The sequence below is a fragment of the Spermophilus citellus genome, assembly GCF_964194105.1.
Source record: "Spermophilus citellus genome assembly, chromosome: 6".
Taxonomy (NCBI): Eukaryota; Metazoa; Chordata; class Mammalia; order Rodentia; family Sciuridae; genus Spermophilus; species Spermophilus citellus.
In genome coordinates this window covers 16,857,434-17,433,298 of record NC_138187.1, presented here as the reverse complement: position 1 = coordinate 17,433,298, position 575,865 = coordinate 16,857,434, and the positions used below count along the sequence as shown (strand labels likewise).

Here is a 575,865-nt window from a genome sequence, read left to right as displayed (position 1 = left end):
AGAAAGAGAGAAAGAGAGAGAAAGAGAGAAAGAGAGAGAAAGAGAGAGAGAGAGAGAGGAGAAAGAGAGAAGAGAGAGAGAGAAAGAGAGAGAGAGAGAGAGGAGAGACAAACAGCAGGACAGACTCCTCTGGAGAGGAGGGGACCCAGTAGAGCTGAGCCCAAGAGAGTGGAGGGTGTTTTGCCTCTTTATAGGTTTTAGGTTTCCTCTCTTCTCAGCCCACAGGACTCACAGGCAGGAAGAGAGCCAGAGGGCCCTCTAGAGGGTGATGCTTGAGTTGGGAAAGTCAACCCTCCCCTTCCCCCGAGGCTGTTAGCAACGGTTGATAGGGAAGCGCCATCTACCCATTTCCTTTTCTTTGATCATCAACCGCCCATCCTTTGCCTGGTCTCATTAGCAGAGTCACCCAGGAGAGGAGGTAAAATCCTGCCAACACCTTTAGTCATTACAATGTCCACCTTTTATTCATCTGGGACTCATGAGAAGTGACCACTGCATTTAACCAGGGTCATGTTGTTAAAGACATTTAAGAGGGTCTCCTTGGTGCTGATGGAAGGTCAGGGAAGTATGCTAATCAACGAATCCCCACGGCCACAGTCCTCACTGGATCTGAGAACCTCCTGGGGTTCATGGCCATTTCACGGTTACAGAGTCCGGTTAAGTCCTGCAGAGAAAGGTTAATAAAACAAACAAGATTTAACCATGTGATACTTAGGACGTAAATTCCCTGGACACAGCACGGCTCCACGTGCTCACACCACAAATCTTCCTTTACCAATTTAAGCCCTGTTTCCCACACAGCAGCCGAAGCCCCCTGTGTTACAGAGCTGATAGACAGATGAGATGGTGGGAACACGAGGTTAAGAGAATCATTCTACAAAGTGGGCCCACGGTGCTGACCCCCACATGGTTGGTTTTCCAAGATGCCATGTACCTGCGGCCCTGCCTGGCCCTAGTGGACAGGCTACGACACATTCCTCAGCAAACTACCTGTTCACTGCAGGAGAAATGCAGGCCCCACATCATGTTGATAAGAGGAACCCAAGTCACCCCGAAGGAGGAGACTTTTGTGACCAGATCCTGAAACTCTGGGAGATAAGGATAGTTTCTCCTAATCATAAAATCTATAAGAATGTACGGTTGAGAATCCAGCTAGAGGGCTGGGGTTGTGGCTCAGAGGTAGAGCACTCGCCTAGCATGTGTGAGGCCCTGGGTTCGATCCTCAGCACCACATAAAAATAAAATAAAATACACGTATTGTGTCCAACTACAGCTAAAAAATAAATATTGAAAAAAAAGAATCCAGTTAGAACTGGTCAGCATGGGCCAAAGTGACCTAGAGTTGTCATGGCAGTGGGGACTTGAAAGTCTGATGTCACCCTGCTGTCCCTCAAAAGCCAAGAGAGGGACCTGGGTGGGACTCTCTGGAAACTTCTCTGGGATCCTCAATAAAAGAGTGCCGGAGACGGATGTTGTCCTCTCTTCTCTGAGAGGACCCCTCTCTACCCTGAGAGTGTCCCCTTTCCTTTTCTCTATTCCTCCAATAAACTCATTCCTGTGGTTATGAGCAACATGCCTGAAATCCTTCTGACTTGACCACCAGGGTTTGAAGAGGGGCTCCTCCTGCTGCCTCAGTTTCTTGGGGGGCCCCAGCTCTGCAACTCCATGGTCAGGGGTTGGAGGTATCAGTGGAGATGTCCTTCAGGTGTGTTCCCTGGCTGGGATTTGGGGCCTTTGTTGCGCAGAGAGGAGATTCTCAGCTCAGGCTGCACATTAGAATCACCCAGAAGCTTGAGAAAGGTCCCCTCCCCAGGCTTCCCTCCTAGAGATCAGACCCCATTATCCTGCGGCAGGGCCCAGGCATCAGGGGTTTTAATGATCCTTCATTAATTAGCAGCCAGGTTTAAGAACAATGGACCTCGGGCCTGCACTTGACCCTAGACTAAAGGACAGCTTTTCCAAATGGACGTTCATGTCTCTCTTGGCTGCATCTTTTCAAAATTCTAATCAAATACAACTTTCTGTGATGATAGCAAAGTTCAGATCAGGACCCAGACAAGGGTGAGGCACAGGAGGTACAGAGGGGGCAACTGAACTTCAGGTACCAACCTCCATCTGTAGTGCTATGCTCAAATTTGGGACCCCCAAAAGACCACCAGAGACCAAGATCGATGTAAGCAGCAAAGAGGTGTTTATTGGGAGCTAGCTCGGTCCTCCGCACGCACACACACAGCAACAGGTGACGCTGAGAGGCCCCGAGCCCAGGGTTTGCAGCAGTTTTATACACTCTTTGGAGAAGGCAGGGACCCCCACATACATCATAGCATCTCTTAGCAAATCATCACACATTGTGGGAAAATCAAATAACAACTCTAAAACATGATTAGCACATTCACTGGTGGGAACAAGTTGGGTAGGGGTGATTGGTTACTACGAGAGGGGGATTTGTTTAAACCGATTGGTTTAAGCCAAAAGGTGTGTTCGGCTCAACTACGTGGTTTCCCAACACGTTATCAACCACCATAAACTACTTGGGGGATCATCTGGCATCCCAGGTATTTCCCTGTCTCATGCTGATTGGTGGCTGCTAGGAGGTTGCTATGGATCTCCACCTAGCCTGACTGAGTCAGGGACACCTGGCACAAGCAGATCTCTCCTGTTATTTGTAGATAAACAACTTAGCAGGGTGGGAATGTGCTTAGGAGTGCTCTGTGGGTCTTTCCAAGGACAAAGGTGATGTCCCTTCCTTGGACAGGCTTTGCTCTGAGATAGAGGCTGGTTTTTCAGTAGGACCCTGGGTTTGGAGTGCCTCTGTAAACCTTGAGCACGGGCACCTCACTGCCCTCACCCTGATCTGGGCTCTGGTACATATAACACACGTGATCTTGGTGGAATCGTATTGCTTCAGGGGTCAAAAACGGGTTCCTGGCTTTGGGTGTGCGTGTGCAAAACCCTGAAAGAATTTACCTATGAAGCACAGGTGCACAGACACAGTACATGAGGAGATACCCAGCTCATCTGTGTTATAAAAATTTCATGGGGGTGCGGCAATTAGAAAAAATAAATAAAATAAAATAAATCTAAGAAGGGGCTTCCAAAGGAGGACTGGGCTTCAGTACTGTGGAGAACTGGAAATGCAGCTAGTGAGACTGAGACGGCCATTTAAAATTTAACTGCTGTTCCCATGCCCGCCTATAGTGGGCAGTTACAAAGCACAGATTGAGAAGATGGACGAGGACAGAGGACCTCATGATCCCTGGCCTTCTCCAAAGCCCAGACGTGTTCTAGGCACAAATGGGATCTCCTTGGCCCTTCACAACACACGTACCCACCTCGCCCCCTCCATCATCTCTCAGACAAAAGGAGTGTCCCCAGGGTTTGACTTTGATTCCAATGTGTTTGTTCTCCAAATGCCAAAGTCTGAAAAGATGGGCCCATTTATGACATGCTCCTGAGAAAAATCTGAATTTTAGAATTAAAAAGTGCCATCTTAATCTCTAAAAAAACCCTCTTACACCTGCAATAATCTTATTGAGCCTTCCTTCCACTTCACCCAAAGAAAAGAACACATCTCCCATTCTTACACTCCAAGGGCAGAAATAAGAGCCAACAGGCAGAAATGACACTGGGAAATGAGGATGCTGCGTTAGGGGGAAAAGGTTTCTTCCTGTGGGTGCTTGACATACAGTCTGCACCCTCTCTTAGGACCAGGACACCTGGCATTTATAAAAGCAAATTTTGTCCATAAAATTTCCTTGTTTAAAAAAAAAATTAAAAAGAGGAGTAATGTTTTATAGCAGAGGAAAAAGTATACGAAATGTCATAATGTTCATAAGTAAAGTCTTATTGAACATACAAGAATATTTCCTTGTTTTTGTTTTTTCCAAACTTCCAACCATAAATGTCTATTGCTTTCCTGCTCCATGCTTAGGATGATCCCCAGATGCAAATGTCTCCTCCTGCAGAATTCCGGGGAGGGATGTACCCCAAAGGTCCTGGCTTGTTCCAACAGTTGTCCACACTGGAGACCCACCTCCCTCACCCACCCATCATTCTCTAGCTGAAAGCGGCTGTGATCTCTCAGGAGTTCAGGAAGGACAGAATGTTCTCCAACCCTGTGGTTGCCGCCTCCGGCTGACAGAAGCCGAGTCCGGCGAAGGACGGTGGGGTTAAGAAATACATAGGACACCAAGGTTCTTCATCCAGGAGGAGGCGTGTGTGCGCTTTATTACCAAAGTTTGTTCCCTTATATACTTTCTATAACTGCAGTGGAAATTTAGCCAAAACAGGGGAGGAATAACACCTGCTACTCTTGGGTTACCGGGACCGTCCCTTATCAGGAAGCTCCGAGAAGGCCAAGATGTTCCCAAAAAGGCACATATGTCTGAGGCAGATAAACATGAAACCGCAAGCCTGCATCACGACCCTGTGAGCTGGCCACTTTGACATGCAGAACAAGGAACTGGGGGCTGGGCCCCGGGGGCCAGGGAAGGCCTGCTACCAGCAGTGGTATTATTATTATTATTATTATTATTATTATTATTATTATTAAGATAGCAATACATATTTATTATCTCAGACAGGGTCTGTGAATCCGGAATTCTAGATCCGATCAGTTGCATGGTTCTGACATGTGAAGCAGGTTCACAGGGCACTGGCCATCAATGTCCCTGACTCCGGCGAGACAGAACTCACAGACAGGCAACAAGGGACAGCAGAAGACTAGGATTCACTGCAAGCCTGTCCTCCATGCTTGGGAGAGCTGTCTGGGGCAGGCAGAAGGGCGGTTCCTAGAACCTGGTTAGCAGGTGCACCTCGTGGGGCCGCCACCTGCTCACAGCTCCAGTTGCCTTTCACTCTGATTGGAGGAGTTCGGGGCTACCCTCTACACGATTGGCTAAATTTGGAATGAGGGCGGGCAAAATGGGAGGGCTACAGTAGGATCCAATTAAGGCTGAATACCAGATTTTGAAAATGAACCGCCAGACTTTCCCCCAGCTGGGATATAGCATTGGAAGATATCCTGTTCTGAAGGCGGGGGGTGTGACAAGGACATCCATTAACGTGGAAGCTACAAGGTCCTGCCTGGCCAATCCTGAGATAATGATGGACAGACGGGACCCCAGCAACATCACCTGCTTTGGCAGCTGGGAAAAGCCTCCAGCTATACAACCCCTCCCCCAACCCTTGCACCCATTTCTTATTCTGTAAAATCCCAGGACAGGGATCTGTCTGCCCCTCAAAGACAGGTCTAAGGACACGGGTCCCCTGGGTTTCCTGATGTAGCTACAATATGAAAGTTCCTTGCATACTCTTTACCACTCCCTTTTCTATTTGGATTTTGGGGTGAATGAAGGACCTGAATCGTTGGATCTCCCCCGAATCAGGCTTCTGGCCTAGGATTGTGGTAACCGGGGGCTGGAAGAGAACCTGTTTATTTTTTTTATTTTTTCTTTTTTTAGAAAATTTTTTAATATTTATTTTTTAGTTCTCGGCAGACACAACACCTTTGTCTGTATGTGGTGCTGAGGATTGAACCCGGGCCGCAAGCATGCCAGGCGAGCGGGCTACCGCTTGAGCCACATCTCCAGCGCTGAGAACCTGTTTAAATCAGCCCGTCCCCCCCTGTCTCTGGATGCTGCACCCCCAAGAACAATGTCGTTTCCTGTTCTTATTTCAAGTGAAATTGGCTGGATCTGTAGCTTCCTTTCTCCTTGGCCAGGGCAGAGCTGTTGGCAGACACAAAGGTCCTCCACCTTCCTCTCTCCCTCTCCTCTTTCTGGTCTTGACTTGCATCATTAAAACCTGTCTGTCAAGATGATTTCATTCAGTTTTGTTCTTTCCAAAGTCTGTACTACTTACTGGATGCTCCTGAGGAAAATCTGAACTTTAGAATAAAATGGTGGTTTTTAGTCCCTGAAAATCTCTTGGGAATGCAGCAGATTTATCCAGTGTTCCTTCCCATATCACCTAAAGAAAACACATCTTCTGTGGAATAAAACCTCCCTTCTTACTCGTCCACTGATGTTTGAACCCCATCTTGGGACCCCTGATTCTGTGACTATGATCCAAGCTTACGAACAATGAAATAGAATGAAAGAAATATGGCTTTTGGTCCTGGGGATTGAACTCAGGCGCACTCGACCACGGAGCCCCATCCCCAGCCCTGTTTTGTATTTTATTTAGAGACAGGGTCTCACTGAGTTGCTTAGGGCCTCACTGTTGCTGAGGCTGGCTTTGGACTTGTGAGCCTTCTGCCTCAGCCTCCTGAGCCTCTGGGATTATAGGCTTGCGACACTGTGCCTGTCTAGGAATATGGAGTTTGAATACCTCACCATGTGCCAGTCCCCGTATCTGTGCACTGAGGTGAGCCTGCCTTGGTCCTTAATATAATTTGACTCTGGAATGTCTCCCAAAGGATCCTGGGGTGAAGGCTTGTCCCCAGATGGTGGTGCTGTTGGGACGGAGTGGAAACCTTAACAGGTAGAGCTTAGTTGGAGGAGATAGTTCATTGGGGGCATGTCCTTGAAGGGTGAATCTTGTCCCCAGCTCCTTCTCTCTCTCTCTCTCTCTCTCTCTCTCTCTCTCTCTCTCTCTCTCTCTCCATCCTGGCCACCATAAGGTGAGCAGCTTTGCTCGAGCACATGCTCTCTGCCATGGTGTTCTATACACCAGAGCCTCAGAATGACCATGGACAGAAATCCCTGAAACTGTGATCCAAAGTAAATCTTTCCTTCTTTAAGTTGATTTCCTCAGGTACTTTGTTACAGCAACGGAAGGCTAACATCATCCTGCAAGTAAGGAAAACTTGGATTCTCCCAATGTGTGAATGAGTTCTTCCCCAAGGCTGGAATCTGCCCAGTGTTGTGCTGGGGCTGGTTTTGCAGAGATGATTGTTAAATTTTTGCACGTTGGCTATTAAACAGCCATTAATAAAAAGTTAAATGATATAAACGTATGATGAGCTACATTCTGTTTTAAAAGTTAATACTCAAAAGACATCATTTCCTAATAATTTCACCTTTTACTATTACCTGTGTTTTGAAGTATATAAATATATCTTGGTTTCACTTTCTGCGGTTTCAGTTATTCACAGCGAATTGTGATCCATAACATATGAAATGGAAAATTCCATTCATATATATACACATGTACAAATGTATTTATACATATATATTACTTTATTTATTTTTTTTGCAGTGCAAGGCTCAGCAAAATTCATCAAGGAGTTCTTGTATAAGAATCCCTTGGCTAGGTGCCATTTAAAATGAAGAGCATTTTACCCCTTATATTATCATTTGTCCACTGTGTGCTACATTCCTGATATCGGTGTGATATCATAAACATACATAGGGATAGGCCTGCTGAGCCTGCGCGCTCCTCCCCCACCTCCCAGAGCCCGTTGTTGCTGTCACCAGCGAACGTGGCTGTCAAGCAGGACTTTGGCCAAGCGGAGTGTTGCGGTGAGGTGCCACCTCAATTCCCTGTCAAGCTCCGATTCCTACTTGGCAAAGGCTTGTTCCCACGGGAGGCTTAGCCGCTCTTCTACATGGGACTTTGCCCAGAGTGTAGTTAGACTGTCACAGAGAGGAGTCCTCCAAGGAACTGGTCACCCACACACCTGCCTCCCATGCACACTTACTGCCTCTGCCAAATCACCTGATGTGAGATGTGTTTTCTGTGCAGGAGAGAATCCAGTGAAGTTGGCCAGGATCCTGAGCCCCTTGGTCCTCAGCTTCCTGCTTGCTACCCAGATGCCAAGAGAGTTGTATCCAGGCAAAAAACCCCTTTGCTAAGAAATGTGTCTACTATTGTGTGGCCTTTGACCATCTCCTTTAGAACCACCTGGTGGACATGTCCATTTTTGGATCCCACCCGGGGCCTATTGGGTTATAATATCTGGACTCAGTCTGAATTTTGCACTGCTTCTTGTCTTTATTCTTTGATTGGGGGCCTGCTGTCTTTCAGGCACTGTTCTAGGCTCAAGAATATGCCTGGGAACAAGTCAGACAAAAATCCCTGTTGGCATGGGGGTTATGGCTAGTGGAGAAACACTTAATAGACAAAATTTATATAAAAAAAAAATACAGTCATCCCTCTGTATCTGTGGGGAATTGATTCCAGGACTCCTTAGATACCAGAATCCATGAATGTTTAAGTCTCTTATAGAAAATGGGTTAGCATTTGTGCCTAGGTTACACAATTCTCCCTTACACTTTAAATCATTTCTAGATCACTTATAAGAATTCATAGAGAAGGAATGTGGATGTCATAATAGTCATGCCCATCTCACAACGCAAAATGCATTTAGTCCACGTCCAAGAGCCCCTTCCCAGTTCCTGCATGGCTCAAAAGTCCAAGTGGAAAGACTCTGAGACTCCAGGCGAACCCTGCTCCGAGACCCTGTAAACATCAAAAGAAATAGGGGCATGGAAAGAAGAGATGGGACCAAAATCAGACTGAAACCCAGCCTGGCAAACGTTCGGTCCTGTAACTCCACATCCAGCATCGGGGTTGGGGGAGCACATAATGGCCAGTTGTGAGCTCCACGGTGCTTGGACATCCCTGCCCCGACAGCCTTGCTGGTTGTAGTTCTCAGGGTCTCTTGGGCTGGCTCTTTGGAGCTAGCAACTGTCCTTGGCAGATGTTACTGGTATCTCTTCATCTGGGGGCCTCCACTATGACGTTGGCTTCCTTTCCATGACTTGATGCATCACCCTCTCAGGGGCTGCACTTGGCCTGGCCTCCCAGCCTTCTTTTGAAATCCTGGCGGAAGGCTCCATGACCCTTGGACTCCAACATTCTGAATTCCTACACTCTGAGGATGATGCCAGTGTCGGCCACCCGCTCCAGCAGTAGGTGGGTCCACTTAGATCATGACCTCTGAGTGCCTGGGTTACTGAGCACCGTGAAATAAATCCATGGCAATTAGCTTCCTGAGCACCCCTATTTGAGCAGAGCACCCCAAAGTTCTCCTAAATTACTTTTCACTTCTACACCACTGTGCATGCAATGGGTACATTTTTTTGGCTGAGTCCTGAGATTCCCTTAAGGCATCTTTCCTATTGTCTCTGTGCGAAATACTTAGCTTCCCGTTGGCATGAGTGGAAGCAATCTCTTCAACAACCACACCTTTCTTGGCTTCAATTTTACATGCACTCTTCTGGCCAAACTGCAAGTTTTCCAAATCCTTCTGCTCTGCTTTCTGCTCCTAATTATCATGCTATACCTGGCTAAAAGCTGACATCGAAACCCACCTCCCGTGCCTAAATGCTGTGCTGTTTATATTCAGCCCCATAGAAAGTCTCAGGATATGGACCAAAAAAATAGAAAAATTCTTTGCCACATGGCAGCATGAATGGCCTCTAGTCCAATTCCCCAAAGAATCCTCATTCCCTCTGGAAACCTCATGAGCACAGTCTTTACTGTCTGCAGTCCTATTGTCATCATCCTGGTCACACAACATACACAACATCTTTGTATGTATGTGGTGCTGAGGATCGAACCTGGGCCGCATGCATGCCAGGCGAGCGCACTACCGCTTGAGCCACGTCCCCAACCCATCATCCTGGTCTTCTAAGCTCCCACCAGAATCACCCATGATGCTCGGCATACCCCATTTTCCAAGGCTTCTCCAGCCCGGCGTCTCCAAATCTTTCCAAACTTCTCCTGCGAACCAGTTCCAAAGTCTTCTGAACCATATGGTGAAGTTTGTCACCGCCATCGTCCCATTTCTGATCCAATGTTCTGCATTAGTCATATGTTTGTCACTGGGACAAAAATACCTGACAAGAACAATGTAAAGGAGGAAAATCTTATTTTGGTTTCCGTTTTCCGAGGTGCCGTCCATGTTGGCCGACTCCATGGCTCTGGGCCTCAGTGAGGCAGAGCATCGCAGCAGAAGGGTGTGGTGTGGAGGAAAGCTTCTCAATTCATGGCAGATGGGAAAGAGAGAGAGGAGAGAGAGAGAGAGAGAGAGAGAGAGAGAGAGAGAGAGAGAGAGAGAGAGATATCAGGGGGACAAGATATAATCCCCCAGGATATAATTCTCAGTGACCTTCTCCCTCCAGCCACACCCCACCTGCCTACAATTACCACCTAATAATCATTTCGAGTCACTAAACCATCAGATGGATTATTCCACTGAGCAATGTGTTGTAGCTCTAATCATCTAAATATGGCACCTCTGAACACAGGAGCTTGGGGGGACATACTAACATTGCAGCAGGAAGAGCTGCAGGGAATTAGGAGCGTGAGATTGACTTTGCTGAGCCATGCTGAATATCTGGGGAGAGAGTGATCCAGGCGAAGGAACCGCAGATACACCAGCTCTGAGGACCGATGAGATGGCCCAGTATGGCTGGAGAATCCCCAGAGCGCCCCCAGGTAAGCAGATGTCGCTTACTTTTTCATGTAGGCTAATTAACCTCTGCACATGGATGGCTCCGGAGCCTCCTCCGGTTCATTCATTTCTTTCCACTGCCATTTATTTGGAGCACGTACAAAGTGTCTGTGATTTAATGAGGCTGAAATCCCTTCCCTTAAAACCACTTCTCTGCTTTTTTTTTTTTTTTTTTTTTTGTCCATCAGTCCAACAACCTATGACCCCCAGCTGGGTTTCCCAGATCTTTGAACCTTGAGTTATGAGCTTACCATCCCCCTCACTCCTCCAAACACACAAAGAAAGAAAGAAACAAACAAAAACCCCCAAACCCTCTTTTCCCTTTATTCTCTGCTTATGGGCACAGGATAGCTTTATTTCCAGAACTGGCACCCGACTCCCAGAACCTCCGTGACTGTGAAGGGCTCCGTTCCACCCTGGCCTGCAAGGGTGGCTGAGTTTCCTCTTAGACAATTTGAGTTTGAGGCACCAGAGGACACAGAGGAGGTCATTAGGTTGACAGGCCCATGGCCCAGAAGAGGTAGAGGGCTGTAAATACAGACAGAAGTCACGCCAGGCATTGTCGAAATGCTTTCCATGGGCCAGGCTGGGGACCCTCCACCCTGGCTGCCCATTAAAACACCCAAAGAGCTTTTTAAACATATAGATACAGGTACCTCACTGCAGAACAAGTGAGGCCAAATCCTTGGGGGGTGACTCCTCGACATGTGTAAATTTTAAAAACAGATTTTAAAACTCCCCAGGTGATTCTAAGCAGTCAGGGCCGAGAACCTCTTCAATAAGCAATGAGTTAGATCAGTGATTATCCAACATGGCCGCACTAGGGGAGTTTAAAAAGAATTACAGTCTAGGTCCCATCCACTGAGGTTTGGATATAATTGACTGGGGTGTAGCCAAGGAAGCCTGAGGGTATTTTTTGTTGTTGTTTTGTGTTGTTTGAGATGGGGTCGTAAGCATTTTGCCCAGACTGGCCTTGAGCTCAAGAAAAATCCTCCTGATTCAGCCTCCCAAGTAAATGGTACTACAAGGGCATGCTACCATGCCTGGTTGGAGGATTTTTCTAAGCTCCTCAGGGGATGTATCCAAGGCTATAAACCTCTGAGCTAGGTGCCGAACACCTCGAAGGAGAGGATTACAAAGATGAATCAGAAACCTTCCCCATGGTGTTAGTCTGTTTTCTGTTGCTATCACGAAATACCTGTAGCCAGATATTTGATTTTAAAAAGAGTTTTATTTAGCACATAGTTTTGAAGGCTGAAAGTGTACCATGGGGTAGCCTCTGGTGAGGGCCTTTTTGTCTATGTCACTTCAGGGTAGATGACATTGAAAAGAGAGTAGACAGAATAAAAAAAGAGAGAGTGAAAGAGAGGAGAGAGAACATGGCATGACAGGAAGGCTGTCTTACTCTTTAACAACAACCTACTCTGTAGGGAACTAAATGGAGTCCCACAAGAACTACTTAGTCCCCTCCAAGGGTGATGCCCCCAGGGATCTAATGGTCTCCCAGTAGGTCCCACCTTTTGAAGGTCCACCTCCCAACATCACCACACTGAGGACCAAGCCTCCAACACCTGAACCCTTAGGTGACACACCACATCCAAACCAGAGAACACGCCCTCAAATGTCTCACTATCAAGCTGGGCACGAGCTAGGAGAATAATCCTAGCTCCTTGGGAGCTGAGGCAGGAGGATGAAAAGCTTGAGGCCACTCTGGTCAATGTAGCCAGACCCCGTCTCAAAATACAAGACAAAAATCTCACTGTCACAGAGGGTGCCACCGACGGAAAGTTAACCAGCCTCACCTTCTTTCTTGCACCTTGTTCTAGCTCTGAAAGCTCAAACTCCAGTGGCCTATTTTGGTGACCTCTCTGTCCTGCCAACTATTCTACCAAATCCCTCCCAATATACCTTCTGTGTGACCTTTTAGCCCTGCCCGTCCTTCAGTCCCTCCCAAGTGACCTCCTTTCTAGCTGGACCCATAGCCCCTCGTTTCCATGACTCTCCCTCCAGGCCTCTAAATCCTTAATCTCCTTGGCTTCCTGTCCTTCTGATCCACAGTCTCCCGGTCGGGTCCCAAAATCCGATGGAGTCCTCCTCTTAAATATTGCTTACGTGAGCCTGTTTCTCTCCATCGATGCCACTGCCTATTTCAGGACACCACTTAGATGCTCACTGCAGGTTCTCAAGTGGCTTCTCGGAGTCTAGTCACGGCCCTCTCTGGTCCATTTGGTGCCGTCGGAGTGACCTGTCCAGTACACAATAACTAAAACTTAGTTTTTTTTGAGAACGCCAGGCGTCAGTACTCACTCTTCCAGTTGAACAGATGGATGAGTCTTGACAAAGGCATCTAAGCCATGAAACCATCACCAAAATCAGGACACAGAGTAATTCCACCATCACCCCAAATCCCTCCACAACACCAGTTTACAGTCAGCCCTAACCCCTGACAGCCCCTGGTGTCTCTTCTCTCCCCCTAGGGTTATCTTTTCCAGATGGCTTATAAATGAAATCATACTGTATATGAACTTTTTGAGTCTGGCTTCTGCATTTAGCAATATTTCATTTGAAATTCATTCAAGTTCCTGTGTGTATCAGTAGTTTATCCCTCTCTCTCTCTATTTCTTCATTGCTGGTTCACACTCCATGATGTGAATGATCCCCAGTTTGCTTCTTAGGCATTCACCCGCCGAAGGACATTTGGGTTGTTTCCGGTGCGGGGTGATTTGGAACAGATCTGCTAGAAACACTTGTGTATAGGTTTTTGTGTGAACATAAGTTTTCGTTGTCCTTGGGTAAACCTACAGGAGTGGGGTTGCTGGGTCACGTGGTCAGTATGTTTAACTCTGTAAGAAACCGCCAAGTTGTTTGCCAAGGTGGATCTGACCACTCTGCAATCCTACTAGCAGCACATGAGTTGCAGTTGCTCTGTGTTCTTGCCAACACTCACTGTTGTCTGCAGTTTTCATGTGAGGTAGTCTAAAGAAGGTACAAATGTGCTTCATTTGCAGACGCTGCAAATTGGAGCACGCTCCTTTCTTGCTTAAAACTGTCTGCGACTCCCTGTTGCTTTTTGCTGTGAAGCCCTCATTGGGGAGCATGAGTGCAGAGAGCTCCCGGCTGGGGTGGTGGCTGTGGTAGTGGCGTCCCTGCTCACGGCTCAGCCCCAGTTGCTACCATCCTACGGCACCATCTGCATTGCATGCCCTGGTTGCATTGAACTACTTTAAGTTCTCTCCCTGAGTGCACGATTTTCCTCACTTTTGTTTTCTTTGCATGCTATTACCTCTGCCTAGAACATTCCCCTTCCTTCTTTCATCGGGTCAATTCCTACTCGTTTTCCTGTCTGGAACTTAGAGGTCAACAACTCCGGATGTCACTGTCCACCTCTTCCTAGTTCCATGGAATACCCCATTGCTCCTTCCTACCCAAGTCCCCCACCCATAACCGGAAGCATGCCCTTCTGGCTACTTCCACTTAGGGTTTGAGATCGACTACATATTTTGTAGCTCTTCCTATCAAGAGATGGAATTTTCCCTTTGTATCCTTTATGGTGAGACCTATTTTATAGACAGGGAAACTGATCCCAAGATCACAGAAGGAGAGGATTACAAAGATGAATCAGAAACCTTCCCCATTGTGTTAGTCTGTTTTCTGTAGCTATCACAAAATACCTGAAGCCAGATATTTTAAAAAGAGTTTTATTTAGCACATAGTTGTGAATGACCTTTTCAATGACCTAGCTGCATTCAAACCCAAATGTCCTGGCTCCAAACCTTAATCTCCTCCCACTAGGCTGTGGGAATCTGGCTGCCCTGGACATCTGAAGCTTTGTTTGACCTCAACTCCTTTCTGACTGGGAACATCGCTTTCCTTGTTGTGTGGGGAGCCCCTCCTGCTTCCATTCCAACAATATGACTTTCACGGGGACTGCCAATCACTAAAGGCATGTGACCTGAGCCAAGATCAGAACTGCCCTGGAGACTTTGGGAGTTAGAGCTGTAAGACAGAGGCGAGCTTGCCCATCACGGGTGGCCACGTCTCTGGCTTCATGGAGAAAACAGATCTGAGAAAAAGAGAGAGAGGAAGTGGAGCGTGGTGGGGAGTGGGAGGGAGGGTGTCACCGCGTGCAAAGCAGGAGTACCCGGGTTCTTGGTTTTATTGCCCCTGAAGGCAGCTGCTTCCTAGTCTTTCCAAGGTTTAGTTACTTTGGTCAATAAATTCCCCGATTTGCCGCAGTTGGTTGAAACTAGGCCACTTGTGACAATTCAAAGAACCCTCATGATATACAAGCCTTGGGGGGAATTCATGGAGGTGGGGGGGCAGGAATAAAGCATTCGGTAAAAGCATCCCCTCGGAGTGGCCCCCGGGGTGGGGTGAGTTGGGGATGGGTCTGTTGGGGACCCAGGTGAAGGCATGGCCTGGGCCCCTGGCTCAGGTCCAAAGCTGTGGCTCTCAGCCTCCAATTCAACTTTCACTGCAAAGGACTCAGGGAAGAAGTGGAAATGTATGCTTCTCCATCACAGGAGGGAAAAAAGTGTCTAACAGGTTGTGAATAATTCAGATTTAATTACCAGGAAAATGCCTTTCTTTCTTTCTTTCTTTCTTTCTTCTTTCCCCCTGACTGATGCTTAAGGCAGCAGGTTTAGTAGATATTTTAGTTCCAAAAATTCTACTTGAGAAACAGCAAGCCAAGTCCTCAGTGTTTTTTTTTTTTTTTCTTTTTGGGGGTGTGAAAGCCGGAGTGTTTGGGATGTGGGCAGGAGGGAACAGCAGGTATCCCCTCGCTCTCTCTACTGAAAGCTGTCCCCCTGCCTCCACCCTGGGGACCTTCCTCTCACATCTGGGGCCTCTGAGCTTGCATCCCATTGACTGCAAGGTGCTCACGGGAAACGAGACCATGCAGATGGGTGCCATGACAATTTTGTGGTATTGTATCTCAGACAGGGGTGCCCTCGCTCGCTGCTCAGCAATCCTATTACACGCCCACTGCCACCAATTCCAAACCTCATTACTTGGCTTCAAGCCTCGGTACCCACTGGCCCCTCCCCACTCCCGCTACCTTGCAGAGGGTGAATTTTTAAAATAAAAGCTTTATCGAGGTATCAGGCCTGTGATATAAAATTCACCCGTTTAAAGTGTATGATTAAATGGTCAAGTGATTTTAGTATATATGCAAAGTTGTAGACCTGTCACCCTGATCTAATTTTAGAACATTTTTATTACTCCAAAAGAAGCCCCATTCCCATTAACCACCCTACCCCCCAACCCCACCCCTACGTCCCTCCCCTCTCCAGGGCCTGGAAGCCTCTAGTTGACTTTATCAACTGTCTGAAAATAGGATTGGTCTATTCTGGACATTTTCATATGACAGAATCGTACAGTATGTTTCTTTGTGTCTGGTATCTTTCCCTTAGAATGGCATTTCACGTTGTAGCGTGTGCTAATACTTTATTTTCTTTTCATTGCGTACGTTCCATGGCAAGGATACGGATTGAATTTTTTCATTCATCAGTGACGGGTATCCAGGTGACCGTTCAATTGCTAGGTCCCATGGTAACTTTTGGAGAAACTGTCAAACTGTTTTCCAAAGAGGCTCTGCCCTGGTACGATCCTAATTGATCACAATGCAGGAGGGCTCCAATTCCCACATCGCCACTCATGCTTTGAATGACTGGGTGCCCATGGAGGATTCACTGGTCCACAGGACCCTCCTAGATTTCAGAAGCCATGGATGCTCAAGTCCCTTATATAAAATTTTCTGTCTTTTATATTTTAGCTATCCTGGTGGGTGTCAAGTGATATTTCATTGTGATTTTGATTTGCATTTCCCCAATGACTAAGGAAGTTGAACATCTTTTTATAAGCTTGGAAGTCATTTCTAGATCTTCTTTAGAGAAATTCTACTCAAACCACTTGCTCATTTTAAAATGGGTTATTTTTTTTTTGTTGTTGTTGTTGTTTTATTATTGACCTGTATTTGTTCCTTATGTAATCTGGACACTGTAATCTATCCGATATGTGACTTTTGAATTTTTTCCCCCATTCTGTGGGTTGTCATTTTATTTTCTTGATGATGTCACTTAATACACCCACAAAAAAAGTTAGTTTGATGTTGTTGAATTTATCTACTTTCTTTTTACTTGGGATTTTGATGTCATGATTAAGAAACCACTGCCTAACCCAAGGTCAGGATAATTTATTACCATATTTTCTTCTAGATGCTTTAAGGTTTTCACTTTGGCATTTAGGAATTATTAATTTTGAATTTATTATTTTTTTACATGGTGTGGAGCAGGGGTCCAACTTCATTCTTTTGCATATGAATATCTAGTTGTCCCAGTACCATTTGTTGAAAGACTATTTTTCTGAATTGTCTTGGCACCCTGGTTGAAAATTAATTTACTATAAATGTAAGACTTACATTGGACTTTTCAATTCTATTCCATGAATCTATGTGTTTAGCCTCCTGCCAACCCCACACTGTAACTCAGCTCTAAGTGTTAAAGGGAGAGGTCTGAGTCCTCTGAGTTTCATTATTTTCAAGTTTGCTTTGGCTCTTCTTGGCTCCTTGAAATTCTATCTGAATTTCTAACCAAAAGGCCACCAAGATTTTGATAGGAATTGAACGGAACCTGTAGATCAATTTGAGGAATATTGTCAGCTTAACAATATTAAAGCCTCTCAGTCCTTGAATTGATGTCTGTTCATCTATTAGATTCAGTTTGATGAGTTTTGACTGATGCATACATTTGTGAAATAATCCTCCCAAAGTAAGATAAAAAGCATTTCCATCACCCCAGAAAGTCAATCTGTGCCCCTTTCTAGCTAATTCAGCTCTACTACCACAGAATGCAGTCATATAGTATGCTCTGTCTTGTGACTAACTTCTTTTGCACAACAGAATGTTTTTGAGACGCAGTCACGCTGTTGTGTGTATCGGTGGTTTATTTCTTTGTATTAAGGAGGAACATTCCACTGCGAGGACAGTACTACACTTTGCTTATCCATCTTCCTCTTGAGGGATATTTGCATCATTTCCAGTTTGGGGCTATAAAGAATAAGGTTATAATGAACATTTGCATGTAAATGTTATTGTAAATGAGTGATTTTGTTTGTCCTGGGCAAATACCTAGGCATGGAATTGCTGGCCATGTTGTAGACATACATTTATCTTCATATGAAACTTCTAAATGGTTCAGAACAGCCACAGTTGCTCCATATCCTTCTTGACACCAGTCAGTCTGTGTGATTTCAGCCATTCTAATAGTTATGAAATGACAGTTCCTGTTGGCTTTGCCCTGATGACAAACAATAATGAGAACCCTTTCTTGTGCCTATTGCTCATTCCTTTGCGAATTATTTGTTCATGGTTTTTGCCCATTGAAACCATTGAGTTGTTGATTTTTATTGTTGATTTGTAGGAGTTCTTTATATATTTAGGATACTATTCCTTTGATACAGGTACTGTTTTTGTTTTTCTAATCTGTATGTTGTTGTTTGAGATTCAAATGAAGTATTATATGTTAAGAACAAAGCCAGAATATAGTAATTATTCCAAATAGAGAGAACAGGGGCTATCAGGGAATGATCTTTCTCAATTCTAGGCCTATCAACCTCACAATGGAGCTACATCTTCTCCTGTTCTTAGGGTTTTGTTTTCTCCTGCTTTAGAGGAAGAACCCTTCAACCTAATCCACCTCAACAGAGATCTTGCTATGTAGATGATGCTCTCCTATATGCTTAACCTCTTTCTTTATCCCCCATTCATACCTATTCAAAACCTAGGCTTTCTTCCATTAAAAACAAAAACAGGAAGACGATAAGGAACGGTAGGTATATGGGACACTTTTCTCCTTTCTGTGGGTTTTAAGATGTTCACTTTATTCTTTATGCTAATCATTGTCAACATAATGCATTCGGTCATGGGACTTCTTAATTTCCTCTCGTCAGTGCCTTTACCTGGTAAGCGTCACATTGCTTAACACAAGGGCTGGCTTGGTTGTTTATTCTCCCCAGTTAATTACCTTGACAAGTGCAGCCAGCCACCTAAATCTGGGGATTCAACCAACTGCTAATAGAAAATGCCGTTAGGACTATGATGGCTGTGTCTGAACACGTACAGATCTTTTTCTGGTATTACAGACCATTTGCATTGTATTAGGTATTATGAGTAATCTAGAGTCCATGGGAGGATATGTATTGGCTACATTCAAATTCTCTGCTGTTACACGAATTGGTGTCAACATACTATCTATACAACCAGAGATATGAAAAGTTGTGCTGTACATGTGTAATAAGAATTGTAATGCATTCTGCTGTCATTTGTTTTAAAAAATAAAAATAAATAAATAAATAAACAAACAAATAAATGAATGAATGAACAAATACTATGCTGTTTTATGAACCTTCATACCTGGGTTCTGGAACCAAGTCCTCTGCTGATACCAAGGAATGACTGTATCCTGGGCTCCCGGGCTCATCCTGAGCTTGGGTCCCTCCTCCTGTATTCCTGCTTTCTTTGATGATTCTCCATGTTTGAAGTGATGGTTTCCTCCGCTTTGGTTTATCTATAGTTCCTATACTGTCTACTTCTGCATTTTTAGCTTCGACTTCAAATCTCTGGCCATCTGATGGCACTTTCTTGTTTTTTCCATACACTTACAGATTTGTTTCATGAGAGGATGAGTCATAAAGATATAAGAGCCTGTGCTTAATTAATCATCTGAGTCAATCTCCGAGAGGACTTTTTGACATGTTGCTTATACAGGAAACAGGACAGGGTGCTCAGGTCATTGCAGACACTTAACAAGTTAGTTCCAGAATGAATCAAGAGACTGGTGGGTGGTAGGGAAGCTTCCAGATGCTGCAAGCCCAGGGACCTCTGTTTCACAGTGCTCAGAAACACGGACCTTCACAACAGATGGGCTTGAGTCTGAACGGCTCAGCCGCTCACTAGCTGGGTGACTCCGAGCGTTCCTTTAATGCTCTTGGCCTCGCTTTGCTCATTCATAATCGGGAGTGATAATAATTCCCACCTGGTGGGATTGCAAGGAGGGTAAATGCAGGAGTGCACTCAGAGTACTTAGGATGACACCTGGTGCATATATCAGAAAAGATTCAATTTGTTTTAAATTGAACAACAAAACATTTCAGATCCAAAAACATGTCTGAGGCCTGTGATCTGCGTTACTTGCTCTCTTGCCATCTGTCCTCCGCCCTCCAGAATCTGGCTCCTCATTCACCTGCACCTTCCCTGGCACTTGGCATCCCCCTCCCCCACGCCCTCAGCATCTATGTGCAAAGTCTCCCCCTTTCACGAAACCCAGAAACTTGCCACACAGCCTTCCCTTTCATGGGCCCTAATAAAAACCCTTAACCAAGCCTGTTGTCACTGTCAGTAGGAGGTGAGTAAGCAATTAGCATGCCTCACTAAACGGACCAGTATTTCTCTTGGGGTGCCAGTTCCAATTAAGAGATAGAAATAAAGTTTTGGTTCTTGCTTCATCCTGGACATAAGACCCGTAGGGTTGACACACCCTCTCTTCCAGGTACTACGCAGGTAAATCTGGGATCATCTTTACCTGGACTGGCACTGCACAGTGACACGAAGGTCATCGTCTTGTTTTAGAAATACAAATGGGTTCCAAGAGGGGCCCAATGAACCTATCTGGGCTAGGAAGGTGTTGTGTCTGATTCTAGAAAAGTTGTGTTTGTCAGCTTTTTGTTGCTGTGACAGAATACCTGAGAACATCAACTTGAAGGAGGAAAGATTGATTGTTGGCTCATGGTCTCAGAGACCTTGGTCTTCGGTCAGGTGGCTCTATGACGTTTAGGTTGGTGGAGAGGCTGCTACATCATGGCGGAAGGGCATGGGAGAGAGGAAGGCTGCTTACCCCGACAGCCAGGAAGGAGAGAGAGAGAGGGGGAGGAAGAACTGGGAACAAGCTCTACTCTTCCAGGGCCTGACCCCCGTGACCCACTTCCTCCCACTAGACTCCTTCCTGTAGATCCCATCACCTCCCAATAGTCCATTCAATGGCAACTCATGGATGGGTTAATCCACGGATGCAGCCAGACCCCACCTCTGAACACTGCTGCACCGGGGACCAGTCCTTTGAGGATCATTCTAGACCCAAGCTATAACACTGACTCATGGAAAGAAGCATAGCAGATGCCTCTCTGGCAGTTGAGAAACCATCATGCATCAAGAGATGCCTAGAAATGGAGAGGACATACTTGTATTGGGACAAAAGAAAGCTCTTGGTGATTTGGTAAATATTTTTGTGAGCACCTACTATGTTCCAATTACTATTTTAGTGTGATAGCAGGAGAGAAAACAGACCCACATCTCTTCCTTTGTGGAACTTACATTCTAGTATCAGGGTCCTGGGGGCCAAAGGGCCAGAGGAAAAAGTAAAAAAAAATTGATTGGCAGTTGAAGAATTTTGGAGCTGAACGATGACTCTGATCAGAATCCTTCAAAGTAGAATTAAAGGAATAATGAAAGATCTCAGATCCAAGGTCTTATTTGAAGAGGGGGGTGGAGAGATACTCAGACCTCATTCTCAGGGAACTTGAGGTAGGGGGACTGAGAGGTTCTTCCCAACTCTTGTGCGGGGCTGGAGAGGGACAAGATAGGCAAGAGAGTCAGTCGTTATAGCTTTGGTGATTGGAAATACGCTCTTGAGGGACGCAGGCCGAAGGGCTGGTGGTACAGGGTGCTGGGAGTTTGCATACGGTCTTGCCTTGCTGGGGTGCTGGTGGCATCCAGGGTCCTGGGACTGCAGAGGCCATAGAATAATGGATTGGTTCTGAGCATGGGTTTTGAAATCAAGCAGATTTGGGGGTCTCACACCTGCTGTGTGTCCTTGAGAAACTTTCCAACTTTCTCCAAAGGAAGACCTCAATGTCTTCATCTTTAAAATGGGAATAAGGCTGTAGATGGTCATATAGATTTTAACAGGTCTAAGTATCATATGCTCGGCATTCACATTATTCTTACGCACTGTTTGCAAAACATCTCTTCTAAATCGCGGCTTCGCGGGCACATTCACAACCACATCTGCAGAATGAGGAGGGAGGAAAATACCTCATCTTCCTCAGACCGTCATGGCCGCCATCCAAAGGGGGTGCTCTGCCCAGACGTCGGTGGTGGCTCAGGGTCCACTCCGACTTGGGCAGGGGCTCCTTTGCTGCCTCTCTGTGTCCTTGCACCGAGAGGCCTCTATTTTTTTTTTCTTTTGTTTTTAAAATATTTCCCAAAGCTCTAATTGCTACACTTCCTCAAATGTTTTTAATACAGGCAATCAGTGACTACTGCAATTAGGGAGGCCTAATTACCATCGGCATTCTTTTTTCTTCTCTGAGAAACCACCATTGGAACAGTCACAAATAAACCTTAATGAAGACCAGAGATCCTTCCCCAGTCGAAAGCCATTTGTAATCATGATCTCTTATTGTCAAAGCCAGCAGGCAGAGGAGTCCTTGGAAGGACTGTTGCATATTCAACAGCCCCAACGGCAGCCGCAGCGGCAGCATATAAAAGGGGACAGGAATCTGTGGCTCGTGCAGGTGACAGAAAGGGCCTTGCACCCCACCTATGAAGGGCCTTGTGCTTTCACGGATGAAGTTGTGAACGTCGCACTTTTAGAAAGGTAGTGAGGTGTAGCCTGTGACGGGCCCAGGGAACACCTCTCAAGTATGAATTTTTAAATATAAGTAGACCCCGGGGAACCTGCTAGGTAGATGGACGTATGGGACATTTCTAATATTCTGGAAGACCCACCCCCCGCCTTTCTCTTATATATCAATCAGGATGGAATCAGAAATAGTCCCAAGAGTGTTAGGGGGTCAGGGGATCAGGGAAAAGGGGCTCACAGGTGTCCAGAGGCCCTGACACAGGTGAGCAGGTGGAGGTTGCAGGGAAAGCCCGATGTCAGTCATGTTCAGCTGCAGGAGGGAGACGGGTAAAGGGGGCTGCCCTTGGAAGGTAGCTGGCTCTGTCACTGCTGCCTCTGGGAATCCACATCTGCTGGTGCATGGGGGTCGCCGCTGGTTGGGCTGGAGCCGGTTAGCACCTCTGCATCCGTCTCGCCACCTGGAACCTTCTCCATGCTGATGGGTGACATCTGTGTCGCCCATCGCCCAGAGCACCAGCTGTTGGCAACTCTAACCTGGAGCTGGACAGGGAAGTGGGGTTCCGGGAAGCGTGCTTCTAGAACCCAATGGACAGGGGAGCGAAGCTGCTCCTAGGGAATCATGCTGCTGTTGACTAAAGGTGGCCCTGGAGAGAAAGTCTGTGTATGGTAACCGCAGGACATTGGTACAACTTGCCCGGAGTTGGTGAGGGGAGGAGACTGCCAGTCCTATCTCATTTTTGTCCCCTCTGGGTATGGTGGCTTGTACCTGTGGCCCCAGCTGTTCCGGAGGCTGAGGCAGGGAGATTGTATGAGCCAAAGGGGTCTGGGGCCAGCCTGGGCAACACAGGAAGACCTGTTATAAAAAATGGGGCGGGGGTGCTGGGGATGTCGCTCGGTGGTAGAGCGCTTGCCTGGTACAGTTCCATCCAGCGCAGAGGGAGGGGGAAGAAAAGACCATCAGGGCTGGGTCAGATTCTATGTCAATGGGCCCATTCACCAAGGCCATGTCACTGGGCATTCACTTGATAGTCATCTGGGTGCGGCCATCTTTGGCAGTCGAGGTGAGAACAGTGGTTCTTACCATGGACCGTATGACGATGGAGCCATCTAGAAAGTTCTACAGCAGGCTGATGCCTAGGCCCTACTCCAGAGACTCCGCTACAATGGGTCTGGGAAACACCCCGGACGGGCACTGGGATTTTCAAATCTTTCTTGATGGTCCTAATGGAAAGCCAAGGCCCCAACCTAAGCCTGTAATACCAGCGACTTGGGAGGCCGAGGCAGGAAGACAGTAAGTTTGAGGCCAGACGAGGCACTTAGCAAGACCCTGTCTCAAAATAAAAAAAATAAGAAAGGGCTGGGGAGGTGGCTCAGTGGAAAAGTGGTTTGATCCTCAGTACTGAAAAAAAAAAATATATATATAGATTCCCCTGTCTGGGCCTACCTAAGGCCAAGTGAATCAGAGTCTCTGGGACAAATGGTTTCTATTTGATATAACTTGGGCTTTTTTACAAGAATTTTTATGGAGTTTTACAGTGGGGAGCACCGCTCCTGGTATGTACAGCTCCATGAATCGTCATGTAAATGTACCCTGTGTGTCATCACCCAGGGGCAGACGAAGACAGGCACCAGAACAGGGTGCTACTCTTTTGACTTCTGTCACCCTAGGTTCTGAAAGAACCATCAAGGCTTGCCATTGGAGAAAATGCCTGTTTATTGAGGAACAGCTCTGCATATTTATAGAGCTGGGGCGGTTTGACAGTTATGACAGTTTTAATGGTTGGAGGGTTTGACAGTTGACATGGGGTGCTTTCTGATTGGTGGGTAAGGATCATGTGAGCCAGCAGGGCTAGTCTGATTGGTGGGTAAGGATCATGTGAGCCAGCAGGGCTAGTCTGATTGGTGGGTAAGGATCAGGTGAGCCAGCAGGGCTAGTCTGATTGGTGGGTAAGCATCAGGTGAGCCAGCAGGGCTCACCATTGGACAGCTCTTCTTGGGGGATGGGGAAGTTAGTCTTTGGAGCCGGGGCGACTCCCAACAGGTTCCTTTTGCCTCTTCCCAGTGTCATGAAGAGGAACTGTCCTTGCAGGATACCAGGGCAGGCGCCATGGGTTCCACTGAATGAATAGACCGCCATGTTCTGATCCATCCCATCGATGATGGAAATTTGGTTGTCTTCATCGGACTCCAGTGGTCACCCGAGCCTGGGTCCTTGAGTTCAGAGAGGTTGGAAATAAAAGTAGACTCAGGGAGAATTTAAGCACAGGCAAGGCTTCCTAGGGGGATGGGGTGCACCAGCTCAAACAAAGGACAAAAGATGGACCCCTTTACGGCATCTGTAGGGGAAGGATCTGTCTCTTGATGTCACGGGCAGAGGTGACTTCTGGCTGCCTCCTGGGCTCTTTATCGTGCGTCTTCATGTGTCACCTGTCTCATTACCATCTGAGGTCTCCACCTAGGGGTGTGCATTCCAGTCTGTGGGGACACAAACTGGTGTAGGTTTAGGGTTTGCAGAAAGGGTATTTTTTTTTTGTTTGTTTATTTTTAAAACACCCAAAGTGTTCTAATATTTATTCAGAGTTGAGAGTAATGGATCTGGAGGGTGGGTAGAGCCATCTTCAAGAAACGTGGGGCCGTGGATATTAAAACTTGTCAATCGGGGTCTGGGCTGGCTGGGTCTCTAGGGGCAAGGTCAAGGTCAAGCCAGAGGGGACAGACACATTTCTCACTTAGCCTAGATGGGGTTGGTTTTCAAAGGAAAATCTACCTTGTGTCAGGTGTCGGTTCCCCTAGGAGCGGACGAGCCCCAGCTAGGGTGCAGGGAGCACCACCCCCATGTTACCTGCAGTCCTCAGTCACGGTCCAGGGCTCTTCCTTCTCACTGTCTGGAGAAACCAGAAGGAAGTCTCACCAGCAGAAAGAGCAGAGGAAAGTCATACTCAGGTGACCGCTGAGACGGCAGCTTTTACAACACAGGAGAGCTGCTGGGGGAGTGGGTTTCATTATTAGGGGCTGGGGTGGGAGCTCAGGTGGGGGAAGAAGCAGATTTTAGAGGGAAAGGAACAGTAGCACAGAACCTGGTAATAGAATTATGTAAGAATTATGTAACCAATAGAAATGCAATAAACACATAATAATGGATAGTATAATGATAAAATAGTATAATATTAAAATAGGTGCACATCTGTCATCCCAGCGGCTCGGGAGGCTGATGCAGGAGGATCGTGAGTTCAAAGCCGGCCTCAGCAACAGTGAGGTGCCAAGCAACTCAGTGAGACCCTGTCTCTAAATAAAATACCAAATAGGGCTGGGGATGGGGCTCAGGGGTTGAGTGCCCCTGAGTTCAATCCTGGTACCCCCTCACCCCAAATAGGTGGAGTGTTAGTGGGCAAAGGAGAGGTACGCTTTCTTGGACATTTGCTTCCCTCTTGTTATTACATTTGTTTGTTTATTTCCCCTGATGAATGAAACATTTAGCTCTTCTCCTATTGCTAGGGGACAGAAGAGGGGGAATCCAGGGAGCCAAGTCCCTGCCGGCAGCTGGAATCCAAGCTCACCTAGGGTCCCTCTGAAGGTAACCAGCTTTGGCTCCTGTAGCAGATGCTGCATTGGAATCAAAGTTATTTTCTCTGACCAAGCAGGAGAGGTGATAGAAGGTGATCTGATCACTCCCGAGAAGATGAATCTCCCCAGAGCCACCAAAGAACTCTGTGGCCAGGTGCAGTAGCACACACCTGTAACCCTGGCGACGACAGAGGCAGAGACAGGAGGATCACAGGTTTGAATCTAGCCTGGGCAACTTAGTGAGACCCTGACTCAAAATAAACAATAAAAAGGGCTGGGCCGTAACTCCGTGGTAGAGCACCCTGAGATTCTAATACCACTCTAGTACCACAGAAGGCCTTTTATGGTGATGCGCTGAGTCCCCTGGTGGAAAGCAGGCTCCATTCTCTGGGGAGAGGGTAGTAATAATAGTGTGATGGTTTAGAAAGCAGCTGTCCCCAAAGGTATTGATTCAGGAATATTTACAGGTAAAAGACTGGATGGTGAGAGTGTAACCTAATCAGTCCATCCTAGCTTGAATGGACGGGTGGCAACTCTAGGCAGCTGGGGTGTGGCTAGGGGAGGTCACTGGGCTGTGCCCTGGAAGGGTGCATCTGCTCTGTGGCCCCTCCTCTCCGTCTCCCTCTTTGCTTTCTGCCCCCGCCCCCCATGAGCTGAGTAGCTTCTCTCTGCTGGGCCCTCCCCCACGAAGGGCTGGCTCAGCTGGGTGCAGAGCAATGGAGCTGGCTGTCATGGACTGAGATCTCTGAATCCATGAGCCCCCCGTAAACTTTCCTGCCTCTCTTTTTTTTTTTTTTTTTTGGTGCTGGGAATTGAACCCAGGACCTTGTGCATACTGACTGAGCTGTATCCCCAGCCCTCTAAGTTGTTCTTGTTGGGTGTTTTAGTCTCAGACATGCAAAAGCTCATTAAAACAGAAGTTGATCCTGGGAGTGGGGTCATAACGGGGACTAAACTGACCGTGTGATTCAGAGAACTTTGGTGCTGGTTTGTGGGAGAAATTTTGAAAGATTTAGAAATGGAAACCTGAAAAGCTTTAGAATGTTGTTATTATGTGAGTGTGTGTGAGTGTGAGTGTGTGTTTGTGTGACTGCGTAAGACTGTGTGTGAGTGTGTGCATGTGTGTGTGCATGAGTGTGCGTGAGCGTGTGTGTGGGTGTGAGTGTGTGAGTAAGTGTGTGAGTGTGTTTGTGTAAGTGTGTGTGTGTAAGTGTGTGTGTGTGTGGTACGATGCCTGCGTGAGAGGAGAAGAGCTGAATGACCTTGGCGTCCCAGCACAGCATGGGGGACCACACAAGGTCACACACAAACACTCCAGTAGTTCCTTAGTTGACCAGATAGCCGACGCGGTCACTGAGTGACTAACAGGTAGGCAATGGACACCATCTGGATACTGTGGACCAAGGGACGTTACAGGTCCAGGGTGGGGTGGAGTGGGACAGCATGAGATCTCATCACACTCCTCAAAAGGGCATGCAATTTAAAACTTATGCATTATTTGCCTCTGGAATTTTCCATCTCATGCTTTTGGGCAGAGGCTGGCTGCGGGTAGCTGGAACCCTGGAGAGGAGAGCCGGGGTCGGAGCTAGGAAGAGGCTAAGTGAGGCGCTGACTCGGGTGGATCCACGGATGGAGAGAGGCAGAGCTTCCTGGGTGCCCAGTCCATCACCATGGGCCGTGATGGCTCTGCGTGGGAGAGGTGAGTGGGGTCCACCTTGGAGGAGTGGGGTCCCCCCTTGGGACTGTCCTGTCCTGAAGATCTCCCCTGGCCTGGGCTTCACCATGGCTGGGGTCATTTGAAAGGAGCTTTGAGCACTGAGACACTGAACAGAAACACTGTGGGGCACCCGAGGGAGTGTTGAGAGTGGTGGGGGGGTCACCAGGGCGGGGGTGTCCTCTGCTGGTGGAGAGAGAGGCTCTCTTGTAGCTGAATAGGGTGGTTTTGCCTCTTGGTGAATACAAAGCCCCCAAAAAGTACAACCAGGTCACAAAAGAGTGGAGAAAGACTTAGTACCAGCAGCAGGTAAGGAGAGCACTGGGGTTATTTGCAAAAGAAAGTTCTCCCCAAGCTCTTTGGATGTTGGGGGGGGGGGGGTAAGCACATTCCTGAGCATGCTCAGTTGAGGTTCATAGTTCCAGAAGGAAAGATGGCGGATCCACTTCTGGGCATGCTCACCTCAAGGTCAGAGAGCACACGTTCAAAAAAGTTAAGATGGCAGAATGAACACTTCTGGGCATGCTGGGTCAGGACTAGAATGAGCCTAGGTGACCGCAGAAGGCCTGAAAGGATGAGTCAGAGGGTCTTGGAGACCTTCACGGGTCTTTCACCAGTTCTTAGCTGAAACCAAAAAAAAAAAAAAAAAAAAAAAAAAAGGGAAGAGACCACTCTGCCCATGGGTTTATGCAGAAGTTTACTTCCAAAGGTGCCTGTCTCTCTTGGCAGATAATATTCTGACCCTACCCTCTTGGGTTCAGTAGCCGGGGCCCTGCAAATTAAACCCTCTTTTCTGGGGGGGAAAAAGGGTAGAAAGAATGAAGAGTCCAGTTCCCACCAATGGGGCTTTGGAGGAAGGGAGATCCACTGTTTGGGTGTCTCTTGCTTTCTCCTAGAGTAACTGAAATCAGAAGCCACCAGCTTCCCCAACACGCCACTGATTGACTCCCTGCTGAGGACCACCCACCACGATGTCAATCTGAAAAGGCTTCTCAGGGGAAGCCTCCAACACAGGAGGTAGGTGTAAGCCCCAGCCAGGTGTAAGTTATTTGGAGAAACCTCAGACTTATTACTGTTCTCACTCCTACCCAGTGGGGTGAAATATTTAAAACCCAGCACAGTTAATACCAACGTCATTAGGGAGGAAATTGAAAGTGTTAACGTTTCAGAGACCTGACGTTACCCAGGCCTGAGATTATGAATAAGGAAGCTTAATGTTCCAGCAGGATTGGAAGGGACCGGGCTGGGCTAAACCCTTCTGTGTTCAGAGCCGACATTATCTTCTCAAGGTGGCAGGGCCTCCATCTGCATAATGTCTTGCCTCTTGTTGTCCTAACTAATTGCTTTAGGATTCTCAACCTCCGCTCTTTCCTCCATCTTCCTGGACGATAATGATATTTAGGCTCCTCGTCCCTCTTGATGGGGACAATGTGGATCAAGTTGAGACACTTCGAAGGCTCAAGATTTAATGTGACTCTGTCACATCTGGGGTGAGGATATTGACCTTGGGGTTCCAGAGAACGGACCAGGGAAGGGGAGAGAGAAGCTGGCTCCCGGTGGTTCCCCGGTTAACCCAAGTGTCTCATTGCCTGATGGGATGGTGGGTTGGCAGGAAAGATTGCAGGACTCCGGTATTTGGAATCCTCATGGAAGTGCCCCTTCCTGAGAGAGGTTTATGGTGGCGATTGCCTGCTTTTTTAGGGTTGATAAAATTAGCTACTGATTCAGTCGTCTGCCTTCTCTAAATTGTTTTAGAACCTTAAGGGCAAGGTTACTAGGGTTCAGGAGGAGTAGGATTAATATTTTCACAATGGTCTGAGAAGTTCTCAATTATGAAGCACTGACCATGAGCTGGTCTTGTGTTAAGTGACACTCAAGCTTTGTCCTGCTTAATCCTCACTGTGCCCCGTGAAGTGGATTCTATCATCATCCCTATTTTACTGCGGAAAAGACACACTCATTTTCCTCCTACTCTCTTGAGTTCAGTATCCGGGGCCCTGCAAATTAAACTGGTTAAAAGACAGATCAACAGAAAAGAGAATAGGCATAACGAATACTGTTTGATGCCAATATTTTAATTGCATACACATACATAGGAGCCTCATAGAATTGGAAATAGAACTCCAATGAAGTGGTTAAGCCTCAGAGTTTATATACCATTTTAACAAAGAGCAGTAAATTTGGGGCAACGTGGCACAGCAACGGAAAAGGGTTTGGAGTTCTGGGGGTGGTGAATTGTGGGAAGGTAAATCTAGCGGGGACCTGGAGGAAGGTAAGGGTTGTTTGCACTCACTGTTGGAAGGTTGGTTATGCAGATTTGAGTTGGTGTCATTTCCAGTGATAAAAATCACCTCTTCTTGCTGGTATTGGAGAGGAGAAATCAGAAAGCAAGCCCCCTACAGTCATGGGGTAGGGACTTAAACGGGGTATATTTTAAAGACAAGAAGGATGGGGCTGTGGCAGTAGGGCCAGAGCTTCCTGTGACGGGGGAGGCCAGAGCATGTAGCTCAGAGCTTCTGCTTCAGTCCTGGGCAGATGCTGCTGCGACTCTCCACGGGTGGAATTTCGTCTTTAGAGGAGCCTTGGTTCTGCCTTTAAAGCCCTTTAACCGATGCCATCAGGCCCGCCCAGGTTATTGAGCACAATCAATTAAACTTTGAATCAATAAGCCTTTTACCTAAAAGCCAACTCTAGATGCTGAGCACATCTGCCAGAGCCCTTCCTGGCAGCTCCTAGATGGGCGTTAGGCTGATGAACAGGGTGCCACAGGGTGGCCAGGTTGGTACGTTAAGCGGACCACCATGTGCTCAACACACATTTGCAAAATGAATAGAGAAGAATAAGCTAATATTTACCCATCAGTTAAAACACGCCCAATGCTGTTCTGGAAACTATGTGTCTATTAATTCACTTGCCCAGCCCAACAAGTGTATGAAATCAGTATTATTATCTGTGTGGGACAGTTGTGCTGTTGTATTTGTTTGTTTTGGTTTTGGTACCAGGGATTGAACCCAGGGGGTGCTTAACCACTGAGCCACGTCTCCAGCCATTTTTTTTTTTTTTTTTTTTTTGAGACAGGGTCTTGCTAAATTGCTTAGGGCCTCCCTGAGTTGCTGAGGCTGGCTTTGAACTCGCGATCCTCCTGCCTCAGCCTCCTGAGCTGCTGGGATTCAGGTGTGCGCCACCACACATGGCCAGTCCTGCTGTTTATTGGTCCATAGTCCCTCTTCTTTTCCCAAGTGTCTGGTGAGTCGTCACTTTCCTGCAGCCTTCCCGTTTGGTGTGGACTTGTGACTTATTTTCATCCAGGACTTAGGAGCTGTAGTGAGTATGTAACTCGCCGGCAGAAACATTTTAAAGCCAATTTATCTTTTCGTCCCCCCTCCCACCCGATCATGTGACCCGCAACATTCACAAGGTGGAGCTCTGTCTGCTTTGATCTCCTGTCGTGGGCAACGTGAGCAGAGCCCCAGAGGGCCACACTGCAGGGTCTCCCAGCCTCTCCTCCCTGCCCTCTTTATTTTGCAGTTCTTGGGAAGAACCCAGGCCTTGGTACATGCTGTGCAAGCTCTCTGCCCCTGAGCTCCATCCCCAGCGCCCCCCAGCTGACCACACGGACACACAGCATGTGTTTTAAGCTACTGCTATCCACCATCCTATCCTGATTACCTCATTTTGTGTGAGGAAACTATAAGGCCCAGAGAGGTTAAGTAACTTGTCAAGTGGATGCACAGTAAATGGTGATGTTCCGATTCAAACTCTGTTAGTCCTTCCTCTGTAGAGCCCCAAATGGACTCAGGTTGCCATCTTTCCTAAGGCTTAATTCTTCAACTTCCCCATTCCAGTGATTCTGCATTAAGAGCATTAGCCTCCCTGCTCCAGGGAACATTCGACAGTGTCCCAAGACAATTTTGGTTGTCACAATTTGGCAGTGGAGGAGAGTTGTCCCACCAACATCTGGTGAGTAGAAGCCAGGGGGGGCTACTAAATGTCCTACCTTGCATGGGACAGTGCCCCCAGCAACAGGAAGTTGTCCAAGTGTCAATAATGCTGCTATTAAGAAGCCCTGAATCTATGCTGGGCATGGTGATGCACGCCTGTCATCCCAGCAGCTGGGGAGGCTGAGGAAGGAGGATCAAAAGTTAGAGGCCAGCCTCAAGCAATTTAGCAGGGCTGTAAGCAACTTAGCAAGACCCTGTCTCAAAATAAAAAACTTTTAAAAAGGGACTGGGGATGTGGCTTCATGGTTGAGCACCTCTGGGTTCAATCCCCAGTACCCCCCCCCCCAAAAAAAAAGCCCCAAACCAGACCAGATCCCTTGTCACTTGCTATTAGCCACAGTTGGTTTTTTTTTTTCTCTTTTTCTTATCTTTTCGCTTGCAGCCAGCTGCTTGGGGTGTGTGTGTGTGTGTGTGTGTTATGAGTTAATTAATTAATTGGGAGCCGCGGGGTGTCGGCGGTGGGGCCGTTCCCGTTGGCCATTTGCCTGACTGATCCGGAGGTGGACGGGTGGCCATCACTCCACATTGGCTGGTGACAGTGCTGCCAGGTAGTGAAATACCAAGCCGCTGGTGATCAAACCGCAGGAAGCGCTCGCCAGGCTGTGTGAGTGGGCAGAGGAGTTGCCAGGGACGAGCTTCAGTGTGGGCAAGTGCAAGGTGCTGCGTTTGGCAGAAAATAATCCAAGCTATACTTAGGGCTGGGAGAGGCTGGAACAGAAGGGTGGGGGGGGGACGAGAATGTAGAGGACTTCAGAGCCCGGTCCCAGGCCTACCTGAGCATCGCCAGGCTCACCTGGTTTCTAGCCCACAATGCAGGTGCCCAGGGCCCTGCCCGGGAGGCTCAGAAGGCTGACCTCTCAGGTTTGCTTTAAATTTCTGCAGGAACACAGAGCCAGTCTTTCCATTTTTTTTTTTTTTAAGAAAAGCTGAAAAATCCTGGCTGGGAGGCCCAAGTTCCCATTTTTCCCCTTTATGGTCACGTTTTATTCTGATATAGTTTCAATCTATACAAAAATATTGCAAGAACAGAACAGAGAGAGCTCCTCTCTTCCCTCTACTCAGATTCACCCAGGAACATTTTTTTTTTTTGCATGATTTGCTTGATTGTTTTAAGTTCTTGATTTTTTTTTGCATGATTTGCTTGATTGTTTTAAGAAGTTCTTGATTTTTTTAAATAAACACCTGTGGGCCCAAACTCAACACGAATGTGAATGTAATTGGGTCCAAACTCTCGGTTGGTGATTTCTGAAGTCCAGCTTCATTCACTCTGGCTCAATTATGTAAGAATCTCTGGGGTAGAGACTGGACATTTGGAATTAAAATAAAAATTCCTGTAGGTGATGCTAACCTAACAGGGGGGCAGCAGGGGCTGAGAACCAACCACTGGTCCTTCTCCCCCGTATTAAGTCCACCCCCCTCAATGGCTTAGGGATCCAGGACCCCATTTTGTCCAGTAAGAATAAGAAAAAAAAATTGAATAGTATGCTTCTGAGTCCGTTTCTTCACTCTTAAAGACCCATAGGTAGGAGTTGGCTCTTTGCTGGATGTCGTCTCTGGATATTATGGGATATTGTACCTGGGTGGGATGTGGTAGTGTATTTGTATACAATGGGATATTCTACCTGATTTTTGACGGGGTCTAAGGATGGAAATGTGGAAACAGAAGATCGGGAGGCCTTGGAATTTATCTTAAAATGCTGAATTTACAAACCTCAAGGGCTCTTCACCTTGAGTTTTGTTTTTATGGAGAACATTTTTTTCCTCCTTACGTGTGTGGCAGAGAGGACTAACTAGTCTCCTGCCAAAGACAGGAGATGTGCACACGTTATGAAAGGCAGAGCTACGACTCTTTTGCCATAGGTGACATTTTCCGTATGGGAGCTGGACAGGACCCTACCATTTTGTCCTCATCAGTGGCACGTGACCTGAAGTGCATTACTTCGGGCCAAGGTGATGCTGTTTTGGCGCATGACCTTCTCACCATCTCTTCTCTCCCTTGCATCCCCCAGGTGGATGACTGCAGTACCAGCCTGCAGCCACAAGGTGGCAGAACTACAAGACAGAGCAGCTTGGTTCCTTGAATCACTGCCTGGAGCCAACCCACCCAGGAAAGCCACTCAGGGGGACCCGCAGTAGTCCTTGTGTGGACAGGAAATAGCGGTTTATTGTGTCAAGTGCTTGATCTTTTGGAGTCTGTTTGTTATGACAGATAGTCGAACTTTAAATGGCGAATACAAGCTAGTTAAGTTGGAATCAAGTTAACAATTTTTTTTTTTTACCTAAATACTCAGAGAAGCGTCCACTAAGTCCAAATTACTACCTCAAAGACTGGTTTCTGTTTGATTGATTTGATGTCCATTCACACACACACACACAAAGCCATCAACGTTTCATCAATTTAACCTCCAGGAGTTGCTTGCTTCTGGCTTGGTGACTTGGCCTAGCTATTGTCTTTATGGTGGCTTTCATTCCTGGTTTTCTCTGTCTTGGATCTTTGTGAATTAAACTCACTTTGAGGGTTTTCTTTTTCTTTTTTTTTTCCTCCTCCTTACTTTTAAAAAAACACTTTTCCTGGTACTGGGGATCAAACCCAGAGTCTCCCCTACGCTAGTCCAGTGCTCCACCTCTGAGCTGCATCCCCAGCCCCTTTTGATTGGATTTTGAGACAGGATCTTGCTAAGTGGCCCAGGCTGGTCTTGAACTTGGGATTGTCCGGCCTTTGTCCCTGGAGTCGCTGGGACCACAGGCGGGTGCCACAGCGCTTGGCTTAAGCCCTTCCTTGACATTTGGACTAACTGCGATGCTGGCCTGCTTGTCCTGCTCTTTCTAAGAGAGATGCTTAGTTGTACCCTTAGGGTCAGGTGTCCCCCAGTTCTGGAAGCTTCTAGAAGCATTAGTTCTGAGTCGGTGCTGGCTCAGTAACCCCCAACAGAGATCCACTTAGGCTGGTTCAGGAAAGGGGAGATGTTTGGAAGAATGTCCTAGGAATCAGAGAATGGGATTCAGCTGGGCCTCAAGGAACTGGGGCGAGGAAGCTATTCGAAACCTAGGAAGTCACTGTCTCTTCCTTTGAGACGCTTCGGCCTTCCTCGAAATAGCACAGACTGCATTTCCTTCCTTCCCTCCTCCCCTCTCTCCTTTCTGCCTTCTTCAGATGTCTGAGCACCCCCCAGGTGTTAGGCCTGGAGAATACAATGAGACTGAGACAGTCAAGGATCCCGCTGTCACGGAACTTATGTTCTTAAGGGGAAACCTATAAAAAATAAGTAAAAAAAAAATCGACAAAAATAAGACATTACAAAACTTTGAGCTGTCAAGGGAATAAGTATGGAGTAAAGAATAATGGGCCACCTACTTTAGAGAGTTGCTGAAGCCGTTCCCTCTGAGGAGGTGACAGAGCTGAATGATGACAAGGCTCTGTATAAAGAGAGAGAAGAAATTTCAAGAAATGGGAGCAACAGGTGCAAAGGCCCTGAGGCAGAGAGATGTTTGGCTCGGTTAAGGAACCAAAAAAAGGGAGTCCGGCAGGATTGGAGTATAAGGGGCGAGTAGCTTGGCATGAAGTTGGAGACTCAAGACCTTGGAGGTCACAGCAAAAATCTGGATTTCATTTAAGTACCATGGGAAGGCTTTGCAGGATGGTCCTCTCCGCCAGACAGTGTTTTGCAACTTCCAACTTGCATTTGGCCCACTGTGGCTGCCCTGGTCCCACGGCTGCCCCGTGTCCATTCTGTCCTGCTCTCAGTAGCCAACTAGCAATTGCCCCTGGCCTCTTAGTTAAAAGTCCCAGTAGAGATCCTCTGATTGGCCTGGCTTACCTTTTGGGTTTGGTCACAAATCCTAGTCCCCTGGCCATGGGTGGAGTAGTGGGCCTCAGGCTGGTGCTGTCCTGTGAGCTCATTGGCTGTGGCTCGGGGGACCGAGTCCTGTCTGCAATACTGTGAGGTTCACCTACTAGACGCTGTGGATGGAGCAGGCAATGATACCAGCCCTGGAGGAGCTAGTTCCAGAGGTAAGATTTAGGGACTAGTGTGTCCCTGGATTCCTAACTTATTAAACTTCTGAAGATACGAGTTGGATTCGGCCTAATGTATCCCTGATGAAAACTCTTAAATGGCTCTTGATGAACGCACTTAGGGCCAAAATCCAGAATCCTTAAGCGACCTATAATGCTGCATCCTCTGGACCCAGCTTTCTTTTCTTCCCTGATCTCACCTGATGCTGCTTTTCTCCCCCCTCTGTGTTCCAGCTTACTGGCCCCCTCCCCCCTCCATCTCTCGGGCCTCAGGGCCTTTGCACATATTGCCATTTCTGCCTCCACACTTCCTTCTCTTCATGTGGAGAACTCCAGCTTTTCTTTAAGTCTGACTTAATATTCTTTCTCTTCCTTTATGACTCTGCAGAAGTAGAGACCCCTGTTTATGTCCCCTCCTGCTTCTTGCACTGCGTTTCTCTTGTCATGGCACGGATCACAGTTTAAAATGATTGATCTATGTGGTCACTTGTTTGAGGCGTGTCTCCTGCTAGGCTGAGCGTTCCATTAGGACGGTGGTCCTCTCTGTTGAGATGCTGGCTGCTGTGGACATAAAGTAGGTGCCTGATAAAAAGTGCCGGGAGGAGGGATGGATGAGTGGGTGAATGAATTCGGAGGAGTGAGAGATTATATGGTCTGGAAATTCCCTAAAGAATTCATGGGAAGTGCCGGGTGTGGTGGCGCAGGCCTGTCATCCCAGCGGCTCGGGAGGCTGAGGCAGGAGGATGGCAGGTTCAAAGCCAGCCTCGGCACCTTAGCGAGGCCCTGAGCAACTGAGCGAGACCCTGTCTCTAAATAAAATATAAAAAGGGATGGAGATGTGGCTCAGTGGTTAACCCCTGGGTTCAATCCCTGGAGAAGAAGGAGGAGGAGGAGGAGGAGGAGAAGAAGAAGAAATAAGAATCATGGAAAGCATGAACTTTGATCTTGGTTTGAAGAATGGAGAAGATTAGGTGAGGGCAACCATTTCAGGCAGGGATAATGATTATTGGTAAAGGCAGAGAATTGGGAACAGTGCGGATAGAGCCAGGTTGCCCGATAGAGCAGTGGACACTGGCCTGGTTAGAGCAGAAATGTGTGCGGACAAGATATGGAATATAAGGTTGTTTAAATGCAAAGAGACCCAAATAGAAAAAAAAAAAAAAAGAAAAAACCTGAGGAGTGTCTTAAATAGTAATTGCTAACATTTATACGGCACTTACGATGTTCTAGGTTCTTTTCCATGTGCTGTATGCACATAAACTCTTTTAATGCTCACAACAAATCTATGGAGTGTTACTTTGGTGCCCATTTTACAGACTGGGAAGCTGAGGCCCAGGGAGATTATCTCACCAGAGATCTCGTGGTTGACCAACACAGAGCTGGGGTTCAAATGTGGGCAGCTGCAGCCACAGAGGTTTAGACAGGGGTTGGCCCCAGCTGCCTCTGTCCTCTATAAAGGTATGACGTGCCAGCAGACGGGTTCTGGGGGCCTCACATTAAGAAAACATGCAAGAGAGACCCCAGGATCCTAGTTTTGAGCTTGCCAGAAGGATGCTGCTCATCCAGGAGAGAGTGATCTGAGCAGAGAAGACGGATGGAGCAGAACCTGCCTGAGGCCTGACCAGGAGAGCTCAGGGGGCAGCTGTGGCCTGACTCGGAAACCAGGCAGCCACGGGTCTGCACAGTTGCACTCCGACTTTCCTGTCTACTTGCAAGTTTCAACATCTATCCGGGTAGTTTTAATAAAGTGAGATGAAATAAGCGACATTTGTAGCCCCATGTTTGACACATAGGGAGATGGCCTCGTGTGTGGACGCCCTTCACAGGGGTTTGGAGGACAAGGCTGGACCACGATCCTGGCTGCGGTCTGGGAGGGTGAGGCACAGGTACCCCGAAGCTCCCCAGGTCAAAGGCTTGCAGGGGACAGACCGAGAGGGTGCGGGGGAGTCTCCCAGGACTCAGGGACCCGATTCCCTCTTGCAGCTGCGTGGCTCTGCAGAAAGGCCTTTCCCCTGCCTCCAGGGCTGGTTCCCCAATAGTTAAGGCTCTGGAACCTTCCTACCCCAAATCAGCTTCCCGTATGCACCGTTTTTGACAAACTCCTAGATGCAGGGTGGCTGGAATCTACTGCTTCACACTTATGGTGCATTTCCTATTTGCTAGAACTCTGAGGTCCCCATCTCTGGGGCTGGCAGAAGCCACTTGTCCCCAAGAGAGGGAGGAGATGCTCAGGAATCACAGAACATTGCATTAGACACTGAGGAAGAGGTCCCCTCTCCAGTTCTTCTGCTGAAGCATCTCCTTTTGGTGTCAGACCCTAGCACTGTGCTTCTGCCCTGGCCACCCCCTTAGGACAAGCAACATCTGGGAGATCACATGGTTGGTCTGTGCCATTTGCTTATGGCAAATAATTCCAAATTTCCCTTTTCGAGCAGTGAAACTCTAAGATTACCCTCCAATAAACATATTTTTGAAGGGGAAGAGGGAGTCCACTTAAAGATAAAATGAGGTTAAGTCATTGTCCAAGGGGAATGGAGATCTGAAAAAATCTCGTCAAATTTGGACTCAGATGACTGAGGTCTAGAAAATGTGGCTACAGCGAGGGTTCGTTCCCCGTAGGAAGCAGAGGCTGAGGTTTAAATGCCAGCCATGCTAATTAGCACCTAAGAGGCCCTCTTTGAGCCTCCATTTCTTCACCTGTCAAAATGGAGACAGTAATTCCGACCGCATGTGGTTGTTTTGAGGATTAAATGAGATAATTTGATGTCTATGTCATTTGCATGTAATGACTCTTTGGTGTCAAGGGAAATGAACTTTTTTTTTTTTTTTACAGTGTGCACTTCATAATAAAAGTCACTTTACACTAAAAATCACGGTGTGAGGGTGCATATGAGTTTCTCAGCTCATAATAATAATAAAAATCTGGACATGTGGTCAAATCTGGACCTGTCCCATATCTTTCTTCCTCCAGTTTCTTAATTGGTCAATAAGAATATTATTAACACTGTCCCCATGGGGATACTGGGGATCAACTGATTTGACACATGTGGGGCACTAGATGGCTATACCAGGGAACTGTCATCTCCTAGGTCGGTGACCCTGCCTCTTGCTGCAGTTGGAGTCCTACACGGGAAAGATCTTTGAACGGCAGTGTGCTGGGTGTGTGCCCAAAATGCTCTAGGAAGTCATTGCTGGCAGAGGGGACATATTCTCATACTGTCTAATATCAAATATTCAAAATATTCAGCTCTCCTTCCCCTCTCTGTTCCCAGAGACTCCAGAACCTGCAAGAAGTGGTCTCCTTCCTTCCTGCCACGTAGAATAATTTCCATTTGGTTTTTATTGTCCAGTAGCCATGCTTGGCTATGGCCTGAAGCAGGTCTCTGTCCCCTGTACCCTCAAATTCCTAGGTTGAAGCCTCAACCTCCAGTATGATGATATTGGAAGGGGGGTGCTTTGGGAATTCATGAGGGTCAGATGAGGTCACTGAGGGTGGGTGCCCCATGATGGCATTAGTGGCTTTTTAAGAAGAGAGAACATTCTCTTCTCACTTCTTGAGGCCACAGCAGGAAGGCAGATGTCCACAAGCCAGCAGAAAGCCCCTCCCTGGAACAAGATCTGCTGGATCCTTGATCTTGAACTTCCAGCTTCCACAAGTGTGAAAAAACCAATGTTTATTGTTTAAGCACTGAGTCTACACTATTGTGTTATAGTAGTAGGAACTAACAATATAATGTTTAGCCTGACTAAAATCCATCTAAACATTTAAAAACACACATTGGTTATCTATAACGTGCTCATGGTTTTATCTGTAGCATTTTATTCAAGCCTCAAAACTCTGTGGAGGAGAGAAGGATTTATCACATTCCATTTTACAGATGAAGTCTGAGACTTGAGCTCAGGTGACTTGCCTGAGGTCCCAGAGCTACTGTGTGCCACAGTTAGACCTCAAATGCCACCGTTCCCACTACCCCCAAGGACACACTGACTCTGACATTTACAGGGAACACCTTGCTGGCCTCAGAGAAGGCAGAGAGGATCCTTCCTATAGAGGCTGGAGCGGGACGGAATGAAATTCAGCTTCCAAGAGGGAGATGAACCCTGGGGGGTGGCAGGTGAGTGAGCTCATGTGGGAAGCACCCAGGGGGGGAAAAAAATCAAAATGAAAAGGAAAAAAAACAAAAACAAAAAACCACCCCAGCTTGTTGATTACGACAAGGCAAAACCTTTAATAACATGAGTGCTTATTACATTAGCTGCTTCGGACTCTGACATCTTTGATTTCCCGTCATGTTATTATTATTATTTTTTTTCCTAACACTTAAAGGTGAATGCCTCCCTCAGGGCCACCTGGGCAGTGGTGGGTTTCCTGAGGATCTGTGTTGGGTGGACAAATGGGGACAGCTACGCCGGCACCTGATGGGAGATTTGCAGATCCCCCCCCCCTCTGGCCACCACCCTGTGACTTTTGATAAAGTCCTCTCCCAAGGAGGGAAGAACAGTGGAGGAAGGAAGGAAGGACAGAAGGACATGTGGGCACAGATACACAGAGGGGAGGGAGGGAGGGACGACAGGAAGGGATCCGATTGGGGAGGTTGGGAAGGGAAAGGTGGGGGTCCTGTGGGGATGGGGTGGGGGGACCCCCGTGGGACAGGGCGGAGTCCATTTGGTTTTCATTTCTTTGTGAGAAGTAAGAACCATCACGAGGACCATGCCATGCAACCTTGGAGACGTCTGTGGACACTGCGCCCCCGCAGGCGGTGCTGGGCGCGGCCAGCGGTCAGGGCCAGCGGCGTCCGCTCACACGGGCGTGGTGCGCCTGTTGGCCGGGTTGTTGTGCAGCGACTCTTTGAACTCTTTGGGCGTGGAATTGTGGAACTGTAGAAAAGCGTGGTCCCGGTCCGAGTTGAGGAGGGTCCCCATGGTGATCTTGGAGGGGTCCCGGGACAGGGTGAACATGGAGATGTCGGTGGAGGGGATGGTGTGGAAGCCTTTGCTGATGGGGGACAGGTCTCGGGACCGCGGCTCGGTGGAGCGCGAGCTGGACCTCCTCCGGAACCTGTACCTGTAGGGCGGGAGGCGGGCGAAGGTGGACTTCTTGAGGAGCTCCGAGTGCGATTTGGCACGCAGCTGCTGGTGTTTCTCGATGTAGATGTGCACGGCCACCACGCCCACGATCTCGGCGATGATGAAGGAGAAGGCGCCGAAGTAAAAGGACCAGCCGTACGAGTAGCTTTTCTTGGAGTCACGCTGCCCGGGGTCTCCGGCGTTGGCTGATATATAAACGATGATGCCAATGATGTTGCTTAAGCCTGAGGAAAAAAAAAATGGAAAAGAAAAGAAAAGAAAAAAAGACACACACACACACACACGTGTTGCATAAACCCTCCAAGGTCAAGGCCACTTTTGGTCTTGGAATATGGATAGAAAATGCAAAATTAAGGTGGGAAGGGGAAGAGACATGGATAATGGCTAAGAAATCCTCAGGCTGAGCTCCTCTTGCAAGGTCTGTGTCTTGGGAAGTGGGGGAATTTCTGCGGCTCCCGTCCTGGGCTGTGCCCCTTTCAGGTCAAGATGCCATCCTACTTCTCTAGCAAGGGTGGTAGCACTCAGGGGGACCTCCGTGTCCCCTTAGAGACAAGGCAACACTGAATCTTTGGCTTTAAGTCATGAGAGTGATAAAGTGAACCAGTGACAGTCCCCTGCCCTTGAATTTCTCACCCTTGGGCGACAGGATAAATGCCATCGGAGCAAAATACAGTAGAAACTTTACTGGAGGCACTTAGGAAATGATTCAGAGGCAAAGGGGGAAGAGAGAAAGGCTGAGAATTTTGCTTTGAAGATGAGGCCACATGGGAGCCAGATCCTGCAGCTGAGAAGGAAGGCCGTGGACCGTGGAGCACCAGAGAGGGACCAAGAATGACCGGCTAGTCAGCTTGGGTGACTGGGAGGCTGGTGGCATCTCAAACTAAAATAAGAGGCAGCCAACAGACCATGTTTAGAGAACAGAGATTTGGATACACCAAGTTGAAAGCGTTGGGGGAGACATCCACCACTGGATGTCTGCGGATCTGGGGCTGCAATTTGGGGGAACTAATAAGCTCAGGGGGCAGGGACAGTCGTTGACCATCTTTCTGTCTCTGTGGAATAAGATAACCAGTCTTGGGTTGGTTGATGTTTGAGTGTCAAAAATTGGGGGACGCAAAGCTGTTCGCCCCCAAAGGCAAGGTCTGCAGACTTAGTTTCCCCCAAGTGCCAACAGAATAGCATTGGGAAGCTCAGTTCAGCCCATCGGAGAGAAATAGATTCCCTAGAGAATGACAAGAAGGGACAGGAATCTTTAAGGGCTGTGTTCATCTCGGGTACCTTCCCACATTATTACCCCAAATGGGAAATGTCACTTTTGGACCCTCTACTCATGGGGTCTCACTCAAGACTTGGTGCCAACAGCGGCCCGAGGAGGTTGACATACTACCTGGCAATTAGTGCTAAATGGAATCTGTCCTTCATGATCGTTCCCAGCACCAGTTGGTAAGTAATCCTTTCCAGAAGATTCCTGAGTCCTCCCGACGCTCTTTGAACACTCCGTATTCTTTCTGGGTCTCCCCTAGATCTCCCCCAAATCAAGCAACTAAGGGCTAAAGCTTGGCATGTCAGGGCCACAGCATCTGCTCAAGTGCTACCATGTGATTGGCAGGAGCACCTGGGTGACAGGTATTATTAATATTTAGGGTGGGACTTCTGCTTATGCTCCATCTAGGACCTGCCCCTGAGGGACAGGGCTGGGGTCTGCTCCTGCTGTGGGTCCTCTTGGCATGACTGGGTCCAGGCATTCATCAGGGACTCAGCAAATGCTAATCACCTTGCTATTTGTCACTCGGAGGGTTGGCACATCCTGCTCGGTGTCAGGCTGCAAGGGACCTGACAGGATAAAAAACGGTTCCCCTCTTCCTGGAGTGTCAATTTGGCTGGAAGATTAGTAAGGAAGGCACATTCTTTTATATTAAAATGAACACGGATATAATAAGGAGGAGAAAGCAGAATTCACATGAATTTTTAAGTAAAATGAGAAGCTGACTTCAAAGGCATTTTCGCTCCCTGAAGGCGGCTTCTAGAGATGCCCCCTGATTCCCCAGGGCCATGTTTGCTCTCTCCACCACTAGCAGGGAAATTTTGGTGGTAAAGTTTAGGAAGCCCCCCCCCCAAAGGGGTCTTGCTGGGGGTCGGGAATAAAAAAGAAAGAAAAAGAAGTTCAGAGAGAGGCTCAAATGTCAACCTGGGTTAAAGAGGCAGGAAGCCAAGTGAACTGTCAGTCATTTATGTATAAGGCACTAACTCTGTGCCAGGCCTGATTTTCTTATTTTTTAATTATTCCCCTTTTGCAGATAAGGAAACGGCAGAACTTAAGTTCTTTTTTGGTAGTGGGTATTGAACCCAGGGGGACTCTATCACTGAGCCACATCTCCAGTTATTTTTATTTATTTATTTATTTTATTTTGAGACAGGGTCTCCCTAAGGGCGGCCTCGAACTTGTAGTCCTCCTGTCTCAGCCTCCTGAGTCACTGGGATTACAGGCTAGCTCCCCTGCACCCAGCTCCAAGTGGAACTTGAAGCCCCAGCTCAGCCGTGGTAGTAGATTTAGATTTCAGTGGCTCAGGAGGAAGAAGGTGTGAGTGGGCAGTGACTTGGTCCCACCTGTCTGACTGTAAACTTCCTGAGGGTAGGAAATAGGTTTGCTCATTGTTGTGGCCCCAACTCCTAGTCCAGAGCCCGACCTAAAGCAAGCATGCTCCAGAGATCATGTTATTATTATTATTATTTTTTATGCCCAGTGCCTGGAACACAGTAGGTGCTCAATAAATTGTTGTTGATTTTTGAAGTTGAGCAAAAAGAGCCCTAGAGAGTGTTGAATCCTCCATTTTCCGCCATTTTATAAGTGGAAAAAAGCCCTGAGACTCTTGGGGTTCCTGGGGGAGGTTGGTGGAGGGGTCTAGGTTTAGACCCCAAGTTCTGGGATCCCCCTCAGGGCCCTCCAGTTCCTCTGAACCTAATCTACCTGCCATGTCTCATGATAGCCCTTGTGCGGACAGAGTTGCTGGCGACACAGGCCTCCCTAACAATCCCCTTGGGGGATAAAATAATGATCTTCTCTTGTTCTTGGGAAACTGTCACATCAGCACAACACTGGTACTGAGGCTCTGGCTCGGGAGCCAGGAGGGGGCCGACCAGTTACAGAAATGTGCCTCGAAGCAAAACAAGTCCCTGGGTTTGCCAGGAACATCTGTCCACCCAGAGCCCGGAGAGAGGCCACAGCCACCCTGTGGTGGCTTTCTCCCTGGCCTGTCACTGTTGTGGCTTCCCAGAGACTCGGCCAGACGGTTCTCACATCCTCACTTTGTAGAAGGGTATACAGTGGGGAAGGGACCTGAGCAGGGATTTACAGGGTCCCTGACTTTGGAATATGTTAGGAATTTATTGAGAAAGAACATTGTGGTCTTTTTGACTCAGTCTCCTTCCAACCACCCCAGGAAGTTGATACTATTATCATTTCGCCATCTCCCAGCTGAGGAAACCAAGTTACAAGGTCTTGGTGACATTTCCCAAGGCCACGTAGGATTCAAACCCAGGAGGACCCCTGTCTTGTTTATCACCCTCTCTTAGCCTTCCTTGTCCCCACCTCAATAAACATCCTGCCATTGCAGCTCTCCTAAGCCACAGGTTCCCTTTCCAGGGTTTTATTCATGTGCGGTCTGGAAATATCACATAGAAAATTCCAGAAAAAAAAACACCAATTCATAAGTTTTAAAGAACTTTTATCATCATAGATTGTTATGTCTCTTCTATTTTATTGTTCTATATTAGTAATAGAATATATTCTTAAATATATTTGTTAGAATCTCATTAACAAATTAAACTTTATCATAAGTTGTGTTTTGGTAGGAAAAAGCGGTCCACGGAGGGTTTGGTACTATCTGCAGCTCCGGCATCCACCAGAGGTCTTGGAAAGTGTCGCCTGTGGATACCTGGGGACTAGAGTGGTGTTCAAACCTTGGAAGGTCGTCACTGTTGAGAAGGTAGGTCCCCTCCTCCCCAAACCCTGCCTGGTCTTTTTATCCTCTGTCACATCCCATCAAAGGGCACTGGTGTGTCTTGAGAGGGGTGGGGTTTACAATAAGCATGTTTCAAAGGTCCAAGGTTGGCACGGAGCATGCCCAGGGGGACAGAGAGGTGCAGCCCTTGCAGGTACATCCAATCTGCTCCGGTTGCCCACTTCCAGCTGCAGGTTCAGCATCTTTGGTTTTGATGAGATTCTTCGCGGGCTCTGCTTTAGCACAACGAATTGCACATTTTTTATTTTATTTTATTTTTGGCTCTTTCCTGGAGGGGACCCTGGGGTAGCATGGCTCTGTCCACCCGGCTTCAGGTTGGGGGTCTGTGACGATCTCGGGGCTGGGGCAAGACACTCACCTGCAGACACAAAGAAGATGCCAGCGCTGAGGATGACATTGTGCCGGCTGCGGTGGAACTCGCTGGCCGCCACGCAGAGCCCCCCGAAGAACAGCAGGGTGACGCTGAGGATGGGGAAGACGCTGGAGGCCCTCACAGCCCCTGTGGGGAGAAAGAGAGAGGCCGCGTCCTGCACACCGGCCGCCCAGGGTCCCCCTGCCAGGGGCATGGGGGTCCCTGAGGGGAAGACGGGACAGAAGCTGCAGAGCAAGGCCACAATGTGATGTTGGCACAGGCCAGTGCCCTCTGCTCGGGGACCCGAGCTGGGAAGGGGTTGGCACTCTGCAGTCACCGTCCTGAAAGTCTTAACAACCTTTGTCTCTGAATCCGTGTGGTGGAAGCCAAGTCCAAGGGCACAGAGGGCTCTGAGCTGTGAGCTTTGAGCTTTGGTTCACAACTTCTCTACTGTCCACTCCCCAGCTCCCCAACTCCCTGGGCCAGGTTTTCTGTCCTCTCCTGCGTCTGCTCGGTGACCACTATCATCCTTGGTCCCTGCTATGGGCCTGTGCATATAAACACAGGGAGAATCAGGGTCAGGTGTAAGCCCCAGGCCCCCGGGAGGGTTAGCACTCACTCTAACAGTGTCCCCAGGCCCAAGGAAGTGTGACATTAAACAACCAATAGAAAATGCTATGACAGGTCAGAAGAGAGATTGCAGAAGACAGTAAATGATTTTTTCCCCCTGCATTTTGAACGAGGAGCCTGAGATCTTTATTTTGTATTGGGATCTGCAGATAATGTACCCAGCCTTGAATGCGGGGACTCCTATCAGAACATTCGATGCTCATCACATGCAGAATCTTCCCCAGCACACACCTGCATTTGTGCAACGCAGAGCCTGCTCATATCCATTGAAAACCCATTCAGTCACTGAATGAGCAAATGGATTTATTCTCTCAACACGTATTTATTGAGCACCTACTAGATTCCAGGTGCTCTGCTGGCTGCCGGGAGAGTAGCAGGAATGTTTAACAACCACAGAGGCACGGGCACTTTATGTTTTGAAGGTGAAGCTGACAGAATTTGCTGATGGAGCAGTTGTGGACGGGAGAGAAGAAGTTCTGTCAGCCCCGAGCAATGGTGGCATCTGTGTTGACAAAGGAGCAGCTCGAGGGTGGGGCAGGGAGGGAGGCAGCTCTTTTTGGGCCACGGAGGACTCACAGCTGTTTGCGTTACTCAGTGTTCTAGGCTAGACCACAGTGGAAGTGGTCTAGCTCTGGGTACTTCCATTCAGCACCCAAGAGATGCTCAAGACCCCAGGGACAAGAGCTCTCTCCACAGCGTCATGATTGTGTTTAAATAAATTAAAGAAATGCTTGCTTGCTTGCTTGTTTTTTACCTTCAGATTTCTGAAAGTTTGGTAACCGAGGTAGCCGGGATTATCTGAAGGGGACAGCGGAGGAGCCCTGGGGTCAGGAGCTGAGCTCACGGGGTAGAGAGAAGACAGAATGCTTCCAACATTTGATTCAATCTGGCTGCCCCACGTGACCCAACGCAAGGGTCTGGGCTGTCCAGGGCCCCAGGTAACTCTGTCCCTCTTGATCCTTAGCTGCGATGGTGACATTTTGGGAGCAGTTTCAAACTGCCTAGAAACCTGCTAGAGGAAGATGGGCATGGAGGAGAGGATCCTGCCACCCTGTCACCCTGGGGACATGAAGGGATCAGTCCCTTGTGGGCTTCTCACCTGGGCTAGCTGTTCTGAAGATCCTTGCTCACACACTGGCTTGGGTTGGGGCTCAGAGAATGGTAACGTGGGAATACAATGTTTTCTGTATTTTTTTCCCCCTGCATGCTGAGTAATTTGATCTAAAGGCTTTCAAAGAGCAACTTCAGCATTAAAGGTCCCTCTGCCCTTGTCTCCTCCCCATCCCAGCCCACCCTTGTCCTTCTGCACATTTCCCTTATCTGCCTCAGGTCCAGACCCACTAAAGAAGAAGCCGTTACCTTGGGTTCCTTCCTGGGTTTTCACTCACTAAACTCATTTCACAGGAAAAAAGACTTGAGCCTATCAACACACCTGGACGGACTTCTGTCACACACCATTGCCTCTATTTTAGTCCCAGAGGGAATCATTTACAATCCAGCCTGTCCTTCCTGCCAGACCCCGCCCCAGGTCACCGTGTGTTCTCCAGGCTCATGGAGTCCCCTGAAAAATCATTTACCTCATTTACGGGGCCCCCTACTCCCCCCCCCCCCCCAGCCAAAGGGGTATAGAAAGAAGCTTCTCCATCACGTTGCACAGGGCTAAGCACATTCCTGTGGTTTTCCAACACGTAGTGATGGTTTTTTTTGCTTGTTAATAAATTTGCAGATTATTTCTCTGATTTCTTATGTCTATGATATATTATGTCAGTGTTGTGGTTTGGACATAGGAGTCCCCCACACACACCAAAAGCTCCTATGTCCTTTCGGGAACGTTCAGAGATGAAATGATCACATTAGGAGAGCCGTCACTGAGTCTGGGGATGGATCCATGGATGGTTGGTGATTTAGACAGTCACTGGGTGGTAACCGTGGGCAAGTGGGGCGTGGCTGGAGGGAGCAGGTCACTGGGAGCCTGCCCTTGGGGGTATCCTGCTCCCTGGGGACCTTGTGCTCTCTGTTCCTGGCTGCCCATGAGCAGTGCTCCTCTGGAGGCCCCTCCACCATGATGTTCTGCCTCACCTTGGGCTCAGAGCAATGGAGTGAGCCGACCATGGACCTCTGAAACCATGATCCAAAATGAACTCTTCCTTTGCTAAGTTATTCTTACCAGGTATTGTGGTCACAGCAACAAGAAATTGACTGATGCAATCAGCTTATTTCCATGGACCTTCAGAGGGCCGAGGGCCAGTTTCCCTTCACCCTGATACTTACGGGGGGCAGGCTCACCTTGGTGTTCATTAGCCCCCAGGTAAATGGTGTCATCTCAGGGGCGTGGGCTCTGCGGTCCTGAGTGTGGATGTAACTGACTTCTTATGAGCCCAAATGTGGGAAAGCAACTCATTAATAATTTCTAAAAATTTACAATGTCTGGCCTGCGGGTTTCCACTTGGACTCTTGGCCTGGAACCCCCCAAATTATTAAGGGGGTGGGATCCACCCCCTCCAGTGGCTTCAAGTGCCCATTTGGAACTTGCGAACTAACCTTTAACGTGAACACTTGCTTTGCGTATTGACAGGAAGCATTGAATATTCAAAGAGATGAGTTTACTTGGTGAGAGAGAGAGAATCCTTTACAAATTCTTTTTTTTTTCAAAAAATGATTAACCTTTGAAATGTGCCCAAAGGAAAAGATCTGAACATTTGAAGCGATTGACTCGCGTTGGTTGTGACAGTGCATATTTGCAACGTGTGAATATGTGACATGTAAACGTGGCAGTTTTCAAAGTGGCAAAGTAACCATTAAGTAACTTTTAATGAACAAGACATGAACAGATTCTGTCATCTCTGGCTACAGGTGTCTGTAAGGCAGGATTTTTTTTTTTAATCTGCTGACATTTTCTCTGAGTAGGTTGGAGTCCACCCTGTACGGTTTAGCCCAGGGGTCACATGGTGGCTTCAGAACAAAAAATACATATATTGTCTTTTTCCCTGTTTCTCCTTCTCAAGGTCTGTCCTGGTTTGGATCTGGAATGTTCCCTGAAAGCTTGGTCCCCAGTGCAGCCAGGGCAGAGGTGCTCTGGACTTCTGGGCACTGATTGGACCCTGAGGGCTCTGACCCCATCAGTGGGTGGATGGATTAATCCATTTTCAGCTGAATGGGAGTTGGGGGGAGTTGCAGGAAGTAGGTCACTGAGAGCCTGTTTTGGAGGGGTCTGTCCTTTCCCGGCCCCTTCTCTCCCCCCAACTCCTCCGGGGGTGCCGTGAGCTGAGCAGCCCTCCCCCATCAGGACCTTCCAACACGATTTCTGCCTTGGAACCAGCTGACCATGGACTGAGTGTCCTGAAGCCATGAACCGGAATAAATCTCCCATCCCTTAAGTCAGGTGTTTTGGTCTCAGTGATAAAAAGCTGACCCCCCCACTGGCTTGAGCTAAGGGAGCGCCTCAGGGCGGGGAGGTAAGCTTCATCCAGGGTCCTTCCACCATCCGAGTCTGAGTAGGACTTTGCAGAGTCTACGCTATGTTATGGGGAGTCTCCGGACGCCTTTGAAACCTCCCTCTAGGGTGCTCTGGTTTGAACGGAACCCCCAGAATTTATTTGCCGGAAACAGGATCCCCAAATCTGTATATTAATGCTATTTGAAGGTGGGACCTTAAGGAGTAATTAGGATTAGAGGAGGTCATGAGGGTGGGTCCCCCATGACGGCCCTGGTGACCTTAGGAGATGAAGAAGTGGGACCCCATCTGGCACGCTTGCTTTATCTCAGCATGTGATAGTCTCCTCCATGCCATGCAGACAGGAGGCCCTCATCCGAGGCTGAGCAGACACTGGCACCATGCTGTTGGACTTTCCAGCCTCCAGAACTGTGGGCCAAATAAACCTTTATTCTTTATAGATTACCTAGCCTCAGGCATTTTGTTATACCAATGTAGAACAGACTGAGACATACGGGTTTAAGCTACCCCAAAGGGCACATGAAAAAGGGAATAGAACAAAAACATCATGTGCAAAGGTCCGATCCCATCAGGACTGTGGGTCCCAACAGAATTAGCAGCCTATACTCTTGGATGGGCAAGGAATCCCTGCAGGAACAAGACTCTGGCCTTTCGTGGCTGAGTTGGGGATTCCAATATTCCTGACCTGTGGGCTCTTTTAAGGTCCCTCCTTTGACTTAGCCAGATGGTGTGGAGATTGGTGACGCTTACGTGAACCCTGAGGTGGGCTGAGAGGAGATAAAGGAACAGAGGACTCCACCTTCCCAGAGGAGAGAAAAGCATTTTGATGGAAAAGTAATTGACCTCTCCAAAGAACTTAAAAAAAACAATTTTCCGAGTTGTGCAATAGCAGTCACGGTTCTGTTGACCCTCCAACGGAGCAAACATCAAAATGTTTCGTCCAGGTAGGAAAGAAAAACAAGGATCAGCTGTGGGCGCTCTGGTGAAATCCCACCGGTCCTGACGTCCAAGCTACTCTCTTTTGAGGAGGTCCAAGTTCTACCCTCTGGAGATTTTTTGGAAGCATGTATTTGAGTTGAAGGAAATGCCTGAGATTTTTCTCCTTAATGCAATATCCTAAGCTTTGGATAAGCTGCATCTCCAAATGTGGTTTTGACTTTGCACACCAAATCTATTTGAGCTGCTGATATGAGGGGTTTGAAGAAAGATGAATAGTGTGTTCCATGTGCAAAGTGGGCCTAGGCACGACGATTCTTTTCACATTAGCTCTTCCACAATAACTTTTTCCTGTTATGTTATTAAAGGTTCATATGTAGATTCATGGCCATATGCATCTAGAATAACATCATGACTAAAGATGAAAATGATTTTAATTTAAAAATTCTCCTTCCTTCCTTGCTGTCTGGTGCTGGGGCTAGAACCCTGGGCCTCCTGCCTGCTAAGCGCGTGCTCCACTTCTGGGCTACATCCCCAGCCCCCAAACACTTGAGGCAGGAGCTAACACACAGAAGCTGAATAGGAAAATTTCTTGGAGTTTTAGTTTATAATCACCGTTTTTTAAAAAATAATCATCCAAAGTCTAACACTTCTGAAGAGCAAATTAATCAACACCGGTGAAATTTTCCTTTTGAGTGATCTGAAAACAGGATCTTGAAGAAATGACTTATAAACCCCAAACCAAGTTCCCTCTGGGCTGGTACCAGTTTGACTTCTATTCTTCTCTTGAGCATGAACTTGACTAAACTCATTGTGTGTGTTTGATGATCGTTGTGGGTGTTTGTTAACTATCCAATTAACCAATCTCTAGGGCAGTTAATGGCTCTGTCAATTCTTATAAATGACAAGCAATACCTCGGTTCTGCTTCGGCTGAACTGTGCCAATAGAATCCCCTGCAACAAACCAGAGCTAACACACACACTGCCTCCTGGTTACACACTGGGCCCCGGGCTAAGTGAACTGTGCATTAGCTTAGTTAATTTTTATGACCCTGTCAGACAGAGGACATGACAATCTCGCTTTGGAAAAGATGAAGAACGGTTAAGAGGTGAGACAACTTGCCCCAGGTTGAACCTTAGCTGGGAGGGAGTCAAACCAGGGTCACAGCCCCGATCTGTCAGATTCCAGAGCCCTTGCTTGAAGTCACCACACTCCACTGGCTCCTATGTGCTTTAGTTGTGACAGTCTATATCAGATCCACGGTACTGACCTTGGAAAAATCCTATGGCGACACTGGCCCTGTCCCAGTAGGATTGAAACCGAAGGGAAGTCAAACGAAAGTGGACTCTGGTTTGTGTTTATCCTCCTAGGACTTACCCCTGGGGACCTCGCCCATTAGCACCTCACCCATTAGCATCTCACCCATTAGCACCTCACCCATTAGCACCTCCAATCAACCCTCTGGGGAAGGGGAAAACTTGTATCCAAGTTGAAGAAAATTTCTTAGATTTTTATCCTAAGTAGACCAAAAAGGACCTTTCCGTTTTAGATAACCCACTCTCCCACCCCTGTTTCTAGTTCATTAAAAATGAAAGAGACTTAGGTCTCAGAACCCTGTCGATAGCTCTGTCTAGTGGCGCCTGGAACTGCTCCTTTGCACATCGATGTGGACATGGAGGGACCTCAAACTCAGAAGCAGCTGGTGGATGGCAGGGGACCCTTCCATCCCACCCCCGGTTTCCCCAAGAGAAAGCCAGGAAGAGGAGAGACTTACGTAGGAGGTACTCCGCTGTATCCTGTTCGTAGTCTGCATCTTCAGGGAAGTGGTCGATTTTCTTGCACACTCCTCGGAAAGCCCCTGCGGAAACAAACAGGGTCCTGAGAACCCAACGGGAGAAGGCCATTTCCCTGGGGCCCAGCCTGAGTCCTTGACCTCATGGGACCATTCCTTCCCCTGGTTGTCGGGAAGCTGGGCACAGGTAGGCTCAATCGCATCTTATACAGGGCACAAAGAAGAGACTAGCTGCTCTGACTTGGATTTTGAATGTCCCCAGCCAGTGACATAGTGGGAGGTGGTGGAACCTTTAGGAGGTGGAGCTTGGTGGGAGAAAGCGAGGTCATTTGGAGAATGTCCTTGAAGGGATTATTGGGATCGCGGGCCCTTTCCTCTGTCTGCTCCCTGGAAACCCTGAGGTGGGCAGCTTTGCTCTATCACCTCCCTGCCATGTTGTTCTGCTTTGGCACAGGCCAAAAAAGTAATGGAGCCAACCAACCAACCAACCAACCATGGACGGAGCCCAAATAAACTCTTCCTGTTTTAAAAGTTGATTTATCTCAGGGTTTTTGTCACAGTGACCTAAAGCGAGCACTCCACTAGAGGCAAGCCATTCATTAAATAAAAAAAGGAAAAGACTCAAATATTCTATTTCTTCCATATTGCACGACGTTGGCCTCCACCTTGGAAGAGCAAAAAGAAGTAGGAATATGAAAGCAGGTCTCAGGACACTGTCGGGTCTGACCTCTCCCACAAGTGAAAGGAAAAAGAGGTGGGAATTATGTTTATTAATTTATCTTCCCATTTTATAAATGAGGAAATCAGGCGTGAAGAATTTTGCTTGAGGGCTGGGGTTGTGGCTTGGTGGTAGAGCACTTGCCTACCATGTGCGAGGTACTGGGTTCGATTCTCAGCACTGCATATAAATCAATGAATAAAATGAAGTCCATCAAACAACTAAAATTATATTTAGTAAATAAATGGTCAAGCCAGGTTCCCAGTCAAGATCTGAATCCAGACATTGTGGAACATTCTACTTTCTCAGACAATGCTCCTATCTGACCACAGGACTCTCCTGTTCGCAGGGTCACGGCTCCCTGTCCCTTGCTGTGTGGCCCACCCCTTCAGGAACCACAGAATTGTCGAGGAAACATCTCAAAGAAACTGTCAGCCTTTGACTTCCTCTCCTTTTTCTTCAGCATAGATTGGACTTAACTCATTGTGTGTGTGTGTTTGATAATCATTGTGGGTGTTTATTAACTAGCCAATTAGCCATTCTCTGGGGCATTTAATGGCTCTGTCAGTTCTTATAAATGACAAACAATATTCAGGATGTCTCCTCTGGCCGCCACACAGCATGAAATTATGTATTCCTGTCCTCTTCCCTGTCTGCAAAGACAGTAGGGAGGTGAGAAAGAGTGTCGCTGTTGGTGGGAGAATCAGACAGAGCGGAGCTTGTGTTTCAGAGCAGTCATTGCATATTTAAAAAAAAAAAAAAGCCACACTCACAAACAGGAGATAATTTTTTTTGCAAAGCTGTAGGCACATCATAATAATAGCTGCCAGGTATAAAGTCCTTCCAAGGAGCCAGGCATGTTGGTGAAAACTTACAGTCCTTATCTCACTGACTCTCGCCCCCTGCACCCCAGGAGGTAAGGTCTATTAATATTGACGTTTATGACCAGGCAGGAGAGCCACAGAGGGGGATGGAGGTGTCCCAGTCAGTGAGTGGCAGAATTGGTATTCGAATCCAGGCTCCAAAGCCTGTGATTTCATCATTACTCTATGAATAACCATTACGATCATGTCTACTATTATTATGTCTATTATTATCTTATAATGATAACAGTACTATCTATTTAACCTCTATCATAAATAGGCTCCCCAGGGACATTTCACGATAATTGCAATGAGGCTATGTAGAACCTCTCTTTGGTTCTGATCCCCAGCTCGCCGGGCAAAGAATAGACTTTGAACCAAGGAAAGGATTCAGGAGAGAAGTCTCCAGGAAGTTTCTCGGAAGAAAAGACAAACCTGTATCATCTTCCCTGATATTGAAAAAAAAAAGGCCTTTGTTTTTTCCTTGTTTGTATTTCAGAGTTTCCTTTAGGTATTTTGCCTAGATAATAAATCCTCATAAGTGACATAGGTTCTCCTTTTACCATGTGCCCCAGGACCAGTCTATGCATTTGATGGGTGAGGAAACCGAGAGGCTTAACAAGGCTGTGGTTGGTAAATGTGTCACTCGAGGGCAGGTCTGGCTGACTCAAGGTCAAGGTTCCTAAGCACTATTGTGACTTGCTCTCCCTTCAGTGGCTTTGGAGTTGCAAGCAAGTCCCCGGATAGGTGGCTTAGTGGTCATTCTGTGGTCTGTTCCCCGCTATTGGTGTGGCATGGAACGGCACCAGTCACCTTCCCATCAACTTATACTTTTTCTATGATGTATTCCAGGGACCCATGGGCAGGTTTGCTGTTCCACCTGATCCACAAAAGATTTCCTGGGGAAGAGAAGGTTCTGGTGACAATGGAATGTGGACCCTCCTCCAACAGCCCAGTCGGAATCGCTGTGGGAGTTAGGAGCCACGCACTTGCCTGCATCTGCTTGAGAAATGGACTTCCTCGAGATGCCTCCAGGTGGCTTGAACCTGGGACTCAGAACCTCAAATGCCAATGGCTTTTGAAGTCACAGGCACCAGTGTCCTTTCCACCTGTTTCTGTTCAGCCCATGAGCGAAGAATGGTGTTAGTGTACTTAGATGATTGGGAAAAAAAAATCAAAAGAAGAATATTATTTCATGACACGTGAAAAACGTGAAATTCAAATTCGGGTGTCCATAAAGTTTTATTGACACCGCTGTACCCATTTATTGACATAGTTTTGATGGCGGCTTTCATGCTCCTGTGGCTGAGTGAGGTGTGGCAGAGACAGCCAAGCTGAAAATAGTTACCCTCTGGCCCTTTTGGAAACATCTTGCTGAACCCTGGTCTGATGATTTCTGTGTTGTGAAGTCACAAGTGAAAAGTGAGGAAGGGTTGGGCCCTTCCTGAGATGGAGGCAATAATCCAGCCTGGTCCCTCCAAAGCAAATAGTGGTGGGTTTTTAGAAAATCTGGTAGCAGACTGGTTTGGTGATGTTTGTTTGCTAAATAAATAGTTCTGTGCTTTTCTTACCTGCAGTTTTTTATTGCATATTTTGATGCATTTTTCAGAAAATTACACGTGTCTCTACAATTTAAAAATTCAAGGTATCTCATTCGAATGCCTGATTGGCAGTTTCTCTTAAAAAATGAGGTGCTCCGTCCATCCCACATTTCCATGGGACAACACCCTTTGTAGCTGGACATCAGCAGCCCTCTTAAGCCTGGGCATGAACTCTCCAATTGGCCAAAGTCCCCAACTTGGGATGCTTCCCTGTCCCTGTAGACATTTCAGCTCATAACCCCAGAGTCAAAACGTGGTGAGAACCCAGTCTTCGGAGTCACCCTTTAGAGAGAATCCTGACTCAGCAGCCACTTACTCCTTGTGGTTGCCTGCCGCAAAGTACCTCTCCAATACCTTAGCTTCATCTTCTACCAAAGGGAGATAATAATAGTCACTCCTGCCTGGGAGTTGTCACCAGAATTAATGGCGGCAGTAATAGTAGTTACGGTGGCAGTCGCTGTTCTCGGTACTTTGCACATAAATCTTTTAATCAGGCAATGATGTAAAGCACTTTTTACAGTCCCTGGCACCTAGTAAGAACTCAATAAATTACAGCTATTACTATCGCCGGTTTGGGTAGGTATTTTAGGACCAGCAGAGACACATCGGCGACATGGTGAGATTTTAGAAAGCAATATAAAAGGAAAGGGAAACAGGAATTTCCTCAAGGAAGATTCCACACTGAAAATGGAGCTGCTGGCACCCTGAGCCACACACTCATCATAAAGTGAACTTGGCCATTCCTATGGTAGCATATTGCTAGCTCCCAGAAATAACCACTGCTTTGCATTTTTAAAATGTGTATATATATATGTATATATTTCCTTTCAGGCTCCCCCCCCCCCCATCTTGTGCTTTCACACAAAAATGACTTAACAAGATTGAGATCATGCTGTTCTTCTCACATTTTCTTAGGAGTATTTCCCCATATCAGTCAATCCAAGGAAATAGAAGGGGGCTGGATTTCCCACCAATTTCACAAGAAGAAATCAAGAGAGAGGTTGAAAACCTTCAGACGGTAAGGAGCAAGTCAGAACACAGAGATAAACATGGCTAAGGCCCTGGGGCAGAGAGAAGCAAATTAGGAAGAGGACTGAAGGGGTGTGGTCTGGAGACAAAACCCGGGGCTACAGGGGAGAGGTGATGGAGAACCAGACCTGGGCAGGCGTGAGAACTGGGCATGAGAACCAATGGATTGCAGGACCTTGGGAAGAGTTTGGGAATGGGAGACAGAACCAGAAGAAATTTCCTGAGCAGTTGAGGTATAATCACAGAGCCTGGATTTATGGGTCTAGAGTCTCTCTCTGCAATGAGAATGTGAGCTCTGAGGACCAGAATCTTCTGTCCTGGCCACTCACGAATCCCTAGGACTCTGGCTCCATCCTAGATAGAAAAGACGATATCAGCAGTTCATCTCCAGCTCCCACAATGGAAGAAAACACCTGTCACATGAATAAGGATGCACCCTTGAACGAACACCCCTTAAAGCCAAGCCTTGGAGATATTATTAAAATCAAGAATTAGATAACCCACATCATTGCCTCTATTATTTACTTGATAGTCGTACAAGTTCTAGTTAGCATAAGAATTGTGTTAGAAGCAATACTTTAAAAAAAAAATGGAATAAGGGGACCATTTTTTTTTCCAGGTGATAAACATTCGTCTATTTGGGAAGCTGAAAGCAATTTGGTAGGAAAAGAAAATATCAGAATGAATGAAAAGGGCTTAGTAAAGTGATTTCTCGTGGGATATTAAGTCCTACCCACTAAGCTGCAAGAATTAAGACATTGTGGTACTGGCTTTAAGAATAACATTTATCAGGACATTTTTCAATGCGAAAAGAGAGACGTTATAAAGAAAACAAGAAGCCGTTCCTTTTCCCATCTTCAGATAACCCTTGTTAAATTGGAAGAACAATATGTGCAGGAAAAAATTCAAGCAGTACAGAAAGGGTTCAAAGGGAAGCACCCCCCCCCCCCCCGCCAACCCCAAATGCTCTCACCTGATAAATCAGCAGAACGTTTTTTTTTTTTTTTTTGTGAACAGAATGATGAATGAAATCATGTCTAAGACGAGACTTGAAGGTTAATTAGAAGTTGATCAGAGAAAGGGAGGCGTGTTTCTCAAAGCAGAAGGAACAGCTCATGTGGTGATAAGAGAAAATGAGCTCGTAGCTGGGAGGGGGTTGGAAGATGAGTGGCTGGTGCCTGCAGGAGAGACCCAGTGGGTACAGGTGAGAGGGGAGGGGTGCTAGGATCCTGGGATAAGGGAGGTGAGAGAGAAGAACTCAACTGTGAAGACTGGGTTCCCGTCCTAGGGATTCACGGGGGCAGGGAGGGGCAGGACAGAAGATTCTGGCCCTCAGAGCTCACATTCTCATTGCAGAGAGAGACTCTGGAACCATAAATGAATGAGCAAGATGACTGTGCTTTGAAGGACACCAAATTTGATCTCAGACCAGAAAGAAAAGGTGAAGGCAGGTATGTGAAGGACCCGGGAAAGAGATTTTCAGCTCGAGGGAACATTCAGGTGCTAAGGCCCAGAGAAGATATAAAGAAAACAAGAAGCACATAATCACAGAGTCTGGATTTATGGGGCTGGAGAATATTTAGAATATTTTTGTTTTTGTTGTTTATCAGCCACTCAGTCTCTGGTATTTTGTTACAGCAACTCAAACTGACTAAGATACCTTAGCAAGATATATTTATTCCCCTGAGCCTGGATACCCTCATTTTGAAAGTGTTGAAAATCTCCTGATTGTTGGGAGTTTCAGAAGAAATCCCATTACATAACCCACTCCCATAGGCCAGTGGGAGGAGGGGGCTACAATGGCACTTTCCCTGCCCTTTGACCTGTCCCTTCCACACTGCCCTCTGGGATATCTTGGAGGTGGGCTGCACACGGACCAAGATCAGTCCCAGTTCTTAGGTGAAAGCAACGAGGTTTCAGACTGTCTGAGGGACCCACACGGTCCAGGGTAGCTTCCAGACACGCAAGGGTGGGGAAAGGGTCTGAAAAATGAGATATTTGTGTGTTTTCAAGTCTGAAAGCTCTTGTTGACAATCACCAAGAAAAGTGACACTTCAAGTGACTTGGGCCCAATGTCCCCATTCTGAATGCTTCCTGTAAGATTCAACCTGGTCTTGCGAAATGGCCATCAACGGTCACAAAGAGAGGATAAGGCTGCTTGGCTGGGAGATTTTAGACACGAGTCAGATTCTTGCAATCTGAGGGAAACAGGCCTCCTCTTCTGCCAGGGGTGCGTATGCGGCCTATGGAGGGGGAGGGACAAGCTTTCCCAGGCTCAACTTTGAATCCTTGTTCCGTCACTTACTAACCTACTGGATGATGATCTTGTGCAGCAGGCTGAATGTTTGTGTCTCCCCAAAACTCTCATGCTGGAATCCTCACCTCCCCGTGGGATGGTAGAGAGAGGTGAGTAGGTCATGAGGGTGGAGTCCTCATCAGTGGGATTAGTGCCCTTATAAAACGGACCCCAGAGAGCTCTCTGCCCTCCCCCACAAAGGAAGATACAAGGAGAAGACATCAGTAGGAAATCTGGAATAGCATCCTCCCCAGAACCCGGCTGTGGGGGCACCCTTCAGTTTTTTTGCTTCTGGAACTCTAGAGAATTTTTTTTTGTTGTTGTTTATAAACCACTTAGTCTCTGGTGTTTTGTTACAGCAACTCAAACCGACTGAGATACCTTAGGCAACTTATTTATTCCCCTGAGCCTGGATACCCTCACTTTGAAAGTATTGAAAATCTCCTGATTGTTGGGAGTTTCAGAAGAAATCCCATTACATAATCCATTGCTCATTTAGACATACTCTTCCAGGCAGCCGGTGAAGGTGAAGGACTCTTGGGGCGTTCCTCACAGCCCCACAAAGGGGGCACTACTGTCAATCACAGAGTGGGGTGAGAGGGCATTCTGGGTTCGGATGAGTGAGTTTGAATCCTGACTCTGCCACACATTAGCTTCAAGTTACTTAGCTATGAGTACCTAATAGGATCTACCTCTTTGGGTTTTTATGAGGAGTGGAGGAGTCCGTATTTGTCAAGTACTTAAAGCGATGCTTAGTACTTGGCAAGTCCTCTGTATGTTAATTCAACAAACACATTTAGAGATGGGAAACTAAGCCATCAAAGCAAACTCTAATTCCAGCACCACACCTCTTAGCAGAAGTTCTCTTGATAGTCCTAACAAGACGCTGGGCACGAAGATGTGATTGACAGGGGACGGCTCCTCAGGCTAGTATCATCATCTCTATTTTGGGCCTGAAGTGAGAGGAGATCAGGGGGAATCCAGAGAGTATGGTCTCTCTCCCTCCCCCTCAGAGACTCAGGAACGCAGGTGCAGACGGGTGCATGTGGATCCATGGGTGGGTACGTGCTGAGAGGGTCTATTTCAGAAACCTGAGGAGCGTCACCCTCTAGAGGGACTAGCCTAGACCATCTGCCATGCCAAGCCTGGCCGAGGACCAGAGAGAGCTTCCTGGGTCCTTGGAGAACAGCTCTACCATCTAGCGCTTGGGGCCTCAAGTCAAGAAATACTGACCCTGGGGCAGAGAGGCCTGGGGAAGTGGGACTGTCACCTCAGGCTGAGCTTTTCTAAGTTTGCAGTCCTGAAGGGGGATCCTGAATGGGGGTAGGGGCAGGTTTCCCTGTGATGTGCCTTGTCCACTGGACGGAGAAGATGTCAGCAAGGCCTCTGGATGGACTTCCAGAGGGGACCATCCACGTCTGTCTCTGCAGGACCACGCACAGCCCACAGGGGTGGTCCTGAGGTAGGCTTTGGTGGGACAGTCACCCGGTGCTCTGATGAGGGGAACAGCCCCCCCCCCACCTCAGCTCACCCAGTGCCTAGAGCTGGGTACCCACCTCAGCCTCCAAATACCAGGCCCCAAGAGCCCAGCTCAGAGCTCAAAATGGAGGCGGGTTAGAAAGCAGGGCTCTGGGGCTCTGGGGCTCTGGGGCAGCGGCTCTTGTTGGATTCTCATTGTAATGGATTTGCCTTGGGATATTAGAAACAAGAGCAAATATCAAGGTTGTTTACGCTTCCCAAGTACCTGGGTTAAGGAAACAAAAGCCACCCCTGGATGGGAAGAATGTATGGGTTCCTGCTGTTAGAGGGGCTTTGCTCTCTGAGGATGCAGAGAGCCCGAAACTGTGATTATGGATCAGGGCTCACAAGGTCCTCGCCTCGAGGAGGGAGAGAGACCCAACATCTACGAGGTTCGGGTTCTAGGTCTAGAGATTTGGGGCACGTGGAGTTCTCAAAGCCCCCCTGGGTGATTTTAACTGTGCGATGAGGTGGAGAATCACAACCCTCACAAGCCCTGCTTAAAACCAGGGGCTGCCATTTCACAGGAAGCAGTGAAGTAAAAAGAGGTGCTTCCCACATCATCTTGAACGCGAAATTCTGATTTAGGTAAATATGTTGGTTTGGCCTCATCTTTTCCAACTCCGCTTACAGTGAACAAAAATAGGAAGTCAGCCAGGTCTCTCGTGGCGCGTGCCTGTGATCCCAGGGGCTCAGGAGGCTGAGGCAGGAGGATCGCGAGTGCAAAGCCAGCCTCAGCAACTCAGCGAGGCCCTCGGCAACTCAGTGAGACCTTGTCTCTAAATAAAAACTAAAAAGGGCTGGGGATGGGGCTCAGTAGCCAAGTGTCCCTGAGTTCAATCCTCAATACCAAAAAAAAAAAAAAAAAAAAAGTGAGTCATGTTGACTTTTTGGCAGGGGGTGGGGTGGGGGGAGGGGGTCTTTTTTTCATGTGACTCTTTCACTTCCCTGATGGGATCATAAAGCCTGATTTTCACAGCAGGATCATAAAGTGGGTCATTTTGCACACCCACAAAAGTTTGAGCAGAGCATCAGTTTTCCTGAGGGCGGCTGCTAACCCTTTGATATTCAAATCACTGGATGGGTCTGTCTTGTCTCTGTCCTTATCAATACTCTCTCTTCCATCGTTGGCCTGTGTCCCGCAGGCTGGCTCTCCTTGGCCCTCGGCTATCATCATCGGTCATCACAGGGCGCCTTCTATTTGCTTTGTGTTGTCCAAGTCCCAAGAGCTGGCGGGTGGGGTTGGGGGGCCACCAGACAGAGACCAGGAGAGTGGATGGGGCAGGGGCGGCGGTGGGGGCTGGGATGTTTTATAAGCGGTCGGGCTTTCCCGCCCGTGTCTGGATGAAGACAGAGTCGGTTTGCCTCTGCCTTCGCAGGGATCGGATAATGAATTCCTGGATCCTGAGGACCCTGCACTAAGCTGGGTCTCTCTGCGCCGGTGGAAGCACTTGGAGTAGAGCGATTAAGAGTCACCGCATCTAATGAGAGATGCAGGAGAGACCGAGAGAGTGAGCTAATGAGAAATCAGCAGCTTCTTCTGATGTTAGGGAAGAGCTGTTGGTGCCCATCCTCGGCGCCTCTGTCCTGTGAAGCACCCTTCTGGGCGGCAGGCGTCCATCGGGGCACAGAGCCATCTAGGTTGGGAGTCTGATGGGGAGAGACCCCGAGTCAACCAGGTCATGGAGGAATCGGAGGAACCAGCCAAGAGACAGAGATAACTTCAGAGAGTGATGAGTCCCATGGAAATCCTAAGCCCTGGAGGGACAGAGAGCGGCTGGGATGGGTGGGATGGGTCAGGGAGGACCATGGAGAGATTGGCTGGACAGGGAAGGGTAAGCTGAGTGACAAGAGGGACCCATTTGTGGGACCATCTGGGAACCACAGGGTCAAAGGCTAACAAAGCAGGTGTCTGGCGACCGGAGCTGAACGGGCGAGAGAGAGAGAGAGAGAGAGAGAGAGAGAGAGAGAGAGAGAAAGAGAGAGAGAGAGAGAGAGAGAGGGAGGGAGGGGCAGGCCCAGGCTCCAGAGCGTCCTGCCTTAGATTCCAAGAAGGGGGGACTTGGAGACGTGAGACGGGCTGTTGGTGTCCCTTGTCCCTCTGTGCACACAGTTAATGGTCCTGATTGATTTCTGAAGAGCCTGACGTGGAGGGCCGTTGGGACTGGGGGTGAGCCAGGGAGGGTTGGGGTGAAATATTTTCCATGGTCCTTAGTTATTTGGTTAATTGAGGATCCAACTGAAACGCCAACCTGACCCAGCGCCCAGGGTCTGATCCGTCCTGCGGCACAAACCAAGAGACAACCCATCCTGGTCCAGACCACAGGGCGGATCCTAGTTGACCTTTGCAGGCGGGTTCTCCGTAGGGCACCCCAAACCCCATAAACACTGACGTAGGATGAACCAGCAAGGCATCATGGGTTTGGGGTGCCAGCCAAGCAGGGGCACGGAGAAAGAGAAAGCGAGACCTGGAAATTATTTACAAAATAGCATTAAAATGCAATAGAAAAAATCCAAAGTGATCTTCCTTAGTGAAGAGTTGGCTGCATTATTTTAATGTTGGATGTCGTTGACAGTCGGATGCTTAGAGTCCCGGAGCCTTGGTCCTTCCCCCAGTGGGGACCTCACCCCCACCTTGCAGACTACAGGGGCTGCCATGGCTCGGCGGGGGCTCTGGGGAGAGGGGCTGGGGGCCTGCAAGGGCCGTGGCTGGTGCCTCTCCTTCTCGGCTGCTGGCAGGCAGTGACATCTCTCCTCCAGAGGTGCCCAAGGAAGATGGACTCCCGGGTGTGAGATTGTCCTGGGCCCTCTGCACACAGGCTGAGTGGGAGGTTCCGAGAACCTGTGGTGTCACGGGGCTCTGCTGGGGTCCTGATGTGCACCAGCGTCTGAGAGCCACCCCCGACCTCCAGAGGGGCTCCAGGTCTCTAGCTAGTCACCAACACTCCTGCAAAGGACCGAGGCTCTGCCAGTGACTGAGACCTCGGCTGGGGGACGCACAAGGTGGATTTGGAGGTTTCAGAGGGTTTCTGGGTGGAGGCCATGTCAAACCTGCACTATGGTTTGAATGTGCACCCCAAACTCCCTGTAATAGAAACTGAATCCCTAATGCAACATTGAATTGTGAGAAATAGATCTCTCTTCTTTATAAATTACCCCGTCGCAGATATTCAGGGACAGCAGCACCCAGTGGATTCAGGGAACTCATAGGAAGTCTTCCAGCAGGAAGGTTACATCTGGCGTAATTTTTATGTCTTATTTTGAGACAGGGTCTCACTAAGTTGTTGAGGCTGGCCTTGAACTTGGGATCCTCCTGCCTCAGCCTCCCCAGTCTCTGGGATTAGAGGCAGGCGCCAGCCTGCCTAGTTCATTATTTATTTATTTATTTATTCATTTTGAGTGGTGTCTCTTCGTTCCTCAGGGACTTGGGCTTGGATTTCTGCTCCTTTCAATTTCCATAAATAATTTCCAGAATCAGACCCGCAAAAGAAAAAAAAAAAAAAAAAAAAAAAACCACAGCCTGCATTTGACAGTGGCTATAAAGAGCCACCCTTGCTTGACATTTGGTCCCATTCTGACGGTGCCCACCTGAGGCTGGGAAGGGAGCCTCCCGGATCTGCTTCCCAGCTGCCCTGCGATGCTCATTTCAACCTCCGCTGGTCAGCTCTGCCCAGCGCGACCAGCTTTGCTTGCGAGCAAATCCATCCGGGGCCCTGACATTTATCTGGTGTCTTTGACTCTCTTCTATTCATTAAGCATGGGTGGTTGCCACGGCAACCATTAACCGCACCTGACATCCAGGAATAGTCCTGGCGTGTGGAGCAAACACCACGCTGGGGTTTGGCAGAGGGAGGTGACGGCTGGCCGGCCCCCTCTGACCTGCCTGGATCTGAGCGTCCTTCCAGACTTCCCGGCTGGACGCGGGTCCTGGGGCAGGAGAAAGATGGGGTCCCCTCCTCCAGATGGCCCGATCCCCCTGCCCCCGAGCCCCCAGCATCAGTGGGGGTGTGGCAGGGCTGTGTCTGAGCAGGGTGTGTCCCAAAAGAGGAGCGTGTGTGTGAGTGTGTGTGTGTGTGTGTGTGTGTGTGTGTGTGTGTGCATGTGCAGGTGGGGTGCAGGCGGAGGCAGTGTCTGGCATTGTCAGAGGTGATTGTCACCGTGTTTGGGGAAAGCAGAGGCTGTAATGGCCAAGAGGTGCCAGATGTGTCTGCGACTCTCTGCAGGCTGGTGAGGACGTGCTTTGTGGCTTGGAGGCCTTCACATCCGCCTCCGTCTTCCCCTGGACCCCTCTGTCCTGGCCCCCCAGGGACCACTGAGGTCCCAGCCTCCGTTAAACCCATCGGGTGGCTTCCTGCCTGGAGCTGAGACTGCGAGTGTGTTCAAGACCTCCTTTGCATTTACTGTTGTTTCTCTCTTAACTTCGCCCCGAGAGCACGTCTCAGGGTCTGGAGCGTCTTGTGATCCCTGCACAGAGCAGGTGCTTTGTCAGTACTTACTGAGTGTCTGCCTCTCTCTCTCGTGGGTGCGTCCTCCAGTGGGGGAACCTTAACCTGGCCTCTAAGGTCCTCTGCGACCTGACCCTGCCCATCTGGCTTCCCCCTGGACTCTGGACGTGGGAGGGGGACCTGTGCACCCTGAAGGGCAGGGCACTAAGCTCTGTTCCAAGGCTGCTGGGGCCTGGGTCAGGAGCTTGGGCAGGACAGCCACATGATGTGTATTTCAGGGGTCCCCAGGCCTCGGGGTGGAGAGTCGTCTGGGGGAAGCTGGGGGCCACAGCCATCAGGTGGGGGCGATGGGTGATGGCAGCTGGGAAGAAGTGGGCATCTCTGGAGGTGGGAGGAGCCCTCGTGTTCAGCCGAGATTGCTCAGCCCGGGCCTCGGGGTCTGCTGCTTCTGCATCTGAGGATTCAATCAACGGCGGATTGAAAATATTAGGGGAAAAATGGCATCTGTGATGGACATAAACAGTCTGGATTTTCTTTTTCGTTATTGTTCCCTAAACAATAGCGTGATAACTATTTACATAACATTGACATTGTGTGAGGCATTATAAGCAATCAAGAGATGATTCCAGGTATGTGGGAAGCTTGCGAAGGTGACATGTGAATACAATGCCGTTTTATATAAGGGACTCGTGCACCCTTGGATTTGGGCTACAGGGGGGTGCTGAAACCCGTTCTCTGTGGGGATCGTGTTGAGTGTGAGGCATGGGGTACACAGAGGCACCCAGGATATCCGAGTTTTGGGCCTGTGTGTGGCCAGAGTAAATAGTTGTACTCGGAAATGAGACGGGGAAAGCTGTGAAGGCCCAGGGACATAAAGGGAATTAGGAAATACAGCTCACCTGCCAAAAAATAAAGCTATATTCATACACACCTGGATTTGGGGCTGAAATCTGTATGCATGGGAGATGGGGGTTCAGATCCCAGCTCTGCTACGTCCCAGGTGACCCTGAGCCATTTATCTGTCCTGAACTTTAGCTTTCTGTAAACAGAGATGCTGGTGCTTCTCAATGGCTTTCTTGTTGTTATTTGTCATTTTGAGAATTCAATTTTAAAATATCTATTAAGGTTCTGGACACATAATAAGTGCTAAATAAAATTCTTGCTCTTCCAGGGAAAGGTGGCGCTTACCAGTATGGACCCGTAAAGACGGTGCTCTTGATTTATTGAGTGACTGAGATCCAACCTCCGTACCAAATGCTTTACATAAACACGAGAGCAGGCCGAGCTAAGGTGCATTGCGGAACTACCCTGTAGAGCTGGGCATCCTTGAGCTAGTTATTCCACCTCTCTGGGCATCCATTTCTTTTGCTTAAAGTGGGTATAATGATGCCATTCTCACAAGGCTGCTATGAATATTTAAAGGTCAGTGTAAGAGTGATAAAGCCTGGAGACATCTTAGATGAGCCTCCTTAGAGGAAGGGTGAGAGCCATTGAGATTGAGATTTATCCTACTATGGACTGACAGGTAGCTATCACAGAGAAACAGGAAGCTCTATGGCCAGGAAAAATGTCCACAAGGGATATATATATTTCTTAAAAGTTGTAGTTCAATTTTGGAAGGTTTTATTTCAATTTTTTGGTCAGGCAAAAACTATCATTCACATAAGGCAGTTCATGCGAATGATAGCCTCAGGAATTGGGCAGTGCACCACCTGAGCAACCATATATAGGTCATTTGTGTGTGTGTGTGTGTGTGTGTGTGTGTGTGTGTGAACTGACAGTTTAACAGGTAGATACTGATTTAGGTATAGGTATAATAATCATGGATATAGATCTGGACGTAGAAAAGTCTTAATACACATAGGAGAAAAATTGAGAGCTATTTTCAAAATGTTACCTCTGTGGGTTGAGGAAGGGATCGACTTTAATTGGCAGAAGGCTGGGGGAGGGTGACTCTTGCTGCTTACACTCTATTTTTTTTAAAATGGATCGTAACAGAACTTTACTGTTTGGGCTCCATGTTCCTGCATATTTTCAATTTGAAAATCTTTAAACAAAACCCAGAGGTGATATATAAGAAAATGTTTAGCTAAGAATGGTTTGGCACCAGGTTTGTGTGTTCAATCAAAAAAATGGCGACTCTAGGCAAAAAAAGAGACAGTCCAGAGTATATTGGTTGCTGAGGTGGGAGCAGGTCCCAAGCTCAAGGAAATTGCAGGCCTGTCACCCAGTGGCTCTGGAGGCTGAGGCAGGAGGATCGTGAGTTTGGAGACGGCCTGGGAAATTTACTGAGGCCCTCAGCAACTCAGTGAGACCCTATGACCCTGACTCTAATAAAATATTTTAAAAAGGGCTGGGGCTGGGGTTCAGTGGTAAAGTGTCCCTGGGTTCAATCCCTGGTACCCCCAAAAAATTAAAAAAAGAAAGAAAAATCACAGCAGCCAGGAAGCAGTTCCCATGGCGGACCCCAGGGAAGCCAGGGTTCCCTCTGGGGTGCCCAAAACACCAGAGCGCTTTCCCAGGCCATCCCACTGGGTGCCTGGAGTCGCAGGATGAAGTGTTGACGGTGCTGTCAGAGTTTGATCCAGGTAGGGAGGGGAGTCCTCATGGGGGGACAGGGGGTCGTGGCCAGGTCTGAGTTGGGGGGCGACCCCCGGCTCCCCTCCTCCAGCCCGTTTGGCTCCCATTCATCCCCCAGGCACCAGGGCTTCAGCTTCCTTATCTGGGGAAGGGACCTCAGTAAGTCCCCCTCCGCGGTGGCCTGAGGGTTACAGACTGTCAAATGGGCCAAGCGTGGGGCCCAGAAGGTTCTCGTTAACTCTCAGGTGGGATTTCCGCTGGTTCGTGGGCATTGGTATGATCCCTGTTATGGTCTGGGTATGAGGTGTCCCCGAGGGTCAGAGGTGGAGTGACCCGATGGTGAGAACGAGGACCTCATCAGGACCTTGGCAGGAGGGTCGAGGCTGGAGGCCTTGGAGGCACCACCTGGCGGGATTCCCTCCCCTGCGGCCCTTCCCTTCTCTCTGCCTCCTGCCTGCCAAGAAGGTCCTGGCCCTTGGTCACGTCCCTCCTCCACGAGGCTCTGCCTCACCTTGGGCCTGGAGCCAGGCAGCTGGCCCTCCAAGGACCTCAGCTCTGAAACTCCAAGCCCAAAGAACCATTCCCCCTGGAAGTTGTCCTCAGGCCTTTGGGTCACAGCGACAAACAGCCGACCAGCACCATCCCCGAGGTCCACGCTCCTGGGAGTCCACTGAGCAGTGCATCCTGCCCCGAGCCAGCGGAGACCCTCTCCCTGGCCTCTCTTTACCTCCCCTCTTGGGGCCATTACTAAGTTTTATCGCAGAGCAATGGATGAACTTGATCATGGAGCGTTGTCCCCAAACGGTTAAGTCACCCGGGACAAATGAACCCCCTTCTCTTCCTAAAACATCCTAACACCCCCATCCCCGAGGCTCCCCTGCATCTGAGGCTGTGGCTCTGTCCCGCAGGGATCTATCCACCCCGCGTTTCTGGTCTTGATTTATTTTGTCACAGGTCCATGTCACATATTTTAGTATCCGTCTTCCATTTTTTTTTCTTTAAGGCAACTGTGTTTCTTCTCTAACTTAAATATATTTTCCACGGAAACTTCATAACTTGACTGTAAATGGAAAGCCAGTACCTTTGGCCATAAATAGAAGGCCACTGTGAAAATAAACACGATCAAAACAAAGTGAGGTGATTCCAATCCCGCTAGAGGCCCAGAATCGAAAAGGAAATCGCTTTCTCGCCGCCGAGTGGTGACATGTTCTCAGATGCTGGGTCGGGAGGCCACACCTCAGAGAGGGTGGGTGCCTGGTGGAGGAGCCACCTACTGGTGGGGCTGGTGGGTGGCCTGCCAAGTTACCCCCATGTCCCTTCAATCTGGGGTAGGGACATGGATTTTCTGGGTACCAGGGATTGAACTCAGGGGCACGTGACCCCTGAGCCCCATCCCCAGCCCTATTTGGTATTTCATTTAGAGACAGGGTCTCCCTGAGCTGCTTAGGGCCTCGCTTTTGCTGAGGCTGGCTTTGAACTTGTGATCCTCCTGTCTCAGCCTCCTGAGCTGCTGGGATGACAGGCGTGTGCCACCGAGCCCGGCTCAGGAAACTGGTGTTTGCTCCTGCATTCATCCAAAAAAGGAAGACGGAGTACTTACTCTGTGCTAAGCACCGCGCCAGGTTCTGTGGGTGCAGAGACGTTAGGCCTTTGTGAATACCAGAGAGAAGAGAGGGGAGCCCTGCTGCGTGAGACAGGTGCTCAGGTGGCCAGTGACAGCCGCAGGCTAGGGGAGCCTCTTAGACCAGAGGCATCAGAGCCAACACCCCTGCTGAGCACAGCAGCCGCGCTAGGAGCAAGAGTGAGAGCAGCTGGGCAGGGAGACCAGCTTGTGCAAAGGCCCAGGGGCTGGAATTCCCCGTCTCACGAGCCCTCCTTCAGGGAAGCGCTGTTCACATTTCAGGGTGTGCAGAGTCCCCTGCAGGCCCTGCCTGGGCCACATCTCCAGGGAGTCTGACTCAGCAGCTCTGGGCTGGAGCCCACGACTCTGCATTTCTAACAAGCTCCTGGGAGAGGAAGATGCTGTGGGTTCAGGTCTTTCTGTTCTGCCCACCTCACCACACCCCATTTACAATGCCAGCTGCACCATGAGCCCCTGGAGGCAGGTTCCTCTGAGAACAGTGGAGGGTGATTAGGTCACCAGGGGCGCGGCCCCTGGAAGGGATTAAGGATGCTCTCATGGAGAGAGTCAGTTACAAAGCGAGGTCCCCCCATGTGCTTGGCCTCTTATGCTCACGGTGGTTTCTCTTCCCATTTCTCTATGTCACGGAGCAGTCAAGGTGGCTAAAGAGATGTGGCCATTCAATCCCAGACTTTCAGCCTCCCAATCTGTGAGCCAAACTCACCTCATTACTTGATAAAGGAACCAGCCTCAGGTATTCTATTCCAGCAACAGCAAGTAGATACACGGATGCTATCTACGAACACAGATGCCACCACTAAGGACATTGGGGTGGGGCCACACCTCTAGGCTTCCAAACCCGCAAACCCTCACGATGTCACAACAAAGCATATGCGACCCATGGCTCCCCCTGTGGGATCCCTTTGTCCTTGGGAGTTCCCTAGGACGTGGATGTCGGATATCACGGTCTCCGTCACCATATTCAATAGTTTTTTTTCCTATTACATTATTTCCTGTGCATTTTATAAAATATATTTTGCCCTCGAGGACATCAGGAGGTCACGGATGTGAAGTTGTCTCAGGTTGGACACTCAAGTAGCCGCGCTGGAATTTGAACCGAGTTCTGTTTGAAATACGCTGTTCCTTTGGGATTTGAACCAGCTCTGTTTGTCGCTACTCCACAGGGGGCCACCGTCTCAGGACCCTGGGCAGAGCCATGCCACTCACTCCCAGGAACCAAGGGCTGATGGGCACAGCCAGGGTCGGGCGGGGGCTCAGGAGGCTGGGAGCTCTCAGTGGAGCTGCCGTGAGGATGGATCCATCAGAGGTGGCTCCAGTGGGCAGCAGGGCGTCCACCCCATGGGGACGCAGAGAGGCATGGGAGCTCTGTCTCCCTGGGGAGGGAGAGCCCAGACTCACTCGGGGAAACCTACTTCAGGAGAGGCAGTGGAGGCTTCCAGAAGGCCAGGCACTTGGGTGGGGCTCAAGGGCAACCCGTCCAGGGGTGGCCCGGCCCAGGCCAGCAGGGAGGGGGAGCTGGGCCTAAGCGCTGTCCCCCGGGGGTGGGGAAGGCCCGGGGGTCCCGAGGTCCTCCAAGTGGGGGAGACTCTGAAGCTACTCCTGCAGCCTGGCTCCCGGGCCCTGTGACCTCAGGCAAGTCCCTCCCACTCCTGAGCCCGAGTTCCTTCTCCTTACAGAGATCATCGTGCAACCCCTGCGTTTGCTGTGGGATTAAGTGAGACGTCTGGGGAGCGGACGTGGGGGCTGCCGCAGCCCTTGCCGTGTAGATATAGATGTCCCTGTGTTCCCACAGACTCCCCACAGCCATGTGGCGGCCTCACTCTGAAACCTGGCCAGTTCCCCAAGACTCTCTCCTCCTCCTCCTCCTCCTCCACCCACCCTCCATCACACCTTCCAGGAGACTCCACAATCAGGCAGCAGGAGGGTGGACACAGGAACTGTGGGCTTGGGCATGGTGCTACTGGAAATCTGGCACAGAGTATGTGCTCAGTAAACCCTGTCAGTTAAGATGACGGTGCTGGTGGTCAGGGTGGTGACCAGAACGGGAGGAAGAGAGGTGGCGGGTTATTCTGAATGCCGCAGAAGGACAGCCGAGAAGTCCACACGCTGGGGGAGAGGGGAGGAAACCTCTCCCCCAGGGTTTGGGTGAGATACAGAGATAGATAAATCCTGGTGAAAGACACACAGCATGTCCGCAGCAGGCAGGGTGGCCTGGGTAAGCGCTCAGTGAACACTTGTTGAATAAAAAAAGAAAAGAAAAGAAAGAATAATTCTGAGAGGCACCGAGGGGCTGGGGGTGTTGACACGGGGGTGGGGCAGCTCGTGCCCACAGGCCAGAGCTCCATTTCTTTGGGGGGGGCAGGTGGATAGGTCCACTCCTTTTTTTTTTCAGGAGCTTCCCTAAGAATCCAGGGGGAAAACTGAAATATCCTGCAGGAACCCAGGGCTTCCTTGTGCAGTGGCCCAAGAGGGTCCCACAGCCTTGCAAGCTTGGGGACTGGGGTCTTGCTCACCGTGAGCTCCCCTCCCCCATGACCTACCTGGGTGGGGGTGGGGGTGACAGAGGCATGGAGGAGGAGGAGGAGAAGGAGGAGAAGGGGGAGGGGAGGGGGAGGGGGAAGAGGGGAAAGGGGGAGGAGGCGAGTCCTTGGAGATTTTGCCAGTTTTCCAGGAGCAGCGGCCACATATGTGCTGTGGCGTCCGTGGGCACGCAGGGACATATGTATCTATACGGTGGGGGAGCGGCAGCCCACACAGCAGAGCATTTTGATGGCTAATCAACCCCAGAGAGAAGAGCTGGGCTTGGCTCTGCTGTGCGGGGACCCGGAGAGGCTGCTGTCTAGGTCCATCTGTCCCTGAGGACAGGGCTTGGGACCCTTCCACATGGTGGTGCCCTGAGGGAAAAGGTCAGGGTCAATCCCAGCCCTTGGAACCCAGGGAATTCCAGCCACCCGGGGCCACCAGGCTGCCCTGGGGTTGGGGGATACAGGGCCGTGGGGACTCTCTGGGGGACCAGAGCAGCCACATAGGGGCCCACGTTTAAAAGTGTCAGATGCTACTTTTGGGGGGGAGGTACCAGGAATTGAACCCCGGGGTGCTTCACCTCGGAGCCCCGTCCTCAGCTCTTTTTTATATTTTATTTACGGGCAGGGCCTCACTGAGCAGCTTAGGGCCTCACTGAGTGGCTGTGGCTGGCCTTGAACTTGTGATCCTCCTGCCTCAGCTCCCTGAGCCCCTGGGATTACAGGTGCGCACCATCAAGCCCGGCCAAGTGCCTCTTTTAATGCCCTCTTCTGACATGAGATTCTTACGTGTTTGAACAAAGGACTCCCCATCTGCCCTGTACCCCACTGAGTGCCCCTGTCCCTCAGCATTCACAAAGAGTAGGTCCCAGGACACCCTTTGATGGCCGAACTCGGCAGATACACCACTCCCTTATGTAAAGAGGCATAGTATCTGCACACCACCTCCAGACACCCTCTTTTATACTTTATGAGATTTGCCACCTGTTCTTTGTGTAATACTGGGGAATCGAACCCGGGCTTTCTTCATGCCGGGCAAGCGCTCTGCCCCTGCCCTACACCCCCAGCCTGGCCCCTTACGCCTCAAACCACCTCTAGGCAACTTGTAGTACCCAATACACGTGGGCACCACGCCAGTGGTTGTTACATTGTCCTGCGAGGAGATAACAAGGAGCAGGGCGCGACGGCGGCACACCTGTAATCCCAGAGGCTCGGGAGGCTGAGGCAGGAGGATCGCGAGTTCAAACCCAGCCTCAGCTACTTAGCGAGCCCCTAAGCAACTCAGTGAGAGCCTGACTCTATTAAAATATATTAAAAAAAGGGCTGGGGATGTGGCTCAGTGGTTAAGTGCCCCTGGACTCAATCCCCAGTACCGTACAAAAAAAAATAAAAATAAAAATAAAAAGAAATAAAAGAAAAATCCAGTTCGCACATGGTTGGGGACAGATGGAATTTTTTCCCCCAAATATTTCCAACCTGTTGTTGGTTGGGTCTGCAGATCCAGAGCCGAGGCTGCGGGCTGCTGTCTACTGCCCGGGGATAGTAGTTAGTGCTAGGAGGGAAGACGAAGGGTCAGGGGTATGAAGGGGACATGGAGGAGTGGCCTCTGGGCAAAAGTGTCCAGAATGACAGCCCCGAGGTGGGCTTCACTGGGGGTGGCCCAGGAAGGGAGGGGCCAGTATGGCCCAAGAACCCCCAGACGAGTGACCCACACTGGCCAGCTTGAGGGCAGCTGTTCTAAGGAATTAAAAACATGTCAATTACAAATAGGTTCAGTTTCATCTTTTCTTGATTCTGAAAGGTGTAGAAAATAGAACTGTTTTACAACATAAATGTGCCAAAGATTTTTTTTTTTTTAACCCATGGTGCTGGGGATCAAACCCAGGGCTTTGCACATGCTAGGCAAGCACTGCCACTGAATTATCCCCCAACCCTGTGACATTTAGTTATTTAGAGATGGAGTCTCACTAAGTTGCTAAGGCTGGCCTCAAACTTGTGGTCCTCATGCCTCAGCCTCCTGAGTCACTGGGGTTACAGGTGTGTGTCTCTGAGCCTGGCTTTAAAGGAACAGCCTAGAGTACAGATCCTGAGCCTCTCTCTGAAGCCAAGTTTGCCAGAGTTCAATCCCAGCAGTACCACTTCAAGCTGTGTGATCTGGGGCAAGTTGCTTTACTTTTCTGAGTCTCATTGTCTTCTCCCGTAATTGGATATGATAAGCCTTATCTCAGGCAGTTGCTGTGAGAAATAAAGGAGCTCATATAAATATAATTCCTAGAGAAAAATGAATGTTTTTATGAATATATCTTAGCCATTGTTATTTGAAGAAAAGATAAATAGTTCTACACCCTGGGATTGCGATTTATTCAGTGCTTGCTAGATGGGAGAAGTATACGTTTATTTAATTCTCACAATAACGCCATAAAGGTAGTGATCATCACCCAATTTTTTTTTTTTTAAGACATGAGAAAACAAGCACAGAGAGGTAAGTAACTTGTGCCAAGAAGCACAGCTGAGCTTAGAACCCAAGTGGGTCTGGCTTTGGCTTCGGTACCTTTGGCGCTCCACTTCTCTTTGTTTTGCAACCCGTCAAATCAGGAAAAGGAACCAAAGGCATCCACAGGGAGGGAGGAGATGTTTGGCTCAGTTATGGACAGGGGGACTGGCCAGGCTTGCAGAACACCCGAGGGGCCTCGCCTGGCGGGCTGCGCGCCCCTGGGGAGCTATCTTCCCGACCTGTGGCCTCCCCTCCAGGGAGCAGGACTCACCGCACAAGCCGGGCCCTCCCGTCCCTGCCAGGCCACGCCCCCACCTTCCGGCCACGCCCCTCGCCTTCCGGCCACGCCCCTCACCTTCCGGCCTCACTCAGCCTGCCTTCCTTGGTTTCCCACCAAGAGCGCAGAGATGGAGGCTGTCTTCGCGCTGGTTCCAAGTCACCCCCGACGCCGTCAGGTCCAGGGCGGACGCGCCAGGCCACAGTCCCGGCTCCCAGGGCGACACCTCTGCCCGGTCCGCACCAGCCGGCGGCTCATTTCACGATCACGTACTGGAAACGCGCTTAGGTGGTTCCCAGTTGTGGCGCTTTCCGTGGGCGACCCTTCACAGCCCCAGGGGACATTCACGGTCCCCACTTTATCCTCAGGGAGATGGAGACACGGGGTCCATCTGGGCAGCTTTGGCTCCTAACTTTTGCCGCCCTGAGGTTGAAAGGGGCAAGCCAGGTGACCAACTGCTGGTGTCCTGCTTCCCGACCCCACAAAGGAAAGCTCCCGAGAATGTCCCAAGGCCCTGGGTCCCTTCTGGCCAGGACTCAGGACCCTGGGGGTTCCTAGTATTTGCTCCCTGCAGGGACATTTTCTAGGTGTCCTGAGGAACGCCCCCATCTGACCCCCAGAGTCCTCGGAGGACCGGTCCCCTGGGCACATATGTCAGTGCGTATTGACAGGGGCTCCAGGCAGGGTGTGGGGAACCCTAAGCTCCTGCTTGGGGAAGGTGCCTCTGTGGGGACGGGGAGAATCTGGGATGAGAGTCCAGTGCACACACTCTGGAGCCAGCTGCCCAGGTCCCCATCCCAGTACTACCACCTGCTCACTGTGTGACCTTGGGCAAATCACACAATTTCTCTGTGCCTAGTTTCCCCCATCTGTAAAATGGGGGTAACAAGGATCCCTATCTCATAGGGTTTCATGCAAACTAAAGGGGGTAATATGTGACGGGGTTAGACAAGTGCCAGGCGGCCTGCAAACACCATCAAAGTCAGGGCCGTTGTCATTGGCAAGTCTTCCCTGGCTCCAAAAGCTCGGCTTCTTGATGTGGTCCCTTTCATTTGGAGACTTGCCAGATGCTTCCATCAACTCAATCTGCAGAAAGTTCCTGTCTCTGGCAGCCTCTCTGCCTCACGTGGTCCTAGTCACAAGTCACCCAGATGGCTCCAGTGACCTCCTCTGTGATGCCCCACTTCTAGGCTCCCTCATTTCTTTTCCTTAGAGATATTTTGCAACACATGCCCGCCAGGGACCATGAGGTCCTCCGTGTTCCGGCCCCTGTGCACCTTCCAGCCCTCACTTCCTACCACTGGACCCCATTGGTTACTGTGCTCCAGCCACAGCAAATGCACCAAGCTCTTCACTGCCCCAGGACCCTCGCACATTCATCTTCACCACATTCTCCCCAAGCGGTCTCCCCTTTCCACTCAGGTCTCAGCTCAAATGTCACCACCTCAGAGAGGCCCTCCCTGCCATCCTATGGCAGGATAGGATCTGATTTACGCTTCAGAGGATGATTCGAAAGCTTTGTGGAGAAGTCGTGGCTTACACAGTGTGTTCCCAGGCACCCCTGCGTGGACCTCCGTGAATCGTAATTCATCTGTTCACTGACAGGCGCTGTACTGGGGATTGTGTACAAAACCAAGATGAATGAGTCACACGGCAGCCGCCAGGAGGTCAGCACCCCAGCTGGGAGGTCACCTGGTGATTTCTCATGCAAAAACATTTCGTGGATGGAAACTTTCTGTAAAGAGTGAAATTTTTCTAACCAGTGTTAGGAGGCCCGAGTTTGAGTCCTGGCTCTGACATTAGCTGTGAAGACCTTGGGTAAGTTATTTAACCTCTCTGAGCTTCCTTTGTCTCACAACCCAGCTGTTGGGAGTAAAAAGATGTAGAGTGTGGGAAAACACCTAGCATGTGTTACACAGTAAATATCATTTGCTCTCTGCCTTTTTTTCCTACCCTATAGACTCTCAGTCCTTATTTTTTTATTCACACGATTCAACTTTGGGCAACTGGAGATTCACAGACCAGGGATCAAGTGCTTGTGTGCAGAGCTCGAGTCCCTGCTTTCTTAGCTGTGTGACTTCAGGTAGGTTGCTTGGCTTGTCTGTGCCTTAGGGGCCACATCAGCAAAGTTGAAGAACTATTTGCTTTTACCCTTGATCATATTCGTCAATTACGTGCTTATAGTGGCCTCAGGTCTGGATAGGAAGTGGGGGATACAGCTGCAGAGAAGATAGGGCCCTTATGGAGATGAAGGGCAGCACTGGATTCTGCAAGGCCATGCCCAGGGAAGTCGCACACACCCTCTAGTTTCTTTAGGGCAGGAGAGGGTCGTGGGAGGTGGGCCTGTGCTGCCCCTGGCTGGCTGGGTGGGCTGGAGCAGTCCTACTGAGGCCATGAGCCCCCGAGCTCCTTCCTCCCGTCCCTGCCAAATGTGGTCCTTCCCCTCATTGACCTTCCTCCTGGGTCCTGGGCCTGTCTCTTCATTCAAGCAATGTTTTCTGCATGTCATAAAGTCAGAAGCCCTGTCCCAGGCCAAGACAATAAGCATGGTAATGCATGTCACAAGTTCAGCACAGAGTGTCGGAATGCTAAGGGTTAAATTCGATTTGTGCTGGAAACTGGATCCTCAGTGCGGCAATGCTAGGAGATGGTGGGGCTTTAAGAAGTGGGGCTGGTGGGAGGTCATTGGGGGCCCTGCCCTTGGGAGGAATTGATGTCGCTCTCTTGGGAACCTGGTGAAGTCTTAAGGGAGGGCTGCTGTGAAAGAGGGAGCCAGGCCCCTCCCCAGTCTCTCTCTTAGTCCAATAGCTCATGCTATAACAAAATACCTAAGACGTGGTGATTTAGGAAGAAAAGAGGCTTGCTTAGCTCACAGTTTTGAAGACTGAAGGTTCACATAGCACTAACTCTGCTAAGGCTCTGTTGGTTGCATTGTATTGTGGCAGATGGCATCATGCCCAGAGAACACAAGAAAGGGGGAGATCACACAGCAAGACGGGGAGCCCCAAAGAGCACCCAGAGGTGCACAGAGAGAGGCAGGGTTTGTGTCATCCCGTTGCTGGCGTCTGTGCTGAGCCGACTGCGGCCCCACAGAGAGTGCCACCAGGTGTTTAGCGGGCACCTGGGGCTGTCCTGGGCTGTGTTCGCTCTGATCCACCACCTGAGATAGATCCGCAGGCCAGAGGCCTGTAGGGAGGGGCCCCGGGAACAAGCCCCGTAGGTGGGGCGGCCACGGAAGCAGACTGTGGTGCAGTCGTGACAGCAGACTCAGCAGTCCCACGGGGACCACGGCCCTGGGATGGCGTGACGAAGGCAGAGCCCAGCCCTTGGACGTGGGTGCTGCTGGGAGGGTGACCTCGGCTGGTACAGCTGTCCTGTGCTCAGGCAGTTCCCAGGGAGGGGCTGGGCCAAGGACCTGTCACCTGTGCTGCAGCTCCATCCCAGGAGGAGGTCACAGTGCCCCAGCCCCTGCTACCCAGGTCGCGCAGACCCAGAGGCCAGCCTTGGCCCTGCTCTTCCTAGTCGAGAGACCCTGGGTGAGTCCGCAGCCTGGAGCCTCATTGTCCCATCTGTGAGTGAGCTGGGGCCAGGAGGGACCTCATAGGGAGGGGTGGGGACTGCATGAGTGTTCCGGGGAAGGCTGGGTAGGGGGCTTGGCCGCTGTACGAGAGGTCGTGATTACTGTGCCCGTGACAGTGCAAAGGGTCCCACCTAAGGCAAACTGTACCGTGGGTGTGCAGGGACATGCACGTGAACCCCGGGAGGGCAGGAGTTCAGAGCAGGAAGGGCGGCGGCCAGGAAGGCTCCTCTGGGTTGACGACAGGTGAACTTTGAGAAAACTGTGCTACCTGGCTGTGGAAGCCAAGGGAGGCGCAGAGGGAGGGACAAATGATGGGACAGAAGACAGCATCGGGAGTCCAGTGGTTGGAAGGCGTCCACGCCATGGGGGGCCTTGCCTTGGGGGGCCCTTCCTGCACACAGGGGACTAGTGGGGGAGCTTTCTGCTTCTGACACCGCCACTCCCTTTGTCCCCTTGCTGGGCACCACTGCATCCACCTGAAGTCAGGATACAAGAGGCCACAGGAAGGACGGAGCCACAGGCTGCAGCCAGACACACAGAAACCCAAAAGCGCTGGCTCCAAAGGAAATCCCAGGGGCAAGCGCATCCCCAAGCTGCAGGACGCTGGGGACAAGCACCCAGGAGGGCTCAGCGGGCTGCTTCCACCAAAGTCACCTGGCCAAGGCACCAGGCACCTCCATGGGTTGAGAGGAGGTGGCCATCCGCTCTGAGCCCTTGACTCAGGGTTAGGTCCACGGCAGGTGAGCAGAGGGGCTGGAGGATCCCTGATCCCGGGACCCCGCATGCGCAGGCTCCCCAGGACCAGGGTCTCCCATCCTGGGACACCCGTGTGAATGCCTCGGGATCACCCAGAGCCCAGCGTTTGCAATAGCCGCCTGTCACTTTTTTGCCACTAAAACTTGACAGTTCGGCCTCTGAGAGTCACACGCCTTTGGATTCTCCAGAAAGGATGTTCATGGAGATCACGAGAGGGAAGCGATGAATTCACATCATTCATCCAGTGTTTAAAGTGCCTTGTGCTGGTGAGGTGCTGCCTGGTCACTGGTCCATAGAGGCAGCTGTGTTGGAATAAAACTTCCCAAACCCCGGTCTGGGCTGTTGGAAGTCAGGGTGGCGCCCCAGCAGCTCTGGGGGCTGAGGCAGGAGGATCGCAAGTTCAAAGCCAGCCTCTGCAACTTAGTGAGGCCCTGTCTCTAAAATAAAAAAAATAATAATAATTAAATTAAATTTTAAAAAAAGGCTGAGGATGTGGCTCAGTGATTAAACACTCTTGGGTTCAATTCCCGATACCAAAAAAAGTCAGGTTAGTGTGATTCCCAGGGACGGGCAGAGACCACAGGAGCATGTGAGGGGCTTTCGGGGGCCTCTCAGGGGCTCTTTCTTTATCTGGTGCTGGTGACACAGGTGACATTTTGACATTTCATTGAGTTGTATGCTTAGGATGTCTGTATCTCTCCGTGTGCCTCTTATACTTTCAAATGAATCGAAAACATTTAAAAAGCTCCAAGTGCTAAGAAGTTGGTAATACCCTCTCCCAGGTGTAATTTGAAAAAACACAGTCTCCTTAAGATATGGGTAAGAAAGTCAACACATTCAAATCTTTTCCCATGATGTCTGTTTTGATCATTTTTTGGGGGGTGGAAAATCAAGTCTCATTTTTCAAAGCCTTTCTCCTCTCCCTGGCTTGCACACATTCTTGCCCAGAGCACAGACGTGGTAGGCCATTAATCCAGTCTTGCTGGTAAATAAAACCTATACGATGCCTGTCTTCCTGGAATTGAAATTCTAATGAAGGAAAACAGCCATTGCAGAAGCAAACAGACGCGGAAGCAAGTTTTTTGCAGACGTCACACATCAGAGAGGATAAAACAGGGCCACAGGACACAGAGCTGGTTGGGGGGATCGTAAGGCGGGGCTCCCTAAGTTAAATGGATAAAATGGGACACTTAAATGGATAATACACACCCACGAGAAGGCCATTCTAGGTTGTGGGGATGCAAGAATTAAGGACACAAGAATTTCCTAGAGAATGAGGAAAGGCCTGATGCAGCCGGAGTCCACCAGGAGGGGACAGTGGTGGAAAGGTCACTGGAGAGGTGAGCCAGGAGCCCATGAGGGATAGCAGTTGTTTTAACCCCTGTTGCGACTTACAACTAACCACGTGAGCAGTTCTTAAAAATACAGGTACTGGCTGGGTGTGGTGGTGCATGTCTATAATCCCAGCGGCTCAGGAGGCTGAGGCAGGAGGATCTGCAATTTAGCGAGGCCCTGAGCAACTTAGGAAGACTGTCTCAAAAAAAAAAAAAAAAGAAAGAAAGAAAGAAAGAAAGAAAGAAAAAACCTGAATACATTAAAAGAACTGGGGAGATGGCTTAGTGACAAAGTGCCTCTGGGTTCAATCCCCAAACAACAAAAACAAAACAAATGGATGCTGAGAACCTATCCCCGCCCCCACCCCATGTTGGATGGAGCCCAGGTCCAAGTGTGTCTTAAAAACTCCCCAAGAGTTGAGATGTGCGTCCAGCAAGGGGGACGCACTGGTGGGGAGCCCCCAGAAGCCTAGCTTCTTAAAATTTATGCGCATCCAAATCCCCAGGGGACCTTGTGACGATGCAGATTGAGTCCGTAGGTTGGATTCAGTAGCTGCGTCCCTTACAAGCTATGGGGATCGAGGACCACACTTTGAGTAACAAGGTTTTTGGCTTCGATAAGGAGGCTTATTTTTTTCACAGACCCATGGGAAGCCACTGGAGAATATTAAGCAGAAGGATAGCACGACCTTACAGATGTTTTCCAAAGATTACGGAGGCTACAACGAAGTGAAAAATAGACTGGAGGGGGAGCCGGAAGATCAGTTGGGAGGAGTCAGGAGGAAGGAAAGCTGAGTAACTGCGGCTCACTGGCTGCCCGAGGCCCTGGGGGTTCTGGGCATCAGGCTAGCAGGAGACATTAGCAATGTCCAGTGTCCACGACCTTGACCGTGACCCCCTGCCTGTGTCATCTCAGTAGATACTCAGAACGATCTCCTCCCAACTTCACCCCGGTGATGACTCCCCAACCCAGATCTGTCTCCCAGCCACAGAGGTCTCTGACAGCAGATAGGGGGGTGGGACAGAGACCAGAAGAAGAAACAGGGGTAAAGCGCTATGAAAATGATCATCCATATCTCAACGCTTGTTGCCAACTAATAGTTCTCCTGGGTCAGAGAGTCCAGGCTCCCTGCCCAGATGAATGAATAAAGCATGGATTCCATTTGGAGGCCTGATGCTCCCAGTTGGAGAATAATTCCCCCCAGTCCCATCCCCTGCCTTCAAACCAATCCCCAGACCCCTGAGAAAAAGAATCATGAGTCAGAAAATCAAAAGAAGCATCCAAGTCCTCAGGGGATGAGGGATGTACCGTGGCTAGCAGATGGAAATCTCTCCCTGCCTGAGTGCTCCTGGGGACCATTTTTGGCGGTGGGACACCACTCCAATCTTCTTCCAACTTCATGGAGAAGTGGACTGGCATGGATTGGACTGTGTCTGCTGGCTTGCTAAATGCCAGTATTCATTCCTCAACCTCCAGAGAATCGAGATTCCCAGCCCAGGAAATGGAGAAAGGTCGATGCTTGGGGATACAAAATGACCCAATGCCATGCAGATTTTCTAGTAGTTGGGACCTCTTTTGAACATTTAAAAAAAAAAAAGTTCACAGAGCCAGCAAGGTGGCTCTGGCTTGTCATCCCAGTGGCACGGGAGACTGAAGCAGGAGGATCGCTAGTTCAAAGCCAGCCTCAGCAAATTAGCAAAGCGCTAAGCAACTCGGTGAGACCCTGTCTCTAAATGAAATACAAAACAGGACTGGGGATGGGGCTCAGTGGTTGAGTGCCTCTGGGTTCAATCCCCAGTAACCCCACCTTCTGCAAAAAAAAGTTCACAGAGTCCCATGTCATTGACTTGCTATTCTTTTTCTATCAATAAGAGAGTAAAGGTACCAAGATCCTACTCTGGTGGTTCTGCCAGAGGTCATAGTTTGGTTAGCTCTTACAGCATTTGGGGAAGATTTGGCAATCACAGTCAACAGCTTACAAAGTGCAGGAGTTCACACAAAATCTAGCTTGGGTTTCTGTCCCCAGAATCAGAACACCTGGCAACACGGTCTCCTTCCTATAACAGGCCACGTGGATTTTGTGTTGGCCATAGACCTTCCCCAGTTTACCCTCCAGTGCTCTGCAGGCACCTGACATTGTGAGCCCTACCTGAGCTCACAGCCCACTGTTCTCCTCTTGAGGTATACGGCTCCCAAGGTGGGGACCAAAGACCAACTCTTTATCTAGAATGTAAAGGCAGTTTGGAAGCAGTTCAGATCAAAAGGCCTTAGTCATAGCTCCAAAGAAGACTCTACAAAGTGAGAAATAAACATAGAAACAGCCATTGCTTTCCATCTGGACTTTTTCTTTGATATTAATGGTCTCTGGTTCTCAAAGTGGGTGAGTTGTGCACACTGTACTTTCAGGTTTTGATCTCTTAAAGAAAAAATAAAATAAAATAAGCTCTAAGTCTCACGAGAATGATTATCCTAGGGTGCACTGGACTATCTTGGTGCAGTCAGCTGATTAAAACCTGATGAGCAGCAAATAGATTCAGGGCACACCTCTGCTCCCCCACACACCCATAAAATGTATGAAAAGCAATATGAACAAAAAGCTTTTAAAATATTGCTAATCTTCAAGGAGGGGAAAAGGGAGGTGAACCAGGATTCAGGTGAACTGGATTCAAATGGGAGACACCATTATGAAGTCCTATTTAGCTTTGTATATAGATGGATTGACATAAAATACTTCTGAGCATGTCCCCATTGATAAAGTAGAACACACACAAACATTTCCAAGCTCTGACCATTGACAGCACCTAGAAACAAGAGTGGCCCAGTGGCCCAGTAGCAATGAGCACATCCGAAACCCAGATCTTGGTTTCTAACACCATCATCCTCCAGCCAAAGGCACCAGGGATCTTTGGAGAAACAACTACTTCCAGGATCTGGGCAGGGAATAGAAGGTATGAGCCGGGAGATCTTGTGGTGCCAGAAAAGAAGGAAGTGATCAAAATTAAAACTTATAGAAGCTGGGCGCAGTGGTGCACGCCTGTCATCCCAGCGGTTCTGGAGGCTGAGGCAGGAGGATCGCGAGTTCAAAGCCAGCCTCAGCAAAGGCGAGGTGCTAAGTAACTCAGTGAGACCCTGTCTCTAAATAAAATGCAAAATAGGGCTGGGGGTGGGGCTCAGTGATGGAGTGCCCCTGAGTTCAATCCCTGGTACCCCAGAAAAAAACAACTGCTAGAGGGATGTCAGAGTGACATAAAGTGACATGGAACAAATTAGAAGAGCTCCCAAAGGAACAGTTTAAGCAAATTAGGTGTTGCAGTAGTGAATTATAAGCCAATGTATAAAATAAATGTCTATTCAGCCCTGCCGATATAAATGAATGAGTGAATAAATAAATGGGGGAGAGTAGATGAGTCTCCTGGGTAGAAGAATTTGCAGTAGCCTGTGAGGACCTGGTCCTCCTGAGGAGATGGACACTAACTCCCTACTACATGAGCATGGGCTGTGCTTATGTCTACCTTCCAATGTGCCCAGGAGGGAAAAGAGAAAAGAGAGAGCAACTCTACAGAAGAACCTGTCAATCAACCTCAGCTGGAGCTCAAGGTCAACACCATCCGTGACAAGTCACGTTGAAAAGATGTCCTCTTAAGACGAGGAGATGAGAAGGATGTTCTACCTTCATGGTCTTCCTCCCCTAAAACCATAACCCCCTCCCGTTATCAGAGGACAACTCCAAACACAAAAGAGTGACTGGGCAGTATTTCTCCAAAGGGTCAAGGTCACTGAGAATCAGCAAGGGTGAGAAACTGTCACAACCTAGAGCAGCCTAAGGGGGAGATGATCATAGAAGATGGATGTTAGGTAAAAACTAATAAAGCATGGGATTTAGTCAATAATAATGGGCTGATGTTGGTTCATTAGTTAGGACAGCTGTCTGCGTCATTTCAATATGAAGTCTTAACAGGAAATGGTGTGGACAGGAACTTCCTGTCCTGCCTTTACAGTTTTTCTATGAATTGAAAATTATTCCAAAGTAAAAGATTTATTTAAAGATAGGCTAAATTTTGACTCTGTAATTTCAGTTCTAGAAATATCATCATGAGGAAATCATTATGAATGTGTGCCTGTATTTATTTGCAGTGATATGCATGTGTGAATACCTATTGTTCTTAATGGGAAGCAAGCTAAGTGCCCAAGAACTGGGGATTAACTAGATAAATTATGGTACTTCATACAATGAAATGCTGTCATTAAATGGTAAAGTAAAATACGTATTGACGTAGGAAGGATGATCATTATGTTTTTAAAAATGAAAAAGTTTATCATAAAAAAACCTGCAGTATAATTCAGTTTGGGTTAAAAATAAGGGAAAACTTAGAACACACACACACACACAAACACACACACACACACACACACACACCTGGTGGGGATTATTTTTGTACTCAGATTATAAAGGTAATTGTATTTTTAAACTTTTTTATTTTCTAAGTTTTTTTTCTATAATGAAGAATGCATTACTTGCTGGCGAGGATGTGGGGGGAAAGGCACACTCATATTTTGATGGTGGGACTGCAAATTGGTGCAACCAATCTGAAAAGCAGTATGGAGATTCCTCAGAAAACTTAGAATGGAACCACCATTTGACCCAGCTATCCCACTCCTTGGTCTATACCCAAAGGACTTAAAATTAGCATACAACAGGGACACAGCCACATCAATGTTTATAGCAGCACAATTCACAATAGCTAAACTATGGAACCAAACTAGGTGCCCTTCAGTGGATGAATGGGTAAAGAAAATGTGGTATATACATAATGGAATATTCCTTAGCCTTAAAGAGGAATGAAATTGTGGCATTTGGTAAATGGTAAATGGATGGAACTGGAGATTATCATGCTAAGTGAAATAAGCCAATCCCAAAGAACCAATGGCTGAATATTTTCTCTGATATGTGGATGCTAATTCACAATAAGGGGGGGCATAGAGTAGAGGTATATTAGATTAGACAGAGGAGCGTGAAGGGAGAGGAGGTGGCATATGAGGGTAGAAATGATAGCAGAATGAATCGGACTTTATGACCTTATGTGCATAAAATTATACAACCAGTGCAGTTTTACATCATGTACAACCAGATGAATGCTTCACATTCCATTTATGTATGATGTGTCAAAATGCATTCTACTGTCATGTAGAACTAATTAGAACAACAACAACAACAAAGAGAATCCATTGCTTCTGTAGTGAAAAAGAAAGGTAACTTACAATGGAAAGATTCTAGAACCTTATAGAAGTCTACCAAAAACCCACCAACTACCATTACTGGGTGCTTCTTCCTTCCTTAGATGACTCTTAGGAGGTCTCAATCTCCCAAGTTCTAGCATGTTGGGTTCCATGTCTAAATTCTAGCCAAAGAGGTTTCTGTGTTTGCCCTGGGTATTGAGTCTGGGGGAGACTCTGATGTTCCTGGTGAATAATAGGTTCTCAATAAATACTTGCTGAGTGAGTGAGTGGGTGGGTGGATGGGTGGGTGGATGGATGGGTGGATGGGTGGGTGGATGGGTGGATGGGTGGATGGATGTGTCCTCTCTTATTTGCAATTCTAAGCTTAGAGAGGTTTTAATTTTGTTTTTGGAGGCCCTGCTTCCCCAGTTCTCACCCCAGTTAGAATCCCCTGAGTTGCTTCAAAACTAGTTGTTGCGCAGGAATCTGATTTAAGTGGATCTGGAGGAGGGGGGCAGGTAGCAACATTTTCAGGCAGTCCCCAGGTCCTGTGCAGCCAGGACTGAGGCCCCTCAGCCCCACTGTTCTCTAGCTCCCGTCCCCGTGTGCGGGACAGTTCCAGCACCATTCGCCGACCCAACCTGCCTGGCATACTCTGAATGATGAGGACGCTCTCTCCAACCCAGGGATCACTTCCTCAGAACTGTGACTCAAGGAGGCACCAGAAGCCCTTCTCTCCTCCCTCTGACGGTCTTTTGAGAGTCTTGGTTGCATAATAGGAAGTTAATTTAATTATTCAGACACAGCGATAGTTGTCATGCACACCCAGAAAGAAGGAGGAGGACTAATTCTTGAATATCTTCACGGAAGGAGGAGAGAGCAGGAGGGGAGAGGCATTGTGGGGAAGCAGCAGAGGTGGAAATCTCCAGAGGAGGAGCACAGGTCCCCAGTAAGCCAGGCCCTTCTTTTGCAAGGAAGGGCTGAGGCGTGTCTTCAGAGATAAGGCGCCTCACCACACCCGCCTCTGTCTCCTCTGCTGGCTCCCACAGCTCTTATCTCAACTGTAATTGATTAGTTTCTTGGCACAGCTGGGAGTCTGTTGAGGAAGAGGTTTCATTTTGTTTTCTGCAAGGGAATCTTTTGAGATGCAGGCCGGGAAGACAGACCTGGAGAAGAAACCAAGAAGCCACCTTGAGACCCCCCGCAGGCAAAACCAAGATGGAAGGTCGAGAAGATGGACTTCACACCCCTAAATGGAAGTGCCAGGAAGGGGACAGGAGCTGGAGCCAGGTGGTGGGGAGGGGTCAGCCCTGGTGGACAGGTGGATGCGGGGGCACCCCACCTGGCCATCCTGCGGGAAGACTCACACCTGGATCTAAAGCTATGTCTTACTTGGATGTGATGCATCAAATTGCAGAATCCTTATCCTCCTTAGAGGACGCAGAGCTTGTTAGTTAAAGCAATGACCCCGGTTCAAATCCTGGGTCTTGCGCTTGCTAACAGTGACCTTGAAGAGTTAGTTAAGCTCTCTGCACCTCAGTTTATTCATCTATGAAATGGAGAGAATCCTAATACCTCTAGAGTTGTTCTGAGGATTAATGAGTTAGTATGTGAATCGTGCATGAAAGGAAAGCCTAGACCACTCTTCTCCCACGTGCATGTGGGGAAGGGGAGACACACCCATGGCAGTCTGAGTCGAGGTATGATTTCTCGGCATAGCACCTAGCATACAAAGCACTCAAGAGATGCCAGTTGTTTCTATTACTCACACTTCAAAGAATCACAGCAGCCCGGGCAGAAATTGCACCATCTCTGAAGGCTGAGAGCTAGCCAACATCAGCCCGGGGAATAGCTAGCCGAGATCTCTGGGGGTTCCCAGTCCCAGCGGGCACCCTAGGGAACTGGGCAGGGAGGAGGTACCTTCCAAAGCCAGCATCTTGGTGGCAGTTGTGACATGTAGGGGTCTCCAGGGAGCACATCTGGGCTCCAGTTTGGCGCAGTGGCACCTGCCTGTCATCCCAGTGGCTCTGGAGGCTGAGGCAGAAGGATCGGGAGTTCAAAGCCAACCTCAGCAAAGGCGAGGCCCTAAGCAACTCAGTGAGACCCTGTCTCTAAATAAAACACAAAACAGGGCTGGGGATGGGGCTCAGTGGTCAAGTGCCCCTGAGTTCCATCCCGGTAACCTCCTCACCCCCAAAAGGCAGGTGGAGGTCAGGGCTTGGCCGCTGGAGGGCGCCCTTCAGCACAGACTGCTGTGCACACATGGACGTCAGGGCAGGTACCCTGGCTGCCTGGCACCAGCGATCCACCAGGGTGGGGCACCACCATTCACCAATAGAATGAAGGAAGGAAGGAAGGAATGCAGCATGAAGTGGGGGCATGATCCTCAAAGCCTTTTTTCACCTCGCATCCCACTGAATTCTCAAAACAGTCGTATGAAATATTCAGGGCAAGGATCCCTTTCCTAATTTTGCCAGATGAACTGTCACAGGGCTCTCCTCCCTGGCGAGATTTCAGGCCCGAGTCCCCTCAGGTCCCTTGTCGTTCCATTCCCTCTACAGCGGCACAGCGGCTCCCGCACCACCCTTCATCTGGGTGTTCGGCCAGCAGTTGAGGCCAGCGTGGCTTTATCTCATCATCCGCCCGCAGTTTCTGAAGTGGGCAAGCCACCTGACCCCCTTGCCAAGAGTCCCCTGGTTAAAAAGGCAATTATCTCCTCCAGTGCCCCGGAACCCGGACCTTCTGCCCGTTGGAGCAGACAGACTTTCCCGCAGCCTGTGGCCAGCGCTAATGAACAGTGGCGGGAACCCCCAGGCTGTGGCCGGGCTGCTGGGCTGCCAGCAGGGATGGTGTCCTGTCCCTTGACAGGGGCTGACTCAGGGGATTTCTCATTCCCAAGCCAAGCAGAGGCTGGCCCAGCTGCCTGGAGTGGGGGAGACTTTCTGGAATCTTCATCCAGTGTCCTAAGATGAGTTTGCAGAGAAGCCAAGGAAGCAATTTTACAGCTCGTAGATTTTTTTCCTTCCCGCTCCTCCACCTACAAGCAGGTGCATGACACCAGGTCTGTGGGAAGAATCCATTTTCTTCAAAGCAGCACCTTTTCTCAGAAGGAAGATAAGAGTCGTTTCCTATGGAAATATTTTCCTACAGCTGAGGATGAGGCTGGAGGGAGGAGACTGGAAGGAGAAGCAGGGGATGGGTTTTTAAGGTTTCCCCAGCATGGATCTCCCAGCCAGATGCAGGGGGCCTGTTGTGAGAGACAATCTCCCCTTCTGGCTCTCTCCTGGGGTTTCCTGCAGGGGAGTGAAAAGCCTCTGCTGAATGTCGCTGGGCAGACCGCTTAGCATCTCTGGTCCTCAGCTTTCTCAAGCTGAAATCAACATGGATCTAGGAGAGAGAGGCACCTAACCTCAGTTTCAGAGAATCACAGTGATGTCCTTTCTATCCTTATTCATGAGCACAGGTTCTGTTCCCACTCGTTTGCGCCCTGATGAACTTTCTAGAACAAGAGTGGGGGAAATGTGGAGTGAGCCATGCTCTGGTTACTGTTACTGCTGAGGTCAGAGCTAGGATTCCGGCTCTTCCAACAGAGAAGCCTTTTCATGGGTCAGTACAGCTCCAGGACCTTTAAATCCCAGGGGCAAGGACTTCCTGACTTAGGGAGGGACCCAGGTCCAGTGGCTGAGATCTGAATGGCCACAAGCCATCCTCCACGTGTTCCCAGGAGCCTCAGTGGCTGGCCTCGGGTCTGGGCACCGCAGACTCTCAGCCTTGTCACAGCAGAAGCAAGGTCCCCATTTCGTCTGGCAGCTGTCAGTTCTCGCCCAGCGCTTGGTGGGTTTCCTTCCCACTGGGCCCGGCCCTTCCCTCCCCTGTTCCCCATTCTACCTGGAGGAGTGGTGGTGGGGGGGCACACTTTTTCCTAATTCATTTAATTTTTTATTTTTTTTTAAGTTCATTCCGGCTTAGATTTTACTCAAATTTCTTAGGACTGACTCAAAGGAAAAAAAGCATTTTGTTAAAATAGCTGCGTTGCTTTTAAACAATTTGTCCTCCTACTCGCCTTTTTCTTTTTGGGAGACAGAAACTGAATATAGATTTGTGGGAGCGAGATACAGAGGGAGCCGGAGGAGAGGAGCAGAGGGGGCTGGGGGCTGGGGACGGGGGAGTCGGTGGCCGCAGGAGTGGGCGGGACCTGAGCTCCAGGACAGGGGACAGGAACCCCACCAGGACCCTTTTCGGTTTCCGAGGGTCTCAGCCTGGGATGGGAGAGCAGAGCTTCTTGGGGTCCAAAGGGAATCCAGGCCCCTGCAGATCCAAAGCCGCTCATCAGGTAGTTTCATTTATCAAAAGCGAGGAGGGTCCCTCTTGGGCCACTGAGGAGAGTCCAGGGGAGCCGGTGACCCTGGGGACAGCGCAGCCTGCCGGAATCCCTGCGCCACCGACTCCCCCGTGCAGTTGGCACAGTGGGACGGGACATGCATATTCAGAGCCTTGCCTTCCAGCTCTAAACTTAGCTGCCACCTTGCTCAGCCCCAACGCGTGTGTTCCTCCTCCTCCGCGGCCGGGTATCCGCTCCACCTGTGCCCAGGAGCCCATCTTGTCTGTCGCCCCCATGTCTTTACCTCCTCAATCGCCAGCCCTCCTCTGCCTCAGTCTCTCTCTCCCCTCTGGCTCATCCTAAAATGCATTCACTCCACTCTGCTGCCCTTCAAAAGGGTTCCCCTTGAACCCTTTCCTCCATACGGTCTGCCCTTCTTCGCCTTCATGGACTCCTTGAATAACACCTGGGTTGGCTTTGAATGCATCTCACAGGTACCAGTTCCCGCAATCCTTCTCCAACAGCATGAAGTTCAGGTACATTATTATTGTCATTAAAAAAAAAAAAAACAGATGAGAAAACGGAGGCACAGAGAGGTTAAGCAACTTGTTGCAGGTCACACAGCCAGTAAGTAGTGGAAGCAGACCCTGAACCCAGGACAGCCTGATCCTAACCACAATAACTCACATATAACTCCATGCCGTGCATCTGTCTTTTTTCTAAAGAAGATCCTAAAATGGCCTTTCATGCAGGCCCAGGTCCTTCCATTGTCCCTCATCTTCTTCCCCTAAAGGATTCTCTCTGCACTTTTCTCTTGATGATTTAAGCCTACAGTTGGGTTTCTGATTCAGCTAACTACAGATTGGAAATATTCAGGAAAAAAGGATCGCATCTGTACTGGGCGCATTATTCCCTAACTAGGCCGTTGAACAACTGTTGACCTGGAGTTGACATTGTTTTAGGAGTAATTGAGATGACCTGACACCTGTGGGAGGATTCCCTTAGGTTACATAGAAGTATGACATCATCTTATAGGAAGGACCTGAGGATCTGTGGGCTTGGTGTCTGTGAAGGGTCCTGGGAGCCGTCCCCCTGGGGCCCGAGGGAGGGCTGTGCAGGATGGGTGCTCAGTCGGCAAGATCAGTCCAGCTGCACTTGAACTCTGCAGTGCAGTCTTGAAGTGCGTGGCTCCACGGTGGGTGTGGCTGAGCGGTAGGCCAGGGCGCAGGCCTCCGGGGTGCTCCGACTGACACTCCGCATCCCCCCTGATCAGTTACAAGACAACCACCAACGTGGCAGCCACTGGGGGTCATCGGCCCCCACCTGTTCAAGCCCTTCATCCATCATAACCGCCTTTCATTTCCAGAACCATCCCAGGGGGGAGGTCTGCCATTCTGCTCTTGCAGATGAAGACAAGGCTCAGCAAAGTGAAGCAGCATCCTGAAGGTCACCCAGCTGGTCAGCGGCAGAGCTGGGACTGTACTTGTGCTTCTGCCAAGGTCCTGAGCACTCTGTCATTGCACTGGGGATTTTGCCATCGGCCACCACCGAGGTCACTGTGCCTTGTTATGTGACATCTCTCTCTCTCTCTTAGGAAGGGGGGCATTCCTCTCTGATCTTGGTACCAAGGAATGTTGTGTGTCTCTAAATGGTCAATTTTATTGAACTACTACTTATTGATTACTTGCTGCGTGGCTGAGCGGTGTTAAACAATCTTATGTTATTTTGTCTTACCCTCAAAATGACCCAGGAGTACAATTATTATTCTCACTGCTGGTGAAGAAACTCAAAACTCTGAGATATGAGTTATTCACCCAGGGACGAGCCCTGGACCCGGCCTGACTAATGGCTCATGCTGGTTTCAAGGGGCTTCAGGGAAGCTTGGTTCGCAGGCAACCTCATGAACTACCCTAAATCATCACCATACACATGTTTAGAGTCATTCTTGTTTTTTTTTTTTCTATATTCCCATTTTTTTTTTTTTGTCTAATTTAAAATCACCCTGACGTATGTTGTATGGCTAGGAATCTCCTTCAGTCCTTTCTGGAAACCAGATGGGCATAGCTCACCAATATACGAACTGTTAATTCTGAATCCCAGGAGAGTCTCTGACACATAGTAGGTCTTCATTATTGATGGACTTTGGGCTAATCTCATCCCTGCCAGCCATATCCCGAGCCTTTCTATCTTTCCAGGCGGGAGTGTCCCCAGTCTCTCGCTCCTGGCCCACATCTGTCTGTGTTAATAAGCAATAGCCAATATTATGGAATGACCTCTGGATTCTTAGTATTGGTCTAAGGCCCTTTATAAAAATGAACTTGTTTGGGCCCCATGGCAATCCCATCAGATCAGGATGATTCCCATTATACATATAAGTAAACTGAGGCACAGAGGACCAGAGGAGCTGGAGTGAGGTCATGTCATTCATAGCAATGGAACCAGGCAGTCTGCCAACCCGGGTGGTCTGGTTTCACAGCCCGAATCCCTAACCACTAGGCTACACCACTAGGAGCTAGGAGGGCAGTGGGGTAGCCTTTGTAGATTAGCCCCAGAGTGGCTCCTGGAGTGGTCTGTACCTGCAGCTAGAAGGGAGACCGAGACCCAGGTGTGAAGGGCTCCCTGCCGTGGGTGGCCACCCATCGTGTTGAAGGCTCAGGACGTGGGTCCATCAAAGCCGTCTGCAAGACCAGGAACCCACTCCTGTCAAAGGGAACGGGCTTTGCAGCTCTCAGTTTCAATCCTGCCAACTTGAAAGTTTTAGCATTTCAGCTGTTTGAGAATTATAAAAGCCTACAAAATGCTAAGGTGCTTTTTTTAGAGTTAAAAAAAAAAAAAGCGTGTCTTTCCCCACCATCACATAACAATCTGAAGGGATTTTTTTCCCAGATTCTTGCCAAATGTGTATTTTTAAAGATTGCATTTGGCCAAAGACCAAAAGTGGAAAATCTGAGAGGAATGTTGAGGAAGTTCTGTGCATTTGTAAAAGGGGCAGAGGGACCGTTCTGCAGGGCCCCGGGTTGGCTGGGCTGCGGGGTGCTGCTTGGTTCAGCTTTCACGTTACATTGGTTGACGGAGGGTGTCTTAGGACATTGACACTTCGCCTGGTTGCCTGGTCCAAAGGACGCTGGGCTGCAGCCCTGGTCGAGGAAGACCACCATCGCTGCATGACCATCTCCCCGCTGGGCAGGCATCACCAAGAGCCAAATGGCCTCTGGGTGGACAAAGTCACCTCGGGCCTTGGATCAGATGCCAGAGATTGGTCCTCACTAATTGTGTGTGTGTGTGTGTGTGTGTGTGTGTGTGTGTGTGTGTGTGACTCCCCTCCAGCGTGAATCAGCTCAATCATTTTCTTGTCTGTTTCGGCTTCAGATTGCAAACATCCACCAACAAATAGGAGCCTTGCTTTCTAACGAGCTGGGGATGTGTGGAAAATAGAATCACTCACAGAAGTAGTGAGCACAGATGTTCCATGGGGACAGCGGGCCGTGCCAAGCACAGACTGTCTGTGGAGCCACGAGACAGGATGCAGAATCATGTTGCCCACAGGGTCCAGAAGATGGAGGGACATGGGAGCTGGCTTCCTGTCCCCAGGCCTCCTGGGTGGTGGCATGACACTGCATCTCAGAGTGGCCCAGGAAGCTCCATGTTTAGATTTGAATCACTGCCACACAAGATTTCCCTTCCAAAGCAAGCGGAAGAGGCCCTTCTAAGGAATCAGAACAACCCGAGAAACAACCATCACCAAGTGCCTTTGGCAAGTCACTGAACCTTGGCCTCAGTTTTTCCATCTGTGAACGGGGATAATAATAGTAGGCTTTACTGGTTGGATGACTCGAGGCTGCGAGCACTAAAAAGAGACAGTGCAGACAGATCCTGAGATGAATGACTGCTCACTGAAAAGGCTCAAGATGCACTCACAGCCACCATCACCACCACCAAGGCGATTCTTGCAAAGTCACCCTGATTCTGCTGAATTTCATTTTTCTTCTTCATTCAATGGGGATGTCTATGGCTCATAGAAATGACTATAAAATAATACTACATAGAAAACTACCATATAGAAATAATCATTCCTGCTCCACAGAGTGAATGCTCATTAGGTTCCAAGACAGCACCTGTCCCACCGTGAGCCCTTGATAGATGGGGATTCACGGTCCCTCTCTCCTCGTGAGCCCTCGACATTACTTTAAAACACTGTTGAATTTAATGATCACGAAGCCACACCCACCAGTGTTGTGCTGCCTCAGGACCTGTAAGCCAAGGGGCAGGGACATGGCTTGTCCCCCCAGGGGACGGTGCTCTGGGAGAAGACAGGAGACTGAGTCGGGCAGCCATGGGCCAAGAGAGCAGGAGGCTTAGAGTCTCAGGACAACTGCTGAAGGACACAGGTGGGTTCCCAACTGATCCCAGAGTCTGCACTCCAGCTAGGACTGTGTCCTGTCAAGAGAGAGTGAGGAGAGGTCCCCAAGAAGGGCCCACATCCTGCAGGTCAGACTCATTGCAGGGACCTTACACAGGAGTGTTCCTCCTTCACGACAGGAAGCAAGGATCGGCCTTGACCCTGCTCAAGGGGAGTGTCTGGGTTCATGGCAGATGGGACTCAGCTGCATCATTGGAAGAAACCCCCGTGGTGGTCAGAACACGAGGCTGGCGGGGCAGAGCGGTGCACTGTCATACCAGCAGCTCGGGAGGCTGAGGCTGGAGGATCTCGAGTTCAAAGCCAGCCTCAGCAACTTAGCGAGGGCCTGAGCAACTTAGCGAGAGCCTGTGTCTAAATAAAATATAAAAGGGCTGGGGATGGGGCTCAGTGGTTAACCACTCCTGGGTTCAATCCTCAGTACCAAAACAATAAAAATTAGAAAATAAAAATACACAGAAATGAGAGTGAGATGGAAGCTGAGGGCTTGAGGCACTGCCGTGTCACACAGAAAACACTCAATAAATGGCAATGCTGCCTTTATCGTTCCCAGAACAAGGTCCACCACAAAACAGGAGGCCAGACTTGGTTTTGCCATTGCTCAAGGCCAAGGTCAGACCGAAACTCAGGGCTCACATTTGTGCTTCCGTCCCCTTCTGGGGTATCTCCTTTCCAAGTGTGGGGTTCTTTATTTTACTAATAAAGACATTGGTCTGATAACAAAGCCCCCTTGCTGCAATCTTTTAAAATCATAATCTGACAATATCTACTAGACTACGCCCTAGTTGATCCAGAAGTCTCATTTTTGGAAGCCTAGGCAGAAAAACAAAAGCACTAGTACACAAGGATATGGGAATAAGAAGGATAACAACAGCAATAACTGGAAATAAAGTGAAAAGTCCACTTTATGGTTGAATAAATGGGGGGATTCTGACCAGTGGAATATTATGCTGCCATGAAAAAGACTGAGTTAGCTCTGTAGTTAGTATCTGTTGACCTGGAAGGATAGCTGGAAGGTATCAGGGGGAGAGTAAGTGGCAGAGTAATGTCTAACACATGATTCAATTTCTAAAGGCAAAGAATGGCCCTCTCCTGTGTGTGTGTGTGTGTGTGTGTGTGTGTGTGTGTGTGTTTTGAGGGTCAAGAGGGGTGTAGAGGAAATACAACTGTTAACAGTGGCTAGTTTGGAGTTGGTGAGGGTGAGGCAGGGGGGTACTGTTACTTCTTTTCCTATTTTTGGATAATTTTGCTGGTAAATACATTGCTTTTATAATCTTTTTTTTAAGTTAGAGAAGGTTCTTTAATATGCATATTCAATAAAGAACACATATCCAGAATACATGCTTTTATAATCTTTAAAGAGGGAACTTAGAACTATCAATGTTCACACATATAAGAAAATAATGGTGCAGTCACCTTGTGATACAGGACATCGCACAACCAAGAAAGGATTTTCTCCTACTTAAGTCCATTGAGAGCAGGGGTCACATCTTTTTGGCTTCATGGGTCTCAGCCAGACCAGCACCAGGGGATCCCGGAGTCAGTCTTGGAGCGTGTGGGAAACAGGAGTGAACAACATGGACTCCACCTGCACTGGGGGGCGTGGCTCTTGGGGGCGCTCAGGGAACCTCACCGGAGTTCACAGGTGCGACTCTAGGTGCTGAGGATGCCCAGCACCTCCCTGAACCCAGGACTGCATCCGGGTACTTTCCCCTGTCCAGTGACATCACCAACGACTTTCTGAGACCAGAGGTGACAATCTAGTCAATCCCATCAGCAGATGTCCCTTCCCCAAGACAGCCAGTGACTCTGCAAGATGTGGGTTAGGATCCCCCAAAGGACCTCCTCACACTAAAACCTGTCAACCTCAACAAGATGAAATTTTAAATATGGGTTTAAAAAAAAACCCAGGAGCAAGAATTTATTACTCAAAATGGCATTTGGCGAGCTGCCTCTCAACAGTTCTTCTCAACCTCTTCAAAAATACACGAGAAAGCCCAGAAAAAATGGAAACTCGAAGCCTGAAGTTTGAAGACTGAAGGACAACTTTGTGGCACAATCTTGGAAGAGGCGAGGATACCAATTATAAATGCAGTTGGAGACCAAATGAGAAAACAGAGAAGAAAAAAGGCAGACTTGGAAGAAAATAAGTGGTAAACAATCACACTGTTGAACACTCTACTCCAACATTTATACATTTCTATGAAATGAAGGCTTTCTAGGAAACAGAAATGACTCCTGATATTGACAAATGAGAAGGAAGGTACCAATATACCACTTTCAAAGGGTCCCAGGAGGGGGCTGGGGATGTAGTTCAGTTGGCTGAGTGCTTACCTCGAATGCACAAGGCCCTGGGTTCAATCCCCAGCACCAAAAAAAAAAAAAAAAAAAAAAACAAGCCCCACTTCCAGAGGGTTTTATGCAGACATTTACCTGCCATTTTAGTCTATTCCAGAGTATAGAAAAATCATTTGATCAGGTGACTACAATTCCAATTTCAAAACTAGAGAAGATAGACTCAAGCAGAAGCAAAACCTGTAGACAAAGTTCATTGAGAAATAGATAAAAACATCCCACGTTATATTTTAGCAAATCTATTTCAAAATTATAACAAAAAATAAAATATGACTCCCAAGGATTTATTACAAAGAATGGAAGCTTAGTTTGCTAAGATGAAAAAGGCTTTAATGCAACTTGTCCTATTAATAAGACAAAAGGGTTAAAAAATTATAATTTCAGCCAGGTGCATGCATGCCTGTAATCCCAGTGGCTCAGGAGGCTGAGGCAGGAGGATCGAGAGTTTGAAGCCAGCCTCAGCAACTTAAGTGAGGCATTAAGCAACTTAATGAGACCCTTTCTCTAAATAAAATATAAAAAGGGCTGGGGATGTGGCTCAGTGGTTGAGTGCCCCTAGGTTCAATCCCTGCTACTAAAAACAAAACAAAAAAGTTTTATATAGATATCCAAATATATAAACCTCTTTGCCTGATTGAAATTCTTAGTTAGCTAAATATTAGTGGAAACCCTGATAAATACCAGTAATATAGAAAACCTGTCTCAACCAATGGAAAATACCCTGCTTCTTGGTAAAATCCTTCAGGAAATTGTCACTTCAGAGGAGTTACTACAATGCAGATCACTGCATTGTAACAACAGGAGGATTGTGAGTTCAATCCCCCCCGAATTTTTTTCCCCTTGGGATAAGGTTTAGATTGCAGGATTGTGAGTTCAAAGCCAGCCTCAGCAATTTATTGAGGCCCTAAGCAACTCAGTGAGACCTTATCTCCAAATAAAATACAAAAAGGGACTGGGGATGTGGCTCAGTGGTAAAGTGCCCCTGGGTTCAATCCCTGGTACCAAAAAAAAAAAAAAAAAAAAAAAAGGACTGTATAAGCACAAACCTAAATGAAATTAATTACAATAGGCACCAGTAAAAGAAAAGTTCAAGCAACTTACAAATAGATAATCACAGATCAATAGTAGCTTTCTTCTATAGAAGTAATATTAATAACTTGGAAAATATCCTGGAAAGTAACATGACTTTCCCAAAATATAGAAACTACCCAGAAATACTATCCCCAGCTTGAACGTAAAAAATGTTGAAATTTATCTAAAAGACATAGAATAGAATATTAACAAATAAAAGAGACATTTAAAATATGAAATCAATGTTTTGATTGTGCCCAAATAAATCCTTATTTAAATCTTTATTGCTATCTCAGTTTTTTTTTTCCGGCAAGCTGATAGAACAGCTGGGAAAATCAGATCATGAGTTAAGATATCGATAAGGAAGCCCATGTAGTATTCAGGGTCTTGCAAAGCTACATTAATTCAAAAACCAGTATGACAGAATCTCAGAAATAAAAGTATAGATTAAAAATCACATTAGAAAATTCAGAATTCAATCTGTTTTATGTGTGTATGTGTGCATATCTATTATGCGTGAATGTGAATTTGACAAAAGAGAAATTTCATATGGACACATTGATGCATAAATAGGTTTACAGTTTTAAGTCTTCGAGGGTAATTTTGTGTCCAAGTTCTTGGGATTTTTGACCTCTGCCTATAAGGAGTGCAGAAAGTACCAAGAGGGTGGCACATGAAGGTAAGTCCTCTGGAAAAGCCTGGGATAAGCCCTGAACATTTATCAAGCTCTTAGGTTGCGCTGCTGCATGGGATTCCACTCTCCTGTGGCCCAGCTGCCTTGATGTTTGATCTAGAGCTGATCAATGAATCTGAACCCCAGGTTCCTCATGGGGGATGGGGATGCTGCTCTTGCATCCAGTCTCATTCATAAAGTTTGTTGGGAGGGGGAAAAATGAAGTCATATTTGAAAGCCTCTGTAACTGCAGAGTGTTAAGTTAGAGTGGCCATCTGGAAACTCCATCCTCACCCAGGGTGGTAACAGAAGGCTGTGGCTGGGCTCTCAGGCTGCCTGATTGCATCGGGATTCCACTATTGGAATCTCCTGTGGGTCTCTGGGAAGGGGACTTCATCTCTTTGTGGTTGTGTCCTTTACCAGCGGTGGCTCCTGGGACAATTTACTTAATATCACTATATTTCCCCCTCATGATTAAAAAAGTGATAAAATAGTGCCTACCCCAAATGGTCATTATAAGGAACATATGAGAAAAAATATATTGCACATTGCTTAGAACAATTCTGGACAGGTAGCAGCCCACCAATCACAGCTGCTGTTTATTAGCACACCTGTCTCTGGGGGGCTCTGGCTCTCCTGCTCCTAGATTGGAACCCCTGACTGAGCTTCAGCCAATCTGCTCTTTGAGACCCCTTGCCTGCAGTGATTGGTTCAGTCGTGGGCACGTGACCTAACCCCAGCCAATGAATTGCTTGCTGGGCAGGAAACGCCTACTCATGCTGGATTCTGGCCTGGAAGAGAGCATCCTGGTGGATCCCTGAGTCTCCCATTCATTGCTTCAAAATTGAGTCGGTGCAGAAAGCAAAGGAAACAATAGATTCAACCCCATGCATCCAACCCTGTCTCCACTCTCCGGTTATGTGAACCAATCAGGTTCTCTCCTTTCTCTGTATCTCCAGTCTTAAAACAGAATTTGGTGCCACTCAGAGATTTCCAGGTAACATGGACAGTATTATTGTATTATTACGACTTCAGGCAAAAGGCTCCTGAATTCTGCACAAGAGATTGGGTCTGGCCTTTTTTTTATTTTATTTTTTAAATAAGCTTATTACATTTTTCATCCTCAAACCATGTTTGACCACACAACCATGAAGATGCTCCTTCATCGGAATGATAGGCATTTTAAGGATGAAAATAACACTGCCCTTTTCCAAATTATGGTTGAGAGCACAGGGTGCAGACAAGTCAAGAGCTTCCAGCCCATGACCTTCAAACAGCAGCCCCAGGGCTGCTATGGAAATTAGCCAGAAACCATCATTTCAAATTTCGAAAGGTCACCATTTATGAAAGGGTTCCTTAATGCTCACTCAAAACCAGAAGATAAGTCAGAAATAGCAGGCAAGGGGCTGACAGAATGGTTACGCACAACTTGCTTCCCGTGACCCAGTAAACCTTATCCATGCCCAATTAGACCGCGGTGACCTCCTGCTGTCACACGCGGACTTTTAACATCAGTTCATCTGTCACACGGAATCTCCTCTAATGGCCTTTTCATCCTGTTGTCTCCATTACAATTAGCGGGGGTTGGGATGTGCATGTTTGAGTGTGTTGTGATCAGAAAGCGTAGAAATAATTACACAAGATGTCCCCAGGAGCGCCACAGCAGACGATCCAGTGGCCCTCTCAACAGCCCCGTTTGAATGTCACACAGGTGACTGCAAACTCCGACGTGTTCAAAAGCTAACTCGCCACCTCTCCATGACTGAGCTTGCTGTCACCGAAGGGGATCGGAAGGCTGGAAGAGTCTTTGACCTCCTTCTCCCTCGCCCTTTACATAGAATCATCAGGAAATTCTGTCCGATTCTTGCTTCTGAGTATCTGCCAAAGTGCTGGCCGGAGCCTCTATCACTTCTGCCCCTTCCTTAATATGGAAATCCATTGTTACTGCATTGTTGCACTAAGTCCTCATAATCCATCTTCAAATATTCCTCTTCCCTTCCCCACTCTGCTCTCCACCGTCCAGCCAGAAGGAGCCTCCAGATGAAACCTTGCTTAGGTCTCCCTAACTGTCATGCATCCGTCAGCTCTTCTGAGAGTTGTGATTTTTTTCTTCTGGAAGCTTCTTTCTTCTCCGTCTGGGGAGGTAGCCTGGTGGTTATGGAGGGAAGCCATGGCCTCATACCCTTTGAGTTCAAATTCTGTCTCAGGTAATAGCACCTGTGTGGCCTTGGGTCTGATTCTTAAACTCTCTGTGTGTACGTTTTCTTCTCTGCCAGATGGGGACAATAAGAGTTGCTTATGTGATCATGTAAATTATGTAGCGTAGCAGGTGGCACTTGCAATGTTAGATGTGGCGATTATGACTTTACTGTGACATGCGGAAGCTCCCAAGGGCTCTGTGTCTGGACCTATGTGTCATAGCTCACCGGAGGTTCTCATTCCCACCTAAGCCTCTGCTCTTTACTTCGGCCAGTTTCCCAATGTCTATTTCCAGATCTCATGCGCTTCCCGTTTCTCAAGTCCTCTCTTACCAGGGCGATTGCAGTAGCCACAGTCTGTGAATAGCCACTTCACTGTAAAAACTCTGACTCAGGTCACATGGCCCCTGTGCTTACAACCCTCCCATGGCTCCCCCTTCCCCTTGCAGCAGGTTCTCGGCCTTGATGCTCTCAACATTTGGGACTTGATAGTCCTTTGCTGGGGGGAGGGGGGCGGGGTGCCCTGTGCATTGCTAGGTGTTTGGCAGCCTCCCCGGCCTCACCCACGGGATCTAGTATCGCTCCCCTCCAAATGGTGACAACCAAAAAATGTCTACAAGGATGGCCAAATGTCCCTGTTGAGAATCAGTGGCCTGGTGTAAACTCCAGGTGCCTTATGATAATCTTCAAGGTCATTCCTAGGTCACATACTCATCCTGAGAGCTGGGCTTGGGTCCGTTCCATGTGAACCACACGGATTGTGAACAGGGTGACGTAGAGACCCCCAAAGAAAACCAGAACTCTATTGCAGAAGGAGAAAAGGGGAACAGATGTGGGGCTGGGCGAGCAACAAAGAAACAGAAGAGATGTACCAGGCTGCAGACCCCAGCCTAATTTTTTTTCTTCTGATTTCTCTTTGTTTTCTAGAACCTAGTAGCAGATGGGCCAAGGGGAGTGTGTGTTCAGAGACTTCCCAACAGTCCCTTCCATCCCATAAACTCTGCATCCTCTCCGCAGTCTCTGTGCTTATAGGGTAGAAAGTGGACAGTACATAAATTTAAGTCACCAAACGCCTGAGGAGCTACAGCATGGTTTTCCTGCACTTAGATCCCGACTCCGTGGAGTTGTGGCTTGGCTTTGTCACTGTGAACAAAGACACAAGATGCTACGCCTCCATCAGACTTTACACCAGCAGGGCTGCATTTTAATCAAAGACACCTCTTCCGGGGGCTGCTGAAGTCCCCCATTGCCTCTTGCAATGGAGGAACAATGGCTTTGCTTAGCTGCAACTAAAAAAGAATTCAGAAACAGAGATGGCAGTTCTCACCAAGGGACCGTGTTTCATCTCCCACCGGAGAAGGAAAGGCAAGCCCAGAAGCCAATGTGACAAGGTTAGAAAATGACTCTTTCAGTGTCTCTCCTGGACCATCTGAAATTTGTCATCAGAATTAAAATACAGCTCTCAAATTTTTGCTCTCGGTCTGGCTTCACGATTAATGATTGAGCTTTTTGTTTTTGTGACTTGTATCTATTTGGTATTTCTTGAATTAGAAAGAAGCAAAAAAAAAATAAAAAAAAACATTTAAATTTTTAATTCATTTCCAAATGATGAGCAACCCCAGTTGCACATTACCATCAATAACACATTTCATGAAAAAAAATAATATACTCTCCAGAAAAAAAAATATTGAATGAGAAGAGTGGCATTTGTTTTTAGATTCTTTGCAACCCTCTTCAATGTCTGGCTTCATAGAAGTCCGATTCTCATTGGCTCTGCATTTGATCCTTGGCCAAAGGTTGTTTGGGCCGAAGTAAATGAAGAAAATCTAATCTTGCACCAATATGTGGATGGCAAAGAGAGGAATATTTGAATACCCTGCGAAAATATTTGTGGACGTTGTTCTTTTTTATTACGCCAAATCTCAATAAGTGTAGATTCTTAAAAGCTGGTTGCAATGTAGAATCTGAAACCATATTAATTAGCTTTTCACGTTCTGGCCTATTAAAAGCCATTGTTCTAATCTTGCACCTTGAATGGATCTTTTACCGGGCATATGCATTGGTTATCTGGGAAATATTTATTCACTAACTTACACAGGTCTTCTAAATTTGCCACATTTCAGTACACGATATTAAAAAAAAAAAAAAAGGAACATCACTTTGGTTCATGGGGCCAGATACAAGTTTTCCCAAATTGGAATTTTCACTTGAAACCTTGAATTTTATCCTTGGCAACAAGTACTGTTAGTTGCTTTCTTTGAAGTGACAGGCTTACTTAGCTCATTTTTTGAAAAAAAAAAATCTGCCAAATACCCAAGTCTGAATAACCATAATTTGCCTGTCAGTCATTCTTTCAAGTAAATATGACGTTTCATGGTGTAGTGGTGGTGGGGGGGAAAGCAGCGAGTTCAGCTCATGACTCAGTCCCTCAAGGGTCTTTGCCAGAGACCACCAGTGCACTTGGCTTTGCATTTGAGGTGCCTTGAAGATGCTTCCCACTGTGTTACCCACACTATTAAAACAGACTGCTCAAGCCTTGAGATTTAATAAAATGAACACTTTTTCTTTCCTTTTTTTCTTGCTGTTCCGCCAGGAATATCTTAAAGTGACACTAATGTTTTCTCTGCCTAGGAGTGGTGGTAATTCACACAATGCCGACTGAGTCACTGTCATGGTTTGTGATCAGGCTCCAGCAGGTGTACCCATGTCTGCTTTTGCATCATTAGTGCAAATGTCAACACAATGAGAAAGGCAAACAGGAGGTTATGATTACTCTGAAATAGTTTTGATGCTGTGGACTTTCTGGAAAGATCTTGGGAAGCCTGCGTCCCCGCCCCCTGGCTCTGGTAGTGGTCCACCCTTGAGAAGGCTGGGTTGTAGCATCGGAATTAAGGACTTTGGCTTTCAGATTTGCAAGACCCGAGTTTGAATCCTGCTGCTGTCACTGAGAAGCTACGAGAATAGGGACACTGAGAAGCTAGGAGAATGTTAGGGACGTAGATTTCGTAACGTTTTGATGACCCTGTCAACGACTTTGAAAAGAATCAGGCCCAAGACTTGGTCCCTAAAGACTGTGAGCCTGGTTCCCTGGGAGGGGTCTCCATCAACTGTATCTTTGGCTTTGCCTCAGTCTTCTCTGAGGCTGGAGAAGATTCTAGGGGATACAGCAACCATGGCCCAGATGATTTCCTGCTGTTGACAGAACAGGGCAGATGAGGAGATTCGTGCAATCTGTTTATTCCGGGAAAATGGGATAAGCACACCACCACCACCTTGGTACTTATGTGTGACAAGCACTCTTCTAAGTGCCATCCAAATATTAAGTACCCATAGCAACCTTATGAGTGGGTGCAATGATAATCTAGATGAAGAAACCAACTCAGCTTAAGTGACACACCGGAAGTCAGACGGTCCTATGTGGTTGACTTGATTTTCGAGCTTGCTTGAGCTCATGGTGGGAGAGTTTGAATTCTCAACCTCAGACTCTACTGAAGAAGTAGGAAAAAGAGGTGGGGAGAGAGGAGTAATTCTTCCAGAAAGATCTCCCCCCCCACACACAGGGCTTGTATTTTTTGAAAAACCTAATTCTGCTCTAAAAGAACATGTTAAAAACCTCCTTGGGTCCTTTAGAAACTCCAGGAAAAAAATGAAAATTGTACTAAACTGCCCAACTGTGATGTAAACACACACAAGACATAATTTTGAGCAACTGGTGAACACCATTTGGATATTTTCCTTCCAGTGACTCAGAGATGGTGACATCTAAGCCAGAAAGGGGAAATGACAGAAAACCCCTTCGCTTGGAGTCGAATGTGATCTGCATGATCATCATCATGGCCATTGGCTGTCCAACTTCAGAGTCTGTCCACAGCCCAAGCAGGGAAGGCATTGGTGCAGCCGCAGAACAGAACGCACCCAGATGAATCTTAACAATGAGGAACAGATATAACCAACAGACACAGGTAGAGGCCGATGGAGGATGTGCCCATCCTCCTCCCAGGAAGCAGGAGGCTAAGACATTCTATCCAAGGTGAGTGGGAAAAGAAATGAAGATTTATGTTATTTTTAAAAATTAGAAAGTTAATCGATACAGAGGGTGGAGTAAGTTAGCTCAGTCCTCCCGTATCATGGCAGGAAGTCAATAGATGATAAATCAAGAAATAGACAAACATATTATTTAGGGATGTGGGTGAACACCAGCAGAACCAAATCAGAAATGGTTAAAAGAATAACTTGCACTGGGGAAGAGGAGGTGGGTGACTGTCATTAAAATCCCTTCTCTCTGATTTGATTTTTAAAATAGTGTGAATGATTAAGTGCCTTTATACATAATAAGATAGATTTTAGAAAGCTTTTGAGTAGATTCTGAAGAATTTGAACTCAAAGAGGAAAATCATACCCTCTCTCATCCCTTTGATTTGGTAGAGTGGAAAAATAAGGAAATGATATTTATTAGCTATTCACCAAACCAGAAATGGCAATCATTTTGGGAAAGGAGGAGTGGATGAGATTATAGTAAGGGTACAAAGATAAACTTAGATAGATTTTGTGTTATATTTAAAAAAAAATGTGTTTTTGGCTGCAGGTTGGTGGTGTATGTCTGTAATCCCAGTGGCTTGGGAAACTGAGGCAGGAGGATTGTGAGTTCAAAGCCAGCCTCAGCAACTTAGCGAGGCTCTAAGCAATTCAGTGAGACCCTGTTTTGAAATAAAAAATTTAAAAAAGGGGCTGGGAATATGGCTCAGTGGTTAAGCACCTCTGGGTTCAATTCCCAGTACCAAAAATAAATAAATAAAAGGACGTGGGCTTTAAAATGTTTTTAAATAAAAAATAAAAATAAAAATGTGCTTTTGCATTACTTTTATATTTCTTATTTTTAGTTATAGATGGACACAATACCTTTATTTTATTTATTTTTATGTGATGAGGATCGAACCTAGTGCTAGGCAAGCTCTCTATCTGTGCCCCAGCCTCTCATTTATACATTTTAAAAGTATTTTGATTAAGAAAATACACCAGGAAAAATACCATGCAAAAAATACCACTCAAAAGAACACCATTATAATTGAATAGCCAGGGTCAATTTTTTTTCAATAATAAATGTGTGATCACTCAAAGGGTCCTCAAGGATCTCTGTCCCCTTTGCCTAAGGGGAAGAGGCCAGGAGGTCTGAATTCCCTTGGATTCCAACTCCCAGGACCAGAAGAGGACAGTCCTCAGTGGTGTGTTCTCCAAAAGCCTCTGTGTGTTCTGCAAAAGTGCTTCGAGCACCATCGGAGGACCAGGCACTTTGGGGAGGCAGAAGCCCTAAGGGAGCGTTTCCACGACAACCCCAACATTGACTAAGCCAGGGCCTCCTACTCGATGCTGCGGGAGCTTCACCTGGGTGCGCCATCTTTGCCTGCACCTCCCCTTCATGGTTGTTAGCTTACCTACTCTGTCTCCCCTGTCCTCATCCAAGTCCTCAGGACCTGGCATTGTGTCCAGCACACAGTGGCTGCTGGAGAGGTACCCAGAGGGCAGGGAACCCCCGCCAGAGTACCCACCAATTGCAAGCCCTTCGTTTAGCGTGTCTGATGGGCTCTCCAGGCTGGATGGGGGGCCTGCAGGGAAGACGTGCTAGCTTGAGCTGCAGGGGTGGGAGAAGATCTGTGAGCTGGGAAGGGGCTTTGCCCAGCAGGAAGGATGACTGCAAGATCTTTGCAAGGTCCCATCAGTGCCAGAAGTTTCTACATGGATGTCACTTTTTATTTAAACCGCCCCCCTCCCCGCCCCAGGGAGAATTAAAACACTGAGAATCATAAGGGACCACGGATTCCTCTTTAGGGGAAGAAGGAGGACAAGGCTGAGATGCTGTTTCATGGCGCCTGTCACCAGGAGGCTGAGGACAGAGCAGGGCAAAGGTTTTAAAGAGACAGCTGAAGTTCTTGCCTGAGGGAAGAAGGGACAGTCACAGGAGGAACCACAGCAGGTGACACCGTGGAGAAGACTCAGACCTGGCAAACTCAAGAACAGGAGTCCAAAATTCCCCAGAGGCTTCCAGTTTGCTCAGAGTCAAAGTCAAAGTCCCTAGAGCTCCTTTCAAGGCCCGGGGTGGCCTGGCTCCCCCAGGACCTCGACTGATCCACTTCCCTCCTCCTCTGCCACACAGCTGCCTTGAGACCTCAGGTCTTTGCAGTTGCTGTTCCTTCTGCCTCAATGCCCTTCCCCCAGCAACCACTGGACTTGGTTCTCGCCTCTTTCACATTGTAAATGAAGTGTCCCCTTCTCAAGGAAGCTCAAACTTCGGTGTCCACTTCACCCCAGCGCCCCGTGTCAGGGTAATTTGGAAGGAGTCCCTTGTGCTGGGAAATGATTCCTTACTTCTTAAGGCGATGAGAGGTCCCTGCAGCTAAGCCCCAGGGACTCTCGCTGGCAAAGAGTCCTCCAGAGCTGGCCTCGCCCTGATTTCCTTGGTCCAGACCTTATTATTCCTTCCATCCCAACCCCTGCCATCTCCTCACTGCTCAGGAGCTGAATCCTCCCCCCACGGCAGAGTGCAAAGGCACGAGGAGCAATTATTACGCTGCACGGTAGACCCTTTGACTCCGATTAACATCACTGCCTCTTGATTTGATCTTTTTTATTTTTCTCTAAACACCTAGAACATTTTGATCCCACGCCAGATTCATCTTTGGTGAAAAGCAATATTTTGAAGAATCAGAACTCACGGGGTGATGCAGATTTTAAGGCATCTTCAGCGGAGAAACAGCTAATTGGTTCTGCGGCCCCGGGATTTGCAAAGGGTCAAAATGATTTGTTGTAAATATGCATCTCTATTAACTGCCCTCTGCCAAAACCAATTTCCACGGGCGACAGTAGAATTTTGTAATGGATTAGATGAGAGAAGATGCCCCCCTAGTCGTTACCCGTAAGTTTTTGAATCACTCTCATTTAACAGGTAGGTATTATCGGATTCCAGAGCAGCAATGCATGATACCAAACAGCATATGCTACAGAATATAGAGTAGTGGAAATTCTATTTCCTAAACGTCCAGGTAACTAAATATATATAGAGAGACTCTTAGGCACAAGGAATAGAAGCAGTCTGCTGGGTGTATACACAATATGTCCATACAACAAGTTTGCACCCAAGGTATTGGAGGAATTTTAAGATGCGATGGTTGAACTATTCTGGACAATCTTCAAGGACAAAATGGAAAATAACAGATGACAAATAGCATGGAGATTTTTTTTTCAAGACTGGAAAGCCAGATTTCCATAAACTACAGGCTGCTGAATTATAAAAAAAAAAAATCATGACCGGCATAATAGGATATGTTATTAAAAGGGTGGTTTGTAAGCACTCAGGAGCAGAACAGCAATCGTTGGGGATTAGTGTGCTTATACCAGGAGAAGCGCAAGGTAATTGAGTTATCCTCCCTCCAGCAACAAAGTAATGTATATTTATTGAGCATCTACTATACACCCCAGGCTCTGGCGTTAGGCTGGTGATTCAGAGAAAGGTAGCGAATAGAGTTTAGGGATGGAAACAAAATATTTGATGGTGTTAGGACCTGTCCACCCCAAATTTCATCCATCTGGCCATTTCTGGTCCACTCAAGCCCAAGGTCAGCAAGAATCAGGCCTGGTGGTACATGGGTGCACTGACTGGTGCTCTTCAGAGATGATTTTGGCCTCTGAGGGATGCACTGGGGATTGGGCTGCAGATGGATTTTGCCTGTGGAATAGAGGTGTCCAAACCCAAAACCAGGAGGTGGACTGGGGATGGAATCCTTGACTTCTGCTTGACCCAGAGTCGAAAGCTCAAAGAGGTCAAATAAATACTGTGCCAAGATTAATCCTCAGGGAGGGGGACAGCCACAAACCTAATGGCATGTCCAAGTTTGCACACATATGGCCCCGAGGCCCTCCAGTGGTCTGTTCAGGTGCACTCCCCCCCCCGCCCCCCATCAGACTGTGCTTCTCATTTCCAAATGATTGACACGTCACCTTTTAAAATAAAAATTTGCATTGAACCTCCAGAGATAGTGCTTCTTCACAGCCGAGTGCTACAGAGGCCAAAAGTCTTATTGGCTTCACTATTTTTTCTCTTTGACCTTGACCTTGCTTGTGGCAACTGTTGGAGTACTTTTTTTTTTTGTTTCTAGTCATTGAATGGCTCAGAGCTAGTGATTGATACCATACTCTCCTTGACATCAGAGCAGACAGGCAGAAGGAAAGCCACCCCATTAGGCCTGGGCTTTTAAATCAAGGCAGTATAGTGTGATGGTTAGGGCGAGTGAGGCTGAGGCTCACGTCCCTGTCACCTAGAAGCATGATCTTGTATGAGCTACCCTCTGAGCCTCCGTCCTCTTGCTAGTGGAGCAGAAAAACCAGAAGTAGACAAGACCATTATGAGATCAGTGCAGCCTGTTTAGGCCGGCATTAGGTAATAAAAAACAGCAGAGAGTGAGGTTTGAATCCTGGCTCTGATTGACTGCACACTTCTCTGCAAAATGGGGATAATAATAAGATCTATCTCCAGAGGAAGTCGTGGAGATGAAGCAATGTTTGTAGAGTGCTTCCTGAGAACAGTGCCTGACATCAGTGTGTGTCAGAATCAGTGAAAGAAAGAAAAAGAAAGAAAGAAAGAAAGAAAGAAAGAAAGAAAGAAAGAAAGAAAGAAGAAAGAAAGAAGGAAAGAAAGAAAGAAAGAAAGAAAGAAAGAAAGAAAGAAAGAAAGAAAGAAAGAAAGAAAGAAAGAAAGAAAGAAAGGCTCAGGGCCTGGCCCTTGGATCTCTCTGGGGTTGGTTCTCATGGCCTGTCCACTCCTCCTATAGCTCCCTTAGAAGCAAACCCTCAGGATCCATAACACTACCTCTCTGGCTTACCAATTCCAGGAAGGAGGGAAGATTTGCTCAGGAGATGGCTGTCCCACCCAAGCCCACAGGAAGTAGCCACAGATGAGCCCCTTCCTTGCAGGGATACCTCTTCGGCTGAGAAGTTTCTGGATGTTGCCGTTCATCTGCGGCATTGGGGAGCAAGCCTCAGCAGACCCCTCCAATCCAGAATGCTCCTCCTTTATCTCTGCTTTACTGGCTGTCCTCGGGAAGGGAGGAGATTTCTGTGCTTCCAAACGATAGCAAATCCCATTTCCCTTAGAGACCCATGACCAGAGCAGGAAGAGAGAGAGAGAGAGAAAATAAAAATCAACCTGTCACTTCATTTTGCTGGGTGACCTTGCAAATCTTTCTGATTGGTTGTTACAGTTTTTCCAGCCAGCACCCATGGCTGGGCTCTCTGTGTGGCAGGGACCTACTTGTTCACTCTCAGCAGGGAACATGCATTGGCTAGTGGAGGGTCTTAGGGTGCCCTCCCACCGCCACTTCCTTCCCTGATGTGGCATATCTAACTCTGGGGCAGGATTTCCTATGCAGTGTTGGCTCCTGCTGTCAGCCACTCACAGACCCATGCTGTTGGTACCCAAGTTGACCCGTACAATTAAAAAAAGATCCTCTTCCCTTTGGGTAGACAGAGTTCTGGGCCAACGTGTGAGTCTGATGAGTGGAGTGTGGGTGACTTTCAGCCCCAGCTGGACCCCAAGGCCAGACAGCTATGGGTAGGGCTATGTCTTCACAAGCATCTTGCAGACCTGGCTAGGGGCAGTTTGCCTGGGGACAGGCGCACAATGGCTGGAACTCAGCTCTCCATCACTGGAACCAGTCTGCACACAGAGCCTCACCATTCCAAAAAGGCTGCCCTGTTGCCTACCCACCCTGTTCCCCACCCAACTCCCTTTCTGAGACTGGTACTGAGCGCATCCAATCTGGTGATGAGATACTAGTCTCTCTTTTTCCCAAGTCCCCGGTTTGATATGCATGATTCTCCTGGAGCCACAGGTAGAGGAACTCAAAGTATTTGGAGAAAGGGGAGAAATTTGTATATGAGGCTAACCACCATTTTTCTTTGCAAATAGATATCGTCTAAAATGAATGAATCGTGAGTTGATGGCCAACGTGTTACTCAGAAGCTTGAAGGAGCCACAAGAACTAAACGTAAAACCGTTCAGAGCACTTGCTATTTTTGTTCTCTCCCCTTCTGCAGGTAAGGAAAATAATGCCCAGAGGGGGAGGGACTTCCAAGGTCCCCCAGTCAGGAAATGGGAGGATCCAGATGAGACCCCAAGTCCACCTGGCCCCCAAACCCCTGCTATTATTCAGCATCCACTGTGGTCTCAAATAAATTGTGAAGGCACATTGGCTCCTCTATTGGAGCGGTGTGTTCTGGCAGGGTCACAAGGATGTGGGAAGAGGAAATCAAACTTGGGATTTTCCAGATTTCTCTTCAACCTCAGAAACATTGTTTTCATTGGGGGAACTTCCCCATGTCATAGTATAATTTTCAAATTGCTTTAAAAAAAAAGACAATTCTTCCAAAATACGTAATGAGCTTATGTCAGATTTTTTTTTTCCAACTCAACTATAAAGAAGGGCAAAACTGGTTATTTTATTTTTCAGGGGGAAAAAGTTATCAAGTAAGATTGCTAAGTTAGATATAAATGGATTCGTGTACCGGAAAGCAAGTACTAAATCCACAATCTTTGGGGTTATCTCTTCTAATGAACAGAAATCATGTGTCCCTCTACTGACCAAAAAAAAAAAAAAAATATATATATATATATATATATATATGCATTTTCTCAGTTTTCTACTAGGGAATATGCAGCAGCTAGGGCTGAATTTATTTAAGAAGAAGAAGGAGGAGGAGGAGGAGGAGGAGGAGGAGGAGAAGAAGGAGAAGAAGAAGAAGAAGAAGAATCAAAGTTAAACATTTATGTCCCCAGAGAATGAGATGACTTCTCAGGTGAACTTGTTGCACACAGCTCTGGGAGAACGATAAAGAACGCACCCTCATTTTGCCTGATTCCTTGTTTTAATTATTTTCTTGACACCCACTAGTTACCCCATACAAACAAACCACACTGGTCACCCAGCCTTGGGACACAGGCCAGCCACGGGGCCTTTATTCTAATCCAGAAGATACAATTTTGAGCGGTGAAACCAACCACAGTATTTTCAAAGCATCTACTTCTTAAAATGGGTGGGATTGTGGAGTCACACAGGAGAGGTAGAAAAACATAAGGAGGTTCTTTCTACCGGCGATGACACAACTCAGAGTGAGATTTCAAATATTCAGCCCTCAGTAGAGCACAAGGCCAGCCCAGAAGAACAGATGGTTTCCCAGGGCCGTGAGGGTGCCTGTGGGGTCAGCTCTTCACCCTTCACTTGCTGGATCTTAGGGATCTCTGGGAGGTTCCAGAAGGGGCCAGGGGGGCTGTAGCCGTGGTGGGAAGTCGGTGGAAACTTGCCTGTTCCTCATGCTTACTTCTGACCTCTATTTCCTGCCCAGTCCTGACTAAACCCACGCCTATCCTAGGACCCCAGCCTCCTTCCTATGGGTTTGGGGGGGCCTTGTGGGTGAGGAGGAAGAATACAGAAGGGAACAGGGAGAAGAGCTCTAGAACGTTCTACACCCATGGCTAAGGGGGGTGTGTGGCATTCAGTCCAGGACTGGGGGAGCAGAAGGGGCTACTTAGGAACTGTGTCTAAGCTGCAGTGTCTCCAAACCCAGGGGTTCTTATGGCGTTCCGAGTCTCCTGGGGGGTAGAAGATGCCAAACGTGAGTCACCCCTGAGCCCAGGGCTCGGCACACAGGAAGTCCTCCATAACTGGGATGTCTTTGCCTCCCCTCATCCTCAACCACATCTTTGCAGCTTCCCTGAAGCCTTCCGAACACATAAATAAAGCTGGAACCCCATCTGGCTGAAAAAGTCAACCATCTGGAGATGAGGAAATAGGGGGGAACTTCTAATGACTGGCTAATTTTTTTTTTCAGTTTTTCAGCCAGATGTTTGGTGTCATCTAGGCCCATCTGGAGCAGAAACAGCAGTTTATTGAACCTCTTTTCCATAAATTTTAAGTCCCCTGTCCTAAAATCCTAAGTGGGCTTTCTTTTCTTAGCAGTCAATTTAAAAAAAAAATGAATTGAAAAAGTGATTATTGGCTTATAAAGGACAATTTAGGGATCAGATATAAAAATATCCAAAATTTGGATTAGAAAGGGCACTGAGGCAATTTGGGGGACTCAAAACTGGCATCCCATAGGCCAAGTTCAGCTACAATGGAAAAAATGAATGCCAGATTTTTTAAAAAGGCAAACCGGTTGCCCGCGTCTTAAAATTGAAGAGATTTTTGCACCCTGGCTTCTCTTTACAGGGAATTCTGGGCCCCATTGGGTGCACATCTCCCTGAGGTGAAAATCAACCAAAGTCAAGTCATAGTTGCTTTTGTAGATGGTGCTTGTGCCCTTCAGTTGGCCACAGTCCCCACCACTCCCTACTGCCCCCACACTGAGACCAAGTTTCAGGTACCATATATCTTCCCAAATGTATTCTAAAACCCTGCCCCATAGAATCCAGAGGACTTTGAAATACCTGTTTCACACTTCACACTGCTTGCCTAGGCCGCACGGACGTTTAATTGTATTTCTTACTCCCTCATCTCACCATAAGTTCTTCTTCTTAGAATTGGGTCAACTGGGTTCCAATGGAGGACAACGAGTCACACAAGGGAGCTAACTGTAAGTAACGTTAAATGGATTTATTACCCAGAGCTTCTAAGCTCCTAGGCCAGTGGTCTTTCCACCCATGAAATACATGGCTTTGGTTGTAGCTAGGACTTGAAGAGGTTTTTCTTAATGAGAGAGTTCCATATTGCACATGTTCTCATTCCAATTCACGGGCTGCCATTGAAAACCTGCTGCAGGTTAGGGCGGGCACTACTTTGTGAATGCCTCACATGCTCTTCCAGATAATGAGTCAGTCATTCCTTTCGGTTTCTCAGTGTGGGTGTCTGTACATAGGTTGATCTTTTTTTTTTCTTTTTTTCATTCAGAGTGTGTCCTTTGCCACCTCTGAGTTGGTGGTATCTGGTGGCTCTGGCTCTCCTGCTGATGCCACACAGGCTGAGTGTTCTGAGATTAGGGACTTCTAGAATGGAAAAACCCATGTGTCTGGGCATTCTCCTGAGCTGATGCTTGTACCAGTAGAAAACTATCCATCAGAACACGAATTAATGTTCTCTAGCAAATGCTCTGAGGAGCAGCCTAGTGTAGATTTTAAGTATTGACTGCTGAGTGGAGGTTTGTGACCTTGGGCAAGTTATGTATTTTTTTTCCCTCAGTTTCCTCATCTATAAAATGAGATTAATGATAATTGTACCTACATCACTGAGCTCTTCTGAACAGGAAAGCATTTCATCAAAAGTTTAATAATTTTTTTTTTTGAAATTCATAGAGCAGTGTTAGCATGTAGTAAGTGCTGAAGATAAATGACATGCTGGTGGGTTATGGGAATAAAAACTGGAAATAGTCACGTCCAAGCCCCTTGTAAATACTCAAATATGTGTTGGCTTGAACCTCATGATTGCTTGGAGGACTTAGAAAATTCAGACTCTAGTGATCCATCATAGACATATAGAAGCAGGAGATTTAATTGTGGGTTCTGATGATCTATTTTGGAAAAACTCATAATGAGATTCCAATGTCTAGTCAAGTCAAGGAACAATTGAAGTTATTTTCTCCTATGTGAGTATCATTGATGTCGGGGACTCCATCGCTTCCTGGAGATTCCCATTCCACATTGGATAGTTATTTATTTTTAACTCTAGTCCCTACTTCTACCCACACTGAGGCTACATAGAACATTTCAAATCTCTCTTCCAAATGACAGCCCTTCAGATACCTGCAGACAACTGCCATGTCCCTCCTGAGCATTTTCTTCTTTTGGACAAATTAGCCACATTGTCTCTTGGCTTTTAAAAATGTATGGAAGGAGGAACTCTTCTGATTGGATCTGTAAGAAAATTGAGCTACAAGATCCACCCCCACCCCCGGTCTCCTTGGATACATAAAGGACCAGAAGATGAAGATGTTGAGGCTCGGGGACAGAAAAGAGATACCAAATAGGAGATGGCTATGCATCTTCAATCTCAGAGGATGGAAATAGATGTTGCCTGCAGCCTGTATCTTACCATGCAGACACCAAAGGGTCCTGCAAATTCCTCGAACACTTGATGTATTGGGTATATTAAGAAAGAATCCCATTTCAAATGTTAGCCAGGCCCATCTACATGTTAGTGGTAGGGCTGTATTCATTAGCTAAAAAAAATTGTTGTGATTCATTAATGTTTGTGCATCTTGTTGTATTTAATATTTCAGAAGTATAAAAAAGATTTAGCTGGGCCAAATTGTAGGAAGACTGCAAATGAATTTTCTCAGAAGAATTCACTTGCCTAAGAACACATCTTCAATTCATCCAGTTCCCTTCTTGAGTCAATTTCTCACTTCTCCCACCAAGCCCACAGAAAGCCTGGGTGGAGTTCCAATTCCTTGTGCAAATTGTGGGTGTAGGACATGATGTTGGGAAAAAAGAGGAAACCATCACTTGAGAAATTCTGAGCAAGGGTTCAGAAATTTTAGGCCACACTTCTGCTCTGACAGATTTTTTTTTTTCATAGAGTATAATGGGGAAAGCCAAAATTGGTGTTTCATTGGGTACTTCCAGGTTTAGTTGCAAGAAGCAGAAGGACTATAAATGACTAAAACATGATATACCTATGTGCCATTTGGGGCTTGAGAGGTGCTTCAGATTTTTTTAAATGCCATCTCTGGAACTATGTAGGCATCCAAACATTCACCATATCCCAGTATCACCAAAATATAATTTGATTCCTTCTTGCCAACATAGGAAAGGGAATTCATGGAATTTCCCTAAGGAAAATGATTTCACCATCCAGCTTGTACATGATCACAAATTATCACAAATATTAGCATTTTGTCAATGTTTAGGAAAGAATCATCTTACAATTTTCAGTCAGTGCCTTGGATACAGTATACATGTGGGAGAACGCTTAGGCAAGACCACCAATTGCAAACTAATCATTGCTCCTATTGATACACTGAGAATTGGAGAGGGCAAAGGTCTTGGCCAAGGTTACCCAGGTCATTTGCAGCCTTGCTCGGGTCTTTCGACTTCACATGATCGTAGTTGCAATTTAAGGAGCCCCTTCCTACCTGGGCTTCCCACCAGTTGCAAATATGCGTTGGAAACACAATCATTTGTAGTAGCGCTACAGTCAGGAGAGCAGTTGTTCAGAGTCAGGGCATGGGAAGCAGGCCAGGGATGGTGCAATATTACACTAGTGAGTGATGTCATAGCATGACTTCCTAAGACATTTACATAAATGCAAGTTCTCCAGAAGCTCTGACAGTACCAGCCACTGGGAATGCAGGTATAGAGAGCTATGACAGGAAGGGAGGGCAGGACATAGGAAATCCATATTTTCTTGTTTATCACTGTGATAAGCTTGACAGATTCCTCAGAAGCCTGAAAAAAAAAAAAAAACTGTCTACTGTCCCTCTAATCCAGTGACTTCCCTCAGGCATCCAGGTTCCACAGGGCTTTGATTTTCTTCTTTATCTCTCTTTTCTCTCCCCATGATACCCAGGCACTGCCCAGAGATACTGAGAGTCAACCCTCATGTAGTGAAACAAGTTCAAGAGTGAGATAGGCTACCCATTCTAAAACGGCTCTGTCCTCTTCATTATAATGTAGAACAAATCCTCTAATCTTTAGAATTAGAAGTGATGAGCTGCAGTTCTTGGGGAATCAACTTTATGTAAATGCCATGAAATATTATTTGTGGGGTTTGGGGATGATTTAGGAATGAAGGCAGGTGGATTCAATTCCCAAAGACTTCCGTTTTATTTTGATCTGAAATAATGACACAGGTATAAATAAGGAAGTTTTCTTTAAACGTGTGTAGCAGGATGTGGGGGTTTCCACATGTTACCCTGATACTGGTTGGCATTGGAAGTTTATGACAATATCTAGTTAGACCAAACTCAGAAGAAACTGAAAAGACTATGTTAAGAAATAGCTCAGGATGCACCAGGTCAGACCAGGGTCGGTCTCTCTCTCTCTCTCTCTCTCTCTCTCTCTCTCTCTCTCTCTCCCTTCTATCTTGGCTTCCTCCTTTCCTCACCCCCACCACTGAAATGCAATCAAAGCAACTGTAAAGACCCTCTTTTCAAAACCAGAGACCCAAGCAGTTCGCTACATGCCCAAGGATTTTGGATTTCGTGATATCTCAACTGCAGAAGCTGCCCAAATCTCGTCACATGAAGCTTACACCAAAAACAATCAACAAGATCCAACACTTTCATCCCACACAGCATTGCTCTTGCTGGGAACAGTCTGGACACCTGCACATTCTCAGCAATCATCCCAACTATTCCTCTTTCCCCCACCACTGCCTCCATAGCTCCCTGAACACCCACCAGAATATCAGAAATAATTCAGAGCCATCGAGAGGAATTTGTAAATACCTTCTAAGCAGCAGGTCCTCCACAGCCCCGAATGGGTCATTACTTCTTCATTCTTCCTGCTGGTTTCATTATCACTTGTAGATTTAGTCCTGCACACGCCTCTGGAATATAACCAGTAGTCCGTGCCCACTGCAATGGTCATTAAACTAAAAGCTGCGAAGGCTCCCACGGTGGTGATCAACATCTGGATACCTCTGTCACACATCCTCATAATTCTTCATGGTACTCTGGACGTCTGGGGGTTGGAGGGGGGGGAGATTCAGTGCCGGAGGAGAAAAAAAATCACTCTGCAGCTGTGTAACCTAGGACAGGCTCTCCCCACAATTCAGATCTCCTTTTGTCAGCATCCACGGGGACTTTAGGAAAGCTGGGGTTTCCTGTCTTGAGCTCTCTCCAGTTCCCTGGGTCGTCTATGGCCCTCGGGAGGGTGCTGGCTCCAGGGGGTTGGTCCACATCACTGCTGCCTTCGGAGGATCCCTGGCTTCCTTTCATTCCTCAGCAGCTTGGTAAGGACAAGGGTTCGTGCAGGGCATGGCTTCAGAGCCTGGAGCCTCCAGCTCGCTTTGAGATGCGCCTGGCTCCTCACAGCCCCGGGAGACTCAAGGAAAAGAAATCCGGAGAGGTCTGTGTGCGCGTGTGTGTGCGCGTGTGTGTGTGTGTGTGTGTGTGTGTGTGTGCGCGCGCGCGCGCGCACGCGTGTGTGTGTGTGTGTGTGTGTGTGTGTGTGCGCGTGTGTGTGCGAGCGCGTGTGCTGGGGGTGAGGGCGGATGGCAAAAAATAGCACTGCTGGGAGGCGATCGCTGAGAAGAGTGTTCACTGCTTCCCCAGCCTCCCAGGAAAGCTCTCCGCCTGCTCCCACACCCCCGCGCAAACTGGGAAAAAAGACAGAGTCCTGGGCGGGGGCCGCCTGGTTTCCAGGGAGGGCAAAGGTCCGTGGTGCTGAAGGGACAGCTCCCCGCCTGTTGCCCGGCCTCTGGCTCCTCCCGCCCGGGGTGGCTGGTCCGTGGTGCTGAACGGACAGCTCCCTCCTGCAGCTGCACCCCTGCCTCGATCGCGCCTGGGCCAGGGACCCGGGATGCACCAGGGTCGCTCCCCGGGCACCTTTCCCCGGCCAGGCAGCCGGCTCGGCTCCGTCTAGTCCAGCCCACGCTCCGGCAAAGTTTCGGGAGCCCAGGGCAGTCAGCGCCCTGGCTTCTTGGCGCTGCGGCACGATCCTCGTCCTCCGCTCCGCCAAGGGTTAAGGAGAGGGGAAGGGGAAGCAGCCCGCAGCGCACTCTGGCGCTCTCTCCGCGCCCACCCGACGCAGCAGTCGCCAATCAACTCCCCTCCCCCGCCCCGGGCCCCGGGAGCCAGGCAAGTTTGCTTTTTGCTGCGGGAGCTGCTGGAAACCCACTGGGGACAGAGAAGATCAGAGAGACCTAGCCTTCTTAAAGGGACCGACGGGTCTGGGTGACGGTTCTGTGGCTCACTTGGGCCGGCAAAAGTGTTGGCACAGGCGCATCTGTGTATAGTCTGTCTCAATTTGGTTCCCCAGAAAACAAACCAATATGTCTACCCTCCTTTCTCTGGAGCTCTGGTTTACATGGGAGATAACGTGCTCAGATCAGACCAGGAAACTCTTCATATAAATATGAACATGTACTCCTAAAATGACCAAAGGAACTAAATGCGCATGTTCTGTTGTTCACATATCAGGGACCTTGAGTGATGGGATGTGAGATTTGGGTTTCTGCATAAACCTCTTACATATGTTAACACCTTTACATTTGAGGGGGTCATGAATCCAAGGTGCCAGAGCCATTGAAAATGTCAGATTCTTTCCAGAGCGCCCTGTGATGTTCATTTGTTAACATCCATGTTGAAGGCAGACCACAAAACAGGTGAAGTCTGAGCTGCTTTCCTTGTTAGTCCAAAGTACAAATGCCTTTGCATACCTGAAAGCTCTCTCCTTTGGAAATAGACCATGTTGCAAAGGATCAGCCCTGAGCCAGCCAGCACCATGTCTTCCAGCACACACATGAGCACCCACGGAGTTAGTTGACTGAAGACATTCTACAGACTAGCTCTTATTTTTTTTTCTTGTGCTATTATATGACTGATACAGTCAAAGGTTGAGTGTTTGCAATCGAGGCTGCTTGAGTTGCTTCTGCTGTCCCTGAGATGTGTCCACAACTAGCTGTCACAGTTAAGTGTTATTTTACTGGACAAAAATGTAATAGGAGATAATCACTGACAGGATACTGCCATGGAGCCATCTCTGGCTGTCTGAGAACTACTATTCCGTTGATTGAGTAGCAGCATGTATCAGAGGGCTCTCAAAAGCCACTCCCAACTTCTCCATGACTTTGCTGTTTTTATTTGGTGTTAAGGTCAGTTGAAGACTTCATTCGTGGTGTTAGATATATATGTATGTGCATGCATTGATTTGAATACGCCATTATGGTATGATTTGCATTTGAATGTTTACCTGTGCTGTGTTCAACTTTGCCTCGAGTTCTGAATGCCTGGAGATTTGTTGCAAAACCTGTGTGTATGCAGCAGTGTCATGGCCCGTGGGCTCATATCTGATATAAACATGCAGCAGTGAGCATGCTGCATGGATTGGAATGTGTAGCTTTTTACACATATGTACTTGGTTTCATGTGAATGTATCATGAAAATTTGCTGCATAAACAAAAGAATTGCAACATATAACTTGGGGCCAGGATCACATGTAGCTGTACCCCAGCAGATAATGGAGTAAGTTGTACCAAGCCTCCTACCAGTAACTTAGTGCTGTTTCTTTTTCCTCTAATGAAAATTCTCTTCTCCATAAAATATCCTGCCTTGGTTATTATTAGTTTTTTTTTAAGGAAAAGGCCATGTATAACAGGGAGGTGAAATTGTTCTTTTCTGGTGGAAGTTATTAAATTAGTGAATTTTCCTTTCCCACTCTCAGAAACTTAAGCAATATGAAATAATTCATACTGACCCAACAGTCACCCCAAGACATTTTATTCTTGCATTACTCCAGTACGGGGCAAGAAAGGTATTCTATTAAAGTAGGACCACGTTGACAGAAAGTCAACAGGCCTTGGGGAGAGTGTGCCAGTCTCTCCATTCACCAGATCTGCGGTAAAAGAAGAACAGATCCATCTCCACCCCTCGGATTGTACTAGAAGCCCAGACATCCAGGTGTGGTGGCCAAGAAGTTGTTCTGCAGAAGAATCAAGTATCCAGGTAGGCTGGTGGGAAGAAGGGGGTCAGGAACCCAGGTAGATGAAGGTAACAATCACAGTCTCAACGTGGAGAAAGGGGACGCAAGAGAGTTGCAAGAATGGCGAGGTATGCTGAGCTTTTGCCTTGGGGAGGCAAGAGCATCCTCTGTAACTCTTGTCCAGAGCAGCAGCTGATCACAGAGTGTGGGAAGTCCTGATCCTGCATATGAAGCAAGTCAGAACACCTGACTGGAGTGGGAGTGCGGAGGCAGGGAGACCGCCAGTTAGTTCCTGATAATTCCTCCCCACTTACTAGGGGGTGACCTCATCCTTTCATTCAATAGAACGTGTAGGTGTGTACAGGGTGCGTAGAAATCTGTTTCTAAGCCTAGGTGCAATTTCCCCTTATCACCACTAGAGGGCTCGTTCGCCAGATCAATCAGGGCCCCCAGAGATTCCCAGAGCCCTCCCTCAAAGCCAAGGAGCTACAGTCGTCTGTGTTGGCTGATGACCCTTTCTGATTCTACTTATCTGGCAAGAGTCTGGCAGAGCATTCAGACAGCTTGAAACTCAGGTGTGATTCTCTTAAGGCTTTTTTCCTCCCATTTGACTCTTAGCTAGTGAGTAGCTGGCACAGCGTATTTATTTGTGTTTTTTTCCTGCTCATCCTTTTATATCAGTTACTCACCTCTGGAAAAGTGAGTTCCCTGTGAAAGTGGTTAATTCCACCTTTATGTATATCTATAAATCATCAGTTAAAGATAAGTAAATAAATGCATTTATCTTTATTAAAGATAAATTATCTTTGTTTAAATTATATATATATATATATATATATATATATTTAAAATATATATAAATTATCTTTGTTTAAAGATAAATAAATAAATGGGAATAGAGGGAAGGGGGAAGGGAGGGAGGGGGAGGGGAGGGAATGGAGGGGCAGGAGGTGGAGTACCAGTCCTGAAATGCAGTAGATCAAATTCCTTGCATATGTGATTACGTCAAAATGAACCCAACTGTTGTGGATAACTATAATGCACTAATAAAAGCATAAAAAGAAAGAGAGTGGCTCTGTTATTTAAGGAGTACCAACAAGTCATTCAATTCAATCGTTGCTTCTTGTGTCCCTACTAAGTGCAAGACAATCTGCTCTGTACTTTGGAACAAAGATATAATCCTCATTCCCCCAGAGGCCAATTATGTAGTGAGGGGTTTGTACTAGTGAGAGCATTTTTTGTCTGTAAACTGCAGAAACTCGCTGGCACTAGCTTGAGAAAATGGGGGATTTGGTAGAAGGATGTGGCAAACATTTTAAGGATCCGTGAGGCCAGGCACCATGAGGCCTCGACAAAGAACGAGAATTAGGAAAGAAAAAGCCATCAGGAGCTTTGACAGTTGTTCCATTTTTCATCTTCTCCTCTTTTCATATTTTTTAGTTGGAAGAAATTGTTTTGCCTTCTCTACTCTTTGATCTTCAAGATGGGAGCGAGATGTTGAGTCTTCGTGTCATTTCTATTCAAGGAACCTAACCCGACTAAAAATGAGAAGTTTTCATTTCCGGTCCAAGTTTCCAGAAGAGACAATCTGATTGGCCCAGCCTGTGTGTGAAGCATTTCCAGTCAATGGAAATGTGGCTCAAGATGACGGGTGACCAGCACAGCATGGCCCCTGGGACCAGCCCTGGTGAGTTGGGGAAGGACGGTGACCTGCAATATCCTTATATGACAAAGAGACAAACAAGGATATAGGTCTCTGGCTGATGAGAGGGTATCTCGAACTTGGGTATTTTATTGAAAATCACAAAAGTAACCAACAGAACCAAAAATATCCTATGACTATATCTGGAGGAGAGATTGGCGTAAGCTAAACTTAGACAAAAATCATTACTCTTGATGGCTCTTGGGGAAAAGGACCAGGTGGGGCCAGGATATCTGTTTTTCATTAGTCTTTTCTATCCTATTTGATTTCTAATCTTGTGCATGTATACTTTGATAAATGTTTAAAGTTAATTAAAAAAAATATTCATAGTAAGCCGCATGTCAACCGTCCATGTCTCTCAGCCACCTTCTGCTTTATCGATACAAAAATTCCAGGTGTTTCCTGTGACTCATCCATTTCTTCCCTGTGCCTGGAACGCTCTTCCCTGAGATATCCTTTTAATTAATTTTTTTTTAAATTTTGGAATAATTTTGAATTGACATAGAAATTTTTGCCATTAGAAGATATCCTCACATTTTGATCCCTCACTTCATTCAACTTAAATGTCACCTTCTCAGAGAACCCTCCTTTTATTGCTCTGTCTAAAATATCACCCCACACTGTCTGAAATATCCTTCCCCCATCCTCCCACTCTGTTCTCCCTCATGATATTTATCATTTCCTGACTGGATATCGTGGATATGTGTACATACGTGGAGACGTATGCGTATGTATTTTTGCATTTATTTTCATCTCCCTGAGAAGTTCAGGGGCTTTTGATTTGTTCATGTCTAAATTACCAAACCCAAGACTACTGCCCAGGATTTAATAGATATTCAATTAGCATCTGCTGAGTCAATTAATTGCATAAATAAATGATTAAGTTTCCCACCTGCGACAGGCATTGGGGAGTTGATAACAAGCAAGAAACACAGTGACCTTGATCACCTGGAACTTTCAGTGTAATGGGGAGGTCACAGATCAGTGGGCCAATAAGAACAATGGTAAAAGATGCTCTTGATGCCCTACTCAGATTTCTTTTCCTAGGTTGGTGCATTTACCTTCCTCTATTCCCAACCCCACCCAACCCACCATTGCCCCTTCTTGGGAGAACTAATCTCAGCTCATGGTTTCTGTCTTGGCTAAGGAACTGCAGTCTCCCATGCCCCAGGGCAGCCTGCAGCCAGTCAGAATTGGGTCCAGGGCAGAGACGGCTCCAAGATGCAATTTATGCTCCAGAGTCCTTTGTGGATTGCCATGATCCGTGCAGCGTCAACAAAGGATTCATGAGTAGGGGTGACTGGAGATGGAGAAAAACACAGAGACATCATCCAGTCAAGCTGGGGCCAGGTAGGACACTGCACTCTGATGGAAGAACAGTGACTCAGAACTAGTTCCGCAGGTTGATTATACAGGGTCTCATAATCAGGAATTTAAACTATAGGACCATTGTACATCGTTCAAGGTTTGTGAGCAGTCAGAGGCTTCTTTGTGCACTAAAATGTTACAGAGCTAGAAACATTTTTTGCTGCTATCCTACTGTTGCAGTGCTAAGAACTTTCTGCTATTATCTTGCTATACCCAGGACACCTATTGTCCTGGGATGTCTGATAACTGTTAGAGATAGTGGATCACAGTGGACCAGTCTAAGACTCAACTTTATCACATTCTTAATTGACTTGGTCTTCTTTCCCCGTGGTCCTTAAGCCACAGTGTACATTAGAATCATTGAAAAGTCATGTCAAATGCCAGGATACTGGGTTCTACCCCCAGAGTTTCTAAGAAGGGTGGTGCTTAAAAATGTTCATTTCTAGCAATAAAAAATCACTTGTTCTTTTTCATCCTGGATCCCATACTCCCTCCCCCTTCCCCTGAAGATCACTTCTCAATAAGTCAGGATGCATCTGAATCCCTGCCTCAGATTCTGCCTCTAGAGAATCCCACCTAAGACAACAAGGAGAGCTGAGAAGTGTTGTGGGAGGGAACTGTATGTCAAGGACAATTAATGTCACCAAAGGTCATCAAGAGGGCTTCACTGAAGTTTCACTTTAATGGAACTCTCTTTTTTTTTTTTTTTGGTGAATTCAGGGGCACCCGACCACTGAGCCCCATCCCCAGCCCTATTTTGCATTTTATTTACAGACAGGGTCTCACTGAGTTGCTTAGCATCTCACTCATTTGCTGAGGCTGGCTTTGAACTCTCGATCCTCCTGCCTCAGCCTCCAAGTTGCTGGGATGACAGGTGTGTGCTGCCCCCGCGCCCGGCCAATGGAACTCTTAAGGATGAACAGTCTAGTGAAGGGCTGAGGGGACTTTTTGCCTGCAGTTGAACCAGCATGTTCAAAGCCCTGGTCCATGATGAGTCTGGGGGAAAGAGACAAGTTCGCCATGGCTGGAGTGTAGGGAGTTACTGTAGCAGGCTTCTTTCCGTGCTTGACACATTATGTCCAAACAGATGTTCCGTCACAGATCCTCTCCATAGAAAATATGCCACGTTTATTAGCTCTGGGAAGAAAATAGGCGACCAAATGATTTTCCATCTTGATTTGTAGCAACTTGGGGTGGTAAATGAAACTCCTGAAAGATCTCTTGAGTCCAAAAGGAGTCCAATTCCACCCCAGATGAGCCCGGGGGTGGGGGGGGGGTGGGGGAGAGGGATAACAAAGAACCTTCCAGAGGCCAATAGAAGGATGATGGAAATTAATGGATAAGGGAGTTGCTGACTGATAAAAGAATAGGTGTGCCAGCCCGGATCCTTCTTCCACTCCCAGGTGAGCAGTGCTGTGGTCTTGCTCAGGTGGATGTTTCTGGATGCCTGCCTTGGATTGCTCTGTGCACTCTGGACTCTGAATTTGAAACTCCTCACTGGCTGTCTGGTTCCTTCCGAACTCTTGAATAATGGGCTTGCTGGGAGCCAGCAAGTTGTTTTTTAGTTTAGGCCACGAGAAGATACACCCAGGCCAGCTGAAGGGCACTGCACATCACCTAGAAATCCTGCATTTTAAATGGGCGAGACTTTGGGTGGCAGCCTTTGGGAAAAGGTTAATGAGTTCTCCACGTAGAAAGACTCTGCTGGCAAAGGAGGGGATGGTTGCAGTCACCCGTCATTGCTTAGCCCGGGTCTTTCTTTGTTTCTTCTTACTAATAAAACTCCAGTGGAAATGGGGGACATTTTTGTCGAGTTGAAAGAAAGTTGCATTTTTTTTAGTCTTCTTTAAAAAGAAGGGTAGACCTGTGATGAAATTCTGATCAATAAAATATAATTAAAATTATATGTTGTGTGGACAATAATGAAAAGGTGGGAACAACCCAAGTGATGATTGACAGATGAATGGAGAAACATAATTCTGTATATACATACAATGGAATATTATGCAACCATGAAAAGTTCTGAAGCTCAGATATATGCTACCACATGGATGGAACTTTAAGACATTAGTATGCTAAGTGGAAATGCCAGACACCAAAGATTGCACCCACATGAGGTTCCTAGAACTGGAAAATATGTAAAGACGGAGGGTAGATTGGAGGTTATTAGAGCCTGAGAAGAGAGGGTAATGGGAAACTATTGCTTCTCTGATACAGAATTTCCATTACGTTTATGAAAACGTTTATGAAAACATCTTAGGGAAGATGGCCAACATCACAAAACACTGTGAACGTCCTTCACACTACTGACTCATACACTTAAAAATGGGGGAAAATGGCAAATTTTATATTATTTGTATTTTACCACAGTAAAAAAGTTTTGTGGAGCTGAGTGCGGTGACGCGCACTTGTCATCCCAGTGGCTTGAGAGGCTGAGGCAGGAGGATCAAGAATTCAAGCCAGCCTCAGCAACTTAGTGAGGCCCTAAGCAACTCAGTGAGACCCTGTCTCTAAATAAAAATAAAAAGGACTGGGGATGTGGTTCAGTGGTTAAGAGCCCCTGGGTTCAATTCCTGGTACCCTCCCTGCAAAAATAAGTTTCGTGGGTTTTCTGTTAAATGTCCTCCAAGGGGGTGTTGGTGGTCAGGCTTTGTCACCACATGTGTGGTGGCTTTTTTTCTTTCAGTCTCTTCCTGCCTGGAACCAGGATGCAATGCTGGAGGCTGAGCAGCTGCTTTATTCCCATAAGGTAACGAGTGCATATTTGGGGCAGCTTCAAATAAAATAGGAGAAGCCCGCGTCTCTAGTCGTATCATGGACCCACCATCACAGGCCAGGATTCCTTACCTCCAAAATTCTTACTCCAAGACAAAAATAGACTCTTTGGCTGATTTTACTCATTTTCAAGTTTAACCACTGAGCACAATTCTAATTGATATGGAGGAGGTGAAGTCAAATTAGAGTCTACTGGTCAGGAAGTGTCCAGTCACAGTTGACAGAAAGCCAATTCAAAGCACATCAAACAGAGAAAAGTGATCCATCAGTGTGTAGCTTAAAAGTCCACATTCAGGCAGGACCGGATCCAGGACCCTAAACAGGAGCTTCTCGGACCGGCCTCTCTCTGCCTCAGCCCGGACCCGCTCTGCTCTAGCTCTGCAATCAGCCTGGCTCTCCTCTGAAGCACCCAGAACTCCTGGTTCAAATTGGTCCATTGGCTCATGCCCACCTGGATGCTGTCATGGTGGGCAGAAAACCATTCATGGACCTCATAGCTGGGCTGTCTTTCTAACTTCAGACACCTGGGGAGGAAGATCCATCTTGTCTTAATCCATGTGCACTGGGAGTGGGGCGAAGGGATGACTCTTTAGAGAAAACTGAGGATGTTGTTAACAGAAAAGGGATGGATAGATGGTGGGAAGAAAAAATAAGAGCCCCTCACTGTGCCCTGCAGGCAACGTGAGATCATCCAACAAATTAATCTGCACTGATTTTCCAAGCACGGCTGTAGGTACTGAAGCTGCAGAAGTGAGAAACTCATCAACCAAAGAGCAGAGTGTTAGTCAGCTGTCTGTAACTATAACAAAATACCTGAGTTAACCAAGTTATAAAGAAGAAAAAGGTTTCTTTTTGACTCACTGTTTTGGAGGTTTCAGTCTTTGATGGGTCAGTCTCGTGGCTGTGGGTAAAGAATCTATGTAAGATACATAGACTCCCTTACACTTTTGGTAAGAAAGAAAGCGACGACGTAACTGTTTGTCAGTTATTGCATCTCTGTGACCAAAGGACCTGACAGGAACAACATCGAGAAGTTCATTGGGCTCCCAGTTTCAGAGGTTCAGTCTGTGATTGGTTGACTCCATAGCTCTGGGCCCAAGGTAAGGTAGAACATCACGGTGGGAGAGCAAGAAAACAGTTCAAAACACGGCAACTAGAAAGCAGAGACAGAGAGAGAGAGAGAGAGAGAGAGGTCTGCTCACCAGGGACAAAATATAAACCCCAAAGTCACACCCCCAGTGACCTACTCTCTTCAGACACAACCTACATGCCTATAATTAGTACTCAGTTAATCCATATAAGTGGATTAATCTTTTGATTAAATTATAACTCTCATAATCTACTCATCTTACATCTGAACATTCCTGCATTGTCTCGTGTGAGTTTTTGGGGAACAGCTCATATCTAAACCACAACCATAAGAGTAACCCAAAGAGCAGAGTGTTAGTCAGCTTTCTGTAACTATAACAAAATACCTGAGTTAATCAACTTATAAAGAAGATAAAGGTTTCTTTTTGACTCACCATTTTGGAGGTTTCAGTCTCTGATGGGTCAGTCTCATGGCTGTGGGTAAAGAAGCACATCAAAGCAAAACTGCTCACCTCATGGCCAGAGACAGAAGGAGATAGGAAGGGACCAGAGTCCCATAATCCCCTTTGGAGGTGTACCCTCAGTGGATTAAGGACCTCCCACTAGGTTCCACCATCTTCCTGTAGTGGCACCCTGTAAGCAAGCCTTTAACACATGGCCTTTGAAGGACATTGAAGATCCAATGTCAGCATGCAGGTCATGATAAATGCTGTGAAGAAAAATGAAATTGTGTAATGTGACATGTGATCTGTGTTGGAAGCCGCCGAATTGCTTTCAGTAGCATGTTCGGGGGGAACATTCTGGGGAAATGCTTTTGGAGTTAAGAAAAGTCAACGATAGGGGCTGAGACTGTAGCTCAGCGGCAGAGCACTCGCCTCAAGAGTGGGAGGCCCTGGGTTCGATCCTCAGCACCACATAAAAAACAAAATAAAGGTATTGTGTCCACTACAACGAAAAGAAAGTTAAAAAAGAAAGAAAGAAAAGTCAGTGTTGGAGGAAGAGCCAACCCTAACAGGATCTAAGGAACGTTCCCTGCAGCATGATCATGGGCTTGGCTGGCTGAAGGTCAGAAAGGATGGGGAGGCAGGAATTCCACGCCCAGGAAGAAAAATGGCGCACGATGAAGTCATCAAGTTAGGCTGGGCCAGATCACGGAGACCGAGGTGGTCAGTGTAGACGGGGTGTGGGTTCTACTCTTTCCCAGTGTGACGCCACCGCGTGATTCTGAGCAAGGTGTTGATATGATGTGTTGTGTGGTTTGGAGGGTCCACCGTAGCCCTGGAGTGGATGATGAACTCTACCAGGGCCAAGAACGAAGGTCAGGAGGTAAATCAGGAACCCATGGCCTTAACTTGGGCTGGAGATATCCACATCCTGGACTTTCAAGAAATAGGACATTTTCCTGCAGGCCGTGGAGAGCCCTGGGAAGTTCTGAGCAGGGAGTGAAGGATCGGCTTGTGTTTTTTCAGTAGCACATCAGTGACTTAGGTCTGCTCCCTGGGGTAGAATTGACACCAGGGACCTAGAAGATGGCAAGAAAAGAGCAGATCCCTTTGGCTCCGAGTTTCTCTGGGGCAATTGCTGTCCTTCTCATCTCCTAAACTGAAGTATGGAGGCCGGGGAGAAGAAACATGGAACTGGCCTTTCTTCAAGACCTGCCTATGGAAACCAGACTCAGGGTTGAGATCCCCCCCAAAATGTGTCCTGGACAAACGTCACTGGGAGAACCAGGAGAAAGAATCTTTGTTCACCTATAATCCCTAACGGATTTTAGGAAGAAAAGCTCCAATCTGTGGAAGGACCAAATACCCGACTTGGTGCATGGCGGTCAGTGTTGGTAGAGAGTAGGTGGCTTGGAGATAGGGGAACTGGGGTTCAAGTCCTAATGGCATCACCGTTATGTGACATGGACACGTTTGCCTAACCTTTCTATGCCACTCTTTCCTCCAAATTAAGAATAGGAATAGGACTTATCTCTTTGGTCAGTGGACCTTCCTCGTTGAATAATAAGGAGGATTACCTAATGATGATGCACGTCAGTGCTTAGCACAGTGCCTGGCATGTATTAAGTAGCCAATAAGTGTCAGCCATGGCTGTAAATAAAGCCAGGATGCCAGAGAAGCTGGCGTCCTTAGTGAGATTTGCTTCCATCGGCCACCCTTCAAATAACAAATGGCTGACTGCTACGTGGTTAATCGGGGTTCCTTGAGACTTAGGTACTAAGGAAACAAAATGACCCAGAGGCCTCAGAAACCCAAAAGTGTCTTTGTTAAAAGAGACCAAGATGCACACCTCAGTAGACAACCAAGAGGCTTAAAACCCACTTTATCAGTGAAGTAGGATGTCGTTTGGGACTTCTTCCTGTTGGCTCGGGATGTTGGCCGCAGTCTTCAGCCTGAATATAACAGGCATGGACTCCTTCCACATCCAGAGCTCAACCGCTGCCAGATGACTCCCCGGGTTTACGAGAAGATGGCCAAGCAGGTCCTGTCATTGCAGTGATGCCCATCGACGCGGCGCAGACTCAAGGCTGCATTCAGTTCCACAAGGAGGCACAAGAGCCCTGGGAAAGCACCGTTTTTTGTCCTATCCCAGCCCCAGGGGGGAAGAGGCCCTTCCCCAACATGCCAAGGGAGAAGAAAGCCCAATCCACTCATTGGAGGGATTAGAAATCTTCAAGAAGGGAAAAGTGCTTGCTGAGCTGTGGAGACTCTACGTTGGTACCTAGATAGAAGCCCTGGGTCAAAGCAGAGCACCCAGAGGGAGGACTGGGGAGACAATGGTGGGTGTTGTCTGGCATTGGGGACACACAGGAACACTCAGATATTCAGTGGTACCTGAATCCCTCCTGGAGGATCAAGATGGCAAGAGACTGCACCCCACCATTACAGGGCAAGGAGAAAGGGCCTCAGGAAGGCAGCCTCCACTCCTGGCCTCTGCTTTCAGCCTCCACTCCCAGGGACTGGGTGTGGCAAAGACGCACTGGATACCATTTGCATGCTCTGGAAAGTAACTGAGCTCAAACCTTTTTCTTTATAACCACCTCCCACAGGAAAACAGCACTAGATGCTGGCGATGCAGAGAGCATCAGAAGCCAAAAAGAACCAACCAAGGCACCATGCAAGTGAGGAGAATTTCATCTCTCACCCCCCACCACTCCCCTACTGACATCTTGGCCCCAGAAGGAGGAGAGGAGTCCCAGGGGAGGGAGTCCACTCATGACCAGGCTGGGATGAGACAGAGGACAAAGCTTTGTGAGGCTGCAGTTTTGATTTGGACTGAATTGGACTTTCAACATCTTGTCATTTTATGAAAATCTTTCGAACACACATAAAAATGGCCGGAGAAGTAAAATGAAGTAATTCCCTGTACCCATCGCCAGCTGCAGCAGCTCTTGACTCGAAGCCAGTCTTGTTCATCTGTACGCCCCATTAACTGGCCCTCCCTGCTGGATTGCTCGGCAGAAGCCCCAGACACGTAGCGCTTCAGGATTGGGCTTCAGATGCTGTGCAGGGGTCCTAATTATCAAAGTAAGATTCTTAAATATTGAAATTGACCCGAAGACCCTGGGTTTTGTCCATTGCTCATTTTTGTAATCTCTGGAACAGAAAGTTGCAGGAGAGCAGAGAATTTTTTTCTGTTTCATTCCTTATTTCAGTCCATACTTATAATAGTGCATACTACCTGGTCAATGCTAGGGAACTGTTTGCTGGAGAAGTGAGTGAACCGTGCAGAATCGTCCAGCTTTCCCTCCGCACCACTCTCGAGGTGCCCAGATTGAGGTAAAGGACAAATTCCTTATTTGCTATTACTCGATTTTCTTGCCTCTGTGTTGACCCATATTTATTGAGCATCATGTCCCACTTGGAAGGACTGACTCGCAGATTTCTCTCTTCTAAAAGAGAGTTTCAAAAAGTGAGTCCAGAAAATGTCGTAGAGCTCAGCTTCCCCAAGTCTTTGGCACTTGGAGTGTTTCCTGGAGAACTTGCAACTGGTAGCTCATGGGTCCTTCCTGGTTTGCCTATGTGGCTTCGCCCTCCTGGTTTTATAATTTGCACTGAACTGAATTTGACGTGGGTCCGTATTCCTGCCAGCAGTTGGTCGGAAGAGTAGCATCTGTCCCCTTCCGTGAGACACGTCTGATTCAACTGGCTGCAGCCCCCCCACCCCCGTCCTCCCTACAATCTGCCGTCTATGTGAGTCCTAAGTCAGCCCCCTGGCTCCAGGGGACCCCGATGTCTCATGGATGAGACATCTATGAAGAGACTCCACCAACTCTCATCAGTTTGTCCCCAAAAACGCTAGTCTCATTGATGGGTCACCCACTGCCACGCTTCGACTAATTTTTCTGTCTTTCCCGTGGCTTTGTATCTGAGATTTTAAAAATTCTTTTGGAATCATTTTTTGGTCACACATGTTTTCTTATCCTCGACGTTCTTAAATGTTTTCTACTTTGTCAACATAAATGTATGCATAATATTTTCTCATAGCTTAGATTTCTTTACCTGTAATTCTGATTCCTCTCTTATTTTAAGGGTATCTTTTCTCACTTGATTATGTTAATTGAAGATTTCTTTTTTTTATTGATTCCCCCTAATGTCTATCAAGATCCAATTTCGAGTTTGTCTCATCCATACCATATTGAATATAAATGCTTTTAAAATTTTAAATACATGGATGAAAGCCTTCCATAATTTCCAGCACAGAAAAAGCTTTATCCTTAGTGTCTCCCATAAGTATACACACACACACACACACACACACACACACACACACACAAACACACACACACATATATACACACATACATACACACATATATTCCATACATAATATTATATATATGGTATGTAGTATATTCTCTTTCATACATATTTATATAATATTACAGTCTATGTAGTGTCTCTACATTTTATACAGCATCTCTGTATATATTTTATACAATACATAGACTATTATATATCATACATAATATGTTCATATTATGAATACTATATATGGTATATTGAAATATATATATATGAGACAGGATATATATTCATACATATATTATAAGCATCTCTCTATATATTCTATATAGCACATAGAACATTATATATATTATGTAATATATTCATATTATATACATGAATTATATATTATACATATATGAATTCATATTATATATGAATATTGTATATATAAATATACTATAAGCTCTACATAGTATATACAGTATATAGAATATAGTCAACATACACACACATAGTATATATAAAAATAGACATATATCTATATCTATTTATCTATCTATCTATCTATCTATATATATATATATGCATTCAGTATCCGGCCCTTATCCGTGCTGAGGATACATTCCAAGTCTCCTAGTGCATACCCAAAACCATGGTTAGCACCAAAATCTGTACATAGTGTTTTCTCCCAAACCTACCTATATATAGTATTTTTTTTCCTAAAAACTGTGCATGTCTATATGTGCATCCCATTTACGAAACCCATGTGTCTGAATATTCTGCATATTTTACATGTTTACATCACATATGTACATACTTACAGCCACAGGTCTCTATATATTTAAAATGAGACAATTAGGAGCAAACAAGGGCAGTTGGATGTTAGATGCCCTTGATCCAGTAACAGAGTTTCCAGAACTTTGTCTTGATTGTTTATTAGTTTTAATTAACTTTTAAATTGCTTTATACTCTTTAATCAATCTGGAATTTACACTGATGTATAATGTGAGGTGAGGATTTAATTTTGTTTTATTTATTCCCTCAAATATTAATCAATTGTCTCAGCGTCATTTACTGTGTCTTCTCCTCCTCTCTCTGGAGACTTGTATGGCCACTTTTATTATGAAATAAAGTCAGGTACATGAAAGATGGTCTTGGAGCTATCCATTCTATCCCATCGACTGGGTTGTAATTATTGTAACATAAATCCTATTGATCTCGGTTATAGCATTTATGTACTGTGCTATTTTAATCTTTGAGACGTTATAGCCTGTTTTAATATCTATTTTAGAGTGTCCCTTAATTATTCTTCATCTTCAAATTGTGCTTGGCTCTTTGGCCCATTCATTCTCCTCGGTGGAATTTTAGAGTGACTTTGTCAAGTTCTTCTCCTGCCCCCTCAAAGGGAAATAAATACAGCAAAAGGAAAATGAATTGCCTCAGGATTTTTGATGAAAATTGCATCAAACCCATGTATTTATTGAGAAAGGAACCACGTTATTAAATAATCACTCTTTAATTCTATTTATCGCAACTTATTTTAAATTCCCTTGCTGCTCTTTTATTATTGCTTCATAGATGCTCTGCACACTGGGTGTCGCATTTATTCCAAGTCGGGGTCTGTTTTCATCCTTGTGGTAGAAGCCGAGAGAGTGAGTGTTATCCCAGTTCGCACAGCCAGGGAGTGGTGGTGGCACTGAATCCACAGTCCCCTGATGGCAGCGCCCGACCTCTTCATCACTGTGTTCTATTAAACCTTAAATGAATTTTAGTCATGATTTCCCAGATCAACACCAATTTTATCAAGTGCCAACTTTGCTGATGTGGAGTTTCACTGTCTTTGGTAACTTCTGGAGTCAGAGATGTTTACTTCATTTCCTTCTTTCTCTTTTCGATGGATGGGAATCATGAGGGCTGCCCCCTCCTCTCCAGGGCCACCCACTCTCCTTCCCTGAATTCAGAATCTTGTCATCTGGGCTCTTGTGTGAACTGTCGGTCAGGAGGACGCCCACTTCTGGATGGACCTTGCTCTGAGGAGGCCGAGCAGCTCAGTTCCGGGTCCTGGAGGTCGTGTGCACAGTCGAATTCAGGAGCTCAGATATCCTTCCCTCTGCTGGCCATGGCGGGGGTCTCCCAGTCCATCCATTGTCCTCTCCACCTCCCTGTGGTCCATGGAACAGTCAGAAATGACACTCTATAAAGGTTGACCAGCTCATGTCATGACCAGGTTAGAAGACTTGCCAATTTCCTGTTTGTCTTGTAATGGATTCACCTCTTTGACCTTGGCCAAGGCTGTAGTTTGCATCTGGAGTGTCCCTGAAGGCCTAGGTGTTGGAGGCTTGGCCACCAGCCTGGGGTGCCCTTGGGAGGTGGCAGAACCTTTAGAAAGTGGAACCTATTGGGAGGAAGTTAGGCGACAGGGGTGTGCCTTTGGAGGGAACACCGGGACCCAGCCCTTTCCTGTCATGTTATTTGCTTCCTGGCTGCCATGAGGGGACCAGCCTTCCTCTACCCAGCAGTCCGCCATGATGTCCCCCTTGCCATAGACTCAGAAGTAATGGGGCCAACTAACAATGCACTGAAACCTCTGAACCCATGAGCCAGAAGGAACCTTTCTTCTTTTTACACTGATTGAATTGAGCTATTTGCTGCAGCAACAGAAAGCTCACTCCCCCAGCCAATAAGACCCTGCCTGGGCCGGGAATCGCTTCCCCCTCGGGGCCTCATCCCAGGCCCACCCCTCCCCCCTTTTTAATTCTCTTATCTGCTGCCCTGTTTTTTTTCTGTTTTTAATTATGTTTTATTTCTTGAAGGGCTGAACCCTTTCACAGCTGCGTCCCTCCTCTTGGTGCTAACTCTTTGGGGACATTCTTTCTCCTGGATCCCATGGCATGGATCACACATCATGTTCCTGCTGAGGGAGCTGCTCAGGGGGTTCACAGCTGACCACCTGACTGCCACCACAGCTTGACTCACAGCCGAGATCCCAGCCACCAGGGCTGTTTATCACGGTGGCCTGAATATTTGTGTTCTCCCCACATTCGCAGGTTGAAGCCCTCGTCCTGAGGGTGAGGATGGTTGGACGGGGAGCCTGCGGTGGTAACTGGGTTTAGACAGGGTCACGAGGGCAAAGCCCCGGGAATGGGATTTGCCAGAAAAGGAAGAGAGATAAGGTTCTCTCTCATTTTGTCCTTGGCCCCCTGCTGAGCCAACTAGGAAGAGCGCCCCCACCAGGGAGCCATGTGAACTGGCACCTTGACTTTGGACTTGCAGATTCTGTGAGAGAAAAAAATAGGCTTCTGTTGTTTGGTATGATATTTTATTATAGTGACATGAGTGAATGACAGCACTCACTCACTTACTTGTCTGCTTTCCTATAACCTTGCGCTGTGCTGGGACATCAGTACCAAACTCCCATTTGGGTTGTCCTTGGGGCCTGGTGCGGTGAGCGGTGGATAGTAGTAGCTTCATAAACACACGTTGGATTAGTGACTCAGTGAAAAACGCCACCCTTGCCACATCCTAGCTGGTACCTTTGTTTCTTTTTTTTTTTTTTTTAAAGAAAGAGTGAGAGAGAGGGAGAGAGAGGGAGAGAGAGAGAGAATTTTTAATATTTATTTTTTAGTTCTCGGCGGACACAACATCTTTGTCTGCATGTGGTGCTGAGGATCGAACCCGGGCCGCACGCATGCCAGGCGAGCGCGCTACCGCTTGAGCCACATCCCCAGCCCTAGCTGATACCTTTGGCACCGGAAAAACCTGAGAAAACAGTAATACCATTTTGAGGTTGTTTGGAACCAAAAGGGGTCTGCGTGACCCACCGGAAGCTCTCAAGAAGTAGTAGCATGAATCATCCACTTCATGATAATCCAATGTATAAACACTGTAGGATGAATCTTGTAGAGATGAAGTCTATTAGTTCAGAGCCTGATCATACAAGTCAAGCAGCTCATTTTTAATTTAATTTTTTTTCTGCATGTGCCAAAGCTCAAGGATTGATCATTTGTTACAGGAACTGTTTATACAAACGGTTCCTAATGGCAATCATTTATTATCGTTCTGGGAAGTGACTGGGATCAGTTATGTGGTTCTGGCTCTAAGATTCCCCCCACCACCTTTGGTTTCAGTTGAATGACAGCTGGGACGAAAGTCATCCTGAAGGCTTCCCGGCTCCCACGTCTCACGGCTGATGCTGGGCTGTGGGTTGGGACCTCAGCAGGGGTTATCCGAGGGAGCACCACCCATAGCCTCCCTGTGGGGTGGGCAGATGGAGCACTGCAAGACACGGAGCCCAGGGAGAAGAGCTACAGCTTTTCCTAATCCAACCTCACATTCACAGAGGTATTTCTTCGGCCACATTCTATTTGTTCCAAGCCAACCCATTATCAAGGGAAATTGGTCTCTACCTTTCGATGGGAGGGCTATCAAAGAATCTGTGAACAACCTTACTCTTCCAGTTGAGAGGGGAAAATACGGATCAGATGATTCTTTAATAATTATCAGTAGTAAATACGATTGTCCCACAGCTCAGAACATTCATGCCACCACCCGAACGCTCCCCATAAGCATTATAATATGGGCACAGAGTTGTAGTTGGGGATCTGTACTGAGCTAGGTTTGGTGCTGTGATTTTAGGTAAGTTCTTGATCTCTTGGAGCTCCCTGTTTCTCTGTAGAGTGGAGGTGATCAAATTAGACCGCATGCAGAATCCGGGCACAGGAGAAAGCATCCAGGCACAGAGGTGACGAGGGTGAGCCACCACGCCTCCCTGGAGCTCTGTCCTGACATGGTTTCTCCCATCCGTCACCACGCACGTCCCTTTTAAACTCGGAGGGCGCCTTGTCCACCCGGAGTCACCTGTGGGATTTGATGTCCCCTGTCCTCAGAGCACGATGAGCCCCTGCTGAGGGGGTGGGTGGGCATGGTAACAGCCCCAACGCAGCCGGCGCCTGGCCAGAGCCTCCGATCTGCCAGTGTGGGCGCACACACTCTCTCCCCAGAAAAGCTGCTCGAAGGCATAGACGAGGGGAAGAGGAGATTAAAAATAAAGAGTGGTCATGTTCCGTTTTGAAATGCACAGGAGAGCCATGGACTCAGAGGCCCTCTGATTCTCCGGCTTCGGGAGGGGGGAGGATGTGAGGATAGGAGACAGGAACTCTAATTCATGGGGACACTAAGAATCAGGCAGCTGCCCCTCAGGGCTCACGGCATGGGCCTCACCTGGAACCCCGGCGTGTCCACGGTTTTGCAGGACGTGGGAGCTAGCTGCCCCTGGGTTTGCTTTGTTGCTCATAGAAATTTTGACTTTTCAAGTCTGGATCGGGTCTGTGCTCTCCAGCGGTCCCCCACCGGCACTCCTTATCACCTGTGTCCAGCCTGCTGTCATTGTCTACATCAAATATTTTCTTGGCTCAGACACATATTCAAGTTTGGTTTGCATCCTTCTTGCTTTATAATTGTGTTTTGCTCTCCCAAGGCCAATGTAACTTACAGCCATGGAGGGCACAGGGCAGAATTATTAATTAGCTCTCACCCCTGTTACTGTCCTGGAAACCCTGTAAGAGAGACGTCTCTTCTCCAGAGACAAGACATCCAAGAGTACCAGGAGCTAACGGGGGGGGGGGGGCAGAAAAAGGGCAGAACTGCTTTTTGAACCTTGGAACTAGGAGGGAGGTGATTTTCAGTTGCTAATCATGGAAAAATGTACTTTAAATTGGTTTAATTCAAGGGGAAAAAAAAAAAGACAGACGATCCATTGGCTCCCAGGTACTCTTGGATCCAGGGGCTCAGACTTCAGCTCTCAGCTCTTTTCTTTATGCCAGATCTGTCCTTGTGTTGGCAAATGGCCCCCCAGTATCTCCTGGTCAGCTACCTACCCTCTCACCACCAAAGACAGTTGAGAAAACTCTTCTTCCCAATCACGGTGGCTGGAAGATGGGGCTGTCACAGCTTCACGCTTTAAGCCTTGAGCATGGCTAATGCCACTTGAACCAGCATTTCTGAGGATAAAAATGGAAAGTAGCAATAGGAAATATTGATGTGATCTTTCCAGAAGGGTCACCTCCATTATCTACACCAGCAACGAAATGTCATTGTCTACATCAAATGCCATGGTTTCAATATGTCTCATGGAAGCCCTAAATTTATGCTGATGGTATTTGGGACATTATTAGATTAGACGAGGTCAGGAGGATGGAGCCTCCATGGTGCTATTAGTGGCTTTATATGAAGAAGAAGGGAGACTCAATCTAGCGTATGCTTGCTCTGTGATACCCTCTGCCATGTTATGATGCATTAAGATGTTCTGATATCACTCGATGCCAGAACCACATGCCTGAACTTCCTAACCTCCAGAACTGTTAGGCAAATAAACTTCTGCTCTTTATAAGTTGCCTGGTCTTGGGTATTTTGTTATAGCAGCAGAAAATGGGCTAACCATTGCCTTTCCTGTAGGCTTCAGAGATCATGAGCACCTGCTGTTAATGTTGAATAGTTAAACACATTGTGAGTTAAATAGGATTGTCTTAGAACCTTAGCATCCCAAGGGAGTTGACCCTACATGCTGATCTTTTGGAAGAACGTCTGTCATTACTATCATCCCAGAGCCCATCCCCTGTTCTTTAAAGTATATTGCTTTCCTCTGGAAAACCAACCATGCTCCACGTGATTCACAGCGATTATCTCTTACCCTTGCCCTACCCCAGAGGTAAGCGTGTGACCCAAGCTTGGCAAGGCCACTATTCATCGCCTGCTTAAGAAACTTAAGTTAGAGATGGATATTTAAACCAAGACAATAAACTCAATCCTAGAATTCTCATTTAAACGATGAGGAAAAACAAAACGCTCCTTCCACTTACCAGCTAAGCCCTGGGGATAGTGGGCGGAGCTTCTAAAGACCACCCAGGAAGTGAAGTCAAGGAGAAAACCAGGTGAAGGTGGAGAGGCACAGTTTTCTGATACAGTATGCGTCCCTGGGTCTTTTGTACCTGAAGCCAGACAACCCAAGGACCTTTGAATTACCTGAAAAAAATACATAGTTTTTCTTATGATGACCCCAATTTGAGGAGGGTTTTGCCACTTGTAATCCTAAGGAAGTCCACCATTTGAGTTCAATTCAGGGTCAGTGCACCAGTCATCTCTTCATCACTGACCAAAATAACTGACTTAAAAGAACAACTTAGAGGGGGGGAAAAAGTCTATTTTGGCCTCATGGTTTCAGAGGTCTCGGCCCCCAATTTTCTGACTATCACTTTGGGCCTGAGTAGGCAGAACATCATGGCGGAAGAGGGTACCAGAGGCATGTCGGTCAGCTCGTGGGAACAGGGAAGCAGAAAGAGAGAGGAAGGGACCAGGGACAGATCTAATCCACATCCATGCCCCCAGTTACCTCCAGCCATGTCCTGCCTGAAGAGCTTGCCTACAGTTACCACCCAGGGGTCCACTGAGCTATCCATGGATTAATCCAGCAAAATGTGAACCTTGCTGCACTGGGAATCATACTTTCAAAATAGGAACTTTTGGAGGAACGTTCCAGATCCCAACCATAACAGGCTGAGTAGCAATTAGTCTCTGATCTCTTTTATTCCACTTCCCTTAGCAGAAGCCAAACAGGAACAAGCAAGCTGCAAAATGTCTCAATGAAAGACATGAGCACACAAGCTCTAGGGTCAGACAGGCCTGCATCCAAGCTTCGGTGTGGCCCGTTACCAGCTGTGTGACCTTCGTCAAGTTACCTGGCACCTCTAAGACCCATCTTTCTTATTTGTAAAATGGGTTTCATAATGACATCCACCTCCTGGAGTTTATGGGAGTCTAACGTGAACGTCACACTGGTAACCGCTCCATCAAGGCTAGCAATTGCCATCATTATAACACAGAGTCTCCCTCCCAACATTCAGCTTTGTCTCTAATGTAATTAAAAATTTCCCCCTTGTTGTGTCTTCTCTTGCTCACAGCCTCAGGTAATGGGTGTTCTCAGTGGATTTATGAACACGGCGTGGAGAAGAGCACCCAGGAACCAGCCTGTGTGGGCCCTGCTCGGGCCCCAGTGGACTTGGATTAAGGGCTCCGCTCTTCTGTCGCTCAGTTTCCACATAAAACAGGGATGATGGAAATGGTCCTGCTTCAGAGAGATTAAATAAATTAATAAACTTAAGAATTAATCAACTTCAATACAGCAATCTGTATACGGGGTAAAAATGGTAGTTCATAACCCACTTGAATCAAACTGTGAAATATGATATATTAAGAACTATGTAATGTTTTGAACGACCAACAATAAAAAAAATAAATAAATAAAAAAAGAATTAATCAACTTCAAAAGGAGTGTTGAGCACCGTGGATGGCACGGGGCTGTGGTTACCCACTGTGTGATTTTCCTATGGTGCCAACTCGACTATATACACATTCAGTGGCCAGACACTGACTTCTGGTGGACACGGGTGACTAAGTGTGACAGGGCTTGGATGAGCTGTGGTTCCCTGGGTTCCCTAAGAGCCTGCTTACCCCAGGATCACTCAGCAACGCACTGCCTTTCTAATACACATTTTGGGGACAATTCTGGCCATGCCAACATGTGTATGCATGTGTTGACAATGGATTGACTCTACATTTATTAAATGAAACTTGCATTCAAAGTCTGACTCCACCACCTGCTGTTTTATCTCCAGCAAGTTACTTAGCCTCTCTGGGCTTCAGTTTTCTCCAAATGCAAAATGGCAAAAGCAACTGTACCTACCTCACAGGTTGTTGTGAGGATTGTTACAGCAAAGCCCTAAGAATGGGGCTTGACATACTTAAGTGCCAAATTAATCTAGTATAAATGATAATGTCCAGTGAATGCAAATGGAATGCCTCCCCCCCCACCCCCGCCCCATATCCTTAGAATTTTCTTAAAAGGGCTGAAATGATTTTCCTTGCTGGAAGTTTCAAGCTTGTAGATATGCCCAATGGACTATTATATTTGCACAGCCTAAAGTTTTTTTTTTTAAATAAGAATTAATGCCCTATATTTTAAAATTAGGACATTTCACATACAAATCTGGCTTCCCTGCTTCTCGGGTGGATTGGGAAAAGATGGTTTCGCTGGGCTCCCTCCTTTGCAGACGGTCACTTGGAGCAGATAGTGCACTTCAAACAAGACAAGTGCTCTTCAGGCCAAGAACTCTTGGGTCACAGAACTCCAATTTTTTTTTTTCACTTCTGAAATGCTTCACGGATTTGCCTTAAGTGGCCTGGATTGTCAAGGAAAATAAGGACCAACAGGTACCCAAAACACACTACATTCCAGGCACAGTCTCAATCTGGCTCCACAACCATCCCAAAATAGTCCTATCTTAAGGATGTAAAGATAAGGAACATTCACATTCCTTCCCAAGATGATGCAGATGGTATGGGGCAGAGGTGGGCTCCAGAGTCAGGTTATCACGGCTCCATTGAATCCTGGGGTAAAATTCCTACCTGGGTAAAACTGATTCCCATCTAGGTAAAATTCTGTGCAGGTGTATGAATGAAACGGGAGCTCGGCTGGGGGGGGCAAAGGGGGATCATAATCATGTAGGCCAAGAGGGCTCAAGTGGTGGATGCCTAAGACCATATTTAGGGACTTAGCTGCCTAACTCCTCCATGGCCCTCGGCATCTCCAGACGACTTGTGATCTACTGGGACAGATTTACTCCTGCTAGAAGCCATTGAACTTGGAGTGAGAGTCTGTCCGCACAGTGGAGCCCAGAAGTTGGTACTTTCTGAGTATCCTTGTCAACCACAGCATGCACCTCTGAACTCTAAGGTATCTTCACTTTGCAATCAGGCTGAGAATCACATCAAGGTGACACATCATTATACTGAAGGTGTTATGCATCATATGCGTGCATGTGTATATATATATGTGGACACATACATACACACATATACACGCCTGTGTGTATCCTGCATCCCTTCTTGAGATGCACAGAGCATCTCCCCAGGGCCAGGAGATCCCAGTAAGCCCCCCACCCCTAGGATCTTCATTCTCTCTGAAGAAATTCCTTCATTGCCAACATGGCTCTTCTAGCAAAATCTTGTCAAGCTTCCCTCCCCGAAGTCTGTATTATAGCAACAAGACATCTTATTTCCCTTTTCCGGTTATAAAATTATATGATAATATTTGAAGATGTTGTTTCAAAAATATGACTCCCCCCCCATCATTCCAAACCCCAGAGAATCGCTAATCTATGAGCGATTCCCGAGGATTTTTTTTTTTTAAGAGAACGTCTTTACCCAAATGGTGAGGTTTTGAGATGATGCCTGCCGACTGCTATCAAATGCTTCACATTTGAAAATAAATTCACAAAACACAGAAGAGAAACAGATGGTCCGTGAGTCTTGTCCATTCTCTGTAGCTTTCCTCCACTCTGCAGCATCAGACAGGCGTCGGAGCCAAACTCAGGTGGGTGTATCGCGAGGGGGAGGCCAGCTGTCCCCAGGCCTGAACTGTACAAAGCAAAAACGGCTGTCTTTGGGGGCCCTCCTGGGAGGGTTGCACCCACAGAGATGGGGGTCCTTGCTCCTCATTCTGGCTGGTGGGGTTTAGAGGCACCTGGGTCCCCTGGCTGGTAGAGTGGTCCTGTGGGTTTCTTCTCATCTCGTTTCCAACTGGGGGTGAGGTTCTATCTCCAAGTGCATTTTCTTGGTGGCACCCCTGTCTTCTGGGGCATGGTTGGGGAGCCCCAGCTTAGCCCATTGATCAGCCGCTGGATTAGACCCTAGGCAAATGACCCGATGCTAGCCAGTCGTGTTAGCTCCCCAGGGTGTTGTAACAAACCCTCACAAACTGGGTAGCTCTAAACAGAAGAAATGTCTCTCTCATGGTTCTGGAGGGCAGAAGGCTACAATCAAGGTGCGTGCAGAGTTTTGCTGTCTCTGGGGGCTCTTGGGGATACTCTTTCCTGCCTCTCGGGCGGTTGCCACATTCCTGGGCTGGTGGTCGCATCTCTCTCTGCTTCATCTTGTGGCCACACCTCCTCTGAGTATCTTTCCTATGTCCCCTGACCTCTTCTTGATAAGGACCCTTGTCATAGCATTTAAAAGCCCTTCCTGATACCCAGGGCCATCTCTTCCTTTCAAGATCTTCAGTTTAATTACGGCTGCAAAGATGCCTTTTCCAAAGAAGTTTAACGGTTCTAAATTACAGGGTGAAGATGTGATACCAGCTGTGGTTTGGGTGAGTATCCCTGAAAAGTCCAGGTGTGACGTTTTGGCCCCCTGGGTGGCGCTACTGAGACGTTTTGGAACCTTGGGAGGCGAGGTCTGATGGGAGGTCTTTAGGTCTTTGGGGGCGTGTCCTTTCAGGAGGCTGTAGGACCTCAACCCCTTTCTGTTCTTCTCTTTGCTTGTTGGCTCATGCAGGGGACAGTTTTGTTCTCCCATGTCCCCCCCCCACATGGCTGTTAACACCCCAACCAGGGGTCTCAAGTAACAGAGGTGCTCGATGGTGAACTTGAACTTCCAAAGACACGAGTTGAGTCAGTCTCTGATAAGTTAATCCCTGCAGGTGTTTTATGGTGCAGAGCATCTTCAGGTAGCCATTGCCTACCCACACATCAGGACTTCCTCCCCTCTGCTGAAGACCTAATCTAGGGCTGCTTTCCTCTCTGCCTATTTTGACCTCTTCTCTTTAGCCTGGTCACACAGATCCCGATGGCCCCAGAGAGGCTGAAGTGAATGTGCTTGATAGAGCACTTGACTAGAGTCAGTGGAACGGGTTGGGCAGGAGGAGTCTGATCGTCCCCTTCCTTCTCTGTAGTTTTCTTCCTCTGGTCTCCACGAGGATGACAAGGGTCAAGATAAGCCACATCTACCTCCCTCTGCACAAGGACAATGACCCACATCGCTCTTCCCACTCTTGCTCTTACCCCTACCAACTGTGCCCTCTAAAGTAGATGGGGACCTGGCAATTCTCTGCTTAAAGACACTGTGGGGAGGCAGGATCAAGGCCCTCCTGAGATGTCCCCATCCCAATCCCTGCAACCTGTGACTCTGTCACCTTACTTGCAAAAGGGATTTTGCAGGCATGTTCAGGATCTGGGCTGGGAGGATTATCCTGGGTTGTCTGTGTGGGTGTACTGTAATCACAAAGGACCCGGGAGCACCACAGAAAGGAGTTGTAACAACACAAGCAGAGGGTGCGGTGAAGGTGAAGGATCTCTCTGAGCCAAGGAATGCAGGCCACCTCTGGATGGTCGACATGCCTCTCCAGAATTCCCGGAAGAAACCAGATCAGCCTATACTTTGATTTCAGTCTGGTGGGGCTGAGTTTCGGACTCCTGACTTTTCCAGAATTGTAAGATAATAAATTTTTATTGTCTTGAGTCATGAGGTCTGTGATAATTTGTTATAGCAACAACAAGCAACGAATACTGTCTCCAAGGGATTCTCATTGAACTTAAAAAGTCCAACTTCTCACTGAGGTTGCACGTTGTCTTCATGATCAGGCCTCGACCCTCCTCTTTGGCCTCATCTCCCCCCTACTTTGCCAGGGCTTGCTGTTCTTCAGCCCCCAGGCCCACTTTCTCCTCCCCAACAGGTTAAGCATCACATCCGGTCCTTGCTGTATCCTCAATCTGAAATGCTCTTCTCTGGCTTCTAATTATTGAGCTCAAACTACCATCTTGTCAAGAAGGTCCCTCCTTGACCATTGGAGTTACATAGCGAACAGCCTGGCCATTCCCACCCTGCCAGGGTCCTATCACCACCCTGTTTTGTTTTCTTCATACCATGGATTGCTATCCGCCATCACATCATTCACTACCCTTAATACGCATCCCTTCCAGAACATCAGCCACATGGGAAGGGGGCCCATGCTTTGTTGCCTACCTACAACAGTCACTGGTCCCCAAGAGATTGGTTGAATAAAGAATAGTTTCCATGTCTAGTGGTGTTTTGCTGGGGTCATGGGCCCCCTGAAGAGTTTCATCCCTTGTAGTAACAGAACAAGGAACAAGGAGGACACCCCCCCACACACTCAAGCCCAGGTTGGAGCCATGAGAAGATAGAGGGCGAGATCCAGAAGTTTTTTCTCCTTGTTGGGCTCTTCAGAATTTCCTCCCCTTTAACATAATTTTCAAATATTTCCTCTTTGCTCCTCTCTTCTGTAAGTCCTTTTGTTGGGCTCTGTCTACTTAGAACCACCAGAATTTCCTGAGGATGATCTTGAGGTCACATAACCTCAAGGGGTTCTTCATTTAAAGTCCCTGTTATGATTTGGAGATGAGGTGTCCCCCCAAAACTCACATATGAGACAATACAAGAAGGTTCCGGGTGGTGCTGGTGGGGGATGATTGGGTTGTGAGAGTCTTAACCCAATCAGTGAATCAATCTCTAATAGGATTGACTGAGTGGTGACTAGAGGCAAGGGGGTGTGGCTGGAGGGAGTGGCTCGTTGTGGGCGTGGCCATGGGGTGCATCTTCCGTATCTGGAGCTGGAGGGAGTGGCTCGTTGGGGGCGTGGCCATGGGGTGCATCTTCCGTATCTGGAGCTGGAGGGAGTGGCTCGTTGGGGGCGTGGCCATGGGGTGCATCTTCCGTATCTGGAGCTGGAGGGAGTGGCTCGTTGGGGGCGTGGCCATGGGGTGCATCTTCTGTATCTGGAGCTGGAGGGAGTGGCTCGTTGGGGGCGTGGCCATGGGGTGCATCTTCTGTATCTGGAGCTGGAGTCTCTCTCTCTGCTTCATGATCACCAGATGCAAGCTCCTTCCCTCTGCTACACTCTCCCACCATGATGTCCAGCCTCACCTCAAACCCCTGGGAATGGAACTGGCTTTCTCTGAACTAAGACCCCTGAAACCGTGAGCCCTGAAATAAATTTTCCCTCCCCTACAGTTGTGCTGGTCAGATCCTTTAGACACAGCAGAGAAAAAGTTGACAAAACAGTCTCCTTTTGGCTTTCTGCTTCTTAGCTGGACAAGCTGATGTTGCTTGTGTTTGGGGGGATTCAAGGGAATTCCTCTGTTTCCAAAATAACGGATCTTACATCTCCTGGGTTTAGGGAAACACTGGTTTCTGTTCTGTTCACCAGGGACCCAAATCTTTGGGTTCCCTCAGATCTTTTTTCATCTGGATGAATGGTGCCCATGGACACCAACTCAGAAACTCCCCGAGCAAGCATAACCATGGTCTCCCTCCCCAGTTCCACTTCCCCTCTACATAGGAGGGTGGCTCCGGCTCAGCAGGATGGAGCCCACCAGCCGCACTGCAGACCCTCCGCTGACCTCACTCCTCCTTTGTTTGCAGGGCCCGTGACTTTCCTGTGGGCCCTCAACATGGTCATTCACATGAGCTATAAACTAAGTAGGCACCCCTCCAAAAAAAGAAGATCGAGCACACTCATTGGATCTAGTGCCACAGCCCTGAGACACCCCCGTCCTCGATCCCAGGGTATATTATGAGCTAGACAGCTTCTGATGTGGCTCCCAGGGATCTCCGCCTTGCTTATCTATGCCCCTGGGTAATTCCCTCCTGTGGAGTGTGTCATTTGTTAGTGATGAAGAGTACACAGAGAAAATGATATACTGTCCCTTCTGTGATCCAGTTATAGCAGAATGGAACGTCCGTCTGACTGGTATTCTCCTTACAAGGACTTTTGCCTCATGCACTTTGTTGAAGTAAGCTGCCTGCTTTGGTTTGAATCTGCTCCCCCAAATTTCATATGTTGGAAATTTAATCTCCTGATTCCTATGTTAATGGTATTAGGGGGAAGATTTGGGTAGGTAATTAAAATAGGATGAGGGTTGGTTCCTCAGGATGGCATTAATATTTTTATAAGAAGAGGAAGAGTGATCCACGCTAGCATGCTTGCTCTGTCTCCACCATGTTATAAAGCAGCAAGAAGACTCTCCCCAGATACCCAGCAAATACTGTTGCCATGCTTTTGGGCTTCCCAGCCTCCGTAACTGTGAGCTGCCTAAACCTCTATTCTTCATAAATGACCCAGCCTCAGGTATTTTGTTCTAGCAACAGCAAACAGATGGACACACTACAATTTTGGAAAAGCTCACATGGCAAAGAACTGAGGGTATCCACCTGCTAAAACCTGTGAGGAACTGCAACCTCAATCAAATAGCCCACAAGGAACTAAGTCCTAGTTGTGAGTGGCTTAGAAGTGAATTCTTCCCAAGTGGAACCTTTAGCAGAAGGTTCTAAGCTAAGCCCTGCTCAGCCTCCCAACACGCTGAAACTAAGATAACAGATGTGTATTGCTTTAAGCTGCTAAGTGTTGGTGTCACTTGTTAACAGTCATAGAGGAGAAGACACATGTATCTAGGATTTCCCTATAAAAGCCAGCCCACAATAGGGTTAAGATCTCATATTGAATAAGGAGCCATATCTTCAAATAGTCATAAATTCCACCGGCTCAGGACTGTATTCTATGCATGTATTTGTCTCTTGGACCTCATAAGAGGAAGTCCCTGGGCAAAAACAGAACAGAATGTCCTTGTATCTCTTTTCTAAATGTCACTTTCATCTCACCCTGACATGTGGCCTAATTTGAGCGAGCCGTATGTCAGAGAGACCAGACTGCAGGAGACGACCATCCACAATGGACAGGGTGTGGTGGTTCACTCTGGACAGGCCTTGAGCTCAACCCTTTGTTTTTTGGAAAATCAGGATTCACTTTGGGAACCAGATTCACTCTGCTTGCTTTCAGGAAGCGGTGAGCCAGAGAATTCCAACAAGCAAAAATATGGGATCTGAGACATCTGGCTTTCGAGTCTGGGGAGTCGGGCATTGTCAGGGTGGTATTTGGTTGGATGTCCCAGATTCGGGTCCATCTCTTTCTTGCTTTGTATTCCTTCCTGATTACACCGGCATCTCAGCTTGCATTCGAGGTTTTAAAAAAAGAAAGAAAACATGACAGGAATTAGATCAGAGGGTTTAAGTTTGTCGTTGTTGGTTTGAAGAGTCTCTATCATCAGCTCTGAGGCTGACTCTGGTCATCCCACTGACAGGCCTAAAATCTGGTGTCGTGTCTCTGCAGGGATGGAAGGCACCATGGGGAAGCAATTTCTTTCCCATCAGTCTTATTTCTTTGATGCTCCCTAAATTCATTAATAATTCCGGGGAATGACTGTGTGATGGATAGAAAACTGATCACAAACTTGCCATCCTCTCCTCCATGGGCCTATGCCAGGTGGTTTGGCACTGCCTGCCGCCCGTAGTCTAAAGCAGCAAGAAGACTCTCCCTAGATACCCAGCAAATACTGTTGCCATGCTTTTGGGCTTCCCAGCCTCCATAACTGTGAGCTAACTAAACCTCTATTCTTCATAAATGACCCAGTCTCGGGTATTTTGTTATAGCAACAGCAAACAGATGAACACACTACAATTTTGGAAAAGCTCACATGGCAAAGAACTGAGGGTATCCACCTGCTAAAACCTGTGAGGAACTGCAACCTCAATCAAATAGCCCACAAGGAACTAAGTCCTAGCATGTGAATGGCTTAGAAGTGAATTCTAGGAGTCTGCTTCTCCACCTGCTGATTTACCATATGGGAAAGGAGCCAAGGCTTGGTGGGCCCTTGAGCACTGGGCTTGTCTCCTAGTCCTGCCCTTTGGAGTCACTAAACCCACTCTGTGAAGAAGCCCACCTTAGCCTCTTGGACCACCCAAGAGCACTCAGAACAAAAACAGCCATCCTACTGACCAGGCCATCAAACACCCATAAGTGAATGAGGGCCTCCTGACACTGTCACCAGCTGAGCTTCCCGCTGCCTGAAGATACACGGACAAGTCCATCAGAGATAAGCTGGTGGCTAGACCAGAAAAGCCACCCTCGTGAGTCAAATAAATGGCATTTTTGAAAATCCACTGGCTTTGAGGTGGTGTGTCAGTCGGCATTAGGCAGCTGATGTAGATTTTTATCATGTGAACGTTTCTCCCAGCTCATCTTGTGGGTGGATTTTCAGGCCCAGAAAGCAAAAGCCTGTAATTCCTCAGAGGGTGGAACTCAGGCGGTGAACGAGGCTGTGAAATGATAACTGACCTTCACAGTCAAAGGCAAAGCCAGGAGCCACTCCTTTAATGGTGTCTCATACATCACCAGCTGCAACGAATCTTTGGGGTAGACTAAAATTCCTGTCCACAGAGAATCCGAATATGTTTCCCGAACCTATATCCCTTTTGTTCCAAGAACCCATTCCAGTTGGTGTGCAGAGCGCTGTGGAATTCCGTTCTTGTGTTTTGAGCATCACTCTGACCCTAGCTGCGGAGGTGCCGCTCGTGATGTGTGTGGAAATGGCCTCTCAGATGGTCCCCAAGGATCTTGACCTTCCAGTAGTTTCATCTTGGATAATCCCCTGGACCCCAGGCTGAAAATAACTGACTCGATTCTAAAGAATAGAAAATAGCAACAAGTTGGGATGTCACTTCTGAGATTAGGTTATAAAAGGTCTGCGATTTCCACGATGGGCACTCTCATTGGAATCATTTGCTCTAGGGGAAGCCAGGTCCTGTGTCCAGAGGCAGCCCCATGGAAAGGCTTATGTGGTAAGGAACTGAAGTTGCCAATAATTATGTCAGGAAACTTGGGAGTGAATTCCAGATCATCCCAGTTGACTTTATGTGCAACTTGGCCTACCTCGTAAGAGGCTGTAAACCATCTAAGTCATGCCCAGATTCCTGATCCACACATATTAAGAGATAATCAATATTTGTTGCTTTAGAGTCTGGGGGGTGGCTTGTTACACAGCAATGGATAACTAGTACAACTTTGGTTCAGTCGATCAATCTGCCTTCTCTCTCTCCCCAGAGTTTGGTTCAGGAATTCACATGTGAACAGGCTGAGCCAGAGTAAAAACAGGTAGTTTTACAGAAGAAGACTTTTACAGAAGCTCCCACTCTTTCTTATGGGACTTGATCCTAAGAAGATGAGAGGCTGGATCTTCTGCAGCCATTTTGACCCCATGAGTGGACAGTTCTGGACTATCTTGTTGGTCTCCATTGCCCCAGCACCCAGGACTCCACGGGGTTCCGAGTAGGCACTCAATATTTATTAAATAAAAGATGGGTTTATATCTAGCAGATGGAAAAGTGGGAGAAGCTGGCATGCAATAGTAACCTCTTCTCTAATGCCATCTTAAGTGGAACCCGTCTAGAAACCTCTATAAGAAAACCCATGGATTCTTGTTTTCTAAATATGGTATGCAGAACGCACAGTTTCTCCTTTAAGTTGAGGTTGGCTCCAGCCAATTTTAACTGGCAGAGTTTCCAAAATTCTGCCGAGATGAGCTCACTAGGTAGGATCAATGGATTCACTCTATCTGCCCAATTGCTCCATTTTGCTGGGACTCCTCCAAGAAAGGAGATGAGCAAACCCCGTAGAGAGAGAGAGTCCTAAAGGCCTGAGTGTGACAGGTCTGCTCTCAGGTTACCCACCAGCCTCAGCAGTGACACAGACATGTGCTGCTGATTGGATTACTACCTCTTTCAAAAAGAAACTAGAAGCAGGATTTCATTCAGAGAAGAGAGCATCAAGCTGACACAGAGATGCGGCACCATGACACTCGGCTCTCACCCCGCGGGGACTCCTTTTCATGCCCCAAACATTGAGAAGCAACCTGCCTTATTTCCTCAAGTTCTCCTGGGCCTCCGTGGTTGACAAATGGGCCCTCTTTTTCTGTTGTCTTTATTTGTTCGTTTGCAGATGCTAAGCTGAATTAGGGTAGCACAGTAAGAGATATGTGTATGCCTTTTCCAAACAGTAACACCTTCACAGGCCACAGAAAGTGCCCTCTGTACAGAGGCCAGCCTCCTTCCTGACCTCTGTCATGGGTGGGATGAATTTTTTGTTATGAATTTTGTACTTAATAATAAACATGAAACCACACGGACTAGACAACTGTGTAGGTACCCAGATTATGGGCACAGGGAAATACTGAGGTCATCAAGCCTGTCACACACCAATGTACCCCCCTCCCTCCCGCCACTCCACCCCAAGGGAATCTGAAGGTCTGGAAATTCATTTAAAACAACCCATTTCCAAAATGTTAATGACAATTTTAATTAAATAAAATTTTGCCCGAGTGAAATGAAAGTTCAATCCACTGGCAATACCAGCCGGTCGACCTAAAGACAGACGCACAAGCGAGAGAGTGTGCATATATTAATTCAGTTTAATCATATCAATTCTTAAACAAAAAAAATGTTTTCCTCCAAGAGACAATAGTTCACAGTAACTGCAAAGCTTACAACTTTTAAAAATACTGGTCATGCTGAGCATTCAAAGAAGATATTAGAGAATAACTGTAAAAACTTTTTTTTTTTTTTTTTTTAACCAGGAACATCAGCTTCTGACTTTAAAAATTACAAATACGGAAGCATTTTGGTGTCAGACACAGTAGTTTTGACATCGTCTGGTTGATTCGATGAAGTTTCTGGAAGTTTGGAAAATTGTACCTCTATCACTGGATAATGCGCTTATTCCTAAACTAAACATTTTCAAATGGTAGAAAACAAACTAGCAAGCTACACATACAAAGAGAAGCCCTCTAGACAAGCTCTCCTCATGCTGGACGCCAGCACAGGGCACCATGGATCCTGGAAGACTAGAAGTGGTACGTACACAGTGGCCTGAAGTCTGGCACCCCAGGCTGAGCAGTGGAGTGTGCATTCACCTACACGTTAATGACAAACTCGGGGTTAGTGTAAGAGAAGCCAGCAAATTCATTTTGGTCCAAGTTCATGATGAAGAGTTTATCAGTGGGAGTCAGTTCCACAGGCTGTCTGGTGAACTCTTTGTCGAAGTTGGAGGTATCTCGCTTGTCTCTCTGCCAAACGGAAAGCACACACACATTAACACAAGCAGAAGAGGGAGGAAAGTGACCAAGACACGGCTGCCGGCGACTGCCAGGCGGATGGCATCTCAAGAGCAGAGGCAGGAAGAGCCCTGGAGGGGCAGGTTTTAGCAGGTCCCTTGTGGGCACATTTCACATTGCATGTTGGCTTTGGGTATAGAAACCTTGGTGGATTTTTTTTTTTTTTTTGAGAAAGGAAATAAATCACTGAGTTTCTTTAAAGATTGTCCTAAAGAGTTGTGGGTGTGTATTGGGGGCAGTGTGTGTGTGTGTGTGTGTGGGGGGGTCTTTGAGAGTAGCAGAGAATTAGCTATTAGATAGAGTGTCCTGCACAGAAACCCGCTCAACAGCACCCCCTGTGTCTGGGAGGCCTCCTTCTTTGGAAGAGAAGCCATTCACAGCACAGAGTTAAAATGGTCCCATGGGGGAAATCAGGTCTCTGCTCCGCAAAAGGAGCTGAGCAGGGTCCACTCCACACTCGCTGGTACAATCCAGGATTCTAAGGGGCTGCTCCAAAGCCCACCTCCAAAGCCTTGCAGAGCAGAATCTGGGTCTTCATGAGCCAGAGGTTCTCTCTAAAGATGTTTCTAGCATCCTAAGCAACAAAACCTAAAGCTTCCAAGGTCTGTGAGAGCAGGCTTAAAAAATGCAACGACTCCATTCTCCCAGCTAGTCTGAGCTTGCTTTCTCTCTCTGGTTTTAAGTGTGTGTGTTATGGGGGTGGGGCATGAACCCCAGTTTACTCTCTAAAGTCTGGGACAAGTTTGACCAGGGACCATCAATCAGAGTGTGAGCTCTTCTGCATGATGTCCTAACTTTTGGGGGATCCTTGTCAGTCTATGACCTCTTCCCATCCTCACCCCACACACCTGGAGGGCAGGTGGAGTTGGGGTCCTCACCCCATTGTGTGACATGAGAAAATGGAGGCCATTCTAGGTAAAGTGACTGGCCCAGGATTGCACAGTGGGTGGCTGAGTCTGACCTGACCATATCACTGCTAAGTAGGGCCCCAACACAGCCCCTGTGGCTGCAGGGAAAGCCCTGATGGCTGTGTCATTACAGAACAATAAAAGATAATGCGTTGGATTCAGTGACCCCGGGGAGGTTGCCTGGCTGAAACCAGAGTTATGTCAGACTACAGAGCGCAGGGTCAGAAAGGACTGGCTGATTCGAGTTTGGCCAGTCTCCTGGGGCTGAACTGAAATCCAGGCTTTATGGGCACCAATGGATAAGGATGTACTATTGCTGGGCTTGTTTCCTTCTGCAAAACGCCTTTCACGAGAGCTGCTTCTTTTAGGATGTGCCCCTGATAGAAGCGAAATGTCTCTGTGCAGTTCCCCACTTCCCCTTGGGGTGTCTGAGTGGGGGTGTGCGAGGGAGGGAGACAAAACTAGTATCAGAAATATATTTGGGAGCTGGGGATCTAGCTTAGTGGGTCAGTTGTGCTTTGCACGCAAAAGGCTCTGGGTTCAATCCCCAGCACCACAAAAAAAGAAAGAGAGAAAGAAAGATACTTGGGTGATTGCCCATCCCAGAGCTTGTAATGTGGACACAACTCGATTCAAGCAGTTTTACAACAACAAGAAAAAAGAAAGAAAGAAAGAAAAGAAAAAAAGAAAGAAAGAAAGAAAGAAAGAAAGAAAAGAAAAGAAAAGAAAAGAAATATATTCTGGTGGGTGTGGCCAAAGAGGACCCTGCTACAGATACAGGTGAAGTCGTTTTCTGGATGGTGGGGCGCCTCCTGCATGTCCCATCTGCTCCACCTCCTCTTGCCTGGTCAGCGCGTGCTATGGGTGGGGAGGGTGTCCAAACCTGGGCACTCTGTGTGTCACTTCCTGTGTCCAGGGGGAAACTCAAATGCCTCCTTTTCCTTTATTATCCGTGCATCCCTCTGCATCCTTTTAATTGTCTGCATTGCACTGACTGCTTCCGGACATGGTCTTGTTTATTTGTGATTTCTCTCTAGGAGGGCTCGGCCCTGGTCTGCTTCTTTGCTATTGTATTTTCAGTACCAAGAAAAGTACCTGACATGGAGGAGGCCCTTCCTAAGTATTTGTGGAGGGAATAAATCCATGAATGAAGGCTTGACTGAGGGTGCGCTTCTTTGCTTTTTGCCCATTTATAACCACCCTGAGCCAGGGATCTCATTCTGAATTCATTCCCATGGGCCCTCAGGATCTCCCCCGTGGACACTAGGTCGAACCCCAGCAGGAACTGAACTGTGTGAGGGCCCTTCAAGGTCTGGGAGTTCCAGGGCTGGGTATGGGACAGAAGGCGGGCATATCCGGAGTTAGGGGATGGACAGCTGTCCCCCTTGAGGTCTCCTCGGGCACCGTCACCCTACCTGGCCTTTCCTGCCCCGGAGCTTGGGGCAGAAGTTGTTTTCCCACCATCCCTGACTTCGGAAGTCCTTTCTCACTGGCTCTTCTGGTGAAGACCCATGCTGCAGGCAGCCTCCTGTCCAAATAGCATCGGCCTTTAAGGCCTGTGTCCTGCAAGTAGATCCTTCTGAAAGGTACTTGAGAATTGTACCCTAGAAGTTGGGAGAGGGTGGTCCTCTCGGCTGGGATAATTCCTTTGGGGATGAAAGCATCTGAAGCCATGTGCCAACAGTAGACCTCATCTGGAGGAGGTTACTAATGCCACGGGCTTCCTATAAATCCTCCAAGAAGGTCCTTGTGACTGTGGCCCTATCCTATCTTAGAAGAGCAGAAGAAGATCAGGGGAAGTCCAAAGAAGAAAGCCAAATGGTGGACGATTGGCCATGGCTAGCTAACAAGGTTCATTGTTGAGGTGACTTTGAATTTTCTAATTCAGTTTCTTTTTAAATCCTCCCCTAGTTTAAATTCTTTTGGAACATCTCAGCCTGTTCTCAGGTAGGCTGGAAGAACCAGGTGTGGCCATCTAGAGACCGCGTGCTTTAAGGAGAGGGTGGGAATAGGTGGTACCTGCAGAAGTCTGAAAAATGCTACCTGAGAGGTGACACTTCGAACTCAGAACCCTGCTCTACAGACCAGCCCCGCCCCGCTCCATGGAAAGAGGCCACATGAGTGGGTATCTGTCTCTGCTCAGCTTTTCGGTGATTCTGTGATCTGTTCCAGGGAGCAAACTGTGCCTTTGGTCTTCTAGAAGGGGAGTTGCTCCGTGGACCATCCTACCTCTCCTTCCCCACCCATTGAACTATCTGATTGTTCCAGAAACCCAGCCTCAAACTGTGGTCTCTAAAGAGAAAGGGAAGCCAGTGAAGATGTTGGATGATATCTCTCTTTGTTAAGAAGCTGTTCCTAACCGATCCAGAGACTCGTTATCTCTAGAGCACACCTTGATTTCAATTCCTGGTTGAATGGCTGCCCTCCCCCTGCAGATGCCATGCGAGAGGAAAAGGAGGCAGGGGACAGATTGCATCTTGATTATGACCTACTGTGCTCCTGGCACCCAGCCGGGCACACACTGGGTGCTCAGTAAATGCTTATCTGAGTGAATGGAGGGCAGGATCAATGGATGAAGGCAAAAATAAAAGTTTTTCTTCCTGGATAAAAATTTGCAAAGGTTTTTTCCCCAGAGATTACAGATGATGCAAGTTCTGTTTCTGGATTCCTGTGTACAGGAAGTGTTGCTGGAAACGGAAACAGGAGGAATTCTGACTAATGATCCCTCACTTCCACAGAAGGCTTCTCAAACCAACCCTTAGCCAGGTCATGCTAGAGGAACGGAGGCTTTGGCTTGAGTATCTATTTCTGCCAACTAGGAAACTCGAAAAATAATGGCAAGATTTTGGAAAATGTAGAGTGCAGTATATAAATATACACTTATATTCTATCTACCTAACTATCTATCTACCTATCCATCCTACACTGTTTTCTAAGGTTATCTTCGATCATTTGTCAATAACCCAATGTTTCTCCATGTGTTTTATCCTGAGAACATATCTAAGGAGAGGCCTGGTGTCCCTGCCAGATGACAGACCTCAAATAACTTGCCTATGGGTGGGCAGAGGTCACAGGTCTTTGTTAGGGTGCTACAGAGCAGAAAGAGACCTGTGCTGATGGTCAGGACACCTGGGTTTGGGTCCCAGCTGAGTGACCTTGGGCAGGTTACTTCCTCTCAAAGTAAGGGGCAGGGGGAGGGTTTGCCCTGATTTCCCTCTTTCTCCAACCTCCTAGTCAGCTGGACTTCAAGTTTGCTCCACCTTAGGTCCAGACTGTTCTACAACGGTGACAGCAGGCCAGGTCCCCAAGACTGAAGCAAGGTGTACTAAGAGGGCCACAAAGAATGGTCTACAAGGGACTTTGCCTCGGCAGAATCCCAAACGGATGGTCTCCTTAAAGGGGAGAAGTCTTGTTCCAAGGACATCTGTCAAGTTTTTTTTTAAGTTCCCTTGACAGTCTCTCAGAAGCCCTGGAGTTTCTGGAACTTTCTTCGACTGGGATAAGAATTTTTTTCAGGGCGGCCTGAGAACGGCAGGAAGAAGTAGGGACAGACAGACGAGCTGTCCCCACCCATTCAGATAGACATGAAATGTCTCCCTCCAAGAGGGTCTCCCTGGGCTTCTGGGATCTCCCAGAGTTGCTTGCTATGAAGGATATTTAGTCCAAGCTGGGAGGACTGGGGATTTCAAAAAGAAAGCCAAGAGCCCCAGCCATGTTCACTGCTGGCCTCTGCACTTGATTTGGGTGGAAATGTGGACTTTGGGCTCCGACAGTGTCTCAGGCTCTGTACCAGTGTCTCTGCCTGGCTCAATACGGTGGGGGGCGGGGGGCTGAGTCTAAGCTCTGGATTTAGTTTCTTTCTCTCGAAATTCCTTCCTGGGGCCCTATTTTGTAGTTTGGGTCCGCATTTTTTTTTTTCAAAGAGAGTAGTTTTCCTTGAAATAGTATTTTCTTCTTTTCTTTTCTTTCTTTCTTTTTTTTTTTTAATTGTATCTTGACGCTAGAAGAAAAATGGCACATAACAGAAATCCAGATACAAATGAACATTTCCACAAACATCTTGCAAAACAACATCAAAGGGAAGAATACAACTTTTTTTTTTGTTTTGTTTTCCCCTTTGTTTGAAGAGATGGTGTCCTTTCTCAGAAGCACTCAGCGTTCCAAAGCCAGTGAGGGACCTAGATTAGATCCCCTCCCCACAAGCCTGAATCTGCTGGGCTCCACAGCCATCTTCTGATTAAATCAAAGCAGGTCATTGTGGTGCCGAACATTTGGACACATATTTTAAAGCATGTGGAACAACATGAGTAACTTTTTTCTTTTCTTTTTTTTTTTTTTTTTTTGCATTTGAATAACAACAGAAATAAAACCCCAAAAAGCAAATAAAGTCTGAAATGTAATGTCAATCCACGGTGGCCCCGTTAGGAGTTTGCTAGAGTGACCATGTTGTTTCAGGGAACAGTGCCAAATGCCCTCTTGGAGTAGTTTTGGGGACAAGGGTGATCGGGGACACACACTACCAGGAATTACAGCATGGAGGTAGAACCCAGGGTTGCCTTTTGACCCCTGGAAGTGCTTTTAGATTGAAACGGTCTAAAAAAGCACATTCTTGAAATTTTAGGACTCAGATAATCTTCTTAACTTTGAGTTTTTTAAAAAAAAATGAAATTTTATTTTTAGTGTGTTCTTTTCAAAGCTCTGCTGCTTCCAGAACAGGCCACATGGATGGAGGGATTCCCTCTAGGGCAAAGCAACCATATATTTGGATACAAGCCAAGCCCCAAACCTGGAAATGGAAGAATACTGCTGGCATCTGACTCAACCTACCCATTTTGTAGGAAGAATCTAGATCGGATGGTTGGCGTGTGAAATGGCAGAGCAGAAAAACGAGGCAGAGGAAGCAGGCATCTCCTCTCGCCCCCTGGATGGACACAGCTGTCATGCTGGGGGACATACCTTGGAAGAGGACTTGGATTCTGTCTCAATTATGCAGCGGCCATTTCTGCCTGCCACCTGCATAATCCCATCTCGTCCTCACGAGATGCTCCAAACTACCTGAGGACATTTGGGTTCTGAAACATGGTCACTCTGGCCTCATCAGAAAACAAAACATGGATGTATCTCAGCAATGAAAGAAAAAAAAAATGTCACCATAATAGCCGTTGAGCTTGAATGACAGAAATGAAGGACGGAGATCTACATATCTACTTAGCTCTTGACTTCAGGTTTTAAAAATTCAGAGTTAACAAAGGAAAATCCTTCGAATTCTGACTGGTCAATATTCCTGATGACTTCCTGGTCGGGAGGTGTAAGGACGGGTGGATGGCGGGTGAAAAACCGGTCGAAGTTCTCAGCATTTCGCCCACACTATGAGAGGGGAAGAAAAGAACCGGTGGGTGGAAAAACAAAGCAAAAGCAGCGGAAAAAAAAAGGCAAAAAAATAGAACAGAATCGGATGTGGCTTCCTCCAATCCCTTCCCTTCCAGAAACTCAGAGAGGTTGTTTCCAATGATCAGAAATGAGAGCAACAAAAAATGCAAACTTCTCATGACCTTGGTACGTGACCTTTGGCTCCCGACCTTGACCTGCTGTAGCTCATGAGTTCAACCCCTGGTTTCCTTCTGGGCGGTCAGGAGATGGATGGCAATGGCATGAGATGGTGGGGCTACTGGCACATGGTATGTCCCCACCCCACCCCATCCCACCCCCCAAAGTCAGCCAAGCTCATCTGGGGAAGAAGATGGGATTCAGGTGGGGCCAGAGGCAAAGTAATGACCCGTTCATACGTCACCTGGGAGATCTCAAGATTTACAGTAGCAGAGCCCTTAAAGCTGCCCTGTGGTTCATTGGTCAGAAACAAAGATGTTTATTTCCAGCTCAACATAATACCATTTATTTATAAACTCCAGCCTGAGGAAGAAGATCCCAGGGAGCCTACGATACCTGGGTAACTACCAGGCCCAGGTTAGCTGGGCCAGTCCTTGACTCTTAATTACAAGGTGCTCGGAGATAGACTTAGCTGGGCTTCCTCCAAATAAAAAAAAAAAGTGGTTTGGAAGGAAATATAAACCAAGGTCCTGGGAGGCAAGCAGGGTCTAGAGTGAAAAGTACTGTGATTTCTCATTCATTCTGCTGCTCCTTCAATAAGAAATGTCCCTGATCTTGAGGCAGAGTTACAACGTGTGTGTGTGTGTGTGTGTGTGTGTGTGTGTGTGAATGCAAAAAAAAAAAAAACCCATTTGTGCAAAAGCTCTAAGTGGTTCCCACTATCTCTAGGAGATCACAACCCAATCATAGAATAGCAGTAGTAGGTACAAGAATTATGGCTGGTATCTGCTGTGCATTTGCTGTAGCCAGACATGATGCAAAGCTGTTTGTTTTCATTACCTTATTCAATCCTCCCGAGGATCCTATAGAGTGGGTATTAGTATCACCCCCATTTTGTAGATGAGGAAACTGAGGCCAGGCAGGTCATGTCATTTGTTCAAGGTCAGACTGCGAATGAACAGCAAAGCTCCAGGGGGAGTTGGACTCAGCTGACATCAGAGCCCAGGGCCCTGGTTCCATTTTTATAAGTACAGTTGGCAGTCGAGCCACTGACGGGACAGCAGAGGGGGACAGGTGGGAGGAAGTCAAGGGTGGGGAGGATGCGGTCTCCGCTGTGAACAAGAAAGGATCTGGTTGCATCAACTGCTCAGACAGAATTTGGGGAATTCAGGAGGGTGATTATTTCCATATTGGACATGACATTGAGAGACCAGGGAGCCTGGGGGAGGAAGGAACCAAGCACAGGTTCTGAAGCTGAGCAGAGAGAGCTTAAAATAAGAAAGAAAGAAAAGAAATTCAAACAACAGAATGTGGAAGGTGAGAAAAGAGAATAATAGTAATAAAAGCCACTGAGGACTTTCCGTACCACGGGTATTTGCTGAGGGTTTTTGCACCTATTCTCTTTTTAATTCATGGAAACCTTGTGAGGTTGATATTTTATTCCCACCTTCTTAGGATAAAATTGCTCCTGAAACTGCTCAGCAGCAGGAGAATCAAGGAGAGAGCAGTAGCAGGCAGCGGAGGGCGGAGAGAATCCAGGGACAGAGGTAGCATCATCAGGGAAACGTCTCCAGGAGGTCAAGTGGGAAAGTCGTGGAAGATGGGCCAGTGTGGGGGCAATCGTGAGGACTCCGAGGAGACCCAGAAGCCTGCGGCTGGGTTCCTGCCCCTGGTGACAGTATGCTGAGCAAATCAAGGAATGCAAGCGCCTCTTAAAGACCTTCTAGTAAAGGGAAGGAGAGGAATTGCAGGTATGTGCAAGGGATTTAGCTCTCAGGGAGCCTCGGTTTATATGTAGGTAGAAGTCTGTGGAGCACGGACACGGATTCAAATCCTGCCATCTTGCTGCCCACTAGCTGTACAATGCTGGCCAAGTTTCCTGAAGTCTCTCTCTTTTGAAAAACAGGGACAATACCTATCATTTGGGGTTATGACAAGAATAAAATGAGATAATGCACATTATTTTGAATATGTTGAATATTATTACATATTATATTATTATTATTATTATTATTATTATTATTATTATTATTATTATTACAAGTAGGCCCAGTGTCTGGCACTCAGTAGGTCCTCAACACACCACAGTTGTCAGTATTATTTGGTTCTAGTTTTCCACTACAAGTCCCCACAGGCAGCCTATGCTTCCTGGGACAGGGTATTTTCATGGTGTCTTAAGTTTTAAATACCGAGGATACAGCCTTGAATTTTTAAAAGACTTTCGTTACACGCAAATAAAATACTTGTCATTCCAAGCGAAATCGTTTTCCCCCTTTTCGTTGCCATTTTAATAGAACAGAATATATAGACTCCCTCTTACGAATATATATTTCTTATTGATTTTACTCTGGAAATGAAAAGGGTGTGAAATAGAAAATTCTGGAAGAGGCCAAAATGTGGACCCGAGGAAGTTTCGGCAGGCAGAGGGAAGAAAAGCCTAAATAAACGTTTTTATATTCTGAGAGTGGGAAAAGATATTTCAAAAGGATAAAACAAGAGGTAATGAACAAAAGAAGCTGATAAGTCTGACTTCATAAAAATTTACATGTGGTAAGAAAAAAGAATGAGTCTAAAGACTGACAACGAATGAGAAAGACCATATTTTAACACCAACTAAAGAATCTCTCCTTAATGTCAAGGGCTCATTTGGAAGCTGTGGGCAGAGGGAGCCACAGGTGCAGAGCCCTTGATACAGGGCACTCACTTGTCATTGTCATTTCACAGCAGTGAAGCCAGAGTGTCCGGAGCAGAGCAACTGAGGGGGAGAGAGAGAGAGAGAGAGAGAGAGAGAGAGAGAGAGAGAGAGAGAGAGAGAGAGAGAGGCGGGGGGGAGAGAGGTCTGCAGAAGGACCAGGAGCCAGGCATGGGCCTCACCGGCCGTTCAAGGGAGGACAGCAGATTTCCATCTCGGTCGGACAAGAAGTTGTTGGAATGTTATGAGCCCTGAGTGACAGCATCTGACAGTGTTCAAAGCAGGGTCACTGTGCTCTGTGCCAAATGGACCCTCAGGAAGCCAGGATGGAGACAGCCTGTCCAGAGAGCCGGCTGCCCGCCCGATCAGCCGAGAGAGAGAGGGCAGGTGGGGAGGAAAGGGGGTTGCCGGGAGGTGGAAAGACGCTTTTGAACTTGGGATACATTTTGAAGTTAGAGTTGACAGGATCTGCTGAGAGATTAGAGGTGGGGCGGAGCAGCAGCAGGCAGAAAGGAGTGGCTGGTGTCCCCAAGACTTCTGGCCTGAGCTAGCTGGTAAGTGAGGGCCAGGAGGGGGTACAGCGGATTTGTGGGGGGAACAGGGTATTTCAGACACTTGGCTTGTTTATGGTAAGTCTGAGACCCCTGCGGGGATGCCCAGGGACGCCCTGGTGTGGCTGTGACGGGGGACAGGGACCAACCGAGAGGAGCAGGGAATTAGCCTGGCACAGCGGGGACCGCACAGCGGGTAGGAGACAGTTGTCATCATCCCCAGGAGAGGAAAAGGTGGAGAGGACTGTGGACAAGCAGAGAAGATACAGAGGTGTCAGGACTGTGAGGGGCGGCCTCGTGTGGGGACCCAAACCAGCCGGCGTGGGAAGCCTATTAGCTGAATCCCAGTCTTCAGGGGCCATTTTCCCCCTTAAAAACCATCCATTTCCCATGGACACCAGAAGGCTGCTGATGTGTCTGGGCCTCCCCAGAGGCTGTGACGGGAGAACAGCTTCTGGTGGCTTCCCAGACACCTCCCCCAGCCCGCCCTCCCTTCCCCCTGCCTGGGAGAACAAGGAAATCATTAAATGAGATAGCACAGAGGAGCCGCCAGCGTGGGGTTAACCAAAGGGGCACAAATGCAGCCAGAGCGTGATTTCCCTGCTAATAAGCAGCTTAGGGCCCCAGATCCCAGCCTCCCCCCGTTAAGTGTTTCTGTGTTTTTCAAATGGAGCTGTCACCGCCCATTAGCTTCAGCCGCTCCCTGAATGGGGACAACAGCCCCTGGGAGGGGAGGCCCAGATGGGCTCAGAGGCCGGCCTTGTCCTGGGAGAATGGGCAGCTCGGGGGCTGGGGTCTGATTCCAGTCGCCGGGTGGGCCACCCCTGCCCCTCCACTGTCTTGGGCGGCCACTCCAGCCTCAGGTAGAGACTGAAAGGACATTCAATCCCTTGGTCATCTGGGTCCACCAATGGGGGTCTCTGGGACAGGGGTGGGGCCCAGAAAGCACTTGGGTTATGTTCAATCCCAAGCACCTCTTCCAGGAACAGAGAGGGCAGGGAGCGCTGGACTCCTAAGCTCAGAAGCTAAACAGAAAGGCCCATGTGACTTGTGACATGGTGGCTCCTTCATTTTTCTTCTCTTCCTTCTAAAGTCTGTTTTTCTGTGGTAATAACAGCTCTGAGACCGGCTCTCCACCGAGGGGCCCAGGGCCTAGCAGTGGTGGACCCCGGGCTCCCTCCGCCACAGGCCCTGGCTCCAGATCCAGCCCCACAGAAATAAACCAGTGGAAGTTTGCTCACCAGCCGGGATCTTCCAAAAAATGCCAACCAGGATGCGGTAGCACCCCTCTTATTCCAGGGGACACGTCAGAGACCCCCCAGTGGACGTCTGAAACCCTGGGAGAGCATGAACCCTGGGGATACTGTTTTTCCCTCTACATGCGTATCTATGACCTATTTATAAATTGGTCCCTGGATGAAATTAACAATGATCACCCATCATAAAACAGAACAAGGATAACAATATACTGCTTTAAAAATGGCCTGACATTTATGAATTGTTTCTGGAATTTCCTGTTTGGTATTTTTTGCGTCACTATTGACAACAATTAACTTAAACCATGGGAAAAAACTAGGGAGGAGGGGGGAACCACTGAGGGTCATACTCTTAGCTGTAATGACCCCTCCTTGCCCAAAAGCCCGCATTCCGTATAAAAGTTTACGGAGTCCTTTAGGACTGGACACGGTCAGCAGGGCTTGAGCACTCTCCACCAACACTCAGGCTCCTCTCACCTCTCACCTCTCCTCTTTCCCCCTCACCCAGCCACCTCCCATACATCTGTCTGTCTCCAGAAGGGTGGCGCCTCCTCCACACTCCTGGACGCGCCCCGTCAAGATCCAGGATGTTCATCAAAGAATCATTAGAGGAAAAAAAAAAAAACTAATTTGGAATCCACCATCATCCAATGGGGAAAACAGTTAAATAAATAATGATCCATCTATTTGATGTATTACCACGCAAAACACTTTGAAACATTAAAAAAGGAGATGTAGAAGAATATTAAACGACATAGTGTAATATATAATCACAAAGAGTACATAGAGTGTCCCCATTCTATAAACTGGACACACCAAGGTACACATTCTATCTGTCTCCCTATTATACGCGCCCACGCCGGCGATTCCGAGAGTTACAGATGGTGTTGATTTTCCCCTTCATCTTTTGTTCTTGATTGTATTTTTTGAAAATAATAAGTATCACGTATTATTAGGATTTGAGAAGAAGAAAATCACCTACAAAAACTATTTGACATGGAAGAGAATTCGCATGGAAGAAAGGAAAAGACAGAAATGAAGAGAACAAGAAAATCGAGTCAAAGTGAAGGCCAGCCTGAGGTGGTTGGGCATGTTTTAGCTTCACCAACAACTCTCAGACAAGGTCCCCTAAGTGGCTGTCCTGTGCGACCGTGGAAGGAGGCTCATGTTCGGGTCTTGTGCATCCTCTAACAGCTTGCTAGACACTGGCAGAGAGAGGGTCCCTGTCCTTGTCTTCACGGAACTTGTGGTCTAGCAGAGGAGACTTACGCACACCCAGGCCGCCGGAGGGACACTGTGTGGTAGGTGCTGCCCCTGAGCGCAGAGGCAAGGATCCCAAGAAAGGCCAGGAGCACCTCGTGGAGAAGTGACATCGGAGCTGAGTGGGACCTGAAGACACTGCTCCCCTAGGAAGGAGCCCAGGGGGGAAAACAGGGGTGAAAGCAGAGAGCGGGAGGTGTGAGGAGAGGGGAAAGATCCGTTTTCTGCTTTCCCTGCTTGGCCTGAGTTTGAGAATAGGAGGCTCATGGCCCAGGGGAGCGGCCTGCCCAGCTCCACCAAGAGACACAGGAGGGACCCACCCAGTGGGATTCAGCCAGCTAAGCACGGACCTGCCACCCATTTGATCATTTTTAAAAGTCATTTGTGGACTCTGGCTTTTCTCTCAAGCAAAGAGTCAGAGGATATTCAGCATTCTCTGGCCTTTGGCAGAAAAAAGAAAAAAAAAAAAAGAAAGAAAGATGAAAGGCTCCTTTTCCTGCAAATAATGAAGGCTCCTGCAATCATGGATACTTTATCTCTCCATCTACTTAGGAGGAAGTCGGTGACAGAGAGGGCTTTCGTGTTTGAGAGGAGTTTGTTTTGCTTTTTTTTTTTCCTGTTAGTTTTCATTTTAAAATAACACACAGTGTTTTGTTTTCTTCCAGATCTGAGTTTAAATGCCACCTCCGTACAAGAAACTGTTCTGGGTCCCCTCCAAACGAGGTCCATCCCCCATTCCTCTCTCCCGTGAGTCTCGATTGGTCTTCCTATCCACTTCTTTCATAGAAATAAAATATCAGACCTATCTCAATTTAGGATTGCACATTCACTTCTTTGCTTATCCATCTGGGTTCTATGTTTCCATCCAGGCCTAAAGCTCCCTGAACGCAAACTCACGTCTCTTTTTCTCCTTCCTGCATTTCCAAGACCGAGTACCAGCACTCGGTGTTATCCAAGGGGTGGAGGGTGATGTATGCTAAGTGCTTGCTGTGAGCCAGTGCTGCGCAGAGTACTTTACCAGCATTATCCTTTTTCATTCCCAGACAGCTCTACAAAGTACAATGTGGAAACGTGTTTCAGGGGTTTAAGTATCTGATTGGACCCCAGATGTGACAACGGATTCAGTCACTTCTAGTAGACTTCTCCATTTAGTGCAGAAACAAATAAGCTGTTAAAAAGCAACAAGAAAAAAATAAAACCCTTTGCAATTCCACCACCCAAATCTCTATTAGGTTAACACTTTGTGTCGTGGATGAATGAAGAGATGGGTAGAGGCTTTTTATTCTTTAAGGAGATGTGGAATCATTCTTGGTTTTCCTTCTCTCTCTCTCTCTCTCTCTCTCTCTCTCTCTCTCTCTCTCTCTTTCTCTCTCTCTTTCTATCTCAATGCTGGGGATCAAACCCAGGGCCTCATATATTACTTTATTTTTTTATCCTGCTTTTTAAAACAAACTAGATGAAATACACCATCAACATTTTTGTTTCCATATCAACAGAATTTTTTCCCTTATCTGCTCTTCTCTATCCATCCCAAACCCTCCTTGCTTCCTTCAAATACATGCACTCTGGAAAAGTCCTAATCTCTTCTATTTGCCTATGTTTTTAAAGATTTGATTCCCACAAATCTGTGGGACAGGCAGAGGGAAAAAAAAAAAAAAGATTATATCCCTTTAACAGAGAACTTGAAAAGTTAATCTGTTCTAGGTCACATGGGGCCAAGTAGGAGGACCAAGACTCAGAGACCGGTGGGTTCCATCTCAAAGCCTCTGGACTTTCCACCACATTTCACTGGCTATGGACGCACAACTGGTCACGTGGTGTGGACTTACTGGAGAAGGGACCTGAGTACCAACCCTGGCTCCCCCGTTCCCAGCTATACCCCATGTAAGCAAGTGACCTAAGTGGCCCAAGCTCAATTCCCCACTAGACAGATGGACCTCCCTTGTAGGGCCCGGGGTCGGAAGAACACTCCTGAATCTAAATGGAGGTCTTCATTGCTGACGCTTCACCACCGTGCGATGATTGTGTTTCTGTTGGGTCCACGCTACAGATTAAGGTCAGTTATCATCATTGTTAAGTTCTTTCTACCAAGCTTAAAACGAAGATGTGTGTTTCAGAGTTACAACAAGCTTACAAGAACATGATGGTCGGACTTTTTCTTTTTTAATTTAGAAAATATAAAAACTCATTTTGTTCTGAAGTTGGGTGGTAAATTAGAATAGCTATTCTACCCCTGAGAACGGGGCAACGGTGCCCTCTCCTTGACATTTCTTTATTGCTTAACACTTTAGACTCTTAATAATTGTAGATTTTTTTTCTTAACATCTTGAGAGATGAAACCACAGTCTGGTTCAGAACAAATAAATAAACATTAAAAATAAGCCAGGTGCGGTGGCACACGCCTGTCATCCCAGCAGCTCGGGAGGCTGAGGCAGGAGGATCACGAGTTCAAAGCCAGCCTCAGCAACAGCGAGGCCCTGAGCAACTCAGTGAGACCCTGTCTCTCAATAAAATACAGAGTAGGGCTGGGGACGTGGCTCAGTGGTGGAGTGCCCCTGAGTTCAATCCCCGGTATCAAATAAACAAACAAACAAATAAATAAATAACTGAAAACGTAACCAAAACTTTGAAGTTTTGTTTTTTAAATGCACATCCGTTACTGAGGTCATGGTCACTGAGTGCTGGCCCACCTTGTCGGGTGTGCAGGTCTGATGGGTGGCTGTGCTGTGCCTGGGGAGGGCCCCTGCTGACTGGGCCATACCCCAGCCTACCCAGGAGAGTCCTGTTCCAGTGACAAACAGAAGAGGACCTGCCACTCAAAACTGCCCAGGAGCCTGATGGGATACGGGAAGGAACTGCAAGGTGAGGTCAGGCCTGAGCCCCCAGGTGAGGGTGGGAGGAAGAGATGCATGCTGGGAACAGGGGGTGCTTTGGCAGCCCCCCCCCCAGAAAGACCTGTCAAGCAGATTGACAAACCCCTGCGGCTTCTCACACCCCGCTGGGGATGGCTTTGGTGGTTGTTTTTGAGAAACTGTACTTGCCAATAAACAGGAAGGGAGCTTTGTTCTTTCTCTGGGTCACGGGCAGGACTCACCAGGAGTGGCTGGAGAGGTCGGAAGGAAAATCAGCAAGCAGAGTGCCACAAAAAATGAGGGAGGAGAGGGACTTCAGAAGGAGGGAGGAACTCTGAATTTAGCCGGCAGATACACAGCCATCCCTCGGTATCCAAGGGCGGCTGCTTTGCAATGTCTTTTGGCTCCTGAAATACCCCAATCCAGGGATGCGGAGGTCCGTTACATAAAGGGTGTAGTATTTGCATCCTCCTGAATATTTTGAATCATCCCAGAACTACTTATAATACCTGATCTAATGCAAACACAGGGTACGTAGTTGTTCTGCTGTGTTGTCTAGGGAATAGCGGCAGGAAGAATGCCCTGTACGTGTTCAGGACAGATGCCATTTTCTTTTGATCCATGGTTGGTCGAATCCATGGATGTGGAACCCGGGGACACCGCGGAGGTCGACTGTTTAAAGAAGGAAGTAGTTAGATGTGAAGATCAGCATCACTGCTAAGACAGAAAGGAGTCAAGCAAGGTTCAGAAATTGCATGTGATGTGGGGGTATTTCTGGGCTCACGCACATCCTCTCCAGGGTGGCACTCAAGAACCTGGCTGCAGCCGGTGGCTCTGGGAAGGAGCATCAAGGAAGGCTGGCGAGGGGTCAAGGGAGAGAGAAGACTGAATTTCACTGCATTGCTTTGGATCCCGCTTGAGCATTTTATTTTTTTCCCATTTTGTTTAAAGGAGGCAAGATCAAAGCAGGCAATCACGTGGCGAGGTCAAGAGAGAGAGCGTTACCCCAGGAGAGGAGGCCATGCTGAAGTCCATGATGAGTCGCGGAGAGAAATGACCACGGAACGGTGGGAGCAGATGCCAGATTGCACGGGAACCCAGAAAAAAAAAAACAGGAAGTGTCTTTGGGTGGAAAGAGCAGAAGCGGGCAGGGCGATGCCTTCCACAGATTGTTGGTATGCAAAATAGGACAGAGCAGAGGGCTTTGCCGGAGGGAGGAGGGATCCCAGGATGGGAGGGAAAGGCTCTTTCAGAGGGAGAAGATGGAGTCGGAGCAGAGGACAGCTGCTGTTTGCCTCTGCCCAGCAGGGGCACCCTCTTCTTTAGTAATCAAAGGACCCATCTCTTCTCCTCTCTCAAGATGTCAGCTTTAGATAGGAACAGACCTAGTCCCTGCGCTGAGGGGTCCAGCGACCAGGCCTGGGACTCCAACACAGTCCATCCCCCTGGAATTAAGGATGAACAGAGGACCCAATGTCTTCCAACAGGATCCAGTTCCCAGGATGCCGGGATTTTAGAAAAAGCATGCATTTTATTTATTTATTTATTTTTGGTGGAAGCTGTTGAGATCGTGGGATAGGAGTCCGTCGTCGTTGCTGTGTGTTCAAGAAAGTCCTCAAGGATGAAGAAGAAAGTCCCTGCAGAGGAAAGCAGCCCCCAGAGAGCTGGAGGAAGGGATTTCCGGGGCCCTGTTGGAGACCACAGATCCAGCCGCGTCTGCTCACTCATTTTCTTTTCCTTAAAAGCCAGCCTATGTGCAGCCATCGGGGAGATGGGTTAATACGGACAGATGCTGTGGACACAGGCTGGGCGGGAAGATGCTCAGCGGGGATGGGAGGATGGGGCCCAGCCCAGGGATGGAGGGCGTGTCTTAGGTTAGGGGACACAGGGAGGGACCCAAAGGGAAGGAGGTCAGGCAGGTCGAGATGACCATGCAGACAGGGGCAGGAAGTCGAGGGCCACCCTCCTATGGGCTCTCCAGGCCTCGATTTCCCCAGAGACTGAGGGGATGGGGCTATCAGCTGAGACCAAAGGGACTGGAACTTTAGTGGTCAGAGAAGGTTTGCAGATTTGCCCCGAAGACTCGGGAAAGACGGACGGGGAAGGCAAAGACCCCAGCTGACGTCTGGAAGCATCTGCAGGGGCTCCTGGGGGTCCCCGTTGCTCATCTTTACTCAGCTGCTAAGCAGCAGAGCTGGGCTGAATCCTGGGTCCAGTTAACTCTTAGTCCACGTCCTTTCTGCTTGATCCAGTCTTTCTGGACCTATTTGCTCCTTTTTCTCAAGTTCTCCTGCCCTTTGACCAATGATGGGCATCTGAGACATCATGATGGGCATTACAGAAGTCAAGAAGCTGGACTCCATGGATAACCACCCGACAAGACAGTAGCTAAATGCAAGATCAGAGCAAAACCACTTTATGTCCTATACCCAGGCGGATGAGTTACGATACAGAAGAGAAGAATCGTGACAACGGTCAAGAGGACAGGCCTTGAGGTGAGGAAACAGGACTCTAAACTGGCCCTAGGACTTCCTAGCTGTGTGACTGGGGGCAAGTGACTTAGACTCTTTGAGCCTGTTCCCTTCTGTGTACAGGGGAAGTTATAACAGCACCTACCTCATGGGGTATTTGCCAGGATTCAGTGAGATCGGCAAAATAGAGCTCTAGTTTCCAGTAAAAGTAAATAATTGAACAGAACACGCCTGACTCATTCTAAACGTTACAGCTGTGAATGGTGTTATTCAGAAAGCCCTGAATCCCTAAGGGGAGGCCCAGTTTTCTGGTCCTGGTTCTGATACAGTCCCTAGGTTAAGGCACTTTAGCAAGCTTTGGGCCTCTGTTTGCTCGTCTGTAGAATGAAGGATTGAACCGGGCTTCCCATCTCTCAATCCTTGACTTCTGTTATAGGCCAGTTGTTATTGCCAGGTGCATCCTAACGGCTTCCCGCTCCCCGCCCCTGGGTGACCTCTCCTTCTACCATTTCAATTCAGATGACAGCTTAATGTCATGCACCTGGCGAGTGATTTAGGAACTTGACTTGGCCCCGGGAACCAGCCAATTCCCACCATCCCATAGAGAGTCTCGTTTGATCTGCCGTTTAAATGGGTTCCCCCTGGGAGCAGGGGCCATGGATGGATGGAAAGAGACAGACAGACAGACAGCTTCCAGGCTGCAGGTTGGAATGACCCTGGGCTACTTGTACGCAGTATATGAAAATAGCCTTGGATTTTTATGAAGATCTCTGCAGACGCCAGCCTCTGGGTGCCCCCAAGGAACCTTTAGGACTAAGCGGGGGAACACGTGCTCCTCGCGGTGCCATCTCCTGAGGCTGCCCTGCCCCACTCCCAAAGCTTGCTCAATGTCTGCTGTCTGTCACCCTCAGCCTTAGGGAACAAGGGAGCTTTGCATCTTTCCCGATCCTGCCTGTGAATTGTAAAAGGTGTGAAAAGGCTACTTGTTGGCTGCCATATTTTAGAATAAATTTCAGATCATTTGAATGGTAAGAGTATACCCTCTTCTTTCTGTGATTAAACACCATTTTATGGCACTGTCAGAGCTGGCCCGCGTTAGCACAACCCCAGAGCTCCCCGGGGCTTCCAAGTTCTTCTGAGAGTCTTTCCACAGATACTAGTCAGTGCAGAAAGAATCCCGGGTTCAAGTCCTGGCGGCCACCTTCTAGATGTTGGGCCAACGCCTCACTTTTGCAAGTTCCGTCCCCTTGTGAGGAAAGTGATGGTTGTGGACACCTCTTGTCCTTTAGCTGTGGGAATTAAATGAGGTAATGCCTAGAGGCACTTAAAGCGGAGTCTGGCACAGACGTCAATAACGTTTTTTCCCAGTGTGTTTGAATGTTACGGGTTTGATGAGAATTCTTTTAGATCCCAATTTTTCAAAAAAGGTATTGTTCTCCTGAGTTTCTGCTACTTTGGGATGGGGCGGGCGGTTGGGTGCCACGCTTGAATAATTCATACCGAGTCCAAGTTTAGATCCCTTTCTTGAGCCTGAAATTTGGAGTTTTAATGGCCAACACACAAAGGTCATACTCTCTGGCTTCAATTCAGAAATGTCAGCACATCAAACACACACCTTCAGACGCGCACAGAGACGCGTACTCACACGGTGTAAAGGGCAATTAGGTTTGGAGGAGAATGTCACCCGGACGGAACGGAAGCTCATGAAAGCAGGACTTGACGCTTCTGACCCCAGCCACACAAACAATGCCTCCGGATGACAGAATCACCAAGAGACCGCGTCCTGGGAGCGGGAGTCCATTTCTGAAGCGGTTCAGCCCTGAGACTCTCAGAGGCCACGGGCAGCGGAGCCAGCAGCCCACACGGTGTTTGGCGAATGACGCAAAGAATGTGTTTGGCAAATGGTGAAGTAGGATGAACGAGGGGCTTTGTGCTTTCATAGCCTGTAAGATTTCCAATCTCTCCCGACGTGCGGAGGCCTCAAAACGAATGGGCCCCATGGAAAGCGAAGATTTAAATAGGTCCCCGGAGCAGAAGAGACTGGAATCAGCGTGTGGCACAGGTGTGGAGCCTGTTGCCCAGGGCAGGACGGGAGAAAGGAGGGAGTGGGCATGCCCATGAGTCTCCGTGGGCCTGGATGGGTGCTCAGGAGACAGGGCAAGGAGGGACGGAAGGCGTTCTCCCGAGTGTCCACTTCTCAGAGCGAATGGACACAGAGTGGCCATATTTTAGAACAAGATCAGATTGGTCCTATCTGAGGTAACAGGTTTTCTAGTGGCAGGTCACCAAGTGGCACTGAGCACTCAGGGCTTTGTGGACGGTAGTGAAGAAGGGTGTCCTTGCGGCCTGCTGAATGCTCCCTCCCTCTTGGACTCGTCCTGTGCCCTGCCTACTGGGTGGGCTGATCCCGGGGTGCCTCCCCAGCCCCCACCTAGTTTTTTTCCACAACAAGCTCTGCATTAGGACACTACCAGGAGCCTTTCAGAGGGAGGCTGACAGGACTTCACCGAGGCCACTCATGATCATCCATGATCACCATCGACACATCAAGCGGGCCTTCTGACGGGAACATAGCAGCATATCATCTTGTACGGCGACGTTACAGCGGCCCGGGCTGCACACTCTGCAAACCTGCAGGACGGCAGAGCTTCCACGGACTCTCCAGCGGCTGCATCGAAGCAAAATTCCTTCCTGGGTCTCCCAGACAGGGGGCACTCCCTGGTCACAGCCCTCAACACCGAACCACCTAGACTACCCCATCCTTCATTTTTACAGGAGGAAACACAACCCCGGGCACAGAGCTGCCCTATGCCCTGTAGGCCTGGGCTCTGGGCCTCATGAGTTTCCTGATAGCCTGGTTCACGAGTGAATCCTGTTCCTCCCAGGATCGAGCTCTGGGCTTCCAGGTTTTCTACTGGAGGAGCAATTATGTGGTCGGAAGAGGTTCAAGTTCACCGGTTCCTCCACGCCTCAAAGACAGTTAGTGATTGAGTCCCTACAAGGAGCCAGGAATTAAGGAGGCACTGGGCAGTGCCAAGTGAGCCCACTCTGGGGGGAGTTCTCAAATGGTTCCATCTTGTCCAAGTTCCCACCACCTGTTGCGTGGATTATTATGAGAGCCTCAGAAATGGTCTCTCTAACTTCACCCTCGCCCCTTGTGCAGGCAGAAGGATCCTTTTAAGACCTGCTATCAGGCTGTTATTTCTCTGCTCGAGATCTTTCAGTGCTCTGCACCATCTGCCCCTCCCATGGCCTCTCTGGTCTCATCTTTTACTCTCTCCCTCACCCACTCAGGTGGCTCTCCTTTGAACATGCCGGGCAAACTCCTGCCTCAGGTCCTTTGCACCTGCTACTACCATTCAACCCCCTCCACCACCACCCCTAGATATATACACGGCTTCCTCTCTCACTTACCTTCTTCCTATATTTGCTAAAATGTTACTTCCTCAGTGACATTTTCCACTCACCTTATTTAAAACAGCCCTCTTCCCCCTCCTGGCTCGCCCAAACTCTATCCCTGATTCTGGTTCAGCTGGTCTCAGGGCTCCCTGCAGACCAGCTGAACCAGAGTCAATATGAATTCAAGTGATTCCTGCAGGCACGGTGGTTTAAGAAGCTCTGACGGGTTGCTGCATCATGGCACCTGGAGCATCCATGCCCGGATGGGCTGCAGAACCCGGAGGAGGCCAGGGATTCAGTGCGCTGCCTGCGTGTTCAGCCCCTACCCCGCTGGCTCTACCCAGGGCACACAGCAAGACCACAGGTGGCCGCCACCGTGTGCCATTCGGCAGCCAAATCACAGCCTTTTAGAAATAGGGAAGCAACACACACAACAACCAGTTTCTTGGAGACACCCTGCTGTACGTCAGCAGAACAGCCGGCATGCTAATCTCACTCTCAAGAACCGCTGGGCTCCGTGGCTCCGTGTCTTATGGTGGCCTGTTTTACAGATGTCCATTCCTTTGATAAAAATTCTCCAGCGGCCACACACGTTAACCCTCCCACTAGGCATCTCAGAGTCTAGACAAGACAGAGCTCTATGGACCACACTCTGCAACACGGATGGGGGTGCAGACAGCGGATCCTCCTCGGGGATCAGGGAGTCCCCGGGAGGAGGTGATGTTCTACTGATCTGATGAGGAACCAGAGGAGGGGAGCATGGGAAGGGGTTCTGGGCACCCCAGGCAGATGGCCCTGCACAAACAAAGCCTGGCAAGGAAAGAGAAAGCGCTGGGTGTTGGAGGAACTGAAAGAGACCTAGGGAGGCTGCTTCTTGGAAGCTTAAAGTGACAGAGGGGAGAGAAACCTAGACTTGGAAGACTTCAAAAGCCATAGATACCAAGGAGCAATGGATATTATCCTGGGGTACCAGAAAGCCATCAGGGGAGGCTTTCAGCAAGAGACAGACACAAGCAGATCACATTTTAAAAACAATTTGAGCCCAGCACCGTGGCGCACACCTGACATCCCAGCGGCTCGGGAGGCTGAGGCAGGAGGATCGAGAGCTCAAAGCCAGACTCAGCAACTTAGTGAGGGCCTAAGCAACTCAGTGAGACCCTGTTCCCGAATAAAATACAAAAAAATGGGCTGGGAATGTGGTTCAGTGGTCGAGTGCTCCTGAGTTCAATCCACAGTAGCTCCCCTTAAAAAGAACAATGATTTTGCAGCCTACAACAATACACCAAAGCTAGTGTCTTTCAGTGCAGTTTCAAACAATACTCTGCAAACAGCTCTTTGCTTCAATAAAAGATGGCACTGAGAGCAACTTGAAAAACCCATTTAGAGTAATTTTAATGAACCTCCAATAATAGCACCCTTCAATGATGTTTGAATATAATCCTCTGTGACTGCTCCCTGTTTTCTGTCTCCCACACTTGACTTAATGGCATGCATGAATCAGGAACCTTGACAGACAATCTCGCGCCTTCCAGGGGCCCACAGGCACACGGAACTCTGCACACACTCACCGCAGTCCTTTTGGAAGGGGCAGGTGGATAAGAAAGGATGGGGAAGGGAAAATGTAAAATCCTGGGTTGGGGGCGGAGCCATAAGACCCGCTCATGCAATGCACAGGGGACATGAACAGGTGGCGAGAAGTGGGGGTGGTGGTGTGTGCAGCCATTATCATGACAACCAGCCCTCGGGACCCACAGGTTCCTTGGAGTCAACCAACTGTGGGTCAAAAATGATTTTTAAAAAGTTGCATCTGTAATGAATATGTACAGATGGGTTTTCTTCCTTGTTGCTATTCCCCAAACAATGTAGCAGAACAAGTATTTACATAGCATTTGCATTTATTGGGTATTATAAGTCATCTAGAGATGATTTAAAGTCCACGGGAAGATGCGCATGGGTTATATGCAAATTCTCTGCCAATTTACAGAAGGGACATAGATACAGAGTATCCATGGATTTTGGTTCCTGCAAAGGATCCTGAAACCCATCTTCCCTGGCTAGTAAGGGATGGCTGTATTTCTAATTCAGTCGGAGTGGATCAAGGGCAGCACCTGCTTCCCTTTTACAACCAGTGATTTTTTTTTCTTTTTTGGTGCCAGTGATTGAACCCATAGGCACTTAACCACTGAGCCCCATCCCCACCCCTTTTTTATATTTTATTTAGAGGCAGGGTCTCACTGAGTTGCTTAGGGCCTTGCTAAATTGCTGAGGCTGGCTTTGAACTCTCGATCCTCCTGCCTCGGCCTCCCAAGCCACTGGGATGACAGGTGTGAACCACCATGCCTGGCAGAATATTTTGAAGAACACAGCTCAGTCCTGGCCACTGTATTTTGAAAGTCATCCTTAACGCACAGGAGGGAATTTATGACATTGGTCAGCTGGAAATATCCAAGGCAGCACGGTTGAAGATCAATGGCTACTGACCACAACCCCCTTTGCACAAGCGCCTTCTGTGAGCCAGGGACGAGCCAGACCTGTCATATCTATTATCCCCGGGCAGGGAAGAGTCACAATATATCTTCAGACGGAGTGAACTCTGGCCATCGATACCCAGCGGGAACAGGAGCTGGCTAAACATAACCCCGATGTGAGACATCACGAACCCAGAGATGACAAACCAGCCGTCCCCTGGCCACCTATGAGTCCTGGATGTGTTTCCTTCACCCTCAACTATGTTTAATTTTTAAGCAGGTGTTGCTGATATATTAAGAAACAGTGAGATTTCCTCTGACCCCTGATTCCCAGCTTCTCAGGGGAACTTAGAAGCGGAGCCACGCTGAGCCTCCCATCCTGGAACCCATCACCCTATTTCCAGACTGGAAAGAGACCTCATGCACCTCCATTTCGTGAGCTTCTTCTGTCCACCACCTTGCTCTGGCCCTGCCCTGAGTCCCTGCCCGAGCCTCCCCTGCTGACCGCCTGCAGGGCTTCTGAGGCTGGAGCACATAATAGGGTGCAGCTCATCATGGGGTGCCTGACACTTAACAAGTGCTCAAAAAATTAACAATTATAGTATCAAAATAGCTGTCATTATCACCTTCATGCAGCTAATCACCTGCAGGGCTTGCAGAGCACAGAACCCCCGCCCCTCCCAGAGTTTCCGATTCTTCGAAGAATTCCTTCCAGGTGACAAGATGCTGCTGGCCCAGGGAACACCCTTTGAAAACCACTAGTCTACAACTGCACCATGAGCCCCCATGTCCCCTGAGGGGAACACTGGCATCTTTCCTGTGGCCAAGTGAGGAAGGGAAGGAGTCCACATTTTGAGACCCCATAAGTAGCTACAAAGAAACCAAATGTGTCCCGTGTTGGAGATGCCAGTTTCCTGACCCAAGGGTCCAGGGTTCACAAAGTCACCTTTTGGACTTTCTCCTAATGGTTTAGTGAAAGTGATGAATCTGCTGAGGACCCTGAAGGGCTGTCCTCAACCCCCAAGTGGGCACACAGATGTTACCTTACAGAACAGCATCAGCAGGACCCAACTGACCTGCCCTCAAAACCCCTGCACCCCAGTCATTAATCCCTCGGTGACATCACTAACGTGGCAGGTCCGGAGGGCTTTGTGCCTCCTCAGCCTCCTCTGAGGAGGAACAATCATTTGTAGCTACAGTACAGAGAAGGATTCAGTGGACCAGAGAGGGAAACTCACCTGCCCAAGTTCACCAGCCCTAGAATCACCAAGGAATCAACTCACTGTATTCACTGAGGGTCAAACGCAATTAGGAACATGGTGCCGAACCCTGTGTCTGTACTTTAAGTTGGACGTTGATGACCTGGAGAACCACAGGCACCTGGAAGTGAGGTCACACGGGACGTGCTTATGGGCGGAGGTGGGACAAGATTTGGCCTGGACGTCCGGGATTCCAGAGCCTAAGCAAACATCTGCGAACATCTGGAGGATACTCTACAGAGAGAGGAGATCTTGCAGCAGTTGTGTGTGTGTGGTAGAGGGCGGGGCTGATTAGGTATGGATAGAGAGCCTCCAACAGTCAGAAGAGCCACAGAGGGAACCACTGATTCTTACAGACCTGCCTTCCTGACACCTGCGCCCCCAGAGGTGTCCAGGATTTTGCAAGGAAGCTGTAGAGCTGTGATTCTAACCATTTGGAACCAAGGGACAGGTCAGCACTAGACCTGAGAGACTTTGTTCCACTACCCTCCCCCGCCCCCAGGCATTCTGGGAAGCCTCCAATCACCAAGACCGGGTCTGTGCTTTCCCTTAGTCACACACCGGCTGAGTGCCCATTAACCTCTCTGAGTCTCCATTTCCCCTTCCATGCCATGGAACAATGGCACCTCCCCTGGGTAGGCTGGCTGCTGTGAGGATTTAATTAGATGCCACACGAGCAGCTCATCATGGGGTGCCTGGCACATAATAAGTGCTCAAGAAATTAACAATTATAGTATCAAAATAGCTATCATTATCACCTTCCTCTTAACACCGAGACCCTCACAGCTCTGGGTTTTAATGACAATATTTATGCTCCCTCGTCAGCCTCAGCCAGTGGTTTTACAACCTGTAATAAGGTCACCAGGCCTTGCTTGACTTCTTTTCACAAAGAAATATCCTCCCAGGAGAACCGCAGTTTTGATTAATTCAGGTGCAGGACTCCTCCTCCCTGATGCTGGGGAGTACTTCCTGCTGGGTCCTGGGGAGGAAAACTATCCCCTGGGGACACAACCAGGGAGGAATGTGACACATTCATTCTTGCATCAGAATTATCTGCAGCCCTGTCTGCACTAGGAGCCTGCTGGGGGCCTACGGCTTACTTAGCCCAGCTGCTCAGCCTCCTCTTACACAGCTCTGCCTGGTGAACAGCTCTTACTCACCCAGAGGTACCAGTGCAGGTTGCAGAATTAGATGTAAATACTGTTGGGATAAACAACATGACCTTTTCCGTGTCCGTATGAAGGGAAAATGGCACCATTAAACCAAAGAAAGAAGGGGGGGTGTGGAATTAGATTCTTTATCACCGTCCAAAAAATGGATCTGAATTCTGCTCAGCAAAGAACCGCTCCCCCAAAGTTGTCTGCTAAGACAGTTACAATAATTGAATCAATACAACAGAAACTCAATAGCAATTGTTTTTCCTGCTTTGTGCAGAAGATGGGCTGTGCCAGGGAGTGGCCATGCCCGTGCTGGCACCCAGTGACTTGGTGCATAAATCTGAGAGCACCTGCAGACGCGTTCAGGTAGGTGCCTCGACGTCCACCTGACAGCGAGCGTTCAACGCATGCGCAGTGGGCAGGAGCAAGGGCGCAGCCCGAGAGACCCGTTTTACTTACAGCTTTGGGTTTATATGGAGGCTGAATCTCCTTGCGTTCAAGTTTCTCCCAATCAATATACCGGAAAAATGCATGCTCTTTGATGTCACGTTCCCCTTCAGGGCCACAACCCAGACGTTTGCCTGGGTGCTTGGTCATCAGCTTCAAGAGAAAAAACAAAAAAAAAAAAAAAAAAAAAAAAGAAAAAAGAAAAGAAAAAAAATGTTGAATCAACTTCAGAGAAGGAAATGTGAGACCTGCAGAAATTATTATTCCAATGACTCTGGAAAGAAAGCACCATGAAGAATCTCAGGATATTTATTTATTCATTTATATTTCTTTTCATTCCGGCAATAATTTCCTAACCAGGTCTTCATGGGAGAGGATCCCAATACAGCGCCGGATGCTGCTCACCCCAGAGCAAGATCCCTTATGGCTGATCAAACCAAAGCACGAATCTGGCCCTGAACTCGAAGTTAGAAATGTCCCAGGATCCATTCTGGTCCAAGAATGAGTTTTCTGCCATTATTGGTGCATCTACTGAGAACAGTTTCAATATCTTCTAGCTCCCCTCCTCCCAACCAGGAGAAAACTGACCTGTGACCAAGGCCAAGGACATATTCATTCAGAAACTATTTGCTTTTCTCAGTAAAGCACTTGTGGAAATGACAAAACAGGAAAATATATATATATATTAGTCAAATGGACCCAAGCTTCAAGTAATTACTTTCAGAAAACTCATTAAACAGTCAAAACCTAGCCCAGCTCATTCCCCGGGATCACACATTATACTGAACTCCGCTGAGGTTTCTTTGGTATTCTGTTTAAATTACTTAATTATCAAAACTCTCCATCTTTGGGTCTCTGAGCCAGTGCTAAATAACAAGATGAATAGATGCTCTGAGACGAAACCAGACAGCCTTCCTCTTACCAATGAACCCAAAGAGGCAAGAGAATATCTCTTGATCTCAGGACTTCAGCAAATGCAGAGACAGGAAAGATGGACAGGTTGATGATTTAAAAAAAGAAAAAAAAGAAAAAGAAAATCCTGACGGGAGGCACCGAGAGAGGAAACTAAAGCAGCCGGAACACACGAGCCCAAGAAACTTCCCAGAGTTGAGCTGACCCCAGACATTTTGCCCAGCGCTGGCTGATTACAGGAAAGGAATGAGCCAGAAACTCACACCTCTGCAGCTTACAATGCCCATTGGCTGCTCATGAGATAATCAGTGGTCACATACACAGGCACACACTTTCTGTATCTGCTTTACCTTCCAGGATGAAAAGTAATTGACGTTGATGTCCTAAACTACTTCTTGTATTGATAGGCGTGACCTTACCTGATTGTCACCATAACACCATAATGGGGGTACACTACCGCCCCATTTGATTGACCAGGCAGTGGACACCCAGCCAGCTATGAGAGATTGGATTCCACCTCTGCTTAGCTCCAAAACTGGGGCTTTAAAGAACAATGAGAGAGCTGGGCGCAGTGGTACACACCTGGGAGGCTAAGGCAGGAGGATTGCAAGTTTGAGGCCAGCCTCAGCAATTTAGCAAGGCCCTGAGCAACTCAGTGAGACTTGGTCTCAAAATAAAAAATAAAAAGGGCTGGGGATGTGGCTCTGGTTAAGTGCTCCAGGGCTCAATCCCCAGTACCCAAAATAAAGTAAAATAAATATATAAAACGTGTGGTGGTGGGGGTGTGTGCTTTGCGTGTGGTTTCTCAGGGATATTTGTGGTCTGGCTGAGTCAGGGAAGGTTGATGGAGGGAGGGCAAATTGAGCCAAGTCTTGAATTTTGTGTAGAATTCAAATGGGAAGAAAGAGCTAAGGGGCCTTGGTAGCCCTGATAATAGATAATAACAGCTTCTAGGTCCTGAGCATGTCGTATGTCTGAGCTAAAAGTTTCCCAGCCATTATTTATCTCTCTTTAATCTTTACAATAACGCTCGGAGGTTTTGGCAACTACACCTCCACCCCCGCCTGGTTTTTCCAGATACTCAGTTACTGGTTCCAGAGAAGTAAAGTCATTTGTCTGAGGTCACACAGCCAAGGAGCCGAGTCGGGGTTTGAACAGAACTATCTGACCTAGAGTTCCCGCGGCCCTGTGTAATCAGCCTCTGATTGTTTCCACTCCGACAGGCGACAGGCGGCCAGCGTGGGTGTCTGTCTGTTTTAAGCTTGTTGGAAGTGGGCTTGGCAATCTGAGCAAAATTCAACTCATTTTCTTTCCCTTCCTTCCTTCCTTCTTTCCTTCCTTCCTTCTTTCTTTCTTTCTTTTTCTCTTTTTTTTTTTTTTTTTTGATGGTATAAAGTAGGGCCTGCCATGAGCTAGACGTAGAATGGACACACTTCAACTGTTTTCAGAGGCCCAGGCTTTGCTCAATGATAAGCAGGGGGGACAGACGCCCAGTGAAGAAATGCCACTCCAGACACATCGAGCTCTAACTCAAGGTCTCTGCCCACTTCCTGGACTCTGCCTGAAGCCATGTAGACGGCCGGATTTAATCACTGTTCCCATCTCTGGTCACCTCCCAGACATGTCCCCGGGGCCCCTGTTCAGGAGGAAGCCTCTCCCCTGCTCCAGAGCATCGACCTTGAAGAAAGAGCCAGCTTTGGAATCGGCCCACTCGACTCAGAGAGGTCCCCAACCCAACAGCCAGAAAGTCACCCCCAGTTAATCCTGAAGGTTATGGGTCCTGAATTAATAGGAAACTGCTCTACCGGGCACACTGCTAATTGGAGCTGAAGCTGAATGCAGCTGACCTGGAAAATTCTCTCTCCTCCATGACCCACTTAGAACCCCCCAGCCATCCTGGCAGGGCAGGCTTGGGAAGGGGAAGCCCCCGAGCACGCATTGAGCACCTACTCTGTGCCGATACCACACAAGGAGCTTCCTGTTACCTGACCTCACTGAACGCTCTCCAAATCTCTGCTCAGTGAGGACTTTCGTCCTGTTTTTAGAAATAAAGAAACACAGGCCCAGAGAGACACAAACGAATTTGCTCCAGACCGTGCACCTGAAGAGTGAGAGGATAAGGATTTGCAAAAGGTCTCTTCATCTCCCAAATCCCCACACTGTCAAAGCCTTCTTTCGGGGGAGGCCAACTCAACGCCAAGAGGAGCCGGGCTGGTCGTGGTGCCAGCATTTAGTCATAGTAAGAATGGGACAGAGTGCTTGCTCGGCTCTGGTCTCAGTGATTTGCAGGCATGAACTCATTTCATCATCAAAGAACTCTACGTGTGGTGCTGCAGTTATCCTCCATCCACAAAGCAGGTCAAACAACTCATTAGGTTAATAATGCTTGGACCTGGATTTGAACCCAGGGAACTGGGCCAAATGGGGTTTTTGCAAATTGGAGGAGGCGTGTCTGGTTAGAAAGGAAGTAGTGGTTTCCGATCCAGCTGAATGAGGCTTTGCAGGCATGACGGGCCAACGTGACAAGATCTGATTTTTTTTTTTTTTTTAAGAGAAGCTAGAAAGGGCTGGGGCTGTAGCTCAGTGGTAGAGTGCTTGCCTTGCATGCGTGAGGCTTTGGGTTCGATCCTCAGCTCCACATAAAAATAAACAAAATAAAGGTATTCTGTCCATCTACAACTACAGAAAAAAAATTTTAAAAAGAGAAAAGCTAGAAATCTCCTTATTTTAAATGCTGGGAATTACTAAACCAGCTAACACTCAGTCTATGATTCCTTTCACTACGGCCCCAGTAAAAAGACCACAGTGGTCTCACCAGCCTTGGGCTGTGCCCTCAAAAGTCCATGGGCTTTGCTGAAGCTCTTCATGAACCCTGGGTCTCCTCTCTGCCCCTCATTTTTTCCGGTCCCTGCCCACCCCCTCAAAGAAGATGTTTTCAACCGATTCACTTTAGGGGTGTTGGAGACACCCTGTGGCTCCCCCAGACATGTTTGCACCTTAACCTGTGGCTGAAACACAAGGCTCGGGATGTAGGTGCCACGAGACAAGGTGCTCTTGGGCTAGAGGCTGGCCCCGCTGTGACAGTCTGAGCCAAGCCTCAGGCAGATCTGGCTGATTGTTCCAACTGTCCTTCACCAGGGCTGGCTCTGACAGGGGTCAGGAAGAGCAGGGCTGGGTAGGGTATCACCAAGATCTAGGGGCACAGGCCTGCTGCACTCAGACCTGCAGATGAGCCCACCGTGAGGCACAGCTGGGGTCTAACCTGGAGAACTCGTTGGCACCCGTGGATAGGAGGAAAAAACCCTGTTGGGGGATGGGTACTGGGATTTGAACTCAGGGGCACTCGCCCACTGAGCCCTATCCCCAGCCCTATTTTGTATTTTATTTAGAGACAGGGTCTCACTGAGTTGCTCAGAGCCTCGCTGTTGCTGAGGCTGGCTTTGAACTTGCCATCCTCCTGCCTCAGCCTCCTGAGCCGCTGGGATGACAGGTGTGCATCCCCACGCCCATCCACACACTCTTTTTAAAGGCAACATCCTTGGGCCATATTTTCTGAGGTTCTCATGGTATCGATTTTGCACTCCCATCAGAGTTGAAAAACTATTTCTTTTGGACGTGTTGAAAGGGAGTGGTTTTCAAGCCTTGTGGGAACTTGGCGAAATATTGTAAATACACAGAATTAATCTCCGGGGGAGGCTGAGCCCTTGCATTCTGAAAAGTCACTTCAGGTCACTGATGGCTCCAAAGGAGGGGACCACTCATCTCTAGTGTCTCACACACATCACCATGAGCATGTCTGAGTCCAGAGGATCCTTACCTGGAAATCTGCACCTGGCTTTGGTCACAGGTGCAATTGGCATAAGCAGCAGGTGTTTGGCTGTGCCTGCTCTTTGTATGCTGGGAGTTGGAGGGAGAATGGGGACTTGGGGACACTGGATTGGGGTCAGCTTTTCTACAGGATCCCTTCAATTCAATACTGATTGGTGTTTTCTTGGGACACGCTCTGAGTATTAACTAAGCACACATGCAGCAGAGCAGGGCCAGGGACACGTAGCCATGCCTCTCCTGGGTCCCAGCTCTTCACAGTACTGCCCCCTCGTTCATTCATTCGTGAAGCATCCCTTGTGCTGGGCTGGGGGCTAGGGGCTGGGGACTGGAGGCCGCTCATCAGCAAGACGCCATGACAGGCCCTCCTCTCTAGAGCTTTGTGCAAATAATGGTGAGCTCTCTTTCCCCTGGGAGGTAGCAGCTCTTCTTCAAGGCTCTCTGATTGGCAAGCGAAGAGAGGAGGAGGGTTTGGTCAGTGGTCCCCTCTAGTAGAGCACATCCCGTATCCTGGTAGGTAATGTCCCCACCACGGGCTTGAAGGGCCCTACTCACCCCTTTGCAGATGGCCACGGCTTCCTTGGACATTGACTTTGGATAGGCCACATTGTGCTCCATGATGGATTGGAAAAGTTCGTCCTCATCCTCCCCTTCGAACGGTGCCTGTGGGGCAGAGGGCCGGGTGGGAAAGGGATCCCCTGCCTGCACCCTCCCCCAGCTTCTCCTAAACAGCAGGTCCTCCTCCCTGGGCCCCAGGTGAGGCCCCTCTCCAGGACTTTCAGGAAGATGAGAAGAAATGTCCAACCAACTTGGATCACCCCAAGACCAGGGAGGCAGAAGAGGCTCAGGTTTTTTTGAGCTGTCACTTGGTTTGAAAGAAGCCACGCGGCTGGGAGTGGAGGAGAGCTTTTCTTACAGATCACTTCAAGTTCAATTACCTGCCCGGCCAACATCTCATACAGCAGTACTCCAAAGGCCCACCAATCCACGGACTTCCCATAGGGTTGGTAAGCGATTATCTGGAAAACAGAAAGCGTTCTGTCAGCAAGGCTGGCTGTGCACGTGGCTAGACGTGGGATTCACACCTCCTTCACCCTCAGAGTGGACCTTCCCTAGAGAGAGAGAGAGAGAGAGAGAGAGAGAGAGAGTGTGTGTGTGTGTGTGTGTGTAGGGGGGTTCTTTGGCATGTCACCTGCTTATTGTGAAAGATTATAGTAGCTGTCACAGTTCCCAGATGCAAGCCAGGCCAGTGCCCACCTGAGCTACTCCGTCACCTTAGCTACTCAGGGAGTGACAGGCAGAGTGCTTCACAGAGGCACCTGCAACTGGGGGGACATGGGTGCATGTCACGTTGCCTTTTTTTTTTTTTTTTTTTTTTGAGCACTGGGAATAGTATTTTTATTTTTATTTATTTATTATTTTCAAAGAAGTGTGTACGGCCTTTTAAAGAGGAAAAGCCGTTTTTATTTCTCATTGTACAAGTCAAGTCACTTACACAATAATGTGAAGATATTTCACACCGCTGAACTGCACACTCAGATAGTCAAGATGGTAAATTTTAATGCCGCGTGGTTTTAAAATCACAATTAAAACAAAGACAAAAAAAAATGTCTCCAGAGTAATCACGTGTGTTCCTATTTATATAGATCATCTAGATAAGCTTAAAGAATAAAATGTCAAGAGAAAAATCAGGACTCCTCCTATCTGGTCCATCTCCTTCCAAACTCATGGGTGGTTTTGCATAAGCAGAAACACTTTAGTAAGTGGACCTTTAATCAGGTAAGCTATTCACTTAAGTTTTCTTTGCTAATATTCGTACACTGACATCATTAGTTTTTATCTCTGAATAGCATTCCGCTGAATACATATTCCAACATCTACCTTGTGGATTCCCAATATTTTAAAGTTTCTTCTGGGGCTGTAATGCGTATTCTTATGACTAGCGATGTGGACGTCTCTTCAATGATTTCCAAACATTAAATTTCTAGAAGTAGAATGAGAGGGACAGATGGTATATGCAAGGGGTTTGGTGGCGAAGACCAGACAGCTGTGTGGACAGAGCAGCTGTCAACCTTCTGGTATGTAGGAGTGTAAACATGACGGGGTCAAAGGGTTAAAGAGGCGATAGAGCAAAGATCAAGGGCGGGCATTTGTGGGTCAGACAGTCTAATTTTGAATCCCAATTGCTATTTACCAGGGGTATAACCCCCGGCGGAAGTTACTTCTTTAAGCCTAGGTTTCTTCTTCTATCAAGTGGAGTTTACCATGACATTGACTCCATGTGGTCTTGTGGGGATGAATAGGCTACCGGGTGCCTCTCACGGATGATGCCCTCACAGTATTAGCTTTTACTGGAAGGTTCTCTAATCCAGTTATTGATTGTCTTAGTCACTAAAAGTGCCAGAGCCAACCTGACTATAAAGCAAATATCTTTCTCCAGCTCCATCTCTCACCCCGGTTTCCACTCCAAAATCAGAAATGCAGAGAAGATGGTCCAAAGACACAAAATTTCAGCTAAAATAAGAGTAAAATAAGTTCCAGACACCTATTTATTGTGCAGAGTGGTGATCAGAGTTAATAACGACGATTTGTATTCTTGACAATTTGGAAAAAAAAGTGTCATTTTTTAAGTGTTCTTACTATAAAAATAAAGGTGAGGTCGTGCACATGTCAATTAACTCGATTTAATCTGGTTCCTCTGTGTCCACGATGTACCCACATTTCAAAACACATGGTAGGTACATGTCGGATGGATGTGATTTTGATTGGTCAATTAAAAATAAATAAGTGGATAAAGAGGTAAATGAATAAATAAAAGAGGCACTCTGAGGAGTAGTAACAGTCTTATTGGATCCTCATGACCACCCCACAAGTTAATGCTTTTACAAAGGAAAACAGAGACGGGGAGGTGAGAGAAGACGTGGCCAGAGGCGGTGCAGTTAGCCACAGCAAAAACCTGACCTGGCAGAAGGGCCCCCCTCTGGGGGAGGACAGGCCACACATATTCCAGAGCCGCTGGGGCTTCCTGGTCCTGCTCCCTTGGGAGCTGTGAAAATCACAGGTCCTGCGCCCCGCCCTGCAGAGGCTCGAATTCAGTGGCTCTGGGGGTCATGCCTGGGCATCCTACATTTTAAAATGTGTCCCCACCCCCCACCCCCACCACTGAAGTGTAGCTGGAGTTGGGTCCTAAAAATCACCGAGTTCATATCCAGGAATATCAGAGAGTAATAATAATAATAATAATAATAATAATAATCTTTATCCAGGAATAAATCAGAGTTAATATCCAGGAGTTAATCAGACGTCCTGATTAACTAAGAAAATGTTAATAGATAAAAGGAGGCCACCTTGGGACACCTCTACTAGGCCCTAATAAAGAATTAATTTAAAAAAAAAAAAAGATTACCTTGCTGTTACTCAAGGAATACACAAACATATTTGCCTTGTGGGAAATATAAACAGCCCAGAGATGGGTCAGAATCTCCCTTCACCATTCACTTATTCCCTGAGGTCATGGATGTTATAAACCCAATCTGTCGTCTTCCAAATGTCCGATGCCTTAGCCTGCATATCTGCATCCTCATGGAAAACCTACAGACGGGCTCTGTGTGTGTTATCGTCATTGTCCATAAATGACATTGTACTGGATTCCCCATTCTCTAGTTGGATTCTTTTTTTCTCTCAAGAATCTGGTTTTAAGATATTTCTGTATCTACACATATATCTCACTCTTTTGAATCAGTGCCTAGTAGTATTTTATACTATGAATAAATCACAGTGGACTGTCCTAACCCTGTGGAGGGACACTGGTTCCTTCCAGGACATGCAGATGTATTTGCATGCACTCAGCTGTGTGGTCTGGTCTTCCTAGGGCCGCACAGGACTTCCTAACACGAATGGTGCTCAGTTGAGCTAATTATTCCTTTATCGACAGTCATTTTATCCCATCTTTCACGGTTAACAAATAAAGCTGGGATGAAGGAAGGACTTTGAACACACCTCTTTCTCCGTGTGTGTGTGTGTGTGTGTGTGTGTGTGTGTGTGCGCTGATGCGTGTCTGTGCGCATGTCTGTGCGCACGCTCATGCATACAAGTCTGGTGTTTGCAAATTAGCTTCTTCTAAAAGGAACTGCTTTGTCACCAGAGCGTGCAGGTTTAAAATCATATGTCAACGTATTTAATTACATGGGGACGCCTATCCCCACTGTTACATATCAAGTGTCTGGCAGTCAAGAGGAGGGATTCTAGAATGTCTGTTTCTGAGACTCTGCGCTTTTCCTTAAAAAAAAAAAAAAAGGAGAGAAAAAAAAATCTGGCGACAGATTGCAACATGCCACTTTTCTAAGCCACCAATTCAGAGAAAAAGGGAAAGGGACTGACCGCCTGGTACAAATTATTGTGCCTGGTCATGCTGGGAAGATCCATTCACTGACCACTTCCTTCGGGAGGAGAAGGCCAGCACCGCCAATAAATCTTCACCCTGGTGTTTATGTCTCTATCGCGGGAAGAAGAACCTGGAGTCTCCCAGGGTTTATGACAACTGCCACACACACACACACAGTCGCAGCCCTGTGTCATATGTCAGCCCAGGGAATCTGTTCCCTGTGTGTCTCTCGCTGTCTCAACAAATGCTTCAATGTCATAATTAGGAGGTATCATATGGCCACGAGCCATTAGCAGCTTGACAAAGAAGCCTACTGATGTGTGTTGGATGGTTCTTTTGCGTTTTATTTAAATTTTCTCCTAAACCTTGATGTATTTTGGGCCTGAGCATTGGGATGTGTGCTAAGTTAATTTGCATGTGAGATCTCAGAGGAGCGATTTAGAGCCCAGGATAAGGACAAGACTGGGGTTTGCTTGCCAGGTACCACCCTCGACCCTTCCCAGCCCTCACGCGGCCATTGAGAGGTCAGTGGGGGACATCGTCACGAGGTCCGTGTGCCCCAGGGGTCCCGGCAACTCTCACCTCGGGGGCAATGTAGTCCGGAGTCCCACAGAATGTCTTGGTGGTCACCCCGTCCCAGATGTTTTCCTTACACATGCCAAAGTCAGCGATCTTGATGTGGCCCTCGGAATCCAGCATCACGTTGTCAAGCTTCAGGTCCCTGCGGCAGGGGTGAGAATCGGGGGATTAAGTGGAACGATGCTCTTTTCAAGTCAACCGACTGCCACTCAGAAAACTCGGTGCAGGGTGGCGTGGGGGTACAAAGGTGGCCGTAAACCAGCTCTTGCCTGCCCCCGGGCAGCTCACGATCTGGTAGAGAGATCACTAAGAGAGGGCTCCCTCACCAACCTCTGTGCCTTTCTTCTCCTGCAGAGCCAGCTGGGCCCAGTGCCTCACAAAGACACAACGAGACAGAAGCTCCGAGAACAGAGAGATCCGCAGGAAGCTGACCAGAGGCAGAGTTCCACGAGCTGACCTTTGCAACTTGTGGACCCCTTATGTTTTACAGGAAGCTGCCGTTTCCATAAAATTGTGATCTTTCAAAATATCTCTGAAGATCACGGAGGAAGACAACTGATTTAAGAGAAAATTCTCTAACTCCAAATGCTTCAGGATCCCCCAGGCTGATTGCTAGGATGGGGGACCCAGGTGTTTCCATTGATTCTTTCCATTAAGAAAGAAAATATCTGCTGGATGCTTACTCCATGACAGGAGCCATTCTTGGAGCCGGGTATATGTTAGCTGGGGACACAATTAACAAGCCTGTTTTTATTCTGATTAAATTCTAGTGTGTGTGTGGGGGGGAAGCATAATTAATAGGTATTCAAGTGTATCATCATGATTATTGTAGATTCTGATAGACGATATGAAGAAAAAGAGGACAAAGAGATGGCCATGGGGGAGCCGGGTGTGGTGGCCCATGCCTGTCATCCCAGCAACTCGGGAGGCTGCTGAGGCAGGAGGATCGCGAGTTCAAAGCCAGCCTCAGCAACTTAGCGAGGCCCTGAGCAACTCAGCAAGATCTTGTCTCTAATAAAATATTTTAAAAGAGCTGGAGTGAGGCTGCGTAGTTAAATGCCCCTGGGTTCAATCCTGGGTACCCCCCAAAAAGAGAGAGAGAGAGAGAGAGAGAGAGAGAGAGAGAGAGAGAGAGAGATGGCAGTGGGGCAGGGGCACTTTAAACAGGTGGTCTACAAGGACCTCTCTTAGGTAGTGACATCTGAGCTTTAGCAGAAGTCTGGGTGCCCACTCTCTTCCTGTTGTCTACATCTGCGTTGGTGAGGAAAGCCTGATATTTTGGGGGAACCCCTGAATCTCTCTGTATACTAGATCACTCCAATCCTCAATTCTGACTCTGACTCCATGCTCTGTGTTTCTGCAGCCGTGAGCAGGGGACAATCTCTGGGTCGGGCTGGGCTGTTCCAGTCCTGAGAGAGGATGGAGAAGTCCAGTTCCCCCAGAGGTAAGAGCTCAGTTCAGGGGTCTCCCCCAGATCATCTCGGTTAGGTGGTGGGTGTCTGCGGCTACTGCCTGTTCTAGCCTCTGGGGATGAGACCATCCTCCTTTGAACAACCACCTTTTGATCCTCCAGCTGAGCAATGTGGGTGGTGCCGACCTCAACTCCTAGCCCCTGGTCACGTGGCCTGTCCTGGCCAGTAGAAATATCCCATCCTGCTAGTCACAGTGATTGGTTCAGGAAAGGGACCGAATGGGACCCAATCTGCCACCACAGAAACACCTGGCACCTTTGCAGGAACCATTAGGGAAGAGAGAAGCTCTTCTCACACTGGGATGGCTCAGGGGGTGGAATTTGGGCCTAGAAGCTACAGGGGTCACCGTATGCAGATGGGAAAGCTATAAAGGCAGAGCAGAGCAGAGTGATCAAGGAAGTGCCATTAACATCGTTTGAACCGCTGCATCCTTGACACCAGCCAATCAAGACCCCTGCATCCTTGACACCAGCCAATCAAGACCCCTGCATCCTTGACACCAGCCAATCAAGACCTTGTGTAACTTAAGTTTGAACTGAGCTGCCATGATCACTTCCAACCACAAGGACACAGGTTGGACTTTCCTGGAGGGCCAGTGAGGTCTCTTCATCCAAAGGGAGGTCCATTTGCACCCAACACTCGCCCACAGCCACGTTATTTCCATTCTGCTACCCTGGGTGCTGTCCATGGTACCACCCAGGTCCAGGGTGCATGCTTACCTAGAAGCCATGGTGATCTCTGAATGCCGGGTCAGAACTTAGGAATGCTGAACCCTGCAGCATCTTGATTTATCTCCGTATACTCGCCCTACACGTGACTTCACTATAGAAATCCACGACCTCCTTCCTCTTGGCTTGACAACATGCCCAGAAATGAGCCGCCGGGTCAATCAGAGACATGAGAACATCTTCATTTAATATAGCGAAGGAATTTCAGATGCCAAGAGCCACAGGTCTTAGGGCTGGAGAACACCCAGTCTTATCCATTGCCTTTGATATTATGCTGTATTCCTTGGTTCTAGGTACTAAATTCTCATTTCTACTTCAAAAGGTGGCTGGGGCAATTTTTTTTTCATTTTCAAAAAAAAAAAAATACAGGGCAGAATCCACACGTATTTCCAGGGAAAGTGGTCAATAAATCAGATACTCCATTGGACAGGCAGGATCTATGGCGGACACCCTCCCCACCAACCATCTCCAGCTACTATCCTCAGAGAGGGGAACTCTAACATAATTCTTCATCCTCTTAAGAACCATCCAATGAAATAGAGATCTAAAGGAAGGAGGGAGCGATTTGAAACGTTTTGAAAAGCTTTACCACCATGAAGGCATTATCTATGAGATTATAAAGCCACACATCTGTTGTCCTGTAATTTCTTTTTTACAGTCTTCAATTGATCATCAATTTCAAGAACTCCATCTCCAAGCATCTCCAGCGTCTCTGAGGAGGCTGGGGAACCAGGTGGGGAGGCCACAGAGCCAGATACAATGCATGATTATGATGCATAACTGGTCCCCCGAGGACCACCGGACACGACTCAGGCTACCACTGGACGTGACTGAGGATACTGCCAGACAGGAGTTTGGCCTCATTGTCCTTGTAAATCCTAATACTGCCAAGAACCACATCTCCTCCTGGCTCTGAAAACTAACTCTTCCAGACCACTACAGTCACTCTCAAATCCATGGTCTCGGTTCCTTGGTCACTAGTTTCAGAATCAAGACCTTGGGTGTGATAGGTGTCTGATCCTGCATCACATATATACCCTGGGTGCAGGGAGATTGTGGCAGTAGCATCTAGCAGCCCCAACCTTTAGAGTACCAAATGACTCTGTTCTTGCAAAGAGAATGATTCAGATGCCTATTGGCTTAAAATATTGATACAGATTCCTTTAAGAACTATATTGATAATGGTGTGTAAGTAGGTTAGGAGGAAGGGCTGTATGGTCGTAGGGATGGTCTTAGCACCTGAGATGCTCATCTCTGGGTTTTAGGACCAGCTTGGCCAGTGCGACCAGGATCCATGAACCCCAGATCCTAATCTGACTCCCTGCTAGACTGGGAACTAGCCCTAAATCCCAACACGGTTGGCGACAACTCTACTTTCTCCCTGGGTTCCCACCCTGGGGCTGGATTTTCTTCGAATACACTCGTAACTCTGTTCTTCTGGAGGCTCTCTCTGCCCAAGAGGGGGGCAGGACCTAATGTCAGCCTACAAAGTGAAAATGTTCTCCCTAGGACAGCCGAGGGGAAACCGAGGACCAGAGGACTTGGGTGTCTCCTCTCGTGCTGATGCGGAGATCCGTGTGCGTGCTCCGTGCACGGAGGGCAAGCATTGGCAGAGCGGCCTTACTATCTAAAAGTATCCAGGGGACCCAGGACCTCCCAAGACACCTCTAACTCCAGACCCTAACCTCCAGGCCCTCCACAGAATGACATGGCCCTCCACCACCCAGCACAAACCACTCTACTTTACTGAGTTTTATTTTTACTGGAATTTATCACTATTTGGCAGACTCTATTCTGATACACGAATCTGTTTCCCACCATTAATATGTAAGCCCCGCGAAGGCAAGAGTTTTGTCCAATATCTTGCCTGCTTCAATCCCTCCACCCAGAGCAGCACCTAGCACAGAGCAGGATGAATGAATAAAATGCATTTTTATGGCCCTTGGGCATCTTTTAACCTCACCCATGCCAAGTGCTGTTTGGAAGCCCCCTGCCCCGTGCCACCCTCTCTTGCAACAAGAACCCATCCCAAACCCCTGCCGTCTCTGTCATATGCATCCGTGTAGCACAAGGAGAATGGCCCACTCTGGACACTCTGACACACAGCAGCCTGGGACTCCACAGTCGGCCTTGCATGGAATATAAAACGGTATGACTCACACCCCTCTGATCATACGCTTGCTCCTCCAAAGACTGGCAAATGCCAAGTTCTGAACTTAATCCTGTCTTTCAGGGCGTGCTACTCAGAGATCTATTTCCAAACTGTCGTTAAATGAAAAAAAAAAAGTTTCATAATAATATGATCTGCCACGTTCTGCCCACCAAGATTCTTTATGTACTCCCCCAAAGCTGGGGGTCCACGGGCAAGAGGAAGAAGTCCCCGGGGCCCCCCTGGATCAGCCTCTTCCTCTTAGAGCAGGTGGTCTCGTGTTGGAGGCCCTGGATCGTTGGTGACACAGTCCTTCAAGATTTTTCTGTCACCACAGTGAGCTGCCCAAACTTTGCCAGGGCAGTGGGCGAAGCTGCCTGGCAGAACACATGCCCAAGTTAGTCCTGGAGGATTCCTCCCCCACCGCGGGTGCTAATTTTAAAAGCAGTGGAAGAGAGAGGCAGGGAACGGGGAGGCGCTGGGCCGAGTGCACTTACCGGTAAATGATGCCCTTGCTCTGCAAGAAGAACAGACCGATGGCGATTTCTGCAGCGTAAAATCTGAAACGAAGAAGAGACAACGAGAGATTGGAGAAATTCAAAGACACCTGGAAGGAGGGGTAGGGCACTGAAGTCTCCCCTGGATGGTCAGCTGCCCAGCTCACCAGGGTACAAATGGGTGGACGGGTGCCCCAGAGCCAGGAGGACAGACTGGGGGTAGGCAAAGGTTTGTCATTTGCATAGTGGGAGGGTCCCATGGGCTCTGATGGACTGGATGGGGAATGGGAGTTTCAGACTATGGCCAGTTAAAAAAAATTTTTTTTAAAATTTTTTTTGGTGGTGCTGGAACATGATAAGATCTTTTGAGCCCGGGGCCTCGTGCATGCGAGGCAAGCCCTCTACCAATTGAGCTATATCCCCAGCCCAGATAAAATATCTTAATAACAACAGCCAGCATCCATCTGCCTAGTGTACTCTTAGGTGGTCTCTAATTCTCATCATAATCCTATGCTATAGGCCCTACTAGTGCCTCCCTGTTCTAATGAGGACAATTGAGGCTTAGGGGGATGAACTCTTAAGATGACGTAGCCAATGGGGGGGCACAGCCAGGATTGGGAGCAACATGGGTCTAAGCATCACTTCTCAGTGAAGGTCCGCCCGGCGGAAAGGGCATCTGAGAGAACCAGGAAGCCCATTTATGCCGTCAGCACTGGGCAGGGTTCTGGGCAACGAGGTTAAGCCCTGGCAATACGTCTTCTGGGCTAATGGAATTAAGCCTGTGGTCCATGGATGTCAAAAATGAAAGGGGAACAAGAGCTATAGTCTGATTAGAATTGTGCCAAGAGAGGCCAATGGCTTGATTCACAAGCACAACCACAACAGGGTGCTCCTGAGCTCAGCAGGTGGACGTGAGGGGCCACCAAGCCCCAGGAGTGACAGGTGGGGGGGCCTTGTTCTGGGGGCCTTCAGGAGGGGCCATGAGATCCTGCAAACTCCCCAGGAACTGGTGCTGATGCTGATTCCTGTGACCTGCCACGTCTCTGTTCACCCACAGAGTCCTTTAAAATATGTATCCATATATTTAGTATTTATTGCACAGAGGGATGGGTTTACTGAGGTATTGCCACACACACAGAGAGGTGCATTTCTTCTTCTCCCTGCCCCCTCTTCCCCTGCCCCAGTTCCTAGTAGTCCTTCTTCTTCGTTCAGATCAACATTTTTTTATTTGTTATTTCTTTTTCTTTGTTTTAGTTTCATCTACGAGGAAACATGCAGTATTGTTTCTTTTTCTTTCTGTGTCTGGCTTATTTCACTTGGACAAAAGCAGGGATCTTTGTTCTAAAAAGAAGAGGTCCCGCTGGTTTGTACTCTGAAGGGGACAAAAGAGACTCATCCAAACCTGGCCTCAGCCTCCCTTTCCTGGTCCTTCATTTCGTTGGAGTGAAGGCTCCTACAAAGCCCTGAGCAAGTTTCCGAAAGCCTCTCAGTCTCCGGTTTCTGTTTGCAAACCAGAGATCCCCACCTCCTAGGGTTGTTGTCAGGATTAAATGAGAACATGTTTGTTGAACGCCCAGGACCTGGCATAGAGTAAGTGCTCAGTAAATATTAGCGAACCACCCAACAGAACCTCCAACGACATTCCCTAAGGAAGCTACGAGTCCTTCCTCCGGAATCAGGGTCAAGAATTAAAGAGAAAGAAATAGCTGTGGGTTGTCGGACTCCATATTCTGAGCTGGTGTCAGGGGCCAAAAGAAGCCACTCACATTAAGGAGGACACCTTCTTCCTGTGGCCAAGTACTTCAAGCAAAGTAGGAGCTCCTGATGTTTCAAAGTCCCTCCTTTGGTGAAAAACCCCAAAGGAACTAACCAACCATCCATTATTCCAAGGGGAAAAAAGCACGAGTTTCCCCTTACACAGCATGAGGCTCCTTGAACCGGCCCACTTGTTGGATGTGGTACATGAGGTCGCCCCCGTTCACATACTCCATCACAAAATACAGGCGGTCCTGGAGAAAGAGAGAGCCAAGGGCGAAGTCAGCATCCTGTGGTTTCTTGGGTTCCAGAAGGAAAGCGGGGACTCGCTGGAATTTAGGATCCCACCTCTCACCAACCCACCCCAGGACTCTGACACATGCTCCACGTCTCCCGGAGTATAAAACCTATGCTATTGGAAGTACGCAAGGGAGGCTAGGTGGAGCGGCAATCATTCTGAAAATTAATAACTACAATTTTTTAAGTTCATTTGTGCTGGAAAATATAATTAGCCCACTAATCTTGTGGCTTAATTGATATGACTGTTTAGGATCAGGTTAATTATAACAAAAAGTGGGAAACGTTATGGAAATAATAGTGTGGGTAGGAGGTAGCTGTGGAAGCCAGCCTCTGTTCATGTCCCCTGCTGTTCATGTCCTTGGATAGCACCTTCTTCCCTCAATGGATAGGACTGGATCATGTAACCAGGAGGGGGCACAATTTCTGGGACTAGATCATAAAAGACCTTAGAGCAGCCACATCATGAAGACACCGAATCAGCACTAAGGACAGGTACCCGGGGTAAGGGGTGGAGATCTCCTGCCAGCAGCCAGCACCAGCTCCCCCATCGTGTGCGCGGACCACCTTGGAAACAGACCCTCAGTTAAGCCTTCAGGGCGGGGGGGGGCCCTGTGGTCCCAGCCCCCAGCATGACGGCAACTGCAACTTCATTTGTAATCAAAAGTCAGAGTCTTTGGTGGATAAGCCACCCCCAAACTCCTGACCCACAGAAACTGTGCAATAATCCATGCTTCCTGTTGTCTTCAGCCCGGGAGCTCTGACGAATGCAGTTAATGCAGACCCCAGACGATAGTCCACACAGTAATAGATAACACAATAGTTAGGAAAGCCCAAACAACACATGCATTTTGAAAGTCTGGGAAATAGTAGCTTAGAAAAAGACATGTCCAGAGAGAGGTAAGGGAATTGGGGCCAGAAAAAGAAATGGGGAGCCCGTTCTGGGAATTTGTTCAATGTGTCCTTTGAGGGAGAACGTGAAGTCCTTCAAGTCAGGGACTGTGTCCTCCTCTGCAGACGGTGTGAGCCTGATCCTGGTCCTGAGACCAGCACATAGTAGGTGCACAGTGAACGAGTGCAGGTTTCTGTAGTAAGGGGGTTTATTTGGGAACGCTGCTCTGCCTCCGGGTGGCTGGGTGCATCAACCGAGGTCGGGTGGTGGCTGGGCCTCTGGGGTCGAATGAGTCAGGCAGAACCCCGTGATCCCCTGCTGTCTGTCCTTCCTCCTGAGAGCGTTTCTGCTAAGTGGATGAATAGCCTCACGTCTTCCTAGAGACTTGGGCTCGGGTTCGGCATAAAGGTTTGCTCCTTCCTTTCGGTTTGTGATGGCGGGGTCTGCACCGACTATTTGTAGTGCTCATGTTCTCTCAGCCTAAAAAAACACTTCCTTAACCCACCCGATCTAAATTAGGTCTGCCTGTTACATTCCTGCACGAACCTCTGTGGGCTTTTTTTTTTTCCCCTCTCATCCCATCATAATTGGTAATTATATATTTAACCCAGTGATTCTTTCTCTATTTATTCACTAATTAAATTTAAAATATTTATAAAGCCCTCCTGGGTACCAGGTTAGAGGTGCGGGGAATGAATCAGGGAACAAAATCAACAACAACTCCTTGTCTTTATCTTTCTTCGACTAGGATAACATCGATAAAGAGCACATTAGACATAATATATAAATGTTATAGAGTGGTAAAGGGAATTAAGTACTACAGAAAAAAAAATCAAAAGATTGGGAATGCCAGATGGATGAAGGATGGAGGAAAGACTTCCAGATTCCATCAAGGGCTCAGGATAAAACTTACTGAGAAGATATTTCAGCAAAGATTTGGAGGAGGTGATAGAAACAGCTATGCAGAAATCAAGAGCAAGAGCCTATCGGGGTGGTGGAAACAGCCGATGCAAAGGCCCTGAGGCTAGCATGCACCTGATGGGCTTTAGGATCCATAGGGAACTGTGTGATTAGAGAAGAGAGGAGACAAGATGGGAGAGGAGGCCGGAGAGGCTACGAGGGACTCAGATCACGTAAGGCTTAAGGATCTTAATGCAAGGTTTTGCTTTTTCACTGTCCAAAAAAAAAAAAAAAAATTGTCTAAAGTTCCACAAAGCCAGGGACATGTCAAATTTATTCATCACTGTGTACCAAGTAGCCAGCACCACACCTGGCCAAAGCAAGCCATCAGTGTACATGACCTGGGCAAATGAACAGAAGCTAGTGGGCCTCTAAATGGGAGGGCCGCAGTCTGGCACCAGTTTCTAGTGGGGCGGGCTTGGGAAGATCCCTTTCTTTCCCTGAGCTTTGATCACTTCACTTGTAAGAAGAGGATGATATCAGCACCCATCCCTAACAGAGTCAGTGAGGGGCTCAGATCAACCATGCCCTCCCCCCCCCCCGCCCCCGGCTGCAAACTATCAATGAGACACAGATAAGATGCCCGAGTTATCGAAGCCAGATCAGTGCTGAGCAAACTCGAGTTGTGTTGCACCTTAACTGATCATTAGACCCATTTGGTGGGGTCACTAAGAAAGAAAGAAAAAAAGAAAGGAGGAGGAAGGAAGGAAAGAAAGAAAATGGAATAGAAATGATCTGCGTCTCCCGCACCCTGAAGAATTCTTTTGTGAAAGGCGGGTTCGGGTGGACTGATGGGTGGGTGTGGCTGGGTCATGATGTGGAAGGTGGTTTGCTATCAAAACGGCGAAGCTCTTGTGAGGAGCTATAAAACCCGAAGAGCTGGCGGGGGGAGGAAGTGGGATGTATGGTAAAGATTCCACCCTGGAAATCGCTATGGGATCTGAAGCCCCATGCCTCTGCTAACTGTGCACCCCGCCCGGCTCCCTCCTCACCTGGAAACTCCACCTTCTTCCCCTGCCCCAGAGCGAAATAAATAACATGGCATTTGGAAAGTGTCTAGCACGATGTTGGCCATATAATAAATGTTCCATCTACCACTTAAAATAATCTTTGAGGTGCACAGAGCTCTATTTTATAGACTCATAAGCCAGCGTATGAGCAGTTTGTCAAACGTGTGGGGAGTGCCTAATTATAATGACCACATGGTGAAATATATCTACCATCTTGAGGGCACGCCATAGGTGACTAGGTGCTTCATATATTTTTGTCTCACTCATTTCTAAACAACCCAGAGTGACCAGTATTATTATCATTCTTCCTAATTTAAGAGATGGGAATGAAGGCCTGTCATCCCAGCCGCTCGGGAGGCTGAGGCAGGAGGATCACGAATTCAAAGCCAGCCTCAGCCAAAGTGAGTCCCTAAGCAACTCAGTGAGACCCTGTCTCTGAATAAAATACAGAATAGGGCTGGGGTGGGGCTCCGTGGTTGAGTGCCCCCGAGTTCCATCCCTGGAACCCCCCTCATTCCTCCCCTCCAAAAAGGAGATGGAATTTGAAACTCAGAAGGGGTAAGGGGCTTACCAGAGGTCGTGTATCTGGTAAGTTGCACAGCCAGGATTTGAACCCATGCAGTTTGGATTCAGAATCTCCACTCACAACCTCTCCCTGGACTTCCCCCCGTGAGTTCATCTTACACACACACCCCACTTCCTCCCCCGCCAGCTCTTCAGGTTTTATAGCTCCTCACAAGAGCTTTGCCGTTTTGATAGCAAACCACCTTCCACATCATGACCCAGCCACACCCACCCATCAGTGTCACCCTTTCACAAAAGAATTCCCCGTGGTGCAGGAGACGCAGATCACTTCTATTTCAAATTTGTGTTTGCTTTTTTCAAAAAATTAAATTTATTTATGTATGTATTTTAATTAGGTCTCTATGACAGCAGAATGTCACGCTAAGCCACATTAGCCAATCCCCCAAAAAACAAAGGCCGAACAGGAGTCCTCTCTTATGGTCAGTGGAGGCTGATCCATAATGCAGAAGGGGAAGATTGTGTCTGCTTCAGAACCCGGGACCCCGTGCATGCCAGGTGAGAACTCTACCACCCGCCGTCGTGATCACTCCTATTCCACACATCGAGACAGAGCTGACAGGTGACAAGGACAAGCCCTGAGCTAACTGGTTTTTTTCAAGTGATTTTCTCTCTCTCTCTCACAGTACAACTTCACCCTCTCCACATCCCTCATGAGAGGTAAAGACGGAGGTGGAATAATCCCTCCTGTTCTCAGAGTCCAGAGCATATGAAATTTGCAAAAAGGTCACATACAAGTTGGTGGCAGAATGAAGACAGGGAAGCCAGAATTGCCGACACCCAGCCCCTGGTTCTATGGTCGGGGAGGTGGGGGGTGCTGATAGAAAACAAGCCTAAAAATAGCGCCTGTCTTTGATGCACATTGAAGAGAACCACAACACTTGCTTTTAAAAATTATTTTTAAAACTAGCAGATGGCATCGGCCAGAGAGAGAGAGAGAGAGAGAGAGAGAGAGGAGAGAGAGGGAGAGGTTTGACTTGCTTGATTTCTGCTTGGATTAACTCAACTTGCCCCCTGAAACTCACTAGTTGGGATGCCAACATCGGGGGCTAGCATGGGTAGGGTCTGTTTGGACCACTGGTCTGCTTGGACCACTCCCCGTAAGTGAGCAGATCCTGAGGCCATCAGCTCTGACCTGCACCCAGGCTGGGCTTTGGCCCTCGGGCGCTTCTGGCTGGCACCTCACCGCCCTTTCATTTCTGAACCAACATTTAATGATGCCCACTCTCTGCCAGGCACCAGTCCACTGCCAGAGATGCCACTGTGAATAATCCATGGTGCCCAGTGGTAAGGATTCCCCCAGAGGAGCGGGGGAGACCAGAAACATTTCCAAATGGCAGTGTTTCCCAAAATGGCACAGGAGACAATTTTAGGTACCGATGGACGCCGTCGGATTTTTTACCTTGGTAATTTGGGTGTTTTCATGGGTTGCGTGAGAAATACGACTGAGCAGGCTGAGCCCCTGGTGGCATGGCGTTCCAGAAGAGAAGGAACCAGGGTCAGGTGGACCAGGCGGAGTGTGTGAGAGATGAAAAGGTGAGAGATCAGGCCAAGGTGTGGTGGCGCACTCCTGCCATCCCAGCCACTCGGGAGGCTGAGGCAGGAGGATCGTGAGTTCAAAGGCAGCCTCAGCATCTAAGCGAGGCCCTAAACAACTCAGTGAGACCCTGTGTCTAATAAAATATTTAAGAAGGTCTGGGGATGTGGCTCAGTGGTTAAGTGTCCCTGGGTTCCATCCCTGGGAGAGAGAGAGAGAGAGAGAGGAGAGAGAGAGAGAGAATGAGAGATAAAGGAGAAATGGGAATTTCAGTCATCTCTCAACTGATGTCCAGCCCTCTACCAAGTTACCTAGGGCCCATCTCCAGTAGAGAGGTGCGTTCTAGAAGTTCATGGAGCATTTATGTTTGCAAGTCATGGTTCTTTGGTGTCCCACCCTCGGGGTGTTTACAATCTTGGTTGAAACAAACGCATAAGGAATGGGAACCAGGATCCAGGCTAGTCTGTGATAAAAGCAATTGCACAAGAGATACGAGCAGGGAACCACGGGGGCTTCCGGTGACCACATGGCCTCTCCCCACGGCCTCCAAGGCCTCCTTCATCTCCCGGTTGGCTTTGTTTTCCACTCGTCCTGGAAAATCATTGCAGGGCTTCAGAGGATCTTTCTCACCATCACACCCCGTGGTTTTGGATGAGGTTCTTTTTTTTTCACTGGATTCAACCATGTTAAAAATCAAAAAGCAACCAATACGGAAAGCAGTATGGAGATTCCTTAGAAAACTGGGAACGGAACCACCGTTGGACCCAGCTATCCCTCTCCTCGGACTATACCCAAAGGACTTAAAAACAGCATTCTACAGGGACACAGCCACGTCAATGTTGATAGCAGCACAATTCACCATAGCTGAACTGTGGAGCCAAACTAGATGCCCTGCAGTGGAAGAGTAAATAGGGGAAAATATATATATGCACAGTGGAATATTACTCAGCATCCAAAGAGAATAAAATCATGGCATTTGCAGGTGAACGGATGGAGCTGGAGAATATCATGCTCAGCGAAGTACGCCAGTCCCAAAAACCAAAGGCCGAATTCTTTTTTCTGATAGGAGGAGGCTGATCCATAATGGGGATGGGGTGGGAAGCAAGGGAGGGGATGGGGGAACTTTAGAAAGGGCGAATTGGAGGGAGAGAATAGGAGGGGGATAGGAAAGAAGGTGGAATGAGACAGACATCATTACCCCAAGTACCTGTATGAAGACACGAATATGGGACTCTACTTTGTGTACAACCAGAGACATGAAAAATTGTGCTCTATATGTGTACTATGAGTGGAATCGCATTCTGCTGTCATGTGCAACAAATTAGAATAAATAAAATAAAAAATGAAGAACCAAGAAGCATTGGTTGAGTATTAACTTGAGGTCCGGCTTGGCTCCCTCCCATGCGTTTGGTTTTCTAAAGGAGACTCGACCCAGCTTGGGGCTTCCTCCCTCCTCTCTTGGGGCTGATGAGTCCTGACTTATATTTCTCTCCTCTCCCTCTCTGCCGAGCTCTGGTCGGCTCCAGCTGGCTCCAGGACGTATCTACGTGGGTGTTCCTGTGTCATCTCCAATGAAAAGCTCAGAAAGGCAAACTCACCAGCTTTCTCTTTAAACTAGCCAGTCTGCTCAGCCTTAAAGGGCTTCTTCCTTCCGAACTGCTTTTATGTCCCTGGGATTCTTCGCTACGGTGCTTACCCTTCTTGTCCTCTAAGCGCGAAGCAACTTCAATGCATTTAAAGTCCCTCTTTCTTCTTTATCTCTAATAGCCCATCAGTAAATGAACAAAATTAAAATGTCTGGCCACCGCCTCATCGTGCCAAAGAGACAGAATCTCCCCAAACTGGGAACCTGAGCGGGAGGTTTGGTTTCAAATGATGGGATATCATGTGCAGAGGTCATCTGAAGCCCCCAGAGGGGGTAAGGAAAGTTGGCCCCAAGACAGCTTCAAGTGGAGTGTGACACAATGCCCACGTGACACAATGCCAAGCTATACCTGCCACTTTTAATAAGATACCACGGGCAGGGAACAGGAACCACGTGGGAACTTCTGTGCACCACGCGCTAAGGTAAATGGCAGTGAGATGTCTAGTTAATGATCGTGAATGATGTACCAAGCTCGGCAGTGAACTCATCCAGTCTTCAAGTTGCTCCCTTTATTGCGGAAAGCCATCTAATTTTCTCCAGAGAAATGGTGTCATGCTGTAGATAAGACTCCCTGGCTTTGGCATCAGGGAGTCCTGAGTTCGAGTCACTTACTCTGAAACCTCGGATTGGTTATGTAAACTTTCCCTGCCTTCCTAAAGCGGGTAGGCTAATAACAGCTTCTCCTCCATGTGGGGTGTTTCCAAGATCTATCCAATGATGTGCGTCAAGTTCATGCAAATTCCCAGAGCTTTGCTGAAGTCAGTGTGTGGTCAAGGACCCGGATTCAGACTGAACCTTCCTTTCGCTGTATTTTATAGCCATAGAAGCATTGGTAGAATCAAGCAATCCATGCTCGCCTTTCCACATGGAGACCAAAGTTCTCAAGGGCTAGGATGACCTCTCTTCTTCCTTGAACTTCTTGCAAACCTTTGATTATTAAATAAATATGCAAAACAGAGAGAACCAAGGTGTATCTATTCCTACCTGCCCCCGCCATCTAGGCCGGGGTTGCATCCCTGGTTTCTTTCCTTTGCTTAAGATCCTTGAGTGGCTCTAGCTGACTAAAGCCCCCAAGACCTGCCAAGTTCTTCCCAGTTTCCCCTCCTTAAAGGCACTGAAATGCCACATTTGTACCCCTAGTCTCTGTCCAACTTCAACCCTGTTCGTCCCCTTGGATTCAAGAGGGTTAGCCAGGCACGGGGGTGCATATCTGTAATCCTAGTGACTCAGTGGGCTGAGACGGGAGATCACAAGTTCAAGACCAGTCTCAGCAACTTAGTGAGGCCCTAAGCAACTCAGCAAGACCCTGTCTCAAAATTTAAAAAAATAAGATAAAGTAAAATAAAAAGGGCTGGGGATGTGGCTCAGTGGTCAAGCACCCCTGGATTCAATCCCTAGTATAAAAAAAAAAGAGGTGGTACCCCCTGCTGACATGAGCACCAAGTATTCCTTTTACAAGGTTCCTACTGAGATAGCTGGAGCCAGCCAATCAGCAGCAGATTGGGCATGAAAAAAACACCTGACCCAGGGAGAACCAATCCGATGCTCTTCCTATGAGTGTGAGCTGAAACTCAGGGGGTTTGGTGGATTAGCAAGGGGCGAGGGGAGTCATGTTAAGCAGTGAACAGCAAAGAAGAAAGAAAGCAAGAAGAAAGAACTGTAAATCTGTTCTAGACAGCTTTAGAGTTACAAGTTCTAATTCTCATGGGGCTCAGGCACACTTTGGCCTTTGCATTGCTTTTTCTCTGGTGAGATGCTTCCTTTTTATTTTATTTATTTGGCATGAGCTAGTTTGGTGGGGGAGGTGCTCTTGGGGTTCAAGGGACACACCAGCAGGGGCCCGTTCTACCCGTGGACCTCCTCCTCCTCCCTTTCCCTGTCCTCTCCCGCATTCTGGGTGGATGCTTCTCCCAGCATGCCTTGCAGCTGAGTTATGGCTGGGCCCATGGCAGCAGCAAAATATGGGGAGGAAGTAACTTCTGTCCTTCAATGACTCATAAAATCTAATTCTATTTAAAAAAAAAAAGAGAGGTGCATATGTTCAATTGAAAAAGAAAACAGTTAAAATAGATGTTTTGCTGAAGAAACTTAACTGCCTGTGCCTACTGGCAGTTGGGAAATTGCATGAATGTGCCTGGTTGACATTGTCCCTGAGAAAAAACTGCAGAAAAATTGCAGGGAACAACATTTTTTTTTTTGTGCCTGTACAGCAGAGTGCCCCCAGCCCAACTCCAATAATGGAAGCAACCTCCATTTAATGGTTATTATATGTTATCCACAGTGTCTTTGAGTCCTCACTTATTATGCTCACTTTAAAGATGATGAAACCAATATTTGCAACTGTTTAGTGGCTTTTTAAAGGTCTTGCAGCCGGTAATCACGGACCAGCTTCATCTAACTAAGAGCACTTATTTACCCTGTGTGCTTCCAAGGCCACTTGCCTAAGCCTGTTTGGCTAAAAATCAGGTAATCAACAATTCTCTAAAAAATCCAACTCCCTTCTGAAGTCTCTTGCACATACTTAGGTATTAACTCTGCCAGCTTCTGGCACATTAAAAAAATTTTCTTAAGTGCTTTATTATAGAGTCAGGTGTGGTGGCACACACCTGTAATCTCAGCAGTTCGGGAGGCTGAGGCAGGAGGATCTCGAGTTCAAAGCCAGCCTCAGCAATGGTGAGGTGCTAAGCAACTCAGTGAGACCCTGTCTCTAAATAAAATACAAAATAGGGCTGGGGATGGGGCTCAGTGGTTCAATCCCCAGTACCAAAAAAAAAAAAAAAAAAGAAAAAGAAAAAAATGTGCTTTATTATAGAAACTTTTGAAATAATTTAAATTCACAGAGAAAACAATCACCCACAAACCCCTCTCTAAATCAAATCAATATTTTGGTTTACACAGGCTCCCTTCTGGTTCTTTCCCATGTGCATATTCAATCTGAACACATTTGGAATAATATATTAAATCGCGTGCAATCGACTCCATTCTTTCTATTAATACTCTCCCATGTCCGTTTCGGAAAGACCTTTCTCATTCCCACATAAGGACATTTCTGACGTAACACTGTTCTTCTAAGCAACTTTTTAAATCACTCAATTCACATCATTTTAAGAATGGCAAAAAAAAAAAAATCCACTTCGTGCATTGCTGGATGTCTCACTTTTATCTATTTTAATCTTCAGAATACTAAGTCTCCAGCGAAAATTTAAAAAAAAAAAAAAAACCACATATCAAACTTGCAGCATGTCTACTAGATTTGTCATTCTCTTAGAGGTAGCTGATTCATATAGGAATTCTGGGTCACAGAATACAAAATGACAATCTCTCTGGCTACACCGGCCTTGGCTCATGCTCTTCAAACGCACAGAGCCTGCTCCTGCCTCGGGCCTTCACACTCACGCCTCCCTCTGCTGGGACTGTCCGCAGGTGACCCACGGGGCCATGTTCATGGGCCTTCCTACTTCCTGGGAGCCACAGGTTTGCCTCACGTGTCTGCAGCACCCCCGGAGCTCAAAATCACTCCCAGGGAGGAAATGCTTCACCTGATTCTTGCAATTTCCCAGTAGGATGTGGGAGCAGGGAGTGACAGCTTCCTAAGGGCCATTAGGAAGCTGGCTCAAGTTCTGGGTTCCCACTTACCAACACTAAAAGCTGAGCCACTTTGGTTGGTTTTCCTTTGGACCGAAATGTGGACGGTAACGTAGAACGTCCTTGCAAAGATTAGATGTGATCGTGAAAGTGGAAATATTTTGTGAGACCGCAGAGGGCAGATACCTCACAGGAAGGACAGCAGAGGCTTCCGGGATTGGGTCCTGGAGTCTTGCTGCACCACTGACCGACTGTTGGACAGTGCCTAAGTGACTTAATTTCTCTGACTGTCAGCATTCCTATCTGTGAGTCGGGGTTAGTAAGGGGACCTCTCCAACAGAGACGCTGGGAGAGTGAAATGTGATCCGACACAGAGGTTTAGCATGGCACACCCTGGAGAGCTCATCATCGCTGTTTGCTGCTGCTTTGGGTCTGGTTTGTAGCACTGTCACTATTAAGCATTGTCACTTGGCGGTGATGCAACCTGCTACGCTCACCAAAGCGTGGGTGCTGAGTACAATGGGCTGGTGAGCCAGGGCTGGGCACCCCTGAGCCTTTTATATGCAAAATTGGATCCTGGTTAATCCCTTCCACTTCAAGATTCCCGGGTGGCTGGAAGGAAGCATTTTTTTTTTTTTAAGACCTACACATGCTAGATGCTCAACACAGAAAGTCAGTTCTACTCCGGAAATGGAAAAACCAAGGTGCAGAGGCACAGTGCAACTTCACTGAGCAGGTGAGAGGCAAGCAAGTCTCGGTTAGAGCTCAGGGTGGGGCCCAGAGGCAAGCAGTCTGTTGGGGAAGCCACCCCAGGTGTGTCAGGTACAATAGGAGCCAGGTGACCTACACTTACACGACTTCATCGTGTGACAGTTTAGAGCAAGGCCCCTTAGGCCAGACTGCCTGGGTTCAAATCGCAGCCCCCCCCCCCCCCCCCCGCACATGAACTACTTACTACCTGAGTGACCTCAGGACCTTGTTCTACGAAATGCAGATGATAACAGAATCCATCTGAGAGTCGACGTGTGGCTCAGCCCTGTGCCTCACATATAGAGTAGGCACTATTATAAATCCTTGAAAATGAAAGTAATGTATGCAAAATTAAAATACATGTGCTTAGCCAAAATAAAAAAGTGAGAAAAAATAATTTAATTTGGGGTATTTCACTCCGTGAGCATATGTGCAGAATTCAGGTGAGGTGGACATGGAGAGGGTACCCGTCCTTCCCTCAGCCAGGCTCCCTCAGCTCCTGGGGCTACTTGCTACTGGCAATTGGTGACAAAATTCCTTGAGAAGGAGTCCGGGCCCACACAATTCCCATGAAAACCCAGGCCTACCTCGTCAACGCCAAAAAGCAGCACCAGGCTCAAAGAAAGACCTTCAGGACACTCTCTGTGACTGTTTTCCAAATAGTCAGTTACAAAGGAAGAGGCTATGTTCGAGTGAATATTAGTCACCAATGACTGATTCCTTCCCCTCTCAGCCCAGCCAATGGAAATCGAAAGCTGCATCTCCAAGTACTCTTGGCCTCTCCTCTGAGAAGGTCTCCTTCTTACCCCATTTACCAGGTCGGGACTGTCCGTCATCTGCTGATTGATGTCCAAGTCAATTTGGGGAAAAGAGACGGAGCAGAGAGAGAGTCCGGAGGTTTCCATCCTAAGGGGCTCAAGTCCTGCTGATTACCACCTGAACATCTGCAGGCCTTCTTTCTCCAAGGTAAAGCTGGAGGTGTGGACTATATAGCCAGGTGACCTTTCTCCCTTGGTATTTGACAAGACATTCACTGAAGGTTTTTGCTTACAGGGACTCCCCACCTCTTTTACTCAAAAAATTTATTTTAGAAGCAAACTTTCGTTCCCCCTTGGAGCACAATAGTGAACCAGTTCCTTATCTTGAAAACCGTTCAACAAAGGGAAAGGATGAAGCACCAGCCCTTCCTGTGTGAACAGGGCCTCCCAGGAATCAGCGAGGGGGAGCCTCTCTTTATAAAAAGCATTCCAATTAGTCAATAAAAGAAAGGGTAGAATCAGGGGATCCCCACCTTGCAGACCTGATGAATGAATAGACCTGGGTACTGAGGGCCAATGGCTGGCCGGCCGAGTCACTAGCCCCAGCTGCCTCTCTGCAGGAAACTCAAAGCACAGACCAAGCACGCAAAGGTGTTTCAAGATGAAAACCCAGAGAGTGAAATGCTACCTCTGAAACAGCAGGACCTTCCGCAGATCAAAGAATAGAAGGGATTGGGGGAGAATCATTAGGTGAGAGATTTAAATTAGAGGCACGATACAAAAGCATCCCGTCTCACAGGGCGCGAGGGCTCTGGAATCAGCAGAGGTGGAGAACAGGAGAGAGTCAGAATTCATCTTGAAGAATCCCTTAGAGCATCTTTGGGTCACAGGCCACTGGCCTTGAGAAGCCGCGGCTGTAAGGATGAACTTCACATTTCTTCGCACCGGGGCTCTGGGCGCTTCTTTCTTGGCTGCGAGACCACAGTCGAATGGGAACCGAGACCGGGTGAGGATCTGGGGTGGGGTTGGAATTGCAGGGCCTGGCGGGGACTGTGGGGATGTCTCCGTGACTCGGCAGCCATGGCTGTGATCTCATGGCCTCTGCCTGGGACACTGTGTCCAGTCCCTCTATTGTCTTCTCTGCTTTGTGGTCTCAGGCAAGCCCCCGCCCCACCCTCATGCAAAGGTCCCAGGCAACCCTCTGAGATGCTCTTGTGCATGTTTCCAAAGGGTCTGGAGGGCCCAAGGCAACATCTAGAGGTGTGTGTGGACCTTGTCCCCTGTCCTCAAGTCACCCCTTGCTGTTAGGAAAAGGCCCTGCTCTGTCGATTATAAAACCAATTGCCTGTGTGCCTTTATCTGACCTGGACAGCGTCTGGCTCGGGGGAGCGTGCAGCTTCCCAGTGACCACGGCAGGGAATCCGCAGCCGACTCCCCTGGGCCCACAGCTGCAGGCTTCTAGAATGTGAAGGACCCAGCTATGGCATTTAATGGGGAGGGGGGTCCCTGAGGTGGCTTTTTGGCCAAAGCCTTGGGGAGGCTGCCCAGGGCCACAGGACAAGTTACCATGGTCTGGAAGCAGGAGTGGAGCTGGGTCAGGAAGGGCGGCTTCCCGGGCAGGGCCAGCACCCGCTTCTCCACCATGGTGCACTCCACGTCGTCGTCTTGGATCACCACGTCCTTCTTGAGGATCTTCACGGCGTACAGCTCGTCTGTGCCCTTCCGCTCCGAAAGCATGACCTGCGGAGAGAGCCAGCACATCAGGGAGGTGAGAAGGGGACCCCGCGACACCTGGGGGTGGCTGGTGTCCATCCACATCCTCTCCCAGCTTTACCCGGGGGCTCTCTGTAGACGAGAGACGGTGGGTGACCCTTCCCACCCACCTCAATGGCTGGACCAAACCAATAAGGATGGTTCCAGGAGCCATGAGATCTGTATCAGTGACCAGCCAACACGAACAGAGGAAGAGCCCAAGAGCCCACCACGGTACCTGGCACATAGTAGCTGTTCAATAAATACTTATTGAATGAGAGAATGAGTGGATGCCTGATAAAACTGAATTCGGGACACTTGTCCCCTTATTTATCCAATTGCACCACATTCTTTAACCGCCTACTAAGCGCTGGGGAGGTAGCAAGAAACAAGCCTCCATGTTCCCCAACCCTGAGCCCCAGATAGGAAGGAACACTTGGAACCATGAATTACAGGGATGATCAAGGTGACATTTTCACAGCCTTTCCTGTTGTCTTGGGGCTGCCTTCTATGAGGGTCACCATGAGGTCACCATGAGGGCTGTGGCTCATAGACACGATATTGTTTTCATTGGCTGTGTCCATGCCCACGGGGACAATGAGCACCAGGTGGTATTCTCAAGAGGCTACTTTGGAAGCTCAGGGCAGGACCCTGTTTCGGAGAGAACTAATCTGGTCTGGGAGCTTCTGGGAAGGCTTCCTGGAGGAAGGAACAATCCAATCAAAGTATTTCCAACATGCCCCGCGTCAGATATTTAGTATGCAATATTAATCCCCGCCGAGTCTTTGGGCTTTATCAATACACGAGACAACCACTGGGTTTCATTTGTCATTTATCATCTGCTCTGCCCAAGGCTCTAGGAAGTCGGAGCCGTTATGAATGAGTCTCATTTTACAGGACTCTGAGGCATCGTCGAGCAGGTCACCTGCCGCACCATGATTCAGTTAGGCACAGGGCCAGGATTTGAACCCAGGACTGTCTGACTGTGTTTCCTGAGTTGCAAAAAGAGCCCTCTAGGAGCTCAGGAGGTTAAGGAAAGACAGTGCTCATGCCTAGCTGGAGGACCCCAGGATGCGACAGGGAACTGGGGCCAGAGAGAGAGAGACTCGCAGAAGGAGACGAGAGGAAAGGGCAGCCGCTCTGCCCAGCCCAGCCACCGCGCTCTGCTGCCGTCCTGAAGGTGAAGTCGGAGCTCGTGTGCCAGGAGCCTCTGTCTCAGCCTCTGTCTCCCCAGCAGCACGAGAAAATGTAAACTCTGCCCGTCTGACGGGCGTCGGCTGCCAGGCCTCCATTCCATCCTCAGGACAGACCCACAGGCTCAGGGGACCAGGCAGCGAGCACAGTGTCGGATTGTGATTCCCATCCCCTCCCGTCTCTCCCTGGTACCCAAGGGCTGTTGTCACCAAAGCAGGAACAACAGGAGGAAGCCACCGTCCTGAGATGTAAAGAATCCGATGCAGATGGAGGATTTTCTGCTGCCTGATACTAAAGACGGGGGCTGTCACACGGGCAGGGAGGAGGCAGGGGGGTGACTTGGCCAGAATGCGAATGAGCCCAGGGAGAGACACTGGAGATGGGGGATGAAGAGCCTTTTGTTGAGGGGACCCTGGAGGACCCTGGTCGGGGGCTCGGGGCTCGGTGCTGAGGTGACTCAGTGCAGATATCCCCCGTGACCCACCACCACCCTGAACCCCCTGCTCCTCCACCAGGCTCAGAGGAGAGGGTCCTGGGGACCGTGCAGTCACGACAGACCATCGTCACCTTCTGCATGGAAGGGAGATGGGACAGAACGGCTGAGAATGTCCCCCTGCCTCCGGGGACCAGGGGAGACTTTCTACTTCTGTTTCCAACATGCCCATTCTACAGGCAAACAGACGGAGTCTCCGGGAGATTTAAGCCACTTAAGCCAACATCAGAACCCAGACTGGGTCGTGCGTGCTCAGCGTCCTCCGGGCTCCCCGAGGCCAAACCACGCCTGGACCATGGCTTGTTCTTGTCTTTTCTTTGGACATTCATTTCCCAGGGCCTGCCACACCTCTTCTATGCTCTTCCTCTGACTAGAAAAATCCGAGATTCAGCTCCGACGTTACCTCCTTCCATAACCTTGATGATCCACGGAGACCCAATCAGCCACTCCCACCCCAGGCCTTGGGATTGCTTCATGTCTATGTGGCTGATTTTAGCACAGACTTTTTCCCAACATCAATCATTCCTGAGCTTTTTTTTTTTTTTTTAACATTTTCTCCACCCCCTAAAACTATTGCTTAGCATTAAAAAAAAAAAAATCGAACTGCATGCTTGGCCCATGCTAGACACTTCATTCACGTTGACACAGGAGAGGAACCATGCCGGTGACCACATCTTAAAATGTTCCTCTAAGTGGAAATCATCTTTTATTAATTGTCTCGCCCGGTCTTTCGAGAGCTCCCAGAAACTTGAATACCAACACAGAGGGCGTGGGCTGGCTGCTCAGCTGTCCCGCCATCTCCAGGGCCAGGATTCCAAACAGATTGGGAGGATGTGTTGAAGCCGATGTTCTTATCAAATTCCCAGCCACATCTGTTTCCCAAGAGGCCTTCGGGGAGAGACGTGATAAATACCAGAACTCAGCAGATAAAACAGAGGAAAAGTAGCCCAGGGAGTCCTGGCTGGAAAGAAGTGGGTCGTGATGAACTTTGCCAGCGAATCCCCCAGGTGGCAAAGTGCGTGCCTGGAATTCTTTGTCCCTGACTGTGGTCGGAGGGGGGAGTGCCCCACAGTGGTTAGGGCATGGACTTGGGTGGGTGTTAGAGGTGGGTCCCGAGTTCTCCCACAGCCTCAGCAGTTGAACCTGGGGCGGTCCCCTTAACTCTTGTGAGCCTCCGTTTCCTCATCTGTAAAAATGGGGGATGGCAACAAGACGTCGCTCTGGGTGGTGCCCAGGGAGCTCTGGGGGATCATGTGTGCAGACCACGGCCCTGCACTCATCCTGGCAGGATGGACCCCTCACACCGGGGGGGTTGGACTCGTGTCCTAGAATGGTCCTAACAAGGAAGAAGAACCCGAGTGGCTTCACCCACTCAAGAGTTCTGAAGGTCAGGTCCAAAATCCAGGTGTTGGCTGGTTCCTTCTGAAGACGTTGAGGGAGACTGGGTTCCATGGGTCCTGGCTTCCGGTGGCTGCCAGAGATCCTTGGCTAATAGATACGTCACTTCAGTTTCTGCCTCTGTCTCCACATGGTATTTCCTCTCTGTGTCTGTGTCCAAATGTCCCTCTTCTTGTAAGGACACCAGCCATTGGAGTAGGGCCCACTCTGATCCAGAATGACCTCATCTTAATTCCATCTGCAAACACCTTTTGTCCAAGGAAGGTCACATTCATAGAGATCAATGGTTAGGACTTGAACATGCATCTTATTTTTGGAGGGGGGGGGACACAATTCTACTCCCACCCATGGTGATTAACCTCAGTATCATCTTTCCAGAGAAGGAGCAAGAGGTGACCCTTGAACAAAGCACAAATGTCCAGTTTTCAACTGGCTGAGGAATTTTGTCCTAAGGGAACTGGGGGGTCCATATTTGCTCACTAAAGTAACAAGGCAGAGACCGTGAAGGGCAAACGCTCTGCTCCCCACATCACCCCAACATTCACAGACACTCGATCAAAAAGTCCCAGGTCCTGCTGAGTTACTCTCAATGCCTCTCTTACACTTCTCTGCTAATGCATTAGGTGTTACTAGCTCTATATTCGAAATATATATATATATATATATATATATATATATATATATATATGCCCAATCCAAACTCCCAGCTAATCAGAGCCACAGGGATCCTCAGCCTGGTTTCCTGCAACTGCCTCTAATTGCTTCTCTGCAGCCACTGTTTCTGCTCCCAGCCTGCGTGATCCTTCTACCCTGCACACAGAGTAGAAGGATGCTGCTTTCAAAACTCCAATGATTTTACTTCTTGCAGCTTTAGGAGTCTTGTCGAGGAAGTCTGTCCCTAAGCCGACATGATGGAGATTTGGGCTTACATTTTCTTCTAGTAGACGCAGGGTCTCTGATCTAATGCCTAGGTCCTTGATCCACTTCGAGTTGAGTTTTGTGCAGGGTGAGAGAGGTGGGGGGGTGTTCAATTTCATTCTGCTACATATGCATTTCTAGTTCTCCCAGCACCATCTGTTGAAGAGGCTATCTTTCCTCCAATGTAATCAAGAATCAATAAATGGGATGATATCAAACTAAAAAAGCTTCTTCCCCGCAAAGGAAACAATCAAGAGTGTGAAGAGAGAGTCTTCAGAATGGGAGAAAATCGTTGCCACCTGCATCTCAGATAAGGCATGAATCTCCAGGATATAAAAAGAACTCAAGAAACTTACCACCACCAAAAAACCAAATAACCCAATCAATGTGTGGGCAAAGGAACTGAACAGACACTTCACGGAAGAAGAAATATGAATGGTCAACAAATATATGAGAAAATGTTCAACATCTCTAGCAACTTGAGAAATGCAAACTAAAACTACTCTAAGATTTCATCTCACTTCAATCAAGAAGGGCAATTATCAAGGATACAAGTAACAAATAAATGTCGGTGAGGATGTGGGGGGAAAGGTTCACTCATACATTGCTGGTGGGATTGCAAATTGGTACAACCACTCTGGAAAGCAGTATGGAGATTCCCCAGTAAACCTGGAATGGAACCACCATTTGACCCAGCTATCCCACTCCTTGGCATATACCCAGAGGATTTAAAAATCAGCATACCACACTGATACAGCCACATCAATGTTTATAGCAGCTCGATTCACAATAGCTAAACTATGGAACCAAACTAGGTGCCCTTCCGCAGATAAATGGAGAGAGAAAATGGAATGGAATATTACTCAGCCATAAAAAATGACTTTATGACCTTTGCCAGTAAATGGATGGAACTGGAGACTACCACGTGAAATCAGCCAATCCCCAAAAATCAAAGTTCCAATGTTCCCCTTGATGTGGGGATGCTAACTCACAACAAGGCGGAAGGGAAGAATAGAAGGTCAGTGGATTAGACAAAGGGGAATGAAGGGAATGGGGGCGGGGGGGTGTGATGGGACTAGGAAAGACAGTGGAATGAATCTGCCTTAACTTTTCTATGTTCATGTACAAATACACCACCAGTGTCACTCCACATGAGGTATAATCACAAGACTGGGGTCCTGATTAGAATAAGAGGTACCCCATGTTAGCAGAAATATGTCAAAATATACTCTACTATCGTGTATAACTAAAAAGAACATTTTTTTTTCTAAAAACTCAAATGAGTTCATGTCACCCCACCTTCTGAGGACCTTCACCTGTCTTCCTACTGCCCTTAGGACAAAATTCCGTCACTCAGGGTCCCTGCCCTCAGTCCTGACTGAAGGACTCTTTGTCCACATCATTGGGAAGAGGCTCCTCCCACAGGGGATATGCAGGCTCAGTAGCAGACAGGACTTTTCTGGGGAATCAACAGAAAACCTACCAACTTCTAAAAATGGCAAGGGGGAGAAAAGGAAGGTGAGCTTTGGTTTTCAGACACTCCCCAACTCATCTTGGCCGACTTGCAGATTGGCCAGAGCCCCCCTGCAGACTGGGTCAAAGATGAGGAGCTTCTGGGCTTCAGTAACCTGCCCTTGATGACCAGAGACCTGGGGTAAGAGGGAAAGCTATTCCAACTAGAGCTCTTACAGCCTGTTGGATGTGGGGATGGAACACGGACAGGAGCCCATCAATTCTAGGACCAGGATGAGGATTCCCTGGTCAAACTCGTGTTAAGAACATAAGGTACCAGTAAGAACTCAGCAGATGGTGTCCACCATGTTGTGTGTGGCTTCGCCTTGACTTTGGAGATGATATCCCACCATGTTCTAGGTCATCTTGAAGGCTCTGATTCTACCAAGCCTATTTCTATGGCTCAAACTTTGAATTAAATTTTCTAAGCATATAAGTCCACCCACACATATATTCAAATGTGATGGCCACCTGTTGATGGCCACACCTGTTTAAGTCATGCAACTGGTCCATCCCTTTGCCTCCTGCTGCAAGGAGAAGTTCACAGTCTAGAAATGATTTGGGGCTTCTAATAGCTTGTTTTGCAGAAAGCAAACCGAACAGACTTTTGCTTATTGAAGACATACTTCAGGAAAAATTGAAAAGTGATATAATGGGGGAGAACAATGCTCCTTGGGAGTTAATAGCGTAGATCCGTAGGGGACCGAATCACATCTTGGAAAGAATGTTCCCTTTCACTAGATGAAAAGAAGAACAGCGATCTGTCTCCGCCATGCAGAATCCACTCAGACGCTGGCTGTCATTGGGTCCTTCCATGATTTAGTATTATGAAAGGCCTTCCGGATTGAACAGGGACTCGCTGTGTGAGGGACACCCCAGTCTTCCGTTTCAGCGGTCGGTCAGGGTGGCAGGTTGCATTTGGAAATGAAGCCACGTCACACCTGAGATTTAATCAGGTTGAGTTCTTTGCCCGGGAGCAGTCAAAGTCAGGGAAGTGTAAAAGGAGGTTTAGAAGGGAGGTGTGTGATGAGAAACTGATGTGACTCCATTTTTTAAAATTAATAAATAACAGCAGCTTCTACCTCAAGGCCTGTCCTAAGGAAGGGGGTGTGACCCTTGTCCTTGGAAAAACCCACCGAGCACTCCTAAGCACATACCCACCCTGCTGAGTTGTTTGTCTGTAAATAACAGGAGAGGTCTGAGGCGCCAGGTGTCCCTGACTCAGTTAGGGTAGGTGAGGACCCATAGCAACCCCCTAGCAACCACCAATCAGCATGAGACAGGGAGAATACCTGGGATGCAGATGACCCCCCAGGAGTTTATGGTGGTTGGTAACATGTTGGGAAACCATGTAGTTCAGCACGGACACCCCTCGTGGCCTAAACCAATCAGTTCAAAGGAATCCCCCTCTTGTACTAACCAATCACCCCTACCCAACTTGTTCCCGCCAGTGAATGTGCTACTCAATGTTAAGAGCTGTTGTTTGATTTTCCCTTGGTATGGAATGATTTGCTGTGTGATGTTGGGACGCATAGAGTATCCCCCCAAATCCTATAAAATCTCACTGAACAAAGGACCGACCGGGACTCACTCCCTGGGACCGCTGCATCGGGAACGGTTGTGAGTCCAGGCTCGAGCTTGCAATAAAGACTCTTGTGTGATTGCATCGGATTCGGCTCCTGGAGGTCTCCTGGGGTCCCACGAATCTGGCGTAACAGTGACTCACCCCAGTACTGGGAAGGGAGGAGGGGGAGTGGAGATTTAGACCGGAGCAGCCCTGCCTGCTGCTCAGGTGTTCTCAAGGAAGATCGGGTCAGGTCTAATAAGAAAGGCTTATTCTCCTGGGATTCCTCCAACTCCCCTTATTATTATTATTACCTTTTTCTTTATCTTGTTCTAACTTCTAGTGGAATAGAGGAGGAGGACAGAGGGGAGGAGGGATGGGAGAAGAGAGGAGCTACAGAATGAATGAACCCAAGTATACCCTGGACAGTTGGAATATGGCACAGCGAGTTCCACCTTGATGTCTGCCTCTAGAACACTGATTCAGAAAAAAATCAGTCAACAAATAGAAGGAAGAGTGACTAGGGGAGCGGGGGAAGGGAAAGAGGGAGTTGCCAGACTACAATGGGCCCATGACATTCCATGCATGGATGATCGAGACAGGCTCACGACCGCGTCAGAACCACAGGTTAATAAGAGCACAGATCCACACACTCATAAAAATATCTTTTAAAGGAGAAATGTTTCACTGGCTTGTAATAAGAAAACGCCCCAAGAATGATGATTTCGACACTCTGGGATGTTATCGATCAGCTCTGATTAGTGACCTGGATAGAGTTGATATTTATCCATTCCTAGGTATCGAAGGGTTCTTCTGGGCTAAAATCAAACCCTGGTGAACTTGGAGGACCTGCTGCTAAGTGGGAAAGAAGCGAGGCGCAGAAACACAAGGGCCAGGGGATCTTCCCTGCAAAAATCTAAAATAGTCAGAAAAAAACAAAGTAGAAAGGTAGTGGACAGCGACTGGGGGTGGGGTGGGGTGGGGTGGGGTTGGGGCAGAGGTCGGATAGAGTTTCCACTGTAAGATTAATTAGAACTGGAGAATCTCTGTGTGGCAGGGTAAGTAGCCTTAATAAGGTTGTATTGTGTCGCTGAACTATGCTGAGGCAGATCCTTAGTGTTCTCACTACAAAAGAAAAATAAAATCAAGGGGTAAAAAAAAAAAGTAGGGAGGGGGGAATGCCTAAAAAAAAATAAATAAAACAGAATAAACCTTGGTGACATGCATGGCTCAGTGCAATTTCTTTGAGTTGTGTTTGACAAAGCCAGATGGTTAAAATAAAAGCCGATTTAATGTGACTGTTTTCTAGACGGTTCCTGGGAAAACAAGCCAGCAATGGGTGCCTTTTACCACAGACAATGCAAGGAAACCCTTCTGAGTCTGTCATTCATGGGGACAATTAGGCTGCACAAAGGAAGCCCCTCGTCTCCCCGCGTCCGATCAGCCCTGGGAGCCGCAGCCTCTCTCTGCAGTTGAAGTCGCAGACGCTGCTAATGGAGAACGGGTTTCTCCAGGCAGAAATGGATGGTGTTGGGTACCGGGCAGGCTGTGTACCTCCCTGGGGTGTGAATCGGGTGCTCCGTCTGTACAGCTGCCTCTGTCTCCTCATCTGTTCAGTGGAGAGGGTCGCAGAGCCTACCTCATAAGACCTCCGTCGAGGTGAAATAAGCAGCACCCTATAGACACTCAGATGAGCTCCCAGTATCTCCTCAACGAGGCCAGGGCACAATGTGACAAACCCTGGCACCTGTCCCCCTGGGAACCACCTACATCTGTGGAAGCAGGAAGGAGGAGGGGTGCTTTCCCCAGGGTGGGCTCCCCTCCTGCTTCCTGTGACCCTCCTCTTGGGGACAGCTAACGGGACCACATGGATCCCGAAGTCTCAGGGGCCCAGCAGTGTCTCCTTCCTGGGATTTTAGGTTTCTAGGAGAGTCTAGATTTGGGAATCAGACACAGAGACTTCAGAAGGGAAAAGGGTGTCATGTGACCATAGAGACGGACGGTGGTGACAGGTTGGGGACCCCAGAGACATGGGTTGCTTATCCTGCTGGGGCTTCATATTAATATATTTGACCACCCCCGGGGGCATCGCGAGACACACAGGAGCATTCCAACCTCTCCCATAAGCACCCCCTTCACCCACTCCGGCCCCACGATCTGTCTGGAGCAGACAGAGGGGTGCAAGACGTAAGTCCCCAATGTTTTCTTTGCCCTGATCCAATCCATCGTGTTGAGAACCAGGGACCTCATCTCACTCTGTGATTCACCGTCTTCTGAGGAGCGGGGTCAGAAGGAGCAGCCAGCCACTCCCCAGAGGAGAGACCTGGGAACCGGGGAGAGAGGAATTGGGGAAGATGAAACCGTCCAGCTGTCAGGATTGCACATGGCGGTCTGGGGGCCACGGGAAGGTGGGAGAGAACCAAAGAGCAGGCAGGGATCCAAGATCAGACAGCAAATGTCGAAAGGTTCTCTGCAAGAGGATTAAGGGAACAGGTAGCAGCAAGTTGAGCTCCCTGTGAGCCACAAGATAAAGGAGTCCGCCATATGGTGCAGGAAGATAGAGAGCAAAACGACTGAGGAGCCGGGAAGTGCTTTTGTCTGTAGGTTACATAACCATGCCTAACGTGTGTGCATGTGTGTGTGTGTGTGCATGTGTGTGTGGAGACATACGGCTAATGAGATTAAAATTAGGATAGACTCCCACAACTGGAGTTCAAAGCTTTAGAGAAGGCCTTAGTTACTGCTACCCACTAAACTGCCTTTTAATCTCCTCAGGCATTTTTTTCCCCCTGTGGAAATCCAGGGCTGCACTTGGCTCTGGTAGAACATGCTACAGTCTGGGGCTCGGAGCTCTGGATTGCTCTCCTGTGACCACAGAGCTGGCCAGAGAAGCACCTGGATTCCGGGGACTTCAGCCTGGGGAGGAGGCTGCCGAGGGGTACGGGGTGGGGATGCTGGTGTGGAGAATAGGAGTGGAACAGGCAGGGCTGGGGTCGCTGTCTTTGCAGGAGCTCATGAAGGCACTTTAATTTCTTTTAAAAAATCAAAGGGAGCCGGGTGCGGTGGCGCACGCCTGTATTCTCAGCGCCCCTGGAGGCTGAGGCAGGAGGATCGCGAGTTCAAAGCCAGCCTCAGCAACGGTGAGGCACTAAGCAGCTCAGTGAGACCCTGTCTCTAAATAAAATACAAAACAGGGCTGGGGATGGGGCCCCGTGGTGAAGTGCCCCTGAGTTCAATCCCTGGTACCCCCCCCCAAAAAAAAAACAAATGGAAAAATAAACTTTAAGGTTGAAGTGTTTTGATATATGATATTAATATATTTGTCTTTATATCACTGAAATCACAAGATAACATACTGGATTCTTATTTGTGGAGGAAAGAGGAACCTACTGATATCACAAAGATCTTGTAGCAGTTTCTAAAAAGTTGCTTCCTAGGGGGAGGGGAAGGGGGAGGGGGAGGGAGGTGAAGGATAAAAAGACTAGTGTCTGGGAGACACGTGGACGCCGAGGTGAAGAGTGCTGTTGGAGATGGAAAGAGGCTACTGGGTTCATCACGTCCAGGTCTCGCTTCCTCACAGCTGTGTGATCTTGGAGAAGTCACTCAACCTCTCTTACTGTCTGCGTTATGATGTAACAGGGTTGTTATCGAAGCTGTCCTGCAGAGTCCTGAGAATCACTATGATGTGACTCGGGTGAAGTCACAGCACGGTCCCCGCCGATCCGCATGAGTTCAGTAAATGCCAGGGCGAGAAGGAGGGTGTGTGTGGCATCAGGATGGTGGGGGTGGGCGGTAAGGGTCAGAGTGCAGGTTGACAGTTGCAGAAGAGCCCGTTGAGGAGCAAGTGCCAATCCTAGAGTAGCCTGCAGGACTTGGAGGATCCCAGGGGGTGGACGCCCGCACCGTACAGAAGGGCAGTGGCCCTCTCCAGAATCCCTGCAGATGACTCCCACTTCCAGCGGGCATTTGCCCCCGGATGGGTTCCTGGCCAGCACGGTGACGAGAGAGAATGCACGGCAGCCCTCTGTCACCCCCCTGTCACCCCCTCCATCACCCCCTCCATCACCGTGGGCTTGCAATCTGTCTGAGGTAGCAGCTTACAATGGAAACAAGGTGTGCCAACTCTGTGAGGCACTTTGGGGGGAAAGGTGAGAAAAAAGAAAGAAATAGCCTAGAACATGCTGGTGACATCCTAGGTGACCTCTGTGTTGGGTATCAAGCGATCCAGAGCCCGACTCATCATCTCTTAAGTCAAACCCCATCCACTAAATGGCATCGATTAGCTTGTGATTGGGGTCAAGTTAACTTTGACTTTCTGCATCTCATTCTCCTCACCGATAGGATGGGAATAACAGTCCCAACATTATAGAGCAATGAGATTATAAAGTAGCAACATTGTAGAGCAGTTAGAATTGAGCTGACACATAGTACCACCACCAACAGCAACAACAACAACAGAACGTAAGTCCAGGAGGGCAGACACTTTTGTTTGGTACAGGGCCATTTCCTCTGTACCTAGAAGAGTGCCTAAGATATAGTAGATGCTCAGTAAGTACTTCTCAGGTGAATGAATTAGGATGCCCGTAGTGAGCAGTTATTACAGAAGTGACACTTCTCTCCAGTATGGCCGACAGAGTCCAATCTTAGTCCCAATCCCCCTCTTCCCCGCCTTCTGCTTTCATAGACAAGCCGCCCAGTTTTGTGTCCAGATGTGGATGGCGAAAAGTCAAGAGATCACTAACAGGTGTTTCAGAAAGTTGCTGAGGCGAGAATTCATCATGTCAAAGGATGAGGAAGGAGTGGATGGGGGAGGCATCCGATTTCAGAAAGCAGATGGGTTCTCTGGATCTATTCAGAGTAGAGGACAGAGGAGGGAGACCAAGATCACTTTCAAAGATGCAGGAAATAGGAAGCGTGGTCCTCATCTAAAGGATATAGTTTGGGGGGGGGGGAACCATAGACAACTTATGCCTTCCAAGTGTGCACGACAACCACAGCAGAGACTTCACGCTCTTAGAAACACGGTGGTCATCAAGGTGCTGAATCATCCCAGGAGCCTGAGACTTCAAGACGTTTTCCCACAAAATGGGGTTCTAGTACCATCAGCAGAACACGGACAGAACTGCCTTTCTTTTAATAAGCTCTCCTGAAGCCCGTTAAAATCAACATTTGGTCGGTCCGTCAAACCTGTGCTCTGACTTATAGGATTGCTTAGAGTTGTGCCAAGAAGAAGAAAAGGCCAGGTGCGGTAGTGCACGCCTGTAATTCCACTGACTCAGGAGGCTGAGGTAGGAGGATCGAAAGTTCAAGGTCAGCCTGGGCAACTTAGTGAGGCCCCAAGCAACTTAGCGAGGCTCTGTTTCAAAACGACAAATAAAAAGGGCTGAGGATGTGGCTCAGTGGCAGAACGCCCATGGATCCAAACCCCAGTACTGAAAAGAGGAGGAGGAGGAGGAGGAAGATAAAGCCAAATTAAAGAAAAATGTTTTCCTTAAAAGGAGGCACATGCATGGCAAAAATTAAACAGGTGCATGAATTACCAATATTTGGGAAACGTGGCCAAGGCTCTCACCAACCTCGCTGTACAATCTGAATTTTGAGCTAGAGACGCCGGGGTCAGCATCCTAGAGATGCTAAACCAAATGCTAGACCTCTAGGAACACTTGGTTTTAGAAGCCGGTACCCAACCCTGGGTGGCTTCCTTGGGGACATGTGGGCACTGGACATCCTCAGCTCTTGGGCGTTACTGCAGCCCAGTGAAGCCCTGGATGGTTTCTCTCCCGAGTCTCTGCAGCTCAGGTGCAGCCGCGGCACAGGGTGGGTTTTCTAGAGGTAGTGGAACACCTGAGCACCCGGTTTCCAAGGGCTCTCGACTTCTCCCTTTTGCCTTCACAAGCTGCTGAGTTCTTTCTTCTTGATTTATTCCTGGCTTGTGCAATGTTTCAGGAAAAAAAGCAGCACCAACACCTGCCATGTCCCATGATTTGCACACAAGGAAATGTCACCCAGAAGAGGCACTGGGGAGTTTTTCGTTTTGGGGAAGGGGGGTGACACATTGGGGGAGTTCGAAAGGGAGAAGTCAGAAGTTCTTTTGTGTCACTGTAAAAAATTTAAAAAAAAAATTCAACCAGAACTGAGAAGCAGGGAGTAGGGCGGAGGCCACTTGTGATCCACCACAATGTTCTCCGTCCTCGTGCTGCGGGTGGCCATGTGACTGAGCCTCTCTAATAGTGTGTGGGCAGAAGTGAGGAGGGCCACTTCCAAAACCAAGGCTGTAAGAAGCAGCTTGCACCTCCTCGCTACTCCCTTTCCCCCTCCACCCTCTGAATGCAGAGAAAAACAAAGCCCCCGAGAGATTAATGGAGCCCTAGAAGAGGGAAGGAACCTCGTCTCTTCATGGCCATATGGAGAGAGTGGGCGGGGCCAGGAACACCCGCCTTAGGCTGTCAGGAGGATGAGAACCAAACTTCCATTGCATCTGAGCCGGGGTACATTGGGGGGTCTAGTTGTTACAGCAGCAGAATTCACCCTCATAGAAGCTTAGGTGCCCTAACTTCTAGGCAGATTCATCAAGAGGATGCTGCGGCGGGAAGAAGGGAACCTTGCAAGATTTTCACTTACTCTCTCTGCCTAGTTAACGCCTCCTCTTGATTCGGTCTGAGTCACTTGTGGAAGCCTTTGTGGACCTGAACCAGGGCAAATCCTGCTCCCCCGGGGCTCCCATGGCGGGGACACAGCAGCTGCGTTTTAACATCTGCCAGTGTGATTTTTTTTTGATTACTGTTTTTATCCTTGCTGTGTTTTAAAGTATGCATCTTCCAAAACTCACTGAATGATACGATGAAGATATGTGCATTTGCTCGCATGTAAATTTCACCTTAAGATGATCATCAAAAAGATTTGAGTCTTAGTTCAATGATTTGCAGGCTGAGGAGTTTGGATGTAAAGTGGACTCAGGTCTACAATTAGCTGGGAAACGCATTAAAAAGCAGGCTGAGCCCTGCCGCCGAGCAGAACACCCTGTCATCCCAGCTGCTGGGGAGGCTGAGACAGGAGGACTGCAAGTTCAAACTCAGCCTCAGCCACTCATGAGGCTCCCAAGCAACTCAGGGAAACCCTGTCTCAAAATAAAAAAAAAATAATAATAAAAAGGGCTGGGGATGGGGCTCAATGGTTCAGCGTCCCTGGGTTCAATCCCTGGCTCCAAAAAAAAGAAAAAAAAAAAAGTCGGTAGATGCAAGGGTAGACCGACACGTGATAAAGCAAACACAGTCAAATGTTAGGAGTAGACCCTGGGAGGTAGGTATCAGGCTCCTTGTGCGATTCTTTCATTTTTTCTGTACTTATTTTATATTTTTTCAAAACAAAAGGTTGGAGGAAAAGTTCAACAAGTGTAGGAATCGTGAGCATTATGCACAAAGACATTTAGTTTATACCCAGCATGGTTTGGTCTTATTTTTTCTTGTAATTATGTCTTTCCATGATGACAGACATAGGTGTGTGGGATGTGTGTGGGAGGGGACTTTACTCTTGAATGTTTGGTTTTTTGGTTTTTTTTTTTTTTTGGTACCAGGGATTGAACTCAGGGGTACTCGACCACTGAGCCCCATCCCCAGCCCTATTTTGTATTTTATTCAGAGACAGGGTCTCACTGAGTTGCTTAGGGCCTCGCTTTGGCTGAGGCTAGCTTTGAATTCGCGATCCTCCTGCCTCAGCCTCCAGAGCCACTGGGATATATCCCAGGATATTTTTTGTTTAACAGATTTAGATCAGACAAAACATTACCCTGAGCAAATCTGAAGTCTCAGAAGACCAGTGATATATGAGCATGAGTTAAATATGGAGTAGAGGTTGGTCAGGTCAGTGGATGACAGGGAGAGGCGTGACTCGGTAAGGTAGAGAGGGCTGGGTTCTGCTGGGCGTCTGTTGTCCGAGGCTCTGGCTGCGGTCACTTCCCAAGGCAAACTCTGAAACCCACCTGGACGGTGCACCCCGGCCCGACGGATGTCTAGCCATAACCCAGCCTTGATTGACAACCTCAGAGGTCAGACTCCGGAAAGGTCTAGACGTGGACAAAGCGAAGCGACAGCTTCAAGGAATCCCCAATAGGAGTGTAAGGATCAAACTACAAAACGCGACATTAAATAATAAATGAACAGTATACTTGGAGGCTCTGTTGTAAAAGTTCTAGAAAGCCTCTCTGTCTAGGTCGGCTGGAGATGCCGAGGAGCCCAGGGAGACCGGCCCCGACCCACCGGACAGCTCACTCCCTACTGCCCTCCCTTTGAAAGTTTGGAAGCGGGTGGCACATTTGGGATCCAGTGGCCTTCTCACGCTTCACGCTGAGTCTCTCTCGATGCATCTCCGCAGGTCGGGGTGAGATGCCCATGTCATCCCCTCTTGGCCTTCATAGGTGATGGCAGTGCTTGAGAGCATGTTTTTCTGGGACAGATGTGACACCGGGAGCCTGGGGGAGGGGAGGTGGGAACCCTGAGAGGCACAGGACCTACCACAGGACCTTAGCACTTGCTGTTCTCTCTGCTGGACACATTCCTTCCCAGGCCGGGGTCACCGCACTCATACCTGCCTGGCCCATGTGACATGTTCAGGGCCAGCATTCAGCTCTAAAACCGCCTTCACTTACAACCGCAGGTGGCAAAGCCAGAGTCGCCCAGCTCTGTGAGTCCGAGGATCGCAGTCGTGTGTGCTATTCTGTGTTGCTTTTGGTGACATGGCTGTTGCTTCGTGACTTACTAGATCTCCATCCCCAGCCTGGATTAGCACCATTAGTACATTATAGTATGATCTCAATTAGGACGACAGTCACCATGGAAACAGATGGTCCATCCTCTGATTCCTCGCTGTCTCCAATGATCCATCGTCCCGCGACTACCTGGCCCCCCAACCCCAGCCCTCTCCATGAGGCCCCACTTAGAACTTTCATTTCCCCAAGACAATTCTCCGACCTGTATTGTTCAGTGATCAAATACGTGGACGCGGCACACTGACTTTGGCACGAACGTGGACAAGAACCAGAGTGTTAGATGAGGACAGGGACAGAGCAGAGTTGCAGGGAAATCAACCCAGGTTCACGCGGGTAGCGGCGGCCGTTGGGGGACAGGGGGATCACGGCAAGATGCGCTCCTGGGTGGGAACAAGACTTCTCCACGTTTATCCTTCTGATGCGATTTTAATGATGAATCATTTTATATATATATAAAATTGGATTGTTTTTCTTTGAGCCTGGGTCTCACTATGTTGCCCGGATTAACCTCAAACTCCTGGGTTCAAATCCCGGTCCTGCTTCAGCCTCCTGAGTAGCTGGGACTACAGGTGTCGCCATGGCAGCCAGCTTAAAACTGAATCTTTAAAAACTCCCCCAACGGCCGGGTGCTGTGGCCCGTGCACAACCTGTCATCCCAGCGGCTTGGGAGGCTGAGGCAAGAGGATCGAGAGTTCAAAGCCAGCCTCAGCAACAGTGAGGCCCTAAGCAACTCAGTGAGACCCTGTCTCTAAATAAAGTACAAAATAGGGCTGGGGATGGGGCTCAGTGGTCGAGTGCCCCCGAGCTCAATCCCCGGTGCCAAAAACAAAGACCAAAACCTCCCAGTGGACTCAGCTTCTTAGAACCTCTCCTTCATTTAGGCCATTTATTTCCTTGTCATCAGAAAAATGACCCCATCTTTGAAATCTAAGTGTGTCCCTCCTTCTTCACATTTTAATTATCTTTTTTGGTTCAGTTTTGCGTTACTGGGGATGGAGCCCAGGGCCTTGCCCATGCTGGACCAAGGCTCCGCCGTGGGGCTACCTCTCTTGACTCACCCGTCTATTTTCTATTCCTGGTCCCCCGGTCGCCTCTGTTCCCTGCCCGGGCTCGACACCGTTTTCATTCACTTATTTCATACTATTTTACTGAGCACCTGCTACACACCCCGCTCTGTAGACTGGCAATGGCCTCTCTCTTCCTGGGATCCCAAACTCTCTTACTCCCACAACCTCTTGGTTCTCCGAGTCTGCGGATCCCCAAGCTGAGTTCAAGTTCGCCACCTGCTTCCCCATTCGCCACCTGCTTCCCCATCCCTCCCCGCCTCCAGGCTCCTCAGAGCTGCAGGGAAACATCGCACTGTGGTGTGGGCCAGCTCCAAGCCCCGGTCCTGTCGCCAAGAGGACCACAGGACGGTGAGGCCATCTCACAGGGTTTCCTGACTCTCTGATCCCACTCTGTGCCAAGACTCTCCAAGCCTTGGGTCATGGATTCAGAGCCTTTGGTTCATCTTAGCAGAATGACCTCTCCGGCCGGGCCACAGGCAGAGAAAAATGTGTGCATTCAGCTGGGTCCCCCGGGAGTCCTGGAAACGCGATGGTGCCCGCCCCAGAGAAGATCCCCCTCCTGGAGACCTTAGATCTTAGCAAGAGGAGAGGGACAGACCCGTCAAGAAATCCAAGCATCACGGGCGATGGACACCATGAGAGGAACAGACAGGACGGGGACCGGATGGTGGCCCTCAGGACGCCCTCTCAGAAGGGACGTCTGCGTTGAGATGTGAATCACGAGAAGGGGCCAGGCGCACAAAGCTCCAGGGGAGTCCGTAGCATCACAAAAGCCAGAAGGGACAACAGAGACGGGTGCGTTCCAGGAACTCAGGGCCACCACTGTGACAGGCAGTGGCAGGAAGAAAAGCGAGAGGACAAAGTCAAGCAGAGAACAAAGGACCAGGTCATCCAGCGTGTCCTCAGCCAGGAACGCAACGCAGTGAAGGATCCGTTCTATGGTGACAGGAAGTCACCTGAGGACTTTAGACGGTGGCTCCCCACGGTGCTGTGAGTGACACCAGCCCTGTCCGTCTGTATGGCTCAGAAGGCTCCTGTTCCCCTCTGTGAAATCATTGTCCTAACCCCTCCCGCTCCTGTCCTCTTGGTGCCGACACCTTCTGATGGCAACTACAATGCACCAAGCCCTAGGCTACCTTTGCACAGGCTGTCCTCTCTGCTGGGCCCATTCCTTCCCAGCTCTTTGCAGGCGTGGCTGGTTCACGGTCCTCCTTCAGCTCACATCCTGGTCACCTGGAGCGCATCTGCTCTCTGTGACACAGCCTTTGATTTATTTCTGAAGACTCCTTGCCAACAGCTGGGTGGATCTGCTGACTTTCTCCTCTTTCCCCCCAACTAGAAGGCCAGCCCCACGCCCCCTCTCCCCCCCAGGACCAGGTGCGCCCTGCGCAGGGGACGCAGCCACCGTGTCCCACTGTACCTTGCCAAAGCTGCCCTTCCCCAGCACCATCAGGAAGTTGAAGTCGGTCAGTTTCATCCGGTCCCTGTTGCCATTGTTGTCGAATTTGGAAATGGTGTTGGTGGTCTTCTCCTCGGGAGCCTTGGTCCCCTGGCCGATCTTGGCCCTCTGCAGGGAGAAGCACACAGGACACAGGATCAGAGCCCGGGGACACCTGGTAGGAATTCACAGGTACCTGCAGCTGTGTCCTGCCACCCACGTGCCCCAACCTTTGACACGCCGGGCCACCCGCGAGCCCAACACCTGGAGGCCACCCTGGGCACCTCCATCTCTCCTTGGTCCCTCAGGGTCTCGGTGGTCACCAGGAACCTCCGTGTACCCCGCTCCCTGCTGGGTCTAGATCCCCGGCTTCTTTCCCCCTCCTGGGGACCTGTGCGGGCTCCTTCCACCCTTGATGTCACACACGGCCAGAGTGAACGCCCCACCCAGCCAGGCCACCTCCTGCTCCAAACGCTTCAGCAGGACAGAGGTCACTCTGCCGTCCCGGGAGGCTGCGGGTGGTAGGCCAGTGTGTGGACTGCCTGGTCCTCAGGGGGGCGCTCTCAGGGGTGGTGGGACCTGCGGGAGGCAGGGCCTTGCGGGAGGTCCTTAGGTCTTTGTGGGGCACATCCTCGACGGGGCTTGCAAGACCCCGGTCCCCTCCTCTTTCTTTTCACTCCCTGGCTATGAGGCGAACGGTTTTCTCTCTCACCTTGACCCTCCCACGCACCCAAGGGGCCCAAAGCCTTGGTCTGCCCCATCTTGGAAGCTCCAACACCATCAGCCAAGATGAACCTTTTTATACGTCAACTGCCTCAGGTGTTTCGTTACAGTGCCAGCAGCTGCCGGGTCGCTTGTCACTCCAGCCCCTTCCCTTCTGGTGCCTTCTCCCCTGTCACCCAGCTCTGCTCACTTTTCATACCCTTGAAGGTTGCTGTAGTGTGGATTGTCCCCCAATGGTCCTCAGCTGGGCCCCACTGGGAGAGCCTTTAAGAGCTGAGGCCCAGTAGGAGGTTCTAGGTCACCGGGGGTGCACCACCAGGGGATGATGGGACACTGTCCTCTTGCTCTTTCTTTCTGCTTTCTGGCGGCCATGAAGGGAGGGCTTCCTCTGCCATGTTCTGCCACCAGGATATGACACCTCACCCCCGCCTCCACCACACACACAAAGGCACACTGACCTCGAATGAAACCGTGAGTCAAATAAATCTTTCCTCCTTTTAAGTTGATTTATCTCAAGAATTTGTTACAGTAACAGAAAGCTGATGAATACAGATCCCTCATCCCTCAGGGCCTTTGCACCTGCTGCTGCTGCTGCCCTATGGATGGCTGTTGCCTTCCCTTAACCAACCAAGCTACCCACTGCTTCCCGTTTTCACGTCCTCGAGGAAGCCTTCCTCGATTCTCTCCATCTGCACTAGGTCCCCCTGCCATTGGCCCCTTCTGTCCCCTTCACTTCCCATTAATACTGGATGGTAACTGCCCGATTGCTTGCTCCCCTCTAAGACCCTGGGAGCCGTGACGGCCGGGGGTCTGTCTCACTCTCTGTGACCTGACAACTAGTACGGTCCCCAGCTAAATATTTGTTCAATGTACGGGCGAACGAGGTCCTTGCTTGTCCCCAGGGCCGTGGGGGGAGGAGCCCCCTGCTGCAGGTATCAGCACAGCAGCCAACGTCTTAGAGGGAGGACAGGACAGGAGGACAGTGACAGACCTTCCACCACGAGGACTTTGCTACAGGATCTGCTTCTGGGAGGCAGAAAACCATGGAGCTGAGAGCTCGAGTCAGAACCTGACTCCAGCCTGGATCAGCCGCTGTGGGACCCTGAGCAGATGAGCGGCTCACGTCACCCCCTGCCCAAACCCCCCTGTCTTCCAATTTCTGCACCCGGCTTTCGGCCGCTCCATTATTGCCTCCACGTGGGCTTCTTGCTGACTTCTGAATACACTGAATACGTTCCTGCCCCAGAGCCTTTGCACCCACTGGCAGCACGCGTTCCCAGAACCGTCTTACCTCTCCTGGGAGAGCTCCGTAAAACCCTCTGGGCAACCCCCATCCCCCTTGCTTAGTTTTCTCCGTACCATCTGCTGCCACCTTCCAAACCATGGATTCACTTGTCCTTTCGCACCAGAACATGAGCTCCCCGGGGGCATGGGGTTTATTCGTTTCTTTTCCAGTGTCTCCCTGGGGCCTGGCGCACAGCCTGGCACCTGATACGCACTCGGTGAATGAACCAGTTAGACCTCAGCCTCCTTTTCCAGAAAATGGAGATAACAACAGGAGGTTCATTAAGCCCTTTGCACGTGCCCGGCACATAGTAGACGCTCAACCAACTGTGACTACTGTCACGTAACTCAGTCGCCTTTCAGAGACAAAGAGGCAACGGAAGCCTTTCTGGGGTTTGGAAGGCCAGGGGAGAAGATGACTCATCCAGTCCAGGCCCACTGACGGAGGGAGAGCCCGGGGGGTGCTGAGGACTGATCAGGGCACAGCAGATCCCCACGTGCATTCTAGCCAGGTCGAGGCCCTCCACGGTGGGTCCAAAAGACAGGTCTGAGCTGGGCGCCGTGGTGCACGTCTGTCATCCCAGAGGCTTGGGAGGCTGAGGCAGGAGGATCTCGAGTTCAAAGCCAGCCCCAGCAAAAGTGAAGCCCTAAGCCACTTAGTGAGACCCTGTCTCTAAATAAAATACAAAATAGGGCTGGGGACGGGGCTCAGTGGTCGAGGGCCCCTGAGTTCAATCCCTGGTACCTGCTCCTGCCGAGAAAGAGGACACTGGTGTAGGCATCAGGGACAGTACGCCTGGACCAAAGAGCAAGACCCAGTAAGGAACCGGAGGCCGGAGCCGTGCGCCAGGCTGGAGCACCCCAGGCCGCAGACACAGGAAGGATCTCGGGTGGACCCTGAGCGTGACCTGCAGCTGCTGAAGGTTTCCGGCAGGGCCTCGGTGCCACCCAGTGACATTCAGAAGGTCCCTCCGAGGGGCGGGCAGGGCTCCACTGGAGGACAGGAGTTGGGAGACCATCAGGAAGGGACCGCAGCTTTCAGGGTGGGAAGTGACGGGCCTGAATTCGAGGGTCAAAGTGTGGACGGAATGAAGTGGGTGCATTTGAGAAATCTTGGGGGAGGGCTGTGGGGGGAGCAGGGCCCCCTGGACAGGAGCACCAGTCCCCAGCTTGTGTTCTGAGGCAGGGTCTCGCTGGGAAGGGCAGACAGGAGGGTGGGAAGGCAGGACCTGTCTGACATGCCGAGGTCCCTCTTCTCCCATAACGGCTTAAAAACCACAAGGTTCATCTTCCCGTGTGCTACATCCAGGGACGGTGGCCAAGGACACAGCCGTCACATTATCTCTTTGTGTGACTGTTATGGTTTGGAGGTGAGGGGTCCCCCAAAAGCTCACGCATGAGACACTGTGAGACGGTTCAGAGGACAAATGACAGGGTTGTGACAGCCTTGACCCCATCGGTGGATTCATCCCTGGTGGGACTGACTGAGGGGTGACCGGAGGCGGGGGTTGTGGCTGGAGGAGGTGGCCCTCCAGGAGGTGACCCGGGTGTGGCTCTGGGTCTATATTTGTCCCTGCCAAGTGGAGTCCCTCTCTGCTTCCCCACCACCCTGGGAGCTGCCTCCCTCGGTCACACTCTCCCACCATGATGTCCTGCCTCACCTCGGGCCCTGAGGAACGGATCCCTGGAACCGTGAGTCCCCAGATAACCCCTCCTCCTCTACAGCGGCGCTGGCCGCGTCCTTTAGTCACTGCAGCACAAGAGCTGACTAAAAGGAAGAGTGGACTTTTAAAAGTCGAGGTGTGAGTTCTGGCAACTCACCCCCCAAACGAGACCCGGGAGGTCTCCATCCCTCGCAGAGTGGCCCCCGAAGATGCCCCCTTCCAAACTACCAAGGCCCTCGTCTGCTGATTTCTGTCCCCCGTGGTCAGCTCTGGTGGCTCTTGAATCTCATCTAAATGGAACCAAAGAGGCTGGACTTGCTCACGGCTGGCTTCTTGCACTTGGCAAAGGGCTCTGGACGCGTCCGTCCACTTTGATGCCTGAACCCGGGCCCTGCCTCGCTGCATGGCCATCGCCACCCAAGGTTGAGGGTTTCGTCCTCCTGCTGAGGGGCCGCGTCTGTTTCTACTCCGGGGCTCCCAGCAAAACCCCTGTGAAAACACTTGATCGATTACTTCGTAGTAAGACCGTGTTGACGCTTAAGTGTCTCGGGGATGCCGAGGGTAAATCATCAGTAGCCGCTGGACTGGTGGGTCTCGGGTTAAGAAAGGGGAGCTACACCCAGGCACGGTGGCGCACGCCTGCAATCCCAGCGGCTCAGGAGGCTGAGGCAGGAGGATCGCAAGTTCAAATCCAGCCTCAGCCATGGTGAGGCCCTAAGCAACTCAGGGAGACCCTGTCTCTAAATAAAATACAAAATAGGGCTGGGGATGGGGCTCAGGGGTCGAGTGCCCCTGAGTTCAGTCCCCAGTATCCATCCCCCCCCCAACAAAAAAGGTAGGTGAACTACAGACAGTGATGCAGGGGTAACAGGCAAAGAGGAGGCCATTAAAACCAGGGTATCATCTGATTTGCAAGGAGATGGTATAAAAGAAAAAAAACCCAGGGAAGAAGCTGCGTGGTTGGACCGTGTCCTTGTAGCACCCCAACTCCTCCCTGTCCAGACCCCAGGGTTTTGTCCAGTCTGGCTGGACCCTAACGCATTCCCTCCCCCTGCCCCCTTCCCACGGCCTCGTTGGCTCCTGTCTCCCACCTTCCAGTCCTGACTTAGGACCCTCAGATCCGCCCGCTAGGTTCCCCGACCGACCTGGGGAGACCCCAGCCCTGCCCGCCCTGGGTTCCCAGATCCCGTCCCTCTCTTTAGTGTGGGCCCGTCCACCCGAGGTCCCAGGGCCCGTCCAGCCGAGAGGGGTTTTGCTCGGCTCTGCTCTGCTTCGTGGGGGGTGGGGAGTAGCCAGCAGCCTCCTCCTGGAGGCCCCCGAGTTCCCTTCTCTCCCCTGAACCCAGCCCTGCCAGCCCCCTTCCCTCTCGCCATCTGGGTCTCTCTCCTGACTCTGCTCAGGGCTCGTGCTTGGTCTGTACAGGGTTTGGGTGGGTGCCCCAAAGGCTTCTGTGCTGGATGATGTGACAAGAGGGGGGACCCCGAACAGTGGGTCCTGGTGGAAGGTGGGTAGGTGGCTGGGGTGCTGCCCCCCGAAGGCAGTAATGCTGGTCTCATGGAGTTAGTCCCCTCAATAGCAGGTTGCTACCAGGAAAGCCACCCCATGTGCATGACCCCTTCTGCATTCACCCAGGTCCCTTGTCCCCTTTCTGTTTCTCCACCATGTTGTGACCCAGGCAAGGTGGCACTCCTTAGAGATGGCACTGTCTGAGGTCGGACTTACAGTCTCAAAAATGGGGAGCCCAGACGCCCTCTTTTCTTTCTGAAGCATGTGGCCTCAGGTATTTTGTTACAGCAACAGAAGATGAAGGCACCCAGCACGTCACTGTGACTTCTAGAATCTAGGTCAGAAGCCTAACAATGCCGCTGGTCTGTTCTGCTCAGTGTTGGCTCTTGTTTTAATATTTAAATCAGATGCCAACTGTTGAAAGGCAGGAGATGTTTTATAAAAACCAGTTGTCAGGCTTCTTTGGAAACAGTGGATCTGGCTGGAGTAGCCTTTCCCCTTTCTTGGTATCCGCCAGGCTCCTGAAACATCTGGGCTTGTGACCCCCACACAATGAGCTTCAGGAGAACAAGAACTTGTCATGGGTCCTTCTAAACATCTCACGGTTCCAAATAGCCTTGTGCCTAGCAGATATTCCATCAAAGAGGGGACTCTGCAAAATTGAGCCCAAGTGAAAACCGTCCTTCCTCTTGGTGGCTAGGCTAGCCCTTCAGAAACAGGAATCCCCTGGGGTGGCCTTTCAGGTCCGTAATTGAGAGCCCTAGAACTCAGTGCTCAAAGAGGAAGCAGATGAAGAGCACTTCTGAGCAGATGGCCATGCTGCTTCCAGAAAGTTCCAGGGGACAACCAAGGACCCTCAGCGGCCAGGCTCCTGGGCTCTGACGGAGATCATCCAGTTCCTACAGGAAGCGACCCCAGGTCTCCCTGCTGTGCAGCAGCAGAGGCAAAGACTCCTGTGTGCTGGGAGTCCCTAGAGATTGTCCCCGCCCCAAACAGAACCACCTTCAAGCACGCGTTCTGGGCGGGATTCTACTCCAGGAGCCCACAGCGGTGCCGCCGTGCTGGCTAATACAGCGGGCCCTGGGTCTCAGCCATTCCGCCTCCGTGGATCCGACCTTCTGCAGATCCAAACTACCCAGAAAAAAAATGAAAAAATCATCTCCATATTAAACATGTGCCGACTTTTCCCCTCGCCACCGCTCCCCAGACAGCACCGCCCAGCAGCTATTTACACAGCAGTCACACCGTATCAGGGAGCGTAAGTCACCCAGAAACTGCAACGTACTGGGGGGGAAACAGGCCCAGGCTAGATGCAAACGCCCAACCACTCCAGGCCAGGCAAGTCGGCTTGCCCAGAGGTTGTGACCCAGAAAGGGTGTTCCCAGAACGTTCTAGAACTTCCCTGACACTTGGTATTTGCTTATTTCCTTCTCTTTTCCCTTCCTCATCCTCCTTAGAAGCAGCGCTTCCAGGGATCAAGTCCCAAATAAACCACTGGCATCGGAATCCTCATTATGGTCTGTTTCAGGGGGAAACTCAAACCCGGGGACCATGACCAGTTTGGGGACCTTGGAAAACGACTTCCCTGAACCTCAGTCTCCTTTTCTGCAAAAGAAAAACAGGAACGATGATAACAGCACCTACTGTTCAGGGTCGTCGAGGAGGTGAGTTAAGACGAGTTCATATTTGTAAAGCACTCGGCATAATGAACGGCACATAATAAGCACTCAGTTAAATTTTTAAAAAATTCAAAGCTGTGAGAAATCCCCATTTGGAAACTCCCCCCAAGAGTCTCCCCGCTCCCTGGCCCCTTCGGCAAGGCCACGGTCAGGTACTGCAGGCCTCCCAGAGCCAGGTCTGCCATTCCGAAATACACCACCTGATGAGGTGTGAACCACACTAGGCTCACCCTACCATGACTCCATTACCCCAATCCCAGCAGGTCCATTTCACAGCCCCTCAGAATTCTCCAGATAAGAGGCTTGAGAGTAATTTCTGAGTCCTTCTGGGTGCTCATTGGTTACTGCGCAGGGATTACATCTCTCACGTTCAAGGTCAACTGAAATCCCTCTGCGTGCCTGAGAACAATTTCCGGTCGGCTGGAAACACTCTTTTTGTTTGTTTTTAATCAACAACTATGGGACGGAGCGATTCTAATTCAGGCATAAACAAGCGTCCGCAGGCTCCTGCTTAGGAATAAAGGGACATATTTTTGCAGCATTCGGTTTAAAATAGTCCCTCACTTCAAGCCAATTACTGGCCCAGACGAATGCTCTATTTGTGTAGAAAATGTTTTCCGCGGTGTTCTGGAATGTCACCCCAGCTGCCCCAGGACAGAAGAAATCATTTTACAAAACTGAGACTTCATTTTATACAAGAAAATAGCAGCCTGGGTTTTTGTTGGGTTTTTTTGGTTTTTGTTTTTGTTTTGTTTTTTTTCCTCTCTTTCACCCACAATCTTGCCATTTTAACACAGCAGCAAATGGATCCCACCTCATCAGGGAGATGGGGGCGCACAAGAGACAAAAGGACGTCTCTGGAAGGCCCGCCTTTCTGTCTGCACGGCGGGAAGATGCTTTTATGAATTCATCTGGCTTTGAGCAGGTTCCACGGGAATGACCTTCAGACATCAAGGTCACTGGAGAAGGACCGATAAGCCCAAGGTTAAGCCTGTTTATTTCACTTCGTTTTCAGGAAAGGAGACCCCACTCTGTTCAGAACCATCGCCATCATCAGAGCCACTTGGAGGGCACAGCTCAAGACCAGGGACCCAGAGATACTCACATGTTATTTCTGTCAAGTTGAAAAAAAAAATCAACATGATTCTTGGGATGAAACCCAGAATCCTTGCCAAGGCCAGCTCAGTCCTGCAAGTCGGTCCCCACACATTTCCTCGGCATGACCTTGGACGCACCCACCCTTGACTAGCTCTGCTCTGCTCCCACTAGCCTTCATTCATCCTCACATAGTTTCTCTGTAATACCCCACCACAGGACCTTTGCGCATGCTGTTCTCTCTGCACAGAATGCTCTTTCCCCTCTCTTTACTTGGTTAACTTCCATTTCAGTTTCTCCAGGACACTTCCCCCTGTCTTCTCAGACAAGGCTGTACTCCTTTTGTGTTCTCAAAATACCTGAACGCTTTCCAACGGAACTTTACCTGGCCATAATTTTTCAATTACCTCCTTCTTTTCTTTTCTCCTTCCTTCCTTCCTTCCTTCCTTCCTTCCTTCCTTCCTTCCTTCCTTCCTTCCTTCCTTCTTCTTACAATAGTTAGGATGAAACCCAAAGATGCTTTACCAATGAATTATACCCCAGCCCCTTCTATTTTTTTATTTTAAGACAGGGTCCCTACTAAGTTGCCAAGGCTGGCCTCAAACTTGCGATCCTCCTGCATCACAGGGATTACAGGCGGGTATCACCACATCCAACTAATTTTTCAATTTTCTTGAGTGACTATTTAATAAATAACAATCATTCATCTCATTTTAGATCTTCTCTTTTATACATTTTTCTGGAATTAGCAGGTCATCGTGGTTTATCCAAAATTGATGGTTTCCCAAAAGATTCTGTGCGTTAAATTTATATGCACAATTTCTGTGTTTTCCCTGTGGAACTATCATATATAGACTCAAATCCATCTTCCCCAAAACATTTTCTTTCTTTCTTTTTTTTTCTTTTTGTACTGGGGATTGAACTCAGGGGCACTCGACCACTGAGCCCCATCCCCAGCCCTATTCTGTATTTTATTTAGAGACAGGGTCTCCCTGAGCTGCTCAGCGCCTCACTTTGGCTGAGGCTGGCTTTGAACTCACGATCCTCCTGCCTCAGCCTCCCCAGCCGCTGGGATGACAGGCGGGCACCACCTCGCCCGGCTTCAGAACATCTTCTTTTGAAACTGGGATGTGTCCTGCACACGCTGCTCCTAACTAACCACGGGGTTCACGTGTCCCCAGGGAATGAAGGGGCTTCTCTGAGGTCGGAGCAGAGCAGCTGTATAGCCCACGGTCAGAGTCCAGGGGCATCTCCTGAGGTCCCCGGTCCCATCCACCCCCCTGTCTGGCACCGTCCCGACGATGGATTCAAGTCCAGATCCCCCATCCACAAGCCTCATTGGCCGGGCCTCCAAAATACATCACCACTCTGTCCCCTTTTCCCACGCAGTTAGTCCAAATCACCCTCAAAATAACCTGGGAAGTGAATGAGCCCACGTCAAGGAAATGTCTCATCCGAATGAGGACAGGAGGCAGGGATGCTGTCACAGGTCAGGAGACACTGCCCCGGGGTCTTGAAGTCGGCCCAGAGTTCTCTGGGAACAGATTGCAAAGGCTGAGTCCTAACGGGTCTTGCTACGGACCACACTCAGGACGGGAAATGGCACATGGCAGACCCTGGTTCCCCTCGACGCAGAAAGCAAGGAGCCTCACCTCAAATTTCTGCCGCAGTTCTTCATTACCCTCACTGCCCTCGGGCGGCACAGGCACGTTGAAGTACTCGCCCTCCTCCTGGCTCAGCAGCTTAAACCTAAAGGGAGACAAGGGTCAGGTGAGAGTCCCCGACGTGCTGTCTGGTGCTGTTTCGTGGAGTGGCCCTGAGAAGGGGGCCCATAAAAAGCTCTCCTTTGAAAAACCATGATGAGCCAGGCGCACGCCTGTCATCCCAGCAGCTCAGGGAGGCTGAGGCAGGAAGATCGCAAGTTCAAAACCAGCCTCGGCAAAAGGGAGGCCCTAAGCAACTCAGTGAGACCCTGTCTCTAAATAAAATGCAAAATAGGGCTGGGATGGGGCTCAGGGGTTAAGCACCTTGAGTTCAATCCCTGGTACAATAGCAGTCTTTTGTTTTGTTGGGTTTGGGTCTCTGGTGTGTGTGTGTGTGTGTGTGTGTGCGTGTGTGTGTGTGTGTGAGCTTGTAGCCCAGGACACCAAATATTTTTGTAAGTACAAGTTGTACATCCCTAATCCAAAAACTCAAAATCTCAAACGCTCCAACATTCAAACCTGTTGGATCACCGACATGATAATGTAGGTGGAGAATTCCACAACTGTGACACTTCACCTCATGCACAAATTCACTAAAAATGGTGCATGCAGTTAGTTACCTGCCACCTATGTGTGCAAGGTGTATGTGAAATACTGTGTGAGACTGAGTCCCTTCCCCAAGATATGTCATTATGAATGTGCCAACAGTCCAAAATCAGAGTCCAGAGTCCAAAACACTTCTAGTCCCCTGCATGGGGACACGTGACCTGTATTCCCTGGACATCAGGGGAAAAGGTACATCCTGTGTTTATAGAGGACATGAAGTTCTCTCTGCACACACCACACTCACACTCACTTACACACACACACACTTTCTTAGTCACATGGCTCAATCATTATTTTTTTTAATCTTTCTGTCCACTAGGTTCATTCTGATTCCAGGTGGGGCCATGGGGATCCCCCGCTGTACAGTGTCCCCCTCATCCTCGCCAGTGTTTCTGTTCCGTCCACTTTATGTGGGTGGCTGCTCCGAAGAAACCCTGTGCCTCTAAGGCCCTGGTGTCAAAGATGCCCAGTCCAACCCCACCTCCGTCCTTGCCTCCTTGGGTGGCCTAGGTACGTGGCTGGGCTCTGGGCCTTGGCGTTTCACATCTACAAGGTGGAACAAGGTCCCTTTCTGCAGACTCGTGATTGACAGCTGATGATACGCGGAAAGCGCCCAGCGAGACAGGTGACCTTCCGGGCGTTCAGCACGTGGCACTGTCGGCGTAACTGGGGCTAACGCTCTTGTCACAGCATGGTGGCTTCCGTGTGTTTCCAATCAGACAGGCGGTAAGAACGAGGACAGGCAAGGGACATTCCCGAGGCGTCTGAGGGAGGAGGAAGGAGGTTCCCCAAACTCCTCACCCCCCAAGGTCCTACGTCACCGGAATGGGTAGCGTCTGTCACAGTTCTTTTGCTCCATTCACAAATCTTCTTAGGCAGCTTCCAAAAATAGGGGACAGAGGTGACCGAGAGCGGAGAGGACAAGCCTCCACGTTGGGTGTCTGGCTCTCGTCCTCCTAGTTTCCACTGAAGTCACCAAAACAAACAGAAAAGCCAAGGAACGTCTGGAAACCAGGACGGGGGCAATGCACGCAGCAGGGGCTTCCAGAAACTTCCACAAACTTAAGTAAAGGAGAGAGGACACCGGGGTGGGATTTGTTAGATCTGTGTGTTGTTTTACATAATGCTCCTTGATAAAACATAAAAATCTTAATTTAAATTCTCTTTTAGAGGACACTCTCTGGCTTTGGGGTGTTCAATAGCAGAGGGTGTGCTTACAATGTGTGAGGCCCTGCGTCCCATCCCCAGCACCCAAATTCAATAAATTTGAAAAAAAAATCAAATTCTTTTGTATCTCTTGCTTGAAAAGAAAGTCTATGTCACTTCTTACAAATAGAAAGTAACTGTTACAGGCAACAACAAGTGGGACTGCTGGTGGGACTGCAAATTGGTGCAACCAATCTGGAAAGCAGTCTGGAGATTCCTCAGAAAACTGGGAATGGAACCACCATTTGACCCACCTATCCCACTCCTCGGTCTATACCCAAAGGACTTAAAATTAGCATACAACAGGGACACAGCCACATCAGTGTTTATAGCAGCTCAATTCACAATAGCTAAATTGTGGAACCAACCTAGATGCCCTTCAGTAGATGGACGGATAAAGGAAATGTGGTCTAGATGTTCAATGGAATATTACTCAGCTTTAAAGAAGAGTGAAAATATGGCATTTGCCAGTAAATGGTTGGAGTTGGAGAACATCGTGCTAAACAAAGTAAGTCAATCCCACAAAACCAAAGGCTGAATGTTTTCTCTAATATGCGGATGCTGATTCCCAATAAGGGGGGGTGGGCACTAGGGAAGAATAGCTTTACCTTAGATTAGATAAAGGGAAGTGATGGGAGGGGAGGGGAGGGGATGTGGGGACAGGAAGGATAGTAGAAGGAAACAGATATTACTACTGTATGCATATATGTGACTGCATGACCAATACGATTCTGCAACATGTACACTCAGAAAAATGAGAAATTATATCCCATCTATGTATGATATATAAAGTGCATAAACGCATTCTACTGTCATGTGTAACTAATTAAAACAAATAAAAAATGTTTAAAAAGAAAGTAGCTATTTTTAAATAAGAGATAGATCAATGCAAACCAATGTTACTCAAGTTCTGGGAGAAGGTATCATTCACCCAAAGCCCTGAGCCTAACACCTGCCCCCACCATTTTAACATAGGGCCTCAGCAAAGAGCCAAGTGTCAAAGAGGGCTGGGGACACAGCGGAATGCTCAGGGGCCTTCTCTTCCCAGTCAGATTAAGGACAGAAGGGGCACAGGCAGAAGGAGAGATTTCTGGGGTACCATCCACTCCAACCCTGTACTAGCCAAAGTCTGGCACTCTGGAAAACACAGATAGAGGGGGACTGGCCAGCTGTCATTGGTAAAGGGACCCCAAGAGACCCTAACCAATAGCCCTAGGTCAGACCACCAGGCAGTGGATGAGGGTCTCCATTGCCACCCCTTCTCAGCAGGTGCCACGGGGTATCAGCACCTGGAGCCTGAAGTGTGTGCCTCTGGCTATAGCACAGCAGGAGGGAATGCAGAGTAACAGAGCTCTTACAAGCTCCAAATAAGGCTACTGCACCATGAGGAGAGAAGAACAGCGCTCTCTCCAGCTTCGAGACAGTCAGGACCAACGTGGGGAAGATGTGGGGCTGCTCGTTACCCAGCTCTCTCTAGCTGTAGTCCACTCTCGAATGCACCCGGGGAACAGGACACCCCATAGGACAAAAATGGACTTCCCCAAACAGCAAGACTCCTGTGGCCTTTCACCTAGATCAGAAAGGTCAGGACAGGGACAGGCGTCATTCTGTACTTTTCCTGCTATAAGGACGGGTAAATAGAGAAAGGGCACAGGGCACAGGAAAAACTCCAGTCATTCAAACAGAAAGAAGCAATGAGGAATCCCATCAGGACCTCCTGTGAAAGAGAGCTACTGTCACCGGAAGTTCTGCTAAATGTGTAACTCCTATCCTCAGAGATAGTCAAGAGATTCCTGTGTCTATGAAAAGGGAAAAGTCTGAAATTTGGAAAGTTCACTTGCAGAAGAAAAATCTCAATCACTGGATTGAAAAATCAGACAATGAACCAAGGATGGAGAACTCAGATAACAATTGGTGGACAGAAGACAAACTTGAGAGATTTTCCTGGTGGATCATGTTAGAGTTAAACCAGATGCTCTCTATTCCACTTTTAAAAAAAAGTGCATATTACCCAAATTAATTTGCAACATGAGAAGGAAGAATGTTTGCAACATAAATGTCAGCAAAGACAATATTAACAACTTTCTTATAAAAAAACGTTCTTATAAAATCAAAAAGAAGAGGCAAAAGATAAGACATAATCATTTACCGATATAAGTGAGTGGCGATATTCAAATGAAAATGCTCAGCACAATTAATAATTAAAATGCGTATCATCTTTGTACCTGGTGTTTGAAATTTGGGATAGCAGATGCTGACAGGTGTGAGTAAAATAAAAAAAATTAAACAACATTATTCAGATATAAGGTGATTTTTTAAAAAATATAGGCTGGGTTGGGGATACTTTAGTAATGCATCTATCCTCAAAGCCATCAATCCCAGACCAAGAGATTTATTCAGAAATAATTAAAGGTATGCACACAAAGATTTCATCACAAGTGTGTTTACTGCAGAACTATTTTTGAAAATAAGCCTTGTATGCCTTATAATAAGAATATGGTGATATAATGAGGCAGATCCACAGAATGCATTGCATGAAGCTATTAAAACTTATGTTGCCCAAGATTATTAAACAACAGAGGAAAAGTTTCAATGTAGATCATTAGGAGAAAATTGCAGGCTACCAAATACTGTTGCTACAAAATTTCACTTTTGTTTCCTACACACACACTTATACACTCACACACTCTAAAGAGTATCATTGCCACTATCTCTGGGCAATGACATTCTGGATAATATATAGTTTGCTTATTTATATTTTTTCCAATACTTGTTCAATTGGTAATAAAAATGACTGACACTTATTGAGTGCCCACTCTTTACCAGACACTGGGCACCTCACTTATATTACTTATTTAACATCTCCAGGATTCCGTGAACACAATCACCACTATTATCTCCAAAGGAGAAAAGGGGGCACAGAGAGGCTCAGCAACTCGCCCAGGGCACACAGCTACGAAATGATGGATCAGAAATTCTAGCCCAGGAAGTCGGATCCCAAAGCTTTAATATGATTACTTGTAACTGGAGAAAGAAGTCATTATTAGAAATAATAAAATGAAGTTTCAAGAAACAGCATTTTAAGGTAACAAGGATTTAAGAGAATAGTTCTGATCAGAAGGAGAGGAAAATAGAGAGTGAAAAAGGAGAGAAAAACAATCTTGGAAACATCGAGACAACAGCAAGACCAGGTGAACACTTTGTTGCTACAGAAAGGACTTTCGGTTCCGCTACTTTATTTTTTAATTTTTTTATAAACATCCTACAATGTGCCACTTGTTACACATGATCAAAGGAATCAGAAAGCATGAAAAATTTGGAAAAATCTAGGCAAAAGGACCTGCCCCTCCCCTGCTCGGTGCCACAGTGGACACTCAGAGAGGACACAGATGTCGTTAGCCCCGTGGCTCCCCATCCATCAGGGTCTGGATCTGCATGTGGATTCCTCTGTGCTGCAGAATGGCTGCTGGGAGGCTGGACCTCGTGGGAGGGTGGCACTGGGGTGCGCCCTGGGGACTGGACTATCCCTGGCCCTTCTTGAGCTGCTTCTCTCCACCACGTCCTCCATCCCTGGTGTCTTGGAGCCAGCCAACCACGGACTGAACCTTGGAAACCACGGGCCAGATGCAATCTCTCCTCCTCTAAGTTGTTCTTGATCAGAGCCATGAAAAGCTGACTAACCCATCATCTGACTCACAGCAGACGACAAATCCCTTGCAAAGCCCCCTGCAGTATGACCATCCCACACCCTGTCCTCTACTCCTATGCTGCCCCTTCACTGTTCCTCAAACTCTCCAGGCACACTCCTGCCCCAGGGCCTTGGCACTTGCTGTTCTGTCTAGACAGTCTCTCCCTGGATGTCTACACGGCTGGCTCCCCCACTCCCTTGGGGTCTTTGCTAAATGTCCTCTTTTCTGTGAGTCCTTTCCAAGAAAACTCTGTGTCAGTGTAATGAGTCTTGAAGAATCAGGTGGATAATCACGTTGCCACATACACAAGACCAAACAAAAATCAGAAATGAGAAAACACACAATGTTATTGGGAAATCATAACAAGTGCCACGATCCATTTAGCTCAAGCAAACAGAGCAAAAATAACGAGGTGTGAAAGAGCAGAGGCGCACAGTAGGCAGGATCAACAAGACGCCCTGCAGATGGCAAAGACAGCCTTCCCTTCTGAAATGTCCACAGACCCCAGGGCAACACTTCACAGAGACCAAACTATGGGGAAAGAAAGGAAGTAGGAGAAAAAAGAAGAGACAGAAAGAAAGTTCCACAGGCCCTGTTCCCTGACTCCACAACACTGTGATTTAGCAATAAAAAAACTAATTGTAGATGTTACACAGCATGACAATGGGAAAGCCCGTAAAAACAGAGATTAAAAACCACAATCACGGGAGCTGGGGCCAGGGCTCAGGGGTGGAGCACGGGGGAGGCCCTGGGTTTGATCCTCAGCACCACATAAAAGTAAATAGATAAAATAAAGATATTATGTCCATCTACAACTAAAAAATATGTTACACACACACACACACACACACACACCCCACAGACTTTAAGACAAAGGCCACAGGACATCTCAAAAGGACATCTCAAAGCCTGGAGGAATGATCTGTTCTCTCAAACACTGTTCGCTGCTTTTAAAGGGCAGAGAGAAAAAAAAAAAAGCAAAATATTCATCTGAAATTCATTTAACCACAAGATAAACTTCTAGAAACGAGGAGAAAACAGACAGGTTGATACACAAATCCCACAGCTAATTCCTTGGGGGGAAAATAAGAAATAAATAAAACAAGTGAAGCTTTGGCACATGGAGGGGAAAGACAGCGCAAATAAATGAAATTAGAAACAAAGAAGAGGATTTGACAGCAGGTGCCGGAGCCGCCAGCGACAAAGAGACAGAGGAGGGGCCTGGGGCAGGGGAGGGGCGGGGCCTGGGGCAGGGGAGGGGCCTGGGACAGGGGAGGGGCTGGGGCAAGGGAGGGGCCTGGGGCAAGGGAGGGGCCTGGGGCAGGGGAGGGGCTGAGACAGAGGAGGGGCCTGGGACAGGGGAGGGGCCTGAGGCAGGTGAAGGGCTGGGACAGGGGAGGGGCTGGGCAAGGGAGGGGCTGGGCAAGGGAGGGGCCTGGGGCAAGGGAGGGGCCTGGGGCAGGGGAGGGGCTGAAACAGAGGAGGGGCCTGGGACAGGGGAGGGGCCTGAGGCAGGTGAAGGGCTGGGACAGGGGAGGGGCTGAGACAGAGGAGGGGCCTGGGGCAGGGGAGGGGCCTGGGGCAGGTGAAGGGATGGGGCAGGGGAGGGGCCTGGGGCAGGGGAGGGGCTGGGACAGAGGAGGGGCCTGGGGCAGGGGAGGGGCCTGGGGCAGGGGAGGGGCTGGGACAGGGGGAGGGGCCTGGGGCAGAGGAGGGGCCTAGAGAAGGTGAGAAGCCTGGGGTAGGTGAGGGGCCTGGGGTAGGTGAGGAGCCTGGGGTAGGTAAGGGGCCTGGGATAGGTGAGGGGTTGGGGCAGAGGAGGAGGGACTGGGGCAGAGGAGGGGCCTGGGACAGGGGAGGGGCCTGGGGCAAGGGAGGGGCCTGGGGCAGGGGAGGGGCTGAGACAGAGGAGGGGCCTGGGACAGGGGAGGGGCCTGAGGCAGGTGAAGGGCTGGGACAGGGGAGGGGCTGAGACAGAGGAGGGGCCTGGGGCAGGGGAGGGGCCTGGAGCAGAGAAGGGGCTGGGGCAGAGGAGAGGTCTGGGGCAGGGGAGGGGCTAAGACAGAGGAGGGGCCTGGGGCAGGGGAGGGGCTGGGACAGAGGAGGGGCCTGGGACAGGGGAGGGGCCTGGGGCAGGGGAGGGGCTGGGACAGGGGGAGGGGCCTGGGGCAGAGGAGGGGCCTAGAGAAGGTGAGGAGCCTGGGGTAGGTGAGGGGCCTGGGGTAGGTGAGGAGCCTAGGGTAGGTGAGGGGCCTGGGGTAGGTGAGGGGTTGGGGCAGAGGAGGAGGGACTGGGGCAGAGGAGGGACTGGGGAAAAGGCGGAGACTGGGAAAGAGGAGGGGCCTGGGGCAGGGGAGGGGCCTGGGGCAGGGGAGGGGCTGGGACAGGGGGAGGGGCCTGGGGCAGAGGAGGGGCCTAGAGAAGGTGAGGAGCCTGGAGCAGGTGAGGAGCCTGGGGTAGGTGAGGGGCCTGGGGTAGGTGAGGGGCTGGGGCAGAGGAGGAGGGACTGGGGCAGAGGAGGGACTGGGGAAAAGGCGGAGACTGGGAAAGAGGAGGGGCCTGAGGCAGGGGCACCACCCCTGGGAGCAGCCTTAGCTGCTTCTGCTGTTATTGCCACGTTATAGTCACGTCTGACTTAACCACCAGGATGCGTCCTGAGGTCCTGAGGACCTCCCTGAGGTCACTGGACCTCCCTGCGCGTCGCATCGTAGAGGGCACGCACACAAACCTAGACAGTCCAGCCTGCGGCACTCCTGGGCCACTCCGTCTAGTCCATGGCTCCTGGGCTACGCATCAACAGAGCATGTCCCCGCCCTGCAGGCAGCTGAGATCTCCAGGAAACAGGAACGTTTGACCTCCATCCTGATCTTAGAAGTCCAAGGCCTTTGTGGAGCAAACCCGCTCAATATCACACAACAAAATAGAGGAGCCCCTTCCCTTCCAGGTGGGGAAACAGAGTCTCAGAGAGGGCCTGTGTCTTACCCAAGATCACACAGAGTTCAAAGAACTCGTAGGACCTTCAGAGCCAAGGCAGCATCGTAGAGTCCTCGGCCCTAACTCTAAAGAGGACTTTATTTTTTTTTTTTTAATCAGCAAAATCTGGAAGAGGGCATTTATTTTGTCAAAGTTTCTTCCCGATTATTTCATCAACTTGACAACCATCCTACGGGGTGCAGAGGGAGCCTTATGATCAATCTGATGAGTAAATTCCTGCTGAGACGGCTGTAGCACAGAGAGGGGAGGTGACTTGCCGGAGGTCACAAAGCATCCATCCAGTTAAGAGAGCCAAGGTCAACCCCTGGCTGTCTACCCCCGGCCCTCTGCCTACCTCTGTGTCAGGAGACAGAATAGGAGTCTCCTAGACATAGGCTGCGGCATCACAGACCAGACTCCACCACTGTCCCTTAGGAGCTCGGCGTCCCTAACAACTCTGATTTGGGGGAATGATGCGCTCGCTCCCTGGAATCTTTAGGAGAATGAACGGAGGACCTAAGTGTCCATGTGTTAAGCTCTGGAGCTGTCCCTGGGGCGCTGGCCCCTGTCATTAAGCCATTTATTTCCCCTCCCCGTCCCTGCAGTCTTTGCGTAATAATGCCACTTTATTATAATGTCCTTTATGTCTTCCTTTCGTTTGCTCAACTAAATGTGCAGCGTGTGAAGGTTCCCGCAGCAAAACCGCTCCAAGTAGACCATGGTTTCAAGTGAACGATTATTATTTTAAATTGCTTTCTTGCTACCTGGCCGCGCTTGGAGGCCGAGGAGTGCATATTCTGGACCTGGGGGACCAGGGAAGGAGAAGGGCAAGGAGGTGGTGACCGAAGAGTGGAGCCCGACCACGGTCCTACCCTCGCAGGGGACAAAGTCATGGCAGCAGCAGGCCAGGAAGGGAGAGACGCAGGTCTCTGGGGCAGTGCCCCCAGCCCTCCATGAAGGACACACAGGAATGAGGGGTCCCAGAAGGGCTGACAAATTGGGCCTGGTGCTGGGCGCCCTGGGGCACACCTGCCATCCCAGTGGCTGGGGAGGCCAAGGCAGGAGGATCGCGAGTGCACAGCCAGCCTCAGCAATGGTGAGGCGCTGAGCAACTCAGTGAGACCCTGTCTCTAAATCAAGTACAAAACAGGGCTGGGGAGGGGGCTCAGGGGTCGAGTGCCCCTGAGTTCAATCCCTGGTGCCCCCCCCAACAAAATAATGGGGCCTGGTGATGACCTGGGGCTGAGACCCAGGGGGCACTGTGTGAAGGGACCTCAAAATGGGAGTCCACAGGCCAGTCCTGGGCTCCACCACGGATCCAGCCTGATGCTCCAAAGCCAGGTGGGACCAGTCCTACCTCAGGGGTCCCTGGCTCAGGAACAGCCACCCCATGACAGGGAGGCCCCTGGCCCAGCGTGGGACCCAAGGAGCCTTCTCAAACTCGGCCACTGTGACAGTCTGGCATCTGGTCAGAGCCCATTCCTGGGAGCTGTGGCTGTTATACTGATCACTGTGAGGATGTCCTCTCCCCCCTCACTTCTACCCCCGGGGATCCGGCGCTCCTTCTCTTTCACCTCTTGCCACTTGACTTCTAGAGGGAGAAACACCCCTCGGGTGAGTCAGCAGAAGTGGAACTCGGCAAAGTCAAATCACCCATATGTTAAAAAAAAAAAAAAAAAAATCCGAAACTTGGGAGAGAAAAAAAAAAAAAGATGGTTGTGTGACCTTTGAATGTCATGCGAAAGCATTTTCTAATTAGGTACCTCCTTCCTCACTGTAATATTACTTTGTTTAACTTATTATTCACAACTGAGTCGGGTGCAGATGGCCTCGCTCGTCTGCAAAGAGAGATGTTAACTTTACAAAAACAGGTGGGATCATCCCCCCCCCCCGCCCCGGGCCTGGTAACTAAGCTCACGATGGTCCCTGTTGGTGAGACAGTTTTCTATGTGACTTAGGTGACTTCGGCCTTCCTTTTGCTGCAGATTATCCAAATCTCAGCTTCTCAGGACCTCTGTGGACTCCGCCGTTTGTCCCCGCCCGCTTCCTCATTACTGAGCTAAGGAAAAACTTGACAAACGTCCATCAAGAAGATGATGCTCTTGACCGCTGGGAACTGCGCTTCCTGGAATGCACCTGATTCCGTTTCTTCTTCTCCGGGCACCCTGAGCTCCGGGGCTCTTCAGACTCAGCATCACGCTGTCATGAATTTTTACCGGTGTCCTTTACCCCCACCCTGTCCCAAGCCAGGCTCCGTGAGCATGTGTCTGGCCTATTCCTGGAAGCACCCCTAGCAACCAGGACCTGGGAGACACTCGGGCCACTTGAATGAAAGCCTGTGATACAAATGGATCGGGGTCAAGGAGGTCGTGAGCTGAACGAGGCCAAGGATGGAGGCGGAGGGCCAGCAGGAGCGCAGTCCTTCTCGCTCCCAACGTTGGATGCTTTTCATTTTCTTTCACTTGGAACCGAAAAAGTCCCAGGGGAGACGGTTCAGAAGTGGGACAATTTATCTCAAAGAAACGAGAGCAGCCCCGGTCACCACTCTTCCCAAAGTGACGGTGCAAGGTTGGGCTCTCGATTCGGACTCGTATCATCAGATAACTGGGAGGGGCCCAGGGGGTGGACCCAGCTCCTCTCATGAAAATACTGAATAAGGATTTTTTTTTTACATAAAAAAGAGAACAAAGCAAAAATTCCAGAGGAAAGGACACACTGCTGGTCATGGCCAGATGGGGTAAGGACACTCAGTGACAACGCAGCTCCGTGCTCAGAGCCCCTGGATCTGGCCAAGTCATGTAACAGCATCAAGAGGGGCAGATGTGACAATAGGGAGTGGTGAGGTCTGTGGCCAAGAGAAACCTGCGCCTTATCTAAAGGGTGCACTGGCTGTTCAACTACTCTAAGGGCTTCCCTGTAGCCCCATATTTTTTTAAAAAATACTGGCTACTGATCCTTTCTTCAGATGAGGACCAAACAAGACATATTTGTGAGACTGATCTAAGCTACCAGCCCGCACCTGGGGCCTCTGATTTTATGTTGCACTTTTTTTTTTTTTTTTTTTTTTTGGTACCAGGGATTGAACCCGTGGGTGCTTAACCACTGAGCCACATCCGCAGCCCTGTGTTGGAGTTTATTTAGAGACAGGGTCTCACTGAGTTGCTTAGGGCCTCACTAAGCTGCCGAGGCTGGCTTTGAACATGCGATCCTCCTGCCTCAGCCTCCAGAGACGCTGAGATGACAGGCGTGCGCCACTGCACTTTCAGGACAACAAAGGAAAACCTCTGCGATGGCACCTTTGCGGGGCTGGAGTATCCCGTGATGTTCAGAGCAAAATCCTTCTTACCAGCCATCGACGCCAGCTTTCTGCAGTTCAGAAATCCCGAAGGACAAGGACCCCATGAAGTCATTCCGGCTGGTCAGATCCCAATCCCAGATCTCTACCGAGAGCCTCCTGTCTTTGTCGGACTCTTTCAGCTGACTGCAAAGAGAAGACAGAGACGTCAGAGGGGCCTACTGTGAGCTCTCCAGTGAGGGAGGCGTGGGAACAAAAGGACAAGACCTGGAGGCAGAGATCTTTCAGCCTTACAAGCCAAGAAACATGCTCAGCCTCCGTTCCCCAGGGCGCGGGGTGGGGGGCTTTTCCTGTGTGACAGCCTGTGGGCTGAACTGGAGCAAGACCCGGGTCAGCTCCTACGGGAGCGGCTTCACCGGCTTCTGCTGGTTCATATCTTAATCATATTCCTGGTGTTTGGCAGATCCTACCGACAGTCACGGTGAGAAACACACACATGGATTCCAGCACCCGGCGAGTCTGTGTGTGTGTGTGTGTGTGTGTGTGTTTGCACACACGTGGGTCGAGGAGGAGACAGAGAAAAGAGTCTCTGGAGGTGTCTTTGGGGGAAACTGCCCATTCTCAGGCACAGCCTTGATTGAGACTAGAGATGATCCCTAGTTTTATCCTGAGAAGGGGAAGAGGAGACGGGACACCCACCCCCACCCCCAAGGAACCAGGCATTCAGCCTGTGGCTTATATTTCCTATGGACCATTTTCGGTAACGTCTATAAGCCCCATCTGATAAAAAAAAAAAGGGGGAATAAAATGAGCCCGTGAAGTTGGATCATGTAACTCATTTAGTACATATAGTATGTGCTCAATAAATGCTGGCTGTTGTCATGAAAACCTGCAGGCACAGATGCATGGAGAAAGGGATCTCCCAGATTCTTGGAGCATTGGCCAGGGAAGAGGCTCCGTGGAAGTCAGGGGAGGCTGCCCAGTCGGATGCAGACCCAGCCAGCATCATCCTAAACTCAGCCCCAGAGAGCCTGTCACCGCGTGCTACAGGTGGCATCCCACTGTGGCTTCCCCCACAACCCACCTTCCCTAACAACCGCGCCCCCTGTGCCACGGGCACTCGGAACGCTACTGAAAAATCAGTTCTCATTTTTTTACTCAGCTCACACTCCAAAAATTCAGGTGCAAAAAAAGGAAAGGTGGAAAGGAAGGAAGAGGGAGGAGTCAAGATGGAGAGGGGAGGGGGGAAGAAAACTCAAGTTGAAGAGAGGACCCCCCCCCCCGGCCCAGGTGCCCGGGACCCAGCCTCTGCCCCCCACGCCAAGCTTCGGGGTTTCAACTCACAATCTGAACGTCTCGTTCCACTCGGGGTTCAGAGAGCACTTGATAGTCTTGGTCTTCTGCTTGCTCTCGCTCTTGGGATCAGGGATCAGTTTCAGCTTCACGTAGGGATCTGACAAGCCGTTGGGGTCCATAGGTACAAGGTTTTTAGCATCTCTTACTAGAAAAGAAAAAAGCGGTTTCCATGTTAATCGCGTCCAACGTGTGTAAGCAACAAACAGCCGTGTGGGTAGAACCAGTGAAGCGGCTGGCACGGCACTTGCTGGATCAGAATGTTACTGAGATTGACATCTACAGCTCAGAGTCCCCCACAGCGAAATAAGCGAGTCAGAGGGAGATTTGGTTCTATGTTGGGGAAAAATTGACTTCTGACTTTTAGGTTGCAATCCCTGGACTGCTTCCAAGATGAACCACAAGTTTTCTAAGCGAACTTCCACGAAGCCCACAGGAAAAACAGGCTCCTTTAATTGAGCTTCATGTTTTCAAGGCTGAATAATATTCCTCAGTATAGAGAGACCACATTTTCAAAATCTATTTGTCAGTTGATGAACATTTTGGTCATTTCTACTTTTTGACTATTGGGAACAGTGCTGCTATGGACGTGTGCGTACCCAGATTTAAAAGGTCATATATTTATATAAAATTCCATTTATATAAAATATCCTAAGGAAATAAATCCACAGATGAGGAGTAGACTAGTACTAGCCATCAGCCAGTGGGAGGGAGAGAGGGGGTTTACTGCTTCACAAGTACTTTTTTAGGGGTGATGAAAAGTTATTGGAACTAGAAATAGATGATGATTATATAATCAGAGAATGTAGTAGATGCCACTGAATGCTCTACTTTAAGATAGGTAAAGGTTAGTCCTGTTTATATGAATTTTACCTGAATTAGAAAGGAAAGAGCTGAAAGAATCAGAGGTGCCATCTAAACCAAGGTGCACCTCTTATCCAGGTGCATGACCAGCACCTAGGTAATGGCACACACCCCAACTACCAGCTACTTGGGAGGCTGAGGCAGGAGGACCACACGTTCAAGGCCAGCCTCTGCAACTTAGTGAAATGTGTCTCAAAATAAAAAATAAAGAGTCGGGGGGGGGGGGGTGTAGCTCAGTGGTAGAGCATCCATGGGTTCAAACTCCAGTACCTCAAAAGAAGAAGGAAAAGCAGGAGGATGAGGAGGAGGGAAGAAGGAGAATATCAGCAACATGACAGCAATCAAGAACAGCATCACCCTGGTCAGGAACATTCCAGGTACAGAAAGTTTATAGGACCAACTTAGGGAAGGGAAAGCATTAGCATTCAGGATACTACAGGCCACAGAAAAAAATGAAGCAGAATAAAACATCAGCCTAGAGAAACAGGAAGAAGTTAGTTAGGAGCCAGTTCAAAAGCCACTAACGTAGGTAGCCAAGGGAAGAGGATTAGAAAATAAGAGTCACACAGAACCTAAAGATAGAGTGCTGACCATCTCCCTTGTGGTAGAAAAATCCAAGGTACTGTACTCGATCCACAATGAGTCAAACCATCCAGTAGAAGTTAAATATAGAATGGCACCTTCCATCAATGCAGAGATGGTTCAATCTCAGGAAATCTGTTTTATGGATTCAACAATTTAGAGGCAAAAGGAGAAAACAATAAGATCATTGCCGTTATCTGGAAATAGCAGGGAGATGTCTTAAAAGGAGAAGGGCCACCCGGAGTAACAGCACCAAGGCTCATGATCAATGCAGTCCTACTATGGTCAGGAAGAAGATGAAGGTGCCCAGCGCCTCGAACTCACCACCTTATTCTAAGTGTCCCACGAGTGCAATAAGAAAATCAAAACAGGAGTTCCGCAAGTTCAAGATGACAAGAAAAACGGGTTCAAAGACAGAATCCGTTCCAACCATGGTTATCTCCTTCCCTGGTCCTTCCCACAGCTCCCCTAGAAATGATACCTCAGGGACCCCAACATCTTACACTTTTCTTCCTGCTTTCTCTGGTTCTTTAACGCAAACGCTCCCCCGAAACGTGTCTCTCCCACCCCTCACCCACCATCAGCTCCTTAGTACCAGCTCAGCACTCTGCTCAGCACTGGGGATGCAGGGGACCATCTAAGAGGTTGATCCCATCCACAAGGAACAGATGAAACCAAGTTGATTTAAAAGTATAGTTGACTTCTAATGAGACAGTAGCCCAGCCACCCAGAGTTAGGGATACAGGGCTATAAAATGCCAGGGTAGGCGTCTTGTATTTAAACCTCAGTTTCTTGATCAATCAAATGGGTTCCCGTAAGAGTAGAGTGGGATAAAGAATATATACTGGTCCGCAAGTCTACTTTGGTGCCAATACGGTGTACTTTTTTTTGTTACTATAGCTCTGTAGTGTAGTTTAAGGTCGGGTATTGGGATGCTTCCTGCTTCACTTTTCTTGCTAAGGATTGCTTTAGCTATTCTGGGTCTCTTATTTTTCCAGATAAATTTCACGACTGCTTTTTCTATTTCTATGAAGGAGGCAATATTAATTCTGCCTACCCAGGAGCACGGGAGATCTCTCCATCTTCTGAGGTTTTCTTCAATTCCTTTCTTTAGTGATCCGTAGTTTTCATTGTAGAGGTCTTTCACCTCTTCTGTTAGATTGATTCCCAGGTATTTTATTTTATTTTTGAGGCTATTGTGAACAGAGTAATTTTCCTAATTTCTTTTCCAGTGGATTTATCGCTGATGTATAGGGATGCGTTTGATTTATGGGTGTTGATTTTATACCCTGCTACTTTGCTGGATTCATTCATGAGTTCTAGAAGTCTTCTGGTGGATTTTTTTTTTTGGATCTTCTAGATATAGAATCATGTTATCAGCAAATTGTGATAGTTTGAGTTCTTCTTTACCTATTTGTATCCCTTTAATTTCTTTCTTTTGTCTAACTGCTCCGGCTAGAGTTTCACGTGTGACCAGTGTCTATAGCAGCTCAATTCACAATAGAAAGACTATGGAACCAACCTAGGTGTCCCTCAATAGGTGGATGGATAAGGAAAATGGGGTCTAGATACTCAATGGAATATTACTCAGTTTTAAAGAAGAGTGAAATTAATGGCATTTGCCAGTAAATGGTTGGAGTTGGAGAATATCATGCTAAGCAAAATAAGCCAATCCCACAAAACCAAAGGCTGAATGTATTTCTCTAATATGCAGATGCTAATTCACAATAAGGCGGGTGGGGGGTGTGCTAGGGAAGAATAGCGTTACCTTAGGTTAGGTAGAGGGAGGGGAGGGGAGGGGATGTGGGGGTAGGAAAGATGATAGAAGGAAACAGACACTATTACTGTATACATATATGTGATTGCATGACCAATAGGATTCTGCAACATGTGCACTCAGAAAAATGAAATTATATCCCATCTAGGTATGATATATCCAAGTGCATAAATGCATTCTACTGTCATGTAGAACTAATTAAAACAAATTAAAAAGGAAAAAAAAAGAATATACATGTTTAGCCCAGAGCCTGGAGCCCGGAAGGTCCCCATACCAGCCTGTCCATACTGCTATTTCATGTAGCTATTATCATTTTACTCCATTTCTCTATTTTTATTGTGAAGACTGACCCATTTCCAAATGGATGGGTACCAAACAGAATCGTCTGTGTTTTTCCTTCTTAAGAACAACCAACGGCTCTGACCTCCCCATTGGTACCCTTCCAGAAGAGTCCATCTCAAACCTCAGCCTGCCTCAGGGTCCCCAAAGGACCCACCCCCACAGATACCCGCAGCCTCCGGAGGTGGGATCTGCTCCTGTGCCTTCCTGACAGGTCTCCTGCGAGGCTGACGCTGCGGGTCCACAGAGCACCCACATGGAGCAACGCGGTGGCTCTGGAGCGTGAGATTCAAGATCCCAGCGCGTCTCCCCCGACGGAACAGCCCCCCAACTGTTATTTTCTCTCCAGTCTTGATCCTTCCAGGGAAAAGAGCAGGTGCCAGTTTCTAGTCTGGGAATGACACTTCTATCCCACCCCCCCACCCCAGGGAGCTGCATGAAAACCGGATCTGAGACACGGACAGGGCCAGAAACCTGTCTGTCGGCTCGACTGGCAACCCTCGGGCAGGTGGAGACAGCTCCTCTGTCCTCTTTCCCGTCAGGCCACCCCCCACCCCAACCCACACCCACCTTGTCTTACGGACTGGCGCCAGAAAGACAATCACTGGGAAAATACCTTCTATTGTAAGGTCAGGGCTTTCCAGCAGTTTCCGAGGGCTTTCTGCCAGGACCATACGGGGGCCCTAGACTGGAGCTGTCAATGTCAAGGCTGATGCCTTTAGATTTCTGCTGAAGTCAACCGGCCTCGGGAGGGACCCTCCCCCTCCCCCTCCCCCTCGCCCTCCCCCTCCCTCCCTTCTAGGCCCTTCTTCAGTCCACCTGATTCTACCATCTACCAAAGGGGTTAAAACTGCCAGGGGAAGGAAATCTGAAACTGGTGGCATCCACCTCTCTAAGAGTTTTGGCTACTGAAACCGCTGTGTCCTGAGCAGTGGACAGTGGCTGCAGCCTCCCATCCCAAGGCCTGTCCCCTCCTGAAGCTCTTCAAAGTCGGTTCCTGTCCCCCCACCCCCCGCCCCCCAGCAGCGGCGAGAGGGCTGCTCTGTGTTCGTTTGGAGGAAGCCAATCTCTAGACTCACTTGGATGTTTCTTGATAAACATTGCTTTACTATCTTTCCTGAAGTCCGGCCAGCCCAGATGGTCCCCGAGAAACGCTTCACACAAAGCAGAAATAGCAAGCTTCCCCCACCCCCTGGTGGAAGTCTGCTAGAGGCACAGGCGAAGGATACCCTGGGGACAGAGAGCAGGCTGTTCTGGGGACCACGGGAGCAGGGTGGAGGACAGAACCCAGCTCCTTCCCTCAATCAGAGCAAAGAACTCCGCATTCCAGTGAAAGTGACCTAGGACAGGGCGGAATCCTCTTAGGAAATACTCTTCATCAACATTTTCCCAATATTTTTTTTTCTTCTCCCCAAAAAGTCTTGGAAAAATCTGAATAATCGTGGTGTTTTTTACGGCCTTGGCCCCGCACTCTATAAGTCAAGTGCGTCTCTATATTAAAGCTCTGTTTGGTGGAACTTTCCTAAGTGTGAGTCCTGAGACCTACAGCTCAAAGCCACACCCACGAGCATTCAGTTTGAGGAGGTCTGTGGTGAACTAACCTGGGTGTCCATCTAGGGGGGATGTCAACAACGCACAGCACCTGTTCACACTGTGAACTACTACTGTGCATGACAAAACCCCAACCCTCTGCAGGAACTAGTGTTTTGATGGGGAAAAAAAAAGCAAGAAAAAGACAGAGGATGACAGTAGGGTGCCTCTTTGTTTCAGAGGAAGTTCTGAGAGGCTGGGTGGGTGAAATCTGGATTGAAACTATTAGAGAATAGCGTGGGGTCAATGTTGTATTTTCACCCTGGGATAACTGTACTCCACATACGTCCTTGTCTTTGGGAATTACACACTAGAGTATTTGGGGGTTAATGGGAACCATGACCCCAACTTAGTCTCTGATGGTTCAGGGAAAAAAAAGTGCACGTACCTAAAAATACTTAATAGAGAGGATGACAGACCAAATGGGACATAATATGAATAATCAGTCAATCAGGTAAAGTGTCCCCAAGTTCTTTGCCCTATTCTTGCCATTTTTCTGTAATTTTGAGGCTCCGTGAAAATTATTATTTTATTTTATTTATTTATTTTTTTTAGTGTCTCCAATCTTCCAAAGAATGGTACATAAAACACATGTCTGCAAGGTCATACGTGAATGGACACGTATAGAAAAGGATCCGGAGGGACAGGCCCCAATTGATTGTGAATCATGTTTCCATCTGGGGACAAGGTCAGGGGTGTGGGTGGGAGGACTTTTGCTTAATGTGTCAGACACTGAATTTCTTACCCGGAGAATGCATTCTTGTGTTAATTGTTATTAAAACTTAATAAATGATTCAACTGTACATCGACAGCTTCCACGAACCCACTGCCTCCGGGGACCTTATCCCCGTTCTCCCCGAGAGCGACGGGATCTGCAGAGTGAAGCCTTAAACGTTGTGGTTTGGATCCCAGAACCCACGAAAGGGGCCTCACACCAAATAACACAGAGACCCAGAACTGCCTTCCTGGAGACCCGTGGAACCTCAGGACACGCCACAGCCAGGGTCAACCAGGTGGGAGGGAGGGACGCGGAACAGGTGAAACATTTCAGAGCCATGAGCTATGTCCACTAATAGCCCTGGCCCTCTCCAATTCCAGTGACCTCCTGGCGGGCACAGCTCACCTGGGCCTTTGGCCAAGCCCATCCTTCTGCCCCACCTCACACCGGAAGCTTCTTGACCCCTTTGCTCTAGAATCTAGGTTAGTGTCCCTTTGATTCTTATTTACTTGTTATTTCTAATCTTCAGGGTTTCTCACCCCGAGTTTGTGAGGGCTGTGACCCCTCCGGGGTCTCCTTCCCCATCTCCTTAACTGCTCATCCCAAACAGTGTCATCCATCTGTGGTCTCCAGGCAGCCCACGCGCACCAGCCAAATGATGATTGGAGGCACTTGGAGGCCCCAGAGGCTCCGGCACAGCTGGATCCCCGTCACTCCTGGCCGAGGTGCAGCTATCACACATCTAATTATCCGTGCCCAGACAGACTTCCAGCTGGGGACCATCACGGTGTCTGTCGAGAAGCGTGCCTGTCAAGCCAGAGCGAGCAAAACCAGGGTGGGAGAGCTGGTGCAGAGGAATGGCGGGGGGGGGGCGGGGAGGGGGTCTTGAAGTCACACAGACCTGGGTTTCAGCCCTGAACTGAGTCTCACCAACCAGGGGTTCTCAGCCAGAGGGCTTCTCTGAACCTCAGTTTCTGTCTGTTCTGATAAAAACTCCAGCCAAATCAAATGGGCTCCTAGATCAGAGCTCAGCTGGCCCAAGGCAGGCTCCGATTCCACCTGTTGTCCTTCCCCCTCCCAAAGGAGCCCGAGTTGGGGCAATAAATTCTATGACTTCCCTAATGATAGAGGACGATGACGTTGAAGGAAGACGTAAAGCACAGGGCGCAAGTCCAACCAGGTAGATTTCTTTTCTCCTTTGAGAGAATTTAGACCGAATCATGTTAAGGAAAATTGATAAACCATCAAGATAAATTTCAGGGCTAAAAGCGTATCCCTTTAATGTGATTTTCATACAAATGAGTCTTGGAGCAGGTAGTGTCGGATGATAGATGCTCAGAAGCTGAATATAATAAATCCGGCTCTTAGTCTTAGGAGCGTCTAGATTAGCTACTGCCACTGTACCTGGAACGGCACCCACTCTGAACTCTCGGGTCATTGTTAAAATGATTTTTAATTGAGAGATAACAAGTGTTCATTCTGTGGGCCTCGGTATGATGTTTTGGTGTATTTATACGAATGCACGGGTTCACTCAAGGTTCTCAAGTTATTCACCATCTCAAATGTGAATCATTTCTTTTGCCGTGAGAACATTCATAATCCTCTATCTGAGCTACTTTGGATTAGTTTATCTTCCTTTCCATCTTTTTTTAAAGCTCCATCCCTCCCCACCAGCTCTTCTGTTTCTCCTCCTTGGTCCGCCAGCGGATGGCTGTGGATTGCCTTCTTTCCCACCCCTGCCCACAGGGAGCAGCCCCGCAGTCACTTCTGACCAGGAGCAAAAACGTCTTTACCTTCTCTTCTCTCCCACAGGGTCCTCTCCGCAGCTGTCAGAGATCCCGCCTTTGAGGGGGTCCCTCTAGGAAATGTCACGTGTCAAAGTTTGATGTCCCCATCCTGATGCTCTCTGGCCACAGCCTGGCCCTCCACACTGCTTGGGACCCTCCTGGTGGTGGGGGGTCCCTAGTCCACTCCCTTTCCTATCCCCCCCACACACAGAAGCAATTTCAAGATTTCCATTCCCAAGGCTCCACTGGACTCCTAGATCTTCTCATTCATCTGAAGATCTTCCACATTACGTCTTTGACATTATCTTCCATTTGTGTGTGTGTGTGTGTGTGTGTGTGTGTGTGAGAGAGAGAGAGAGAGAGAGAGAGAGAGAGAGAGAGAGAGAGAGAGAGAGAGAGGGAGGATGTGTGCCAAGCAATTTGGGGATCATTGAACAAGGTCTCCCTAGCAAGTGAGTCAGCACCTCACCAAGCCCCTGGATATTAGAAAAGAGCGCAGTTCCCCTATAGAAGGGTTCAGGGCTCAAGGTCGAGGCATCCGATATTTACTTTCATTATATAATTTATCTGCTTTCGTATCTTACCTTGCTTTATCTGTCAAAGATGGACCCAGCAGGTTTGCAGAACCCTCCTGTTAGGGAATTCTGGGAAATTTCCTTCCCTCCTTAGTAGTTTTTCCTCTACCCATTTCCACGCTAGGTGATGACTTGGTTTCATTCTTGAATTTGACTCCTGGTAATCAAACATTCTCTGCACACTGCATGACTTCTTTATCTTGAGCTCCACGTTGGATCGAGGTGTCTTTCCAACAGTCCTGGTCTCTTCTCCAGGAACGTCTGCTATATCCATTCACCCACAAATCAATACCTTTGGTTTGCTATATCAATTTTTTTTTCACGATTCTGTTCATTTATTTGCCCCTGTCCCCTGTCATCTGGGAGCATGCCTGAAGCATGTTCCCATATTACTTATAACGTTTGCTGCAGTAGAAATTCTTCTTTTTTTCTGCTTCTCTGAATTTTAACTTACTGTTTTAAATTACTTTTTTGGTAACATAACCTAATATCCTTCTGGCCTCTTAGCCAACTCCTTTTCCATCACACACTACTGCTTCTCTGTCTCTCTGTACATGTGTGTGAGTTTTATCCCTTTATTTTGTGCCTATAACATGCATCTTATGTTGTAAATTAGCATGCAGCAAAATTGGCTTTTTCTCTGAGGATACAGTGGGGTGAATTTTAACACATGTATAGATCTCTGTAACTGCCACAAACCAAAACACAGCACAGTTCAGTCACACCAGGAAAATTCCTCATGCTTCTCCTCTAGATTCATATCCCCACCCTCCCACCCCCAGCCCTGGGGACCAACTGATCAATTTCCCATAACTGCGGCTTTGTTTTTCCAAGAAGCCGATAAAATGGAAGAATGAAGTATGAAGACTTTTGAAATTGACTTCTCTTGCTCAGCAAAATGCCACTGAGAGTCATCCAAGTTGCATGCATGGACAGCTAATTCCTTTTTATTGCTGCCTAGTATTCCATTGTATGGATGTACCACAGTGAGGGTATCCATTCACCTGTTGAAGACATCTGCAAATAGTCCAATTTTTGATGATTGCAAAGAGAGCTGTTATAACTAGTAGTTTTTTTCTAATAAGACTGTTTTTTCTTTTAATTTTTTTAACTTGTAGATAGACACAATATCTGTATTCTATTTATTTTTATGTGGTGCCAAACATCAAACCCAATACCTCACACATGCTAGGCAAGCACTCTACCACTGAGCCACAACCCCGGCCCAATAATGTTTTCTTGTGTAAACATAAGGCTTTATCTTTCTGGGGGTAAATAAATTCCTAGGTGCAGCATCATTGACTCATTATGGTAAGCATATGCTAACTTCACGAGAAACCAACAAAGTATTTCCCGGTGACTGTACTATTTTCCATTCCCACCGACAATGAATGATGGTATCCCTTGTTCTGCATCTACACCAACCATTTTATTGACAGTATTTATCATCATCATCAATATAATTGTTTTAGCCATTCTAATAGGTACCTGGGGGCATCTCAACATGGCGCTAATTTGCACTTCCCTAATTGCTAATGATGCTGAATACCTTTACATAAATGCCTTTGCCATTTTCATGTTGTCTTTTGTAAAGTCTTTGGTGGAGCTTTCAGCCTGTGTTTCTAGTGGGGTTGTTTGTTGGCGTATTAACGACCCCGAGAGTTCCCCGAGAGTTCTCCACTCTGCGCACAAGGCCCTTGCAAGGCACGAGGTTCGCTCATATTTTCCTTCCAGTGTGTAATTTGTCTTTTCGTTCGACAGCGGTTTCTTTTGTAGAACACAAGCTTTTTAATTTTAATGAAGTCCAGCTTATCTTTTTTCTTTCATGAATCATGTTTTCAGTGTCATGTCTAGGAACTCTTTGTCTAATACTAGATCACAAAAAATTTTCCCTGGTGACTGTACTTGTTTTTTTTTTTTTTCCTAAAATTTTATACCTTTACACTTTGCATTTAGCTCCTATGCCCCATTCTGAGTGAAATCTTGTATAAGGTGTGAGCAGGAGGTCAGGGTTAATTTTGTTTGCAGATAGATGTCTAATCAGGGGCTGGGGGTGTCACTCAGTGGAACCTTCCTAGCATATGTGAGATCCTGAGTGTAATCTGAGCACTGCAAAAAAAAAAAAAAGTTGCATAAGATGCCTAATCATCCAACATCATTTGCTGAAAGACAACTCCTTCTCCAGTTTTGTCAAGAATCGATAAGCCAACCTCGGCACAGTCGTGCACACCTATAATCCCAGAGGCTCAGGAGGCTGAGGCAGGAGGATCTTGAGTTCAAGGCCAGCCTCAGCAACTTAGTGAGGCCCTAAGCAATTCAGCAAGAGCCTGTCTCTAAATAAAATATTAACAAGGGCTGGAGATGTGACTCAGTGGTTAAACACCTCTGGGTTCAATCCCCCCCCCATATTTGTGTGAGTCTATTTCTGGATTCCCTGTTCTGTTTCACTGGTCTATGTATTCATTATTCCACCAACACCACACCTCTTTAATGTAGTGATTCTTAAACTGAATACTGTGATGCCCCCAACATGATTCTGCATCTTAAAAAATTTTGGCCTTTCTAATTGCTTTGAATTTCCATACAAATTATAAAATCCCCTTGTTCACAATCAACCAAAAACCCTGCTGGTATTTGTATTGGGATCTAGGAAATAATTTTTAGGAATTGACATCTTGGGCTGAGGATGTGGCTCAGGGGTCAAATGTTTGCCTAGAATGCTCAAAACCTTGGGGCAGGGGATGGATCCCCAGCATTATAAAAATAATAATAATAATACTAGACATCTTTCCTATGCTGAGTCTTTCAATCCATAAACATGTTTCTCCGTTTATTTAGGTATTTGTTTAGTGTGCCTACAGATGGATATTGAATTTTATCAAATGCTTTTTCTGCATTAATATGTATGCTCCCTGGTTTTCCTTTCTTGAGATTATCAACACGGTGGGTCACATTGATTGATTTTTGATTATTGAACTGGCTTTGCATTCCTGGGGTAAGACTCATTCCGTTGGGGTGTAGTATTATTTTTTTTAATATATCTCAGCTTTGATTTGCTAATATTTTGTTTAGATTTTTTTGTGTCTTTATGGTCCTCCGGGATACTTTATAGTTTCCACCCCATTTTGATATCATCAAAGAAATGGAGAAGTACTTCCTCCTCTTCTGTTTTTTTGGGGGGAGAACTGGTGTTGTTTCTTCTTGATGTGTTTGGTAGGATCCACCAACGTATATTTCATTTCAAGCTGTTCGTCTGGATTTCACAACATTTGCTGTATTGTATTTTCATTTTCTCTCGCTTCGAGATATTTTTCAAGATCAAGAAAGTGCCTTGAGATTTTTCTCTTGCAATCGCACCATTTAGAAGTTGGTTGTTTATTTTTTTTTTTAATTTCTCTCTTTTCCCAGGGGCCCTGCTTGCCTGCCTTCAACGCCTAAATACTGACGGCTCCCACCTCCCTCTTCCCCGGGCTCCAGAACCTTCTGCAATTAGCTACTGGACATCTTGTAACGGAAGTCCTGCAGGTACACCCAATCCGACCTGTCCGGCAATTCCCTCATCTCCCCGCACCCCCACCCCCACCCCCACCACCTCGGCTCCTCCTCTTTCATTGCTAGTTTTAGTGGGTGCTCAACTCAACCACCCACCCAAGTGTCCAGGTGAGGATCTGGACACCACCCTGCCCCACCCAGGGTCCCACCTGTCTCTGGGTTGACCCTTCTCCCTCTTCATCATTTCCTATACCTGAGCCCTCTCCTTGTCCACAGGCCACCACCTTAACGACAGCAGTGTCACAGGGGCTTGGGATGACTAAGTTACCCTGGAAGCCCGGTTCTGAGCTTAGCGGTTCTTTCTCTTTGCTGACTGGGCCCTCCGTTTTCCTCTCCCAGGGAAATCAAGACCCCTCTCTGCAGGTCCCCTGTGTCGAATCTTGCTTGACACAGCCTTTTCTCCTCACCCCAAACCCAGCGAGCTCTCAAACACTCAAACCTGATCAGATAAACGAAAACATCGCACAGTTTGAGAAAGGCGATTAATCAGAGCATCCACTCTCAAAACTAGATCAAAGGAGACGACATCCCCTTCTCAACATAAATAAATAAGTATCAAAAAGTCAGCTGACGCGATGCACGGACGATGCCTTCTAACGCTCAGGAAAAAAAAAAAAAAAAACAGGACTCGATGAAGGCTCTTCTTGAGATAATGAATATATCAGCAGTTTTCATCACGCTGGCTGGTAAAATTCTAAGGGACGTGTGTCTATGAAGACCACAATCCAATGAAGAATGCCCAGCGTTCCTGCTGTCGGTTGACAGCCTTCTGGAACAACCAGCGAAATGTAATCACATAAAAGAATAAGAGGCTCAGATGTCAGAGAAGAGGACATAAAGATGACTAGTTTGGCCTGACTGTATTCTTAGGGGGATTCTCAAAGGTTTGAATGTGTTTAGCACCGTTTTCTATACTTCCTGGCCCTGATCAATTTCGTTTCATTTTTAATCTCAGTCATTTCAGTAGGAATTTGGAAGGAGACATTCGATACATAGTCTCGGTTGAGTATGAATTACTTATTTCATTTAGGAAAAAAACATCTTACTGGAAATCTGAGCGAGAAAGAAACCATCGTCCACTGGAAGGCTGGCCGTGTGCATATTTTTCTTAATGAACTGGAACTGGATACAACTTGGATGCTCCCCCAGACTCCATCCAGCCGATTCTAAGTCCTGAATCTCTATATCACTGCCAAAAGCATGCAGCTGTGGTGCTCAGTAACCGGGTTCTCTTTGGAACCAGAAACTTGGAAATCTGGGCTGTTTTGCAACTCAGAAAAACTGATTTAGTGTCCGTGATTTTCTACGGAGTCTCTACAGAGGTGACCTTGGTCATTCAAAGTCCTGCCATGCCCAGGGCTGCTCTGCACCTTCTCTGACTCCAGATCACCGCACCCCACAAGTTCTCACTCCCATCCCAAGTGACAATCGAGGTTAGTGCCCTTTGAGTTTGCAAAGGCCCAGTCTCTGAATATGCGGGACTCTCATCTAGTGTGGACAACGTCCCACCAGCTCCCTCTGAGGATGATGCAGGGCACAGCCCGCAGGACCAGATGCAGACAGAGGAGGCGCCCTGCAGACCAGCATGCTTGAACAGCACCCCATGAACATCTGTTCCCCTCAGGCTGGCCCTGAGGGTCTTTCCTGAAGCCGAGGACAGATGGTTTTGGAGTCTGACATCCAGCACGTGCTTGGAGACCACCTCCCTCCTGCCTGTCCTCGGTGAAAGCAAGGACAGAGGTCTCTCACCCTCAGGACAGGAACCAGGACGAGCTGCTCCTGAGGCACCCCCCCACCCTCGTCTGAGTGCCAAATCAATGTAGCAAGAAGCCCAGGACGGGGTGGCATTCAGTCCCTCTGCTGTTGTGGCTGCCGACATGGCTCTGGGCGCAGCTTTGCAATGTGATTATTTCTAAAGATGTGACATAAATACTAACACGGGGTCCCTGGAGCTGCGAAGTTTCTAGTTGGCAGCTTAATTTGGACGTTCAATCATCAAAACTGTCCGAAGGCAGCTTTGCACAGCCTGAGCCGCAAAAGCCAGAAGCCCCACAATCTGCTGGCTGCGGTGGCTTAAGTGATGGGTTTAATTTAACCAAGAGGCTTGGGACCAAAGCCTCCCCGGCTCCCAGCAAGGCGGGCGGACTTCCCTTCTCTAGAGCCACAGTAGATATTTTCTCATCTCTTCAATGGGGTCCCTGCTTTGACAGAAGAGCCCTATCTGCATTAAGCACATCGCCGAGTCGCAGCGTTCAAAGGACGTCTGCAAACCTGACAGCCACGTTCGCACATCATGCTCCCCAGGCGGTCGGGGGAAAGGGCTGTCACTGGAAGATAAGTTTTCTGCTTCTTCTACTGTTGTTTGGGGCCATGGGGGGAAGGACACATCTGTTAGAAGGAGTCCCAGAAGAGAACCATCTTCCCATTATGTATTATCGAACACCCAGGAGCATGAAGAAAGGGAGGATTCTCCTGCTGGACCTTTCTATCCTAAATGGGTGGGTGGGTAGATGGATGGATGGATAGGCAGAAAATTAACGTGACGGATCTTAACCAGCGTGAATACCGACAGATGCCGTCCCCACCGTTGGAACTGTGTCGGGGAGGACTTCTGCTATGCCTGGGTGTTAACTTCTGTTGCTGAGCTGTTGGGGACATCCAAGAAGATCCTAGAAGAGCATCTGAGACAGTGAGGACAGGCACCTCAGCAGGGTGGCTGCTACTTGCTAGCTGGTATGGAAATATTGCTGGAATGTTCTAGAAGATGTCTAAGTGTCCTCAGACACCAGTGCCAATGTGATGCACCCAGGCCTGTTTGAGATCCACGCTCAGCTGGGAGGGAAGAGAACAGTCGGGAGATGCTGAGCCTCAGAAGATACTGCACTCTGGCTGACAGAGAGCAAGCCCTAGGGAGTTTCTACCTGCAGATCCAAGGAGGTGCGTAAGGCACAGCACGGCAGGGTAGCATGTTGAGGTTCTAAGTGGTGTGTCTCTCCCACTTGGTACTTGATTGACTTCTGTCATCTGTACCCTGAGGCCCTTCCCGCCCCCCAGACTGTGCAACTAGACGTTTGTCATCCACAGCCTCAGGGAGAAAGTTGTCAAGGTGTGTCTGAGGAACAGAGGCAGCAAATTCTTGACTTCTCTGTTCTGAAGACTTCTGCCTCCATCTTCTTCTCCATCAGACCTCTGCCGCCGAGTTCTGAGGACAGGGGGTGCACTGGAAGAAGCATACCTTTCCTCCTTTGCTCCCTGATCTGTCTCCCAGCGCTCCGGATTCGGAGGAAGCCTCATCGTGCACCTTCTACAGCCCAAATTCCTGCGTGTTCCCTCCAGAAAAGGATCCTCAGGAATGGCCCCCGCCCGCCAGTCCTGGAAAGAGGATGTCCACATCCCAAATGGGACACACACCATGTTCACCACGCTCCAAACAGCAACTCTCTTCCTCTCTCATGTCAAATAACCAACTAAAAAGTCTGGCTCTCAGACCAGCAGCATGGGTCATCACCTGGGAAGTGTTACAAATGCCAATTCTCACTCTGATTTCCTGAATCAAAGGTGGAGCCCAGCAATCTGTATTTCAACCCTCCTTCCTCGTTATTCTGGCTCATATTGAGGTATGAGAACCACTCCTTTTGACCAGTGCTGTCCAATAGAACTTTCTAGAATAATGGAAATGTTTGCCATCTGATGATACAGTAGTCACTAGCCACACATGTAGCCTTTAAGAATTTGAAAGGTAGCTATTGAATTGGAAGAACTGAGTTTCATATTTCATTTAATTTTTTTTAATTTAAATTTAAATGTACATAGCTACACGTGCCTAGCGGCTGCCATATTGCACAGAGCAGTTTAAGCCACTGCATCAGCCTCCTGACAGGTCCCCCCGCCCGCCGTCACCCTGTCTTCCTTCCAGGTCAGCCTCTGAGCTGCAGACAAATCAATCTCCCCAGTGCTCAGATCTTATCATGTCATTCCTACTTTGCAAACACCCTCAGTGACTCACCACTGCTGACTGATTTTTAAAGTCCAGGTTCATTTTGTTCTTTTCTTATAAAGCTAAAAACGATTTATCTCAAAACATGATAGGGAAAAGACTAAACAATCACAGCTAATGGTGAATGGGTTCTCACTCTGAGCCAAGAACTCTCTATTCCTCACGGCTCTAGTCCGATTATCTCATTTAATCCCCAGCAGAACCTCATGATGTGACTTGGGCTGTTTCCCCCCCATTTTATGGATGTGGAAACTAAGAGCTGAGGGGGCTGAATGACTTTCCGAGGTCAAGTAGCTGGTAATGCTACGGTAGGATTTGAACCCGGTCTTTCTGGACCATGCAGATGGCACACTTAAAACACCACCGCGTTGTCACATGGCTTTGGAAAACCCACCAGGGGTTCGTCATTTTCCCCTCTTATTTAATTCAAAACGATGGCCCTCGTTTTGTGACAACTGTTTCTAGGGCTGCCTTAAACATCACTTGCTCTTCGGCTGCGAACAGGCAAAAACTATCATCAGATGTCCTGGAATTCGTTCAGGGAAAGATCAACATATTTATCCCCGAAATAGCATTTTTTTCCGACTCAGAAGGTATATTTGGTGTATTTTAGGTAAAGTCGTTGGCATATCATTCATCAAGGTGTGAGAAACGCGGTGGGGGCAGCGGGTGTTGAACTTTAGAGTAAGACATTTCTAAAATGGCAAAAATGTTTAAGGCAGGTGGGATCCAAACAACAGGTAAGCAAGGGAGAGCAGTTTTCAGAAGAGGCTGCGACAGCCAGAATCCCAATCCCCACCTGCATCACAGGGCTCCGGGCCAAATGATACTCCGTGAGCAATTTACTCATGAGAATGGACATACCGAAGCCCTGGACAAGATGTGCAGGCTCTCACCGGGTCAGACAGTGACCTTCCCATGGCCAGATCACACCCAGGAGGCTGGAGCAGGGGCTAACACGGTCAGGGGGGCAGATGGCACTTGGGGTATTGACTGTTTGCCAACTGGTATAGAAATATCTGGATATTTCCCGACCCTCCCTGATCAAGATGTCTGAGCACTGCAGAGATACTTCTCTACCGTAAAACATACTTGGGGCATTGGATCGTTTCATGGTCAAACAGTCTTTAAAACAGAGGGTTAAAAACAAGAAGATGGTGGCCAGGGGCTGGGGTGGGCAGGAATGGGAGCGACTGCTCCGTGAGCAGGGAGCACATTGGCTAGAGATGAGAAGGTTCTGTAACCAGACAGAGCTGGTTGCACAGCATTATGAATGTACCAGATGCCACCGGACTGTTCACTTTGAAATGGTCAACTTCCTGTCCTGAGCAGGTCACCTCAATACCAAAAAGGAAACTGGCAGGGGGGAAGGAGGGAGAGAGGAACAGAGAGAAGAGTGTGTCCGGCTCCATCCAAATTGCTATCAGTCCAGCAGAGAGCCACGAGATGACCAGGGCAGTGATGGTGACAACACTCTGGCTAAGACCCTGCAGCGGGGCTCAGAGACGCCGAAGCCCTGTCCAGAATGTGACAATGATGCCATCATGGGCTCCACAGAGCCTTGGCCGAGGTCACTGCAATTCAACCCCCTTCTCCGTCTCCACCGTAACTTCTAAGATTCCCTGCCACTTGTCTCCCGAGCTCCTGTGCTTGGCTACCGGCCTCCCCCTGCCAGCTCCTGCCTCCACAGGAGGAGAAAGGCTGACCTCGTGTGCAGAAGGGTGTCCCAAAGCTGCTGCCCAGGAGATACTGGCCGCATGAAGTTCTGAGAAGTCTGGAGGCAGATGTGCTTCGTACAGAAACTCCCAAAAGGATGATGCTCTGGTGCACCAGGATAGGACATGGTGAGGTTCCCCCTTCATCTCTGGAAGCCCCACCAGCATCGCCCAAGTCCTTGGTCTTGACCGGCATCCCCCAGGAGCCCAGGAGCTCCGAGGTCCGCCGTGGAGGTCAGAAGGTTCTCTCCCTCGGTCCCTTGCTCAACACTCACTCTTCCTTCCCGTGACATCTCATCCTACCGTTTCCCTAAAGGCTCTGCTGACTCCCCACTGGATTTGTTCCTTTCTTATTTTCAGCAGCTCGGGATACTGTATGATATTTTTATTTGCCTCATTTTTCTATTATATTTTTTCAAAGATTTACTCCAGGGAAAGGACCGTGATTTTGCTATTATTTCTGGGAGACATCTTGTACAGTGGCTAGAAACTCAGCCTCAAGAAAAGACGAGCCAGACCAGGACTTCCTTAACAAGACTCCTAAAGCACAAGAAATAAAATCAAGAATCAATAAATGGGATGGATTCAAACTAAAATGCTTCTTCTCAGAAAAAGGAGCAATCCGTGAGGTGAAGAGAGAGCCTATAGAATGGGAGAGAATTTTTTTTTTTTTAACCAAGGATAGAGCACTAATCTCTAGGGTATATAAAGAACTCAAAAAATTTCACACCAAAAAGTCAAATAACCCAATCAATAATCAATGGGCCAAGGAACTGAACAGACACTTCTCAGAGGAAGATATACAATCGATCAACAAATATATGAAAAAAAAAGTTCAACATCTCTAATAATTAGAGAAATGCGAATCAAAACTACTCTAAGATTTCATCTCACGCCAGTCAGAATGGCAGGCATCAAGAATATAATCAGGGCTGGGGATGTGGCTCAAGTGGTAGCGCGCTCGCCTGGCATGCGTGTGGCCTGGGTTCGATCCTCAGCACCACATACCAACAAAGATGTTGTGTCCGCCAAAAAATAAAAAATAAATAAATATATATAAAAGAATACAAACAACAGTACAAGTTTTGGCAAGGATGTAGGGGAAAAGGCACACTCGTACACTGTTGGTGGGACTGCAAATTGGTGCAACCAATCTGGAAAGCAGTATGGAGATTCCTTGGAAAACTTGGAATGAAACCACATTTGACCCAGCTATCCCACTCCTCAGTCTATACCCAAAGGACTTAAAATCAGCATTCTATAGGGACACAGCCACATCAATGTTGATAGCAGCACAATTCACAATAGCTAAACTGTGGAGCCAACCTAGATGCCCTTCAATAGATGAATGGATAAAGAAACTGTGGTATATATGCACAATGGAATATTACTCAGCAGTAAAAGAGAATAAAATTATGGCATTTGCAGGTAAATGGATAGAGCTGGAGAATATCATGCTAAGCAAAGTAAGCCAATCCCCCAAAACTAAAGACTGAGTGTTTTCTCTGATAAGTGGACACTGATCCATAATGGGGGTTGCCCATGGGAGGAAGGGAGGAACTCTGGATAGGGCAAAGGGGAGGGAGAGGAAGGGACGGGGTGGGGGTAGGAAAGAAGGGGGAATGAGACGGACATCATTACCCTAGTTCCCTGCATGAAGACACGAATGGTGTGACTCTACTTTGTATACAACCAGAGACATGAAAAACTGTGCTCCACTTGTGTACTATGAATTGAAATGCATTCTGCTGTCATATATAACAAATTAGAATAAATACATTTTTTTAAAAAGGTTAAAAAAAATGAAAAGACAGGTCTGAGATAGAGTCAAAGTGATACTATTTTCTAGCTCTGTGACCTTGGAAAGTTCCTCAACCTCTCTGAACCTCATCTGTAGTCGGAAAATAGCAATTGTACTACCTCATAGCATTGTTGAGAGGGTTCAGGAGCTATAACGCATGATACTAACTATAACCTACAACACACTGAACAACTCCTAGCCATTATTATTATTCGGTCCTATTAAGTGCCTAAAGAGAGTCTTTTCGATGTTATTTTATAGATGTTCAAAAGATGGTTCTCATTAAATTCCCTGATTTCCTGCAAAATTAAAAGCATTGTAAGAGTAGGATCTGTGTCCATGGTGAGCACATTTGTTGTATTCCTAGCCCTAGCATAGTATCTGGCACATAGTAGGTGGCCAATAAAGTTTTGAGCAATAAATGGATAAATGGATGAATGGCATGCTCCCCCCCCCCCCCCCCGTGCCCTAACACGTCACAGAACCTTGTGTGAGCTGAGACCCCTTCTCTGGTTCCCCGGGACACCATGCACTGTGTCTGGACTTGCACCTACAACACTTCACTGCAAGGTGTCCAAGACCTAGTCATGTGGACAGTGGGGGCCCCACAGCCCAGCGCAGGCACACGCAGACAGAGAGAATGAATGGCCATGGGTCACACTGCCTTGTAGGTGTCCTCTGGGAACAGAGAAGGCGAATCCTAGGCCAGAACCCAGAGAGAACTCACAGGTTTTACGATTTTCTCTGGCCTCTGATAACAGTGATCACTGTGACGATGACGATGACAACGTTCACTGGACACAGACTGTACGCCAGGCACTGATGAGGCCCTTGGCCTCTACCCTGTGGTCAATCCTCCCGGGAACCCTGCCCTTCACGGCCACCCTCCACACCTGCCCCTGGGAGGTGAGCTCCAGTGTGATGTTCAGAAAAGGCCGTGTCCTAGGGACTCCAAAACAGGCTGTTCCGAGGCCATCTGCTCATCCGCCCCAGGACGTGGGGACTGGACCAAACTGTCCTCTAGCCGGTACCTCCTGTACTTCAAGCAGCCTTATCTGATCTAAAGCCACTTTCTCTACCAAGTTAGTGACGTGTGGTGGTGGTGAGAGCCCTGGAGCTAAAGCCAGAGATCCTGGGTTTTGACAGAAGCTGTGCCCGTCCCCAGCCAAGCACCTGGAAGTCACCTAAACCCTCCGTAGTAACTCAGGACTCCTGGTCCAAAAAGTGGGGCTTGTGATAAGAGTGTTGTCTTGTAAGAGTTTTGTGATAATTAATGACTTAACAGAGAGCCGGGCGAATCGGGAACAGCCAGCATGCTCGAGCATCTTGTCATCGGACCTTATTCTGCATCAGTACCCCACAACGTCTCAGCAGGAAGCTCTGGGTCCTTGATCTCAATGTCTCCCCTCCCCAGAGTTCTAGTATCTGGCACATAGTAGGTGGTCAATAAAGTTTTGAGCAATAAATGGATAAATGGATGAATGGCATGCTCACTCCCCACCATGAAATGAGCATTCTTCCTTCTGTCCCTGATGCTCCACCACCTCTCTCTAAAAATAATAATAATAACAATAATAATAATAATAGTTTTGTTTCTTTTCTTTCTTTTTTTTTTTTAAACTTAACTGCAGATGTAACAGAATTCAAGAGAGAATATTTCCTTAGCTCCAATCGCCCCATTGAATAAATGCTTTAATTTGTACGTTCGCCTTCTGGAGTTTATCCACATTAACATTCCATTTTTCTATAATTATAAAACAATGCATGATAGATGAGGGATATTGAGGGGCCGGGAGAGGGGCCAGGGGAGAAGAAGGGAGAGGGCAGATTTCGGGAGCATGGGCATGCACAGGGCACGGTATATGCACCTATGGAAATTTCACGGTGAGCCCCATTAATTTGTACAATTAATATCTTAACAATTATGAAATTAAAAAATCAGAGACCTATTTTATATCTTCACCGCATCTCCCGGGGCTACAATGAAATAGACTGCGGAAGCTCAGGACTCCCACTGAGAACAACTAGAAGAGCCAGATAAACAAACCAACAACAAAAAAATTTTTTTCGAGGAACTGGAATTTCGAAGGAATTGGAAATGTGAGCAGCCCACCCTTCCGCTTGGGCATGAGCCAGGTCCTTGGGAACAGAGAAGGCACAGGGTGAGGGGCTGAGCAGCGAGGCTGCGGACAGCGGCTAAGAAGCAAAGAAGCTGAGAGGACTCCAGGCAAGCTCCCTGCCAGCAATAAGAGCGCTCAGGGGTGGGCGTGGTGGTACACGCCTGTCCTCCCAGCTGCTCAGGAGGCTGAGGCAGGAGGATCGAGAGTTCAAAGCCAGCCTCAGCAACTTAGCGAGGCCCTAAGCAACTTAGCGAGACCCTGTCTCAAAATAAAATATAAAAGGGGCTGGGGATGTGGCTCCGTGGTACCAAAACAAATAAATAAGTAGAACTCTCAGGGAATTGCAGGGCCAGGATATCCTGGAAAGTGGAACCAGCCATGGAACGAGGCCTAGGAGACTGTCCACCAGCACAGAGGTAGCTGATCCCCGCCAGGAGGGTGGACCCTCTGTGGAGGAAGAGGCCCTCGTCCACAGCTCTCTGACTTAGCACAGGAAACAGCTGGGATGCACACAAAAATCTCCAAATGTGGCCAGAACTGGGATCAGAAGAAAAACCAGACACTAAAACAGGTCCCCAGGTGACCCAGACACTGGAATGGCCAGACATAAACTTTAAAATAACTGATTTAAATGTGTTTTTTTTAAAGGTCAATATAGAAAGTTTCACCAATGATATAAGCTAAAGAAAAGAAAAGAATGAAAACTTTAGAATTAAAAATACAACCATTTCCCAGTTGAGGGACATTCTACAGAACCCCTGAGCAGTACTTCTCAAAACTGCCCAGATCGTGCAAAACAGAGAAGACGGCAGGCACAATGGTCACGGGCAATTTCCAATTTCTTGAGAGACAGAGGAGATGGGATGTGATTCTGGAATCCATTAAAGAATTAGTGAAAAAACACCCGTAAATTCAAATAAAAGCCCAGACTTCAGCTAGCAGTAAACGAAACCAATTCACATGAACTTCTTAGCTTTGACAAATGTGCCTTGGTAAGATAAATATCGGAAACCCGGTGAAGGGTATATGGGAACGCTGTGCTCTTTACAACCTTCCTGTATTCTAAATTTAAAGGTTTATTTAAATAAATCAATTAAGAACTTAGTGCTTGAGTCTTGCAGCAGATTGCAAGTAACTGGAAAAATCAAGCCGTGAGTTGCAAAACAGTTCAGGAGACCATCAGACTAAAGCACACAATGCAAAAAATAATGGGGCGGGGGGTGGTAATAGAAGAGAGTGTCAGAGACAGACAGACATGGGAATAGTCTAAGATCAGCACAATTAAAGCCTGCATAAAAAGAAGAGGAATAAGCCAGGCATGATGGTGAAAGCCTGTCATCCCAGGGGCTCAGGAGGCTGAGGCAGGAGGATTGGGAGTTCAAAGCCAGCCTCAGCAAAAACGAGGCGCTGAGCAACTCAGTGAGACCCTGTCTCTAAAATACAAAATAGGCCTGGGGATGTGGCTCAGTGGTCGAGTGCCTCTGAGTTCAATCCCCAGTACCCACCCCCGCCCCACAAAAAAGAGGAATAGGGCAGAGGATGTACCAGGATCATTCAATACCGTGAAAGACACCAAGCTAAAAAGAGTCGAGAATTTCACAAACTCCACACAGGAAACACACACACACACACACACACACACACACACACCACCTAGGAATATCATCAAAATATTGAAAACCAAAGATAAAAAAGAAACTCTTAAAGCCAGGCAGATTTTAAAGACACACATTACCTTCAAAGGAGCAACAATAAGACGGATAGAGCCACAGGAACCAAGGGAGATCAATGGGTCACCTTTCAAGAGCTGGAAGAAGGTGACTCCTAACATTGAATTCTGGGCCCAGCAAAAACATTTTTCAAAAGTAAATGGGAAATAATGATATTTTAAAATATGTTTCCAGCAGACCAAAACTGAATACTGAGAGTTCTTTAGATAGAAAAAAGAATTATTCCAATGGAAATATGAAAATGTCAGAATGAAAAAACAATAGAAAAGGTAAATATGTTAGTCAATCTATATGGGTGTTGATTATATGAAGCAATAATAATTACATCTTAAATGACATGCAAGATTAAAATGCATGTGGTGAGATGGGGGGGTCAATGAAACTAAAATTTTTAGGAACCCCAGGATTACTGAAAATGATAAAAGTACTAATATAAGGAAGTCCAAAGAGTCAAAGATGCATGTTGAAATCTCTAAAGTCAATGGGAAAAATATTTAAAACAGTGCAGGAGTAATTTATCAATAAAGAGGAAATGAAATGATTAACTACACTTGAAAAACATCAAAAAAGCAAAAGTAAAGAGAACAATGAATGTAAAAACACGTAGAGCAAACAGAAATAAATACAAAGATCACAGATTCAAACCCAAGCATGCCAACAACCACATTAAAGGTAAATGGTCTAAATGCTTAAATTAAAACTCAAATATTGTCAAACTGGAGTTAAAATTAGATTATGCTTATAAGACATTCACCCTAAATATAAAGCAACAGAAGTGTTAAGTGAAAAGAGAAATACACACACACACACACACACACACACACACATACACACATACATACATTAACAAAAGAAAAGGGATTCCAACTGGAAATAAAAGTGAAAAACAATACACAGGGTAGGACTGGTATCCTTTTATCAGACGAAATAGACTTTAAGGCAAGAAGCATTATTTGAAATAAAGAGATACATTTCAAAAGGATTAAAAGATCCATCCACCAAGGAGATCTAACAATTGTAATTTACAGCAATAGCATTGCTTCAAAATAACATAAGTAGAAATATGAAGAAAGCTGAAAGGAAAAAAATCCAAGATCATAGTTGGAGACTTAAATACAACTCTGAATCACAGAGAGAGAAAACAAACAAAATAAAAATTAATGAAGAAGGGCTGGGGATGTGGCTCAAGCGGTAGCATGCTCGCCTGGCATGCGTGCAGCCTGGGTTGGATCCTCAGCACCACATACAAACAAAGATGTTGTGTCCGCCGAAAACCAAAAAATAAATATTAAAATTCCCTCTCTCTCTCTCTCCCCCTCCCTCCCTCCCTCCCCCCTTCTCTCTCTCTCTCTCTCTCTCAAAAAAAAAAAATTAATGAAGAAAATAAACAATGCAATTAACCAACTCCACCAATCTCCCGACATGGAGTCCTGCATGCACCAACCATAGACTACATATATTCTTTCCATGTGCACATGGAGTATATACCAATGCCTCAAAGGAATTAAATCATGTGTATTCTCTGGCCATGGTGAAACAAACTAGAAATCAATAACCAAAAGATAAGATTGATAATTAAGCATACCCTTTTGAGTAACCCATCTGAAAAAGAAGAAATCATAATGGAGATTACAGTTTCAAAACTTATGAACGTTCTATTCAAAATTGATGAAAGTCAGCTAAAGCTGTGCTTAAAGGGAAATGCATAGCCATAACCCATGCGTTAGGAGAGATGATCGGCTGAAAATCAGCTAAGTATCTGTCTCAAATAGTTATGAAACAAAAACCAGCAAATTAAATCCATGTATATTTTCCCATTTTGCTACAGTTCTTTCCCCCAGACCCTCTTCCTCCTTTCCTTTCTCATCCTACCTTTCTGCCCCCCACCCCCGCCCATTCCCAGCTAATAATGTTGGCCACCTGGCATCTACCATTCCCCTGTTTTCTTTATGCAGAGACCTGGAAACAAATGAATTTTCCCAACCTGAATGTCATCCTGTACTCTTCCCCATGTCAGTCAGTCTGGAAATACCTCATTATGAGTTTGGTTTTGGTTTGGTTTTTAATTGTTAGAACATAGCACTGCTACCTACCAAGGCAGACGTTGATTCCTCTAACGATGGGCATTCTGGAGGTGATTAGCTTCCAACTATGAAGGTCCTCAGAGGTCCTCCCCAGAGGCCTGGGGGTTCCCTGCTCAGAGTCTGGACGCTGGGAAATCTCACCGTCAAGTGCTAAGTCCTCCAACACCCTTCCTGCCACACGGCATGGTGATGGCCTTCCTGCAGCTACAGGCTGTCCCTCACAGCCAGCCCAGCCTGGTACCCCTGCCCAAAGTGCAAGCGCCACCCTCTCTTCTTCCTCCTCTTACAAAAAAACAGAAACCTCCTGAGAGCAAAACCCAAGCAGGAGACAGAATCCAAATCCAAGGGTTCAAGAGCATTTAATGACAAGGAAATGCAAGGACCAGGATAAAGGGGTCACCAGTGAACGGTGACACATCCAGACACTGCAACACGGTGCTGGCATGCCACTGCCAGCCCTGGGCCCTCAGAGGCAAAGGGAAGGAAATAGTGTGACCAGAGCCCGGTGACATCTGCAGCTGTGGAGAAGGGGCCTTCTGACCCTGCCAGGGACACAGCCCAAAGCAGAGGGACTGAGGAGGAAATGACTCATCTCGCCCACAGTTTCTTACCATGGCATGGGACGCCCAGGTGACGGCCTCCCCGGGGCAGCCTCCCAGGGCACAGAGAAGAGCAGAGAGGGGATGAGGGTGGGGGGTGTGACCAGTGGGCGACCAGCACAGCAGCAGGAAGTGCGGATGCTAACTGATAAAGACAAGCAGCTTCCTGGAGCTAAGGAGCTGATGGAGCTATAGCCCCCATAGGCAGCTGTCTTCCTGGACACAGAATGTGGTAAACTCACCCAGGACGGGTTCACTATGCAGGGGCTTCTTGGCCTGCTGTGTGACCTCATACCAGTTGCTCAAATTCTCTGATTCTTAGTTTATTGGCTATAAAAGGAGACTACTTTGTATCTTGCCTGCCTATGTACTCCTTTTTTTTTTTTAAAGCTAAGAAAGTGAAATGTCAATAAAAAGAAGAGAGTCTATTTCTCCATTACCTCCACCTGGGCTCAGTCACACAGGTGACTTGCCTTAGCTACTGAGACATTTGCCAATGTGATGCAAACAGAGTTCTAAAAGCACCTGGGAATTGGAGCTTGAACAGACTTGCTCCCTCTCCCTTACTGCCTGGGCACGCCCAAGACCATGTGGGTCAGCTTGAACCAGCCTGTTGGGTGGTGGGAAGCAATGTCCAAGTCATCCCTCTCCATCCAAATTTCACTGAACCAAACATCAAACAAGAAAGCCCCAGACAACCCAGCCCCATGCATAAGAACCTGCCAGCAGACACACTATCAAAAGAATGTGTGTGTTTTAAGCCTACTGCCTTTGGGGTTATTTGTTACACAGCAAACACTTACTGATACAATTAGTAACAAGATAGGGCAATACATCTCCCTCATAGCAGCAGTGGGTTGGGACACCAGAGGGGGAAGCCATGAGATGATGTTCCAGTGACTTGTCCCAGGAAGCTGTCCTAAGTGAGCTGTGGGTGGTTTTAAAGTCAAGTACGCCTCAAGTGTAGAAAAAGAGAGAGAGAGAGAGAGAGAGAGAGAGAGAGAGAGAGAGAGAGAGAGGAGATACAATCTAAATGTTTAGATTGCTTTGCTCCTTCAGGCTTTCTTTTCTAACAAATTGCCCAGTGTAAAGAGTTCTTTTCTATTTTCCCTCCCGGGAAGTTATTTATTTTTATGGGCTTCTTTTGGGAAATAAAAATCAATTTTGGAATGCAAGTGATACATTTTACTCTCCCAATAATGAAAGCTAGAAAATTAAAGGCCCCAAGGAACATGCTCTCTCTGCTAAAATGATGCAGAATGCAGCCCGAATGTTCTCGTGAACCTTTTATAAACTGCGGCCACCATTTGTGGGTGGAACCGTGGAAATAGCTCATGGAAGACACGGAACCATTGCTAGGGATGGTTTCATGACGGGTGGACCCAGATCCACAGAAAGGTGCTTTCAGGTCACCTGCTCCTGCAATTCACAACTCTGAAAACCTGCATGCACCAGGGCACTCCTGTATGCACCAGGGCACTCCTGTATGGTGGCTAGGAGACCTGTCCACTCACCGATCCCACAAATAACTAATGAGCACCTGATTCTTAGGGGCTGGAACCTGACAGAGCCTGGAACCCTCCTGCTTACCTCCTGACCCCTGTCCCAGGCATCTCGAGAGCCTTGCTCACAGCGCTCTCTTCCACGCACCATAGACCTGCTCAAGCTCCTCCCGTAAGTGACCCTCCTGCGGATGTCCCCCAGGCCCTTCCATTCACAGTCCAGGTTCCCTTAGGGATTGTCCCCACCTCTCTTTCCACGTCCCCTCTGCCGGTCCCCTCCTTCCCGCTGCATCCTGGCTCTTAACTCCCACCACCTCCCTGAGCAAGCCCTATCCAAACCCCTGAGTTAAACGACCAAATCTGGTGACTCTGTGTCCACTCTCGGCCTCTTCTCTACCATTCTGGTTGGCCGTATCTACTTGCTTGAGCTCTCGCCCTTGAGCTCTCGGGGCGCCTTGGCGATTCTGGCTCCCCTCAACCTTGGGGAGCTTGGGTTTGCTCTCCTTTGCTGGCCCCTGTTCCTCCACGAACCCCCCGAGGCAGCTCCACGGCCCTAAGCACACGGCTCTTCCCACCCTGCGCTCTCTGATGCCCGACCTGTGCAATGGGGGTGACTTCTGAACCTCTGCCCTCGGCTCTGTATCCACAGCGGATCTCGGGACATACGCATCCATCCACCTCCCGGACACAGTCGCCCGTGAAAACCCCAAACGTGTCTCAGACCGTTTCAAAGCAAGATTATTGTCTTTCCTGTCCAGCGAGCGCCCGGGGCTTCTCTCTCTGAGGGGCCATCACGTCCACCGCCCACACATCTTCCTGAGCCAGAGAGCCCAGTCGATCCTGGACCTGCAGCTGTCACTTCCTTAACTCCATGTGCCTTGTCTCATTCATCCTGCTGGGATCGATAGCTCCCCGATAGGTCTCAACGCCGCAGTGCCCTGAATCTCCAATTCTTCTTTTTAATTGTCACCAGTAGTATCTAGATTAGGTCATTGCCACCTGGGGCGGGGGAGGGGTGTCTCACCTACTACTGAATCATGTCCAAAATCCCAGGGGGATACGTGGAGCAGGCTCCCGGGGGATGGGCCCCTGATCCATCTTCACAGCTAACACTCTAAAGTCCAGAGGGACCGGAAACGCAGGGCACCTTCAAGCCCAGGGCTTCGCTCGGGGGGCCACTGCTGCCCGACAGCCCACCTGCTCCACCTACGGAATTATTTATTCAGCAAACTCTTTCCAAGCACCTGCCCCCGTCTGCTGAGTGCCCCGGGCACAGGGCTCTAAAAGCAACCAGGCTGGGGAGAGCGCGTGCAGAAGGACTGTCCAGGGTGACACGATTGTGGTCAGAGGACAGATAACATCGCGAGGTCAGAGCGAGGCCAAGAGCAAGACCCAGATGGAGGGACAGACATGAGAAGCGGGGTTGAGCGGTGGGAAGCTCTACGGAGTCCTGGGGGCCTTTTTTAGCAGGGGAAGTCGAGGGTCCCGCTTTACATCTTGGACAGATCCCACTGGCTGGGTGTGCAGAGTGGACTTCAGAGACCCGAAGCCCACGGAAGTTTCCATTCATCTTTCAAAGCATAAAAGAGACAAAGCACCTGGCCGCATCCCTGCAGGAGGAGGAAGGCCTTCCCGGGCTCCATTCTCAGTCCCCTGCCTTTGACTTTGGAGCCCGTCCTGACCCTGCCCGTGGGGGTTCATCTCTCATCCTGGGCACCTCCCACCACCCTTGGCTCCACGTTATCCTCCACTGACGCCCAGGTTCATGGTGAGTTCTCATTGTGCTCCCTCGCTCAGGACGGGCCGTGAGATGGAAAGGGAAGGGTCACACTCATACCAAGAGCCCGCGCCGTGTCTAGCAAATGGCCTCCCACACAGGGGATGCTCCGAGAACCACGGAGCCAACGGGTGAATGGAGCTGGGAGGGAGGTCTCTGGGCTCCCCGGGAGAGCAAGGCTTAGAATCCATCGCATCTGTGTGTTCACCTGTGCCCCACCACTCCCTGGGTTCTTGAAAAGATTTTGTTCTTTTTAGTTATACGTGATGGTAGAACACATTTGGACACATCACACATCCGTGGAGTGTAACGTCCCAGCCTTGTGGTTGAACGTGGTGTGGAGTCACACCGGTTGTGTATTCCTACATGAACACAGGAAAGCAATGTCCGGTTCACTCTACTGTCTTTCCTATTCCCATCCCCCTCCCTCCCCTTGTCTAATCCTGTGAACTTCTATTCTCCCCACCCCCTGCTCCCCCACTTAATGTGAGTTAGCATCTGCTTATCATTCGGCCCTGGGTTTTGGGGGGATTGCCTTCTTTAACTTGGCATGATGGTCTCCAGTTCCATCCATTTACCGGCCAATGCCGTTATTTCATTCTTCTTTACAGCTGGGTAATAGTCCATCGTGTATATATACCACGGCTTCTTTATCCATGCATGGGTTGAAGGGCACCTGGGTTGCCTCCATAGCTTAGCTACCGTGAACGGAGCTGCTCTGAACTTTGACGTGGCTGTGTCACCATCGTACGCTGATGTTAAATCCTTTGGGTATCTGCCAAGGCCACTCCCTAGTTTAATGGGACTCAGGGAAAGTAAATTCACCTCTCTTGACTTTTTTGCATTTTCTTCTTCGGTTAAATTGGAAATATACGCATTATTTCATAAGGTCACTTTGAGGCTCAAAGGAGACCAGGAAAGCTCCTGTGATTTTCCCATTCCCCCAAAGTGTGCTGGCTGGGGAAGGAGCAGGCCGTGTCATACTTAAGGACAACGTCCTGCCGTCTTGCTAAAGTCTTCGTTTTGAACAAACACGAGTGGAGCACTGGCCACGACCTGAGGGTAACCACCACCCTCCGATTCTCTCCACCATAACCAGTTAGGGAACAGCACAGTGAATGGGCAGGTGGGGCGAGGGCTGGTCTGGGCCCCTCACAACACCTGAGTCTCACCAATACCAAGGCCACGGAAAACGGGCCTTTGGCATGAACCTTTGGACCCTTGCCCCAGGGACAACTCTCTCCCTGGAGACCCACAGAGCGATGCACCTGTTGAAGGAGCCTGGGGACGAGACAAGAGTCAATCCCAGGAGGTGCCTCCCTATCACCTTTCCAGGGGAACCTGTATAACCCACAAGTCCCTTAAATTGTCCAGAGCCAAGGAGAAGCCCCCCACCTCCACCCCGGGGCAGGGGGAAGCCAGCAGGTTCAAAGCCAGGAAGAAGGATTAGTGGTGCGTTTACTGCAAGGCTGAGGAAAGGCACCCATCCTGAGTTCGAATCACCGCTTCAATTCCTGAGCCTTCAGTTCGGCACAGGGGCTAGGGGCCAGGGCTTTAGAGGCTACAGACCTGGGCTCAAACTCCTGCCAAGTCATCCTGAGCAGGATGGCTGTTAACCGCTCTGAACCTTAGGGTCCACGGGTCCGTGGAGGTCCAACTGTGCTCCTACAGGTGGGTAAGGAGCTCAGGACTGCAGCCGGCAGCTAGCAGGCTCCGGTTGAGCTGGGCTTTTATATTGAGAGCAGGGGGTGGGGGTTAGAAGGGACAGAGGGACAGAGCAGGAGCATCCTGGGGGCCGCTGGCTCTTTGTCACGAGGCCTCCTTGTCTTTCTTCACTAACCATCCCATAATTTCCTGCAGTTTGGTTCACTTTTCTTGCCCCAATTTGAAAGGCCTCTTGGATTGGGGTTTGCAAGCTACACAGGCAGAGGCAGTGGGTTAGGCTGCAAGAAGAAAAAAAAAATCAAAGGATCATTGATCCTCCACCCAGGGAACAGGCTCTCAGTTTTCATGCGGGGCCCTGCGGAGACCCATTCTCTGAGTAGAGGCAGGCACCCAGCCAGGGCCCAAATCCAGTCATACACACCGGCAGCCTCACGAAGCTCACTGGGGGGGTGGGGGGGTACAGAAAATGGCAGCCAGTTACCCGGCCGTCTTCCCGAGCCCGGCAGGCAGCTGATGATAACTCAGCGGAGTCTGACAGCGCATCTGAGGCTCACTGTCTCTCCGGCTCCAATCACCAGGTGTCTGAAGGGGTTACGGGAGCCGTCAGCTCTTGCCCTCATTAAGAGCCCTTTGGTGGGCAGAAAAGATGATTGTAAAAGGAACTGTCAGGCCCATAAGCCAGCTGGATGGGGAGGGGGTGCAGAAGCCCCCCCAGCGTTCTGACCTCCTGACCCCTGCCCAGGCGGGGCCCCTGGTTTGCATCTCATTTGCATCGCATACTTAACAAGACTCCAGCTCACACTTTGGAGAATTCATTGTCATGCACCAAAGAGACTCTGCCGCATGCGCGTTTGAGCAAATGATCCTGCAGAGGAAGAGCCGCTGCAAAGCAGGTATGCGCAGTGGTCTCTGCCCTCCAGGAAAACGAGACCTCATCAGACCACGCTATTCCGGGGACAGATGACCAAGAGATGAAGCCTTGGTTACATCATGCACCAGGCCAGACAGAGGGAAAATTCCAAGAGTCCGCGTGAGAACCCGTCGGGGCTAATTGCATGCAAGTCTTGTACTAGGAATGTCAAACTGCAGCAGCTTCACATAAATGAGCTGTCAGCGGCAGGGTCAGGGTTCCCACAGAAGAGAGCCTCCCTCCCCGCTCTCAGAATAGCCCTCACTTTGCTTGATGGACGCGCGCGCGCGCACACACACACACACACACACACACACACCCTGCCTTGGCAAAGGGTTTTCAATTTGATTGTCCCAAAGCCACAGGTTGCCCCCGTCTCCCTAAAGAATTACAGCAATGTCCCTCCGTATAATGAGGTGCTAGGATGTCTATATTAAGGCAAAGCTGCCTTCACATTCCAGCTCCCGCCCTTCACCAGCTACAGGAGTCTAGCCAAGGCCCTTAACCCGTCTGGAGTTTCTGTGTCCTGCTCTGTGGAACTGGGACAGTATGAGTACATCTTTCATAGGGACTAAATAATGTCATTCATGTTGAATGTCTGGTACCTCTTATGAAATAGCAAGTCCAGAGATCCTGCCTGTGGATGAGGAAAAAAGAAATGGAGTTTTAAATATAGAACTCCCAGGAACTATCAGAACTACTGGATTCTTACTTTACTCAGTTCCTAACATGCATTAGGAAGTCTTCCACAGCCTGTTACCTCCGACTTCAGTCTCCTTCTCCCCTCTCTTTGGCTAACTCCATTCAGACACTCTAGCCTCCTTGCTGTGTCCCCAGGCATGAAGAGGACTCTGGTGCCCCAGGGCCTTTGCACTGGCTGTTCCTCTGCCTGGAATGCTCTTCTTCCAGTGAGCTACCTGGCTTCCTCCTTTACCTTCTTCCCAAGTTTTTACTCAAATGCCCCAGTGATTCCTTCCTTGCCATCAGATCTAAATTGCAAATCCTCCCCATCCTCTTTTTCTGTTTTATTTTTCTTCCTAGAACTTACCATCTGAGGTCCCTGAGTATCTGTAGCAGAATTGATTCTAGGTCCCCCCACACACACACACAGTTACCCAAATCCACGGATCCTCAAACCCCTTGTATAAAATGGCACGGTTTTTGCATATAACCTAGGTACATCTTCCTGTGCAGTTTAAGTCATCTCTAGAATTCTCATAAAGCTGAATACAATGTAAATGCTACATCGAAAGCTGTCGTACTGTGCACTGTTTAGGAACTGATCACAAGGTAGAAAATGTGCACATTCAGTACAGGTGCAATTTAAAACAAAATATTTTCAAACCGAGGTTGTTTGGATCTCTGGATATGGCACCTATGGATATCAGAAGGCTGACTGCATTTTACTTGTCTGTCTTAATATCTGTCTCACACACTGCATCAGGGGTCTTCAAACAGCAGCCAATCCAGCTCACCAGTGGTTTGGTAAATAAAGTTTTATCAGAACACAGCCCCTCACTCATCAGCAAACTGTAACGTGGCCCCTTTGCTGCTACCCAAGACAGGATGAGGTATTTGCTACAATTGCCAGATGGCTCCAAGTTTACCTTGACAGAAAAAAAAAAAAGTGTGTCAAGCCCTGCACTGGAATAGAAGATCCCTGTGGGTATCAGGGACTAGGTCAGTGCCTGACACACGGAAGATGCTCAGTCAGAACGTCTTTATTGAATGAGTGAGATTAGAAATGCTGTAGATAGGAGGGGAAGGAGAGCACAGACATGGTGTCAGAGAGCTAACCCCCTCCCCAGGAAATCAGAGCCATGAAGTAGGAAAATGAAACAGAGACAGAGCCTGTCATTAAACACCCAGTCCAAGACGGACGTGATGGTGCACACCTGTAACCCAGCAGCTCAGGAGGCTGAGGCAGGAGGATCAAGAATTCACAGCCAGCCTCAGCCACAGTAAGGTGCTAAGCAACTCAGTGAGACCCTGTCTCTAAATAGAATGCAAAATAGGGCTGGGATGTGGCTCGGTGGCCGAGTGCCCCTGAGTTCAATCCCCGGTCCACAACCACATATGTGTGTGTGTGTGTGTGTGTGTGTGTGTGTGTGTGTGTATACACACATACATGTACATACAGTCCAAGTGCCAGAAGGAGGGTTGAAGAGGGTCCTCCAAGTGTGCTCAGAATGTGGTCCCATGGACAAGGACGGCAGCACCCCAGCACCTTGGCATTCAGATGCTCAGCTGTCCCCCCACCCTCAGGCCTCCTGAAGCAGAAACTGGGGCAGACATCTGGGTGATTCTGATGCAAGCTCAGGTTCAAGAAGACCCCTCTAAAGAGTGGCGTTGGGGCAAGGGATTTTTGCTTTTCCTCACAAGCCCTTCAATGCACTTTGGTCTTTAAACTCTATGCTTATAGTAGTTTGATAAAATAATTAAAGAAGAATAGTTTATAATCCCAGCAGCTTGGGAGGCTGAGGCGAGAGGATGCTGAGTTCCAAGCCAGCCTCAGCAACTGAGAGAGGCCCTAAGCAACTCAGTGAGACTGTCTCTAAATAAAATCCAAAATAGGGCTGGGGATGGGGCTCAGTGGCTGAGTACTCCAGAGTTCAAGCCCCATTACCCCCCCCCACCAAAAAAAAAGGAATAGTTTAAAATGTATATTAATACGTTTTGGTTTTTGTATTTCTGATGCTTTGATATCTTGGGGCCTTGCTGACCTCTCCCGGGGACCTGCCAATTTCTAGACCTTAAGGACACACTGGTAAATGCACCTTTCATATGCAAACCAACCAAGTCAAAGCCCACACCCACTCCTTTACCAGGCTCTCACCAAACAGGGTCACTGTTCTGCCTCCCCCCACCCATCACCCCAGGGCCAGGTTTGGGGCAATGAGACAATCCCCATACCCAGAGTCTACTGGAATCATTCCAACCAGCCAACCCTAAACCTGCCCACCCTGCCCCAATCAGGCCATTCTACAGCAGTCATACCAAAGGTCCTGGCCGTGCCCACGGGTTCCGCCCATGCCCTCTGCATCCTGATACACCCTGGTGTTTCCCGTGCGGCCCTGTAGGGGGCGACACACTCCCCTCTTCTTCCACATTTTTAAAACCTAAATAAACAGGAATATGGTAGAGAACAGGGGCAGGTGGCACAGACCAAGCAGGAACAATGGCATCCGGGACCTTAAAAAGTCCAAAAGACACTTGGCACCAGAAAGAAAGGGATCCAAAAAGCTCTCCGTAAGGCCCCGGAACAAACCCACCAATATCAGAGTCCAATCTGGGGCCTGGAAAAAAATAAAATGTGCTCCAGGCTGCAAGGGGGGGTGGGGGGGGGACAGGCAGGAGCAGTTCCACTGACCATAAACCCGGGAGAAATCAAGAGCCAGTCAGGATGGGACTGGCCTGAGCCTGAGTCGCCTCTGAAAGAGAAATGTCATCTCGGGACGCAGAAAGAGAACGATATCACCGAGGACACTACTTTTCCGATGGTGGGTCATGACACCCCTGTCAGTGGCTAGCAAGATCAATTTAGAGCGTCGAGATCATTGTCCTTAAAGGATTTCTTAGAGGAAATAGAAAAGAATAGAAGGCTACAGAAGGAAGGGCGCCCAGCTGGCATCAGCAGAGGGGAGGATTATGGCATGACGGTTGGCTTTTGGGTTCGGCCTGCTTCCTGGCTCAGCGCGTGTCGCCTGGCGGGGCTGCTGTCTGAAAGGGCTGGTCTAGCACGGGGAATCCGTGACAATCCCTCCTTTCTCAGATTTCCCTTTGTTCTGGGCTTCATGCTTCTCTCAACTGGGGTGTTGGGTGGGAAGGGCCTTGGGTCGCTGTCCATGCGGAAGGCGTGGCTGGACCAGGGATGTTCAAGGTTGTGGGTCAGATTGCAGATGGCCAGAGGGAAGGAGGCAGAGCCATCTCCCTTAGAAATTAAAAGATTCTGGGACATCTAAGGATTCTCTCTTTGGGGAGCACCAGGCTTTGAGCTCAGGGGCATTCCACCACCCAGCCCCATCCCCAGCCCTCTTTTGCATTTTATTTAGACACAGGGTCTCACTGAGTTGCTTAGCGCCTGCTTTTCCTGAGGCTGGCTTTGAACTTGGGATCTTCCTGCCTCATCCTCCTGAGCTGCTGGGATGACAGGCACAGTGTACCACAGAGCCTGGCTACAACCTCAAAATTTGGAGGCGAGAATTCCATGAGATGGTTCCCTTCATGGACCTGGTAAAGAATAGATGCTTAGTAAATGTTGCCTGAACGCACAATTGGATCAGTGTCTTAAAGTGACAGGCTTAGAAACCAGGTCCTCTCAGTTGTGCATATCCTGCCTCTCAGTCCCTTGTAAGGAGAGCAGTGTGACAGTCCCCAAATGCCTCACATTATTTGGCTTGGCTCTTGCAAGTTTTCCAACATACACAGTGCCTAAGAGAGCACTGCAGAAATAAACAAGAGCTAACACCTCTAAGGCGTGACTCTGACTAAGTCTTTGCCTGTCCGTTACAGGCAGGGGGGTCCAGGATGCTGGATTTCGGTCCCAGGCAACCACATATAGACGTGATCTCTTTAAGAAGAGATTAAAAGATCACTGAACAGGAAACTCTAAATTTGGATGACAGGCAAAAATCAGCCTGGAAACTCAGAAAGAGTTGGGTAAACCATGCCAACCAAAATGATAGCAAATACATATGGTGCCCCTCATGTACACCAGGTGGTTTCCTAAAACCTTTGCATACACTACCCATGGAATTCTCTCAACAGCACTGGGAGGTGGGAACTCTCACTATCCTTATTTTATCCTCCTGGATTATCTGGGTATTCTCTAATCTTCCAAGCAAGGGAAGGTTGGCGGCATCAAATAATGCATTCCCTGGCGCTCCCTCCGTGGGGTTCAGAGAGAAGGCCTTCTCCACCGGCCTGTTTCTCAGGACCTAGGAATTTACCCTGCTTCTTGGTCAGGTCTTGGCCTATGACATTGTCTTTCTGCAGAAAGACAGGCTGAACCGAAGAAGAGGCATCATCTTCAGCCTCACAGTCTTAAAAACACTGGCTCACAGACTCCAAAATCCACCAAATGGGCTAGCGGGGAGCAGTAGGGAAAATGGAGCCCCATGAAGCAAAGTCTCCGTTGGTGCCAGGCAATCATTTGTGCCTGGGAAAGCTTGTTGTTTCCAGCGGTGAGGTAAGAGGACTCTAAAGATGTGGTAACAAAGGAATCAAGTTAACCTTCCATGGGATGCAGAGAAGGACTGCAGTAACAGCAAGACTTGTGAGTGTGTGTGCACTTCATAGTGCAAACCAGGGACGTAGGAAAGGTTTTAGGAGAAGTAGCTGCTACCAACACCATGGACCATTTCTACTCTTCCTGATACCTGTAGTGCCAGGCGGACAGAGCTCAAGAGCATAATCAACTGGAACTCAATACTTGGGTTCAACTAAATACTTGGGTTCCACTCCCAGCTCCACATCTTCTTCTTAGCTGTGTGACATGGGCAAGTTTTGTAGTCATAAGCTATCTCTCTCTCTCTCTCTCTCTCTGTGTGTGTGTGTGTGTTTCTTCATCCAAAAAAAAGGGGTAGTATTAGCAACTACCTCAAAGGATTGTTGATAGGATCACACGATGTTGGGACCAATGGAAATGTTGGTGCTTGGGAAAGCTTGTAGTTCCCAGCAGTGAGATAGAAGGACTCTAAAGAACATGATAACGCAGTAAACACAAAGGGAAACTGGCCTCTTCCCTTGTCGCCAATCTTTAGGTGAGGATCAAAGCAGCGTGTTCTGAAGTAAAGGAATGTACTCAAAAGACATCTGAAGAAATCTGCCTGGGCAGTGGTCATGCAACCTAGCCCGGACATTCTCCTACTTGCAGCCACTGAGGAATGCATAAGTAATGAGATGTCCTCCAAATTCTTTTTTTGGGATGGTAAAACAGTGCACTGGGGCCTTTGCAGATCTGAACACACAGGTGATTGGGGAAAGTGCTTAGCCCAGGGCCTGGCCCTTACGGGCCTGTGCTCTCCTTCTGTTAGCAGGAGGAGGAGTAGAAGAATCCCAAATAGACCAAAAGGCTGCTCCAGAGCTGGAGCCACAGCTTGTTCTGCCCCAGGGTGCCCAGCACCGTGTCTGCTCATGGTGAACAGTAAGATTAGCTGTCCTCTCTTCCATCTGGCTCCCGTCCTGCCTGCCCCAGGGAACTACCTGCAATGCCTCCAGCCCATGGCTCCCTCCCTCACCTAAACTCCAACTCCAAGGAGGATTCTGACCCCCAAGTACTGAGGCGACAAGCCAAAGGAAAGCAGGTCTCCCCCAGGCTGTTCTCCTCTCCTGTCACTAGGACCCGGCCACGCCCACCTTCTACCAGTGCCTGCCATCCTCCTCCCTCCAGGCTCTGCCTCTGCTGTTCCCTCTGCCTGGGGGATTTCCGGCAGGCTGGCCCCAATCCTGCTTGTCAAATAAAGTCCATCATTGTCTCTCTTAATGACATGCAGGGCCCTGGCCACGCTCTGTCACACCACCCTCCTTTATCATTTTCTCAAAGTATTTACTTGCTTCCTGTTTATATCCCATTGTTAGGAAGAATGCAGCCCCCCCCCCCCAAGCAGGAGCCTTCTCTGTCTTGCTTGAGGGGGTAGGTGGCACCTGGCAGGCAGGAGGCCCCCAACAGAAATTGGCTGAAAGTGTGAAGGAGCCAAAGATCTGACCCGAAGCCCAGGCCCAGCCTCTGAGGCCACCATTGGTAGTGGCCTGCAATTAGCATAGACTTGCACAAGTAGACAAGAAAAGCCAGGTGGGGACTAGTGACTTGAGCTCACCTGCAGGAGTGCCCCTCCCTCTGGGTGGTGGGACACAAAAGCAGAGCAGGGATGATTTGACAGCAGAGCCTCAAGCTCGGAGTCAGTGCAGGTAGGACAGGCAGGTGCAGGTTGTGAATGACAGGGGATTCCTGCCCCAGCTTCACAACTGATGGAATGGTGTGACCAAGAAGGGCCTGGCTGGGCACAGTGACACATGCCTGTCATCCCAGCGGCTCAGGAGGCTGAGGCAGGAGGATCGCAAGTTCACAGCCAGCCTCAGCACTGGTGAGGCGCTGAGCAACTCAGTGAGACCCTGTCTCTAAATAAAGTACAAAACAGGGCTGGGGATGGGGCTCAGTGGTCAAGTGCCCCTGAGTTCAATCCAAGGGCACCCCCCTCTAAAAAAAAAGAAGGGCCTGGAGGACACATTTCAACTCGTCATGTGGGAGCATGCGAGGCGTGCGCGCGCACACACACACACCCTGTGACCGCCCCATGCGAGCAAGGGCAGAGCATAGGTAAGGCCTGCCACCTAGTGGACAAGAGGTATTCTTCCTGTTTCATCCTGAGCATCTGCCGGAATAGAGTGCCTACAAATCACCTGGGAATTTTGGTAAAACGCAGATCGTGAGTCAGCAGCCCCAGCGTGGAGTGCAGCCTGAGGTTTTGCATTTCTAACAAGCTCCCTGGTAATACCCTTCTAGCTGGACCACAGATCCTACTTAGAGCCACCAGGGCCTACAGCGGTTTTGTGATGAGTAAACACGCCTCCCCCACCCCAAGCTCTGAGCCCTGGGTGGCCACAGCACAGGAAGCAGGACTGGAAGGCACCGGAGCCACTGAAGTTTCTTTAAGTCAAAGAATTTAGGCATAGAGGTGGGATGGGGGCGGGAGGGGATTTGTGTGGGCCTGCCAGGGAGGGAAGAGAAGGTGGAGCCCAGCCACGTGAGACTCAGCAAAAATGATATTAATGGCAACACACACAACCATCATGCTACACAACACAGATGGGTGCGGTGGCGAATGCCTGTTATCCCAGCCACTTGGGAGGCTAAAGCAGGAGGATCATGAGTTCAAAGCCAGCCTCAGCAAAAGTGAGGTGCTAAGCAACTCAGTGAGACCCTGTCTCTAAATAAAATACAAAATAGGGCTGGGGCTGGGGCTCAGTGGTTGAGTGCCCCTGAGTTCAATCCCCAGTATCCATCCCCCCAAAATACGCAAACATAACTTCATGCACAGGAAGTGTCTGCTGCGGTTCCATATTTCAAATCTTACTAAATATATCTGTTACGCAATCTTATCCTCTTAGTAATATGCCCTAGACATTTCCCCAGGGCAGGACTTGGCAAATGTCTTCAGTAAGGGGTCAGAGAGTAGATATTCTAGGTTTTGCACACTCCACAGGCTCTACTGCAACACCCCACGAGCTCTGCCCCTGTGTGACAGAAGCACCCACAGACAACGTGTAAGTGAACGTGTGTGGCTGTGCACCAATAAGACGCCCTGTCTAAAAACGGGCAGGAGGTTGGTTAGTGGGCTCCCGAGCCATCATGCCAGTTCCTGCTCCTGGTCAAAGCAGCTGTAGCTCTAACCCACTGGAGTTTTGTTTGAGTTATTTAGAATTTTTATCACTTAAGTTTTGTAAGTAAAAAAAAAAAAATACGTATAGAGATATATAATACAAACTATAATATACATAAATCGTACACTTTATCACTGGGCAGCCTGATGAATTTTCAAGAAGCGAATACACTTGGGTAACCAGTTCCCATTTCAAAAACCAGGACCTGACCAGCTCCATAGAAGTCCTGCGTGATTATTTTAATTCGTTGTGCCAGCAGCCACAGAACAGCCCATAGAGTGGATACACCCTCATTAGGTTGGTTCTAAATATGCTTGCTCTGACTTTATCTCATTGCATGCTGGTGTTTTATTTCAATGAGACACATTGCCAAAAAGGATATGAGAGTCAAAATGTGCATATGTATATGTTTGTGTGTGTGTGTGTGTGTGTGTGTTTTGCTGGGGATTGAATCCAGGGCCTTCCTTGTGCATATGAGTCAAGCACTCTACCAACTGAGCTGTATCCCCAATTGGGCCATTTTCCCCAAAGACGGTGACCAGTCACAGCTCAGCAGGTGTTGGCATGCCTCCCTCAATGCCATTCTGCAGGCATTTAGGAACAATGACTGCGTAGCAATCTCCTCCTGGGCCTTGGGGGCCTCAGACACGTAGCCTGACCTTGATTATTCTCATGAGACTGTTCAGGAAAGATAAAAAAGGAAACCTGAGTCACAAGACATCCCGTTTCCCCCACCGTTTCAAGCCCAATATCCCCCATTTCAATGTCAAAGACACACACCTACAAATTCGTAAGCCAGTAGGCCTCAGAGGAACGATGGACAAGGGGCCTTTGCCAGGACCTCATGTGGGGAGGGGGGCAGACAACTAACTCTCCATAACGTATAGAAAAGACGGTGGCATGCTGGAGACGGACACGTGATGTGACTCAATTCTTCGTTAGAATCACACTGAAGGAAAGCAAAGGGCCTCGAAATGATGTCTCGCAGAGTTTGTTTAAGGGAATTTGCTCTCCAATAAGGACCCAATGAAGAGTTTCCAACAAACCTGCTTTACTATATTAGGACCACTTTAAAAATTGAACAGCTATTAAGCATGATATAGTCTAAGGTTTTTTATTTTGTTTCTGTTTTCCTTTCTCTTTGTGGTACTGAGGATTGAACTCAGGGCCTCACGCATGCTAGGCAAGTGCTCTACACTGACACAGATACATCCTCAGCCTTTTTAAAGATTTTTGAGGCAGGAGCTGGGCTCGGTGGCACATGCCTGTTATTCCAGCGGCTGGAGAGGCTGAGTCAGGAGGATTGCAAGTTCAAAGCCAGCCTCAGCAACTTAGTAAGGCCAAAGCAATCTAGTGAGACCCTGTCTCAAAATAAAAAAATAAAATGGGCTATTAATGTGGCTCAGTGGTTAAGCACCCCTGAGTTCAACCCTTGGTACCAAAAAATAAACAAACAAACAAATACAATGTCGAGAAAGAGTGACCAACCAGGACAGGTTGAGCATCCATATTCCGAAAATCCCAAATCCGAAATGCTCCCAAATCTAATGCTTTCAAAGCACTGACATGTGTCAGCAATGGAAAATTCTACACCGTGAAATTTTGCTTTGTGCACAAATTTATTTTAAAATAGTATATACACAGCCTTGAGGCTACGTGTATAAATTGTATATGAAACATAAACGGATTTTGGGTTAGGCTTGGGTCCCATCCCTGATATATCTCATTATCTATGTATGAGTATTCCAAAAATTCTTTAAAAATCTGAAATCCCAAACACTTCTGGTACCCAGCTCTCTGAATAAGGTGTACTCAACCCTGTAATGTAAAAGGAAGTGTGTGGGGGGGGCATCCCCAGAACAGGTCCCTATTCCCGCTCCATGGGTGGCCTTTCTCTGGGCCTGGGTGAGCTGGACTCTTCTCGGAAGCACCTTCCATTAAGGCATGGTGGACCTGTGCTCTTATGAATTGGGACCTCACTCTACAGAGATCCTTTCAGAAGTGGCTTTGAAGACGCAGACTGCCCTCTAGTGGGCCCAAGTGGCCTAGCTTCGGATCATTTTCTATCTTCCCAGCTGATGAGTGATCAGCTCATATTTTGAGATATTAGTTCTGCCTGGATGTTTCCTTCACTCCGTTTCCCCTTCTTCTCTTTCCATCCCAAGCAGGGAGCGGCTCAGGGGAAACACATGGCAGGACAAAAAGTAAATATAACCTTCAGGTCCTCTCTGGCTTTGAGTTCCAAATGCCGGCACCTTAGAGGGTTGACAGAGATCACCCAAAGAAAGGGATTTGTGGACCTAGAGTGTCTTGGGAGAAAAACCAGGAGTGACAGTGAACTTTGACCTGACCAGAAGATGGAGAGGTGTCATGGCCTATAAAAGAAAGGATGAGAAAATACTCCAGAAAATTCCCCAAGGAATTGGCAAGGTCTCAGGATGTGGCATCTGCCAGGGAAGGCTTATCTGGTCTCCTGTGGTACCCCAAGGCTCCAAGATATGTTTGAAAAACAGGAGACACCCGGTACATGTTGCTGATGAATGCATGAATGAGTGAATGAAGAAATTCTAGAGGAGGTTACATCCCAGAACCTAGGACAGCCAATCACAGGTAATGACCCACATCCCTCTGCTGGGTCGGGTCCCTGGTACATCTGCATAACTTATTTTCTCAGCCAGGAATGCAACATCAGAGACTGAAATCCATGGAGTCAGACTCTTGCACTCAAATGTGAACCCCCTCTATCAGTCACTGTGACTTCAGCAAGTTGTGCAACTCACAAACTGCCTCAGTTTCCTCCCATGCAAAATGGGAATGATCATAACCACACTGATAACAGAGGAGTGTTGTGAAGATGAGTCTGTCTGTGTTAAGCACCTGGCGTGTACTAAGTGCTCAATAAACACTGCTAAGTATTATTTTTCTCATTTACCCTGATACAAAACTTGCCCAATCTAGATGCTCCTACATGTTTTACCAACTCAGCTTAGCCGTGGTTTCCTTCTGGAAGCTTCAGGCTCCCCTCTGTGAGCTCCCATGGCACCGCCCCACTATTTACCACATTGCAATATGTTGTCTACGTCCATCTCTCCTGCTGTGCTGTGAGCTACTTGAAGGCAGAGGACAGATTTCACTCATCATTGGTACCCAGGTCCTTCCTGAATGAATGACAGAGAGAGCCCCCCTCACCTTCCTACCACCCTCCTCGCATGGTGAACACCTAAGCATTCCTCACAACCCTCGCCTCCACCACACCATCGGGTCAGTGCATGCCCTGGCCTGCCCTACTGGGTCTGCTCCAGGCCTGCCATATTGGCTTCAGATGTGAGATTCCCAGGTGGAACGCCCAGATGAAGGGCCTCCAATGGGTCTTTTGGTACTTTTTCCTACCTTCTTAGAATCCTCATAAGGACTTCTTTACCTTCTCTAAATAATAAGAGGGTCTTGCCAGGTATGGTGGTGCACACCTGTCATCCTAGAGGCTCAGGAGGTTGAGGCAGGAGGATCACAGGTTCAAAGCCAACCTCAGCAACTTAGTGAGGTCCTGAGCAACTTAGTAAGACCCTTGTCTCAAAATAAAAAATAAAAAAGGGCTGGGGATGTGGTTCAGTAGTTGAGCAGCCCTGTGTTCAATCCCTGGTACCAAATAATAATAATAATAATAATAATAATAATAATGGCTTCTATGAGACTTCCACATCCATTTTTCCTGAGAGTGCTGTTAAGGCCTCTTTTGGAATCTAGAGAGTTGGTGGATGTGACCTTCAACTTTCTCCAATAACCTGTTAAGAATTTTCTCCTCTTTGATGCTGTTCCTCTTTTGATGTGTGGATGTCAGATCTTGGGATGGATTTAACTACCACATTTTGGAAGTGCCTAAGTCTGCCTGGGAGTTATGTATATCACAATACAATGTGCAATACTCAGAACACTGATTTGGAATCCTAAAGAGAAACATCCAAAAAAATTCCTTTTGTTGTTTTAAGAATCATCTCAGCTGGGGGTTTTAGTATACATCTGTCACCCCAGCGACTCAGGAGGCTGAGGCAAAAGGATTGCAAGTTTGAGGCCAGCCTCAGCAATTTAGCAAGACCCTCAGCAACTTAGTGAGACCCTGTCTTGAAATAAAAAGGACTCAGGATCTAGTTCAGTGGGAAAATGCCCTTGGGTTCAAACCCCAGTACCTCTCTGCCAAAAAAGAATCAGCCCCAACTTTGGGAGATATAATCATAGAGGCAAAGGTGCATATGAATTCATGACTATGACTTTTGACCGCTAAGAATATGGTTGTGATGTACATGGGAATATAAATAAAGGGGTGGCTGTTGTTATGTTGATAAGTGTTGTGGTGTGGATGTGAGGTATCCCCCAAAGCTCACATGTGAGACAAGGCAAGAGGGTTTGGAGGAGAAATGATTGGGTCAGAGCCTTAACCTAATCAGTGAATTAGTCCCTGATGGCATTAACTGGGTGGTGACAGGAGGCGGGTAGGGTGTGGCTAGACGAAGTGGTTCACTGGGGGCGTGGCTGTGGGGTATATATTTGTATCTGGAGAGTGGAATCTGTCTCTCTGCTTCCTGATCACCATGTGAGCTGCTTCCCTCCACCTCTCTCTTCCGCCATGATGTCCTGCCTCACCTGGAGCCCAGCAATGGAGCGGCCTTCCTTGGACTAAGACCTCTGAAACCTTGTAGCCCTCAAATAAACTTTTCCTTCTTTAAAATTGTTCTGGTGAGATCCTTTTAGTAGCAGCAGTAAAAAAGCTGATAAAAACAGAAGGGTACTGTTATGGGCCAGGCTATGTGGGCAATGACCAACCAGACTCCACTCTACCCTGAGACTCCCTGTCATACGAGACTGGCTTCTCCCATGGGAACACCTGCCTCCATACCTATCAGTAATTGCTTAGCGTAGCATGTTGGGCAGCACCAAAGGGCAATTCTTACATGATGTAAAATTGTTCTCTTTGGTTCCCATTCTTCTGGGGCAGTGTACCCTGGCAGAGATGGATTGTCTAGACGTTGGTAACCATTCTCCAACTTGCACTCAGCTAGGGTCATTTTGACCCACTTCCCTTCTGCTTGCTTGCCGCTAAGCCAACCTGGAACGTCCCGTGGGAAATGCCAATGTACCCGTCGCATTGTCTCGCTAACTGCTCGATTCAGCTTCTGTTCCCCTGCTTGGAGCTACATCGACCTGGATGTGGTTTCTGCCTTTAAAGACCTTGAAGTGCTCAGGCTCGGGGCTGTTCCTTGCACAGACAGTTCTGGGTCCTGCGGGGAGCGTTCCCAGCTGGCCAGCTAAATAAACACTCTCCAACTCGGGCAAAATGGACTTGGTAGGTTTTCTGAGCCATCTGCCCCGTCACAGTGCTGAATTGAGCCCACAGATGTTTGGAGGTGCCCACCTCAGCGGGTGCTGGGGATCAGGGGGGAGACAAAGAAACTAAACTCCGTCCACCCGCATGGAGCCAGCGCTCTGTGGGGAAGTGGCTGGGGACAGAACCCAGCATAAAACCACTCCCAGCACAAGGTGGGTCTGAATACCTGCAAATGAGCTGAGCTCCAGAAGAAGAGGAAGAGATACAGGGAGAGGAGGAGAGAGCCAGAGAGAGAGAGAGAAAGAGAGAGAGAACGGTGCACGGATGGAAAGGCCTCAAGAGAGAGACTAAGACCATCACGACAGACTCAGTCTGTCCTGAAGACCGTAGGAGGCCACGGACGGGTGTTTAAAAGAAGAGGATCCGACACCACTTCCATTCCGATCGTGACCTGCGAGAAACCCGGGGGCAGACCTACCAGCAGGGTCTCAGTAGCCAGGGGATTAGAAACCCTTTAACCCCTGGAGATGCTGGGATTTCCCAAGATAACACAAGGGACATTCTGGGGGCCGGTGGTGAGTGAGAAGTCCCAACACAGCACCTACTCCTGGGGTCCCGGTGAGGTGCTCAATTCAACACACGCCACAAGGCCACCTCTGTGCTAGGAAGAGTCCCAAGTTATCTCTCTCTCTCTCTCTCTCTCTCTCTCTCTCTCTCTCCCTTCCCTCTCCCCTTCCCCTCTCATGACCTCATCTAACTCTAACTAGCTCCCTAATGACCTCCAAATACCACCCCACTGGGGGGTCAGGGCTTCAATATGTGGGTTTTGGAGACACAGTCATCTCATAGCACTGCCGACCTAGAGGGTGACAGACCGGTCCCCTTGTCTCCAAGCAGGACTTCCTCAGTGCTACAGGGCCTGGTCCAGAGGAGCCCATGGGACCAGGTTCACGTGTCCTTGACAGAGGCTGCCCCCTCGCTGACCCCTTCCCATGCCCCGCCAGGCTTCCCTCAGGCCTTTCCTGAAGCCCAACACAACACAGGAGCAAAAACAGCTGTGTTCAGAGAACGTAGCCAGAGCCTCGGGTTCTTCCGTCATCAGTCACTCCACATGCCGAGTACAGGCTGCACACGGCCTCCTGGAGGCGCCATACGGGGACCGTGACCCGGGGCCCCGGGCGCACATCCCAGCTCTGCGGGGATGGGAGTCAAGTCCCCGGTTTCTCTTAGGATGGCAATGACGCCACCCCATAACAAAGCCCTTAGAAAACCACACCAGAACTGGAGAAGGCTGGCGGCTGCACCTGTCGGAGCCCTCCACATGCAGAAATTCTACCCCTCACTTCTTAAGGGACACCCAACTCTCTTGCCTTCTATTATGGGTCGAACTGTGTCTCCCACAAAGAGACAGGCAAGGTCTCGTCCTGGTACCTGTGAACGTGGCCTTATTTGGACACAGGGTCTCTGCAGATGTAGTCGAGTTAAGATGAGGTCATAGTAGGTCAGGGTGGGCCCTATATCTGACCCCAGAGATCCCAGGTAAGAATGCATGTGATGGACGAGGCAGAGACCCAAGTGATGCCCAGGGACTCCACGGACGACCAGCCAGCGGCAGATGTGAGGAGACAGGCATGGAAGAGACACACTCGGAGCCCCGCCAAAGGAGCCCGCCCTGCTGCCCCTTGATTTCTTATCTCCAGCCTCCAGAACCTGAAAGAGCCAACGTCCTGCTTCATGCCACCTGGTATGTGCTACTTTGCCACAGTGGCCCTAGGAAACGAATACCACCCCATTCCCAGGTGTGTCCTGGGGTTACCTGAGAATCACTGGCTTGTCACCAAGACTCTGGAAGGGCCAGAGCATATCTATGATTAAGGGACAGACACTGACCTTGAACTTGAAAAGAACTTGAATCCCCATATCAGAACAAAGACTCCCCAAAGACCGTCCATCAGAGTACTCTACCTAAACCACAAAGAGAACCAATAAGATGGGGGAGGGAAGGGATTCAAGGAACAAAAATGAGGTGAAGAGTAACTTGGTATAGAATATAGTAGGTAAGAGCCAGAGAGACCTGGGCGAGAAAGCGTATGTGACTCTCTAAGCCCACCTCCTACTGGGGAGAATAAAAACGCTTTCCTCGTTAGAGCTGCTGAAAAATTTAAACAAGACACTGCCTCTAAGCGCTCTGCATTAATGATGGACACGTTAATAAACATTAGCTGTTGTTTTATTATCATCAATGGTGTGAGCTCTTGGCAGTATAACTTATCTGAGCCTCGGATGCTTTATTTATAAAGTTGACAGAGTAGAGAGATATCTTTCAACGTTGTTGTGGGATTGGAAAAGAGAACATAAAAGGATTTGTGCACTGTGCACCCAATCCTTTCTATCAACGTGGCTGCCTGCAGCAAATTTTTGAGTTGTTGTAGTTCCCAGATGTTGACACTAGAGGGAAGAAGAGCTTCATTTTTTGAACCTTGGGTACCAGGTGGTTTAGACAGTGAAGGGGTGGGGGGGCTGTTTTCTTGGGTCCTGCAGAAGCAGGATTTTCCCCTGGGCCCCCATAGCATCCTCCTGGGAGGCCAAGAAGGGTCTCTCCTTCCTCCCACATGATGCAGTGCGTGTTGTCTACAAGCTCACTGGCCTTCACAAACTGCAATTTAAAAGAGGAGTTGTATTTTACCAGGATATTTTTTCAACTTTTATATGGTTTAAGTAAAGCCCTTCCCTACCCTGGGCTCAGCACATCAGAGCTACAGAACCATTCTGGGACCTTAGAAACAAACCAGTTTTTGCAAAACACCACTGTCTTCCATGACTAATATTCTAAGTTACGGATTCATAAAATCTTGTTTATATTAATTAGTTATGTAAAGTCTACAGCAGTTTGTGTCAGAAGCCTACAAGACAGAATTCCTTCAAAGTTTTAGTTCCATCTGCTCTGGTTTTACCATGGCTTATGGCTGAGCACCCGCCAGGCCAGCACAGCGGAGTTCCAATTTTGCATGAGCCAAGTCTGTCTTGAGGGCTGACCTCGTGAGCAACAGACAAAACCCTTTTTCTTCACCTGGTCTCTGACCTCTCCACTACACTGTATTTCCTTCTTTCCTATTAAGTATTTTAAACAGGCAAAAAGTACCCAGAATAGTGTAACAGTGACCACTAGGATGACCTCCACTGGGTTAAAGAAAAACATTTAAATTATATGGAAAGCCCCAGGGTGCGTCCTGGATTTCACACCTCCTACCTCCTCCTCTCCAAGACATAGCATTCTCTGAAATTTGGTGTCAAACTTCAAGACTATGGTCCCCCTCCCCCCCCCCCCCCCCCCCGCCGCCCTGGGCTGGAAATGCTTGGGGAAGAACCAAGCATCCCTTCTCTACTACCTGAATAAAGGAAATAGAATTGCACTCTAAGGTATTGAGAGAAAGAATGGGAAAGAGGGAAAGAAAGGTACTGGGGAATCCTGTGAAAGCTACAAGCCCCTGGAATGTACCCAACACAGAGAAAATTTCAGGTGATGAATATGCTAATTGCTTTGATTTGATCATTACACATTGTACACATGTGTCAAAACATTACACTGTATTCCAGGAATACACACTGTTATTATATGTCAATTAAAAAGTTTTAAAAATAAAATCAGAAGTCCAGGGGGCTCAGGTGGCCCCCTCTGAGCCCACCGCCCCAGAGGGGCTTGCATCATAGTTTTGAGGGCTTATAGTTTCTAAGGACACCCGCTGTCAGGTACAGGGGGCGTCACAACCCTCCGCCCCTCTGACCACCCGACCACCCACCATCCTCCCTCTTCAAACACCCAGGTCAAGCTGGGCCAGGACGGGGTTGGGGGGAGCTTCTGCAGAAGCCCCAGGGCCACCTACCGACGACGATGAGGATCTCCCTGTCAATGTGGGCCTGGATGTAGATGCGGCCACGGCGCTCCGTGTGGTCGGTGCCACAGAGGCTGGGGACGTTCATGACGCAGCGCTTGTGGACATTCATCATGCAGGCTGCCAAGGCAGAGAGACAGGGCACGGCTCAGGCTGGCCCAGGCAGGGACCCCGACATCTGCCCCCTCCCTCGGGGGCAGGCTGGGCCTTCCTGCTCCTCTTCCTTGGAGGCAGTGACCAGCGGGCCCTGCCAAGATCGCATCCAAAGGCCTCTCCAACCCTCTCCCCAGTCCCCACCTTCAGAGTTGTCCCAAACTGAGGGCAGAGGGCCAGGCCTTCGGGCCACCCTGGCACGGCCGTGAATCATCGCTGTGACCACCACTGCCCCGAAGGGCATCACCTGGGTGGTTCCCCAGGGTGGGGGAGGAGGGATCTGAAGAGGGCGTCTAGGTAGACCACCGCGACCAGAAAAGTAGGAAGACCCAGAGGAAGAGGGACGAAACACGCCGATAAGCTGAATGTGGCCCCTCACCATCTCATGCATCCTGTGACCCACAAATGTCCCCTTCCGCGTCCTCCACGGTGTCATCCCTGTCACCTCTGGTGTGGTGAGGGGAGTTCCCTAAATCTGTGCAGCAGGGGCCGCTGCAGGACGGTGACCGTGTCCTCTGGGGCGGGGCGGAGTCGCCCCAGGCCACATTTCGGGAGACCCCAGGGAGCGGCAGGTGCGGAGGAGCCCGTTCCCAGCCAGCCCAAGCCCTGGCACCGCGGGAAGGTTGCCAAGCGTGGAAGGCAGTTGTGGGGGGAGAAGGAAGTGAGCCCCGGGACCCTGCCGGGAGCATCAGCCCCACGTCCAGGGGGTCCAGGGCGCGGTGATGTCAGGAATGTCTCCTGGGGCAGAGCGCACCAGGGTGGCCGCTTCGCCTACGTCTCGCTGGGGGTCCCAGCTGTCCCACGGGTGTCTCTGCAGCCCTCCCTGAGTCTGCGTGCGCCATCTCTGTCCCTCTGTCCCTGCATCTGTGCATCTCCCTTGGCTCTGATCCCTGCTCCTCTGTGCCCCTGGCACCCTCAGCTGCGCCAGGGAGCAGGTCTGTCCGTCTCTGGGTGCACCAGCCCCTCCCAGTGCTATAGACTTGGACCCCCAAACCTTGAGGAAGCAGTCCTTCCCGCTGCCTCTGCCTGTCATAGAGGCTGCCTGAGAGAGCAGGTACTTACTGTCACATTTCATCCCCTGGTGGATGAGTCCGTACAGCAGGGACCCACAGTGGTCACAAAACGTGGGGCTGGAGTAGGTGTGGATCTTAAACTTGTGCTTGCTCCGGGGATCCTAAGGGTCAAGAGAAACAACAACCAAAAGAAGCCAGTCAGTGTGGGAAGCCCAGGATCCACGCTATGCCGAGTGTCACTGGAGAACTCACCAAGGATGGAAAGGGGCCTCCCTGGATTCGTCACACCTGTTGGGACCTGAGCTAGATCCCTGGGACAAACGGTCACCAAGGGAGTGAATAAGAGCTGACCACTCCAGCTCCGCCCCAGCACACACTGAGCCTGCAAAGCCTCCAACTGACCACCCAAGAACCCAAGGGACTGTCTCCTACCTGTAGCAGGGACTTCAGAGACAGCAAAACAAAGTGACAGGCACAAGACTTAATTTCCTATTTCCCCCCTTCCCTTTTATTCTCCAAACAAGTGCTGGAGGGATCTAAAACTCAAGTCTAGGCACAAAATCCTACCTTCCCCACTCACAGCCCATTTGCCAGTTCCTCATCACCCACAGAACAAAGTTCAGGTTCAACCAATAGTCTGCCAACTGCGGCAGACACTGCTAGGTCCCCACCAACATCCATCCTTCCCTCTAATAACAGAACCTGGAGATTTAGCAGAGGCCACGGCCAGCCAATTAGGGACCACATTTCCCAGCCTCCCTTGCAGCTGGGTGAGGCTGAGCAGCTGGGTTCTGGCTCCTGGGATATGTATGTGCTTCTGGGTCATTGCCTTCCAAAGAATGTGCATGAGCTTCCCTGATCCCTCTCCTCCTCCCTAAAACCTGGGAACTGAAAGTGACCACCTGGAACCCAAATTGGGAGCCACGTAGGGAAAGGACAAAGCCACCCTTTCAGCCTTGGACTTTGTCCCTTTGGGCTGACGCCTGAGAGAACATGTAGCTTCTGTCTTGCTGAAGTCACTATGTTTGTGGGGCTATTTATTAGAGCAGCTTACAGGTTTCCCTAACTAATGAGCATGTTCCAACCTGGCAGTGTAGCACCGTGGTTAAAGGTACAGACTTTGGAGTATCAACTGCCTGGCTCCTTCTCAGTCTCATGCCTCTGGGCAAGTTACAGAACCTCTTTTTCTGCTTCTGTTTCCTTGTCTGTAAAATGGAGATAATGATAGTGCTCAGACTATCATTATAGGGTGAGATGGTTGGGAAGAAGAAATGGATTAGCTCATCGAGAGATCTTAGATCCACCTGGCACATAGCAAGCACTAGAATTTTCTGCATTATTATTACTATGACCCTGGCACATAATAGCTCCTGAACGGTAGCTCAACCAGCCTTGTCTCCATTCCTGGACAGAGTCCAAGTCATACATCAGGTTCCTAGACAAAGCCTCCTGCCTTGTGCCATGGAACTAAGTTCTCAGCACCCAGAACTCCTTCACCCCCAAATGAGCCACACCCCCATCAGCCTCAGGCTGTGCACCTCCTTGCTCTTTCCAGAGGTGTTCTACTTCTCTCAGGGTTCTAACTACGAAACTCCTTCTTTCTCCCAACCTAGTGCAAAAGTTGCTTTTCCTGTGAAACAATGCAAGGCCCAAGTTAATAGCACACGCATTAGGTTTGCCCCCCAAGAGCTGATCTGACAACCCGGTCTTTACTATAGCTATTTCTCTCTTCCTCCATTAGCTCAGCCAATGCACAGGTCCCTCTGCAGGTGGAGACGTGTGCTTGAAATTGATAGGCCAGTAACAGACCCAGAAAGCGAACGAGGAAGCAAGTAAATAGATGCAATAATAAATAAATAGATGCAATAATTAGATACTATTTTATATGCTGTTGAAGTGATGAGCGGTCCTCCTAAGGAAACTGCTATTTTTAAATTTTAAAAATAGTCCACATACCTACTGAAATTGCCAAATGTTTAGTAAATTAAAACAAGTATCAAGATATCCAGAGGCTCAGGAGTCTGAGGCAGGAGTATCATGAGTTCAAAGCCAGCCTCAGCAAAAGTGAGGCACTAGGCAACTCAGTGAGACGCTGCCTCTAAATAAAATATAAAATAGGGCTGGGGATGGGGCTCAGTGGTCCAGTGCCCCTGAGTTCAATCCTCAGTATAAAAAAAAAGATAGAGTACCAGTGAGAAGAAAACACACTGGAATTTTCATACAGGAGGGAAGACGTGTGAATGGCCAAGGCCCTTTGGAAAATAGTGTGGCTGTTTCTCATAAAGTTAAACATACTCTTTACGGCACACAACCCGGCAATCTAGACCCAGGTGAAATGAAAACGTGTGTGGATCCAAAACCTGTATTTGAAGACTTAGAGTCACTTTGCTCATAATAGCTCCAAAGAGGAAACATAAATTGTGGCACATCTACCCAAGGGAACGCCTCTCTGCAATAAGAAGGAACATCTTAGAGATCCCGCAACCACCTTTACGAGCCCCCAGAGCGCCAGGCTAAGAGAAGAAGTCAAACCGAGAGGGCCCGGCGATGCATGAGTCTGTTTATAGGAAGTTCCAGGAAAGGGCGAACTATGGGGACAGGAAACAGATCAGTGATCCAAAAGGGTCAGGAGTGGAAAAGGGATTAAGCAGAAAGAGGCGCATCTGGGGACTTCTATTAGTGATTAGAATGGTCTAGTAACTGGGGTGAATTTTGCTGTTGTTAAAAATAAAATGAAGCCAGTTGCATGAAAAGCTGTCTCAAGAGGCCTCCCTGGAAATCCCCAGCTGCTGCCGGCCTCTGTCACCCTGCGTCTTCTTAATGAGCTGCAGTTTCTTTTAAGGTTCTGCAAACCTCTGAGGTCAGAGAGATGAATTGTTGGCCCTTGCAGAGCTCTGGACGGCCAGACTTGAGAGGCTGGGTCCACTCTGCTCTAGCCGGAAGTGTCCTACAGTGCTCAGAGTATGCAGAAGGACCCCAGCAGCCACCTGTCCTGCTCACGTGCTGCCTTAGTAACAACAGCAGAGCTTGGAAACTGCCAAACCGAATCCAAAGGCTCCTGAACGGCAGCTCAACCAGCCTTGTCTCCATTCCTGGACAGAGACCAAGTCAGACATCTTTTTCCTAGAAAAAGTCCCCTGCCCTGTGCCATAGAACGCGTCCTATCGTGTCCCTTGAGCATTCACCTTAAGGTTGGGGATGCCAGTTCCAAATCAACCTAAAAAGAAACCCTGTGCACCACTGGTATTGGCCTGTAGGGGGAGCTCTGGGCTTCTTGCTGGACCCTACTCAACTTCCAAGGAGGAGGAGTTTCTCTCTGGTAGGTTAGATTCTAAGACCCTGATTGGCCCAGGCCCAGTGGGAGGAGCTTGCACAGGAGTTAAAAGGCAGACACGCCATCTTTTTCCCTCACCTCTCCCAGGAGGCTGCTGGGATCAGGTCTCAGGGTCTGACTCTGAGAAGCTTGGCATGAATGGCCTGGGCCAGCTCTCCTCCATGGTCTGGGGGTGTTCTCTCTCTCTCCTCTTGGTTTCTGAGGTCCCCTCTGGGTTTTCTGACATTGCTAAAGTCAAGACTTTGCTGTCAGTTAAGGTTTGACTCTCTATAGACCTACCTTGTACACAAGAAAACAGCTCCTTTAAGATTTAGGAAGAAATCCCAACTCACCATACAGGGCCTCTGTGGGTTTTCCTGCATGTAAGCATGTCTTTGCCAGATCTCAGGGAGAAGGGTTCAAGCAGTTCTGAGCAAATACTATCAAGAGCCTTCTCCATCTCCACATGTCCCTCCCATGATAGGACATATCAAGTGTACTTCCCAGCCTCAGCAAGAATGGGGAGGGAAGAGACAACTTGTATACTGAGAGCTGGGTGTCTCAGGTTCACTCCAATCCTCGGGACACACCACGTGGAAGGTGTTATTTGTTCCTATTTTAACCATTGTGAAAAGGGCCTAGGATGGAGAGTAACTTCTCAAGGTCCCCTGGCTGGTCCCCTGCAGAGATGTGCTGATACCACTTTACTCTCCCTTCCCCCTTCTCTCCCCACTTTCACGCCATTAACACTTCATCTCCCAAGGGGCAGCTAAAATAGCGCTTCATTCATTCGTTCATATTCACTCACCCAGTTAACAGAGGGCCAGGTCCTTCCTAGGTATTGGAGATGCGTTTGTGAAGGAAGGAGACAGACTAACTTATCACAGGAATAAATGGGAGTGGGGGGAGGGACAGGGAGAGTTGTGTCCTCCTCTGCCACATCTTCCGCATGGTTGCACTTAAACAATCCGATGGTTCTCACAAGTTCGATTAAATAGGCGATTCTGCTAAGTGCTGTATCCCCGGGGCATTATTATATTTGACATAAAGAAGGCGCTCAGTCAATATTTAATAATTGAGAGTAATGTGTATGGAGCATTTACTCACAGCAAGAGCTGTTTCAGGGGATTTATCAGGCATTAAAGCATTCAGTCCCCATCACGTCCCTATGAGCTACCTATTGCTTAACACACCCGTTTTACAGATGAGGGAAGCCAGCGACCAAGGGTGACATGGCTTCCCAGCCTCAGCAAGTACATTGTTTCTCAGGGCAGCTGGTAACTAAGAGGTCAGTGAGATGTGCGGCAGCTGTTCATCTCTGAGAGTTTCTGAGCCAGGCCCAGAATTGTTACAGAAAAGACGTACTGTTACCGAAAAATGACTCAGGACTGCGCAAGACTGATCAGAGCCAGATAGGGTCAGTAAAGTCAGTTAGGCAGGTTGCAAGTAAAAGTTGATTTCTTAGCCAGGTGCAGTGGCACACACCTGTAATTCCAGTGGCTCAGGAGGCTGAGGCAGGAGGATGACAAGTTCAAAGCCAGCCTTAGCACCAATGAGGCACTAAGCAACTCAGTGAGACCTTGTCAAGGGAGGGGATGTGGCTCAGTGGTTGAGTACCCCTGAGTTCAATCCCCAGTACCAAATAAAAATTTTTTAAATTAATTTATAGCTTATTTAGAGGTTGTGGGAGGTTTCTGCGACCTCAATACCTGAACTAATATTTCACGGGGCTCAGGCCTGTAAAGTATCAACTCCACCCACCAGTCGGAGACCACCTTCAGACCACCCAGGTCTTGCCCCAATCAATTATGTCCTCCTCCCTCCTGCCACCTGGAGCACAGAATAAAGCCCCAAAGCCACACCTGGACATGACTCCAGGATCCTCAAGGGGAATCTTGCCGGGCATCTGCCCAGGTCTGACATGGAAGGGTCCCCACAGCCACATTTGCTCTTGAAGAAGTCCAACCCCTGGCTGTAGCTGGCTAGGGCAGAGTGGACACTTGACTCCAGGGTCAAGTCTGCTGAGCAGCTGAGCTGCAGGTAGAGGCCAAGAGATCTGCAGCTTCAGGCTGAGGCGTCTGGTTTTTAGAGTGGGCTCCAAGGAGCAGAGAGAATCGAGGACAAAGGTCACGTGATCCCAGGGTTGGCATGCATGACCCTCAGAGGCCTGGCACCCTGTCTTCCTGTTCCATCTGCCTTCTTGTGTCCTCTAAAGCTCTCCTTGGGGCTTCAGCCAATCCAAGGTGGCAATTACTGCAACCGGGGAGAAGAGTCAAGCAAGGTATCTACATTGGCTCTGGCACAGGCTCCGCCCACTGACCAATCAGAATGGATTAACTGGACCAATCAGCAGGGCCGAGGTGTGCTGGGCGGTAACTCCTTAGTTGCTGGTCCTGCAGAGGCAAGGTGAGAGGGCGCCGGTGGACCAGCCCCGTAACCTCTACGCCATCACTCTCCCTGGGGTCTGGTTCCGATCCCATTCAGAGACGTGGCCTCCTTCTCTGTTCTAATCCCACCGCCACCTCATTTTACAGTCTGAGCTCCCAACTGATCCCAGGCCACTCCGGTGGACCCCTCTGGACCACCTAGAGCCTGAACCATCCCAGTCCGGGCTCCTCCTTCACGCCAAAAGGTCACGATCAAGAGCCCACAGGCCATATCAAGCCTGCACAGTTGGTTCATAGGATATTCCTTAAAAAATTGGACTATCTTTAAAAGTCATGAAATGTCAGATTAAACAAGGTAAATTTCCGGCTCCTTTTGAGAAATCACCAGTTGTGTCAATACCTGAGGTACATGTCTGAGGACCGAGCAGCAGTTCCTTCTTTTAGAAGGAGATGAGCTTTCCAATTTTCCACAGTCCCCACCATTCCCTACTGTCTTCACTCTTCCCCCTTCCTACTCACCCCTTGCAAGCTTCTCAACTCGTCCTCCTCCTCCCTACAGTCAGTCCTTTGTCTGGGACAACCACAGGTGAACATATCCCCTAAACTCCAAAATGAGCTCATCTGGCTCAGTGAAAAGTGCTTTCAGAAGCAGGCTGGGAACTACTGCAACCCTGCCGCAGCCTGGCCCCTGGATGTCCAGTGTTCGGTCATTGCTCGAACCCCAAGGAATCAGCCTTCCGCAAGGTCCTCGAATGACCCCTCTTGCTACTAGTTCATGTGATTGCTTAGGTCTAGGCAGCTGGATTTCCAAGTTTCCAATCGCTTCTGACCCTGATTCAAGAGACAGCTGAATAAAAGCAAAGAACAATCTGCAATCGTGACTTTTACTACCAACATCCTTGGAGCATTTCCTCTCCTCTTGGAGCACCGTGCTAAGCATTCTGAATCAGGTCAATAAGTCCTCCTAATACTCCGCATGGGAGGGGTCATTACTGTCTTGGTATTCCAGGTGAGCAAAGTGGGGCTTAGAGAGGTAACTTGTCCAAGGTCACAAAGCACAAGGAAGGAGAAGAGCCAGGATTGGAGCCCGAGCTTCCCAGGCTCCCACAATACGGCTGGCTGAGTGGGGGCACCTGAGTGTCACCTGCTGCCTGGCTGCTCCTCAGCCTTCCTGAGGTATCCAACCCAACAGGGATGAGGCCACCCTTCCTCATACAAATCCAGCCCTGGCCAGTGATAGGCCGCTCAGGTTCCTGTTCCCCACCCCCACACCCACTCCCCACCAGTCTCCATAGTGACAAATGTCCGGCACCAAAGGACAAGCAGATCCAGCTCAGCATCTTTAGCCCATCACCTGACCCCGGACACAGAGGGCTGAGGAAGAAGAAAGTGCAGATCAAAGACCAACCAAAAAAAAAATCTTTAAACCTCTAATTCCAAACCTAAAATAGCCTTGCTCAGTCTGAATGGCCTTGTGGATTTGTTCACAGGTGGCTGGAATCTGGCTGGGGTGAGGCAAAGCCACGGGCACCAGGAGGCTAAACCAAAGCACAGAAGCAAAGGTGCAGGGTCAGCCAGAGGAGGGAGTGAGAGCAGAGTCATCCCCAGACACACAGGCCATGAATGCCCCTGAAGGTGCCATTCTCAGCAGATAGGTGGGCAAGGCCAGACTGAGAGCCCAGCTGGAAATAACCAGCACAGGCGAGGTGCACTGTGTGACCCCAGGCAGGCAACACCCTCTCTGAGTCTCTGGTGCCTGGTCCAGAAAGTGGGGATAACCACAGCACCCACCTCATAGATGGGCTGTGATGAGAAAGCGCTCCACAGAACACCCTGCCCCCAGGAAGCACAAGCTCCTGCTTTATTATTCCAAAGAGGAAAAAGAGCAATCACGGTGACATCTTCCAAACTTCGGTCATGAGCTGTCCAGGTTTGGCATCTCTATGGATCACCTACAACACTGTTGACTATACCACCTAGAATACCATTTAACTCAATATGTCATTTTTGTTTTAATCAACCTGTTTTTTAAAAAACTTTTTAAAAATGTGAATTCATGGAAATCAGCTTTTTTATTTTCTAATATGCCCTAAAATGAAACAGACAACTCCTGAAGTTTGAAAATGTTCATACCAATGGCTGCTGCTGAGAAGCTGGGGGGGAGGGGAGAAGCTGGGGGGAGGGGAGAAGCTGGGGGAAGGGGAGAAGCTGGAGGGAAGGGAGAAGCTGGAGGGAAGGGGAGAAGCTGGAGGTAAGGGGAGAAACTGGGGGAAGGGGAGAAGCTGGGGAAAGGGGAAAAGCTGGGGGGAAGGGGAGAAGCTGGGGGGAAGGGAGAAGCTGGGGGAAGGGAAGAAGCTGGAGGGAAGGGGAGAAGCTGGGGGTAGGGGAGAAGGTGGAGGGAAGGGGAGAAGCTGGGGGAAGGGGAGAAGCTGGGGGAGGGGAGAAGCTGGGGGGAGGGGAGAAGCTGGGGGGAAGGCGAGAAGCTGGGGGGAAGGCGAGAAGCTGGGGGAAAGGCGAGATGCTGGGGGAAAGGGAGGAGTGTGATCCCCCCCAGGCGGGCCAGTTGGTGCTACCCTGTGGGGGCAATTTGGCACTATTTATCAAAATCACAAATGCTTTTCCCCTTTGACCCAATCTTCTTACTTCCAGGAATTTTTCCTGGATTCCAGGAAACACTGTATGTGCATGGTTGTTCATTTACAATAGCAAAACTTTACAACAAGTTAAGTGTGTGTCACTGGAAGGGAGTTGCTTAAATGTCACACCACGGGCGGCTGCTCAGGTATGAAGAAGAATAAGGACATTCTCTGTGCAAATGTGGGGGAAAAAAACTCAAGGATGTATTTTTCCTTTTAATCACTGAATGGTTAATGATCAAAATCCTTTGAACAAACATAAAAGTGATGCATGTTTATGGGATACCATGATATTCTGATACTTGTATATATTAAGTAACATTCAAACCAGGATAAATCGAGGATATATATGTGCATACACACACACACACACACACACACACACACACACACACACACATATGCACATGTATTTTTTGGTTCTGGGGATTGATCCCAGAGTCTTGCACTGACTAAGCATGTGCTCTATGCTGAGCTACACCCCTAACAGGGATATATTATTCTGGAAATTTCCAAACAATGAAAATAAACCAAGGTAATGAAGAATATATATCCGTTGCCACCTTTCATGTGAGTTCGAGTCTGGATGAGAGAGTATATTCTTAACTAGTTGCACCTCTGTAGGAACAGAAGGACACAAGGAAGCCCACTAGAAGTGATTACCTAAGCAGGCAGGAAAGAATGGAGTAGAAGGGAGGAAAATTTGTTAGGATGCATTGGGTGCAAAAAAAAAAAAAAAAAAAAAAAATCTCAAGGCTCGCACCACGATGCTGGAACTCACGGGTGCCACCAGGCTAAGCCCCTGGCCACCAACAAGAGGTCAGGCAATTGTTCCCAGGGACAGAAGAGCAGGGAACGCTTCACTGAGGCTGGGTGGGCCGAGGTGGTGTGAACTGAACTGAGTGTCATGTTAGAAGCTGTAATTACACAAGCCACCACTGAAAGGGGACAATGTAATAGGGTGACCATCTTGAGGTTTGTGCCTGCAGGAGAGAATGAATAGAACTGATGAGGCCACATAAAAGAGCTTATGTGCCCCCCCCCAGGTGGGGGTGCTTCATCCATTCAAGACGCCCGCCTTCTGCTAGCCTCTGCCCCCTGGCAAATAATCAGATCCTTCAATTTCAGTGACAAGTGTCTATCGTTGTCAGCGCTGGCAGCATCTTGAATAGGATTTCCTGGGTTACAGAAAACCGTAGACAACATTCAGGGTTAATTAATAGCCACGTTCAAACCTCACTCCTGGCTGCGGTCATTATTAGCTTTTTGACCTGGGGGGGGGGGCAAGTGATTTAACCCTTTTAAGAAAATGGGGAGATGATGACAATACCTAATTCCTGGGTTAATGAGAGGGCTCAGGAAGACCCTGGACATGGAAACTGCCCAACAGTCACTAGCAAAAATAAACACTTAACCCGGTCATTGTCACCATTCCTTTCCTCTCCTTTGGCTGAGTCCTTTGCGTCTGGTAAAGTTGGTTTCTTTTCAATCCCTTGTAAGAAGCTTCCCTCTGTGTTAATTAAAGATATGAACTACTCACCTGGGATCGAAACAGGAAGTGTTTCTCCACGTTTCCGTGGGCCTTTTGGTTTGCTTGATGATCTTTTCATCACACATAATACGTGTGTGCGCACCCACCGTCTCAGTCAAATCCCATCTCCCCCTTCTCCTGTAAGGTCTCTGTCTCTGCTGTCATATTTACAAGCCTCTCCCAATATTTTCCTCTAGTCTTTTGGTGATTTCATTTTGTTGTTGTTGTTGTTGACATTGACCTCATCATTGCCTTTGAAATTCATCTCAGCACGAGCTCTGGGGAAGGACACTCATTTCTTTTCTTACTGTTTAGCCAGTCGTAACCACACAGGCATGCCATCTCCCTTTCCCCTGCCCATCCGAAACGCCTGTTTTATGGCACACCCGTTTCTTAGGCATGCTTGGTTGTTTTTAATGCTCCGCTGATCCCTCTATTCCTGCCTCCATACCATACTATTTTAATATGCTCTAGGTTTGTAATATTTTAGTATCTAAAAACATGCATCCCCCAAACCCACCAGCCCCTCCCCCAGCCTTACCGCCTGCTTTTACATTTTTACATTGGTTTTTTTTCCTCGCCTTACACTATAAGGCACTGAGCAGAGCTGGGTGCTACAGCTAAGTAAGCTAAGGCACTGAGCTAGGGTTCCGCCGTGGGTGATGTCCAGCCAGGGCTGGCAGGAGGGGCAGGGGAGGGGGAGAAGGCGATGGGGGGGGGGGGCGATGAGGAGAAAAAAATTCACATGGAATTAGCATTGTTAAATTGTTAAATACAGAAGAATTATTTGTGCGCTTATTTTATAACCAGATGTTAGTTAAAATACTCAGGAGGGGGTCTTGATCATTTTCCTTGGATTCCCTCATCCAAATGGCCATCGGTCACATTAACGTAGTCTCTTCCAAGCCGGGCTTTTCTGCCGGTGTTTTCCATGAATGTCTCAATTGACCAGCCAGGCCAGTGGGTCTCCACCTGGCGACACCTCCCTCCATGGCACACATGAAACCCCGTCCAGAGATGCGCTTCCAGCCCGGCCATGGCCACACAGGCCCCGGGGTGGGACTCCCAGCCAGGTGAGCAGGACTTTGATAAGGAAATCCTCAGAACACTGTTTAAGACCTGGGATGACACTGGGCCAGCTGTCCCCATGGCCGTGACCTTCACATGAGGCACATCCACATGGAGCATCCCAAGTCCCCAGATCGGAAAATTCTGCAAACTCTGAAACTCTTTGAGCACCAATATGATACCATAAGCGGGAAACTCCACACTTCTGACCTCGGGTGGACGATCCTCAATCAACACACAGGTGCTTTTAAAAATGACATTAAATTACCCTTAGTTAGACAGGCACGGTGGCACATGCCTGTAATCCCAGCAGCTTGGGAGGCTGAGGCAGGAGGATCATGAGTTCAAGGCCAGCCTCAGCGAAAGCAAAGTGCTAAGCAATTCAGGGAGACCGTCTCTAGATAAAATACAAAACAGGGCTGGGGATGAGGCTCAGTGGTGGAGTGCCCCTGAGTTCAATCCCCAGTACCCCCCCCCCACAAAAAATTACCCTTATCTATGTGTATTTGGTATATTTGGTATACAGGAAGCATAAATGAGTTTTATATTTAGAAGTGGCTTCTAGCCCCAATGTATCTCTTTATATATATGCAAATTTTCCACAATCAGGAAAAAAAAAGTTTGAAACCCAAACACTTCAGGCGGAAAGCTTTTTGGATAAGGGATAGCAACTTGCAGCTCTTCGTGGTTACTGCGCAGCCCCTTTGTGCATCTGAGTTTGAAACTCCTGCCTGATCCCAAGGTCAACCAGGGTAACCAAGGGCAACCAGACACACAGCTGCGTCCATCCACCAGGCTGCAGAAAGCGGCGCAGGCTTCTCTGGGGTCAAATCGGGAGTCCTCTTCCTCCACGGCCCTCCAGAGCTGGCTGGTAAGATTCTTCTGGAAGGCTCCAGGTGCAGGCAGCCCCCACCCCGAGAAGCTTCAAAGCGTCAAGCCCTGGACCTGAAGATTCAGCTCCATCGCCATGCCTGGTCTGGCAGGGGTGACGCCCACAACTGCTCAGGGGACTCTCAGCCTGGTGGGGGATTCAGGGCACCACCCAGAGAGGGCTTCGTAGGGTCTTCAGAAGGTGAGGTTCTGGGCCACCTGGACTCACCCACCAGCTCTGCCAGGTCCCAGCTCTGTCCCTGCCGGCCACGTTGCTCAGCCTCTCCTGTACTTCAGTTTTCTTATGTAACAGGGTTAACAATTTTTATTTCCTAGGATTGCCAGGGGAGGGAACCACTTGCAGTCTCCACTAGGGTTGCCTGGCACAGACGCTCCATAAATTCCAGCTATTACTATTATTAATTTTTACCCACCAGGTCTTCCCTGTATCTGCTGCACTGGGACATCTCCCAAGCAACTCCAGACACGTCCCTACGTTTGGGACTTGGGTCTCGATTTCCTGTGCCAATTCCCTCCACTAAAGCTTCCAGCCCTAACGAGGGGTTCCTCTGGTCAGAGAGGTGCTGGCCGCTCCGGGGAAGGGGAGGGTGAGCTGAGATCTGAAGGACGAGCCAGCAGGTAGCTCTGCCCCCACCCAGGCAGCCCCAGATGACCCAGCTGTGCTGCCCGCCACCCCAGGCCCTGTTTCCACCTAGGAGACCCCAGTCCCCAGGAGAAAAGCTACAGAATGAAAATGCACTCCCAGTTCCGTCACTTCCCAGTAGGGCAACTCTGTTCAAAGGATTTACCCTTTAGCAAGCCTTAGTTTTCTCATCTGCAAAATGGACAGGAGGAATTGTCCTGTGAAGAGACACTAGAGCATATAGTAGATTGCCCTGTGAAGCTAGACTGTCTGGGAACGGCTCCCAACTCAGTGAATTCCCAGCTGTGTGACCTTGGACAGGTTTCCTAACCTCTCTGTGCCCAGGTGTCCTCACCTTTAAAATGCAAATAATAATAATAAAAGTCGCACTAAACCCTCATAGGATGATGACAATTTAATGGGTTAATATCTGTCAAGGGCTCAGCACCGACCGAGGCACATTGTTTGTTGAATCTAAGAGGTATAAATGTTCCTGCTTTCTAACAGAATTCATATTGCGCTTAGTAACTGGCATGAAGTACACAATCGATACATATCAGCCTAAAATAAAAATGACATCTGTGACCTGGGGCAAGTCACTTCCCTGGTCTGATCTCAGTTCCCCCTTCAGAAAACAAAGGGGTTGAGCTGGGAATTCCCCGGAAGGGAGCCCGCGAGTTCCGAGGGTCTCAGTGGTCCCCGCGCTGTTCAGAGACAGCGCCGGCCTCTGCCTGTGGGGGGGCCGGGGAGCACTCCCCGCCCCAGGACAGGAGAGGGTTTCGGGGGATCACACTCTCGGGCTATAACTAAACCCTCCGTCACTCCCCAAACCCGCAGCCAGTCCCCTCGGCTCCCCGCCCCCGCCCCTGAGCACGTGGCTGGGCGGCTGGGGGGGGGTCACCCAAGGCCAGACCTAGAGCCCGTGGGGACACTGTCAGCTCGACCCCCGGTGCACACGGCCCCCTCTGCAGCCCAGGTGCTGGCACAGCCGAGTCTGAGCCTCGGGAGGGCAGGGGTGGAAGGTGGGCGAGAGTGTGAGGGACAGGAGTCTCCTGTCCTTGCCAAGGGAATCGGGAAGCAGGGGGCCACCGGCCACTGCTGCGCTGGAGACTGGACCCAGCAAGCCCCCCCCCCCCCCCCCCGCAGGCTGGGAGCCGAGGGATCCCCACCAGGAGGTGACAGCCACAAGACTCTGCAAGCCTCCTCCTACCCTTCCTCCTTTACAGAAAACAGCCCAGGGGGCCACTCTGAGATTCAAGGGACAGGGCTATGAAGTGCCCCGCCCTGGGCTAGGTGTGGGCTGATCAAACTGCAGACACTGACCCCACATCCCTCCTGCAGGTGGGCATGATAAATGTCATCATTATTCTTGTACCGGACAGCGATCCCCGGCTGCCAGGCGTCATGCAAATAATGCCTGACATTATCTCAGTTGATCCTCGGTGGCCATGAGAAATAAGTTTGTTATCCCCGTTTAAGAGGAGAGAAAACTGAGGCCCAGAAAAGTCAAGGAAGTTGTCCAAGATCACACGGTGAATGATTTGGGGAACAGAATTGGAGCTCTTTGTCACCCTGTGAATATAGCTGTCCCTTGGTACTCACAAGGGATTGGTTTTAGGACCCTGTAGATACTGAAGTCTTTGGATGCTCAAGTCCCTGATAGAAAAAGGTGTAGTATTTGCCTACAATGTAGGCACATCCTCTGGGCCACTCTGAATCATCTCTAGATTACTTTGTTTTTTTAGGTACTGGGGATTGAACTCAGGGGCACTCCACCACTGAGCCACATCCCCAGTCCTATTTTGTGTATTGTATTTAGAGACAGGGTCTCACAGGGTTGTTTAGCACTTCACTTTTTTGCTGAGGCTGGCTTTGAACTTTCGATCCTCCCGCCTCAGCCTCCCGCCTCAGCCTCCCGAGCTGCTGGAATTACAAGCCTGCAACCCTGCACCCGGCTCTAGATTACTTTTAATACTTCATATAATGTAAATGTTATACCCATAATTGTCATACTGTACTGGTTAAGGAATAATGACAAGGATTTAAATTTTTTAAAAAGTGGTACTTGCTCAATACAGATGCAACTATTTTTTTTTCCCCCAAAGATTTTCAACCCACGGTTGGCTGAATCCAGAGATGGGAGACCTGCAGATTCGGAAGGCTGACTGTAAATGTAAAGTCACCTGTCTGATGTGTGACATCAAGGAGAGGTGTGTGGGGCTCTGCATACCCGTATGAGGAATTGACCTCATTAGGGAGGCCAGGGCAGGCCCCCCGCCCCCCAGAAGTCAAGCTTGAGCTGTGGCTTAGTGGATGGGCATGCCTCCCCGGGGCTCTCAGCCCTGGGTGCACTTTAAGATCAGCTGGGAACTTTGACTCCTTCATGGGCTCAGACACGAGGACTTTGTTAAAAAGCTCTGATTAAATAAGTTAGTGCAGCTGAGCACCCCCTCGTCTGAAAACTCCAAATGCTCAAAAATCCAGAAAGTTTGGAGCCTCAAAACTGCACAATGAAAACCCCAAACCTGACCTCAGGCAACAGGTCACAGCGCAGACACAGGTGCACCCAAAATGTTGTATAAAATTACCTTTAGCTTATGTGTATCAGATAAATGAGTTTTGTGTTGAGATTTGGGTTCCGTCCCTAAGATATCTCATTAGGTACATGCAAATGTTCCAAATTAAAAAAAAAACAGAAATTTTAAACATTCCTGGTTCCAAGCATTTTGGATAAGGAATATACAAGCTATGTATGCAAATCACTTAGAACAGCACCTGGCATATAATAAGTGCTATGTAAGTGTTGGCTAAAATCATGATTCAGGAGGTATAATTACTATTCAGTCAGATTTGGCAGCAGAGAGAAGATGAGGATGAAGGTAAGTCTGAGAACACATGGGAAGAGACCTGGGAAATTGACCACTGCCCCGAGGAATTAGGGAGATTTACAGTTAAGGGAAGAAAAGGATCAAAGGCAAAGTTTCACAAGGAAGATCTGAGATGCAGAGGTAAGGGGACCTAAAGGCCCGGATGGATGGCAAAAGTAGATCTGGGTCAGGCAACTATTTATAGGCTATGCCAGACACTAAGCTCCTTGCATATATTAACTTAAAATTTAATACTCACAATACTTCTAAGAAGTAGATGTATTATAAGCCTCATCCTGTAAGTGAACAAACAGAGGAACAGAGAGGTTAAGTGACTCATCCAAAGCACACAGCTAGGAGGTGACAGCATCAAGATACGGCTGGTCTCAAAGCCCATGCTCTTGGTTCATGTGCAGCACCCCAACTTGAAACCCGTAGGCTTCACTCTGCCCTCCACCCCAAACCACCACGAAAAGTACCAGAAGGTATTGTTTAAAAATAAGAGAAAAGTCTATTTCAGTCCAAGATCAGGGAAGGGAGCCAAACAAATGCCAGAAACTCTTGAACTATTTTCGACATAGAGGAATTGTGAGTCTGGGGTGCAGGGAAGGACACCCTAGCCTGGTTCTCGCCCCACTTCCAATTTAAAAAAATACAAAGTTAGAGGGTTGACCAAGTGCAGGAAGCGAAGGTGAGTCCCGGTGGGTGCCTGGGCTGTCCTTCCTAACAGCAGACTCAGAATGCAGAAGGACTTCTTCCCTGAGCCTCAGAGAGAGAAGCAGGTGACTGACTGCAGGACCCGCCTGCAGATCCCACTGGACAGTAGGAGAGCGCTTGGGACAGCAGGGGGCGCTGTCGCTATGGGTTCCTAATCAGAGCTGGGCGCAAGGTTTGGGAAGTGGGCGTAACCCGGCCAGCTTAGACCTCCAAGAGACAAAAAGACCTCTGCCTTCCTTTAAGCTCTTGGCTTTGGATGGTTGCTGTCTCTTCCCTTCCCAAAGAAGGCCCGATCTGGCTGCATTTACATCTCCTTTCCGTCCCCAAAAGAAGAGAGACCTCCCACTGAGAGTCCTGCATATGCACAAGTTGTAAACCTGAGGTCCCCTGATGAATCTAGTCCAAAAATGTGTTTGAAAAAAGGACACCACTGCAGGGCATGGTGGCACATGCCTGTCATCCCAGCGGCTCAGGAGGCTGAGACAGGAGGATCCAGAGTTCAAAGCCAGCCCTCAGCAACTCAGGGAGACCCTGTCTCAAAACAAAAAAACAAACAAACAAAAAAGGGCAGGGGATGTGGCTCAGAGGTTAAGCGCCCTCTGAGTTCAATCCCCAGTGCAAAAAGAAAAGAAAAACATCTTTGTAACTCTCCAGTTATAAGCCAATGTCTGAATTCAGGAGATTTCAGCCTTCTCTGGAAAAGTTGGAAAATCTGGACCTTGTTCCTTTAAAGAGCTGGGAATATTTTATTGATGGAGTTGAGTGTGTGCACGGGCCATTTGGACACCCCTGAAATCACAACGTGGCTCCTTTGCTCACTTGCCCAGTCCGTGCTGGTTAGAAGGTGGCCATTCTGATGAACTGGATGCTCTGTGTCCTTTCAAAGTCACGCAGCCACCGCAGAGCACAGAGGAAAGTCCTGGGCACCAGAGAGGGTCATTTTATTTACACAGAGTTCAAAGGCAGGGAAGCCGTTGCCATAGTGGCTGGACCATTTTTGTATTTGCACCAACCGTGTGCAAGGGTTCCAATTTCTCGCGTCCTCACCAGCACCTGTTGTCTTTTAGGTTTTTAAAAAAATACTGTTTATCTTATTAGGCATGAGGTGAGATCTCATTGTGGGTTCGATTTGCATTTCCCTGGTGATAAAGCGATGCTGAGCACTATTTTTCATATATCTGTTGGTCATTTGCATGCTTTTTGGAGAATTGGGTAATCGAGTCCCGAGCCCACAAAACACAAGGAGGTTCCACAAAACATTAAAAAGTGGAACTACCGCCAGACATGGTGGCGCCCACTTGTAATCCCAGTGGCTCTGGAGGCTGAGACAGGAGGATCAAGAGTTCAAAGCCAGCCTCAGCAAAACCGAGGCACTAAGCAACTCGGTGAGACCCTGTCTCTAAATAAAATACGAAATAGGGCTGGGGATGGGGCTTAGTGGTTGAGCGCCCCTGAGTTCAATCCCCAGTAAAATTCACCAGGAAATTCCACAAAGTGAAAGGACACGGTTGCCTTGAGGACATTATGTTAAGCCAGACCCTTGACAAACGCTGCATGCTGACATTTAGGAGAAGTATCTAAAGTGACCTGCATAGACTCAGGGGATGCAAGGACTGTCACTAGGGGCAGGAAGGAGGGAGAAATGGGCAGTCGCCAATCAAGCAAGATGAATGAGCTCTAGAGATCTTCTGGGCAACCAGGTACCTTCCGCCAACAAGAACATCCTATACGCTCGAGAGTTTAGTAAGAGGGTAGATCTCAGGGAAGTGTTCTTTCCAAAGTAAAATAAGAATTGCCCTTGGAGGGTGGGATACCGGCAAACGATCGGTCACCTGGGTAGTAGTTACCGTGATGGGTAGTGGGGCACCATGGCTGGCTATAATAGTTTTTTTTTACAAAGTATTTTTCACATAACAATAGTTTTCCCAAAAAAACATGTGACCAGCCCTCACTAAAGCCAGCCACTTTGATTTCCAATCCTAAATCCCTAGAGGCAGGAATCTGATTGGACCAGCTTGGGAGAGGCTCCCCTGCATCTAGACCAAATGGAGTGCAGGCTGCAGGGACCTAGAGTTTTGGGGGGAGAATATTCAAAAAGAGAGTGCTCAGAGAAAAGGGGTGCCCACCTCTGTTCGCTGCTTTTGTGCAGGTTGTAGGGTGCTGTGTTACTAGGTAAGAACCCAGAAATGAGGGCCAGGCTGCCGAGGTTTAGAAGTGGGCTTCCTTACTCGTTATGTGACCTTGGACAAGTCTGAGTGCCTCAGTTTCCTCATCTGTGAAGTGAGGGGTGAGAACAGGGATCTGGTGAAACAGAGCCCCTTTAAAATGAAAAGCAACTTCCTGGTAACTGCTTTTCCGTACCCTGAACTTCCTCATGTTGTGCATAGAAAAACTGAGGAACCTCCCTCTGGCCAGACTGCACCTCAGGGAGGCTGAAACCCCACAAGTTCTCTGGCTAGCTACAGCTGCATGGGTCTGTCTCCTGGCTCCTGTTTCTATAAATTGTAAGAACTTCTGGAAGACTGGGAAAGAAACCACCTGGCTGCTTCTCCCTAGCTGGATCAAACTGCAGAAACATTCGTCTTCCCTTTTTATATCATTCGGCTCTTTCTCACACAGGCAGGCAGCCGAACCTGGCCAGCAGGGATCTGGGCAGGTTCCCTGACCTACCTGCCTTTAGCACTACCTCGTAAGGTGTAAGGAAGAATAAAGAGTCATTGCATGTAAAATGCTTATAACAGAGTTATATCTATGGATGCTGGCTCTCCGACAGTACTTTTTTAAATGAAAGAATATTTGGAAATCCTACAATCCCAGACCACTGGAGGTGGAGGAGCCTTTGGGAATGAAAAATATCAAGCAGAAAGACTAGAAATGCAGCCCCTGGACTCCCCAACCAGGATCTTGCACATCCGTCCAGGGTGCCTGCCTCCAGGGACATCTGCCCTCTGATTTCTGCATTTCCCTCCAGGCCTGCTAGCTTAGAGGCGGGGGTTTTGTGGGAAATTTTCCTTTATCAGATGCTGAGTCTGGTCCTGACCCCCAACCAGGAGAAGTCAAAATAATTCCTAAGAGAGGATGTCTCAGGCTCATTCAAATCTCTGCAGCTCCCCGCTCTGCACAGGAAAAATGGTTGGTTTCCTGTTCTCTGTTCCTTTGGCACCTTGGAGTCACTTCTTCCTCCATGGCATGAAGCGCTGTGTCTTGGTGACAGTGAGGGACGAAGGGCCGTTTAGAAGCGATTCATTCTGACCTTTACCAGCTGGTTGTGCACTTCAAAAGTTGTCGGCCCAGGACAAAGGGGAGCAGAAGTGTGTAGCACGCCCTTGACCGTCACAGACTTGCATTGGTCACCGATGGACCCTTCTCCCACCGGACACATGGGAGATGCCTCGGTATTTCCATTTGGTGGAAAGGAAGATGGATGTCCTCAAGGCCAAAATAAGTCAGGACTCCCAAAACTCACAATCTAAGACTCAAAAGGACCAGGGGTGAGAATATTAATCAGCATGTCCAAGGCGCCAGAGCTGTGTGAAGGCTTGACCATGAAACGGCTCATCTGTGAAATAGGGGTGCTCTTTTATCTTCTTTTTCCAGATAAGGAAGCTGAGGCAGAAAGGTTCAGTAACTGGCCCAAGATTATTTAGCCAGTCAGCAGTGAACCTGGAATTCAAACCCGGGTACCCATCAGAAATACCCGAGAACTCTTAAAAATGCAGATTCCCTAGACCAATATGGTAACCTTTCCAGATATTGATCCAATTAATCACTAGACATTCCGCCAGCCTGTGATCTGCAAAATAGTGTTCAGGATACATGCTTGGGTTTGCTCAGAGCATCCTCTCTGTTTTCTTCTTCTCCATAACAGTGTCTCAATTCCCCTTTGAAAAGTCCACTGTGTTTAGATGCACACTTTAAAAGCCCAATCAAGGGTTGATTAGGTCACTTGAGCTTGACCAAATAATCTCTCTCCTTTCAGAATCTGAATTTAGGGTTAAAGGAATCTAAATCAGATGGAGTTGGTCTGGTTGTTCAAGATTTCTTTCAGCTCCCGGAGGTACACCATATCTTTTCCAGTGAATTCCTTTCTAATTTGAGTTAACCCAAAGGCAGTTTCTGTTGCATGCAACCTATCGGCAAGGATGAGACTCCCTGTGGTGGAAACCCACATTCCCAGACATGCCCTCTGTGTCATGCCTGGCCACGGAGCTTGGCTCTCTCAGGGTGGAGAGTCAACGTCATCCACAAAGCAGTTGCTCCACTTGGGCTGTTCTTCCTTCTCCCGCACGGATGGCCTTAATCCCATTAAACACAAAATAACCTTACAGCAGTCCTTTGGCTAACTGGGACGTTTGGTGACAGCAAACCTCTGAGCTGGACAGGCCAAGGTACCTCCACCCACGCCCTCCCTCCTAAAGCCTCCGTTTGGCATTTGATAACGGGCACCTCTGCTACTGAGCACCTTTGCTATGAATGCAGAAGCCACAGACTGAAGAATTTTGTGAAGAGGATGTAATGTCAGCCCTTTCAGATTTAGACAGAAAACAGATAAACGAGGAAGAAGGACGAACGGGTTTGGATGGAATCACCACTACAAAGAGATACAGAGGGGGCTTTCAGATCAGGAGATGGTGTCGTCAAGAGAGATGTTCAGTCCTAACTTGCTTCGGTCCTAGAAGGAGCTAGGAGACCTGAAAGGTCCCTACTGGACACAAATCACGGGGGCTGCTGCTTCTGAGCCAGGAAGACTGAACACCATGCAGGAGGGGGTCAGCCTCTGTCCTGAGGATGGACATGATCTTCCTGTCTGTCACTCATGTGGAGCAGGAAATGGGTGGGGCCTTGGCCTGGCACAGCTACAACTCACCCTCTTTCTCCAGGGCCTCAGGTGACTTGAGATCAAGACACACAAATAATAATAATTATTATTAATTGCATTACAATTCTTAATACACCTTTATACCACCATTTACCATATCTCTGTATATAAGATATGTCGACACCAAATTCACATCTGCCTACATGTATTTTGTATGCCATAGCTAATATTCTGCTGTCTGCTCTTTTACATTTGGCCATATACATTGACCATATCTCCCCAGGCCGAAGACATTTTAATCACTGTGACTCTTTATTAAGCTGTAATTTCCATACAGTGATGGACAGGTTTTAAGCAGGAGTTTGATGGGTTTTTGAAGAGCGCGGATGCTGTAGAGCAACCATCCCAGCCAAGAACTTTCCCATCACCTCAGACAATGGGACATTTAATCCCGGCAAAGCGTTTCATCACACGGATATATTTCCACTTGCATAAACCCTAATCGGCAGTCACTTGAGTCATTTCCAGATTTTTGTGACTATAAATACCAATGCCATAGAAGAAGGTCAATCTGGCTAAGTAGATGCATATCCTTAAATTATTACTCAGCAGAAATTCCTAGAATTGTCATACTTAGGTTGAAAATGATGAGGTTTAATAATGTTGAGATCACAAGTGATTTCTGAAACCATAAAATATTGAAGAAAGTGTCTTTTTTTTAGACAAGTCAACCAGAGTCCCTCTGCCCTTTTGTACTGATGGGCGCAGAGCCCGGGATCAATGCGGTTAGCTATTATTATTAGCTTATCATTCCCTGGTGGGCCAGAAAGTAGCCTGCATCCTTTCTTGAGCAGGAGGAGATGCCTCCGTATATTAATAATGATTTTTAAAGCCATTTATTGAACACCTTCTGGGTGCCCGGTACCATTCCAGGAGTGGCCCTTCATGAACACTCAAAAAAAGCCTATGATTTCGGTCTCATTTTGCCCATTTTTAAATCGATCAACGGATGATCACAGAATTTAAATTATTTTCCCAAGGTCACGGGAGCAGTTCATGGCAGAGTTGAAACCTGACGCCCAGGTTTTCTGGCTTCAAAGTCTGGGTTCTTATCTCAGCAACGCATCCCTGAATTAAAGATTTTGTGCAAAGTGATAGAAATGGACACAGTCATGACCCCGCTCGGGCGCACTCTGGGTAGAGCTAAGTAGATGCATGGATCCTTCCTTGATGAGGGAGAAGGTGGAAACTATGGATCCTTCCTTGATAAGGGAGAAGGTGGCGCCGTGGCAATGCCCTTGGCTGCCCCGTGGGCGCTGAGCCCCGAATTCCACGTGGGACTTCCTTTTGCTGTCAATCTGTTGGTCGTTTGTTTGCTTGTTACTCTTTTTATTTTCATTGTAAATGTTGTTTTGAATTATCGCTGTACTGATAACGTTGTAACTAAGACACAGAGGCACAGAGAAATAAAAAGACAAGCTCCAATTCCCCTAAGGTGTACCTGAGAGAATCAGTCCTTAAATGCAAGTATGTCTTAACCACCATGGACATGGCCAATAAAAGGCCACAGTACCCATGTGTAGCCCGAGGTGGCTAATCCAGCTGGGGACCTGGGGCAGGGAACAAGTGAGGTATGCTCACCTCCCTGGATGAGGCCGTCTACGGATCTTTTAAGAAGTCCAGGGTGAGGGTCCTCGGGGATTCTGTTTGGTGGTGGCCCCTTGGGTTAACAGGAGACCCAGTAGATTCACCCTAGATTTTCCTTATGCATTGAGGCAGTGGACTCCATGTCTCTGTCATTTGAACTTGGACTTGGCCCTCAGACTGACTAGCTCGGTCCAGTTGGACATTAGCAAACCTGACTCAGAGGCTTAGAAAGCTCTGGTGCACGGGGCGAGGTGCTCTGGATCTGGCCAGACAAGAACCCCTAACTCTGTGTCCATTCTTGAGTCACTCGACTCACCCTCGTCTCAGCCCTTGGAGGCCATTCCTCTCCTCCTAGCTCTGCGATCTCATAGGAGGCTGTGTCTGTGGTCCATATTCTGAGTGTCAGGTAGCCCATAATGTCCATATACAGTGCCTACAGAAGTCCCAGAGACTCAGTCTTTCTCAGAGGTCCAAGAGACAGAATTGAGTTCTTCCAACTCAATGAGACCAATGACCAGGAAGCTGCCTATCGATGACAGGAAGTCATCATCCATGAACTCCGCCATGTTTAAGATCCTCTGGTGGTGAATGCCATATATAATAATGTCTCTCCCCAATGGCATTAAAAGATTGGGTCAGTAGCTAGGGTCACTGGGACAGTGCCTGGTTCACTAAGTTGCCTCAATAAACCATGATGTGGACCAACTTGAAGAATAACGTCAACTTCATGAAGTTCTACCAATATCCAGGATATATCCTGGCTCCAAATGGGCTTTTATTTATTTATTTGGGGGGGGGGGGTTACCAGGTATCGAACTCAGGGGCACTTGACCACTGAGCCCCACCTCCCAGCCCTATTTTGTGTTTTATTTAGAGACAGGGTCTCACTGAGTTGCTTAGTGCCTCACTTTTGCAGAGGCTGGCTTTGAACTCACAGTCCTCCTGCCTCAGCCTCCCAAGCCACTGGGATTATAGGCATGGGCTCTGAATAGCCAGAGAATAAAGGTTGGAACCCAACACATATCATTTTTCATGGATGGAGCTGTACATTCCGGCTCCATGAACCTTCCGCACGCCAGCTCCTCCAAGGTCACCTGGTAGGAAAGGACACTTGCTCTAGACCTACATGAACACAGGAGCAGCCAAGAGAAAGGCTGGCCAGGTGGCCAAGCAGGCGTGGCCAGATCCTTAATCATGCCTCCAACTACAGGCAGAAAAAAGGTCAATGAACTCAGTCAAGCCATTTCGGGAGTCTGAATCAATCCATCACCCTTGGTGCCAACCGGCCTTCTTGGAACGGCATCCAGAGATAGACTCGTTGCAGGGAGGCTGCCAAGTCCCGTGCACTCTGGCTGCAGGACGCGCCTCCTGCTGTCCCCAGGCCTGAAGCAGTGGGAAGGGGGGCGGGTATTAACACCTGGAGCCACACTCTCTTAAGAAGGACAGCCAGGTGCTAGACAGAGAGCCTGCCATCCTTCAGACTTCCCTGGCCTGTCCTTGCTGACTGTCCTACCTGCATTCACTATTGTTCTCACCACTGTCTTGATCACATAGGTATACCAGACCCTGTCCGACGTGCCTTCATCGATATTTATGCATTCGACACTCACAGCAGTGCTAATAAGGTAAGAACTACTATCTACCCCATTTCAGCTAAGAATCTAAGGCAAGAAGATATTTAAATAATTTGTCCCAAGGTCCTGCAGGCTTAAGCCCTAAGAAGGCTGGTTCCACAGTCTGAGGTTGGAACCCCAGTACAAAATACTACTTATCTGGTGTTCCTTAGAGGGACCGTCTAGTCCCTACTCTCGAACCATGGGGTGAGTGTCCGGGACTGTCATCTCCAGGAGTGGGCCCAGGGTTCTCCAGAGAAACAGAGCCCCTGGGATAGAGGTGGATGTCGATATGGGTACAGGAATGGATTTATCAAGTGATTATGAGGCTGTGGTATACTCAGTCCAAAGGTGTGAGAAGCAAAGGATCCAGTGGCCTAAGTCCTGGCCCAATTCTAAAGGGTTAAGGACCAAGGGTACTGATATCTAAAGTGTGCCAAGACGGGTGTCCCGGCTCTGACAGAGAGGGCGATCCTCCTCCTTGTACCTTTCTGTTCTATTTGGACCCTCAACAGTCTAGGGTCTTCCTTCTTCAGTCCACTCTCTGAAACACTGATCCCTTCTGGGAACACCCTCATAGACCTCAGAATACGGTTTTCAAAGCAATCTGGGCATCTCGTATCCCAGTCAAGTTGACACATGGAATTCGCCGGCACGAGCCTAGCCTGGCTCCACCCGGCACCCTCCCCATCCCTTCAAACCCAACTGAAATTTCCAAATAATAATAATAATAATAATAATAACAACAAGGCTGTAATTCCACCCAAGTCAATACAACGAGACCTTGCACAACTGAAAAACACACCAATCCCTTCCCCAGAGGAGGTAAATTCCCCGAGCATCTGTTTCTCTTCTCTGGAAATCCTGCATCATAAGTACCAACATGTCAAATCAACCGTGCTGAAATACTGATAGGAAATCAATGCATCATATGATCAAGGATAAGAGACTAAGACAGGGAAGAAAACAAAGACAACTGCTTCATATTTGTGTGTGTGTGTGTGTATACAAAATGGATTCATAACAAAATTAAGAGAGAATTCACAATCAGTCTTTATGCTTCTAGCTGATCACAAGGTCATCAGTGGTACTTCAAACCACTTCCTGCTGCCCATGTGTTTCCCTTTTGCTCTCAGCAAGCCCCGGGCAGGGTGACCCAAACTTTCTCCCCTTAACCCTGCCAGCCTGGGCTGCTGTTGTTTCCCGTTGACCCCAATCGCGGTACTAAGAGACGCCCTAAGGGAGCCCTGTATTCCAGACCCGTTCTTCTCTTGCTCTGTTGTGGAGTAGACCGGCTTCCCCTGGGAGTCCAGAGCAATCACCCCGGCCAACTCCATTCCTCTCTCTTGACCTGTTGACACCGAGGCACGAGGGGCCCCCCACGTGGCCAGCTGGTGGCCTTAACTTCCAGTTCAAACAAAATCATCGTACAAGTCCCTGGGACGAGCTGCTCTCCTGCCGGAGCTGAGACCTCTAGGCTGGCAGAGCATAAATTCGTGGGACGAGGCAGCAAAAATACGGCTAACGGGTCACCAGGGGTGATGGTGAGTGATGTCACCCCCATTTCTACCCCCCCTGGATTCCTGGACCCGTCGATCCTGGGCTTCAGAGAAACGGCACCAGAGACCGCAGGCTGACTGGCTCGATCGCAAAGCCCCCAGAACCCATTCAGAACACTGCCTTAAAATTCTGTTCCTCGAGACACGTGCTTGGTAACAAAATCTTCAGCCGGGATTGCTGATAATGAAATACCAAAATACTAAAAACCGGGTGGTAATAAGGAGATTCCAAGTTCTCGAGGGTAAGCCCAAGGTGAAGGCACGGGCAGACTCGTTTCCTCGTTCCACAGCTGTTTTCTGGCTGTTGTCTCACAGGGTGGAAGGGGTGAGGCATCTCTCTGGGGTCCCTTTTAATAAGGCATCAATTTCATTCCTGAAGGTTCCTTCCTTATGACCTGATCACTTTCCAAGGTCCCCACCTCCTCATGCCATCACCTTGGGGCCTAGGATGCCAACCTATGAATTTGGGGAGGGAGACAAAGCATTCAGAAACCACAGCAGCACGTGACCAAGCCAGCGTAGCCAATCGGCTTTAAGCCATCGTTCAGGCTCCCTGTGACTTGTGGTCCACTGAGACCTGAGGTCTTGGCCCTGGGGTAGAAGATCTAAGGCGAAAGGTGTGAGAGCCATCCTGCCGCCACAGGAGAAAAGCCTTCCTGAAAATGAGACCAACCCCGAGGAAGGCTGAGCCAAGGAGTGGAGGAAGAGGATCCTGAGGACTTTATTTAAGCCCTTTTGATTTACGGTGCCTAAAGCCAGTCCTCGGGCTTTTCAATTCCAGGGACCAAAAAAATGTCTCTTTTCATGAAATCCAGTTTGAACTGAGTTTCTGACTCAGGCAACAGACACATCTGACAGAGAGAGGCAGAATATGGGAATGACCCCCCTGGCCTACTACCTCAGTGTCGGGTCTTGGTTTGATCTGAGAGCTGCATAAGGGGGTCAGGCATCTCCCAAGACCCCCCTGCCTGGTTTCCTAGGGAGCAACAACAAAAAAAAAAAAAAAAAACAGCCCTCGAAGGGCCAGGGAGTAGGAGGCAGAGAACGTGGCAAACGGTTCCAACTTTCATCTCGGCCAACAGAGCCGCAGGGGCGCGGGGGCCGTGCTAGGTTGGGTGGGTGGAGTTCTGCACCTCGAGTCCTTGTTCTCCAGGTGAAGTGTCAGCAGCTCGGACTCTCAGGCGTGCGCATGAACAGGGCATCAGAGATGTCCCCTGAGTTTCAGCGAAATGGCCATGGAACACTGGTAGGAGGCTAACAGGACATTCAGGGACAGAAGGTCATCACACCTCATTTCAGACAATCCGAGGTCAGCGGTCAGTTTTGTGCATCACAGGACCTGAGACTAAGCCAGTGGGGAAAATTCTAGAAAGCAGCAGAAAACAAGGGAACTAGGAGTGAGGCGTGGGGCGTGGGGCATGCTGAATGCAGTTCCTCACTGAACAGCGGAAAGCCCTGGCAATGAGGCAGTTCTAGCTGCATAGAAAAGAATACCCCAAGATACTTGACCAAGGAGAACGTCTTATCTCTTTGATTGGGGGATAAGAAGACTCAGAAGTGACTCAGCAGCTCAACAGTGTCATCAGCGACCCCTATTCCTTCAACTCTTCCACTCTGCCATGCTCAGGAAACCAGCTGTGTCTCCCTCGTTGACCCAAAAGAGCTGCCACAATGCTTAAGCACACATCCTCACACAAAAATATCCGAAAGTAAAAGGAAGGGATGTCTCTTCCCTAAAAGAAAGGAAAACTTTTTCCTTGAAGCCTTCCCCCAGTCTTCCCCTCAGGTCCCAACAGCAGGTTTGGGGCACATTCTCAGTTTCTGGGAACACAAGGTATCAGACATTTTCAATTTCTGGCATGAAAAGCAGACTCTGCCCAAAGGAAAGAAGAGGGTGCGATCTATAAATTGCTATTGTGTCGGCAATCAACCAAGTACCCCAAACTTGGGACAAACTTGTACCCAAACTTTTGCCGTATCCGTCTCATCCTGTCATTGACTAAATATTTTCCTTCAATCGACTTATATTTGCTGAACCCCCAAAACCTTTACTTAGGTAGGAAATTTTATATCCCTACAGTAAGTATAAAAACGCTATGAAATATGGTTTTCTAATCCATATTAAAATAAGTTCATGAGGATCCAAACAAAAAGTATTTGTCTAGCTTCCCTACCTCCCAACAGACTTTGGGATGCCCAGTTGGGGGATTAACTCATTTCCTCCTAATTCTTGGTCCTCGATATCAAGACCCTCCTGAACTCAGAACTATAAAGTGCATTGAAGGTTGCCCCAAAACTACCTTGTCCAGGAGGCCAACCAGGAAGAGCTTGCACACACCCTGTACCCTGCTTCAAGGGTAAAGACGTTTAGCAGAATCATACCAGAGAAACTCTGTCTAGCCAAGGCCTCTCTGGATACATTTTGGTTCGTTGTGTCCCCCACTGCAAGGACTGTCTCAGAGGCTGTAGGGGCCACCAAGGCCTTAGAGTGAGAAGAACCTCACTCGTCTGTCTAAACACACCACGAGCATTCATGCACAAGAATGTGCCACCTCGGGACACAAAAAAAAAGCCACCAAGGTGCATTACTTACATCAGAGGCTGGGCCCTTATCCGCGCCGGGGCAGGAGAATGTGACGAATTCATGACACCGCTTGTGCACGACAAAGCAGCAAACTGCAAAAGAAGAGACAGGGTGAGAGGTTGGGAAGAAGGAGCAGTAGGGGTCCAGGGTGCGGAGAGATGGTTAAACTTGGACTTCACACAAGAAAAGGTTTCACGCCTAAATAAACAAGAACGTTTTTGCATTTTGTCCTTTGTGGATGGCAAACTCTTGTGTATACGAAGGTTGCACCTCGCACCCTGGCATTGACTGGGGTTAACTGGGGTTCAAAAGATCACCTATGCTCCAGGTCACCTGAAGATCCCTTAAAGGGCCTAGACTTCCATGGGTCTGAAAATACAACATTGTTTCTTAAATCAGGCAGCGGTGAAGGAGATTGTGTTGAGGTCCATACGTGTGTACTGGAATTATGGGCATTAAGTGCCTCTAAGGTATGGCTCTGCTATCTGGAGATGGGTCAGAGGAAGGGGTAGCCAGACAATATATGCAAAATACAAGTGATTTTTTGTTTGTTTGTTTGAATCTGTTTTTTAGTTTTGTCTTTTACAGTCTTTCATAATCTCCTAGTTCCAGGAGGACGGGCACCAAGCTTTCAGACCAGCTCAGAGCCTTTCTAAGGTGCTTGCTGAGTACATGAAAGCTACCCCCTAGTGATATAATGCATCCAGACAACCATCAGCAATTGCAAAACACTACCACCGGCCTCGACAAAAACTGACCCCGCCATCTAGGAAGAACTCAGCCAAGTAACCAAGTCTGTGTCAGTTCAGGCCTCTTAATGCAACTACAAATTTACAAAAAATACAGGCAACGGGGAAATCATGTTCAATGACACCACAGAGAAGCCATCGCCCAACCTCCAATCCTGCACTCACATGAAAGGAACATAATATGGACAAGTTCAAAAGCAACCAATATGATTTTTTTCCCACAAACTGCAAGAGGGAGGATATAGAGGAGAAACTTACATATTCAAACAAATTTAAGAAACAGATCTGGGCTGGGGTTGTGGCTCAGTGGTAGAGCGCTTGCCTAACATGTGTGAGGTACAGGGTTCGACTCTCAGCACCACATAAAAATAAATCAATCAAATAAAGGTCCATCAACATCTAAAGATATAAGATAGATAGATAGATAGATAAAAGAAACAGATCCATTAAATGCAATATATGGTGGACCTTCTTGGAATCCTAATTTGCATAAACAAATAGTTTTAAAAATTATGAGGCGATCAGGGAAATGATACATTGGCTATTTTTTTAAAGATAGTAGAGAATTATTATAATTGATATTAGGGAAATAGAAAAAATTTGGTGTAATCATGGTATTGTGGCTTTAAAAAAATAGAATTCTTATCCCTGCAGGTACATCTTAAACTCTTTATAGATAAAATACTTTAATTCATGGGGCTGGGATTGTGGCTCAGAGGAAGAGTGCTCGCCTCACATGCATGAGGCACTGGGTTCAATCCTCAGCCCCACATAAAAATAAAATGAAGATATTGGATCCACCTATAACTAAAAAAATAAATACTTTAAAAAATACTTTAATTCAAAATAATTCAGTATGCTGGGGTTAGTGCTATTGATGAAAAACATTGGTTTAACAGGTCATTTGATTGAACCTGGGTGATGTACACATGAGGATTCATTATATTAATCTGTCAACTTTTCTACATTTTTATACTTTCCATACATATAAAATTTTAAAACAGAGAGAGAGAAAGAGAGAGAGAGAGAGAGAGAGAGAGAGAGAGAGAGAGAGAGAGAGGGGAACAGAGAACATAAGTCATAAGACGTGGGGATAAAATTGAGCCAGGCACAATGGCGCAGGCCTGTCATCCCAGCAGCTCGGGAGGCTGAGGCAGGAGGAATTTGAGTTCAAAGCCAGCCTCAGCAACAGTGAGGCCCTAAGCAACTCAGTGAGACCCTGACTCTAAATAAAATACAAAATAGGGCTGGGGATGGGGCTCAGTGGTAGAGTGCCCCTGAGTTCAATCTCCAATGCACCACCCCCCCAAAAAAAAGAAGAAAGTGTGCTATAAAATTGAAACACTGAGTTTTCCATTCCTTGAGAGATGATAGGTATTGAAAAAAACCACACAGAGGACATTATAAGCTTCAATGTGTGTGTTAACAAGGCTAGAAGTCAGAACAGAAATACACAATATAACTTTCAAGACGCTGTAAGGAAAAACTAAGCAAAGGATACTACGTTTCAAAAGCCTTCATGCACTAAGGTCACATAAATATTATTCTTTTTCCTCTTCATTTTAATCCATCCACAATGTCTTGGAACCTGATGCGAAATGAGAATCTAATTTGCCCCTTTTTTTTTTTTTTTCAAAATAGGTAACCAATTGCCCCAGCACCCTTGATTGAATAATTCATCCCTTTCCCACAGACTTCAAATGCCAACTTTATTATAGTTCAATAATTACACACACTGGAGTCTGTCTCTGGGCCTCCTGTTTTTCCCACTGATCTGTCTTGAAGTGTGGCAATAGGGGTTTTAATTATAGTAGCTTTGTAATAGGCTGCATCTTGGCAGGGAAGTCCTCTCTCATTATCCTGATTTTCAACATTTTCTTAGCTATCACCGCATGCTTATTCTCCAAGAGAACTTTAGAATTTGTTTCATCAAGATTTTTAAAATATCAGAGGAAATTTTTTACTGGAATTGCATTAAGTCTGTCCCTGCATCCAAAAAAAAAAAAAAAATGATTGGGACTTTGAGTGAAATGATCTTAAAATTTAGGAAATAAATTCAAGATAATGGACATTTGGATAACCCCAGGTCATTCCCCCAGGAATTGATTGTTATCTTGTTTGAAGTCTTATTTTACATCCCCCCAAGAAAGTCTTGAGTTTTCTCCATATCTTTCTACACATTTCTTGCTTAGTATCATCTGAGGGATTCTTTTTCTTTTGGACTTTTTTTTTTTTTAATGCTATTGTGAATTTGACGTTTTTCCATTTTATTTGCCAACTGGTCTTTGTTTGCAAATAAGAAAGCAAAAGGAGGCTGGGGTTGTAGCTCAGAGGCAGAGCGCCTGCCTAGCCCATGTGAGGCCCTGGGTCCCGTCCTCAGCACCACATAACAATAAATAAATAAAATAAAGGTATTGTGTCCATCTACAACTTGAAAAAAAAATATTTTCAAAGAGAAAGCAATAGAATTTCAGTGCATGTGTGTGGTAAGCGTGTTTTCATTCATTACAACTTTGGTGTGAGTTTTCAGTTGACTCATCTTCTTTGTTAACTATTATGCTATCATTTGAAAGCAGCAGCTTGTGGGTATGTTTATCAATTTCTCTGGGTTTTATTCTACTTTATGAATTGTTAGTCTTGATTTTTTCCCCCTTCGTCCTACATACCTGCATTTGCATTATATCATGCATTGGTTAGGAATATGAATTCTGGAGTCAGGTGGCCAGGTTTGGATCCTCTGTCCAAACCTTAATAGGAGGGGTATATTATCTGATCTCCCAGGCTTCCGCTTCCTCTCTGCACTATGATAATAATAATAACAGTCCCCAAAACGGTGGCATGGTCAGACTTAGAGGAATTCACCCACACTCAGAACTGGGTCTACCGCGGAATGAGTTTTCTACAAATGTCTGCGACCATCACGCACTGCTCTTTTCAAAGCTGTTTGAATTGACCAGTTAATTTACTCCCGTTCCTCTTCATTAAAAATTTAAAGACTTTAAAGACGTCTCTTTTAAGTATCATTCTGGATGCATCTTGTCTTTTCTATTTAGCTCCATTATTTTAAGTTTCTCAGTGGTCTCTTACAGAGGTTTAGATTCCCTCCTTGACCCAAAACACTTTGGGAATTGTTCCTCCCCATTTTCAAGTAGGTGATTTGTTCTAGAAGCTTTCTTCTAACCTTCCAAAATATCCACTCTGACCTTACTTATCTTGATGCATTTTTTTTTTTTTTAGAGAGACCCATCTCTAGCCTCCTAGCATCTATCCCAACTCCACGTACATAACTGATATTCAGCAAATGGATGTTTGGCGAGTGAGTGGGGGAGAGAATGAATATCACCAGCCATGAAAGAGAAGCAACCATAATTCTGGGGTAATGTCCTGATGGGGCATTGCATCCATAGGTGGTCACCACCGTGGAGAGTGACAGGACATCCATCCACCATTGGTAACATCTCTTTAGGCATCCTTCCAACCGGCCACAGAGATAAACAAGCCATACCCACTGAGGGGGAATCAATGTGTCAAGTGACCCAACTCTCCTCCCCCCACCCCACCCAGCACATGCTGTGGAGCAGCTGGGAACAGCCTGGGGGAGGTGGGGCTTCCAGAGCAGGTAATTCCTCTACTCTGAATGTTACTGAGAAGTCAAGCACATCAGATTCCCCATTAACGAAAATACTTTCAAGAAAGGAGTGGGGCTGGCTATTTTAAGAAACAAACTAGATCCTTTTTGTGAAACAAATAAACACCCCCTCATTTCTGTTTGGCAAACTCAGGGGGAAGAAGATGAAGCTCTTCTTCAAGAACAGGCTGCCGTGTTTACTGGATTGTTGGAAAAATGTACCAGGTCCTACTTTCACCCAGGTAGCTGGGGACAGCCAAGAATCCCTCAACGCTTCGTGATTTATTCAATTAGTTCTCTCACTCTGGGGTTGGAAAGCCTGGAGCCGCCAGCCCTCTGTGCCCCGTGCATCCACCTGCTTTATTAGGACTCCACAACAGGGGTCTCCAGCTCAAATGCCCAAGGGCTAGGTGAGCAAGGACTATGTCAAGGTCAAGAAGTGGGCTGCACACGTGGCCTGTTTAGAAGGGGAATTTTCTGTCCAATTCCAGCCAAGAACAAGAAAGAAGTCTTGAGTTCTGTCTGATTACATGCAAGGTCAACAAGGTCATGTGCCATCTGTGTTATAGTGACATGAAGAATTTAATACCAGCAAAAGATCACGAACCCTTGATTGATTCCAGAAGTGGCAGATAGAGTCCCATTCAAGGGACCTCTGAGGTATCTCCCCCAGGAAACCACTGAGAACCCTAATTCTGCTTCATGCTGCATCTGCTGCCACCACCACCCCAATTCCCAGCTCTTCACCACTAAAATTTACTCATTACATCCCAAAGAAGAGTAGACTGAATCATCAGATCTTATGATTTCTTCTTTGGCATTGATTCTCCTTGTCCCCCCAATTCTCACTGGAGTCCACAATGGAAAACCAATGTCCTGGGGAACCCATCTTTGCCCCTAAACCCACAGTCAACCTGAGGTAGAAAATCCAGCGCTAGTTGCAGATACTTGGGATCAAAGAAGAAAGAGAAGGGCCCTCAGCACTTTCTCAGGCTCTCAAGTCCCTCCAGATGCCCCACACCAGCCAATCCTCACGGACAAAGCCCCTCACATGCACAAGTTACTGACCAAGCCTCTGGAGTCAGACTGACCACAGTTTGAACTCTCCTTTTACCACTGATAAGCTGAAGAACCCTAACCCACTTGCTATGTCTCTCTGAACAGGGCATTTCAGCATGCAGATTGTGCTCTGTGATGGCTTATGTGTGTGTGGCAGGGTGGAGGGGGGGTCTCTCTTTTCTCCTGGATAGAGGTTGACCCGCGGGATTATCTGTCTTCAACTCTGCCTAGTGCCCACGATAAAGCACGGTTCCTCGTCTCCGTGATTGAAGGCAGAAAGATCTGATTCCATTTGCACCCAACACCTGGCCTCGGTGGCATTAAGAGCCACTCCCATGGCCAGGGCACTGTGAGTTTGCAACTGGGTGTTCACATCCGGGATGCAACCCAACCCAACCCTCGTCACAGTCCTGGGATGCAGGCGCTAGGATCCCCTCTCCATCCACCGGGATGCTGATGCCGGGGCCCAGGCTAGCCCACGGGGACACGCATTTGAAGCCAGCTTCGTCTTCCTCTGGAGCCCACACTCTCTGCTTGTGCAGGGTGGGTGCATTTGTGTTTGTCATTCACCTCACTGTTCCTGAAGAAGTCCTCCCCCGAGCTCTCGCCCCCGCCATTCAGTCATCTGCCAAGCCCCGCTGATTCTTCCCTCGCAACATCTTTGGCACCATCTCCTCCCATACGTTCCCCGCCGACTCCACCTTAGCTGCCCTCACCAGCTCCGAGGAGACGGGGAGTTTTTGTAATCAAATCTTAACGGGTCTCCCCACAGACGGATCAGCCTGCCTTGATAGCTCATCTCTAGGAGCCAAAGTTTCCATAATAACCATCAAGGAGATAAGGCTGGCGATGTCACATCATTGTTAATAAATCTAAACGAGATGTCATGTGCGGATGTGCAATCGCAGGGGACCGCACAACGTAAGCTCTCGGGGAGCTTCATTTACTCTCTTCCACCATGGAGGGGTTCCTGATTCAAGCTCTGCAAACATGCTGCCCGGATTCCGCCCAGGTGCGGCTATTTTTTAGTTACGTAACCTTGAATGTGCCCATTGACCTTGCCCTTGTTGTGGATTCCCTAGTGGGTAAAATGCGGACAAGAATTGTACTTCTCTCATACAGTTTCTGTGCAGATTTCATGAGTTTATCTTAGCTCAGTGTGTGGACACAGTAATGCTTAATAGACGCCAAGCATCCTCAATGTCATTCCAAACTACTTCCACCTGCCCCAGGAAGCCCGTGGACACTCTTAGAAAATCCATCCTCTGAAGACCCAGGCTTGGTATCATTTCCCTCTCCAACACATTCACCGGCTGCTTGTGGCCTAAATCTGCGCTGTCCAACACAATAAGCTCCTAGCCAAACGGGGCTGCGGAAATCTAAGATGATTAAATAAAATTTAAAATTCAGTTCATCATTCTTACAAGCTCCATTTCCAACGCTCAATCGTCCCCCATGGGGCTAGAGGCGACGTTATGCGACAGCACATAAATAAGATATATCCATCACGGTAGAAGTCTGATTAGACAAAAGTGGCCTAAAAAATAAGGTTCCAATAGCTTAGCCTGGCACCCATCCATGATATCATCTCTATCCAATTTGATGCTTGTCTCTTCTCACTCCGGTGCCCCACACTCCTGCCAGGCTGAGTGACGTTCCCTTTCTATCATGCACTTTATACATTCCCTATTGTGAAAATTTGTTCCACAGACATATCAATGCCGACAGCCCCTCGCTCGCCGTCCACAGATGAAATTTAAAGTAGAGGAGCTCAGTTCTCCAGCCAGCCGGCTGAAGGTCAGATTGGAATAGAAATGGCACCTTCCGCGGGATACTTCAGCTCGGCAGCCCTGTAAGTCGATGATAGGTGGCCCATCCCGCCGGCCCCAGTGCAGGGGATGTAGACTCAGGTGCCTGCAGAGGCCAGGCCTTTGGGCTTAGTGAAGCCAGCCTGGTATGGTGCAGTAGAGAAGGGGGACGGCAGTGACCGGCGGAACTGCAGAACACATGCCCTCCCAAGGGACACTCAGCTCCAGCCAGCACTGGCCCTGGGTTCACGGGTCCTAGGTTGCCAAAGTCTTTTTAAAGCCCTGTGCAGGCCAATCACACGTATCTGTGTGCCCCTAGTTTACGAGCTCTGTCTTAGATGGCCACAGTGTCTTAGATATTTCCATCTCAGTTATTTATGTCGCTGTAGCTAATATATTGCCAGCCATAGAAGGGACATAAGACCATCCACTTCACATGTGGTCCTGGAGATGAGATGGGATGCATGTGCCTAGCATGTCAAGTTCTTAGTAAAAATATGAATGAATGAATGAATGAATGAATGAACCAACCAACTAATGAACAAGCAATGAATGAATCAATGAATGGGCTCATTCAGTCACTCCCACGCCCGGAAGTCTCCCCTCATGGCTGAGTCCAAAGGAAGACAGCTGAGGCCAGGGGCAGTGGGCTGGTGTGTGAGAATCCGTGGGCAGCCGTCCCGACACAGGCAAGCCGCCTGAGTCCACAGGGTCACCCGTCACCCCGCCCAGCCAGCTCTCAGAGCGCAGGGAGAATTTCTTTTTAAGAGACTGTACCATGTTTGCTGTTTAAAAATTCAAACATGACAAATGAAGAGACTGTCGAGAATCACTGCTTGCCTCCCTGACCAGAGGGGACGATGCTCTCCAGTGTCTTTGGCTGCCGAGAGCTGGGCGGGAGCGATGCCTGCCTGTGTGTACACCCTTGACCTTCTGTATCCAAGCGTGCCATATCCAAGGATGATGGCTGAAAAGATTCAGGGGAGAGGAAATTTTGCACGTGAGCTGGGTACAGTGATGGACACCTGTGATCTCAGTTACTTGGGAGGCTGAGGCAGGAGGATTGCAAGTTCAAGGCCAGCCTTGGAAAAAAAAAATCGTAAAGAAATTGCATCTCTACTGAACACTGGGATTGTTCCCTTAACGACACAGTATAACAACTATTTCCACAGCATTTGCACTGCGTTGGGCATAACAAGGAATCCAGAGACGACTTACAGTGTTTAGAACCACTGTGCAGGTAACACGCAAACCATTTTACATCAGGGACTTGAGCTTCTACAGGGTTTTGCTATTCACGTGGGTCCTGAAGACAACACCGTGTGGATACCAAGGACAACTGTATACGGAGTAAGATGTTCTCTACGGCCTTTTCCTTTTTCATTATTCGATCTATATGATCGGATTCTGCACCACTGGTTCTCAGCCCTGGATGCACACTTGGGTCAGCTGGGGAGCTTAAAAACAAAAGTGCGTAAGTCCCACTCCCAGAGATTCTGACCTGGTGGGGAGGTGGGGGGAGACGTCAGTACACTTAGAAAGCTCCCCGGATGATTCCAATGTGCCTGGAGAGCTGAGCGCGGCTCTCTGCACACACCTCCACCCCTCGCTCTCCCCCAAATGAACACACCCGAGAGCCTGCTCCATCTCCGTGCACAGAGAACTCCCCCATACTGTTTCTACAACTGCATCTCCTTACCTCCCATGGGTGAGCCACCTTCAGGTACCCAGGGTCACAAGGAACTCTTTTAAAGCTACAAGGAGATTTCCTCCCGGAAGAGAGGAAACAGAGAGCGCACTCCCCTCGCTCATCCACAGACACACACTAGGGAGACAAAGCAAAAGCAAGGACTCTGCAGTTGTCGGTGACTGCAGGAAAGGAATGATTTCATCCGTAATGTCACCAAGTCTATTTAAGCAAGGAAAGCCGCTGATCCAACAAGAGGTAAAGCAGAGGTACCAGAAAGAGAGAAATGCATGAAAAGAAAGCTCCCCCCCCAACAATACACCTTCTGCTCTGACAGACCCGAGGGAGCCCTGGCCCTGAGCAGGACCAGATGGTACATGGAGCCTGCTCTTGACCCTGTGGCCTCTCCCTCTGGGTCAGGCCCTGAAGGTGGGGCCGTCAGGACATGGTGCCTGTGCCGCCAACATCCACAGAAGGTTCTGGTCCTGGCTCCTCCTCTCCTTCCGGCTCTCCCCAGTCCTTCCCCAATGAAATCCCCCAAGGCTCTGTCGTAGGTGCTGGTCCCTTCGCGGTGGACACTGCTCCACACCAATTCTGTACCGTCTCGCCCCTGATCACCACTTACAACCGGCCCACCGCCCCCACCTGCCAAAGAACCTGACCTGACTTCTTGTTCGGTTCCTGTCACCCTCCAGATGTCAGACTCAGGACCACTCCCTCAGGGCGTCTTCTCTGACCCACCCACCTAGGTTTAACCTGCTCACTCTGTGTTCCCATCAGACCTTGAGCACTTGACTATTTTTTTGGTAAGAAAGTGGAGGGGGGGCATCTCCTCATAGAGTTACTGGGATCAAATGGGACAACACATTTGGTACATTCACAGAAGAAATAAGTCTTAACACAATAATGGCCACTTAGCAAGTTCCCGGTACATATGAGCTATCATCAAGGTCATTGCTGTTGCTAATAATAATAACCACCATCATCTCTTTTCCTCCCAGATCGTCAACCTCGTTGACACAGAAGGGCTGCATGTTCTCTTCACTACAGTCTCCCTAGTACTGACACATAATAGGAGCTCAATAATAGCTGATGGGCTGACTGACTAGTTGAGGTCTGAAGCCAATGAACAGTAAACCATACTTCCCCACCTTTCTCCTGGTTGTCACTCCTCCACCAGCCTACACGCATTGCCACTTCCTCCCAATATATTTTGGGTAGAGAAGACAAAACCTTCTCACTATCATCCTAGAGGCTCTGAGACACAGCCAAGTCACTGAGAGAAAAAAAAAAAAAAGGGCCTCACCATGGGGACATTGTACTTGCTTTCTTCTACTATTTATTTACTTATTTAAATAAGTCATGGGGGCAGATAAAGAAACCCAAGTGGAGGGGAAAATAAACTGTAAGAAAATTCGGGAAATAGTGGTGGTGGTGGCTTCTGGCTAGGACTTTGGGGCTTTCTTCTTTTCAAGATTCTGAACTTCCTTAATGTTTTAATATACGAAAGCAAATATAACTGTTTCTAAGCCTCAACTTTATGAGATCCACTTTAATACATGAAAAGACACCCAGTTTCGACGTAGGAGGCAATGCATTTTGACAAATGTATTAGATCCATGTAATCACCACCCTGCACAAGACACATGGAGTCACCCCAAAGCCCTCCAGGGCCCTTTTAAGAGATTTGACTATGAACTTGTCAGTAACCAGTGTTTAGTTCTTTTTTTTATAGCTGAAAGAGATGCCGTTACATTGTTACTCCCAAGTTCATTCCTCCGTTTGTTTGTTGGTAGATATGTTGGTTTTCCCCCACTCTCTGGCTGTTAGGATACAGCTGCTCTGGACTTTCATTTGTTGAGCCTTCCTGAGGACACATAATTCAGCGCCACTTGGGTGCATGTCTAGGGGTAGAACTGCTGGGTCATATTCTGTGAACCTTTATACGAAAACGCCACTGTTTTCCAAAGCAGTTGCACCATGTTATTTTTTTTTAAAAAGGAAAATCATCCAACACATTCTCTTTTAATAGGTTTTTGTGTCCAAGGTCACCTCTGTGGTTAATTAAAGACACTAGAAACCGTGGGAAGCTATTGTCACTTCTGTGGCTAAAGGCAGTGTTGAATGACATGGTGGAACACAAGCCCAGCGCAAGCCAAACCAGGAGGGGGTCCAGCTAGCAGCAGCTCTCCTTGCAGATGGGATCCAGAGATAGAGGGAGGAACCCAAGGTGGAGGAACCTCAACGCTCTCTCCTCCCACCCACCTTCAGTGCTCCCGCCCTCTGGTGCTTCTCATGGCTTAACTCAGACCAAAATCAACCAGCACAAGAGCCCAGGAGCTGCAGTCCTGAGGGGTCTGCCTCCTGGGACACGGAGCAGGACAGAGAAGGGTGGAGACTGGTGGTCCTAGAGCATCACCCCATGGAGAGTACCCAGCACCCCTCTGTCCTCAGAGGAGGGGGGAGCAAGGAGGACGTCTAAATGGCTCCAGAGGCCAGCCCTTAGGAGCCAACCCCAGCATGAACCTTGGGTGACACACCATGTTTCACCCCTAAAGTCACAAGGACCATGATGCTGCTGCGATGAATAATGACACTGATGTCCACAGCAGTTAAGACTTCACTGAGGGCTTTCCATCTCCCAAGCACAGGCTAAGGGTTTATCGGACCATCTCAGGCCGCCCTCAGGGCAGCCACAGGAAGCAAGTCTACTGTTCTCTCCTGTTTCAAGGATGAGAAGAATCTCAGAGCCAGAAAACAAAGGTCTAAAGGTCCAGAAAACTGGCCAGGGACTCCCAAGGTGGGTCAAGCCCTAAACAGGTGATTTAGTTTGGATCTTAAGGGTCCATGTGCTCAAGACTTGATCCCCAGTGGGGGGTGTTCCTGGCAAGCGGCAGACCCTTTAAGAGGTAGGGCCCAGCCAGGCATGATGGCACACATCTCTAATCCCAGCAACTTGGGAGGCTGAAGCAGGAGGATAGCAAGTTCAAGGACAACCTCAGCAACCGAGCAAGACCTTGTCTCAAAATAAAAAAAAAAATAAAAATACAAAAGGCTGTGGATGTAGCTCAGTGGTAAAGTTCCCCTGACTCCAACCCTCAGTACCCAAAGTAAGTGAATTAATAAAAGAGAGGTGGGGCCACGTGGGAGGTCTGGAGGTTAGGGGTTGTTGTGCCCTTTAAGGGAACGGTGGGACCGTAGCCCTCTCCTCATTTTCTGTCCTTTGCTTCCCAGCCATGACAGAGCAGTTTTGTTCTGTCACTCAGCCCTGCCATGATGTGCTGCCCTAGGCCCAAAGCCATGGGACCAACAGATCACAGACTGAGATGTCTAAAACTGTGAGCCAGATAAACCTTTTCTCTTCACAAGTTGATCGCCTTGGATATTTGTTGCAGTAACAGAAAGCTGACGAACACACCACCCTCCACACTGCCTCCCTCAAAGAGGAGCCAAAGGACTGGAGTTCCCACCCAGCTCCAGGACTGACACCCCACGTGGTCAGGCAGAGGCCACTCTGGGCCTCATATCCTCAGGTGTGCCATGAAAACGCTGCCTGTTTCTCTTTCCCCAGGGGGACATCTGGGAGAATTGAACAGAACAAAGTAGTTCAGCCCTTCTTGAGTCTCGGGGCCCTGAAACACTGATCTCAACAACTCTGTGGGGCAGTAATGACTCCTTTCAAATAAGGAAATGGTGACTCAGAAGGAATTCGGCCACTCCCCCAAGAGGAAAGAGCTAGCAGGAGGCAGAGGAGGGACCCAAACCAGGCCCATCTATCTCCAAAGTCGCCCAGGAAGGGTCAACATACAGAAGGCAAAGGCTCAGAGTCTTCCATCCCAGATTCCCATTTTTGCACGCAATTCCGTTTGGCCCTCGTGTCCCACTGCTCAGCACAGGGACCTTCAGAGCTGCCCGGAAGCGAGACCTAAGCTCCTCCCTCCACCCTCAGGTGCCTGCCCACCTGCCTCAAGCCCAGTGACTGCCCTCCAGCAACTGGCTTGTCCTTTCGGTGCATCCTTTCCTGATCTTCGTGTGTGTGTGTGTGTGTGTGTGTGTGTGTGTGTGTGTGTGTGTGTGTGTGAGAGAGAGAGAGAGAGAGAGAGTGTGTGTGTAGGAAGAGGGGTGTCACTACCCTTCGGTGCCTTCTTCAAGATGACATTAACCTCAGGCACCTCCACTGATTCCCCAGAAATCGCCAGCGAGGTCTAAATACGATCACGCAGCCTGGACGCTGGGCCAGCTGGTCACGCCTCAGGGCCCTGTCGTCTGAGCCCCATGCATCCTCCACACACTCTCAAGTCTTTTCTGCTCTCCACTTTGCCAAAAGGTTCCGGTTTTTCTGTTCTGGCACTGACATGCTGTAGAAAAGCACGTGTGAGCCGGGAGGACTCAAAAATAGCCTGGAACTCTTCAAGGAAGGGCCCTGTAGTGGGATGACAGGCGAGCTGCTCTGCATAACAAAGCACTCTGTCCCCAAGTCAGGCACAAGCCCACCCTCCCGCGTTCACACACACACACACACCTGTCAATCATTCCCTGAAATATCCTACCTGTGGGAGGACGAGAAGATAATGGTGTGATCCATGAAGCTCCTGAGAGGACGGGTGGGATGGACTCCACCCGGTGGGGACTTTTCTACTGCCAAGAGGTCAGCTGTGCTTGGAGGTGAACCACGGTGGTGGTGGTGATGGTGATGGTGGTGGTGGTGGTGGTGATGATGATGGTGGTGATGAGGGTGGTGATGATGGTGGTGGTGGTGATGGTGGAGATGATGATGGATGATGGTGGTGGTGGTGATGGTGGTGGTGATGATGATGGTGGTGATGAGGGTGGTGATGATGGTGGTGGTGGTGATAGTGGTGGTGATGATGATGGTGGTGGTGGTGGTGGTGATGATGGTGGTGATGATGATGGTGGTGATGGTGGAGATGGTGATGGATGATGGTGGTGGTGATGATGAAGACGGTGGTGGTGATGTAGTGATAGTGGTGATGATGATGGTGGTGGTGGTGGTGGTGGTGGTGGTGGTGATGGTGGTGGTGTTAATGGTGATGATGAAGACGGTGGTGGTGATGTAGTGATAGTGGTGGTGGTGATGATGATGGTGGTGGTGGTGATGATGATGGTGGTGATGAGGGTGGTGATGATGGTGGTGGTGGTGATAGTGGTGGTGATGATGATGGTGGTGGTGGTGGTGGTGGTGATGATGGTGGTGATGATGATGGTGGTGATGGTGGAGATGGTGATGGATGATGGTGGTGGTGATGATGAAGACGGTGGTGGTGATGTAGTGATAGTGGTGATGATGATGGTGGTGGTGGTGGTGGTGGTGGTGGTGGTGATGGTGGTGGTGTTAATGGTGATGATGAAGACGGTGGTGGTGATGTAGTGATAGTGGTGGTGGTGATGATGATGGTGGTGGTGGTGGTGGTGATGGTGGTGGTGTTAATGGTGATGATGATGGAGGTGGTGATGATGGCAGTATATAATATCTATTGATTTCCTACTATGTGCCAGACACTATTCTAAGCTCTTTACACAACTTAACTCATTGTAACCCTTACAACCCTTTGCAGTAGGTACTGATATTCCTATTTTACAGATGAGGAAAATGAGGCATGAGAAATAACTGGACTATAAGTGACAGTCAGGACCAGAATCCAGGCCACCTGGCTCCAGAGTCTGATCCGGAACATTCTACCTCCACATCATACTCCCTGTGAGAGAAGCAATCACCTAAGTCCCCCATGGCAGGGGAGGGACAGGATACTAACATCACAGGGACTGACAAGGTACAGAACCCTTTTCTCTGGACCCTTAGCTCCTAGGAAGGGTTGGAGACCACACTAAGACTCAGCATTATTAGGTACTGACAGTGCCCAGGCTCTCCCTACACGGGTACCTCAACCCCACTGACCCTTCAGGGTAGCCTGTCCTCCACTCTCAAGATCGGGAACCGTGTCCTGCCTGCCTCTTGTTTTCCCTTCTAAACCCATTCTCCCCCTAACTGCTGGGAACGGAGCTCAGGAGACTGAACCCTGCACAATTAGTCACCCAGGGCCTGGCCCTGGCCTTCTGGTTCCTAGAGAACTCAGAGTGGTTGGGGCCACAGATGATGGGAGGGGAGGACAGAAGCCGGGGTTCTTGTTCCCTGTCTCCTTCCTTGTCTCGATGCCACCTTTCAGGGAGCAGCCACCGCCCACCTGGACCCTGGACCCTATTGGTGCTCCTTCTTCCCCCTTGAAGAGGGAACAGCTGCTCACGGTGGCCTGGGCATTTCTTATGTGCAATCTGAACCTCGCGGGCATCTCTGTAAGCAATCCCTCAGGTTCTGCGTCCTGCAGCCTCCTGACGATCGCTGTCACTGCAGAGAAGAAACTTGTCCAACGTCACTCAGTCAGCAAAGGGCAGGTGGGGCTGGGGGGCGTGTGAACCCACCGTCCATCGCTGCAGGACTCGGTCACACAGCTTCCCTTGGAGCAGGGGCCCCAGCCCAAAGGCCCCCAAAGGCCAGTGGTGTTCATGAGTTGAACAATGACAAACGAAAATCAATAACGAAGAAACGGCGAAGAGCGACAGGGAGGATGGAGGCTGGCGTTTTGCAGACCCTGCCTCAGACAGAAGGAACCCGGGGACTCTTTCTCCCCTTTTCCCAGGGAGTTTGCCACTCACTCTCCAAAAACCTGCGGCTGCAAGACACCGTTCCAGATGACACCCTCAACTTTAGATCCCATCCATCCCTTCGGCTCCCTTCCCACAGAGGTTTTTAAAGTCACTTGTCGGCTTTTCAAAGATTCAGGCTAGAAAGACAATTAATTCTCGGGCTTCAAAAGCTGCCCCCCCTGACCCACTGGCTCTTTTTCTTCTCACTGCCACCATAACCACCTCCCCCGCTTCCCCATGACTACAACGAGCCACTTCCCTCCGCCTGGCTGTTGGGGGGGGGGCGGGGAGGACCAGCCAAGGCTGCCATCCAAACGGAAGGGCCGGGGAAGGAAGGTTGGAACTTGCTGCCTGCCGTCTGTGGCACGGAGCAGCGTCGGCTCCACGGGCAGAAAAAGTCACAAGGAACCCCACGCAGGAGGGGAGGAGGCGCCCTCCGTGTCAATGACCTTGAGATGGGACCCACTGCCTGCTGGCAGAGCAGAGCCAGGCCCCCACCCAGAGCCACGCAGGAGCATCTTGCAGCAGGGGCTGCCAAGGGCTTCTGGGGTTCAGCCCGTCCTGTCCCTTCAAATGACAAGAACCATTGCCAACACGTAAGGTAGCAGAGATTGTGCTTTTTAAAAGTCCAGGTGTCTGACTTTTCTTTAAAAAAAAAAACCATCATTAGTTTTGCCAACAACAGGTCCATGGTTTTGCACAGTGACAGGGACATCGAGCTGAGCCCACTAGGGTGACAGGGACATCGAGCTGAGCCCACTAACACTGGAGCCTAAGAGAGCAGGGAGCTTTATCTGGGGGTGCGCTGATCTCAGGGTCTCCCGGAGGCTGGCCCCTCTCCTCCTCGCCCGACGGGTGTGGTAGGTCCTTGTGATTGTCCTGACTGCACAGAGGAGGACACTGAGGGACACAGAGGAAAGGGGACATTCTGCCTGGATTTGAATTCTGGTGAAGGCGGAATTCAAATCCAAGCAGCCCAGACTCCGAACACATGGGAAATAGACATCAGAGGGGGAAGGAGGGGACGGTGAGGCCACCCTGTCCCCTCAACAGTTCTCAGAGCCCCCAAAGAGCCACACCGGCAGCACAAGAGATGGAATTCTCGGCTCAGTGACCGTGGCGGCTGCTGCCCAGGAGGCCAGCGAGAAGGATGATCAGGGCCCCATGCAGCCTCCAGCTTATGGCGGAAGACACCCCCGTGGCCCTGTGGCCCTCTTAGTCTTGTCTCCCCTCCGACCTCACAGGCGACTGCGGCCCAGAGAGCGCGAGTGCAGGCTCAGCCGACCCACTTGGCCCTAAGGGACTCGGAGCAGAGTTTTGTGTCGCCACCGCAGCAGAATCGAAGCTTCGAGCCCCAGCGTGCAGCCGGTCAGCTCAAGTTGGCCACTGGAGGAGAGAAGGAGAAGCCAGGAGAGCCATCTGGAGAGGGAGAGCTAGAGGGGAGGGCCGGGTGGTGGTGTGGAAGGTTCCAGAAACACACAGCCAGCTGCAGCGGAAATCCCTCTCTGTAGGGTCCCCCAGTTCCAAGAGGGTCCTGACCAAGGATCAGTGAGCATTTTGACCACTCTGTGACCCAGCAGCTTTGAGCCCAGCCCAGGCCCTGATGAAGATGTCTAAGTCGTGGCCCAAAACAGCGAGATACACTGGCCCTGGCTCCTTGAGCTCACCTGAACCCCACACTCTGACCCCTCCCTACAGACCTGGCCAGGTGAGCCATCCCTCTCTCCTGCCAGCAGCACGTGAAAGTCCCCTAAATAAATGCCCTGGACAGCATGGTTGGGTGGATACGGGAAACAATCATGTACTGTTGATTTCAAAAAAGCTACAAGAAAGGATTTTAAATGTTAATACCTTAAGAAATGATAGAGGTTTGAGAAGACGGATATGCTTAACCTGATTTAAACATAGCACAATATATACATGTATTGAAACATGACATGGTACCATATAGATACATCTTATATATAACATGTTATATTATAAATATACATATTATATATTATATTATATATAAGTATATATGTGTGGGTATATATATATATATATATATATATATATATATATATATAAAATTTTTATGTTTTAATATGTTGGTTTTAAAAGTTTTTGAAGAAAACATTTTAAAATGCTCTGAACTGGTCACTCTGGCATTTAGGGCTTCTTTGTTTGGAATTCCAACCGGCACCATCTCAGAATAATTTAGGGCATTTCCTTGTGGAAATTCCCATGGAAATTGATGCTTTGGGAGAAACTCCAGCCGGAGGTTTGTGAGATAAAATACCCCCCCCCCAAGGGCCTGTGTTTCCTTGTTGATATGATGAAGCTGATCAAATTTTTATGTTTGCCATAAAGTCATGCATTTATTCATCGACTGTGCCCCACATCTACGTGCTGAGTGTCTACTCTGTTCCTGGTCTTGCTCCAGACACGAGAGTAGGTGGTAAGCGAGATTCAGGAGACCTTTACCCTCCTGAAAGTTTTGGTATAAAAACTATAGGCCCAGTTTCCTCATCTCTAAGATGGAGATAATGCTTTGAAAGGTTATTTGAAGAACTAAATGTTTGTTATTTTTGACAAATAAACAGGAGCACACAGTTCCTTAACACGTCCAAGTGCTGTCCAGCGTTTTAGATGAAAGGTTGGAAGATTTTTCTCTGAAGACAGAAGAGTGGCTACAGATGCTTTGTGACTTACCACGGGGTTCTGTCCTGAGACGCCCATCCTCAGTTCAGAGTGTCCTAAGTTGAAAAATGCATTGAGTACACCTAGCCTACAGGACATCACGGCTTAGCGACTCTGCACTGGCAGCGTCTGGCGGGTCCTGGCTCTCTGCCGCTGTCCAGCATCTCAGGAAGAGTATCATACTGCCTACGGCTAGCCCAGGGGAAAAACTCAAAATTTAAAAATGTATGGTTTCTACTGAATGCCTACTCTATTTACACCATTGCAAAGTTAAAAAAAAATCATAAGCAGAACCATCATAAGTTGGGGACTTTCTGCATTTCAGGGTTTGTAGGCGACAAAGTCTCTACAACAACTTTTTTATTCTGTTTTTGAGTGAAAATACTGCCAGGCACAATCCGGAGACCAAAAGGAACAGCTGTCTCCAATAAGTCAGTCTACACGGCCAGTCCTCCACCAGCATTGGTCCGGTAGAATTCTCTGCAGCGATGGAAGTATTCCCGTCTTTGCTGTCCAATATGGTAGCCACTGGCACAGTATACCAAGTACCTGTCACTGCTACACACTCAATAAATCAGAGCAAATTCTACTGCTCTTGTTTACAGGGATGATGGTGGCGGTTACTCTCAGGGTAAGAGCAGCGCCCGGGGTCCACCCACTCCGTGGCCAGCGAGACAGAGGAACACCATGTAGCGATCAATGCCCACTAACGGAGACAAAGTGAGAAGAGAGGGACCCCTCTTGTGGCAGCCCCAGGAAGCCCTGGGAACTTCCCAGGAACAAGCCCCTTACTTACCTTAATGAGCTCCTCCCCAGGAGGGGTAAGGCCACTCTCGTCAGATCAAACAGGCAATCAAGTGTGGGACGTGCTCCACCTGGGAACCCCAGTGGTATCAGAGATGAGCACCTCCGCCACGAGTCCCCCCCCCCCCCGAAACTGCCTGCCTGACTCCAGGGTAGTATGATCTCCCTCTCCTAATTAATGAACAGCAAAGGACACATCAAAGAATCAATCTCTCTCTCTCTCTCTCTCTCTCTCTCTCTCTCTCTCTCTCTCTCTCTCTCTTCCAAAGGCAGTTTCAACTTTCCCTTGAGCCTACTATGTTTCTGGTTCTGTTCTAGGCTAAAAATAAGAGCTATCATTTGTTGGAAGTTTCTTACATAATAGATACTGGCGCAAAAATGATATTAACTATTAAAATAACAGTGCTGGTTAAATGCTTACTAGGGGCCAGGCACCATGCCGAGTGCTGAGTTGGTGTGATTACACTTACTCCTCACAGTGACCCACTGAGGGAGGAGCTGTCATTATCTCTGTTGTAGAGATAAGAAAACAGAGGCTTAGAGAGGTGAAGGACATTCTCACAACTCAGGAGAGGTGGAACCTTGATTCAAACCAGGGTTTGTCAGACAGCAGCCCAGACTCACAGTTAATAAGTCTGGATTATTAAAGGTACAAGGATGAAGAGGACAGACAACGGAACAGGCCCCTGGAGTCTGAGTATACTAGTCGGTTTCCTGTTGCTATAACAAAACATGGGAGGCTGAGTACTTTATAAAGAAAAGAGGTTTATTTGGCTCACTCATCTGGTGTCTGGATGGCAACAGCATCCTGGTGAGGAACCCCTAACTGCACCCCAACATTCAGGGGCCCAGTCAAGAAATCCAAAGAAGGATGGGGCTGGAAATGTGGGCTGTGGGCAGGGAGGAGGGCAGCACAGAATCCCAGTGGAGTCACTGATAAAAACTGGGATGTGAGAAAGGGGAAGCAGGTGGGAGGTGCGTGTGGTTGGGGCATCCTGAGTGTCAGGTCTGGGGGGACCCGACCCCTACCTACCTCTAAGGGCAGGGAAGTTGGGGCTGCAGGTCAGAAGTGAAGTCAAGTCTGAAGGGAGGAGTTTCAGAGTCCTGTTCGGAGCAGGTGAGAGGGGAAATAAAGAGATGCATCATAAAGAAAGAGCAGAGCAGGGAGCAGAGCCCAGAGGCGTGGGATGCAGATCTCCCTGGTTTCCGCTACTCTGTACCTATTCTCTTGTGTACTCTGGTTTTCTGTTGGGACATCACCTCTCCCCTCCGGCAGTTCTTTGTGGCTCAGATCAGGCTCAATCTAGCCATCCTGGGCCCTGAGAGTACTGCCTCCTTGTGATTGGTCAGAGACCGCTGACTGCTACGGTTGGAAGGGATCCTCCAAAACCCCCTTTGAAATTTAGTTGTTAGAGTAGTAAGAGATGGGACCACTTGGAGGTTAGAGGGCACCGTTGTCATATATGGATTAAGGCCATTATCCTGGGAGTAGGTTAGTGACAGGGGGCGTGGGCTCCTGGTTCCGCCTCATTTCCCCCCATCTCACCTGCAGGCTTCCTCACCATGTGATGCTCCCTACCATGCTGGGACACAGCCAGAAGGCTGTTGCCAGATGCAGGCATCATGCTGTTGGATTCCCCAGGCTTCTAGACTGTAAGAAACACATTTCTGTTCTTTCCCCAGTCTCAGGCATTTTGTTATAGCAGCAGAAAACAGACTAAGACATAGTACATAACGCTAGACAAGCCAGAGAGAATGATATTTAAAACATTTGCTGGAACTATTAAGCCAAGAAACACGCCCATTCTACGGAAGGAAGTAAGACAGAAGGTAAGCTTGGGACTACCCATGTCATGGCCTCCTTAGGGGAAACACATGCCTGAGACCCAAGCCACATGAAGGACAGCAGAGTCATGACATGGAGAGAAAGTCAGACTACTGAGCACCTTGATCTCACTTTCCCTGAAGGTGAGTCACCTAATGACTCCCAATTACGTGAAGCAAAAGTTTATTTTTTTTTTTACTCAAGCTGGTTTGAGTTGGGCTTTCTGTCATTGAACCCCCAAAATACTGAGGCACAGGAAGTCCCTAAAATCAAGTGACGAAAGAAAAGAGGAGAATCAGTGAATGAAAAAGAAAAATGAGACATCAGAATCTTACTAGGGGTCCCGGAAATCAAAGAGAGGAGGTTTTAAGAAGGGGCAGCCATCGACAGTGTCCAAGAGGGCCACTGGGGGGTGAAGACATAAAAGGCTACTGAATTTAGCTTGGACCTTGGGCAACTGTCCTCGTTTGGGGGGCCCTGGAAGTAGGTCTAAGACTGACTGAGGTGCAAGAAGTTTGTTGGAGAGCTGGTTCCAGAGAACCCACTCCCCAGCCGGGAATAGGGAAGAAAGGAGAGGGGAGGGAGATTTAAGGAGTCATGTCAAGTCACATCACACCTCCGTTCAGGGGTCATGGGCTACTCCCCCACCCCCCACACTTCCAGACCTCCCCCACCCCCACCCCACCCCACCCCTGCACAGCTCCACAGCCAAACAGGCTGATGCGCAGGATGAGCCAACAGCCAGAGCAAGCCTTGTGGCCGTCACAGGTACTGCCAGTTGGAAATCGGGCCAGAATGCAATGAATCAGAAGGTCTGGGGGCGCAGAGGGAGCACCCCCAGGTCGATTAGCACGTTGCTGCATTTCTGTGCACCGTATCTTCATCTGCAAGGCGAAGGAAATCACTAGACAGCAAGATGAAGCCTTGTCAATTCTTAGCCCAGCACCCGGGAGACAGCGCTCATAAACCTGTGCTAATGTTCCTGCTTTGGAGTGGCCTGTGGGGGCGGGGGGGTGATTTCTAGAGAAGGTTATGGAAAGCAGACTCCGGGAGGAAGTGACAGCCAGGCGTTCAGACTGCTAATTTGAAGCAGCGCCAAACCCAGGAGGCTCTGGCTGGATAAATGATAATCGCTAATATTCTATTTCAACAGCAAAGCGAGCTGGTGTCTATTTGTGTGCAAAAGTCCTCGATTTAGCAAGAAGGCTTTCCTGCGAGGCGCTGCCTTCCCTCCCACCCCTGGAAGCAAAACAGCAACACAACAGCTCCCCGGTTCCTCTGCTCCGAGCCCAGAATCGCAAGAGTGGAAGAGTTCAGAAGATCAAACGGAGAATGAGGAAGGGAGCCGGGGACTCCTCCTAGATGTCAGTTTCTCAATGATCCCAGCCCACTCTCCAGATGGGTCGGGGCTGACTCCACGTGAAAGTCAAAGCAAACATGGAAAGGACAGGATCCGGATCGTAAATCACCCAGGACACCTTCAACATCCTTCGGACGGCACACTGAGGTTTCCAAGCCCACGGCTTCCTTCATCCATGACATCACCCTTTCATCCTTGACGTCATCCACAGGGGGTTAAGTGATGTATCTGAGTGAAGTGGTTTACTCTGTAACTATTTTAACAAACACCTACATTGTAGCACTATAATGAGCCAGGAACTCTTTATCCATTTTACAAACATGGATTCACTGAATCTTCCTAACAACCATGTGGGGGAGGGACTATGATTAGCCCCCATTTTACTGAATGAACAAACAGAGGCACAGAGACATTAAGGAACTTGCCCAAGGTACATCGAGCAGGGTAGCAAAACCAGGTTCTGAAGGAAGACAGGCACCATCTGCCTCTGAACCACCTCTCTGTCACTTAGAAGGGAATGGGTGGGCTTGAGCTCCCCCGGAACCGTGCCCTAGGTCAGGTTATTTCTGCAGACATTGGTCAAACAATAAATTGAAAGAAGAAGAAGAAGAGAAAGGAGGAAAAACAGCAGCCAACAATTAGCCAATAGCTAATGTTTATTGAGTACTTTTTAAAATAATAATGTTGTGCTAAGCAATAATAATAATAATATAAACGATTGCTACTACTGCTACTACTACTACTAACAGACTTCAGAGCAACGCTGGGAAGTACTTCCACTTGATCATCATATTAGAGATGAAGAAATAGAAGCTTAGAACCTGTGTGAGGTTTTCCAGCTGGAAAGCAGGAGAGATGGTATGTGAAGCCAGTCCTCCATGCTCCCCAAAGGGGCAGAATAATAAGTTTCAGGACAGGGAGGCCACACACTCAGCTGCATTGCTTGCGGTCCCCTGATGCCGGTCCCCTGATGCTGGGCAGAGGAAGGGAAATGTACACAGGAATGTGTTTGAGTTGATCTCCAGGAAGACTCTGAGAGTCTCAGCCTCCAGGAGGCCCGGGGAGGCAGATGTGTGGCGCAGGACGAGGTGGGAAGGGCTGATGGAGCTGGGCCACATCGAGCCTGGCATGCTTGGGGCTCATGCTTGTGTTTGGGTGGAGTGTTTTTTAATCTCTTCTCTCCCGGGACACCTGAGGCTTTGGGTGGGTGCTCAACTTTCTCAAAAATAAAAACTGAAGAAACAAAACAGAGCTTCCTTCCCTTTTCTTTACACTCCCAGGGTTGGCAAGATTTAGGGGCTACACATGGACTTGTTGACCCTTCAGTTCTATTTCGACTAGAAATTGCAAAACTCCAGTGTTTGACCCAGGGCTCCCTCCCCGTCATGGATCTACCCTAACTCTCTCATCTCTTTATTAACTTCAACCTGATTCATAGTGGAAAACATTCGATGTTATCTACCTGTGTTTAACAGCTTTGCTTAACCGTATAAGCCATTGATGAACACATTCTCCTTCTCAATATTAATTTTTTTTACATCATCAAAAATGCATGTTTTTTTCCCCCTTTATGGCTTCTGGGTTTCCCCTACTCGGATTAAAAGAATATGCTTCTAAAACTTCCTCTAAGGTCTTTTATTATTTTTACTTTAAAATATTTACTCTGTCTATAATTTACTCCATCTGTAATTTAGTTTTGTATAAGATAGGAATTAGGAATCAAACCCCATGTCCTTCAACCTGGCCACCCAATTACGCTAGCACCATTTATTAAATAAACCACTCTTTTCCCACTGATCCAAAATGTCACCTTTTAATACATTAAGCTCTCGTGTTTCCCACAGCCTTATCTGAGCTCTCTGGGGCTCTAGCCTCTTAAGCCACAGCTGGAAGAATTTCAGCAATTATTTGAAATGTGTTTCATGGCTTAACAATAGGTATTTTATCTTTTTAAAAGACATTTCTAAGAGGCACTTTCATGCACTGTTGGTGGGTGCATAAATTGGCACAACCTTTTGGAAAGCAATTTAGCAATATCTATTACAATTGAAAATGTTCATATCCTTTGCCCTAAAAAATTCCCACTTCTAAGAATTCTTCCGTAGAAATCCTCACTGAAGCATCCGAGAATGTTCATGGACAGCTTGCCTGTTGTAAGAAAAAAAAACTGGAAATAACCCAAATGCCCATCAATAAAGGATGGATCCATCACAAATATTGGTGATCATCAAAGTATGGAATACAATGAAGACTTTAAAGTAAAAAATAAGGTGGATCTAAATAAGATATTCATATGAGGAACATTCCAAGCTATAACAGGGTTTTAAAAAGTTAGAAAGATGCAAAAAAAAAAAAAACATAATATGTAGAGATAATATATTTTATTCTTGTTTATTGGTAATTTATTCTTATGTTCACAAATAGCAGATTTCCCACAGGATAATATACCTATATTTTAAGTCTCTGGGCAGAGATTTTTCAATTGAGATTACAGTTATATATCATTTCATTCTTTTATAATAAGTGCTTCTTTGGTGATAAAAATATAAAAATAGGAATCCAGGCGGCGGCAGCTCATGAATCAAGCATACTCCCATCTGACAAATGCAAAGCCGTGGTACAAGAAGCCAATGTGGGCACGAAGCTCGACTTCAAAGGAAAGTGGGACCTGAGGTGGGACCATGTGCAGAGGCCACCGTGACCCAGGACATGCCCTCTGCCCCTTCAGCAGGAAACAAATCCATCCCAGCCCCAGCCCCAGCCCCAGCCGCTCAGCCTGGCTCATCCCAAATCCACCATGTTGACCTCCCTCAGAAGTTCCAGGTCATCCGTGTGCAGTTCAGAGCAGAACTGACAAAGGGGGCGGCGGGAGGGGGGGGGGATGACATTTCCAAGCTCTTGGCATGGCTGGAGAAGTAAATGCATCGTCACCACAGGCCCCTGATGACAGCCATGAGCAGAGATCCAAGGCAGGCCAGCAGACCGGCCCAACTGGCACTTCTTCTTGCCCAACACTGGGTAACCTTCTCTCTCCATCTGCTTCTCTATGACTATAGAAAAAGATGCAGAGATGCAACTCCCCAGCTAGCACCTCCACCTGCCTCCGTGAACCCGTGTCCCCAAGCATGGAGCGTCCCGCTGGAGACGGGGGTGAGCGTGGGAACTCAGAGCCATTGAAGAATCTGCCAGGCAATGAACTAGGTGGTCAGAAAGGAAGGCTGGACAAATATGGCCCAAAGGGACACCGTTACAGTCCAGCAAAGAAAGAGCAATCGGTCAGGAAATTAAGCCCCAAGCTATACCAGCTGATGTCCTATAATGATCATAAAAGTTCAACCAATGGCCAGTATTTAGTAAGTGCTCACTTTATCCTGTGCCTGGCACTGAGAAGTGAGTATTTGATTCCCAGCTTAAAGATGGGGAAACTGAGGCACAAGGCAGTGAAGAAACCCACGAATATCTCGTGGCAGGCAGGGCGGTGAGCTGAACTGAGGTGTTCTGCCTCTGGGGCCCACATTGTGCCATTAGCTCCAAATGTGGGTGCCCGTGCCCGCAACTCTGCAGCACCTTCATTCCTCCTTCTACTTCCTCACCTCTCAACGGAGCCTGCAGGCTCACTCTCACCAGGTCGATTAATGAGCCCCAAGTCTTGATAGAAGACGCCTCCTGAGGTACTGAATGAGATGGGAAGTGCATAGATTGCAGCTAATTTCCCTCTCTGGAGAGCAGGCTTTCTGCAAGAAGTGCTGAGGCTTCTAGCGTATTCGACTAACACAAAATGGGTGTCCTCCCTGACACCACCCATGTCCCACTGAGTCTTAGGTCTGTGCATTCCTTCAGTCCTTCGTAGCTATGCACTTAACACCTTGCACTTAGCGTCTGGCTTCCCTCTTGGACTCTATACTCCTTGAAGACGGACAGGATCTGCTGTATTTATTCATTACTACAGTCTCACTGGGGTAACCCCAGTGCCTAATGCTCAATAAATATGCTGAATGAATGAATAATGAAGGAAGGCACTATTGCACTCCACCGCCTGCTATGAACCCCCTTTCCTGCCAGGAAGATGTTCACTCAACTCCCCACAAATTCCTTGAGACTCTGAGAAGAAGATGAAACAAATCTCAAAAGCTCTAATCGGCAAATGAAAACAACAGCCAAATTAAATGTAATTTCTACCAGGACGAGGAGCTCTTAACAGACAATTGTCAATTAATTGAAAGAGCCCCTGGGTGTGATGCCCAGAGCTTCCTCTCCTGCTGCCATGGGGGTGGGGGGTGCCTATGCCAACTGCAGAGCTGATGTGCTCAAGTGGGCACCTGCTGGGGTTGCAGGGGAGATGCTAGGGAAGGACAGGGCCTCCCACCCAAGGTACCCAGAGCAGATCATCATGAACATCGGCAAGAGAAGCTGGAAATGGTCTATGATCTTTCAATGTCAGCTACAAAATCAATATTGGGAAATAGAATTCCTGTAGATAGCTGGTTAGCCTTCTCTAGAGTCAGTCATGGTGAGCGAAACAGCTCAAACTCTGGAGAACGAGAGCCGCGGGACACAGCCATTCATTGACTGTGTGTCTTCTAGGAAGTTGCTCAGACTCTCTGTGCCCTAGAAAAACAGAGAGGGTCATGGCACCCCGTAGGGTTGGTGGGGTGATGAAATGCGATAATGTATGCAGAATATTCAGCACAGCGCCCTGCGTAGGGAAAACTGTTTATAAATGCCCTCTTGGCCGTGCTGGCCGGGGACCAAGTCTTTTCAGCCTCACTCGGTCGCCCTGTGCTTCTAAACCCACGGAGGCGCTCACTCCTGGACCCGCCAATTCAGGCGGCATCAGATCCAAACCCTCCCATTGCTCCTGAGCCAGCTTCTCTTCGTCATCCAGATTCATACACGGTGCATTTCCATGGCAATAACCTGTTCCACAAAAGGTACAGTAAATATTTACTTTTTTTTTTTCACACATTTCAGATTATTTGGGTCTAACCATCTAACTGGCACACTCCACCGCTTCAGAAAAATGACAATAGAGAAGCCAAGCCTCTGGGAACAAAACAGAAGCACCTTCAGCCACAGGGACCTGAGCGAGCACAGGACGGCCAGCGGCATCCTGCAGCCACAGATAAAAGAGATTTCAGGAAGCTCAGTTCACAAGCGTGCCCCCCCTCCAAAAAAAAAAAAAAAAAGCTGTGGAATCCCCTCCAAGTGCTCCCATTCAACTTTGCACCAAATGTCACACTGCAAAGACTCTAATCCCTCATCTCTTTTCTTGCTCTCCCCCCCAACCCTTTCCCAGCCCCCAATTCCTACACACACACACACACACACACACACACTCACACACTCTGATAATAAGCAGAGCCCCCTTTGGTGCCTGCTCAGAGGGGAGGAGGCGCTCCTGGAAATTGGAGGGGGAGCGCCTCCTCTGCCTGGGGTTTTGAAATGTCAGCTGAGCAGGAGTAGGTAGGGCTTGTGATTCAATCCCTGACTCACTCCCATCCGTGTGCAGCAGACCCCCGGCTCTGCAAGGAGGGCAGAGCTTAGCTTTTTCATTCATTCCCTCATTCAGGCATAAAATCTGTTTTCATGCCAAAAACAAAGAAACAAAAAAATTTTTTTTTTAAATTAAAACCACTGCATTCAGGCCCCAAACTCTATGCCCGGCCTTTTATTTGTCCCTGAAGAGTTAGACAAAAAGAAACTGCAATCCTGTACTTAAGCTGCTCACAGTTCCACAGAGGGGAAGGAGAAGCGGCCACCACACATCAACATGACGATCGCGGTGAGCGAGAAGTGTCCAAGGAAACAGAAGGAACCCAAGGCTTCTGTCGAGACGGATCCACGTGGTTGTAAAAGTATAAAATTTCTGTAAGACAAGAGGATCCCTAAACAAAAAAGGAAAGACGCAGGAACGGATCAAAGGGATGTGTTTTCAGTGCATGTCACGGACTAGCACCCAGAAGAGGAAGAGTTCCTGTCAAGGCCATCAGAAAAAAATAAACAAACAGCCCACGAGAAATACAAAGTAACATGCCACAAGAATTCCCAGGGAAAGAGATACAGAGGGCCAGCAAGTCCCTGAAGATAGGCCCGACCTTGTGACTATCTGGAAAATGCAAATTAATACAAGATCGTTTTCCCCCCATCAGATCAGCAAACACAAAAAGACAAACAGTCCCCCGTATTGGCCACCGTGACACTGAGAGAATGCAGGGCATCACCAAGGATGTGGGGAAGGGGTGTCCTGGTACTTTGGTCACTCGTCTCTCTCCTCTCACACGCTCCGCACGTCACAGTCACACGGTGACCTGGAGAACTGAGGTCCTGCTGAACTGCTGAGCTGCAGAGGATTCTGCACTCATCAAACACCCTTCCCGGGGGCTTTTCTGGGATATTGGAGTAACCTCAAGGAGGCAAATAGGTCTGGGAGCAGGAGTCGGAGACAAGGGAAGGATGGGGTTTGCTACCCAGGCACAAGGGCGCACCCTGATGCTGGTCACTCCCCCTTTCCTCATCAGACAGAGGTAAACCAACGGTGCTCAAGTGTCCCCTGTCCTCACAGACGGCGAGGGAGGTTTACATGAGCTTATTCCCTTTAGAGACCAGAGAGGAAACAGATCGAGAGATGAAAGGCCAAGTACAGAGCTAGGAGATGCTTTTGCAAAGGTGACATTGTAGAAAGGCACCGTCCTCCAAGGCACAGTCAAAAGAACAGGTCTCGGGTCCCAGGCGTCCACAGACACCAGGAGGCCCCCTCTGTTCTGTCCAGTAATGGAAGATAAAAAAAAGTGCACGTGTGGCTGATTTTGGGGTCCCTCTCCTGCTGCCCAAAGGAACTCGGAGAGGTTAATGGACTGGTGGGAGGTTACGCAGCTTGTCAGCAGCACTGGGACCTGAATGTAGGTCTCTCCAATTCCAGAAGCCCCTGCCTTGGAACAGGGGCTTAGCCTTCAGCTGGCCGACAGCCAGGGAGGTGGCTCTCAAGGAAGCCCCGCCCACCAGTGGGTGGGGCCAGAAGCAGGTCCATCCTCCAAAGGAAAAAAAAAACAACAGGCGCATAATCGGGGGTGAGCCAGGCATGGGGGGAGGGGGCGTGCTGTGACATCCAGGGACACACAGAGACACTTCCGGCCTAGGTGTGGGTGCTCACACTCCCCACCCACATCTGTTTCCCCTGGAGAGATCAACAGAAAAAAACAACAACAGCTTCGAGTCAGCAAGGCCCTGGCTGCTGTTGGCAGGAGCAGTGAGGAAGTGGGTGCCTGGGGAGGCCACATCCGCCCCCGCAGGGAGGCTCCTGGGCACTGTGGGTGGTGGCCATACCAAGAAGGGGCCAGGAGAGTGGCGTCTGGGCCCAGATGGGGAAGGAAGGAGAGGTTCCAGGTCCTGTGCCACGACGCAGCCCAGTGCAGAGGGCCATCGGGGACCCATGAAGCTCGGGCACCCCTAGATCTCAAGGGGCCTGTGAGTCCTCAGCCCATGGACTCCAACTCTCTGGCCTCAGTTTCCTCATCTGTGAAATGGAGGTGAAAATGGAATCTTCCTAAGGAGCAGGGTTAGGACGGGGGCCACCCATGGAAATACTACCTCTCAACCCACTTGAGCCGTCGGGCTTTTTGCCCACGGCACCACCCCAGTGCCACTAACTTGGGACTAAGACTTAGCCTAATACTACAGATCAATAAAACTGGCAACGGTCAGCTTGTCTACTTAGTTCACCACTGTCTCTCCAGCACCCAGAACCACCCGGAGCACACCGTGGGCACTGAGTGAGCATTGTCTTGGCACAGCACCTGGCATCTGTGAGCTCAGAAGGTCACAACCATTCCCTGGAGATGGGGCTGAGGCACAGGTGGTTCCCATGCCCCAATGATTCCTCTTCATCTCTCTGAGGCACCATTACCCTTCCAAAGGTTTGGACTGGACCAACCCCCTTCCTCCTCCTAACTCAGTCCTAACTCTATCCGCCAAGTGTCCTTGGAGATTCCATCAGAAACCTGGAGCCCAGGAATGAGGATAAGTTCTCCTTATGGCCCAGGAGGAAAAAGCAACCAGTCAGAATGCGCACGCGGGAAGGTCACCTTGCCCTATTCCCTCCTGTAGACCAATCAAGAAACTGAATCTAAAGAGACAGAAAGACACAACAAAGGTTGGCAGCAAAGTCCTGGGAAAAATCAAAACCAGGGTAAAAGAGAATGAAAAGAAAAGGAGACTAGTTTCTAGTCCTCCAGGGCAAACTAGGGTCTGCAGCCAGATGCCCTCAGCAGGCCTGAGCGGACAGCTTGCTCCAAAGGCACCATCTGGAACCAAGAGATGCTGTCTCCAGGAGAGCACCCTTGGAGACATGGAGAGAGGTGGCAGAGAGTTTCAGCAGCAGGACTTCGAGTGCTGTCAGGAGACTCTAGCTTCTTGCCACACCAGTGTGATCCATGGAACCGGCTGCCTCTGGGGAGCTGGTTAGCCATGCAGAACTGCAGGACCTCTCAGACCCGTGAGTCAGAATCTGCATCTTAACTGGATCCACAGGTGATTCATCTGTTCATGAGCATTTGACAAACACTACCTAGTCACTTCTGGTTAAAAAATTAAAAAGAGGAATTCAGAAAGAAAACAGCCTTCTGTGAAGCCATATTTATCTGAATCTATTGTGTCAGGAACTATGTTAGTTAGAAACTTTGCAGACTTGTTATTCTCTTTCCAATCTTACAACTCTTTGAAATAGACTCTCAGGGTCCCATCTGACAGATGAGGAAACCGAGGTTTAGGCAGGAGCCTCAACTTACCCTTGGCCATTATGTCCACCTGGTGGCCTGCCACTACCTCTCTTTACCTATTAGGCCAGCTCTTCAGTACAGAGGTGGCCCTGCATAAAGTCCCTCTCTAATATTGTCCCAGGCAGAATTAGCCAGCCCTGTTGTCCTCTGATATTCAGGGGGGCCTGGTGAATCGCACCCCTTGACGTGTGACCTCCCAGTCGAGGTGACTGGAGAGGGCAGGGGCCTCCGTCTACTCTGCAGCTGATGCGCTCTACACTAACAGACACGGTAGCAGCCCCTCTGAGCCCCTTTTCCCACCTGGGAGAGGAAGAAGTAAATCCTAGGTTTCCCACTTGCTAGAATGGATGTTGTGCGCGGGAAGCTGTGCAGGGGACAGGAAGTGGACTTCTCATTACTGTGACCTTCCTCCAGCAGTGTGCTAGCGACAGCCTGTGAGCCAAGGACACATATCTCCACCCCACTCCGTACTGCACGATGTCACTTCACATTGGCTGTGGTGAGCACCTTCACAGCAGCAACCTGACCATCAGCAAGGACTGCAGACCAGGGTTTGTTTTTTTTTTTTTTTTGTTTTGTTTTTTTGCTTTTAGCAGCTGCTAAACAATTCATCAGCACCCCAGGCTCCCTCCCTCGTCCACGAATGAGTGGGAGGTCCCCCGCACTAAGAGGCTGCAGTTCCTGCTCTGTGACTTCCAGGAAGCCAAAAGGTCACTGAGCATCTCCGCCCATCCCAAAGAAAGCCCATAATTTCAACCAACGCTCACTGAACACCTATGCACACATAGCCACCCGGACCTCCATGAGGATGGCGGGTGCCCTGCCATCTGTCATCCGTCATATCAGAAAAGGGTTGCCACAGATGTGATAAATGAGGGAAGGAGATGAATAAATCCCAGAGGTAGCCCGTCATTTCCAGGTCATTCCCCTTCGGTGGTAAATCACCTCCTGACCACAGGGTAACCTTCCCCTCGGCCTACCTGCAGGGAGCAGGAATTGAGTGAGACAAAGGAAAGAGCCACACTTTTACGTTCTTATTGCTAGGTCCTCTCATTCCCCTCATAGCCTTCTTTCTGCCCTGGGGTCCCTTCTTTTATGGCTCATCAATATCCCCTTTTGCCCCCTGGGTTCCCCCCCCCCCCCCCCGTCTGTCCCACATTCTCTCCTCTCCTTGCGTCTCAGCCCAAAATACCAGGAAGTGAGGATAAAGGCACATTGGAAATACCCTTCAGATGATGCTGTGGGACGAGTCGATTCACATTCAATTCAGCAAATGGGCTTTTGGCAGATTGACCCCCAAAGTTTCGCTGCCCATTAGACAGCCCCAGGAGAATCCTTGAGCAGGTGATGAAGGAAAATGACCCAACTCCTCCAAGTCTGGTCCTTTGAGACCTGTCTCCGTCCCCCTGAACACTGTGTGCCTCTTCCTCCAGACACCTAGTGACAGATGGCAGCAGGAGGAGGGACCTGGCGGGAGTCAGGCATGCTCTCCGGGACCCACTTGTATGCCTCGTCCTGCCAAGAGGAAATGTCGGCAACCCAGAGAAAGAACCACTCGAGATCCTCCTCTCCCCGGGTCCTGGAGTTAGGTCCTGGGGCCACGTAGACTTTGGCTTTGCCAGAAGGTCCCGAAAGGGCCTAACTTTTGACTTTGATGATTCAGACATTTTGTCATTTCAACGCCCCCTCAGCAGGATGAAATTTAAAAAAAGAGAGAGAGAGAGAGAGAGAGAGAGAGAGAGAGAGAAATCTGAAGATTTAACTTTAAAAAAAAAAGTTTAACAAGTTAATTTTCTAAATTTAAAATGTTTCAGAAAGAAACACAACCTACATAAGAATCATTTTAAGCTATATTAAAGCTCCAAGATGACATCATGAAATTCTAATTATATAAACTTGGAGGCAGTGGAGTCAAGCGGCCTTTCCGGTGCAGTTATAAATTTGTCACACTATGCTGATACTATGTTGGTGTCCCGTCTTGTGGACGGACCAAAAGTCCCCTCTTGTAGGTTATCTGGAAAAACAAAAACAAAGGCACCCTCCTGAGACCTCGTGCAATGTTGGAGCTGCTTCTTTCAATGTTGACTGAATCTTTCTCTTAGGATAAGCTTATTTCTAAGGGCACCCATGAAGATGAGACTGGAGACCAGACCAAACCTATCGTGAACTTACAACGTCCGTACAGCATCACGCTCTCACCTCCCACAGAAAAGTAATAGGAATGATCTGGGGCAAGATTCGGGGACACAGTTCCTTCCCCACGTGGTCTCCTTCCCTCCATGTTGTTATGAAGTTTAAAAAAAAATTAGTTCATTAATGAGATCCTAGGACAGTGCCAGACACACAGTAAACCACAGGAATTATCAGGTTTGATGATCTTCCTGATGAGGATGAGGACGAACATGCAAAAGATGGTGGATGGGGCGGGGAGGAAGCCCTGCACCCCGGGGTGCTTGCTGTACTCTTGCTAGCTGCTGTGTCATGCAAACGTATGGCAGGGTAGAAAAATTTCAGAGCCGTTCAGTAATTTTTCCTATAAAGTGCCATTGCCTATTTTTGAGACGACTTCTGCTGCTCAGAAAGTTTTCCACTGGTTACGGCACAGAGCCTATAGATGGACTATGAATAAACAATTGCCTATGTGACATATTTAAATAAAACACAGTCACACACGTGGTTAGCCCGTGCAACAATACCCAAGACACAGGACATCATTTTCTCATTGTAGCTAAGAGCCCTGAATCTTCAGAGAGGTTGACCGAGTTTCCCCTGCAGCACAGCTAGTGGATGGAAGAGTAAGGACTTGGGGGACAACCCTGCGGACGTCTCTGTCCTTGGTGTTACCTCCTCATTGTAACCTCTCCAGCTTCTCAAGTTGCTCTGTCCCTGATTTTATCTCTACACTCCCGTTTTCAGAATTCCCTCGGATGCTCCAGGTGGGTTTGGGAGAACGAGGTTGAACAGTCACTGCCTGTAAGAAATGATCCTCGTGAATCACTGATTTTTTTCTCCTTTCCTGAAATGAGGTTGAAGCTCAGAAGAAACAGGCAGCCACTGAACCAGGCTAGGGGAGCAAGGAAAGAGGCCTCAAACTCCGGGATCCATGCCTGGTTTCCCAAAATAGAGTTCAAGGCGGGGCTTCTTGGTATTTTCAAAGAGCCCGTGAACTAGACAATCCTAGGAAGGCAGCAGGAATTTCACCTTCTAAGGGGCAGCTGGTGGCATAAGCTTTCTTTCACAATAAATCATCATCATCATCATCATCATCATCAACAACATCCATGCAACAAGTTCCTGGGAGATGGGCTTGAAAACAAGGAGTCAAGGAGTCAGTTAAGAACACAAAATTAGAAACCAAGATAAAAATGGAGTTTGGATCTAGTTGCTCTCGGTCTTCCTTCCAGGACATCCCACCCCCGACCCCCAACAACGCGTCCACTTCTCAACCCACAGTGCTCCAGGCCAGAGTCACACGGCACACACCACCGGCAAGATCCGAACTCGACACGTCTGCCAAACATTTTTTTTCCTGAAATGCTTCCTGCCGATCCTCGATCACTCTGCTATGCTCTGATGGCATTTAGGATCGGGCACCAAGTGTGACATTTTTGTAAATGAAATCACTTTCCATTAGATGTGCGGATTGCCGGTGCCTGGTCCATGCCCAAGCTTCCCACGTCGCCTTCTGTAGTACAGGCTGCAGCACTCTTCTCTGGCTTCCCGCCAAGCAGGCAGAGGAGGGAAGCGGAGCTGGTGGGCAGAGAGGTGGCAGCTGGGGACCAAAGGGATTATTTTTCCATTATGTCATCCACTAGTTAGGGCTGCTCTCTAAGAAAGTTATCGATTTGGGCTGGTGAGTTTTGTAACCAGCTCGCTTACCTGATTCTCTGAGTAGCACTAAGACCTCTTCAATTGATTCCTTGAAAGTTTCCAAAGTAAATCGGAACAGAACCCGTGAGAAACGTGCCTTGAGCGTTCTTTTCTATGGAATGTAATCACTACTCTTATCTGTTTGTTTTCTTGGTTCACTGACTAGAAGATCCGCAATCATGACATCGGCGTTGAAAGCAACCATCCGCCGTGTATCCTTAATGTTAGTGGAAAACCTCAAGGATCGCAAGATGAAGTCCACTTTTTGACTAGGGGTTGACTGTGGGTAGTCCTTGTCCTGCTGAGAAAGTACCCTTCTTCTCTGAGTTCTTTTCTCTGCTTTTACCAAAAGGAAATATTGAAATTTTAACAAATGTGGTTTTGGCATCTATGAAGATGATCACATTTTTTTTTCTCTTTGGCATATTGATGGGAGGTATTAATAGACTTCCTAATAATAGGCCATAATATATTTCCAGGATGAACCTTGATCATGATGCATTGTTATTTTAATATCCTGGAGGATTCAGTTTGCCAAGGTATTATTTAGGACCTTTTTTCTCTGTGCTTAAATGTGAGATTAGACTATGGCACTGTGTGTGTGTGTGTGTGTGTGTGTGTGTGTGTGTGTGTGTGTGTAATTTTATGCATATATATTTATATATTTTATAATTGTGTGTGTGTGTGTGTGTATATATATATATATATATATATATATATATATATATATATATTCATTCTCCTTTTTTTTTTTGGATTTTTATATCTGTATCATCACTTAGTCAAAGCAAAGAACTTAAACCGTTCCCTTCTTTCACTATGACTAGAGAATTTTTTTTAAGCAAAAGGATCACTTGCCCTGCAGGATTTGCCGATGGATTTGAAAACTTTCCTCATCTCCCCCTCTGCTATTGGTTTAGACCAGGACCCAGTAAACCACAGCATCTAGGCATTGTGGCTATTTTTATAAATAAAGTTTTATTGGAACACAGTGAAGCCTACTTCATTCCAAGTGGCCCACAGCTCTGTGTTCACACTACAGGGGTGGCGTCGAGCAGTTACTACCGCAAGCCCCCCCAGACCTGAACTATTTACCACCTGCCCTGAAAGAAAAGGATTGCTGACCTCTAATCTGGACAGTTTTTCTTTTTATGGTAAACAATTCTGGAATTTGGGTTTTCTTGGAGTTTGAAATGTAAGATAAAGCACCGTATAACAACAGCCATCCTCTGAGTCCCGAGACGTACTCAGTCCCTGGTCCCGTTCTTTATGGACATCATTTCACTGAATGCCCCTCACCATTTAATGGCAGGAGAGAGAGTGAATGATTTGCCCAAGGTCAGAAAACCAAAGTAGAAATGCTACAAGATGAATCCCAGAGTCCCTGTGTGGGCCCTGGGACTTAGAACTACTTTCTATGTACTTCGTTGTACTTAGATTCCTTTCTCATTCCTAACTAGTATGTTTTCTGCGTGTGATTTTTTTCCATTTTATATATATATATATATTCATTTTATATGCATATATGTGAATAGTTAATAGACCTATTTATTGGCTTTTAGGGTTGGCTTTGCTTTTTCTTATAGTTGCCAACCCAATGCTCTTTATATATTCTCATGATATATTGCATCCTAAAATCAAATACTTACATTATAATGCTATGTTCTAATTGTATATTCTTATTTCTGCCTAACTGAAGCTTCTCCTATGAGGTGTTTTTCTCCTCCCCTCTCGAGTGAAATGCTGAACTAAATTATGATCTTCTCAATTGTTTCTAAAACATTTAAGACTGAATTTGAGATCAAGATTTGATGGCCTCTTATAAGTCATGGTCTGCAGTTTGTCATTGTTAACTGTGCTAAATTACCTAAATGAATTTGGTTGTTTTTTTTTAACTAAACCCCAGAAGAAAATTGTAGATTAAGATAGTAGCAGAATTACATCTAGTTATGAGACGTAATACAGAGCGATTTCATGTGTCCTTTACCCAATTTATCCCCCCTTATACCTTGCAAAATAGTACAATAGCTCAGCCAGGATATTGATGCTGAAATGGTTAAGATAGAATATTCCACAAGCACTTTCCACATTGCCCTTTTATAACCACATCCCTCACCCATTCCCTCTGCCCCTGTCCACTCCTTTTTTTTTTTTTTTTTTTTTGGTAATGGTGATTGAACCCAGGGATGCTTTACCACTAAGCTACATCCCCAGGCCTTTTTATTTTATTTTATTTTTCTATAAGACAGGATCTCACCAAGTTGCTTAGAGCCTTTCTAATTTGCTGAGGCTGGCCTTGAACCTGGGATCCTCATGCCTCAGCCTCCCAAGTCACTGTCTCTCCTCACTCTTGGCGATCACTAATCTGTTCTTCGTTTCTGTAACTTTCGAGAACAGCATCAGGACACATAATTGGGGGATTGGTGTTTTTCACTCAACATAATTCTCTGGAGGTTTATGCAAGTTTTTAAGTATATCAATAGTTGGTTTCTTTTTATTGTTGCATAACAGTCCATGGTGTGTACACACAGGGCGCATTTGGCCATTTACCTATTGAAGGATATTTGTTTCCAGTTTTGGGGATGTTATGACTAAAGCTGATATAAATGTTCACACAGAGGTATTTGTACGAGCATAATTTTTCATTTTCTGCAATAATTAATTACCCAAGAGTGAAACTGCTGGGTCGTATAACAGCTGCATTTTTTGCTTTTTAAGAAACTGCCAGTTTTTCAGAGAGGCTGTCCCACTTTGTCTCCTCACCAGCAGTACAGAAATGGTCCAGTTACTCCTCATCCTCGTTTGTATTTGACATTTCTATGATATCTTATTTTGCCCTAGGTGTGAAGTGATAGCTTATTGTGCTTTTTCAGAAAGTTTCTTCATTTTCAGCATACTACAGTGACACAGCTATATCAATGTTTATAGCAGTTCAATTCATAAGAGTTAAGCTATGGATCCAACCTAGTTGCCTCTTCAACAGATGAATGGATCAAGAAAATGCAGTATATATACATAATGGAATATTACTCAGCCATAAAGAAGAGTGCCATTATGGCATTTGCTGGTAGATGGATGGAACTAGAGACTGTCATGCTAAGTGAAGTAAGCCAGTTCCAAACGACCAAAGGCCAAAAGTTCTCTCAGATATGCAGATGCTTACACACCATGAAGGGGGATGTTCATATATGAATACACAACCAGTATAACTCCACATCATGTACAACCACAAAAATGAGAAGTTATACTCCATGTACGTATAATATGTCAGAACAGATTCTACTGCCGTGTGTATCAAGGTAAACCTTTTTTGTTTCTTTGTGGTAAAACCCGTCAAAGTCCTTAGCTTTATGAAATCTACCGTCCATCATTGGGATCTCTGCTCACTCTGCTTCTGATTTGCATCTCCCTAATGATTTAAATATCTTTTTACGTGACTATTTGCCATCTGTGTCCCTGCCTTGCTGAAATATCCGTTCATATATTCTGCCTATCTCCTGATTGAATTGTCTTTTTTTTTTTTACAGTTGAGTTTTGAGGGTTCTTTAAATATCCTAGATAATAGTCCTTTGTTAGAGATGGGGTTTGCCAGTCTGCAGTCTGTCTTTTCAGACTCTCAGGGAGGTCTTCTGCGGACCAACAGTGTTCAGTGGTAATGAGGTCCAGCTTATTAATCTCCCTCTTTTAAGGGTTGCGTCTTTGGTGTCAAGTCTAAGAACGCTGCCTAACCATCAGTTGCAAAGATGGGCTCCTGTGCTTTCTTCTCAGTGGTCTATCGTTTTATTTCTTATATTTGTCCACGATCTATTCTGAGTTAATTTTCATATAAAGTGTGAAACAGACTGAGGTTCATTATTTTGCCAATAGATGTCCAACTGCTCTCATAGCAGTTGCTGAAAATTCATTTCCTCCACTGAACTGCTTCTCAGCCTTGGCCAAGAATCCATTGGACCAACTGGTGCAGGTCTATTTCTGGGCCCTCTGTTCTGTTCTATTGATCCACCGATATCACAGTCTTCATTACGGTTGTGATATAATAAAATTGATTCCTCCTACTTTATCCTTTTTCAAAACTATTCTAGTTATTTCAGTTCCTTTGCCTTTTCATGTCAATTATGGAATAATCTTGTTTATATCTACAAAATAATTTTGTGGGCATTATGATAGGAAACGCATTAACCCTATACCTCAGTTTGGAGAAAGATGACAACTTTACTATATTGACTTTTGACTCATGAAACTAGTATTTCTCTACACTTATTTAGAACTCCTTTGATTTCTTTCATGGAATTTTGTGGTTTTCAGTACATAAATCCTGGGCATGTTTTGTTAGATTTACAACTTATCTTTCTTTTTTTTTCAATCAATGATAAATGGTGTATTTTCAATTTCTGTCTCCCTATGGTCTCTTCGAGTATGTAGAAATACAATTGATTTTTGTTTGTTTTTCCTGCCACCTTGCTGAATTCATTTATTATTGTAAGAGTGTTTGGTTTGGGGGCTTGGGTTGGGGGGAGAGTTTCTGTAGATTCCTTTAGGTTTTCTGCAAAGATAATCATACTGTCTGCAAATAGCTACAAATTTACTTCTTCCTTTTGTTATTTTCATGACACTTATTTCCTTTTCTTGTCTTATTGCAATGGTGAGCACTGGCTGGAACACACAACACTATGTTGGGTATGTCCCAGGGTCAATAAGAAATGTCTCTTTTTTTTAAGTCTTAGAGTTTTAAAATCACTGATTGTTATTAATTTCTAGTTTTTATTTCACTGTTATCAGAGAAAGCTGCCAACATATTTTCTGATTGTGTCTTCCAAATCAGAGATGATAAATTATGTAAAATTTCCCCTACAATCACTTCCCAGTCTTCATTAAAACAAGATGGGGTTTTTAAACACAAATAGGTTACAAAGCTATTTTTACCACATACATAGTCATTCATTCACAAACAATTTTTGATATCTGGCTCTTAACTTACTGTGAAATTGACAGCGATTATTTGGACTCAGTACTATTTTTAATCACCATATTTGTTTACCCTAGTTCCTCTGTACAATTACTTCTCCATTCTTTTTGTTTTAACTTCTCCTTTCTTAAATTCCTAATTTGGTATCTTCTCTTGATCAGAGTACTTCAAATAACTTTTTCATTGGTGGTGGATCTCTAGAGCATTGCTATATCTGAAAACTGTCTTTCTGTTGCCATCACATATAAATGACATCTGAGAATCCAAAATGCAGATTAGGAGATTACCTTTGGACACCCTGTAGGCACAGCTGCATTGCCTTAAGTGTGGTATTATTCATTGTAAATATATCTCCGGGTCCATCTTTGCCAAAAGATCAGTTGTACCGATAACCCTTGGTCCCGCTCTCTGTCCACTTTGCTGCTGGTCAACTCTTCTCAAGCCAAGTGTAGAGGATAGAACAATGTCCAGGCTTCTAGTACACACTCGACCACTCCGACTTTCTTGTCCTGACAAAAAACTCTTGGCTCACCTCCATAACCTGGATCTCCAAGCCCAGGTGCACTCACGATGGGCTTCCTCTGTCCTCTTTTAGGCCCCTTACCTAGGAAGCCACACCCCTCAAGCTTCAACTCGCCACCGACACTTCCCTACAGATACCAATGCACAAGTAAAACTGCCTCCTTCACCTTCCTGACTTTTCTTGATTGAATAAAGGAACAATGAAGGGTTGTAAGAGGGCTCTGGTCATTTCCAAAAGTTATTATCCTTCAGCACAAGAGTGGGGCTTTCCACTTGGTAAAAACTTGGATCTGTCAATCTCAGAATGAGACCGTGGACCAATCCAGCTCCAACTGCCTTACAATTAATAGAGATTTCACTGCCTTCCAACAGCCCGTGAACTGACCACCTATTTTCACTGTGATTGATGGTGTTCCTGCTGTCTATGTTTTCACAGGTATTTGAGGTTAAAGTTGGAATTGCTGCAGGAGAGAATAACTAAAGGTGTTTTCAGCCTTCTGCCAGGGCAAAGTCAGTGCTTGGAACTTCAGAGCTTGCAATGTTCATGGTGGCTGCACACCAGGTCCAGAATGAACCAGTGTGACCCTACTATGCTAATCACAGAAGGGTCTCCTCCTGGGGCATCGTCCTACCACAAATCCCCTTGAATAGCGATTCTCAAACTTCAGATACCAGTGGATTATCTGGGGAGTTTGTTAAAAATTCATCAGGCTCCATCCCAAAGACGTGGAGGAGCTCCAACAGCTACATTATTTTTAACAAACACGCAGGTGGTCCAGGAAGAAGCAGCACCCCTAAAACCATCAGACGTAACCTTTCAGCCATCCCATCTGAGAGTTCCTCAAAGTCACCCAAGAAGTAAATATGGTTCTTCATCTCCTGCAGTTTCTGAAGCAGTGCAGCAATACCGGAGATGAGGACACCCTCTCCAAATTTCTCTTCGCCACTTAAAGAAAACGCCCTTTGACTGAGAAACAGAACTTAGGGGGATTCTACAGACGGATTTCTACCTATCGAAAACAGTGCATTTACTGTATTTATTATAAGTGGTATTGTCTGTAATGGCCCTAAATGGGAACTATCCTAAACTCCATCACTAGAGGACTGGCTTAATAAATTATGAATCACCTGAACAACGGAACATTTTGAAGCATTTTCCCACACACACACAAAAGTTATAAGGGAGCACTCTTTGTGTTGGTATGCAAACATCTCCAAGATGTGGGGGACAGGGAAAAGGGAGGGATGAATTAAAATCTCTAAATATTGGTACCATGTGAGCCAATCAAAGGGAGTGCCCCACAAATAAGAAAAAAAAATGCCCATCACTAAATTAGACTGTTGTCCATGAACAAAATATTATCAGGAAAAAAAAACCAAGGTAGAACATAAAAGTTATAACATGTCACCTTCTGTGTAAAAACAAAGGGTTGGAAGAAAAATCCTTCTAGAAGTCCTGCCAAAGTATGGGTGGGAAGTGGGTGGATCACAGGCGGAGTGAACAAGAGACTTTAAAACCCAATACTTGGGGCTAGGGCTGGGGCTCCATGGTAGAGCACTCACCCAACATGTGTCAGGCACTGGGTTCGATCCTCAGCACCACATAAAAAAAATAAATAAGCAAAATAAAGGTATTGTGTCCATTTACAACTAAGAAAAAAAATTAAACCCAATACTTTCCTTTTTGTATTTTTTGAACCATCTGAATGTATTACAAATAAAACACAACATTTAAAAAATATTCTTCTTCTTTTTTTTTTTTTAATTTAAAAGATTCCCAAAGTAGAGGAAGAATATGCATGCTCCAGGCTGGTGTGAGTTCATTTTAATTTCATGTTCCTTTTGGATCTCTGTGGTCTGGTTGTTCTCAAAGCGGGTCCATTACTAAGCAATCTGTGGTGGTGTTGGGGGGGAAGGTGAGCCTGCTTTGTCTACCCAGGTAAGTGGCCATCTTCAAGGCTGGCCGAGTCAGACTTTATAGAAAGCACCAATTATGGCCCCAAGTGGCTCTTGAGTCTGGATACTGATTACAGTCACCTGGGGAGCCTTTAATAAACGTGGCTGCTCCAGCCCCACCCCTGGAGAGTCTGCTTTAATTAATCTGAGGTCGGGCCAGGGCACTGGGACTTTTAAAAGCTCCCCGGGTCACTGTAATGGGCAGCCCTAGCGACAGCCTCCTGATCTGGCAGGGCCGAGGGGAGGTTCTGAATCTGTGTTGAGCCAGATTTTGTGGCCAGTGGTTCCAACTGTCCTGACTGCCCAAGGCCAATCCTTCCTCTTCCCCAGTCAAAGACTCAAGAGAAGAAGAGCCGACTTTGTCCACAAAGGAAGAACTCGGTATCTAAGGGAAAGCCACTCAGAATCTTCCTGAGAATGCGGATCACCCTCCGACCCCCCTCACGTCCTCCTCCTCCTCAACGGAAAACCAGACTGGTAAGCACCATCGTCTCCCTATCACCACACCCGTCACCCCAGCACCGAGCAGACCAAGAGGGACATGGCACCCGTACAACCGCTGACTGCATCTAACTCAGAATGGATAACAGTCCAGGTGTGCAAAAGTGTGACACACTGAAACCTTTTCATGCAATTGGCGACTACAACAGAGAGGCCCACCTACTGGAGAGAAAGCAAGTAGGAATCCAAAAATAAAGAGTATTTTCCTGCTAAAATTACTAGGAAGATCGTAATTATCCCTTGAAAGAGGCGTTTCTAACGCCCCAAGATTTCTCTGAAGATACACCCTGACCTTTCCTATCCCCCCAAAAAGCCAAGATTGAACTCTTCTTAGGGCTGGATTGTGTTGGAGGAAGCACCACAAAATAAATTAGGGGAAAGGAAAGCTTTTAATGTCTTCAAAATAAGAGAAATACTTTGCTTCCCTAATGCCTAAAAATCAACATGTCTCTTAAAAATATCAGGCACTGTGAAGGCGGAGGGTCGCTGGGGAGAGACCAAGGCAGAACCCCCTTCCCTCTGGGCTATAAACCACCTGATCCTATTTTTCTTACAGGTGGCCTAATTATATGAAGAAAAGAGTTTATGCCTAGATGCCAAGAGACAGGACCAAGCAAAAAAGATTTCCAGAGAAGGAAACCCTCCGTTGTTCAAAAGGAAAGTTCCTTAAGAAGAAAGAAAAATGGGTAGGTTTGTGGCCAGTGGTTCCAGCTGTTGACTGCCCAAGGCCAATCCTTCCTCTTCCCCAGCCCCCACTCAAAGACTCAAGAGAAGAAGAGCCGACTTTGTTCAAAGGGAGGAACTCGGTATCTAAGGGAAAGCCCTAGAAACGGACAGACGGAGGGATGAAAGGCCATGAGAGGTCAGTTCACACAACTCTCAAAGGACTGTCAAACCCATACCATCATGCCAGGACTGAGGGTCTTCCTGCACAAAAGGTTAGCTTTCTGCCCTAAAAATTAGGTATCTTCCTCAGCTGTACATGCTCGTTCACCTCATTTCCTTCCCAAATCTCCCAATCATAAAACTTAGTTGTGTCCATTAAAATACTTTGGACATCAATTTACAGAATAGTTGACTATGTATAAAGTTAAATAAAAGGGGCTTGTCGATACATTTCATCCCTTAAAATATAATCTGGAGAAAAGAGGCACCCGGGGATGTTTGAGTGACTCAAGGATGACTAGGTCAGTGTCACCAGAATTCTAGGCATCTGTTCATGATCACAATATAGCTGCATTAGCTCCAACCATTACGTCCTCGCTTAACAACCTCCAAGATGAGAAGAAAGGATTGAGATGAGAGAGAGTTTTCTTCTTTTATATGGACAAAACCGGGTCCCATACCCACCTCTAGACCACCCACTGAAAAGGGAAATGGCGTTAATATGGGTCACTCATACAATGGCCCCTGGACACACTGCCTCCAAACAAAACTAAAAAAAGAGGGAGATGGCGGTTGGATGGGAAAATAACCATATCTGCGATGGCTTTGGTTCCCATTTCCAAAACCCCATATACCTACAAGACCCCCTTCAAACATAACCGTACCTTAATGTTATGGTTTAGATATGGGATGTCCCCCCAGATAGGTGTGAGACAAGGCAAGAAGGCTAAGAGGTAAAATGATTAAAATATGAAAGCTGTAACCTAATCAGTAGTGGATTAATCCACATTAATGGATTAATCCACATTAGTGGATTAAGTGGGTGGTAATGTAGACAGGTACTGTGTAGCTGGGAGAAATAGGTCACTGGGGGCAGGCCTTTGGGGTTTGTATTTTATCCCTGGTGAACAGAGCACTCACTCTCGCGCTCTCTCTCTCCTCTCTCCTCTCTCCTCTCTCCTCTCTCCTCTCTCCTCTCTCTTCTCTCATCTCTCTCCTTCCTGGCTGTCATGAGCTGAGTAAGCTGTCCCCTGCCGTGACCTCCCGCCATGATGTTCCACCTCACTTCAGGCCCAGAGAATGGAATTGGCCTCTCATGGGCTGAACCCCAGAAACCATGAGCCAAAATAAGCTTATCCCCCTCTAATTTGTCCCCATCAGGACTTTTAGTGAGAGGGACAGAGAACTGACTAAAACTCCACCCAGTGAGCCCCATACCATGTCCTCCAGAAACCTTCCAATAACCCCCCATTGCTCACCCGACTGATAAAGAGTTCAAGCAAAGAAAGAAGTGTTTCTTAAGGAAGCCAGCAATGGCCTAGAAGCCAGGGTCACAAAAGGCAGCGTGACTTGGACGTGGGATCATCAGGAACCAAGGCGGCACCTCCGCCTTCCCTCTGGTCCACATGACCTCCGAGCCCGCTTCGTCTGTCACAGGTCACACAGCACTTCTGCTTCTGGGGGGCTGTCACATGTGCCTCTGATCGCCTGTCCTTCGAGTCTGGTGTCCGTGAAGTCTGGTTGGCCTCTCTGAATGCCAGGCCCAAGACCCCAGAGAAATAAGGAGGTGAACTCAAACCCCGGCCCAACCAGCGAGGGGCAGGAGTGCCAGGTTCCATTGTTCAAACTCGGATGCCAGGGAACATCCGTTGGGGCCTGTTGCCAAAAAGTAAGGCGTACTTTGAAGTGACCTTCAAGGGGTCTACGCAAGCTCTCTTTGCAGGAACTTCACACTTCTTCAACCTCCAAGATGGTGCAGGGCAGGAGTCTGGGAAATCAAAGGCAGCGGCCGTCCCCAAACCACCCCCTAGCCTTGCCGTTCAGTGTGCAGCCGGCGGAGCCCAGCTGGAGAGGAGGGAGGACCCCTGTGTGACTCAAAGCTCTGCCTCTTGACAGGCAGCTACCCTCTCCTCCCTCCTCCCCTCCCAGCCTCTGCTGGCTCCTGCCCAGGGCCCCTCTCACACCAGCCGACTACACTCATCCCAGCGTTCCGAGCTCCTCTTTGGGCTCCTCTTTGCCAAAATGCTTTCCCACTCAGGGGCCCCTGTCTTCCAGATCACTCCACGCACATGTCTACCTCTGAAGTGAGCTCAGTCTATTTAAAACTCCTGGAACTGTCTGCCATCTGTCTCGTCTGGAGGCCTCGTGGTCTCCTAGCAGGAGAATAGAACTGAATTTGGAACCATAGAAACTGGGCCTGGTCCCCCCCCAGCCCCCCACCCCCGTGAACCGTCGAACCTGGGGCGAGCCTGGTTTCCTGCCTGCAGTTGGCAGAGAAGAGTTCCCTTTGATGGACCTCCCTGAGGCTCTCGGGGGGCATCATTGGAGACCCCAGATCAAAGGGCCGGGTGGTAAAGTCTTTGAGGGCATCTTCTCTGACCCCCTCGTCACAGCTGGACACTCTTCAGCAATTAATAGCTTCCTTTGCTTCTCAGACCAGATACGCTCAGTATGCAGAGGGACCAGCCAATGCCAGCCTGCGCCTGCCCTCGGGGATGCTGCGGGAACAGGGTTGCCATGGAGACGGGCTACACCGCCTGTCTTTTGAGTGATCCTAAGCAAGTCACCAACCTCTGTGTCTGCCGATTCCACATCCTAGAGAAGTGGCCCGGTAACAGCACTTACCAGATGACAGCAGGTGAGGATAAATGGACTCAGGGCTAACTGAGAACAGCAATCCCAGCCCGCGGTCTGCGCATTGGGTGCCGCGCTAAGGGTTTCACGTGGAATCATTCACAGCAGCCACACGAGTCCCCTAGTAAGCACAAACCCTGAGCATCTGGAGACGTAACAACCATGAGAGAGAGAAGGGAGAAGTCTAGAAAGACAGACGCTGAAAGCTGAATTTTTTAACTTCTTCCCCAGAATTTTCGGGCAAGTCGTTGAAATGCTCTTCAAAAGAGCAACTGTATAAATTCAGGTAGGAGGAAGGTGTGTGTGTGGGGGGGGGGGGGGAGTAACTCACCTTGAGCACCTGCTCATCCATGCAAAGTATGGCTGTCTCAGGGCATTAGAGAGACTGGGCCCATCAACATGCCCCTGCATGCCTGACATCTTTCTTCCCCCAGATGAAAACTTCTTCCCACATCCAAAAAAAAAAAAAAAAAAATCAGCTGGCTGGTAGACAGCTGCCTTTCCATGTAAGCGGAGTTATTAGGAGGTTGATAATCACATGAATCTCTATAAATCCCATTTGGACCGCAGCAGATGGTAAACAGAACCACTCTACGTGCAAAATGTTGAAGAAGATTTTTCAGGGGGTCCTATGGCGGGGGTTGGGGGGTGACATGTCACAGCACACTGTCTCTCAGGACCCCACCAGTCCTCTCTTCCTCCCCGCCTCCCTCCTGGGTGGTCTCAGGACCCCCGACTCCCTCTCCTTCTATTTTAAAGACCAGTTGGCCTATCCTCTCTGCAACCCAGGCACCAGAAAGAAAGGGAGTTTTACTTTCTCCTAAGATGTTTTTTTGTTTAATCCAAATATCAAAGTATTTCTCCAGACCCAAAAAAAGAGGTCCCTTCCAAAAAAGAAACTGCCACAATTCACTTTTTTGCCCAAGATGCTCAACAAGTCATTCCTTCCTGACCCAATGACTGAGTTCCATTCATGCATCAGACATGCACCGCGGCAGAGCTACCACCACAGACCCCTTGCACAAGCTCTTGCTCAATACACGTTTCTGAAATAACTCTGCATGCTGTGACAACGTTGTGAAGACCTACTTCTCCCCTCACCTGAGGCTACATGAGCCCTTGGGGAAACCTTATCACCCTCCATGACTCCAACGGCCCCAGGTGGGCAGCCAGGGTCCAGGCGTCTGTGCTGATCCATGCCCTAAGACCCTGGTCTGGAGACCCCCATGCTACCCGGACACCAACGAGGCACCTAAAAGGGGACCCAGCCTTCCCTAGAACATGTTCCTCTTCCTGAGGGCCTGTCAGTCAAAGGCACCTCCAACCCACATAGTCCCCAAGCCAGATACGGAGGCCACCCCATAGCCTCATGCTCAGTCGCCCTCCTTCCCACCCATACCCCATCCAACCTTAAGTTCTCCAACAACACTCCCCAGCCGTCTCCCAGATCTCCAGCCCCCTCTCCCTCCTCACCACCACTCAGGCACCCTCAGTCCTGCCTCCCTTACTACAGCCGCCTCCCTCCAGCCTGGTCCCCTTGAAATTCACTTTCCCCTCCTGCCAGAGTGGTGTCTGGAAGGCAGATCTAATCACGTAATGCTTTGAAAAAGAAAAGACTTGGTTCAGAATTAAATCCCTGCTTTTTAATGGGACGTTCGGATCGGGTTCCTGCCTGCCTTATGTCTGGTCTCATTCCTCACCACGTCCCCCCCCCTGGAAACAGACAGGCACAGACAGACATTCTGCTCCAGCCATGACGAATGGATCTTGGCTGTTGGGTTTTTTTTGGGGGGGGTTGTTTTTTTGTTTTTTGTTTTTTTGGTTTTTGTTTTTCAATGCTGAGGCTTGAACCCAAGGTCTCACACATACTGAGGAAGCACTCTACCACTGTGCTCTATCACTAGCCATTTTTTTTTAAATCTATCTATCTATCTATCTATTTACTTATTTATTTATTTTAGACAGGGTCTTGCTAAGTTGCCCTAGCTGGCCTCACATTTGCCATCCTCCTGTCTCAGCCTCCTGAGAAACTAGGATGACACATGTGTCCTACTGCACCCAACCCTCCGTGCCTTGGCACCGACTTTATCTAATGAATTCCACAAGGGTCCTCCCCCAGACCCCAGACTATTAAATAGTTTCCCCCAGGTCTAGAAAGAAGCTCGATGGAGTTCACTTATTACATGAGCAGATAATGTCCAACTGGGTGAGTCTAAGGAGACTTGGTCCAGGGTTTTTGTTGCCATTGTTAACTGCCCCGGTAAAAATCACACATATTTATGGTCTACAACATATTCTGCCCTATGTGTACACTGTGGGGTGGCTAGATCAGGCGACTCACAGATGTGTCGCCTCACATCCTTATTTTGGGGAGGTGGGATGAGACCACTTAAAATCCACCCTCTTAGCCATTTTCAAATACACATTACGCTATCAAATGCATTCACCGCAATACGTTCAAAATCTGTGAATTTTAAGACAAGATATAGAGAGACCTTGATTAGAAAGTAACTAAACAAAATACGTGGGGCATTGCATTTGCCAACAGAGGAAATGGAAAGGGTTAAGAAGAGGAAAGGGGAAATGCAGACATTTGGTTTGTGTGGCCACCACTGGGTCAAGCATCCTGATCTCCCTCCCCCAAGCATGCAGCAGGGTCAGGTCCGTATTCCACTCTTGAAGTTAGACGTGGCCACGGGGTTTGCTGAGGCCAATGGTGTGCCCGGCCCTGACAGGTGCTTCTAGGAAGAGTTTCAAGGCACAAGACATTTTTGAAGGTCTGTTTCCTCCCTCAAGGGTTATGGAAGCATGCCTCAAGTTGGCATTCTTCTGGGGCTGGGTCACCCTGGGACCACAATAACAATCCCTCTCCTGCACCAAACCATGTTGCTCATCACCAGGTCTAGAAAGAATGTCTGAACCATGGAGATATCAATACGAGGAGAAGCTCTGTATTCTTAGAGCTGCCCAATCATACCACCTTGCAAGCAGTATATTGATAAGTGAAGAGCAGAAGTCACCGTGGTATGCTATGAAAGGAATCCAAGTATTAGAAGGGACAGCGAGGTTCACTGAGCCTTATTTTAATACCAATACCAAGTATCCTTTCCTACTCTTGGTCCACATAATTCAAGTAGTGTTAATTCCATCCTGAATCCCAAAGGTGGGCCAAGCTGGCCAATCAGAGCACTGCTTTCTCACTGGCCCTAGTAGCCAATTCAGAACCACTGAGATATGAGAAAGAGGTAAGTACCTCTCCCCGCATGGACTTCAGCTTAGAGGAAATGTAGGTACAGCTTCCACGGCCATCTTGCCATGATGACAGGAGAGTCTTCTATTGAGAATGGAGCTAATTCAGAAGAAGTAGGGACGCAATGAGAGAAATCATGTCCTGGCAACATAATGAACCCCTGGATCAGACTGTACCTGAAGGCAACTGCCCTTAGACTTTTCAGTTACATAAAGCGATGACTTCCCTTCTGAGTTAAGCCAGTTGGAGTCTTTTAGCACCTGGCACCAAGATTCCTGCCTCATAAAAAAGAGTGGTTGAATAAATGAATGTTAAGTTTCCTTCCAAACCTAAGATTTTAAGATTTAAATGTCAGCATTGGCTAGCTACCTTGTGCATTAAAAAGTGTAGGTAGCTAGGAGGGTGGAAAAATAACAATGCTAAAGAACAGGCAGATCCTATTAACATCAATCAAGTTTGCCAAAATCTAAATTGTGCCTGTCAATACTGGCTATGTCAAATAAATGACTGCCCTCTGGACATTAGCTGGTGAATGGGGCTCATGTCGACTTGAGCTACCATTCCACCCCGTAGCCTAGCCAGGACTGTCAATCAAACCACGTCTTCAGTTCCCTCAGTGAAGCACAACGCTGGGTTCTGGTGGCAGGAGCTTTGGGGGCTAAAGCCCTTCTCAAAAACGTGTAGGCAAAGCCACCGTGTCACTGTAGAGCAGATAACAACTAAAGTTTCTGCAGGGGATTCTGCTGTCACAACCACTATAGTATGCACATCCCTCCGTGGTGACTTTTCCAAAGTGAATCAGCCCCTTTCCAAGCAATCAGCACAGGAAGATTGAAATAAGCAGTTCTGCTAAATAAAGGCTGCATATATTATTTTTTTTTTAATTTTAATAGAGTATAAATGAGGGGTGGTAGCCTGCAGATATCGTTGATGTGCTCCACATATTTTAAAAATATGTTTTGTTTTATGTGCATAAAATCCAGATTCCTGACCCCTCTTGAAAAAGTAGAAGAGCTGACGGTCCTAGGATATATTCCAACCAGGCAGAGATGACCTCTGGGGGTTCCTTTACACAGACACCCACCCTTGAGCTCCACACCACCTCTGTTCGAGGCCCATTCCCACCGCTCATTTGGGAATCCTGCCTGACTCCTGCAGCGTCTCAACTGGCAACCCTCTAACACCGACATATTTGCCTGGGGAAGAATATTAATATGTTGTTTTAATCAGCCGATGTCTTTTATTATTATTTTTTTAGTTGTAGATGAACAGGATACCCTTATTTTATTTATTTATCTTTATGGGGTGCTGAGAATCCAAGCCAGTGCCTCCCACGTGCCAGGCAAGGGCTCTACCACTGAGCCCCAGCCCCAGCCCCCCGGCCAAGGTCTTTTTGAACACTGAGTTTCAGAGTTTTCGTTCTCGTGCCATCGCTTCCGTGCCAAACCAATCACCTCAGTCAGCAATTACGCAGGGACTTTCGTGCCTCGAAGACTTTGCTCCTACTGTTCCCATCCGGCCCGGACCTTTCCCTAAGTCTCATCCAAACTAACTGAGCTCAACTCCAAGGGCCTTCTTCTAACGAAGCCCACCTCGATGCCCACCCAAGAACCATGCTTCAGAATTCATGGTTCATTTCCTGGCATCCTCACCATACAAGGGCACGTCACATCTTAGCCCTGTATCCTCCCCCCTTGGCATTATAAAAGTTCTGTCTGGGCCAGGCAATCTCAGCACATCAATGGCTCTTCAAGGAGAAGACCACGTCCCCAGCTCCTTAAGAGTAACTTACTCACAAGGTGCCCACATTTCACCTACCTGTCCCTATTTAAACCGTAGCACAGCACCTATGTAGTAGATCCCACTAATACCTTCATTTAGCTGGGCGAGGTGGCGCATGCCTGTAATCTCAGCAACAGTCTCAGCAACTTAGCAAATCCCTAAGCAACTTAGCAAGACCCTGTGTCTCTAAATAAAATATCAAAAGGACTGGGGAGGTGGCTCCGTGGTTAAGCCCCTCTGTGTTCAATTCCTGGTATCAAAATAATAATAATAATAATAATTTATAAGACTGAGACCTAAAAAGCTTCAAAGTCCAAAGAGTGTTTTGTTTTTGTTTGTTTGTTAACCACTCTGCTTCCTGGGTGCACTGCCTCCATTAAAGGCACAGCATCTGCCAGATGCAGCTGAACCTTCTACTGAGAAGCTTCCATCCATTACTGCAGGATTCTAGAAGAGCAGGCCTTCTCTTCTTCCATCTCCCTTCCTGGGCTCTGTCCTGAGCCTGAGCGGCCAGCAAAGGGGCCGTCTCTCCCACTCCTTTCCCTGGGAGTCTGCAGAATGCCACTCTCGCTCCCACACACACCACCTGACACAGAGCTGGGGAACCTGCCCTCATCACATGAGCCTTCACAGCGACTCCACTTCCCTCTGAAATTACATTAAATTGTTCCATTAGTGTCAAAAAAAAAGATGCATGATACTTTTATGAATTTCCTTTTAAAAAAAAAAAAAGTTATCTTCAGAACTGTACTCATGCTGACTGCTTCCAGCAAGTTGGAGGTTATCTGGGGGCAGAATTTATTTGCAGAGAAGCCACAAAGTCAGTCTAAATGCTAGAATTTATTCTGGCTGACTTGCTTGAATCGATACAGATGTGATAATGCAATCATGGAAGTCAACTTGAATACGCCTTCCTCCAAGGAAGTTACAAAAATGTCCAGTAAGCACATGAAGAGATGCTCCACATCCCTCGTGATTACAGAATTGTAAATCAAAATGAGACACCACCTTGTACCCAGGGAGGGCTACTCACAACAAGACAAAACAAGAAAGCAGAAAATAGCAAGTGTTGGTGAAGATGTGGAAAAATTGGAAATCTTGTGCACTGTGGGTGGGAGTGCAAAATGGCACTGCTGCTATGGAAGACAGTAAGGTAGTTCCTCAAAAATATTAAAAATAGAGCCAAAGTGTGGTGGTGCACACCTGTAATTCCAGCGGCTTGGGAGGCTGAGGCAGGAGGATCAAGAGTTCAAAGCCAGCCTCAGCAAAAGCGAGGCACTAAGCAACTCAGTGAGACCCTGTCTCTAAATAAAATGCAAAATAGGGATGGGGATGGGACTCAGTGGTCGAGTGCCCCTGAGCTCAATTCCTGCTACCAAAAATAAAATATATAATATATATATATATAATTACTGTATGATACAGGAATTACACATCCAGAAAGATCTGAAAACAGAGTCTTGAAGACATATACCCAGTTTCACAGCAGCATAATATTCACAATAGCCAAGAGGTGGAAGCAACCCAATAGCCACTGACAGATGAATATGTAAAATGTAGTCTAAACAGACAATGGAATATTATTTAGCTTTAAAAAAAAAAAAAAAAGGAAATTCCAACACATGCTAAAACGTTACTGCTCCTTGAAGACACTCTGCTAAGTGAAAAACACCAAACACAAAAAGACAAATACTTGTTCCCCTCACATGACGTAGCGGGAGCAGTGAACTTCAGAGACAGAAAGTAGTTTGGTGGTGACCAGGGGCTGCAGACAGTGGGGTGGGGTGGAGAACTGTTGAACTGGTGGAGAGTTAGAGTCCTGCAAGGCGAACAGATTCTAGAGATCTGTCGCGCTAAAATGCGAAAGTGCTTAACCCTAGAGCACGGTCCACCTACAAATGGTGAAGATGGTAAATAGGCATCTTACCACGAGTTTTAAAAATCCAGAGTGCTAAGATGTATCCTTTCTTTATGATCAAATGCTACAACCGAGCTGGGTTCGATACTCTGTGGAAAGTAGAGGAGTTTGGACTGAAGTTGAGGGAGGGTTAAAGAGAAGGTATTGGAAGCAAATTGCCAGTCCTAATGAGCCTCTGCCCCAAACGTCAGAAACTACACAGTAGGAGATCTCCTGGAAGCCTCCAGAGCCCAGCACCACAGTGGTAAAGGGGGTATAGGGGCTATGCTGGGTGAATCAGAGACACAGCCACGGGACAGGACAGGACACGCAGTGTTTCTCTCTCTCTCTCTCTCTCTCTCTCTCTCTCTCTCTCTCTCTCTCTCTCTCTCTCTCTCTCTCTCCCTCTCCCCCCACCACCACATTCCAGCTTCTCTGAGCTGGGCAGCCTTTCTCCACCACACACTTCCAGCATGAGGCTCTACCTCAACCACAGACCAAAAATAACAGAGCCGACCAACCACGGCTGAAACCTGGAGCCAAAATTAAAAAAAAATCAATCTTTCTTCCTTTTTTTTTTTTTTTTTTTTTTTTTTTTTTTGAGATGGAGTCTCTCTATGTTCCTTATGCTGATCTTGAACTCCTGGACTCAAGAAACCCTCCTGTGTCACCTCCCAAGTGGTGGGATGACAGGGGCCAGCACCATGCCTGTGTCTCCTCCTTTTAAGTTGTTGGTGTCAGGTATTTGTCACAGTCACAGAAAGCTGACACAGCTACCAAAAAAAAAAAAAAATTCTAGAGAGCTCAACTTTCTCTGTCTTGCAGTCAGAGTCTGAAAAAAAAAAAAAAAATCAGAAAAGTGTCCAAACTGGGTGCCGTGGCACATGCCTGCAATCCCAGTGGCTCTGGAGGCTGAGGAGGGGGATGGCAAGTTTGAGGCCAGACTCAGCCACTTAGTGAGGTCCTAGGCAACTTAGTGAGACTCTGTCTCTAAATATGAGAATAAAAAGACTTGGGGATGTGGTTCAGTGGTTAAGCACTTCTGGGTTCAATTCTAGGCACAAAGAGAGAGAGAGAGAGAGAGAAAGGAAGGGAGGGAGGGAAGGAAGGAAGGAAGGAAGGGTGCCTAACATCTAGCAAAATCCACCCCAATAGTCACTATTGGACAAATGCAGACCCTCTCTGTAAGGAACAGGAAATAAACAAACAAAAGAACCTTTATACACTCATCCACTTGCACGTTCATTATCTCCTATTACAGATCAGAAATAATCCCTATCTGATGGAGAAAACATGATACATTAGTAAAAAGTACTACTAACAAAACTCCCATGTATTGAAAATGCTATGAAAGAAACAACTTTGTCACAATGAGGAAGATGAAGGGGAATCTTTTTGTGGCAGCTCTGCTAGTTGCACACCCAATGTGGACCCACCTTCCTCCTTTCAGGACCCTGGAACTACTCAAAACCCCAATGCTCCCAGACAGAAATCTAGCACTTGGCCTCATTTTCAGCCCTGACCGGTAAGACATGGGTGGATTCCCTACCACTCTCCCTTCTCAAGTAAAAAAGGGAAAAGCCTGGCGAGGAAAATAGCTCACTCAGCCCGTTGCATATCCTTCGTGCCTACAGTGCAGATCGGGTGCCTGGAGATTCTGCAACTATCCTGTGACCCTTTGAACGGAAATTACCTGTTAAGGCTGGCAGGTGACAAGTTCTAGTTTACCTACACTCATCTGCCTTATTTTTCTTTTGTTTGATCCTCCTTTCCGATTTCTGCAATGATAACGTGTTATTTTACAAAAAGAAAAAACTAATAAAACAGACATCATTTTAAAATATGTAGATACTGGGTCACGACAGCAGAGATCATGAAAACATGTTCAAGAACTCTTTTTTGTCAGACTCCGGGAAATTTTGCAGCTATTCTTCCAGATTCTCATGGGAATCTCTGTGCTCAAAGCATCTTCCCAGAGAGAATCTTTTCAAATGTATTTTCAAGTAGTTCGACCTGATTTGGTTTTGGATGCATCCCAAGAAACATCTCAAAAAACAAGAGAGCCATTGTTACTTTCCTTCAGAAATCTCTTTCTTTCTAGATCCTCAGCAGTTTATATCCCTTACATCATACTGAGATCAAGCTTCAAAAATCAATTTGATGGGTAATAGAGTTACTGTGTCTCTTTAAACAAATACATGCAAAGTTAAACAACAAAATGAATGGCTCACCTTGAAAAGAGTCATTATAGATTTAATAAAGAAAATTGGATCTCATTGGGGTTCCTAAGAAGGATGTCAGATATATTTTTGAGCCATCGTGTGGCTCATTAGAGTATGTGAATAGTCAAATTATGTCCAAAACAAAGCATCCCAGACCTTGAATAATAAAAGTATTAAGGCTATGAACATATCTCTAAGCACAGCTTTGGCTGATCTCATAAGCTCTTTGTACACTTCACTTAGCCTCTCTGTAATTGTTAACTTCAAGTCCTCTCTGACATTATTTAAGAAGGTATATTCAAATGACTTAATGGCTATGTTTGGTTGGGTGTTTTTGCACTTCATCCCTCATGACACAGGCAACACTATAAGAGTCTTTATTGTTGACCTGATTCTAAACAATAAGGAAAACGTAGTCATGTGACATTCACCAAAATTTAGGAAAAACGGTCTTAGGTGAGGACTTCTAGTGGACCTCACCTAAGCCATCAAGGACAGGTGATGACCTCCTATGTCTTTCCATAGAAACCCTCTTAGCTCCACCACCCCTGTTTCTCCTACGTTCTTGTTGACTCCCTCGCATCCCTCCAAGTGACAGAAAACTCCCCCATTCCCACATCAGCTGTCCCTCCTGTGCAGCGTCACCTGCTCATTTACTTATACGAAACAACTCTTGTTTGACTCCAAGGGGTCTTTCACTCTTCTTGCTGATAAACCCCCATTTCATTCAGACACTGTATTTTTCTCCTCATCCTAATAATCCAAAGTGTTCCCGCAAACATACTAAAACACTAAAAGACAAAGAAATTGAGTGTGGGGTGCTCTGCCCAGTCCCTGCCTTCAACCTGGAGGCAAGCAGCCTCAGGCCAGTGCTGGACTCTTTCTTCACTTGGATCAGCTGTGGGAGGTCACGTGAGCTGATGTGTCTTGCCAGAAGGTGCCAAGCGGCCTCCAGTCCTCTCCCTGGGACTGTGATGATACCTTTTGTCCACCAAATGTCCATGAAGGACAGTGCCTCTGTTTCAAATGTGGTCCATCTGGGGAATTGCAGAGGCGTCACAAATGGCCCTGTGCCAGCCACCGCCACCTGGCATGTGGCTCAGCAGCTCTATCTTTGTCATTCAGACCCACCGAGGCCAATCTCATTCATAATCCGAACCTGCAGTCCCTCGGATCCCTGAATGGGCATCTGCTTCAGCGGCCCCTGGCTGAATGGACGTGGAGCTTGGGCAGAGCCACCGGGAAGGTTTCCAAGTCAACCCCTCCCAGGATTGGAGACACATCCTACTGCAATGCCATCATCAAATAGAATAAGGATACTCTTCATTTACTGACACAGAAGAAACACGAAGATATATCATTATGCAAAACATTCAAGGTAAGCTAATGTTTGAATGTGTGTGTTTGGAGGAGAGAAAGATCAGTGCTACTTATATGTATATTATGGTTAATTTACAGAAGTATAGACCAAAAAAATGGTAATACTGATTGCTTTTAGGGAGGTCAAGGCTAAGGCCGAGGACAAGAGACTTTCCAAGATGGTCCCTTTGGAAGCTTTTTCATTTAACTTGTGACTGTATAAAATCTTTCAAATTTTAATGCAATTAAAGTCTCCTATCAACGAGGACCGAGATACAACCATATAACAGTACACAGTGATACCTGGGGAAAAGATACGGCAAATGTATATTTCTTGACTTGGAAAGAGAGTCATCATAGACCAATCGTGGGGTGCGAAAAGCAGATGTGAGAATAAAGTCTTAAGTCTAGTTTCTAATTTTAATTTAAAATGCACATACATGTTGATTAAAATCTGCAAGAGCATAAACCAAAATGTTCACGGTTCCTTCTTTTTTTTTCCTTAGTGGAACTCTGTGTGATGTTGATGTCCTTCTCTTCGTATATCTTCATTTTCTAATTGTTCTATAATTGCTAAACATTTGAGAATTCTTAAATATATATTTTAACTTAAAAAAAGAGAGAGAGAGAGAGAAGAATCCATCCCGAGGCTTTTGTTCTAAAGGATTCACTCCCTCCTGGGCCAGACGGTGGCTCTGGTACTACCACAGGACTTCACAGTGAATACCTTATTTGGAGGGACAGCCAGAGAGGGCCGCCAAGGAGAAATGGCCCCGTGGCCAGAAGCACCGTGAGGGAGACAGGGTTTTAAAAGGCAGAGCTGCTGTGAACCTCAGCACAAAATAAGCAGCCGGGGCCCTCGCTGCAGCCATGTAAACAGTAATGTGCATTCATTAAAACTGCATTAGCGTAAGGAGTCCCCGGGGATGGGGCTCAGGGGAGGGGGAGGGGAGAGGCTACCACTGCACCTGCTGTTTTCTAACACAATGCAAACCAGCCAAAAATGGGTTTCTGGTGCATGTCACGGCCAGAAAAGAGCCACCCAGAGGGGTTCATAGCTCCTGTCTGACTTGAGGAAGAGAAACAGGCTGCGAAGAGAGAAGCATCCAAGATCTGGCCTGGGCTGGCTAGGGCCCCACCTGCTCTGCTGAGTGGCTTTCAAAGAAAAATGTATGCTTGAGGCCTGGGGGGCATCACCAACGTGGTCCACTGCCCAGTCAGACTGGGCATTAGGGGCTGATTCCCTCCCCCTTCCCAGGGGCCACCTAAGAGAGTAAAATGGACCAGGTAGAAAAGTCACGGTGGACAGGTACTGAAGACTTAGTGTTCTAAGGCCCATATGCGTTTTAAGTCACAGAAACCTCCCAGCAGCCCTCGGAGGGGGCCACAAATGTGCCCGAGGCTGCCCAGCCAGGTGGTGGCATGCATACTCAGAGCCAAGCCTTGCTCCAGAGCCCAGGGTCTCGGCCGCACCAGCGTGGCGCCTCTCTGAAGGTCGCCGGGCATCCAGTTCAAAGTGGAGTTTCAAGACAGTGACTTGTAACCGTGAGCCCAGGATCTCCTGAGCCCCTAACAGGAGCATGAACCACAACTATCAAGTCCACAGACACCGATGCCCACGGTGGGCTGCATTAGCCCATTGCAGAGATTGGGTGACCGAGGCTTAGAGACTGGGGGGTATTTCCACACACTTGGGGGAGCATTCTCACCCCTAGGTCCCCAAGCAGGTGGCACAGAGAAGGCACAGCTTAGGCTAAGAAAACCCACCAGAGCGGCACCAGCCTGAGATAAAGGGAGCCAGGTTTTGCTTTCCTCTCGCAGGGCGCCAGGCCCAGCGCTGGTTGGGCGGACGCTCTGAGATTAACAAGGACAAAGGAAGGAAAGATGTTCCAAACCTCCCACTTCCCCCCAAGTGCAGCAGATTGGCTGCTTCTCCACAGAGACCACTAGGGGGGACCTCCGAGGTCAGCAAGTCTGATGCTCACTAGTTTGTCACATTGCTCTTGTCCTGCGCTCACAGACAGAGGGCACGTGCAATCAGGGCTTAAACTGGGTCCTAAACCAGAGGTGAGCTCTTAGGAGTCCAGCTCCCTGGGGTTACCAGAGGTGGAGCATCTCCAAGGACAGGGCAAAGGGCAGGATCTTTGCAAACACACAGCCTCTGGAAGATGAAGAAGAGGCCAGGTGGGCTGTATGGAGGCCCCAGGGAACGGCAGAACAGGTTGGAAAGATGAGGGGGAGCCAGCCAGTGGGGTGAGGGAGCAGGTCCAGGTAGGAGTGCCATCCTCCCATAGTCATACCATCTGCCACCTCCACACACCATTTGCGATATCATTCACAGCTTTATTTAAATGGACTTCCTTTTTAATTTATGATATTTTAATAAAGGAAAGTTCTGGAAAAGCTAAACACAAGGCTATCCTCTGACCTAGAAATTCCACTCTTCGGAAGGTCCTCAGAAGAGTTGAAAACAGCCGGGCACAGTGGCACATGCCTGCGATCCCAGCTGCTCAGGAGGCTGAGGCGGGAGGATGGCGAGTTGTAGGCCAGCCTCAGCAACTAAGCAAAACCCTGTCTCAAAATATAAAGGGCTCAGTGGTTAAGTATCCCTGGGTTCAAAAGCAAAAGGGGGAGAGAGAGTTGAAAACATATATTCAGACATACAAAAACTGTACACGTCTATTCACTGCTATTCCAAACAGCCAAGAAGTGGAAGCAACCCAACGAATGGATGTGAAAAATGTGGGATATCCTACCATGGAATATTATTCAGTCATGTAAATGGATAATGTGGTAGTATGTGCTACAGTATGCTTGAACCTGGAAAGCATTTTAAGAAACCAGTCACGAAGGAGCACAAATTGTATGATTCCATTTATATGAAACGTCCAGAATATACATACCTATAGAGACAGAAAGGAGATTAGTGGTTGCTAAGAGCTGGGGAGAAGGAATAAATGAGGAGTCACTACTAATGGGTTCAGAGTTTCTTGGGGGGGGTATGATGAGAATATTCTAGAATGGGTGGTGAAGGTGCATAACATCGTAAATTTGTTTAAAAAAGCACTGAATTGCACTTTTTTTGATGGTTAAAATGGTGAGCTTTCTGTGAATTTGGGCTCAATGAAACACTCTTTGAAAGAAATGGAATGAAAAATCAGGATCTCTGAACATAACTAGAAGTTTGCCACAAAAATAAAGACAGCAAAAACAAAATGAGGTTGCTTTGTTCCGGGCTTGACATCACCGCCTGCCCAAAGCTCTGAGCGCAAGACCTGCTCTTCGTGAGGATGGACTTGGGCATGGGAAAGACCTGCTAGCACCCCACCCCCGACCCCCCCCCCCGAGTCTTTTCTCTTTGTCCCCAAGAAGGATTTGAAGAGGGAATGTGTTTCCCACACTGTGACCTAACGGTAACTAGTGCCAGGTCCTTGGTACCTAGCCCTGCCCCCAAATCCCCGAAGGACCGGCATGGCACTCTGGGAAACTCTGAAGGTTGAAGCCAATGTCACGAGGGGTCTTCTACATGCCAACCGCTCAGGTGACACCATCTATTCCTTCCCACAAACAGGCACTGGCTGCCCCTGGCTGCCTTCCTTTTGCTCACCTGTATACCACGGTCTCTCCACCTTGAGGAGGTGAGGGGCTTTTTAAAACAAAGAGAAGGCCCAAGCCCCTTGGTAAGGCATCCAAGGTGCCTGTCCCCGTCGTACCTGCTACCTGGTGGGAACCACACCTGGCCAGGACTCCCCGTGGGTCCAGCGGGCCGCGCAGGTGCTTTTGCAAAAGCTGTTCCCGTTTTGGCGTTGCCCTCCCCCCACCCTCTCCCGGGCATGAAACTCCAAGTGCCCCATCAAGACACCTCCTTCTTTAAGTGCCTCCTTCCCACCTCCACCCACCCGCCACGATCCTCCTCCCTCTGCGGTGCTGCCATGAAGAATCCGGGTCCTGGCTCCCACTGGCTGATCTGCAGAGCCGCCTCAACCCTCCGACAGCTCCCCTCTGTGTGTCCCTCCTTCCTTGGGCCCCAGGGACTCGCCACCATCTCACTCCCACACCTACTTATTATTCTATATGGACTTTCTCTCCCCACCCACCGCCTCCAATCTCCTAAACACATATACTCCCTGCTGCTGCAAAATAAGCCTGTGGGTTCTACGGCTCCTAAAGGAATCAATGGACACACTGTTCAGTCATAAAAACCTCTGCTGCTCCGGCCCTCGGACGCAGAGCTGCTGCATCCATGACCCAGAGGGTCCCCTTCCCCCCTGGGGGTGCAGTTAGCAGGGGAGATGGTTCGGGCTGGAAGTTGGGGAGTCTTAGATTCGCCCGAGGGTTCAAATGGGGACCTCTGTCCCTCCCAGGGTCCACTTCAACGGCTCCCACCCTTCTTCCTCCACAGATTAGCACACAACAAATCTGGAGGTCTGGTCTCCGAGATAGAAAGGCAGCTTCCGATCCGGCTCCCAGACATCTAGAGCCCTAGATACGGCTCACTGCAGAACCTCAGTACGGGAAAGGCCCTCGAGTGCCCTTTATTTTCACGGAAGGTCTGCTCAGCCCAGGATGATAAAGCTGTGGTCCTCCGTCAGAGATGAGTCTGTCCCCCCAGGGGACAGACTGTCGGGTCTGGAGACAGTTTTGATTATCACAGCTCAAGGTGAGGATTGCTGCTGGCATTGACCAGGCAGAGGCCATGGATTCTGCTGGACATCCTACAGTGCACAGGACAGTCCCCAACCCAGACGCATCCAGCCCCAAATGCCCACAGGACGGAGGTCGCCAAGTCCTGCTCTGAGTCAATCCCTCCCAGCACCAGACACTTGCTCCCGGCTGTCCCTGACCCTTCCCCACCCAGGAACCCCCTGGTCCCACCCACAGGATTCCTGGCTACAGAAATCACAGTTCCCCCGGAGGCCAGGATCTCTGCCTCTCTAATCAGCTGAGACCCCCCTCATCCCCACCCCCGCCCAAAGTACCGGCTGCCTTGCTGACTCCGGAAACCCTCAGAAAAACGAGTGCAAAATCCCTCCTCCACAATTTAATATATGATAAAGGCAGCATTTCAATTCTGTGGGAAGCGATGGATTATTCAATAAATGGTATTGGGACAACTGGCTGACCATCTGGTTAAAAAAAAAAAAATTAAAGCTCGATCCCCACCTCCCTCCTAAAGTCAAAATAAATTCCAGATGGATTAAAGATTTAAATGAAAAAAAAAAGAAAAAGTTAAAGTAGTAAAATATGGGAGAATTGCTCCGTAATCTCATTGAGGAGGAAGGAGGCCTTTCTAAGCAAGACACGAAATGCAGAACGTGTGAAAGAAAAGACACAAATTTTGAGTTAGACCTTTTTACGTGCTCACGAGGTCAAAAGTTCCCATAACGATCAACTTTTTTTCCCCAAGTGAAAACCAATGGTATGCAATGATATGTAAATTGCATACATTTATTTACTACATTTTAAAAGCTTACAATATATAAGCATGAAAATCGTCGAAAGACCAGAAAGGGCAGTTCACAGAGAAAGAAGCACAAAAAGTTTCTCATAAGCAAAGGAATGAAATTTCAGATGACCATTGGATACCCAGTGTTTGCTGATGGGGTTGGTAAAATGAACAAGTTTGATAATAAAATCTGTGGGACAAGACATCCGAGGGACATGTGAATAGATTCTCTATGGAAAACCATCTGGCACCATCCATCCACATCTTAAAGAACAGATCCCTGGAGCCAACCATTCCAGTGATCCATCTGTCCTTGCACACGCACACTCAAACACACAGTGGTTTACACAGGAATATCCACGACCTTATCATCTGTAATAGCAAAAGGCGCTTACTATTGCCAGGGCCCATCGTCAGGAGACTGGTTAAACACATCACCATGCATTTATCTGGGGAACCCTTAGAGATACCTGGGAGGCAGTTCTATGTACCCAACTCCGTGAGATATTATTAAAAGGAAAAGCTAAATATGAAATGATAAGGTCATAGATTCCCAACTGTAAGAAGAAAACTGGGAAGGATGCAATCATTCCTTCAGCTAGTATTTATCTAGCCCCCGCACCGTGGCCAGCACTGTTTGTGGCGCTAGGATTCCTTCAGGACTAAGTCCGTTGGGAAATGCCTGAGTCGCACGTTTGGGAAATTACTAGAAAAAGAAAATACAGCCAACCGGTCAGAGCAGAGGCTCTGGGGTTGTAAGATGTAGCGAACAAAAATTACAGGAGACCTCGTTAAATGTGAAATTCATATAAGTGACAAACAACGTTGTATAGACGTTTGTGCCACGTGGTATTGGGGACAGGCGAAATGGTCGTTCCTTCTTTGTCCAAAATTCAACCAATGAACGCTGGTCAGTCACCCTGCTGGGGGACAAGGGGAGTTAAAATGAGGACAATGCATCGCTGGGGTTGTGTTTTAAAGTGACAAGGACGAGTGAGACCAGAGAAGAGATTCCGTGACCCGAGGTCCCCACTCTGCCTAAGCTGCAGAGTGCATTCCTGGCCAGCTCGGCCCTCGGTGTCAGCCTGGCAGCCGGCAGCTGCATTCCAAGGGCATTTGCTTCTCTAAATGGAAGCAGTAGATCCCGGCAGCAAGCAGGATTCCGAGCCCCAGCCGGGCTTTTTTTTTTTTTTTAAACGGGGCCAATGCAAAAGACAAGCATAAAAAGCAGTGGGCAGAAGTGGCACTGGGCATCCTAGAAACGAGCCTCTCCCAGAGAACAGAGAGGAAGAAACGGCCGGATTACTTCAACAGCCCGGTTGTAAGGAGCTCTTGGGCCTCCCAAATCAGCCTCATCTGTCCCTGCCTCTTTCTTAGAGGAGATTTTTTTATCCCTCCAAGAGGAAAAGCACATTTTCTGCAAAGATTCCGCCAGCCTTTAACTCCCAGATATTCTGGAGCACTAACAATAACTGACATTTACGAAGTGCTTGTTAGATGCCAGACACTCTCCTAAGCCTTTTTAACTGAGACTTTACTTCAGTTGTTTCAACAACCCCATGAGATAGAGACTATTCTTATTCCTTTTGTGCGTAAGTGGAAACTGAGCCACAGAGAGACTCAGCGACTAGCAACAAAATCACACAGCGGCGAAGGAGAAGACCTGGGATTTGGGCTTGGCTGTGCGGACCCCCAGAGCCCACACCTTGAACCATATGCCAGGCCATGAGGCAGGAAACAGACGAGCGAGTGAGAAACGGTGCAAAGTTCTGAGACAGACACAAAGCAGGACTGGACAACAGGTCTCCGTCTATTCATTATGTGCCCATCACTGTCCCCCACACCAGAGGATGCAGCAGAGATCCCCAAACTCTTGGAGGTGACAGCCCAGTGAATGTCAAAGGGCATCAGCAAAGGCCCATCTGAGAAGGAGACGTTCAACCTGAGCAAGAGCTCACTATTGGAAAAGGGAAAAAAAAATATTCCAGGCAATGAGATTGCTGCACCCTGCAAGACCCTGGGAGGGAAATGGGTTCATTTCCCCCCATCCCTAAGGACCCTTCCACTGTTGGGTTGCCCTTGACATCCCCTCCTCCAAATCCAACACCCACAGTTCAGACTTGCTTTTATACTGACTCTCCCTGCACCCCCCCCCCAGCCCGCACTGCCCAGCTATCTGCAAGATCTAGGGCAGAGGACACTCAGGTCCTTCAATTCCCCAGGCATGCGCTTGACTTGCTGCTTAATTGAAGTATTATCTTTTTTGACTCAACATTAAAGCACTCCTGATTGTGCGTGTTCTGACCACGCCTTGAGAATCCTCCCCGCTGCTGGGAGACAACGGAGGTGGAGATGCCAGGGCCCAAATGCACCAGGCGGATCTGTCTAAATCCATTTGGGGGAAAAATAACTAGGACAGAAACCACTAGAATCTCTGTCTCTCCTCCTGACACACACACACACACACACAAACACACACACACACACACACACACACACACACTGACGTTCTCTTCCTGCTCCTTCACACAAAAGCTTGGGACCACCACTAACGTATGCCCAACTTCAAATCCAGCTCTTGAACACATCACACGCAAGATGTGACCGCTACGGTCATTCTTGTGCAGAAAACCAATCATGGGGAATAGGAAACTTGGGTTTCAAATACTAACTAGAGACTCCGCTGAGTACTGGACACCCCGTGCCTCAACGTGCTCATCTGTAAAATGGGGATTCTTATAACCGTGCTCCTCCCTCACAGGATGATGAAAGGGTCAAACGAGTTATTGCACAGAAAAGGAGCTTAGGACGGTACGTGGCACAGAAGTGGCGTCATAACTGTTAGACCCGTATCCCTGTGGTCGGGAACATTTTGTTGTGATGATCATGATGACGGGGATGAGATCGTCCGTGACCCAAACTGAAGTCACTAGGAATTCTCAGAGGATTTCTAATGATCCTACAAAATGCCAGGGGCAGATGGATCATGTTTACCTAAGATGCCAGCATCCGGGGAAACCAAGAGAGGAATATACAAAGGAATCCTCTGTGTAAGCTTGGTCTCTTTCCTGGAAGTCTGAAATTATTCTGAAATAAAAAGATGATTTTTTTTTTTCTTTAAGGCTGAGGCAAATATTTACACACCACCTCTGCAGGTCTTCTCCCTTATCAGCAAAGAAATCCCAGTTTTTGAAAATATATCCTATTGGCCACACAGGTAAGAGCCCACCGCACCCCCCTACCCACTCTGGTCTCCCCCAAGCCACCCTCTCTCTGGTCTGTGAAGCTGGCTGTGGGTTAAAAACAAGTCTCTCCCCAGGGAGGAGAACCCAGACCTACATTTGTCATCGAGTTCTCTCGTTTTTCCAGTGAATATTTATTGAGTCTCTACTTTGTGCCAAGAACCATTCCGAGATCCGGGCCAGAGTTACTGCTGTGACCCTTGGTGCTGAGGAATGGCCTTCCACGACCTCTTATCCATTCAAACCTTTGGGACCTCCGAGAAAATACTGCTGCCAGCCAATCCCTGCAAGAGACTTCAGAGAAGGCACTGTCCCAAGCTCAGGCCACAGTTCACAACTCCAGGAAACCTGAGGAGGCTGATGGCTGAGCAGGACAGGCAGAAGCGACCCAACTTCCCATTTTTAATTCCCACTTGGCACTCCAAAGACATGGGCAGGAGAAATCTGCCGTTGCCTGTCTCTAAAAGAAGATATCTCTCCCACGGCTTCCTCCTCTTCTGATTCCCTCACCCATCCATCTCTCTCACTCCTCTTTCGCTCCCAGAGCGGCTTCCTGCAGATAAAAACACCCCACAACTTCCAGCCTGCACAGTGAGATTGCAGCCAGCGGGCTCTCAGGAGGATGTCCCCCAAATCAAGCAGCAGGTGCCCCCGTTGAGTTGATGAATTTTTTTAAGCACGAGAACCCAAGCCTTCTACTCAGCCTCTGGAGGAAGCCCGTGCGGAAAGAGGGTGTGTGCCATCCATCACGAAGGACTGGCTGCCGAGAAAGGAGCCCTCAGTGCGTCGGATGAACCACGAGCAACGTGGAGAGATTATACCCCAAACCCTCGTGTGCTCAGAGACTCGGGTTGACGGGCACGATGCGTATTTTCAAACCACTCTTGGGAGCTTCCTTTTGATTAGGGAAAAGGTAACCGTGTAGATTAGAGGAAGCAATCGCAATGAAGGAGAAGGAGAGGTGACTGGGAGCGCAGGTGACTTCCCAGGGGAAGAGGAGGGTCAAGAGGGACAGAAAGGGGGCACAGGGAGAAGGCACAATGACCCAGAGGATCAGCTACCACTACAGTCAGCAATCTCTAGCTGAATGTAAAACGCACATGCCTTTCTAACTCAGGAATTCCACCCGCAGGACTCTGGATTACCAAAGGGGCTTGCAAATGTGCGTCCACAGTTAGAGACGAGGAGATTCGCTGCATCCTTGTTTGTTTGTTTGTTTGTTTTGGTCCTGGGATTGAACTGGGGGCACCTCACCACTGAGCCACCTCCCCAGCCCTTCTTATTGCTTTATTTAGAGACAGGGTCTCACTAAGTTGCTTAGGGCCTTGCTAAATTGTAGAGGCTGGCCTAGAACTTGCAATCCTGCCTCAGCCTCCGGAGCCGCTGGGATTACAGGCATACGCCACCAGGCCCGGATGCACCATTGTTTTTAATGGTAAAAGGCTGGACATAACCTAATGTCCATCCTGAGGACATCCACAAAATGGAACACAGAGTAGCTGTTCAAATGAATAGGGCAGCTCCGTGCGCTGGTCTGGAAACGTTTCTAAGATACGTCGTCAAATAAGAAAAAGACAACAGGCCAAAACCCGTGTATAAGGTTCTAGTTCAGGGTATCGGACGTGTAGGTGAAATATCTCTCCAGGAGCATACGAGAACCTAGTGGTGTTCCTTCAAGGAGGGGACTGAACGTCTTGGGGACAGGAGTGGATAGAGATGTGTTGTTCACCACGTACCTCGTTGTATGGGTACAACTTCAAACTGTGCATTATATATTTAAAAGTAAACTATTAGGATCCAAAATAGATCATTAAAATATTCAGAGAAAGAAGATAAAGGGGGTTGTATCTATCTAGATCAACACACACACACACACATACACACACACTAAAGTGATAATTGCATACAAATTGATGCCTTCCCTCCCCACCACGAAAGCTTACTTTACGAATCCGGTACTCTGTAGGCAGTTGGATCAGGATTTCTGGTGCCGGGCACTATGGACATCCTGGACGGCACACTTTCTTGTTGAGAAGCTGTCCTGTCCATCTATGTGTATAGAAGCACCCCTGTTCTCCGCCTCCCAGATTGCAGGGGCATTCCCCACCCACCCAAGTGGTGACGAACCAAATGTCTTCAGGTAGTGCCAAATGCCACCAAAGGGTGGCAAAGTCCCCTGAGTTCGATAATGAGTCCTAAGGAGTGGGACAGTGCCTTCTGTGTGGGCCTCCCTCTCCCTACTCAATATACACCAAGAGTCCTTAGGAGTGAGTGACTACAAACAGGGTTTTCTGTATGCCGCGAAGACACGTCCGTGGTTCTGTGTGATCCAGTAAGTTACTATTTGAAATCTGTCCCAGGAAAATGGCCCTGATCCTCAGCAGAAGGATCTAGGGGAGAGATGTCTTCCCAACAGCCAAAGAACAGGAATGGAACGTAGGGTCTCCCCTGAACTGTCCTTTGTGTAATTAGTATCCCCGACTTTCCATGCCCCTCTCCGATGTCAACCAGTATTGCAAATGCCCCTGGCCAGTCCCCAACGTCCCCACTGCTTGAAGGTCAGGTGGTGCTGTGGGAGAAGCTAATGTCTCACAGGGCCATGCTCAGTGGCCGATTTTAGCTTCTGCAGAAACTCTGAGTGACCCCAACAAAGAAACCACCCGCAGACTCAAAGACAAGCCCTCAGCCACCAAAAGATCTCCTCCGTCAACCCCATTCATGAAAGTAACAGTAGGAGCCATTGTCTTCTGGACACTTACCAAGGCCCCGGGCACGGGGCTGCGAACTTCACAGTCACTATTTGGTCAGATCCTTAAAACAACCCGACTGAAGTGGAGTCTTTAGCATCCCCACTTTACAGATGCACAGACTAAGGCTCAAGGAGGCAGATGACTCGGTCAAGGTCACAGAGTTAAGGGCCGCATAGTGCCCACAGGCAGTTCCAGCTATCATTACTGACATTATTATTTCATTATGAAGCTTTACCTTTCGAGATGTTACCATGCTCCTTCTTATCACAAGACCTCTGCAGGGGCTGGGCCCTCTGCCTGGACTCTCTTCTGTCAATCTTCACGGGGTTGTGTTTAAAGCTTACTTTATCCAGGACGACCTCTCTGGTTCTCAGATTGAGACAGATCACCTTGATACACATTTGCACCTACTTTATTCTTCTCAGGTAGAGCACTTCCCATGTCTGTAATTATATTATATCCGTGTGACATCTGCTAGTCTGTCTTCCCCTATTAGACAGGAAGCTCTGACAGGCAGGGACTGTGCCCAATTTGCTGGTCATCAGGTGAGCACCAAGCACAGTTCCTGGCACGTAGATATGGGATGGATACAGGGGTGGGAGGGTGACCGAGAGGGAGGGAGAGAGGGAGGGGGCAGGATCAAGTGAAGAATTGGACTTTAAAGATCAACAAGGTCTTTAGTGATCAAGACCCTAATCCTCTCCTCACCTCAGCTGAGGACAATCGGGTTCCTGAAGGTTCGGGTCAAATCAGACAGGATCCAGTATCGGAATCCGGTCAGCGGCAGGGAACTGATCCATTCCAGAAACTGGAAGACGCAAGCTGTCAGGTGACAGCTAGATAAAGCCTCAATGTCTGCCTAGGAGACAGGTGACAGGTGACAGCTGCATTTGATTAGAGTTCCTGTCACTATTACGTTTGCATTTAAATTCACCCCCAAGAACCTTTTTCCAGGCTCATAAAATTGGTCCGATTATCCCTTCACAAAGCCTGAAAAAAGCAAGAAAAAAGAAAAAAAATTTTTTTTCACACATCAACAAGCTGTAGTCTTTAGATTCAAAATGCCCTTGCAAACCCACAGGAAACACTGTTCTTGTGTATCACATCGCAGCATGAAGTCCCCACTTCCTTCGGGGGAAGAATGAAGCCATCTGGCAGGAGCTGCTCTCAGCTCTCTCCCGCCACCCCCCTCCCTGCTCAGGCCTCCAAGGAGCACATGGCACGTGCCACCTCCACTCCCAGCACGTCCCACTCCCGCAGGAGAGCCAGGCTTTATCCTCATGGGCCCTCCGGCCTGTTTACACAACCAGGCTCCACACTCTAAGAGGGGCTCATACCACTTCCAAGGTCAATGCCTGGTGCAGGGGCTGGCACATAGTAGACACTCAATAAATGCTCACTGGATAGACGGATGGATGGATGGACAGGTGGGTGGGTGGATGGATGATGGGTAGGAGGCGAACGGATGGGTGATAAGTGGGTGGGCGGGCCTGTGGGTGGGTGGATGGAGGGATGAAAAGCTCCCAGCTGGCCTTCTGAGGCATTTCTCTAGCCCTTCACATGGTCTAACTGACAAGAGATTCACCACGCTTGTTTATAGTCCTTTAATTCCAAGCTAACTGTTGAGTACAGAAAAAAAGAATGTATACAAAGAAACTTAGAATGCGGCTATTTCCCTTCTCAGGGCCTTTGCACATGCTGAGCCTTCTGCCTTGAGATGCCCTTCTTCCTCTTTCCAGGCAGCTAATAGTGCCCCCTCTTCTTTCAGGTAGCAGCATAAATGTCACCTTCACAAGAGCTCCCTCCCCATTAAACTTCCTACCCATGGTCTTTTTTCTTAGCTTGAGACCCTTATCTGTTTCCTTTATATCTGTTTTAATTTGAAGTCTGTTTACTTCTTTTTCTTCTTCTTTTTCTCTCTCCTTCTAAAAGTAGGTTCAAGGAAGACAGAAGCCAGGGCGACCTCACCTACCTTCTGCCCACCACCACACACACCACTGGCATACACTAGGTGTCCAATAAGTACTTACTGACTGGCATACACTAGGTGTCCAATAAGTACTTACTGACTGGCATACATTAGGTGTCCAATAAGTACTTGCTGATTGGCATACACTAGGTGTCCAATAAGTAATTACTGATTGGCATACACTAGGTGTCCAATAAGTACTTACTGACTGAATTAATATGTCAATCAATTCATTCCATAAAAGGGAAATGGGTCCATAAAAAGGTGAATATGTGAAATAAGTAGACCTTTGGAATCACTCCTCGAAAAGTCTTGAATCTTAGGAAATAATGCATATGTCAATAACGGTTCAGATGCAATTGAATATATTTAAATTTTTCATAAATTCTGACTCTTAAATCTTTAAAGAGAGAATGGATTGAGAAAGGGAAGAAGTAAAAGCCTATTAAGTGCCACATCTTATGAAAATGGAAATGGATCCAAGTATCCCATTAAAAGACAAAGACTCATAATTTGGAGGGAAAAACATCAGAATTTAAATATACGTTGTTCATAAGAAACTCGCCCAGACCAAAATGACATAAAATGAAAATAAAGAATTGGGAAACACGGCCTTGAGTGGAAATATCAATATCAGACAAATAAAATTTAAAGCACAAAAATATTACCCAGGACAACGATGAGCATTTTGTCTTCATAAAAGGTATGTCCACAATTTTAAAAAGCCCACGGTGATGTGCGTCCCACGTGCCTGGCATTACGTTAAGCACTTTACATTGGTCATATCATTTAGGTATCCAAAAAAAAGTAGCACTTGCAGTGTTTTGATCAACAAGCTTTCAGGAGAATCTAGAACTGGTTCATCATGAGGTAAGCAAGAGAGGAGAATTTGAACTCAGATCTGTCTGACTTCAGAACACAGATGGGAGATGAAACTTGGGCTCCTATCACATCTGTAATCTCAGCAACTCTGGAGGCTGAGACAGGAGGATGGCAAGTTTGAGGCCAGCCTTAGCAACTTAACCAGGTCCTAAGCACCTTAGCAAGACCCTGTCTCAAAGTAAAAAATAAAAAGGGCTGAAGATACAACTCAGTGATTAAGTGCCCCTGGGTTTAATCTCAGATACCCCCTCCCTCCAAAAACATTCAAATATAAGAAGCAAATTTGTTTTAAAAAATACAAAGATATTGAAAGAAATCACTGTCATACTAGGAGACCAGCAGAGTCTCCAGGCTTTGGCAAATCAATAGATAAAATCAAAAGTATACAGAGGCATTTAGCTCAGGAAAGGCAATAAAACTGAGTAAAAAATGAAAAAAAAAATATAGCAGAAGTTAGTTTATCAGGAAACAGAGAAAAACAGAATTGGAGGATATATTTAAGGGGTGGTTATTTGAGGAGGGGAAATTAAACAGTAACGCTTTGGCAAAGCTCATCAAGAAAATCTTTAAAAACATAAAAATAGGAACTTCTCACTCAGAAAGAGAGGAGGCAGAGCTACAGATAGCAAAGACATTTTCAAATCACTACAGAATAACATCACATAGTCCTAGGCTGATGAACTAGAAATTCAATCAAATGATTATCCTTAGAAAAACACAGCACCTTTGAAAATGTCTCGGCAATGATCATGGAATACATTGGGAAATCTGTCAGATAACCTGATCCCAGAAAAGGCACAGGGCTCCCCAAAGTCGTTCTCTCTGGGGTGCGGGAGATTCAAACTTCTCAAAACATTCCAAATCCTTTGCCACTTAAACCCTTGGTAAGCATTAAACACAAGAAAAGATGGAAGATATCCCAGATGTTTGGGTAAAAATAGAAAAAAAACTTGTCAGAAATAGCAGACCCAAAAAAGTAAACTAGAGGCAAATTTCACTAATGAATACAGACTCGAAGATCCTAAATATAATATAAATAAACTTAGCCCAACGAGGGGAACGAATAATGAGAGAGAAGCTGGGGGTGTAGCTCAGTGGTAGAATATGTGCTTAGCATGTGCAAGGTCCTGGGTCCAATCCCCAGCACTAATAATAATAATAATAATAGTAATAATAATAGCAGAATGAATCAAGTAAGAGGAAAATATTAATGATAAATGTTATATATTGTTTCCATTTTTTATAATGAACGTGGGTTTTTTTGCTTTTGCTTTTTTAAAAATAATAACTATTTCTTTTCCACAGCTTGGTGGATTGGCTGAGCTCAGTCAGGTGATTCTTCTGCTCTACATAACGTCAGCTGGTGACCACAAACAATTTTCTTTCCTGGGGAGAAACTAAAGCAATGATTATGTCCAGTGATGCATAGACTCCAGCACGTAAGTGTAGATGACTTGCAACTTCTCTGAAGACCCATCTAACAACAAAGACCTTAATGATGACCACACTCTTTGACCCAGAAATTCCAGTTTTCAGGAACTGCATTAACCGACTGACTACAGTCGTGGTCCAAGTCATTTCAAGCCTCCAGTTGCCATGCCCTCTGGTAAGGCTTCATCAAACCGGCTCCATGCTTGTTCCTGTCATATGCTCTGACCTAGAGGACAGACTTAAATTAATTCAAGCAAAACTTGAAGAAAGCTTGTGCCTCAAGGTTTGCTTTTCTTGCTCCTCTTGCAACTCTGTGATTGCTATGGAGATATGCCCCAGCTGCTGGAGGGGAAATACCACAGTTATCCCCAGCACCTCACCAGCTGGTTACAAATACACGAGCAGACCTCTACTAGATCTGCTTCCTCCACTCCAGACCTCAGGAATTAACCACCTGGCCCAAAATGCAGACCTGCAGAGCCACATAAGTAGTTGTTACTTGATGCCACTAAGTTGTGGGATGGGTTTGTTACACAGCACAAGCTAACTATTGCATGAACTTATCCTTAGGAAACATTCAGAAACAACCATCCATCAAGATTAAAAAATAAATACATTATTTGCAAAGTTGGATAAATAATAGGAACTGTTTAGGTAAATCGTGGTATACATCTGTCCAATGAAAATCCATCTAGTGATCAAAAATCCTTTCCCAGGAAAAAAGCTGATGTAGAAGGATGTTCACAATATATCCTTTATTCCAAAATGAAGGTCATAAAACAATTATGGTTATGAAGACTATTTTGTAACAAAAAAAGAAAGAGAAAAGCAGAGGATGTAGCTCAGACATGGAGTGACTGTTAGCATGCATGAGGCCCCTGGTTCAACTACGAGCACTGGGGAGAGAGAGAGAGAGAGAGAGAGAGAGAGAGAGATGGTGGAAGGGGGGGGAAGAGAGAGAAAGAGATGAATGGAAGGGAGAGAGAAAGAGAGGGAGGGAGGAAAGAAGGAAGAGAGAGAGAGAGAGAGAGAGATGGATGGAAAGAAGAAAGAGAGAGAATATGCACATCTTTATATGCACAGGAAATGCATGCAAAAATGTTAAAAATGCCAGATGATTATTTTTCCTTTTGTGTTTTCCTATGATTTTCTTATGTTCTGACTATTTAAAAGTTGACGCTTATAAATTGTCATCAAATCCCTCAGGAAGCTGACCTGGGCACCGAGTCCACTGAAGGCCCCTGGTAAGAAATCAGAGGAGACATGCAGACAGCAGGCGTGGAATCCTCCTCGCAGAATCACCGCTCCACCAGCTCAAGCATGGGGCTCGCCAGCGAAGCTGGGAAAAGTGAGAGGAAAAAGAGCAGGGACCAGCCTCCACGGGGCTGTGACGGCCAATCTGTGACCGCCAAGTTCAGCCGGCTTTCCTGGATTCTCCCCTCCACCCACTCCTCCAGTCCTGATCTGCTCCTCCAACCGTGTGTCCTTCTCAGGTTTCCTTCTTACTTTTTTCTTTATTTACCCAATAAATCTCTTTGAGGAGGGAAGGAAGGATTTAGGTAGGGGATGAGAGAGGTGTCCAAAGATGAAGTGCATCCCAGGTCTGGACCCATCAGACCATCCCTAGAGCTGAAGAGTAAGCCCCAGGACCACTCCATGTTTCCCCATTAGTCTGAGTGGTCAAGGGCTGCAGATTTCCCGTCTTGCTAACAGGATGCTGAGGGAGCCATGCCCCCACGTCACTGAGCTGTTCCCACTCACATGGCATCGGAGGCATAAGACCTGAGAGCGGCAATAAGTTGAGATCAGAAGAGTTGGGTGACAATCTAGTTCTGATGCCAACTTGATATAAAACTTCAGAATTTGCTTCATTTCTCTGAACTGTCCCTTTCTCCTAAACGGCTTCCAGTATGCTAAGCTCCTGGGGAAAACCAGTATTTTTTTTTTCTCTTCTATTTAGTGCTGTATGCCAGTAGTCACTCCATGAATACACCTTGAGCAAAATAAGAAACAAAACGATCTGCATCCTCACTGACAACAGAATTTCAACACAAAGTCCAGATACACGGGAATGCAAGCGGGCTTTGAATTCCTAAGTCACCTTACAAAGATGATGACTGTTTGAATGCTTTATTAACATGAAGTAGAAATAATATTGTCTTGGAATTAATATGCTCATCCCTTGAGATGAAGGCTCTGGGGTTTTATAAAAAAAAAAAAAAAAAAAAAAAAAAAACAAGGTTGGAGAATCACTGAAGTAAGAATTAAAGCTCATGACCTTAAAGTGATTGAATCCACCCAATCAGATGGCTCTGCATCCTGAAGCAGCAGAGCTTTTCAAACCCACCGTGTTGTCAGGCTTTCAAGTCTGGGGCAGACACAGAAGGGCCAAGGAGGTGTTATTTCACATCCATCTTATTGAGAAGAATAGAGGGGGGAAAACTGTGAGCTTTCCCAACACATCTGTCTGCCACCAATTAAAACAAGCGTTAAGGTCTTCACCAAAGATCCCCTCTCCAGGGTTCCCAGTGACAGGTACATCTTTATCACTGAGACCAAGGGAACGGTGTCACTTATTAACAGGCATTTGTTTCAGTAAATGACACAGGGAGAGGTGGGATCCAGCCATTTCCCAATTTGCAGACACTTCCAAGATATTGGTGATACAGCTCTGGGAGGGTATGGGCAGGGGCCCTGTGGGGTTTTCTCACATCACACTAGAAAGGATTCTGACTGCACCAGAAGGCAGGTTGCGGGACCCTAGCCAAGTTCAACACGGACACATCCCCTTCTGGTCAGAGCCGCCGACAAACTTCTTGTGCTGTCTTTGGCAAAAGCTCCTCTCCCAGGTCAACGTGAAGGGCAGACGTGTGGTGTCCTCCTTCACAAATGGCTTCATGAAGATGCTCAGCCACCTAGGCCAGGCTTCAGGGCCTGGAAAACTGGGTGTTGGATCCCCAGAGCGGAATTCACCATAACTGAGCAGTTCTTGTAATGAAAAACTCCTGGTTCTTTGTTGAACCAGGGATTGTTAAAAACAGAAATGATAATAATAATAATAATAACCATTATCATCACCATCATCATCATCACTGTCGACAAACCCTTATTATATCTCTTTCACATCTGCCCAACAAGGGAAATTGGGCAACATACTTTGGGAAATGCCAAAGACAGCCCTGACCCTTGTTTGTGCATTTTATTGTTTCCAAAAAAAATAATATTTATTAACACATATTCAACCAGGAGAAAAATTGTAGAACACAGAACCCATGTAATACAATGAAGTAGGTTTTGTTATTCTTTTCAATATCAATCTCATTTTAAAGTGAAGAACAGAGCCGATTAAAAACACAAGATTGTATACTTGGTGAATACCAAAGGTAGGATTCACATCTAGGCAGGAAAACTCCAAAATCTTAACCATTACACTATGTGGAATGTGGATGGATGGATGGATGAGTAAATGGATGGATGGATGGATAGGTGAATGGATGGATGGATGGATGGATGAATAGGTAGATGGATGGGTGAGTGAGTAGATGGATAGAAGAATAGATGGATGAGTAGGTTGATGGGTGAATGGATGGTGGGTAGATGGATGGATGGATAGGTGAATGGATGGATGGATGGACAGACGTATGGATAGGTGAATGGATGAATGGATGGATGGATAGGTGAATGGATGGATGGATGGATGGATGAATGAGTAGATGGATTAGTAGGTTGATGGGTGGATGAATGGTGGATGGATGGCCAGTCAAATACTAGCAGGTCTCATATTCATCCCACAAGTCTTTGTCATCCAGCTATGTCACCACTTCCATTATCAATGGAAAAGCAGTCATGGTTTCTAGGCACCAGGCCAGAGACCTGTATCAGGTGTGCTGTGTACCTGCCAGTAAGGCAGTCTAATAACCTGAAGCCTGTACCCCAGTCCCCACCCAGAAGTCCCTTTCTGGCAGGCAGGGAAGGAGGAAATCCTTACAGATGGACACCAAAGCCAGGCCAATTCAGGGACGGCCCAGACAGGTCATGGTTAAGACAAAGCAGACGTGACTAGGGTAGTGGAGGGAGGAGGGCCAGCCGGTGGTCAGGCAAAACCAACAGCACCTGAGTCAGAAGCAGTGGGTTTTGAGGATTTCTCCTTCCCTGTCTCCAGCACACACTGAAAATGGGAAATGGTTACCAAGCATCACTTGGCATGCTGACGGCAGTCAGCGTCCTGGATAAAAAGAACCCAGAGGGGACTGGGCTGGGGCTCAGCGGTAGCGCACCTGCCTGGCATGTGTGAGGCCCTGGGTTTGATTCTCAGCACCGCATATGAATAAATAAAGTAAAGGGCTATCAACAAATAAAAGAGAGAGAAAAGAACACAGGAAGACAGCAAGAAAGATGGCCCTGAACATCCTTGCCCAGCACAGCCTGCTCCTGTGGCCTCTCCTGCTACAATGAGAGCCCCTGTGTCCCTGGAGAGGACTGGTCTTCCATCCCAGGTGGACACCAGGCTCACTCAGAGAGCTCACATGGCTCCTCCTCCAGCCAAGCCAAGCTGTGCTTCCAATGCTCAGTCCAAGTGTCTCCACAACCTCAAAAGTCCCTTGCACCCAGTATCTGTCCCAGGAGGCAGACTGAATCTAGAGACAGCTTGACTTATGGGCAAGGACCCAGCAGCCCACTGAGGGGGAAGGACTTGCCTGAATTCTTTTGCTAGCGAAATTTCACCATCACCAGGGTGAGGAAATGAGAAAGGGTAGGGGGTCCTGGCACCCCCCCCCCAGCTAGAGAATCACTGGAGACCCTTATTTGGTAGCTGCACAGAAATCCTAGGCAGTGCCCTGGGATTTGGTGATTACTTCCAGAATCTGCTTTGGAAAGGGAATAGGGTAGAAGGATGATGTCCATGTGTCCAGCAACCCCAGGCTGAAACCACAACTTCCTTCCCTCCAGTTCAAGTTGTCTGGTAGAGAACCGAGTCAGTCTGAAGTTAGGGGTGTGGGAAAGAGGGGCGTGCACCAGAGAAGAGTGTTTGTGGGGTGCTAGAGCCATTCCTGTCTACAGTAACCATTCTCCACACCACCCCCCCTTTACTGAGTCCTGATTCAATTCCTTCCTGCCACTGATCACAAACTGGATCCTCGGCTCTTTCCAAATGCTCACTGGGGTGTCGTCCGTCTTTCTGCAGGAATATAGGCTCCATGAGGGCAGGGAGCTGTCTAAGCCATTCCAGACCCACAGAGTAGTCTGGTGACAGGGACACGGAGGGGGAGGATAGGGTGTGAGGCACAAGGGATATAAGACGCCTCAAAAGAAAAGGAGATGTCGCATTTCCAGAGTCCCCGGATGTGATGGTCAAACAGGGAACCCATAGGGAAGGGAAAGAGAATTTGTAGATTTTTCTAAAGAAGTCACTGATGTTCACAAAGAGAAGCAGAAAAGGGGGGTGGGAAGGGGAGGAACTTTGGTCTGCTTTGGAAACAAAAATGCAAACAGATGAAGATGTCAGTTCCTGTGTCTATGTTTATATGATGTGAGGGGAACTTTGGAAGTTCCAAGGAGACTTACTGACATAGAGTTGGCCTTGGCCATGGTGGGTGGACATAGTACCCTGAGCACAGCATGAGTGTCGGAGCCAAGTTAGAGTTCAAGTACCAATTCTATAACCTTGAATAAGTAACTTACACTCTCTGAGCCTATTTCCTCCTCTATAACGGTGCTTGCTACCAATATGGTAGCCAGTCGCTGCATGTGGCTGCTGAATATTTGAAACACGGTCAGTCTGAATGAAGACGTGCAATCAGCATAAAAGACACACCGACTTTTGAAGACTCCATGTAGGAAAACAGTAAGACAACTCGTTAACAATTTTATGCTGATTACGTGTTGATTGGGTAACATTGGGAATACGTTGAGTTAAAGAAAACATATTATCAAAATTAATTTCCCCTGTTTTTTTTTACTTATTTTAAATGTAATGACTTAGAAAAGGTTCAATGACACACACACACACACATGGCTCAGTTACAGCTCACACTGCAATTCCATCAGACGACACTGATCTACAAAATATTGGTACAGGGTTGATACGGAGTTCAAGGATGTTACAGGTGAAGCATGCCAGGCATCCAGGTGTGCGTTCATTTCCTTCCCTCAATTTAATCCCGTCTACCAGCAGGTCCCTTCAACTCCCAAACCTTCCCACGTCTCTCCATCTGCACTGCCGCCACTAGAGAGACGCCATCAAATCCCGTCTAGATAACTGCAACTGTCTTCTGACTCATCTTCCTCCCTCCACTCACCAGCCAATGGAAGAGGTTTCAAATACAAATCCAATCCTTTCCATCTTCCCTAAAACGGTCCCAGTGCCTGTCACTGCCGTTAGCACAGAAGATCCCGCTGGCCCATGCTGCCAGGCCTTCATACCAATGGGCCCCTGCCCACCTCCCACCCCCACCCCACACCCACTCTACCCCAGCCACGCTGGTCACGTCAAGCCAGCATCCTCCCCGGGAACGCTGTCTCTCACCTCCATGGCCCAGAATGACATTTCCCCACATTTTTGCACGTCTGGCTCTTTCTCATCTCGTAGTTGTCGGGTCCCATGACACACTGTGAGGATTTCCTTCCCCATTGTCCACACCACCCCTTTACTGAGTCCTCACTCAGTTTCTTCACGCCACTGATCACAAATTGGACTCCTCCTGTTCTTTCCATTTGTTTACTGGTGGGTCGGCTGTCTTCTTGCAGGAATGGAGGCTCCCCAAGGGCAGGGAGTTGTCCCCCACAGCACAGTCCTGTGACCGGGGCGTGGCTGGTACCCGACAAATGCCAACTTAACACGTGGAGGTATTAGATGCAACTATGGGGGAATTAGAGACCAGGTCTACAGAAAAGTCTTCCCAATCTTACTTCTGGATATATCTCCAAAAGAAGTGAAAGCGGGAAAGAGTTGTATGCACATTTGTGTCCACAGCGGCACACTGCCCAGTAGCCAAGAAGAGGAAGCAGCCCCAGGGCCCCTCCACAGAGGAACAGATAGGCAATACATACAGCGGATATCATTCAGCCTTAAAAAGGAAGGAGGTTCTAGTACGTGCTAAAACATAGACGAACCCTGTGGATGTTATGCTAAATGAAAGAAGCCAGTTACAAAAGACAAATACCATGATTGCACTTATAGAAGACACCTAAAGTAGTCAACCGCATAGAAACAGAAAGTGGAACAGTGGGTACCAGAGGCTGGGGGGGAGGGGAAATGGGGAACTAAGGCCAAAGGGTATTTTCCTCAGTTTTATAAGATGAAAATGTTCATGAGATCTGTCCCACACAATGTGGAGACACTTTAAACAACTGTACTGTACACTTAAAAATGGTTAGGCAAGGGCTGGGGTCGTGGCTCAGTGGTAGAGCACTCGCCTAGCACAGGTGAGGCACTGGGTTCAATCCTCAGCACCATATAAAAATAAATAAATAAAGGTATTGTGTCCATCTACAACTAAAAACTATTTTTAAAAAAAAAATGGTTAGGCTAGCAAATCTCTCATGTCTTTTTTATCATAATTTAAAAATTTTTATTTTTATTAAATAAAGTCTCCACCTATCCCCCAAAACAGAGGAGGATACCATACAGAAACAACTGGAATTGAGAAAAGCCAGGGAAAAGAGAGTTGATGTAGACCCCAATCAATGGCACTGTCCTCTCTTCAACCCTCAGACACAAAGACCCATGTACCTGGGACCCCTTGAGTATCACAGAGTAGTCAGGAGGAGAGGATTATATACCCCTTTGAATCACTACTAGAAACAATTCTAGAAACCTGCTGTGAAGACATACTTAGGGATGTAGGCCTGGATGCTTATCAGCACATTAGTCAGCTTTGTGTCACTATAGCAAAATGCCTGAGATCATTAACTGATAAAGATAAAAGGTTTATTTGGGCTCACAGTTTGGGAGATTCCAGTCCATGATCAATTGGCCCTGTGGCTTTGGGCCTACCATAAGGAAATGAGCACATCACAGTGGGAGTGCATGGCAGAGTAAAATCACTTACCTCATGGCCAGAGAGCAAAACCAGAGCGGAGAGGTCCAGGATCTCACGATCACCTTCAAGGTCACATTCCCAATGATCTAATGACCTCCCACTAGGCCCTGCCTCTTACATGTCCCCATTCTACAAAGTCCCAGTAGTTCTATGCTGGGGACTCAGCCTTCAGCACATGGGCTTTTTGAAGACATCCAAGATCCAAAGCGTAGCAGTCAGAATGTTGCTTAAAATAGTAAGAAATGGAAAATGCCACAAGGAATCTATCAGGTCTAGACTGTTCAAAGCATGCAATGGAGACAAGAGAGTCATCTGGAAAAAGCAATGAGGAAATGTGAATTGAAACACAGGTAGCATCCTCTGTCACTGTGACCCCATTTGCATGTGTGTGAGAGACAGAAACAAGGATAATAGCAAGGTATTAACATTTCTGCATGAAGAGTTATTTGCTTTCTCTGAATTTCCTAATGCTCTACAACAAATACGTATTGCTATTGCCGTGAGGAAAAAAAAAAATTATTTTAAAGAAGAAAATACGGCAGGAGAAAAAGAAAAAAAAAAAAAACATTTATTAGGAAACCCTCGGGGATCCCAGAGAAAATTCGAGTACCCTACTTCTTCAACTATAAGTAAAAAATTACTGCACAGAAAGAATCCCCAGTCAGGAACAGAAAATACAAAACTTGAGTTATGTAACTCGGAGAGACCTGCAGAGGCTGCCAGACACCCACAGAGACCCAAACAGACCTTTTGGAACTCAAATCAGGGCAGAGAAAACACACACAAAAAAGTAATAGGACCCATCCAGGGGGGTAAAGATTAAGCGTACAGAAACACAGAGGCAAAAGAGGAGGAGGAGGAGGCAGGGAGCCATGTTCGCGCCTCTCTCAGGTACCAGAGCAGCCTCATGGCAGGGGACTTGGGGCGGGGGGAGTTCTCAAAGCTCGTTCCACACACCCCTCCCAGGGAGCCCCTATAATTAAGCTAATACTAGGAGGCACGAGCTCTTCTATTTAGCTGTCATGTGCATGAGCACCAGAGGTGAGTCAGGCAGCTCCCCTGCAGAATGGAAAAGGGCCCAGAAGCCTGTCAGCTGACCTACCTTCTACGGTGGTGCCTCACCTGGGGTGGGGAGGCACATAACCCTGTACCATGTGACTCACTCCCGGAGAGTCCCATCAAGACTAGGGACAAATGACAATACGAGGAAACACTTCCAGAATGTCTCGTGTGCCAGGTCCTGTTGCAAAGGCTGTAGAGTAATCCCTGTTGATCCATAGGGACCCAGGCCTGGAACTGCAGATAGCACCAAACCCTCCATTCGAGCAGACACTGAGCCAGTCGACCTGGTAACTGAGATGGCCAAGTGACTAACAGGCAGGTAGCATACACAAGCTGGATATGCTAGAGAAGCGGGGTGATTCATGCCCTCAGCAGGATGGAGCAGGGAGCAGGAGACTGCCAGCCTGCTATTCAGAACAGCACACAATTTAAAACCCATGAATTATTTACTTCTAGAATTTTCCATTTAATATTTTCAGACCAGAGTTGACTGTGGATAACTGAAACCATAGAAAGTGAAACTAGGGCTAATGGGGGACTACTGTAGAGATCCCCACGATGACTCCATCTTCCCAATGACTCCACGAAATAAGCACTTATATTTATATTTATTTTATTTTATTTTATCAGCACTGGTAACTGCACCCAAAGGCACTCTACCACTGAGCTACATCCCAAGTCCTTTTAATTTTTTTTTTTCTTTTGAGACAGGGTCACTCAGGCTGGACTTGAACTTGGAATCCTCCTGCCTCAGCCTCCCAGTTACTGGAATTACAGGTGGGTACCGCCGTGTCTGGCTGAGAGATGTATTCTTATCATCCCCATTGTATAGACAAGAAAAACTAAGATGCACAGAGGTTAAGTAACTTGCCCAAGGTCACACAGTTAATAAATGAGAGAAACAGCATTCAAACTCAGGAAGTTGGGATTTCCCTGGGAAATCCCAAAGACCACGAGAGTTTTTCCCCGACTACTCTGACATCCGTGTGCAGGAGATTTAACTCAATGAAAGCTGCATAGGAAGTCTCGGGGTCGAATACACTGTTGCCCCTCATCACAAGCTATGAAAATGACCCAAACTGATTCTGGCCAACCACTCTCCCACCCCCGTGAAGCACAACTGCAGCCCGTGGCCCTCGGTATTCTCACCCTCCTAAGTGCCCCCAGCGCTCAGCAGGGCCACGCCGCACCCAACCACTGCACCACCCTGCCTCGTCGGAGCACAGACTCTGCAGCCAGAAAGAGGAACGGAGAGCCCTGCCCTCCCCAGAGGCCTGTCCTGCAGAAAGCTGGTGAAGCTCTCTTCATTCCACTGTCCCCTGCCCCCTCTACAACAGGGGGGTCACCAGCACTTACATGACGCACAGACTCCACATTCACCTCCTTGCTAGAACTTATTCACACCCCCGAATAGATACTCAAGGTGCTTTTCGGGGCCATTCAGAGACATCTGCAGAGTAGCAATTGGAGTCCCCGGACCCACGTGCTCGCAGCTGACGCTCAACAGTGATGTTCTGCCTTCCTGTCTCGGTTCCTGCTAAGAACTTCCTCAGGTACGGGCCGTAGTGCTGTGGGCTGGGAGCTGGGTGTGGGTGAATCAATAAAATCTATTCAAGTGTCTCTCGACAGAAACACACGTGTAAAATAAATAAATGACAACATTGTGGATCTCCACCACCTGATGAAAACGTCGTGACCAGAGACTCACAGGAACCTAACTGGGCTTCTCCCGGGGAGCAGTGGTTCAGTATTTGTGGTTCACGAATTCAGGGTTTGCGATGACTTTACAGAACACAAGTCCTGCAAATGACGGAAAGCGACTGTCCCTCCTCTGACCGTCGGTCTTCAACGAGCCGCGACATCACTGAGGCGCTTTGATGCTGCTTTGACTCATCAAAACTGCTGCAGAGGCATTTTTTTTTCATTTCCATTTATGCAGACTCTTAGCTTGAAGACGCGGGTGAAATCAAAGAAAACCAGGGCCCCACACAGAACAACTAACCGTCACTATTTTCTTGCCACATATTTTTTTTATTGGTGCATGATACTTGTACATAATGGTGTTTTGAACACATTCACCTCCTTGCTGAAGCTTATTCACTTGAACTGAACAGGACAATTGGTGGCCCAGACAGATTGACAGAAAGTTTTGAGCCAGGCATAAATAAAATAGAAAAAAAAAGGGGGAATGTGGTTGGCGATGTGGCTCGGTAGTTAAGCACCCCTAGTTTCAATCCCTGGTACAAAAAAAAAAAAAAAAAAAAAAAAAAAAACAGCAAATTTCAAGCAGAGAAGTTCTGATTGACTCACCTTGAGTCCATTCCTGAGTCTCTCTCTCCCCCTGCCCCTACCCCCTACCCTTACCCCTCCCTCTCCCACCTCCCTCCACCCTCATATTTCTTTCTTTCTACTGGGACTTAACCACAGAGCTACACCCCCAATTCTTTTTATGTCTTAATTTTGAGACAGGGCTCCATTAAGTTGCTAAGGGCCTTGCTAAATTGCTGAGTTTGGCCTCAAACTTGTGATCAGCCTCTTCTTCGGCCTCCCTAGTCTCTGGAATTACAGGTGTGTGCCACCTTAACTGGTGTTCATTTGTTTTGAGGAAAGGTCTTGTTTAGTTGCTTAGGGCCTCAATAAGATGCCGAGGCTGGCTTTGAACTCACAGTCCCTCTCGGTCTCCTGAGCTGGTGGGATTACGGACTTGTGCCACCATGCCTGGATGAAATTTGCATCTTTTTTTTTTCTTTCTTTTTTTAGTACCAGGGATTGACTTCAGGGCACTTGACCACCCAACCATGAACCACATCCCCGGCCCTATTTCGTATTTTATTTATAGACAGGGTCTCACTGAGTTCCTTTGGCACCTCCCTTTTGCTGAGGCTGGCTTTGAACACGCAATCCTCCTGCCTCAGCCTCCCGAGCTGCTGGGTTTACAGACATGAGCCACCTTGCCGGCCCAAATTTGCCCCTTAAACAGTTATTCACCATATCAGTGTTGTCTTGAACGGGTGAGTCGTTACTTCCTGCTCCCTGGATTCCCAGAACGTCTTTGATTCCAGCAGTTTCGTCTTTTCCTTTACATCTGTGATTCTTCCCATATCCTTCTCATTTTAAGTCAATCAGAGTCCATTTATGTTACTTGCAAGCAAAAGATACTAAGAAAGGGATTTTCAAAAAAGGATTTTTTTTTCACCATGTGTCCTTGTCACTTTAAGTCAAAAAAAAAAAAAAAAAAAAAAAAAGGGCAATGTCAGTGCTAACCACTTTCCCCAACCAAACACTCTGCTGTCACTGGTAGTATTCTGAGAGGAGAGCACTAGGCAATGACACCCGTGAAATACCCAGATGTCCTTAAATCAGCTCAGCTCTTTCTGCTCAAATGAATTTCATACCAACATTCTAAGAGATGTCACAAATGAGATCACCCATCCCCTGCCTAGGATCCCAGAATCCTGGAGAAAAACTTGAAGGGGTTAGGAATGTCATCAAAAAGATCAGGAAACAAACAACAGACGGCAGATGAAAGAACCAGCAGCCATACAGAGTGAGGCATGTCCCTCTACCCTGTTTCCTTTTGTGTGTTTTGGTTTGGTTTGGGACGGTTGCTAATCTAGTGGGCAGGGGAAGTGTGATGTGGTCTATGCTCTGAACTGGAGCAAAGCCTTCCTCAGTGTTGCCTGTGACCGTCTTTTGGGAATGATGGGAATCTCCAACAGCTGGGCAGATTCGTGGCGAGTTAAACTTCTGCAGCCAAATGGGCCTGATGGATACAGTCGGCCTTTGCAGCACTTACAAGTAACACTGTGCATAGAACTGTTTCATCTCTGACTTCCCCATGAGTGAAGGGATAGCATCTGTCTGGATCCCCATCATCTCTTACATGGAACTGGCCTGGGGCCTGGTCCACAGATGCAAATTCAGAAAACTATTGCAGGCAGGCAGGCAGGCGCGGGTCAGCCAATGGGTTCCTGTCCACCAGGCGGGAGACCTTCACAACAGCTGTGGACATAAAGGCCTACGGGGGGTATGGTATAAAATGAGGCAAATAGGACCAGAGAAGCCCACTTAGGTCCCAAAGGCTCAGCTGCTGCTCTGTTGGAACCTGGTGATACCCCTCAGGGGTACCAGTTATGACCATCTTTAAAAGGTACCTAGATACAGATATTCTATTTTGAAATTCTCCTATGTATCCATACAGACTTTTTTTTAAAGTATTTTAACTATTTTCGGTCGAGAAAAGCATGTCTAGGGAGAGATCCAGTCTTTAGACACCTGTCATGAGCTCTGATTAGGAGAGGCCTTGGGTCTCTGTCCTCAGTCCTGTCTCACCCAGTTTTTTTGTTTGTTTGTTTTTTTAATCATAAAACATGCAGAAAAGATCAAATGAATCAAGTTCAAGAACAACACACAGCTGAGAAGGCGATTGGCCATGCTGGAAGACAGCAACAGGGTTTTAAATCCAGGGAACAGAGTGGATTTAACACAAGTAGGTGTAAGGGCTGGAAACCCCTCGTTCAAGTCCAGGAATGCTACTTGGATGAAGAAGTTTTCAGATGAAGTATTAGTGGAATCATTTAGGGATTTCATTAGGCAAATAGCTCCGTGAGTCAGCAGTTAAAGAGGGCCTCCAAAAATTAATGATCTTAGATTAATCGGAGTATGCTATCCACGTTGCTGATTATCAACTGGTGGCCCACATTTTATTTGACCTGCGAGTTGTTTCTTTTGGTTTAAGAAATAAATACATTACCAGTACTCCAAAATGAGGACATTTCCCATAAATCTCCTAATGGCCTATCTCTTCTGGGAGAGAAAAAATTAATGACATCACTGGGCCCAAATTTCCACACTGGTGAAAACACCTTAAGCTGAATAGTGGTCACCCCCTTTGGATGGGGTACACCCCCCCTGTACTTCACCACACTCCCCTGTACTCCCTGCCGTGTTCCCATCATAAGACTGTCAGAGGCTAATTCATACCACACATGTACTGTTCGTTTTTCCTGTAATACTTAAGAGAAAGCAAACCTTCTTTTGTGCCCATGTCTTTATGAAAAGAGTAAAAATAAAAGTTATGCTAAACATGTGCATTCTTCCCCCAAAAAAATGTATATTTCTTTGTAGAGGTGAAGAAGAGTCTTAAGGTTTCATATACAGGTATTTCTTCTATTTAACACAGTTGCCTGGCTCTTATGGGAATTTGAATTTATAATCAGTCCCCCTGAACATGGGACATGATGGTTCACCCCTGTTTCACAATAACCAGACTCCAGCTGAATTATTCCAGGGAATTTCAGAATCCATTATGTATATGGTACATGGACAAAGAGGAAAATTGAGAATGAGTTAAAGAACTTCTTGTTCCTCCGTGCAGTGGAATTCAATGCTGCCACTTCTTTTAAAATGTCTCCATGTTCTAACATGGAAATATCCACCTTACTGGTGGAATCACAAAGTGGCAGAAGTGCATGTTTAGCCTAATACTATTTTAGTAAACACACGAATCTGTGGGCGTGGGCATGCCATTTGTTATAAGCACAGAAGAGCAGTCTTCCCTTCCAACTTTGAAATTCCAGGGTTCCAGGGAGTTTCCACGTTCACAACAGCCAAACATAAGGCCAAGAAATGGCCAAGTGATGGACAGAGGCAGGAGGCAAGAATCCAGAGTAATTAGAGGTAAGAGTGCTGGTGGTGGGGGTTGTTTAAAAAAAAATAATAATAATTTTGATGAGACTGAGTGATTGGGGAGCCTTGAAAAGCAGCCAGAGGAAGAGGGGGATCTTGAAACAGACAGACTGATAGCAGCTGCCTCTAGTGGACATCTCTGGAGGCCTCTGCGCATCCCTGGAAGACTTCTCTGGACTGCCCCGGCCATCATCTACAAGAGTGGACCACAGCTATAGCACCTCTATGTCCACAGTCCCTGGCCACAGCTGACCAGCCCAGGTTGGCCTACGGGAAAACCAATCAGATTGTCCCAGAAACTTGGAATTAGAATGAGGAGAGGCTATCTGTCCTGGCTGGGCCAGAAAAAGCAGGGTTGACCCAGTGGAGACATGGGCCAAGAAGGACAGTAGAGAAAAGAGAATAAGACAAAGAAGAAGAAAAGAACCCGTGGCCCAGAGACAGAAGTCGCACAGCTGCCTGCATTCCTGATGGTCTTCTATCCAGCCACTCACAAAGCCCAGTTGAATTCCCTGCTCTTTGTTCACACATAATGACCTCCAAAAATTATAATAATGATAACAACAGTAAGAGCTCAGCCTAGGAGAAGCTTCCCGTCTGTTAAGTGTTTTCTGTATAGGAAATCATCTAATTTTCCTGAAAACCCTACGAGGCAGCTAATACGTGTGTCCTCACTCCTGTGGGTGAGAAAATGGAGATGCAGAGAGATCAAGTGAGTTCCCCAAAGCTGCCCGGCTAGGATGTGGCAGAGACAGAATCCGAACCCCCAACAGCTCGCCACCAGGGGCCTTCCGTGTGATTACTTCACCTCCTGGCTCAAGTTGGCCCAAGTGAATTTCCATCACTTGTGACTCCAAACGTCTTGCCTGAGGCACAGAGAGGCCACATGGACTTGGGGGACAGCAGCCACCTGGAAGGGGACGCTGCCAGTTCTTTCTGCTAAGTTGGCCAGCAAGCGACTATTTCCTGGAACGAGGGTGGCTGCTGTCACCTGGGCCTGCAGCCACAAGAGAAGCCACAGTGAAGCCACTCCAGCCTGGATTTAGCTTTCCTCCATCAACTGGGTTGAGCACCCACGCGGTGCCAGTTACCATCCCAGGTGCTGGAGAAACAGAGCAGGAGACAGGCGAGAGCTCTGCTGTCCCAAAACTTGCATCCTGGAAGAGGATGTGAGAGAGAGAGAAAGAGACAGAGGGGCATGGGGGCAGGAAGAAGCCTGATGAGCAGGGATGGGAGACCAGGCAGAGTGGCTTCAGTGATATTCATTCCCTTGTATATCTGCAATGACACTGTGTGAGGCACACGGAAAGATGACCGTGACTCAGTCCCTTGCCTCATGCAACGCAAACAGCCAGCACTTCCCTCCTGCCTGTGTCCCACCCCCCTGCAAGGTGACTCTACACCTCCTCTCCTTAAGAGGTAGAGCCTATCACCCACTTCTTGAATCTGAAATGACCATGACTTGTTTGGGGACAGCAGGCAGAACACAGCAGGAGAAACCGTGCACAGATTCAGAAGCTAACTCTCACAGGGCTGTGCTCTGGGCCTCAGAACCTCACCTACCACTGCAGGAACAAGCCCATGTCGTGTTCTAGGCAAGGAGACACAGGGCCCTGTCTCCCCGATGCTGTGGCCAATATACAGACAAGCACTGGACGTGTGAGTGAGGCCATCCTAGGACAACCAGGGGACCCTGCTAGCTGACCACAGACAGATAGGCAAGCCCCGTCAAGATCAGAAGAACCGCCCAGCTGACCTGTAAACCAGTGTGCAAGTTAGGGGTATTTGTTAGAAAGAAGTAGCTAATCTGTACACCAAAGGTAGACGCTCAACAGAGAAAGAGTCCTGATCAACCCACCCCGCAGGTAGAGCCTGACACAGCCCCAGGATGATGCCCGCAGGCAGCAACCATTCTGAGGTGCTACAAGGAAGTCCCAAGTGAACAGTTAGAAGGAACATCTGGTTAAGGTTGCTTCCCTGCAGTCAAACATAGCAGGCTTGAAATCCCAACACTCTCTCTTTTATCAGCTGGGAGAAGTGATCTAACCTCTCTGAACCTCTGTTTCCTTTTCGATGATGCTATGGTTTGGAGGTATGCATTCCCCCCAAAGGCACATGTTATAACTTAACTCCGGAGGTTATGGTATTGGGGGAGGGTAGTTAGGAAGTGATGAAAGGATTAACGTCTTTATAAGAGGGCTTAAAGGCTGCTTCTCATGTTCTCTCTTGAATGCGCCTCTGCTTTCCTAAATAAATCTCTGTTATGCTCTGGGGGAAAAAAAGGGGGGGGGGTCTTGAGGGAGAAGGTTAGTCCTTTCCCCACCCCGTCTTTCCCCATTTCTTATTCCACCAGGTGAGGAACCCAGTACTCATCCCCTCCAGAAACACGAGGTCAGCGAGACATGACCTTGAACACAGACAGCCGGCCCTCACCAGACATGCCAGTGCCTTGAACTTGAACTTCCAGCCTCCAGAACTGGGAGAAAGCCGTTTCTATTATTTGCAGATGACCCAGTGGATTAGTCAGTTTTACACTGCTATGACCAAAAGACCTGACAAGACCAACTTAGAGGAGGAAGAGTATATTCAGCTCGCGTTTGAGTCCACAGTGGGCTCACGCTGCTGTTCTGGGTCCTGGGTGCAGCAGAGCAACATGGTGGAAGGACACAACAACGGAGGAGCTTTGCTGTCTTCACGGCCAAGAAGTAGAGAGCAAAAGGGGAAGAGCCACAAGAAAGATGTGCCCTTCCAGGAAACGCCCGCAGGGACCCACCTCCCCCAGCCACGCCCCACTTCCCCCAGCCACGCCCCACCGCCCCCAGCCACGCCCCACCTGCCTGCAGTTACCACCCTGACAGTCCGTGCATTCCAACTAGGATGGACTGATTAAGTGGCCACTCTCACAATCCAGTCATTTCACCTCTGAATATTCCTGCATCAACCCAGGAGCTTGGAGGGAACACCTTATATCCAAACCGAATCAGCCAGTCTGTGGTATCTTGTTATAACAACCCAAAAGGATTAATGCACTTGATAATAGAGTAGTTGAATAAAATACATCCAACAATACCTGGCCCACAGGACAAGCTAATAGAAGTGTTTGTAATCTTTATATATGAACAAAAGATAAACTCCCCACGTGGCGTTTGAAAGAATTTTAGGTAGAATATAGACATGGTGTTCCATCACATCAGGAGAAGACTGTTCCCTTTGTGATTTTATTCCAATCCTCCTGATTTATTAGAGAACAAAATCTTGGTTTGATGCGGATACGTTTTGAACACCATGTTTGCTAAACTCCCTGTTTCAAATTCAGATCCTGGTAGCCAGAAGTACCTATCTAAGATCTCCTAATGGGGTTTTAATCACATTCATTTTTATAGTTGCTAATGATTCATGGTGACATTGTTTTTCCATTCATATCATGAAAAAAAATTCCCTTAAAATAAACATGTTGGAATGAAAATGCTGAGACCATTTTTTTAAACTTTTTTTTTTTTTTAAGAAAATGATAGGTGTAACCCAGAGATAAAGCACCTATCATGAAGGGCAGGTTATTAGAGAAGACTGGAATAAGGAAAAGTAGATGAATAGGATTTAGAATTTCACCTGATTCAAATTCCAGCTCAGGCAAGTTACCATCTATGTCACTGTATTAGTCAGCCTTTGCTAAGTAAGGCCATAATAACAAGCATCTCTCAAATTTTAGAGACTAATGATACTCAAAGTTCAGTTCTGGTTCGTGTCATTGCAGTTATCTGTGACCCTATGGCTCTGTTCCATGTGTCTTTTCCATCCCAGAATACAAGCTAAAGAAATGCCCTTTCTTTAGTCTTATGACAAAGGGAAAAAGAACAATAGCCAAACCAAGTAACAGCCCTTCAAGCTTTTGTGTAGACATAAAGCACATCATATCTGCTCGAATCCTACCGGCCAATTCATACGCCATGCTCCATATGTGCAGGACAGAGAAGTATAACTGTCTTGCAAGTAGTTAAGATACAAAGCATGGTTAAGACACAGAGCAACGGTGGAGATGTATAATCCTCCCACTGTGACCTGGGGCACTTCATCTCACTTCTGTTTCTTTGTCTGTGAAATGAGTGTCCCTACCTCAAAGTCAAGGTCTGTAAGTGTGAATTCCCTTCCCCTTTCTCATCTGCTGAAATTCATGTAGCAACTCAAACCAAATTCAGAAAGACCCTGAAAGACCAACTACGCTCAGAAGTTTGCTCCATGCCAGGCGAGGTGACCCACACATGTAACCCCTGTGGTTCAGGAGGCTGAGGCAGGAGGATCGTGAGTTCAAAGCCAGCCTCAGCAAGAGTGAGGTGCTAAGCAACTCAGTGAGACCCTGAATCTAATTAAATACAAAATAGGGCTGGGGATGGGGCTCAGAGGTCAAGTGCCCCTGAGTTCAATCCCTGTTACCCTCCACCATACACACACACACAAAAGTTTGCTCCAAGATCTAAACCCAGTCAAAACAAACCCAAATGGCCTTGATTCTTCATGTGAGAAGGGCACTGTCTCACTGAGAACAGTTCCCTGTGTGCCGTTTATGTCACCCCTTGATGAAAACCCTAGTGGACAGGCACTTACCAGTTCTGGAACTAAAAAGAAAACACTAGGGAAATGGTTCTATTAACTGACATCGCAGCATTAGTGTAGTAATTGAGGACACACAATTTAGAATTTAAATCACCGCTCTGCTGCTTCTTACAGGACCGTGAGCAAGTTAAATAAATGGGCCTCCAATTATTTCACCACAAATGGAGACAACAAACTATTTAATAGGTTACTATGAAAATTAAATGAGATAACTCATATGTAGAGCTCATCTATACCTATACCTTATCCTAACACATTTTCAGTAAGTAGCAACTCTTGTTAATCAGAATGTGTCCCAGAGATTGGAAGTTCAAATTAATAGAATTTCCAATTAATCTTTTACATCCAGTATAAGGTAGTTCTTGCTTACTATGCCTGCCCTGTAAGTCTGAGGGGTTTTTTTTATGTTTTGTTTGTTTTTGGAGCAGGAGGGGTGCTGAACTCAAGGGCACTCAACCCCTGAGCCCCATCCCCAGCCCTATTTTGTGTTTTATTTAGAGACAGGGTCTCACTGAGCGGCTTAGCGCCTCCCTTTTGCTGAGGCTGGTTTTGAACTCGTGATCCTCCTGCCTCAGCCTCCCAAGCTGCTGGGATGACAGGTGTAAATCTGAGTTTTAACTGATGTGTCCCTTTCATTGCTACGGGTCAGTGCTGTCTCCCTGGGAATTCCACAGAGGCAGCCTGACCCTGCCTCTATCTGTAAAGGATTTTCAATTCTTTTTTAAGGACCTAAAGCAATACGACGTGCAGAGGTCATTTCTGAAAGTCACAAATGCAAGTGGACGGTGGCGATACTGGTCTCTCCAGTCTTCTGTTCACCTGGTATTTCAGCAAAAGGCTGCTGTCAGAGTCCAAGGAGCCCCTCAGGAAATGGACCCTGAGGACGGTCTCCACCTACCCTTCTTTGGAGCTGTGGTGGGTGCTTCTAGCAATCAAGTTTGCTCCTGCTCCCAGATGGAGGACTTGTCACCAATTACTTAGAAAAGGGATGAATAATTAAACAGACTTCTCTCTGGAGACACCACGTGGCAGTCCCTGGCTCACAGTGAAAGGACAGCAATCTCCCCGCGGCTCCCAGAAGTTTGGTCTATTTCTAAGTCAGCTCAGGACTTCAAAGGTTGCCCGAGGCAGCACGAGTTGGGATGCTCAGACTCTGAGCCTCAGTTTTCTCACCTTTAAAGTGGGAATCACAGATGGATACTCTGTAAGGTTTCAGGAGCTGAACCAAGAAAATAAGGGGGGGGGGGGGTGGATCCATCCAGGCATTAGGGGACATGGGACTTGGGACTTGTAAATAAATGAGGACTAACACAGATAGAAATAGCCAGCAAAGGACTGGTGTCTAGGAGATCAAAGCAAAAATTCCTACCAATCAATATTAAAATGTAAAAAAATAAAAATGAAAATAAAAAATAAGAAGCCTGGTGGGGAGAGGTTCATAGAAGATTAAATGTTCAGTAAGTGTGTAAAAAGGGGCTCTGTCTCACTCATAATTAAGAAAAAGCTCATTACATGGCATTATGCTCCCATGGGATGGGCAGAACTGTGAGAGGCTGCTGATAACATGATCAGGGAAAGATGCAGAGAAATGCAAAACGCACGCTCCTGGTGGGAGGAGACCCCGCTCCAGCCACTTTGAAGAACATTTGGCGATATCTATTAAAAGCTGAATCATTCTACGCCCTGGCCCAGACATTGTACTTGTAAGGAACTAGAGAAACACTTGCATATGTATGAGACATATGTGTGATTCCAAAAAGGAACCCAAGTGTTCTTCCACGGGGGAGTGACCGATATACACGGGAGAAAGTTCATACTATGGAATACTATGGAGCCCGACAGGAGACGCCCCATCTACAAACAGCGACGACCTCTGGGGAAGGGAAAGGGCACCCGGAGGCTGTCAGGACAGCCTCAGAGGCCTTTCACCTGGACCCTCATCTGTAATTTATAAGACTGTACTTAGGTGTTTCTTGGGAGTGTCATTTTTTTTTAATACAGCAAGATGATGTCACGGTACGGTCCATGGTGGGTCACCCAATCTAGCTGACCCCAGCCATCGGCAGAAGATGTACTCAGGGGATAAATATGGCCATCATGCCTACCATGTGACTGAGGCGTCTGGTCCCCTGACACCCTCTCTCTTTGCTCTGAGAAACAGAAAACCACAGCGCACCTGGCTCTCTGCGGTTCTAATGGCCTAGAGAGCTTTAATCCCTTCCCAGGGGTGATCATTAACATTTTTTAATGCAGGGAATTTACAATCAATATAGCATTTGATGGCTGCTCTACTCTCCTTCCCTTTGGGTGTGAAAAGAAGCGAAAATACATTAGGGATGGAGGAAGAGTTAAAAGAAAAAAAGAGAGAGAGAGAGAGAGAATTCAACAGGAAGCCCTGGAAACTGGGGGCAATTTGGGCAGACACAGGTTCTGAACTCAGAAAAGAGAAGGAGAGAAAGCAAAGAATACAAGGTCTAGAGGCAAACTCTAGCAAGACATGCAAAGTCCTTCTAGTCTATGCGTAAGTCTGCCTTTCTAGAACCTTCACTCAGCTTCTTCCGTCCTGAAGGGCAGCATCTGGGCCAGGTGTAAACTATCAGACCTTTCGTAATGCCCGACCATCACAGAGACACCAGACGAAATTCAGCAACCAGTCCAACAAGAACCCATTCCAATCTGCCTGCTCCTTCTCATATCTCAGACACCCTAGTCCTGAGAAATGTCTTATCCTCCGGGCACGGCGGTGCACACCCTGTAATCCCAATGTAATTCCAGATATTCAGGAGACCGAGGTTGGAGGATCACAAATTCGAGGCCAGCCTCCGATCAACAAGAATCTGTCTCAGAATAAACTAAAAAAGGTTGGGAATGTAGCTTAGTGATAGAGCCCCCCTGGGTCCAATCCCTAGTATCATTTTTTTTAAAAAATAGATTTCTGCTTTCATGAGTCTATGAGTTTCTCCTTCCCAGAGCTAGTCACAACCTATAAGGATAATGTTTTATTTGTATACAAGCTGATCGTCTGCTTTCAGCTCTAATGTAAGGAGCTATGTGAGAAGCGAGGACTTTATCTCACTCACTGCTATCTCCACAGTATTTATTGAGCAGCAGGTGCTCAATAAATATTCTTTGAGTCTGGAAAGCAGGGATCTTCCAGCAAGAAGCCTGAAACAGAGCTCCGTGATGGAGAGAGAGCTGGATGAACAGAGAGCGGTTAGGAAAAAGAACTAAAAATGGCTGTTTTGGAGGGGACCATTTCTGTTTGTAAAGGGAACAGATCCCAGGGATTCTCTGCTGTGTTTCATTGGGTTGCTTAAAACGGTTAGAACCTTTCATGTCGGTAGCCCTACAAATGGGAAAAGGAGACACTTTTTACTAAGTTTCAAAGTTTGACCTCAGCTAAGATTTGACTCCAGACCCTGTTAACAGGGCTGGTACAAAAATAAGAGCAACAACTTCCTCTTTTATTTAAAAAAAAAAAACTCACTGAACTCTGAACTTCCTCTCTTCTAACCACAACTTACTACTGACTTTTACTTTGGTAAAAATATTGCCAAACAAATAATCATCAGGCACCTTGCTGGTGCTGAATGATCATTTCAATCCAAAAACTCGGCCTGGAATATTGCCCACAGCTTGTGACCTCCAACAGAGGGACCACTCCTGGAGAAGTGGATCGGAAGGGAACGGAAGAACTCAAGGCTGACACTTGGCTTGGCTTTGCCACTGCTACGGTTCCACTCACAAAGCAGACGCTTCCCATGCAAAAGTGAAACTGAGCCCAAGTAAGAGGCTATTCTAAGGCACAAATCCACAGCCAGGTGCCCCTCAGGAAGCTGGGACCCTGGTTGCAACAGCCTGACTTTGGTCCCAGGCGCTGCCACTTACTAGTTCTGTGACCTTGGAGAGATGACTTCACCTCTCTGGGCATCTGTTTGCCCGTGTATTAGAAAGAAGGTTTGTTTTTGCTATGGGTGAGCAATTCTCAACTGGACCCAATCTTCCTTTTGCAGATAACAAATATAAACTCTCAACCAAAAAAAAAGGGAAAACAAAACCAAAAAGTCTAGACTCTGAGGAGAGAACAAAATAAAGATTGTGGAGGGAAGTACAAACTTGGAAGAAGGGGCTGACCACTTCACAGCCCTTACACTGAGAGCAGGCTGCAGTGAGAACTAAGTGTAGCTAAAACTTCAGTGTAAAAACCCCCAAGTCTTCCTGGCGTGCAGAACCAGAGGACAGATTTCAGGTCATGCATAGCTGCTGGAAAGTGAGGAGAGAATTTAAAAATGAAGTCAAAAGAAGGAAGCCCCAAATTCTGTGTATAAACACCATCCAAGTGTCTAGCTGACCCTTGGACCATGCAGGCATATGGCAGCTTCAAAGAAGACTCACGGATAAAATGAAAAACAGAACTGACCTCTGAGCTGATGTCTAATCGACTGTCCAACCAAGTCAATGGCCTCCCAAATGAAAAATACCAGCACTATTCAGAGAAATACAACAGAATCCAGAGTCTCTACAACTTAACATTGATAATGTCTAGGGTATGATCCGAAATGACTTGAAATGGAAAACCAAGATGAAATGACCCAATCTCAAGAGGAAACTACTCAATCAAGGAGAGAAAGAGGAGAGTATAAAAAAATTATTCCTATTATCTTGGGGCAATAATCTGAAATTATGTGAGATACAATGCATTCAACAACAGTGGACAGAAAACATGTCTTGAAGTGGTCGAGCCGTAAGAGAATGAAGTACCCAACTAAACAAGATCTCAAGACACAGGGCTCTATCTAGTTAATTCAGTGTGGCTTAATGACATCTTTCCACACTGCTATTCACAGCATGCCAGCCTTGTCCCTCATGCACAAAAGAGAGCTACACAGTTGCAGGCATGACATGAGGCACTTAAGACACAAATCCTTTGTCCTGTGTCCCCATCCTTTCTGCTTTGTACACTGTCCTATGAGGATGTGATTCTTGGAGATATTGCAGCCTTCTTGGGACCAAGAGGGGAGATACTGATGACATTTTGCAGATGGCAGAGCAAGTAATTGAGAGGAGTCTGAGTCTTTGATGATGCTATTAAGCCTGTTATTAAACCAACCCTGGATCCACCACCCACCTCCAGACATCTTGTTAAGTGTTCTATACTAACAACCCAAGCATCCTACCCAAAACAACCACCAGAACTGGAGAACTTGTAACATTTTCTATAAATAGAACACAAGCATGAAAATTTAAATTATTAAATTCTAGCAGGGATACAGCTCTGAGCTCCACCTCACTCTTTCTGTTTAAAAGGGAGATTTGTGCTGGACATGGTGGCACATGGCTCTAATCCCCCCATCTTGGGAAACTAAGGTGGGAGACTCAAAAGTTTGAGGCCAGCCTGGAACCTAGCGAGACCCTGTCTCAAAATTTAATTTTTTTTTAAGGTCTGGAGATGTGGCTCAGTGGTAAAGAATCCCTGGGTTCAATCCCCAGTATCAAAAAAAAATAATTTTTTTAAATAAAAATAAATAAATAAATGGAAAATATGCATGCATTAGAGAGGTATTTAAGCCATGACAGCACCCAACGGAGACCTTCTCCTTTGACAACCAGAGGAATTAAAAAAGGAATTTTTGAAATAACTCTGTAATTCCATTTTGCTTCATGTCATACACCATGGAAATCTGTGAGTATCTCCAGTAATATGTTTTAAATATTTTTTAAAAAAATATCTCTCTTGGGCTGGGGATGTGGCTCAAGCGGTAGCGCGCTCGCCTGGCATGCGTGCGGCCCGGGTTCGGTCCTCAGCACCGCATACCAACAAAGATGTTGTGTCCGCCGAGAACTAAAAAATAAATATTAAAAATTCTCCCTCTCTCTCTCTCCCTCCTCTCTCACTCTCTCTTTAAAAAAAAAAAAATATCTCTCTGTATTAATAATTCCCAATTCTTAACTTCCATCCCTGACCTCTCATTATTCCCAATAATGGACACCAATACCTGAGGACACTACAGGTATCCCAAACCCAACAGATCAATGCAGACACCACGGTCTTCTCCCCTGAGCCTCCTCCTCTTCTTATATTTTCTGCTGAAATCTATGATCCCTATTTGTCAAGTTCGCAAATCTGAACTCCCTCTTTATAGCTGACAATCTTCACACCACTTGTTTTCCTGCTATAACCAGCCACAAACCTGGCACAAACACTATCAGATTTGACCCTGACAACAACTCTAAGTCTTCCAGTTACCATTCATCCTTTTTTTAAAAAATGAGGAAGCTGGGGACATGAAATTTGCCTCGGGTCACGGATTTGAATACAGATCAAATTTCTCTTTTTTCCTACTTCACCAAGATCACAGAGACCATCACTCAAGAATTTCTCCACGGGGCCTTTAAACGTCTTTTATACCCTGCCCATTTTCCTCTCTGCTTCTCGTTTCCCCATGTGCTCTCTCCTCCCACCTCCCCCAAAGCCACCCTCCCCAGGTCCCCAAGCCTGTCCTCTCTCCCTTCGACACCCAAAGCTGTCAGTCCTATCTCCTGGAGAAGAGTCAGGCTCGTTTTGAATCCTAGAGGTCTTCCTCTCCTGTTTTCATAAATCCCCTGCCTTCTCTCTACCCCCTCCAAATCTCTTCTCTAAGCGAAGCCACCCCGGGACCTTCAACTACTTCCTCTTACCAGTGTGTCCTCTCCCCTGCTTCTCCTCCAGCCTAGCCGACATTCTTCCTCTCTTTCACTTCTTCCTCTTCCTCAAAACTCAACTGAGAACTCGGAGTCCTCCCTGCAGTCTCCCCAGGACCCTCCCCAACCCCACTGTGACAGCACAAATCACACCGTATAATAAATACTTGGTTTATGGATCTGCTCTACCTGCTGGGGGGCCACAAGGGCAGAAGCCCCCTTTATTTTCCTATAACCCCCTGTACATCATGGAGTGGCCAAAGATGGCCAACCAGTCCGCCCCGTACAATGAGTCCCTTCTGAATGGAGTTTGGAAACAATACACAGGGATCTCAGACTTTCTAAAACCTTTCCCACTCCATGATGTACCAGGGCCTGGGCCTGGGCCAAAGCCTGCTCAGGGCCACTGGCAGAGTCCGTTGAACCTACGAGATTCAGAAGCAGACGAATACAGAGGGTCCCTGACCTAGGATGGCTTGTTCAACTTCTGATTTCTTCCACTTTATGAGAGCGTAAAAGTGATACTCGTTCAGCGGGAACAGGGCCTCCAGATTTGCATTGTGATCTTTTCCCACGCTGGTGATGTGCGGTGTGACACTCCCCTGCGAGGCTGGACTTCCCCAGCAAACCACACTCCTGGTCCTCCCCACTATCACAACAGCTGTGCTGCTCAGCCACGAGGCTGGGTAGGTTCAGGCTAATCGTGCATTTTTGACTTAGGACATTGTCAGCCTTGCAGTGGATTTATGGGGATATAATCTTAGCACACGCAGAAAGCATCTGTACTTCTTGGCTATGAAACCTGAGGTAGGTCACTTAATGCCTCTTCCTGGGCTTCCTAATGAGACCTCCTAGGGGGCTGTGGACATTCAGGGAGATCACGTATGTGAAGCATTCAGTGCGGGGCCTCAGATAATTAGAAGAGTTCTTCAGGGAGTCTTCACCGTTCCGTGGAAGCCCCTGCTAGATGCAGTCCCTCCTTCCTCCCAAATGACCCAAGGACGTTCACAGCCCTCAGCCAGTCCTCCCAGCCCAGCAACCCGGGCATGAAGAAATCGGGGGACGTGGTCACATTACCATTGAAAGACCCAAAATCAGAAGCTACTGTCTGAATTCCTTGTTCAGGACTGTGGTTATAAATCCCCAGATGGGTTAACCCCTCACTGGAAAAAAGAAACAACACTTAATGGAAACGTTTCTCCCACTAGAGACTTTCCACTTCCTCTCCCATGTTGGCAACTGCACCCGACGGTGTGGCCAGCACCCTTTCCCAGCCCTCGAGGTGGACCAGGGAGCCTGCCGATTGCCGCTCTGCCTCACTCTTCCAGGGACCACCCCGACCTTCACCGTCGCGGCTGGGCACTCAGACTCTGATGCAGATTGACCCAAATCCAATTCTCCAACCAACTCTTTATCTTCCTAAGCCTGTCTCCTTATCTGTGGCTGGGGAGGGTGATACCAGCAACTCTGTGACCAGCTCCTCCCAACTTTGTCGTCGTCGTTGTCCTCCTCCTCCTCCTCCTCCTCATCATCATCATCACCATATCATCTGTTCTCAAGCTCCACCTTGCTTTTCTAGGATCCTGAACCCAGATCCGTGTCTGAATCCTAACTGTTCTCTCGGCAGAGAATGAGAACAATACAGGGACCACACAGGCGGCAGGGAGGATTAAATGAGTTAATATATGTAAAGTACTTGGACCAGCCACCCTCATCGAGAGCACTCAGTAAATGTCAACTTGAGTCAGCAGCATTGGAAATCTTATTTGAAGATGTCCAGGAAATGGAAAATTCCTTCGGCTTATCTGCCCAACTTTCAGACGCCCTTCTAGGGACTACAGAAACCAACACACTCTCCTCTCTGTCAGACTGGCCTAGCCCTGATTTCTTTCTTCTTTTTTTTTTTTAACCTCTTGGACTTGACTTTTTTGTCCCATCTGGAGGGCTCTGGCCCTCCTATGGCTGCTGGGTCCCAAATCACAGAGGGCCAGAAGGGAAATACAATGAGGCCAGCTGTCATGGAGGCCCCCACCCACCTAGGGACACCAGACACTCTAAAGACACACTGAATCGCAGCCCTTGGAAGCCCCAGCTGGAGGTGGCCCTCTGCAGGGTCCCGCCATGGGGATCCCACCCCCTCGGTGCCAGCGTGCTGTTCCCCCACCTCCCAGCGGCCCTGAGCAACCCCAATACCCCGCCTCCTCCCTCCCTCTGTGCCGGTTCTGATCATAAAACACTTCTTTCTCAGCCCACATTATCCCTCAGGATAAGCAGCTCCTTCTCTCTGCAGGAGACGGACAGCTCTCTGCCAGCACTTGACACAGCACTCTGACACTTCACCCAAGTGACAGGTCAGGCCTGGCAGTTCCACCAAAACCAATAATTCCATTTTTTTTTTTTTTAAGAACTCAGATGCCGTGCTTCAAATTCTACGTGGAAAAAATAACTTTCGTCGGTGATGGGTTAAAGCTCAAAGATGATCATCGAAATAATCTGGGGATATTGTGCTGGAGTAGGAATAAAAGTTCTAATTAGAACCAATTCCAAATCAGGCACTTCGATCACCTCTGAAAATAAATTAAGTTGAACGGCCCATGGGCTAATTTCATGAGGCTCCGGGACTTTCTTCCCTCGACTCTTGACAATTTTCAAACTACACTGACCAGCCCCAGAGTAAGATACACAATTTGCATTTTGACCCAGTTCACACAGGCCCGGGTGTGCGGATACGACAGAAAGGATTCATGGAACAAAAGTTGCCCTTCCTAAGGGTACTCATTCTGATATTTTCTATTCTATTTTTTTTTCATGGTGTTTGTGACTTACTAAATTGATTTCATGGCCTTATAATGAGAGATGATCCATGAATTAAAAAAAAAAAATATGTAGTAGAATTCAAGAAAACACTTCCCAAAGTGGAGCTACAATATGGCGCAAGGGTTATGGACAGGCAAGGCTATGGAGCCATGAAGACCAGCCTTGGAACGTGGCCTAGAGTCTCCTGGGACTTGGGAGAGGACCGCACAGGCGAGGAAGGTGAGTCATGAAGTCCCAATGCCTGGCTGTGAACCCCAGCTCTCCTCTCTGATAGCTGGGTGGCCTCAGGTAAGCCATTCCCATGTCCCTAGGCCTAGTCCAGTTAGGAGTCTCTGTGAATGCTATTCCAGTTCTGGTCAGATACAGTCTGTGAGTATAAGTTTACTAAGTAAATCCACTTGTAAATGATGAAGCTTCTCAAGTTGACAGATAGTCAAGGAGGTCTAGTGTGGACTGAGCCTCTCATCGAGACCTGGAAGCATGTAGAGGGTCCCATCTTGCATCCTCCAAACCCTCCCCACACCTGCAGGCCCACGGCTCATATCCCAGCTGCTGAGAGGGTTGAAGTCCAATGGCTCGTAGCCATGTCCTCCTGAGACTCCCTCCCTTGAATAGCAGCCCAGAGCCGATGACCACTTCATGCAGATCCACAATGTCTCATTTCGGCAGTGACATCCCAACTCCAGACGGGGGATCAGCTTTGGCCTCCATTATAGCCATGGTGCCAAGATCCTTCTTCTCCCCTCCCTCAATCCCTCAAATGTGCTATTCCCAAGAGATACCTCCCCCCCCCCCAATAAACAACCCATGTGAAAATCTTCACTTTTAAAAACCAGGGAGCAGTGACATTCACCAGGGTTGTAAGAGGAGAACTAAGTTAGAAGGGTGTCTGTTATGGCGGAGATATGAGGTGTCCCTCAAAGGCTCCTGTGTGAAGCAATGCAAGATGGTTTAGAGGTAAAATCGGGGTTGTGAGAGGGTTGTGAGAGCTTTCACCTAACCAGTGCATTAATCCACTCATATGGATTATCTGGGTGGTAACAGCAGGTAGAGCATGGCTGGAGGAGATAGAGGTAGATCACTGGGAGTGTGCCTTTGGGGTTTAATTTTGTCCCTGACAAATAGAACCCTCTCTCCTCCTGCTTCCTGGCTCCCAGGTCCTGAGCTGATTTCTTTCCTCCATCGCACTCTTCCTCCATGATGTTCTGCCTCACCTCGGGCACAGAGCAATGGAGTTGGCCAACCATGGACAGAGACCTCTGAAACCATGAGCCCGAAATAAAACTTTTCCTCTTCTCAAATTGTTCTTGTCAGGTCTTTTGGTCCCAGTGATGAGAAAGCTGTCGAAAACAGTATTCTCAGGACATTTTTCCAAGGACGCTTTGGGGAATTTATGGTGTTGTGTTTTTTTTCAAAACTCATATTTAATGAACAATCTCGTGTTCTTTGTGTGCCCCTATCTATTTGAATCCAGTGGCACCCTGGGAGGCGGGCTGTCTGTATTTCCACTTCACAGATGAGGAAACTAAAGATTTACAGGGTCAAGAAAAGTGCCCCAGACCAGTGGAGGAGCTGAGGTAGGTCACAAGACCTCATCCACAAGTCCCCTTGCACTTCTGACTCTTTCCCAGATCTCTCCCCCAAGAGCGAGGGCCTTCTTTTCTTTCCTCTTTCTCTCCAGTTCTGCAGGGCCAAGTGGTGGTGGTGGTAGTACTGAGTGCTAGTACTCAGTAGTACTAGTATACTATTGAGTAGTACTGAGTAGTACTGAGTACTAGTAGTACTCAGTAGTGAGGGTGATGGGATAATTCAGCACTTTGCAGGCACTAAGTCCTAGCTGTACTCTTTTTCATCTCATTTGGCCTCACCCCTTCCTAATGAGGTCCTCTCATTATCAAGTCTAAGCAGTTAGCATTTGTCCAGGGCCTGCTATAGATTCAAGTTCATTTCGGGAGATGCACACTAAAGCATGTTTTAGAGAGCTAAACACTCCCAAAGGCTACTTTGACCTTGAGGTGGTAGGCTCCAAAAACGTCACAAATTATTTGCAGCTTCTCCCATCAAGAGGATGAATTTATTCTCTCCTCTATTTCCGCCTTTGTTTCTGGGGCAAGCTTGTGATTTGCTTTTACTAACTGACGACGGCATCTAAGCAGAGGCTTCAAGAAGCCAGGCAGCCTCTGTTTGTGCCCAGGGACAGACCCACCACCACGTGAGCAAGCTCGAATGGACCCGCTAAAAGATGAGAGACCACGTGGAGAAAGGTCCAGCTGTCCCAGAGCCTTCCGGCTGAGGCCCCAGCTTGTGGGTGAACCCAGCCAAGAACGGGCTGACCACCACCCAGCCGGACCCAGCCAAAATTACTGACCCACAGAAACTAGAGCTAAATAAAATGAAGGTTATTTTCAGCCACTAATAACTGAGTTTTGTTCAACAACAATAGATAATTCATTTGTTGGGTGTCCGGCCAAATATCTGGAAGTAGAAGCACCAAAGAGCTCTCTTCTGTGTGAGAGAGAACAGATAAGCCCAAGGAAAGGACAATCCTGTGGTCCTGCCTACCCCAGACTGCAACAGTAGTATCTAGAATGTCCACTGGCCACCAGAGGAAGCGAGAATGCTGGTCGATAGAAAATTAGACGTTCTGAAAAGGACCAAATGGATCTCACAGCTAAAAACAAGAAGAGGGCTGCTTTATTTTGCTCTTTAGTAATGCAAACGGAACTTGCTCTCCCCCAAATGTCCCCGAGAATGTTTGATAAGATAAAGAGCTCTGGAGTTTCACAGCTCGGTCGTACTGGTCAAGCAAGAGATAAAATTGGATATATCACCCCCCAAAGGAAGCAATGGGAAACCTGGACTTTGGGGGAACTGGGGCAGGGTTTGCTGTGTTTCCCAAAACCTGTCTCCTTCTCCTGAACCCAGAGTCAGCCCAAATGTTCCAGCAACCCCTGAAGCTGGTTCTGCCCCAGGCCTGAGTTCCGACCAGCAGAATGGATACTGAAGTGATACATGTCCCTTCCAGGGAAAGCGGTTACACAATGAGTGTGCTTTCTCACGATCCTCCCCCCCATCCACTGGCCCAATGGAGAGGACCCTGGGGTGGGTAGAACAGACAAAGTGGAAGATCGCCTGACCAGGACCACCTCCGCTGGTCTGTGATACAAATGAGAAATAGATCTTCTGTCAAGCCACAGGGACTTCAAGGCTTATCTGTTACAGCAGCTTTAGCAGATTCTTACTAATACCTTCTAACAAACATAGAATTTCTAAAATGTAAGTCCTAAAAATAGTTGGTGAGCTCAAGTTTCCCGGGTATTTAACAGAGCTAAATTAATGGGTAGGAAAATTGTCAGGAGGCCCTGGCTGCCTTGTGGCACAGTTTGCAACTGATGGGCAACACTGAAACAGGAAGCAGATGCTCCCCCCTCCCCCTCCCACCAAGAAGGCAAAAACGGCAAAATCTCTCCATGGGTGACTCCAGAAGGAGCCTGTCTTCCACTGGGGAATTCACTTCTTCCTGCAAAACTGAAAAGTCCCGATTAACATTTCTCATGTTCCTCCTCAGTAATTCAAAACTCTGCACCTTTTAAATTTTTTATAAAGTGTAATATGCATAACAGAGAAGTGCACATACATGAATGGAATCGTAGAGACCCCAAGGTCTACGTTCTATATGATTCTTCTATTTGATGGAATTTTAGGAATGGGTGAAAGTAATCACAAGTAAAAGGGGGTAGGATAATGATTATTTTTCAGGGAGAGTCCGTGGAAGGTGCTGGCAAGGTTGTTTGTTGACCTGGGTCCTGGTTCCATGGATGTGTTCAGATTACAGAAGTTCATTAAGCTACATACTAATGCCTAAATCAAATGACTACTTCTATCCATTCATTTCTCCCCTGTATGATTCATTCAGTTAGTAGGTGTTTACTGAGCACATACTATAGACCAAGAATGAAGGGAGGCACGTGGGAACAGTGGAAAACGAGACTGATGTGGTCCTGACTCTCACGCAATCAACACTCCAGTGAGGAAGACATCTGCCAAATGAACAGAACACCTCGGTACATACTTAGAAAATGTAAATGAGAAGGAACTAGGAGAGTGTCCCAGGGGAACCTGATTTGGAAGGTCAAGGGACGCTTCTCCAAAGAAGACACTGGCGTTCATGGAAGAGCAGGAGGTGAGCAGAGGAAGACGGGGGAAGAGAGAGAGGAATTTGTGCTAAAGAAAGAGCATGTACAGGGCTGGGATTGTGGCTCAGCGGTAGAGCGCTCGCCTAGCACGGACAGGCCCGGGTTGGATCCTCAGCACCACATAAAAATAAAGGCATTGTGTTGTGTCCATCTACACCTAAAAAATAAATATTAAAAAAAAAGAAAGAGCATGTACAAAAGTCCTGTGGTGGGCAAGGCTGTGTCATGAGTGCAGAAAACCAGCTGGATCTCCAGCTAGAGAGATTGGAAGGTTCCAGATCAAAGACTGGGTCTTAATCCCAGAAAGAATGGAAAGCCAACCTCTAGGGAATGGATGTCCAGCTGAAATAAGAACAGGCCCCTCACCACCCTGTGCCAATCCTGCTTTCCTTAGAGTACTGGGTGGCCCAGAGAGAATCATCAAAGCCCAGGCAAAAACTCTGACATTCAATTTATCCAGATAACTGTTCCCCACAAGAAAAAATACCCACCAATAAATAAATAAATAACCTGATAAACAACAGAATTCTTGTTTGCATGACTGCCTGAATCCCAGAGGACAGCAGGACCTGGGATACAGGCTAGTCACAGAAATCACCACCCTCAGTAAGAAAACCAGACAAGCAACAGTCTGTGCCCTCCAGCTTCTGCCATGCTCTCTGCCAGCTTCTTCAACTTGAGAGAGTGCAAAAAAACTCCACTCAAAGGGCGAAGGAACTAGAATGCAAAAGATGACATGGCCAGAGATATGTTCAAAGTTGAAATGTCATCGATGCGTTTTTCAAAATGAGGTCAGCTGGTGGGGTGATCAACAGATTTCCATTCAACTTTCTGAGGTTTCCCACAAATGAGAACATCGCAAGCTGGAAAAGAGATTCTCAGAACTCTTTTCTTCCTCACCGCAATCAGGTCACCTCTCTGGTCCCAGCTAAGCATCTCTCTCCTGGATCCACCCGTCCCGAGGCTACTGACCAGGGCACGGTAAGCACGACCGTTCTTATCCTCCCCTCCTGCATTAGGAGCTCGCATCTCGCTCCCCCGCATAAGATTATCAACTTTATAAAGGCCAAGGGCAGTGCCCAGTCCAAGAGGAACAGAAATGGCTGCTTCTATGAACTGCTTACTGCAAGTCAAGCAAGGTGCCAAAGAAACACTTCCCTGCGCTCTGTAAACTCGGTGCTATCATTATTTCCTTTTAGCTAGGAAGAAGCGAAGGCACAAAGAGTGTAGGTAACATGGTCAAGGTCCTCCGGCGAGGAGCTTGAGCCTTAGCCTGTCCGTCTCCCAGGCACAAACTCATCGCCGCCACGCGCCCCATGACCACGCGCTGCTGGAGGAAAGAGAGAAGAAGTGGGAGGATTCCTCCCAGAGGAAAACTCACCTAAGGGTGCAGGAAAGGGAGGGATCCCTATTGTTAGAACCACAAAAATAACCTAGTAACCACCCCCCCCAAAAAACAAGAAGATCGACGTCATGACTGACACGGAATTCCAAACCTCTCTTAGGATGCAACAACAACAAAAAAAAAATATATATATATATAGCAAGAGCCCCGAGATGTTCCAGTGACACTCCCCCGATGCTCCTGAGTGGCCATTTCAGGTTCTCCTAAATGACCTCTAACCCCGCGAGCCTGGAATGTCAAGGCCTGAGTCACAGCAGTTATCATTTCCAAATGCATCTCATGATGCTCTTTGATCATTTCATTCAGCCCATACGTATATCCCCCTTTCAAACCATGTCAACCCTCACATCCTGGTCATGACACTTCCACGAGGGCTCAGAACCTGCAACGTGGTGTTCATCTCCCACCAGCTGCTCCCTTCCCCCAAGCCTCCACCTGTGCTCTCCCCTGCCTAAAACTCCCTCCTCTGTCCCCCACCCCCTTGTCAATCTGGGAACTCCTGCTCCTACCATGAGACTGTGCCCAAGTATCACATTCTCTGTGGCATCTTCTCCACCCCTCCCAGAGGAGGAGGGAGGCCATCCAAAGTGTTTTATGCCCACAGTGTAGCACTTTGCAGTGTGTGTCAGAACCAACTGGGCATGTGCTGTTCTCCCTTCAAAAGTCCAAGAGAACGGATCTTCAAGGTCAACATCATGGTCTTGTATCTCTTGAAAGTCCCAACTGCAACCTGACATCATGTTGCACATTTGCTCTGTGCTGTTGGTCTATGGCTCTCCTCCTTTTACTAGGATGTAAATCCCATGGGGGGACAGGGGACACTGTTTTGATTCAGTGCTCTAGTTCCAATGGGTACCTGATCTCTGGTGGGCACTTGATAAATATTTATTGAGCGAATAGATAGATGGACAGACGGATGGATGAATGGATGGATGGAACAGCAGTTGGGTAGAGAGGATGGATGAATGGATGGATGGAACAGCAGTTGGGTAGAGAGGATGGATGAATGGATGGGCGGGTAAAAGGGAGGATCCTGTCTCACCTGCCTCCAGGTCACAGAGTGATGAAGAGAGAATCAAGATTTAAAAATCAGGTCTGTGTGATGTTTGAGCCTGAAGTCTCAAGCCCAATTTTATGCTGTCTTTCTAGAAAGTTTAGTTTCTCAGCAGCACCAGGAAAAATAGAAAGAATGTTGGAATTCCCCACAGAACATGGTCGTCGCTGAATAACTAACGCTGCGGATCTACTACTTGGCCAATGCGATTTCCATCTACTTAGCAAATGCCAGGATTCAAAGGACAGGCCCAGAACCCTCCTGGTCTGGGTGTGAGCTCCTCATATGACTCAGTAGGACGACTTTCTGCCTGTGGGCTGAGGGGAAAGGAGGTACCAAGAGACACAAGCAATCAGGAGAAGACGTTAAAAGGTAACAACACCGTCATGATTAATCCTGAACCCAAGCTACCACCTCTACCAGACCCTGTGTGGCTGCACCTCTCAACCCCCTGGAACACTGAGTGAGCTTCCAACACAGATATTTCCCAGAAGAACACAGAAAGTCTCCTTCCTATCCACCAGGAGGAAAAGCTAGTGCCAAATCCAGCCCTGAGGCCCAGGAGGTCCAAGATCCAAACTGGGTAAAATTAGAAAATAAATAAATATGTAGGACTCTATATTACAGATAGAAATAAATAAGTAGGATTACAGACAGAAACTAAGTTCTCTTTATATTCTCATAATTCCCTATTCTTCCTCTATAATAAAAAAATAAAGAAAACTCAATGAATACTTACTAAGTGTCCATATTCGTGTCTGAAAGATGTTAAAAGTCAAACAGCACCAAACTGAGACTCCCTGCTTAATAGGAAGATGGAAAGCAAGTGAACAAAGAATCCTTCTCCACGTGTGATTTAATGCTGTAGGCCATGAAACCACTTAAAAAATATCTTCAGGGCTGGGGCTATAGCTCAGTGGTGGAGCACTTGCCTAGCATGTGTGAGGCACTGGGTTCCATCCTCAGCACCGCATATAAATAAATAAAATAAAGGTCCATTGAAAACTAAAAAAATATATATATTTTTTAAAAAATCTTCAAATGAGAGAAAACACTAAGACAAAGCAATGATATGCAATACATCAGGGAGAGACCCGGGGTGAGGGGTGGATCTGGAAATAATGCAAGTAATCCTGGGCCCCTGGGAACTGGTACTCCACTCTGTTTTGGTCTTTCTTTTTATTTTCTGCCTATTGGCTCAAATTTGCTCTTTCACCTCTGAAACAGCCTTATTTTTCAGCTTTAGAACAGCCATCTCAAACTGCAAACCCTGCGGGGGGGAGAGTCAGCTCATCATCAGAGTTCCTAACCAAGAAGAGATGAAGTTTGGTGCATCTCTCACTGCGTGGAAGGCCATCTTGAGTGGCTCTCTCGTGCTGCCCAGATCTCCTCTTGCAGCCACGGCACAAGCAAAAGCTGGGCTCCTCCACAGGAGCCCAGCACAAATATTGCCAACACAAATATCCATCTCAAAGGTAAGCCTCTTGCATATCTTTATGCAGCATATGAACAGTTTCACACTATAGATTTTTTTAATATTTATTTTTTAGTTTTAGGTGGACACAATATCTTTATTTTATTTCTTTATGTGGTGCTGAGGATCCAACCCAGATGGCTCACGTGTGCTGGGCAAGCGTTCTACCACTTGAGCCACAACCCCAGCCCCGCACAACAGATTTTTAGCTCTAGACCCTGATAATGTGGGCTTTTCCCAGTTACCTCAGAGAATGGGAACTTGGAATGTTGTTTTTTTTTTTAATTCCCAGACCAAAGAATTTCCCGACTCCATCTCCAGCCATTACAGAGGTTGATCTCCCATTACACAGTCTCATAGTATCTCATGCATTTCCTCCAAAATACTTAATAAAAGTGAAATTAAGTCTTGGTGCCATGATTTGAAGAAAGCCTTATCTCCCATCACCACACAGTAAGCTCCATGATAGTAGAGATCACCCTAAAAGCATTCAGCATTATTTCCTGACATCAAAAATCATTCCTGACACATACAACTTAATCAGTGAATGCTTTTTAGAAAGATGGATGAATGGATGGATGGATGGATGAAGGGATGGAGGGAGGGAGGGAGGGAGGGATGGATGATGGATGGACGGATGGATGGACGGATGGATGGATGGATGGATGGAAAGATGGATGGATGGATGGATGGATGGATGGATGGATGGATGGATAGAAAGATGAATGCATGGATGGAGGGAGGGAGGGAGAAATGAATGGATGGATGGATGGATGGATGAATGAATGAACAGTCAATGGATAGATGGATGAATAAATGGAAGGATGAATAAGTGGAAACTGTATGTATGTGGTGAAAAGACAACTTTTCCTGCAGACTTTCAGAGAGCCATCACACCTCCAAATGCCATACGTAAACACTTTTGTGTTGTATTCTCTATAAAAAGGCCAGCATTCCATCTATGAAATATCATACACTTTCAATGGAGAAATAGGATGAATGAAGTCAAAGAATACATGATGTTATACCCAATGCCAAAAATGACAAGGGCCCAAGCCTTTGAAGTATGGCCCAAGCCATCCTCAGCTGGTGCGCTTTTCAGAGGATCCTCCTCTGCACCCCAAAACTAACTGTATTACAGAATCCAAAGACCAGATCGTGGATTTAAAAATAATACTCCATAATTTAACTTAGAAAGACAACTGAAAAGTATCAAAAGGAAATGCATATTTTTCAGAATTACGATGTAATGATCTACTTACATATGTGTGCATGCCTGCCTGTGCGTCTGTACGTGAATGGAGAGGGGACAGAGACAGGGACAGAGAAAGAGAGTGTAGAGATATTCCCACAGCAAGAATGTGCACAAATCATTTCCAAACCCCAAGTTCATTTCTTGGCCAATTACCTTCTCTTATGTGTTTTCCTTTATTGACCTCAATACATTATAAACATGCCACAGCTGGTTCCGGGCAACACCTGGAGTATCACTAGTATTGCAAATAATATATTTTAATTAGTTTCTAAGAACCTGTATATCATATCAACTAGATTTTCAAAGGTCATATTTTCCATATTTACTTAGAAAGGCATTCTGCTGCTCAGTGACAAAGCTTCAGGCATCCCTGGAGTGCTCTACAGCTCAAAATGAATTTTCTGTTGCCTCTCCAACAGAATCAGCCCTCCTTTTTAAGACCCAACGTTAACCCACTCCAAAGATTCTTATTTCAATTGGGACACTAAGCCTGAAATCCCACTTCAGGTGAGAAAAAGAAAAGAGCCAAATTATCAAACCCAAAGTCAAAAGGCTTCTCTGTCTTTTATCCTCATTGAAACCCCCAGGACCCATTCAAAATGGGCCAAAAGGTGAGTGGGGTTTGGTTCACAGGCCTCTGGGATTAGAGGTATCCAACAACTTGTCGACGGACTTAGTCATTTTTTTTTAATGGCCTTCTTTATGATTTTACTGAGAAAGTTCAACCTGAAGTACACAGTGTTATATTATAAATTCGTAGGGAAAACTACGCTCAAAATAAAATTAACCTTTGATACACTTTTTACATGTGTGTGTGTGTGTGTGTGTGTGTGTGTGTGTGTGTGTGTTTGGGGGATTGAACCTAGGACCTTGCACATGTGAGGCTAATGTTCAACCACTGAGCTACACTCAAACTCTCATTCCTCTTTGATTACATGAAAAATATTCTAACCTATATATATATGCTAATTATACACTAAAATAAGCTTCTGCTCTGTAGGGTTGCTATCTGGTGGAAACAAATACAACTAGTTGGATTCATGTAACACTTTAAGATTTATAATAATTTCAATTAGAAACATAAAAAAGAAGTTTTTGAATCTGCACAGGAAAGGGAAAAGAGGATTTACTCATCATCATCATCCATTCTAGCTCTTCATAGTCAGAAAATTAGCGCCCTGGGGTTTTTGCTAGAGAGTCCATGGCAAGTTCAGATCTTTCTCACAAGGAAAGATGGTGCTCACCAAGCCTGGCTCTCCGGCTCTAAACACTGAACTGTGTACTCACTGGCGTCACTCAAAGCCTATAGAGAAACAGACCTAAAAAGAAACCCCATCTAAGCACATGAAACAGGCATAGTCATTTAGTGTGTTCCAGAATTAACTCTTTCCCACTTTGACACAGTTTGCTATCACTATCCAGTAAAAATGATCATCTCACAGCCATTCATACTTACGGTGGATATTTCTCGGCAGGCCCTCCTTAGTCTCCCCCCCATAACCCTATAAAGTAGGCATCATGATCCCCATTTTATAGATGAGGAGACCCAGGCTACAACAAAGGGAATGATTTGCCAAAGGTCACACAGTGAGTAGGTGGCAGATCAGAGATGTGAGCCCAGCTCCGTTTAACTCCAATCTCACGCTATGTATTTTGGATCTTTATTATTTTACAGTCTGTTTCTACTAAAGTGACTTTCTTACAAATAAACAAACAAATACATAAATTTTCTCTCTGAAAAACTGCAAAATCTTCTTGGGCGAAGAATTGAATTCCACCCACAATGGCTCGTCTCAATTATAACCAAAGCATAAACGCAGGTTCTAGGCTCTTCTAAAGAATGCCAGAGAAGATAGAGCAGTCTGCTTGTGTGAGGGATCCCACTTCTAATCCAGAATGCAGGCAATGTCACAACAGGGATCCTCAGTCCCAATCCCCTGTCACCGGAAGCATTGTTAAACTACCTCCCAGAGAGTGGTTTTATTTAAAAAGAGAGTGAAAACAGAAAGGGAGAAATTATGTAGCAGTCACCTTAGAGTTTTGTCCTGTAGCAGCACAAAAGCAAGAAAATCTATTCTTAAGCTCCCCTGAGCACATAAAAATCCATAATTTCCCATGATTTATGAACTTTTCCATCGGTCCACTCCCAGCTCACACCAACATCCCCAATTTGCGTGACAGCATAATGGAGCCTGGGGGCGGCTCTCTCTGGCCTCTTTGCCTTAGGATCAGCCCACACACCTCCCACACAAGAATGGCAGAAGGTTTATCCTCTCTGTGTTTCTACTTTAGAAAGGGAAACGCCCCTCCCGCAGCCAGCTCTTGGCTGGGAACATGGCTACCTGAATTTCCCAGGGGCTCCCTGGCAGCAGGTGGAACCATGTGATCAAGTTCTAGCGAAGAGGACGCAGGCCGAGAAGTCTCTGGAATCGACTTCCACAAGTGACCCTGAGTGTGTGTCTGTCCTTTTGAAGGACCTTGGGCTCTCTCTGGACTATTGACTTAGGTGAAAAAAAAAATAAAGCCTAATGTGTTTTCTATTAGAAATGTTGATCCCATTCTAAGTAGGATTCACTTTAAGAGGAAATATCTGGTACCAGAAATAATCAGATAAGAAGGAGCTCCTCTATGATTCCAGAATTAATCCCAGGCAATGCTCAATGCCAGGGATCAATTTCGTTCCTTCCTGGATATACCCCATCCTAAATATCTCAATTCCAGGGACTGACAATCGGTCGCACCTGCTCTCTTCTCCTCCCTATTCCGACCCAAGTGAAATACACTGTCAACGTATGCGGCAACCCAAGATAACCACATGTTCACAGCTGAATGTTGACTCTTACTCAGCTAACAGTTCCATGGCAAAGCAACCCTACAGAGCTGCCCTACCCTGGCAGGTAGTTTGGAGACAATTGTAACAGCTGATTCTTTCCTGAGAGGCAATCCTGCACCACATTCTGGTCCAAGCATCTTAAATATTGTAATGACTTACAGCTGTTCAGCATCTCTAAGGTGGGTACTGTTATTGGCCCCATTTTACAGATAAAGAATCTGAGGTACAAAGAAAGTAATTAAGTCTCAAAGTCATGATTCAACCCCACACTAACTTACTTGGTAGCCTCTGCACATGCCCACAGGGTGAGGGGAAAGAAGATGATTTATAAGATTTTTTTTAAAAAGTGGGCCAGGGGAGCCGGGGTTGTGGCTCAGTGGTAGAACACTTGCCTAGCATGCATGAGGCACTGGGTTCGATCCCCAGCACCATATAAAAATTAAACAAATAAAATAAAGGTACTGTGTCCATCTATAAATGAAAAAATATTTTTAAAAAAAAGTGGGCCAGGGGCTGGGGCTACAGCTCAGTAGCAAAGTGATAGCATGCATTAGGCACTGGGTTCAATCCTCAACAGCACATAAAAATTAACAAATAAAATAAAGGCATGATGTCCATCTACAACCACAAAAAATAAAAAGAAAAAAATGTATTTAAAGTGGGCCAGGTGTGGTGGTGTAGGCCTGTAATCCCAGCAGCTCAGGAGGCTGAGAAAGGAGGATCGAGAGTTTAAAGCCAGCCTCAGCAACTTAGCAAGGCCCTAAGCAACTTAGCAAGACCCTGTCTCAAAATAAAATATAAAAAGGGCTGGGGATGTGGGTCAGTAGTTAAGCACTCCTGGGTTCAATCCATTCTCCAAAAATAATAAATAAATAAATAAATAAGAAAGGCACTCCTATCTCTAAAGTATCCATACTTCATTAGAAATTTTAATTCGTTCTTTCTCATTACATCAGAAAATTCCTATCATTTCCCAGACTTTGAATAAAAGGGTCTCCTGCTTCTGACGTGCCAAACCCACACATTCCAAAGTGACTTTCCTCGCCATCAACAATGGCAGAGCTCACAGCCCAGGAGAGCAGCTGCAAAAAAAAATGTTTAAAAGTCACCCCTGACCTCAGCAAGACACGAAGACAGAAACCCATTTGTGGAATTGAAAGGCAATCTCAGAGAAGAAATCACACATTCGGGCACCAAATTGCCACTGATATTTTCTTTGGGGGCGGGGGAGGGGTCAGACAAAGTTCTAGAAAGCGATCCAAGTCATTTGTACCTGGGCCCAAGTGTTTGCCATTTAAAGGGATCTGGGAAGTCCTCTGGTGGGTGGCATGAGATTGAGGCTCCAAATCTTGGTAAGAGAGGCAGGGGCATTGAGTCTGTCCTGCCCCAGATATCAGAAAAGAGCCAGCATCTCAGAGGACAGCAGTGCCATGCTCCAGCATGTACACAACTCACAATGCCACCCCCACTCACCAGGGATCTCTTTGCTTTTCCCTGGAGAGTCAAGGCAACCACTAAACCTTGGTGAGTGCCAAGTCATATTTCAAACCTTCCATCACTCAAGTGCTTTCTTCTTGTTGTCTAAACCCGGGGTGTTCAATTGACCCCCGGGTCATATAGTAGAAATGTGCCATTTTTCATCAAACTCAATTGCTCTTGCCTAAAAGTGGGGGTGGAGGGGGGAAAACAAAATTTCATTTGTTGCAAATTCAATACCTACAGGGGCCAAAAGGGGATGAAGCAGGTCAGGTGGGAACGAACTGGGACAAAATGGTGAACATGAGTGCCCCGGCTACAAAAACAGCTGCTCTCCATTCCAAATGATTGCTCTAACATCAAAGGGAGACTATTTCTCAGCAAAGTAGAAGTTGGAAATTCAGAAGTATGTGAAACCTCCCCGTTCTAAAATGCTGACATCTAATTCACAAAATGTTTCACCTATCCTAGGGGATAAACAAGTCCTTGCATGAGATGGACTTGGAGAGCCCATCTGTAACCCCGACACCACTCAAGGTCACTTTACACCTGATCAAAATAGGTTGGGCATGCCTGGCTAGAGTCCAGGGTCTCAGACCAGATGCAAGGACCCAGGTAATCAGTCACTTGGAGTCTTTCCTGTTTCTACCTGCAAGATAGAAAGGACAATTTAAACCAGGATCTGAGAGGCACCCCATCTGGAACCACTTCTTTCAGAGGAGGAGGCGGCCCAGGGGATACCACAGTTGCTTTTCTAGGGGAGGCGCCATCTGCAGAGGAGGCAGCCACCTGCGGAGACCTCTGCAAAGCAGGAGAAGAAGCAAAACTTCCTGTGCGATGAGGAAGGGAATAAGCAGGAAAAGGGGCAAGAAAGGTCCTCCCAGAAAGGGTCTGCAGAGACTCAAGCAGGATCGGACCCCTTTCCACTCTTCCATTCCTGGGAAAGGACAAAGGATGGATGCATTTCCTCCACTTTTAGGGCCCAGCTCCACGGGGCCTTTCCTGAATGGAGCATCACTGTCCCATACACATACACTTCCTAAAAGGACCCTTTTATGGTGAAGAATTCCTAGCCTGGGAGGTCACTCTGACAGGCGGGATTCCTTCCGCTCTACCAACTGGATCACTTCGGTCAAGTCTTTTTTCACCCCCTCCTCCCACAAACGGAATCCCCAAGGCCCCAGAGCCTACCTTGACACTGGAATCCCTGCTTCCCGAAGCCCCTGCAAAGGCAGAAGGAGGCATGTCAGCCAGAGGGGCCCAGCCACCAGCTAGTTCTCCCACAGTCACCCGCTCGCCTCCCCTGCCCTCTAGGCCAGGTGCAATCTCCCAGCCACAGGCGGGTGCCCAAGAGTCTTCCGCCTTGGGGAGGTGGGTGTAGGTGGCAACTCAGCGGTAACCCCCACCTTCCGTCACCCGAGCAAGACAGAGGGGACTGCGACCACCAGGTGGCAGGATGGGGGCGTGGATGGGGGGGTGGTGAGCATTTCCGTTGGAGTGGGGGCGGAAGGCAGGCTAGAGACCTGCGGTAGAGATGCCCCGAGTGCCCTCGGGCAAAGAGAAGAAATACAGACCCAGGCAGAGGGAGGAAGAGAGGGACCCCGAGGCAGTGGCGGTGGCCTCTGGGGACTAGGAAGGTGAAAAGGACGCCCCATGCCTGAAGGGACAGGGAGAAGAAAGGGCTCCCCCGCAGTGATGTGAGAGGGAGGACTGATCAGTGGGAAGGGAACCCAGGCCCTCGGGGAGGCGCAATAAGAGATAACCCAGGGAACTGCTCTGGGGACTCGGAGGAGGAAAGGATGCCCCATGCCCTCAGGGAGATAGGCAGAGGACATCTCCCCCCGGGGTGCTGACCCGGGAAAGGAGGGGTGAGGGTTGGGGCGCCTGGAGCCCGGAAGAAGGCAGAGTGGTAGGGAACCCCAGGAGAGAGGGCACCCGAGGGGCTGCCCTGCGGAGGTGGGACAGACACTCGGTGCTCCGAGCCAGCCGGCGAAAAAGCGCCCGCGATGCTGCCCCTAGGTGCCCTAGAGGCTCCTGGGGGCAAGAGAGGGCAGGAGGTGCCTCCCAGCCAGCCGTCTGGGACCAGAGGGCAGGGCACCTGCGGGACTGTCCATCAGGGAGTTCGGGCCCGAAGGGTCCAGGGGAGAGCCTGGGGCGAGGGGTACCGGCGTGGCTTCTCCCTCGGGAGCACCGAGGGCTCGGAGAGGGGGTCCCCGCGCGCGGCACTGCCCTCGGGGGGCCCCGGGGATGGTGCCCTGCGCCGGCGCGCTCTCACCAGATGAAGTCGGTGCAGTGGCTGCAGAAGGTGGGCTGCTTGAAGAAGCGGGCGGTGAATTTGTGGTTCTTCACCTCGTGCACGTTCTTTTGCCGGAGGGCGCCTTTGCGGGCGAAGCGCACGGTGCTCTCCTCGCCCTCGTTCGGCGGCGGCCCCGCAGCCGGGTCAGCCATCTTGCGCGCGGGGAGCGGGAGCCCGAGAGGTGCCGGCCCCGGGGCCGCGGGACCGCGGGCTGCGGGGCCCGGAAGGCGCGGGAGGAGGCGGCCGCTGCTGCCGCCCGGGGCCGCGGGCGCTTCCCCTGCGCCGGCTCTGGCGGCGGCGGCGCGCGGAGCTGGGCTGTCACTCGCCCAGCTGCTGCCGCTGGTCCAGCTGCGCTTGGCACCGCTGGCCCCAGCTGCGGGGGAGGGAGGCGGAGCCTGCCCCGGGCTCCGCCTCCCTTATTTGCATCGCGCCTAGGCCCCGCCCAGCGCCGCCAGCTGCTTTACATATTGGCACCCCCCGGGGCTGCCAGCCTCCCAGCGAAGGGTTAGCCGCAGCGCTGCGGCGCGGGGACCGCAGCCTGCGTTCGTCTGCTCCGAGCCTCGCCCCCTACCCAGTCTTCGGTCCTGAGGTCCTGGTTTGCTTTAAGGAGATGAGCACCTCAGTGCCTCCGCCCTGGGGAGTAACGACAGCGGAAGGACCTTGGGGGATTAGGAGGGGGAGAAGGGGAGCCGAGGGCCCAGCAGATTCCACCCTGGCCTCTGCAGAGAGACTGGTACCCATCCACCCCATGCATCCTATTGGTCATTCTGCACGCGTCTCCTGGAGGGATGGGCTCTCTCTGCCACTCATCCGGAAAGGCCTGTGGCTGCACACCCTTACACACACATACATCCACACGTTCTGCAGAGGTAGGGGAGGAGCGATCTTTGTTTTATATATATCTAACTCCACCACAAAGAAGATTCTTGGGTTTGCTTGCCTGAATATGTAGAAGAAATCTCTCCCTATGTTATGTTCTTCCCTTCCATGGAGACTCTGTTTCCTCAACTGTAAAATGGGACTAATAGAGATATTTAATAGTTCAGTGTTTCCTCAAATTTAATTCACTTGGGACTCATCTTTACAAATTCTGGTCATATTTGTGCACCTTTTTTTTAAAACAAGTCTATCTGGTTTGATCTATTCAAATATGAGTAACAAGAGGTATTGTGAAAACCTTTCCCGTTACTCATCCACCCCAAGCAACTTAGACAGAGGCCTTCTATTACCTGCTAGAGAAAAGATTGGCAAACGTCGGAGAGATGCTCAAGACACATGAATAGACAACTCAGTAGACTCTCTCCTTGATGCATCCCGGAAGACAGGGACGAAGCTAAGAGGGTGGTAACTGTCTGGAGGTGCAACCGGGAGTTATCCAAGGCCCTGTCCATACCCTGCACTTTCTCTCTCCAACCCCCATCATCTGGGAATGAAGCACTGCACTGGACAATGAGCTCCTTCAGTTGGCCGAGATGCTGTGCTAGAGGAAGCTGCTTATCATCATGTCACTGGGTGTCCGGCTCAGAGTCTGACACCTAAGAGCCAAATAAATATTGGTTGAAGGAGTGAGTGGGTGAACAGGTGAGTGAACAAATATTTAAAAGCCAGCACCCATTTATCCATACCCATGCCCAATATGTGTTCCAAGGCAATAAGCGTCAGGTACTGGTGTTGTCTTATTAGTCCCAACGACAACCTTATGTAGATCCAGTAAGTCTCATTATGGATAAGGATAGCACAGCGTGGCGTGATTAAGAGATACACCCACAGTCCCACTATTGTGGAATGGTGGTTGGACGTTCCTAACTACAAAGCACCTGGATGACAAAGGGCAAACCTGAGTAGTGACAGAAATCGGGTCCCATTATGACAATTTTGCCTGGAAGCAACTGAGCGGTAAGTCATTATGAGGTAGCATGTAGAGCGCCACCACTATAATAATAGAATGTCCTTCCCCTACATAGTAATTCAAAGGTAACCAGGAAAAAAATAGCACTCACTTTTAAGGTTGACATGTTTGGGAAACTGGATGTGCCCGTCTATTATTAGTCCTTTAAGAGGCCCCGCCACCTCTCAGGGAGGCTTGGGGAAACATCCCAGGAGACGTTGCTGCTAAAGTAGATTTCCTTTGAACCCCTGATCTGGAAGCTCACAGCCCACATCCTGCCTTTTGAATGAAGTGCCCTGGATGACTTTGGTCTGTAACAACAAACAGAACCTCATGGAGCCTGGACCGGGTGATGCAGGGACTGGTGGGCTGTGAAAAGCTGTCAGTTCCTGGAGGGGCCCAAGCCCAGGGTGGGGAAAGAGGTTCCCATTGGACCCAGTTCCTTGTAAGTCAGAAGGTCTCCAACGCTGCACCGTGGACACCCTTTTTAACTATCCCAGTGATATTTTTTTTTCAATTCACATGTTTATATATTTAGAATCTTCCCTAAATACCCAAACTCTAACTTCTCTAAGAAAAAGATAAAGATACAAGTAAATGGAGCCTTGCATTCCTGAACTCACCCATTCATTTGTTCTTTCATGAAATGAATGAACTATTAAATAAACCCGAGAGAAGCCCTTGCCCTTGAGGAGTTCATCGTCTCATGGGGGAAGCGAGTGAGCCAAATAACCTAATCGACAGCAAACCTATACTGGGTGCTAAGGAGGTTCTTTCTGTAAAGAAAGTTGTTAAAAAAAAAAAAAGAATGACAGGAGCCATGGAAAAAGTTATAATGAGGGACATTAAAGCAAAGATTTGAATAAAGCCAAGGGGTGAACCAAAGGCCTGTTGGGGGGTAGAATGTTCTAGACAGAAACAGTAAATGCAAAGGAAGAGCCTGCTTATCATGTTGAAAACACAGCAAGGACTGTGTGGCTGGTGTGGACAGAGGTGAGAGCACTTCTAAGACGAGGTTAGGGCCTGGGAGATGGGAGTTTGGGTTTCACTCTCGTGAAAGGAGGCCTTTTGGGGCGTTGAAAGCAGGGACGTGATCTGAAACAACTTGTGATTTTTAAAAGATTACCCTGCCTACGAGATGGAAAATAGATTGTAGGGGAGAAAGGGGAGAAGCAGAGAGAGAACAGAGGAGAGGACATTTGAGTCGATAAGGCAACAGGATGTGACATGGTACCACATGAAGCTGAAGGGCAGTGCTCCCTAGAGGCTGACATAGGCCCTCCAGGTCACCAGAGCCCCCACCTCCCTGGTCCATTCTTCATGAAGGAGTGAACACTGACCTGAGAGACAGGTTGCTCTGGCTGGGAATGAAGGCCAAGATCTCGTTAGTCCAGGCTTCCTGCTGATGATATGTTTTCAATTCCTGTGGCTTCCAAAAAATAAAAAAAAAAAAAAATTATCACAGAACTGAGTGGCTAAAAATAGCAGAAATGTATTGCTCAGCCGGGTGCGGTGGCGCACACCTGTCATCCCAGCGGCTCGGGAGGCTGAGGCAGGAGGATTGCGAGTTCAAAGCCAGCCTCAGCAACTTAGTGAGGCCCCCAAGTAACTTAGCAAGGTCCTGTCTCTAAATAAAATATTTAAAAGGACTGGGGATGGGGATATGGCTCAGTGGTTGAATGTCCCTGTGTCCCATCCCAAGTACAGAAAGAAAGAAAGAGGAAAGAAGAAAGAAATGAAGGAAGGAAAGAAAATGAAATATTTTGTTCATGGTTCTAGAGGGCAGAACCTCTAAATCAAGTGTCACCCAGCCCAGCTCCTTCTGAAGGCTTCAGAGGAGGATCCTTCCTTATCTCGTCCAGTTTCCGGTGGATGTCAGCCTTCCTTGGCGTCCTTGGCCTGTGGCCACATCGTCCTTCTTCCTCTGTCTTCTTATCAGCTCCTCCTGTGTGTGTCTGTCTGTCTTCTCTTCTTCTGTCTCTCTAATCTCCCATTTTTATCTCTTATCAGGACACAGACCATCCGACTAAGGGCTCACCCAGATAATCAGGGATGATCTCTTCATTGCAAGATCCTTAACTGAGTGATATCCAGAAAGATCCTTTTTTCCAAACAAGATAACATTCAGAAGTTCCAGGAAGTAGAACACTTTGTGGGCAGCACCCTTCAAACCGCTGCATCGCACAACCCTGGGCCAGTCACTCTCTCCTTCTGGGTCTCATTTTCCTTCCCTGTTCAATAGTGCAGGGATGGAGGGATTGGCCCTCCAATTCTTTCAATTTAGGGCTGTGCTCTCCAGTGCAGTAGCCACTTGCCACGGGTTGCTGGTGAGCATTTGAAACCTGGCTAGTCCGAGTTGAACATAAGGATAGTCATATGTGTGATCACCCTGAACTTCAAGCATGTAGGATGACAAAGAACGTGAAATTTTAATGATGATTTTTATCTTCATTTGTTTTTATTTTTTTTAACGCGGCTACTAGAAAAATGCAAAATTGTCTACGTGGCTCACATTCTATTTCTTGGCACAGCACTGTTCTAAAGACTAGATTCAAATAGGAAGCAAATTAATTTCAAAATGGATAAATAAGGCAAAGATCATCTCCATTCAGTAGACAAAGGGGGATGAAGGAGGGATGGGGTAGGGAAAGACGGTGGAATGAATCTGACCTAACTGTCTTAAGTACATATGTGAATATATCACAATAAATCTCACCATCATGTATATCCACAAGAAAAGAGGGGGTGCTGACAGATGAGGGATCCGACGCATGGCCACTGGCCTCTGCATTTCACTGAAGTCGACACTACTCCTGCCCTCTACCTACTAGAAAGGGCAGTTCCTTCTCTCTCTCTTCCTACCTCCATTCTTTCTTGCTTGATTGACTAAATGCATGTTCGTTTTGAATCATTAGTCTGTTTAGTGAATGTCATCATGTGCTACATTTATAGTAGTTCATATTCTTTAAAAGCAGCTTATTTCAGAGGCTTACAAAATAATTTGCTGATACATGTTTATTACAGCTTCAGGATTTTATCCTTAATATAAGTTTTTCTTAAAAAAAAAAAAAAAAAAAGCATCTCCGTTTAATTTGACATCAGCCGTGGTAGCCTGATAGGAGACTGCAGTATCAACATCCAAGGTTCCAACTCATTTGGCTAATAAGTTAGTGCTTAGGACTTTGGCCTGGGGTGAGTTGGTTCCTCTCCCTATGGCTGCTGGCTGCTTGGGCTTCCTCACAGCATGGCGACTCATTCCAAGAATCAGTGCCCAGGAAAGTGTAGCCCACTCAAAGGGGGAAAATAAACCAAAAGAAACTGTCCCAGAGAATAACCAGACAGCAATTCCACCAGACAGTAACTTTGAAACAGTAGTCTTAAAGATGCTCAAGTAACTAAAGAAAGATGTGGATAAAACCAGAAAGCAATCCAAGAACAGGGTGGAAATACAGATAAAGAGATAAAAAAAAAAACATTAAAGACAAAAAAAGAAAGACATGTGAGAGCTCAAAATATAATAACTGAAACGATAAATCCACTAAGGGGATTCTAAGGCAGACTTGAGCAGGCAGAGGAAAGGATCCAAAAATCTGAATACAAGACAATTGAAACCATGGAGTCTAAGGAACAGAAAGAAAAATGATTGAAGAAAACAGAGCCCAAGGGACCCGCAGGACCACATCAAGCAAACCAACCTAACACACGTGGGAGTCTCTGAAAGAGAGGAATTATGAAGAGATAATTTGAAGAGATAACGGCCAGAAACTTCCCAAGTTTGATGAAAGACATGAATCTAAACATCCAGGAAGCCCAACAAACTCCAAGTAGGATGAACTCGCCCAACTCTTCACCAACACACATGATAACCAAACTGTTGAAAGACAAAACAAACGATTGGGAAATCAGCGAGAGAGACAAGCAATTCATCATAGATCAGGGGATCAAGAGTTCTTCAGTGAGCCAGCGCGGTGGCACACTCATGGAATCCCAGTGGCTGGGGAGGCTGAGGCACAAGGATCGTGAGTTCAAAGCCAGCCTCAGCAAAAGCGAGACGCTAAGCAACTCAGTGAGACCCTGTCTCTAAATAAAATACAAAATAGGGCTGGGGATGGGGCTCAGTGGTTGAGTGCCCCTGAGTTCAATCCCCCATGCCCTCCCAAAAAAAGAAAAAAAAGAGTTCTTCCATGAGATTATTGGCAGATTTCTCATCAGAAACTTTGGAAGCCAGAAGAGAGTGAACTAATACAGTTACTGCATTAAAAGAAAAAAAAATGTCACTCAAAAATCCTGTCAGTGTCAAAAGTACCTTTCAGAAGTAAGAGGCATTAAGACCTTCCCAAATAAACAAAAGTTGAAGGAGTTCCTCATCACTAGGTCTGCCCTGCAAGAAATGTTGAAGAAGTCCAGAAAGTTGAAGTTAAAGAACACTGGATAATAACTTGAAGCAGCCATGAAGAAATAAAGGTTTCAGTAAACACAAATACATGAGCAATTATAAAAGCTAACATCGTCATAAAATGGTTTCTAACCCCACTTTCTGTTTCCTACATGATTGAAGAAGACTAAGGCATTATAGAAAATTATCGGTTTATGCTTGGAACACACAATATATACGGATATTTTTTTTTTTTACATCAATAACCGAGAGATGTAGGGTCAAGGAAGTAGAGGAGCAGTTTTTTTTTTTTATGTTCCTGAAGTTAAGCTGGTATAAATTCAAGTCAGAATATTCTAATTTTAGGGTGTTAAATGTAACACCCATGGTAACCACCAAGAAAATTATTACCGAGTAGACACAAAAGAAAATGAGAAAGGAGTTAAAACATTTTGCTCTGAATAAATAAGATAAAATCAGCCAAATACAAAAGAAGAAAGAAATGCAGAAAATGAGCGGGGAAGATCCGGACGCTATAGAGAACAGGAGCGTGGTGACAAGAGCAAATCCTTTAGCTCGGGCATGACTTGATGCTTTTCAATTATTACTTGGGACATAGATGGATTAAACTCTTCAATCAAAAGACAAAAAAAAAGCAGAATGGGTGAAATGAAAACAAACACATGGTCCAACTCCATGCTATCTACAGTAGACTCACTGCAGACTGAGGGACACAAATAGGTTGGAAAAGACAAGAAAAGTCTGGAAGGAGCATTTGCATCAATGTGCATAGCACATAGCAGCCCAGGTACCCACTGAATGAATAAAATAGGTAAGCAAAGTGCAGGGTGTTGTATATACATACACTGGCATGTTGTTCAGCTTAAGAAGGAATGATCACGTGTCCTACCACTTGGATGCCTTTATTTTTTATTTTTAATTAGTTAATTTATTTATTTTTTGTACCAGGGATTGACCCCAGGGGTGCTCAACCACTGAGCCACATCCCCAGCATTTTTTTAAAATTATTATTTATTTAGAGACAGGGTCTTGCTGAGTGGCTTAGGGCCTTGCTAAGTTGCTGAGGCTGGCCTTGACCCATGCAATCTTCCTGCCTCCAGCCTCCTGAACTGCGGGGATGACAGGCATGCGCTACCGCATCCGGCCTGGATGACCTTGCAAGACATTCTATAAAGTGAAATTAGCCTGTCACAAAATGACAGATGCCACATGGTTCCACTTACATGAGGCACCTACGGTAGTCAGGATCACAGAGACAGAAAGCAGCTGGTGGTTGTTGGGGACTGGAGATTAGAAGAAGTGAGGTTTTCAGTTTTGCAAGATGAAGAGTCCTGAAGTTGGGTGTTGGTGATGGTTGCCCAACAACATGCATGAACTACACACTTAAAACGGCTAGGATCGTAAGTTTTATGCATGTATGTTTTACCATAATAAAAAATGTGGGTAGGGGAAAAACGAATATGGGTTGAAACGCTTAGAACAAACCAGATTCTGTGCTAATCACTTTTCATGTGTTCATATCTCCACTGTGTGATCCCTACCTTAGGTACAGATGAGGACTCGGGTGAGCAAAGACCCTAAATAACTTCCCCAAGGTTCTGTGTTAGAAACTGGTAGTTACCAGGACTTGAACCCAGAACTCCTAACTCATCTGGTGCAGCTAATATTTTTTAATTTTTTTTTTAGTTGTAGGTGGACACAATACCTTTATTTATTTATTTTTACATGGTGCTGAGGATCAAACACAGTGCCTCACAAGTGCTAGGCAAGTGCTCTGCCACTGAGCCACGACTCCAACCCTGGCGCAGCTACTTTTTGACATTCCCTGAGAAACATATCCATGTCTGGTGAGGATGGGGACGTTCTTGCATAGGAAAAGTCTACCAGAAAAGATAACCAGCTACCTTTTTGAAAAATCCTTCTTGTTGCAGTATAACATCGACAGGATAAGGTACACTCGTTTTAAGCATACGACAGATGTTTTCACATATGGATACACCCATGTGTCTTCAACCAAGTAATGATACAGAAAAGTTCCAGATCCCCAGAAAACGCCTGCATACCCTTTACCAGGAAGCACTGTCTCCAGAGGGACCCGCTGTCTGGCATCTGTCATCATAGATTAAGTTTCTTTAAAAAAAAAAATATTGTGATGTGACATACGGAACACAAATTACCCATCTTAACCATTTCTAAGTGTGCAGTTCAGGGGTGTTACAGACGTTCATATCTTTGTGCAACCCCCCTCTCGAGAACTCTTTCCATGTTGCAAAACTGAAACATTTCACCCATTAAACAATAATTCTCCGCACACCCCTCCCCCCCAGGAAGTACTTGTGGGTAAAATGCTGTGTAACAATGAACACAATTGAGCCTCATAGTTCAGGTCAGGGAAAGTTCTTGTTTGATGAACTAAATTCTAGAAAAGCCAATTGAAAAATGAAGGCATGCAGGCACAAAGGACAGGAACACTCAGAAGCGGGTTCCCCTTATGGTCGCCTGGTTGTCCCAGCAGAACTAGGCCAGTAATGGTGCTCAGACCCAAGGGAAGACTTGCTGTTGGAGAATGCTAGTTCCAGGGCCTCCTTCCTTCAAGGGGCTCCAGAGGAAAGTCCAAGGCCCATTTGTTTAATGTTGAAGAGGTGTTTAAAAACCCACTGGCACAGATCTGAGACTTATTCCTTGAGGTTTTTAGAGGAACTGACAGCAAGTTAAAGGAGCATTGTCTATTGTGAGATTCAGGGAGATGTGGGGCCATGTTAAATTGCTGGTGGGACTGCAAATAGGTGCCACCCATCTGGAGAACACTGTGGAGATTCCTTAGAAAACTGGGAATGGAACCACCATTTGACCCAGCTATCCTACTCCTCAATCTATACCCAAAGGACTTAAAATCAGCATGCTATAGTAATGTGACCACATCAATGTTCATAGCAGCTCAATCACAATCACTAAACTGTGGAAGCAACCTAGATATCCTTCAGTATATGAATGGATAAAGAAACTGTGGTATATCTACACAATGGAATATTACTCAGCAGTAAAAGAGAATAAAATTATGGCATTTGCAGGTAAATGGATGGAGTCGGAGAATATCATGCTAAGTGAATGTTCTGAATGTTCTCCCTGATAAGTGGATGCTGATCCATAACAGAGAAGGGGAGAGACATGGGGAAAATGGAGGAACATTGATTGGGCAAAGGGGAGGGGGGGAAGGAGGGTGCATGGGGGCAGGAAAGATGGTGGAATGAAATGGACATCATCACCCTACGTACATGTATGAATGCACATACGGTGTGACATTACATCATGTACAACCATGGAAATGTAAAGTTGTGCAGCAATTGTGTACAATGAATCAAAATGCATTCTGCTGTCATATATATCTAATTAAAATAAATAAATAAAAAATTTTAAAAAGTCCTTGCATGGAGCCTCATTTTGGGGGAAAAAAAAGATCCAAGGGGTTGCCGGGCATGGTGGCACATACTTGTAATCCCATCGGCTTGGGAGGTTGTAACCAGAGGATTGCAAATTTGAAGCCAGCCTCAGCAATTTAGCAAGGCGCTAAGCAGCTCAGTGAGACCCTGTCTCTAAATAAAATACAAAATAAGGCTGGGGGTGATGTCTCAGTGGCTGAGTATCCCTGAGTTCAATCCCTGGTATCAAAAAAAAAAAAAAAAAAAAAGAATCAAGGGGATGACTAAGGCCGATTAAGGGACGCTTTCTATCTGTCTTTCCTCTCATGATCCTGTCTGCAAAGAAGCAACTGGAAATGCCATCTGCATAGAGAGCCTGAATCCAGGGCTAGACGGCACCTGCCCTAAACCTGCCTCACTTGGCACTCCTCAGAGAGAACAAGGCACTGGCTTTGAGTGCAAAATCAAAGAGCTGCCAGGGAACCGATAAGCAAGATTAATGACATTTTGATGCAATATTTTTAAAAAATCAAAACTAATGCCAAAAATTGAAAAAAAAAAAACCTAAGGGACACACCAAGTTTTTAAATAAAGGTAGGATTGGACAGGCAGGATTAGGGTGAGCCAGGTGAATGGGGCAGTCTTGCAGATGCAGAGTAGATCTGCAAAGAAGTCGGTAGGATTAAATGAGCAGATGCACATAGCACGCTGAGAACCAGCCTCAACACGCCCGACCTATTTCCATGATTATTGCTAGTCCCATTATTACCACAGCTGTTACGACAAGGACTCTTATTCTCTGTGCGAGAGATGGTTATTTCATCGCTGGGTGCAGTGGGGATCTGCAGATCCCATCGCTGCTTCTAAGTCTTTCCTGATTCCTAGAGTTTAAGTCAGGAGCCCCTCACTCATCACCCTCCAGCAGCCTGAACTGACCTGATCCACTTCCACCACATGGTTGTGTGGATTACCAATGTCTTAGTCAGCTTCAACTGCTATAACAAAAATACCATGGACGGTGTGGCTTAAATAGCAGACATTCATTTCCCAAAGTTCTGGAGGCTGGAAGTCCAAGATCAAGGTGTCCAGTGTGAGCTGTCTTCCTGGCCTGCAGATGGCTGCCTTCTTGCCGTATCCTTGCAGGACAGAGAGAAAGAGAGTTCTGGTCTCTTCTTCCTCTTACAAAGACATTAATCCTACCACGGAGACTACACCCTCATGACCTCATCTAAACCTCAGAAGCTACTGAAAACCTCAACTCTAAACACCTTTGCAATAGGGAGTTAGGGTCTCAACTTGAGAATATGAGAGGGGACGAGAACATTCAGTTCATTACATCCGTCTTCCTAGCAACCTAGGACTTCCAGGAGGGTACAGGTCTCCTATCTTGGTTACTGGTTTTTCATCCTCAGGGCGACTGAAGCACTTCAGAACCCCGCAAACTCTATCTATCATCTTATTAGTCTGCATCACTGTGCGGAGACTTCTCCTCAACCTTCCTTTAACGGGCTTACACTAAATTGGTTTAGGGAAAGGAAGGGAAAACAATCTTTTAGACACTTGCCAACTCTCCTATTTAGTTTGAAGTTATATAATAATAAAAATCATCCTTATTTCTTGCGGTACTGACACTTATTGAGGACTTCATAGGTAGTACACATTGTTCTGCACTTTTTTTCCTTTTATGAACTTATTTAATCCCCACCATAATCCTATAGAGAGGTAACAGCAAAATGGCCTTTTACTAAGAAACAGGGCCAGAGGGATCAAGTGTGTGCCCCCACCACATCACTCAGTTACCAGAGCAGGAGAGCTGTGTTCCAAACCCTCCGTCTGACTCGGGTCCATGGCTCCCGAGAACTCAGTGAGCTTGGGTTCCCGGGGCTAACAGAACCTTGTGAAAAGGTGCCAGCTTATCACCCCCCCAAGCTGTCTTTACTTACTCTTGCTTATGATGAGAGAGCACCAATGTCAAGAACATAGGACAAAGAGAAAATAGATTTTTGTCATTTCTCTAAGAAGCCACCAGATCCCTGCAGGTTAAAAAAGAAATTTTCAATATCACATTCCTCTTTGTCCTGGAATTCCTTCCTGTGCTTGGCCGATCAGCCGAATCTTTAGTTGGCTCATGCAGAACGTCCATCCATGAAACTGCTTCCAGATGCACCGCAGCCTGGACACGGGAAGATTTAGCCAACTACTACAAAGCCAAGCTCCAAAGCACAAGAGGAACGATTCCGTGAAGGGGTATCTGTTGCCTGTTTTCTCTGTTTTGGATTTTATCAGTACATTCCAGGTTTGGATGGGTTTTTTTTTTTTTCTTTCTTTCTTTTTTTTAACACATGTCAAGATTTTAACTAACAGCCTATTTTCTTCCCACTTCCCTGAATCCCTCCAACCATTGAATAGAAGGATATGATATTTTAACTGAAATAATGATTGTTTTTACTTTTTTATTGAAAATGCCTCTTTTTTTTTTCATTTTTAGAACAGCTAACAAGTTCACATTTGCAAAATGTCGAAATAATGTAAAAAAAGGTTCTCCCTGAGGAGTGGGTCTCCATCCCAACCGTTCTCTCTATCCCTAGGAACAAACATCATTATTCATTTATGAGTTTCTTGCTCATCTTTCCATATTCATTTTATTAAACTTATTTATCTAAAAATAAGAAAATGGGGGCTGGGGGTTGTGGCTCAGTGGTAGAGCTTTACCTAGCACATAGTAGGACCTAGAGAGCTCATTAATCACGGCAGCTATACCATGCTCCATATAAGGATGGACCACGTTAACTTGACCAGTCCCTCATGGGACAATACTTGGGCTGTGTCCAAACTTTGACAATAAAAATAGTGCTGCTCTAAATGACCTGGCCTGCACATCACCGTCTCCCCACGGCGGTGCGCCTGTAGGATAAAGTTCCTGGACCAGAGCTACTGAGTCAAAGGCTCAGAGTGCGTCCAAGGTTGAGGGAGTCGCCAGCTTGCCCTCCCCAGGGGCTACGACCCTTTGTCCTCGCCTCCGTCGTCACCAGGCCTGTTTCCTCACTGCCTTTAGCAGGAGAGAAGTTTCCAGACTTTTCTATTTTTGCCCACCTGATAAGTGATAAATGAAACCCTTCGTGAAATTTCAACTTATCTTATTATGAATGAGGTTAAGCATCTCTTCATGAGAAGGATGTTCAAATCTCTTGCTGTAAGTGACGGAAGCTCATTAGGGCTAACTTAAAGCCCATGAAGGGGAAATTACCTTAAGAATTAGAAAGATCTATCAAACCAACAGCCTCCAGATCTAGAATATGGAAAATATTAATCAGATATCTCCTTCCCCCCCCCGTCTCTCTCCCCCCGCCAACTCCTAACCAAGTTGTGAAATACATTTTTGAATGTAGAAATGTAGGACTCCCCACTTACCCCGTATATCCAACATGGTCCCCATCCCCCATGTATGCAATCACATAGTCTCAGTTCCAAATATCCAGGGAAAAATTCTGAGTGATCCATCCTAATTCCACAGTGCAGCAATCCTCGCCCAGCTGGCCACATTTGGAAATCAGAAGAATGTAGAGAATCAGAAAAGCTCATTACTGGGGGTTTCCTATAGTCCATGCCAATGACATGCCGATGGTAAACCCATCACCCCTACACTGATGGCTCCCCCTCCACGTCTTCTATTTTCTCAGCAGAACCCCCACCTGGGGGATAGTGTACCCTTCTCTGCATGGCCCCGTGCTTTTCCAAACCAGTCGTGATAATTCAATTCCTTTTGGAAGTGATGGGTTTAGGAACAGTCCTGTGATTCGGTGCCGGCTGATGATCCAGAAGGAAACGTTGCTCACAACTGAAACAGATCCAGTGTCAAGCCGGCCCCGTTCCTGTTTCTTTGAGTTGCTGTGTCTGCACATGATTCTCTCCATTAGCTTTGGCTACATCACAAACCGCTCCCCAATTTAGTGACTGAAGACAGAAACATTTACCTTATCGTATGTCTGTGCAGGTTGGCCGGGGGTTCCTCTGACCTGGGAGAGCTCACCTGGAGCTGGAAGATAGGGGATGGCCTCACTCATGTGTCTGACAGTTGACAAGCTGGTTTGGTCTGAAGGGGGCAGAGGGGTTCCAAAGTGCAGCAAGAGATGAAAAAATTCCCAATATGCAAACACGTTCCCGTATATCTTCATGCCTCAATCACTATTGTCCCATTGACATGGAAAATCGATCACATTTCTTTATGGTAACGAGCTAAAAAATAGTGTAGTGACTTTTTACAGTGTCCCACAGTGATGCCTAGGACACACTAGCATCTTGAGACCATGGGGAGACCCAGCCATGTTGGCAGAAGAAGATGGGAAAGAGTCTCCATGATGACCTTGAACTGCCTTGTACGTACTAACACTGGAGAGGCGCTACCTTGGCAGCTCTCGTTGTGTGAGATAATTAATTTTCACTTCTGCTTTAGACAATTGAGTTGATATTGCAATTTTTTTTTTGCATAAATACCTCAGTAGAGGTATTTCAGGGAGACATCAGTTCCCAGATAATTGAAGATGGTTCTCTCCACTGCCAGACTTCCCAAATTGGCTATGTGTTTCTGATGTTTCTGTGAAGAAGACTTGGCTAATTGCATGCATGATATGAGCCAACTGTGAGGTGCAGTTACCCAAAAATGAAATGCAAACATAAGCATCCCTAATAGAATGCAAAGTCTAGAAGATGAGAAGGCAAGTCTGCAGGGGTGGGGAGAGACTGGTCAATAGGTACTGCGTAACAGATAGGAGAAATGAATTCTGGTGCTGTATTGAACCTTAAGGTTACACAGATAATGATAAAGTTCTGCATATTTCCAAAAAAAAAATTCAGAAGAAAATATTCTGAATGTTTTAAATACAAAGAAATGATCAGGGGCTGGGGCTGGGGCTCAGTGGCAGAGCACTTGCCTAGCATGTGTGAGGCCCTGGGTTCGATTCTCAGCACCACCTACAAACAAATAAATAAATAAAGGTCCATCAATAACTAATAAAAATATTTTTAAAAAATGATCAATGTTGGAGGAGCCATACATGTTCACCCTGATTGAAATACTATGCAAAATGTCACATGGTCCTCCCCCGTAAATATGTGCCATTTTTATGTGTCAATATGTAAACAAATAAATAAAATTTGTTAAAAGTTCAATTCTCAGGGTTGGGGTTGGGGTTCGGTGGTCGAGTGCTTGCCTAGCATGTGTGAGGCCCTGGGTTCGAGTCTCAGTACCGCATATAAATAAATAAAATAAAGGTCCATGGACAACTAAAATAATATTTAAAAAAAAAAGTTCAATTCTCAGATTTGAACATCCAAATACACACATTTATAGTTAGAAATGTTAAGTAAAATGCAGAATGTGTGGAAATGTGGGTGTTTAAGCTCATATACTGATATAATTTATGAGGTTTAAGGATCCTGGTCTCTGGTGTGCTGTAGACCTTACCCAGTGTTATGATCCTGAGGAGAGAGGAAAAAGGAGGAAAGGGTTTTTATTTAATATCAAATATGGCAGACAGGATGTGTTGGGAGTTGTCCTGGCTCCAAAGACTAACTTCCCCATCCCCCAAGAACAGCCATCCAACGGTGAGTCCTGCTGGCTCACATGATCCTTACCCACCAATCAGACTAGCCCTGCTGGCTCACATGATCCTTACCCACCAATCAGACTAGCCCTGCTGGCTCACATGATCCTTACCCACCAATCAGACAGCACCCCAGCCAACTGTCAAACTGCCCCTGGTTCTATAAATATGCAGAGCTGTTCCTCAATAAATGGGCATTTTCTGGGAGGCAAGCCTTGATCGTTCTTTCAGGATGAGCACAGGAAGGCCTCAAGGAGACCCTAAAATTTCATCACTGTTCATACAAGCAAGAGCAATTTGAGTGACGTGACAGATGATGATGGATTGAAAAGTAAAATAAAGAAGAAAACAAATAAATAACAGATACAGAAGGTTGTGTTACCGAGAACTCTTTTGACTTGGCGCCTCATAATCCCAGTTTAAACCAGACTTGGGCTGGGGATTTAGTGGCTCTTAAGGCTGAAACACCAAAGCGTAGCCTGCCTCGGACACGCCTGGATTCAGGGGTTCACGCTTCACAGTGGAAACTTGTCTCTCTGTTTCTCAGTCCTGCTTGTCTGCTTAGAAAGTCTCTCCCCGTGGAGAAGTAAGAGCATCCTTTCCCAGGACCCTGAGAGGAGCCAGGACTCTGGATGGTCCAGCCTGAGAGACATGGCCACCCCAGGAGCCCAGAAGTGCTCTGATGGGTCCTTCCCTCGTTAGCTCCCACATCCTCCCAGAACACAAGGACTGAGTAAGATTTGGTGGATCAGGGGACATGCTGACTCTCTCAAAGAAATGATGGGGAAAGGGGCGAAGACGTAGCATAAACTTCTTAAACCAAAAGCAAAAGAGCTTTTGACCAATTAGACCTTATAAAATGTTTTTTAAATTTCTCTCTGATTTAAAAAAAAAAGGAGAAGCCATCTACTAGGAGAAAATACTAACAACCACATAACTCACATAGGACTAGCGTTCAAAGTATATAAAGAAACTTTAACACTCAACAGTAAAAAAAAAAAAAAAAAAATAGAGGGGAGGTAACATGAATAGATATTTCATAGAAGATGATGAATAGGGAGAAAATAAGCACATGGAAATATGTTCAACCTGGTTAGACATTAGAGGAATGCAAAATTAAAAATCAAAGCCACAGTGAGATATTACTTCACAACTTTCAGAATGGCAAAAATAAATAACAATAACAAAGTGTTGCTAAGAGTGCAAAGAAATAGGGTCATTCATACATGGCGGAGGGAAATGGCACAGTCACTCTGAAAAATAAGGTATGACGATTTCTTACAAAACTAAATATCTTGGCGACTGCATGAAACTTAAAAAAAAAATTATGCATCAATGAACTCAACCAATAGAGTCAAAAGGCAACCTACACAGTGGAAGAGAAAAGATGTCAGTCATATACTGACAAGGGGTTAATAGCCAGAAAATTAAAAAAAAACACACACAACTCCTACAATTCAACAACAACAGCAAAAAATTAAATAACCAAATTTTAAAATAGGAAGGCATTTTTTGAGTAGATAATTCTCTGAAAATTATGTGCAAATGCCAAATAAGTCTATGAAAAATGCTCAACATCATTAATCATCAAATACATGTAAATCGAAGCCACAATGAGGTATTGCTTTATATTCATTAGGAAGGCTACTATCAAAGGGGGGAAAAACAGAAAATAACAGGTGTTGGAGAGGATGTGGACAAAATGAAAACTTTGTGCACTATTGGTGGAATTGTAAAATGGTGTGGCCATTTTATAATACGGAGATTCCTCAAAACATTAAAAATAGAACTATCATGTGATCCAGCAATCCCACTTCTGGGTATAACTGAAAACAGGGTCCTCAAGAGATATAAGGACACCCATGTTCATAGCAGTGTTATTCACAATAACCAAAGGGGTACAAGAAACTCCAAAGCTCCATCAGTGGTAAAATGGATAAAGAAAATGTGGCATCTACGTGCAATGGAATATTATTCTGCTGTTAAAAGGAAGGAAATTCTGACACAGGCTGAAATATGGATGAAGCTTGAGGACACGTGTAAAGTGAAATAAGCCATTCACAGAACAATAAATACTGTACCATTCCACTTAGATGGGGTGTCCAAAGTAGTTGAATTCATAGAAACAGAAATGAATGGTGGGTTTCAGGGGAGCAGAGAAGAGGGAAAGAGGAGTTGTTATTTAACAGGGAGAGAGTTTTATATTTGCAAGGTGAAAATGCTCTGGAGGTCTGTTTCATAGCCATGTGCATATATTTAACACCACTGAACATTTAAAAACAGTTAGGATGGTAATTTTTATGTGTTTTTGCCACAATCAATTAATCAATTAGAACTAGATGCATGCTTGCCGTGCAAACCCAGGATAAAAATTGTATATAAATGAAAGCTTCTATTTATACAAAAACCCATACACAGAGTATCAGAATCACTTTGTTTGCAATAGGCAAAAATGGAACCCAACCCAAATGTCCTTTGGAGTGGAGGATGGCCCAACCAAATACATTATATCCATATCAGGAAATAGGAACCCTACTCAGAAATCCCAGGTAATGGTCTATGGACACACAGCAACTTAGACACATCTTAAAGAGAATGACCCGAGTGAACAAGTCAACCCCCCAAGGTCTCACACTGTATGTGCCCCTTTGTGCCACATTCTTGAAACGACAACATTACAGAAATGGGGAAGGTGTTGGTGGTTGTCAGGGCAAGGAGGTATAAGAGGGGGCAGACTGTGGCTGTAAAGAGAGAGCAGAAGGGATTCATGTCTCATGGTGGGACTTTTCTTTACCTTGACTGCTAGTGGTCCCATATTAAATCTCATGAAACTGTGCATGCACACACCCGGGACAGAGGTAGTAGCACTGGTGAAATCTGAAGATCAGTTGATCACATCAGTACCTATTTCCTGGTGTGAGCTCGAGCTATATTTATGCATGAGGTTTCCACGGGAGGAAGCGGGTGGTAGGTTCCCGGGGAGCTCTCTGGATTCTTTCTTGCAACGGCGTGCCAATCTACGGTCACTGCAAAATAAAGACGTCTTTAAAGTGTATACTACATTTTTCTAGAGGTCTGCATGATTCGATGGAGTGATAGGATCCTGATTTGAGGCCAAGGTAGGATGGAGAAAAAGGGGGGTGTTGGGTTTTTAGTTTTCAGATGATGTGCCCATCTGCTAGATGGGGAGAAACCAGGTGATAACCGAGACAGACTAAAAGCTCAAAGAATATATAATTAACTGATGAAGTCAGGTGGCTGGGGAGGAGGAGAGGGGAAATCGGACGAAGAGAGAGATGGGAAATTTAACCTTGAAAATCAGGCAGGATCCGTGCCCCACACCCTGAGAGTGGAGGGCTGGTAAAGAGGGCGCAAGCCGCAGTCGGTGTCAGTGTGGAGGAGAGGGAAGTTGAAGTGGATTTCGTTTGTCGATCCACAATTTCTGTAGAAGTAAAATTCTCTCTTGGGAACAAAAGGACCCCCATTGGGTAGAGGCCTTTAGGAAAGGGAATATCTAAGAGTCTGAAAAAGGGTCGTTGATCAGCATGAACATCAAGTTCAGGAGGGAACTGTGGATTTTCAGGAGGAGGAAGGGTCTGATGCGGTGACTTTTTTGCAGTCAGGCTGAAAATCCCTAAAGTAGGAACTGAGGAAATGAAGGACCAGGAAGACAGGGGAGTGGAAGAATTGGGATTATTGGTCAGAGAGGAGCTTTGTTTGGCCACTGCCCCTCCAGCGGGGGGAGGGGGGGGGGGACCGAGGGGAAACCAAGAGAAATCAAGGAACAGGTAGCTTTGGCAAGGTTGGAAAATAGAGTGAGTGGGAAGGATAAGGTGAAAGAGGTAAGAAAGATAGGAAGTGACAACCAGCGCGGGTGCAAGTCTCCATTGCGACATCTTTTCATATACAACAATCATTCTGGCTGAGGACCAAGTCCAGGATGTGTCCAAGGTTACAGATAAAGGAGACAGATGTTGGCGAAGAAGGTCACAGAACTATCCTCCAGAATTCAGGGAAAAAGTCATCTGTAAGGCACGAGGATTGTTCCCGACAACGGTCGAGACTTGGGGAGAAGAAATCTCCTTCCTAGAAAGTCGTGTTTCAACGAAGGTCAAGGTCAAGATCAAGGTCAAGGTTGCAGAGTTAAGTTCTTGGGAGGAAGACTCCACCACATCGAGGTTGTCCGTACAGACTTCCTGTGTCTGTGTGCCATAGACACAATAGATGCCCATCTGTTCCTGCCACCCCGATCCTGAGGACCTCCTGGGTCCTGATGTCACAGACTGACCTTTGGTTTTTACCTACAGCTACTTTGTCATCTAAGTTTTTTCACGAGGACTAGGCAGAGTCCCTTCCTCTCGTGGATAATCACAGGATCGGGAATGACGTACAAGTGCTGTTCACTCTTGCTGCAAACGTGGCATCGAGATGGGCCACCTTTCAAGGATTCTAACCAGAGACGACGACACTGGGGACTTCTGTTTCCTCCCAGAGGAAGAACATGGCTACAAAAGATTCGAGTTCCCAGCAGGACTTACATTTCTCTGTAAGGAAAAACCTTCCTGCAAATTTAGAGATGCTCAGACATTGGACGGAATGAACGGAGGGAAAGAGGAAATGAGACGAGAGCCAAGACCCTTGGATTGCTTTGAGTTTTTCTTTTTGGGGATACCGTACCCTGCGTGGAAACCCTAAGCATCTGGATCCCCTGGGAAGGAGGAAGGCAGTCTGCGGGTTGGAGAGATTCTCCTTCTGCTGAGCTAAGTCCAGCTCCCTCTCACTTCCGTTGATGATCCCTGTGTGTCCTAGATTAAGTACACTCTGCCTTCCAGGGGACAACCACTCACACGTCCCCACCTCCCTTCCTTCCTCCTGACCGTCCTTCTGCAAGTAAAACCTCCTTATATTTGGTCTGCAGAGTGGCATCAGGTCCCTAAACATCTCTGCTGGCCTTCTGTCCACCCCCTTTATTAAAACGTTGTGCCCAGCACTGAGCTACGGTGACCTGACCCTGATCTGACCCACGAAGAATGAAGAAGAACTTCGGCTCCTTGGTTCTCAGTTCTGCACTCCTGGGACCGTGCTCCGACTTTCCCACATGTGCAGAGCCGACCCCGTCCGCCCATCTCTCCCCATCGTCTCTGCGGAGCTCTTCCTAGCTCCCCGCTCGACTCCAATCCCATCCTGCTCTCTCCCCAACTAGGTCAGCTCTGCGAGTTCATTAGGATCCCTGTCTCTTTCTTGTGGATTGCTAGTCCTTTTCATCTTCCCGACACGCCCTGGAAATCCAGCCCCCCTAGAGGGCTCCTTGGTGGGACATCACGACATCAGGGGCATCCTCCTCCTCCTCTTCCTTCTCCTCCACCGTTACCACCTCCCCGTTTTCCTGAGCCAGTTCCCCTTCTAAGTCGCATTCATGAAATTCAGCCTGATTTTTTTTTCCCCTGAATTGTCTGGATCTGAGTAGTAGTTGCGACTCTTCAGGTTTCAAAGGACAAAAACAGTTGAAACTGAGTTTTTTGGTCTTTTTTTTTTCCCCCAGCACTTCTAGACTCATATCTAAAATGCCCTGGGATCCATGTTGGAGTCAGGAACAGTTTGATCCAGGGGCACCTCAGGAATCACTCTTTGCATTTCTTGGCTTGGCTTCCTCTAGTTGGCTCCATCTTCAGACAGACACTGTCTGAAGCGGCCCTGGCAGCTCCAAGCTTCGTCCTTAGGAACCCCAATGGAAAGCGGGTTTCCTTTCCCTGAGGTTTCAACAAATATCCTGGGCACAGCTGGCTTCGTTATGTTGCTTTCCTGTGGCCCCCATGATTACCACAACGTGGGTGGCTTCGAACCACGGAAATTCATCCTTTCCCATTTCCAGGGGCCAGAGCGCTGAGATCAAGGTATTGGCAGGCGTAGGCTCCCTGCATGCCTCGATGCTTCTTCCAACTTCTGGGGACTGTCAGCTTTCCTTGGCTTGTGGCCACAACACTCCAGCCTCTGACTCTGTCTCCACACCCTCCTGTCCCCTGACGATTTCATCTTCCTTGTCCTCTAGTAAGGACATGGGTTATTGGATCTCAGGTCCACCCAGCTAACCCAGAATGGTCCCTTCATCTGCATGCCCTTAAGTGATTTTTGCAAAGACCTTATTCCCCCCCCCCAAATAAGATCACATCACAGGGTCTTGGTGTGAGGAGGTGGACATATCTCTTCAGGGGCCACCCTTCACTACTCTGTGACGGGCATGCCACCCACAACCCACAGGGGGCATACCACCGCAGAGGATCTCAGAAGGATCCCAGACTCACTTTAAGGCTCTGCTCTCACCATCTTGAGGTCCACAGTTGCCAACAAGGGACGCTGCAGCTTCGTGGTGTGCTGGGTCCCAACCCTGGTCCTAGTGGAAGGAGAGCACGGGAGATGTTTTATGCAGCATTTACCTAGCCCACTTTCCAAACCATCAGGCCCCTGGGATTCGAGTGAGTTCCTGACTCTTAAGGAAATAGAAGGCCCCCGGGCAGCAAAGCATCTCAAGAGGGCACCGGGGTGGGCTTCCCACTGAAGGTCACCTTTGATTGACAGGTTTGAAGGATGAGGAGTTAGCTGGGCCAAGAGATGAAAGTCTTGCAGGCAAAGGAAAGAATCTACGCAAAGAAGCAGGTGGAAGAAGAGAAGGGCCCACTTGGGGAACCCGTCTCTCCAACTTCCTGTTACTAGAGACAGAGTCAGGCTGTCAGGGACGCTGGCCGCAGGGGACGTTCCCAGCGAGGCCGGAGAAAGCCAAGGCAGGAGGGGAGTTGACCAAAGTGGTCAGAGGCGGACAGAATGTCTACAACAACCTAGTCCCTCTCTACCAAGGATCTTGTCACTTCCCCTCAGCGGCGGGTTCTGCCTGGTTGGCCAGAGTTGGGCTCGAGATAACAGTTCCTCTAGATACTTCCTCTACCTCCCGAAAGACAAAAAATAAATAAATGTCAGCGAGAAAAATGAAGAACTGGCCAGGAGCTGAGTTTAGTTGTCCAAGACTTTCTGCTGGGGTCACCCCCTTTGTAGGACAAGAGAGGCCTTTGATAGGAGTCGGGGAGGAGGAGCCCATGAATAAACAGTGTTAGCAGAACTGGGTGGATATTCAGACCAAAAAAAAGGTGAGTCCCTCCCTCATTCCTTATACCAAAATTAATTCCAGAGAGAGCAAAAATGTTCAAGTAAACAAAACCATTATAAAATGGGGAAATGGCTGGGCACAGTGGCGCACACCTGTAATCCCAGCGGCTTGGGAGGCTGAGGCAGGAGGATCTCAAGTTCAAAGCCAGCCTCAGCAACTTAGCGAGGCCCTAAACAACTTTGCAAGACCCTGTCTCAAAATTGCAAATTAAAATAAAAAAAAAGAACTGGGGATGTGACTCAGTGGTTAAGCACCACTGGGTTCAATCCCCAATACCAAAATAATAATAGTAGTAGTAGTAGTAGTAGTAGTAGTAGTAGTAGTAATGATAATAATAATAAAATGGGAAAATATTTATGATCTTGGAAAACAGAAGGCACAAATCTAAGACGTGATAAAAGACTGATAAATAAATTAGTTCAAAAAATTACATTTCCATGGGGCAAATTAAAAAAAAATAGCAAACAAAATTACAGGACAAGCTAAAGATTAGGAAAAATATATAAAATATTCATAACAAACCATGGGCTCATTTTCCAAGTATAAAAAGCTTTTTTTTTTTTCAAAATTAAGAAGAGGAGGGCCAAGGACCCAGCAGAAAAGCAAAATTGGCAGAAAACAAGAACAGGTAGTCCACGAGAAATGGGCTTATAAAGTGGCTAATCAACGTATGGAGCGATACCTAACTTCACCATTTATTAAAGAAAAAAACCAACCTACCAATGTCCGTCCCACAAAGATTGCCAAATCACACAGGAAACATCAAACCACCCGTCTCCACACATTGTCGACAGGAGCACACACTGGTACACCTTCTCTGGAAGGAAATTATGAAATCATTATCAAAATTTAGAAATGAGGAAGAAGAAAAGAAAAAAATCTTCCACCCAGGAACCCTATAGTTTCAAGAATTTATCCTCGATACCCAGTAGAATCTGAGTGAAGATGTTCGCTCAAAGTTATTTCTTTGACGTTGCTTGCAGTCACCAAAGAGGAGAAATCATCTCTCCCAGGCAATAGGAATAACACTCATTGTATTCAAGAGTTTTTTAATGAGGTGGATTTTGTTTTTGTTTTTGTTTTTGTTTTTTGTCTCTGACACTAAATAATTTCCAAGATTTAGTGTTGGGGGTGAAAAAATCTGCATGTGGTTCAGTCACTTGGGTGAAAAGAATAAGGTACCGGTAGACAGACACTTGGGGGGGGGGCGGGGCTGTACAAAGCACATGTCCAAAAACTTCCACAAGACACCATTCATCTTCATGGCTTCTGGGTAGGCAGATACAAGAGAAATTTAATTTTCAGTCTATGTACTTGGTTACTCTGCATTTTACTGGGCTATTTTTTTTTCCTATAAAATGTTTTAAGTGAAACACATTAAGATGGAAATTCCCCCAACAGAGGAAAAGAAAGTAAAACTCATACATAATCTTCTTGAAACCAATTATTACAGGGCTGGAGGGTGGGGGCTCCCTGGTGGAGAGGTGCCTGGCACAAACCAGGCCCTAGGTTCCTTTCCCCGGCACCATAAATAAAGTAGACAAAATGAGGAATGAAATCTCCTTCCCCCAAATTAACCCCCAAGAAACCCTTGAGTTTCATTTCTTCCAGAATTTGTTCCTGGGCTTCTATCAACGAGGTCAAATCATTTTTTTCAGCTTTCATTTACAGATGTTCTTCCACTTTTCTTCTCCCTACTGTCTTTCCCCTCACCCCAGCCAGCCCAAAACGAGCCCTGAAAGTCCTGATTTTGACGTTTTTTATGGCTGATCTGAAAAGCAGAATCATCTCCAAGACTTCCTGCATCTTCCTCCCAAAAATCTAAGCCCCTAAGAGACTTTCCAGAATGAGACTTCCTGGGGTCTGCCGAAGCACTCAAAGGGAAGGAGGAAAGGTTTTCAGAAATGAAAAGCCCTCGATGAACAGAGATGGTCATTTTCTGGGTCTGAGCTGGTGGGTGCACGGGATGGATCGCTGTCCTAGGCGGGTCTGAATCTCCCAGCACCTGTGCAGAGGACCAAGCCCTGAGAGCAACGGTTACTAGGCGGCATTTACAAATTCAAATAGGGAGAGGAGGCAGAGGGGAAGAGAAGAACTCAAGCAGATCGAGCCTGCCAAAAATAAACGAGAGAGAGAGAGAGAGAGAGAGAGAGAGAGAGAGAGAGAGAGAGGAGCTGAGTAATAATGTGATCAGAGAAAGAAAAAGAGGGGACCGACCCCTTAGAGACGCGGTTTCCATTGAGTGACAGGACCTGAAGACCATCCCCAGAAAAGGACCTGCGATGGGAGAAGACATGCATCCCACCTCATTAAAGGAATGCAAATAAAAACATTAATGAGATGCCACCTTCTCCTCTGGGATTGGCAAACAGGAGGAGGATGCTAAACGGGTCCGTGGGCGCCTCCGGGCACATTAGAGAACAGCGCCCCCTTCTGGAAGCAGGCGCCTCCTGACCCCAGAGGGGCAGATTCTGATTTGCAGTTTCTCCAGGGCTTTTGCAAACAAGCTTCTAACTCTTGGCAAGGAAACAAAAAAATGCAAAAGGTTGTGAATGCACGATGTTTAGGCGGATTTATAAAAATGAAAATTCTGCCCCACCTCCCCCAAAAAAATCTTTTTTCGTTTTAATCTAGCAATCCCACTGTCATTCTAAGTAATAGTTTTGTACCTTTAAGCCTTGATCTGTATTGTTTCAAGTGCCCCCAAAGAAGGGGATCGCTGCTCAGCCTCACCATCCCCCTTTCCCTTTTCTCTACAACGGTTTTGTTTGTTTTTTGTTCATTTATTTCTGTAGCCTGTCAATATTTACTGAGATACCTACACAGCTACAACATAAGAACTAAAATCTCCACCCTACCCCCCCCCACTAAGTTAACCACTGATGAACACTGGGTTTCAGGTCTTCCAGAATTATTTCTGTATTTCTATAAAAAATGTGGCACTCGTGTTCCTTAAGACTTGGTTATTATTTTTTTATTGAGCTCAATGACTTTAAGTAATATATTTAATCCTTAATCGTTTCCATCTGCAGAAAGCATCATAGGAATTCAGAATAATTCCATTGTGTGTGTGTGTGTGTGTGTGTGTGTGTGTGTGTGGTTTTGCAAGCAATAGAAATGAACTCTGACTGGTTGAAAAGGAGTGGGGGGTGGTACACACCTATGAGCTCAACTCCCCAGTAGGTTGAGGCAGGATGATCTCTTGAGCCCAAACTAAGCAAAATAGCAAGATTCTGTCACAATAAAAGAGAGAGAGAGAGAGAGAGAGAGAGAGAGAGAGAGAAAATGGGGCTCGTTAAAGGAAAGATTATGGGATTACTGGGGTGTATTAAAAACTCCAAGGATCAGGGCTCAGCAGAGTGGGCACCCTGAGCAGGGGCAGGCACTCAGCCACAGGAGCATGCCTATGGCTCCTTGGGGTGCAACCTTTACAGCTCTCAGTGCAAAACCCCAAGCCCTTTCTTGGTCTGGGGACGAGGGCCCTGTGGCATAGATGTGGCTACTGTGGGGTCAACTGCAGAGAAGGGGATACTGACTACTGAGTAGCCATCCCATAATCGCTCCTATCACATGAATGTTGGGGGTCGGTTTTGTCTTTGTTTCATCAGAAAAGTTGTTGAGAACGGACTCAGGCTCTGTTTGGACGTCCCCATCGCCCCCCCCCCCCTTGACGAAGGGTCGTGATCTGGCCATCAGCTGTCCACGCCACCAGGAGCTCGGTCCTCTCTCCCTCTGACGACACAGAAGTTTCCTCCACTCACCTGTCCAGGAGGGTCCTCCCCGTTCTTTGGGATCCTCTGAGCTTTGGTGCAGGAGTTTGTGCAGAGGGAAGTGCAGCCCCCTCCGTCCTTCTCTGCCCCCTGGTGGGCGGTACCTGCAACCTCAAAGCCTCCTTCAGGGAAATAGGCTTGCACAGAGCTCAGCCTGGCCCAGGTTAGTGCTAACTAAAAATAAAGCCTCCTGCCTAATAGCATCGGCATCGCTCCAAACCTGTCTTCACGATGTGGCCTTCTCTCTGTGACTTCACGGTGTCAACTCTCGGTGCCTGTGTCCACATTTCCACTGTGCCCCCCCACACACACACACACCATTTTTTTGTTTTTTGAAGATCAAACTCGGGGGGGGGGGGGGTGTTCCAAAACTGACGTACATCTCCAGCCCTTTTTACTTTGAGACAGACTCTTGCTACATGGCTGAGGCTGGCCTTGAACTTGCGATCCTCCTGCCTCAGCCTCCTGAGTGGCTGCAGGAGGATTACAGACATTCACCATTGCATTTGGCTGTTCCCTCTTTTTAGGGGCCACCCCACTCCTGTAGGACCTCACCTTAACTAATTACATCTTCATGGACCCTATTTCCAAACCAGGTCCCATTCTAAAGTGCTGGGGGTTCGGTGGCTACCTTTTGTTTCTTTATTTTTGATGCTGGGGATTAACCCAGGGGCACCTAACCATGGAGCCACATCCCCAGCCCTTTTTGATATTATAGTTAGAGACGGGTCTCCCTGAGACACTTAGGTCCTCGCTAAGTGGCTGAGGCTGGCTTTGAACTCACCATCCTCCTCCCTCAGCCTCCCCGAGGCTCTGGGATTACAGGCGTGCGCCAGGGCCTGGCTCAGCCTGTCACTTGGGAGGAAGACACAACTCGTCCTTCGCCTCCAAGGCCTCCGTTCCTTCAAGTGTAAAATGACAGGAATCCTGGTGAGCTAATAGATGCTAATGTATTGTGACAAGGAATGACATTTGAGATACTGTTCCCTTCAGATAAAAAGGAAGTTTCGGGGTCAAATACATGTCATGGGATGTCACTCCAATGCCATGGCCTAACGCACTGTGCGAGAAGTGAGCAGGCGTCATCTCGGGTGGCCTCAGTGGCCTCGGTGGCCTGGCTTTTACAAAGACACGCTTGACTTCCATAATGTAAGGACCTAAAGGAAGTAAAATAAGGCGCAGTGGATCTGCTTTGTCGAGTTGATGCAAAGGTCAAATAAAGGTGGGGTGGGGACCACTCAGCCTGGTAAGCGCGGGGGTGCCTGGCTAATGCCCAGCTAATGGGAAATGTCTGCTCAGGAAATTGTTCCACATGCACCTGATACATTATTAAGCAGCACTAAAAATTATATGGACCCCAACTCCAGAATAGCAAGGGGAAATGCGCAGACCGTAATGTGATGGGGAAAATAAAAAGAAAGCAGGACACGGATTCTGAGCTTTGTAAGATGGTTTTTTTTAATTAGGTAAAATTGCCGGGCATGGTGGCACATGCCCGTGATCCCAGCAACTTGGGAGGCTGAGGCAGGAGGATGGCAAGTTGGAGGTCAGCCTCAGCAATTTAGCAAGGCCCTAAGCAATTTAATGAGACCCTGTCTCAATTTTTTTTTTAAAAAAAAGGGGTGGGGCAGCTGGGGATGTGGCTCCTGGGTTCAATCCCCAGTAACGCCCCCCCAAAAACAAGAATCCAGAAAGAACTCAAATGCCTTTTTTAACCCCACCTCCTCTTCTACTCTGCATACCTCACATTCATTATTACGAAAAACATCTTTTATTAAGTGCTTATTATCCAACAACCCAGTTCCAACTTCCTCCCTTGCCCTTCAAGAGCCATCTGCTTCTGAAATACTTGAGAAACATCCGTTTGTGTCACATCTACTCTGAAATGATTTCATCATCAGCTGTTTCTTTAGGTCATAAGCCCCTCTCTGGCTGGATCCATTAAGAAACATTTGGCTATGAATAACAGAAAATCCCACTAACAGAGGCTGGAACCTGAAGGTATGTCTGGTTTTCTCAATAAGAAACCTAGATGTAGGTAATGCATCCAACCAGCAGCTTATTGGTATCAGGGCTCAGGGGACATTGTCTGTACCCTTTACTTGACCTTTCTCCTAAGTTTATCACCTCGAGGTCACAAGATGGCTGCAGGACCTCCAGCAGTCATGCCCTCCCTTCTTTGTTCTTAGCAAAAAGACAATGAAAAGGCCAACGTGTTCCTAGAAGGCTCTATTGTGGTCAGAACTGGGTCACAGGGCTGCTCTGGGGTGTAGGGAAAGTGAGTATTTGGTAAAAGAGAACAGGATACAATGGCGGACCTCCCTTCATCATGACCTCTACCACTGGGCAAACTCTCAAGGAAAGAGAGTAGGGGAGTGGTTGCTGTGGTGTAGACAAACTAGCCTGCACCATGCCACACTGCTGGCTGAGACTTGATCTCCTCCCTGCTCGGTGCTGCCTGCTTCTCCCCGGGAGCGGCACCTCGGATCTCTGCAGATCTCAGCAGCGCCCTGGGAACGGGAGCAGCCCCTTCCGCAGACCATCCCACGCACCGCACAAGCCACACAACCTCCCTAACTTCACCCCGGGGTTGGGGTCATAAAAGAAACCGCCGCGCTCCTGCTTCCTTCCGGGAAGACAGGGTCCATGACTTTTCCTGTTCTCGTTACACACAGCGAACTCCAAAAGACTCAGTGAGGCTGAGAGAAGAAGGCTCACCTATGACCAGCCTCAGGACTCAAGGAACGGGCTTTCTTTTTTCTCTAAGAAACACCAAAAAAAGAAAAACTGAAGCCCAGCAGCCAGGCTGTCAAAGGCTGAGAGAAGAGTCCAGATCTCCCCCCGCCCAGGGATGTAATGAGACACTTCAATCCCAGAAGGTCAAGGAGGGAGGTGGACTATTTTTTGGTACCAGGGATTGAACTCAGAGGCACTCGGCCACCGAGCCACACCCCAGCCCTATTTTGTAGTTTATTTAGAGACAGGGTCTCACTGAGTTGCTTAGGGCCTCGCTTTAGTTGAGGCTGGCTTTGAACTTGTGATCCTCCTGCCTCAGCCTCCTGAACTGCTGGGATGACAGGTGGGCGCCACCATGCCCCGCTGGGAGTTGGATTTTTATCCCAATCAGGTCACAAGGCCTGGCCCCTGGAGGCTGGGTGGAGTCTCGGGTGGTCAGGTGGAAAGCCAGGCCTTTCACCACCTCCCAGAGGTAATGCAGACCCAGAGGCGTCCTTACAATTCCCAGCCAGGAAGGAACCAGTGGAGGCCGAGCGGAGCCGGGATTCCCCCTCTGATTCTCCAGTAGCGGCCCAGACTCCCCGCTGCACGTGTCACTGGAGGCTCAGGGGGGAATGTGGACTTGTTCCCGCACCTGGCGGTCACAGGACCCGCACCTCTGCCCCTGTCCCTGCTAGAGCAGCATCCAAAAATAAACAAAGAAACTTGTTCCATAAGAGAAAAAAAAAAGATGTGTTGGACCTCGTCAGAATTCTTAAACTTTTCTCCCCAAAAGATCCTGTTGCAAAGATGAAAAGACAAACCACACTCTGAGACAATGCACCTCCCACCAAGGACTAGTATCTAGAGTACATAAAGAACACTCAAAATCAACAGCTGAAAAAAAGATCTAATTAGAAAATGGGTAAAAGATCTAAAGGGACATCTTTTTCTTTTTTTTTCAAATTTTATTTTTTATTTTATTTTTTATTTTTTTTATTGGTTGTTCAAAACATTACATAGTTCTTGATATATCATATTTCACACTTTGATTCAAGTGGGTTATGAACTCCCATTTTTACCCCGTATACAGATTGCAGAATCACATCAGTTACACTTCCATTGATTTACATATTGCCATTCTAGTGTCTGTTGTATTCTGCTGCGTTTCCTATCCTCTACTATCCCCCCTCCCCTCCCCTCCCCTCCCCTCTTCTCTCTCTACCCCCTCTACTGTAATTCATTTCTCCCCCTTGTATTCTTTTTCCCTTTCCCCTCACTTCCTCTTGTATGTAATTTTGTATAACCCTGAGGGTCTCCTTCCATTTCCAAGCAATTTCCCTTCTCTCTCCCTTTCCCTCCCACCTCTCATCCCTGTTTAATGTTAGTCATCTTCTCATGCTCTTCTTCCCTACTCTGTTCTTAGTTACTCTCCTTATATCAAAGAAGACATTTGGCATTTGTTTTTTAGGGATTGGCTAGCTTCACTTAGCATAATCTGCTCTAATGCCATCCATTTCCCTCCAAATTCTATAATTTTGTCATTTTTTAATGCAGAGTAATACTCCATTGTGTATAAATGCCACATTTTTTTTATCCATTCGTCTATTGAAGGGCATCTAGGTTGCTTCCACAGTCTTGCTATTGTGAATTGTGCTGCTATGAACATCGATGTAGCAGTGTCCCTGTAGCATGCTCTTTTTAGGTCTTTAGGGAATAGACCCAGAAGGGGAATAGCTGGGTCAAATGGTGGTTCCATTCCCAGCTTTCCAAGAAATATCCATACTGCTTTCCAAATTGGCTGCACCAATTTGCAGTCCCACCAACAATGAACAAGTGTACCCTTTTCCCCACATCCTCGCCAGCACTTGTTGTTGTTTGACTTCATAATGGCTGCCAATCTTACTGGAGTGAGATGGTATCTTAGGGTGGTTTTGATTTGCATTTCTCTGACTGCTAGAGATGGTGAGCATTTTTTCATGTACTTGTTGATTGATTGTATGTCCTCCTCTGAGAAGTGTCTGTTCAGGTCCTTGGCCCATTTGTTGATTGGGTTATTTGTTATCTTATTGTCTAGTTTTTTGAGTTCTTTGTATACTCTGGATATTAGGGCTCTATCTGAAGTGTGAGGAGTAAAGATTTGTTCCCAGGATGTAGGCTCCCTATTTACCTCTCTTATTGTTTCTTTTGCTGAGAAAAAAACTTTTTAGTTTGAGCAAGTCCCATTTGTTGATTCTAGATATTAACTCTTGTGCTATGGGTGTCCTATTGAGGAATTTGGAGCCCGACCCCACAGTATGTAGGTCGTAGCCAACTTTTTCTTCTATCAGATGCCTTGTCTCTGATTTGATATCAAGCTCCTTGATCCATTTTGAGTTAACTTTTGTGCATGGCGAGAGAAAGGGATTCAGTTTCATTTTGTTGCATATGGATTTCCAGTTTTCCCAGCACCATTTGTTGAAGATGCTATCCTTCCTCCATTGCATGCTTTTAGCCCCTTTATCAAACATAAGAAAGTTGTAGTTTTGTGGGTTGGTTTCTGTGTCCTCTATTCTGTACCATTGGTCCACCCGCCTGTTTTGGTACCAGTACCATGCTGTTTTTGTTACTATTGCTCTGTAGTATAGTTTGAAGTCTGGTATCGCTATACCACCTGATTCACACTTCCTGCTTAGCATTGTTTTTGTTATTCTGGGTCTTTTATTTTTCCATATGAATTTCATGATTGCTTTCTCTATTTCTACAAGAAATGCCATTGGGATTTTGATTGGCATTGCATTAAACCTATAGAGAACTTTTGGTAATATAGCCATTTTGATGATGTTAGTTCTGCCTATCAATGAACAGGGTATATTTTTCCATCTTCTAAGATCTTCTTCAATTTCTCTCTTTAGGGTTCTGTAGTTTTCATTGTATAAGTCTTTTACCTCTTTTTTTAGGTTGATTCCCAAGTATTTTATTATTTTTGAGGATATTGTGAATGGAGTGGTTGTCCTCATTTCCATTTCAGAGGATTTGTCGCTGATATACAGGAATGCCTTTGATTTATGTGTGTTGATTTTATATCCTGCCACTTTGCTGAATTCATTTATTAGCTCTAATAGTTTCTTTGTAGACCCTTTTGGGTCTGCTAGGTATAGAATCATGTCATCTGCAAATAGTGATAATTTAAGTTCGTCTTTTCCTATTTTTATGCCTTTAATTTCTTTCGTCTGTCTAATTGCTCTGGCCAGTGTTTCGAGAACTATGTTGAACAGAAGTGGTGAGAGAGGGCATCCCTGTCGTGTTCCAGATTTTAGAGGGAATGCCTTCAATTTTTCTCCATTCAGAATGATGCTAGCCTGAGGCTTAGCATAGATTGCTTTTACAATGTCAAGGTAAGTTCCTGTTATCCCTAGTTTTTCTAATGTTTTGAACATAAAGGGATGCTGTACTTTGTCGAATGCTTTTTCCGCATCTATCGAGATGATCATATGGTTCTTATTTTTAAGTCTATTGATGTGGTGAATAACATTTATTGATTTCCGTATATTGAACCAGCCTTGCATCCCAGGGATGAATCCTACTTGATCATGGTGTACAATTTTTTTGATATGATTTTGTATCCGATTCGCCAGAATTTTATTGAGGATTTTTGCATCTAGGTTCATTAGAGATATAGGTCTGTAGTTTTCTTTCTTTGAAGTGTCTTTGTCTGGTTTAGGAATCAGGGTGATGTTGGCCTCGTAGAATGAATTTGGAAGTTCTCCCTCTTTTTCTATTTCCTGAAATAGCTTGAAAAGTATTGGTATTAGTTCCTCTTTAAAGGTTTTGTAAAACTCTGCTGTATACCCATCCGGTCCTGGGCTTTTCTTAGTTGGTAGTCTTTTGATGGTTTCTTCTATTTCCTCAATTGATATTGGTCTGTTTAGGTTGTCTATATCCTCCTGTCTCAATCTGGGCAGATCATATGACTTAAGAAATTTATCGATGCCTTCACTATCTTCTATTTTATTGGAGTATAAGGATTCAAAATAATTTCTGATTATCTTCTGTATTTCTGAAGTGTCTGTTGTGATGTTGCCTTTTTCATCCCGTATGCTAGTAATTTGAGTTCTCTCTCTTCTTCTCTTTGTTAGCATGGCTAAGGGTCTATCAATCTTATTTATTTTTTCAAAGAACCAACTTTTAGTTTTATCAATTTTTTCAATTGTTTCTTTTGTTTCGATTTCATTAATTTCAGCTCTAATTTTAATTATTTCTTGCCTTCTACTTCTTTTGCTGTTGTTTTTCTCTTCTTTTTCTAGGATTTTGAGATGAAGTATGAGATCATTTATTTGTTGGTGTTTTCTTTTTTTAAGGAATGAACTCCATGCAATGAATTTTCCTCTTAGAACTGCTTTCAATGTGTCCCATAGATTCCGATATGTTGTGTCTGTGTTTTCATTTATCTCTAAGAATTTTTTAATTTCCTCCTTGATGTCTTCTATAACCCATTGATCATTCAGTAACCTATTGTTCATTCTCCAAGTGATGCATGATTTTTCCTTCCTTCTTTTATCGTTGATTTTCAGTTTCATTCCATTATGATCAGATAAGATGCATGGTATTATCTCTACTCCTTTATATTGTCTAAGAGTTGCCCTGTGACATAATATATGATCTATTTTTGAGAAGGATCCATGTGCTGCTGAGAAAAAAATGTAACTGCTTGATGTTGGGTGGTATATTCTATATATGTCAATTAAGTCTAGGTTGTTAATTGTGTTATTGAGTTCTATAGTTTCCTTATTCAACTTTTGTTTGGAAGATCTGTCCAGTGGTGAGAGAGGTGTGTTGAAGTCTCCCATGATTATTGTATGATGGTCTATTAGACTCTTGAACTTGAGAAGAGTTTGGTTGATGGACTAGCTGCACCATTGTTTGGGGCATATATATTTATGATTGTTATGTCTTGTTGGTGTATGGTTCCCTTGAGCAGTATGTAGTGTCCCTCTTTATCCCTTTTGATTAACTTTGGCTTGAAATCTATTTTATTTGATATGAGTATGGACACTCCTGCTTGTTTCCGAAGTCCATATGAGTGATATGATTTTTCCCAACCTTTCACCTTCAGTCTATGTATGTCTTTTCCTATCAAATGCGTCTCCTGTAGGCAGCATATTGTTGGGTCATGTTTTGTGATCCATTCTACTAGCCTGTGTCTCTTAATTGGTGAGTTTAAGCCATTAACATTTAGGGTTATTATTGAGATATGGTTTGTTCTTCCAGCCATATTTGTTTATGTTACTAAACATGGTTTGTTTTCCTCTTTGACTATTTTCCCCCCTTTACTGTCCTACCTCCCACTGTTGGTTTTCATTGTTGTTTTCCATTTCCTCTTCCTGTAATGTTTTGCCGAGGATTTTTTGGAGAGATGGTTTTCTAGCTGCAAATTCTTTTTTTTTTTTTAAAGAGAGTGAGAGAGGAGAGAGAGAGAGAGAGAGAATTTTTAATATTTATTTCTTAGTTCTCGGCGGACACAACATCTTTGTTGGTATGTGGTGCTGAGGATCGAACCCAGGCCGCATGCATGCCAGGCGAGCGCGCTACCACTTGAGCCACATCCCCAGCCCTGCAAATTCTTTTAACTTTTGTTTATCGTGGAAGGTTTTAATTTCATCTTCCATCCTGAAGCTTAATTTTGCTGGATACACAATTCTTGGTTGGAACCCATTTTCTTTCAGTGTTTGAAATATGTTATTCCAGGATCTTCTAGCTTTCAAAGTCTGTGTTGAGAGATCAGCTGTTATCCTTATTGGTTTACCCCTAAATGTAATCTGCTTCCTTTCTCTTGTAGCTTTTAAAATTCTCTCCTTATTCTGTATGTTGGGCATCTTCATTATAATGTGTCTAGGTGTGGATCTCTTATGATTTTGCACATTCGGCATCCTGTAGGCTTCTAGGATTTGGGATTCTGTCTCGTTCTTCAAGTCTGGGAAGTTTTCTCGAATTATTTCATTGAATAGATTGCTCATTCCTTTGGTTTGGACCTCTATACCTTCCTGTATCCCAATGACTCTTAAGTTTGGTCTTTTAATGTTATCCCATATTTCTTGAATGTTCTGCTCATGGTTTCTTAACAGTCTTGCTGAGCTGTCTATGTTCTTTTCAAGTTGAAATACTTTGTCTTCATTGTCTGATGTTCTATCTTCTAACTGTTCTACTCTGCTGGTAGTATTCTCAATTGAGTTTTTAAGTTGGTTTATTGCTTCCTGCCTTTCTAGGATTTCTGTTTGTTTGTTTTTTATAACCTCTATCTCCCTGTATAGTTGATCTTTTGCTTCCTGGATTTGTTTATGTATTTCATTGTTGAAGAGATCTTTCATTGTCTGATTTTGCTGTCTAATGTCTTCCTTGAGACTCCAGATCATCTGAAGCATGTATCTCCTGAATTCTTTATCTGACATTCCATCTGCTGCAGATATTACCTCTTCTAACGTTGAGTTGACCTGCATTGCTTGTGGTCCTTTCTTTCCTTGTCTCTTCATACTGTTCACGTTTCTTTCTGCTTACTGAGACTGTTGTGTTGTTGAATTTTCCCCCTATATATTTGTATTACTCTTGTATAGTTGCAAAGTCTCCTGCGCAGGCGCCGGCAGGGGCTCTGCTCCTCCTCCAATTGGGGCAATGTGCCTACCACATCGGCAGGCCGCTGGGCCTGTTCTGCTGGTTGGTAGCAGGTGCACCTACCTTGCAGGTGCGGGCGGCGGCTCTGCCCCTCTGCGGGCCGCTAGGCCTGTCCTGTCAGTGGTCGCAGTTCCGCCTCCTTTGCAGTCGCGGGCAGCGGCTCTGCCCCTCTGAAGGCCGCTGGGCCTGTTCTGCCGGTGGGTCGCAGGTCCACCTACCTTGCAGGCGCGGGCGGCGGCTCTGCCCCTCTGCAGGTCGCTGGGCCTGTTCTGTCAGTGGTCACAGTTCTGCCTACCTTGCAGGTAAGTGGGGTGGCTCTGCCCCTCTGCAGGTTCCTGGGCCTATTCTGCCGGTGGGTCGCAGGTCCGCCTACCTTGCAGGTGTGGTTGGCAGCTCTGCCCCTCCGTGGGCCACTGGGCCTGTTCTGTTGATGGTCACAGTTCCGCCTACCTTGCTGGTGCGGGGGGAGGGGGCAGCTCTGCCCCTCAGCAGGCTGCTGGGCCTGCTCTGCTGGTGGGTCGCAGATCCGCCTACCTTGCAGGCGCGGGGGGAGGGCACGGCTCTGCCCCTCAGCAGGCCGCTGGGCCTGATCTGCTGGTGGGTCCCAGGTCCGCCTACCTTGCAGGCACGTGGGGCGGCTCTGCCACTCCGCAGGTTGCTGGGCCTAAAGGGACATCTTATCAAAGAAGATATACAAACGGCAATCAAGCCCATGAAAAGATGCTGCATTTCATCAGTCATGAGGGAAATGCAAAATAAGACCATAGTGAGAAGTCACTTCACATCAGAATGTCTTAAAAAAAAAAAAGACAACACCAAATGTCAGTAAGGATGTAAAAAATACACACTGCTGGAGAGTATGGAAAGTGATACAGCCACTCTGGAAAAGTGTTTGGCAGCTGCTTTAAAATCTAAACATGTAACTGCTCACAACCCAGTAATAACACTCTTAGGCGTTTATCCCAGAGATAGGAAAATTTATGTTCACACAAAACCTCTACATAAATGTTTAGAGCAGTTTTTCTCTTAATCACCAAAAACAATAAATAGCCCACTGGGGGGTAAAAAATGAGTAAACAATGTAGAGTAGGTCTATCCCATGGAATATTACTCAGCAGAGAAAAAAGAACAAACTAGTGATACATACAAAAAAACCTGGATGACTTTCCAGTGAGTTATGTCGAATGTAAGCATCGAATCCTAAAAGGTTACATAGTTTCTGGTTCCATATATCTACATATACATACATATACTGTTCTTGAAATAATACTACTGTAGAAACAAAGAAGAGATTAGTGGCTGCCGGAGATTCGGGAAGGACTGGAGGAGGGAGGGAAGTGGGAGTGGCTATCACACAGGGATGTGAGGTGCCCTCGTGGTGGTGGACACCTTGTATCTTCCTGACCACGTCCCTGTCACTCTTCGGCTTGTGGTATGGAACTCTGGCCCTACAAGACATGACCATTGGGAGGAATGAACACAGGGTACCTAGGACCTCTCTGTAGTTTTTCTTACAACCAAGTACGCATCTATAATCATCTCCAAAAAAAACCCTTCGATTCTTTTTAAAAAAAAAATATCTATTTTTTAGTTGTAGGGGGACACAATATCTTTATTTTACATTTATGTGGCGCTGAGGATGGAACCCAGTGCCTCACGCATGTTAGGCGAGGGCTCTGCCTCTGAGCCACACCCCCAGCCCCCCACCCCCCAAAAAAACCTTTAATTCTTTAGAAGAGAAGTCAAAATACATGAAGGGGGAAAAAATGGAAGTTGGTTCAGTACTGCTCATGTTGTAGGGGGTGTTTACCATGGAGCGGTCGTACCCTCGGGTGCTGCTGGGTACTCACACGACCCATCTGACCGCCTTAAACCCTGGGAGTCCCTACGGTCATGATGGGTTCTGTGGAGGAGAACTTGGAGGTAAGTCACTGGCCCGAGAGGACACAGACGAGGAGGTGGGTTTGATCAGAGGCCCTGGGGTTCCGGAGTTCTTGGTATCGGTTACCTGCTGGGCTCCACTAAGGCCAGGCCACTCCCGGGGGCTCTGTGGTTCCCAACCTTTCGGCTTTGACCTCAGTCTCTCCCTCTGTATGGAGGCCCTTCCTCCTTCAGGCCCCCAGGATACACATCTCCATCCCTCTTTTTAGGGAAACTTTCAACAGCACGAAACAAAGACCTGACAACTGATCTGGCCTTGAACGTGGAGGAAACGTCATCATCTCACCTAACGGAATGAGGACACTGCAGACGCTCTGTTACCTGAGTAAAAGACACCTCTTCTGTGCTTCCCCAAGTCGGTCCTCCTTGACCCATCAGTCTCCTCATGGTCACAAGATGGCGACCCAAGCTCCAGCCAGCACTTCCTCCCACTATCCAGAGACAGTAGAAGCAGTTGCTTCTTCTCCCTCCTTTAGATCAGGAAAGGAAGGCATCTGGTAATGGTCACCGTGCACTAAAACCGCCCTCCTAGATCACGCCCGTGGACCCCTGATCTCTGGTAGGTGATCACGCCCCACTCTGCACCCTGCTCTCTGGGTTCTCCCGTCTTCCGCTCAATAAATGCAATCCGTGCCTCACCTTGGCCTCTCCTCTGGGTCTTTTTTGCAATGACATCGAGGACCCTAAGAACTTGAGCTGAGCTCCGCCCCCCTTTTTGGGGACCTCCTCAGGCCCCTCAGCCTGGTGACTAGACCATCGCCTCTAAGGAATAGGATCCTCTGCAGGAGAGAGGGGTCCAGAAAGAGACGGAGTTTCCATTAGAAAAGAAGAAGAGGAAACCACGACTTTGCCACACGCGACACGTAGGAGAGGACCTCACGTGGAGACCCACACTCCTTTCCCCACAAATGCCACCTCCTAAGGACCAGCCTTAACCAGAGGCAACAGAGTCCAACTTAGCAGCTCTCAACAGAAATGTACCTCAGAGTCATCCCAGAAATTGGTGAAAAGGCGGATCTCTGGGAAAGCTGAACTTGAACCCATATCATCTATTCCAACAGCTGGTTTTTCACCACTGTGCTACTGGGCAAAAGACACCTTCTCTGTGCTTCCCAAATCGGTCACCATGGACTTAGCAGCCTCCTCGTGGTCACAAAATGGCTGCCCAAACTCCAGCCAGCACTTCACAGCACCCCCTGTGATCTAGTTTATCCTTCAGAACGTTCTTCCCAGCCAAACGCGGCGGTGCCTGCCCCAAGTTTCCAGTCCTTTCGGCAGACGTAGATCTCGCTTGAAATTCCCATCAATTCTGGGATCCTTCCCACAGTTGGGGGCCTCCTCATGGGTTCCCATCTGACCCCCCAACCCACCAAGATTCTCGCTCTCAACGAAAGAAGGGAGTGTGTGTGAGATTCTCTCTCGACTCCTCGGATGATGAGATTTGTGTGTCTCCCTCTCGAGGCCACAGTTTTCCCATAAGGAAGATCCTGATCTAGAAGTTTCTACCACCTTTCCAGTCCTTTGACACCCTGCAGCCCAGGGAGGATTCCATAAGAGGAGCCTTGAGGAGTGTGTGTGTGTGTGTGTGTGTGTGTGTGAGAGAGAGAGAGAGAGAGAGAGAGAGAGAAACGGAAAACACCATTGACTCCCAGGAGCAGTCCCTCTCTCTGGGGAGAAAAGTGGCATCTCATTGATACGCCTAGATCTCATCAGACCCTGGAGCGTCCCTTAGGATAATTATTTAAACTGACAAAAACTAATGAGCGTTTGCCAAAGCTCCTTCCTGCTAATGAGGTGGCACCCCTAATGAACGTTGATTGGCACCGCATTCGAATGCAAATTTTAGTCTTTGTTTCTTACAGAGAACCCTCTCTCTCTCTTTTTTTTTTTTCATTATCATTTGCTTTTAAAGGAATGTTTCTAGGAGTGCTGAGAGCTTGATGGCAAACCTAACGTGGGGTTTGGGGTTTTATTCCGTCCATTCCACCCTGAATCCACCTGCTCACCTCACTTTCCAAGGGTTATCCCCAAAAATGATGTGTACACATATGTAAATATAGATGGGTGTCTGCACACCTATGCGTATACATAGATGCATGTATTGTGTACACCGATAGAGATAGAGAGAGAGAGAGAGATTGATCCATTCATATTTTTGGAATTGACCTTAAATTTAAAAGAGCCCACAATGGGGTAGAAGTAGACACAGGCTCTACACCCTGATTAGAGGGGACAGCGTTCATTAATAAAGGAGCTGGGTGTTATGTCCACCTTTGCCACCTGCTGTGAGCTGGTGCACGGGGACCCATGACTCAGGTCTGAAGCCAAATAAATAGCACAAGACTATGGCATGGACTTCCCGCCACATCTGACCAAGAACAGCTCCGTGATCTGGCTCCAGCCAGACCAGCACCAATCACAAGAAATTCCCAGCAAATCCACAGAACCATAAGAAATAATAAATGTTTGTTATTTTAAGACACTCATATTTGGGCAGGCTTGTTACACAGCAAAAGCTGACTGATACACACTGGCTCACTTAGTGATGTTGAGCCTTAAATGCACATAAAGTACTTTAGCCAAGTGCCTGATACCACAGTAAGTATTCACTCACAGATCAAGGTCACATCCCCTGTGAAGTCGGGATCCTGGAAACTTCTGGTAGCTGAAAGGATACGGAAAGAAATTCTGCTTCATTGAGCCAATCCACAGTGGCCAGGTCTGGTTCCCTCCCCTAGGGCGGCTACTGCTGACCCTGCCTGACCACCACGCATCACTGCTGATCTGTGCAGAGCGTGAGTGTAGCATTCCCACAGCACCTTGGGGAGCCACAGCTCCGGCAGAGTCAGCCGACAGGTCGCTGCCCATCTCGGCCCCTTGAGTGACACCCTCCCCTGTGCCAGGTGGTCTAACAAGAGCCCCCCCCACCACCACTAGCCAGCAGGTCTGGGGGAACTCAGGGCTGTTGGGGATTGACACGGGGGACACTTGCACTTATGCCCAGGATGCACCCACATGAGCTTTCTCCTGCAATCCGAAAACGCAAAGGTTGCCACCTTCTTTCTCTCTCTGGCTTCAGATGGAGGTTCAGGAAGCCACATGAAGTCACCCCTAGAGGAGAGTCCCCGGTGAGAACATCTGTGCTAGCCAAGAGGTGCCTACCATCTCCCAGAGCTCCTGAAGGTTCTCACGGTGCCGACTGGTCACTGCCCCCCCTTGACCCTGCTGTTTTCCGACTCGCACACTCTCTCATCCAAACAGCTGTGCAGACCCCATCGTTCACCAAAGCCCAACACCAGAAACCACCCGAATGTCCTTCAACAGTGGAACGAACGGGTTTTTTAAAATGGGATTTATTCTCACAGTGAAATGGAATCGCAGAGAATGGGGAAAACGTTCACTCCGTGTAATGACGAGCATGAATTTCACAAATAAAAAGTTAAATGAAAGAAAACACTCAGGCAAAAAAAAAAAAAAAAAGAAATATTCTTTTTAAACAAATCTAGGTAAAGTTCCAAAACAGCCCAAGGGATGCAGTCTAAGGGAATAAACAAAAAATCAAAGAAAAGCAACAGCCCAAGACCTAAGACTGAGAAACAGGTTTCCCCTTTGGGGTGGAGGAGAGGTTTTGAAAGTAATGAAACAGCTGCACACAGAGGCGCAGGCCTGTGATCCCAGCAAATCGGGAGGCTGAGGCAGGAGGATCGCAAGTTCAAAGCCAGCCTCAGCAGCTTAGAGAGGCCCTAAGTACCAACAACAAAACAATTCTGCAGGAGCTGCAGGACCTGTCCCTTACTCTTCTCATAACAAGGGCTCAACCTCCTCCAAAATTTCTGGCTCACGTCATGTCAGTGTCCCTACATTCTCGCCCTTTTGACTGCCCCAGACCTGGCTCCGACCTCCTCCTGCCTATGCCAGGTAGGTAACCACAGCTCCCACGACTATCCCCGAAGGCAAACGCAGGTTAGTAACGGCGGCGGATGGAGGGGAATGGTCTGTTCCCACAACAGTGTAAGCTCCTCCAGACATCCTACGTGTGAGCCTCACTTTCTGCTTTGCACAGTGATCCTGGTCAGCACAAGGCTGGCGTGTGCCCTGCCTGTCCTTCGTGGGACTTCCAGCCACGTGTGGTGTCCTTTCAACCCTCGCTCAGCACGTATTCCCCTGGCAGCCATTCCCAGCTCAGAACAAGGGATGACAGGCTTTGGGCCCCACCCACGGAGAGCAAACCATGAAGAATGCCAGTCTCTGGTGGAGGAGGAGGAGGAGGAGGAGGAGGAGGAGGGGCACTGGAAAGGGCAGCCAGAGGGTGGTGGTTGGAGGAGTCCAGGGGGAAACCCGGCAGGAGCCAGGTTTGCAAAGCAGCGTGGCTGATGTTAAAAATGCTCCAAAGTCATCTAAGGCACAGACGGAGTCAGCCCCAATTCCCGGAGACGTGATTCCCTGGATCTGCCATTTTCTATAAATTATGCACATGTGTATGAAAACCCCATTAGTCTTAATTGCTTTTTGAAAAAAAAAAATTATTAAATAATAGTTCTGGAAGGATGAACACGGCTAACAGTGGTGATCCCTGGGGATGGAGGTCTGCGGAGTGGCCGTCACCTTTTTTACTTTGTACCCTTCTGAATTACTTCAGTGTCTACAGGCAGCGTTAATGCATCTGAAAATTTTAAATGAAGAAAAGAAAAAATAGGTCAAGGTTAACTCAGAGTAGCAGACACCTAGTGGGAGAAGGAGACAGGTGGTCGCTGTCAGCAGAAGGGGAAAGAGAATCCCCTGGGAGTGGTTGATGGCAGGTGGGGGATTCTGCAGGGGAGACCTGAGAATGGACCGAAGAGTATACAAAAGAGTATGTGTGAGGTGATTAGGTCCCATACGTAGTAAGGTGGCACGGTCCTCACAACGGGGGGTGTACAGTAGCAGGAGCAGGTCCTGGGGAGGAGTTTCAGGGGGTTCCTCGGCTACCAGTGGTCATGATCTTTGGGTTCTCCCCAGCCCTCAAGGCTTGGGAGGTATTTCTCTTGGCAGCTCACTTTGGAACAGCCTTCCCCCAAGAGTCAGTGTGGAACTGACTCTAGGACACTGTGCCCCACCCGTCCACCCACACCTCTAATGTACTTGGGTTGCCTCTCCATTGCTGTAACAAAATACCTGAGGTAAGAAACTTATTTCGGCTCACAGGTTCAGAGGGTTAGGTCCATGGTGAGTTGGTCCATTGCTCTTGGGACTCTGGGGGACCGTGTATCACAGCGGAATGGTGTGATGGAGAGCAGCACATCACCAGAAAGCAAAAGAGAGAGAGGAACAAAGGGCGGGGGTTCCCAGTATTACCCTCAAGGGCGTGGCCCAGGGACCTCACTTCCTTCCAGTAGCCCTCAGCTCCTAAAGGCTCCATCGCAATCCACACCATAGGTGCCTCCCTTGGGGGACACTCATCCAAACCATAGCAGGAAGACGTACCAGGGCAGACGCATTGGCGTGGAGTAGCATGAGGTCAACACAGCCAGACTGTGCTCCCATTTACCTGGATGTCAGAAATCCACAGAGGGGATCCGGGCGCCTAAACATGGACGTGCGCCTGAGGAACTTCCGGATCTGGGGGTCTAAATATGGATATGTACCTAGGGAACTTCCAGATCCTGGGGCCTAAACATGGATGCTGAGGAACTTCTGGATCCAAAGGCCCAAAGATGGACGTGCACCTGAAGAACTTCCGGATCCGGGGGCCTAAACATGGACGTGCGCCTGAGGAACTTCCGGATGCTACAGCCTAAACGTGGAGGACTGAGGAACTCTGGATCCGAGGGCCCAAAGATGGACGTGCACCTGAAGAACTTCCGGATCTGGGGGCCTAAACATGAATGTGCACCCCACAAACTTCCAGATCCTGGGGCTTAAACATGGGCGTGCACATGAGAAACTTCTGGATCCGGGGGCCTAAACATGGATGCTGAGGAACTTCCGGATCCGTCACCTAAACATGGACGTGCACCTTTGAAACTTCTGGATCCAGATCCGGGGGCCTAAACATGGATGTATGAGGAACTTCCATATCCGAGGGCCTAACTTCCAGACCCAGGGGCTTAAACATGGACATGCACCCGACAAACTTCCGGATCCAGGGGCTTAAACACGGATGTACGTCTGAGGAACTTCCGGATGCTGCAGCCTAAACATGGACGCCTGAGGCACTTCCGGATCCGAGGGCCCAAAGATGGACGTGCACCTGAGGAAAGTCCGGATCCTGGGGCCTAAACCTGGACATGAGCCTGAGGAACTTATGGATGCTACGGCCTAAACATGGAGGATTGAGGAACTTCTGGATCCGAGGGCCCAAAGATGGATGTCCACCTGAGGAACTTCCGGATGCTACAGCCTAAAAATGGAAGACTGAGGAACTTCCGGATCGGAGGGCCCAAAGATGGACATGCGCCTGAAGAACTTCTGGATCCGGGCACCTGAACATGGACGTGCACCTTTGGAACTTCCGGATCCAGATTCGGGGCCTAAACATGGACGCTTGAGGCACTTCCGGATCCAACGAAGACCTAAACATGGACGTGTCCCTGGAACTTCTGGGTCCTTGTGCCTATAAAGAGCAGGGCGTGACTTTCAGAAGGGACGTGGCCCATGAAGGGGAGCTGAGTATGGGGCCTGTTGGGGGCAGACTGAGCTGTCGCACCCTGAACTTGAATGTGCCGGTGGCCTCACTTCCCGGCGGCCTCACTTCCCGGCCTTCCCCTGGGTGTCACTTCCTCCCCTTTCAGGCGGTGCTGGGGAGGAAGTGAGACCAGGTGCAGGGGCCAGGACACCGTCTTTCTCCTCGCTTAGCCAGGCGCCCAGCCTGGCTGGGGACGGGGACGTCTCGTGACACTGGCTGCCTCCTACATCCCTGCCCCAGGACCTCAGGGACCACAGGCGGGGAATCGTTGACATGATTCTCCCCTGGCCGCTGACCCTCAGTCCTGGGGTCTGCCCAGGGAGAGCTCTGTCTCCCAGAGGGTCAGGGGGCCCCTGTGACCTGCTGCTCCTTACCCACCGTCATCCTGGGCGAGCACAGGTCAGGACACCAGACGCTACTGAGAGTGACATCTCCTGGATGGGCAGCTGGGGACTTTGCCTCTGTCCCCAGGCCTCGGACACCAGATGATCCCCCCCAGAGACAGAAAATAACCCCACACTGCCCAAGACTTATTTTAAGCTTTGGATTCTGAAATTTTCCTGCTGCCACCTTCTTTGTGAAGCCAGTTTTTCAACAGAGACAATATTCCAGGGGAAAAAAAATACAACATGGAGTCAGTCAAACCAAGCTGACACGTCTGGTCCTCCCAGAGAAATCTGGATTGGGGGGAGAAGAGCCATCCTCAACTGGCGAAATAGTGAAGTTCCCTTGTCCTTATTTTGTGTAAGCAAAACGAATAATCCAATGTTAACTCATCAAAAAAAAAAAAAAATTCTACAAAGTGCCCTTTTCATCGCATCTTAGCAAGCACCAGTGGTATCTTCTGTTCTGTTCTTTAGTCACTGCTAACTTAATTGTCAAAAAAGGATTTTTACTTTGACCCAGGTGACATTGTATCTCCATGGCTCGTTCACTCAGATCTTTGACGGTAACAGGGTGATTCTCATCTTTACATTCCCAATCATGTCACCTGACCTAGATTTAATGACTAAAAATGCTATGACATTGTTGTTTTTGTTTTATTAAAACATTATAAAGATTTTATTCTCTTTCAATTGCTGAGTAATATTCCATTGTGTAGATAGGCCACATTTTTTTAATCCATTCATCCACTGAAGGGCATCTAGGTTGGCTCCACAGTTTAGATATTGTGAATTGTGCTGCTATCAACATTGATATGGCTGTGTCCCTGTAGTATGCTGTTTTTAGGTCCTTTGGGTTTAGACCGAGGAGAGGATAGCTGGGTCAAATGGTGGTTCCATTCCCAGATTTCCAAGGAATCTCCATACTGCTTTCCATGTGGCATATATACACAATGGAATTTTACTCAGCAATAAAAGAGAATAAAATCATGGCATTTGCAGGTAAATGGATGGCGCTGGAGAAGATAATGCTAAGTGAAGTTAGCCCATCCCAAACAACCAAATGCTGAATGTTTTCTCTGATATCAGGAGGCTGACTCATAGTGGGGTAGGGAGGGGGAGCATGGGAGGAATAGATGAATTCTAGATAGGGCAGAGGGGAGGGAGGGGAAGGGAGGGGGCAGGGGGTTAGCAAGGATGGTGGAATGTGATGGACATCCTTATCCAAAGTACATGTATGAAGACTCGAATTGGTGTCAACATATTTCATATACAAACAGAGATGGGAAAAACTGTGCTATATATGTGTAATAAGATTGTAATGCATTCTGCTGTCATTTATCAATTTAAAAAAAAAAAACATTATAAAGAAAGAGTTAAGCATCCATCCCTCCCACAGGTTACAGCTCAGGGAAACCTTGAGACCTTGTGGTCCATGATAGTGCAAATCCACATGGAAGATGATTGGCAGTTGGCTTCATGGTCCCGCGAGGTTCGCCTGGGTGAGTGCATTCACCCTGCAGCTCGCAGTGCTGCCTCCTGTACAGCGGAGCTGGTGACCGCACACCCCACCCCACCCCCCAGCACCTGCCAAGTCACAATGCAAACCAGTCTGAGAAGCTTCCACTAGAGGGCGTCTCTAGACCTCGGAGAGTGGCCTAATGGGCTCAGAAGGGAGAGTCCTCCCCACTAGGTTTCACCCTCCTGGGTGAATGCACCCAATCTGCCTGTCGCTCTCTAAATAAGGTTTTATTGGAACACATCCATCCACATTCATTGACAGTCCATCTCAGTTGTCACGCTAGAAGGGCAGAATTGAGTAGCTGTCACAGAGACTTTAAAAAGTAGCTGTCACAGAGTTCTCAAAGCCAAAAACAATTTCCAGAAGTCTGGAGTATTGACCCATCGGAAAAAAAGATCTCAATCAATGGACACAGAGGAATACACAGGTGAGTTCATGCAGTAAACATGATGATTGTGTCCACTTTACTGATGCAGAACCCGAGGCACCGAGGTGTTAAATTTCCCAGAGTTACGTAGCCAATATTTATTGGGGCTGAGATTTGAACCCAGGCCATCTGTTCACTTCACCACCAACGATGCCTCCCAAAAGTTTTCAGAGAGGGAAGAAAATCAAGCAAGTAGCCACACACAAAGATTCATAGTCTTCGACAGCAACGTAGGAAGCTACGAGAAAAATGAAGCTATCCTGTCAAATTTTCTAGTGAAAAATATTTTCAGCCCAAAACTCTCGGCCCTGACACTTGACAATCAAGTTCAGCAGCAGAATAAACACAATGTCAATCATGCAAGCACGCAAGTGTTTCTCACCAATGCTTTATTTATTTATTTTACTTATTTTTTGCAGTACTGGGAATTGAACCCAGGGGGACTCTATTTCTGAGTTCCATCCCCAGCCCTTTTTGCTTTTTATTTTGAGACAGGATCTTGCTAAAATGCTCAGACTGGCCTTGAACCTGTGATCCTCCTACCTCAGCCTCCCAAGACACTGGGATTACAGGTGTGCACCACCACACCAGGCCCAATGCACTCCTTTTTAGGGTGGACACTGTGCTCTCAAAATGAGAAATTAGAACTATAAAGAGAAGAGCAGGAGATCCAGGAGACAGTGGAACTAGGAAAAAAATTTAAAAAAGAAAAGACAACTCCCAGGACCAAAGTGAAAGGTAATCTAGGATGCACATCAGGCCTAGGGAGCAGCCTGTTCAAACTGAAGCAAGAAGATGGGGAAACCAGGTGGGAGGTTGTATTAGTCAGCTACTGCTGCGTAACAGAAGACCCCCCCACCAAAAAAAGTAAGCAACTAAAAACAACAAAAATTTATTATCTCAAAGAACTTCTAAGGGTCCAAAGTCAGGGAGTGGCTTCTGATTCTGGGTCTTTTCGTGAGGTCTGGAGGCTTCACAGGGTTCAAAGTTTGCTCCTTTCCATGCAGCTGGGGCAAGAGCCTTCAGTTTCTTATCATCTGGACCTCTCCATAGGACTGCCCCCAGAGTGGACAATCAAGCGGAGAGGGACAGAACCATGATATCAGTCCACATTGCTCACATTCTGACCTGAGAACGAACAAGGCCATGTTTTGCTGCATTGTCTTGGTCACTTTGTATGGTCAACCCTCACATAAGGTCGTAGTGGCCTATACGAGGTGTGGGTATCAGCAGTCGGTTATCACCGGGGGTCCTCTGGGAAACCAGCTATAGCCCGTCCAGTCCCTAAGCCAGTGTTAACAAATTTATTGGTGAAAATCAGCTCCTAGGGTTTCTGTTCCCACTGCTCAGAAGTAACTATCATGAACAGTTTCTTGGGCGTTGTCCACAAAACTATCTACACATATGTCTTGTAACTTTTTTAATGGCCATTTTTAAAGCTTAAAAAAAAAATAACAAAATAACTCAATGTCCAGTTCCCTGCCAGACTCTGTTATGTGTGTGTGAGGAATGCAGAGAATCCAACAGTGTTTCCATCTGCACTGAGGGATTTCTGTTCTCGACTGTGGGACAGAAACCAGATCATTCTTGGTCCCCAGATAACAGCCATCAGCCTCTTCAATATGATCAGCTTCAGCTAATGTAGAAGGAATGACGCTTAAAACATCAAAAATTTTTAGGAGATTGCATGAGAAATGACATGCTAAAAATACAAATGCTCGTCTCATATTGCTGACATATGTTGGTTAGGGATAATGGGGCCAAAAGCAGGTTCAGAAAATATTTTTAACACACTGGATTTGCATACCATGAATAAACGATTTCTGGGAAGGTTGGGAGGGTGAAGTTCAGCATGCACAAGGCTCTAGGTCTGACCCCCAACTCTGCACAAAAATAAACAATTTCTGAGTAACTTTTTCAATATTCTGCTTGAAAGAAGATGGCCACTAAAGAGGAGCCTTTGGAAGTCATAGGGAAATGATTTTTTTTTTTTTTTTCTGGAACTGGCACAGTATCCGATTGGAATGGTAATCAGCTGCTAGCGACAGAGATCCAATTACTGTAGATTAAAGAGTTTGGTTCTTATTCTCTGATGTAAAAGGCCGGAACTGGTATGGCAGCTCCACAAAAAGTTATTTGGGATTCAAGCTCCTTCTTTTATTCTTAGTCTATCATTTCAGAACTCAAGGTTGTTCACATTCACCATATGTCTAGGGAGCTCACGTGCGAGGCAGGTAAAAAAAGAGGCAAACCGCAAAGGAAATCAAAGCTATGTCAACTTGTAGCTGACACCTTGCCTCCCCAAATAAAATTAGATTCCCATTATTAAAGAAAGGGGGCGGCGGGTGCAGTGGCCCATGCCTGTCATCCCAGCGGCTCAGGAGGCTGAGGCAGGAGGATCACGAGTTCAAGGCCAGCCTCAGCCAAAACGAGGCGCTAAGCAACTCAGCGGGACCCTGTCTCTAAATAAAATCCAAAATAGGGCTGGAGATGGGGCTCAGGGGTCGAGTGCCCCTGAGTTCAATCCTCGGTACAAAAAAATAAATAAAAATTAAAAAAAGGATGGGGGGAAGGTGAGGCTACAGCAGGCACTTGCTGTCTATGCAGTGGGCACCTTCTCTAACTTATTGCTCCCCTGGAACCCCCTGCCCCCCAGTCTATACATGGCACGGTCTTCCACTCTATGGTGAAGACCATCAAAAAGTGGTAATTCTAAAGAAATAGGATCATCATGATTGGTGGAGGTCCCTTCACAAAGCTTCCGGTGGTTCCAAATACTGGTGACCATCAGAAGTCACCTTCTGGGGAGGTGAGTTTTTTAACACCCTGTCTCTAGCACTTCCCAAATCCATTCTTTCCTTCTTCCTGAAAATAGAGAACTTCTAGAAAAGACCATATCTCCCAGTCAAAGTAGACCAAGTTCTGGACAGTGAGATGTGGGGTAAGAATGGTAGGCAACTTCCAAGTAGCCCCCGCTTCTCAGTAGAAGTGTGGGTCCTCTCTTTTCTCCTTTCCCCTCCGGAAGGTAGAAGGGGTTGTGCACCATCTTGGATCTCAGCTTCTTCAAAGCCGCAGAGTGACCATGTGGAAGGAGGCTGGTGGGCGGATGGATTTCCAGAGCCCAGCTGTCAAGACTCTTTGATTTTTATGTGAGAGAGATATAAACATCAGTTGGGGTTGAGCCTGTTGTAGTTTCCTCTAAGTGGGTCTGGAGGTCTCTTTCTGTGGGGAGAGTATAAACGCCATCTTGCCTTGATAGGGCTCCAGGGCAGATGGTATGGAGGGGTACAGGGTACCTTTCATGGGAAACTTCTTTATCCTGATGGACCTCTTACTGCCTGAGGGTCCCATGATGACCAGGCACCCCTCCTAGAACACTTATTTGTACTGGCAGGCACCCTTGTGGTTTTGTCTGACCTCTAGGGCGTTCCTCCCAAGACCTGAGGTATGTCAGTTGGGTGAGACACAGAGGATGCAGCTCCACCACACACAGGCAAGAACAGGAGCTACCAGAGGAGAGAGGTGTCCCTAGGGCTGTTGGAGAGCCAAAGGGAGAGCTGGATCTGTGGACTTTAATGGAGTCCAAGGCATTACCCAAGCTGGTTTTCCTTGGGGAGTTCTAACTGATGGGTTTCGAGCAAGGAGCCATGAATTCCATGGGGCCATGTTGTGACTTCAAGAGGGGGTCACTGCAGCAGATCAGTCCATGGAGAGGAGTCATTGGGGCAAACCAAGTAGACTGCATCCCGCTGTCCCATGGGGAGGTGGACACTAGGAGGAGTTGAAGAAGGCAGAGACCAGAATCAATCACCTCGAGGAATTGGGAGGAGAGAGAGAACTAGAAATCATATTGAGAATACTGACCCCTGCTTTTGAAATAAGAAAGTTAAACTTCTATTCAAAATTCATACTTTGGGGGAGCGTGAGACCCATGAGAAACCCCAAAAGAAGGAAAAGTGAAACTCCAGTAGGCTCCTCAGAAGAGTAGAAGACTCATCTGTTTCTTTCTCCAAATCCAAGAAAAAGATTTTTGCCCCCAAGGAGAAGCTGGTTCATGGTGACGATGAAGAGACAGCTGTCAGCACAAATCTTCCCAAGAGGAAGGAATCTTCACCCACGGAGGAAACTGTTCGTGATCCGGAAGAGGCAGGCAGCAGATGCAGGTCCAAGAAGAAGAGGAACTTCCCTTCCAAAGAGTGTACAGTCAGCAGTGGACCCTGAGAGGCTGCTGGCAGTGAGGACAGCACCAAGAAAGAGTTCCAGAGCGATCCCAGGAACGGATGTCCCCTGCGGGAGATGCGTACCCTAAAGTCACATTTCTCAGTTACATGTCCTATACCAGTAAAAACAAAATTTTTTAAAAAAAGTTTACAAGGCCATCTAAAATTAAACTCACTTTAATTTTCCTCTTGGTGTCTCAACATCATCTTTTAATGTAAGCAGATATTATAACAGGAAAGAGTAGATGAGGGCTGGGGTTGTGGCTCAGCGGTAGAGCGCTCGCCTTGCACGTGGGAGACCCTGGGTTCAATCCTCAGCACCACATAAAAATAAATAAGTGAAATAAAAGTATTTTTAAAAAGAGAGAGAGAGAGAGAGAGTAGATGAGGTGAGACACCAAAAACAAGGGAAGGCACCCCTCCCACAGACAGACTGTCCACCAGCCCAGGTTGGGTTCCATCCTACCTACGGACTTTAATGGAGTCCAAGGCATTACCCAAGCTGGTTTTCCTTGGGGAGTTCTAACTGTTGGGTTTCGAGCAAGGAGCCATGAATTCCATGGGGCCATGTTGTGACTTCAAGAGGGGGTCACTGCAGCAGATCAGTCCAAGGAGAGGAGTCATTGGGGCAAACCAAGTAGACTGCATCCCGCTGTCCCATTGGGAGGTAGACACCAGGAGAAGTTGAAGAAGGCAGAGACCAGAATCAATCATCTCGAGGAATTGGGAGGAGATAGAGAACCGAACCGGTAGCCACGCTGAGCTTACAGGGTGCTGTTTCCATGACCCATAGTGCAGCAGGTGGCTGGATCTGGAGGGTCACAGACACAGGCTCCGTGACAGCCTCTATTTCCAGAACCTAGTAGAGATGTATATGTCCTTAAAAGAGTATCGGCTGAGTTTCCTGGGAAGAGGATGTTAGCAATGTAATGTCATCCCTTGGTTCCTGGAGAAGGTGGAAGTACAGCATTAACACCTCGTCTGCAAAGTCTGTGTGTGACCATGAGCTGTGGAGGGTCCCCTATGGGTTGTGTCCCTTTAGAGGTAGAGAGGAACTACAGCTGAGAGTCTGTGGAAACAGGCACTGAATAGAACCTGCCAGATAATCTCGAAGAGCCAAATATTTACCGGTTGTTGATGGAATAAAATCAGTCATTTTAACGATATTGGGTATTGGGTTTGGTGTCCTTGCTGCCTGGGAACCCAGAATTAGGATTGTCATAATGCATTGCAAGGGCCTTTTATTCCTCCCAGATTTGAGAACAGGCAAAATTGAGCTGTCAAATGGAGAAGCAGCGGGGATAATCACTGCTTTATTACTTAGGTTTTATATAATGTTTTAATCCTCGAGGGTCTGTTTCAGTTTATATGGAACCATTTACAATTTTAACTGGAGGTTTACGGGGTCTCGTTTTTATCAAGCCCTATTTGTAAGTGCCAAAGACCTACTTTAGTGTTAATATATTTTTGATATATTATTTATGATGTCAGAGCATCTGTCCCCAACATGGAATATTTCACAGTAATGGGTTCTCTCACTTTGGGAAATTCAAGCAAGGCTCAGTTAAAGTGAGGCATGCCTACTTCTCTCTATATTTAGTTACCTTTTATGAGATCATAGAGGCAGATAGTTATTGGAGTCCCAATAAATTGACGAGGCCTGTGGCAGTTTGGATCAGAAATGTTTCCCAGAGGCCCATTTGTTGAAGGTGGCCTATTGAGAGGTGGTGGAACCTTTAAGAGGTGGGGCTAACTAGGAGGAAGTTAGGTCAGTAGGGGCATGGCCTCGAAGTGGCTCTCAGGACTTGGCCTATTCCTGGGTCTCCACTTCCTGTCTTCCAGTTTTCCCACTGCCTGACTGGTACAGGCCTCCTCCTCCCCAGGCTCCCTCCATGAAGGGTGATGCCAACACATTCCCAGAACAGCAGGGCCAGTGGCCATGGGCTGAATCCTCTAGAATCCTCTATTTTGTGAGCCAAAATAAACCTCTTTCCTTATTAAGTTGATTATCTCAGGTATTTTGTCACAGTGGTGAGACATTTTAGCAAATGTTAAAGTTGAGTTTAAAATCTATGTTGTAGAGGCACAAAGGACGATCAGTGCCCCCTTTTCATTTTTCTTGTAACATAAATTCTTTTTTTATTGATTTAAAAAAAATCATAAATTATTTAGCATACAAATTAGTATGTAAATTTTGAATTTCCAATAGGTTCAAATTATGGATATTTCTTTTAATTTAGGTACATGCTATACATAAGCAATTTATCTATTATGTATTTATACTAAAATAGTATTATATATGTATATATAATTTATCCAATTATGTTTATTTTCCCCCTTATATCTAGAGACTTGTTTCTTAATTAGTAATCTAGGGTGCGTACAATTTGAAGTCTCTTTTAAAGTTCCTTTGTTTCGTAGAGAAGAAGAAGGAAAAGAAAGTTGGGGGATCTCATGAAATCTAAGAAAGATCAGTAGAGCGGAGGAAAGGAACCAGGGGAGGGAGATGGGGGAGGGAGATCCTGGGGAACGATATTGGCCAAATTGTATTGTGTGCGTGTACAGATGGGTGATAATGAATCCCACTATGATGTGGAATCATAATGTACCAATAAAAATATGGGTAAATAAAAACTAAAGTTGAATAATAAAAACTAATGGCTGTTTTTTAAAAAAAATATCTATTTATTACATATATATTATAACTCTATAATTAATGTAATATGCATTATACACATATGTTAGTACAATATACTTTATTAAATCTTGTGTTCATAATATAAAATGTATTCTGTGTATCTAAGTATTAGAAATAATAAAAACAAAAGATGTTAAACAGGAATTAAAGAGTTCCTTATTTTTGGTGTGGGGAGGATTGCACCTGCCTAAAGTCTTTATTCCTGTTTTCTTCTTCTTCTTTCCACCGGCTCCCCGCCTCCTCTTCCCCCTTCCCCTGTACCCTCCTCCTCCCCCACCACCCTTCCCCCTCCTCCCTCCTTTTCTCCCCCCTCCCCCTCCCCCTCCTTCCCTCCCTCTCTCCCCTCCTCCTCCCCCTCCTCCCCTCTCACTTCTCCTCTCCCCCTCCCCTCCCCCCTCCTCCTCCCCTTCCTCCCTCTCCTCCTCCCCCCTCCTCCTCCCCCTCCTCTCCTCCCACTTCTCCTCTCCCCCTCCCCCTCCCCCTCCCAGGTTTCTAGGTGCTACAAGATGTGTTCTTGGTTTCTGTCTCTAGTTAGTGAAGGGACAAGGAGGGGGACTGCGGTCCCACACCTTCAGGCACGAGTCTCCCTCTGGAATGGCCCCAACCTTAGCATAATCAAGCCCCTCCACTGACGGGTTTTTTTTTTTTTTTTTAGTAGAATTTTTTAAATGCTTATGTTGATGGGCAGCTAATTTTTCTTCTTCATCTCTCTTTGCTGACCCGTCAGGCCCCTGGAGATCAGAACTGCCCCCCCCCCCCGTCGTGAGCCACAGTCTCCACTTTGGGTGCCAACTGGCCCCGTGTGCAGCACCCCCTCCCCCTGTAGGGTATCCCAGTTGACCTCCTTAGGTCAGTGGCAAGAGCAGCCGAAGCAAGGAGTTCACAGATCCCACGGCACCCAGGCCACCAAGTGCCATCGTCTCCTGGGTAAAGGGGACACCCCTGTAGTCAGGACAGGAAGTCCAGTGACCTCCTGAGATGCTGCTGCATCACAGCCCCAGGTCTCATCCTGGCCCAGCATCCTCCTGAGGGCCCCTCAGTCGAGGTCCCCCCTTGCTGCCTCAAGCCAGTGTGGCCGGGCCGACCTTCAGGGTATATCAATGTCACTTTGGCTGGCAGTGCTCATTCAGGGAGCCCTGACAACCGTGGCTATGGGCCCTGGCTGTCCCTCTGGCCCTAGTAAGACTGACAGTTGCCAAGTCCCGGGAAACCGTGGACTTAAGAGGGTCCACCCAATTTGGAGCACCTTAGCAGCACCCAACAAAGACAGCGGTCAGCAGGGAACAGTGCGGACACACAGCGGCAAGCCACGGAAGCTCCCCAAGCCCGGGCGTCAGCCACTGGGGAGAGAGGCAGGAGGCTGAGCACCATCTGCAGGCATTTTGTCATAACCCACCTGGTGACTTCCCCTAATTTGGTCTTGAACCTCTGGAGACAAGCTGTACGTTCCAGCCCTGCTGGACAGGGCTCCCAGATGGAGAGGGGGAGGTCACAGTGTTTGCAGTGCGACATTCATGGGATACCTCCTTATCCTCGAGGACCACCTGATCCGAAGTGCCTGATCTGTGACCCGGTGACCCTCACAGGAAACTTGGATGCCCTTGTGGCTCTCGTCTGACTTGTGTCCAGTGTGTTCGAGAGAGAACTTTCTAGAAGAGAAACAATAGCTCTGCTTCCTGGGCAGTGTTATGGGGAGTAGGGGTGAGTGGGGTGAGTCAAGGAGGCTGTATGCAGCACATGGGGTGGTGGTGACCAGCAGGCAACCGTAGAAGGCAGATATGCGGACCAACTGTGTTGAGGAATTGGGAGGCCATAGATGGAGAATTAGAAGCTGCGTCAAGGTGCCTGAGCCCTGCGTCTGACACGAGAAAGTTAAACTTGCCTTCAGAATGGATGCAACTTGAAACGACGGGGATTCGCCACAGAGCCAGAATTATTTCGGATCTCTAGCATATGCAGACAGATCTATATCCAGAATAATAGAGACATTTCTTGGGCCTAGCTCTGGAAATTCTAAGGTAATAGGTCTACAGTAAAGCCCAAGCATCTGTGAGGTTTTTGTATTTTTTTTTAAGTTTCCCAGGCAATTTATTCTGATGTTCAGGGAGTTTGGGGAGCTATTGAGTTGCAAATGGGGGTACCATATACTATAGAGAAAGGTCTGGAATAGTAAGTGGGAGCTAACCACGCAATGTTTGGGGGCTGTCTTTACAGTCCAAGGAAAGAGAAAGCCAGGCTTGGTGGGAAACCCCATGAGGACATGAGGAAGAACCTCAGTAGTATCCCGAAAACCAAAAATAATATGCGCAGGGAGACAAGGTGAGCCCTGGTAGAATGTGGAGGTCGCCCTTAGTACAGATGACCTGGGAAGCTTGGAAATACTCAGAGCACAAATTGTGCAAAACTGGATGTATATATACACTTTTACCAACACAGTCATGCTGTACACCCTGTTTTCAAATGACAACAAGTACTCACGATGACATCATTTTAAATGGCCAAATGCCATTCCGTTTTATTAACTTATCATTTTATTTTAGCCAATATTAACAGGTGGTTTTCTTTTTGTTTCCATTTAGCAAAAGTGGAACTACATTCCCAAGAAATTCTTTTCCCAATGCTCTGGGTTCATTTAGCCCCAAGAAAAAAAGGTGTGGAATATCAGGCAGATAGAAGCAAGACAGCAGCCATTTTTTCTTTCTTTCTTCCTTCCTTCCTTCCTTTCTTTCTTTCTTTCTTTCTTTCTTTCTTTATTTATTTATTTATTTATTTATTTTTGGCTTCCCAGGTCCACATGTGGAATTCTTGGGACTCCCACAATTTGTGGCTCATACTCTGATTCACCTTGTGGGTGTGGACACCGGCCAGGCCTTGAATCCTCCAGCTCCTGAGTGTCTCCTTCAGCTTCTCCCAATCCTGGGCCAGGTGCACATAATAAGTGCCAGCTTCTCCTGTCAGGCCTAGCCTTTCCACAGTCTCTGGCCTCCTGTCTTGCCATATGACTGCCCTCTCCCTCCTGCATGCAACCAGTTCCTTTTCTCCATGTTATAGCACAGCCCAGGGGCCAGTGCTATACAGATTGGACCCTCCAACCACCTCAATTATGAGCCAAAAGAATCTCTTTTCAAAATAAACTATCTAGCCTCGGCTATTTTGTTATAGCAGCAGAAAACTGGCTAACACAAACTCCAACTGAACTCAAACACAAAGCATTAGTGTCCTAGAAGCAGACACTCAGTATCAGGAGTATGGAGGTTTCGTTTGGAGAAACATCTGCAAAACGTCAAATGATGAGCAAGCAGGATAGACCAAGGAGGGAGAACTTCAGGGGGCAAAGTCAGGCCCATGTCTTGCTCAGTTTTTGTTAGAGTTGCCTAAGAGTGTGACCACAGCTTAATAGATAAGGCATACCCCGAAGGGTAACAGTTGAAATCTATCAGTGGCCAGCTGAAGAGCAAGTTCCTTCTTGAAGAGAGTTTCAAGCTCCCCACCCATATGGCACCTGGTCAGCTGACTTCAGTTGTTCACGTTGCTGTCAACAATACTTCAGTGAAGGGTCTGGGAGGTCAATTGTTCTGCACATCCTTAACTAATTACTCAGGATAAATTCCTAGAAATGATTCTCTGGGACAAAGACCATGCCCATTTTTAGGGCTTTAACACATAAAACTAGGTTGAGCCTCAGAAGAATCATGGTTTTAATCAGAACCTAGTCAACAATGGACTAAACATCTATCTTTTTTAAAAAAAAAAATTTCTTGTTCATATTTTTGTCTACACAATGTTCATCTTTTTTCTAATTCTAAGAGGTACTTATATGTAAAAAAAAATGGTAACCCCTTCTCTGATGGGCATAATGCAAATATTCTCCAATTTGTCCTTTACCTTTAAAGTTTAAAATTTTTGTTAACACTATGAATATTTTCCTTGAAAATATTAGAAAATCCTCTGCACCACAAAATTGTATTAATATTTATACCCCTTTCTCTCTCTTTTTTTTTTAAAGCAGTGAATTGTACTGTTTGGTTAGAAATACAAGTGCTAAACTAGCCCTGTTTTTTTTTGTTTTTTTTGAGACAGTGTCATGCCAAGTTGCACAGGCTGCCGTTGAACTTGCAATCCTCCTGCTTCAAACTTCTGAGCAGCTGGGATTATAGGCATGAGCCACCATGCCCATGTCACCCCTTTCTCCAAACTATTTGCCATTTCATTTTGTAACATAATCTGGGCGTCTAGTATGTAAATATAAAAGACATACGTGTAGACTTATATATGCATGCATATATGTTTATGTTTCTTGGATTTCTTCTTTGCCTCAATAATCAGTCTATAGCAATATTGCAACAATTTTAATTATTTTTTCTCTAATTCTCTTTGTGTGTGTGTGTGTGTGTGTGTGTGTGTGTGTGTGTGGCATGCTAGGGATTGAACCCTGACCTTGTACATGTTAGGCAAGCACTCTACCTCTGAGCCACATTCCCATCCTTAATTATTTTCATTTCATGCTAAATGTTAACTGGTAAGGCAAGGCCCACCTTTAAAAAAAAAAATGTCTGCTTCCATTCCCTGTAAGAGGATTATGCATCCTCACCTATAGCCATATGCATTAGTCCATTTTCTGTTACTATAACAAAAAAAACGAGGCTGTGTACTTTCTAAAGAAAAGAGGTTTGCTTACAGTTTTGGAGGGACAAGCTCAGCTCAGATGACACCATGATGGTAGTGCATGAAAAGAGAGAGAGAGAGAGAGAGAGAGAGAGAGAGAGAGAGAGAGAGAGATATCAGGAAGCCAGAGTACCAGGGAGGGGCCAAACTTGTGTTATTATAAGAACCCTTTCTCACAAACTCACCAGGGCCCCAGGAGAACTACATCAATTCTTTCCCAGACCTAATTGCCTTCCACCAGGCCTCACTCTTAAAGGCCCACCACCTCTTCCATCACCAAGCTCCCCAAAATGAGAACCCCAGGGAGACACACTCCAGCCATATCCACGCCAAAACACCGTGTGGAGCAGATTGAAAATGGCCATAAATGGCTCTATACTCCCGCTTCCCAGAGACAGAATAGATCCCCTCTCTACAGGTTCGATGGCTGTTTTGTATATTATGGTGGAAGGGCTGTTGGACCAGTTTCCAGCCTAGGCTTTAAGACACTGGCTTCTCCCACTTCCTGTCTCTACAGTACTTTCCTGGAAGCTGTCAGCTGCCGTCTAAGGAGTCTACAACCTCCTCATCGCCATGGACGCACTGTAACTTCCAAGGCATCCCTACCAAGGTAACAGAGTGACAGACCAGGCCACCTGCCAGCTGAACACCAGACAGCGACCCAATCAGTGGCTATTTTAATCTGCTAAGCTTTAGCCAGTAACGTCCGTCTAGACAAGGTTCATGTCAGATCCAAGCAGAAGTCGAAGAGCCATTGTTTCTGCAGGTCTCTAACTCCTTCCCCCACCATGAGCAGGGCATGCTCCTGATGAGGACTGCCCCCCAACATGCAGATGCATGGAACAGAGCCCCAGCCGGTCCCCAGAGAACACCACGGAGCCTAAGTAAAAATGAACACCCGCAGTGTCAGCCATTGAGATTTGGGATTGTTCTTACAGCCACACTTAGCAAAACCCCAACAGTATACCTCACCTACCATTCCTACCCGCCTTATCCCTGTTGGTCAAGCCCATCACGAGCGCATGATAAACTCTGAAAATACCAGAGAGATTCGTTTTCCAATCCTCCCTACGGCTGGAGTTATTCTGGTTCTGTCTTTATCAATGGCAGGGAAAGAGGGCAAACTTCAAGGAGAAATATTTTCTTCGTTGGTCAAAATAAAGGGGTATGAGGGGCTGGGGTTGTGGCTCAGTGGTAGAGCGCTTGCCTAGCATGTGTGAGGCACTGGCTTCAATCCTCAGTACCACATAAAGATAAATAAATAAAGGTATTATGTCCGTCTACAACTAAAAAAATATTTTTTAAAAATAGAGAGACATGAAAGAAGCTATCTTTAGCTGCCCTGGTCATTTGCCAAGGCACCTGTTTACACACTGTTCCTGTGAAGAAGCAATGGCTGGAGCCATAAAAGCCATCTTGTGGCCATGAGACAATAGCTTGAGAATTCAAAGTTAAGAAGAATGGAAGGATAAAAGATCTTAGATCCTTAAAAATACTTGGGTTTTTTTTTTTTTTAATTTTTTTTAGTTGTCAATGGATCTTTTATTTATTTATTTATTTATTTATTTATTTATTTATTTATTTATTTATTTATTTACATGTGGTGCTGAGGCTCAAACCCAGGGCCTCACACATGCCAGGCAAGTGCTCTACCACTGAGCCACAACCCCAGCCCCTAAAAATACTTCTAAATCACTCAGCAACTTGAGGACGGACTACCACCAGAGACATTTTATGGTATGAGATAATTATCTTAATTGTTTAAGTCACAGTTAGTTGGTAATTCTGTTATTTGCAGCCCCAAGCAAACATTATTATGCAGTTATCTGCTGCCTGACTGTCCAACATGCAGCCTGCTGATTCTGGTAGAAACAATCTGATACTATGTTAGGGAATCCACACAGACACTCATACATTGCATGTAATGTAATCTCTGCTTCTTGGAAGACCACATGACCCGGTTTGGCCAATCAGAGTGTTACTTTTGCCTGCCTGTTTCTGCAGATCCAGGACTGAGTTCATTGGGATCTCTGCTTGAGAGCAAAACCAGCCCTGAAGAGAGGAGAGTTGAGAAAAGACAAGATGAGTTTATGATATTTATCCTTTGGGACGCTCTTTCACCTGGGCTACCTTTGGACTTTTCTTTCCGTTCTAAGAACCAATAAATGTCTATTATTCCTTTTCCTGGCTGATGGAGGCCAGAGTCCAGGCTTCCAGACGGGCCCCGAGATTCAGAGCTGGGAGACAGCAGGGTTGGGCAACAGTTCTGCAGGGTGGCTGCTATTATCTAGCTCCTTCCCACAGAGCAGAAGCCAGGGCATGAGGAGCCCATGTGAAGTGCCCAGGGCTGCACAGCAGGTCATTCAAAGGGCTCAGATTCAAACTCAGGCCTGGGAGGACTCTAAACTTAAAATTATTTTTCCTAAACCACACTGATGTCAGGGTAAGTCTTTACCAGGAATCAAGACAGTGTGTTTCCTCTTAAATATCCAGAGAGGGTTTTTTGTTTTGTTGTTTTGTTTTGTGTGGGACCAAGGGACATGACAGGGCTCCCCTGCACTTGAGCGTCTGGGCCAGAATTCTTAACTGTGTTCCTGATCAGCTACAAAGAGGCAATGGTGGCACGATGAGGTCCACACAATGTCACTGCCTTCTACTTGCTTCTCTTCTTAGGGCTCTCCCTATACCTTCTGCTTCAAGTTCAGGCTACTTGGCCAGGAAAAAAAAAAAAAAAAAAACCCTCTCTCTGGAGCTCCCAGCTCTTCAAGGTATGTAGATGAGTTCTTCTAGAAAATTCCAGGACCGTCAACGACCCTCCAGATGAGATGTCCCCCCCGTTGTCCTTCTGTTACTTCTCTGCGAACTTCTTAATTGATGCTGGTTTTCACCTTCTAGGGGTGAGATGCCATTCCCTTCACAAACCCAAATCTGTACGTTTTAAATTGAGACAATGTATAGACACATCCAGATCCTGAGAATCTGAAACCGGAGATACTCCCCCAAATCTGAAGCATTTTGAGCTACGGTGCAACACGATGAATGGAAACTTCCACACCTGACGTGGGTCCAGTCAAAACCTAGGTGCAAGGTGCCTTCGGGCTATGTGTAACAGGTGTGTAAGAAACATTTACAAACCTCACATTTAGACTTCAGCTCCATCCTCAAAATTATCTTTTTATACATATGAAAATATTCCCAAATCTGGGGGAAAATAATCCCAAACACCTGTAGTCCCCGGTGTTTCTGTTAAGGGATACCCAGCCTGTAATAAATGCATAATGGTGCAGGTGACAGGTACCATAGAGCAACAATAATGAGAGTGGTAGACAGATCAGTGAAGATTGTCAACTGCTGCTCGTAGAATGGAGGCTGTCATCAGCCCACCCCGCAAGGAACAATCCATGGGCATTTCTGTGGGAGTTGAACCCTCACCTGCGTGACAGAGCTCTCCAACCTCCTGAGCCTGGCTGGGGTGGGGAGCGGGGATCAGGGGACTTGCATGTTAACAGAATTAAGGGACATTTGCTCCCCCAACCACCAGGACAGTGAGCAGAGCCCAGGCGCTCTCTCTGGTAACCTTCCTGAGTCAGGAGTTGGCGGAGCAGGTCTGTACACGATGTGATGCGTAGGGAGAACTTTCCTCGGAGCCCAGGGCCGAGCTGGATGCTTCACGGTCGCTGGAGTCCCTGTAGAGAGAGTGGTCACCAGCAGCCTGGCTGGAAGATTTAGGTCAAATTAGGTCCGTGGACCTGTAGCATCAGAATCACTTTTTAAAGATGTAGATTTCCCTGGAGACTCAGGGACTCTCAAATGGGGCCAAGAGTTCTGAACTTTTAATTAGATGAAATCTTCCCTCAGGGATATGAAGAAACACTGTGATGGAAAATGGAAAGAAAAAAAAAAAAAAAAAAAGACCAACTTTAAAGAATGAATCCTTGCTGAGCACCATGACACATGCCTGAAATCCCAGCAGCTTAGGAGGCTGAGGTAGGAGGAACGCGAGTTCAAAGCCAGCCTCAGCAACTTAGTGAGGCCATCAGCAACTTAGCAAGATCCTGTCTCTAAATAAAATATTTAAAAAGGTCTGTGGGGGCTGGGGCTGGGGCTCAGTGGTAGAGCACTTGCCTGGCATGTGTGAGGTCTGGGGATGTGGCCCAGTGGTTGAGGGCCCCTTGGGTTTAATTCCTGGTACCAAAAAAAATAAAGAATGTCTCAAAATCAATCTCCCTTCCCCCTCCCCGCCTCTCTCCTTTTCCTTCCCTCTCCTCTACTTGTGTCTACAGACATATCTTTCACAGTGCCCGAAAAAAAATGGCCACTGGGTGACTTTTATTCCCCACTCCTGTCTTCAATCGGGATCAAAGACTAAACAGATATCCCTAATCAGAAAGTCCTTGTTCCTGTAACCATCCTCTGACAACAATCACAACGTTCCCCAAGGAACCAAAGACCCCCTTTTTTTTTTTTTAAAGAAAGAGTGAGAGGAGAGAGAGAGAGGGAGAGAGAGAGAGAGAGAGAGAGAGAGAGAGAGAGAGAGAGAGAGAGAGAATTTTTTAATATTTATTTTTTTAGTTCTCGGCAGACACAACATCTTTGTTGGTATGTGGTGCTGAGGATGGAACCCGGGCCGCACGCATCCCAGGCGAGCGCGCTACTGCTTGAGCCACATCCCCAGCCCCCAAAGACCCCTTTTGATCTCTGCCTGCCCCTCCAACCCTGGGGCTCATCTGTCAGACTCATACTCGAATCAAAATGCAAAGGTCCAAATTGTTACCCCAGATAATTCCAGGCTCCTGGAGCCCCAACGTTTCACAGTCTTCATATGATCTCAAACTTCCTGAAATAAGAAAATGTCAGGAGTTGTACAACCCTTGAATGCAGTTCTTCAGTGTTCCAGAGAGTTCCCCAGCCGCGTGGGAATGAGAGAGAGAGCCTGTGTTCCACAAGTCCTAGTACATCCTGAGACAGGGATTGGAGGTGATTCAGAAGGGACCGAGAGGGCAGAGCAAGTGAGACTAGGAGGAAAGGGAGCTGGTACAGGGTCCTTTAACCAGCAGGTTAACACTGTGGGCTACTGGGCTTGAACCTGGAGATTTATACATGAAATAAGGAATGTACCTCCAAAGTATCCCACTCAAAAGGTGGAATAACTGGGTGTTTAGCTACCAGTTGCCATCTGTCATTGGTTAAGAGCAAGTGGTCATGAATCCCTGGGTGTTTCTGACCTGCCCATCACGCAGGTCAAGTACCCGACTCTGTCTGGCAAAGACCCCAAGCACCGGTATTGCAGGTACTAGGGGAGCAGGGTACAAAGACCCTGGCCCATGCAGTAGTAGTGAATGCCTAGCAGGGGACGTGACGTTAAATGTTGGACAACTGGCTTCCCCAGGGGAGAGCCCTGGCCTGTTGCATTTGCCAATGTCTGTGGCATAAATATTCTCTCTACAGCCATTTGCCATCTTCCAACTTAATGTCACCGAATGCAGAGTCCAAAAGATACTGATACTCATGTGTTGACATAAGGCATCTCCAGCACATCCCAGAAGAGGATCCAGGAAGGCCACTAACAACAGCTCCTTACAGGTATGACTGGAGCACTGTGTTACGTAACTTTTACACTCTATTCTATGATATATCAACATTTGAACCTTTTATAGCAGGATTACTCTTCAAATCTTATTATTACTTTTTATTTTTTTGTACTGGGGATGGAACCCAGGGGCACTTAACCACTGAGTCACATCCCCACTCCTTTATTTATTTTTCATTTCACTAAGTGGCTTAGGGAGGGCCTCACTAAGTTGCTGAGGCTGACCTTGAACTTGCAATTCTCCTGTTTCGGCCTCTGGAGCCTCTGGGATTACAGGCATGCACCATGATACCCAGCTGCTCTCCAAATTTCAGAATAACTTCACACACCCAGGAAAGTACACGTTGTTTATTGTTTTTACACCATCTTCCCCGCCCCCATAAACCACACCCACCTCATTTACACAGTCATGCATTTATGAAATCAGTGAAAATCTATTGAAGGGGCCAGATTTCAAAGATACCTCCATTGGGTCAACCAGACAGTAATGGCCATATCTTGTTTTGCCTGAACAGACACAGCACACACACACACACACACACACACACACACACACACTTTTCCCCTCCTCCTCCTAATGGTACCTCAATCTTGAGTCTTCAAACCTTATTTTCTGGCTCTAGGAATTAGTGCCTGACACCAACCTAACCAACCAGACGAGACCCCAGTTGGGCCAATGATACTCTTTGCTTAGAATTATTGGAATAAGAAAATCCTCCTGCTGTGTTAGGAGGCTAGAAGGATGCAAGTTTGGAGTTACTGGAAGCCATTCTGCACCCTGAGGGAAGAGCCCTCTGGAGAAGGGTCAAACAGAGTCCCAACATCATTTGTGCCCTTGGATCCCGTTATGTCTGAAGACTCGGACTTTTTAATTGTGTGAGCCCATAAAATCCCCCCCCCCTTTTTTTTTTTTACTTAAGCTGTTTTCATTGGATTCTCTGTCACCTGCAACTAAAGGATGGCTGACGGATTCACAGACCTGAGATCAAGGGACCTGAGCTTTAGGATAGGCCCTTCCAACTTTCTCTCCTTGACCCCAGAGTTCAGTTTAGAAATAAGAATGGTGTAGAGACCCTGCCTCCATGAAGACGGAGGACGACTCCCAAGCAGAGACTGGCCTGCAGGAGCTGGCCAGAGATGCAGGGGGTGGCCAGCGTCACTTCAGGATCCGGATGCTCATTTTTTGTTCAATGTCCATCTTCTCTAAGGACTGGAGAGAGATGGAGGTAGTCACGTCAGAAGTCTCAAATCGCAGTCCACCATGCCTCCCCCCTCCCCCCGCAGGGCTCTACGCATTCCTCAGAGCCCCATCGCTCCCTGGGAACCCCTTATTTTTCAGCCCTCCTTCTATTTTATGTCTCATGCCCATCTCTCTGCGGGAACTCCACTCCCCAGTTCCCGAGGGAGTCAGGATGCCCGACCTTGGTAAACTCCAAGAAGGACACAGCCCCATCCCCATCTTCATCCGCCTCCTGCACCGTGCGGTCCGTGATACTTTCTAGCTGCTCTTCTGTCACCTGGACTCCGACCATCAGCCGGAGAACCTGGAGGTAGAAGCAGCAGCCATAAAGAAGAGGCACAGAGTGTACTCATGCATCCCCCAGACTCACTGCTGAAAGGACTCCCAATTTCATGATCTCTCATCCATTTCCCACCCCACCGTCTTCCCTAATAATTCCCCCCCACGGCTTGGGCATCTGATCCCCCATCTAACCCTCACCACGCACCACAACAAGCAATATGCCCAAACTCATTACTCCAACCTTATAACCCCAGCTCGTCCATCACTAGCTCCCCCTCTGTCACCACCTCAGCACACCTGAAGAGAGGTGAGCTTCTTGATTTTGGTGCTGTTGACATTCGGGGCCAGTCCACCCTCTGTTGTGGGAAGCTAGCCTCCCTATTATCCAATGTACAGAGCAGCATTCCTGACATCTACCCAATGCCAGTAGCACATTCTCCCCCAGTTGTGACAACCAGGAAGGTCACCAGCTATGGCCAAGTGCTCACTCAGAAGGCAAATTTGCTGAGAATCCCTGATTCCTCACCTCTTACCTAACTGCTACCCACCCCTCCTCCCAACTAACCGGCTCCTTTCCATTTCCCACCCCATATGCAAGTTCCGCCCATGGAAGGATCATCCCACCCCATCTCCGCGCAGCCCCATCCAACCATCCCCCCTCATGCAGCAGGTCTGTTTGCATTTGCCTTCTTCCCACCTGCAGCATCTCCTGCCTGGAGATCTTCCCATCCTGATCCAGGTCGTAGAGTTGAAAGGCGACTGGGAAGAGGGGGGATAAGGAAGGTAGGTCTTACCGGTCGCCTTGGAGGCCTAGATCATCAATAGGCTCACAGAGGGAGTGGGAGCTTCCTGGGGCCTCTCCCTGGTGTGCCCAATTCTGGGGTCTCACTCGGGCAAGCCCCTCCCATTACTCACAGCGAAGTTTGTTCATTCTGCTGTTGAGGGGTTCAGGCTGCTTGGGGTCTCGGACTCCTGTGTCATCGTCTATAGGTCGAAAATGAGCCAGAACCCTAACAAAGCCTGAGAAATCCAATCGCTGACTCCTGGAGAGTGGGATGGAGAGGAGCAGGGGTCACCTTGGTGAGCCACCTGCCCCTGTCTCTGACCTCCCCCACCAGGTTTCTCCAGCTCCATCTCCTCGACCCCACCGGGCCTCACCCATCAGGGAAGAAGCTGTCTATAATCCGGTCTCCCAGGGGGTTGACAGCCAGCGCCCCGATCTGCTGGAGGTCCATGCGGCTGTAAAGTCAAAGTTCACAGTGGCTGGGACAAAGGCAGGTGGTGTCTGAGAGGGGAGTGGGGGCAGAGGTCATCGGGCCAGCCCCCTCCCCTCACCTCAGGTAGCCCTTCTTGTTCCTGTCCAGTGCCCGGAACCGGTGGTAGAGGCGGAGCAGACTGGCCTGCGAGACTGCGGGAGGCAAGAAGGAAGGGTGACCTGCCGAGTGCGCTCGGGACGTGGCTGAACCCCAGAGCCGCGGGGCAGCGCCCCAGAAACCCCCTCCCGGCGGCCAGGGGAGGCAGGCCGAGGGCTGAGCACTTGCTGGAGGGGTCTTTATCCTCGGACCCGAGGCAGAGGGACGGAGTTGGAAGGAGCTGGACGAGACCCAGTGAAGCGCCAGGTTGGAGACCCGGGAAGGTCCCCGCGTTTCAGCGCTGGGTTCCCGGAAACCAAAGGATCAAAGTCACCCCTGTCCATCCGCGGTCAGCTCTGCCTTCAGCCTCCGTCCAGGTTCATGGACACCAGGCTGCTTGGGTGAATCCCAGCGGATGAACCTGGGCCATCTTCCCACTTGGACGCGGGACCCCCAAGTTTAAGCGCCCCTGTTCCCAGGCGCCTGGGTCCAGGTCTCCCAGCCCCGGGGTTCCCCACTCCTCCATCACGCCCTGTTCTGGGGTCCCCTACGCTGCCCTGAACCCCCTCCTGTCCCCAACGGCGCCTGGCTTTGTCCGGTGTCCCCTCCCGGGCAGCGGCGCGGCGCACTCACAGCCGGTCTCTCGGCGAATGCTGTCCACGTCGGGAATGAGAGCAGCGTGGGAGCCGCGCGAGCCCATGGCCGAGCTGGAGGCGGGAGGACCCGAGCGAGCGGCCGCCGGACCCAGGCGTTCCCTCCTCCAGGCTGCAGGCGCGGCCGCCCAGTGACCCCAGGGCCGAAGGCCGCCACCGGGCTGGAGAGCAGCCAGGCTCCCGAACCCCAGCGGTCCTCGCCTCCCACCTACGACCCGGGCAAACAGAAAACAATAGCCGGGTATCGGGTCAGAGGGGAGGGAGTGGACAACGGGTTGTTTCAGCCCGAGATTCTGCTGTCCCCAGGGCAGAGGCTGGGCGAGGCCGGTGCCCCGCCTTCTGAAGCCTCCCCTGGGTCTGCATTCTCACGGTCCGCACCAGATACGCGACCCACTCCTCCTCCAGGGCGCTGCCCTCCCTGTCCCCCTCTTCTTTGCTGCGTGCATGCTCAGTAGCAGAGTCCAGGTCCTGCTGGGAACCTGGTGGGGGCATTTGTCCCCATCCTGGATGACCCCGGTCTGGGGGCTGGTGTACAGGGCAAGGAGAGGCATCAAAGCACTCCCAGAGAGGAGAGGTCAGGAGGGGTCCTGAGGGGCAGGGTGGAGACTCCTGAGGTGGAAAGGACACTAACTAGATTTACAGGATTTGGACTGGACTCCCAACCACACCAGCTAGTCTCCAGAGTCAGTGTATCTCGGTTTCCTCTTTTTTTGTTTGGTCTACACAGCATGATTGCTGCTGTGTCATTAAAACCAATGCTTTAAGTGAAAATGTATCCAGATTCCTGGCTTCTCCTGAGATATTCCAAGATCTGACACCACTAAGTCAGGGCCTGTCCATTTGCATCAGTCTCCACAGAGCCCAAGCTTCTGGCTTTTATGCATGGGAGGCTGCCAAGGGGACTGGTTCTGAACTATTGTTAAGTATGCTCTCCTCCTAATCCATTTTTTTCTGTTGCTATAACTGAATACCAGAGACTGAGTAACTTATAAAGAATAGAGGTTTGTTAGGTTCATAGTTCCAAAGGCTGGGATGTTCACAACCAGGTGGCTGCACATCTGATGAGGTCCTTCTTGCTGGCATGAACTCTCTGCAGAGTCTCAAGGCCACATAGGCATCATATGGTAAGATGGGCAGCACATCCCAGCCCAGGTCTCTCCTACTGTTCTAGAAAGACACAGATCCATTGGATGAGGGCCCCACCATTCAGGCCTCATTTAACCTTCTTTGCCTTCCAAAGGTCCTGCCTCTGAATGCCATGGTCAGATTAAGTTTGCATCCTGTTCATACCTCACATTGGGGATTAAATTATTTTTCTTTCTTCCTCTCTCTCTCTTTTTTTTTTTTTTTTTTTTTTTGGTGGTGCTGGGGTTTGAACCCAGGGCCTTGTGCATGTGAGGCAAGCACTCTACCCACTGAGCTATATCCCCAGCCCCCTGGGGAATAAATTTCAACATGAACTTTGGTGGGACATTTAAACCGTAGCACATGCATCCTTGGTAGAGGCATATCACTCCCCAGGGAGGGGAAATCTTATTTTCTTGTGTACAAAGCACAGATTTACATACAGTACATAAATAGACAGTATATTGGGGGTTGTGGAATTTCATGGGGGGAGAGGTAATAGAGGAAAAAAAATGTCTAAAAGATTTCAGGGGAGGAAGGGATAGCGATTTTTAAAAACTTGAGAAACTCGGTTGTACACGGACCAAGCACCACAGGTGCCCAGTTTTGAAGCGATCCTTCATCATAATCACACATACACACAAGCTTTCCTGGAGGAGAAAATACAAGCAGTTCATTAGAAGGGTTCAAGTTCATAGAGAAAGAAGCTGGAGAAACGCTCTGTTTTTTCCAGCCCAAGGCAGAGCTTGCATCAAATGGGCTTTGAACATATTGATCTAAAAAGTGCTTGCTTCTCTCACATACCCCAAGGAATAAGCAACTGGCCTAAGAATGCCTGATTCCCTTTCAGACACTCCCCAGGGACAGAACCATGTGGGAAGCCGCACGTCTCCCTGATTAAGCCCCCAAATCACGCAGGTGCAGGTGCAGGTGTGTGGCTGGGGGTCTGGCTAGAAGAGTTGGTGCAGGTTGGAGACCTCCAGGAAGCTGCCAAATCACCTCTGGCCAACTTGGGATGCTAATCTTGGAAAGGGCTTCTCCAGCCTCATTGTCTGAGACAGTGATACACTAAAGTAAGTGATGCCAAAGAGTAGTTAATAACCCTGAGGTTCACACCATGCACAAGGACAGGACTGCACTACTCTTTCCTGCATCATGAAGGCCAGTGAAGGTTAGATCAGTCTCACAGAACAGGTGGCCACGTCTTCTCCGAGCATCCACATTCAAGAGAGAGAGATGCATTGGGGAAATTTTTTCTGTAGACTCTATTGGACTAAACTTTTTTTTTTTTTTTTTTTTGCCTTTAAGCTACATGAAAGCTGCTTCTAGCCATTCTTGATGGAGGTTCACCTCTAAATATCATGCAAGAGTAGTTAGAAAAATATAAAACTTTTATGACTCCATAATAAAAGGATAAATGTCAGCCAGGCACTGTAGCACACCCACGCCCGTAAAACCAGCAATTCAGGAGGTTGAGGCAGGAGGATCTCAAGTTTGAGGCCAGCCTGGGCCACTAAGCAAGGCCCTGAGCAACTTTGTTTTAGTTAGTGTTTTCACTGCTGCAACTGAAAGATCTCACCAGAACTTTTTAGGGGAGGAGAAAAGTTTATTTGGGGGCTCACCGTTTCAGAGGTCTCTGTCCCTAGACAGCAGGCTCCGTTCCCTCAGGGTTTTAAGATGAGGCAGGACATTATGGCAGAAGGGTGTGGCCTAAGGAAGCAGCTCACATGGTGCTCAGGAGGCGGAAAGAGAGGTCTCCACTTGCCAGATAAAAATATATACCCAAAAGCCCAGCCCATAATTCCCACCTCCTCCAGCCACTCCCTGCCACTTTAGTTACCAATCAAATCCTATCAGGGGATCAATTCGCTGATTGGATTAAGATGCTCACAACCCTGTCATTTCTCCTCTGAACCTTCTTGCATTGTCTCACACATGAGCTTTTGGGGGGGCACCTCACCTCCAAACTATAACAAACTTAGACAAACTCTCAAAATTAAAAAGAAAAAGGGCTGGGGAGGCAACTCAGTAACAAAGAATAGGGGACCATAAACTTGAAAAGACATTTCTTTCCAAGAAGATACATAAACAGCCAAATAAATACATGAAAAGATTCTCCGTATCACTAGTTATCAGGGAAATAAAAAAAAAATCAAAGCATAGTGAGCTACCACTTCACACTCACTATAATGACAACAGTTAAAACAAATAAAAACAACAACAGACAATATCCAGTCTTGAGGTGGATATGAAAAAATTGGAGCCCTCTTACATTGCTGATAGCAACATACCATTCCACAGCAACAGGCTGTGGAAAATAGTTTTGAAGGTTCCTCAATAAGTTAAACAAAACTACCACCTGACCCAGCCATTCCACTGCTAGGGATATACTCAAAAGAATTGAAAATAATTGTTCATAGTAACACTATTCCTATTAGTCAAAGGATGTCGGGGGCTGGGGTTGTGGCTCAGTTGTAGAGCTCTCGCCTGGCATGTGTGAGGTACTGGGTTCGATCCTCAGCACCTCATATAAATAAATAAAAGACTCACTGACAACTAAAAAAATATTTAACAAAATAAAGGTGTAAACTACTCAAATGTCCATCAACCAATGGATAAACGAAATGTAGCATAACTATGCAAATGGAATATTATTTGACTATACAAAGTAATGAAGTACTGATATATGGCCCAACATAGATGAACCTGGAAAATATTATGCTAAGTTAAAAAAAAAAAGATCACACATTATATGTGTTCACAGAAGATCACATATGATTCCACATGTATGGAATCAAGAATAGGCGAACCTATGGGACAAAAGAATTGTTGAGGGATGGGGAAAGGGAGAAATAACTAAACAAGATGGGGCTTCTTTTTGAGATGATGAAAATATTCTAAAATTGACTTGGTGGTGGTAAACTATAATAATATCTATTGAACTGTATGCATAAAATGAGGGAATCATATGGTATGTAAATTGTATCTCAGTAAAGCTGTCTCCAAAAGGATTAGCTAGGAAAGTCTACAAGTAAAAGAAATAACAGTGAACTTGATCTAACAGATTTTTTAAAAAGTATTATTAAGGAACCATCAGTAAATGTTGTAAGGGTGTGGGAAGGAATAGATAGATAAGAAAAAGACCAGGAAGTCAGAAATAGACCCAAATGCATATGGGAATTTGTCATGTGATAAAAGTAACATTTTAAATCAGTGGAGAAAAATGTGGATTGTTCAATAAATGTCATTTGGGACATCTGTCTTTTAGGGAGAAGAATAAAGCTGTACCCCTATCTTCTTATACCAAAATAAATTCCAGAAGAAAATAAAGATCTATACACAAAACCAAACATAGAATGTCAGAAGGAAGCTTGAGTGTATTCTGTTTTAATCTTTAGCAGAAGGTCTCTCTAAACATGAAACAAAATATGGACATCATTGAGAAAAGATTGACAAATTTGACTACATGATAATTAAAACCTCTGTATAGACACACATATGTGCAGACACATGTGCAAACATAAAACACACACACACACACAAATGTGTGTGTATAAAGACAAAAGAGACAAATTTGGGGAAATATTCAGTCTCTATAAAAGGTAGAAGACCACCTAACCAAAAAAAAAAAAGTTGGGAGAAGTTAAGAAATAGAAATAACAAATAAACATAATAAGCAGAAACTGCACAAGGTTTCAAAATCCAAATTAAAACAAGGGACCACTTTTATCTTCAATGTGTTGAAAGCTGGTCCAGAACATCAAGTGAGCCAGAATCATCTTGCAAGGTCTTCTAAATCTAAAGTGTGCTAGGATGCAGGGGTGAGGGTTCAAGTTTGAAGACAGATAATTTAATTTCTATTTTGATAGCATCCCAAGAGTCACTCTGGTTGTACAGGCAGACTTAACGGGAGCTAGGGGACTATTGCAGTAATCCAGGTGAAAAATGATGGCGGCATGTACCACGGTGACAGCTGTGGAAAGGATAAGAAGGGACCCAATTTGAGTCCTATTTTGAAAGAAGAACCCATGAGATTTGCTGATGCATTGAATAAAAAGTGTGAGAGAGGAATAAAGGATGAATCCATGATTTGGGTCCAAAACAATTAGAAAGGGCCATTTGTCTCCATGATAGAGAAAGGGACAAATTTCAAGGGGGAAAAAATTTTGTTTAAAAAGTCCTTGGGCTTTTTAAGTTCTTCCAGATGTCAGTTCCGGAGCCCACGAAATTAGTTCTTATTGGGGCTAAGGTTTCCCGCCAGCGAGATTTGAAATTGGTGCCGGCGGGGATTTGGGGCACCGGCAGGAGAGGGAGAGGCAGGAAGAGAAACTCCTCAGGCTCCATGTTGGAGTTTTTTGGGGTGTAGCTGCCATTATACCTTTACCCAACACCAGTAAAGATATTAAATAGCTAATTGATGATGGGTGTATGGAATCCAAGAGAGAACTTGAGACAGGAGCTCTCTATTTGGTATGTTGTACTTTTTGTTTTCGTTTGTCTCAAAGCATTTTCTAATTTCCTTGTGATTTCTTCTTGTTAAGCTCAAATTCAGGACCCCCCAAAAGACCACCAGAGACCAAGATCGATGTAAGCAGCAAAGAGGTGTTTATTGGGAGCTAGCTCGGTCCTCCGCGTGCACACAGCAACAGGTGACGCTGAGAGGCCCCGAGCCCAGGGTTTGCAGCAGTTTTAAACACTCTTTGGAGAAGGCAGGGACCCCCACATACATCATAGCATCTCTTAGCAAATCATCACACACCGCGGGAAAATCAAATAACAACTCTAAAACATGATTAGCACATTCACTGGCGGGAACAAGTTGGGTAGGGGTGATTGGTTACTACAAGAGGGGGATTTATTTGAACTGATTGGTTAAAGCCAAGAGGGGTGTTCGTGCTGAACTACATGGTTTCCCAACAAGTTATCAACCACCATAAACTACTGGGGGGTCATCTGGCATCCCCGGTATTTCCCTGTCTCATGCTGATTGGTGGCTGCTAGGGGGTTGCTATGGGTCCCCACCTAGCCTGACTGAGTCAGGGACACCTGGTGCAGCAGATCTCTCCTGTTATTTGTAGATAAGCAACTTAGCAGGGTGGGAATGTGCCTAGGAGTGCTCTGTGGGTCTTTCCAAGGACAAAGGTGATGTCCCTTTCTTGGACAGGCTTTGCTCTGAGGTCGAGGCTGGTTTCTCATTCTTTGCTCCACCAGTTGATGAAGAAGGTATTGTTTAATTTTCCACTTATAGGTGAATCTTATAGGTTTCCTTCCCTTATGGATTCCTCATTTCATTGGATTGCAGAAAAGATACTCGACATAGTTTTAGTCTTTTTCAATTTATTGAGACTCATTTTATGGTCAAATAAATAGTTTAGCCTAGAGAATGTTCCTTGTGCACTTGAGAAGAATGAGTATTCCGCTCTTATTAGAAGCCTTCCACGTGTCTGTTAGTTCTAGTTGGTTTATAATGTTGTTCAAGCTCTATATTCACTTATTGATTTTTCTATCTGTTTTTATCCAGGACTGAAAGTGGGGTGTTGAATCTCCCATTATTTTTGTAAAGCAGTCTCTTTCTCCCTTCAATTCTGTCAGTGTTTGCTTTTTAGATTTTGGGGTTGTGTTGTTTGGTGCGTATGTTTATAATTGTCTTACCTTCTTGGTGAATTGAAAAAGTTATAGGCTAAGAAATTATCAGTGTATAGAGATGATATTAAATCTGTGAGAGTGGATAAGATTACCCAGATGTCAATAAAGAGAGAAGTCCCAGGACTACATACTGAGGAGGAGAACATTGGCAATGGGAGACTGAGAAAAAAAATGACCAGGGACATGGGAGGGGAAATCAGGAGTGTGGTTTTCTATCTCGGTAAAGAAAATGAGTCAATACAGTATCTATAAATCGTGGGAAGTCATGGTAGTTTCTAGAATCCTGTATATGGAATGCTTTTCAAAATGAACACTGAAAACATCCATTCCGCCCCCCCTTTTACTTTCCAGTGCCATGTTTGGTGCTACGTACTTGCCAGGGGTGGCTTTCTTTCTATTAAGGGTTAGCATTCTCTATAGGTCTGTACTCAGTGACAGACTGATATTCTTTCTCTTCAGAGTCCCCAGGAAAATTCTCATTTTTCATCAAGACTGATATAGGGGGCTGAGGTTGTGGCTCAGGGGCAGAGCACTTGTCTAGCAATGTGTGAGGCACCAGATTCGATTCTCAGCACCTCGTATGGATAAATTAAGGTCCACTGAAAACTAAAAAATACATATGTATAAAAAAAGACTGATATAAACCAGATTCCAGTGAGACTCGCTGCCTAGACTACCTCCAAGCCTAACAGAATCTACTTCCGCCAACCGTACATAGTGCACTATCATTCCGACGGAAATTCAGAACAACTTGGTCCACCTGGGAAGGGAATCTCTGAACTATACGCCACCTGCTTTTTGTTTGTTTGTTTGTTTGTTTAGGAAGAAGAACAGAGAACCAGATTTGCAGAGGGTACAGTCTAGGATAACTTTGGAGAGTTGAACAGGAAGAGTTTGCACAGGAACTAGTGCAAAGGTGACTTAGATGGTTCAGCAGTTTCTTTCTGAGATAGACACAAACGAAAACATCCAGCCACAAAGAAATCTGCACAGGAACGTTTACAGTTGCATTATTCATAACAGCCAACGATGGATGGAAAGGACTGAGGGCCCCCTGGTGCCTCTTGTATAAAGGCACTGTGATCATTTGGATCTCAAACCTAGCCTTCTTCCTAAAACACCAGATGGCTCCCCACCATGATGTACTGCCCCGCCACAGCCCCCAAAGCCACAGAGACAACCAACCCTGGAACACAACCTCTGAAACCAGGAGCCAAAATAAACCTTTCGTCCTTTAAGTTGATTTATCTCACATATTTTGTCACAGCGACAGAAATCTTTCACAGACACGAATCCCTTTCATAAGGGCTCCGCTCTCCTGACCCAACGACCTCCCAACAGTCCCAGCTCTTAATAACATCACAATGGAGACTAGATTTCAACCTGTGAATCTTGGAGAATCACTGGAGCCCGGCTAAATTAAGGGGGAAAGGTCACTAATGAGCTCAAGTCGAAGGTAAGTCGAAGGGACCTTACCTCAGGCACAGCTCGATCCAGGCATTCAAACAGGGTTCCCGGGTCCCTGTGACTTTTTCTCCTACCTGTGCTTTCTTCTATCTCAGGCAGATGCTCCACATAGCTACCAAGATGGTGCCCAACATCTCTAGAGTCAACTGGTCCTTAATAGGGGTGACCTCAGAGGAGGGAGTTGGTCGTTCTCCTAGTGTCTTGGTGCACCTTGTGTTGCTGTAACAGAAGATCACAGACTCAGTAACTTTTAAATGATAGAAAGGTACTTGGGTTATGGTCCTGGAGGGTTGGGTAGTCCAAAGATATGGCACCAACATCTCATGAGGGTCTTCTTGCTGCATCACCCCATAGCGGAAGGATGAGAGAGAGAGAGAGAGAGAGAGAGAGACAGAGAGAGAGAGAGAGAGAGAGAGAGAGAGAGGAATTTGCTTTTATAACAAGCCTGCCCTTACAATAACCCAATTCTGCAAAAATAACCCTAATCTGCTGCTGAGGACAGGGGCTCTCCTGACCCAATCAGTACTCATTAGACGCTCCCTCCCAATCCTGTTATATCCAAGAGTAAGTTTCCAACACATGAGCTTTGAGGGGACACATCCACACCAAATGACCCACACTCCCACCTTTCAATCAATCATGGCCAGGTGAGCAGGGGTCTTACCTCACCCCTGGGGTGGGACCATGTGATTGGCAGGCCCGCCGTGACGGGGCGGGGCGGGGGGGGGGGGGGGGGGCAATTCCTGAAAGCAGTTTCTGTAGCCAAAGAGGAAAATGGTGTGGAAGACCAATCGACAGATGTCCACCAGAGAGGCCCCGTAATGAAATAATGAGCTCATCCTCGAAGCCAGCACATCTCTAAGCAGAGGAACATGAGGCCGGGAAGGAACCGGGAATCCGTTTAAGCTGTAAAGCAGGTGATTTTGGAAGAACCCAATTGGCCCCAGTGAGGAGCCTCTCTAGGGTCTTAATCTCTTCAAAGTAACTTGCATTTGGAACTCCAGTAAGGTGCAGAGAGGGGGTCAGGGCAGGATCATGGAGTCATAAGAGATCATTAAAAATATCTGACACATGTATATTGTTCACAGCTGCAGACCGTAACCGGTACACAGTGAAGAGAGAGTCTCCCCCACATCTTACCTCCCAACTCCATCTGCCTCTTCTTGCTTGTGAAACTTTCAGAGGTAGTCATGCATACATAGGAACACACACAGGGGTAACTTCTAGGCGAAGAGAATCTTTTCTAGAAGAGCCTCTCCCAACAGACCTCCCTTTACATCTCAATGGGAAGAGGGGCCAGAAACCACCACAAAAATGTGATATTAGAAGCCGACCTCGGAGGGACTTGAACATCAGGTCCCCGGCTCTATCCCTCCTGTTTTGAGCCAAACATGGTGGCACATGCCTGCAATCCCAGCTAGCCTAGAGGTTGCGGCACGAGGATCACAAGTTCAAGGCCAGACTGGGAAACTTAGAGAGACCCCGACTCAAACTAAAAAAATATATATATTTTTTTTAAAGACTGGGGGTGTGTCTTAGTAGTGGAGTGCTTTCTTAGCAAGCATAAGGCCCTGGATTCAATCCTCAGCACTAAGACAATCAGAGATAGAGGGAGAGGGAGAGAGAGAGAGAGAGAGGGAGGGAGGGAGAGAGTGTGTAGAGGAGGATTGGGGAAGGTTTACTAGAGAGATCAAGGCAGGCCTCCATGAAGCGACATTTGCACAAAGACCCCAAAGAAGTGAGGAACAAGATGGGCAATTATCTGATAAGAGCATTTCAGGTAGAAAAATATCCTTGCATGTGCAAAGGCCCTGAGGTGCACATGAAATAGCTGCCTGGAGCGTTCAAGGAACAGCAAAGAGGACCGGACATGGAAAAAGGAGTGAATGAGGGAGGGGGTAGAGGAGATGAGTCCAGAGGGCCCTCGTGTGGAGATGGGTCCCTGTAAAGACTTTCATTTTTACTTGAAACACAACAGGAAATCTTGGAGGGTTTGCCCCAAAAGAGGAACATGAAATATAAAAGCTTCTAGAGGCCGGCCCTGTTCCTTAGCTTGAGGGCCCTTCGTCCATCTTCAAAGCCAACACTCACGTCGGCCCGACCTCTGTGACCATGGTCACATCCCCTTGGACACCGATCCCCGGGTCCCCCCTTTCCCTGGGTAACAGTTCACATGACCACATTGGGTCCACCCAGAGACTGCAAGATGATATCTCCAATCCCCAACTCAGTGACTTCTAGAAAGTTCTTTTTGACACATAAGATACTATATTCCCAGGTTCCTGGGGCTGGGACATTTTGAGGGGACCATTTAGTGTTCTGAGGGTGTGGAAGGGGCCATCGGACCCACCAAGGGGGTGAGGGGAGGTTCAGAGAAGGGGAATGTCATGGGAGGGTCCAAAATGCATCCCCAAGGAAGGGACCACCCCTCTCCAAAGTCCCCTCCAGTCGTCTTGGTGGCTGCTGGCTGCGTCCTACTCCTTCTGGGCTCTCCTCCCTGCAGACCTGTCCCAGGGACTCCCCGCAGGGCAGTCGGACAGTCTTCTCCCTTCCCCATCCCAAGGCCAGACGGGGGCATTTCCTACAGAGCTTTGCCTGGGGGCCGAGGGGATGAGCTCCAGCAAGAGTGTCTTTCACTGCTGCCCTGGGGAGGGCTCCTCTTGGAGCTCATAGACACCAGCATGGGGAGGGGGGGCTTCCAGAAAGTTCCAACCACCATCCTGCCTTCCTGGAATCCAAGGAGTGAACCCTTTCTTGCCTAGTCATAAACCCCAGGGGTTCTGTGTCCCCAGGTGCCACCTCAATGGGACTGAGAGAGGGAAACTTGATCCCCCACAGAGCCCTCCCAACAAGCCAATCCCAAGTCACAGTGCTGTTTCTCAAGCCTGGAACATTCCATCCTAAACATACCACACGGCCAACCACAGCGCTCCAAGTCAAAACTTTAGGAAAACCAGGGGTGATGATGCACGCCTGTCAACCCAGCGCCTCGGGAGGCTGAGGCCGGAGGATCATGCACTCAAAGCCAGCCTCAGCAATTTAGGGAGGCCCTAAGCAACTTAGCAAGATCCTGCCTCAAAATAAAATATAAAAGTGGATGGGGATGTGGCTCAGTGGTTAAGTGCCTCTGGGTTCAATCCCTGGTACCAAAAAAAAAAAAAAAAAAAAAAAAAATTAGGAAAACATTTCTCCAATTCTCTCAATCCTGGTGAGGACACATTAGGAAACAAGACAACCCGTCAGCCAGCCTCGATATTACAGTGACTGCAAGGTTTTCATGGGTTTCCATTTGCTTTATTTGGGAAAAAAGGGGACTCATTCCAGGAATCTGTCCTAAAAATAATCAACCTCTCTAACTCTGGCACAAACAAATGTTAGTGATTTCAATAGTCAAAAAAAAAAAAAAAAAAAAAAAACACATAGGTGGTTTCTTTTTAAATTTGAAGTTCTTTTTCAATGTGGGTCCACCACTTTGGGTGAATTCATGGGTGGAAGAAAAGAACCAACAAATTTCTGTCAAGAAAAGAACCTACAAATTTCTGTCAAGAGTAAGTATTTTCAGCTCCGCAAGTCCTATAGGCCAACGTGCCCCTCGTCAACCCGGTCGCTGTGGCATAGAAACAGCCCTAGACAACATGTAGTAGAATGGGTGTTCCAACAAAATTTACTTTTCCAAGGGAAATGGCTTTCTTTTTCAGAACAATGGACTCTGCTTAGTCAGGAAATTGAGTTCCTAAGTCAACATGTAATTAAGAAAACCAAGTGTCATCAAAATAACCCATTCCCATCAACAAAACCATCAAGCAAAGACCAGAGGGTTGTGTCCTCCACCTGGTATGAGGACCCTCACAGCTAACTGAATAATTTACATCAGAGGATGAGATCGTGAAACAGAAAGTCACAGACTCTCTGATGGATGGTCTTCCTCGTATCCAAACTATTATTTTGCCTCTTTTCTGGGTAGAGAATTAGATACAAGTAAGTGAAAGGAACACATCTTTGATGCAATTTCAGGAGATCAGAAACTATACAATTATAGAAGTCATCCCTATTCTCATGGTAAGTTCTATAAAACGACCTATGCTACCCACCCAGCATGTTTCATGTCCTGAGATATTAGATGATGATGCATGAGACCATCACCATTAGGAAGGCATTCAAAAAACCAAGCACCCAGTTCAACTTCAGTCTCATTAAGAGAAATGCAAGTTAATACTACACTGAGATACCGGATAAACACATTGATGGCGAGACTCACCTGCACTGCAGGTGAGTGTGTTAATTGACACCACCCTTGTGGCGGTCCTATAGGTACTATTGAACAAAACCACCCATGCAAGTGCTCTTGGACCCAGCAATCCAGCTTGGAAGGATTCACCCTCCACATACCCAGACACACTTGTGAAATGAGGTATGCTCAAGGTTATTTATTGCAACATTGTTTCTTCCAGCAAAAAAAAAAAAAAAAAAAAAAAAATGGAAACCACCCAAATGTCCATCAGCTTGATGATACTATTTTAAAAAATGCTTTCTATAAATTCTGATGGAAAGATCTCTAAGCTACAGCAAGTGAAAAACAGTTATTTGCAGAACAGTGTGTATCACTGTGAATCAATATGCTATCTTTTCTGCAAAAAAAGGTGAGAGAACACACAAATATGCGTGTATATTCATAATTGCATGAATAAATCGGCAAGATACCAAAGCAACTTCTTATAAACTGGCTACCTGGAAGGAGGGAGGGTTCATTCAGGGACACTTAGGTGGGTGTGGGAGGCAATTAAAGAGACTTTTCATTTTTATGCCTTTTCATATAGTTAAGTTTGAAACCATATAAATGTATTGTCTTTCCCCCCCCCAAAAAAAAAAGTAAATTTTAAATTCAATTTAAAAGAAAATATCATCTGAAAGCAGGACTTGGAGGTGCTTGCCTGTAATCCCAGCTATTCAGGAGGCCGAGGCAGGAGGATTGCAAGTTCAAGGCCAGCCTCAGCAACTCAGCCAGACCCTGTCTCCAAAAAAACAATTAAAAATTTTTTAAAAAGGGCTGGGGATAGAGTTTAGTGGTAGAACGACCTTGGGTTCAATCCCCGATACCACAAAAAAAAAAAAAAAAAAAAGAAATTAACATCTGGTAACAAAAATATTTTATACTATTAACAAACAAATGTTATTTTAAAAGTTAATTTCATCATGATTTTATCCTTAATTTCATCCATAATTATCTTGAAACTCAAAGAGCCAGAATAATAAATAATCCATACTGTATGATAACATTTACACAAAAGTCTACAAAATACAAACTACTCAGTAGTGACAGAAAGGATGCAGAGTTGTGCAGGGACGGGGGTGGGGGGGGTAGAGAGGGGTGGGAAGGAGCCATTGCAAAGAAACACAGAGCTTAGGTCTCACCCAGGTGTTCACAATCATGACCATGTGATGGTTTCAGGGGTAGGCACCCATGAAATGTGTCAAAACTTACCCAGTTGTGCATTTTTAATATGTGTCGTTGTCAATTACATCTCAATAAAGCTTTTTAAGGTAAAGTTGATCTTTTTCCCATTCCTAATTCCAAATTTTGTTGTTTTACAACAAACATATGTAATACCAGAACAGGAATTATGAGTACAACTTATAAATTATAACACATATTTGAAAGTACAATGTTTAAATTTTTTTTTTTCTCATTGAAAGAAGCTTGTAACCACAAATGTCTGGGAACCCCTGGCTGAAGCCAGTTTCAAACTCCTTTGTGGCCTTGAAACCCCGTATTTAACTGCTACCCTCTACTGCCCCCTGCTGTTAGTAGGTTTGGTGACACCCTTAGCCCCGGAACTCACAATTTTCATGAGGAAAGTTGTATCCCAGGGCAAAAGATTTTTTCTATAGATCAGTTTAGAATCAAATCCTTCTAAACCACACACATAGAAAGACACGCCATATATAATAGCTCCAGATCTTTCTACCACACCAGCTTTAAGGCAGATAAGAGAGGAACCATTCAAAACTGTGAATGAGAAAAAAAAAAATCAGAAAGAAAAGGAACAGGTTCAAAGTCGAAACCCTTCCCCAGGACCCTGAATGCCCCACCCTGGAGGGCACGGGTGGAAAGGGTTTCTCTCGGGTTCAACGTGCACCTCCACCCTTTCTCCAGGTAACTCAGAGACTTAAAACCCAACCTCTTGCCAACCAGGGTTGCAAGAAAAGTTAGCTGAAAGCACTCTTCTGGTGGAAGTCCAGAGAGCTACTTAAGCACTGAGATCTGAGAGAAGCCCAAGAGAGGACTTTTAGGGACTTTACAGGTGTCTCTTGACAGTTGCTTCCAATAACTTCTGAAACGGGTAAGCTCATGATTTCCATTTGAGAGTCGCCGTGACGTGGCCAAGAACTCACCTCCAGTGCAGTAGCCACGCTGTGGTGGGATCCAACCCAAACCGGAATCCAGATGGCATAATTAGGGAATGTGCCCAAGGTAAACCCAAAGCCTAAGTAAGGCGATTCTGCAGTCACCCCAAGTAAGCCACCACCCTATAAACACTACTCAGCAATAAAAGAGAATACAGTCATGACATTTGCAGGTAAATGGATGGCACTGGAGAAGATAATGCTAAGTGAAGTTAGCTAACCCCCCCAAAAAAAAACGAATGCCAAATGTTTTCTCTGATATCAGGAGGCTGACTCATAGTGGGGTAGGAAGAGGGAGCGTGGGAGGAATAGATGAACTCTAGAAAGGGCAGAGGGGCTGGAGGGGAAGGGAGGGGGCAGGGGGTTAGCAAGGATGGTGGACTGTAATGGACATCATTATCCAAAGTACATGTATGAAGACACGAATTGGTGTCAACATACTTTATATACAACCAGAGATAGGAAAAATCGTGCTCTATATGTGTAATAAGAATTGTAATGCATTCCACTGTCATTTATTTTTAAAAAAAATAATAAAGTAAATATCACCATGTTGTTATCAGTGCCCTGCTTCCCCAGAAACCTAAAACTCACAGCAATATTATTAAAAATTGAGTCTCGGATAAAGTGGAGCCTTGGTCTAATCCGTGGGGGTTCCTGGCAGAAGTCCCTCCAGGGGACAATTGTGATGGGTAACTTCTGAGAGGCAGCTCCCATCAGCCCAGGAAGGAAGACAGCTAGGAGGTGCTCATGGCCACCACCACTGGGACGTGGTGGTGAGACGCCACAGGGTCACCCCAACCACTTCCCCTAACCCCCCAAATAGGTACCACTCACCAGGATGGATGCCCAGCAAGCCTGAAACTGGGGTGCCAGGCTCTGTTGGGGGGAAGGAGGTTTTCTTACATTTTATTAAGAAAAGTAAACAAATCTGTTACAGACGGAATCCATCCTATTGTGACCATCGGGGAATAGCTCACCTGTCTGTGTCTTCATTTGCTCTTAACCTTTAAACCAAGTACAGTCACACAGCACTTAATGACAAGATGTGTTCTGGTCCATGTGTTGTTAGGAGGCTTCGGTGTTGTGTAAACATCATTGAGTGTACTTGCACAGACTAAGCGACAACGCCACCGAGCCACATAATCTTATGGGGCCACTGTCCTATAGGTAGTCCCCCATCGAAATATCATTACGCAGTGCGTGACTCCATGGCTCATGATACGGTGGCACATTTTCAATAACCAGCTTGCCAGCTGTCCCTCTGACAGCACGTTGGTTGATATTTTTTTTTAGATTAACCAGGGGGAAGAGAAACAGGGAACTTGACTCGTTTTCAGGGATACAAGGAACTTTGCTGAATCCAATAGTAGATTTCAAATATTGGAAGAGCATCTCCTTGATGTTTTATGCCATTCCCGGACACGAAGCTTTTTAAAATATTTTTTATGAAAACACATATCACAAACTTATTCCTCTTAACCATTTTAAAGTGTAAGGGTTTAGTAGTGTTAAGTGTATGTAGAATATTGTGAAACACATCACTGGAACTTTTTTTTTTTTAAGAGAGAGAGAGACAGAGAGAGAGAATTTTAATATTTATTTTTTAGTTTTCGGCAGACACAACATCTTTGTTTGCCTGTGGTGCTGAGGATGGAACTCGGGCCGCACACATGCCAGGCGAGCGCACTACCCTTGAGCCACATCCCCAGCCCAAGAACTTTTTTAAACTCATTAAACAACTCTCTGCCCCTATACCCAGCAGCCCCTAGCAATCTCTAGTCTACTTACTACATCTATGAATTTAATTACTGTAGATGCCTCCTCAAACTGAAATGATGGTGAGTGACATTTCACTTGACCTAAGGTCCTCAAGGTTTATCCTCATTGTAGCATGTGACAGAGCTTCTTGCTTTTTAAAGGCTGCATAGTATTCCCTTGTCTGTATATATAGCATATTGTTTACCCATTCATCCCTTGATAGACATTTCAGTTGCTTCTACCTCTTGGCTTTTATGAATAGTTCTGCCATGATACAATACACTTTTAATTTTAATTCTCACTGTTGATAATTTCTTCATTGTTTTAATATCAAGGCCCAATTTGTAATAGACATTGATTTCTGTGGAGTAAATTACTCACACCATAACTACTTCCAAGATGCTAATGTGATGTCACTAAGCAGGGAGTCGGCATGTGGTCCAAGTAGCACCCCATTACACAGTATTTTCACCATATCGATGCCATCAATGCAAATAACCCCAAGAGCAGAGATAACAGTAAAATAATTAGAAAGCAATGTTTTGAATATATGTTACTTTCCTCTTTAGCATAATGTATTTAATTGTAGGTTTATATAGCTTAAGTGTGTGTGTGTGTGTGTGTGTGTGTGTGTGTTACTAGGGTCTGACCCCAGGGGCCTTCTGCCACTGAGCTACACCCCTTCTCATTTTGAGATAGGGTCTCACTAAATTGCCCAGGCTGGCCTCCAACTTTCGATCCTCCTCTTTCAGCCTCCAGAGTTGCTATAGTTTAATTTTTAATAATTGTGATTTATGCAACAGGTCACAAAATTCCTGAAAACATATCAGCTGGTTCTCATACACGGGTTCCATGTCCATGAAACTATTACCATATCAAAAAAAAAAAAAAAAAAAGAAACATGATCAGATCCCGGGAAGCCTCCCTGGTGCCTCGGGCTATTTTCTCTCTCATCTCTCCCTCCCCACCCCTGGGCTGGCCAACACCCTGGCTTCACAAATGGAATCATAACCCTGCAGTTTGAAAAGGTACCACTAGAGGCCTCTCGTGAGGCAAAAACAAAATACTCCGACTACCTCTAGGGTTTTTGCTTCCCAAACCCAGTTCTTGACTGAACTGGCCTTGGGGAACATGAGGAGGAGGTTGGTTATTCATGCCCCAGAGAATATAGAGGAAACCCCTGGGCCCTGAATCTGTGTGCGATTGAGTCCCCAGAGGACATGTACCATCACGTGGTCCCCAGGGGGAGTTATGGGGACCAAAATTGGCAAGGAACCCCAGCCGGGGCTTTGTCCTCAAAACCTGGTGTGGTTTGCCAATGAATTAGCACGGCTCCAATGAGTACTGTGGGCTGGTTCTGTGTGTACCAGGCCCAGTCACCTCAGTGGCTTCTTTGGGATTAAGGCCTAAACTTAAACTCAGCTCTGTAGATGGTCCCTGATCTAGTGGGGGTGAACCTCTGGAGAAACTCACGGAAGAACAGAAGAAAATATAACACTGAGGTGAGATTCACAGACTCGGGCATGACACAGAGCTGAGTTTGGATCATTGCCTTGTTGCTTACTAGTTTGGGAAACTTGGGCAAATTAAGCTTTCCGAAACTTAGTTTGCTCCTCAATAAACTAAGGGTAACAAACCCTTCCTTGCAAGTTAGTTAAAAGATTAAGTAGATCATATATGTGAAGCAAGAAGAGGGTCTTAGATATTTATTTCAACAGTGAATAATTTTATACTTAGGGGATTAAAGGGAGATTCCTATTTTGTTTCCAAAGGCATTCTAGAATTTACTATGTGCAGAACTGGTAGGGTGTGAAAAAACGGATGTATTAGTCCATTTCTCATAACTATAACAAAACACCTAAAGCAGGTTGACTTTATAAGGAAAAGAGGTTCATTGGGCTCACAGTTTTGGAGGGTGCAAGGACAAACAGTGTGGGGCAGGACCTAGGAAGGGTGTCATGAAAAAGGCAGGATCCAGGAGGAAGGATCACATCTGGAAACAGGAAACCACAGAGAAACTGGGGAACTATTGTCTCTTTCCTAGGGGTGGTCCCCTTTCCCTGTTTGACCTAAGGACCTCCCACTTGGCTCCACCTCTTAAAGGTACCACTACCTTGGAATTCCACTACCTTGGGGACCAAGCCTCCAAGTCATGAATCTTTGAATGGATAAACGTGGCAGGGGAATTAAAACAGTTCTGTATCGTAATATAAACAGCTACTTCACCTGGTCAGGAACCTATTGGCACGCGGATGCACACACAGGCCACTTAAGTGCACCAAATATTACATAAATGGAATAGATATGCATTGAGAGTATTCTCTATTTTTGAGTAGATTTTTTTAATTATAATTTTAATTTATTTTATTTTTTTGCCGGCTTATCCATTCATTAGTACAACATACCCTCTCTAGCTTACCACAAAACCCTTGTTAACAAACCCATATAGCATATCTTGTATTTTTCTCTACACCATTCTTTCAAGGGTGGGTGTTCCATAATTCAGTCGGCTGTTTTTCAATTGAAGGGTTGCTTGTGTTTTTCGTCTTGTTTGTTACCAAGAACTATGCTGTCACAAGCACCCTTATGTCTCCACCATTATAACCAAGAACTAAGCTGTCACAAGCACCCTTATGTCTCCACCATTATAACCCCGGGGTGCTTTTATTTTTACAGGAAATATTACCAAGAGTGAGTTTTCCAGGTCAGAGGGTAACATTTTTTTTTCATTTTCCCACAGTTGTTAGCAGATTGCATTCGAACAACTCGGGGACAATTAGCATTTCCTCCAGCACTGTGTGAGGAGGCTGCCACCATATGCCCAGAACCATAGACTCAGCATTCTTTTTCCTTGTTGTTTGGGGTTTCTTTTATTCTACTTATTATGGACATTTTCAAATATTTTTAAAGAAAATAAGATAGTAGGAGGAGCCCCCCCAAAAAAACTTACAAATCAACTTTAGCAATTATCAGTTATTCTCACATTTCCAGGAGGCTTCTTTTTAATTGTTTTGCAAATTTATGGGCAAAAACTGATATACTTGTCGTTACTTTTTTTAATCTTGTTTTTCCCATTTCTCTGACTGCTAGGGATTTTGAGCACATTTTCACGTGTTTGGAATTGATCTGATGTAAGGGTCTATTCATAGCTTTTGCATATTTTTTAGTTGTTTTGTCTTTTTCTTGTCAATTTATGGGAGCAGATATATATATATCGTAGATGTTAATCCCTGGCTTATTGTCTAAATTATCAGTATTTTTCTAATCTGGTGTTTGTTTAACATGCTTTTTACCATTCTAAAGTTTTATTTTTTATATATTTCACATATATTTGTTTTTCTTTTACATCTTCTCTATTTTCTCTATTTCATTTAAAAAAAAAATCACCACCACTACCAACAAATGTCAGCTGGTACAACAGTTTGGAAAATTGTTTTCCAAAATCTACGGAGGCTGAACATATACATGTCCTATGACCCGGCAATTCTAATTGAAATGTATAAATGTGCTCACCCAATAACAGGTACAAGCTGGCCCATGGTGGTACATGCCTGTGATCCCAGCGACTTGGGAGGCTGAGGCAGGAGGATAGCAAGTTCAAGGCCAGCCTCGGCAATTTAGCAAGATCCTGTCTCATAAAATAAAAAGGACTGGGGATGTGGCTCCCTGGTAAAGCATCTCTGGGCTCAATCCCCCTGTATAAAAAAGAAAGAGGAGGAGGAGAAGGAGGAGACAACTACTATGTGACCAGTGGCTCTTTGTACACTGTTCTGTATGATACACTTCAATAAGAAATTTACTAAAAACTACAAAATCAGTTCCCCCCACAGAATATGATTGTCATATTATTCACATTGACCTTTAATCTACCAGAATGTATTTTGTATATTGCGGTACACAAGCTTCTACTGTGTCCCCAGTGAAAGCCCTTGTGTAATCCCCCTCCCGTGAGTGGAAGGTGAGCTGCATCCGACGCAGAGAATTTGGCAAAGGTGCCAAGGTGCCATTTCTGAGATTAGGCTACCAAAGATGGTGATTTCTATCTTGCTAGCATCTCTACCTCTGTTCTCCTCTCTCCTCCTCTCACCTCCCTTCTCTCCTCCCATCCCTTTTCCTCTCTCCTCTGTCCCTCTCTTTCTCATGAATTACACTGCCACGTTATAAACTCTCCCTATGGGAGAGACCCACACAGAAGGAACTAAAGGTGGCCTCCAACCAACAGTTCCCAAGCAACTGAGGCCCCTATCCCAAGAGCCCACCAGGAACTCGGTCCTGCCCACAACCACAGGAGTGAACTTGGAAGTGACTCCTTCCCCCTTTCAACAACTATAGCTCTGGTCAGCACCATGGTTGCTAAGCCCCCCCACACAGAAACTGAGATTGAACCCAGCGATATTGGAGGTACTCTTCTATGAGGCAATAGGTAACTAATACATATACGGCATAAGAAAGATTTGCATTTTTCCTGATGGGTAGACAATTGTGCCACAGTATTAGTCAGATATTCCAATGAATTAAAACATCATCTTTGTCATTTATTAAATTCTCACATATACTGCTACATATTTTTGGATTCTCTGTTCAATCCAACTGACATTTTATCTGGTTGGCAGTTCCTGTGCTAAAATTATCTTGATATTGTGGTATCACAATATGTTCTGATGTAAAACAAGCCCCCTTCCCATTAGACTTCATTTCCACACTCTTCCTGACTTTTCTCCAACATTTACTCTTGCATAAGATCTTTATTTTCACCGATTTTTTAATTAAAAAAAACATGATTTAATAAGAATTTCATTATACTTATATTTTCATTTAGGGAGAATTGGCATTTTTATAATATTAAGTCTTCCCACACAGGGACATGTCTTTCCATTTGTTCACATTTTATGACCTTCATAAAATTTTAGTTTTTTTTTTTCTAAGTCCTGTGCCCCTCTCATTAAATTGATTCCTAAGTATTTTCTTTTTATTGCTAGTGTGGCTGGGATACTTTTGCCCTTTCTGTTTATTTTTTGCATTCTGTTGCTAGAATAGAGGAAAAAAACATTGGTATCAAAGTTCAGTAATCCTCAGTCTTCACAGGGAGTGAATCCAGGAACCCCATGGATACCAAACTCCTTGGATGCCCAAGTTCTTGATACCAAATGATGTAGTGTGTGCATATAACTGATGGACATCTTCCCACATATTTATCTAATTATTTTTCATACTGAGGACTGAACCCAGGGATGCTCTACCACTGAGCTACATCTCCAGCCCTTTTTATTTTATATTTTGACACAGGGTCTCACTACGTTGCTTAGGGCCTCTGCTAAGTTGACCTCGAACTTGTGGTCCTCCTGCCTCAGCCTCCCAAGTTGCTGAGATTACAAACATGCATCACCAAGCCAGGCTATACTTTAAGGCATTTCTAGATGACTTATCACACCTAACACAGTGTAAATGTTATGCAAATTATTGCTATTCTGTAGTGCTCGGGGACTGAGGACAAGAAAAAGAACCCTGTGCCCATTCAGTATGGATGCAATTTTTTTTTTCAAATATTTTCAATATTTTCAATGCACAGTTGGTTGAATCTACAAATGTGGAATCTGTGGATCTGGAGGGCCAACGGAATGTGTCCATAGATACAGAGCAGTTAAGAACACAAACTGGGATGGAGGGAAGGAAGGTAGCTTCATTTCTTTATGGCTAAAATGTGTATAAATTTTATTCAGTTTTCTAAAACTTCGTAAACTTGCTGCATTGAACCTCTTTTCCCTTCTAATATCTCTCTCTCTCTCTCTCTCTCTCTCTCTCTCTCTCTCCCTCCCTCCCTCCCTCCCTCCCTCCCTCCCCCGCCCTCGGTCAAATTTTTCATCCATCTCTCTACTTCTATTTCTAACTTGCTCCATTTTAGGTTGCTATAGCAGAATATCCCAGACTAGATAAATTACAGACCAGAGAAGTTTATTTGGCTCACAGTTCTGGAGGCCAGGTAGCCCAAGAGTCTGGGTGCCAGCTCTGGCCAGGCTCTTCTTGCTATGTCCTCCAGAGGCAGGATGCATCATGTGGCGAGGGAGAAGGCGTGCACCAGCTCGGGTCTCTTCCTCATCTTATAAAGCCACTGATCCCTCCTTGGGGGTCTTCAGGACCTCATCTCATTCCAGTGACCTCCCAAGTGCCCCCTGTCCAAATACCCTCCGCGTGTGAATCTGGAGATTCAGTTTCTAACACATTAACTTGGGGATCCCCTCCCCCTTCAAGCCACTCTGGAAACATCCACCCACCTCTGGATCGTGCCAGTCCGTGGGAACCCCCCTGATACCCCTTCTCTGCCCACACTTCTCTGGGGCCTTGCTACGTTACCAGGCTCTGCCCAGGAAGCAAGGCCCAGACGCCTGTAGCTCTTGGATCCCCAAGCCAGCCTGGGGCTGGTTCCTGGGGCCAGGAAGCTGCCCATGTGTCTCAGGGACCTGCAGCCTCCGCTTGAGTGGGAAAAAGGCTGGAGGGAAAAGGAAGCTCAAGAGGGGGAAGGTGTTCGTATTTTAACACAGGGTCTCGCCAGGCCTGTAGGGACAGGGAGAAGACACCAGAGGAAACCCGTTAACATAGGTACTGTGCTTTCCAGGACAGGGAGCCATGATGATTTGGTTTTCTTTTCTGATTTTACAAAGTTTCTGGAAGACATAGTATTTTAATCATCACACACACAGCATATTCCAGTTCACTCATAGATCACATGAGGCAGATTGGCTGGGTGAGAAATGACCACGGACCCACGCCATGCGCCTTCCAAAACAAATGCACAGTGTAGACAACATAAAGCACAAGGAAGAGGTCATGCACACTTCAGGAGCTCGGGTTGGTTTCTAATGGGGCAAGAAACCACTTTTGTTAGGAAGTTAGGACTGCTATGAGGATGTGGGAGAATATTGGAACAGCTCGGCATGAGGGCACAAAGAAGTCAACCAAAGCCTTCGTGGTGTATGTTATTTATCTGATTTTTTTTTTCTAATGTTCACACATGTACATATATATGGGGTATAGTGGGACATTTCCATGCACGTACACCGTGTGAACTGATCAAACCCAAATAATTAGGCTTTCCATTTTCTGATCATTTCTTACTGGTTTTCCTTTGAGCTAGTCCCTTCTAGATCGTCACAAAATATATGTTATGTTGAGTTCTAGTCACCCAACTATGCTGGGATGGTTTAGATGTCAGGTGTCCCCCAAAAGCTCATGTGGGAGACAAAGAAAGAAAGTTTAGAAGTGAAGTGATTGGGTTACGAGAGCCTTAGCCTCATCAGTGGATTAATCCCCTGATGTGGATTAACTGGGTGGTAGTTGTAGGCAGGAGGGGTGTGACTGGAGGGGGTGGTTCATCGGCGGCATGCCTTTGATGCCTTTGGCATTTATTTTGACCATGGTGAGGAGAGAAAATCAATCTCTCTCTCTCTCTCCTTCCTGGTGCCATGTCCAGTTGCTCCCCCCCCCCCTCCACCATGATGTTCTGTCTCACCTTGGGCCCAGGACAATGGGGCTGGCTGTCTGTGGACTGAGACGTCTAACACCAGGAGTCCCCAGATAAACTTTTCTTCCTCTAATTGTTCTCCCCAGACCTTTTCATCACAGTAGCAAAAAAAACAAAACTAGCACACGTGCCACAGAACCATGATGTATGTATGCTAAGCCAGGTTTGCAGGTCTTGAGGTACTGGCGGTTTCCATGGTTACACGGGATGGAAGTGGGATCAGAGGGTGTCTTCCCTTTGGTCTGAAAAAGTAGAGCCTGAGACGGGATTTCTCCTTCTGGTGATGGGTGGGGAAGAGCTTTCTAGAAAGGAAGTGAAGGGTGCAGCAGGGGACACACCGAAAGAAAGGGTCTCGCTGAGGGCCTCTGGTGCACAAAGTGCACCACAGAGTGCCCCCTTGTCACTCCGTCATGGAGGGGCACCAGGCGGCTCCAGTCAGCCACGGGCGATTCCGTGTGAGTGTCCTGGGAAGGGCAGAGGCCCGCGACTGCAGGTGGAGGTGGTGGCCTCTGCGTGACCAGCAGTCCCAGCCCAGGGCGGAGTCTCCTCCGGGGAGGGCGGGAACCACACGGTCCCCAGAAGGCCCGGAGGGATCCGGCCAAGTGTGCGGCTGCCTTTTGGCGCTATGGGGACCGTCGCCCCGGGGTCCGGGTCGCCGCTGTGGCCCGGGCTCGGGCTCCTGCTCCAGCTCGCAGCGCTGCTGGGGACGCTCGGGCCACAGGTGAGAGCCGGGCGACGAGGCAGAGCCTCTAGAGTCTGCGGGGAGCCGGGGACGGGGGCGAGGGCGGGCGAGGGGACAGCGGGGCAATGGGGCCCCTTCCCTTCCTCTCCGGCCCGGGTCACCTCCAGTAGGTCCCTGGGGAAGTGCCACTTGCGTCTGGAGCTGGGGAGGTGGCCAGCGTGGAAACGCACAGGGAGGCGCAGCGCCCGCCTCTTCTCCACGAAGGGCAGGGAGCAGGGTCCATCTGGAGAAGGGGACAGTCTGGCAGTAGAGCCAGGTCCCTTAAAACTTCGAGGGAGCCTGGCCTCCTTTAAAGATGTGACCAACTTAAGGATCCCCTGCTGAGACATGCACCTCTGCGTTTTTCAATACCAGGTGCTTGGCAATGCACACCCCCCCCACCCCACCCCCAACACCTTATCCAAGACGGGACACCAGGTTCAGAACCTCTGAGAAAAGTGAGCTCAAGGTGGTAGGGATCTGGTCCAGCCCAGCCAGGAGCAGAGACATCCAATCTTGGGGGAGCGCAGTCAGGACACAGAAGATGCCCAACCTAGAACCCAACTGCCCAGCCTGGAGCCCACGCCCCCAGCACTAAAGGAAGGGCCTTGGCCTGAGCTACTCCCCAGCCTCCTTTCCAGCTCTGCATCCATCCGCGGATGTCAAGTAAAAATGAGAGCCCGGTGGGGCCAGAGCTGGTGTTTCCAGAAAAAAAAAATGAGAAATGAGAACAATTAGAAAATCTGATTTTTTTAAAAAAAGTGAAATCTGCCAAATGTTACGAAAATTGGTAATAAAAACCAAAATTTTGAACATGAATGGTCAAACGAAATTCGTTGGGGACAGTGTGTAGCATCTTCTCTAAGCCATCCTCACTTCTGCCATGTTGCAGATGGAAGAACTGAGGACCAGAAAAGAGAGGGGCTTGAGCTGGGTGTGGTGGCCCTAAGCAACTCAGTGAGGCCCTGTCTCTAAATAAAATACAAAATAGGGCTGGGTGCCCCTGGGTTCAATCCCAGGTACAAAAAAAAGTCAGAGGGGGGTGGGTCTCGGAGAAAGTTGCCCAACTCTGCACCAGATACCTAGGCTCAGACCCCAAGCTGAGGGTCCTGAAGCAGGATGTGGCCTTTGCAGGGGTGTGGCTGGGCCACCCGGATGTTAGAATGCCTGCTGTGAGCTCAGCCTCACCCTGTTTGCTCAGGGAGGGGCTACAGCAGGTGAGTTAACCCAGCAGGGGCTAGGTCCAGGCCTCCCTCCCCACAGCTACCCCCCAGCTGTGGTTTGGGGGCCTGTTGGAGTCTGGCACCCAAAGCAGCTGGGCCAGTTTGGGGGGAGGGTGTGGGGCAGAAAGGGTCATTCTAAAAGAGGCAGACATTGTGCCAAAGAGAAAGAGACCAAGCTTAGAGTCCGAGTTGGTAGTTCAAGACCAAGTTGCACCTTTGATTATCTGTGTGTCTTTAGGGCAGTAACCTAACTTTCCTGAGTTTCCTACTCCCTGATCTGTGCAATGGGGAGACTCAGAGATGCAATCTCATAGGGAGGCTGGAAGGATCAGGGAAGTCCTTTTATTAAAAATTGCAGTGTTGGGGGTGGAGTTGTGGCTCCGTGGTAGAATGCTCATCTGGCATGCGTGAGGCCCTGGGTTTGATCCTCAGCACCGCATATTAATTAATTAATCAAAAAGATCCACTGACAACTAAAACATTTAAAAAAAAAAAAAAAAAAAAACCTTAGGGCTGGGGTTGTGGCTCAGCAGTAGAGTGCTCACCTAGCATGTGCAAGGCCCTGGGTTCAATTCTCAGCATCACATAAAAATAAATAAATAAAATAAAGGTATTGTGTATAACTACAACTAAAAATAAATATTAAAAAAAAAAAAAAACACTTGCAGTGTTTTTTGAAAAGCCAGAAGGAACGGAAGCGGGGAGGAAGTGGGAATTTAAATACAGTGGGGGCCAACTCCCCTGGAGCCCCCAGCTCCACTGTAGCCTCCCCACAGGGTCAAAGCAATGACCGGTGCAGACAGAAGCTCCCCTGATCATCCTCCCTCTCTGTCCCACCTCTGGGAGAAGAGGGGTCACAGTCCCCCCTGCCTGGGGCAGGAGCAAGGGTAGCCCAGGCCTCTCAAAGGAGCTGACGCTGTTCCCCACCACAGGCCCAGACCCTGAAGCCAGAGAGCCTCCTGCTTGTGTCCACCTTGGATGGAAGTCTCCACGCGCTCAGCAAGCAGACAGGGGACCTGAAGTGGACGCTGAAGAATGGTGTGCCAGGGGCTGCCCAGGGCTGCCATTGCTCTCTCCTTGGGTCCCTAGTTTGATGGTGGGCATGGTAGGGAGTCACTTGGGCATAGAGAGTCAGCACGTGGGTGCCAAGTTCCCACCAAGCCAGTGTCTGCAGGCAGCTTCCCACTTCCCAGCTGGGTAGCCGTGGGAAGTCCACTTCACCTCTTGGAACCTCGATGTCCTCACCTGTAAAATGGGGCCAATGAGCCCACCTCACAGAGTTCTTGGGAGGAGACCTGGCATTCCTGTCGAACGCTGGGCTCGGTAAGCACAAGGTGTGCTTCTCAACTAGAGTCTAGAGGGGGCTCATGCTGCGTGTCCTGTCCCTGCAGATCCCATCATCCAAGGACCAATGTATGTCACAGAGTAAGTAAACATGAGGAGGAGCCGGGAGATGGAGATGGGAGGGTTGTTTTTAGGGGGTGCGTGTGAGAAAGGAGGGAAGAGAATTGGGTCTGGATATGATATAGGGGAAGATCTTGGGGCTCCTGCTGAGAATTTGGAGGGAATGGGGACCTTCATAAAATCAGGGCCTTGAACTCAAGCTTCTCCATGTTCTTCTCTGTCCCACAGAACAGCTTTTCTCTCAGACCCTGCTGATGGCAGCCTGTACATCCTGGGGACCCAGAGACAACAGGGATTAATGGTGGGTTTCCTACAGTACTCTGGGATGGCGAGGGCCCTGATGCCGTCAGCTGGTGCACTGAAGGGGACTGGGTTAGCATGGTCAGAATCCGGGTGTCTCACCGGGGATATAAGTCAGGCTCTGAGCATCAGGGGAAGGCTGTCTGCTGTAGGGAGCGTGGCTCTCATTGTGTCAGCAGAGCAGGCTGAGGACATTGAGGGGGCTTCTCAGGACTCTGGTGGATCTAAGGATAAACTTATGTGTCAATTAGCTTTTGCTAAATAACCAATTGCCTCAAAACCAAACAACTCGAAATTTAGTGGGATGATATTTAGGCTGGGCTCGGTTGGGTGGTTCTTCTGCTGGTCTGGATCAAACTTGCTCCTGCACCTGTGGTCTGCTGTTGGTCAGCTGGATATGGCTCTGTTTCTGAAAGTTGACAGTTGTTTGGCTGGTAACAGGTATACATACCCTGATCTTACCCTGTCCCCATTATCCAAACCTAACAAGGATCAAGAGCACATGGAATCCACTCACATAATCCAGACAAGTTCAACTCCAGGGCAGAGGAGGGTGGTGGGTGGATCTCTACTCATAGCCACATTGGGCAGGGTCCCCCCTCAGTTCCCCAACCTCTCTGAGTCTCTCATGGCTGTTGACAGTTTTGAAAGTCTCCAAGTGTTTTTGAGGAGGGCATCAGGCAGGGATCAGGTGTAACCTGGGGCATCTTGACACTGGGTATGGGAAGATCTGCAGGTCCTTGAGAAGTTGTGTAGCAAAGTGGTTATGTACTACCTCAGAAGACTGTCTAGCTGGGTATAAAATCTGGCTCTGCCACTCAATGGCTGTGTGACGTTAGTCAAATTATTTGGCATCTCTGAGCTCCAGTTTTCTGGGAAGCATAAATAATAATAACAATGATGCCTCATGAAAATGTGATTATGGGGTCAACCTCAGAAGGGTATCCAGCACAGCTGACTGCTGTGTGTGTGTGTGTGTGTGTGTGTGTGTGTTTCCAATTCTTCCTGGACATTTTCTCTATCCTAGAAACTGCCATTCACCATCCCAGAGCTGGTCCATGCCTCTCCCTGCCGCAGCTCCGACGGGGTCTTCTACACAGGTGAGCTCCTCTCCAGTCTTTGGCATCCAGGTCCAGCCAGCGGGAATGGGAACCTGAGCTGTGACGGGCCAGCCTGACACAGAGGCACAGTGTTTCCCACGCCATCCCCCTCTGCAGGACGGAAGCAGGATGCCTGGTTCATAGTGAATCCTGAGTCAGGGGAGACTCAGATGACACTGACCACAGACAGTCTCTCAACCCCCCACCTCTACATCGGCCGAACACGTGAGTCAGGCCCCAGCTGCTCCCCAAGCTTGAGGCAGCACCCTTCATTCTCTGTCCAGGCCTGGCAGTTGCTATCCAAGTTGAGACCAGGCAGATTGGTTAGTCATCAACAAACATTTAACTCAATGCTGGCGGATACAGAAATGAACTGATAGCTTCGTGCTCTGTCATTGGGTTATTCACCAGGCCTACAGGAGGGTGCCCAGGAAGTCCCTTCGCCACAAAATGAACAGCCTTCAGGATGGGGTGAGGGAAGTATCACATGGGCACTCCTGGTAATCTTGCTTTGGGGGATCTCCAGAGTACACGGTTACCATGCATGACCCAAGGGCCCCGGCCCTGCGCTGGAACACCACCTACTGCCGCTACTCAGCAGCCCCCATGGATGGATCACCTGGGAAATGTGAGTGCCACCTTTCCCCAGCCCCGTCTTGGAGTAAGGTCCCCAGGGAACCTTGAATGGCATCCATAACCAAGTCCCACCCATATTCTGACCCACAGACCCCCTCATGTGCTGAGTGACATACCCCTGGTAGATGACTCCAAGGGACCCCCTTAACACCCAGACTTCACCCTCATATCTCTGAGCAAGGTCTCACCATCCCAACTCTTCCATAACCCAAATGACTTCCAGCTTCTAAGTGGTCACTTAGAAACCCACGCACCCTGAGCACTCCCCACTTGCCCTAATTGAACCCTACATGATGAGTGACCCTGGCAGATATCCCCCCAGAGAAACCCAGCCACCCCCTGGATAGTATGCCAGGCCTTCCCAACTGCCCAAGGACCTCACAGGTGCCCCTAAATAGCCCCTCAAATATTGACTATATCCTTCTGCATGAGACTCCGATACTCCCAGGGCCCTTAACTCTTCCATATTCTAAGTGACTCCAAGTGACCTGAATATCTGGGCCACAATGATGACCCATCCTAAGTGAGCATCAGTCAATCGCTGACTACCCTACATCCGAAGGTTCCTCTCAGATGACCCAGTTTGACTCACGCACATCTGAGTCACCTTTGGATGATCCCATGGACTCTAACCTTCCTATGTCCTGGAAACCCTCCACGTAATCTCACCTGACCCCCACACACCTGAACACCCCTCCACCCTGGATGCTCTCGGATGCATCCACCAGGGCTCTCACCTCTCCCGGCCATCTTTCTTGGCAGACATGAGCTACCTCACATCCTGTGGGATGGGCCTGCTGCTGACTGTGGACCCAGGAAGTGGGACGGTGCTGTGGACCCAGGACTTGGGTGTGCCTGTGATGGGCATCTACACCTGGCATCAGGATGGCCTGCACCAGCTACCCCACCTCACCCTGGCTCGGGACACCCTGCATTTCCTCGCCATCCGCTGGGGCCACATCCGGCTGCCTGCTTCAGGCCCCCAGCATACGGCCACACACTTCTCTGTCTTGGACACCCAGCTTCAGTAGGTATCCACTCCTGGGGGCCAGAAAGGGAGCTTCATGATGTTCAACCATGACCACCAACAGCACCAAAAAAGGTGTCAAAACACTGTGCTCCCAAGTACCTCCAGGGCCCCCTGGATAGCCCCACTGTTCAGCCACTAATAGGGTAAAATCTGGCCTACAAGGGAGCCTCCAGGCCACAGCCCCTCTGATTGCTAGATTCTGTGCCTGATTATTAAATACTTTAAAAATCACCTTCCCTCATAACACTTAATACTTTGGTATCTCCATCCCGCAGTATCAGGAGACAGACTGGGAAAGTCTGGGATTATCCATTTATTCATTTTGTTCCACAAAACTTAACTAAGCATTTACTATGTGCCAGTCACTTGCTAGGCTCTGGGAGTACAACAATAACAGCCACTGCTCCTGCCTACAGGAATCTCGGAGTCCTAGCATGGTGTGAGAAAGGATGAGATGAGAGAAGTACAGGGTAGGGTGGGAATGTATAAGAAAGATACCCAAATTGAGACTGGGAGCAGGGGCAGTCATGGAAAGCTTCTTAAAGAAGGGACATGTAAGTTGAAGTCTAAAAGGTATATAGGAAATGGGAGATAGAAAGCACGTCATCCAGGGAACAGAAAAAATTAAATAAGGCTGGAGCATATATCCAACAGGAAGTGAAGTCTGAAGTTCTAAGTTAACTGGGATCTTGTAAAGGGCTTGAACATTTTTCCCCAAGGCTAAGGAGAAATCACTGGAGGACCCCTGAAACCCCCATATGAGGAAGCGATTTGATCATATTTTCATTGTGGGAAGCTCCTTCTAGTCGCAATGTGAAGAGTGATTCAAGGAAGAAATGGACACTGAGAGGGTATGCTTTAGTTCAGGCAAAGGATGATACTTTGGACGAGAGTGAAAAACGAGAGATGGAAATAAGATATAAGACACGACGAGGTGATGATAGTAAGAATGATTAGGAAGCTGGGTGGCTGTGAACACGGAAAGGGCCAAGGGTCACACTTGTGTTTCTAGAAGCATGTGGGTGCTATCATTTTCAGGAGTAGGGAGCACTAGAGGAGGAAGCCCGGAAAGAACAGAAGCAGGGGAAGAGTCAGGTGATGTGTTCAGATCTAGAAAATTGAGATTTTTTAAAGGGGGGTCTGGGATAGACAGAAATTTATAAATCGTGACTACAACGTTTGTATCCATTTTGCTGCCCAACGACTCAAAACATAGCACTTAAAAACCGCATTTATTAGTTCTCAAGCATCTGTGGGTCATCTGGGTGGTTCTTCTGGCCTGCAGTCAGCTGGTGACTTGACAGAGCCAACAATCTAGCATGGTCCCCACTCACCTCTCTCCATATGGCCTACAAGGTATCAAACAGCATAGTTCTTTGCTACTTCACCAGGTCTTCCTCAATGGTCATCTCAGAGTCCCCAAGAACAATACCAGGGAGGAAGCCCCAGTACACAAGCATTTTACAAGTCCCTTCTAGGGACACTGACTCACACAAGTCACATGACCAATATGGAAAGATCCTCTATGTGGGTATCTGAAGCCACACACCACTGTGACCCATTGTTCTCTTTTTTCTCTCCCCCCTTAGGATGACACTGTACGTAGGAAAAGAAGAAGCTGGCTTTTATGTCTCCAAAGCCTTGGTCCACACAGGAGTGGCCCTCGTGGTGAGAAGGGGTCTGGAAAAAGGGAGGTAGCAGGAGAGGGGCCTCCTTCATGGCTGTCCATCTTCTCCCATAGCCTCGTGGACTGACCCTGGCCCCCATGGATGGCCCAACCACAGATGAGGTGACACTCCAAGTCTCAGGGGAGCGGGAGGGCTCACCCAGCACTGCTGTCAGATACCCCTCAGGCAGTGTGGCCCTCCCGAGCCAATGGCTGCTCATTGGTAAGGTCCCTGGGCTCAAATTTGGAATAAAGGGTCTGTGAGCCCAGATACTTTAGAAGTTAGAAGGCTGAGATCACCTTCAGCCCTCTGATTTGTGTCCCTGCCCCTTAGGACACCATGAGCCACCCCCAGTCCTGCACACCACCATGCTGAGGGTCCATCCCACCTCAGGGAGTGGGACTGCTGCCACAAGACCCCCGGAGAGTACCCACACTTCAACTGTCTTCTCAGAGGTCAGTGCTAGAAGGGCAGAGGGCAGTAGATACATGGACAGCCCTTGGACCTTTCCTTCGGGCTTCTAGGAGTAACCTGATGGAGGATTAGGTGACCTCAGAGTTTCTGAGAAGACAAACATTTTGTGGTTGTCACTGTCAGAACTGTTAGAAGTATCAAAAAGATATTGGGTTCCTAAACAGTGAAACATGGTTTGCTGTCTTTTCTTTTTCTTCAGCACAAATATTGTAAAATATTCATCAAGTGAGAATTTTAAAACAGAAAAACTATAAAAAAATTTTTTTTGCCTTCCTGGGAGCAGGTTAGATAAGAAGTACCAGTAAGTAGTTCAAGGTCAGGAGGAAGAGCCGTGACTTGGAGTACTAATTCTCAAATCTGGTCGCTCATCAGAATCACCCAGGAATCCATTCCAGACACACCAAATGCAGAGTCTCTGGAGGTTAACGTCTGTATTTTTAATGACGCCCCACGAGTACCTGTATTTTTAGTGACATGCAAGGAGATGCTGGTTTGGCAAACCACACTCCTGGGCACCATGTTGTTTCAGCACCACGGAGAGCTCCATGGTTCCCACCATAACAGACCACTCACTGCCCCTTCAGCTAAGCCCTGCCCTGGACTGGGGAAGGGTTGGGGGTTCCACTGTGAGGGAGTACCAAGATTGAAAACTGCTTCGTTCCCAGCTCCTGAGCCCAAGTCGAGAGGAACCTTGGGACGCAGAGCTACATCCTGAAGAGAAAACTCCAGACTCTTATCCAGGGCTGGGATCCCAAGACCTGCTGGCAGCGAGTCTCACAGGTGTCCTCCTGGGAGGCTGGATTCTTTTCCTGATGAGGCAGGTAAGCCCATGGCTCTGACCTCAGGTGCATCATAGTGTCTTTCCAGAGAGAACTCTACTCCTCTCAGACCACTGAGCCACCCTCTCCCTCACCCCTTTCCAACTCTGCGCTCTGCCTTCCCCCCAGCAGTTCCCAGTCCCCTGCTCCTGTGCTGTGTGGGTTCATGGTCCAGGTGGAGGCCAGCTTAGGTGTGGGCCCTCACTGGGCAGGCCTGGCTGGGCCAAGCTCCCTGAACCTTCATGCATTAGCAGCAGCAGTTGGCAGAGAAGCAGCAGAAGACTCCCCCAGCACCTGAAGGCCCTGCCATCTCACAGGATGCTCAGGCCCAGCTCCCAGGGGCCACCCTGCAATGCCAGAAGAGTCTTCAAAGTCCCTCAGAGCAAGCCCATCCACCCTGCGATCCTGAAGGTGAGCTGGAGTGAACAAGATGGGCCAGAATCGGGGCAGAAAAGGGAGGGGCACACTTAATTTCAAAGTGAATTTCATAGAAGCCATGATAGTGGGATGGGTCCACCTAAATAAGATAATAAGAGGGTGCTTTGAGGGCATTGTGTTGTTGAGCACCCAAGGGTCTTCTTTATACTTATTATTAATTTCAAAGAACTCTGGATGTAGATAGAACTGAATGTAGATCACACTCTATTCTCTGTTAACATTGACCAGTTGCTTGACCTCTGTGAATTTCAGTTTTTTTCATTTTGTTAAGAAGGACTGAAAACACCTGTCTCATAGTAACCTTTCCCAATGAGGTAATATCATTATTATTTAAATCAGGCCTAGGTGATGTTATTAATATAAAATAATATCACATTTTATAATGGTAATGGTAAGCTATCTAAGTAAAATTTTATTTTATTATTTTTTTTTTGATACTGGGGATTGAACCCAAGCATATTTAATCACTGAGCCACATCCCCAAATCTATTTTATGTTTTATTTAGAGACAGAATCTTGCTGAGTCACTTAGGGCCTTGCTAAGTTGCTGAGGCTGGCTTTGAACTTTCGATCCTCCCTTCCTCAGCCTCCCAAGCTGCTGGGATTGCAGGGGTGCACCACCACACCTGGCACCATTTTATCTTTTTAAACATTCCTCTCATCTTTTCTCAATTTAAGCCTATTGACAGTCCCTTTCAAAGATTCTGTGGTATCTGGGGATGCTTCCGGGGGCTCAGCACGTCTGTGCTTCTCCTGCTCCTCTGGCTCTGGGCGGAGCTGGTGCTGTTGGTGAACCAGCCCTGGCCCCTCCTGGTCCTGCTCCCCCAACTTCCCCATGCAGCAGCTCCACCTGCTCTCAACTCAGGCTGAAGTCCACCCTGCAGTTGACTGTAGCTGCACCACAATCCCAGTGCTCCCCTTCCTCAGGCCTCTGCTGAGAGGAAAACACTCCCCTTCCTTGGGATCAGTGATTATCTTTTGGGATAGAACCTTGGGTCCAACACAGACAAAGCATATACTGTAGGACTGAGCTACACCACAGCCCAGGCCAGCTCTTCCCAAGTGTCCCACAGCCAAGTTGCCTAAGCCCTGAAGTATTGTAATTCTTGTCATTTTAGAGATTAAAAGTGGGTCCAGGGACTAATCACCCTATTGCACCCCAAAACCCTCATCTCCGTTTGGAGATGACTTTAGAGTGGAGTGCAGACAATCCAGACTCCATCTTTTCCCGGGTGGTTTTCGTCAAAGGGTGCTGCAAACCCTCCTTGCCATTTTCCTTCCGTTACCCCTCACACCCCAACTCACCAGGCTCCAGTCATTGAGGTGGTAGAAATTCTTTCCCCAGAAGTCTCCCCAATTTCCATCTAAGTCACTAGATTTCAGTAATCCTCTAGAGAAGTAACAAGGAAGAAGGAAAAGAATCTCAGAACTTGAGTCTCAGGTCTGACTCAGCCAAGACAGCCTTGTTATATAAAATACCAAAAATTATTTATGCACTCTAGGGAAAGAGTCAGGGTGATATCGATGTTTTGGGACAAGCGCCCAAGAAAAATCAAAGAGATTAGCCTAGATAGAGCCTGGTAATTTTGTTATTAAACTCAGTAGAAAAAAATAACTCTATATAATACTAGATTTCCTCTGTCATTTAAAGTCTTTATAGTTCTTTCACTTCTTTGTTTAAAATGTGAATAAGCTTGTTATTTGGCATTTTCATGCACTCTAGACAAAACCCAGAGAGAAAAGGCGATGATTATGTAGTGTGGAAAACGCTGTGGTGGTGGGATCATATAAGGAAGGAGTTTCGGGAATTCAGAGAAGGGGCACAAAATCCAGACTTGGGAAACAGGAAATAACCTAGATTCGAAGCCCAAACTGGGAGCCCAAGAAGGGGGAACTGCAAGTGAGCCCCAAAGAGTGGGACACAAACTAAAATTCAAAGATTACATTCTGCAAGTGAAAGTAAGGTTGCAGATTCATGCTCATGGACCAAGTGGATAGAGTAAAGCAGCCACCAAGGAGACAATAAGGAATGGCGGGGACTGTGGCAGTCTGGGAACAGCTGCCCTGCTAGTTTATAGCAGGGATTATGCTGGTCTAGCTTACTCCTACGACCCTTGGCAGAGAGCAGGGCTCACTGAATGTTTGTTGGATCAAGACCGACTCTGGGCACTGGAGATTCAAAAACAGCACCTCTCATAAATAGGTATGAAATGAACGTTTGCTAAGCCACTGTGAGGAAAAGGCGGAGTTACTGTTAGTCTGAGATTTGCCCATTTAGGCAAAACCCAGATAGAACTACTTCGGAGTCCACAGTATCAGAATCTCAGTTAGACCTGGGAGAGTCAAAATATGGCTCATGGAGAAAAGCTCTTGAGAACCCACTCTTCAAACATAGCCTCCACCCCAGCACTCGGGGCAGCCTATTTTATTCTTAGGACACAAATGTCAAGCTCAGGAACTCTGATCTTGGAAATCTCAGCCCTCCTATCTCAGTAGGAGAGAGGGACATTTCTTATGAGTGTTTCTATGGCCAACAAAATCACTTAACACAAATGCATGTACCCGTGCATACTTGGGTGTCCTTCAGAACTGCCAATCATGTCATACATCCAACAGCAAGTGGACATTATCAAGCCTGAACCAGAGTGAGCCTGTTTCTAGCATTTCCTGTGTACAGGCACTGTTCTAAACACTTTGCATGTATGAACTCACATTAACAACATTCCTGTGCTGTAGGTACTGTTATGATGCCTCTTCTATGGAAGAAGGCAGAAAAGCTTAATGACACTCTGCATCTCACCTCCAGGCTCATAGAGCTACTAAGTGGCAGCTCAGGAGTTCAAAGACAGGTAAGCTGTCTCCAGCCTGTGCTCTTAATGGGCTGCTGTGGGATCCTGCCCTGTCTGAACACTGGCAAACACCTATGAAAGGATGTGACTATCTCTAAAGGTTCCCAGCCTATGTCAAAGCAGCAGCAAAATATAGTGTGTGCTCAGGACTTCCAAGAGATAATTCTGACTGTGCCATGTCTCCTGTCATGACAACTTTTGAATGCTTTATAACTTACCTCTTGCATGTGTTGCCTTTCTACTATGATGCTGCAGAAGGCTGATAAATACCTGAATTCAAGGTCCTCAAGGCCTTAAGGCTGGACTCTGTCTAGTACTGAGGGTGCCATTGAACATCAGTCTAGCAAGCACTGAGCCAACATTTATCCTACACCATGGGCATCAAGAACAGGAAAAGCAGGCATACAATAGAATGAAAACCCAGAGGAACCAAGTGCATGGTATGAAGACAGGGCTGGTGGGATGACCCTCACCTAGAGTCAGATGACCAGCGCTTGTTCCAACAGGTTTTCAGGCGATTCTGTCCCTGATTTCTGAGCTGCCACAGACAGTACAGGTGATGTGCTTTCTGCAAAGCCCTGAATGCATTCATTCAAGTTGGATGTCCAGGGAACACCAACTTAGGTTACTGCCTGCATATTGCAGAGAGGATGAGAGCGAATGTTTAGCAAGCAGTGCTAGAGCATGGCTTGGGGCTGGTTTTAGTCAGCTTTTTTGGGGCCATGACTTAAAGACCCAAACAGAAAAATTATAGAAGAGGAAAAGTTTACTTAAGGGCTCACAGTTTCAGAGATCTCAGTCCGTAGACAGCCAGATCCATTCCTAGGGGCTTGAGTTGAGGCTGAACATCATGGTGGAGTGTGTGGAGGATGGAAGCAGCTCTCATGATGATCAGAAAGCAGAGAGAGAGACTCTACTTGCCAGATACAAATATATACCCCAGCTGGATGCCATGGCGCACGCCTGTAATCCCAGCAGAGGTTGAAACAGGAGGATCACAAGTTCAAAGCCAGCCTCTGCAATTTAGTGAGGCGCTAAGCAATTCAGTGAGACCCCAACTCTAAATAAAACACAAAATAGGGCTGGGGATGTGGCTCAGTGGTTGAGTGCCCCTGAGTTCAATCCCCAATAAAAAAAAAATATATATATATATCCCAAAACCATGCCCCCCAGTGCCCTCCCTTCTCCAGTCACACCCCACCAGCCTTCAATTACCACTCAGTAAATCCCACCAGGTGATTAATTAACTGATTAAGGCTCCCCTAACCAGACATTTCTCCTCTGAACTTTCTTGTACTGTCTTCCATGTGAGCTTTTGGGAGACACCTCATATCCCAACCATAATAGGGCTTTTCTTTCTGGTTCCTAACCCTGATTTTAATTTGCTTTTCCACTTTTTCTAGAGCAGATTATAGAACCAGAAGTGAGTAGCATGTTCTCAGGGCCCCTGCTCTGCACAATTCAGGGGTGCCATATAGTTGGCTGTATGGAGAGCGCCCCTTACAAACCTACAGACCCTTGCTCCCCTGAGCCCACCTCATCCATCCTAATGGGAAACCAAGGCCTTCTGGGGGTCCCTTGCCACCTTAGAAGTAACTCTGGGGCCACAGAGGCTCCCAGTGCCCCGCTTCTTCCTTTCTGGCCAGTCTTTTCTGTAACTATGCTCACTCTCGTCATGCTGCCACTGCCAAGTTCACCTTCCTGTTTGAAGCCAGTCCAACCTCAATTAAAGGATTCAGTTACAACTGGTGGAGATGGGGCTAATGGCAGAGAAATTCAGGGGAAAAAAATAGGGCAGAAGATGCCAGAAAAGAGGCTAATTCAGCAAACATCTTCCTGCCCCCTCTTCCCATAGTCCTTCAGTCTTCACATTAATATGATGTAGGGTCGTTGACATTGCCCTGCTTTACAGATGAGAAAACCCAGGCAGAGAGGTCAATTAACTTGCTCAAGTACACAGGAAGAAAGAGCTCTTGGACCTGTTAATCTGACACCTGGGTGCTGGCTCTTACCCACCAGGCTGAGCGTGGAGGGGGAGGTCTAGACTGGACAGAGGGGGGCTGTGGGCAGCAAGCAGAGGCTCCCTGTGACACCGCCCTCCTCTGTTCCCTAGCCGAGCAGCTCACTGTAGTGGGAAAGATTTCCTTCAACCCCAAAGACGTGCTCGGACGCGGGGCAGGTGGGACATTCGTTTTCCGGTAAGTGGCAGGCAGGCAGGAGCCAGGCTACAGACATGGCACCGAGAGCCTTTGGCTGTTACCTCTGAGGGAACCATTCTTTCAAGACTCCCCAGGGTGGGGACAGGCTGACCCCTCTGCTCACAAGTTCCTACCCTTTCCTTTATCTGCTCTCTCGGAACCCCTGTCCCCTTACCCACCTCCCAGGGGACAGTTTGAGGGTCGGGCGGTGGCTGTCAAACGGCTACTCCGAGAATGCTTCAGTCTGGTTCGGCGGGAGGTCCAGCTGCTGCAGGAGTCCGACAGGCACCCCAATGTGCTCCGCTACTTCTGCACGGAGCGGAGCCCCCAGTTCCACTACCTTGCCCTGGAACTCTGCCAGGCCTCCTTGCAGGAGGTGAGCTGGGAGCTCAGGGAGGGCAGGGGGCCCTGGGCTGCATAGTGACACTTTGCTCTTCCATGTTGCTCAGTATGTAGAGAACCCTGACATTGGCCGCTGGGGCCTGGAGCCCACAATGGTACTCCAGCAGCTGACATCTGGCCTGGCGCACCTGCACTCCCTACACATAGGTAACCGCTGGCCCTGCCTCCTGTCCCCAACTTCCACCTGCTCTTCTCCTGCACCAGCCACCAGCTCCCTCTCCGTGCCACCCCTGTAGTGCACCGTGACCTGAAGCCGGGCAACATTCTCCTCACCGGGCCTGACGGCCAGGGTCAAGGAAGGGTGGTCCTCTCGGATTTCGGCCTCTGCAAGAAGCTGCCTGCCGGCCGCTGCAGCTTCAGCCTCCGCTCGGGCATCCCTGGCACCGAAGGCTGGATGGCACCCGAGCTCCTACAACTCCTGCCCCCAAACAGCCCTGTGAGTCTTCCCGCCTGCCCCAGGCCACAGGGCTCCCTGTGTCCCAGCTGCCTTCCAGAAGAGGCCCTACTCCACTTGCTGGGTGATCCACTCCTCTGCTGCTTGATCTGTGCAGAAGGGCTCTTCTTACTAGGCAGTAGTTCTCCAACAGGGAGATCTTGCTGCCCAGGGGATCTTAAGATAAAAACCAATCTTCACTGATTCACAATTACTGGGGAACTGATGTGGGAAGAAAACGCCCAGATCCCCGGTACCCAGTGGTTCTGATCTAATTAGCTGGGGTAGAGCGTCCTGGGTGTTGTAAGGTAGAGTTGGGTCCACAATCACTGATGTGGATGGAGGGTTCTGGGGAGCATCCGCTGATGTAGATAAAGCACAGAACAGCTTCTGACCCCATGGGCACTGGAGTTGGGGACCCCAGGGTTATAGATTTTGGAGTCACAGTGTGTGGGTGGAAGTTGAATTCATAGGTGTAGATAACACCAAAGGACAGTCACTAGAGAAATCACTCCCACTCCCCAAATCAGGAGAAAGCTCCAAGTGGTGGGCTGGAGATCCAAGGACCAATGCACTAATGCTGCAAGCCCAGAAAGTTTATTTTTTTAAATTACTGGCCACTATTTTGACATTAGGGGAAATCCCGCATAAAAATCTGGATTTGGGATTCTCTGGGGGGGGGGGGGAATCAGCTCTGCCATCCTAGCAGAGTCCCCTGGTGACAATTAGCGGGAGCCGGGGATCACCTGGCAGGGTCAGGGCCCATGCCAGGTCTCCAATCCTCACCGTCACCTACTGTAGCCTCTGTCGTGCTCCCTGTGCACTTGCAGGAAAGAGCAGGAAAACTCTGCAGGGTCACAGGTGCCGGGTGAAGAGCCAGGGGGGTCTTCAACAGAGCAGAGGGGAGGGGACCTAAAGCCAAGAGATGCAGCCCAGGACATGGCCAGGAGTTGTAGTCTGAACCAACCCCTGAGGGGATTTAGCCAGGGTGACACTTCCTCCTCCTCATTCCCGTCTCTCTGGCCCCCCAGACCACTGCTGTGGACATCTTCTCTACAGGCTGTGTGTTCTATTATGTGCTTTCTGGTGGCAGCCACCCCTTTGGGGACAGTCTTTACCGCCAGGCCAACATCCTCGCAGGAGCCACCTGTCTGACTCACCTGGAAGAAGAGGCCCACGGTGAGGGAGACCTAGGCCCAGCAGAGAGGGAGGAAGAGGGCACGAGGCTGGGTAGGCCTGAACCATCCTTCCTTCTGCCCCCCAGACAAGGTGGTGGCCCGGGACCTGGTGGAAGCCATGTTGAGCCCTGTGCCGCAGGCCCGCCCTTCCGCTCCACAGGTGCTGGCCCACCCCCTCTTCTGGAGCAGAGCCAAGCAGCTCCAGTTTTTCCAGGTCAGAGGGAAACCTTGGGAATGGCCCCCCAGAAGTCCTAAGGTTGGGTCCTGATCAACAAGGGAAGTTCCATCGTGCCCAGATATTCCATTCCATTGTGTGACCCTGACCAAGGGGACTGTGCCTCTGAACCCATTTGCTCCTCTATACAATGGATACATGGCACCTGCCTTCTGGGTAGGTGGTAAATCCCAGAGGCGAAGCCCAGCAAATCCAAGGTCCCCAAGAGACAATGGTCCTGACCACCCTAAACCAAGAGACTCTCTGCTTCACACTCCTACCATGTGACACACTCCTGGCCTTGGGGCGGCTGGCATTGGTCACAAGGCTCAGGAGCTCTGTGGGTCCTAGGACGTCAGTGACTGGCTGGAGAAGGAGTCTGGGCAAGGGGCCCTGGTGACGGCGCTGGAGGCGAGCAGCTACAAGGTGGTCCGGCACAACTGGCACAATCACATCTCCATGCCACTGCAGACAGGTAAGGCACACACCTGGGGTGGCCAAGGAGAACCCATGGGGGGCAACTCCAGAGCCCATTTCTCTGCCTACAGATCTGAGAAGGTTCCGGTCATATAAGGGGACATCAGTGCGAGACCTGCTGCGGGCCATGAGGAACAAGGTATGTTCTGGATCTAGGTGGGGCCTGGATCCTGGAAGGCCGGCCACAGCTGAGCCAGGGTCCCCTGCTCTATCACCCCCAGAAGCACCACTACAGGGAGCTGCCGGCCGAGGTGCAGCAAGCCCTGGGCCAGGTCCCTGACAGTTTTGTGCAGTACTTCACCCAGCGATTCCCTCGGCTGCTCCTCCATACCCACCGCACCATGAGGAGCTGCGCCTCGGAGAGCCTCTTCCTGCCCTACTACCCGCCAGCTGCAGAGGCCAGGGAGCCATGCCAGGAGCCACCGGGAGCTGAGCCAGCAGAGGGCGCAGAGACAGCCTCCACCCCAGCCCGCAAGGGAGTTGGGCCTGCAGCTGAGGCCGAGGGGGAGGCCCATCTCAGTCCCTGAGGAAACCGGGGGAGGCCTGGCAGCCTGGGTCTGCTGGAGCAGAGATCTTCCCTGAGCCCGGGCCCCTCAGGGAACACAGCCACAGTGAAGATTCACGTGTGTTTAATGCGTATAAAGCCGAGGAAGGGGCAGTCCCGATCCAATAGAAATTCTCTGTGCAATTCATCTGGTGGGCTGAGTGAGAGCAGGAGCCAGAACCCACACCCCAACATGTACAAAAATAACTTACACACCCCACCTGCAGGGCCACGGAGCTCCTGCCCAGCCCCCAGGGCTGGGGCACACTACAGAAACTGCCCACGGGAGCCAACCAGCGCAGGCCCAGAGCTGGTGGGGGTGAGGAGGCGCCAGTCCAGAGGGGGAGGCCTAGGAGGAGGCCTTGAGGCGGTTGCAGGCGGAGCGCGAGCTCAGGAGCTTGTCCACCATGGTGCGGGCGTAGCGCAGCCGGCTGGCCAGCTCCTTGCAGCAGCCGAACTCCTCCAGCAGGCTCAGGCGGTACGTGCGGAAGTCCCGCTTCTCGTCAATGTAGGTCACGGCTGCCATCAGCGGACACAGGATGAGTTTGGTATGGTCCTGGAAGGAGGGAAGGGAGGCAGGAGATCCCAGCTGCCAGTGTGCCGCAGGGGACGCGGGAGGAAGGCGCGCAGCTGGGGGAGGGGGAGCGCCGCTTGGCTCCCGGCCCAGTGCCTGCAGCCGGCCCAGTGCCTGCAGCCGGCCCAGTGCCTGCAGCCGGCCCAGTGCCTGCAGCCGGCCCAGTGCCTGCAGCCGGCCCAGTGCCTGCAGCCGGCCCAGTGCCTGCAGCCGGCCCAGTGCCTGCAGCCGGCCCAGTGCCTGCAGCCGGCCCAGTGCCTGCAGCCGGCCCAGTGCCTGCAGCCGGCCCAGTGCCTGCAGCCGGCCCAGTGCCTGCAGCCGGCCCAGTGCCTGCAGCCGGCCCAGTGCCTGCAGCCGGCCCAGTGCCTGCAGCCGGCCCAGTGCCTGCAGCCGGCCCAGTGCCTGCAGCCGGCCCAGTGCCTGCAGCCGGCCCAGTGCCTGCAGCCGGCCCAGTGCCTGCAGCCTAGGACCAACACCCACACTCCCGCCCCCCCCCCATCCACCCTTCTCCTAACTCGTCTACCTGGAAGAAGTTGATCTGCACAGTGCCATTGCTCAGGTGCAAGATGATGGCGCTGCGGGTGCGGAACCAGGTGCGCAGGTAGGGGAGTCGCGCGAGCTCGTCACCCTCGCGGGGCGTGATGTTGGCGCCCGCCTTCAGCAAGTGTTCGCTCATGTAATTGCGGAAGTACTTCAGGAGGGTGATCTGGAGGGAGAGTGGGGAATGGCTTCTGTGATTGGAGCCCGTGCTACGCAGTAGCCCACCCCCGGCCACCCACAGCCGCCAGGGGCTCAGCTCACCTTCTTCATCAAGGAGTTGGGGTGGGAGCTCACGGAGAGGTAGGACTCGGTGCCATCGCGCTCTATGTATTGCAGGCTGTCCCCGTCGTCGTATAGGATAAGGCGTGTGGAGTCATTGAAGAGCACCCCTACACTGTTGTCACACAGCTGATACCCTAGAGGCAGGGGGAGGGAGACCTCAGAAAGGGGAAGGAAGCGGGGGACTGGGGACTGGAACTGGGAGGCCTGGGATGCAGACAGGAGAGTTCTGAGAGAAGGGGACCTGGGAGCCACAAAAGGCCAGAGCTTGTAACAACGTCAAGGGTCACTGGCTGACCTGCGCCACCCCCCATTCTGGGAGAGACCTACCGAGGCCATACTTGTCGGAGTAGTCCACCCACTTGCTGACCCAGAAGATGGGGATGCAAGCGGGATCCTCCGCCTCCTCTGGAACAGACAGACAGACCACTGATCAGAACCAGTCTCCTCCCCGCCCACTCAGAGCCCACACCCAGGAAGCTTGCTGAGCACCCACTGCTCTGTCCAAGGGCCTGGGGCCCCAGAGAAGGCACAGCAGGGCCTCTGCCACCAACGAGCCAAGCAAGACGAGTGGCAGCACACACATCTAACTGGCAAGTTATCACACAATGCACCAAGTTCCGCCTCTCCAGCAGGCTGGCGCTCACAGAAAGCCTACTGCGCACCAGGAGTTGGGGTGGGAATTCATGGAGATAGCAAGATACAAAACCCTGGCCTCCGAGCTCACATGTGAGGTTGGGGGGGAGGGGTAGATTAATCAAAACACATATGGACAAACTCCATAAACTAGTTCTCTCATGGTAAAAGTCAGTGCCTAACTGGATTAAAAAACTGAGCAAATACACAATTCTGAATATATCAAACTGTTACGTTCAGTGCATGAAACAATCATTTTAAACGCCACTAAGCAAAGCCGGGAATTTTGGAATATGCTGGGTGAAACGGTTATGGATAACTAACTACCCAGCAGGTAAAGGGTTGAGAGGGCCAGCAGTGGGTGCCAGGAGATGTTTGTGGAGCAGACACTGGAAGAAGCAAGAGTTGGAGGCTCGCAGATGTGGGGAGGAAGCGCATTCCAGGGGCAGGAGCAGAAGGAACTAAAGCCCTGGGCCTGGGTCTCGGTGTCTGGAGGGAAGGCTGGGATCTACTGAGCAAGTGAACAGCATGCACAGACGTACACGCTGGCATGCTAGAAGGTGGAATACTTGTAGTGCAAGAAAAAGGCCACAGGGGCCCCACCCTGAGGGCCTTGGGTGTCAGGCTCACTCATTTAAAATTTGATCAACAGGAAACAAACCAAAGGGAGTCAGGCTATTGACTTTCCCTGCTCCTCCAGGTGGCCCCAGCACCCCCTCCCCCACCCGGGCCCTGCAGTACTCACCTTGCCTCACCAGCCCTCGCTCTGCAGGCTTGGAGGCATTGACACTGTGTAACTGCTGCAGCATGTCACTGAGGTGGCATTCGACCGCCTCATTCGTCTCCCGAACCACTGGTTCTTCTTTTTCCCGAGGACGATCAGGCTGGGGCTTCTCCGTGCCTAGGAAGGTGACAGTCATTAGCTAGCTGGCACTCTTCCCAGAGAAGAGTTTGTGGCTACCACTGCTTTGGGGAAACTGAGTCAGTATTCGCTAATCAGAGCAGCTGCTGTGCTCCTGTGACAGCTCCTGGTGCTCACCAGGAGGCCACCGAGCTTCAGGCACTCAGGCCTCGGACCCAACAGCGTGGCCTCCCAGAACATCACCTATCACCTTATCACCCAGGGAGACAGCCTGAAATCACCTACAGCTCAGAGCTGCTGCGCTTTAGGCAGAGAATTAAAGGCATCCTCTGTATCCAGAAAGACCCAGGGCTGAGAACCCATAATTCATGGACTTAGTAAGCAACTTAATGAAAATGTAAGATTTTTCCACCTTAAAATTTGTTTTATACAATACTGAATTTATATAATGCTGAAACTAGATACATATGAAATGTTAAAATGTAATATTAATTCTTCTCAGGAGTGAATAGTAAGCCCAATAAAATTTAAAACAAATGTGCATCCAAAAAAAAAAAAAAATTTGTTTTATATGCCTAGATGTAACCAAAGAATCTGAAAAGATGCATAATAAATTCACATTGGTTATACCTGGGCAGGAGAAACATGGATGATTTTCACTGTCTTGAATGCCTAAATGTTTAATCCCCCTCTTCCCAACATGTGCTAGTTCTCCTTGTATAAGTGAAAGTTTTCTTAAAGTAAGTTTTCTAAAATAGCAAAATAAATAAATAAAACACTGTGCTAGTATGGGGACTTCAGTGTGAAGACTGGATTTAAAAACCCTAGGGAAGGGGCTGAGGATGTGGCTCAAGTAGTAGTGCGCTCGCCTGGCATGCGTGTGGCCCGGGGTTCAATCCTCAGCACCATTTACAAAACAAAGATGTTGTGTCTGCCGAAAACTAAAAAATAAATATTAAAAAATTCTCTCTCAAAAAAAAAAAAAAAAAAACCCCTAGGGAAGGGGCTGGGGTTGTGGCTCAGTGGTAGAGCACTTGCCTAGCATGTATGAGGCACTGGGTTCAATTCTTAGCACCACAATTAAATAAATGTCCATCAACAACTAGTAAAATATTTTTTAAAAAACCCTAATGAACAAGTAAGGGGCAGTGTGTAGAATAGATAAACAAATGTTAATAACCACTGAAAAGCAGTGAGAATACATGGAAATTCATCATAGTTCTCTATGTTTGGGTAGGTAAGTTGGGTTTTGTATTTTTTAATGCTAAATATTTCAAATTAAAAACAAAAGAATATACACAGTAATAGTTGCTGCAGGTATAATCCACACATGGAGGCAAAAACTAATGGGCAAAGGTTTGAGGAGAAAGAAGATAGTCTCAGAATAGTTCCCTGCAAGATACTTATTGATGATACAGGGAAAATAGTAACTTTGCAATGAAGAAACCCATCAGATGCCCCCTTAACCAAGTGGTCAAGATTAACATCACCAATTTAAAAAAAAAAAAAAAAAAAAAATGGGCCCAGTGGCACACACTTGTAATCCTAGTGGCTCAGGAGGCCGAGGCAGGAGGATCCCGAGCTCAAAGCCAGCCTCAGCAATTTAGTGAGGCCCTTAAGAAACTAAGTGAGTCCCTGTCTCTAAATAAAATACAAAATAGGGCTGGGACATGGCTAAGTGGTCGAATGCCCAGAGTTCAATCCCCGGTACCAAAAAAAACCAAAATCCAACATGAGATAGAACACCGAGAGGAATATATCAGTTCTGCAGTAGTCTTGCCAAAAAAAAGCACAACTCCAATGTAATCTCAAGGAAGCATCGAAATCAAATTAGGGGGCGGGGAGAACTCTATTAGTCACTTAAATAATAAGTATAATCTTGAAAATCAAATTGAAAGGTATTCTAGGAAATAACCTCACCAGTGCTTTTCAAAGGGCCATGACCACGAAACACAGACTGAGGCTGTGTCTTAGGTTGGAGGAGACTAAGGCAACATGACAGCTAAATGCCAAGTGGGGTCCTGAATGGCATAGAACAGGGGTATGATGGGAAAAATCTGATGGGTCCAAGGAAAGGCTGATGTTTGTTGTATTGTCCCAAAGCTAATGTCTCTCTCTTTTTTTTAAGGGGGGGGGGAGAAGGGGAGAGGGGGGGAGAAAGGGGGGGAGGGGGGAAGAGAGAGAGAGAGAGAGAGAGAGAGAGAGAGAGAGAGAGAGAGAAAGAGAATAGAGGAGAGGAGAGAATATCTTTTTTTTTGGTAGATGGACAACACAATGCCTTTTTAAAAAATTTTTTTTATGTGGTACTGAGAATCGAACCTGGGTTCCACCTGTGCTAGGTGGGCGCTCTACCACTGAGCCATAATCCCAGCCCTAATGTCTGTTTTGATAACTGTTTCATGGTTAAGCGAGAGTCTGACATTTGAGGAAACTGGATGAAGAGTTTATGGGACTCTGCTCTATTTTATTTTGTAACTCTTCTAGGTAAGCCCCAAATTAATTCCAAAAAGTTTTAAAAGCAAGTAATCCCTAAAAGCCAAAAACTGAAATAGTTCTAAGTTCTGTATTAAAATGGTGACATATCCACACAGAGAAACAAAGCTACTTTTAAAAAAATATATTTCACAAAGGATAGTTTAAGCAAAGCAGAACTTTAGAACATTGGAACCACTTTATATATGTCAAAAATTTGGACTATGTTAAGATTTTCAACTTAAGAAATACATCCAAGTATAAAAATCAGAAGTAAAAAAAATGTAACACATTTCTGTCTGAATCAGACACTTAAATTAACCAAAGAAAAACATTAACTCCAAAGTGGAGAAGACAATTGCTATAAGATGACATTTGGGGGTGGGGGGCAACATTGGATCCATGTTCAAAGGCTTGAACTTGATAATGGTGTCTGCCAGGTACCGTGGTTTGTAAAAGACTCTGTTTTTAGGAATTATACAGTTAACTATTAAGGGCAATGGACAAGATGTATATGAGATATTTTCAAATGGCTCAGAAAAAAAAGGAAAAGATACATGGAGAGAGACTGACAAAGCAAATATGGAAAAAAATGTAATTGGTGGATCTGGGGAAAAGGAAAGTATAGGAGTTAGTCCTGTCAACCACCTTTTCATAAGCTTGATCAATATAAAAATAAAACATTAAAATGACAAAATCAGAAATATCATAAACACGAGGTTTCCCCCCAAATATGCATTTCCTAACTCCACCCTCTGAGAGGACCCAGCAAAGACAGTCTCTGATGGCGTGTGGTTTTGTAAGAAAATATCCATCCTTTTAAAGAGATGCATACTGAAGTTTTAGGGGTAAATGGTGGAGTGCTAGAGTTCACTTTAAAAACACTTCAAAGGAACCACCAAGTAGATGAAGCAAATGTTTCAAGATCTGTGCGAGTGTTAAGTGGTGGGTCCAGGGGGTCTACTGCATTATGTCCTGGGTGTATATGTGACATGTTTCATATTTTCTCAATGAGCCATGCAAGAGTGATCATGGGAACTTTTCACAGTGATCCAAAAGTATTTTTCAGGCTTGATGGGCTCAGCCATTTTCTTCTTGAGCCCGACACCCTGATCCAGCCAAGTTGCATAAGGTCTGCTTTCCTGATAGAGCCCTGGGGCAGGACGACACCAGGACCTTCTGGATCGGGGCCAGTCCCATGCCACACCTGAGGTCTGGAGGCCAGACAGCAAGCTGTATGTGCCTCTAAATCCTGGGCTCTGCTGGCTTACCCTGACCCATGCTTACCTTTATTGAGGACCGTGAGAGGCTTCCGGTTACTGGGGTCAAGGCTGCTGGGAGCAATTGAAAACCTTGGTGGGATGGTGAGGCATGTGATGGGGAGACGGACAGGGATGTAGCCAGAAGTGAAGAACTCGTCATTGAGCAGCTCATGAATGGTGGGGCGGGCAGTGGGATCTGTCTGGAGCATCTTTTGGATGAGGGAGGCAGCCACAGGGTTGATGTGCTGGAACAGAGAGCGCAAGCCTTAAGCAGGATGTGACAGGGACCCCACATGCAGCACTGCCATGGTGGCCTGCAGGACCAGCCCACATGTAGACAGGCCCCTAGTCTCAAGGATGCCACAGGTCAGCAGTCCAGAGCAATGCCAAGTTCTCCACGATCAGCTTTAACAATTCAACAAGGGTGGACTTAAGTGGCGAGTATGATTGTTTCCTTCCCCTTGAGCCTCAGGATTAACTTGGCATAATTTCTCTCCTGAACTTGCCCTTGTACACTTAAAGTTGCTCACCACTAGAGGAGCACTGAACAGGCCTCGAGGTTCGAAGACCTGCACTTAAATCTCCGCTTTGGCCTTTAGTACCAGCTTGACAAGTAATCTGGACTTTCTAATGCCTTTGCATCTGCATCTGTAAAATGGGAACACAGCCCCAAGCCTGGAGCCCCACTGAGAACATTCAATGGGATACAATCTAGCACAGGGCCAATGCACAGGAAGGGCTTAGCACTGATTCTGCACTTATTATGTACCAGGAAAGTGTTCCAAGTGCTTCCTATCTATTAACTCATTTGCCCTCACAAAAACATCTGGGCGTAGGGATGAGGACACTGAGGCACACAGAGGGTGAGGGCCTTGCCTAAGAAACCCACCCAGCAAGAGGTGGAGATGTACTCCCACCCATGGAATCTGGTCACCTTGGGTCATTCCTTGCTGTCTTTCTAATAATGAACTCTTTGTGACTCAACAAGGGTGGACTTAATGGCGATGATTGTTTGAAGACAGCAAGTCACAAGTTGAGGACACCAAACTGGGGAAATGGCTGGGTGCCAGCCTCTGAAACAGGCTATTCTTTTAAACAGACCTGTGCCAGTGGCTGTGAAAATTCCACACCGTTTTGCCATTGCAAAGCCTTTGGATTCACAATGGCTCACAATTCAGTGAGCACTTACTGAATGCAAGTACTCTTCGAGAAGCTCCAGAGGCAGTCCCTCCACCTTATAAATGGGAAACTCAGCAGAGTCAAGACACTGGCCAGGTGTGACCTGGATGCTAAGCAGAAGAGTCCATTTGAATTAAGCTAGTCCATTTCCAAAGCATGAACCCATCTGCCTGATTGTCTCCTGTAATTTTTTCCTTCTTTTTACATAGCTTTTCTATCTACTTTCAATAATCTACAAACTTCCACTAGAAAAAAAATGCTTACATGTACATATGCATCAAGTTCTGGAGGCAACTTCAGATAAACATCCCCTATAGCTCCGTGGACCCCTAGACCTATCTCTGTCCTCAGTATAGAGTTGGGCTCAGTAAATAAGCTTCTGGAGAAAAATAAATTTAATTTTAGAGTGTTGTTAGTCACCTTGGGAATACTGTATTCATTCTTCTTGATCCGGAGGTAGGTCTCTTTTAGGCAAGATGTCTCAAAAGGTGGTTTGCCCACTAACAAGGTATACCTGTAAGCAAAGGTCAGATTCAGCACAAGCCTCTCAGGCAAAAATGCAAATGCAGAAGTAGCCTCAGGGCCAGAAGGAAGAGCAGGCATCCTTTGGACACACTCAGCTTAGCAGCCCCAAGATCAATAGCTAGGATGAGCCTTCAGTAGAACACAAGTGACCAGACCTGGATTCTAGTGGGCCAGGGATTGTTCCCCTCTGGCCTGCAGTGATCCAGGGCCTGAGGGTGCAGGCCATCTACATCAGGTCAGTAGGTGGACTACCTGCTCCTGTAGGAGCAGCTCCATGTTCAGTAACTCTGTACTGAGGTTTGTCGGTTTTATTTGAAAAAAAGTTCCATTGTAAAGAAGTCTGAAAGCCATTGCTACAACCCACGTCTCACCCCCCAGTACCCAGGCCAACAACAACACAACAGATTACACCTAAAAAAGCCCAGGCCCCTGCTCACCACTAACCCTTCTCTGCTAGGCTTGATCCAGATATCAAGGCACCTCCCACCCCATGCTGATCAGAGTTTCTAAAACTTCACTGTGCAAAGGAAACATCCAAATTCTAATTTGGTAGGTATAGTCTGGGTCCTGAGAGTCTTCACTTCTAACAAGCTTTCAGGTGATGCTGCTGTTGCTGCTGGTCTCAGAGGCCACGGCAAGGTTGTGGAGGCCTCCAGCCCCTTCCCTGAAGCTAAGGCCCAGGCCATGGGAATCCAAGTGATGAGGAAAGCTAATGGTAATAAGGTGTTGTTTGGGGGCAGCCTTTCCACAAGGCAGAGAGATCCACAGGATGAATGCAGCCAGGCGGATGTCTCAAAGGGCTCCTTCTGAGGCCAAATAGGGCCAGAGCCAACTCCCAACTTACATGATACACCCAATGGACCACACATCCACCTCGAAACTGTGCCCCTTCTTGCTCAGCACCTCGGGAGCTATGTAATTAGGAGTCCCGCACAGGGTCTTCTTCCGCTCCCCATCATATTCCACTTTGGTTGCCAGTCCAAAATCCCCTGGGACAGAGGGAGGAAGAGGGGGTACTCAGATGCCAGCCTCTGCCATCTATCACTGCAGACAGCTGGCTCAGGCTTGCCCATCAAGCAACAGAGTCATTTGATCCCACAAGCCTCTGTTCCTCGTGGGCAGGAAGGCTTACCCAGAATCCTCCTTGCACTGGCCACAGGGACCAGGGCCTCCTGCTGACCTTTCTCAACCCTCCTCTTAGAAAAGGGAATTGACAGGGCAAAACTCAAATGCCTTTGAGGATTAAAGGAATACCCTTTAAGACAGCTGCTTAGTAAGTTGGTAAGGAAGTGACAGGGAGAGGTGGGGACAGGGGCAAGCCAGAGGGAGAATCTATGAGACACACCTGCTTTTCGGCCTAGCACAGGTGCCCTGAGGGAATGCCACCCTTGTGATAGTGGAGCTTCCAGTTTAAAAGAAGCTCCATATCCAAATTTTTAGGCCATGTCTCCCAATTTTAAAAATGGAAGCTGGCTGGGCAATAGCTCGGTGGTAGAGTGCTCTCCCAGCACTCCAGAAGCACCTCTCCCAAATAAGAAACGAATTCAAATTATTTTTCTAAGATACAATGTTGGGGCATACAAATGAAGCATCTTGAAGGCCAGACTCAGGCTTGTGGGCTCCGTTTTAAACTTCTAAAGAGAAGTCTAAAGGCGACAGCAGCCCAGCCTTTCCGGCCTCCTGATACCCTCTCTCCAGGCGCCTGCTCATTCCCACCATGACAACAGTGGCGTCGAGTCCCCTCCAGCAGCATCTCACCTATTTTCACCTCCAGACTCTCGTTCAGAAAGAGGTTGCCCAGCTTGAGGTCCCTGTGAATCACCCGGTTTCGGTGCAGGTACTGGCAGCCCAGGACGATTTGCCGCAGGTAGTAGCGGGCCTCGGGCTCGGTCAGGGCTTTCCGCCTCTTGTGCAACTCCAGGAGCGACTGGAGGAGAAGGGGAGGCGGACTTGAGGGTTACCTGGCAAAGGAGCCCTGGACGAACCCGGACCCTGGCGGACCGAAGGGTCTGGGCAGGTTTCTCCCCATCGGATCCTCCCCCCCCCCGCCCTCTCCAGGACCCTGCAGTCGCCTGCAGCACCCCCTTTCCTACGGTCCCTCCTCCAGCCCCCCTCTGGAAGCTCGAGTCCCCAAGCTCCCGACCTTCTCCGGAAGCTCAGAAGTTCGGCCCCAAGCACCCTCTCCCGCACCCAGCCCACTCCGGAAGCTCTGGCCCGCGGCGCCCCCGACCCAGGAATCTTCAGCAGCCGCTGGGCTCCTGCACCGCCCAACGCACACTTCGCGTCCAGGAGACGCCTTTCTTAGCAGCAGTCGGACCGGGCCACTTGGCCGGAACCTCCTTCCTAGCAGCTCCGAGAGCCCAGCAGCCCAAAGCAGGGCCCATTTCCATTCCCAGCTCGAGGGTTCCCAGCACCCACTCTCCAGCAGCCTCCAGCAGCCCCGGGTCCCAAGCGCCCCTTTCCGGGAAACTCTTTCCCAGCAGCTCCAGGTCCGGACACCCCAACCGGAGCCCACAGGCAGCTCCAGGGCCCCCGCCGCAGCCACACTCACCCTCCGGCGGCAGAGCTCCAACACCACGAACACGAAATCGTTGTCCTCGAAAAAGCCGTGGAAGCCTACGACATGCTGGTGGGCCAGGCTGCGGTGAATGGAGATCTCCATGGACATCTTCTCTTTCTGGTGCGGCTTAAGCAGCAAAGACTTAGGCACGATCTTGCCCGCGAACACCTCTTTGGTGTCTGCGTCCGAGATCTCGAAACACTTGGCGAAGCCGCCTTTGCCCAAAAAGCGGCCCCGCACATAGCGCCGCCGGCTGCGTGGGTCCACTAAGACCTCGGGGATCTCTTTCGCTAGTGGAGCAGCCGCTGGGGCTCCAGCAGCCGGAACCCCGACTTTCCCTGGGTCGGCTGGTGCCCGCGCCAGCTTCCCCGCAGTCGCCGCCGCACTCATGTTCCCAGAGTTGCTCAGCAGACCTGGCTGGGTGGGTGCAGAGGCTCCGCTCCGCACTGCTCCGCTCCTCCCCGAATTCAAACGCGGCGCTGGGAACGTTACAAAAGCCTACGCGCCACTGATTGGCCGCGGGGATTTAAAATCCAAACCCGCCCGGCGCGCGGCACCATGGGAGCGACCGGAGCCGCAGCCGCCTTTAATTCCGCATCCAGCCCCTTAGGAAACTTGATTGACAGCATCCGCAGACAGCCTGCACGTGTGATAGCCTGGGAAACCCTACCCTGCGTGGGGATGCGGAGACCCAGTCCCGGGAGGGGACAGTTGGTTTAGGGTTTGCCTCCAGCGGCGGGGAAGCTCCTGCAGTTCACTCGCGCCTCCTCCTGGTGGCTTTTCCTAACACCTTCCTCCCTCCGCCTCCCGTCTTCTGGAATAGAAACTCAGAGACGAGGCGGCTTAGGGCAGTACCTGATTGCCATCATCAGCTCTCTGCCAACCCAGGCTAAACAAACTGAAATCTAAGTAAAAACAGGATGCTTGTCCTGTTTTAATGCACCTCTCATGGCAAATCCTCCACATACCCCCACTTCAAATAATGGCTCCCTCTGCGTCCCTGTTTAGTGAGCAACTACTTGAAGTTCGGTGCAGGGAGTGGCAGCATTACCATCACCTGGGAGCTCGTTAGAAAGGCAAGGACAACTGTTCAGGCTCTACCTGCTCTACAGGGTCAGAATTTGCCTTTAAACAAGGCTGCCCAGGTGATTCCTACACGTGGTGAAGTTCAAGAAGCAACACACAAACACAGCCAAAGATGCTGGCTCACTGCTGGACCTACCTCCCAGTGGACATTCCAATTTATTGGTCAGGGGGAGGATGGCTGGTTGGAAGAATGCCTAGCACACTGGCATGTCATGGCCAAGTTTGTCCTGCAGGTTGTTTTGTTTGGCTTTTAAAAATTTGAATTCATTTCCAGTATTTAAAAAGGGAGCGCCCATAAAAATGAAGGTTTGTGGCTTTTCCTGAAGGGGAGAAAATCAGCTCAAGCAATTATAAGCCTAGATGTTCTTCCGGTTGGCTGGCATTCCCAGCATCCTCAACACCTTTGCCCATTTCCTGTCTGGCTTTTGTAGGCACTGCAGTGGCCACCCTGGAGTGGCAAAGCACCCAAGTTACAAGCTCTTTCTCTGTGCTGCCCTATGGGTCCCTGACAGAACAAAACCTAATCATATAATCAATGGTCTTTTTGCTTGGGTTTTGTTCTGATACTGGGGATTGAACCCAGGGCCTTGCATATACTAGAAAAGTCCTCCCTCTATCACTGAGGGCTACACCCCCAGCCCTCAAACTTGAGCATATTGTGCTCTTTCCCAGCCTCCTGGTTAAGCTGAGAGACAATGATGAGGATTGGTGCTGTGGTTTCTACCCCGGTTCTAAGGTCACAGTGCAATGCCTGATTAAAGAGGGTAAGCACTGAATGTTTGCTGAATAAAAGAAAAGTTAAAATTTTTTTTCAATTAAGCTATTTTTTTGTCCCCTTGGTGTGTAATCTTTTATTTGAAAATTTTCACTGAAATTTAGTATATTTACAGGGAAAAAAAAACATTGTCATAATTCAACAGCTAGGTGAATAATCACAAACCCAAATGCCCTCTGCAAACAGTACCCAGATTGAGAAAGAAAATGCTACAAGACCCCAGAAGTGCCCCTGATGCACTGTGTGGAGTCCCCAACACCACCTTCCAGTTGATGGCCCACGTGGAGAGAGCAGGGCTCCGAGAACAGACATGGCTATGGCATATAACAGAGGAAGGGAATGAAGCAAATCAGAAAAGGAAAAGGTGCAGGCCCAAGTCCAGAGGAAACTGGGTGCAAACTCCCTGTGTGAAGGAGGGGGTTCGAGACTCTAGGCCTGCTTCTGCTTCCAGGCAGCCTGGCTCCAGCTGGGGCTGAACTGCACACTACAGAATGCAGCAGGTGTCAGGCTGGAGCCTGGTTCAGGCAGTGAGGATGTGTGAAGTCGGGGTTCCAGGCCAACCCCTGCTTTTCCTCAGCTGCAGTACGGGCAGGCTTCAGGGCCAGACAGCTGTGGTCCAGGGCCAGATGACAAGCACAGCTTCTTTTCTCAACAGTCTTAAGAGTCCAGATTGACCCATTCAAAAACAGGTGTATCAGGCTAGGAAATCATCAGCCTCCAAGGGTCAGACTTGAGATTCCAACAAGGGCTCATTAGCAGCTTAACTGCCTTTTCAAAGCCAAATGTGGGTTTCCATCCAGAAACTGGCTCTCTTTCATGTGCTCCCTTTCTTTCCAGAAGCTCCAGTAGACACAAATCACAATAAAAATCACCAGTTATAGAGATTTCTCCCGTTGTAGCCACGAAATGCAAATGCCAACTTGTGACAAAAAGCCAGGAAGTTGTATGTCATGGACACCTTTTTTTTTTTTTTTTAAATGGGGAAGATCCTTCTGGCATTGATAAAATTATAAACATATAATATTTTAAATCCATTTTATATATCCAGGTGCAACAGTCATAAAATACAAAGCCATTTTTTATCCTTTATTTTATTTATTTATTTTTATGTGGTGCTGAGGATCAAACCCAGTGCCTCACAGTTGCTAGGCAAGAGTTCTATCACTGAGCCCCAGCTCTGGCCCACAAAGCCAATTTCTTAAATGCAAATTTTCTCATTGCAAATTTTCTCAGATCCCTAAAAGTAATTCTGCATTTATCGAGTTAATGTTGCAGTGTTACAGGTTACAAGCCTGCCATTTGAACTCTTATGCAGAATGTCCATACCACAAAGTATGATTTTTAAGCCATGGAATAAACCAATAAAACAAGCTAGAGTGTTTTGCATTCACATATCCAAAGAACTATTGTTGAGTATCCATGTATGTTTTATTTATTCCATTTAGAAACATTTACCAAAAAATGAGGAAGCATTGAGGAAAATATCCCTAATTTCTTGGGGTCCTGTAATAGCTGTTTTCATAGTCCCTTCTCTTTGACAACATGAAGTTTTCATTTTTATTTTTGCTTTATTTTGAGACTAGTGGCACTGTGTTGCTAAGACCGGGCTTGGAGTTTCCAGGTTCCTATGTAGCAATTATGGTGTGTTAATACAATCTATCTGCACATTTCAGTAATAATGATACTAACAGTGAACCCTCCCGAGCTCTGATTATGTGCCAGCTTGGCAAAGATGATTGGACTTCATCATCACAGCGACACCAAGGAGAAAAGAATTATTATTCCTGCTCTGTAGATGAGGAAATGAGCACTTCTGGATGAGGTTGCTTGCCAAGGTTATGTGGCCAGGAGGTGGGAGGATCTGCAACGTCAACCAACTCTGCTGACTCCGAATACACCCACCTGCACAGTGCCTGCCTGTACACAGCCTCTCGGGGCCTTGGTGCTTGTGCTGTAAGGCTGCAAACCTCTTGTCCACTGCTCCCTCCCTCCCTTCCTGCCAAAAAGCTATAGACGTATTATTAACTTGGGGATTAAATAACCTGGGTTTTAATGCCAGCAACTTCCTTCCCGATGTGTGACCTTGGGCAAACTACTTACCCTCTCTTTGCCTCAATTTCTAGGACTATAAAATGGAGGTAATTAGAGTGCCCATCTCCTAGGACCCTATCTAGGAGTGCATATTGAAAATACTTGTAAAGAGATTAAACGAGGACAGCACTTGAAACAATGCCAGCCACAAAGCACATGGTTTTATTTTATTTTTTATTTTTTTGGTACTGGGAATTGAACCCAAAGGGTGCTTTACCACTGAGCCACATCCCCAGCCCTTTTCATTTTTTATTTTGGGTTTTGCTAAAGTTGCTAAGGCTGGCTTCAAACTTGGGATCCTCCTGCCTCAGCCTCCTGAGTCTCTAGGATTACAGGTATGCACCACTGTGCCTGATAGTTGTTGTTATTAAAATAAAAAGAACCTGAGCTGAGGCCTGGGCTCTTGGTCTCCCCCAGGCCTTTGCAATCCCTAAGCCTCTCATTTCGTTATTCTCCCAGCCCCCGGCCCTACTGCTTCCTCCAGCTCTTGTTGTTCCCATTGGACAAACAGAAAGTGCACCCCAGACATCAGAGACTGTGGTAAGCACAGCTGAAGAGACAAGTTGATGGGCTAAGGAAAAACAGGGGTGAATGTTCAGACCCAGAATCTGAAATCGGAGGTGTGAATTTCATTCATGTCTTTTCTCAGATGATTTTCATCTGCATGACCGCTTTGCCTGATGCCCATGGACTTGGAGATACAGAAAGGTCCCCGGACATAGAGGTCCATTCAGAGACCATCATAAAAGTGGCTGGAGCCAACCCACCAGAGAAAACTTCAGGAAAACAAAGAATTAACCCCTGGAGCAGCAAGCACAGCACTCAAGAGCCAACTGCACCCGGGTCCATGGAATTGGAAGAGCTTCATGAAACATGAACTTTTGCAGCCAGGTAGGAGTTGGCTCTGACTGCAGTCCAGCCACTGACTAGCTGTGGCATCTTTACTTAACTTCAGCTGTGTGCAAATTTACTTTACCTCTCCCTTTATTCATTTCCTCCTCTGCAAAATGGGCTGTGAAAATCCCTAGTTTTTAATTTTTTTTTTAGTTGTAGATGGACACAATACTTTTATTTATTTATTTATCTATATTGGTGCTGAGGCTCAAACCCAGTACCTCACACATGTGAGGCAAGCCCTCTACCACTGAGCTAAAACCCCAGCCTGAAAAATCCCTACTTTTTAGACAGCTGAGAGAATGAAATGTTTTCTAAGTGCCTGGCACTCCATCATGCAAAGCAGGGAAGAATGATCTCTTTTCTCCATCTTTTTGTGATGGACTGATTATGAAAGCAAAGGTGTTCTTAATCTAATTTTAAATTTTAAAACACACACACACTCACACACACATACATATAAGAATGTAGCAGCTGGGTGTGGTGGCACATACCTAATCCCAGCAGCTCTGGAGGCTGAGCAAGCCTCAGCAACTTAGTGAGACCCTGTCTCAAAATTATAAATAAATAAATAAATATTAAAGGCCTGGGAATGTAGCTCAGTAGCTCAGCGCCCCTGGGTTCAATCCCCAGTTTAAAACAAAAACGAACAAACAAGCAAAAAAAAAAAAAAAAAGTTGCATCTTATACTCTAAGGGGCTCACTCAAGGGTTTTCACATTCTGGTGACTTTATTTATAGGGACCATTTATTGAGTGCCCACCCGCAGCCCGCTCTCACACCTGCACGTGAATGCACTTGAAGTTCAACCCTCCCCATCTTGCCCACTTGTGGATGAGATGGAGGTTCTGGAGGTGGGTTGACCATGACAGGGCTAGTAAATGCAGGGTGGGCCTGCCCTGCCTGTCTCCAGAGCCCACACTTTGGACCACTACGATGACCTTGAATACAGGTCCCTCGGGTCTCTGTGTCCAAGGACTCGTTGGCTTTCTCCCCTACCAAGCTATAAGATCCTGTGGGGGGTGGGTGGGGGGTTGTGGCTCAATGGTAGAGCGCTCCCCTAGCGCAGGCGAGGCCCTAGGTTCGATCCTCAGCACCACATAAAGATAAATAAATAAAATCAAGGTATTGTGTCCAATTACCACTAAAAAGTAAATATTTATTTAAAAAAAAAATCCTGTGGGTGGGGACTGGCTCCATCTTATTCTCCACTGTATTCCCAGGACCTAGGGCAGTACCAAGCACTCAGGGGTGGCTCAGTCAAGAATTTGGCAAATGACACTTTCTTCTCTATGTCGCATGATGTCAGGTCCCGCATCCCCACTGTGAAGAGGCAGCAAGCATACATGCTACAAAAAGCACATGCCATTCTGAAGGTTTCTGAGGGTGCCGGCTGGGACGGCACTAGTCCAAGCTGGCAGGACATTTTGCTGAGACCAGTTCTATAATAACCACACCTTTGGACACACTGTCCCAACACTGCCTGTACCATTTAAGGGCCTCGAAGCTCACAGAAGTTACCCCAAGAGATCACCAGCTGGAGCTGTGTACCTGTCGCAACCATCCAGATGGGCTTGATGCCAATTTGTTCTAGAGAGTGGCCAAGGCCAGACAGAACACAACTGACAGACAACCCTCAGGGCTGTCACCTGACGGATCAGGATATTGAAAAGGCCTCCCCAGTCACCAGAACTCTTCTTTATAGTGAGAAACTTCTGAGGGTGTGTTAAATAGGTACACTATCTCATTAATTCAAGTCTGATTAATTTCAAGTCTGCTATCACCCAGATGGGTCAATGACAAAGAAAGAAAGTGTGGCCTCAGGTCCTAAGTGAATTGATGGATACAGAAGTGACTAATTCAGAAGCCACCACCCATTCCAACCAACCACAAGGGCTGTGCACTGCCCACATAAAACAGAACCAGTCAGCAGGACCCTCACAGGTTCAGCATTCAACCCTGTGCCCTGTACCAAGGATCTGGCATGTGAGACTAACCTGGGGCAGAACTGGGGCTACATCCAGGCAATCACCCCATCAAAAATGTGCTGAATAGCCCACAGGCTCAAGTCTCATTCCTCAGGAGCCAGTGTGGGCTGGGACAAGAATGTAACTAGAATTCTACCTCAGACCATGACAGAGGCCCTGCTGGGCTGTAATGGGGTCCATAGGAAAGCAGTTCTAGAAGACGCCTGTGCACTAAATGGCTTTTTGTTGAACACCCCTCTTTGACCAAGCAACATTTCCCTCTGCTCCCTAATTGAGGCCCAGATGCCCCTTCAGGAGTATCCTCTGAAGGTACCCGCCAGACAGTGAAGAGAGACGAGGTAGGTGGTGAAGGTAAGCAGGCAGAGGAAGAGGACTGGATGGCTCCTGATCATTCTTCCTGCCTGGTCCTCCCACCCTCCTTTGATATCACCCCCCACCACGGGGTGCCAACTCTCAGCCCATGCAAGTACATGGCTGGGAGAAGTCAGTGTATTTGAACTTCCTGGCCACAGTGATGACTTGAGTCTGAATACTGTCCAGTCTGAACCAAGAACCAAATCCAGGTTGGTTGGTTGGTTTTCCCCAGCAAAGGGAAGCCCTTTCTATCAATAAGGAGAGCTGTGGGGTCACACCATGGAGCCTGAAAATAGTGCCAACTCAAAGAAGAGCAGAGGTGAGAGCGGAAGAGAGATGGATCCCATGACCCTGTTTGGAGTCCTGGGATCTAACCGGGAGCCTGATCCATTCCTAGCCTTCGAAGCTCCGAGAGCCAACAAATCCCTCTCTGCCCCAGGCCAACTGCCAACTGGAAGGCTCCCAGTCAGGTCTTTCCCATCTGCCTCCTCTTCTGGGACTACTTCAAGGACAAAGAGATTTTCTTCTGGGGGGGGGGGGTTATAAAAGTAATTATCTGGCGACAGACTGTCCCTGGGGGCAGAGCCACCATGGAGACAGAGTCCAGCTGGCCTTTCCTAGGATACACACTCAGGACATTAACACACTTTCAAATGATACCAGAACATAATCATAGACTCATTTACTGTCTGTAGTAGATACTGGTTTTGTCTTCTCAGAACCTCGCTTCGGTAATGGAGTCTGGCTTTCTTCCCCACCTGGCAGGGGGCATAGAGGAAAGCTCATGACCCAGATTGGGCTCATCATAGAGGCAAACACCACTGGCCACAGTGATCCATCCAACAAGGATCTGCCAAACTAAAACTGGGAGGTAGGGGAACCTTTCATTCAGGATGTGAGTCTGGAGCTGATAGTTGTTAGGTCCTCAAATGCTCAGAGAGGGGCTGGGGATAGAGCTCAGAGGCTGGTAGAGCGCTTGCCGCACATGCGCAAGACCCTGGGTTCAATCCCCAGCCCCACCAAAAAAAAACTACAGAGAAAGCCACTTACAGTTGAGAAAAGGAGGCAACACAGCAGAAGTCGGACAAGTTTACCTGCGTCTCCCAAAGTCCGGTTTCCCCTTTTCACTATTAGAATTTGTTTTTTGGGTTTTTTTCAGGTTTTTTGCTTTTTTCCTTTTTGTACTGGGGATTTTACCCCAGGTGTTTTACCACTGAGCTATATTCCCTAGCCATTTTTCCTTTCCTTTTGAGACAGGTCTCACTAAATTTCTTAGGGCTTCACTAAATTGCTGAGGCTAGCCTCAAACTTGAGATCCTCCTGTCTCAGCCTCCTGAGCCAGTGAAATTACAGGCATGCACCACCAAGCCCACTTCCTCGAGGTTTTGCTGTCCAATGTGGCCATGTGATGCCTCAGTCTGGCTGGGCACAAAATAACCGAGCCGCCACAAGGCACACGCAGGTTCAAAACAGGAACTCCTTTATTATCCTAGCCCATGCCCCTTCCAGGAACCACCAACCGGAAATCCCTCCTCAGGCACTTCCCCAACCAATGTGAACTCTCCAGGAATCCCCCTAACCCTAACCCTAACCCTAACCCTAACCGCACCCCAGGCGGACAGCAGGGGTCTAATATATAATTGAATACACAGCTTAACATAACCATCATTATCTCAATGGCTCCCTGGGGTCACCTCTCAACCACTCCCTTCTGGCACAAATGCTATGCGTCATTCCGACTTGGCTGTGGCTCTCAGCAATGAGACAATACAGTAGGAGCTGGGGTGCCTGATGACATCATGGAGCCCATCACTCACCTGCCTTGGCCCATCTGCCTATCTACACACTGTGAGATGAGAGAGAAACTTCTATCTTGCTGGAGGAACTACATTTTGGTGGTTTCTTTGTTACAGTAGCCAAATATGTCCCTTTACTAATGTGCAAATGGAAAAGAGAGAGGAAAGCCAGCCAGCTCAATGGAGTTCACATCTTTGCAAAGAGTTGTCCCTGCAAAGTTACTACTTCTGGAGTGCCAAGTGCCAGGAACTGTCCCTTCATACAGCTCATTTAACTGTACCCACTCCAGCTTTCTGAGGGGCTACTGTTGTTCCCTGTCTGCAGTTTAGGATTCCAGGGCACAGGGAGATGGAATAACTTGCCCAAGGTTCCCATTACATTACTGCTCATGCTTGTCTTTCCATGATTTGTTTTGGGAGCCAATAACCCGCCCTTCCTTTCTGCCCACACTGGCTTTATTTATTTTTCATTGTTTTTGGATATGCATGACAGCAGAGTGTATTTTGACATATTATACATACATGGAGTCTAACTGGGATCCCATTCTTGTGTTTAAACATGGTGTGAGTCACACTGGTTGTGCATTCACATATGAACATAGGAAAGTGATGTCCAGTTCATCCTACTTTCTTATTCCCAGTCCTCCTCCTTTCTCTTCATTCCCTTTTGTTTAATCCAATGAACTTTTATTCCCCCACCCCAAACACACACACCCTTATTTTGTGTCAGCATCCACATATCAGAGAGAACATTCAGCCTTTGGTTTTGGGGGCTGGCTTATTTCACTTAGCATGACAGTCTCCAGTTCCATCCAGTTAGCAGCAAGTGCCATAATTTCATTCTTCTTTATGGCTGAGTGATATTCCATTGTGTATATATGCACATTTTCTTTATCCATTCATCTGTTGAAGGCCATACTGGTCTTTCAAGCTGGATTCTATCACATGCAACAAAGCATCCTAACTAGATTTTTTCTAATCTAATTTGCACATTCCTTTACAGAGTCTAACACTATGGTACAAATCGTAAAGATGCCACTTAACTCATGCAAGAAATACCCTCTTCCAGGAAAGCTGCTTCTGTTTATAATCATCAGACCACAGCTGTAGCTACAAGGCAACAGGGCACATTGCAAGGACACATCTTCTCAGAGGGGACACTAGCCTTTCTGCCAGTGGCACACATTATTGGAAGATCCAGTCCCCATCCCCTTTTCCTTGCCTGCCTGGAAAAGCAAGATATTCACTTTTTGCTTTCTGTAAAGCAAGGGCTGGCCAGAGCCACAATTCTGGGCGATGCAGAATCTCGCAGCATGGAGGGATTGTAGCATATACTGGCTGCAAGTACCAGCTCTCGGGCCAGAATGCCTGGATTTCCTGCCACTTCAGCTGGGTTAATCTGGCCATTTACCTAACCTCTGTCCCTTGGGGATAATGACTAGATCTATCTCATGGTCAATTGTAAAGATTTAAGCAATTTAAATAATGTAAAGAATTCAGAAGAGTATCTGGTACATAATAAACATTCTATGAATCTTCAACAAGATTGGTACTTTTTATTTATAACGCTTCAGTCCTGGTATGGAACCATCTCTAAGATGTATTAAGAAGCCAGATGAAGAACACAGGTGTGGGTGCTCCCTTGTTGGAATAAACAGAGTTGGGGCACACACCTGGATCTGCTTGTGCGTGTGCAGCCTGTCTTTTATAACAGAGAACCAAAAACTGTTCAGAGAGGTTGCATCTGGGACACAGAATGTGAGACTGGAACTCTGCACTGAGGAGACCTACTCCATGATATCTCCTTTCTCTAGCAACTGGACTTGATTTTTGAAATTATGGGCTTGAATTAATGATTTAAAAAGTACATTTGTTTTGAAAGGCCCCCCAACATCCCATATATTTCAGTTGTTTACCAACAAAGTAGGTAGTCATTCGAAAAAGCGGCAGGCTTCCTTTTGCAGATGTGCAAACACAGCTGGATGGGAGTCTGTTAGACAGGCCCTGGGAGATTTCTGAAGTCTAAACTCTGCCAATTCTGAGATTCACTTTTATGGTGGCACAGAAGGACGAAGGACCCTGGGGAGATGCCAGGATAAGAGCAGGAAAAATGGGAATTATCATGGCTGGCTGGCATCAGGGAGGACACACAGCAGACAAGCTCAAGGTAAGTTTGTCTCATCTTTCAGGGCACAGCTGGAGTGCAGGCTGTGGAGCCAGACAGACATGTGTCAGCCATTTCTTCCCTGTATGGATTAAACAAAACTGTCTAACATCTCTGAGTTGTTTTCTTGTCTGTAAACTGGGAATAACATCCACCTTACAGAGTTGATGAGAAATAAGCAAGGCATAGTGTGCACCTACAGTCCTAGTTACTCAAGAGGCTGAGGCAGGAGGATCTCTTGGGTCCAGGACTTTGTG

General features: G+C 47.7%; 5 protein-coding genes across 6 annotated transcripts; 1 reads left to right on the top strand and 4 right to left on the bottom strand.

Moving 5' to 3' along the window:
- Positions 1–40,135: 40,135 nt before the first annotated feature.
- CACNG3 (calcium voltage-gated channel auxiliary subunit gamma 3) lies at positions 40,136–116,157 on the bottom strand (the record flags this gene model as incomplete). Its single annotated transcript, XM_081299756.1, has 4 exons — positions 40,136–40,647; positions 44,804–44,944; positions 51,593–51,676; positions 115,947–116,157. The coding sequence occupies 4 exons, from the start codon at positions 116,155–116,157 to the stop codon at positions 40,136–40,138; spliced, it is 948 nt and encodes a 315-aa protein (XP_081155882.1).
- Positions 116,158–149,938: 33,781 nt separating this feature from the next.
- Positions 149,939–444,650, bottom strand: PRKCB (protein kinase C beta). Of its 2 annotated transcripts, none has more exons than XM_081299668.1 (17): positions 444,288–444,650; positions 443,204–443,235; positions 326,825–326,907; positions 298,611–298,722; positions 297,387–297,515; positions 248,108–248,264; positions 246,815–246,949; positions 234,944–235,040; positions 225,323–225,469; positions 206,807–206,980; positions 193,387–193,478; positions 191,470–191,532; positions 186,627–186,765; positions 182,599–182,679; positions 182,216–182,323; positions 176,936–177,076; positions 149,939–150,608 (listed from the first exon to the last, which is right to left on the bottom strand). In XM_081299668.1, exons 1-17 carry the CDS (start codon positions 444,458–444,460, stop codon positions 150,456–150,458), a joined length of 2,016 nt encoding a protein of 671 aa, XP_081155794.1. In that variant the 5' UTR covers positions 444,461–444,650; the 3' UTR covers positions 149,939–150,455. The 2 variants fall into 2 exon arrangements, with proteins under 2 accessions (XP_081155794.1, XP_081155793.1); XM_081299667.1 differs by having other exon boundaries at positions 150,495–156,931.
- Positions 444,651–508,365: 63,715 nt separating this feature from the next.
- CHP2 (calcineurin like EF-hand protein 2) lies at positions 508,366–511,893 on the bottom strand. Its single transcript, XM_081299762.1, has 7 exons — positions 511,524–511,893; positions 510,874–510,946; positions 510,697–510,777; positions 510,454–510,581; positions 510,236–510,297; positions 509,438–509,560; positions 508,366–509,226 (listed from the first exon to the last, which is right to left on the bottom strand). Exons 1-7 carry the CDS (start codon positions 511,588–511,590, stop codon positions 509,173–509,175), a joined length of 588 nt encoding a protein of 195 aa, XP_081155888.1. The 5' UTR covers positions 511,591–511,893; the 3' UTR covers positions 508,366–509,172.
- A 24,198-nt stretch (positions 511,894–536,091) lies between these two features.
- Positions 536,092–553,461, top strand: ERN2 (endoplasmic reticulum to nucleus signaling 2; the record flags this gene model as incomplete). Its single annotated transcript, XM_081300066.1, is given in 23 exon segments — positions 536,092–536,187; positions 538,343–538,448; positions 538,802–538,835; positions 539,043–539,115; positions 540,142–540,214; positions 540,332–540,439; positions 540,741–540,842; positions 541,613–541,877; positions 543,470–543,548; positions 543,622–543,769; positions 543,881–544,002; positions 544,687–544,842; positions 545,091–545,250; positions 550,240–550,324; positions 550,511–550,700; positions 550,774–550,873; positions 550,963–551,162; positions 552,191–552,338; positions 552,424–552,551; positions 552,903–553,026; positions 553,100–553,167; positions 553,250–553,436; positions 553,439–553,461. Coding segments are annotated over 23 exon segments (2,775 nt in total).
- Positions 553,462–553,906: 445 nt separating this feature from the next.
- PLK1 (polo like kinase 1) lies at positions 553,907–565,097 on the bottom strand. Its single transcript, XM_081297884.1, has 10 exons — positions 564,453–565,097; positions 563,660–563,828; positions 562,746–562,890; positions 561,797–561,890; positions 560,223–560,442; positions 556,347–556,502; positions 555,296–555,373; positions 554,948–555,102; positions 554,670–554,852; positions 553,907–554,128 (listed from the first exon to the last, which is right to left on the bottom strand). The coding sequence occupies exons 1-10, from the start codon at positions 564,849–564,851 to the stop codon at positions 553,922–553,924; spliced, it is 1,806 nt and encodes a 601-aa protein (XP_081154010.1). The 5' UTR covers positions 564,852–565,097; the 3' UTR covers positions 553,907–553,921.
- Between the last annotated feature and the right edge of the window lie 10,768 nt (positions 565,098–575,865).

Bases quoted from the DNA above. Each gene is read 5' to 3' on its own strand.
- CHP2 (XM_081299762.1), bottom strand. From the start codon at position 511,590: ATGGGCTCGCGCGGCTCCCACGCTGCTCTCATTCCCGACGTGGACAGC. The intron at 510,298-510,453 runs GTGAGTAATGGG...CCCTCTTCCCAG, and splicing joins CAGAATGAACAAACTTCGCT to TCGCCTTTCAACTCTACGAC. The intron at 509,561-510,235 runs GTGGGAAGAAGG...TTCTACCTCCAG, and splicing joins CCAGGCAGGAGATGCTGCAG to GTTCTCCGGCTGATGGTCGG.
- PRKCB (XM_081299667.1), bottom strand. From the start codon at position 444,460: ATGGCTGACCCGGCTGCGGGGCCGCCGCCGAACGAGGGCGAGGAGAGC. The intron at 246,950-248,107 runs GTGAGTTGAAAC...TTCTCTTTGCAG, and splicing joins TGGAACGAGACGTTCAGATT to TCAGCTGAAAGAGTCCGACA. The intron at 177,077-182,215 runs GTGAGTAGGGCC...TTTCTCTTGAAG, and splicing joins CCGTGGCCATCTGCAAAGGG to CTGATGACCAAGCACCCAGG.
- PLK1 (XM_081297884.1), bottom strand. From the start codon at position 564,851: ATGAGTGCGGCGGCGACTGCGGGGAAGCTGGCGCGGGCACCAGCCGAC. The intron at 560,443-561,796 runs GTGACTAACAAC...TCTCTGTTCCAG, and splicing joins ATGAATACAGTATTCCCAAG to CACATCAACCCTGTGGCTGC. The intron at 554,129-554,669 runs GTAGACGAGTTA...CCCTCCTTCCAG, and splicing joins TGCAGATCAACTTCTTCCAG to GACCATACCAAACTCATCCT.